The following is a 576,716-nucleotide window of genomic DNA, read 5'->3' as shown; positions in this document are numbered from 1 at the left end:
CCGGTTATGAAGAACAAATGCGGTGGGTAAGCGCGGTATGCAGTGCCTCTAGATGTTTCCACGCTAACCTGGAGTGTCTTTTCCCCCTTGCAGATGGATGTGAAGTTCCGGAGACAGAGTTCCCCCAGAGCGGCTGGGATTCAGGTAAGCCTTTGAAGCTCGTACAGTATTTTAAAAAATAAGCAAAGATTTGCAGAATGCTTACTAATGCCTTTTTTCTGTTCTTTTCCCTTTTCCTTAGGAAGCGGCATGCAGGGATGGGAATGACACCGCCGAAGATGCCCGCAGAACAGAAGGAGCGATGAATGGTGGGAAGACGCGCCGCAAGGTAAGGCTGTTCCTAACGGTGTTCTTGTTCTTGCAGGAGCTGAGCGCAGAAGAAAGATGCAGGCCTACTGGAGACCGATCCGAACACGGTGAGTGTCATGCTGCAGGTGCAGAAAACGCAAAGCATGTTTCTCAGCCTGTGTGTAACGCTCACCTGATTCCCGCAGAGGCGCCGGTCTTGACTGGGTGAATGCCGTATCTTCAAAGGTGATGTGTAACACATGGTTGGCTCTTTGGGCTGGACCTCTGTGCACTGTATGTCTGACTCGAAGAGTAAGATGTCTGCAGATAGAAAATATGGGATTAATGAACTGGGGTTATTGGGTGCCTCTCTCCTCTTCCCTTTCTCTTCTCCTGTAGAACCCCAAAGGTTAACGCCCTCACCTTAGGTAAGTGAACGCCGAGCTCTCCATCTGCCTCGGGGCAGGGTGCCGTAACCAGTTTCTTCACTGGATAAGGGTGCAGGCCTCTTGACCTCAGAGGACTGCTGTCCGTCGTTAACTGCACAATCGGTAAGTTCTGGGCACTTCAAATGTCTTAAAAGTCTTTTGTAATGATATCTCTTGTTTTGCAGGGTTCCGGCGATGGCGGATGGCGGGCTGATGAGAGTTGAGGATCGAACCCGCGTGAGGAATAGAAGCGCCTGGAAGCACGTAAATAAGCGCTTGTAGCCTGCTTCACGATGCGCACTGTCCCTTTTATCTTGCAGGTAAAAGTTCGGAGCTTTAGAGAAGCTGAAGGGTGCTGGAATACCCACTGGATTCGGCGTGGGAAGGAGTAATGGCACGTGAGTAATAAAATTGCCCAATGTCTTTAAACTCACCTTCTTTTGTCTTTCAGATGCGGGATGCAGCGCCGAAGGCCTCCGGAGCGTGCGAAGAGCTGGTAAGCTTTTGTCTTTCAGATGCCGGAATGCAGTGCGAACACCTCCGGAGCATGCGAAGAGTAGGTAAGCCTTTGTCTTTCAGATGCCGGAATGCAGCGCGAGGCGTTGGTGACAGCCGATGGACCAGGTAAGAGATGCGCTGCCACTGAAGACCGTAGTGCTAACCTGTTCTTTCTTTGTCTTTACAGGTGCTGCTGAAGACTGGATTCCAGGATGGTAAGCCTTTGTTCCCTTAGGCCCAGGATCAGAAGCAGAAGACACAACGAGCGTTCTGCTACAGAGAATGCAGAATAACGCTAAGCAAGAATCATCCATCGGGTGTGGTTTAAATAGCCTCCTGTAGTGCTTAGGTGTCTCCTTCCACAGCCACGCCTAAGAAAAGAGTTCCTGCTTTCCAGAAGAGTTCCAGTGTTCTGAACCTAGGGAGTGGCTCCTGCCCCACCCAACAGGAAAAGTAGTCCCAAACAGAAGAGGATCAGGGGTTCAACTGGCAGGTAAGTAAGCAGCATGGTCTGCTGCAGGTAAGTCCACCCAAGCATTATGAGCCCGGCGCTTCCAGCGCTGGGACTGGGCATCTTTATGAGCCTGGTGCCACTGGCGCCAGGACAGGGTCCAAAAGGTCCCAATTGGGACTGGCTGGCACTCGGAACCGGGGTTATGGGTCTGCTTCCAAGGGAGTCGGGCAAGTCCTGATCTTTTGGAAGCAGAGATCATGACACTGGGTGAGACTTAAATAGTCTCTGGGTATCCCAGGTGTCTCTGGGCTGAACCACACCCAAAAGACTAGACCGCACATGCAGTTCTGGGAACCGAAATATTTGGGGGCATCCATCTTGTCCCCATCAATGCACTACAAGTCCAATCCCCAATGTTATCCTATGGGAGTGAGTGAGTCTGGTGCCACAAGCGCCAAGTGTGACTCCAAGTGGGTCTTTGGAGGGATGGAGAGGCCCTTGAGGGCCATGTAGGTTATCGTGTCCTGGCTCCAGCCTGACATCTTGGAGGGCTGGGGACATGAGGGGCAGGAATCATGACATGGTGGCACACAGATATTTCACAAGTTCTATGGTTAGGATTTACCAGAGACCATTAGCCATGCAGCTGCCCTGCTAATCCAAAACTCGGATCCCAACGCAATTGGACACCACTTAAACCTACCCATAACCGTATATGCCCTCATTATGTGGTTGGTGTTATTCCAGCGGTACATGAGCCACAATACTGCCCAACGGATTTACTGTTACCGCCACTTGGTCCCATGCATTTACTGTGGGATTACAAGTGGTGTTAGGCAGTGTTACTCCCAATTTTATTGAGTCTATAGTTGCTGCAGAAAATTCTCCATCTCACTGCCAAACCTGTTTAACAGCAGTGTGGTAATGTGGCGGTCTTTACTGCCCCATTACCACCATTTTTTAACCTCACTGCTGCGCTTGTAATGATGCCCAAAGTGTCTTATCATCAAAGAAGAGGACTGATTCAAGATGATTAACAATCATAAAATGCCATTAAAACCAACCTCTGGCTTGTATATTCTTTTCTTCCACGCTCCTTCCTCCTTCTCAGTACCGCTCTCCTTTTCTTCTCCACTTTTCTAACCCCCAGAAAAGTACCATGTTTGCTACTAAAACAAACTGAACAATCCTGTATGGTACAAAAACAACAGACACATAAAATAAACAAGCGTTAGCAAAGCCAACAGTTTCGGCTCTTGTGTAGCATTAGATAGGGATAGGGATTTACCAGGTACTGCAATTCCACGCTCATGCGTGGTTTGCCAGCTTTTGTCATTTTATGGCCAGGTAGCACCATTATGGCAGTGCCTGATAAATGCAAATCCCATGCCTGCACAAAAGACAAAACTGTTACCTTTTCCATATCGTGTTACCTGAGATAGGTAATTGTATCAGTCTCTCCATGCTTTAATCAAAGACGCGATTGCCCTGCTTTCATTATAGTGTTGCAGTTTGTGTTTTTTTTCTTCTTTTCTGTTGGTTTTTCTTTTTATTTGTAACGCTTCTAATTCAAACGACTATTCCTTGCCTCGTTCCTCTCCACAGCTGGCTGGCGCATAAAGAGAGGTAATTCAGGAGCAGAAGATGACGTCTTTTTTTTGTCTGTTGATATGTATGTCTGTTTGGCCAGCATACAAGTTGACTTGGCTTTAGAGATGTGATGCTTTGCGGGCTGATCTGCTTGATCAATGTTTTCTCCATATACCTTTAATAATGGGAACACTATAGAGCCTTGTATGCTATCTCATGATCCAAATCTTTTTTTAAATTGCCTCAAATTCCAAACTCGACTTGGCTCTGCAAGCTAATGTTTTTGGTGACTGCTAATTGAAATCAAAGAATGTATAAAGTATTTGATGCTGATATGTCTGACAAACTGGTTCCCACCATGCTTGCCACACAGCTGTTTGTGTTTTGCGTAGAATGCTGAAAGATAAGCATCTGTTAGAGTACAAGAATGGTGCCGAATATTGTGATAGACAGAGATGCCAACAGCTCTGCTTGGAGAACAGAATACCCTTGGAGATTGAAACACATGCTAGGTACACTGTAAACTGTGCTTCTTATGCGCACGATTTAGGACCTGGCCTAGACCTCTGTCTGTGATTTCATCTACAAAAATATCCTTGCAGTTGTACCGTTGTTTCCCTTAAAACATTGCATATTTAAGTAAAAGGAACTATTTAGTATAATTGGTGTATTTTAAAAAGCTCAAAGTACTCCTAACTTTCAGTCTATTAGATCAGAAATGTTGGTTTTGACAATGACTGTTTTAACAAGACTTCAGTGCAAGGAACGGATATAAACAGATATAAATCAAATGGCTGAAGGCACAGTTGGTTAAGACATTTTTATTGTGGTTTACGGCTACAATCAAGCCATTAACTCTTAGCAGAATGATTGCAAATAACAAAGGCAGGCCAATGGTTTATGTTACTGCTTTATGAATGTAGTGTTTTGTCGGTGTAGAGGCAGGTAATGGGTGGGAATGGCCACACGGTTTAGCATGGACATTGGTGGTCAATGATTGGGTAAATAAACAAGCAAAAGCCACACGCTGTGTGTCCCTCCTCACATGTCCGCTCCCTCCTAGCTGTACTCCCGGGCAATAGTTTTAGCTTATAAGTGGCACTTACGTGTTACCCAATAGCCAAAACTAACAAAAAATATACACATTAGATTATCATGACTTGTCCAAATACCAAGCACTGTGCAATTTTATTTCCCTTTACATCTCAAATATTGAACCCCATCCCATTATGAAGACAATTTCACTAATATCTTTATGCAATTGGCGACTATTTTCATTTGTCTATTTGGGAAAGGGACCCACTTCTTTTACAAGAAAAAGTTCACTTTTTCAGCTTTCAATTCTGATCCAGATACCTAACAACCTGTAAATCGAAAACACATTCATAAATAACACATTTACTTCATCCATATACATAACACAATTCCACTCAACCCAACACTGTAAATGCACACTTTTTCTCAAATAAACTCTACAAAACACAACAATTAGATGCGAGCACGGGCATCAGTGGCAGCGAGTGGACGTCACAGCTGGTATTAGCACCAGGAAGCTTGCTAACGTGGGTTTTATTGCGTAAATCTAATCATTGTGACTTACATTTTAGAACATGTTACATTTTTTATTTTAAAAATGTTTTTTGTTTTTTCAACTGCTACAAAGACAAAGAAATACTTCATTTAATCTTCAATAAACTTCATTTAAACTCTCAACTGAGTACCGAACTTCAGCCCAGAGTCATTAGCTTTTCCTCTTGGAGTTGTTTAACCTTCAATGTTCAAATCCATTTGCCATATTTATTTGTTACAATACGCTTATCTTACAGCAAAACACAGTTTCTCTACAAACACAGGAATAACTTATCTTTTGCTGTATTCTTGGAGTAAATAAAATCTGACAAAAGCAATCAGATGAAGATTTGCTATAGGTACCTTTGGATTTGAAATTAATTCTAAAAGAAATCCTTCAATTCAACATCTTTCAGAATAACTTTAATAAAAAGGGGTGATTTATCCAGGTTGTCACACCTGTTTTTTTTTTTTGGGAGATTCTGTGCATGCACTGAAATCAGCTAACAAAATGCAACCTCTGAGAATCAATAAAGGTGATTTCAATTTTTAGAAGATAATATATCTTTTTTTTTATTTGTTTTAGTTGCAATAACAACTTTACACATTTTTATAACTGACAATACATAAGTTAAGATCTGAGACAACAACTATTACAAAACACTTATGCATAAATAACATATAACAATTTTTACATAATTTCACATGTGGAGATGATTTATCGCCTCTTGAATTTATGTTTTTAAACACATCAACTTAGACTCTTGAGCTCCATGTGGAGTAAGAATAAAAAGAAAAAGAACTTCTCAGCTACTAGGTAAGCACCTTGTTTGATTTTTTGTTATTATTTGCAGGGTTTAACACATACGGAAAAAACCAAATCAAGCAATCGCATTGTTGATATCCTGACTGAGATCCTTCTGGAGCTAAAAATCTCATGTCATATTTCATTAAGCGTATGATCAGCAAGATTCCAGGCTAAGCATTCAGCTATTTTAAATCGCTGAAGTTCAAAGGCTTCGCACTGCATAATAATGTGTGCCAAAGTTTCAGAGATAGTTCTATTAGTACAAAATCGACAATAACTCAACTCTTTAGTTATGAGTCCTCGTTTTAGCAAATTTCATTGACAGGCCATAAATTTAGTCGAAATCGTAATATTTTATGTCTCAAACTCAATGATGGACATCTAACTAAATAATCTGCCATTCTTCGGTATTCTTTGTGACCAAATAACATCCTGTTGAAGTCTTTTAATTTCGAACATTTGTCTTGGGTCATGATCCAGTCAGGTTGGAAAATTTTGGTTTTTGCCCGGTTCGGATTAGTGAGTAGTAGATCAATAGAGATATTTGCCTCCACAAGGGCATCCAATACATGAGTTCTCCATTTTAATGGAAATGAGTGGGGTGATGTTAAAAGATACTTTGCTAAGATAGCTAAACAATCTTGTTTAAATAGACCCATAATACATTTTCTTAGAAGAACACACATTTTCCAAGTGACCTGTGATTGGATTGATAACAGACCAAGTTCAAACCTAAGCAACAAGCTAGGGGTGCTATTTAGTAGGTTAAGGATGGTTTCCCAGAATTTAGCTTCCAATTTGATCAAACAATTAGGACACCTGGGTAGCAAGGATTCTGAACCATATGTAATTATAGGAAGTACTTTCTGCTGATAAAACCTCATTACCGGTATGCAGGTAAATTTTCCAAATCTGGCATGAATTAATCTTGCTTGGGAAATGAGTCCTGTCAATTTGGATTGAAGCTTTGTCTCAATTATCTTGTCAGATAATAGGTTGTTGAAATCTACGCTCAAGTATTTATATTCAGGAACTACCTGAAGTTTCTTATCACATATTGTCCATTGGAACTTGCTATGTGAGTGAGTTGGAAGCTTTCCAAGTGTAACAATTTGAGTCTTGGTTTCATTAATTGTGAGGTTATTTTCCACAACATAAGACTCAAGTGCTGTCAGTAGTTTTTGAAGGCCAGAGGGAGTTTGAGACAGCAGGACTAAATCGTCCGCATATAAGAGCCAGGGAACAACGTGACTACCCAGCTTCGGAGGATCTGATTGAGTTCTCATGAAATCATCAGCCATGTCAAGTAAAAATAAATTGAATAAGGTGGATGCAAGGATGCACCCTTGCTTTAAGCCTCTTGCAGTCAAGATAGATTTGGACAGTAATCACTCCATATTTAGTTTGACTTGTACAGAAGTATTGGAGTGTAATAGTGTCACAATTCTTATCAAGTTTTCCAGACAGCCATATCGCACCAATTTCCAAATTAGCAGCACTCTGTCCACCGAATCGAAAGCCATACGAAAGTCCACAAATGCTATATAAAGTGGTTGCTTCCGCACGGCATACGAACATTTGATGGCATTGAGAATAGTTAAATTAACAGCAGTGCCCATGCCCGAAACAAACCCAGTTTGAAAGGGGTCTCTTCGTTTAAACTGTAGAGACCAATTGTTTAATTCTCGTAAAATCAGCCTACAAAATTTTTTCCCTGAAACATCAAGGAGGGCAATAGGTCGATAACTCAGCGGGTTTTGCCTGTTGCCTTTTTTGAAAATGGGGACAATGATCACTTGAGTCCATAATGGCGGGATTTTTTGATGACTGATAATAAGTTGGAAAAGTGAGAATAGAATCGGCGCCCATAAGTCAATGTTCTTTTTTAGGATGGCATTAGATAGACTGTCTGGGCCTGGGGCTCGGGACATACTGGCTTTGTTGATAAAATAATAGATATCATCCTCGTCGAATTCAAGAGAAAAAGGAGTAGATATCATATGCACAGTATCATCTACAGTTGGAGCGGCATACACATTTTCAAAATGTAGGCACCAATCAGATTCTAAAACACCATTGATGTGTGAAGATAGTTGGGACGAGGTGGTGACTGAATTTAGTAGTTGCCAGAGTTGTGCCGTGTTTTTATTTTTAATTTGAGTTAACATGAGTTCTCCATTGTTCTGATGTTTGGTGATTTTGTATTCTTTCAACCAATTTTTATAACTGGTCTTGATAGATTTCAAAGCCTGTGTTTTTAGAAGTAAAGGTAGTTTCAGGGCTTCTCTTTTTTGTGATCTGAATAATGCTTTCCGAGTGCGAACTATGCTATCAGAGATTTTACTTATTTTGGTATTGATGCTTTGTTGTGAAGCATACAATTGCATTAGACTAAACGGAGATATTTTGCTTGGTTCAGAAGATGGCACAGATGCTTTATAAGATTGTAGATGGTCATAATATGAAATGAATGATTCATGTGACCATTTCAGTCGATTTAAAGAATTATTAATTTCATATTGACCTTTGAATACATGTCTTGGTACAGTTGAAGCAAGGCATAGGTTGATCTTAAAGGTCAGAGGTCGATGATCGCTGTTTTGTGATGATTTGACAGCAAAATCATTTGAATGTGCAAACAAACTTCTCGAGACAAAAATATAATCAATAATGGCTGATTGTTTTTGCCTAAACCAAGTGTCATGAGGAGGCGAATCAGCCATACTCGTGCCATTTAGCATGATTAAGTCCCAGGATTTCATGAATTTGTTCCACATAAATGCGCGTTCGTTATCTTTCACTTTTTTCTTATTTACAAGATGTAAATTGAGATCGCCAGCAATGATCAAATGAATAGTTTCATGTTTCAACATTGCATTCTCCAGAACAGATGTTAAATTTTTGAAAAACTGAGCAGATGTTATGCCTTTAGGGTTCCAATATATATTAAGGCATGCAATCTTAATCAAGCTGATAGTGACGTAAGAGCATTGTATGTATGCGTTAGAAGAGGGTGTGGAACAGAGCTGAATGCCTGCTAAAAAGTTCAAAGCCGTGAGCAATCCTGACATGGGTTTATATATCTATTAATTGCATGTAAGGCAGAAAAACATGAATTATAAATGATATCTACTTTCAGCATTCTCCTCTATTCTAACATTAGATTTTCTAAAAACATTTGCATTCTTGTTTTTAAGCAATATTCCAGCCTAATTCATGTTGTGTCATAATTATAATACTTCTGACTTTCAGTGTGACAATTTGTAGCACAATTTCCGAACAATATTGTTCGGAAATAACTACATATCAGAATTTTTTAAAGAGAGGACACTTCCTGTATGGCGTCCAAAAACAATGCAAATATGTTTTATCCATCCTTTTTAAAATTTTCTTTTGGTGTTTAAGATTAGAAGATCATCCTCTTTCTTCCATTTGTGTGAACCACGCATAACCACCACACCTCAGTGTATTCTTTTCTTCTATCTCATATTCTTAAGTATAACATTTCTTCAATCTCTTTGTCCAACAGGAATGTCCCAAATTGACTCACATTTTTGTTTCCAGTTGCAATGATTTCTGTAGGACTTGCTGTCTCCTGCACTCCAGGGCTAGATCTTTTGTACCCCTTCCACTTCCTGACCACCATTTAGATTGTCTCTCCACCTCTCCTCTTCACTTTGAATTTTAATCTGAATTACTACTTGATCTTTTCTGCCTACTGTATTTTCATATTTTGGAGAACCATTGTCGAACCATTATCGAAATAAGACGGACAATTTTTGTGCAGCTTTTGTATGCACACCACAAAAATTCCAACACTTATCCACTGAACATTCTTTAGCTGAAGTTCCCACTACACCACTCTAAGATTAAATCAAGCAATCATTTTGCATTCTGCAACCAAATTACTCACATTACTACAATGTCTGCACACTTTATGCTGGCCATCATAAAACATCAAGACATTATTTACCCCTTGCATAAAGGATCGAGAGGTTGTATCATACCTCCCTTGCCATACTTGTTCAGAGCCAACTTCAAGTGCACTTGCCACACAAATTTGCATATGCCTGCTTCATCTGCTACTTTGTTAATACTAGATAGCTTTTCATATGCCTTCTCAATCATTATTTTTTTTTAAAATTCTTTTTTATTAACTTGACAGCACACCAAAGAAAACAGAGGGAGCCACATGGCACCAGAGCTGAGAACAAGCAATGCGAATATTAGACAGTGAATAAGGAATAAAATATGACATATTGGTAAAAGGCAGAATACAAGTTATTGATACATACACCTTAGCAGGTCATCAACTAGGGGGAACCACCTGGGGAAGTAGAGGGGGAAGTTGATGGTGAGGCCAAGGCAGAGATATAGTCTCGGAATCTCGGCCAGACATCCCTCGGCTTGGAGCACGAACACTGCATTGCACTCCAGGACTGCTCAGTGTCGTGTGCCCATGTGACCGATCTGAGCCATTGTGTATAGGTAGGGGCTCTAGGACGGAGCCAACATAGTAATATACAGAGGACTGCTAGAAGCATGCAGAGACCTGCCAGTTTCTTAGAATCACGAGGTAACTGAGGGAAGTCATGGAAAAAGCAGTGCAGTGGGGTAGGGGTTATCGGGTGTTCCAAGATGTCTGACAATGTAGAGCAAATATCTAGCCAAAATTGGAACAGTGAGGGACAGTGCCACAATGTGTATGTAGGTAGCTTGATCTGCGCCACACCTGGGACAAGAGGGGGGGTTAGCATTAAACATACGATGGAGTCTCATAGGTGTATAATGATACCTATGCAAGATTTTGAACTGGATGAGTTTAAATTTAGTGTTGTAGGAGACCTCATGGGTACGAGCGCACATCCGAGCCCACCTCACATCAGTGATCTCAGAGCCAAGGTCCTCCTCCCATTTGCGCCACAGCTCGGTGAAGTGGGGGGCCGCCCTGGTTTGTAATTAGGAGTAAAGCCTCAACACCTTGCCTCTGAAGGAGAGATAGGAGCAGAGCTCCTCCACTATAGGTTCATCAGGGGGTAAGGCACGGAAGTCCGAGTATCTGGCCTTAAGATGTCCGCGGAGTGACGAGTACTGTAGCCACACCGAGGGTCAGCGCCTAAGTGAGGGAGGAAGGTCAGACCATTCTATGAAGTTTCCCTGCTCAAAGGCATCGTGCAGAGTCAGGAATCCAGCAGCGGCCCAGCGAGTGACCACTGAAAGTGGAACGTGTGGAACATCAGGGAGGAAGTTCCACAGTGGGAGATCCCCATGGAACAGACAGGGAGTGTCGACTATGGACCAGAATTTGGACAGAGCCAGGGATGTACTGGCTACAGGATTCGCAGAGTTTGAATCAGGGGAGATCGGTTGGAGGACCAGGGAACCGATCACACGATCACAGACAGTTAGCTTCTCGAGCCGAACATGTGGGGGGGGGGTCGATGGTATTGAACCAGAATGCAGCAAACTGTGATTGGGCCACCACCCAGTATCTGACAAAATCGGGTGCACTGAAGCCACCCGACGCCTTAGGGGCGGATAGTGTGGAAAGTTTGAGGCGGACGGCCCCTGAGTGCCAGAGGAAGGTGTTACATATGCTGCGCAGTGTTCGGAAAAAAATGTACCCTGGCCATAGAGGCAGATTGGTGAAACGATACAGTAATTGAGGATATACAATCATTTTGAGTATTCCAATCCTGCCTGCAAGCGACAGGGGAAGTTTAGACCAGCCGGAGGTTTTAGCCTTCAGGTTAGTTAAGTAAGTATGGTAGTTATAATTGCGCAACTGTGGCGTGTACCGGGAGACCACCACCCCCAAGTAGGTGAAACTGTTAGGAGACCAGTTGAACCCATGTAGATCAGGGGGGGCCTGTGTGGAGTCTGTGAGTGGAAACAATGTAGATTTAGAACAGTTAACCTGCAAACTGGATGTCACCAAATCGAGCCACATCTGTCAGTATAGGCAAAAGGTTGACTCCTGGGGATCGAACATACAGCAGGGTATCGTCAGCGTAGAGGGAGACTATGTCGGTCTGGCCAGATGTACGCAACCCCCTGTGTGAATGCGATTGTCTAATCATGTCAGCGAAGGGCTCCATGGCAATAGCAAAGATGAGCGGGGAAAAGGGGCATCCTTGGCGTATACCTCTAAATATCTGAAAGGGGGAGGAGCACCTATCTTCCGTGCGGACCTTAGCCGACGGGGCGGTGTAAAGGAGCTTTATCCAGGTGCGGAAGTTAGGGCCGAATTTACATTTCTCAAGAACACACCAAAGGTATCTCCATGAGACTGAATCAAATGCCTTTTGCATATCCAATGTGGCCGCCACTGCCTGAGTAGCAGGGTCGATTCTGCCGATTACATTGAAGAGTCTCCTCAAATTTAGGGAAGTGGACCTACCGGGAACGAAGCTGGCTTGGTCCGGATGGATAATGTGGAACATGTACTGGGCTAAGCGATTGGCAAGTAATTTGGCAAATATTTTGATATCACTATTAATCAGAGAGAGGGGACGGTATGAGCTGCACTGCGTAGGGTTTTTACCCGATTTAAGGAGCACTGTAATCAATGCCTCCCGGAGGGACGGCGGAAGTATGTCCCTGTCGCACGATTCTTCCCAAAGAGTCAGTAGGTGCGGCGCTAGTTGGGTCTTGAATAGTTTATAGAAGTCCATCGGGAGCTCATCAGGGCCGGGGGCTTTACCGGATGCCAGTGACTCAATGGCCTCCACAATTTCCTCTAGGGCGAAAGGCCTCTCGAGGGAGGCGCTAGCGTCGGTTGACAAGACTGATAGACGGAGGTTCTCTAAATAGGAGTTGATTTCAGAAATCTGGGATCTGTCTACCTCCGAGTATAGGGACGTGTAGAAGGCGAGGAACTCAGAATTGACGTCCTGAGGGGAGGTGGCGAGTGTGCCATCCGGTCTAGAAATGGCCGGGATTTTGGGGGCACCAAATTCGCGGCGTAGCAGTCTAGCTAGCATTCTGCCGGGCCGCTCGCCCTCGCCATAGTTCCTCGCCGATTGAACGGAGTCCAGGAACATAACCTCGCACTCGGTGAGGCCGCAGAACCTGTCTAGCTCAGAACCCAGCATCACTAGAGTAGCTGGGGAGTGGTCCATCGCGTATTGGGATTCATAGATGGACAGGGCTGATTCGCTGGCAGCAATATCGGCACAGATGGCCTTCAGTATGCCACTGCACTTGGAGATGGCAACCCCTCTAGTGGCAACCCCTCTAGTGTGTGCTTTGAACTTCCCAGAGTACAGCTTGTGTTGAAACAGAATTTATATTAATCTCAAAATAGTCATCGATGGAGGACTCAAGCTCAGAGACAAAAGCCTGGTCAAGGAGCGCGTGAGGGCTCATCCTCCACTGTCTTGTTCTGTTGGCATCTAATCCCCATTTTAAAGAGATAAGTACAGGTGAGTGGTCTGATAGTGTCCTGGGGAGGATGGCTAAGTGGGTAATGCATCTAATCAGTATGTCTCTGACAAGCCATCTATCTATTCTGGAGTGGGAATCATGCACTGAGGAGTAAAAGGAGTATGTATGGTCATCAGGATTCATCAGGCGCCAGGCGTCCACCAGTGCCAGGTGGGGGAGCAAGGTCAGGATAGAATATGCTGCCCTAGACAGTTGGCGAGGACGAGAACCCGATCTATCCAAGGTGACATCTAGGATCGTGTTGAAGTCCCCACCCCATAGAATAGGGATTAGGGGGTAGCTCTCGAGTAGAGTGGCCAGGTGGAGGTAGAAGTCAGGGTCGTCGACGTTGGGACCATATATGATTAAGATGACTATCTCCTGATGCTGTAATATACCGGCGATGAGCACAAACCTTCCAAGTGGGTCTATGTGGGAGTGCTGACACGTAAACTTCAGGCTTTTATGTATTAGGGTGAGGGTGCCTCGGCTCTGAGTGGAATAACTCGTGTAGTATCTCTGGGGGCCCCATTGCTTGGCAAATCGCTCACAGTGCTCCGAGCGAGCATGGGTTTCCTGTAGGCATAGGATCTTTACTCCGTGACGTTCAGCGTGGAGCTGAATCTGTCTCATATTTTTATAGTTGCCTTATCCCCTGATGTTCCAGCTCATAAAGGTCAGAGTTATGTCAGCCATATTTGAAGGGGTGATGATGGAATAAGTAAAAGTGGATTCCAGTGAGGTGAAAGGCGTGGACCCTAGGTGTACGCGGTCGCCTGACTATATGTATGAATTGATTGGGCGCGGTGCCTGCGGCGCCTCTGGAGGCTGTCAAGACTTTTTCAAACCATAAAGTACCCAACCTACCCTCCACCCACATCCCTCCCCCAATCAGAGGGACAAAACCCAAACAAAACCAAAACAACCATAAACTCTTAGGCATCAACACCTGGGGGTCTGTTTGCAGCCGGGCGACGGCGCGCCGGACTGGGAGAGCGTAAGGAGAGTCATGCTGCGTAGTAGGGTCAGGCAGGGCGTTCAGAGTGGATGCGAGTTACATCGGGACCAGATCTATAAGCAAAGGGCCCATCGGAGTTTGGGGTGCAGCCATGTGCCATAACATGGCAGCAACATAGTTGGGTGCGGTCTTAGTCTGGGGTAGCCTGGGTCCCCGGGTCCGATCGACAAAGGTAACTGGGATAAAATATACGGTTGACTCCGAGAGAGGGACCCAACAAGAGATAGTCATTACAGTCTACGATGCAACAGCAGGGTGCGAAAACATACCTACACAGATAGGTAATGGAGCAACATTAGCAACATGAACAGCAATAAAATACGATGAATAGTGGCCATCGTGGGGGGGGAGCGCCGTGGCGATCCCAACCCACGGCCCAGGTATGATAGCAAATATTGAAAAACCATAAAACTTATGTTAACCTTGTTTACATCAACCAGGAAAGTGTTCATCTATAAATTTCGAGGCTTCTTCGGGGATAGTGAAGAAGTGTGTTTGGTTAGAGTGTTCGATCCTTAGTTTGGCGGGGAAGAGCATGGAGTACTTGACTCCTAGGTCCCCAAGTCTCTTTTTCACCGCAAGGAAGGTCTTACGCTCCTGCTGCACAGCCACTGAGTAATCCGGGTACAAGTGTATCCTTGTCGCCCCGAGATGAAGCTCACCCTTGGCCCTGGCCGCCCGGAGCAGGGCATCGCGGTCACGGAAATTGAGAATTCTGGCTATGATGGGGCGGGGTGGGGCCTCGTGGTCAAGGAGCGGTGAGCACGCTCCACAGCAAATTGTGCAGAAAGCTTGGGGTTTTCCAAGAGAGTCAAAAGGGTACGCTCTACATAGTCCTCCATGGGCTCCCTGATGTTGTCCTCCGGTATGCCAACAATGCGGAGGTTATTCCGCCTGGAGCGGGATTCAAGGGCATCATTTTTCTTTTCGACCATAGAGACCCGGCTGGTCAGGGTGGTCACAGCTGCGCGTAGGGAGACCAGGTCATCCTCTGCGGTGCCAACCCTTGTCTCGATCTCAGCAACCCTACTGTCTGTTCTTTCGATATGGGCCTTTATGGATGAGATGGTCCCATTCATATCGTCTAACTTAGTGTGGAGCGTAGTGAAACCCTCTCGCATGTATTCCATCATTTTGTGCGCATCATCGGAGGTTGAGGGTGTTGCAGTGGCCGGTGACTCCTCAGGAGGGTCAGTTAGCGGTTTGGAGGGAGTTTTAGCAAACATATTTAGCAAACTTTGCTTCTTGTTAGACCCGGCTCCCTTGGTCATGGTGATAGAACACGTCTGGGGTCCAGGGTCTGGTACAGCTGTGGCGGGAGGCCTTCCAATCGCCGCCCAACAGGATGCCCAGGGGGGGAGGAGGCAAGGCGTGGACAGCAGCCAACGAGTCTGGGGGAGACACCAGGGGTCCCCACCAGAGCACACAGAGCGAGACCGTCGGGCACGAGGACCAGAGGGGTAGGCCAGACGTGATATTGCTACTGGAATGTTGGGTCGGTTCCGTAGTTGTTGAAGTTAGGGACCCGTCCCCATGGAGCGCTCCCGGAGCAGAAGGGTCAGGGTGTACAGCAGGGTGTTATTGGCGGGCCACCAGCGAGGGCCTGAGTGCACTGGAGAGGCCACCCAGATGGTAAGTAGTAAGGTGACTGGGGAGGGCCACCAGGTTAGTCAGGTGCGCAGCAGCGCAGTTACGAAGTGAGGGAAGCCAATTGTCCGTGGCGTAAAAGTGGAGCTGAGGAGGGGTATTACACCATGGGTAGCCCAGTGAAGGGTCCGGATCCGGAATTGTGGTTGGAGGCCAGCCTGGCTCCCCCAGTCATGGTGTCAGGTCGCACCCGGCACCCAGGGCTCTATTAGGATGCAGTGGACTGGATTCCAAACGCCACTCAGCGGGCGCCCCCGGGAGGGGTGAGGCGAGGACAGCAGGTGGGGGTGCAGGAGACAGCGCAGTGAAGTTCACCACAGGCACACAGCGCCAAACAGCAAGTCTACGGAGTCAAAGGGGGTCCAGATGTGGCGATGACCCCAGATCCATGCAACAGCACTGTAGTGTAGGAAGATATAGCACTGCGTGGAGGTAGCACTGCAGTTTTCACTGTTCCGTATTTTAAAAGCAGTGAGGGGACATAGGTTACTGAGTCAGTATATTTGCATCAAATTAGGAAAGCGGGGAGGCTGTGTCCCTGAAGCAGGGGGATAAAGGTGTTCAACAGGGTATTGTCGGTAGGTTGACCGTGTGGGTCAGAGTGCTCCTGGAAGGCCGCAGAATGGTAGATGGCAAGGATGGCGGCGAGGGTCAACAGGCCAGCACGGGTGCACCCCAGCGCAGTTATAAGGAAAGAAGAGTCGATAGTCTGTAGCTTAGGAGTGGGGCTGAGGCAGGGTATTCCGCCGCTGGTCACCTAGCAAGGATCAGGATCCGATTAGGAATTGGAAGGGCAATGTTCCTGAGGCAGGAAGATGGGGTGTTCAGAAGGTGTTAACGGTAAGCTGCCGGCTGAGGCTGGGGTGCACCGGGAAGCTCACCCAGATGGCAGGTAACAAATGGTGGCAAGGGCAACCAGACCAGCCCAGGCGTGCATCAGCGCGGTTGCAAGGAGCGAGGGGCCAATTGTCTGCGGTCCAGGAGCGGGGTACTCCACTATAGGTAGCCCAGAAGGGGTAGGGATCCGGATAAAATGGTGTTTTTTGGGGTCATTCAATTGGCATCCAAGGGGGGGGTGGGCGGAGGAGGAGGAGGAGGAGGACGACGAAGGGTGCCGCGTGGATAGCCCCGGCACGGTAGGGCGGGGGAGCAGCCCCAGCACCAGGCCCCGCAGCCGTGTCGGCACGCGCACAGCAGATCAGCTGGGCGCCGCTGCAGCACCGGGGAGAAGGATGATGCTCCGCTAGGCCAGCGGGCGGTGGATGGGGTGGCTGCGGGGACCGCTGAAGCCGGGTACGCCCGCCCCCTCACACTCCCTACCTCGATGCACAAGGAGTCGTGGCAGTGCAGAGGAGACGGCAGGCGGGGAGGCCAGGCGAAGCGGGAACCGATGAGACAGTCCCGGCACAGGAGCAGCGTCCGCTGGGGTATCCGAGGCTGCAGGCGCAGCGCGCCACCGATCCAAGGAGTCGCGGCTGAAGCAGGTGGCCGGTGTCCGGTGGAACGAGGGCAGTCTTCTGCCGGATGAAGAGATGCAAAGGGGGAAAAAGAACCCCCCGCCAGCCACAGCGGCTCGGCGTGCCTCGCCGGCCCGGAGCCCCTCCCCCACTGCGGCCCGCAGCGCCGCGCTCACAAGTAGAAGAGCCGGCAGTGGTCACAGGAGCCTCGGGGCGGGGAGAGCGAGCAGCCGCAGCCGCCAGCTGCTAGAATGGTTATAGTTGGCCTCCGAGGGCGCGCTCAGTGCCGAACCCTCGCAGAGGGACGGCAGGAGTGTTCAAAGAGTCTCGCCAGTGGTGCTGCAGGATGGAAGCAGCGTAGTAGGGGAAAACGGGAGGATCTGCCGCTCTGCCAGTCCGGAGCAACACGGTTAGGTGGCCATCTTACTTCGGCGCAACAGCGCCCCCCCCTGCCTTCTCAATCATTCTGCCATATCATGTTCAGGCACCATTTAATTAAAAAACTTCAAATTCACCACTTTTACCCTAGTGCTGCTCAGACATTCAACATGAAAATATTGCAAACCAGCATTTCCCCTTTTCTTCTGATAGATACTCTAGACTGGATTAAACTCAGAGGATCCAACCTCACTCTCATTGTGACAGAATGGCATCTGGTGCTGTGAACCCCATTTTCTTTTTATTAAAATGGACTGTGATAAAGCATAAGGACTGTTGCAAAGGACTGATGAAGAAGAGGGACATACAGAGAAGGACTGTGATGAAATGGTGTAAAAAAACGATTTCTTCTGAAAATAAATCTATTTAGAAAGATCACTCAGAGACCGTTCTGTGCGGTCTATATAAATGAAACTGTCATGCTCCTGAATGCACTCGAGTGTGCACAGGGGCTGACAGGCACGGCTGTGTGGAACAAGGAAGTGCCGGTTGCCTGAGGTATGTGGTGTGTGTGTCTGTATGTATGTATAGTTGGTGTCTTTGTGAGGGAGGTGGTGGGAATGGTTGTAGAGGGGAAGAGAGAGGGCTGATTATCAGGTAAATGTGAGTGTGCTTGTGTGTCTGTGGTGGGGATTCCGAAATATGTTTTGGATGAGGAAGGGAGGCGGTGGGAACGGAAAGGGGATCAGGGTTCTAAAATATCATAAAACTCCTGGGGAAGTAGTGGGGCCAGGGTATCAGCTTCTTTGGGGGGTAGTTGGGTGGAACTTCCCAGATATGTCATATTCCCGCACTTTAAGGTCAACAAAATCGACCAAAATAAAACAGTCTCTTTTTTGTTTTGCCTTCAACATGCGGAAATATCACATAGAACTGATGCGACTTACAAAGGCGGACTGTGATGAAGGAGAAGGACTGATAAAGGACAAAAACTGTGACAAAGCAGATTGACTGTGATGAAAGAGAAGTACTGTGTCTACGGATTTTGATAAAGCCGAAGGAATTTAACAAAGGACTGTGACAAAGACTGCGATGGAGGAGGACTGACAATAGGGAAAGATAGCCATGAAGTTTGACTGTAGCTAAGAAGAAGGACACTAATGAAGGAGACAGACAATGATAAGGTAGAAGGACTTTCATTAAGGACTATAATGAACTAGGGCTGTGATGAAGGTGGACTGTGAGAGAGGACTAAGACAAAGGAGAAGGGCTGTGATGAAGGGGGCGAAATGTGATGAAGGAGGACTGTTACAAAGGAGAAGGACTATGATGAAGGAGAAGACCTGTGATGAAAGAACAGGCTGTGTAAAAGGAGAAGGAGTGTGACAAAGAAGGAATATAATGAAAAAGGAACAATTTTGCATCCTGTTACTTAAGAGTTTGGCATAGTTGCAGCTTGACAGGCACTATGCAGGTGTCTGCTTTCTCAAACAGGAATCTGTAAACATCCTACTACCTAGTAGTACTGCCACCAATATCTTGGACATGAGTAGAGCACATTATGGTTGGTGGGCTTGAGCCACACTACAGTATTGTGAGGCACTGGGCTTCATTACAAGCCCAGAGGTAACTGTCCCGGTAAAACTGGCAGGTTTCCGCCGGACTTGTAAGATTTACCGGCCCCTGGCTTGCCGGTACCACCAGGGGATTACAACCCTGGCGTTGCGGAAAGTCAGGCGCTGGTAAATTGTAAACGCCCTTTCCCATTGAGTCCCAATGGAAGTGGGGAACATGCAAGCACCGGCACCATTAATAACGGTGCCGGTGCTTCCGTTTCGGCTTTTGGTTGTAGTTGGTGGTAAACTTGTTAACACGCTAATATGCAGTGGCACCTTCCATTTCACACAAACACATTTTTTTCACAGTCCCCCAAAATTGAAATGCAAATTCACCACTTTCCAACTGCACACCAGGGTTTTGATATTAAGGAATAGGGACTTCAGCATGTTGACATTTCTAAATGTGTAAATTATGCAGTGGTTTGAGAAGTTTGTGGTCATTGGCTCACAGACACCAATAACCCATATGTGAAAGCAGGCCTGGCCAATGAAGCCTTAATTTGGGATCAATGCAGTACAGTTTAGGGCTGAACAGCATAGGAATGATTTGGTAATGTAATTGGAAAACAAAGTAAGTAGGAGTAGCTGTAAATCGTCCATACGTTTTTCTTGCAGACATGAGGAGAAAGCCACCTTTTAGTTTGCTGCCAATGGATACGTTAAATTCAATGCAATAAAACGAAATATAGTTTACACTTCATACTGAAATTAAACAAATATTTCCTCTTCGATTAAATAGCTTATTTCCTTTTGCACAAATCGTATAAAGCAGGACAGCATATACTAGAACAGACTAGATATGAGTGTTGCCTAAGAGGAGTAAAACAGCATATTTGGCTTCTGTTCGCACAGAGTTATTTTCTTTCTTTCTTTTAGTATACAAAGCTTTAAAGAAAGCGTTACAGGGTCTGCATTTTCTCCGCTCCTGGACGTGGGGCTGGCACTACAGTTGCTAAGCACCCACATTTTGTCTCTCTATTTACAGTGTTTGAAGTGATCTACGGCTCCTGAGGTTTTAACTCAAGTTAGTGTTGCCTGCAGTTAAACTTTCTTTTTTTCCTCTCCAGTTCCCACATTTTATTTCTAATTTGCAAGATCATTAAATATATGAACATTTTTATTTGCTTGCCGGTAGCTCATTACACCCTTCTCCCGGCAGTGATCCCTAGTTTGCCCCTTTGTTAGTGTTCTGCTAGCTATAGTAGACCATTGCCTTTGGTTTATCAATTTTACTGTATGATTCCTAGAGCAATTTAGATACTATTAAAAATAATTATTTTTATTCCAAAACCCCTTGTGTCATTTCTCAGCATTATACTGATGTTGTGCCCTGGCCACTGACATAAGCTGTTTTTAGAAACAACTTGAATGTTAACAATGCCCATGTATTGTATGACTGGCAAGCAGGCTCTATATGTGAGCCCATGGATATGTTTCAAAGGTTTCCTCCATATGTGTGTTTATTACTTGTTTCTTTGCCGAACTGCAAGCCTTCTTCACAAATCTTTGAAATATGTAATGCACTGTTTCTAACTGCTTTAGTCGGAGCTCATACAAGAAGATGATACTAGAACGCAAACAGTTAACTGATTTAGTAACTTGATTATCAGGTAGTGAAGCTTCACGTGTCTTATCTGACTTTACTATAGCAATAAGGCCCACAACGGGGGCGAACGGGCCAGTAACCGTGTAAAGAGAACAGTAATCCAAAACCGAACGGTAAAAATAATACAAAAGGCCAAATAATCACTGCATCTTTTTCCAAGGAAAACAAGGTTTATTACATTCAAAAAGGTCTCAGGCGGTGAAACCGAAGTGACACGCAGCTTATCACACCTCAAGTAGTTACAGGTCATGTAGTGGAAAACCACAAAACCTGAATATATAGATTACAATGTTATCCCACCACTCTCATTGGCTACCACCCACAGAACATGCTAATACCCCCAATAGTTCCAGGACCGATTGGCCGCCCAGTGTTAATGTCCCTGCTAAAATAATGCGATACAAAAATATCCCCATATTGTTGCGGCAATATTGAGGCATGGACCCTGGGGACACCACCGCAATCCCTGCAAACCCTGCATTATTTTTAAATGTGCGGGGTACACCCCCACAACCCCTGCTCCCACAAATTATCCCCCCCAAAAATGTAGTGCTCCAGACGACTATATATATATATATACGGCAATATTTTTGGTGGGGATAATATGTAGGGATACCTTCACACATGGGCTGCAATATCGTCACTAGCAAATCCAGGTTCCGGCTTGGACATCTACACTTATTGACACACACACTATCAAATCGAGACCTTCACGTGATGTGCATCCCTCCAATCCAGGCCTGGTGTTTTTATAAGCCAATAAGGCTTCTAATTATACCAGACGCTGCAGCACACAGAAGCTGCACCCTGAATCGTGTACTAAATGAATTGCCATCACCTCTGCTTCTCCTATCCCAAATCACAGAATGTTCCAAACACGGCTCCCCACTTGCCTTCTTCAAACTCCAGGTGCCCAGTAATGACTTGACCCAGGCACCGCTCTTGAGTTTGAATTTCAGGGTTGTATTGGTGTTTGGTCATATGTGTGATTGTAATTCAAATGGGATGACCTCTCATGGGAGGGGGCAGTAGTGTGCTTACTCTTCCCCTAGCCTCTTGGCATCATAAGACCTCATGCACTATTCTCATGAATTCGTCCTTCAAAGGGCACATCCCTTCCTGCTCTTCGTCCAACTAACATTCCGTTCCTACCACGTTCAGGAACAATTAACACTTATCTGCGCACCATGGGTGCCTCTGACTTTGTCTTCTCTGCCGGGGAATGGAAAAAGGGATTTGTTTTGGGTCTGAGCTAAACCGAGCTGCAGCTCCACATCGAGGACTATGTTCTATTGTGTTCATGGTGTCTTAGGACTTAGCTTCCAATATGGCGACACTTCTGCCATATGACACGCTGACCTCGCTCTTATCACAGTACCTTTCTGACTCCATCTTCCACCTATTTCGGCTCTTGTCTAACATCTAACTGGAAACAAAACTTTGTATATTACCTCTAAACACAGGGCCTTTACTGCACTGCCCTATCTATAACCTCTGCAACCACATTTGTTGCTTTGTCTGTGTTGCTATATATGGGTATCTAATATGTGTCAAACCGAACTAGAAAACATACACGTGCCATCTGCTGCACCAAACTCACTCTGCTCACACTATGATATGTGGTAATAGGTTTTTCTAAATCTGAACCTTTTGCTTGCCTGGGATGCTGTATGTGCATCCCAATCAACCGCCAGCCCGAGCGAGGTAGGCTTGAGCACAGCAGATATATGTTTGTCAGATATATGTTTTATATGTTTTAATGGAGCTCTATATAATGCAATCATTTTATGAGTGGCAGTATCTATGGTTAATAAAAACACGTTTTAATGTTCATGTGTGAATTTTTGGGTATCAGTTATACCCTCTGTCATTTTACATTTTGGGCTTAGACACCTGTTAGTATATCTTCTTTTTGTATAACATATATCACAGACAGAGCCACAACTTTTGATGAGTGCCCTACAATCATCTTCACTGATGTAATGATGATATAATGTGATGGGTGGCATACCGGATATATTGTGGCAGGTCAGGCACAAGTAGTGTGTATTGATAACATTAGCATTGGGTTACTCTGGCTGCAGAGGTGTCTAACCAGGGCAACAAAGAGGCAGCACAATTATTCCAGTTTTTTGCCACCGATTTATGGCCAAAAAAACTCATCGGAAAATATGGGGTAGGTGGACAAGGGATTAAACGGGGTAAGTAGGTGTGGGGAACAGGTAGTAAAAAACTGGGATGGGGGATTGTGATGAGTTTTTTCAGCCAATAATCTGAAGCACAAACTCCGCAAAATAAACCCTGGCGATGGAATGACATAGAACCATTCCAAGGTGCATTATCTACAATACTCAGTGGTGTGTGATTATACTAACACATTATTTGTGGTCCCCATGGAAGATGCCATTGACAGTTGTAGTTATAGAAATAATCACTCTAGTACATTCGCTGAAGTTGTTATCATGCTTGATGAAAGCACCATTAACACAAATATGAGGTTCATTAATATCAAAAGTGAAAGGGCTAGAAATGGATTTAAAGTACATTGTACCCAGTCTTGAAATATGGGCCACCCAAAGAGTAGGAACGGAATGGAAAAAATGATCCCCTGGCAAACACCAATACCACAAATACTTTTAACCATTGTGGATATTGCGAAAATCAAGATGACAATCCTTTTTCAATCGTACAAACTGAAGACAAAAAAAAGGAATTATGAGGAGATATAGAGGGTTGTAAATCCCATTGTGGTGTCACTACGAGATTGTTTTCATTTCAGAAAAAAGACCCAAAAAAAGACAGGAATGAGATGCCAGTTAAAGCAGAGCTTTACAATCACTGAGATAAGATGAACCTTGGCCTCTTTCACTGTAGATGGTGTTCTAGATCTTGGACTATGTTGATTAATTGTTGGTGCCCTAGCAGGGCACACATTGGCCCAGTAAAATCAGCATGTCGGCATGCAAGGACAGTCGACACCTTTGGTATGATGCCAAAAATTAGACTCAAAACACCCCGGGAGTTTGTCTGGACATGCATGATAGGTAGCAGGACAGTGAGGCCAAAGAAACATAAAGGGGCATGAATAGGAAACCAATCACTGTCAGAAACATTACTGCATAGTAGGTGGCATGCTTAGTGGTCATGCAAGATTTAGAAAATCCTAGTGACCATTTTGTTTTATATTTAAACTCTATCCCATCCTGAACAGGTGCTTTGAAAAGGAAATCCTCTTATGACAAAGCTCAAGACACAGCTCTGGTTGTTGGCAGGAGCAAGACATTAAGGAGCAGGATAAAGAGTCAGGTCAGAGAACAATGTACCTAAAACCCTCAATGTTTGAATTGGAATGATTATGGTCCTCAGAGGAACAGGAGCTATTAGAAGGATACAAATATTTTCATAACATGCGTCAAGGATTCGGGGTTTGAGCAAATGGATTAATTGTGAAACAGAAACTTGATTCCAAGGACATTAGACAATTATGCTAGTCAAGGAAATCACATCATGTAATTATATAAAACTTAATGCTGTGCTAGTGAAAAACAAATGGCAAGATCCGGTTTGGTCCGTTGGGACAGTCAAGGTCTGCTCTGATTGGATACAAGCACTTGTTTTGGCAAGACCAAACATAGACATCGTTTGCTTTCAAGTGATCCACCCCGATAGCTACTGATTAGAAAGACAACCCAGACAATTGACATTCAAACTTGGTTGAGTAACAGAAGGAGAGAAAGAGTGAACAGATGATTCCCTTTCCTGTGTAATATCAACACCTCTGCTTTCCATCACATCATGCTCCCCCTCTGTGAGCAATATATTGAAATGGAGAGTGAGGTTCTCTGGGAGCAGTGAACAATTTACATTCTTTCTGTGGTTCTGCTAAGGTTTTAACAACAACTTCACTGAAAAGTATTCAACATAGCTTATGGGTCTCATTGGAAAATGGAGGCAATGGCACAAGTAAAAATAAAATAGCGAGAAACCTTGTTGGACCGTTTGTGAGAAAAGGGTTATATAAGGAAGTTAACAAAATCTCTTGCAAGCCCCCTACATAATAATAACCATTAGTGATGGAAAATTGTTTATATCACATAAATAGTTACACACCATGATACAATGATTTTAAAAATGTAAACACATATAATTATAGTGAGTAATATATCACATAATTGACGTTTTACAAATACAGTTCTAAACATATAGCCCTACATGTTTCAGACCCCACTATAATATGGGACCTTCTTCAGGGTAAAAAAGAGGTGTAGTTTTGGAGTAACAGATCCACACATGGGGAAAGGACATGAGAGGGAGGGTGGAAAAAGAGATAATAACGTAACTAATGATGTTATCACAAACTAGTGAATGAAACTGAAAGCGAAGCTAAATTGAGTTTCCTACATAGCCCACATATGAGGAAATATGCAATAAAACAATATGCAGAAATTGAGTTTCACTTTACAGATCTGGACATGTGGAAAGTCTTGATTGTAATGACGATTAAATATATAGAATGGGAGCACTGTCGTAAAATAGTGTGTGCCAATCAGAGGAGAGGCTCACCTCAAGAACGGATAATTAGTAGTAGTTCTATGTGTTGATCTTCAATTCTTAGTGCACTGGAGAAATGATAATTTGACAGGTGCTGACAGGTGCTGTAAAGGGATAACCTAGCATACAAATCAGTTATGATAGAACACATTTAATATGCACAATTCTAAAAGAATAATTGCAAACATTCAATTGGCGGTTTCTCATATCCGCAGGTGGTGCAGGTAAGCAAAGTAGTTCTGCAGATAAAAATGTGGACAACACATTTTTATCTTTATAAAGAGGGGATAACATTAAAAAGAAGATTATTTAAAAGGGAGCTAGCCAAAATGAAGATGTAAGCTGCCAAAGTTATGAAGGAGATCACCTACATAGGACAGAATAAGCATTGAGGAGCATACTGAATGCTGAAGAATGTAGCATTATTTTGCATCAGAAAAGCGGGTAAATATTGAGAGATGGAACAGATGAAAAAAGATAGACCAGAATTGCAACAAAATGGCTGAACACAGTATGTTATCAGTGGCCATGTTGAAATGATAGAAAAAAGACTGGGATGCTACAAACTAAATATGTCTGCATACAAAAGAGCCAATGGAGCCATATTGCTTGACTCACCAAAAAAGAGGTAATAAAATATAGAAAAATTGGAAAGATTTCAAGAAACAAGAGCCGATTGAGTAATGGAGTCTGCTGGAATTAACAGCCCAGCAGAACATAAAGAGACATGTGACTGAAATAAAAAAGGCATGAATCTGGGGACAGATTTTTAGATTCACCAGAACATACAAAAGCTATGTGTGACCCAGGTTATTTTTGCCCTGGGACTGGGCTATTACCACCAGTCCAGGGCTGGACCACCTCATTCCATCCTCTGCCCCCAAACCATCTGGAAGAGAAGGGAACTGTACTAGAGAATCCTGCAAAAGGAGAAAATGTTGGCCAACATCCTAAATTCCTTTCGCAGTGAACATATGAGACCCAGTTGTTATTTTGGCTCCAAAAGGGAATCACTTTTTTGGATCAACACAGTGACCCCAACTGTAAACAAGCTCCTTCATCACACTAAAATACATATAGGCAGGTATTGTGTCAGGAGGATGTGAGTGGCTATGCAGGCCTTCTGACCAACATTGCCCTAATACCCTAGGGTGTGCAGTAACCAAAACAGCCTCACCACTGTGACTGTGCATGATGAGAGCTCTGAGACTGGCAGAATGGGCTTGCCACGGCTAGGTAAGCCCCTAATGTTGGATGGCTTCAAGAGCAATTGGCTAGATTTGTGACCAATGCTGTAGTGTCTATTTCAATACTGTTAGTGGGCCCCTGACTCCGGAGCGACATGCCACTAAACCACCAAGCCAGTAGGGGCAGTTTCTGCCACTTATTTCACCTTATTCCTCATCAGCAGGTTAACATTCATCATCCTAGGCAGATTAACATCCATTAACTGTAACCAATGAACTTTTGCAGTCTGTTACTTATTATTTGTCAGGGAATTTCTGGTTTCCTATGCCCCCATCCAACTGCAGGTGGCCGAACAGGAGGATGGTATTCCTGCGGGGTGTGATGATTGTCCCGCCCACGCACTGCTACTTGTACTTCGGTGTTCCGCTCTCACCTCGGTCTTCTGCTGCATGCATCTCTCATTGCTAAGCGCTTGATTGACGCTTGTAGAGAGTGGGCCTGCACTGCTCTGCTTACTCGCAACTGCTGCTCACTTGTAAGCTGTGGACAGATGGGACCCCAGTCTCCCAGGAGACGCTCGCTTAACTATCACCTGGGCCTCGAATCAGAGGTCATCACATCCATGTCGCACCATTTCCCCACCTAGGCCACTGGCTATCTGGACTCGACTCTGTGCCATGGGCTCTCCATCAGGTGGGTAGTCACTGGGTCCTGGGCCCCCAATCCATTGCCCAGGGCTGCCACTGGATAGCTCCTCTTCTGGGGCATCTCCATTCCCATAGTGGCCTTGGCTAAGTCCCATCCCTGTTCTGCTGCTTTCTGCCCGAAAGGACCCACTCACTGAGTGCACCACCCATCTGCTCCGCTGAACACCTCAGTAGCCTTGAATCATGGATTCTTTGCCCTGCGGGTCACCGGAAGAGCATTTCTCTGTTGGGAGCTGCAAGAGGCCAATGCCAGGGCAAATAATAATTAACTTTCCGAGTTACCTCTTTAGAGAAAACATTTCTACAGAAGCCTTCAAGTTTATAGCCAGTCAGTCAGACTCCCCTCTGCTATAAAACCTGACATCTGCAGAATAACAAAGTATAGACAATGGAGGTCATTACGAGTTTGGAGGTAGCCATGGTAGCCGTGTCCGGGTCTGGGTTCACTGAATGGGGATTTACCGGGTCATTCCAACCTTGGAGGAACCGGTAAGTCCCGGTAAATCCCCATTCAGAAAACCATTCCCCATTCCCATTGAGCCCGTTAGGGCTCAATGGGAATGGGGAAGGAGCTAATAACGGGACCGGAATTTGCGGGCCTGTTATTAGCTCCATGGTCGCTTAATGGGTCCCGGGAAGACAAGCTGTTAAAACGAGCCGGTCCTGGTCGGACCCGCTAAGGGACCTCGTAATAGGGCGGTAGGGGGTTAACGGCACCAGCATCCTTACCAGTGCCGTTAACCCCCTACCGCCAGGGTCGCAATGACCCCCAATGACTACTGTAACCAAAATGGCTGACTAAGTTAAGAACTAATGCGTACATTAAATTCTCAGCCATTCCTAAAGTTATGTGACAGGAAGATGCACATCATTAAGAGTGTAGAAGCAGTGAAACAACAATTGTCAGAAATGCATTTGAAGTAAAGGTTTAATAATTATTAGCACCAGGGCAGGGGGAGAAGCCATTCAGGTTGCCATGCCGCTGCGCTTCTGCCACCTCTCCGTGGCCACCATGGAAATAGAAGAGGAACTCCGAATGGAGCCCAGCCTTCCTTATCCAAGATGGCCATCTTGAGACAGTATTTTTATCCAATGAATGGGATGCAAGCGGCGTCCCATACATTGAATTAAAATACAATTTTCTTAGCACCTTGGATTGCCGTACTGGCACCCGGGGTGCTGATAGAGTTAAGAACCCTTTCTGAGGGCTGGAATGGGTGTTAACGTCCCAGGGCCATCGTTAAACACACTTGCTTTGCTCTGGACTTTAACTCGAGCCCCAGACTGTTAACACCCGCCCACCCATTGGTATTATCCTGCCATGTGACCACGGCCATTGTCGCAACCCTGGCCTGGGTGCCCCCAGAGCTGAGGCTGCTGTCAGCTTGGTGCCCCCAGCAACTGTCTCATGGTCCGGTGATCCGGATGCGGCTGCGTGCCCCCTGCGGTCCGCACGCATCCTGATTGCAGCGTTGGTGTTCCACCAGGTGATCCCGGTATTTGGTGTGGTCCGCCCTGGTGCTAAGGGGTGGGTCGTCAAATTGGCGACAAGGGCGGTCTAGATCCCCGTGCTTTCGTTGAAGTGCGGGCTGCTTGGTTCCTGCGTGGGAAGAGCTGCAGGTGGTCCAGGGCCCCGTGCTGTGCTATGGCACAGGCTGCTTGGTGCCCACAGGGAGGGGAAGCGGCGGAGCCGGCCAAGAATGAAGACACAAAAGAGGGAGCGTGGCCTGACAAATCCTGGGTTTGTGGCAGTGAAAGTGCAGCAGGTCCTCATGCGCCCACTCCGGTGCACAACCTGCATTTGGAGGTAGGCGGGTGAGGCTGCATGTGTGCAGTGGTCCGCCCAGCAGCCGCAAAGAGGAAAGAAGGAGCGTGCGCTGCAGCCTGGCTCACAGCTGAGGAGGCATGGAAGAGGCCACCCCTGAAAAAACTCAACGTTATGCTTTGTGCCGGAGCAAAGAAAGAGGAGTTTCGGGCCGCATCAGCGGTGTTCTTTTATGAAGCACTCCCTGTCAGAGCACACACACACACAGGGAAAAATTAGCAGCTACGTGATCCGGTCACTGTAGCATGTGCAGTGGAAAAGGGGGAGAGCTGCCAACTGCAACGTGTCACCTGCCCACTGCCACGTCCCGTGTTGCCCCGCCTGCTTGAAAACAAAAATGCAAATGGCCCTCCCAACATCCCGGGCCGAATCAGCAGTGTTTTTCAAAAGTGCTCGGGATCGGAGCACATAAAAAAAGGAAAAAAAGGGGTGCGGCAAAGAGCGCTGCAGAAAGTGTGGAAGTCCTCCTGTCTGGAAGGGAGAACGGGGTATCGCGACTCCGGCATGACAGTAAATAAAGGAGAAGGGGAAATAACGTTGATGCCGTATGGGCAAGGAGAAAGCAGGCACTCTGTGTTGGAGGTGTGCCAGTATAGTGACAATGGCCCCTGCAAGATCCTGGGCCCAATGGAAGGTGTGCTGGCGGCAGGCTATAGGTAGGAGAAATAGTAAGAAGAAAGTGCGTGGCTGCCCATGCTCACCACACAGTGGCAGGCCCCACATCAGGGTGTACTTGACATGAGGTCTCCCCCGGGGCAGGTGGCAGTGACTCCCAAGAGAAAAGGAAGAAGGATAGAGCGGGAAGGGGTTGCAGCTCCTGCGAGTGCTTGTGCACCCAGTGATGTCAGCAGTGTCCAGCCAGCGGCCCCTGTGTGGAGGGGGAAGTGAAGTGAGTGGCCCGTCATCCCGCCACCAGTATCCTGCCACTGTTCGCCTCACTGTCTAGGGACTAGGCCGATGTGGCCCCTGGTGCCCCCACCTTAGTCCTAAAAAATATACTTAGATCGGAGAGCGAGAGGGAGACAAGTATCACTAGTAGATGAGATACCCAAACACATTGTAGTGTTTTACCCTACATTCCGTTTTGCCTAAATTCTTTTTATTATTGTTATGTTATGTTACTTTGCATTTATATAGCTCCCTATGTACCATTGGTATAGTATCAAGGCGCTGGTAGGTTGAACGCCCTCGGGAACCGAAGTTCAAGTCAGTAGAGAGAGTAGAGAGAGTCGAAGGTGCGTGTGAGCCGTGTATATGTGTGCAGCTGGTGTGGCGTTCGTGTAGTAGCTGCTTCTTAGCATTAGGTGTGGTGGTTGAGAGATCATGATGTAAATCCTTACTACGTATAACACTACCCCTTGGAATGTGGATATATTCTCTGGCTCCCTTTGCTTTCAGGAAAGAAGGCAACGTTCTATGAGAACAACGTCCCAATTAGATAGAGAATCTGAGTGCACTGTACACTGTCCCCTCCTACATCATTTGTCTTTATTGATCGAAGTATATTCTGTGGAGATGTGCCCTGAGGTGGCGGGCTGACCCTGTCTGTAACAGCCCACCACCAAGTGGCATATCACCATTAGCACCCATGTATTTAACTACGGAGGTGCTAATGGTGTTTTTTTAATAAAAAAAGAAACATACCTTTTCAGCGCGGCGCTGCACAGTGCTGTTGATCACAAAGTCTGTTTCCAATGTTGATGACAATCAACACCAGATTGCAGAAACTCAGGGCGAGGTATCTGTCCTTCACAAACAAGTATCTATACTTCAGGAACACGCACAAACCCTTGAGTTGGGCGTAAGTATCCAATTTGGACTGCCGAGATCTCAGTACATAGCCAGGATTCGGCGTCTGCATTGCAAAAGGAGAAGAGTGTCACTAGGGTTGGGGTCCTATGCCAGAGAGTGATGGCATAGGACCCCAATCTACTCACTGTTGTGGTCTTTAGATGAATGTACTGCACAGAGTCAGAACCAACAAGAGCTTTGATCAATGTCCACCCACATACATCACACGACTGCAGCGTAGAGTCCACAGAGCCACCTCCATGGGGGGAGTCCTAGTTTCTAATAGGTATGAACAGGGGAGGCCCAGCTGCAATGGTCAGACCCGCCTGGTTTGGAGAAGTTTCAGTCCTGTACCATTAGCACGCATCACGTATCTTCAGAGGGCAGGCAAATCTCTGGTTGGTTGTCCCGCACCCCGTTCAGATATGCAGGTGGTACAAAAAGGATCAGATTTTGCACACAGGTAAAAAGCATCCACCTCACACTGCCAACCGTCTGTAGGGCCTACAGTACACCTCACTGTCTCAGCAAATGTATCCCCTCATTGGAAATGGTGGTGCGAGGGGGGTCGAACGGGACGTCACCACTCCCTGATTGTCACTTATTCCAGTCTGGCTGCGATCTTCCCTGGCAGAGTCCCTGCTTTCCTAGCGCCTTCTCCTGTTTGTTTCTGTATCTGATGCATCATCGGGTCTCACTGCGGCTCGATGATTGGTTCTTCATATTGTCTCCCCGAGGCCAGGTGGCCTCATCAAGGCAGAGGGAGTTGCCATGAGTAGAACGCCCTTCTGCAAGCAATCATTTACCAGCGCAATGCTGCTTGTGTATTCAGTGATCCTCACCTAGGAGTCGGGGCCAAATGGGCCACTGTATGATCGGCTCGGCTGGATTCAGTTTCTCAGAGCCAGTGAGGGAGATCAGAGGGAATGCATTACTCTGATGTGAGTATCAACAAGGGCTGCCGTGCCTAACGAATCATTATGCACTGCTAGAGAGAGGATCCAGCAGGGTAAGCAAACGGATATCGGGCACCTTACGCGGAGCTCAGCAGAGTAACGTCTTCTCCATTCAGTAGTTGGCTACCCCACTGTGTAAAGAACTTCTTGTTCTTATCATTAGCTAAATGAAAACACTACCTTGCAACAAATGTGTATGTACATTTTCTTGTTCCCCACCTGCTATACTGTTCCTCCTTTTTCTCCTCCTTGAAAATCTTGGGCGGGTCTTTTGAGGCTCGGTTGGCCTTGGAGACAGTACACAATTCACCCTGGACTTTGCTTAATTCCGAGTACAGTTGTTTTAGACAGGACTAGGTATGTTCAATGCTGTTAGCACTCTTGGTGTTCTTTTCTAGAGTGGGATCCCTTTCCCACATAATCCCCTCTTTTATGTTGTGGTTAATGTATTTGATCATTAATTGGTCCCTTATGTGGTCTTTGTGACAGTGACAGAATTCACATTTGACGTTCAGGCCTCTCAAGAATGTTACAAACTCCTCAATAGACTCTCCTTAAATTGCTTGTGAGCGACAAAGCAGTATTTTGCCAAAACCTTGATTTCCCTCACTGTGCTTGTCATATTTGAGATGGCTCATTTCAAAAGGCAATAGTGTACTTTGATGCTCCCCATCTGTTGGGTCTGGCAGTCTCTTCATCTCCCAAGCATTGGAACAACACGGCATCCTTTCTGTCATTGACAAAATGTGGACCGTAGACGCCTAGCATGTATTTGAGAAAGCTTACTTATCAGTCATTCCATTTTATATTGGGCTCCCCCCATAGTAAGTGAGCCTAGACCTTAGTTATGGTGAATTAACACTGGTGTTTCCCCCTCAGCTTTTTGTTCAGTTAGGGAATTAGAGTGGGCTTTCTGTACATCATAGTATCGTTATACATGGATTTGCTTGAGCTAAAGATTGTACCTTAGGTGATTCATTCTAGTATTTGTTTTTCTCCTGTGCGTTGCACATTCAGGTAATACTGTATAGCGAGTAACATATTGTTATATCTTGGCTGGCAGGAGAAGAAGCATTGACGGTTTCTAGGAAACAAGCTAGAGAGTGGGGTGCAGACTTAGCTCGGAATGTTGAGCAAGGCAGGTGGTACTTGTGGCTCGCTGATGAAGTTGTAGGGCCATAGGGTGTGGTTCTAGTGAAATTGCTGTGCCTGTTTGAGAAAGGGTAGCAACCACTTCATTTATGGGTGCTCTTACCAAGGTCCTTTCCAGACATAGCTTCGGTAATCGTGCTAAAGGTGACCGCTAGCAGAGTGGGTGCAGTATGGCTGTCAGAGTGGTCGGAACCGAGAGCTCATCAGCAGTATTGTTATGCACTCTACAATAATCCACAACCACAGGGCAATGCAAGTAACAGCTTCTTCAGGGTTGAGTTGCAATGGGAAGACAGCCCACAGTGCTGCCACAAAAGAGCCTTCAACCCCCCTCTAACACTTCAGCCACTGCTTCTACCACTGTCACCCTACATATCGCTTGACTGTCATAGGGAGATAGACCTGCGAGAAGAACAAGAAGCATTGTTTAAGTGAACAGAGAGAGAGAGAGGGGGACAGACAGGGACAGAACAAAGGGAACAGAACAGGACAAAGATAACAGGAGGAAGAGTCACACAGGGACATAGGCAGGGAGCACAGAACAGAGGGGATAGGATAACAGAAGCACAGGGCATAACTGACATAACAGAGCCCCTACTAATCATTCCAAATGATGTGTGCCCCTTACTATGGTGATGTCTTAACAGAATTTCTTTTTTGTTTAAATTAAAAGCTGGTAATACCATCATTCAGCCCGTATAGGTTCAGGGCCAGGGAGAGAAATACAGCAAATGGAAGCACAGTTTGAGAACCCTCGCCTAATACATTTTCATCTTAGCCAAGTTGGTTTATCCTGCTTAACGTACACAGTTCACATTGCTGCATGGTGTAAACATCTGTGCCTAAGTTGACTAGTGTACGCCATTTTAGAAGTTATGACTATTGTATTTAATCATATGTTATTTCTATTGTTTAGTGTACCATGAAATTGTGTTTAATAAAATTCTGATAAGAACATATGCGTTTATACCTGCATGGAGACTTCCAATGAGAAACATACTGGCGCTAAAACAATGCACATCTCTGAGTTGCAGGCAGTCTGAACAGGAGATTTAAAAAAAGCGGGCATCATTTTCAAATGCACTGACAAGTAATACTTATTCTTTTCGGTGATGATGCTAATTTTCCAGAGGTATTGAACTGGAAACAATGTCCCTTCTTTGTACCGTAACCAGACAGCACTATAAAACAGAGTTGGCCAGTTAATGGCGGTGTATATCCAAATGTAATTAAATTAACAATGCATTGCAACACTGTTAAACTGGATGTGTTCTATCTCTTGACCTGTGAGCTCCGAGACTGTTGCTTACCGTCGATAACATCAAACAGCCTTATTAACTATGAGAAACCCATCCTTCTCTACACCTATAAACATGTTGGGGAAAATTAACAAAATAATATAGGCGCAGTATGCAAAATCCTACACACAAGTCCCTGACTCACAGGGGAACGTCTGCACTGGTGGTGGGGAAATTCATAATTGGAATATACAACTGATGGCCCCAATTGTCAGTGTTCACTGCACACCCCAGTATGACTCAAGCCTGCGCGGTATTTCTAGAGCCAACAAAGCCTAACCTATTGTGGTGCTGGAGGTCGAAATTCCATGAAGGGTTCAAACTAAGTCGTATTCATGAGCCCATGGCTCATATTGGACTAAAGCCAGGGCTCATGTCGAGGGTACACGCGGAGGACGGAGTCCACCCACTTTATTCAGAGGGTGGACTCAGTCCCCCCAGCTAAAATAATAAACATTTAATGTCCTCTTTGAATTTATGCATTAAAGCCAACCACAGGGATCTAACCACAGTCGTCAGGTTTGCAGGCCGGACACTTCACCACTGCACTGTATAACTTGATGAAAAACAACAAACAACAAACAACTAAAGGTGAAATGTCTCATTTCGGTACTGCAAGTCCCAGGGAAAACATTTGTATTGGTTCTTGGAATTTAAAACATGCACACCTTTTAACGTTTCAAAAACAGTATTAGAAAATAATATCCTCTCTTGGTTTTGTGTGTGTGTTGATTTTATGAAAGGCAAATGCCATTCGTCCTGTGCAATTTGGGTTGTTATGCAGTCAATTTAATGAAATGTGCATATTTCACCTTGATATGCTAATTTCTGGCGACGTCACATCCCATTGCATTTTTTGATGAGTCCCAACACTTTAGTTTTTAGGACCTGACCCCTGACTAAAGCTGTTGGTAGAATGGATTACAATGTTGTCCATCAACCCTGGCTGTTCCTTGGCACTGTTAATTGATTAGAGATAGTTGATGGGGCAGGCAATTTGCATCTTTTTTGAGGACCTTCTTTTAGTTTTATTTGGTCCTTCATTTTCAAATACCTTTTGTTTCCACATGATTTTTCACTGGTTCACAAAACAAAACTTGTATATTATGATATACTCGGCACCTTGTTTGTGTTGTGGTCCTGCCCTTGTACTGGGCCAGGTGCAGGCAAGAAGTAACACACTGTCAAATTGTGTACAGGTCCGCTCCAGCTCCACTAATAGTGTGGAGGTCAATCACGTCTCCATCATAGTGAGGCAGGGCAGATTTCACCAGCCTTTTCAGTGTGGCATGAGGAAAGCGGGCACTGACGAACCTTGGGTGAACCTCGGTGCTCCAGCAAAGGCACAGGGATAGAGCTGTATTACTACTGATAAAGGCAAGGTGGCCCGAGTTTCACTACCTGTATTTTCTACAAAAAGGCACTCCTTTTAATAAAAAATGCCTGGCATGTCAAGAGAGTTTACTGCATATTAACCAGAACATACTGACCATGCAGGACCGTTATTGTTGCATGTCACCCCTCCTGGGTAACATGATAGCTCCCAAGGATCTGTGTATGGTCACATGGTGGCAACCATGTGACCAAGTTAATAAAAAGGCTCGTCAGTCGATCCCAAGCTGACTCCGGTGTCGTTATTGCAGGCACCATGCTGGTGCCACATTGCGTGCAGGAGGCCCAATGGCGGGGCCCTGCATGAGGACGGTGCCCCCGTTGGACAACCATTCCTCTTGAAGTTACCGGCCGTGTGATCATGGTTGGTTGTGCAACCCTGGCCTGGGTGCCCCCAGCCCACGAGTCTGATACTGGTGATCCAGAGTTAGCAGGGTGACCCCTTCCTGGTGTTTGCTGCATGGATGCAGCCTCATGGGTCATGTCGGGTGAACCCGGCATCTGCGGGGGCCCGCCCCGGTGATCCGGTAGTGGGCCCCACCACAATGGAAATGAGGAGTGGCCGTCCAGACCAGTGCACACTGATGTGCAGGCCGCCGGAGGCCAGTGAACCTCTGGTGTTTTCTTGTTTTGTTTTGTTTTCCTCATCTGCTGCGGTCGGCGCAGTGAGGAAGAGAAGGAGGAGGCGACGGCTGCCGCGTTGGGAGCGCAATACTGGCGTGGAGAACAGCTGTGGCCGGGTGTGTGCAGAGGTAGCAGTCCCCCAACAAAGAAATAAAGAACAAATGGAGCGGCCGCGATGAAAGGGGGCATGGCCGCAACACCGTGAGGCTCGCACCACAGGACGATGAACTGACTTCGAGGAGCGGACTATGGAGGTGAGGTGCCAGGGGGGCAGCCGAACAGGTGTGGCGGCCCCGTTCACATGCGGCATCGGCAACCACAAAGGCAAGGTCCTGCGGGAGTGCCAAGGCCGGAGTGTTTTAAAACATAAGAAAAAATGGAAAAAGGAAGGCAATGCCTGCGGCAGTGCCGGGATGCAGGGGTATCTCCCAACAAGTCCCGGGCAAAAAAATGAAGAAAAAAAAAGAGTGCCCATGAGGAAATGGAGGCAGGGCGGCCGCCAAAACAACAAAGGATGGGATGCGGGGCCCATGATCACCGGGCCTGTGGCAACGCAAAAGGAAACAAAAGGGACATGATGGAAAATAGGGCCAGCGGCGACCCGAACAGCTGTTGACAACAGTCCTGAAGGGGGTCTCAGTTCCCAAAGCCACACAGAAGAGATTCAGGTACCCAGCCCACCCCATCAAGACAGGGGCTGGCAACCAGAACGTTAACACCTGCAGCGCATCCTCCGCCTGTCACCACGAGGGGTCGCTGCTATCATTCAGTGGATGACCCGTGCATGCGGCAGTGCAGCAGATCAGCACAGGCTGGTCGCGAAACAAGGCAGTGGCCATTCCGGAGAGCTATAGTCCCCAGGCTGCCCGGGGTGTCAGCTGGGGTGGGGAGGCATTCATGTGAACATATGAACAGGCAAGCCAGGGGTACCCTGACGAGGGAGCCATATTGCCCTGTGGCCCCCCACGGCAACAAGGGAGAGGGCCATGCAAATATCACTGCCCACCAGCCTAGAAGGCCCATCAGTTTGGGGGCCCAAGAGGATGACCCGCCTAGAAGGCCCATTAGTTCGGGGGCATAAGAGGATGACCCACGGGCCCATCAGTTCACTCCTCGTAGAGCTTCTCGATTTCACCAGGAGGAACCAGGCAGGTTAGCGGCTCCATAAGGAGTGCTTGTGCACCCTCCCATGCCACAGAAACACCCGACTGGGGGAGCGGAAGAGGCTAAGTGGCTGAGATACCCGGTCACCAGTATCTCCCTACCAGCGGCCCCCAAATAGGAGAGGGAGTGAAAGGAGCGGTCTGTCATCCTGCCGCTAGTGCCCTTCAACAGTGAGCCTACCCCATCTATGAATATGGCCAGTGTGGCCCCTGGTGCTTCCAGATGCATTGGGGGCCCACCCCGAACAGTGTACTCATCTGTAATCCTGCTACCACCAGCTAAGGACTAGGTGGATGTGGCCCCTGGTGACCCCTGGTGCGGCTTTACATCCCGTGAACTCTGAATTGTCCTGGAGACACCTCAGTGGAGGTCGGACTGGTACCCTGGGGACCCTGCGATCATACACACCAAGGCTGGGAGCCTGCAGACCTAAACTGGCCCGGCTGAAGTATTGAGTGTAGCCGTGTTCCTACGCTTGTGGGTTTTTGTAGTAAGGGGTGCCAGGTGTGAACGGTGGTGGTGTGTCAATGGGGCAAGGTCCACTCACCCAGGTTAATAAAGGGTGTGCCTGGATGTGGAATTTTAACGTGTCACCAGTAGCTCACCGACCCAGACCATCACCCCGTGGACAAACTGGGCCCCCAAGAGTGTGAAGACTAGGGGGATTTATAATCCTAGTAGTATTGTGTGCATTGTGCTGTGATTTTGCATTGTTGTTATGAAAAAGGAGGAGTGTTGCATGTCACCCCTCCTGGGGAACATGCTATCTCCCAAGGATCTGTGTATGGTCACATGGTAGCAACCATGTGACCAAGTTAATAAAAAGGTCTAGACACTTCCGGTTCGTCAGTCGAGCCCAAGCTGAATCTGGGGGTCGTTATTGCAGTCACCATGCTGGTGCCAGATCACGTGAAGAAGGTCCAATGGCGGGTGCCTGCATGAGGACGGTGCCCCCGTTGGGCAACACCGTCTGTCCTGAAGTTACCGGCCATGTGATCATGGTTTGCTGTGCAACCCTGGCCCGGGTGCCCCCACAGCCAGGGCTGCATTGACCTGGGTGCCCCCAGCCCACGTGTCTGATTCCAGTGATCCAGGGTTAGTAGGGTGACCCCTGCCTGGTGTTCGCTGCATGGATGCAGCCTCAAGGGTCATGTCGGATGACCCCGACGTCTTTGGTAGCCCGCCCCAGTGATCCGGTAGTGGTCCCCACCACAGTCATTAGCCATGGCGGCAGTAACAATAATAAAGAAAACAAGTGTACTGTTTACAATCCGAAAATCGGACATGTGCTTGAGATAATAGGGGAAGATAATGTGGCATTGACTGATGGCTGATTGCAGTGTGGAAAGAAAACCTTTTTTCTGCTGTTTATCACCTGTGATCTCAGTGCCGTGCACTGCTGCAAGGACTAAACATGTTCCTTCCTCTTCGTTTGTGACCAGCTAGAGTGGAGGAAGAGGAAGAGGAGGGCTACATACCTACAACAGTGGTACAAAGTGCACGTTAAGTGCAGTTGTGGTGTGAGGAGTGCGAGAGGTGCCACATATAGTCTTCTACCTTTGCAGTAAGTCCAACTCTTTTTGGACGGTAGCGCTTCTCTGATTTCGTAATGCAAGTGAGGCAAGACGCCAGTCCCCGCTACAAGCTGTGGAGTGTGCCGCGGTCAGCAGATGTAGTAGAGTTGGCAAGATACCCTCCGGGCCAGGACGTTTTGCTCGCATGGGTGCTAATAGGGTCCCAAGATCTCATTTGCTCAGGCTCTGCAGTCTCAGCCTCCGGCAGAGTCAATGTTTGTTCACTCTGGTTGCGGAAGAGGTTCATTGAACACCTAGGAAGTCGGGTGCGATCGAGGATGCAGCAATCAAACCCACAAAGGGTTCGAAAAATAAAATAAAAGGGTATTTCCTGGTTAGGCCGAGTTCCATGTCATTTCTTGCGGCAGAGGGGCAGGTTGTTGCCCTTAGAGGGGATTTACTTGCATCGGAGGGTAGAGGCTTGGCTGAGTTAGAAGACTCATTCGTAAATGTATGTAACAGCATTGAAAAAAAGAGCGTGTCTCACAAAGAACTATGAAAAAATCCCCCGAACATTCCTGTTTCGTGCAACCGCAATCTATAGCCATATCATCAATGGAAGCGGATCAGTCATCTCAAGATCCGCCTGTTATTAAAAATGTCTCCTTGGGACGTAACGATTCAAACTTATCAGCCTTTTACCCATTGTATCCTCTTTCAAGTTTGCAAAGCAGTTTGCTATCAGCTAATCACTTGGTTCTTCAATCCTTAGTACATGTATATGATCAAAATAAAATGGTTCTGTGTGAAAACTCGGCCTTGATAAGGGAATATTTTAATAGATCTACAAGCGGTGTGTGTTGTGCAGGGCCTTTGAAGGATTTGGGTGAAGCCCATGGCAATGAAAATGATACAAGCTTGTTTGCAGCCGAGATGGGGAATGCCAAGGCTCACACTCCCTTAGCAGCCTTAGTGGATGTTTTGGAGGTGGAGTGTGTGCTATTAGAGGTATCTCGGCCAGCACCCGAAAGTGAGGAAATGTATGATTCTAGAGCATATGAGGTCAAATCCAAAATCAGCTATCAAAATCAGGAGAGAAAAAAGAAAGAGGCCAAAAAAATCCCAAAGAACTCACAGGCCTCCTCCAGGAACTTTTTGAGGAACTTTTCTTTGGCCCTGGAAAATACATGGAATGTTATTATGGGGGTTGCACCAGTTCCGAAGTTACGAAAATCAAAAAGTTAAATAATAAGAAAAAACTAAATCCGAGTCAAGACTGCCAAGAGGGTATTGAAAAATCTCTAAATGCTCGAAACGCTCACTCCACAATACCCTTTCTGTAAAAACCACAGATTGTGAAGAAGGATTTCCCTGGGCGTTCTCATTTGGAACAAATGGAGCTATTTGTGAAGATCTTGGGCTGGACGGTGGTGTCATTCTCAGCGGTAAAGTACCAGCTACTTCCAAAATCAATCAACAGTCTGGGTTGCCTGATACACGATGAGGTTGGCCCTATATGTGAGGGTTGTTAAGGGTTTCTAGGTTTACCATCCAGAAAAGTGATTCGTCCTGAGTGTGTTACTAGTTTAAGTATTGTGGTCGAAAATATTTTTGGGAACATTCGGTTTATCCACTGAATCGTTCTGCAGTGTTGCCACTATTTGCTATGATCCCAACTTTGAGAACACTAGTCTGATTGGATATTGTCCAGGTAGAATATCTTACTGATAGGATGGACAAGGTTGTTGTGCACTAGAACTCAAGGTCTGTTTTCAATATTTGGAATATAATTCTATCCTTCTAATGAAGCAAGACAGGAAGTGCATGGCAACAATCAACTAGCAGTAGTCTGTAGAATGGAGGGTAGAGGATGCAATTATGGTTTGGATGTAGCTGCACACCCTACTTAAGGTTCAATTTTGTGCATTGTGAATGCATCAGGTACAAGACAGACTCGGTGGGTAAATTCAGAAAAACCATCAAGGTCACGTATAACAGATTGGAGTTGGTTACCCATAACATGACCGAGCACTACAGGCAAATTGTTTGACGGGTTGCATTTTTGATGTATCATTGATTAGTTGGAACTCGAGAGGCTAGAATAGCTTTCTTTTCAACATTGCTCACCCCAAAATAACAGAGTACAGCATGTCTATGCTACAAGAAGTGTGAAAGGACAAAAAGCCTTTATTAGATGGTTACTCCATCTTTCTCAAACCTGCGAAGATGAGGCTGAGAGTCAGCATTATGAGGGTCTAATAACAGGTATATCAAAGGAGTGGGGTTTAGTTATTAAAGAATTGGAGACACATTATGAGGCAATTTTAGCTGTTGGGACAAAGGGGTATGGGCATCACATGTCATTAATCAACATTTATTTGAACCCAGTGAGAGTTGTCAGGGAGGCCTTATTTGAGACTCTTCAGGATTTGCCTGTAAAATGGCTTGATGGAACATCATCAGATACAATTTACATTGCAGGTGATCCAAATTGTACCTGCAGGGATTTAAAGGGAGATAACAGAAAAAGCTTTACAGTTGAGCCAGAAAACAACACACTAATCAGAGGGAATGCCTGGATAATGTTGATGGACTGTTGTGTCCTCCAAATTGTAAATGGAAATGTGAAAGTAGACATACCCTCAAAGCCCACATGGAAGTACCGTTCTTCCAAGTCAACCTTGGACTACATGTTTCAGCTAAGGAGATAACCACTTGGTAGAATACACTTCAAGTGCTGGAATCTAAACATAGCAACCAATATTATTCAAATGTGTTGTAGCCCCAACTACTTTTGTGGGAAGGGGGCTTACAAACCTGAAGTTGAATTCTCAGGGCAATCAATTGATCAATGCAGGGGTAGATGGTTCTGAAGTGGAGGGGGTGGGGAACACCACAATTACAATAGCAGAGAACTGATTTGGGGGAAATCCCAATGCATCAAGAAATGGAAAAGTCCAACAATGTGACAAAACCAACTGTTTATTAAGAGATTTCATAAAGAGGGACAGATCTTGATATCACAGGATTTCTAATATTCTCTCTCTCTCGTTACAGGCTTGTCATCACCTTTAAACAGGTGGTGACATCACAAGTGACACAAGTGGCATGTTACTCTGCAAAAATCTAAGGTCGGCTGGGGTTTGGTTGGCAGGGCAAACTACATATGGTATCCAAAAGGGGTGAGTGCTTTGATTGGAAATTGCATACTCTGGTGCCTCCGCCTGTGACCACCTCCTAAATGTTGCAAGTGAAGGCATGTCAGGTTAGTGCATTATAATTGGTTGGTGCAAGTGTGAACCTGGGCAGAAGGTGAGTAGGGATTGGTCAGTGAGGGTCTTCACAGCCTTGGCAAATTGAACGGTTACCAGACCATGAGCAACAATTCAAGTTGATGAAAACAGCCCCAAAGGTGCTGTCTGTACCAATCAGGTTACCATCTCCGATCCTCTAGGCCTTGAGCTGGATGGGAACGAGAAGGTCTCTGGCTCAAATGAATATGCGTCGTCCCTCAATCTCTAATCACGTGTCTTATTCTATTGCATATTGCATTACGGCATAGCAAAGAGTTTGTATGTCCTCTATCTCAGTAGATCAAAAGCATGTTCTTCATCTCTAAGAGAAGTTTAACCTAAGTGTCTATGTAGCTTTGGCCAAAAATAAATGTGGCACTTATCAGACATAGAGGATATAAGTGTAATAATGACAGCCAAAAACTGCTCTCGATTCTGAGCTCGATAAACTTAAAGTCTTTCTGGGATTGTGCACATTTTAATGAGTAGCTTCAACAAAACCTCAGAACTAATCCAATTCCCGAAGATGTCTGGGTTGCATTTAATTTATTAATGCAAAGTATAGTCACCCTCCAGCAATGGAATTAATTTTCCAGATACAGGATATAGGAGGGTGGGACGATAAAATACCTAAGTAGATTATCAAAGAAAGGATCATGCATTGTAAATCCCTCAGAGCATGCAGTCCAGATGGACTGTCTAATTCCATCTGGATTGGGGGGTCATTAGCCCCATGCAGCCATTTCTGGATAAAGACACATAAGGTGCAGGAGACAGAAGCCTCTATTCCTTACAGCTAGCAGAGAGGGTTTCCCATGCCACAAGATGATCAGTTAGCAAGAAAAGACTCTGAGTATTTCTATCTTCGGCATACTTTTTTAGAAGGGAGACATTGCACAATAGTTGTGTTCGAATATATATCCTACAATATGATAGGTCAGGTTTCTATAACCAAAGTGAATGGCCTGTTTTCAGTGGACATAAACGCTTCCTGATTTCTTCTTGCAATTATCCTAATCTTATACTAGTCAGCACAAAACATATTTTTCGCCTTTTTACTGAATCACAAGACACTTTTCACAACTTTAAAAACTGCATGAAAACAGTTCTGTGATAACAAGTCTCCGTCAGCCTCTCAAGGACATACTGTTTCCGAGCTTACAGTTTCCTTTCTGCCATGGCACTGCTACCATTTTATTTTCCTACCATTTAAAACTACTACACCACAGCACCTGGCATTTGCCCAGGCCTCCCCTTCTCCCTAATAACCTCGGCTTGGGTTGCTATTTGTCTGAGCTCCACACATCCCTATATTTCTGTGCATCAAGCAATTTGAAATTTCATGAGGCTTTGAGGTTTGCATTTATTTGTAATGCATGCTATGGCATCTATTTTAGAAAAAAATGGGTACCTTTTGCTATAGTATTTCTCATGTCAGAGAACTATATTCTGTGTTATTCATGTTGTATGCAATGTATGCATTCCTTTAGGTTTATGTTTTCCTAAATTAATATGTGCAATGTAATATTCTCCATATCTCTTAAATAACTGTATACACCTTTCGCCTATTCTCATCCACCTGTAACCTACATGGCATCCATTCACTAATGCACCTGTCTGGAATAAGAGCAGTATGGCTGCATCAATAGACACTGCTTCTAACTGACTTTTACAACGTAACAGAGGAGGGAAGGGTATGTGCCTTGCGTGACATGTTCATCTGTCCATCACCAGAGGGGGTGGGTCTTCTCCTCTTCAGATCATTAAAAGTGACCCCAAATAATGGCCTAGCATTTTATGTTCCCTATTTGAACACATACAAAGAGAGGCAAGACTGCCTATTTCATGGCATACAAGTTTTACTGTCCCTAACTATAAAAAAGAGATCTTGAATTACCGGCAAATTATAGGCCAGTAGCATTACTAGATTCTATAAGTACAATATTTGCTGGTATTGTCTTACATTTCCTGGAGGATTGGGTGAAGAGTTTGGGTAGCCGATATCACCTTGCCAGACAGGATTTAAGAAGGGGACAGGAACTTCTTTCAATGGGTTCATTGTGAAAATCCTAAAAGAACAGATAAGGGTGAAGCATAATGCTTGTTTGTATATTGCATTCTTAGACTGCAATGCCGCCTTTGATGACATTGACAGGAACCACTTATGGAGCAAACTATGGTCTTGGATACCGTGGGGACTATTGAAAATATTCATGCTTTTACACAGTGATACTTCAATGCAAGAACATGTGAATGTGTTGTGACTGTGCTCATCATTGACCCTAAACTTGTGTGTCAGTTTTCAGGGAATTGCATGAGCGTGTGTGTGTGTGTGGGTGTGTGTGGCTGTTGCTGGTTGACCCATGGTGACTTCATGTTACTGTGTATGCCACACATGCTTTCACACAGTTGACTGATGTCAATGTTCTATGTCTGCTTTCCCATAGTTGCTGCAGCTGGTGAAGAGGGCAGAATTAATGCTGTGGAGCATGGATGCAGGGAATGGGCCACAAGACCAAGGCTCTGACACTAGCCACTCCCCCATGATACCTCCTCTTCGGGAGCAGTGTGGCTGAGGGAGTTCATTGTCCATTTTGTGTGGCTGCTGGGGGTAAGTCCCAGGAGGTGAAGGAGGCAGGGGAAATATCAGCAGCGGTGGAACAGGGTGATGCCACACAGGGGCCATCCACATGCTAAGACACCCTGGAGTCATCCAGGTTGATGGAGGTGGAGATGGAGGAGGGGGCCATTGCAGGCCAGACCATGGGGTCAGGTGGGTGTGTCGAGTAGGGTGTACATGCTGCAACCCTGTCCCAGGGGCAGGAGACTGTGCAGGCCACATGGAGGTACCTGCACAAAATCCTGTCCCTGGGCCATCGGATGCAGCAGTGCCCACCTTCCGGGATGCCTCCACCCAGACCAGCATCCCCATGCCAGCCGATGGATCCGTACAAGATCATGTGCTGCCCCTGATGGCTGGTCTCACCAGGCGGACCACAGTCATATGTGATGATGTACAGGATACTCAAAGTCCCCTTGTACATCATCACAATGATATGTGCTGCCTCATGGCCATGCTGGCAACACCACTGTTCTTGGGTGGGCTCTGTGGGCTGTTCCCTGCAGTGAGCCCCTCCTCCACTTCCTCCTATGTGCACCAGTCATCCTCCAAGGTGCTTCCCGGTACACATTCCAGCATGGCCCCATGTGCACTAGTCCCACCACTGCCACTCTGTCTGGTTGAGCTAATGTCCCTGCGTGAGGTGAGAGTCCCTTCAACATCGGATAAGGTGGTCACTGTGCCTACAAAGCACTGACACAGACACAGGCAGTGGAGGGTCAGCAGGCACCTCAGAGCAGCTACCCCTGATGACAGTCGACAAGTCAGAGGGCATACCTATACAGCTTGCACTCTTCAAGGCAGCAGCAGGTGGCAAACATCAGGAGGCAGGCCTTCACAGGAGATACCACCCCAAGGAGGCATGTGACACCTTTGAGGCAGTAGGACCATAGGGGGGCATGATGGCTTTGTCATCCATGTTAAGGGGCTATCAGAGGCAGCTGGTGGCAGAGAAGCAGCGGGCAAGGGAGGCTGCAGTGAGGGTGGCCAGGGCTGAGGTGGCACTGCGGTGACCACGGAGATGGGCTGCCATCTTGGAGGCCACTTGCAGGTCGGCAGAGGAGGCGGAGCAGCAGATGGTGGCCATCTTGCAAGCGCTCCAGGCAACAATGGATGCCATCCTGTGGGAGGAGGATACTTCTTGCGACTCAGCCCTGATCAAAGCGTTGTCGATGATTGGAGAGGACTAGTTCACTGCCTCTGTAAATAGTTTAGTTTGTGACTTTTTTAGTTTTTCTTCCCCGGACTTTTATGACATTCCTTCCAGTTTATCATGTATATAGTTATACAGGTTTAACATTTCATTCCATGCTTCGTGAAGTTTATTTTTCTGTCTACGAATTCGATATTTTAATGACTTGGTTATGTTCTCTTAAGTGAGGTGCCAAGTCTATTTCGAATGTTGTACTTTTTATCAGTACAGTTCATCTTTGAACCCTTTCATGGGTAAGCCCTTAGGATAACACATGTTTCGGCTTCTGTGCCTTTATCAAATCCCGTCTATTGTTTCGACATATTGTTCTTTGCAATCTAGTCTCCTTTAATCCGTGTCTTATTATTGGGATAATCCCACCTGATGATTCTACTGCCTGTTACTTATTTCTGTTCACTTGCGTTGGCACTTGTGATTTTTTAATGTTCTCCCAGTGCATCTGTTTATTGTCAGTCATGTATACTGTGGCCTCACTGTGTGCCATGTTGATGCTGTGATGTTTGCTGGGGAGGGGTGCCTGGCTTGTGGGGGCGTGGCCATCAGACAGCTTGAGGGTGCACAGGACGATTTTCATATTCCATTCCGTGTTTGGCGTCAGAGTGTTGGTGTTATTGGCGTGAAGGCTTCAGATGTGTTTGTGATGGTGTACATACTGGTATGGTTGTGGTGATGTGTGAATGTCTTATGATGTGTTTTGTTGTCTCTCATTGGGAATGTATTGCCACCTGTTCATGTGTATTGCAACATGTTCCACATGCTTTCAATTTGTGTTTTATCTGGTGTCATCTGAATTGCCTTTGCACATTTGCCCTCCACAATATCAAAGGTACACTACAAAGAATGGTGGAAATGTTGTGTTCTTTAAACCATCTTCCTCTAGCAAACTTAAAACATACAGCCCCTCTGTTAATATTACTAAGGGAATTAAATCTACCCTTAACAATCCTAAAGAAGTGGAAAAACCTAACTTTGATGAAGTACACTTCAGTACTAGAATCCTATAGCAAATGAGACGAAGAAGAGGGCTAAAGAAGTATGGAGATGTACAAGTCAGACAATTAGGCCGGGTCAGGCAATTGACAATAATGAATCTCACCTGTATCCGATCACCAAACCTGTGAGGCATAAAAGGCTGCAGCTGGAGAAAGGAGAAGGAAGGAGCTGCAGCAGGAGTTGGAAGGCTGGCAGTAGTAGTAGTAGTAGCAGCAGAAAAGCACAAGGCTGGCAATTCATGAGTAAGTGTGATCATAGAAGGGACACCGGATCGTGGAAATAGCAGATTTAACCTGCAGGCTCTGAGAGGGTCCTGTGTTCACAAACCCTAAATTGCTCTGGCTGCACTGAGGAAGATGTGCTAAGAGTGGAGTTTTCCCCATGTGCGCCAATTAGCAGTGATTGCAGAGCCGTGTCCGTCCTATACCAAAGGTCCGTACCATAAGGCAAGTCGAGGGACTGAGGAGTGAAGGAGACTGACATGGCCGGACCATGCTGCAGAAGGGTGTGGGCCCCAAGAGTGCCCAAAAGCCGTAACCAAAGTTGAAGTCTGGAAAGTGAAGCAGCCCGGAACCGCAGTGTTCCTTGAGCCGGTGAGTGAAGCTCCGCGTTCAGGTTCACTCGGAAAGCTTTGCCGGTAACTGTTACCGGCTCAAAAGTAACTCGTACAAGTGTAGAAGCAAGTGTAAAGTGTTCATCATTGTGAAAAGCATTTCTAGAAATGGAAAAAGTAACACGCACACTAATAGGGAAAGGCGTAATGTTCGTGTGAAAAGAAAACCTTTTATTTACATTGATGAATATTTACTGTTGCCGGTGTGGTCGCGTGTTCCTAATTACAGAGGGAATACCTACTGAAACATTAAAATAAATCTAACATTGACTTTCACAGAAGTTACAATTGAATACAGCACAAATGAATATCGCATGTGACCAATTGTGTATCCCGAAAGGATTTTTGAAATCTTCTCCGCCGTGCTATTAAGTGGGAATACAATCACTTGCAGACCTTTAAGGTTAAAGATCTATCTTAAAGGGTGGTCGCGTGAGTCTAAGTCTGCTTTTCCTTTGAAGACTGAACCTTGTTGTATTACGAACAATTATTCTTTAAACCCCAAAGTTTTTGTACTGACAAGAAAAACAAGCATTACTCAAGCCAAGAGGCGAACCCTTCTTATAGTGAAGCAAGTCATACTTAGATCTATCCACATGATCAGGGAGGTTGTTAAAGGTCCAATGTCCTCTAATACAAGTGTGGTATTGTTACCCAAAGCTGCAAGAGTGGCAATACAGCTTCAGGGTAATTGCTCGAGCCAAGAAAGTGTGAACAAAGCTGGGGAAGCGAGGTGGGTGCTTGTAAAGAAGATTAAGAGAATAATCTGTAATGCTGAGACTGTTGAAGTTGAGAGAAAGTCAGTGTTAAGGCAGAGACAGGTTATAATTGGGGCAGTAAAGCAGACAGAAGAGGAAAAGAGGCTGCTCTTTCCTTGGAGCATTGGAACGAAGAGTGCCTTGCCTACCTGTAGAGGTCGAAGTGTCTTGTTTTTTTACTCTAAAGATTCTGAAGTATAAAGTTGAAGTAGAAGTACCTGAACTGTGATTGTGTATAAAACTGTCAGTGGATGTTACAATGAAGTTGGCTGAAGTAGTGCCATAATGCGGAACAACGGACACTTTTCTCACAGTAACAGTAGTAGAAGGGTGGTTGTCAAGAGGAAAACAACAACCCAAAGAGAAGCATTCTGACAATTATACCAAATGTACTGCAGAGATCATAACCAATTATAAAGTTGTAGAAGAAGGAGTTGTTCATATATTCTTTGAACTGTGGCAAACCAATCTTGGACAGAAGATATCCAGGATTACCATTGGTGCTATTTTCCTGGCTGGGAATAGAAGGGGATCTTTTCAACAGAAAGCTGAAGAACTGCTATCAGTGGATTTCTGTTTGATTAACTTTTGTTTTAACCTGGAACTTACAAGAACTGGTTTAAGACTTTTCTTTCCTTTTGAACATTTGGAAGTTGACTTTGAGAAACCCTGGGGAAAGGATATACCCAGGACAGGTGAAGGTCATCCAAAATACTGTTTAATTAATGTTAATTCTTTTATGTTGTTTATGATTATCTTTGAATGTTTTTTTGTTTAGAGTGAGGGCCAGTTTGTCTATGTTAGGAGTTATCCCCTTAACTTTTAGACCAGGTAGGCAACTCCCCGAAAGAGTAGGACAAGTCAGGAATTATTTGCATATTTATTCTTTAATATAATTTCTAATCTTGAGAAAAATACAAGCAGTTGTCCACCTCGAATTACTGAAACCTGACAGTGGCTCACTGTGGATGGGTGGCCTAGACGCATCACTTGTGGATTTGACATTTCATTGCTGTGTCACTCCCATGTCATGGTCATCCATCCACCCACATCTGCAGTCATGCACTGTCAGCTCCCATGTCAAGCACCACCTCTGCCACTGTAATGCAGATGAGTCCCATGATTGCTGTTTCAGTGTAGCGGAACACATTTCCTGTCTCACTGAGTCACACACTCATTTACTGGCTTCCCATCATGGATGCACAGGCGAGTCATGTTTTCAGCCCTGACTGGGACTTTGCCATCCAAACCAACCTGGCCACTTTTGCACAGACTGTAATGCACCCAGTCATTCTTTGTGGATATGCCCAATCTATGATTCTGTGGTCTTCTGTCCTCCACAGGCATTCACTTGTTGTGCTTTGATGTCATAGCAATGACACATGGGCAATATGCACATGCCACTTTGCATTGCATTCACATATCACATGTACATGGGGTGGCCACAGTGTAGGTGATGCAACAGTGCGCTGTCCATTTGAGGTGCTGCAGATTTGAGTCTACCAGGGAGTGACAGGGGATGCTCCAGGTCTGGATTCAATGACAGTGTTACCAGTTGATCATGTTGGTGGAGGACATTATGCAGGTCTGCTTCATGGTGGAAGCAGAACAGAGAGGTTGAGCTAATTTGTGGCTCCACATTGGACTGGTAGGGTGGCAGACTGTCTGGGGGCTGCCTGGGGTAGGGGCAGAGGTGAGAGAGGCTGGTGGGTGATGTCAGGACTTGAGGGGGCTGCCTTGGGTAGTTGCAGAGGTCAGGGGGGCCGGTGGATGGTAACAGGACTCAGTCGGCTGCCTGTGGTAGTGGTAGCGGTGAGGGGGTCTGGTGGGTGGTGTCAGGATGTGAGGGCGCTACCTGAGTGTAGTGGCGGAGGTCATGGAGGTGTGGGGAATGGCGTGTACTCTCAAGGGGCTGCCTGGGGTAGTGACATAGGTGAGGGGGGCTGGTGGGTGGAGTCAGGCCTTGAGGGGGCTGCCTGGGGTAGTGGCAGAGGTTAGGGGCACTGGTAGGTGGTGGGTGGTGTCAGGACTTGAAGTGGCTGCCTGGGGTAGTGGCAGATGTCAGGAGGATGTGGGGAGGGGGGTCTAATGTAAGTGGACTTCCTGGGGTAGTGACAGAGGTGAGGGGGGCTGGTGGGTTGTGTCCGGTCTTGAGGGGGCTGCCTGCGGTAGTGGCAGAGGTCAGAGGGGTGTGGGGAGGGGGTTACCGTCAGCGGGCTGTCTGGATTAGTGGTGGAGAGGAGGGGGGCTGGTGGGTTGTGTCAGGACTTGGAGGGCTGCCTTGGGTAGTGGCAGAGGTGAGGGTGGCTGGTGGGTGGTGTCAGGACTTGAGGTGGCTGTCTGGGGGTAGTGGTGGTGGTCAAGGTGGTGAGGGGAGAGGGGTGTACTGCCAGGGGGCTGCCCGGGGTAGCGGCAGAGGTGAGGGGGGGTGGTGGGTGGTGTCAGGACTTGAGGGGGCTGCCTGGGGTTTTGGCAGAGGTCAGAGGGGTATGGAGAGGGAGTGTACTTTCAGGGGGCTGCCTGGTTTAGTGGTGGAGATAAGGGGGGCTGGTGGGTGGTGTCGGGGGTAGTGACAGAGGTGAGGGGGGCTGGTGGGTGGTGTCAGGACTTGAGGGGGCTTCCTGGAGTATTGGCAGAGGGGAGTTGGGATGGGTGTACTTTCAGGGGGCTGCCTGGTTTAGTGGTGGAGATGAGGGGGGCTGGTGGGTGGAGTCTGGGGTAGTGGCAGAGGTTAGGGGGGCTGGTGGGTGGTATTAGGAATTGAGGGGGCTGCTATGACTTAGGGAAATATGCCAGAAGTTTGCAGCCTTGGGAGTAGGGGTGTAGCCGTTACTTATGGGGGACCACGCACAGTTTCTCAGGGGTGCAGCCGTTACTTACGGGGAACTGCACATAGTTTCACAGGGGTGCAGCCGCTGTTTACGGAGGACAGCTTGCAGTTTTGCAGGGGTACAGCCGTTACTTACGGGGAACCTCACATAGTTACACAGGGGTGCAGCTTCTGTTTTGCACAGGGGTGCAGTCGTTACTCATGGGGGACCGCATGCAGTTTTCCATGAGTGCAGCCGCTATTTACGGGCTGCTGCGTGTAGTTTTGCAGGTGTGCAGCCTTTACTTACGGAGGACAGCGTGCAGTTTTGCAAGGGTGCAGCCATTACTTATGGGGGACCCACACAGTTTTGCAGGGGCGCACCCATTACTTACGGGGTCCGTATATAGTTTTGCTGGGGAGCAGCGTTGATTTATGGTGGATCACTTGCAGTTTTGCCGGGGTGCTGGATGGTGGGTCAAAGATGGACGTGAAGGTACAAGCAAAGGTTGGTCTTTGGCAATGGTTTTTGTTTCTGTGGGGGCATGTTTTGGGTGTTCCTGGTGCAGCTCGGTTTTCTTTGAGCATCGAGTCACTTTGCTCTTTGAAATCCATGAATACTTGAAATATAAAAAGTTGTTTTGCGCGCAATTTGCGGGGTCGTTGCACTTTTTCTATAAATCATGGCCATAATCTTAAATTGTCCTCATACGTGATTATTGTCCTTAAGTGGGAAGTTTGCCAGAATTTCCATTTGGCATCTGGAAAGGAATAGTTCTCGTTAGAAGAGTTCTGGTTGCAAGTGTTCAACGGTGACAATAGTAAGCTCATTATTGCACAGGTGCATTTTATTAAGTTGATCTTTGGAGAGCAGGGAGAGAGTTGGCCTTTTGGGAAGCCTGGTATGGAAAAAATGACAAAGGTCTAAGTAAGACAATGTTTGAGACTATGTAGTTTTGATGGAGTCTGGATTGGGGTGGAGACATCAGTCTGGCGTTGTGTGCGTGTCTGTATAGATATTGTATGAAATGTATTGTATTGTAATGAATGGTAATGAATGTTATTGAAATTTACAGAATAGCTGGACTACATGGTGGCCATGTTGAAGTGATATGGATCAAGGTGTGTACCACTGTAAATGTAATGTGTATGTTTTTAGTGTATTAAACTGAATTGTGTATAAAGGTTTTTATAAACCAAATCTACTAAATTAAAAATAAAATATATATATAGCTATAGCACAAATAGAAATCGATGGAGTTGTATAAAATTTAGGGGAGACTAAGGGCCCGATTCATGGGATGTTTTGCACGGTTTAAAGTGACCTTGCACAGCTGAAAAGTGACTTTGCACTGCCGACACAAACCTTGATTCAAGGAACTGTGCAAAGTGTATTTTTGTACTGCAAAGTCTGTAAAAATGTGTAGCGGTGGAATTTGTCCCCACAATCCCTACAGCAACAGTTATAGTCCATCCTTCAGAGAGACGGTCTCCCAAAAGACATTGTCACCGACAACAGAGTTCAACTAGTCTCACGAGAGATGGAGTCATTTATGCAGGGACACAACATAAGGCAAAGAAAGGCTGCATTGTACCACCCCCCAGGCGTATGGAGTGGTTGAGAGGGTCAACAGGTTTATCAAGGGGGCAATCCAGTTAGCAACGGCGTCAGGAATGGATCCCATGAAACCTGTCAAAGAGGCCATAGCAGCCCATAGATTAACCCCAAATGGTGTCACCCAAGTATCGCTCTTTTGCATGCTGAGGGGGAGAAGAGCAGTGTCCACACTGGTACCGCAGTGGTTGACAAAGGTAAAAGAAGATGATGAAGTGAGCATGGAAGAGGTAATCTGGAGGTTGGAGAATAACAAATCACAAATGAAACAATGGGGCAACTGAGATGAGCGACCCAAGGTTAAACGACAGGGTCAAAGTTCAGCAAGCCCCTAAAGTTCATACACAGAGGAACCAATCAGGAACCAATCACGTCCGCAGATCAGATGGCCACACGTGGACCATGTGGCAATGTTTGAGAAGCAATGAACCGCCGAGAAAACGCAAGATGAGACTCATCCTGACAACCGCAAAGACCATGATGCAAGGAAAGAACAAGAGCAAGAAGCATTAGCGGAAGAGGTCATAGAAAACGAGTCCGAAAGTGAGACGCCGGAAGTGTCTTGTGAAACAATACATGTAACGAACGCAGCCAGGACGAAAGAGGATCACAGAAGACCGGTGAAGTATGATGACTTTATTATGGAATAGACATTGTTGTTTTCCAAAGGGAGGTGTGTAGAGAGCTTGCGAGATCTCGGCAAGGCCGAAGTCTCGCAAGATTTCGCAGTAAAAACGCTGATTCCTGCGCGAAGCGGGAAGAGGAGATTATTAAGGCACCAACACTAAATGTTCCAATCTTTCAGAAGTTCAGACAATCCATCTCCTTCCCCTCCCCTATGCCCTTTTTACTCCTTCCACTGGGGGCACGATGAAGCGACTGCATTTGCAGCACGCTCCTTGTAAACTAATAATGAAATAACATTGAAGTCCTTTGAATTTACTGAAGGATTGTGATTCTGTTACAGATCAAATGTTCGCAGCTGGAGGTAGAATACTGTGTGTGTTCTACATGAAGAATTAGGCGCCGTACACAATAACATCTGCATTAGGCCATGTGACTATTTACCATTACTATTCCATACCGATGCACGGGAGCCATTGCTTCTAACGGACCAATGAAATCCAATCCTATTTTGTGCCAGACTGCTTCGGTTATCTCTGAGGGAATCATGGGGGCCTGTCTAGTCTTTAAACATTTATCACTGTTCCTGCATTTATGGCATCTCTCAGTCATGGAGCGAATGTCCTGATCCATCGCTGGCCAACAGTATGCTTCTCTTGCTTGCTGGCACATCATGGCATTCCCCAAATGCCCTGAGTGAGCTCTGCACAGGATGACCCTTCTCATTCCTGTAGGGGGTATTATTTGATCGCCCTTGAGAATCAGTCCTTCTGATATTTCTTCTGCCATGTTACAGTAGGGCCTCATGCCTTCTGGAATGGCTCTTTCTTCTGGCCATCTTCTCCTGGCCCATTTTCTGACTCCCTCCATGGTGGGGTCTTTACTGTCCTCCTCATTCCAGTGACCTTCACTCATCTCAAGGAACTCTGGACATCTCAGGTCTTGGATGGATGCGACGATACACTCGTCCTGAAGGAGGAACGTGGTGGCTCTCTCTTTGTTACTAGGGAGCCTGGACATACAGTCCGTTTGAGCATTCTTCCAGCCGGCTATGTGGGTTATCTCAAACGTATATTCCTGAAGTTTTGACGCAAAGCGCACTAGGTGGGGTGTGGATGATTTTGTTCCTCCTGTGCATGTGGATCAGGGGCATATGGTTGGTATCCAATTTGAATTTGGTGCCCCGTAAGTAGGTCCTGAAATATTCTACCACCCAGGCACAGGCTAACATTTCCTTTTCAACGGTGGAGTAGTTACTCTGAGCTTTGGATATGGCTTTGGAGGCGAATGCTACCACATATTTAGTATCACCTTTTCTCTGCGTGAGCACGGAGCCTATTCCACATGCGCTGGCATCCGTAGGCAGGATGCTCCTACTATCCTTCCTTTTATGATTTCCACTGCCTCCTTCTGGACTTCAGACTAGGTGAACTGCGCTCCCTTCTTGAACAGGTCTCTCAGTGGTGCAGTGACTTCTGAAAAGTTCAGGATGAACTTGGCATAGTATTCTGCAAGTCCCAGAAATGAACTTACTTCGTCTTTGCTGGCAGGCTCGGGAGCTTTGACAGTAGCCTGCACCAGGTTTTGTTTAGGGCTGATTCCTCTGGCGAGTATCTGGTACCCCAGATATTCCACTTCTTGTCTTTTCAAGACACAAATCTCATATCTTAGCTTCACCCCTGCATTCTGTAATTTGGTGAGCACTTTTCTCATTGTGGTAACATGCGTGTCCTCATCGTTGGCGTACACCAGTATGTCGTCCTGGAAGTAGGAGATATTACCTATATCTCGCAGGAGTGAGTCCATAATACGCTAGAATGCTGAGGCTGCTGATGATAGGCCGAAAGGCATCTTGGTGAACTGATATGTCCCAAATGGGGTGATGAATGCTGTGAGGGGCCTTAAGTCTTTGTGGAGATGGATCTGATGATACACATTCCTCGTGTCCAGTTTTGAAAACACTTTAGCCTCTTTCATCATGAGGATAAGTTCATTTATACTAGGGAGGGGGTAGTTGTCTGCAATGACCTCCAGTTTGAGACTGCAGAGGTCAATACAAACCCTCAAGTCTTCTGAGCTTTGTTTTTTTATCAGCACAACTGGGATCAACCACTCCAAGGCTTCCACTTCCTCAATGGTGCCCTCTTTCACTATCTTGCTGAGTTGATTTTTTAGTGTATACCTGGCAGTCGCTGGTACTGGCTGCACATTTTGCTTGACAGTGAAGTGTTGGCATTGACTATTATTCTGTGAACAAAGTTCTTAATTTTCCCTGGTCCCTCCGAAAACAATCTGAGGAAATCTTCTTTCACCAGCAGCACTCCTCCTGTCAATAACTGATCTTCTGTGCTGGATCTAGTTTTATCTTGAGTTTCGCTTGGTTGTCCCCTTCTAGGATGACTGGGCCTTCTTTGGACAGGTATACTCTTGTCGTGGTCTCTCTTCCTTTTAACTCCACACCACTCTTTATGTACCCTAACAGGTTCACTGACGTACCTCCAAACACGGTGGGCGTGTGGTACTTCCACTCTGCTTGCTTTTCTTTTCTGTTTTTATAGGTGATATCTACACGTCTGCTGGGGCAGAACTGCCTGCAAACTCTTTCTGTCTCCCCGCGGTCTCTTCGCCAGCCCTCGCTATCTCTACAGCCTTATCGAGCTGGAGTTCTTTTTCTAATATGAACTAATCTTGCACCTTCCTTCTGTTGGTGTGGACCGTCAACATGTCGCAGATCATGGTTTCTGCATTATTTCTGAAGTTGCACAGTGCGGCTAGTTCCCTTAACTTGGTTACATAATTGAGCACAGGCTCTGACGCTTCTTGCTTGCGTCCATAGAATTGAATCCTTTCCTACACTGTGTTTTCCTTGCTAGCAAACCGCTTCACAATTCCTCTGACAGCCTCCTTCTACACATCATCATTCTCACCACCTGCTTCGGGCGTAAGGTCTGTAAAAACACACTGTCCTTCTCCAAGGGCATTCAATAACATTGCTCTGCGCCTCGCAGCGGTATACCCCGCACCTCCTAGTGCCTCCACATACGTCGTGAATAGGGTTCCCAGTGTGGCCATGGGATGGCAGGCCTACCTGGTGTTTACAGGAACGGCTGGGGAGGTGTTGCTCCTTGCATGATGATGTGCAGGTGTCAGGATCCGTCCTTGTCGCCAAATATGTTGTATAATAATCAGGGATACAGTGACTTGTGGCAACAGGCTTTCTTTATTCTTCTTTTACATCAACAGGCACAACTGGTAAATGAGTCCACAGAGAGTCAATGGCCTACAGATGTAGGGCAGGCAGTGCCTGGGTCTTCAGGGCTGCCCTACAGGCTCTGTGGCAGTATCTGTGTCCTTTAAAGTAGAAGAGTGCCAGGAGCCGACTGCTCCATGTGCTGGCGCCTTAGTAATCTCCTCTTCCTGCATCCCGCAGGAATCAGCGTTTTGCCACGAGATCTCGTGAGACCTCGGCCTTGCCAAGATCCCGCGAGCTATCTACACAGTGCTATCCAGGAATTGATTGAGAAGAGGCTCCAAACGTTAAAGGGAAATAATAAGAATGCCATGGGAATGATCAATCTCCACTCAATATTTCTCCAAGGGCAGTCCGATAAATTGCAATCGACATCATTGGCACTCTGCATTCACATTTCATGGGGTCTGAGAGTATAAACTATGCATAGTTCAATTTGTCTTTTCTCAAGGATAGTATTTGCATAATGTGGTGTATCAAAAAGTTCGTCTTTTTTATTTAATTGAATGCATTTGTTTGGGCATCTCTTGTTTTCTCTTTTTCTTTCCCCTACCTGTTTTTGACATGGGGAATAAAGGAAAGTGCTTTTTGGAAATAACATTAAAGTGAAACATGTATCAGAGTGGCATCCCGTTTGGTATCAAATCCATCTCAGTAGTGAACCTCCATTGCAAATTAGTATGCATCATATAGGTGTTTTAATGTGGTCATGGTGAATGATGTTTACACGTACCTAAGTGGAATACATTCTATTTCAAATGCTATATCTCTGATTCATGAACACATGTTTGTGTTGCCGACATTATAAAAGACAGATTGTGTGCCAAGGAAATACCCAAGCATATGTTCATCAGGAACAGCAGGATACATGTACCTGCATAAAGGAAGGGGGGGATGGTTTGCACTTTCAGGTATGCCATGGGGACCTTTCTATCGTACAAAACCGGTCCAATGGCTAATAATAATTCAGCATTTATATAGCGCTACAAACCCTCAGCTATCTGAGGGCTGTGTATTATTACCCATGGTGTGTGGTGCTCATTTATCGACCACGGAAGAAAGGCTGAGTTTGGGTCTGCCTCGGATTCGAACCTGTGTCAGCAGGCTCTGCACAGACGTCAAAGCGAGCACTCTACTCGCTGTGCTGTCGGACCAGCTAGCTTTTCATGGATTCCTAAATGAGAGCTGTGCTGTCTAAAGGGGTGAAATATCCACATGTGCACGTGCATAGATGGCAATATTTTGAGTAGAACCTTTTGAAAGCAATGAGCAGTGTCCCCCCTCTCCCCCCAAACTCCTTTACATTCCTACATCCACCAGCTTCATTTACTGCAAAGGGTCACTGTTAACAAAAAAGGCCTGGGCCACTTGGGGCTAGTCACATGTTTCCTCTGATTTTGCTTAAAGTTTAGAGCCTTTGATTTCAGCAGGGCTTTAACACTACAAAGACATGAGCTTTATTTTGGTATTTATGACTGTATTGAAGTCCCTTCTCTAATATTGTAGAAATGTATGTCCCATGACCTAATGCAGATGTTACTGTGTACGGAGCCCCTTTCTTCATGTAGAACAAACAGATTATTCTACCTCCAGCAATGAACATTTCATCTGTAACAGAATCACAATCCTTCAGTAAATCCAAAGGACTCCAATGTTCTTTCATTATTCGTTTACAAGGCGCATGCTGCAAATGCAGCCGCTTCATCGCGCCCCCAGTGGAAGGAGTGAAAAGGGCATAGGGGGACGGGAAGGAGATGGATTGTCTGAACGTCTGAAACATTGGAACATTCAGGAAAAGTTGAGTGCAAGGGACAGCGCAAGGTGGATGTGCATTACCATGAGAGAAAAAAAACATGGAACAACAAGTGCAGGCAAGTGCAGCCAAATGGGAATTTGCACGATGTGTTGATCGGCATGCCTCACCGGCATGCCTCACAGATGATTAGAGTTTACAGTCTCTGGCCCCTAGATAATATCAGCATCATGAGTCAAAGGTGAGCTTGTTAAAAAGGAATGCCTTCAACCATTGCCTGCATATATTTAACCTGAAAGATACTTGAGAAAGACCCATGTGGTGCAGTATTCTGTATCCAAATTTGCACTGCACTATAGTAGAACACAACAACTTCTTATTAACTGTGGGCTGCCACACCAAAGTGTTGTAGCCTAAAGGAGAAAGTATCACCGCCTTGCCTTAACCAATGGAAAAGGCCAATATCATCATATCACACTGCAGAGTCTGAGGCCAGGAGATGTAGTGAAGCTGAGGGTTGTACAGGAACATATTAAGGAGCAATGGGCCAGTCCGGAAAGGGCCAGACGAGCCACACCTATGCGCAAGAAATCATGCCTCGCTTGGTAGGTTATACCCCTTTGCATCAAACTATGCTTATGCCAATAATTTTTGTGTCAGTGGTTATAATTCCATACTTGGTTGACGACTAGTGGGGAATATATCTTTTCACCGAAATTCGAGATGTTGAATTTTTTTAATCACCTTTTATTAACTCATTTTTGACACCAAAATGTAAGTGGTAGGTTGGGGTAAGACAATGTTGTATGTGGAGGGGTAAAGGGTAGTATGGGAGGTGCTCGGTGCACCCTTACTTTCAGCAGTAAAAAAACATTTAGAAAAATGCAGTAAAAAAATATTAGAGTAGCATTTGAATAAATCTGCATACATCCAACCAGTGAAATATTATAGACTAATAAAAGAGAATTCAGTCTGACTCCAGTGGGAAATGGGACGCATAGCTGTAAATAATATTAGAAAGTGAAAGTGAGGAAGCAAGTGGATGCTATCCACCTGTTTGCTAAAGGAAAATCTACCATGGGCAGCAGAGTAGGAGGCAAAGCATGAAGGGAATAGAGCCTCTGAATCCCGACAGAAGGCCAGAGTCCATTTAGATGATGCCCTTTTGCAGGGAATGTGTCTCTGAGTCCAGCCCTCAGGCTAATCATGGTCCCATCAACCGTGTAACTGTCTTCTATATCCACCTAAGGAGGTGCAAGCCTGGAGTCATGCCATCTTGTTTACACTATTGTGATGACTGAAGCATATTGTGTGCTGGAGAATACATCATCATTTAAACATCTATCATCCACTCCTTTCCCTTCAGTCATCACAACAGGCTCTAGTCATGCCCAAGAAGATTGCAGTCTCTTTGCAAAGCACATGTATTATTTTCCTAACAGAGAAGCAGAATTGAATATTTTAGTATATATTTGTTGGTTTATAGTCATTCCATCGACAGCCAGAGCATCTAATGCCGTACCATCTAAAGAAAATCATCTAAAAAAAAGCATCTAATGCATTTTTTTTCCTTTTCCTCTTTCAATGGGTGGAACCCCTTTTTTTAAAAACTTTAAACCCCATTTTTAATAACCTAAACCCTTTACATCTAAAAAAATGCATTAGATGCTTTTTTTTTAGATGCTATTTTTTAGATGGTTAGGCTGTCAATGCTTTGGTGGTCGATGCAATGACCGGATATCATATTTGTATTTATATAATTCAAACAGCTGGGCAGAAATCTTTACACAGGGTGCTGTGAAGGGGCTACTGCGATTCAAGATTGTATTCATGGCTATAGAGGGGCAAATCGGAATTCATATACAGTTGATTGGGATGAGGAACACTTCTGCTGGCCAATGGTCTTTGGGCGTATTGGAGGTTCTTGAATGAGACCCGATTAGAAGATGTGTTTTCAGTTGAGTTAGCGCTCTTAGCTTTAATGAAAAATGCTTTCATGAAGGAGGGGTGGGATTGTACTTTGTTTTGAACTTGGTGTATGTTGTTGTTAAGGATTTCACTGTGTGTCATACTTGGGTATGGCAGAGTGAGAAAAAGGAATAACACAAAGGGGTCCTCCCCATTGTATATGTTGGAGTAAGGGAATTCTTAAATATGGGGTGGAGGGTGCACATTCTTGCGGATTAGCCATTTGTATTGTTTTACAGTTTCATGATGGACAGTAAGATGTAGTGACCAGACCAATTCAGAAACTACAGTGTGTGGAAGGGTAGGGATTCTAGTTTGTCTCTGATTCTTGTTGTAGTCTTTGTGAAGATGTCTTTGGAGTTTCTGGGTTCTGTGTGTTGTCGTGTGCAGTTCGGCAGTCTGTTGTTGTCCAGGGTTGTTTGAGTCCTTGCTCGTGGGTTGTTTGTTCTTCATTGGGGTGGGGTTGTAGGCAGAGAGGTAGCAGAAGATGTACTCTGTTTTTGTTCTTGTCTTCTTGTCTTGGTCTGTATTCTTAGTCTGTTTAGTGGTGGTTGGTGGGGATTTTGAGGTTTTGTGAATCCTGATCAGTGTTTTCCCATTCCACGTATTTGTGATTTCCTTCCTATTTCTGTTTTACATTCTTGTTTCTTTGTCCTTCTTATATTGTGTCATGTTTGTGGTCTAGGCGTTTTCTTCTAGGATTGGGTTTGTGGTGTATTCCAGAGGTAGGTACCCTCCTGGGTAGCTTTATTTTCAGCTTAGTTCTAGGACAGTGTGCTGTAGTATACAGTGGCATTTGCCTCGCCGTGGCTGCAGGTTGTAGCCTCGTTTTTGGAATAAGAATTGGTTTGCCGCACATTCTGTTTTGTTCCAGGGGCAGATGCCCTCCTAGGTTGGCATACTTTGCTGGTCTCTGGCTACATCTGTGTGCTCCGACACCCAGTAGTGTCTGCCTCGCTGTGGTTGTTGTATGGTGATTTGGGTTTTAGGTAAATTTGCTATATATTCCAGGGGTCGGCGTCCTCCTGTGTTGGTTTCTTTCCTGGTTTTTGGTTAATTCGGTGTGCTCTGATACACAGTGGTGTCTGGCTCTCTGTGGTTGTTGTTGTATTGTGATTCGGGTTTCAGCTATCTAATACATACATCAACTATAGTCTCCACTTTCAAAGGAATAGACATGGTCATTTAATTAACTCAATTTCAAAGGAAATGTATAGTAGCCCCTTATTCTCAACAAAGTTATTATCAAAATAAACACCTGTTAATTTAGAACTCATTGGGGTTCAATATGGGGTTCAATATAAGATTGTGATAAGCTCTCAGTAGTATTGTTCTAGCTGCCCCATATTCTGGTATCCCAGGGATATTAGGGGCGGTGGAGTAATGGTAAATTCCCATTCCCATGGAGTCCAATACGACTCCATGGGATGGGAACCACTGAAGCACTGGCACCGGTAATGAGGAAATAATTTTATGGATATTGTGTGCATTTAAGAAATAACATATTCATTCCTCTCATTTAGACTCTCTCGTCACAGCCATCCTATGTCTCTCTCTGTTTTTCATTTTATGTGCTTTGTCACCCTTCCTACCAACTTCTCAATGGCTGTCTACCTAAGATCATCAATCATGCGATAACACTCCCTATAATCAACAATTTAGTTTGATGCTGTGCCTGTTGTCAAATGGAACTGATGTTCATTTAGCCGTGTTAACATATTCCTAGTGCTGTAACCAACACAAAATAGGTTACAAGGACAAAACAAAGCATAAATAAAATGTTTGAGTCACAATTCGAGTGGAACCTCAGATCCCACCTCATGTCTTTATGCTCAAAAATATTTTTTGGTGAAGTTGAGTGGCATGATATGCACTGCCCACATGGTTAATGTCCCCAAATCTTTGGCAACCGCTACATACCTGTCAATGTGGGAGTTTGGGGTTCCAAATAGGTTTTAACTAGTCACCTTTTCAAGCTAATACCTTTTTTTAAAGGCAAACAATGGCATTTTTTCTATTTGCGAATTGATTACCCAATTCCATTTGATAATGCATCTGATCTGATTACTCTGTGGATTGAATATGAATTTTAATTCAAATTGTTTAATCTCTTCCTAGTTTAATGTACGATATCCCCTTGTGTGTATTTTGCATGTTTATAAGCATTGCACACAATCTTCTTGGAGGTTACCTCGTTCCTTAACTTTCCCCTGCACACTTTCAGCTTCTTGTACAAAATCTCAGTTGATATCTCAATTATGTTTGTGTCTCAAACACTGTCCCTATTGCAAGGCTCTCCTCAAGCTCTCATGGTGAATACTATCCAATTGGAGTACTGTATTTCTGTCAATTGTTTTGATATAGGACTTTGGGCCTCAACAAGCTCGGTGGTGCAGGAAAAAGTGGTGGTAATTACATTACTGCTATTTTTTGGGCGGTAACAGAATTACTGTCAGTTTTTCCACACCGCTGAATTCGTAATTTGGAGGTAAAGTAGTGAATTTACCTCCAGCAGCAAGCTGGAGGTAGGTCTGTCACTTTACCTCTAAAAATTGGTAGATTTTACAGTGCCGCAAATCAGATGCCAGTAAACCCGCCAAAAATCCTCATGAAGTCTATGGACTCCAGAAATCAGGAATTACACCACCCTACATCTCTTGTAATCCCATGGTAAACCAGATGGACCAATTACCAGTAACAGTAATCAAGTTTGGTGGTAATTTGGCATATTTACCTCAAATTAACACGAAACACGTAATAAGGCCCTTTGTCATTAACAGACGGCTAACATTCAAAATATAGGAATTGAAAAATATGATCCCATTCCTGTCATATTTCATAGTGAATTGTATATGTGAAGTACGGGTTTTCAGCCAGTGCTTGAACTGTAGCAGTTCATCCAGTGGTCCTTCCGAAATCATAAAGCCATCATCAATAAACCTCTTCCAGAATTTTGTATGATGTCTATATGGATTATTATAAGTTGTTACAAATGATCTTTCATGCACATCTATACACGGGTTTGTTATGCTGGGGGCAAAAGTAGCTCAATTACTAGTACCCTTTATCTGATGATACAAATCCATTAGAAAAATGAAGACATTTCTGGTCATAGCAATTTCTATCAATTCAACTAAAAACACAGTTGTTTTTTCTTGTGGCTCATCTCTTTATTTTAGTGTGACTTTCACTATATCTATTGCTCCCCCCCTGAGGAACATGGATATACAAACTGTCCATGTCCAGATTGACCTGAAATTGCTTTGAATCAACAAACTTCACATGTTCAACAAAGTTGACGATGTGAGTGGTATCCTTAATGTAAGATGGAATTAGTTTAACAAATGTTTGCAGAAAGAAGTTAAAGCAAAGAAAGAAATCAGCAACATTTGAAAAAGGTTTGAAAATAGAACCCACTCCGAACACAATTGTTCATCCTCAAAGATTAACAATGTTGTTATTTATTTGGGGGAGTATACGGTAGTGGCTGTGTAGTTATGGTTAAGTTGCTGTTTCCATAGGAAGAGCACATTTTGGGCTGCTTGTAACTTCGCTCCCCCTTGACGAATTTTCACCAAACTGTGCAAAAAAAGTATATGGACCACTCTGAATTTTTTTGTAAAGTGTGGTGATGTTTGGTCCAGGGGGGGAAAAGTTATAAGGGGGGTCCCAAAACGTCTTTTTTTCCCATAGACTGAATGGGGGAAAATCTTTGTGCACGTCTACAGCCAAAACCGCTGGATGGGTTTTCACCAAATTTGCGGCAGGAGCAGCGGCTTGGTCCCAAAAGAGTGCTTTTGTAAATTTGGTGAAAATCCGTCCAGTAGTTTTCTTTAAAACAATCAAAAAGTAGGTCTGCAAAAATTAGTGATATCTATGTCCGCTCCGCGGTCACACTTCCCTGTTCGCTCTGCGGACAAGAAATCAATTGGCTAATTCGTAGTGGCATGTCCGTGGACATGTGGCACTTTCACTGATTGCCTGTGGAGTAGCGTGAAGTGCGTCAGATTCCTTCGCGGCATTGGCCATCTTTTGTTCAGGTTTTGGTGTACACGGACAGTAAAACATACAAAACAAGATACCAATGCACTTGTTATACTTATGAAATACTGTTTCCGAAGGTGAGCTTTAATTAGGTTGGATGCAATGTGGCAGTGCAAACTCAAAAAGTGGTGTTTTCTTGCCACAAAATTCATACGGTAAAGTGGAGTTTGGTGCTCAATGTACGGCGAACAATGCCTGCGTCTGTGTTGTAATGTTTTCAGATTAATATTGAAGTCGGACTGGCGTCCTATGTTTTCAAATCTGAGGCGGCCACCTGGAGTGTTTGATGGAAACAGTGGTTTCGGAGGCGTATGGGAGTAGCGGTTCTGATGATTGGATGCTCACATGTTGTTGAAAAGTGAGAATGTATTTGCCTTCTGAGTGAAGGTCAGTTGATTTGCTTTTTTGGTTGCGAGCTGAGTAGGCCCACGCATCCAAGTCAATCCATAAGGGGCTATTGTTTTTTGACCTTTAGCAAAAGGGAAACTTCAAAGGTATGCAAGGAATGAAAGCTTGGTAAAAAAAAAACATTTGATAAGGTTATGTTTTAAAAACTTTTGTAAGGAACATGAAATATCAGTTCACCAAGATTCTTTGATGCGAACACTTTGCTTGTCTAACTTTGCCAAAAACAATGGAGGCTGTCAAGATGATGTAAGTTTAATTTTGACAACTCTACACTGACCCGCGTTTTAATTTTATATTTCCAAACACTAATTGTGACAATGTAACTGAAGTATTATCTTTTTGCGCAGTTGTAATTTTCCTCCAATAACAGAGAGTGCACATTGTTCACGTTAGCAGGCTATGACTACAGTCACCCTTGTTCACCGTTAATTATTTACTTTCAAATGTTATGCTTGCCCAACAAAGCTTTGTGTATCACTTTGCACTTCTTTTTGGTCTTGTGTAACATCAAGACATGTAATTTTTTCTTGCTTGTCCATTCATGCTGCCTTCATAACTGAATTACCGTCACTGTGTAGTCGTCTACGGCGACTGGTGTTTCTCTGCGTTTGTAGGGTGTCACTATATGTACCCATTGTCAACGCTGATATTTCTTTAAAATGTCTTGTTTGTCCACTTCCATTTGTGTACTACTTTCCACAATCTTTGTGTTTGTTTTGGAATTTTTTCCTAAAGGTTGGGTATTGACACAGATTTTCTCTTACGTTTTCCGCCTAGCTACATCTTGCCGTACTGTGCGTGCCATGGTTTCCAGATGCCGAGTGACGGCTTCTTTCAACACCAGATGCAACAGCTTGTGAACGGCTGTCTGTCCATTATAATGTATGGGATGACAGACCAGGCCCCCTCTGTCCCTACGCTGAACTAGCGATAAGAAGTGACATAACATCGTTTATGGTGGTGTAAGGCAACGCTCATGGCACCGTATTGGAAATACCTGTGCAAACAAAGCGGGTGCTTTAACAGCAACGCATACTTTGTGTATGCGAAAATAACTGCGTGTGTCTCACCATGAACATTTTCAATGTCGCCATTAGAACCATTGCAACAATTTAATTGGAAATGGGATTAGTCTGTTGGTCTCTGACACTTGTTTGTTAAATAAAAGTACTTTAAAAATTCAAAAATGTTAACGTTTTCTTTTAAAATCCCATGTATCATTTTGAAATGTAAGGTACCATGTTGTATGTCGCTGTATGTTTATTTGCAGGTTCTGCGTCATGGCACGTACTGTTGCTTTTTGGAGGCTGTCATGGAAAGCGAAGAGCAGCAATGTATGTAACAACCGCTTTCTCTTTTTATGGTGGCCATCTTGAATAAGGATTTTCTTTTGTAATCCCTGTATGTTTAGGTACAGGTTCTGCGTCTCGGCACATACTTTTACTTTTTGCTTGCTTATTGCGTCTATGTCCTTTACTGAGAAATATAAAGTACATGGAGTGTATGCAATTTCTTTTTTTTAAAAATATATTTACACTGTGAAAGGTGGTTCTTAACGCAACATTTACTTTGTTAACGGATGGCTTTCTTTTTTGGTGTGACAGCTAATAAGGCCATTTGCGAATGGAAATGAGCAAAGACGCATTAAACAGTGATATGTGGGGTGGGTGGCCGGTGCAAAAATATTGTGCGTTTGTTATTTCTAAGGTTGGGGCAGAGTTTGTCATGCTCCTTCGTTACAGTAGTGCTGCTGTTACTTGGGGAGGAGGGATGGACTTAGCTGATGTCATTTTCAGATAACTAAAACTTTTGCTAAAAGTATGTAATGTGTACTACATTGTTAATGGCTGACTACCCTACCAATACGTGTTGGCGCTGTGCAAGGCAAATGTTGCAGGTGGACGTTCCTACATCAATATAAAATCTGTTTCCACATTGTCCACGAAGCAAACATCTTACTGGTAAGTGTTTACGGATTCTGGAACACGTTACTGTGCTGTACACCAGCATATTGTCAAGTAGTATTCTCCGCAAGGTGTTTAAATAAGTCAGAAGTTGCTTTACATTATGGTCACGTGGCACTACTATAAACCAATCATCTTTGGCAAAAAAACTTTGCAAAAGCGATGGTATGGTTAAGTTGCTCTACTGAAAACCTAAAAAAATTGAGTAAAAAAAACTTTGTTAAATTGACGTTATGGTTAAATTCGCCTACTAAAAACCTGTACAATTCACTAAAAAAAACTTTGTTAGAGGGACGTTATGGTTAAGTTGCACTACTAAAAACCTGTGAAATTCACTAAAAAAACTTTATAAACGTGTCATTATGGTTCAAAGTAAAATCGAAAAAAAAAAATGAAATTCGACAGTTATGGTAGGCTAAGCAACCATAACTGCCTGCACCACTGTGCACTGCTAACACTACCACCCAGGACATGAAAGATGGCATCACAAATGTCATTGAAATGTCATAAGAAATGTAACCCATATATGTACCGCACTAACCATTCATTTAAATACAATATATCCTAAAATGGAATATACCAAGAGAAGATAAATAGGCTTCCAACATAATTACCTCACAGACACTCCACAACTAAGACCAAGACCAGACCTACAGAGTACTCAGAACATATCTTACCTGAAATAGTAAGTGTACATCATTTTACTCATATCTTTAGAAACTTTCTGTATTAGATTAAAAAAATAATACTATATTTTTTTTTTTCTCACAAAATGTCTAGTACTCTGGAATGGCTAGAGGAACACTTCCCACATGACGAAATGTCAGAAAATAGTGAAGTTAATGGTACACACTATACAATATAAACCATTTAATTGTTATTATTTTATATATATTTAACATATATATTTCTTTTTGTACAGAGCATACCAAAATAGAAAATATGTCTGAAGAAAACACGCTTGACAGCTTAAAAGAAAAAATGGATTTATTATTGATCAATTTTAATAATTTGAAAACTTTTGTTGAGGATAATTGTAAAACAAAAACCTCATACCATTGTCCCACATGTACTTGTCCCCCCTCACCATATCCCAGTCAATTATCCCCAAACCCTCTCCATAATCCAAAACGTTTTGATGAGACTTCCATCCCTTCTTCACCTGATACCAATCATGTTGAAACCCCTAATTCTCCTGTTTTTGTTTCTGCTTCTGCCTCACCTTCTCTGTCATAAATTATTAATATGTGTGAAATAAAAAATACATTTTTATATTGTGTTGTAATTACTTCCCATTTTTTATTTTTTTAAAAACAATGTAGATGTCTGCGCACAGCGCGGGTGTTCTGAAATGTTCATAAATAAACAAAAATGAAGGTGGCCTGAAGAACACTACCTGTCCATACTGTTCGCTAGCAAGTTGAAACTGTTCTAAGAACACAAGCGGTGTCCTGAATTGTTCGTAATTAAACGAAAATGGAGGTGTCCTAAAGAACACTATACCTGTCCGTACTGTTCGCTAGCAAGTTCAAACTGTTCTAAGAACCCAATTGATGTCCTGAAATGTTCGTAATTAAACGAAAATGGAGGTGTACTAAAGAACACTATACCTCTCTGTACTGTTCGCTAGCAAGTTCAAACTGTTTTAACAACCCAATTGGTGTCCTGAAATGTTCGTAATTAAACGAAGATGGAGGTGTCCTAAAGAACACGATACCTGTCCGTACTGTTCGCTAGAAAGTTGAAACTGTTCTAAGAACACAAGCGGTGTCCTGAATTGTTCGTAATTAAACGAAAATGGAGGTGTCCTAAAGAACACTATACCTGTCCGTACTGTTCGCTAGCAAGTTCAAACTGTTCTAAGAACCCAATTGATGTCCTGAAATGTTCGTAATTAAACGAAAATGGAGGTGTACTAAAGAACACTATACCTCTCTGTACTGTTCGCTAGCAAGTTCAAACTGTTTTAACAACCCAATTGGTGTCCTGAAATGTTCGTAATTAAACGAAGATGGAGGTGTCCTAAAGAACACGATACCTGTCCGTACTGTTCGCTAGAAAGTTGAAACTGTTCTAAGAACACAAGCGGTGTCCTGAAATGTTCGTAATTTAACGAAAATGGAGGTGTCCTAAAGAACACTATACCTGTCCGTACTGTTCGCTAGCAAGTTCAAACTATTCTAAGAACCCAATTGGTGTCCTGAAATGTTCGTAATTAAATGAAAATGGAGGTGTCCTAAAGAACACTATTCCTGTCTGTAATGTTCACCAGCAAGTTAAACTGTTCTAAGAACCCAATTGATGTCCTGAAAAGTTTGTAATCAAACGAAAATGGAAGTGTCCTAAAGAACACTATATCTGACCGTAGTGTTCGCTAGCAAGTTTAAACTGTTCTAGAACATACACAATGTCCAGAAATGTTTGTTTGATGTGTGACAGACTTTTAATTAATGCAGGACCCGAACACTGTCCGTAGAACATCAACGCGCATGCGCAAACCAATGTCCGTGCATTTGGTGTCCTGCGGGTGCTTCCTTCGCGGACCTGTTCGCAAAGGGATCATGTGACCGCGCCCATGCTGATCGCGTGTTCTGAATGTGGACACTGTTCGTGTCCCCGAACAATTTAAAAGTACATTTTCGAGTAATCCACAATATTTTTCCATAAAAACCCATCATGGCACAAGTCCCACATAGTAATCCTGAGTTTCTACATATCTTTTGAAACTTTTTGAACCCTTTTTTGTGTTCGATCTGTCCGCGGACAGCGCGCATGTCCGCAAACCGCGTACAAGCACCCCTATAAAAGACCACGCGTTAGAGCAGATTCTCATTGTGGTTCTAGCTATTCTTCAGAGCACAGCTATTTCTCCAGCAACTTGCTGATTCCACCATCGAGATGGCATCCCTGGCTGCAGAACTGCCACCTGGGCTTGCACCTACTTCAGCACCACCCCCACCCCCTACACCACCACCACCTTCCCAAAGGCCTGAAGAGGAGAACAGGAGTGAGGATGCAGAGGAGGAAGAAGAGGATGATGAGAATGAGGTAGAGGAAATCCCTACTACCCGCACTAGACGTGAGTCTTGGGTGTGGCGGTTATTTTCCATTTATGGGAATGGTCCTAAGGCTCGTGCGAACCGTGTTTTCTGCAATGAGTGCAAAATGATACCCAGTCGCGGGAAGCACGGTTCGTACAGCTTTGGGACCACGACCATGAAGCGACACCTGAGGTCATTTCACTCTGGAGCTATTCGCAAGGTTGTACCTTGCGAAGAACGTAGTAGGTTGATTTCCTCTACTTCATTCTCCGTTTCTGATCATGTCACCACAAGGACCACCTCTGTGGGACAGCGTCTTCCTCAAGCTGCCTCACAGGCCACACAGAATTCTGATGACCCTTACCTTTCGAGGGTCACAGTTGTATGTATGTACTGTGACACAGTACTCTGCAGGGGGGAGTGACTTTGGAGTGCTTTTGAGACTATCGTCTCAGAGCATGAGAAGACCTGCTCACTACCCAAATAAAACCCACTCTACATCTTCCTCTCTCAGCTCGCCCTTTCTTATCCCTGTAGTTGGTCTCCCCCCTTTACCCACCTTTCCCCTCCTCCCCTAGTGTGTTGTGTCTAAAAAAACAAAAAAAAAATACAAAATTACAAAAATAAAAAAAATAAGGCTCTTTTCAGAGCCGCCTTTCACAATCAAAAAATAGAAGTGAAGATAAATAAAGCAGGGCCCTTTGTATTTCTTAAAAGTCCGCGGACAGTTTGCAAACATTAAAAAAATTGGCGTGCTACCCTATTGTTACCATTGCATTTCTCTCTGGGAGGAAGTGGTGACTCTGAAAAGAGCCTTTGGGAGGTGTTTGTATGTCAAAAATTATAAATACTTAACACCTACTTCAAAATGGATGCTTATTTTCTAAAAAAGGTTGCAATGCATTTTGTACATTTCTCAGAAAAATCTGATTGCCAGCATAAGTAAGATGGACTCCATCTCTGCGAAAAATGTATGTACTACGAAACATAATATTTTCATTGTGAAAAGAGGACATGCCAAAATCTCTTAGAAATGCACAAACAGCCTTATTAACATTGCGCCTTGCTTTTTCCATTTGTGGACCAAATGAAGAAGAACGAAGCCACATTTGTCTCTGTGCAATCCGTGAAAATATTACTTGAGAATTAGGAAACATGTCCATGACCTTCCCAAGTCCTTCTTTCATAGCAAATTGCAAAGAAATTCCAGACACATGTCCTAAACTGTTCCCTCCACAATAAATTACAATTATGTCTGGATGTTGCTTTGTTTCCAAAGTAGCACAGAGAGGTAGCAAATCCAACCACTTCATTCCATGTACTCCATGCCAGTGTACTTCCACATGTGGAAATCCAAGATCTACAGCTACTCGACACTTTCTGCATGCACCTTCAACCAATGTATCCACGAATCTCCCAAAATCCAAACAATCTGTTTTCTGAAACACACAGCCATAGCTATCTGTTGTTCTCTCAGCAAAAAGAGTATCTGACAAACTCTCTCCTGGCACAATACACCCACTAAACTTTCCTGACCAATCCCTTTCATTGCTCATTCTCATTTGCATGACTTCTGAACCCAAAAATCCCCGGATGTAACTCCTGATGTCCGCGAACTAACGCCATGTCCGCGGACATATCGTAACATGAACAGCCCTTCTACCATTTCCACTTCACTCTCTGTTTCATTCCCTCATTGGATGTAGCTAAGAAATCACATGACCATGCACCAATCACATTCAAGACCTCTACATCTAACTGCATCATCATAGATCAGCACTGCAAATGTACTGTGAACAAGTGTCATATCATTGGCAAGCACCATCTACAAGAAATACTGTACAAGTCTCCAAGTCTGCATATTTTCTGTACAGTACATGAACACATTTTCAAACTGACTTTTAGCTTGTGTAATCTGTAAAATGAATCTACAGTCTTTTTTCCAATTTCCTAAAATCAACTATCACTTATAAACCTTTATACTATTTACTTTCTTTATACACACACTATCAAATCATGTTAAACTAACATTTTGAAATGAAATGTATAGACTACATATATTCAAACAAAATTGCATGCATGCACACTCTATGTTCCAATCTCAAAAAATAATACTTTTACAATTACATTTATTTATTTATTTATTTATTTGATTACTTTAATTTAAGCATGACATTAAGGCACTATTACCTAGAACAGCTTAGTTGCAGAATTGATGGTATTCAGTGGTACATTATGAATTTCATAAGACATACTAAAGATATTTTGTTTGTTACATTTACTCATTGCAATACAATTTGTTCATTAAGAACATATCACATGTATTGAACTGGTGCAACGTATCTTATGTGAATAAGGTAGTTTTAATGGTTTTAAGGAAGGCGCTGAGGATTTCAATTAATAAAATCAATATCTAAATTAAAAACAATGCTATATACAAACAAAATTGCTCATTTGTTTCTTTTACAATTGCAGTGAAGACCATTCTCCAGAAAAGAAGCAGCCGAATTTCAAGAACAAAGAAGAACTAAGAATTAAACTGCTCATTTTAGAAAAAGAAAGAAGAATATCGCCATAATATTTGTATTATTACTCAAACATACTGTAAAGTTAATTCATGCTATTTCTGTGCCTAAAAATAGAGATTGTGCACCATTCTGTCCAAAAATCCCCATGTCTTAAACAGCGATTTACAGCCAGAATGGCGCACAAATTCCTACTTTTGGACACACAAATTACCCAACTCAACTGCTAGAATTTTCATATTATAGAACAAACAACTGTTTTTATTGTATACATTAGATTTAATATTTGTACTTCTCCACACACTAGCTTATTTTTTTCTGTCATCTGAACCTGAGTTTAGTAACATATTAATTGAAGAATACACATCCCTACTAGTTGTTGTTCCCAATGCACAATCAGACACCATTACATACATCATCTTACTCAAACACTCATGTACACAGCACACATACATTGCAGAACACCCCAACCCATACCTTCTTTATTTTTTTCTACAGACCCTAAAGAATGCCTACCAAAAGTCAAGTCCGTAGAAAGCAACGCAGAAGTAGAGCAAATGAAAATAAAAGTGTCCATCTCTAGCAGAATTTGTAAAAAAAAGTTGAAACAAAACAGCTAATACAGTCATTTAGTGAAACACAAGAAGTTTCAAGTACAAAAACTTTGCCTCCTCTATCAAAATGTAAAACAAACCAAAAAACATTTAACAGAAAATCAGCTATCACTACAGATAAAACTACTTCTTTAAATTTTAATATAGTGCAAAGTAAGCATACCAAGAAAAGTATTTTAGCCAAAATGTTCCGTCACAAAGTCCTTCAAAATCTTATAAATCATGTTCAATGCTTAAAACCTATCGTAAGAAATTAATTTTAGAAGCGTTGATAGATAGTGCAATTCTTCTCAAAAGAGAGTTATTTATTTTAGTGTTAAACAAAATGAAACCACTAACAAAACTAATAACTACATTACAAAAAAGACTTCTCAATAAAGAAAATATCAACAGAAAGAACTTCTTAAGTATCTGCAGAGGTGAATGAAGTCATACTACGAGCACAGAACCATACTTTAATGAAGAAGCGTACAAACAAAAGCAAACAAATACTATTGCCATACATAGCAGTGGTCGAGATTATGAAAAAGTTAATAATACCATAATGGAACAAGAAGTACTCCTTACAAAAATATGCCCTGAAAACTTAGAATTACCCCTCCATTCAACTGAATCAGAACGTCTAGTGTACAAATGGCCATGCACGTCAATATGTAACATTCCTAAACAATTTTTCAAGTCTTTACGCCAATTCCTCAATCAATATGTAAAAAGCAAAGACATAATCAAAATTAAACTACTGCAAAATATGGATACCTGTCCAGTGTGCAAATACACAGGACTACAAGGACATTCATTGGCCTACATTACAGGACCTACTTGTAAAACCACCTTCCATGATATCAAAAGAATATCAACACATCATTCAACTATAAGACATCTAGTCTATAAACTGTACTATGCTAAAAGTTCTGCTTTAACACTAGCAAATATAAATAACATTCTTCTACATGGTACAGCGAAAGACCTTCTTCAAGAAATTGACTATATCCAGAAAAAATATTTTGGAAGTGAAAGCCATTTATCGAATGAAATAGCTTTAACCAAATTAGCAACAATTCTACACATGGCAACCTTTTGCTAAACACATACAAAAAAGAAATACTAAAATTTAAAAGAACATCAGCTGAAGTACCAAACCATGTATGTGTATGTTGCCGCAGAACTTTTTTATAAAAGTAACACGAAAACTGTAGACCTCTCATATAAAAAAGAAGACAATGAAGATTCTAAATGGTTTGAGTTAGTTCTCTACCTTGTAGCAGAAAACAAATACGAAATAAGTGACCCCTTAATACTTTGCAGTTACTGCACTACAAAACTTGACAACAACCAAACTCCTTCACGTGCTATCACAAATAATTTGGAATTATACCCACTACCAAAACCCCTACAACAACTTAATTTATATGAGAGCATCATAATTCAAACAGTACACCCATTTCAAGCAATAAAACGCCTTAAACCAAAAACTGTAAAATTATTTCCCTCTGAATTGGTAAAAGGCATTCGTGGAAAAGTAGTTTATTTACGATTAGATCTAAAAGAAAATGTGCATACTCTAGGAGTGCAACGTCAAATGCAGCAATCTTTAATTATCTTAGTAAATGGAGTACTTACAAAAGACAAAATAATATGGCAACAGCTGGTAGATTTACATAAATTTAGACAAGCCTTACAATATCTTGAAGAGAATAATGAATATTACAAAGAAATTAATATTGAAGAAAACTTGAAAGATACAACTGAAATAATTCAAGAAACACAGAAGCTGGTCAATTTGAGCTACTAGATCCTGCTACAATATCAAATACTTTAGACCATTATACAATTCATCCTTTGCACTCTAATGACGCCATAGAAGGTGCACTGGAAACATACCAAATGCGTCAAACAAAAGGATCACCAATCAGCATATGGGAAAAAAGTATAGAAGCACGTGCTTTTCATCTACTCTTTCCTACTGGCAAAGGAGGAAGGTATGATGATAGACCTATTCAAATATCAGCTTCAGAATACCGCTCATTACGGATGCATTCTGAAGATCCCAGATTTAGACAAAATGTGGAATACATATTCCACCTACTCTTTGAAAGTGAACTAGCAACTTTATGTTACAGAGTTGCACACATATTAAAATCAGGATCCCACTTTCAAAATATGACAGCTACACAATTATTACAAAAAGTGCAACAAAAGGATGAGGTTTTACAATCAAATATTACAAATCTATTAGCAAATATGCTTGGTACTAAAGAGTACTGGTTTCGACGTCATGGAGATGTACGTTGTATGATCAGAAACCTTCGCCCACCCACTTGGTTTTTTACATTAAGTTGTGCAGAATATGCATGGGAAGATTTACATGATTTCCTACGCATATCAAATAAAAACAAAACAAACATAGATATACTAACACCAGGAGAACTTTGTTCTTTGGATCCTGTTAATGTTTCAAGATAATTTCATCATCGCTTCATTGCTATGCTACATTTTATTTGTAATACAACTGTTCCTCCCCTTGGAGAAATGCAACACTTCTTTTGGAGAAAAGAATACCAAGCCAGAGGAGCACCACATATCCACATGCTTTTATGGATTAAAGATGCTCCTAAATTTGGTCCAGACAGTGATTCCACTGTTTTACAGTTTATTGAAAAATATGTCACTTGTGAAATTCCATCAGAATCCACAAATAGTGATCTTCATGCACAAATTTTACAGTTTCAAAGACATAAATGTGGCAAATATTGTTGTCGCAAATACAAAAACAAAGGGAAATACTACACCAAATGCCGATTTGGTTTCCCTAGACCAGTTACAAATACAGGTCAAGTGAACAACCTCATGTCTTCAGTTAGACATAGTGTTAAAGGTAAGTCACCTAAAAATACATATTACATAAAAAGAAAAGAAGAAGAAAAATATATCAATGATTATAATGCAATCATTGCCCACTTATGGAATGCAAACATAGATGTGCAGTACATTGCAGACAATTCTACTGCCGTTGCACGATATGTCACAGCATACTTAACCAAAGCAGAAAAGACAGAGCTCCAAGACCTCTGGAATGACCTGTCATCAGATAAAACAGTGTCTCAGAAATTATACAGCTTGGGCATAAAAAATGCTCTCCCATAGAGAATGTGGATCATATGAAGCAGCTGATCGTTTAACTGGTACTGCATTGTATGTTAAATCTGAAAATATAGTATGGCTAAGTCTGGTTCCAGCTAAATCTAGAAAAAGAGTTCTAAAAACATACGAAGATATGATCCCAACAGCCAAGACATTTTAAAAAACAATTTATTGGACACATACTACCCAAACAGAAGTAATACTTTGGAAACCATGTGTCTATACCACATAGCACAAAACTACACATACAAAAATAATATAAAACCTGATGAAAAAAAAGGTAAATATAGAGTGACAAACTGTGAAGGCAGCTTAGTTAAACTCACTAAACCAAATTTAATTAATCATATCAAATTGTCATTGAAGACTCCTCAACAAAAAGAAATATATTACATGTCCCTGCTACAACTCTTTAAACCATGGAAAAAAGAAGAAGAAATACTAGAAAACTATGACTCATATGAAGATGCTTTCAAAGCAAATGAAAGCACTATAACTGATGTAAACTTTTACACAATACAACACATTGTTGCACAATAAACAGCTTCACGAAGAAGAACTCCAGGCCCAACTAGATAAAGACACTCCTGACAGTAGTCACCCTTCTGTAACAGGAAGCCAAGAACCACTCGGCGAACCACTAATAATAAATGAGGCAGAATTAGCTATGATAGAAGTAGAAAACACCATGTGTCAGTATGAAGATAAAGAAGACTTAACTATACTACAATCAAAACTAAACAACGAACAACGTAACATTTTTGAAGAAGTAACAAAACAAATTGCACATGGTGTACAATATGAAAATAACGAATGTGCCTGCCATAATTATAAACCTATACTACTGTACGTCAGTGGTGAAGCTGGTTCTGGCAAAACATTCCTAATAAAAATCATCAGTAAATTCCTTCAACAACTGACAAACAACAAACTGTCAGCTGTTGTCACTGCCCCCACAGGTTTAGCTGCCTACAACATAGATCGTGCCACTTTACACCGATTACTACTATTGCCAGTAGAACAGCAGAACAAATTAGACTATTACAAACTTTCTGCAGAAGCTGCAATGGAACTACGCAGAGTATTGAAACAAATGAAAATGCTACTCATAGATGAAGTGAGCATGGTCTCCAACCTAATGTTGGCTTTGTTTCACATCAGATTACAAGAAGTACTGAAAACAAACTATGAAGAGCTCTTTGCAGGAAAACACATTATTGTTTTCGGAGATCTTCTTCAATTGACACCAGTAAAAGGTGAGCCTATTTTTTAAAACATTAGGACACAAACTCTGCCGTAAAACTGTTGGCAGCATTGGAAATGTCAACCTTTGGCAACATTTCCAATACAGAGAATTAACAGAAAACATGCGGCAATCTGCAGATCTCACTTATGCCAACATCTTAAAAAGTATCAGAGTTGGTATGCTCTCTAAAGAAGCAGAAACAATATTGAAAACCCGGCAAATTAATGCACTTCATGGTGATAATGCATGTGCTACAGATGTTAGGGAACAATTAGCCCTCAAAAATGTCAATTGTATGGCCTTAATGCCAACTCTTGCAAGCTTTTTCAAATTCAATTAAATAATGTTAAGTAAAGAAATGCAACCAATAATGGAAATTAGCGCCACAGACAAACTAGATGTACATGGTATGACACTACCTATGTGTGACCAAGCCACAACAAGACTAAATAGTTTAGAAAAATCAATCTCAAACATAGCAGGCTTAGAAAAGATATTAAAATTATCCTTAAATTGCAGAGTAATGCTTAAACGTAACCTTGACGTGGACCAAGGACTAGTTAATGGAGCACTGGGTACATTTGTTGGCTTTCAAACATACCCACGTGACAACAAAATTCAGTTTGTCAATATACTCACTGACAAACTTTCAGAAGTTAAAAGGATAGGACGCTCAACAGCTCGATTCCTTCTCTTCAAAGACATGTATGTACGCAGAGAACAATTTTCTCTAACTCTTGCATACACAGTCACAATTCATAAATCACAAGGTCTTACCCTAGACAAAGCAATGATAGATATTGGTAACACAGTATTTGAAGAAGGCATGAGCTATGTAGCACTATCACACTTACGTTCACTTAACGGTCTATTTCTAATCAACTTTGATGCAAGTAAAATAAACGCTGATATTCCTTGCATTTTAGAATACAATAGACTTCGCTCACTATACACTCCCCATCTAAACACATATTCTGTTCCACATAAAGTAAAACCTTATAAAAGAAAAATAAATCAAACAGAAAAGCAACAGGATGTCACTGCAAATCCTCCAAAGAGAGTAAAAGAAAGTAATACTTCATCAAGTACTACAAGCAAAAAAGAATCAATTAGGGAAAGTAAACCAGGTACTTCTTCAAAGAAGGAAGACAAACTCCAAAAAAATCAGTCAGATACAGAACTACCTGGTCCATTTAAACTCTCAAATATAGTTGGTGTAAGTTGCTACACAAATGTAGCAATGAATATTCTATTTTAATTACCACCAATTGTTGACAACATTTACTTACACAGTACAGACCCATTGTGTTTGCAAATGTTAGTACTTCACAGAAATGCAGCAAACAATCCTGTCAACACGTATAGTGTTTATGGAATAAGACAACAATTGGACTACTGTGCTGGAATGGTGAAATTCACTATAAACTCACAGGAAGATCCACAAGAATTTCTAATGTACTTACTAAAAGTACTGGAAAACAAAAACATACCTCTAAATGAAATCTTCGAGATTTCATACATGTGGAAACATACATGCACTCTCTGCAACAAAGTGACACAAGAAGAAATCCCCAATGAACGCTTCGTATATATATCAATACCTAATTGTGAATCCATTCCATTTCAGCAACTTGTACAAAATGCAAACCATGGTAGATTATGTTCTACCTGCAATTCAGATAATCGCTCCACGTTAGTAATACAAACACATAGTAAATACGTAATACTAATGCTTCTACGTTACAATGCAGATGGTACCAAAAACAACTGCAAGCTGACTGGATTCACACATGGTCAAATATCACTTGGTAAGAAAACCTTCACAAAAATAGGTATAATCTACCACGCAGGAGCCACAACCAATTCAGGGCACTACACTGCATATATAAAAAAGAAATGTGGATGGTTTCAATGTAATGATAGTACCATTACTCTAAAGCAGAGATTACCAGCATATATTACAAATGCTTATTTAATGTTCTTAAAATCAAAATTTGATAACTAAACTGTACTTAAACCTCAAGTAAACTTGTAGTAAAAAATATATACTGTTAGAATATTCCAAAAGCTATCTAACTGCCCAAAGATTCTACAATTAATCACACAAATGAATACCACTAAATTAGAGCAAATAATAGACAATTAGAATACGCCAATTGGTATCTAACTGTCCCAAAATTTAACAATATCCAAACAGATAAATCAATACCACTAAAATATATCAAAAAATAGACAGTTAGAATATGCCAATTAGTATCTAACTGTCCCAAAATTTAACAATATCCAAAAAGATAAATCAATACCACTAAAATATATAAAAAATAGACAGTTAGAATACACATACTGGTATCTAACTGCTCCAAAATTTCATAATATCCAAACAAATAAATAATATGTTACTGCTCCAAAAAAAAATGCAACAACCCAATGTATAAAGCATTAGCCAGAAACAACAAATGAACACTGAAAACAAACAAACAAATAAACTGTATCATAACAGAAAAAGGTATTTTTTTTAATCCAACATGGATTTTATTTTCTCCCACAGACCCAATGATTTAAGCAACGAACACAGCAACTGAGCAAATTGCACAGTACTCTGGTTTGTAATCTACTAAATATGAGGGTCCAAAAAAAAAATGTTCATTATACAATGTAAAAAGTCATTACAGAATACTAATACTAACATGCTATTTTCTTTTATCACAGAAATTAACAAGAAATACATGTACTCCAGTTACTAAACCAAACAGTAAGTATATTATACACTCTATGCCTTGGCCACAACCACCGCAGCATATCACACCCATAGAGTAAAACATTTCAACTATGGCCTATGGAAACTTTTAATGTCCGCGGACATTACCAGTGTTTTTAGAACACTTTCAATTTGCCAGCGACCAATACGGACAGCGTCTTCAGAACACCCCTACGAACATTTCAGGACAACGCAAAAGTTCTTAGAACACTTTCAAATTGCCATCAAACAATACGGACAACGTCTTCAGGACACCCCCTACGAACATTTCAGGACACCGCGAGAGTTCTTAGAACACTTTCAACTCAACAACGAACAATACAGACAGTGTCCGCAGGACACCCACTATGAACATTTCAGGACAACGCGTGTGTTCTTAGAACACACCCCCATTTTGTTTATGTGCGAACATTTCAGGACAACGCGAGAGTTCTTAGAACACTTTCAACTTGACAACGAACAATACGGACAGCGTCCTCAGAACACCCCCATTTTCTTTATTTGCGAACATTTCAGGACACCCCGAGTGTTCTTAGAACACTTTCAACTTGCCATCGAACAATACGGACAGCGTCTTCAGGACACCCCCTGCGAACATTTCAGGACACCACGAGAGTTCTTAGAACACTTTCAACTCGACAACGAACAATACGGACAGCGTCCTCAGGACACCCCCTACGAACATTTCAGGACAACGCATGTGTTCTTAGAACACACCCCCATTTTGTTTATTTGCGAACATTTCAGGACACCGAGACAGTTCTTAGAACACTTTCATCGTGCCATCGAACAATACGGACAGTGTCTTCAGGACAACCCCTACGAACATTTCAGGACAACGCGTGAGTTCTTAGAACACACCCCCATTTTGTTTATTTATGAACATTTCAGGACACCGACACAGTTCTTAGAACACTTTCAACTTGCCATCGAACAATACGGACAGCGTCTTCAGGACACCCCCTACGAACATTTCAGGACACCGCGAGAGTTCTTAGAACACTTCAGGACAACGCGTGTGTTCTTAGAACACACCCCCATTTTATTTATGTGCGTACATTTCAGGACAACGCGAGAGTTCTTAGAACACTTTCAACTTGACAACGAACAATACAGACAGCGTCCTCAGAACACCCCCATTTTGTTTATTTGCGAACATTTCAGGACACCCCGAGTGTTCTTAGAACACTTTCAATTTGTCATCGAACAATACGGACAGCATCTTCAGGACACCCCCTGCGAACATTTTAGGACACCGAGACAGTTCTTAGAACACATTCAACTTGCCACAGAACAATACGGACAGCGGCCCCAAAACACCCCCATTTTGTTTTTTTGCGAACATTTCAGGACACCCTGAGTGTTCTTAGAACACATTTAAGTTGCCACAGAACAATACTGTGTTGCAGGCACACACAAGGTGGGCTTTCTTTGTCAACATTATTCATTAGTATTTTTACAAAATGAAACAATTGTGCAGGCCAACCATTTTTTCTTCCAAATAGTTTCTCTGAAAACGGTTTAATTGATTGCAGGATGGTTTGGTTCCCGGGAACTACGCTAAGGGTGACACCAGTCCACAACTAAATTGAATATTCCACTATTGGAACTTGAGTTCACTTAAATTAGATATCCAGGTGCGTGATTTTATGTGGTCATCCTATGTTGCATTTAACAGATAGTAACAAATATGATACCCTTTTGACAAGAAGTAATGTCCATGTACTATCTTTTTCAGATGCATTATAATCAATTGTCTCGTTTGATGGAAAACATCATGCCCTGAAGAAGGCTGGGCAAAGGGAATCAAGGGCCAGTTTTCCCAAAACATAACTCGTCAATAATGAAAGCAACAGTATCCCCCAAAAAAACTTTCATCTGACTAAGGTGGATTTGCTGCACACCTGTGGTTTTATATTTAGAGTGACACATGACAAAGTTATGAGTGTCAGGTTTACACTGACGAATAATCCATTATGTACTTTTGCAAACAATATGTATGTTGTTTATATGTTTTGTGGTTTTTGTAGTATAGATATTGCATTGTTATTCTAGGACAATCTTTTTTGTTTGTGGATGTCAAGGGAGAAAATATGGACATATTCAACTTCTTTTTTTTGGTTTCACTATGACGAGAGGAACTGTATTTTTGTACAATATGATTAAATATTAAATTTACTGAACACAGTTCATATTTCTAAAGAACTGTTTCTTAAAATAACATTGATTATGGATATAAAATGGCTTCAGAACCGAGGCATGTAGATATACGGGGGAATCCTCCTTCTTCATGCTACGCACGTTGTCAGGCTACTCAGTGCCACTCTCAGGCTTCTAGGCACTTTCTAAATCTTTGCAATGGCCCTCCCAGACACCAGATGTTCGTTCCGTATATTCAGCTTCCCCTTTAGGCTCCAGATAATTTCTTAGCACCTGTTTCTACTCACTTTTTGAAACATCCCAAAGTACCCATAGACGTTAGTCACCTTTAGGCGTCTCAGTTTCCTTCTAAGGTTCTAGGCATGTTCTAAAATATCTCATTTGCACCGGGGAAAGACAGATTGACCAATCACAATCTGCCTTTCCCGTGTGCGATTGTGCATTCACCGTCTGCACTGTTGATTAAAAAATAAATGTCAAAAAAATGGACACCATAAAAATAGAAACGGATGACAGTGGCCATTTTGGAACTTGTTTTCCATGGCTGCCATCATTCGATAAGGGACCTAGTCCCTTTTCTATTTAATGGTGGCAACCATTTTTTAAACTTTTTCTTTTCCGATGGCAGATGTGCTCGCGCTGAGCACATCTTCTGTCATAAGGAAAATTAAATGAAATCTATCCGCACTCCGGGAAATCCTAGGGTGCGAACAGCTTTCACGCCCCGGCTGGGGGGCTGACAAGGCATTTAACGGCCCACAGCCCGAGGTGAGGCTCTCGCTTCACTCGGCTCTACCAAAGCTCAGGCTACATTCTAGACTTCTTTCATACTTACCAGCATCGCTCTCATGCTCTGTGCACACTGTCAGGCTTTTCTGTGCAACTCTCAAGCTTTTAGGCACTTATTAAATCTTTGCAATTCCCCTCTCAATCAATAGTGTTTTTTCAGTATTGTTTGCATCCCCTTTAAGCTTCAAATAGTTTCTCAGCACTTGTTTCTTCTCACTTTTTAAAACTTCCTAATGTCCTCGCAGGCTCTAGTTACCTTTGGGCTTTTTAGCTTCCCTCTAAGGCTGTAGCGCTTTCTAAAACCATGTCTGAATACGTTGAAAACCTACCTGCAGGTTGCATTGCCTCAAAATATTTTTATTTTCCAATACTGCCATTTACCCACGAGGAGGATTGTGGCATGTGCATTTCTGCTAAGCTTCTGTGATGTTCAGTCTAAAAGGACATACTTTAATTACAAGTACCACTGCTTTTGTAATATGTGTGAGGCATGTTTGCAAGGCCTAGGGTGCACATGTGATCTGTTGTGTGAGATGAAAATATCACAGACTGCTGTCAGGCACCTGATGAAAAATATAAGCATCCGAATCTCTCACTGTGCTCCCTTTTGCTTTTCTCTCTCTTGTGCTTATTATACAAGAGTTTCCTCTTTGTCTTGCCTGAAAGCTTCTGATTCATGGAATTTGTGTGCCGAAAAACAGGGATTTGTGCCCCATTCTGCCCGCAAATCCCCCATTTGTTAAACAGGGATTTGCAGCCACAATGGCGCACAAATCCCTGTTTTTCGGCGCACAAATTCCATGAATCAGATGTCTGTGGCAAATGACATATGTGAACATTTCGAATATTTTAATTAAACGCTGATTTTAATTGGAAACTTTCAATGTCTAAATTACACAGTGCACTAAATTTATAAAACTTGCAAAACTTGGGAAATGTTAAACTAATCCAAATTATCTCTAGAAAATCGGTTACGTTTATCCATTCGACTAACTATACAGAAATCCTGTTCATATTTGAACTCCCTCCAAGGTTTACAGGAAGTTATTGAGCCCGTGTATTGGGTGACCAGGTAGCTTCTAGGTTATAGGTGATCTGTTCTTTTGAGGCGCAAGGCTCAAACAGGGAGGGGCAAATATGGAGTCTCTTTTGAGTAGAATTAATCACCAAGTGGCTATCTTTCTAAAAGTGGTTGAACAACCTGGGGTTTAGAAAAAGTAAACTGTCATAGAACTTGCTCTCACTGTCCATGTAGTGAAGATGGATGGGCGATTCCATTACAGGAATTCCCATTTGTCACTTGAAGGTCCAGTCATCCAACCACTTAGAAATGAGGATTTCCATTTAAACTGCCACAATGTAGCCCATTAGTTGTGAACTCTCTTTGTTAAGGCTCCTTGGAAAAGTAAGAGTTGCATACTTGCCCGTTGCAGGGCAGGGCCAGTGGAACATACTGCTTTGTTATTGAAATCGTAACACTGAGTTGCTGCTGGTGCCCAAATGCCAGGACAGTTCCTGTTATCTGCCGTTACATATTCCTTCACATTGCTAGAAAAGAAAGACTTTACCAGCTCAACCTCAAGGGGCATCTAGGGATGCCAGTAGAAGAGCTCCTGGAAGTCATCGCATCTCGGTGCCCTGTGCTCTGCCATGAATGCAGTTAGAGCTGGTATTTGGAAACCCACCATTTTGGTTGCAGTTCAAGCACTGTGCAGGATTACTCTATAAAAATAGTAAATCTGAACACTTAAAGGAACTGCGAGGGTGACATGCCCATCTAGGGAAACTGTTCCTTTGTTCATAAGGGCTCGCAGAGATCCTGGCATAAGAGCAGCGTGCCGAAACATGTTCTTCATCCAGAACCACCTATTCTGATCCGGGATTGTTAGGATATTCATGAAGCTGAAGGGTTTGTGCAGTATTCTCAATGTGTAGCTACCAAAACTTAGTATTGGGCGCAACATTTGCTACCAACAATTAGGGTTGGGGTAAAAAGAGTGGGTTGGATTTGGTAGGCTACAGGCCACAAGAGGATGGCATAACAGCAGTTGCACAAACACAGGCATTGTTGCATTCACAAAATAATGCAAAATTGAGAAGCTAAACAGCAGAGCTTTGCCGGGAAAATTCAGAGCATGCATTGGTAACATTGCGATGGTCCTTGAAAATAAATGCTCGTTGTTTGAAGCAGGAAAAGGGAAGGAAGGAGGAGATGGAGTGTATCATATTCTCTGGGCTGCAGGAGGCCATGCTAAGCAGAAAGTTGTCCAATGGTCGCTGGTGGCTAGAACATTACATGGGCTGCTTTGGAGGTGGGGGTGTTGGATGACATCATGTAGGCAGGGAGGAGAAATCTTAATGAAATGTACAGCAATTTATATGGGAGGTGTTGTATGAGAGGGTTAAAATAGGGAGAAATGACAAAGGAGGAGGCTGGTTTTCCAGGCGAGAGAGAGGTGCTGCTGTTGGCTGGCTGGAGGGTGACGGCTGTCCTGTGTGGCTGAATCCGGTGAGAATCATCGGCTGGACCACAGAAAGGTGTAGCTGCAGAGTAAGTCCTTTTGAAGGGCGTAATTCAAATTCGGGGCAGGGTCCTGGCAGAGAGACAGGCCCGAGTTGCACTTACCAGCAAGAAGGGCCTGGCGAGCCAAGGGCGAGGCTTCATTATGAAAGGCAGAAAGCCCAGAAATAATTTTGGGGGGTGAGTAGAAATAGGTCGACAAGCAATTAGGACCCCTTTCTGCAGGGTAATTGGCAAGGTGTCCGAGTGGACACACAAGGCAAAACTCCAAACAAAGGATCAATGAAGTATCCTGAATCCAAAGTATCAGATGGGGGTCTATTCTTTCATGCAGAAGGGGTCATAATCTCATAATCTAACCAGCAGGATAACGAAAGGCAAGGGTAGGGGAGTAACCAAGAGCTGAAATTGTACTCATATTGCATTGCCTTCTCACAAATGAATGCCAGTTAGGATTTCCCAGGTTAGAGAGAAAATCACATACATTTGAAATGCAAAATGCTTATTGATGTAGAATGTGTTTCTCTTTTATTCTTACGCTTATTGATATGTAGTGTGTCATTTTCTGTTTTTCACATGTGCCCAATGTAAATGCTTATTACAAGTGCACTCTAATCAAACAAGTGAACTAGTTGGATTGTTTATCTGTTCTTGCTGATGAGTTTGAATATAAAGTGCATAACTGTGAAAGTGTGTGGTGATTTTTATTGTGTCTAGAGCCTGTTCTGTTTCTTGCATCTAGAGGTAAATGGCCATTATGAATGGGTGGCATAGTACAAAGTCTTTGAATGCCTGGCTAAGATCCTGTGGCAAAAGGGTAGGGTCAGTATTCCCTTTACAGGATATGGTGGTGCCTTTGATGAGTCAGAGAAGTTTCATCAGTATCTGTCAAAATTAGTTGAGTAATCAAGTGCAATCCACTCCATTTTGGGGAAACTTAGCTTCAGCCATAGCTTCAGACATGCCCTCATTACGAGACTGCCGGTAACCCGCCGGTGGTACCGGCGGGTTACCGGCAGACACACCTTACCATTTCTGCCACCTGATTTCCCGGTAATACCAGGATAATACGGGTGGCGGAGGAACTGTAAGTTCCCATTCCCATGGTGGCCTGTAGGACTCCATGGGAATGGGAACGCTGAAGCACCAGCACTGTTAGTAACAGTGCCGGTGATTCAGTGAAAACTCTGCTGGTAGGGGCCAGACATACTGGCACGTCAGGCCTGCCGATAGTTCACAGCCCATACCAGCAGACTTGTAGTTTGTTGTTCCAGAAAAGGTGCTGTAACCGTTGTTACCGGCACTTTTTTCCAGACTGGTAAACTTGTAATGTGGGCCCATATGGTCTCCAAAAAACCATACTGGGAAAGTAATTTTTAGTATCTCATGGCTGTCTACATAGCTCCAGTCTTCTGAATGTTTTCACCATCAAGCCTTAAGTAGAATTTTGATATGCAATTTTTCAACCTTTGCCTGTAATTTACTTTTCGTTAATCTGAGTGGGTCGATTTTTGCATCGTACTGCCCCTCTACTGGTTTTAAGCTTTAAAAGCCACCAAAACGAATAAAGTGAGAGGCAAAGCACAGTATCTTAAAAGATCCTGATTTACTGAGTGAATACAAATGTCTGGATCAATGGTGTTGTGAAAGGTCCCCAGATGTTTCCTCACATAACCAAGCCTAAATAAATCACAATGGAGTCATCAATCCTCAGTCCTCTATAAGATTTAGCCCTCTTAACCTACCTTTCATTTTTCTGCGAGCTAACATTGTTCCCTCTCCTCTAACCTGCTCTGTCCCTCACTTCCTCTACCTGCACACTAGCACTTTACCCATTATGGTCACATCCCGAGCACAGCTGGCCGTACCGCCTACCTGCACTTACAATGGCCAATACCCGTTGTCCTTAATCTACGTATGTCCACTTATGTATTGTCCCTGGCGACTGTTCCATTTTCCCCCCTCCACAACCTGGTAAGAATGTCCCTCATACTCACCCCATTGTAAGAAGCTCAGTGCTTTCTGTCATATCTGATTTTCTGTACGTTCTTTTGTGAACAAAGACCACTGTACTTCCTGTATATAAACAAATGCATGCATTAATTAATACAAGAAACAATGTCGAAAACAATATTTTAGTAACTTGAAAGCTTAGAACTTGAACCAACTTTTTCAGTCGTATATGCAGACCCAATATATAAATGGGAAACAACAGACTTTAAACTGCTCGATGTTGGGTGCATTTATATGTGTTCTGATTTTAGGGATGCAATGCCTTTTTTTTGTTGTCTACCTTAGATGCGTGCTGTGACAATGCGAATGAAAGCTATGCAGTCCAAGTTCAGTGGCTCTTCTGAATGAGGAAACATTCATAGCCTTCATTGACTACATTTGCATAGCCTTCATTGCCCCTGGGCATTTCCAGGTGTGCTCCGGTTTAAGGCCTTGTGCTTGCAGCAGATGGAAGCCGATGCACACCTGAGATGACCATGGGCATCTCCCAATTCGCTCCAGTGACATTATTTTGTTTTAATCCGGTCTTATAATTGCAGATTGCATCTCATCCTCTCGGTCTTCTCTAGGACTGAGGTTCAACGACCCACATGCAGAAGGGAAGCGAATTGAAAGGAAGAGCGACAAGGAACCCAATCGGGCAACCATGGAAGCTGCATATATCAGAACTGCAATACCCATTACAAGGAATGGTGAGCGAGGAAAAGGCGGGCTTTCAGGAGGTTGTAGAAACCAAGTAAAATGTGCGGAAATATAGGTAACTGGTGTAAATTTAATCTGGATTGTATGTCTTGCCCATAGAGAATTTACATCTCTGCACGGGTTTGCTCGAGAAACGTAGCGCACTGGGAAAGAAGTCACACGTTTTAATCGCTAGAAAATGGAGATGTGAAAAGCAGACTTTTTAAAGGGCGATGTCAGCAGTTTCTTGGCTTCTATTCCATCCTTGGAAGAAACGGCAAATTGTTCGCCGCGCTTGCTAAATCAGAAACGACGGAGGACAGCCTTTGGAGCCGTGGCGCGCGCTCCCACGTGGAATACGATCGGGCCACACAAAGTAACTGTACATCATGTATCTGAAATATAATTTAGCTGGGAGTCTTATTCTGCAGCAGTTGCGAGTTCCACGTGGGATTAGCCTTCCGAGGCGCTCCTGAATTGTAGATTCTTCGTCTACTTACTTAGTCTGAGGTCACTCTTAAAAATAAATTGCCTTTTGAAGCATATCATATGCGCTAGATTTGAGTAGAAATGTTTGCATACCAAATTATATGTGGATTTTACCTTTCTATGAATAATTCAGATGACTATTTCATCCAAGCATCCAGCACACTTAGAGCACATCAGAAATTCAGAATGCCATGCATGTAGCCATCCTTGAATATATGAACGATCCTGTTTACAGATTTTCTCTTTCACGCCTCAAGTGGGAGCAGGATAACATGACCCGCTTACAGCTCCGACTGCGTGCCGAAGGTTGGCCGTACTCTGGAAAAACACTAAAAATGTTCCAAGCAGATTTGGAAACGTGTTTGGAAGGATCAGCCATGCATCCGTATTCGATTTGTGACCCAGGAACATAACATGAGGTAGGTACACAATGGAATTAAAATTATGATAAAAGTCAGTTGTATGTCACCTTTTTAACCTTAGTTCCGTTGTAGCCCAGCTGACCCTGAGCGATCTTTTTTTTTCTCCAATTTCTCTCTCCATCACAGAGTGCCTTGTAAGCCTGGTACCTCCAGAGAGATTCTTCTGTTCTCAAAGCAGCTGTCAGCGGTGACAGGTGACTACTAATGTGCATGAGTGTTGCATCTTGTATGTGCCATTTGGGCTTTGAGCAGGAAGATATGGACCCCTGAGACACACCCATGAACACTACACTTTTAGCAAGAAGTCTGGTCATAAACATGGCTGGTGCAAAGATGTATGACACTGCGGTATCATTTTCTCTGCTCTCTACCCTGGTGCTGAATCTTGTGTTTGTAGGGCCTATTTGGCACGTCATGGTGTTCACCAATTGGTGTTGCCATGATTATGCACCTATTATTACCTTGGTGTAATACCGGGAACTGTACGATAGGACCAAAAAAAACAGGTCCGACCATACAAAAAGTCTGAAAAATGCCACCACCAAAGGTTCGAACACCAAAAGTTCAAACCTTTGGTGGTAGCATTGCAGGTAAGTATAAAAAAAGACTTTCCCCCGCAACCCTCGCTCACTATACTGTATGGTATAGTGAGCAGGGTGTTACAGGGGGCACCCCTAAAAAAATTTGGAGGCTGCAGGGGTGTCCCCTAAAACACCCAACTCACTCTGCCACACAGTATAGTGAGTGGGGGTTGCAGGGGAAACCCCTGCAGCTCCCGAAAAAAAAACAAAAAAAGAAAAGGACCCTGCGGGGCCGGTTCCTGATCACGGACGTGAAAGGGAACTGGTGGTGCAGGGACACAGCGTGAAGAGAAGGTAAGTAGGGTTTGTTTATGTTGGGGGTGTGGGTGAGGGTGTGTTGAGGGTGTGGGTGGGCGATGTGTCGTGGGGGTGTTGTCGGTGTGGGTGGGTGTGTGGGTATGTATGGGTTTTGAACGTTTGTTTGCATGGGAAATGTACAAACCTTTTGTGGTTCATACATTTCTCATGCAAACTTTCCAGCCGTGGAAAAATCAGCCACGGTCGGATCACATAGATCCTAATACCGAACCTGGCCACAAAAGCATATGTCAGTTACTCCAAAGTGTTGTGCCTATTTAATGCTAGAATTAAGCAACTCTTTGCATCTCTTTGGATGTCTTATTCATCCCCACCTCTCTCTCTCAGCTACTGTCACACCATCCATATCTGATCACTCAATTGTTTCCACCATCTCGTTTCCTCGCCACTTGATTCACCTATTAGTAAAAGGAAATTAAAACCTTCTACTATTCCCCCCTTTCTCTCCAATCTAAAGTTCTCACTCTCCTTCTTCACACCCAATTCCTCTTCCACCGACACAACCTTCTCCAGCTGCCAATCCTTACTATATGACTCATTCCCCTCTCACTTCCCTCTGCTTACTTTCACCCTTAAGTCTCAGCATCCTCAACCATGGGTCACTCCATTCATACGCTCCATAGACAGGTGTTGGGCGCTGCGCAAATGGAGGTGTGCCCACCCGCATGAGGACCCTCAACTCTACCTCTTTGTCCTGAACTCTCTCAAGTCCACTCCTGACAGAGCAAAAAGGGAATTCTACTTAACCTTCATTGACTCTCACTCCAACCATCCTCGCTGGCTAGAGGGCACCCTAAACTCACTCCTCACTCCTGCTATGTCTATGACTATCAACTCCACTCACAGCTAATGACCTAGCTGAATACTTTACTGTAAACATTTCCAAAATTTGAGACTCTCTCCTGACCTTCCTCACACTCCCTCCTCCTATATTGTACACTCCCCCTGCTCTACCATCATCCTCTGCCTCTATCTCCCACTACAATCACACTAATACTGACGAAGTGCTATCTCTACTGATGAAGGCTAAGCCCTCTTGTGCCCCCATCAGACCCTCTTGCTCCTCAGCTAGTCAAGCCTATACACTTGTTTGCTCTGCTCTTGGGGCACTGATCTCCTCCTTCAGATTCTCATTCCAACTCTCCGGGGATGACACCCAAATATTCTTCTCTTTCCCGAACTCTCTTCTGATCCCTATATCAACATGTTCAACTGTCTCTCTGCCATTAAATATTGGATGGCTTTGCACTCTATGATTTTAAACTCAACCAAACAAAGGTGCTCTTCTTCCCTGCCAAAGGCTCTCTTTCGCCTCTTGCTCTGCCTATCCATTTCCCACCTGACACTCTACCCTACTCTTCTTCAGCTAGAAACCTCAGCGTTATCTTTGACCCTTCTCACTTCTTCTCTACTTTCATTGCCAAAACTAGAACAGCAGCACACTTCAACCTCCTAAATATTAGGAAAATCAGGAACCTCCTTCCTTTCAACACCACCAAGCAACTCTTAACCACTCTTGTCCTCTGTAAAATGGACTTTTGTGCCAGCATCCTCTTTGAACTCCCCAACTTTCTGTTTTCTCGACAAGATCATTCACTTCATTACCAGGACTCTCTTTGATCTCCCTCACTTCACACCTACTTCCTCGTACCATCACCAGGCTGGAGGGCTGACAATGCAAAACAGGGCCAGATGGAAATGTCTTCTCCCGGTTCACAAATCTGTCCATGGTTAGGTACCACTGTATCTAATCTCCACTATCCAACTCTACAACTTCTTGTAATCTCCACTCTGCCTCCTTGTTTCCCCTTCTGGCTTCTCGCCTTCCCTGTACTTCCTCTTGCTTCTGCTCTTTCCCTCTTCTTGATCCACTTGCATGGAATCCTCTTCCCCTGAGCATCCAAGAAACAGTCCACACGGATATGTTCCAAACCAAAAGAAAACCTTCCTCGCCAGCTCTGAATTACCCTCTTAACCTACCTCTCATCTGCCTGCTAGCTACCATTTTTACCTCACCTCTAGCCTACCTCTGTCCCTCACTTCCACTTCCTCCACTCCAGCACTCTACCCATTATGGTCATATCCCGAGCACAGTTGGCTGTACCACCTACCTGCACTTAAAAATGTCCAATGGTGGTTGTTCTTAATCTATGTATGTCCGCTCATATATTGTCCCCGATGACTTTTCCATCTTCTTCCCTCCACAACCTGGTAAGAATGTCCCTCAAACTCACGCCATGGTAAGAAGCTCACTACTTCCTGCCAAATCTGATTGCTTATCTATTGTGTGTTCTTTTGTCATCATAAGATAATTTCTCCTCCTGTATGTAAATAAATAAATACATAAATACAAGCTGTGTAGTCTCATTGCAGAGGGCCCTTTGTCACTGAAATTAAGTCTTCCTGGCCTCAAACCAGAACTTTAAAAAAGAAAATAAACTTTGCTGTAGGCAATAGCTGCCCCAGGTGCCCCAGCCCATTACCTGGGTCTATTAGGGATAGGGGCTGAGAAACTCTTTCTGTAATTAATAGAAATAATGATGTCAGACATTGGGCGCTTTGTCTGCGATGGAGGGAGTGCTGTGGGTGATGTGATGAAGAAGAAGACACTTGATATTGAAAATTACAGAACTAAATACAATCATTAACCCAGGGTCAACTCCCTGGCCACATCACTCACAGAAATGAGCACATACCCAATACATAAAAAGGGGGTGCAATATCCTGGGGTCAGGTTAAATAAAATACACAAACAAATATTTGCTGATATCTGTATCTATTCAACACAACTACTTGAAAGAAGAGTTTCGTAAAATGTATTACCTATAGAATCATGGACCCCACCAACAATTCCTTTGAGACCTCAACCTTTACCTGATGATGATGAGTTAAGATAGGCAAAGGGGCAGTCCAAGTGGCAGGCCACAAATATGCACTAGAGGCACCCTAACACATCTTGCTCTGCTACTGGACCCCTCCCCAGTGCCCGTGCAGAAGGGGAGCTAAAGGAACTCAAGAAAGCTCACAAGTTTTGGAAATGGGTAGACAACTATACCAACTCAGCATTCATATTTATGAAATAATTCATCATCCCATCCATTACTCTTAAACATTCTGTAGTCAACGGCAGGGCCATTTTTAAATTGCATTTTTGGAAAGACAATAGGTTCCCGTTCTATTATCGAAATGATCGTTTGTGCTACTGAATTAGTGGAGAAAAGTATAACCTGTGCCACGACAGAAAAATTGATGATGTGCTCCATGAGTCGATCACCTTCAAATGGATGGAGATTGCCTCAAGAGTTCCAACTAAAAAGCTGAAAGGGGGATATTACATGCTGCTAAGAGCGCAGTTTCCCATGCTACACCACCATCTGGGCTAACCATGCCCAGTGCGTCTTCTTTCCAAGTGCTTCATCCTCTGTCCCAGTCCCCAGTGGAATACTTGGGGCAGAGGAGGTGCGACTGTTACATTGGTGTTTAAGGTCGTCCAAGCTGCCCATATCAGCTGGTCTGAATCTTTTGCATTAGTTAACCTTGACAATTGTGCATGCATAACCCAATTGGTTAATCTGTTCACAATGGTCCAAAATGTACATCAATTTGCTGACCACAAAGAAATAGACAAGCAAAGTAGCATGGTGAACATTTTCACAAATACCAATGATCTTAATATTGCTACTTTTTATAAAACGTAAGGGAATGCTGCTAATTGAAGAACTGAAAAAGTGGAGCCATTGTTTCTGCAATTTCTGTTTTTTGGTTTTAGTCTTGTATGCGTATAGTTTGTTTTGTTATTGAATGTAATTCTTGTGTACATGTCTAATGTTTTGCTTAGCGCCTTGATGCCGGGCACTTAGTGAGAAGTTGCGCTTAGTAAGACTATATCGCTTAAAAATGTTGTTAAATGAACTGGCTGTATAAAGCTGGGAGATGTTGTTAACCCAGAATTTGTCTTCAACTTATCTTTGATTGCATTCAAAAGGAGAACACTTTTACTAGAAGGGCATGCATTAAACAACGTTGACATTCATTTGTAATTGTTATTGAATACACAGGAATAGACATGAATAAAGGTAATAAGAGCAATAATGTTGCTCCAGCACAGTGATGCTCGTACTTTCCATTAATCGAATTTCCTGCAGCTGACTATTCACAAAAAAGCTAATATGGATCAACATTTACTATCCAGGGATATACAAGCATAGGGCTAAGAATGTTCATCCTCCCAGATTTTAACAATCCTGAGGATTTAGAAATTGCAGAAAAATGTGAAGATAACCTTAGCCATGGTTCTAAAGTCAAGATTGAACTGTTAATAGAACACGCAGACTGGGAGCACACTAGATTAGTCAAGGAAATAGACCTATTAAAAAATGAAATAGAGCAAATGGATGCTGCACAAGCCACAAAGGATAAAAACTACAGAAGCAGGTAATATATTCTCAAGGAAAACCAAGATGAAGTCAAAATGAGAAAATTGCGTACATTTTTACATTTTTCGGGGATGACAAGACAACAGGGAGGATAGGGTTTACACCTTTCAATCTAAACATCACAAAATGTTTGCCCGTGTTTCTCATGGTAGAACACCTGCCTCATCACCTGCTAGTCCTGACATGGATAGTGATCCTGAAACACATACACAAAACAGGGCTAGAACAACAGTAAATACTTTTAATGCTCATTTTCAAGAACCTATAGAAGAAGATGAGGAAGGAAAAAGAAGAGCTAAGAGAGGAGGAAAATCTAAACCCAGAAGAAAGAAGGGACACCACAAAAAGATTAACCAGGTCAAGGTACCCGAGACAATAGAGTTTGGGAAGACACCCAATCTTGTATTCAAGCTATCTAACATACCTCTAACGACTTCTGAACTAACAGTCCTAAATAAAGGACTCTCCTTTGCACCATCTATTCATAATGACTGCATTGACAAATACACTGATCTATTTAAGTTTGTTAGAAAACTTACATTTAAAAAATACTTTTGTCATAAGCAACAATCTGAAACAGGCCAGACAGAAAGTATATGCATCAGTGCTTTAACAATAGAAGACATCAAGAACATCCAGCTTTTAATGTTCTTGGAAGACCAGAGTGAAATACCAGGAAGTCAGATTCTACAGGAACTCAATATCATATGAGGCAATTCGACATGCCTGAACTCAAAAGGAAATCCAAATTCATGCCCATCTCGTCACAGCAGATTGTGATAAATACCTTCCATAAGGCAGTAATGATGGAGATCCATCAACACATAGACAAACGAAAACCTAAGAAACATATAGAAAAATAATTTGACTCTGGTGAGAAAGCAGCTTTGTCCAAACTAAGATCCGATGACACAGTCATAATCAAAGAGTTGGATCAAGGTGATAATATTGTAATTCTCAACAAAGAGGATTATACAGCCATGCCATGGCTCAGACACATCTTCAAATACTGTTTTGTTACAAGAAACTGAGGGCGACTCCAATCTCAGAAATGACAATAGCAGCCAAGAGCTACATCAATAAGTGGCACAGGAAGGGATTTTTCACAGATAATAAAAAGGCTTTTCCGATAGTTGAACACCCCAAAGTACCCACTAGTTCCTGCCTAAAATCCACAAATCTTTCGCTGATCTTCCAGAAGGAAGACCACTAATGAGTGGGCTGGGTTGGGTGACAGAAGAGCTTTCCAAATATGTAGCAGCAGCAATTTAAGATGAGGTCCACAAGCTGGCATCATACATCACAGACGCTATGCACATTTTGCTTATTTTAGAAAATCTTACTTGGCAACCAGAATATTCACTAGTCACACTTGATGTGAAAGCTCTATACACTTCTATCTTACATGAACTCACATTAGAAGCAATAGATTTGACATATGCCAAAAAATCTGCCACTTATATGAATCACTAGCAGATGATTAAAGAGATGTTTGCATTTTCCTTGAATAATAATATCTTCCTATTTGACAAAGAATACTATTAAGGGAATAGCTTTCGGTGCAACATATGCACCTTCTATAGCTAACCTATTCATGGGTTATTGTGAGAGATCCCTTGCACTGACAAACAATGAATATGTGGGGAATGTCATTTCCTGGCATAGATTTATGATCTGGCATGGTACTGAAGAACAACTAAAATCATTTGAACTTTACCTTAACAAGAACAGATTTGGTGTTGAACTCACTATCAATTTACAAAGATTGACTTCTTGGATCTCCACATATGCGTGGATAATAATAAGATCAAAACTAAAACTTTTCGCAAATCAACAGTATATGTCATGAGTTGTCATTGAAAAGTGTATTTAATAATACCCCAATAATATCCCAATTTCAGGGTATGTAAGGGCAGGAAGGAACTGTAGTGATCGTACTGCACTCGATGTAGAATGTAAAACCCTTACTGAAAGGTTTCAGAGTAGGGGATATAAGATTGACAACCTTAATTTTGAGAGAAACTCACTCTTAGTACCCAGGACAAAGAAAACAGCCTACACAACAGAGAATATTAGAGTTACCACCAAATATAACATAGATACTCACTTACTCTATAGGATTCTGAAAAAAACAATGACCCATTCTTCTAATGGATAATGATGTTAAGAAATTCACATCAAACCGACCCAATCTTATATAAACGAAAGCACATACCCTCAGATCTAGGTTGTGCCCTCATTCATGGACAATGAACAACAGAAGCAACCGGAATGGTGACCCAAACAAGCTACAGGCTTTTTAAAATGTATAGTTCTTGCTCAATGTGCCCATCAGCCATGAATTCCAAAGACTTACACCTGAATGCTAATATGCAGTTTACAATCAAAGTTTAATTAACTGTCGCACCAAATATGTAATCTATGCAATAATCAGTGTATGTCAGAAGATCTACATTGGAAGCACCATCCGGGTGCTGAGAACCAGGTAACGTGAGCATATCAACCTAATGGGAAGCCAGGGCTACCATGCGCAACAATTGGCAACAACACCACCAACAAGATACGAAAAAGGACATTCAGTTTTTTGCCCTAAAGACTATGTCCTGTGATAAAAGAGATAGTGAAACAGAACTCATACAATTCAGACTCATACAATTGGAGTCTAGATATATTTGTAAGTACTGTACAGTACAGTACATGATGGGTTAAACACTGAACACAAGATTAAGGTATTTCTATGATATCAACAATCCTTACGAAAAGGTGTAAGTAATTCCTTATATGGGGGTTATATGCGCCAAGCCTTGAAAAGACATTTTGTCCACATCTCCATCATGTTTATCCTTGAAGTGCCCAGTGAGGGGGTATGTCATATCGCCATTTTTGATTGCCCTATAGTGCTGCAATATACGCAGTTTGAGCGGTCCAATGGTAGAGCCTATATAATGTAGGCCACACGTGCATGAAATGGCATATACTACAAATTTGGTAACACATGAAATCTTATGTTTATGCTTCCAAGTGTGGCCATTACTGCTAACAAAAGGAATTCTCGATATGTGCTTACACATTTTGCAGCTGCCGCATTTCCAAAAACCAACACGTAAATTGTTATTCAGCAAAAATGACATTTCAACTTTCTCAGTAGGCCTCATGCTAGGAGATAGCATATTTTTTAAAGTCGGTGCCTTGCGAAAAGTAATACTAGGAGTGGCATCTAGCACTGGTTTAAGGTCTGCATATGTGAGAAGTATTCCCCAATGTTTTCTCATTATGGATTTCATTTTTTTGGCTTTATTGTTAAACCCTGTGATGAACCGAATTTTGCTAGGTTTGGGTTCTTTTTTGATCGTGAAGAGGTTTTGTCTAGTAGTTTTTTCAGCTTTACTGAAACAGCCTGAAATAGTATTTTTACTATAGCCTCTCTTAATGAATCTTTGACCTATATGCTTGGCTTCATATATATAGTATGTATTATTGATGCAGGCATGTTTGCCTCTCTAGAATTCACCATAGGGGATAGATTTAATCAATGTTTTTGAGTGGTGACTATTGGCATGGAGGGTCCAATTGGAGCGGGTGGTTTTTCTATAGAGTTTGGATGTAAGATTGTTATTGAGTATCTGAAATTCTACATCCAGGAAAACTAGTTCCCACCTACTGCATACTGTAGTAAATCTCAGATGTAATGCATTGTCATTAAGAATATTGACATATTGTTCTAGTTCTACTTCTGAGCCGTCCCAAATAAGAAATAGATCGTCAATAAAACGATACCAGACAATAATATATTTGGTCAAGTGCTCCAAATCGAGAAAGGGAGCCCAGATCCGAATAAATGTGCTCATTCCATCCGTTAGTAGAGCTGAGAGTTTCTCCATTGCGATAATTTCCCAAATTTCGAACCACCAATATGAATCTTTCAGAACCTAGCACAATTGACTCTCGCAGCCATTAATAAATGTGAGGTAAAGTCTGCTCTGGGGCCCGACTTGGGAAAGGTGTCGTCTTCAGGAACATCCCCAGGACCAGGGTCAGTGAGCACATTGGGAGTAGCCTCTTTTCCATTTAATTCTTGAGCGGACCTCTTCCCAATAGTGCTCTGGATGATAGAGCTCACTAATAAATCATTTATGATGGAGGTGGTCCTGACCCCTTCAAAAAGGGCCTTGGTTCAGCCCCATAAAATGTCTGTCCATGATATTGTTTCTTTTGTCTTTTTTACATAGAATTACATAATACTATAACATGAAACCACTGAAACACATTGAGCACACTAGGCGTATTAAAAACATACACACTGTTTGCTGGCAAGCACAAATAATAACATTTAATTCATTAGGAATAGCCTTCCATGAGCAATCTAAGATTGTATTTTCATTTCTATAATTCGAAGTGCCATGTAGAACGCAGTATCAAAAGACACACTATCAATCGCAATATCCCCATAGCCATTTCTTACATTGATAGTAACCCTTGATCATGTTTACCCCATAGTTTTCTAGATTTAGCTTATCATAACTTGTATAGGGACAGTGGCATGTCCTTTCGCAATGATATGTACATAACCTGTGGTCCGGACCCATTGCTGGAGATTCTTTTGTGTACAGCATATTGCATTCAATGGGCATACAATTCAACTAGTCTCTTCTACATAGGCATTGGGCTCGCTTCTATTATTATAGTAGCTTAAATCTTAACCTCAGTAAAGCAACATTCATGTCACTCATGTTTCCATTGTGTTATATTCGGGACTTGCTTGAAACAAGCACTTCACAATCTTTGGAGCGCTCAGCGTGAAATCAGTAGTCAGTGTCATAGCACCCTTTGGCATGCCTGTCTGTTAACCCGCCACACTCACAAATGATCTCTTCCCAATATGACTGACTATGACCACAAAATACATACAGTTGGCTGCTGTGTGCCTCTAACTTCCTGCATCTAATGCCCTCAGAATCAGCTGCTTTGCCCCTTCAGAATGTCTTGAAGGGCTGTGTTTATATTTCAGTACATTATGCATTAAAGGTTAGGGATGCCTAAATTTGCGCGCTTTCCGGAAGTAGCTTTCTGTAGTAGCGCTGTTTGCTGGCAGGCAATTCTATCTGGATCGTGTGGATTGAGCTGCATCGGTATTATTGTTGAGAGCTCCGTCCCCTTTATCCAGGAGACCACAAAAAGCAGGGTACACGCGCTATAGGGCACACGCGCTTTCCGGAAGTAGCTTTCTGAAGTAGCGCTGTTTGCTGGCAGTCTACTCTATCTGCATCGTGTGGATCGAGCTGCAGCGGCATGAACCACTTTTCAAAAAGACCTACTTTTAGCCAAAGATCTATAGAGAGACTAATCCTTCTTTAGTAGAAGACTTTTTATATTACACCACTGTTAACATTGATGTCCTCTTGTTTTAGTTATTATTGTTGAGCGCTCCGCCCCCTTTACCCAGGAGACCACAAAAAGCAAGGTGCACGCAGTTTTCGGTGCACACGCTTTCCGGAAGTAGCTTTCTGAGGTAGTGCTGTTTGCTGTTTGCGCTTTCCGCTATTTCAGTGGTTTTAACAAGCAAGTAATATCATTCTGCCAGATAACGCGACCTCAGGGCCTGATCACGACTTTGGCGGTAACGCCGGCGGTATTAGCCCTACCGGCGAACTCCCCGGCGCTAATAGCGCCGGATCACGAGTTCGGCAGTAATGTAATTCCCCATTCCCCATTGAGCCCATTCGGGAATGCCCCATTCCCCATTTGGCTCAATGGGGAAAATTCGCGATTTTACCGCTGGCGGATTTCCCGCCGGCAGTAATAGCACAAATTTTCGGCGGATTTCCCCCCAGCCAAGAGCCGCTAATGTTTTACAGGCACGGCTGCCGCTGGGGTTGTAATGAGGACCAGACACTTGTTTTTCAGCAGTGACAAATAGGTGGGTACTCAAATTTGAACAAATGATGGAGAACATTAAATCTGTCACAATCAAAAAACGTAAATATACTTCCAATAGTGAAAGATGGAATTTATGCCACAACAAAAAGCATATTTATGATGCTGAAATACACGCAGCAAAAAAACAGCTTAGAAATGCAATAAGAGAGCTGCAATATGAAAAAAGCATAGATGTTGCGGTAGGAATAACAGCGGTCAAACTCCAATATAAATTATGTCTTAGACGCCATCGTAAAAGTAAAGTAGAAGAGATATGACGTAAGTTAGCACTGCAGGCGAAGACTAAAAACAGCCAAGAAATGTGGTCAATTATTAATAATCGGAAAAAGAAAACCCTGTCCATCAATAGTGTGTCTGATTGGATAGCTCATGTTACGAAGACTATTGGTACTACAGTGAGTGAAGAAGAAAGTGGTCTGTGTAATGCAACTGCATGGTAGAGTACTTACTCTCTCGAAACTTTAACTAATCTTATCAAGAACTTGCCGAATTCTCGAGCTGTAGACCCCGATGGCACATGTAACACGTTGATGCGACTCTCGCCAGCCAAATGGGCCCAAACGTTAACTATTCTGCTTAAATGGACTGGAAACAAATGGACAAATCCCTGAATCATGGCGCAGGAGTATCATACGCCCCATTTACAAAAAAGGAGAATGGAAGGATCCTGCCAATTACAGGATGTTGGCGATACTTAACATCCCTGCAAAAGTATTTGCTAAAGTATTACTTATTGAATTATACCATTGGATAACCACTCAGCATATTCTCCCAGCGAATCAGTCAGGATTTAGAGCTGGCTCCTCTACTGTTCCCAACATTGCGAACTTAGTAGCTGCTATTGAACATTCATTGACTTGTCGCAGGCTGCCAGTATGTATCGCCTGTATTGATTTTACTGCAGTCTTCGACACAATAGTGCATGGTAATCTCTGGGCTAAATTAAAATCCTGGGGAATTCCTCCCGGGCTCCTATATATGATTCAACTTTATATAAATTTGATGAGGTGTGTTTTTTCTTTATTTTCCATTAGTAAATCACTTTCTGGTTACTCCTGCAGTGTCACGGTAGTTGTTTATAAAACGGTAAAGTAGCCGTAAAAATGTCAAAAGCCAGAACCACCTCAATCCAGCTAGCTTTGCCCTCTCGTAAAACATGATCCCGAAGGTGCACAACTATTTGAAGGATTATAGCAAGTTGTGATTTAGAAGCTACCTGGACCAGGCCAGCTTCTCAACATTTCTTTTCAGACTTCAACATCAAATATCTCATCCACCCAAAGGTTTATGTGTTGGTTTTTTGGGGAAAATTCTGACACTGGTGTTAATGCTCTCACCAACTATAGCTGCTATCTTCAGTATTCTCCTATTGGGGAAAACCCTGGAGCTGTTAGTCGGATCTATGTGATTTTACTGAATTCCACTACAGAGAATGCTTTTTACCGAGCCCAAAACAACGAAAAAAACTATAATTAAAATACTAATTTTCTTTTTCAGGTGGTCTCCAGCAAGTCTTCTATTTTTCTATAAGCCTAAGCCCACCCCAACCCCATCCCTCGTTTTACCCCTTACACCACCCCCACATGCATTTTTACTAAATTTCGGTATTTTTTTCATTGTTCATTATTTCGGTAAAAAAGCATTCTCTGTAATGTATTCGGTAACATCACTGAATACCCTGTTAGTCTTCATCCAATTGTTGACATTCTTGGAGGAGGGCAACATCTTCAGTGCTTTATAATCTGCCTATAAAATGGTGATGGCACACAGTCCATCCTGGTGTGCGTGGAAGACGATCTCCTTTTACTCCTTTTGGCCATGGACTGTGGCTGTATTTCGGTCATTGTCATATTGGACCTTGCAGTGATGTTGGCATCTTTTACCTCAACAGATTGTTGACCCTTGTCTGGGATCTGACAGGGGTTTGTGGATCCTTTCCTGAATGTCCCACATTGTTCCTACGGACAGGATTCAGCAAGGGAGTGTGGGTGCTCTTAGGGTGCTTCTGGTCTCGGGCCTCTCCCTGTTGTTGCTCAATGTATATATTTTATGGATGCACACAGGAGGCACAGTCTGAATCACCATCATTAAACTGACGACATGCTGGTTTATGCCTCTTTCCATGGCAGCCAAGAGAAATTGTCCAAAGCCCTGACAAGCTGTCTGACAGAAAAAGCAATTTGGATGGAGGCTAAGTGGCCAGCGTTGAATCTGGAGTAGATGGCAATAATGATGGGTGGTGCAGAAAGTTGATTGAGATTAGGTTGGGTTAGCTTGAGATGGTTTATGGATAAGTGTGTTGCCCTAAACCTTTTATCAAGGTTCACAATCCGAGATTTCTGTTTGGCCAAAGCCTTAACGTGTTTATTAAAGTGACCACAATGTGCAAGGCAGAGTATTTCCATTTCTGCCCAGTCAGGCATTTGGAAACCTTTCTGTCTTCATTTGAACTAGAATAATTGCCCCATGTCTTTCAGTTGGCACAGAACAGTGTTTCTCAAATCCTGCAACATAATTCGTGCTTCAAGCAATATATCCCTTTCTGCACAATCTACACTGGCTTTCTGTGGTTGTCTGAATGAAATATATACTTGCCTATTTGGCATTTAAAGATTGTCAAGGTGCTGGATCAATCTACCAACACTGGATTTCAGAGGGTCTGTGCCTCGGTAGCCATCAGGTTTACACCTGACACTGTGCTTCACACATTATTGGGTGCTGTTGCACGGATCTGGAATGCACTGTCTCCTTTACCAAGTACATCAGGCATCATCATGAGTTGGGTCATATACAGTAAAAGTGGCGTTAACGGAATTACTGTCACTTTTAATACACCACCGAATAAGTCGTTTGTGCTGATTCCGCCAGCGGAATAAGCCCCGGCGGAATTACTGCCAACATCTGGCAGAGTGAGCTGCAGCGCTAATTCTGCCAATGGAATTACTGCCAAGAGTGAAAACGGTATTGCCGCAGTACAACAAGTCGAAATAACGAAATACTGCTGGAAAGGAGCAGTAATTCCAGCAAAAACACAGTGCAGTTCCCTCCACCTAAAATGTGGAGCTAAATGTATACAGGTGATTTAAAACAAGTCACAGATGCATCCAATCCATTCTGAAACCCTAGAAAAGGCATGCACTTGATCCAAACACACTTTCCAACACCATGCCTCCACTAGCTGTTGCAAACTGAGACATGGAGCTCCTCCTGTGCCACATGGAGCTGCAGAGGCAGGAACAGCAGCACAGGGTGCACCCTATGCTGTTGTTCCTGACTCTGCAGCTCAATGTGGCATGGAAGAGAGGAGGATGAGGAGACGCCATGCAAGGCGGGGGCACATTCCCCTAACCCTGGATATTAACTGACATCCAGCTGATAACCCAGTACCGGCTGAACGGGGAGACCATTGTAGAGCAACTCTTCCCGATCCATGACATCCATGACAAAATACAGAGCAGGATAAACATCAGAACTGCCTTATTACCCCCACTGCCAAAACATTGTGTTAGTCCTACATTTCCTTGCAGCTGGCACTTATCAGAACACTGAGGGCATGCTGAATGGCATGTCCCAGCCCACATTTTCATATGTGCTTGTGCAGGTGTTGGAAACACTCCCTGACCACCACCCCAGCACAGATACATTCCACAAAAGCACATTTCTACACAGCAGCCCACCTGCCCAAGGTAACTGGTGCTCTGGACTGCACCCATGTGGCATTTGTCGCCCTCAAGGCATCCAAAGAGGTATACTGCAACAGGAAGCAATATCATTCCATGAATTTCCATGTCACCTGTGATACTGACCTCATGATCACACACTGCTGTGCCCCCTTCCCTGGTCCCACACACAATGCTATGGTCCTGCAAAACAGCACACTGCCTGCATACATGGAGAGCCACAGGACATGGATACTGGGTGAATACAGGTGCCATCACACAAACTGATTTTGCAGCACCAGTGAAATGCTATGTGAAGGAGGGGTCATTACCACAACTGAACAAGGGATGCCCTGTCAAGGCCCTGTACATGCAGGACCTGCCTTCTCACCTTGCGCATGACAGCCACCAACGCTCAGGACTAGGACTTGCAGGACAATGCAGTAGTATGTCGCCAATGCATATTTCCCCAAAAGGCAAGCAATACACACACAGAGGACTGCAGGAACAGCAAGGCAGTTGATCACATACCCACACATCAAATGTCATAGTTCAACACTGCACAAAGACAATGCAACACTGGCAGAAACTATTACAAACATTCTGCCATATCAATAACAGACCATGAAAGCGACGAGTGCTGGTTGTGACCACGACACGACAATGCATGTTCCCCTATAGTAAATGAGTCAACATTCAATGACTGGGATGGTAAATCATGTTGTACGACAATTCAGGAAAAATGCATGCACAGAGTGTCCATCAACATGCCTTTAAAAAAGGCAACACATGTACAATCCACTGTGACCGACACTTGTGACCTTTGTCCTTACAGGTGACTCTGGATACCCCCATCGACAATGGCTAATGACACCTGTGTGCAATCCACATATGCCAGGGGGGTGGCCTAAAATGAGGCAAAAAGATCTGAGCACACAAGGTGATCCTAAGAGTCCTATTGTCGCCATGGAAACTCATTCTGTAATAATGCAGATGAAAAAAAGTTTGGGACTTGAGCAGAAAGCTAAATCTAAAAATGTACCTAATGTAAAAGTGTTGAGGAAAAGCTCTTTGAGAAAGTTTTTGAGAGGATTGGCAACAATCATGGAAAATACCGAGGACAATTATTTTACAAAAATCTAAGAAATCTAAAAGGAGCAATGTCAACTCACTAATCCTGCCAGAAATTCTGAACTTCATATCAACGTTTAAAGAAGTGGATTTGTCGGTGGTACCTTTTCTAGTAGAAGGAGAGGTGGTCTGGGCAGAAGTTCCATGCGAGGTTGACTCTATCCAAGTATTGGAGAAAATGATACAACCTTCCTTAAAGGGGGCCTCTATTAAGTCCTTCCTCCAGCCCCCTTCAGCAATACTGTGGAAACGTGGGCCTGAAGGGCCCCAAAGAGAGGACACTGATGCAAGGGTTTTGACTAATCCATTAGATCATGATATTCATATTTTTGGCCTGGAGAACCCGATACAAGTGAATGGTCTGCTACAGTTAGGTCGCTCCAAGTTATTGTCGATTTTTTCAAAGATTCCAGCGTTGAGAACACTCCATTCTGGAGACATAGATGTTAGCATAATTACTGATTCTGGTCTTAATAGGCTAATTGCATACTTTCATTCATGATTGGTGGTGAAAATGGTATGGGAACAGCATGGTGCCATGAGAACCAGGGGCTTTGACGTGATCCATTTTTCTAATCAAGAACAAATGGATGGTTTTGTGCATAATTGTAGTGAAAGTATGGGGTTTGACACACAAAAAACCTATGGGGGGTGTCGACAAAGGGGTTACCTGTTACCACTGCAATTAATACTTTTGAGGGTATTAACCTCCTAAAGGGTACAAACAGGGATTGGACATGGCTCCTAGAGGCCATTTGTAAGAACGTTGTGCCCATAGAAGCCAATCCAAATCTTTAACAATAGTGTTCTTAGGTTTATCTCTTGGAATTGCTGCGGCTTCAATAACTTGTTAGAGTTGGCTAATTGTGGGCTTTTGGTGGGGGAGTACGATATTTCACTCTTTCAAGAGACTATGTACTCTTCCACTCTTTATATGAATGGTTTTCAGGTGTTTTCCCAGCTGGCAGATAGGGCACTCCTGGGGAGACTTTAATTCTGACTGGGGTTGACTTATGTAATTAAAATACAAGGCCTTCAGTCAAAAGGAATTCTAGGGCTAGGCTATGGGATGGAGCGTGGTGTGATTTCTTTAAGATGTGGGACCTCTCTCTCCTCCTGCTTACGGATTTGGAGAACAAGGAGCAAGTTTATACATGGTCCCTGCGGCACGTTGTTTTGTTCATTGACCTGATCTTTGTTTCCACTTCTTTGGCTTTTAGTTGCTCTCTGGTAACTATACAGAAGCTGAATTTGAGCGATCATTTTTCACTAAACCTTTCTGCGACTCTTCCCATTACTAAATTGGAAATTTGTAGATGGCTCCCCTTTATAGAGCCTTGCCAAAAAGGATTGAGGGTAAGATGGAATGCCTTTTTTTTCTGAATAGGTTTACCAAACTAGTTAGGGGGTGCTTTGTCAGTTTTATACGGTTCATCTTTTCTCTAGTGGGAGGTTTAAAGACACTGTTTCAGAGTGTCTCAAATAAATTACACAAAGGAGTTCCTTTTATTCAGTTAAACCATTTGCATAGGTTAAACTCCATAGTGGCTGCCGCTAAGAAGATGAAAAATCTTCACCTTCATAACCTGCGGCTTCAAAACGTATCTGAAAGAGAGTTCAATGACCAAAAAAGGAAAATTAAACAACATTATCAGAATTTTACTAATGGTATGAAGTTGAGTTTTGTTTTGAAATACAATCAGAAACTGACGAACAAGCAGGTAGAGGGAGAGATGATTGTAGAACCTTGTGTGATTAATGAAGATATACGGGTGTCATATTATGTTAGTTTTTTTAGGTAACCTAGGTAACCTAAAGAAATTAGGATGACCGACCTTCCAAATGATCTATCAAATGCATTGTCTTGCACATCTTTTGATCCAGAGGACATCAAACAGATGATTCGAAACACCAGCGAGTTGAGGGCGCCTGGTCCCGATAGTCTTTTTCCGATAACTTTGAAGCACGATGTCGATTTGTGGGCATCGATATTACATGATCTTTTCAGAGAGATTTTGTTATTTCACGCTTCTTGGAGTTTAGCATGCATAATTCCAATTCATAAAAAAGGGCGATATGTCTAATCCAGTCAACTACAGACTTATCGCGCTTTTAGCAGTAAAATCTTTGCTGCCATTGTTTTGAAGTAGCTCGAGTTGTGGGTAAATAAACTGAACATTTTAGCATATAGACAAATCGAATTCGTAAACAAGGCAGCACCACACTTAATGCAACCGTTTTATCCTATGTCAGGGTTTCCGTTTCCAAGGGTGCTATTTGTTACGGTCTGTATAGCCTCTTTGGTACCCCATGCATTAGTTAAATATATTTCTTTATTCCATCATGACACTTATGTTCAGATTAGAATCTCAAAGGAGGGCTCTATATCCAGACCCATAAAAACATCTGTGGGATTAAGAAAGGGGTATCTCTTGGCACCCCTTCTTTTTAACATCTATCTCTCTGACAAAGAGCGCCTGTGGGACAAATTCTTTCCACATTAGGCTTGGCCAAAATAAATTGGTTGGCCTTCGCCGATGATTTATTGTTCTTCGACTTGACTCGTGTGGGACTACAATAAAAGCATTTGTGTCTTATGCTGATGATAACAACTTAATAAGCAACAGGAGCAAGACTAGAATAATTATATTTTTTCAGAAAAGGAAGCCGAAGGTTATGGGTTGGGGAATTTGTAGAGAATGTTTAGAACTTATCCACTCTGTTAGATACCTGGGCTTCAGTCTTACATACAAGGTGTTGCATACAGTCTTGGAAGGTGATCTGAGAGGTAAGTCCAAATCCTATATCACCCGGTTAAACACACTATGATTATTTATGTGCAACTTCACATTACTTCCCTTTCAGAAGTTTTATTTACGCAAAGTAGTTCTGTGTCTCATAAATAGGTTGGAATGTTCTTTGTATGTATCCAGTTCTTGGTTAAGCTCTCTTGAGGGGACCATTTGGAAATTGGGTTTGGGTCTCCCTCTCTCTGTTCCAAATTGCATTATCTGTCACGAGTTTGGCTTGTTGTCATTGGACGCTCGAGTTTCATGGGCTAAAATGTGCTTGCTCTATAAGTTAGTTCTCTTTTTGAGATGCTTAATGTAGTGTGGAAAAAGATGTCCATTTCATTGTTAAACGAGTTTGTGTCTAGTATGTTAATCATATTATGGGCCTAGGTGAGAATAATCTTATGGAGAATTCAGAAATGCTTAAGCCAAAGATTGGTGTGCGCCTGTTGATGGATTAAGCTCTTATTCCCTTTACGAGGTATATTCGGACTTTCAAAGGAAACAAAGGAGTCTCTCAAACTACATCTTATTGTTCCCTTGCTTTAGAGTGTGATCAGTCTATCTGTGATTTAAAGTTAATCTTCTCCCCACTCTGGTATGTATGAGTCCTAGGATCCAGTTGGAGGAGAACGAGAGGATGTCTCGTTATGTTAAAGAAAACGGGCACAAAGAGACAATTAAGCATTTTTTACTCTCGTGTGAAGCCGCACAACATGTCAAGCAGTACCATTTTAGACAGTCTGGAAATTTCTGTTCCTTGGAGGGCGATAATGTTCTCTGGTCTGACATAATGGTGGGAAATAGCACTTTGAAACTGATTCTTTTGTATTGGATGATGTTACAGGTATTTCAAATGTTGGACATATCAATTTGAACATGAAATATGAAGTGTTTTCAATGAATATTTGTAAAATAATTTCTTTTTTTCTGTTTTTATAGCTTTAAAAATGGGGTGATCTTTTATGATGAATTCATTGATATTTTTACTTGTGTGTTTGTTTATATTGGAAACACGTTGTATTAAAACTAATCACTAATAAAAAAATTTATAAAAAAATATATTTGGCCTTATGAATGGTCATTTTCGGTGTCTTCATCAGACAGGAGGCACCTTGATATACAGGCCAGAGAAGGTTGGATGAATATTTCTTGCCTGTGCCATACTGCGCAACATCTGCTTCAGGCGAAATGTTACCCTCCCCCTGAAGAGGGCATGCCACCCCCAGAAGACAGCCACTCACTACCTGTAGGTGCAGTGTTGCCACACAGTAAGTGGGTGGAGGAACGGGATGGTCGTCTGGTGCAAAAAGATCTAATTGACAATTATTTCTGAATACATCGATAATCACATGCTGCTCACCTTTGTACATAGACACATTTTTAATACATCACAATCAAACATTAAGGAATGTCCTAACATTGCTTCAAGTGAACTAGGGTTTAATACTTAAGTATGAAAAAAGATACCCAAAACCCCTCTCCACCTGCCTCCCAATCCCCAACACATCATCCACAACACCCCTCCCCACCTACCTCCTCCCTCCCCTCGTTTGTGGGCTAATTTGGAACTTGCTTGCCCTGCTTGATTTCTTTTCACCGACCTTGCAGCTACTTCCAGCATGGCCGCCACCTTAACAGTAAAGTAGAGGCTCCCTTTCTACCTGTCTCTTCCTGCTGATTGGCCAGAATGCACAGCAAATTGGCCAACCGGTGACCGGCAGGCTTTAGTGGCCCCTTCTTCCAAGGCCCACATTTTAAGGCCCCTGTCTGCTACCTGTCCGCTACCAGAACGCTACGTGGGGCACCCTAGCACCCTAATCTTCAATGATGCCACCACCTAACTCCCCCAAAGAAATCCGGACTGCACTGACATTGTCATCTCCATAACTATGGGTTAGTTCCCTCCTTCTGGACTCACTCCTACCCCCTGTTGACTTTCATTGTTCCTTCTGCTTGTTTCTCCCATGTTTACATTCTGATTTGCACTGCGTTTTTAGAGCTTTGATTACATCTGAACCCAATCGGAAAGTCAGATCTTGCTGTTTTTGCTTTTTCATTTAAAAGTCAAATCTTGCTGTTTTTGCTTTTTGGTTTTAAAGTCAAGTGTTACTGTTTTTGCTCTTTGGTTTAAAAGTGAAATCTTGCTGTTTTTGCTTTTTGGTTTAAAAGTCAAATCTTGCGGTGTTTGCTTTTTGATTTAAAAGTCAAATCTTGCTGTTTTTCATTTTTGGTTTAGATGTCAAATCTTGCTGTTTTTGCTTTTTGGTTTAAAAGTCAAATATTGCTTTTTTTGCTAACTTCTTTGCACTTTTGCTTGTAACTGTTGCTTCTCTGTAACTTGCCGGCCCGGTGACTTCACCGTTCCACCCCCCCTGCTTCTCCCTCCTTTGCTCGCTACCACTCCCATGGCGCTTTATGTCTCTCCTATCTTTTTCAACTGCTTCTCCATTGACTATCCTTCCCTTCTCACTTAGTCTTGTAGGAAGAAGTTCAAAAAGGATATCTTGGCCTCCAACCCTGGTCTCTCTATCACTGACACCTATTCCAACGCTTCCTCCAGACAGACCCTCACTGACATCCTCTTTGTCATTCCTTCGCCAGATCTATGGACTCTTCATATGATCTCTTTGCTCTGTCCTGTCTCGTCCTCTCACATTAATGGTGGCATCCTGCTGGGAAGTTCTCATGGCTCCCTTCGACTCCTCTAAAGTCATCATAAATGTCTACCTTAATGTTACGCTCACCTGGCTCCCACAGGGGCGTCGATCTGAACTGGACAGCTGCGGTCTCCACCAATGTGATGCGTAGTGCCGAGATGACGGACTGGACTGGCCCACCTAGCTTCGTTTGCTTGGCCCGTAGGAATATTCTTCTGCAAATGGAGAAAGGGAATTAACCACCCGTGGAGTTGAGCGTTAACCCCCCACACTCCCGCTGTTCTCCTCACTGATCACCTTTGATGTCCCCTCTTATAGTCTCACCTGATGGTTTGGAAAGATGAGCTCTCCATCCTGCATTGAGCACAGGGGCGCGTAGATAACGAGTTGCTTCACTGGCTCGAAGAAATTGGTGAGTTCCAGAACAATATTGACTCTGAGATTCCCGGCAAGACACCATAAGTATGTAGTTCGTAAGAGTTCAAATGTCTGACTTTCACTCTTGTCCGATTCCTTGCAGGTTGCAGCTTGACCCTAGCGAAGAGTTCCTCGTGGCAACCGGTAATATTCAGGTAAGGATTTGTATTATCCAACACAGTTCGATAAAATAATGTCAATATGTAACCTGTTGCTTTCTTCCTTATTCAGGCGTTGAGAGAAAGTATGAAGTCTCGGGGAATAATGCCTCCGGCGGTAAAATCAGGTAAGTTTATTGTGGTGAGGAGGTTTCCCCTTGTTTGTCCCTTTGTTTCACCTTGCTCTCCTTTTGTTTCGCCTGAGGGGCCGGGGTTCGGCGAGGATGCAGTGGAAGCTGTGCCGACCCGTGAAGAGGAATAGTACCCCCGGTGGTAAAATCAGGTAAGTCTATGGGGGGTAACTAATATTGCCTCTGTGTATTACCTTGGCTCACCTTGCTGTTCTTGTCTTCCCCTTAGGTGCCGGAGTGCGGCGGGAGCATGCAGAAGGATGCGGTGGAATGTGAAGATTCTGCGAAGGCCGGTGAGTTCAGCGCGGCCCTGCTGGAGGCGAGGCGACGCGCATAAAATAACTTCTTTCTTCCAGCTCGAAGGCGCGATGGATCAGGAATTCAGGTAAGGATCAAAGGTATTGCTCTTGTTCTAACCTTTTCTCCTTCTTTCTCCCTTTTTCTAGTAGCTCCGGACTCAAGGCGGGCGTGGCAGAAGACTGTATGCAGACTTGCAGGCACGGTGAGCGTTACGCTGCTGGATGAAGAATAACGCGAAGCATGTGCTGCTCTTCGGGCGTGGTTTAAATAGCCTCCAAAGTAGTCCCAGGTAAGTATTCCTCCCCAGCCCCACCCGAGTAAAAAAATAGTCCCTAGGTAAAGTAGTCCCTTCCAAGCCTCTTTTGGCTTGGAGCTCTTGCAGCATGGTCTGCATCAGGTGAGTTTGCAGCATGGTCTGCATCAGGTAAGTTTTAATCTATGAGCCTGGCACCTATGGCGCCAGGACTGACTCTCCATATGAGCCTGGCACCATAGGTGCCAGGACTGCACCCAAATAACCCCTAGCAGGGGTTGTTGGGCTTGCTTAGTATAACTTGATGCCTGCTTCCGGGGTTGCTGCACTTGGTCTGGGTTCCCGGGGGTAGGCATCATGACAGCACTCCCCCCCAATGCCCCTCCTAAAGCCATTCTTCCCTGTGGTTTTGGTTTGTCTGGGACATTTCGGTGGAATTTTTTCACCAATCGGGGTGCATGAACATGGTCAATAGGTTCCCATGACCTTTCCTGTAGTCCGTAACCTTTCCAGTCGACTAAATAAAAAAGTTTTGACTTTATCTGCTTGGAGTCCAGAATGTTCTTAACTTCAAATTCGGGTTCCCCGTCTACAAGGATGGGGTCTGGTGGCTTTGTTAGTCTTGTCCCTGGTTGCACTGGCTTCAAAAGTGACACATGAAAGACGGGGTGAATTCGCATATTAGCAGATAAGTCCAACTTGACAGCCACTGGGTTGATAATGGCCTTAATAGAGTAAGGTCCCAAATATCTGGGGTTAAAGGTCCGAGTTCCCTTTAGAGGTATATGTTTTGTGGCTAACCATACTTGGTCCCCTATCTGGTATTGTGGAGTATCACTTCTATGTCGATCAGCATCTTTCTTGTATTTTTCTTTTTCCTTTTTTAAATGTTCAGTTGCTTCCTTAAAGGCTTGTGTAATCGTAGTGTGCAGATGGTCCACTGCGGGTTTTTCTAAGTGCTGGGGTAAGTCAAGGTCTGAGGTTCGAGGATGGTGCCCATATAAGGTATAAAAGGGGCTTTGTCCAGTTCCAGAATGTACTGAATTATTGTATGCATATTCGGCGATCCAAAGAATGTCTTTCCAATTACTCTCAGTCTGATGTAACATACAACGCAGGTATTGTTCGAGAGTCTGTTTGGTCCTCTCTGTTTGACCATCGGTTTGGGGGTGGTGACTGGTCGATAACCTCACATCGTGTCATGATGCCTACCCCCAGGCATCAGGACCAAGGCCCTCAGCTCCGGGAGCAGGCATCCAGACATTTGTTTAAACCTCAGCAGCCCCGGCTAGGGGCTGTCTGGGTTCTGTCCTGGCGCCTTAGGCGCCAGGCTCATCATAGAAATCAGTCCTGGCGCCATAGGCGCCAGGCTCATAGACTTTACTTACCTGATGCAGACCATGCTGCAAAAGAGTCCAAGCCTACATGAGGCCTGGATGGGACTATTTTGTTACAGGGACTATTTTTTACTCGGGCATGGCTCTAGGGAACTTCTTACCTGTAACTACTTTGGAGGCTATTTAAACCACACCCGAACAGCAGCACATGCTTCGCGTTATTCTGCATTCAGCAGCGTGATGCTCACCGTGCCTTCAGCCAGCATCCAGTCTTCTGCCACGCCCGCGTGCCTGCAGCCAGCATCCAGTCTTCTGCCACGCCCGCCTCGAATCCGGAGCTCCTAGAATAAAGAAGAAGAAAAGGACAAGGTTAGAAAACGAACTTATTTCAAATTCCTCACCTAATTCCGGAACCATTTCATCTCTGGACATCAGTCCTGCACGCGTCGCTTCGCCAGCTCCAGCATGGCGCCATACTCACTAGTTCTCACAGCATCTTTCGATTTGGCACTGTCTCCATCATTTCTTCGCCGTAATCCGCCACCTAGGGGACACAAGAAAAAATAAGGTGAGCCAAGGGAATCAACAAATACAACCTCTTACCACCATAGACTTACCACCGGCGGTATTATTCCATAACTCTCCACATTTTCATATGCCGCTTCGGTAAAGAGGGAGAAAAACAACACGTTAACGCATGAAATAGTTACCGGACAGCGTTGGGTAACACAGGCTCTACCCTGAACGCCAGCAGCAGCTACGAGACCTTCTTCTTACGAACTCAGTTGCAATTTAAGGAAGGAAGGCGACAAGAGTGAACATCGGGCACATTGAACTCTTTGAACTTGATACTTACCAATCCCGCCAGGGACTTCAGAGTCAATACTTACCGGAACTCTCCCAACGCCTTCAAACCAGTGAAGTAACTGGTATCTATGCGCCCCTGCAAGACACGCAGGATGGAGAGCTCATCTTTTACGAACATAAGGTGAGGTTACTAAGGGGATATCGGAGGTGATTAGTGTGGGAGAGCGAGAACAGTTGGGAGGCCATCACTAAAACCCACAGGTGGTTAATCCCTGTCTCCACTTGCAGGAAAATACTTCTTCGGGTCCAGCAGACAAGACTAGGCGGGCCAGTCCAGACAGTCATCTCTGCACTACGCATCACGTTGAAGGAGACCTCAGCTATCCGGGTCGGATCGACACCCCTGTGGGGTCCAGGTGAGCGTAATACATCGATTTGCGCCAATTGACAACATTTATTAAAAAAATGTGAAATGAATTGACTGCCCTGGTCAGAGACAAATAAGGACGGAAATCTGTGTATGCGAACAATGTTTTCAAGGAACTCCTTGGCCAGGATTGAAGCTGAAGGTAATCCCTTTAAAGGAATAAAGTGGGCCATCTTGGAAATAAGATCCACAATAACTAGAATGGTGTTAAATCCATTGCAAGGGGGTAGATCAGTAATAAAGTCTAACGATAAGGTGTGCCATGGTGTAGGCGGAATGTCTAAAGGTTGTAAGAGTCCAGCTGGTTTTTTCTTTTTACTTTTGTTTTAGGCGCAAATGCCACAAGACATCACAAATGATTTAATATCCTTTCGCCAGGTGGGCCACCAGAGTTGTCTCTTAATCTTAGCTTCAGTTTTTGCAATACCTGGGTGCCCCTCCATTAGGGTATCATGATAACGGGAAATGACTAGCTCTTGTAGTTCCTTATGTGGCAGAAATAGCCGCCCTTGGTAATAAGGCAGGTCATTGGTGACAGAGTAGTCCGGGCCTTTCTTTACCCAGTCCTGCAGGGCTGTAGGATCAAAGAGTTGTTGGATCTTTACCTGAAAGTCCTCTAGTGTCTGTAGAGTAGTCATGCCAAGAATCCTTTGTTCGGAAATTACAGGTACTGGTTCTGGGTTCACTTCTGCCTCTCCCATCCCTATTCGGGATAAGGCGTCTGCTTTACCATTCTTACAACCTGGTCGATAGGTTATCACAAAATCGAACTCGGCAAAGAACAATGCCCATCGGAGTTGATCACAGTAATGGTATGCCTGGCACCGAGAAGATAGTGCCGCCAAGCCTTGAAGGTGGATTTAATGGCTAATAACTCCTTGTCGGTAACCGCATAGTTTAACTCGGGTGCCGAGAACTTTCTGGACCAAAATGCTACTGGGTGAAGCTGGCCAGTTTCAGGGTCCTTTTGAGACAGGACAGCTCCCATGGCTAGACTGGATGCATCAGTTTCCACTATGTGTGGAATTTCAGGGCGCGGGTGCTTTAATACAGGTGCAGACATGAATTTCGCTTTCAGCTCTTGGAAGGCATTTTCAGCTTCTTCAGTCCACATAAAGCGTTTATTTTTTCGCAAGAGTGCTGTGATGGGATGTACAACATGTGAAAAATCCGGGATGAATTTGCGGTAGAAATTGGCAAAGCCGAGCATGCTTTGTACTCCTTTAACTGAACTTGGTGATGGCCACTTAAGGATTGCGTCCACCTTTCGTGAGTCCATTCGGACTCCTCTTGGGGTCAGGATAAACCCAAGGAATTCAACTTCTGTGGCATGAAAAACGCATTTTTCCAGTTTTGCATATAGTTTGTGCTGGCGCAATTTCTCAAGGACTGCTCGGACATGCTTCACATGGTCAGATTCTGAAGAGGAGTATACTAGAATATCATCGATATATACGACAACACAAACGTCAATGAGTTCACAAAGGACATCGTTCATGAAGTATTGGAAGGCTGCTGGTGCATTGCACATCCCGAAAGGCATCACCTGGTATTCGAATAACCCATACTTAGTGCGAAAAGCAGTCTTCCATTCGTCGCCCTCTTTTACACGTACCAGATGGTATGCCTCCCGGAGATCTAATTTAGTGTATATGCAAGCCTCCTTCACTTGGTCTAGTAGTTCAGGGATCAGAGGCAATGGGTATCGGTTCTTAACAGTTATCTGGTTCAATGCGCCGTAGTCTATGCACGCTCTGAGGTAACCTTCCTTTTTGGGCATGAAGAACAAAGCTGAAGATGCAGGGGACTTGGATGGGCGAATTAAGCCATTAGCAAGGTACTGGTCTAAGTATTGTCGTAGGTGAAGGTTCTCAGGTTCCGTAAGGGCGTAGATCCTGCTACAAGGGGGTTGTGCACCGGGTATGAGATCGATTTGACAATTGTACGATCTGTGAGGTGGTAAGGTGTTTGCCTGTTCTTTTTGGAAGACATCCTGGAATTCTTGGTATTCTGGAGGTAGTTGCATGACTGCTGTGGTTACTGTGGCCAGGCCTGCGTTCAGATTTTTCTTTGGGTAACAGGTTTGTGCACAATCCGGGAAGGTTATTCTCTTCTCTCGCCAATCAATCCAAGGATTATGTGTTTCCAAACAAGGTATCCCCAGTATTATTTGGAACTGTGGGGCTTTGATTAGATCAAACACAATAGTCTCTCAATGCCCATGATGACATCTGAGGTGGTTTTTCGGCAGAGAGGTAAAATCATCCTGGAAGCCAATATGTAGTCCATATAGTTTCCTATGGCCCCGCTATCAATGTATGCCCTTACTGCGTGCATACGCGATGGTTACCTTGGATCTTTGAGGACCATTGGTATGATGAAATGCGAGGTCTGAGTATCCTTCTTCAAGCTTGGCAAGCGGACCACTACGCTTGTCGAGCATGGTCGTTTCCCGAGTCTGACTCCATATGGCTTTTATCAGCAGCTACTACCACCTTCTTGGGTGGTTTTACAGGGCAATCCCCAGAGTTCCACAATATAGACACAATTGCATTTGCCGTCTCCTTTCTCTTTCGTTCTGGGTTAAGGGTCCTTTAACCCATCCGATTTGCATGGGTTCTGAAGCATCTGTTCCTTTGGGGTTAGCGTGGGTTTTGACCTACACCCGATTCTCAAACTTGGCTCGATCAGCCTTTCTGTTCTGAAGTCTGTGATCTAACTGGACCACTAAGTCTATATATTCAGACTTGAGTTCACGACTTGAGCCACGACATCCTTGAGTTCTCCTCGAAGCCCTCGATGAAATAACGTGATTCGTTTTACCTCAGGCCATCCAGTTTCCACTATCAACCTATTAAAGGTCGCGAAGTAGGATAGAAGGTTCTGGTTACCTTGTCGTAGGGACAAAAGTTCATTATCCAGGGCCTGTCCTTGGGAGTGCCGGGCAAATAGTCTTTCCATGCTCATTTGAAAGCCCTGAAAATCCCGAAGAATTGGGTCATCCTGAGTAACTAGTGGAATTGACCAATCAGCTGCACTGCCGCTGAGATATGACAATACAAAGGCTACCTTTGCTTGATCGTTTGGGAAGGCTCCAGGTCTGCATAAAAAGTGCAAGCGGCATTGGTTCATAAACACGGCAAACCTTTTGGGATCTCCGGCAAAGCGTTTGGGCGGAGCTAATGGAATATTCCCTGGTAGGTTTATTTGCACAGGGTTACTCGATAACACAGGAGCTGGATTTCCCCCGGGACCTGGTAGGGGTGCTTGTCCAGCCTGGCTTTGCAGTAGTTGCCTAGCAAGGTCATCAGTTCGCTCCTTTGACAAAATCAGTTCCCTCCTAAAGGCATTGGTTTCTTGACGGGCGGAATGCACTTCAGCCCTTAGTTCCCCTAGTAATTGGGCCAATTGGTCAGTTTCTGAAGTATCCATAACGCCCGGGGTGGGAATTTGTGGTTAGGCTTCACGTTCTGTTACGCTCACCTGGCTCCCACAGGGGCATCGATCTGAACTGGACAACTGCGGTCTCCACCAATGTGACGCATAGTGCCGAGATGACGGACTGGACTGGCCCACCTAGCTTCGTTTGCATGGCCCGTAGGAATATTCTTCTGCAAATGGAGAAAGGGAATTAACCACCCGTGGAGTTGAGCGTTAACTTCCCTCCACTCCCGCTGTTCTCCCCACTGATCACCTTTGATGTCCCCTCTTATAGTCTCAGCTGATGGTTTGGAAAGATGAGCTCTCCATCCTGCATTGAGCGCAGGGGCGCGTAGATAACCAGTTGCTTCACTGGCTCGAAGGAATGGTGAGTTCCAGAACAATATTGACTCTGAGATTCCCGGCAAGATGCCGTAAGTATGTAGTTCGTTAGAGTTCAAATGTCTGACTTTCACTCTTGTCCGATTCCTTGCAGGTTGCAGCTTGACCCTAGCGAAGAGTTCCTCGTGGCAACCGCTAATATTCAGGTAAGACTTTTATTATTAAACACAGTTCGATAAAATAATGTCAATATGTAACCTGTTGCTTTCTCCCTTATTCAGGCGTTGAGAGAAAGTATGAAGTCGCGGGGAATAATGCCTCCGGCGGTAAAATCAGGTAAGTCTATTGTGGTGAGGAGGTTTCCCCTTGTTTGTCCCTTTGTTTCACCTTGCTGTCCTTTTGTTTCCCCTTAGGGGCCGGGGTTCGGCGAGGATGCAGTGGAAGCTGCGCTGACCCGTGAAGAGGAATAGTACCCCCGGTGGTAAAATCAGGTAAGTCTATGGGGGGTAACTAATATTGCCTCTGTGTATTCCCTTGGCTCACCTTGCTGTTCTTGTCTTCCCCTTAGGTGCCGGAGTGCAGCGGGAGCATGCAAATAGATGCAGTGGAATGTGAAGATGCTGCGAAGGCCGGTGAGTTCAGCGCAGCGCTGCTGCAGGTGAGGCGACGTGCATAAAATAACTTCTTTCTTACAGCTCGAAGGCGCGATGGATCGGGAATTCAGGTAAGGATCAAAGGTATTGCTCTTGTTCTAACCTTTTCTCCTTCTTTCTCCCTTTTTCTAGGAGCTCCGGACTCGAGGTGGGCGTGGCAGAAGACTGGATGCAGACTTGCAGGCACGTGAGCGTTAGGCTGCTGGATGCCGAATACCGCGAAGCGTGTGCTGCTCTTCGGGCATGGTTTAAATAGCCACCAAAGTAGTCCCAGGTAAGTATTCCTCCCCAGCCCCACCCGAGTAAAAAAATAGTCCCTAGGTAAAGTAGTCCCTTCCAAGCCTCTTTTGGCTTGGAGCTCTTGCAGCATGGTCTGCATCAGGTGAGTTTGCAGCATGGTCTGAATCAGGTAAGTTTTAATCTATGAGCCTGGCGCCTATGGCGCCAGGGCTGACTCTCCATATGAGCCTGGCGCCATAGGCACCGTCATGGTCCAAGGCCCTCAGGCCAATCTTCTCCTCTTTGATAGGCGCTTCCCACACCTCATCAATTTCCTTTAATCTCCTGCTGTCCCCTCCTCTCCCCCCTTAGCTACCTTGCCCTCTCTCTCCTCCTCCTCTGCCCCACCTAGGGATATTTCTCCTCCGCAGGGCGTACCTCTGATTTGTACCCCTCCCCAGAAAGCCTTTTAGGCTGGCAACCTTCTTCATCTTGCCACTCTCAACTCTCGCTCTGCTGTAAAACACTCCTCTGACATCTGCCACATCCTTGGAGAACCTAAACTTGATGACCTCCGTCTTACCGAGACATGGTTCACGGCCAGCTTGTAAGTTCCTAAATATATTATACTACAGAAAAAAATAAGATCACAACAGACACAGAGACAGATATTAAATGGAAAACAGTTTATTATGCATGGCAGCAGGGGAAGTCAGCTGCTCACTAACAAGCCAAGCCCCCAGCACTCTGCTGTCACACTTGCACTAGCAATGAGAGCTCTCTCTAGCAAATGAGCAATCCGCACCCTCTAGCAATGAGAGCTGAAGCACACACTACCCCACTCCCTCCTCGGAGAGCTCACACGCTCTTCTACTGAACAGAAATCCACTGTTTATACATAGTGGCTTTAACGTACATTAAATGCGTAGAAGCATTCCATGGAAACAGCAGGCTTCTACCTACGTGCATACATTGTTATAGCATGAACTGTACTGGAACATATTCTAAGAAAGCAAGGCATATTGTGAACATTCCTGTCTGTCGTACAAGTTAGCCTAACTCTGCAGAAACTAAAACATCAATCATGCTATCTCTTCCTCCCACAGTCAAGGCTATTTCTCTGTGCTAAAGGATAACCAACAGTCAAAATCTTAAAATAACATCTCTACACTGTGTTCAGCTGCATTCAGCATTTTCATTTCATACTCATCAAACCCTGATTCATAATGGATATAAACAGACCACTTTTAGCGGTTAGAAAACTAGAATGTGCGCTTTACAAAATAACACGTAAATCTACATTATATCTTTCTGCATGGCTCTCAGCAAATGTTGATCCATGATAGCTCAGATCAAACTATATTGCTAAACAGAGTTTATATTAATGCATGAATGGATTTGCTCATGCTAACCATAAAAAATTACAGATTGTCAAGCTCTGTCAGGAGCTTTGACAGTCTCCTCCCTGTTTGATACAAGATCTTCTCTGCACCCAGATCCTCCTGGGCCAGTGAGGGAGTGGGAGGTAGCCCTGATCTTCCTGAGTGGATCCCCGCCTCTATCATTCCCACTCAGACTTACTCCTCTTTTGAATGCTTTGTCTGCAAGCTCTCTCTCTCTCCTAGCCATTCTCGTACCGTGGCTACTATCTACCCACCTCCTGGTCAAATCACCTAATGTCTCTGAGTGGGCGGACCTCTCCTCCTCCCACCTGGCCTCAACCACTCAACTCCTCCTCCTTGGTGACCTCAATATCCATCTTGACTCTCCTTGTTCCTCCTCTGTACTCCTCCGTGACCTCTGTCATGTGTGTCCTGCCCTCTGGCCCGACTCAATCTGCAGGACACACACTTGGAGTCTTCATCTCCTCTGACCCCCCCTTCTCCATCCATCTGACCACTCCTCTCTCCTGGAGCGATCACTCCCTCCTCTCCTCTCTCCCTCTCTTCCCCCAGGGCAAGCCTACACCAACACTGCCACCTACCTTCTCGGACATTTGTGCTTCTCTCCCCCCACCCACCTTGGGCTGACTCACTTCCTGACACAGTCCTGTCTTTGCTCTACTCTTCTATTTCTGATACCCTTGATGCTCTTGCCCCTGTCATGAGGATCCGTTTGAAGCCCAAAGCCAAGTGCAATTCTTTGTATGAATTTGACCTAGCTACACTTAAACGTAAGTGTAGGGCGGCTGAGAGGAAATGGAGGGCTTCTTGTTCATCTTCTGACAGACTGGTCTGTTCGCCTGCTCGAAAGGCATTAGAGACTCTCTGTCCATACCAAGAAGAGAGCCCACATCCAAGCCTGTGTCTCTGCAGCATCTAACAACTCGGCCAAACTCTTTAAAATCTGCAAGAAGCTGGCCAACCCTGCTGTAGTCTCTTCCCCTCCTGTCGCCTCCCAGGCCCTTTGCAATGCTCTTGCATCTCACTTCATCTCAAAAACTCAGGACATCCTGTCCACCGCAGCTCCCTTTACCTGGGCACCCTTGCATATCAACTCAGAAAGCTCCATGGGGTACAAAAGACTGCAGCTAGACTCCTCCTAACTCTTGGCCCCTGAAAGCACATTACACCTGCCCTCTGTGTCCTCCATTGGCTCCCTGTCGGCCAACGATCCTCTTTCAAAGCCATGTACACCACTCACTGTGCCCTGCACAAGACAGGTCCAGAATGTCTTCAACACAAACTCACCCCTTACGAACCCAATAGAAACCTATGATCAGGCACTTAACTCTTCCTTGTCATCCCGCCCTTCAAATCGACAACAATAGGGGGATCCTCCTTCTCCGTCCAAGCTCCCACAATCTGAATCGCGATTCCCCCTAGCATCCGCTGCTTAGAGAATCACCTTGCCTTCCGGAAGACCCTCCAGACCTGGCTAACCCCCCCCCCCTCTGCATCCAGATGAACCCCTTTCTGCACTTTGGGTTATTTAACCCATAGTCACAAAGGCCAAGGCAGCAATTAACCCCTCATAGAATGTACTGAGTGATGGAGGGAATAAACTCCAGCCGACCAAAGGACAGATTCCATGCCACGTCCATGAAACCAAAAAACCAGCCAGGACACGCGGATACATATCGCACTCCATATCAATGGAAGTTAACCGCAGGCACAGCCACCCACCTTTACCCATCTGCTTTCATACACTATTTGAAGACAGAACTCCTATGCAATTAGAATCCAACTACGTCCCACAACAAAAATTCAATCTAGCTGGATACATAATCAGTCTCCTGCACTCGCATACTCTCCCGACAACCTAACAGCCAGCATGACATGGGTCGCTAACAGTTACTTGGACACCCCTACCTACCTTTGTATTGGCTAAAATGCACACACACATTCTAAACTCTGCTGATTAATCTCCCACATCTTGTACTTCGGTCCCCCGAGGACGTTCACTTGCAGTGCCTTGAGGCCATACCAATGGAAAATGGCGCCATACAAATGAGAAATTACATGACATTACATTATATTACATTGCATGGGAGTGGGACGGGGAGACTCACTGCCATCCCCCTGGCTGTTTGCTCCAACTTCTGTGCTGTTGATCCCCTCTATCTCTTCCATGGGGAGGATGGAGCTGGCCTTCTCCGCTCATTGAGTCAGGGCGAGAGGTTCCACAGTGCCACCTGTGGCTGAGGTCTCTCTCCTGTGCCTGACAATGAGGCTGTGGACCCTGGCCTTGAGGTCATTCAACCATTTATGGCAGTCTTCACTGTCCTGTGGGACAATGCCCACTGCCACCACCATGTTCCAGAGATCCTGCGCTGTGTGCTCCGATAAAGCTTGTCAGCATGGCAGACAACCTTATCTATCAGCACCTGTAGTTCTGCCTCAGTGAATGTATATTTTCGCAGCCTCATCCCTTGCACCTTAGGCTTCCCCTTTTCCTGTGACATGATTGTGCCAAGTTTGGCAACAGGAAATGGGAGATTCAGAGTGGATTTCACTTTTCAAAATGGCCACTGTCATACTTCCCGTTCCGGCGATGATGCCATTTACACCAGCGATAATTGAGCCGGCTGTAATTCTGCCAGTGGAATTACCACCAAATGTACCAGTGGTAACGGAATTCATCCTATTACAGGGCAGAATTACCATTGAAAACTCCCTTTTGGTGGTAATTCTGCCAGATGGAATTACCATTACCGCCAGTGGTGTGTGCGCACTCCCACCAAGTTGTAATGCAGCAGTAATTCTGCATAAGCTGCAAGGCATACTTTTTGTGTTTGGTTTTACCTGTGAAATGTGTTCTTATTTTAAGTTTTAGTATTTTAGATTATTTTCCATTCTGTATAGTATTCTGTTATCCCTGATAGTGTGTTTATGACGCATTTGAGCTGATTCGATAGTCAATGTTTCCAACCTATCCCTGCTTTCCTCTACTAGCTCCTTGCCTTTCTTATCTCCATTCCAATAAAAGTCCAAACATGTACCACAAAAGATGATGTACAATGCCGCCATCTATATGTCTGCTGTAACCACAAAATATGGGCGCAGATGCCCGAGGACAAGGCGCGCTTTACAAATAAAGAAATTGAAATTGAAATTGAAATGAACCCCACCCCATCACAATATCCAATGGGTTTCAAATTTGGTGGGAATAACCTATATTACAAACCCACTAACTGCTTTGACTTTTTTCATGTAGTCTATTTCCTGCATATGTGTAAATGTGCATAAAAAGTGTTCTGAAGTGACCATAAGGTGGCCTTTGAGGCGCTCTAAAAAAACCTACATAGATAAAAAACTAAAGAACATAATTAAATGGAGCCAAATATGCAGAATCATAAAACTATTTTTTCATGTGATCTATTTCCTGAATCTGCATAATAAAGTGGTCTGAAGTGACTGACCATAAGGTGAATTATTTTGGAGCTATAAACAAACTAAATAAATGACAAACAATATTTCAATGGTGCCATGACTATATTGTAAACACTCCTTCTACACGAACAATTTTAAATAAAAGGCACAAAATCATCCAATGCTTTGATTTTCCACAGTTTCACTGAATCATTTGGATTGTTGTCTATCAAATGCAAATGTGAAACAGAGTCTCATCCATTCTGCAGTTTCGGTCCATGTTTTGCTCTATTCTGTATCCATCAATTCAAAAGGACCACTCAATAACCAACTGTAGAGCCTTTTACAAGCACTAGATCTTCATTGAATAGAGAACAATTCAGGAAAAAAATTAGTTTATTTAAGGAACCTAGCCTAATTATTCAGTCTCAAACTAACCAGTTTGAGAAATTACTTTTCGCTCATTCCAATTTTTCTTTTTTCTTTGCAACAGTGAATCAACTACACTTTTTTAAGTTTTCTATAACGTGTGTCCTCCTAAATGGAAAATCCTTCTTTATCTATTTGTTTTGCTGTTACACATTTAATATCTAAATCTACTACACAATATTCCTGTACTTGAATTAACTATCTTCAGAGAAGCGCAACCTAGGGATTTCTATTTTCAGACTATTCTTTATCCACTTTTACCTCAGCTCGAAACATATTTGCAACTATCAACGCTTGGCCTGTAGCATGTAGCCTATTTGAGCATTTAAGAGAAATTGAAGGGGGGGGCGAAATGCAGTTAGACAGCCCGCTAATGTCGTTGGGCACCAACAGGGCTTAAGTGGTAGATGGTAAAAAGAAAAACTGTATTAGTTCTTTTTACAAAGGAATGCATTATCGCACACCACATTAAACTAAACAAAGATATATGGTGGCAGCACCAGAGGGAAACAACCACATGTGTGTACAACTTTTTAATCTGGATAACACATTCTCATGCTTATTGGGCATGTTACACAACTATTATAAATCAGAAATATAGTATTTTATTACATGCGCTCACAAACAGCGAATATGTTTGAATATATCCATGTTCAACTGAAATTCGTTGACAGGCTTTTCTCGTCGAGTGAAACTAACTGGGAAATTACATATTTTCCTCCAAGGTTAACACTAGGGGAGCAGTTGTGTTAACAAGTGAGCAGGTCACTGATAACAAGCCAACACCAAATCAGTTCTCATACACAGGAGCCAGCGTTCAAATTAGGAAAGTATGCAGCTTGCTTCTAAGGTGTACCAGAAAATGTCCTGCTCTTCTTTGAAGGCGAGGGGATACCTCGTTTCTCAATATGCAAAGCAAATATCCAATCTCCCCCAACAAACACATTATAGCAAGAATGTGTCTATTTTGTGGGAAATTACAATTCTTCCATTTTTATTTATTTATTTACTTCAATTTTAAAGCGTGCAAACAGCCCAGAGGCATCAAGGTGCTGTTGCAGGTACATGTGATTAGTGATGCATTCATACAGAAGTTACAGACATTGCATTAGATTACAGATACAGTATATGTGGGGTGAAAGAGCCCCATGAAGGAGCCTCACGGTTCAGTTGAAGATTAGCAGAAAAGCTTAATTTTGAGTGCTTTCCGGAATACCCAGTAAGATTTCCCTCCTCTGAGTGAGGGGGGAAGGGAGTTCCATTGTTTGACTGCTATATAGGGAAAGCTGGAGCCGCCTGCTTTGGTGCATTTTACTTTGGGAAGGAGTAGGTGTTCAATGGATGTTGTCCTGGTTGGTCTTGTTGAGTGGACCTTGTTAAGTTTCTGAGAGAGATAAGGGGTGCTGTGGCGGATAGGCACTTGTGGGTGATAGAGAGATTTTCGATGGGCAGCCAGTGTGCATACTTTTTGGCTTCTGAGATGTGTTCTCTTCTTGGGATGTTTAATGCTGCTCAAAGAGTGCTGTTTTGAATAGTTTGGAGTTTATTGATGTTGCTGGAGGAGGTGCCTGCAAAGAGGACATTGCAGTAGTCTAACTTGGAGCCGACGATAGCCCACAGTTAGGATGCTGTTTATAGAAAGGAAGGTTTTGGCAGCATTTAGGACTTTGGTTGTGTAGGCTGCTGAGGAAGCAATGATGTTGACTTGCCGTGACAAGGTGAGGGAGGCATCGAGTTACACCCCTAGGGTTTTGACCAAGGCTGAACAGGAATGGAGATGTTGTAAATCTGGAATACAGAATATTGTTTGGAGAGATTTTTTAGGACTCTTTGCAGTCCAATGAGTAGGATTTCCATTTTGTCACTGTTCAGGCAAAGATTGTTACACGCCATCCATGACTGTATTAGGGAGTAGGTATTATTGAGTGTGTTTGAGTCCTCAGCATAGTTCCCTGTGAGAGGGATCAGAATGTAAGCTATTCTGAGGGAGTGCAGAATGTCGAAAAGGGGCCTGGTAAAGATGTTGTAAAGGGTTGGGGAGATGCATGACCCTTGTGGTACCCTGCAGGGGAAGCGAAACGGGTGGCATTGGCATTATCTGCAAATACCTTCATGACGGTTCCTTCCGGAAAGGAGGCAATCCAGGCAGTAACCATGGAGGAGAAGTTGGCTGAGGTCATGAAGTGATTGCATAGGATTTTATGGTCGACCAGGTTGAATGCAGCAGACAGATCTAGGAGGGGGAGCAGTGCTGATTTGGCCTTGTCTCTGATCTCGTTCAGCTGATTTTCTTAAGGTCTAGGAGGGCTGATTTGGTGCCATGGCCGGGGCGGAAGCCGGACTGACGCATTCCTAGGATATGGTTGGTTTCCAAGAAGTTCTGAACTTGCAGGTAAACTGCTCAATCCAGGATTTGTTGCAGGAACGGTACTGTGGTGATCGATCCGTAGTTGGTGGCAATAGCAGAGTCTAGGGATGCTTTTTTTAGGAGGGGGAGGACCCAGGCTTCTTTGAGGCTGGCTGGCACTGAGCTAGATGGGAAGGAGGCATTGATGAGGGTGGTGATAATAGGGGTAAGTATTTGTGCAGAGTCCTTGATGAGGGTGGCTGGACAAATGTCACCTTTGAATTTTGAGGGTTTAAGACTTTTGATAATTTTTAAGGCTTTTGCTTCAGATAAGTTCACGAAATAGAAATGGAGACAGTATGTATTCAGGGATATGGGTGGCAGGCTTGCAACGGAGGCCAAGGGGACCATAAGGTGTTTAGCTAAGTGGCTCAAAATGTTCCTGTTCAGGGTGTCGGTTTTGTGTACCATTGCTCTTTGGATATCCAAGCACCAGGCATCATCCTTAGGGAGGGTAGGGGGAGGTGTGGATGGAGTTTCCAGTTCCTTAAAGATGGATAATATCTCTGTGGTGTCAGATTTTGTGTTTTTTACTCTACAGTTGAAGGAGTTGGCTTTGGCCGTTATATTGGCTGATTTGTAACATTTAGCAAGTATGGCGTAGTATGGCGAAGTCGCCTTTCAGGGAGTCGGTGGGATCCTTTTGCCACAGTAGTTGCGCTTGTCGTTTAAGTTTACGCAGTTCAAGGAGGTCAGGGGTGAACCGGGAGTTAGAGTGTCTAACAGGTTTGGCCATCCGAGGAACTAGGGGGGCAATGGTGTTCACTGCTTTAACTAGGGTAGCAGTGTAGATGTCCACTAGTGACGTGGTGTCGGAAGTGAAAGGGGCCTTGAGGCAGGCATGGTATGTCAGGCCAAGGCAAGATGTTATATTTGGTGAGCTTCCGGGACCTGCGTGTCACTGCTGCGGGTAGTGGAATGGAGGTGGGTTTGGGTTTTGAAGCTCATGGGATGGGGACGTGGATGATGTGATGGTCAGACCACGGGCAGAGGGTCTTAGCGCTAATTGAGACATGACAATTGTGGTCGGTGATCCAATCTAGAGTGCGGCCCTTTGCATGAGTGGGGTTGTTGGGGCGGTGTGTGAATGCTAGTGTTTCTTGTGCTTTAGCCAGCAAGGTGTCCTGAGGGTCGTTAATATAACGGAGGCCTAAGGAGAACGTTTCCACAACGTGAGTTCACCATCCATAGCAGGTGTCTCTAAGAAGTCGCATCCTGATGGTTTTTGTCATTTCCCCAGATAACCATCATGTTTCCACAGGCATTGCTTTGTATGTCCTTCCAATTTTCATTGCTGCCGTGTGTGCACTCATCTTTTTTGTGTCTCGGCTTTACTCCCCAGGACCTATACCTCAATTTTTTTTTTTATTTATTTACATTTATAAAGCGCTCACACAGCCCGCAGGCATCGAGGCGCTGTTACAGGAATTGTTTGTTTTTCTTAGTTGCGTAATTGTGTTTTTTTGTCTTAGTTACGTATTTATAACGCGCTTAAACACCCGGAGGTTTCTAAGCGCGGACCCGGGATCGAACCTGTTGCTGCTTCGTGTCGTCTTGCTTCCAAGACGCGCACGCTGCCGCTGAGCTATCCTCCCGGGGCATATATATGGTGCACCTTTGCAGCCAAACTCGCTCCTTTTTTTCACCACTCTCACACTTCTTACTCCCAGGTGCATATCCCAACCCATATGAAACCCAGGCGGATCCCCCAGGATCCCAGTTCTCCTGCTCCTTTCCCCATTCTTAAAGTGCTCTTCCCAAGCTAAGACCCCTCCACTCAGATTTGCTGTCACACAGCTAGCCTGTCTCTTGGTAGGTTTATCTGCATAGCATCTTCCACAGTATTTTGACGGGATGCCATTTACCCTGCTGATGTCGATGGTGTTGTTTGTTGTTTTGCTGAAAGATACTTCAGTCCCACATCATAGAATGTCCACACGGGCATTGCAGGCAATTATGGTACTGAAAATATAAGGTTTGTTGCTCAGGTGACAATACAGTGACTCAGTCAAAAGTATGGTACAAATAGCATAAGACTCAAGGTGATAAATAATAAGTTTCCACCAGTGGTATACAATTCCAGCCACAGCCAAGTAGGCACCATCTTAAAATGTCCGTCTCTGCAGGTAGCCACTTGTCAAAGACACTTTCAGACAGAGAAGACTTGCCATCTTGGTGCTCCACATGCTTGACCAAGCCTGCTCCTTTCTGTGCCCTGGTGTTACCAGATAGGACATAAGGTGTTCTGAAGGAAAAAGAAGCAAAGAATCTCCATGAGCATTGGAGATCTCCCTTATTGAGTAGAAGTCTTTCAGATCCTGTATTATGTTTTGGAAGGATGGGCCAAGACTGACTAACTGGCAGCATCCATGAAACCATAGTTTGAAAAACCAATCTTCAGAGCTTTGTACTAGCTCCGAAAAAGGCATTAACCAGCTGTGGGCCTTAGTTTTAAGAGCTTTTCATAAAATGCGCTCAGATTGGCATTATGGATCGATACATTTTCTGTCATTTTTCCTAGAAAGGGATTTAGGTAATCATGATTTTACTTTTGCAACCGGTAATGCACAGTGGTTCTCCTCTAATGACCCACTTGCAATGTACTAGAGCTTGAGAAGACCAAAATTGACCATATTATATGTAACATGTTAAGTTGCTTGTCACTATAACATTTTCCATGGGACAGAATTCCAATTAACAAACAAGTTAAATGTTTAGGGGTTTAATGTGGCTGCATTCAACACACCTGCAATAGTGATCATTTATAGCTGGAGTTTGCCAAATTATTCATTTGGCTATATCTATAACATATACACACACAGCTCAGCCCATGTAGAGAAGCCCCTACATCGTCATGCGCGCCAGGAGCTGCGCACATCCTGCAGACCCAAGAGGTAAGCCTACTGGCGTATATCAACACCTCTGCTGCCCCATCCATTCATTCAGCACATCACCAGCGAAGCGCGAGTAACACATTTAGAAATTCCATATTGCATTTTATTCTCATAACAACCTCTTCATCTTACGGAAAGAAAGCCCTTTTAACTTCCCTACAAGGGAATTCCCTTTGAAGCCACACTGATATCTATAGCAGTGAGATGGCCGCTGACTAATTCTGCCTTGCAAGTAACACTGCAGCCCAGAATCTACAAGCTGATTAGGTGCCTTAACCCATTTCAGCCTATCCGTGACACTGGCAGGCGGAAGCCAGTCCCCCCCAACGAAGGCCCATCAACAAAGGCTCCTGTCCGAGCCTGTTCATCTACGCACGCAGCTCAGCCCGGAAAGAGAAGCCCCTACTTCATGTGCGCGCCAGGAGCTGCGCACATCCTGCAGACCCAAGAGGTAAGCCTACCGGCTTCTATCAAGACCTCTGCTGCCCCATCCATTTATTCTGCACATCACCGACGAAGCGCGAGTAACACGTATGGAAATTGCATATTACAATTTATTTTCATCACAGCCTCTTCATTTTAGGGAAAGAAAGCCCTTTTAAGTTCCCTACAAGTGAGTTCCCTTTGAAGCCACACTGGTATCTACACTGTTAAAATGGCCACCAACTAATTCTGCCTCGCAAGTAACACCAGAGTCCAGAATCTACAAGCTGATTGGGTGCCTTAACCCATTTCAGCCTATGTGTGACACCAGCAGGGGGAAGCCGGCCCCTCAACGAAGGCCCATTAACAAAGGTTCCTGTCTGATCCTGTCGGAGCTTGGAGGAACTATCTGCCCTTATACCCGGAGAGTGGTCTTAGCAAGACACTTGGAACTATTTCAGGTAAGCACCCGTACACTGTACTACCCTGTCACCAAACTCAAGCACATCAAATGCCACGACCGCCCTACCCTCAGCTCTCAACCTGCACACATGGCTCCATCAACTCTGGCCTGCAGCCCATGCCGTCTATAACTACTCAATATTACGAAATATCCCTCCAGCTGCCATTGCAGTAAAACTATCTGTCTATTCGATAGTCTCTCACCATGACAGTCTATATACCAAAGCTCATAATTAACAGCCCCATCGAAAGAACATTCAGGCACTATCTCACACTGTCCCTCCTGCCAATATCGAATGCCATCGCTATCAGGAGTTCTGTCTCGTGCCATTATTCCTTGGTTATTGCTAGTCATCTGATATATGTATATATATGACTACACCCTCACACATGCATGAATATTTGCCCTGCAATCTCATCCTAATACATTGAATGTCATTGCTACTTTGTTGAGCAGCCTTAAGACCTACCATCGAGCAAAGAGTCTCATGCTCATACCGTGCTATTACCTTGCATGCCCAGGTGATTCCTTGCACTGGATCATCCTTTAATGAGTTAGGTTTCTACTACTCTGCCGTGGTGCTCTGTGCCCACGTGTGTAATGTGAACTGCCAAAAATATATGTACCGCCTTGCCTAGTGACAAATGCCTAACATACGTGTGCTGAATGTTGATCCTGCACTGCCTAGTGTTACCTGCCTAAAATATGCACACCGATAGTTGACTCTGCCCTGCATAGTGTTAACTGCCTAACGTACGTGTGCTGAATGTTGATCCTGCCCTGCCCAGTGTTAACTGCCCTAAAATATGCACACCGATGGTTGAATCTGCCCTGCACAGTGTTAACTGCCTAGCATATGTGTGCTGAATCTTGATCCCACCCTGCCCAGTGTTAACTGCCTAACATACATGTGCTGAATGTTGATCCTGCCCTACCTAGTGTTAACTGCCTAAAATATACGCACTGATAGTTGAATCTGCCCTGCATAGCGTTAACTGCCTAACATATGTGTGCCAAATTTTAATCCTACCTTGTACTTACAACCTATTGGCTGCCCCTTAGCCATTTAGCTGACAAACCACAGTTGTTGCATACATATCCACTATTGCATCGAGACCGAACGAGCATGTCGGCCAGCCTACCCAACATGCCCATCACCCTTTATTTATTTATTTATTTATTTTATTTATTTAATATTTATATTGCGCCGGTAGCTCGCGAGCCTCGGGGCGCAGAAACAAGGACACGAGAACGGACGTAACAGATAGTGATTAGACAGAGCAGACGGGACAGTCACATAGAATTAAGCTAACTGAGGCATATGCCGTGATGGCCGTTTATTTGAAGATATGGGTTTTTATCTGTTTGCGAAAACGCGAGTAGTTGGTTTCCAGTCTAAGGTGGTCTGGTAGGTTGTTCCAAAGGTTGGCTGCAAGGGTTGGAAAGGCTCTACCTAAGCCACTTTTGAGTTTGTGAGGTGACGTAGCAATTTTAACAAGTTGGGATGATCTCAGTGTTCTATTAGGAACGTATGGTTTGATCCTAGTTTTTAAGTAGATTGGTGCCTTTCCGTAGATGCATCTGTGAACGATGGTTAAGGTTTTGAAATGCACCCTATCTTCGATTTTCAGCCAATGAAGCTCTCTTCTGGAGTTGCTGATATGTTCTGTTTTAGTTTTGAGCTTGACAATTCTTACCGCGTTGTTCTGTACAATTTGGTAGCTTTGTAGGCATTGCTTGGAGGCACCCAGGACTAGAGCGTTGCCATAGTCAAGGCGCGATAAGATGGTGGCTCTTGCTATGGTCGCACAATTTTCCTCGGATATGAAAGGTCTGATGGCTTTTATTAGACGGAGGTGGTAGGCACAGTTTTTTTTGATGAACTGTACTTGGGCGTCCGCACCCAGCGATGCTTCTAGCAGCATACCTAGGGTTTTAACCTTGCTTAGGACCGGAATGGGGGTATCTTTAATGTGGAAGGATGTGTAGGATGAGGGTAGCTTAGCACGAGCAGAGGATGAGCCGAAAATCATGAGTTCCGTTTTTTTTCCGTTTAGGCACATCCAATTGGAGTCCATCCATTGCTCCACGTGGTTGTATATCGTGGTAAGTTGCTCGCTATCTTTCTGATAATTGCCACTTAGTTCGAATACAAGCTGTGTGTCGTCAGCATAGTTAGTGAAATAGGTGTTTATGTGGTCTAGAACAAGGCATAGGTATTTTAAGTAAAGATTGAACAGTAGGGGTGACATACTGGCCCCTTGGGGAACTCCACAGAGGATTTCTTTTTCAAGGGAGAACTTGTCCCCCCAGTGCACTCTGGATATTCTGTTTTTTAGAAAGGACATTATCCATCTGATGGCTTCATCAGAGCAGTTGGTGGTCTTTTTTAGCGCATTCTGGAGTAGGTTATGGTCGAGGAGATCAAATGCGGCGCTGAGGTCGAGTAGAACGAGGAGGCCTGTCTTACCCTTGTCAATAATACCGAGCATTTTGGTCTGCAGATCTAACATGGCCATCTCGGTACTGTGTGCGGGGCGAAAACCAGACTGCTGTGGGTGGAGGGAATTAGATTCCTCTACGTGTGCCTGGAGCTGCATTGTGGCGATCTTATCCATGATTTTGAGGATGAAGTTGCAGTTTGTTATGGGTCTGAGATTATTCGGATCGAGATGGGGTTTTTTTACCAGAGGGGTTACTGTGACTTTTTTGATGGCATTAGGGACTTCCTGATCTCTAAAAGAGGCATTAATGATCTTTGTCAGGATGGGGGCGAAAATGTCTATGTTGTCCAATATTATCTTAGGTGGAATGATATTCTCTGCACAGGTAGTGGGTTTCATGGTCGCCAGTACTTTGATCATTTCGCTGTTGTTGATCTCTGTGAACTTGAAAGTTCCAATACCTGCTGTTGCAGTCTCAGCTGGCAGAGTAACTGTCGTTTTTTTGTTGGTCAGGGAATTTATGATGGCGTCCCTGGCTTTTGAAATTTTGTTGAAGAAGGCGATCTGGGTGGCATCGCATTCTTCTTGAGAGGGTAGGAAAGGAGGGGTAATGGCTTTGAGTTTTTCTATGGATTTGAGGATATTGAATAGTTTGCTGGTGGAATTGGTGGCTGTAGAAATCTGTTCGTTATAGAAATTTTTTTTGGCCTCGGTTATCATATGTTTATATATTATTTCGCTTTCCTTCCAGCGGGCTTTATTGGCTGATGAAGGATTTTTTAGCCATACATTTTCTCTGTTTCGTTTGTCCTTTTTTTGTTCTGCAAGTTCTTTGGAGAACCATTGTGGTTTTTTTTGTGTGGGTCTAGTTGATTTAGTTTGAAGGGGGGCAATTTGGTCCGTGAGTTTCTCGAGGTGACTAAGTAGATTTGCTAACGTTGTTTCGCAGGAGTCATTCTCGGTTTGGTTTTTATCCACCTCAGCTAGGCATTGTATGAGGTGGTTCCTATCAATGTTTTTGTAGTTACGGTGTGTCGAGAGGGTCGGGCAGTTAGGGGTTTTGGGTTTGGGAAGAGGCAGGGTGATGTGGAAGGATATGCTATGATGGTCTGACCAAATGCAGGGTTCAGTCTTAAACTCTCGGGTTTCGAGGTTGTTAGAGACGACCCAGTCAAGAAGATGGCCGTTGTCCATTGTGGGCTCTTGGTTGTTGATCTCAAAGTCAATGTTGTTTAGGGATCTTTGAAGTTTACTAGCTTCTTTGTCTTTTGTATCGCCAAACCAGCGGTTAAAGTCGCCCATGACTAGTGTGGCTGTGTTGGGTCCTTTAAGCATATTGAGTTGATGCGTTATTTCGTCGTTGAATTCTGGGGTGGACATTGGGGGCCTGTATAGGACAATCAAGTTTAAACTACTGTTAGCCGTAGGGGTGTGTTTGAGGTGAAGTATTTCACAGCCTGTACATGCTATGCTGCTGGGAAACATATGTATAGAGTCTCTTGCGATGACTGCTACACCACCCCCCTGGCCTTCTTCTCTGTTTGAGTAGAAGATGGAGTAGCCTTCCGGGACTGCGATGTCGCAGGTGGGGCCGATAGGGTCCTTGAGCCAGGTTTCAGTTATGCAGAAGATGTCTATTTGTTCATTGACAATCCTGTCATGAACACATTGTGCATGTTTATTGAGAGAACGCGTGTTAAGCAAGCATATTTTTAGGTCTAGCTTATTTGAGGGGTGAAACTCGGGACTGTTCCGGGGGGGAACGGTCAATTTTTCTTTCTTGGGGGGCATTTTGATGGCTGATTTTTCCTTTGAGTCCTGACTGACTCGGTTAAGGGCAGTTTCTACCGCTTTTTGGACCAGGTTAATGCGCGCAAGCTTACTGAGATCTAGCGCGAGCTTGTCGAGGGGGAGCAAACCCATGATTACCTGTGAGGCTACATCATTCTCGAATGACAGTGTAGGGCCGGGGGGAGGTCTGTAGATCAGGTGGATGTTCAGAGTGGCGGTAGGAGATAGGGTTGTTTTCACTGACAGTAGTTCCCCAGAGAATAGCAAGTTATCCAAACATTACCCTAACATTATGCCAACAGTTGGCCAGACTTTGGTCAGATCCATCCTATCCCTCACCATGGCTTGACATGTCCCTGATCCCATCTCCATCCCACCGACTCGCTTTCTTCCCACCAGGATACAACCCCTACGTCAATCTACCTAAAACAAGTAATACCTTGATCTATCTACCCAATAAGAGGAGAACTGCGGACCTGCCAACGCTCCCAAATTCCAGCTGCCCATGCCAACTAATCCTCAGAAACCAGAGACTAGCCTCAAAAACCAGGCACAACAGGGACATCATCATTCTTACCACCACCCCCGCTATCCTGAGAAGGTGCACACACCTCACCTACAGAACAGTCAACTCCGATGCCCTTATCACAAAATACCACTCATCTAACACTAAGGACAAGCCCCAGCGATACCTGTTTTACCACAAAACCAAACTCACCTGACATCCACCCAGTGGCACACAGTCCAACATCAGTTGCCCATACACGCAAAAGTACTAACAAGATTAACCAAGAGATTCAGGGCGCCCTCATCAACGCCTGATCTCCACTGGCTCATGCCCTCGACATTGCCGACATCATCACGACACTTGATCTCAACTTTATAGCGATTACAGAATCATGCCTCCACGCGGCTACTGGCCCTGCCCTTGGCCTAGTCATCCCGGACAACAACTACACAATCTTCAGGATGTACAGACCCTCTGCTAAAGGAGGGGGAGAAGCCATCATAGCAAAAAACACCTTCAACATTAGAGAAATACCAAATAACTTGCTATTCTCTGGGGAACTACTGTCAGTGAAAACAACCCTATCTCCTACCGCCACTCTGAACATCCACCTGATCTACAGACCTCCCCCCGGCCCTACACTGTCATTCGAGAATGATGTAGCCCAACTCCTCTCAACCAACAGCAAACCTAGCTCCCAAACTCTTTTCCTGGGTGACTTTAATCTAGGCCTGAATGACCCGCTGGACAAGAATGCACTATCCCTTGTCAACACAATCTCAGAATTAGGCTTCTCGCACCAGATCCAAAACCCCACACACACCAAAGGCAGCATTATCGACTGGCTAGCGGACTTTAACTGCCATAACCTAGAATATGCATCCATGGTCAGACCATCACCTTATAATTGTCAATATCATCAAGAATCCTGGTCCCACCAACCTCCCACCGGTGGCCCCTGCTGCCCCAACTGGAAACAAACAGAACATAATGGTCAACAATATACTACGACTATTACAACCTATCTTGGAACCACAAAACTTAGGAACCAAAGATCCCACTAGCATGGTAGAACTGTACAATGAAATGATATTTGCAGCTATTAAAAAATGAGCTTCGCTCTCCGTGTGCAAAACTAAACCAATAGCTCAACTTAACACAAGGTTTAAAACTACTCTGAAAGCCATGCAAAGTTCCAAGAGAAAAGCTGAGACTATCTGGAAAAAATTCCCAAGTGAACCAAACAAATTAAAATTCACTGAAGCAGCTAATAAGTGAAAACAAGCTGTCCTCCTGACAAAAAACTCTTCATACAATGAGAGAATAACAAATACCAAATCAGGAACTAAGGAGCTCTTTGCCATCCTTGGAGAACTAGAGTCCCCTGTACCACCAGCAGAAGTCTGCAACAAGGATGCAAACTAGTGCTCCAACATTCAGAATACATTATCCAACAAAATAGCGCTACTTCCATCCAAAATTTAATTTAAAAAAACGACTAGCCTACACACCCAACCACCATATATGCCCCTGACCCCTTGTGCCACAACACAGTGCCCCAATCTGAATTCACACCTGTCTCCAATGCAGAAGTCCTAAAAATTATCACCAGCCTCAAACCGTCTAGGTGCCAGGGTGACCCTTGCCCAGCAGCATTCATGAAGGATTGCGCCCTTGAACTCATCCCATTCATCACGCGCTTAATCAACGCCTCCTTTGAAAACAATTTCATGCTAAAAAATCTCATAAATGCTTGGATACTCCTCTTACTAAAAAACCATCGCTCAACCCCAATACACCAACTAACTATCTCCTCCATTACAACAGTTCCACTTAAAATACAAGACAGAGTGGCGTATCTATAGATACAAAACTACCTGGAAGCCAACAACCTCCTTGACCTTCAACAATCTGGATGGATGAACTAAAAGACAAAGGTAAATTAGCCTTACTACTCCTACTCGACCTGTTTGCAGCATTTGATCTTGTCAGCCACAAAGTTGTATGTAAACATCTAGCTTCTGCGGCCCACTTCTCCCCTAATGCCACTTAATGGATACAATCATTTCTGACGGACAGAACAATGAGAGTGTTTTCTTTGAGCGCGGAAGCACAACCAACCCCGGTCACATGCGGTGTACCAAAAGTTTCATGCGTTTCACTGACGCTATACAACATTTTTACAAAACCACTTTTTGACCGCCTAGATGACATGGGTGTCACCTACACTAACTATGCAGATGACACCCACATCTTCATTCTTATCACAGGATCCCATGACAGAGACTCTGCCACTCTTAACGCTATCTATCTAACCAACCTAGCCTGGATGGCCTAACATGGTCTTTGCCTAAACGACGAAAAGATGGCACTTCTCCTCATAGGGTCACAACTTCATCTCAATAAACTAAACAACACATTTAAAACCTTCAACATAGACGACAACCCTATAAAAGTGTCAGAAGAACTAAAAACCCTCGGTTTTTACCTGGACTCTTTACTTACACTATCTAAAAAAGTTAATGCCACTGCATCAGCAGCAGCCTACACCTCTAAACTCATTAATGCCTGCAGACACTTCCTGTCTCCCAACAGCTGTATCTCTCTGGCCAGAGCACTCATTCTGACCAGATTGGGCTACTGCAATGCCCTCTATGCTGGTACTAAGAACCAAAACACCAAACAACTTCAGGTAATAAAAAATAACGCCTTAAGAGCAGCACTTACTATTCTCAAAAATTCTCACATCTCTACTACAAGACAAAATGCTCATTGGTTACCGGTTCAAGAATGCATTGTGTTCAAAACACTCACCCTGACTCATAAATGCTTTCACAAGTCTGCTCCTGCCTACCTTGCAGACAAAGGGCCTCATTACACGGATGGCGGTAAGGATTTACCGGTACCGGTAAAATACCGGTACCGGTAAATCCTTACCGCCTTACTACGAGGTCCCTTTGCGGGTTGGGGGATTTAACGCCTGCTTTTTGCAGGCGTTAAAATCCAACCCGCTAAGGGACCTCGGAGCTAATTACAGCACCGCAAAATTGCGGTGCCGTAATTAGCGCCTTCCCCATTCCCATAGAGCCCTATGGGGCAGAAATGGGAATGGGGAAGGGCAATGGTGGAAGGGGGATTTACCGCCCCTCCAACCTTGGAATGGGGCGGTAAATCCCCTTTCCGCCAAGGCGGTGCCGGTATTTTACCGGCATGAGCCATGGCGCTAATAGCGCCATGGCTCACCGCCTACCGTGTAATGAGGCCCAAAGTCTCCAGATCCCAATCCAACAGGCCTACGCACTCAACACACATGCATATGCTAGCCACACCGAGATTCAAACTTCAGAAAGCAGGAGGCAGTAGCTTCCCTACAATAGCCGCCAAACATTGGAACGCCCTACCAGCCAAACTTATGGAAGTGGACTCCCTCTGGACCTGCCAAAAACAACTGAAAACCCTACTATTTACATAGGGATCAAGTAACTAATTTATGCCCATCAGCCTGTCAGTCACCTCAGAAACACAATCACCTATAAGTCCTCATATCTTCCCTCACTAGGCCTCCTGATCTGTATATACTGAACTATGTAAATAACTGTACAAAAATACAAATATAAAATACAAATAAGAATACAAACTGTATTATCTATTGTCATGAGCCCCTCTTCTATGTAGATATGCAACTAGGAAAATAACTGTATTATCTCATGCCATTTTATGTAAGAAAAGCGCCTAGATGCCCTTGTGTTAGGTGTGTTATACAAATTCCAAAATAAATAAGCAAATAAATAAATTGGCACAGACAATTTATCATGTAGGCATCAGAAAACTGACCCGTCACAGATGTCTGCTCCTCTCATATATGTCTTACAAACTGAACACTATCAAAACAAATACAATTTAGACATTAATGTGCTTTGTACCTTTGGTTCCCTCCTTGCTCTCACCCCGTCTCCTTTCAGGCCCTCTCCTGCCACCCCTCCCCACTTGCATTCCCACTTTTTTCCTTTTAGGTAGCTCTAATGTTCATTTTCTGCCCTCTTAATGTGCTTTATACCTTTGTTTTCCTCCTTGCTCTGATCTGACCCCTGCTCAATTCTGGCCCTCTCCTGTCACCTCATCCCACTTTAATCTCCATTTTAATTATGCTTCTATGCCTTCTTTTCCTTCTTTCCTGCCTTGGTCCGGCCCCTGACTGCTTCCAACTCTCTCCGATTGGTCCGTCTCCTTGGTCACATGACCATGAAACACCTTCACTGCACCTCCCAGGGCAGCCATGCCGGGCAGCGGACTAAGTTCTCAAGGCAAAGGGCAGCTCCTTATGGGCAGTTCATCTCCCTGTTTACCCCTGTTCAATCCTGTATGCCTGAGATGGCACCCTACAGCAACAACCAAGGTAAGGTGTTACAGGCGATGAACACAGCCATTACTGTGCTCAATCAAATGCACCAAACCAGAACATTATGTAGGTTACCTGCTGTGCTCCTTAGATATCCACATAGATGGATTAGGGGACAGTAAATATGTAGGGCGTGGATGTTTCTTGGGGCAGGAACTACATTACGCTTAGACTGATTTTCGGGGTAGGCATTGTGTTACACAGATTATTTTGGGGGTGGACATGGCATTACACTTAGATTTACTTGGGGTGGGCACTGTGTTGCACTTAAATGGATTCAGAGGGCAGGCAATGGGACACATCATTAGAAAGGTGCTCAAAACCAATCAAGGCATAAGAGACTGGAAACCACAGCGCTTGTCAAGGCGATAACAATACAATCTACTCAAGTGCAACCTAATTAGTAGCCAATTGTGAAGCTGCGGCAGAGGATTGCGTCAAAGCGTGTAAACCCCTACCCAGGGAACCCACCAAATAATAAGCTGCAAAGACTGATACAACCACACTGCGTAAGTACACACATAAATGTATAAGACGTATTAATATGTTAGATACAGCCAACACGTGTTTCGACCACAGGTCTTCTTCTTAGGTTAGTATCAACAATTTAACATAACCCAATTGCATTTGTTTATCATTGAATTAGTAGATTGTACATATATGAGCACATTATGAGCCATTGATAGCATATACAATTTTGTGTAATATGAGAGTCTCAGCCATAACACAAGTGCACACAGGAAAGCGTGACAGGTCACAATTTGATGGTGAATTACAGCCGAAATTAGTCAGAAGGAATCATACAAGATGCACATGCATGATCATATGCATGCCGCATCAATTGATGCAAAGGGATATAAAAACGTTTTTCAATTTGAATGAAGGAGACAAAAACAGGGAGAAGGGGGAATAGAACGGGTGGGAGAATCTCATTATCATCACATGTTGGAAATACCATGGCAGCTCATAGGCCACGTATAGCAGATTTGCAATGCATTAACAATAAACATGTGTTACCATTGTGGCACACCAGAGCTAATTAAGCATAACCACTGAGACCATGTAACCATAGGTCACCAATTAAAACCTTAAAACCCTTCAAGTGCATTGTTTAGTGAATAATGACCGATTAAGTGCGTACATACCTAAGAATTCTTGTTAGGCTCACTACTGTGTGGTAGGTACTATATTTACATAAGCAAACATGAATAAAGTAAACATAAGTATTTGGTTGAGCTTTACTAGTATTATTGCACATTTACCTCGAATTAGGTGTCGCAATGCTTAACAAAACAATCCACTTACCTAATGCCATCAGTGATTATCGCCAGTGTGCAGAATAAATCTGAAATAACAATGCCCATACAGTTTTCTCAACTTAGAATGCTATTTATTCTGAGATAGCGCTACATTCGCTATCCACCCATAGTGCGGTTTCTATATGGGAACCGGCGAGGTCTTACCTCAATTCCCGAGAATAACTCTGCAAATGCGAGATACTTTTCTAATGGCAGCGTTTTCATAAAAAGGTAGGAAGAGAGAAAGGGACATAATATTAGTCCTGGCAATTAAGCCCCCACAACCCAACCAAGCCAACCTAGTGGCCCTATGTGTGTAACAGAACCTCACCTTTCATCTCAACGCTTTTCAGCCGAAATGTTGACAGACTAACAGTGCCTTCCTCAGGCCCATATTCTTATGCTGCGTACACTGGACCGATCCGTGCAATGCTACAGACAGCAATGCAGACCCGCCATCTTGGTGAGGTGTATGCAATCTTTTTTATCGCATCAATAGTATTTACAATTGATATCATATTGCCCAAAACAATTAGCAGTTTAAAATCAAGGCCTTCACCAATAACATTCGCCACATGTTTTCACTTGTGTCTGTAATGTTCATAAAGGATGGCAAAGTATCCCAATAACGCTAAGTCATTCAAACCGTATCTTGTATAGATACGCTTTAAGGGCTCCGATATAGTACATTACTCAGCTACCTGTCAACTTTGTTATTGCACCTGTGAGTGTTCCAAAGTGTTCTATGGGGTTCACATTCGGCCACTGCCCTTCCTACAGTTTCATACATTATTTAACCTAAGCAGCATTTTTGCCCGGGAATACAGATTTAAAAAATTGAAAGCCGTAAACTAACTATCATGTATACAACGGAATTAAAGGATTAAAGAGAGTAGCTGGTACACATGTACACACTAATTTAGTGAGCCAGACATTGTTTCAGTTTCCATACACAGCCGTACATAGATAAAATCAAACCTGTGCATTTACTGCCAGTACTGCTTAATATTCGGTTATGATGTATCTGGTGTGGCGCAACATAGCACATAATTATACATACAGCATTAGTACCCGTCTATCTATGTACTAGAATACAGTTCTGAAAAGTAATAATACAACAAAGTAGATGTCCATAAAGCTACAATTGCATGATTTACCATTAAGGAACCATTCTTGCTATTTAACACTGCTTGCACATATAATATGGGATTAATCATTACAAGAAAAACAAGAATTCATGTCAGTGTTAAGCCCGGTATGAGCCGTTCCGTGTTTACGTAAAAATCTAGCCTCTAATTGTCTCAATCTGAGTTGTAAATTGCCACCTCTTGGCGACAAAGTGGCTTTAGACATACCGACAAATCGTATGTCTTTTGTGTTGTCCATCTGATGACATTGATGCCAATAGGTGGCAAGTGGATATTTAGCATCCTGACTTGAGATAGTACTCATATGCTCTCCGATCCTGATCTTTAGTGCACAGATCGTGCTTCCAATATAGTAGGCTCCACATATGCAGATGATGCAGTACACCATACATTTAGAATTGCAATTGATAAAGGCATCTACACACTGTGTGCCAGTCTTACCAAAATTAATCTCCTTAGTTTGTAGAGCATATGGGCACATAGGGCAGCTGCCACGTTTGTAAAAAACAATTTTTTCACATGTGTTGTAACCAATTACCTTCACTTGTTGGATTGCCCATAAATGAAGGACAGAATATATTCCTGAAAGTGTGGGCTTTGCTGTAGCTAATGCATGGTTTGCTGTTAATAAACTCACCCAGGTCTTTATCCAGTTGCAGAAGGTGCCGATGTCTGTTAAGAATCTTAAATAACCGCTGGCTATCTGAATTGTACCTAGTAATAAAACTATGTTTGTTAGATGTTATACCTGATTCGTTGCCTTTCGGTGTCAACAGAGCAGCTCTTTCCATCTTGTTGACTTGTTCTTGTGCCTTGTCCAATGTAGATGTTGTGTACCCTCTGGGCAAAAATCTCATTGTAAGGTCTTCACATTCTGTTAAAAAATGGCACGTGTCACTGCAATTGCGTCTAGCTCGTATGTACTCCCCCTCGGGAATATTAAAGATTACCGACTTCTTATGGCAGCTCGTCGCATGCAAAACAGCATTTACAGATGTACTTTTTTGTCACATATTGAGTCAGTGTCAAAGTGATTTTTAGATTAAAAAAAACAATACTACTGTTGCTCCATGTGTGGGTGAAAGTGAAACCCCAATCATTAAAATTGAGATATACAACAAAGTCCACCATAGATGAATAAAAGAATTGAAAACAGGGTTGGTCAATGCATGTTGCTGTTCAAAATGGCGCATAAAGATATTGGCCAGAGCCGGGGCAAAACTTGCCCCCATAGCTATACCTACTTCCTGCTTATAAAACAAACGTAGGAAGTTCTTTCAACATCTCAATGTGTACATAGTAAGATGCAGACTTGTCCCTAAAAACATAGTTGACATTCTCAATTGCTTGTGCATGGTTAATGGAGGTATAAAGGGCTTTAACATCCAAGTTCACTAATATATGCTGCTTGTCTATTATCAATGCTTGGAAAATCTGCAAGACATGCATAGTGTCCCTTATATATGTAGGTGTGTGAACCACAGCAGGCATTAGACATTCATTGATATGTTGAGCCATAGGCTCTGTACGCCACCCTTCCCACTCACGATAGGACTCCCTTCTGGAATCAAATCAAACTGTTTATGTATTTTAGGAAGACAATAGATAGTGGGAATGGTGGGGTAGTCAACCAGCAAAAAAAGAATTGTACATCTGTCAACAGACCCTTCTTAGGCCATGTAAGAATTAGTTGAGACTGATAAGACAATACTTTTGACGAATTGGCTGGTAATACAGAGTAACATCCTGCTGTGTTCATGTGATTGTACGCCATTTGTATATAATCTGATTTCTCCAAAATCAACACATTCCCTCCTTTGTCAGCCTCTTTGAAAATAAGGGCTGGGTTAGCCATAAGGTTTTGCATGGCTTGTCATTCTGACAGTGTGAGGTTAAAAAATGTTTGACGATTTGGATTATCAGCTATTCGGTGGATGTCTCTACTCACTGCCCTATAGAAGGTGTCAATAACATTTTCACTAGAAAACACAGGCATGAAACATGATTTTTTGGTTAGTTATTTAATCTGCAAATTCTGCTGTTCTATATTATGATCGTTTAGGATGTCATGTACAGTAATTTCTGGCTCATGTAGCCTGTCCTCCAAGGACATCATTACATGATTAGACAGCATTGTTTGCATGGAGATACCTGAAGGAGACAATGAGATTTGTGGTATTGTATATTGTTTCACTTGTGTTGCAAAAAACTTTTTAAGCTTAAGTTTGTGTATGAATTTAAAAAAATCAATTTGAATGTCGAAATAGTTGTTAAAGCCTGAAGGTGCAAATGACAATCCCTTATTTGAGACAGCAGTTTCTTGTGGTGAGAGCTGGAAAGTAGACAAATTGTACACTAGATTAGTCATCTGTGTTGACTCAATTGTTGTTGTTGAGAAACTCTGGTTACTCTGCGGGTTGGTAGTTGTGCGTTTCAGTCTACAATGTTTCCAGCCCCTGGTGCCCCTGAGTTTATGCCCGGAATTATAATATTGGTGACCACGGGGTCTTGAAACCTTACTTGTTTTAGGGGTGGCCTCTGATTTCCTTTTTTGAAGCACTGGATTTGCCCCAAAAAAGGTGAAGCACCAAAAATAGCTGGTGTAGCTGATTGGTGGAAAGAAGTGATGCTGTGCTGTGCTACTTGTGCCAACTGATTGGGAGTCCGGATCACTTTCTATATCTGAGCTGGCAGGTGAAGATTTGACACTGCTATTCCTTGATCTGGAAACATCATAATATTTTGGTTGATAAGTGTAAACTCTATTGCCTCTATAGTCTTGATCGTCCCTCGGAAATGTACGTGATTTGCGTAATTTAATCTCATCTTGATGTTGGCGCAAAATAGAATGCATAGTTTTGAAGTTTATCTCTTTAGCTATTCGTGCATCCAAGACATCAATCTCTTGTTTCAGCAGGTCTATTTGAGTGATAATACGTGAATGCTCAGGTTCAGCATGTTCGATCAACATCATAATCATATTGTTGGAACTAGTGGATAGGTTCTCTTCCCATTGTATGGCTACATCATCATCGAATGGATTTTCAAAATCTGGCAAGATAAGAATATTCTGGATGGAATTTTATGCTGTTCTAGATAATGTTTGAGTGTCGTCATCTCGCAAAATATGTTGATTTCTTTTATACTAAGTCTTTCTAATTTGATGAATTTATAACGTAAGTCCTCATTAAAAGGAGTCAATCTTTTCAAAGGATTCCATGTAGATCCTCTTGATGCTGTAATGTTGTCATTGCGAGTCAGTATGTATTCTGCAGTGTATGGCATTGTCAAATATTCAATAAGGCTAATTTAAAGAATTAGGCAGGTACTGGGTCCAGATTACACAAAATTGTATATTCAAATGTTATCAATGGCTCATAATGTGCTGATATGTGTATGATCTACTGATTCAATGATAAACAGATGCAATTGGGTTATGTTAATTGCTGATACTATCCTAAGAAGAAGACTTGTGGTCAAAACATGTGTCGACTGTATCTAACATATCAATACTTCTGATAAATGTATTTGTGTACATGCACAGTGTGGTTGTATCAATCTGTGCAGCTCATTAGAAAGGTGCACATTACTTCTGCTCTTAAATGATTCATAAGTGTAACCAAGGTTTTTGCTCTGAATATCCATTAGGGTAGCAAACATGTTACACGTAGAATACTTGTGTGGTTGGCCAATGTTACCTAGGTATTGCTCTCTGAGGATTTTGTGAGGGTATTTATTATATTTCACAGATTATAGACTTGCACCAGTGGACCTCTTGTGGTAAGTCTTTGTATAGCACTTGGAATGGTTGCGCAACTGACCAGGGTGCAGCTCTTAGTCGAGGCCATGAGGGCAACCAAGTTATGGATTCTAGGCGACTGTACAATGGGTTACACTACATAGAGTATGGATGTTGGCAGAATGCTGCCTGTATGGTGAATGGGGACTTGAATGTAGCCACTAAATGATAGATGGATGCATGCACCCACCATCATTTTCAACTTAGTTGTTTCAGAATGTGTTGAACGGGCCATTTCTAGGATTTCACTTGATTATAATGAATTCTCCATGCACTCCACGTTTTGGAATTAGCCAAATGCGCAGCCACACTCCAGCATTCATCTGCTTTCAGACACAAATCAAATTAACCTTTGCACAACATTTTTGCCACAAGAATGTAGCTACCTTTCATGACATAACATTTGAACTGTAAGTGTGCACATAATTGACTATCATTTTACACCCCCCTCCTGCTTATTTCCCTAGTGTTCCTCTCTCCGCCCATACAATTGCCAATTAGACATGGGTGGCTAATAGGGACTCGGTCAAGCCCTGCTCATAACCTTAAATGGCTCGCATTAGCCTAAGTTTTACTAGGTAGCCATATCCTGCATTTAACGTAAGTTGTACTAGATAGCCATATCCTGCAATTAACGTAAGTTGTACTAGGTAGCCATATCTTGCATTTAACTTAAGTTGTACTCAGTAGCCATATCTTGCATTTAGCCTATGTTGTAGTAGGTAGCCATATCCTACATTCAGCCTAAGCTTTACTAGGTTGCCATATCCTGCATTTAACCTAACCTGTACTAGTTATCCATGTCTTGCATTTAACCTAAGTTGTACTAGGTAGTCATATCCTGCATTTAACCTAAGTTGTACTCAGTAACCATATCCTGCATTTAACCTAAGTTGTACTCAGTAACCATATCCTGTGTTGAGCCTAAATTGACTAAGTAGCCATATCCTGCATTTAGCCTTGTACTAGGTAGCCATCTCCTGCATTTAGCCTAAGTTGTACTAGGAAGCAATATTCTGCATTTAATCTAAATTGTACGAATTAGCCATATCTTGTATTTAACCTAAGTTGTACTAGGGAGCCATATCCTGCATTTAACCTAAGTTGTACTAGGTAGCCATATCTTGCATTTAACCTAATTTTTACTCGATAGCCATATCTTGCATTTAGCCTGCATTGTACTAGGTAGCCATATCCTGCATTTACCAGAAGTTGTACTAGGTAGTAATATCTTACATTTAACCTAAATTGTACTAGGTAGCCATCTCTATTACAGCTTGGAGTTCCTACCACAGTGCCAAAGTTAAAACTCAGGGGGTCTATTGTTTCACCAACGGGAATTCTGTGCTTTTATCCTTTGCTGTGGCCAAAGTAAGATCTAGCCCATTTCCTGTTCATTTTGCCAAACGTTTAGTGTAGGGGTTTATACAGCAGTGCCAAAGCAAAATCGTAGTGCTGGCCACTAATGTGCCATAGTAATTTCTGAGTGTTTGCTTCGCTGTTGCCAACGTAAGATGAAGACTATTTCTCCCTCGCTCTACCAAAGTTTATCCTGGGTCTTTATATAGCAATGCCAAAGTTAAATCAGAGTCTTGTTCCCTGATGTGCCAAAGTAATTTCTGAGTGTCTTTCTTCGCTGCTGCCAAAGTAAAGTTCTCCGTCGCTCTACCAAAGTTTATCCTAGGTCTTTATATAGCAGTTCCAAAGTTAAATCAGAGTGTGTCCTCTGTTGTGCCATAGTTAAGTCAGAGTGCGTCCTCAGTTATGTCAAAGTTAAATCTAGGTGTATCTATTGCAGCGCGAAAGTTGGATCTAGGTGGTCCTCATGTGTATCAGCCTAGTTGAATCTGAGTGTCTACAATTACTGTGCCAAAGATACATCTGTACATGTGCAATCTCTTGGCCCTGTAAAGCACCACAACTGTTACCACCAGAATGGCCCCCACCCTTTGCAACCCTGCCATGTCTGGACCTAAACAGTCAACACTCCAAATCATAGGGAGGTTAATAGTCCCATACAGCAGGTTTAGGAAACAGCAAAACTCAGCATTGATTATATTGTTCAGCCAGAGAGAGGTACGGCCATGCTTGGCGAAACAGAATTGAGTCCACACTAGACCGAGAGGTACGCGGAGAACTAAAGCACCAAACCTCTATGATAGGGAGCAAAAGTTTATTCTGCATGCACAGGAATGTAATCAGGAACAGAGACCTCTTGCAACTGCATGGATACTTATGCATACCCCCCAATATGCTGACTCTCTCCTTTGCACCAAAAACAATAGAATGTGGCTACCCCCCATGATTAATTTTGGCCTAGCTGCACACATTTTTATACACCACCATGCACACCTCAACAATCTTTAGAACGCAGCTTTCCTGCATGAATAAATCAGCCTAACTGCACAGATAATCTCATATACAAGCACCACTTCCAATAGAATGCAGCTATCCAACACAATTCGGCCTAGCTGCACACATACTACTGTTCTCACACAACCTCCACACTACTCCAAGCATTAGAATGCAGCTACCCACCACAACATTCGGTCTAGCTGCACACATAGTGAGTGCACACATGCAATACTTACCATCCCATGTTCTCCACTGACCTGGACTCTGTCCCCGAGGGCGTTCAACCCACAGCGCACTGAGATCATAGCAATGGTGAAAGGGGCAATACAAATGCCCAATAACAGAACATAACTTTATGCCCACACGCATACTAGCACCTCCTAACTTTCCCCCCATAGTTTGCACTTCGGTCCCTTTGAGTGCTATCAAACTACAGCATGTTGGGACCCTAACCATGGTGAAAGGCGCCATGCAAATGACAAAATGAAATGAAATTAAAATAATAATATGCACATATTCTACCAGTACCTTGGCTAACAAACTCATGCAAAACCCTTCTATGGACTGTCACATGTAGCACAAGTGGGAAGCACAAAAGGCTAATACAAGTATACAGTTCTTAAGATAAAGTTTATTTACAAAATCAAAACCAAGGAGAAATTCTTCAATAGTGAATCGTGAGCAAAAAAGGTATCTTATTAAGTGTCTGGTTTGGAAGTCTCTATCCTTGTGCCTACATCAATTGAACTCCCTGGTCTTTGGTAGTGAGTTTGAGAACTCACAAAAGCTGCACCCTGAAGACAGAGTCTGTGGTAAGCGTCCTCCGGGGCCAACATGTCACAGGCTGTGCAAAGTGTGGTGTTCTCTTTCAAAAGTCTGAGACAGAGGTGGACCTTTCTCAGCACGGGTCTGGAACAGTGTTGGAGACTTCGCTGTCTGCTTATCTTCTCCAAGTTTTAGGGTCCTCATCCCAAGGACACTCCCCTTCTTGCCAGCAATGTCATAACCTCCCAGTCTCTTGGTGAGATTGCACCTTCTTGTATCTCCTCCCACATCTGAAGTCTTCTCTAGAGCTGGTCTGCTTGTGCCTCCTTAATCTAAGAATGTCTGCTCTGATCCCCCCACACTCAGATCTTGTAACTATCTCCCCTTTTAGCTTCTATCCAGATCATAATGTTTCTCTCCTCCTTCCACCTCCTTGACTCGTCTCAAGATAATTCTTCCCTTTCAACTGTCTCAATAAAACTTTCTCCAGATGGTAGCAATTCTCCCTTCAACATCCTAAATGCTCTCCATCCAATCTCCCCAATAGATTTCTCTCCTGGTCGTGACAATGTTCCTTTCAACCTCTACAGCTTTCTCTTTCTAGCTCTCCTCTCAATAGAACTTTGGCTCACCAATCTCCTCCAATCACCTTCCTCCAGCTTGTTCTCCAAAACCCCACACTCTTTGGACTGAGCATTCCGGGCTTTCATAGTATGGTCTCTCTTTCATTTGGGAGGTGATTAAGGGCATGGATTACATCTGTGTAGTGTGGGCTGGATTCATCTGTGATTGGACCATAGGCCTGTGTCAGGTGGAGGGAAAGGGGGTTGACTTGAATGTTTTTCAAGGCTTACTGCCATCTTGGATTTTAAAACTGCCCCAGACGTGTGTGTGTGTGTGTGTGTGTGTGTGTGTGTGTGTAGGTTCTCCTTCCCTCTCTTATTAAGCCCTGGTGACATTAACTGCTTTGAACTTGGTCTCTCTGTATTCTCAACATGTAAATCAAATTCAGAAAACCCTTTGGTAATCAAGGGAAGCTGCTGAGTGTGAATGTAACATTTTTGTTGCAGAGAAATAGTGACATTGTAATGTCTGCAATGCTAGCTGCAGTTGGAGAACAGAGTGTGTTTGTGTTGTCCCTCACATGGAAAACACATGCAAGTTTCCTTTCATTCTGTTAAGCGCAACTTTGTATCTGCAGGACTCCCGCAGTCTGCACTAGTCTGACTCATGATCTCAAATGTTTCATTTAGTAGTGGTGCCAAAGAAAGAAATGTGTGTCCACACTCTCCAATGAATTCAGAATGTTGCAACCCTGTTTCATAAAAGGAAAAATCATGAGTTCCATTGCTGAGATATTTGGATCTGGCTAGGGACTTTGAAGGTATTCCTATGCGTACCAATACCGGGAATAGAGGTATCCTCAACAGGTTTGGACTTGACCCTCTTTCTATGTTGGTTATTGGTGTTAGTGGGTTGTGCTCCTGTGCCTTGTCCCTGATTAGTGTGGGGATACATTGGGGGTTGGTCTGAGGATATCCTGTATGTCAACTCAAGATTCAGCATCTTCAAGCTCGGGGCTGTCTCGAGGCCCTTGGACCACCACACTGTTAGCCCCCGAAGGTTAGGCAGGGGACTTTGTCACAGGACCCTAAATCACTGTGACCATAGCTCTTCAATATATGTCCAGCCAAACCCTAATCAATTTAGAAAAGAACGAGTAAACACAACTCATTGTCACATCCCGCCTTATGAATATTAACGACTGGATTATCCACAACCTGTGCTAAAATGATGTTTCGACAGAAATGGTTTCAATAGATGCAAAAAGAGGCAGTCATCCTGCCAGTCCCTTGACCCGATACAATGGAGAGCAGACCATAACAAGAAAGAAAATGGAAAATCTGGAAGTCTTATTTAATATCAACCAATATTATACTTCAGGTAACTGCAACCACAACAATTGTACACTACCAAAGCCACACACTTAATTGATGCCATATTTGAGGATTATGAGAAGATAAAATTAGTCAGGGTTTCAGAAAAAGCATTGAATGGACTATTCCAATAACATTCATCTAGGCCTTTTATAAAAGACTGAAACAACTACAGCTTCTAGAATACAGATCAATTCACTGATATTGGTGTTGAAAAACGTAGAAGACCAAACCACCTCGGTCCTGAAGTCTGCACTGGCTCCCCATTGATAACATAATTGCCTTTAAAGCACTGTGGATCACAGAACAAGCATTCCATTGCTTGGCCCCAATTATTTAGTACTAATGGCCATGCATAACATCCGCAACAAGAACATGGCATCAGCAGTGTCATGAATGCTTTGCTCATTTTCTTACCCTTAAAAAATATCTGTCATTAAATCTTCCAGAACATTGAAGTGAACACCAAAGCAGACAATGCTGCACTAATACCACCAAACAAGACATTGGGCCTCATTACGAGTATGGAGGTAGCCATGGTGCTATTAGCGCGATGGTTGCCTCCATACCGGGATCCAATACAGGGTTCTTTCAATGGGGAATTACCGGGTCATTCCAACATTGGAGGACCCAGTAATTCCTCCTTGAAGGAACCATTCCTTATTCCCATTGAGCCCTGATAGGGCTCAATGGGAATGGGAAGGGAGCTAATAACGGGCACGTTAATAACGGCCCGTTATTAGCTCCCTGTTCCCCTCGTGGGACCCTGAAAGGACGTCTGTATTTACCAGACGTCTGTTCTGGGTCCCTCAAAGGGAACCTTGTAATAGGTGCTCTCGTAATGAAGCGTGCAGGTCCCGTACCGGCACCCTTCATTACGGCACCGCCAGGGTCGGAATGAGGCCCATTGACATGGGCTACACTTGAAACACTCTCCATGGAAGACCTGACAAAGATCTTAGCATCCACCATACAACATAAATGGCAGATATCATGATTCCATCATCAAGATACTCTTTGAGGAAGCTCTTCATCCCATCCTGGCATTCATTGCTACATACCTCATTTTGGGCACATTGTCCACCAAACGAAACAATGGACAAATCCTTCCCATGCTCCAATGACCAGCGCTGAACCATGAAAACATGAGCAACTACTGCCTAATAATAATGTTTCCTAACTTAGACAAGGGGGGTCATTACGACCCAGGCGCTAATTGCGCCAACTTTACCACCATGGTGTAAACTATGTTTATACCATGGTGGATGGCGGATTTACCGCCCCATTCCAAGGTGAGTGGGGCGGTAAATCCCCATTTCCCATTTTCCCTTCCCCATTCCCATTTTTGCCGCATAGGGCATAATGGGAGTGGGGAAGGCGCTAATTACGCCACCGCAAATTACGGTGGCGTAATTAGCATCATGGCAGGTTAGCGCCATGGATTTTAACGGCTGCTAAGAGCAGCCGTTAAAATCAGAATAGGCGTTAAGGGTTAACGACGGCGTTAACCCTTAACGCCTGGGTCGTAATGAGGCCCAAGGTCTTTAAATGAGCTGTAACCACCCAAATGCAAGCACACCTCCACACCAACTATATCCAGAGCATTTATCAATCATGCTGCAGAACAGTCGCAGCACAGAGTGGTATGCCCTCTGCATCATCAATGATGCTACCCTCCTGTTTTCTAGTTTCTTAAATCTTTTCCCATAATTTGACAGAGTATACCCTCAAGTCCTCATCAACATACTGTGCAACATCTTGGGAATCAGAAGCAGCATGCTCCACTGTTTCACCTCATACCTAAAAGGCCAGCATCGGTTTTTCCAGATAAAGGGCCTCATTACGACCCAGGCGGTAAGGGGTTAACGGCAGCGTTAACAGCGCCGACCCTTACCGCCTGAGTACGAGGTCCCTTAGCGCCATGGCGCTTTTAACACCTGCTTTTAGCAGGTGTTAAAATCCATGGCGCTAAGGGACCATGGAGTTAATTACGCCACCGTAATTTACGGTGGCGTAATTAACGCCTTCCCCACTCCCATTATACCCTATGGGGCAAAAATGGGAATGGGGAAGGGTAAATGGGGATTGGGGACTTACCGCCCCGCCAAGGTCGGAATGGGGCGGTAAGTCCGCCAACCACCATGGCGTAAACGTAGTTTACGCCATGGTGGTAAAGTCACGGCCCAGGCGGTAACTTACCGCCTGGGTCGTAATGAGGCCCAAACACTTTACAGATCACCAGCAGAAACAACATCATATGCGGTGCCACAGGGATCAATCCAATCATCCATGATCTTCAACTTCTCACAAAGTCCCAACTTCCTGCCTCATCAACAACAACGTTAGTTACTATGTTAGTTAAGTTTCTATGAGTAGGTATATTCATGTGACTCACAGTGTCATTTCCGCTCTACTGTTTTAACAATAGATGTATATTTGAATTCATTTAGATTGTGAGTGCGTTAATATATGTTGTAGTGACCGACCAAAATGCATCTGGATGATTTCACAGGACCGGCTTATCTTTAGAATCCAGTATCGCTTTGATGTGCACTGAGTTCAGAGATACCCACAAACATGCCAGCACCTACGCAAGCATCGAGCTCAAGTTGAACATATCACTTCACTAATTTAATTTTACGAAGGATACAGGATTGGGACTTGAGTTAACAAGCGCATAATGTTACTAACAATACAGCAGGCTTATCTTCAAAAAAGATGCTATATTTTTAAAGTGACAGTGTGTGCATGCAATGCAGGTTCGCACATATGATGCAATAGAGCTACACTGGCCTAAACACAAGTCACGTGACTCTCCATTCACAGTAACACTCTGTGAGAGATCGGAGGGTATACGAGTGGAGATCCGGTGCGACATAACGAATTAAGAGAAATAAGTAAGACAGGGTCGCAGAAAGCAGGGTATCATAGTATGGGACGATACAGAACAGGCGACACTAACAGGGTGTTACTGTGTTTACCGAGAGACGTTTTTATGGGAGGGCAAAAGGGGCACTTGTCCATGGCCCCCACCTTGGAGGGGGCCCCAGAAGGCTGCCTGATCTAAAAAAGTAAGATTCCTTTGTTCACCAGACTTAAATAGCACACATTAGGATATTGTATTGCATGGTGCAGAGGCTCTAAACCTATTGCCTGTCTGTTTTGGCAAGAACATTCTGCCTCGATCCATTCATCATGTAATGCTTTTTGTGTTCACTGTGGTATATATAGTTTGTTTGTTCCTTGCGGCACAACTCCAGTAGCATTCTTTCCTTCCTCTGGGAATTATGTTGATCATGTGCAATAGCCAAATTTGAAATGCATACTGGTAAATTGAGAGCCACAATGGCTCAGAAGTTAGCTCAGTGTATTAAGCACTCATTGCAGTGATATGTGTTCCTATGCAAAATGAGAATAGCACATTCCTGTAAGGCTGGCTGAGCCTCTTTTTTATGTCTGAAGTTTATAAACCTGCCTGCATATGTACTTGATCTTGCATCACTGCATGTGCTATTATCAGCAATATACCTGCACCAGATAGGGATTGCCATAAAAACGAACATGTCATCCTTATGGTGAAGGTCTAGAAATTGGTTTGTTCAGATGGGGTGTTGCAAAACATAGGCAATCACCTCCAACGATGAGCATAAACGGTTAGTCCAAGAGATGAATAAGTATCAGAATTTGGACCCAAAGCATTCATGCTTGTATCCTGGTTTTGCCAGCAGACAATACAGTGATCCTGATCAATCATCTTATATCTCGTACATTATTGTACTGTCTTCTGTGAAGTTTGCCTCCATGGATGCTGGTGGCATCGTTTAGCCCATTACTTGATCTTTCTTCTTATGTAGGCCATTTGAGTGGAAGGGTTGGTAGACAGAAGGGAGCGGACCAGATGGTGGACTCGGGCAAGCATGTTTTAAAGTCTGCTCATTTGACACAAAAAAACGATTTGCATTTTTGTAAAAGTCAATTTTTTTTCTGCACATTTATAAATGACAATTTGAAAAGCCAGTGTTTTGGAAGTATGTAAAGCTTTACAATACAAAAGACCAACCCAGATTAAATCTGTTGAATCACACTGATTGGTATGCTGGTACTTATATACGTCTCTTGATGGTGGAGAGAATGAAGCTAGAATCATTCTGTGTTACACCCTTTTATAATATTTTGTTTTTAAAAATGGTCATGTTTGTTAATGTGCTGTGTGTACTTTCCAAGTCAGTTTTATAAAATGAGATTATTTTAGTTCATGGTAAGAAATGGTAATGAAAGTGTTCAAATGCAGAAATTGCAGAGTTGGCACACATCCCAGATTCACCCCTTAACCAGTTTGTGTAATGCTGGGCATCTAATTTAATCTTGTATTGCCTAGACTCTCAAAATTGCCAGTCCCTAAACCTTTCACAATTGTCACCCTTCAGAGAGATTTCCTTGTCATGGTATGATCTTCAAAACGGCTTCACTCATGGTTTCACTGGCTCTAGTGTTGCTTGCACTATAATAGTGAGCATATTGCACACCACAGGCACTTTATTCTTTTGATCTCTAATGGCAACACTATTTGAAAACCATGCCCCACTTATAATCTCAGTCTGTCTGCATACTGACACCTTCCTGGTAGCTTCTAATCTGCATCCACAATCCATGCTATGGTATGTGTAGCTTTCTCCTTCCTACCAATTGGTCTGCTCTATCCATGCATGAGCATGTTTGCATTCTGTGAGGCAGCAAATGTGAGTTCTCGGTCTATTCTGGGTTACATGTCCCTTTTACATACAGTCCTGCATAATACTACAGGCTGCATACCTTCATGGATTCTATTGATAAAAAGTCTCCTGTATCTATGCTAGAACAGAAATAAGCTCTTCGTAGACTTATAATGTTGGCCTTCAACTGGTACTAGTTTATCAGTTTGATTAGAGCAAGAGTGAAGAGAGTAAGGGGACTTAAAGGGAGTAAACATCCTTATTTCTAATGCTGTGAGGCAGCATATCAATGTATGGGATGTGATTGCGGCAGGGGGGCAGGGGACAGATATTTTTATCACTAAATTTCGTTGGTTTGGTGGAGGGGGCCCAAAGATGTCCATGCCCAGGGCCCCAAAAGTGCTTAAGATGGCCCTGTGTTTACCTTTAGATTCGTCGGAGCAACTGTCATCCACATCATACAGCGGACGGACGCATTGACACATATATGTCTAGCTATTGTGTCATTTTTGGCACACACTGACCACAGATTTCCAGAAACGCCAGGCAGGTTTGGTTAGTAGGATTGAGTTTGCCTTTTAACATATGGTGTTCTTTGATGCCAATATAGGACGACAGAGACAAGCGATGGTCAGAGATGTTTAAACATGGCTAAGATTTATAAAGCTGCATTGTTACACTTTGTAAACTGTATGTGGTCACGATATATCTCCAATGGCATATTTTTTTGTTTGCTTGCCTCCCTTTTGATTTTCTACTTTTTGGTTTTCGACTTTGTTTTTCTTTCATTGTTCACCTTATACTTCTTATATTCTCAGCTTTTTGCTTTGTGAACTGATGCATGGGAAGATGCTGAATTCCCATTTATGTAATGAAATTGGACCTTATTATCATGATTGTAACCGCGACAAAATGTGATAATTGCACATCAAATTATAATGTTTTGGTGATGGTGGTTGCAATCGGGTTGGGTACCAGAATGTCACTTGGTGTTGTGTATTCACTGTTATCTTTCTGATTTGTTGGCATGTTCTTTAACATGGTTCGATCATTTTTGGTTTCCTCTATATGTATGGGCCAGGTAACTGGTCAAATAATTGTGTACATTGTGTATAGAGCCATTGACCCTGATGGTGGACAATTTGTCCGAAATGCATTGGCATTTTTTGTATGTTCTGGCAGAGGCTGCTTATTGTGGTCTTTAAAATTTGTGACATCAATACAATTGTATTTTTTCATGAATTATGAGTGTCAGTAATGTTTTTCGCCATACACAGTTAATATAAAAAACAAAAAAAGTGTTTGAACACCTGTTATTGAATGTTCATCTAGTCTTAGAACTAGATCAAGGGTGTGCAACCCGCACCAAAGACGTTCTGTCCTTGATTCGCATTGTCATCAGCAACAATGGCCAGATCCCCAAAACACAACATGATACACAAATCTATCTGAAAATATCATCCATATCCATTGAAGAAATCTATTACGTCAATGCCTGCAGACCTCCTGTATATCCAGCTCCTACCTCTATGTGACGGCTTCAAGATGGAATACCTGCACCTCACCAATAACACTAAACACTCCCACATGCAGACATGGATCTCTGCCAGAAAGCCTTGAGGGCTTTGACACACAGCTGAGACTTTGGGATTCCACATGGACAATCACCTCTCCTTCCAAGCACACATAGCACAAAAACCACAGACATCAAGTAGCCCTCATGCAGGAAATCAAACACATCCTAAAAGCCACAGATTCAGATCCTCTGCACAGGTCCTGGTCCTACATCGCCTGAACAAAGGACATGGTGTACTCACCAAACTAGCAACCACTGCCATAGGATCTTTAAGAAGAATAATGTATGCTGCTGCGTACCTCATCTTTAAAAATATGGTCTGAAAATCAGGTCTTTGCAAATATGACTAATATGACCACATAATGTGCACACTCATCAAACCTCACTAGCTAACCCAAGAAGCATGCATAACCTTCAAAGCCAGCTGCAACATATACAATCCTGTTACATTACACACTCCCTCCTAATCGGCAGACAAAGTTCCCATCTCTGGTGGTCAGGGCATCACAAGAAGTAAGAACCTGGATGGACAAGAGCATTAGAAATGCAAACAAAAAAAACAGGAATCAAGCATTCTCAATCTGCTATCTTCTACATTCAAATACCATGGAACATTGTCAATCAATACTGGACCCACTCCCACCTCATGCAATTTGGAAAATTAATTAGGCACCTTCTTCGCACCCCCAATGATACACTCTGAACACATCCATTCCAGAATCAATCCTGATTACCACCCAGTTATGCCCCCTTGCTATCCTATCAGCATGATACATACTCCCCATTGACTTTAAATGTTAATTATTCCCCATAAGATATGCCAGAAACAAATTCTATTTTGCAAGGACTGTTTCCCAGTGACGACCACATGTTTACTGGTAATGTCTAAATGTGTACAGACATCTTTTGCTGGCCAAAGCTTTGATTATGCAAAATAAATACCAGAAAAGAATACAAAATAAGAATAAGGTTTAACAGTACCCGAGAGCCTTCATGAACAATACCCAACCAGGCATTCTCTGTTGCCACTATGGTATTTTTCATGGAGGTACCTTTCTGGGATGTCCACTCCAAGAAAATGTCAATGAGACTCCGTTAAAGGAAGTCCTTGTTAAGTGGCAATAACATCAAATTGAAGGATGGCAATATTGGGTTCCCTGGTGGCCAAAGATCCATGTTCTGAAGTTCTTCAGGCAGGGTACTTCTTCCACTTACAGCTGAAGCTGTACATTGAGATGGCGTCAAGAACACACCAGCTCACTGAGAAGGTGCACAGTTTTTTATTGAGATTTCAGCATGGGGGCTCACTTTGGGATGTCCCTCTCTCTCGTAGGTTTTTCTCCTCATAGTCGAGGTATCCCTTGATCACAAAATTATCACTATAGACTGGTAACCCCTACTACCTAAAATTCAACATGGCTGGTTTTGATGACCTAAAGGCAAACAGTTTCTCTCTCTGACTCCTGCTGCAAATTCCTAAATGGATCCTAGCCAGGGGTCCCACAGAACTTGCAATGGTCTTATCAACTGGATTACGTGCCATGCAAATACCCAGACTCCACTTCCCCTTTCCATTCATGCCATTGTACTCTTTGCTCAGAACATTTGACTCCTTTCCCTCTACTGTCCTCCCTGCTATTCCTTCCATCTCTCCACTTTCTCACATGCCTTGTTCTTTGCATCCAACATTCCTTTTTCGCTCTCTACTCCTTACCTCTAGCCTCAGACCTTACTCTCTATTACTCTGTCCTCCCACCAGTCTTTAATATACTCTCCTCCTTCTACTCTAGATTATCCTCCCCACTACTCTCTACTACACTCTCCTGCCCACTACACTATCCTCTCCACTGTCTTCTAATACTCTCATCCCTCTACTCGCAACGCTGCCCACCACTCCCCACTCCTCCTACATAACTTCCACTACTCTCTGCTACCCTCCTCCCACTTAACCACAACCCCACATACCCTCTCCACCATCACCTTCCTTTCACGCTCTCAGTAACCCTTTCTTAACCACTCTCAATCAATCTCCTACACTCTCAATCAATCTCCCACACTCTCGCCTTTACTCCACTCACCTTACATGCACTCTCAAATCCAAGTACCACTTACTATCAGCAGACAATACCTTACCTTGCACACGTTCTTGTCAATTCTCCTCCACACTACGCTGCACCATCCTCCCTCCACCTGGTCTCTTGGTCCTCCTTCTTCTCCCTTCACCTCACATGAACAATCTACACTGTGCTGGTTACACTGCCACTTTTTGTCCCTTTGTCTTTGCAATCGGCTTTCTCTGTCAGCAGTCTCCCCCGGCAAACCGCTGGCTTTCGTTCCCACAGGGACCGGGTTACAATCACCAAAGCACATATAACGGGCCTGAAACCCCACTCCCTTTTCACTTCCAGGCCAGCCGGCATCTGGAAATGGTGGCACTCTGAAAACCAAATAATTTCTGCAGTTTGTGTCCCACTTAAGCAAACGTATGCATTGCCTGTGGGATGTGCACAGTGCTCTCCAGCTGCTCTGCTTCCTGCTGCTTTTTTCTCCATTGCACTGCCACTTTGTGTTTCCACTGCTATGCATGAAGGTACACATAGTCCTGTGGAAAATGAGAAGAAGACTGGTGGGTATGGTGTGCAGCAAGTATGGAGCAAGAATCTGTGGAACTTGACATATTCATCCAGGCAAAGGTAGAAAGAAGAGAGACTGGGTCCCTCCCAACTCCCACACAAAGCCTCTGGAGCAGGTCTGGCTCTTGGAAACCCTGTGGCAGGCCTCCTGCCCTGGGTTGAGAGGCATCCACGCCCCCTTTGACACTGGCCCTCATTACGACCCTGGCGGAAAGTGACTGACCGGACCGCCACAGCGTAAATAGCGTTTCCGCCATTGCACGATGGAGCAAAGTGCGGCCCATTCCGACCCATCGGGCACGAGCACCACGCCATGGCGGAAGTGCAAAGTCCGCGATGGCGGAAATGACCCCAAAACGGCCCACACCGCCGCCGTACGGCGCCCTAGGTGCAATACCGCCACCCATCATAGCGGACACCGCAGTGAGCGCCAACCGGAAAGTACGGTGACCGTAAATATACGGAAACGGAAGTAAAAACATGGGCCCGGAACGGGAAACAACACCCCGTACACCTATAAAACCACAAAATACACACAACCACTAAAAACACCACCCTGAGACACATCCCAACCCGTCATCCACCCTAGTGAAACCAAGAAAAATGGGAAAAGTAGCGAAGAAAGCGTGCGACCGCAAGCGGCAGGTCCACTTCTCCCGTGAGGAACTCACCGTGCTTACAGAGACCCTCCAGGAGAATGCCGCCGCCGTCTTCTCCACGCAAATGACCAGGACGGCACTTGCGAACAAGAAGGCCATATGGGCCCTGGTGGCACAGCGGGTAAGTGCGGTGGGGACCGCACCCCGCAACCCACAGCAATGCAGGAAGCGGTGGGACGACCTGCGGATACGCGTCCGTAGCATACTTTCTGCCAACCGCAACATTGCCACAGCCACCGGGGGAGGATCGGAATCACCCATCAAGTTGACCCCCTGGGAAGAAATCTGTGCCTCCACCATTGGAATGGAGAGCATAGAGGGAGTCGGAGGGATGGAGAAAGGAGTGCAGACATCCGGAGAATCAGGTAGGTGGCCCAAATAAAACCATGCCAAATCCACAATGTCCAATCATGTGACTCACATGTGTCCACATAGCGCAACAGCAACACATGGCCAGGAGAACGTCCACACATATTGGCCTGATAGCGCACTTTAAAACTCACAATAAATACATAAATAAGTAAAAACCCCAAAAACACCCACTACACGTGCAGCAGGCACACCCTAACTGCAGGCTGCCAAACAACTGCACCCTCACTCCACACACAAATGAAAGCACCTCCAAGACCCCGACCCAAATCACCCTCAGGTACCACCCCAATGCATGTGATACATTGCCATTCCAATTCCCACAGACCCATTAATAACGCTCGCCCTCCTTTACTCCACCACAGGGTCCGATCCAAACGACGAGCTCCAGGACACCCCTACCAGCACACCTGCAAAGAGGGCCAAGACCGACGGCCAAAGACCCTCCACCTCAGCTGCACGCATCAAGACACGGCAGCAGCACATATCAAGTGGCAGCACACAGGAGGGAACATCAACAGGCACCCCAGCAGCCAGCATGCCCACAACAGCACCACCACAGGTCCCCCCAATGGATGCCACAGAAGGTACTGCCTCTGGTGGCAGCAGCACCATAGGTGACACCCCATTAATGGCAGCATGCTCCGACACAGAAGACGGGGATGTCGAAGTCAGATCCATCCATGACCTGTCCCAATCCCCCTGTCTGTTCCATCCCGTACACCATGAGGATACCACGCAGGGGCACCCACAAGACGACGACTGGCCATCCCCCACAAGCCCTGTGGCAGGGCAACATGAGGCGAACAGCCCCTCTGTGACACCACCGCAAATGGCCATGGCCCAGCAGAGGCAACAGTCCCTCGACCAGTTAATCGTGCAACAGCAGCAACTGGCCACGCTCCTCAAGGACGATGCCGATGGATGTGGGGGCACTAAGGCAGACATAGAAACATCAACTGAGACACTTAGGGCACAAATGGAGAGTAGCACCGAGAGCCTGAGAGTCCAAATGGAGAGTAGCACCGAGAGCCTGAGAGTCCAAATGGAGAGTAGCACCGAGAGCCTGAGAGTCCAAATGGAGAGAAGCACCGAGAGCCTGAGGGGGGAACTGCATGCGACGTCCAAAGACGTATGTGCCGAACTTGCCGCAGTGCGCCGTGTGCTCACTGAGCTCTCACAAACCCTTAGGGACATGCATGGACGTGAGCAGGCAGAGACATCATCTGTTGCAAGTTCCGTCCAGGGCAGCCCCCAACGTAGATCTGGGAGGAACCTGCGCTCCACAGGCAGGGGTGCCCCTGATACCCGCAGAGGGGGCTTGCAATAGCGACTGCCCACTGACAATGAGCATCTTTGGACACTGGTGTTCGGGGGGGAGGTAGGAGGGTGGAGGGGGTGTGTTGGGCTCACTTGAGTGGCGGGTCGATAGGGTGTTCAACATGATATCACATATGCCATAAACAATGCACGATCAAACAATGAGATGTGTGGACAATGATCTTTGTGTACTAGGCCATCATAGGCGTACAGTCCATATTGTGCATGTACCAGACACACACAGTGCCACGAGTCCCGTGTCCATGTATCAGCCACCAGGCGTGAGTGCTAGAAGCATGCATCTATGAGATGCTGACGAATTTCACGGCCCTCCTGTGCCTTGCAGACTCCTTGAGGTGCTGCCACATCCCCACCCTCATCATGACCATCTTCAGGTGCTTGCAGTTCTGCGTCAGGGGGCATGGGCACATTTCTACATACGCACATGTTGTGGAGCATGACACATGCCATCACCATCTTTGCAACCTTCTCATGGCGGTACAGGAGTGCCCCGCCAGACCTGCTGAGGCACCGGAAACGGGTCTTCAGTAGGCCGAATGCCTGTTCAATGACTACACGGGTACGTGAGTGGGCATGGTTGTAGTCCTCCTCATGCTGGTCCCGTGGGTTCCGGACTGGTGTGAGGAGCCATCTCTTCAGTGGATATCCGGCATCACCTGTATGTGGACGATAAACGAATTATGTGGAATGCCATTGCTACGTACGCACCCCCCCCCCTTCCTGCCAGGTCATTGCCGCATCACATACCCCACATCATCATGCATGAAATGAGACTCACCGAGTAGCCAGGATCTGTTCCCTGCGTGTCGCTCCATGTAGCGTGGTATTGTAGAGTTCCTCAAGACCATAGAATCATGGGTTGATCCAGGGAATCGGGCACAACAATGTGTAATGATCCTGTTGGAGTCACACACCATTTGTACATTCAGTGAATGAAATTGTTTTCGGTTGCGGTACTGGGCCTCCATGGCATGTGGGACGACCAATTCCACATGGGTGCAGTCGATGGCACCAATGCAACCCGGTATGCCGCCAAGTGCATGGAATCCCACTTTTGTGTTGGTTATTTCCTGCTCCGAGCGTGGTAGAGAGATGTAGTCGTCTGCGTGCTGCAGGAGGGCATCGAGCACTTGCAATAGTGTCCGTGAGAACAGTGGCTGAGAAATGCCATGCAACTGTCCGACTGTGTGCTGGTAGGTGCCTGTGGCCAGGAAGTGGAGTACAGACACCACCTTCAGTAGGGGTGGGATGGCGGTTGGGCTATCTATCATGCTGACAAGGTCAGCCTGTGTCATGTCCACAATGGCGGCTATGGTGTCCCGGTCCAAATGGTAGAGGGTGTGGATCTGCTCATCAGTGAGGTTGAACGGATGTGCTCGGAGGCGTGGGATTGCGGGCTGCCTGCGTGGTGGTAGTGGCTGTGCTGGCAGCCCTTGCTGGCCCTGCCTTGCCCTCCTCCTCCTCCTGCGTCTCCTCCGTGCGGCCGGTTGTAGTTGGTGTTCGTCTTCTTCTTGGAGTTGGAGTACTTGCAGTGCTATCAGGTCCCCCAGGGCCAACATCGCGAGTCCTGCCGGTAGCATTTCGGAGTGGGTGTGGTTGTGGGAGGAGACTGGGTGTGCAATTTATGTGTTTTCAGGCTGTATGGCCTCCTTTGTGGTGATTCATTCCACCTGTGCAAGCTGCTCTCCCCTTTGGGCGAGCACGTCCCGCACACAACGCTGCAATTCGAGGAATGGCATCTTGCTATTACAATCATGTATTAGTACCCGATGGCCGTGTAACATTGGTTGATATGTTCATTCGGCTATGGTCCCATTGTTTCACATGCATTCTTTGCAGTCGCGAACAGACTTGTGAAGGGTCAGTGGAACGTAGTACTCGAGTAACGGTGGACCCTCATGCATCACTGTACCGAGGTTCACCGACGGGCGGGGCCTCCCATTTGTGAGTGAAGGCAGTTGCCATTTTCACACACAGCCGCACTAGATGGATTAATTTGTGATTTCAAGCGGCCACAGATGCCTTTTCGACGTGATGTAGCAAATGAGGAATTCGAAGGGCGGCGCTTTCGGTCTTCAGCTAGCGGCGAGGAGATGCCCACAGGTCTGACTGCAAATATAACGTTCTATTGTTCAGTGTCCTTGGGACAGGGGCCATGGCGAGGATGCAATGATTGATATGAATAGTTTGGGATGCGCAATAGCGAAGTGGATGATGAGGCCGGACGTTCCCAAATACATGTTACTTCACAACACTGGAATTACGGGCTGGGGCACAGTGGATTTTGCAGGCTGCATAACGCACAGACTCAATGGAATTCTCACATGTTATGTGAGTATGGAAACAGGCGTTATCATTACGGGATGAGGGAATGATGAATGGATGCATGGACAGATGATTTGATACGGTGTTTGCCATGTACAGGGCTTCTTGGAATCTGTCTGCCTCCCCTGCGCTATGTGATGCAGGGCTGCCATAGTGGGACCATCGTCTATCTGGCCTTGTTGAGCCCTCCCTGTCTCGACGCGCCTTCAGACACTTGTGTCCATGCACGTTACCAATCCCATCTGATGGATTCTGTTTTCACAGACGCATGCACAGGTACACTCGTTTGTGATGGTGTTTTCACCTCGATATGGATAGTTATGAGTCGCAAGTGGTTTTGGGGTGGTGATGATCCTTTGGAGTGGGCTAGCATGCATATGGCTGTGGATCTAGTGTGATCATTGAAGTGAGTTGTTCGAATGTAGTTCTGATGGCCATTCTATTCTTTTTCTTTTCTTTTGGTTGACAGGTATCTCCTCCCCTTTTGCCACTGCCATCTGTATGCCACTCCTGCAGATGGGTTTTACTCCCGACACCTGCTGCTTCGTGTTAATCAGTGGAGCAGCATTACGATCTTATGGGACGATCGCCAATGGGCCACATGCCCTTACGCAGTACTAGTGGCTCGGAGCAACATTTCGGCCTTTCAGCTGGACTAGTGCCTCCCTATTGGGACGGCCCTGCGGTTCTAGGCGCTTCCATGTTGCCTTTTCGTACGAGAATGTAGCCCCTGTGTACCATGAAGGAACAGGGCGTCACACAAGAAGTAGCTGGTCATTTATTGCGGATGCAGCCCACAATGGTGAAATGTGTTTTGGAGTTCATGGCCTAATGGCTGTATGGGCTTGGTGAATTTGTTGTGCATTAAATTTCTATTCTGATATGGGCCGTGTAGCGTTCTTCTTTGCAAGTGATGTGGCATATTCCTATTTGGGGAGCGATGTATTGTGAGGAGATCTGCATTGGGTTCCAGCTTCGGAGTATAGTTGCGTGGTACTGTGCTGGGCGCGTTTGCCTACGAAGCCCAGTGAGGTCAGGGGTGAGGGCTGCCAATATGACTGTTTGAATGATGTCATGCTCAGGGGCGGGGGATTAGGTTTTGTGTAACAGATGCCGGTCAGCCAGGTGGATTGGTGGAATGATGTGATTATCGGAATATTGCTGGTCACAGGTGCCTGTGTTTGCGTGCGTTTCTTGGTGGGAGACTGAGGTCATGTCCATTGGTATAGCTTCTGTATTCGTGCCATCTGTGCCCTGCAGCTCCCATTGGCCCCTCTTGTGATTCTTTTGTTCGTTGGCATGCATGGGTGACTTGTACATTTCACTGGTTGCATTGTGACTTCGTTGCACCTACGGGGAGTTGTACTATGTGGCCAGGGAGCGGTGTACAGGCACTCAGTGGGGCCGTTTACGGTTGATTCGCGATGCCGTACTTCTCACCATGGCGGAATGGTACTTTCCGCCGTGCTTGATGGCGTTAAGTACATGTCCGCTAGGGTCGGAATTCGCGTACCCTTGCGCCATGGTGCTAATTACGGTTTGGCATGGCGCGCGCGCGCGTACTTGGTGCAGTTAGCGTTGGCGTTCACTACGGTGTCGCTAATGGCATCGTACTTTACGGTGACGGGTCATAATCGCACCGAGCGCTATTCGATGGCGGTATTGCATTTCCGCCATCGTTTTTCGATTTTCGCCAGGGTCGTAATGAGGGCCACTGTCTGGTCCTTGACCATTTCACACAGGGTTCATTGAAATGTTTCTTTCATGTTTCATTGTAAATCAGGATGGCATTATCAGTTCCAGAACAGAACGAGGAGATCTCTATTAAATATGACAAGGTCAGAATTAGATCAAATAGAGTATGAAAAGCAATTCCACAACTGGCCACTTTGCACAGAAGAAGATCTGCCACCAGCGGGTGAAAGATTGAATTGAGGCACAATTAACAAACATGCGTTGTAAGATCTAACTTAATGCTTGGGTTGATTGCGAATGACAGAAGACCCCAAATTAGGAGAGGGAATTTCATGTAAATATTTGTGAACAAGAACTGTACTGTTAAATAGTATTTACACTGGAACAACATCGCGAGAAGTTCCTGGGGGAGGGAAGTATGGGTAAACTGAGGAATATTCTCAACTATGTCCGTGGCTTGATTTTACAAAGTCAGATGAAGTTAATTGATGAGCTTTTTCAGACAACCCGCCAACCCAAATTACAGTATTCTAATTTAGCACTCACTAAAACTTGAGCAATGTGATTTAAGTGAGCTTGTGACAGAGAGGGACACATTTTAATATAAAGGCAGAGGTAGTATTTAGTGGATACAATGACAGAATTAACTTGAACTGTAATGTCAATTAGGGTATCGAAGAATGTTCCTAAGATGTGTATTTTGTCAAGTATAGGAGCCTCTTTGTCGTCTATAGTAGAACAGGGATTTCCTAGCATTTTGAGATTGGAATGTAGCTGGTTTGCAAGTTTCTGGGCTCAATTAATTTGCATCTACAACATTTTTGACCCAAGGGAGAATCATTTTAATTGTTATATGGATCTGAAAAGTGCTCGAAATATAGCTGGGAAATATAGCTGGGTATCAGCAGCATAACATTTAAAACCCAAATGGAAGGAAAGTTGGAGGTCATAATGGGGTGTAACATAGAAATTAAACAGAATTGCATAGAGAGATGATCCCTGAGGAACACCAAAGCATATTGGAGTCTCTACTGATGACAAATTGTTCAGGGTAACATAAGAAACCCTATTAGAAAAGAAAGGCGAGAACCACTTGAGAGCAGCATCTGACACTTTTGCCTCAGAGGTTTGTTAAATGGTCAATAATAATTTGATGGCCCTAGTTGTGAAATGCAGCTGACAGGTCGAGAATAATCAAGAGAGTGTCTTGGTGCTCATGTTTATTCCACAAGAGTTCCTGTCAGATATCAAGTGAAGCAGTTTTAGTCCCATGTCTAGGCTGATCAGTAGATTGCCTATTTTTGAGCATCCTGGTCAGAAAAGGAGCATTAGTGACAAGGAATAGCTAGAGAAATTGTTTAGGTTAAGATTTTTTTCCAAAAAGGCAGGATTGCTGATATTTTTAAGATGTTTGGGATTATGTATTGGTGGAAAGAGGTGAAAACAAAGGACATTAAAAACAAGGTAGGGAATCGTCCAAGCAACCCATGGCACAGAAAGTAGGAAAAGGATTGACAGGGAAGGAGGGTGGTTTCATCCTGTGAACAATATCATGCATTGCCTCTGGTGAAACCGGTTTAACATTGAAAACCAGAACTGTGTAAGTGTCCAGTTTGGGTGGAAAGTGTTTATTTCAATTTGTAAATGAATATTAACTATTTTGGATTTTAGAAAGTCTGTAGGGAACAGAGCCTTCCTCAAGTAATCAGAAAGGATGGTGAAGAGGAAAGTTGATGTTTTTAAACACAGACTAGGAAAAATCTGTTCTAATGAGTTGGGTATTTTTTGCATCAATTATAGCAGATATAGGGGCCGATTCATGGAACAAACGTGTGCCGAAAATCCATGCGCAAGCAGCTGCAAGGGAGCGCAAGTGTGAGAAACGCAGCGCACGCGTGCGATTCAAGGAAGACGCTGCGCGTGCTTCCCGCTGTCCGTGCGCCCAATCCAGCCATGGCGCACGCAGGCATACACGGCGTGCGCTATGCGCACAGCAAAAGGGCACATAGCGCGGCGCACACAACCAAAGTGGGCGGAACAGTGGGCGTAACACGCGGAATGGGGAACAACGCGTGAAAAAGAAGGCGTAACTGGGGAAGTACTGCAGGGAACTACACGGAACGCCCACACGCACGCGAACAACCCGTATTCATGGATCCGAATACGGGAAATCCGCGCACGGCAAAGGATGCACACAGGCGTCAACACGTCTGCCACACGAAGGCAGGCGGAAGCGTCCCCGCGCACAGTACAAAAGTGCGCGCAAACAACAAACACGTATATACAGCTACGATGAATGCCCCATTTGTCGCAGCACTGATCGTGGGACACCGCAGGAGGAGGAGAATAGCCAGGGCACGCATTTTCGCACCACGGACAAGCCTTTTTGGGATGCCTGACGACCAGGCCTATGGCAGGTATAGGTTTCCACCCACATCATCCTAGACCTGGTCAGGGAGTGGGAAGATGACTTTACATCCCCCACCCTTTGCTCCCAAGCATTGAGCCCCTTGGAGAAGGTGCTCAATGTCCTGCATTTTTTGGCCACTCGGTCATTTCAGCGGACAACTGCCATAGTGGGGGGGGGTCTCACAGGCCACGCAGTCACACTGCCTACACCAGGTACTGGCAATCATGACAGCGCGCCCTTCAGTCCGCAGGCACATATATATGCCCAGAACACCCGCAGAAAGGCAGGCCGTTGTCCTGGATTTTTTCAGGGTGGCACTTCCCCAAAGTGCTCGGTGCCATAGATTTCACCCATGTGGCCCTACGTCCACCTATGGCCAATGAGCACATCTACCGAAACCGCAAGCACTGGCATTCCATCAATGTACAGGTGGTATGCGATGCAAAGGGAATCATCACCTCTGTCTATGCAAACTACCCTGCGCCACCCATGACAGTTTCATTACAGAATGTCCGCCCTGAGCCGGGCCCTGGAAGCTGGGCAGCATGGCGACACATGGCTCCTAGGTGAGTACAAATGCCCCTGCACATGCATGCAAGTCACACACAGACAAATACCCAAACCCTAATAATCTCAACTATTATCACCTCCCCAGGGGACAGTGCCTACCCTCTGAGCAACCACATGATGACGCAATCTGGAACCCCACCACACCACCCCAGGTGAGATACAACGCTGCCTATATTGCAACCAGGGCCATAGTGGAGCGCACATTCGAAGTGCTCAAGTCACGTTTCCGCTCCCTTGACCGCTCTGGCGGGCAACTACTCTATGCACCACCAGTAGTGTGCAGGATCATTGTGGCAGCATGTGTCCTGCACAATGTTGCAACACGGCAGGGCGTCCTGGTGGACATGGTGGTGCCCCCACATCCTAAACCACAGGCACAGGCGCTGCCCATGGGAGGGGACAGGGTACGTGGCGAGGAAGCCCGGACCCAGCTTGTGGCCACATTTTTCACCTAAACTCCCACCCCTGCGGAGTGCACACAGGCCTGGCACATACCAGGTCACAATCGATGATGACAAAGAGACAGTCAACTGTCACAACCCTACCACCCTGAGATAGTTGCCATGGAAATGCCACATCGTCTGCATCCCTAGCTACTTAAACAGAAGCTATCCTGTGTGACCAAAAGGCACACATATGACATATGACATGATATGGCCTATACACAAGTATTTCAAGGTGCGATGAGCCAGGGAGGGGGGAACAAGGGAAGACAGACAACGGTACTACTAGGCCAGGTGTCATTTAGATTGTGCAAGTGCAGGTGTAGGGGGAAGGGAAAAGTGCAAGGGGAAGGGGAGGGGGGAGTGCAGTACAGGGGAAGAAGACCAAAAACAAATATATAGGTCAGCTGGTGGCAACTGCAAAGGTAAGTGCAGACAAGTGCTGGGAAGGGGGGGCTGTAGGGATAGAGAGACAGTACTGCAGTGCAGGGGTTGCCAGGGAGGCAGTGCAAGTGGAGAGTGGCTGGGCCAGGGACCGAGGTCGGTGAGAGTGGCCCAGTTGCAGATCCAGTGCAGTTCCAGTGAAGAATTCCGCAAAGGAGAGGCAGAGAGAAAGCAGAAGCAAAGAGGAAGGTCCTGAGGTGCTTCCCGAACCGGAGATGGTTCCTCTCAAGTTCAAGTGAGGCAGGAAGGCTGTTCCAGAGGGAGGGCCCTGCCGCAGAGAGAGATCTACCCCCAGCTAGTTGCTCTGAGAAGCGGATGACCCTGACATGCAAGGTGTGCATCACACACACCTGCAAAACAGGCCATGGCCATCACTGTTATGTCACTCAAACCCTCCCAAACCACAACATGACATGGCAAGCAATACCCATACACCAACACAGTAACAATAAGGTACACATTGCCATGTCCAAAATGTACAGTGGCATCAGACAATGATGCCTGACCTGGAATCAGATGAAATGACTGACCAACAACCTCCCACCCAAAATAAGTCATTTCCAAATGCATTACAAGAGTTGTAGACGTAACATAACAATGAATGCCTGTCTGCATGCACATTGTGCATTGCAAAATCAACACTGCAGCTTCTGTGTGCTGTGTCCTACTCCTGCAACACACTGCTCAGTGCACATCACAGTGAACAGCCATTGTGTGTGATGCACACCCTGAGCATCACATCTAAGCGACAGACCACATCAAAAAGCAAATTAGGCATGTACAGGATCCATAATTGGTCACAGAACATGTGCTGCAGGGACACAGTGGCCACCAGAAGGCAAACGGTGTACACGTGGATATGCAAGGGTGGGAGTACATGTAGTGTATCAGAGTGCAAGTGTGTGGGTCTGCAAGGACATGCACTCAACATATGGATGTGCACTCAAGTGACCATCAGTGTTCTCTACACATCACATGTGAACATTCACCATGTGTACACCCCAGCATGTCAAACCACAACTATCCCCTTGCACCTGAAAGGTAAACCAACACATGAAAAGGCATTGATCAGCACAACACAACATGTACATAGGATACCACCATTACAATGTCAGAGATCCCATCACACTGCAGGGCAAGGCAACTATCAACAACAACCCCCCCTCCCTCACAAATGACCATGACCCACTGAACAACTGCACCTGGGTCATGGAGCCTTCAACCCTCAATTCCACCTGGCCACAGGATCACCTTTACCCTTCGTCACCATCTTCCACCTTGTGTGTAAAAAGGTGCCTGCACCCTCAGAATCCACACTCATTTCCAAAATCACAAAATCCAAGGCATAAAAACGAACCCGAACACCCTCCAGTAGATGACTTGACGTAGCAGTACCTCACAAAGGCCAAGTACTACCACAATGATGCAACAACCAAGGTAGCACAGTAAAACAATGTCACAACAGGATGTGAACCGTGTGTGGTACATAACATAGGATGATGCACCATGAACGGATGTGTACTGTCACAGGTCCCGTGTACAGGCGCGGGAGTGTCACGAAACAACCACCCCCACCGTGTCCCTGGTGCCTGCAGGGTCAAACTCACACAGGCACCTGAGACCCTGGTGGCGAAGGAGGTTCAGGGATATGCAGTCGGGACAGGTGTTGGCACACTGGATAACTGGAATGAGTGGCAGGAGAGGGGATGAGGAATGACAAATGAAAGTAGGGAATACACGAAAATGTACTACCTGCATGAACACATACACAATCCAAACAAACTTGGACATCATTGTCATGGCCTTCTGTAGTCCAGGCTTCGGAGTGGTACGAACCAACCACCCCCTCTAGGGTTTTGGCGCCTGCAAGTTCGGAGCTTACACAGGCATCCGCAACCCCAGCAGGGAAAGAGGGTTAGGGAACGTTGCTTGGATAGGTACGGGAAGCAGGAACACCGGGTAGAGGGTACAGGGTTCAGAATTGCATAGGATTCCGGGTGATTAGGGGGAAAAAAACATACCAAATTGAATCACACATACATCCAAGCATTAGTGCATCCCCCAGCAAGCCTATGCAGAGCAGTTTGAAAGAAAAACAACAAGACACTTAGCTCTGGTTTTGAGTGCTGGCCTCCTGCCTGCGCACTCTCAGGTCTGGTTACAGGAGCACTGCAGTGCTGCAAAGAGAGCCACAGTCAACAACCTGTAAGTGCCAATTACACAAAAACACGCCACCAAACATGCCCCATTGCAACAAACTACTCTACAAACAGACAATCTGGTGTAGATGCTTCGTACCCATATATAACATTACCCCTGTAACGGGTCATACACAGTCAATGCAGTAATTCAGCCGCCGGTGGGTGCGTGGCAAATGGAACACCAATGTGTCACAATTCACACAACATGCAATGTTCCCTGGGTAAGCAGACAGACCCATATAGCAAGCCATGACTTCAGAGCAAGTTGCGTATCACCATGACCGAAACAAAGTTGGCAGTGCATTCATCATAAGGTACATGGAAATTAAATGCACTGCACCTGAGTATGTCCCTTGCTGTATGTCCCTGTGAGCTGCCCCTTTCCATGTCTCGGAAGGCTACATGGTTGATACAAGTGCCTCAATGGACCTTGGTGTACCAGAGGGCATGTGCCACTGCCCCTGCAGGTGTCCCAGACAACCTTACAATCAACAGCCATCAGTCCACCAACACATCTGAGCTGCATTGTGTGCTTCAACACCAATATTCGTCCAAGCTCACCCTCAGTGCTGTGACTAAGCCTGCATGTGCAACTCGCCTGGTGCAAGCTTTGCTGTGTTGTGGCCCCCCTGTGCTGCTCACCTTGCCTGGAGTTCCTTGGAACACGTCAGAAGTTCTAGGATGTAGGTCTGCAATCCCTGTGCCTCTGCTTGTGCACACATGAACATGTGGGCACCAACAAACGTGTCCAGAATTCCGTCGTCCAGTGGGCCATGTCTGCTGGCTAAGGTGCTCTGGAGGCTCATCCCCCTGCAGAAAGGGAATGAAACACATGATTAATGCTTCAAAGTCATCTGTGTGTGTCTCTTCAGGCATCTCATTACTTGACCATGTCAGAGAGTCACAGCATAAATCACACCATCAGTCCGTATTTCACATCCAAAGTGTGTAACACTATCTACATCATGAATTTCAACAAGCACGTGTACAGTAAAGATAAGAAACATACTACACAATGCATAGCAATGAATGTACACATTAATCATGAAACACCCCATCTAGCAAAAGCTGAACAGTGGACAATAACACCAAAATCATCCCCACTAGGGGTGTAAACACAAGTCACACAGCACCAGACATGCCACAGATATGACAGTCCAAGGCCCTTGTGTAAAAGTTTGTGACACCGAACCATCCTTGCGAGCCCATGGATAAGGGAGGCAGGAGTGGCATATGTGAGTCAAGGACCCCAAGCAGCAAACACATACACAAGACAAGCCTGAAGGGCCCAGCTGGAACAGACAGCGGATGCCTTCAAAAGCCACAAAGCACCGCACCGTCACATGAAAGCACAATAGACGGGCAATTTTAAACTATAGTAACTATTAACTAATTACACTAACTATGGAAAACCTACATTACCTAATTAAACTAACTATCAAACAGAAACTTAACTAACTAAACTAAAAGAAAAATCAAAAATGGCCACATATGACCTGGGGGGGAGGGGAGGCACCCAGGAGGGGGGAGGTACAGGGTGCTGCTCAACATCCACATGCGATGATGCTGAGCCAAAAACAAAAACTCCATGGGCTCAACGCCTGCACAGCCCGACTTATGTGGGAGATAGATGGTCGTCCGAGTCTGGCTCATCCTGTAAAGGAGGACGTGACACAGTAGCCTGGCCACGCCTAGCCACAGCTTGCCCCTCGTCGGCAGCAAGTCTGCCGGACGGGTGAGCCTGGTTCTGTGTGGCGATGTGATGTAGGTCTGCATGCAGAACCTCACGTGATACACGTGCTTCCTCTTGCAAGGTAGCACGTGTAACACGGAGTTCCTCCTGCAAGGCCTGGCTGGACAACCGCTGCACCTCCCGGCAAGCCTGTAGCTCAGCCGAGATGGTACGCTCAAGCTGTGCAAATCTCTCCTCTGCCTGCTGCCTCTGGGACATCATAAGGACACCCAGAGTGGATCTGAGGGAAGCATACTCCTCCCTCAGGGCATCCATGTGCGCCTCTGCGTGAGCAGCAATTGCTTGACACAGAGACGACATTTCAGCCTGGCGTGCCCTGTCTGAGGCCGCCATGCCCAGCCTGAGCGAGCGGGCCGTGGACTGTGCCGCCTGCTGCTGGAGAAGCACCTGCCTAGCAGGGGGGAGCACAGATCGGGCCACACGCTCCATGCTCTCAGCGATGTTCTCCATTGCTGCCCCCTGCCGTTCTGAATTGGCAGTCATGTCTTGCTCCCACTCAGTATACTGCGGTTGCGCACGGCGACCGCGTTGCCGAGCTTGACCCCTGCAGGACCCAAGGACCGGGGGTCCTCGCTGTGTTGGCACCGCCCGCGGCTGCACGACTACATGCCCCCGTCGACGTGATGTCCCATGCACATCAGTGACTGGTGTGGAGGGTGACCCTGCGTCCCTATCCACCATGGGCAGAGGAACCAAGACTGTCTGATCCCTCAGTGCAGGTGTCGCAGACAGAGGAATGTCCACATCAGAATCACTCACCCCTGACACATGGACTTGATGCTCATCCAACTCAACATGGACGTCACAGTCGTCATCAAGGCTGGACTCATAGGCAGCCAGAGACAAGATGGACTGTAGCACTTGGGGGTTTTCGTGGCCTACCACCCCACGACCCCCACTAGTGCCGGCTTGATGTAGTGGTAACAACCCTGTGTCTGGCATGACAACACCATCCTCCGCCTCCATTGCGTCATCACCTGAAAAATAGAGAGAAAAAAGGTCACTACACATGTCAGAAGCACACAACACACACACACACCGACAGCAAACGCATCAGGCAGACATGTGACACACAACATATAACCTGCCATGCATGCTGAGTCAACTTTGAATTGCTTCTGTGATCAGACCTGTTGAAAGGTGGCAGTTTCCATGGAAGTGGGTCTATGCAATGCAGAAAATGTGTACGCCACTCACTACCTACATGTACAAGGACTCCATGGTGTGTGCCAGGAAATGTGAAGGAGCAATGTCAAATTCAGACATCAGGTGCATTGTGCATTCAATGTGTAACATATCTAGAAGCCAAGCACCCCTCCACCCCAGTACCAAAGCAGGGATGCCTAGCATGGTATCAAAAGGCTGACCATACACCTGTGTATTGACAGGCAGTGTTGACTGGCATCAACAGCTGAATGTGATTCAAGTGACAACACTGCACATGATGCAGGGACAGTAAGCAGGACACATGATGAAAACTCTGGATTCCGCCCATGTGTGAAGAAGACACAACAACAGTTGGACAGAGTAATTGGCCATTGAACAGGCTGAGGCCTGTGAGCCACACAGATTGTCAGACCCTAAACATGTGTGCAACGCAGGGCTGAGCCACAGTTGACATGGGAAGGCTAATGAGATGGCAGGCAATGTATGTAACCAAGGACTTGTATTACAGTGATCATCCAGTCAAGGACACATAGGGGCATGCGTGCAATGCACATGGAGCATGAATGGGCACTCATGTCCCTGCGGGAGATCTTACCTATGCACAGTACAAGTGAGATACCCTGCATCAAGTACTAAGGCTGTACCACACGGCATATGTTTGGCAGATTCTACGCTGGAAGTTAGCATCTACACAGGACGCATGAACAAGAAAGTACACATTGGCAAGATTGAAGAACACCAGTGCAAAGGTGGAACTGGGGTGCAGAGTGGCGGAGGAGGGGCAAGGGAGCATGCCTACATGGAGTCCCCGCATGCAGGCAGAGGAGACATGCATGACGGAAGCATTGCATTACTTACACATCAGAACCATGTACACGTCACATGTAGCGGCAATCATGCACAACACATCCCACAAGTGAAACACACACATCCTCAACAAACACGCATCAACACTCACTGGACTGGGCATCAAAGTCCAGCATTTCTCCCACTCCTTCAACCAATTCAGGTGGTATGAACTCCGCAACGAGTGCCTCATGTGGAGTGAGCTCTTCCTCCTCTGGTGCAGGCCCACCGCCAGTCAAGTTGTAATTAGAGGCACGCTTAGCCTTAGTGCTGCGTTTGATTTCATTCCAACGCTTTTTGCACTCTTGCGCCGTGCGCACCTCATGGCCAAATTAACTGACATGTTCCGCAACATGCTTCCAGTGGGTGTCACGTTGGGCAGCCGTAGTCTGACTATTGGCACCCACTAGCATGTCACAGCTGTGGCCCCGCACGTAGTCCACGAGGAAGTCCAGTTCCTGCTTACAGAAAGGCTTCTTCCTCGACGTGCAGGAGGTCGTGGCTGTGTGTGGGGTCCCAGCCTGTGCTGCAGGTGCAACCTTCCGCCTCTTGGACTGTGGCGCAGACCCTGGCTGGCTAATGCCGCCCTGACCAGTATGGCCAGTGGGTTCGGTGGATTGAGCCAAGGGAGTGGCAGGTGGAGGGATGACCAAAGGCCAGACTTGTGTCAGTGGCAGCTGGGTGCCCACTAATGGACCCTGCACAGCAACACCAGCTGTGGCAGGGTCATTGACCGCAACGGTCCTGGTTGGCAGACTCACAACAGGGGTGCTGTTGGGTGCATCTGCCCCTGCACTTGCCAACACCCGGCTGTTCGGGGCAGCAGATGACATGACTGCCCCAGGGACATGTGTCTTGGTCTGAGCAGCCAGGTCTGCCCCTATGGTTTCCCCCCTGGCCTGTTGGAGATCTACCAAGGGCTCTTCAAGTGCCAACGCAGCCTGCGCTGGCAGACCCCGAGCCTGGGTGGCGGTGTCCACAGCTGCACCTGCAGCTACCACTACCCTTCGGCCCGTGGCAGTCGATGGAACGGACTGCCAGGTCACACGGGCGCCAGTGCCAGATGCATAAGCTGCATCCCCCGGAACCACAGGGGGTGGTGGCATGACTGCACTGACGCATGGCACAACATTGTGCTCAAGTGGTGCACCACTGCCTCTTCCCCCTCTGTGGCCGCCCTGAACACCCTGGAGTCCTCCTACTCCCTGGTCACCACGGCCACGTCCCTGACCACGCCTGCCATGAGGAGGACACCCAGCTGAGGCGCCCCTAACCTTTGGTGGCCTCCCAACCATGGCACAGATGTAGTAGTGCCGGCACAGATGGAGTGGTGCCAATGGGAGGTGTACACCACAATTGACCTGGGCAATTGGGGTGAAGGGGGTGGGAAGCAAGATGTTAACAGCCCCCCTGCACCTGCAAGGCTGTATGTGACCCCGGTGATGTAGTGACGGGTCACGCAACGCTCAGGCACCCCAAAACTGCAGTAAAACCGTGCACGCAACCCTACAGCCTACGTGCGTGGATTCAACGTCCTGCAGTACGCGGTGGCACCCAGTAACACGAATAACGCGTACGCGTGGGACACGCAGGCTACTATGACATCGAAAATGGGTGCGATACACAGGGGCACCCGCAGTGGGAAAAAGAGCGTGTGCGACTCACCGTCTGACTAGCGCGATGCAGAAAAACACGCGTAGCCAATACCCCCGCCAAAAGAAGAGATACGTCCTTGATAGCTGTGAAGTTGTGATGGCGCGCAAAACAACAGGAAGCAGCAACACATGTCGGTCTCCACGAAAGGCACGTACAGCGAACTGCTGGGCCCACTCACCTTTAACCTGTGCTGAGGGAAACGCACGCGCGCTTCACGTCACTTACGCGCATGGGCCCTTTCCCCGTATTACACGCAGGCGTGCAGTTTTTCACGCACGCTGAAATGGCCATGCAAGCCTGTGCGCGTCACGTCACAGGGGCGCTTGCGCTTGAGGGGCCTTCTGTCCAATGAAATTACGTATGCGTGCAGACGCGCTTACGCGCTAAGGGCCTTTCCTTGAATTACACGCTGACGTGCCGAATTTTCACGTGCCAAATCACTCCGTATCAAGCTGGCCACGCGTAAGCACACGGAAGACCACGCTCCTGCCCAGAAGTCCGAACTACTGCCCCCCAGGTCCCCGAGCACGCTCCCATCTGCCATCTGCTGCTGCCTGACTGCCTGCTGCCCACGTGCCCTGCCATTTGCTGCCTGCACATCAGCCAGGGGTGCTGTTGCTGTGACCACCCCTGCTGGAACTGAAGACTCCCGACTGGGATTCCATCGCTCCACAGCCCAGCCCCAGGACCCAGTTGCCCACCCACTCCTGCCTCTGGGGCTGTCATGTCGGGCACTGCAACATCTGGCACCACTGACAACCCCAGGCCGGAGAGGCAGAGGGGCACCAGCTTCAGTGCCAGGGAAGTTGGTGTCCTGGTGGAGCAAGTCCTGGGGCAATATGATGCACTCTTCGGAAGTTCCCGCGCTGACAAGGAAGGACGGACTCGGATCTGGACTGACATCGTGACTGCCATCAACGCGGAGGGGATGGCAGTCCGCGACTTCCAACATGTCAAGAAGTGCTGGGAGGACTTCAGGTCCAGAACCCTGAACAAGGCCCGGCGCCTCTTGAAGGCAGCGGATGCCAAGGGGCGCCGGGGCCACTTGTCGGAAGATCAAATGAGGGTCCTGGAACGCATATCCCCAGCGCTCCACGTCCAGGTCCTTGAGAGGCAGACCCATCTGGAGTCGAACAGTAAGTGTACATGCATCCTGATTGTGAGCTGTGCGTGTGGTGATGTTTCAGTAGTGTGCAGGTTGCACATCTGTTTGTATGGGGTCGAGTATGGGTGGGGGTGTACAGGGCCATGGGGCTAACACATGCGAGGGCTGTAATGTGTGAGACATGGATGGTGCTTGTGTGTGTAGGCTTGGATGCCAAATGCAGTTGTGTGGGCACACATGTTTGGATGAATGTGTATGTAAGTATACATGTCCGTGATGTCACGCATGTATGTTGTTTTCAGCTGCATGTATCAGCACTGTGTACATGTGCATTTGTGTGTATTTGACAAGGGTGCAACAGTGATGCAACATGGATGCATGTGACAGCGGGATGTGGAAGCCTGATTGGCAGATGTGTCATGGATGCCCATCTGAACACTGCGACACTTGGCAGAAGTGTACACATGCATGCAAGTGTGGTGGTGTGTGTACATGTGTGGTGCACTTCCTGTGTTGCATGTGATGTCTGGCTCAGCTTTGCCTGCTCATGCTGTTGTATGTGTATGGATGGTGCTGGCAGTTGCAATATGGCTGTGGTATGGCTCATGTGTGCGAGTTGAAATGACATGTGTGTTGGGGATTGTGATGGCATGTCTGAGGTTTGCCAATGCCACTCATGTACAACTGTCATGTGTGTATGTATCCATTGTACAGTGCCCTGATGCCTGTGTTTTATTTCTCCCTGTCTGCAGCGTCAACTGATGAAGAGGGCGGAGAAGGTGCTGTGGAGCACAGCGGCGGGGATCCCACCGCCAGCCAGAGACACAAGGCCCTGCTCCCCTCCCAGGTTGTCATCTCGTCGGGGAGTGAGGAGTCCGGTGCCGCGTCCCAGGCCGCAGCTGCCGGGGGGAGGTCCAAGAGGCGGAGGTTGGAGTTGGACTCCTCGGCAGCAGAAGGGGCAGCTGGGACCCCACAGGGCCCAACGGGGGAAGATGGCACAGAGTCATCCAGGTTGGTGGGGGGTTTGGTGGAGGAGGAGGCCGTGCAAGCAACAGAGACGGGGTCTGGAGGTGGGGATCCCACTGGTGCTAGTGCTGCAGTGCAGGACCAGGGACAGGAGGCAGCACAGGCCGCCGCAGAGGTGCCTGTGTGCCATCCTGTCCCTGATCCTGTTCCTGCATCATCTTGCACCAGCAGGGATGCCTACATCCAGACCCGTTTTCAGGCAGGGGATGAGCAAACGACAACTGGCCTTCCTCTGCCTGCGGACGTGGCTATCCGGGTCCGGGTTGAGCCTGTCCTGACTGGTGTGGCGTTGCGTCAACGGGCCATGCGAGGTGACCTGCAGTCTTTTCATGAGGAGACTGCACGTCATCTCGAATGGCTCATTGACCACGTCAGCCTACTGGGACAGGTCACCCAAGCCGGATTCCTCCGTTTGATGGGGCTTGCTACAACCCCCTCCTCAACTGAACCCCCTACGCGCCAGTTCTCCTCAGTGCCATCTTCCCACCCATCAGTCACCTGGGTGCCCTGTGGAGCTGCCTTTGACGGTGCGGCCAGGCTGGTGGAGGAGGCATCCCTGCCACAGTCGGGAGTCGGACGTCCAGCAGGGGTGGCCACATCAACGACTGCACCCCAGCCAGCGGAGGATGTGCAGGCAGCAGGAGGCAGTGCACGGGCAGAGGCACAGCAGCAGCAGCAATGTGGTGGGAGCCATGAAGGCTCGGGGCCTTCAACATCGGAGGGGCAGGCATCGGCCGGAGGGCAGGAAGACCCAGGACAGAGAGTGTCTTCCGTGTGGCAGCGGTTGGGCCACGCCATAGATGCGGAGCGGCAGCGGGCGGGAGAGGCACGGCTCACGATGGTCAGGGCGGAGAACTCCATGCGGAGGGCCCTGAGGCGGGCCGAGTGCCTCGAGGCAATTCGCAGGGGGTTGGAGGTGGACACGTCAATGGCCCTGCGGACCCTCGGGGCCATGGAGGAGGACCGCCTCCGGGGCATTGAGCAGGAGTTCGATGATGCCCTGGCACGGGACATCCAAAAGTGAGCCGTCAGACTAGCCCGCTGCCCTTGTACATAGTTATGTAGTTAGTGTTAGGTTTCCTTTGTTTTTTTATTTATTTTGGACCTTTTGGACATTGGCCACATTTTTGTATATAGTTTATTTTATTAGTTAGTGTTCTTAGATAGGTTTCATTTCTTTTGTTGGGATAATGGACCCTGCTTGTTCGTCTGTACATAGTTCACTGTTGGATTTTATTTTTCTTTCACAATATACCCATGGAGCAATGGCTTTCAATTATTATTTCCCATTGGATTTTCTTTTGTGGACAGTGACTTTGGACACCATTACTTTGGATTATGATTTTTGGTTTTGCTTTTTTTCACGGACATGCTTCTTTTCTTTTTTGTACATTCCCATTTCTGTGTCTTTATTTTTGAATCTATTTATGTTTCCTTTAATACATATTTTTTTTATCGAACTTCAATGTGTAGTATCATCTCATTGGTTTCATGCATATCATGATATGGGTTTTGAGATTCACTGACACCCATTGGGTGTATGTGAGGGACATGTGTTTCTTTTGAAACTTGCAATAGGTGTTCTGTCATGTAATTGCCATTTCTGAGTGGGTGGATGCAATACTTGGTGGGGTGTTTTGCATTTGGAGGCTGACCATAGGGACCAGGGATCTAGATTGTGATGACATGTTGGTTGGGGAACATGAGTTGGGGCCTGCTGGCAGGTGCCCCACAGTGCTGGGGGGTGGGGGTGGTGGGGACATGAGTTGGACATGGGTGGGGGCCTGCTGGCAGGTGCCCCACAGTGCTGGGGGGTGGGGGTGGTGGGAGACATGGGTGGAGGGTGACCCACAGTGCTGGGGGGTGGGGGTGATGGGGACATGAGTTGGACATGGGTGGGGGCCTGGTGGAGGGTGCCCCTGCACTGCTGGGGGGTGGGGGGTGGGGACATGAGTTGGACATGGGTGGGGGCCTGGTGGAGGGTGCCCCTGCACTCCTGGGGGGTGGGGGTGGTGGGAGACATGGGTGGGGGCCTGCTGGCAGGTGCACCACAGTGCTGGGGGGTGGGGGTGGTGGGGACATGAGTTGGACATGGGTGGGGGCCTGCTGGCAGGTGCCCCACAGTGCTGGGGGGTGGGGGTGGTGGGAGACATGGGTGGGGGCCTGGTGGAGGCTGCCCCTGCACTGCTGGGGGGTGGGGTGGTGGGGACATGAGTTGGACATGGGTGGGGGCCTGGTGGAGGCTGCCCCTGCACTTCTGGGGGGTGGGGGTGGTGGGAGACATGGGTGGGGGCCTGGTGGAGGGTGCCCCTGCACTGCTGGGGCATGGGGGTGGTGGGAGACATGGATGGGGGCCTGGTGGAGGCTGCCCCTGCACTGCTGGGGGGTGGGGGTGGTGGGGACATGAGTTGGACATGGGTGGGGGCCTGCTGGCAGGTGCCCCACAGTGCTGGGGGGTGGGGGTGGTGGGAGACATGGGTGGGGGCCTGGTGGAGGCTGCCCCTGCACTGCTGGGGGGTGGGGTGGTGGGGACATGAGTTGGACATGGGTGGGGGCCTGGTGGAGGCTGCCCCTGCACTGCTGGAGGGTGGGGGCGGTGGGAGACATGAGTGGGGGCCTGGTGGAGGCTGCCCCTGCACTGCTGGGGGGTGGGGGTGGTGGGAGACATGGGTGGGGGCCTGGTGGAGGCTGCCCCTGCACTGCTGGGGGGTGGGGTGGTGGGGACATGAGTTGGACATGGGTGGGGGCCTGCTGGCAGGAGCCCCACAGTGCTGGGGGGTGGGGGTGGTGGGGACATGAGTTGGACATGGGTGGGGGCCTGGTGGAGGCTGCCCCTGCACTGCTGGGGGGTGGGGGTGGTGGGGACATGAGTTGGACATGGATGGGGGCCTGGTGGAGAGTGCACCTGCACTGCTGGGGGGTCGGGGGGTGGGGACATGAGTTGGACATAGGTGGGGGCCTGCTGGCAGGTGCCCCACAGTGCTGGGGGGCGGGGGTGGTCGGAGACATGGGTGGGGGCCTGGTGGAGGGTGTCCCACAGTGCTGGGGGGTGGGGGTGATGGGGACATGAGTTCGACATGGGTGGGGGCCTGGTGGAGGCTGCCCCTGCACTGCTGGGGGGTGGGGGTGGTGGGGACATGAGTTGGACATGGGTGGGGGCCTGGTGGAGGGTGCCCCTGCACTGCTGGTTGTGGGAGCGGTGGGGACATGAGTTGGACATGGGTGGGGGCCTGGTGGAGGCTGCCCCTGCACTGCTGGGGGGTGGGGGTGGTGGGGACATGAGTTGGACATGGGTGGGGGCCTGGTGGAGGGTGCTCCTGCACTGCTGGGGGGTGGGGGTGGTGGGAGACATGGGTGGGGGCCTGCTGGCAGGTGCCCCACAGTGCTGGGGGGTGGTGGTGGTGGGGAACATGAGTTTGACATGGGTGGGGGCCCGCTGGCAGGTGCCCCACAGTGCTGGGGGGTGGTGGGAGACATGGGTGGGGGCCTGGTGGAGGCTGCCCCTGCACTGCTGGGGGGTGGGGGTGGTGGGGACATGAGTTGGACATGGGTGGGGGCCTGGCGGAGGCTGCCCCTGCACTTCTGGGGGGTGGGGGTGGTGGGAGACATGGGTGGGGGCCTGGTGGAGGGTGCCCCTGCACTGCTGGGGCGTGGGGGTGGTGGGAGACATGGATGGGGGCCTGGTGGAGGCTGCCCCTGCACTGCTGGGGGGTGGGGGTGGTGGGGACATGAGTTGGACATGGGTGGGGGCCTGCTAGCAGGTGCCCCACAGTGCTGGGGGGTGGGGGTAGTGGGGACATGAGTTGGACATGGGTGGGGGCCTGGTGGAGGCTGCCCCTGCACTGCTGGGGGGTGGGGGTGGTGGGGACATGAGTTGGACATGGGTGGGGCCTGGTGGAGGGTGCCCCTGCACTGCTGGGGGTGGGGGTGGTGGGGACATGAGTTGGACATGGGTGGGGGCCTGCTGCCCCACAGTGCTGGGGGGTGGGGGTGGTGGGAGACATGGGTGGGGCCTGTTGGAGGGTGCCCCACAGTGCTGGGGGGTGGGGGTGAGTTGGACATGAGTTGGACATGGGTGGGGGCCTGGTGGTGGCTGCCCCTGCACTGCTGGGGGGTGGGGGTGGTGGGGAACATGAGTTGGACATGGGTGGGGGCCTGCTGGCAGGTGCCCCACAGTGCTGGGGGTTGGGGGTGGTGGGGACATGAGTTGGACATGGGTGGGGGTCTGCTGGCAGGTGCCCCACAGTGCTGGGGGGTGGGGGTGGTGGGAGACATGGGTGGGGGCCTGGTGGAGGGTGCCCCTGCACTGCTGGGGGGTGGGGGTGGTGGTGGTGGGGACATGAGTTGGACATGGGTGGGGGCCTGCTGGCAGGTGCCCCACAGTGCTGGGGGGTGGGGGTGGTGGGGACATGAGTTGGACATGGGTGGGGGCCTGCTGGCAGGTGCCCCACAGTGCTGGGGGGTGGGGGTGGTGGGGAACATGAGTTGGACATGGGTGGGGGCCTGCTGGCAGGTGCCCCACAGTGCTGGGGGTGGGGGTGGTGGGGACATGAGTTGGACATGGGTGGGGGCCTGCTGGCAGGTGCCCCACAGTGCTGGGGATGGGGGTTGTGGGGACATGAGTTGGACATGGGTGGGGGCCTGGTGGAGGGTGCCCCTGCACTGCTGGGGGGCGGGGGGGTGGAGACATGAGTTGGACATGGGTGGGGGCCTAGTGGAGGCTGCCCCTGCACTGCTGGGGGGTGGGGGTGGTGGGAGACATGGGTGGGGGCCTGGTGGAGGGTGCCCCTGGTGGCTGGGGGTGCAGGGGGACATGCGTTGGTGGGCAGTAGTGCAAGTTGACATGTGGGTTGGCTGGGGGGCATGGCCATGGTGGATGGGGTGCCTGCAGGATATGTGCTGGGTAGGCCCCTGTGGTGTGAGCCACCTGCAGGGGCCGTGGAGGGTGTAGAGTGAACACCTGGGAGGACCCACACGTGCAATTCACGTGTGGTGCTCCCCGCGCACCCCTGTAATACATAGACCCTGATGGAATCGCGTATGATACTTTCCGCGCACCCCTGATATGCACGTACCCTGCTGATATTGCGTGTGAAACTTCCCGCGCACCCCGAAATACACATAGCCAGGACATTTGTGTGTGTAACTTCCCGCGCACCCCTGATATACATGTACCCTGCTGACTTCGCGTGTGAAACTTCCCACGCAACCCAAGATACACGTAGCCAGGAGATTCGCGTGTGTAACTTCCTGCGCACCCCTGATATACATGTACCCTGCTGACTTCGCATGTGAGACTTCCCACGCACCCCAAGATACACATAGCCAGGAGATTCACGTGTGTAACTTCCCGCGCTCCCCGAAATACACGTAGCCAGGAGATTCGCATGTGGAACTTCCCGCGCACCCCGAAATACACGTAGGCAGGACATTCACGTGTGGAACTTCCTGCGCACCCCTGGAATACACGTACCCCGCTGATATTGCGTGTGAAACTTCCCGCACACCCCGAAATACACATAGCCTGGACATTTGCGTGTGGAACTTCCCGCGCACCCCTGGAATACACGTAACCTGCTGATATCGCGTGTGAAAATTCCCGCGTACCCCTGAAATACACGTACCCTGATGGAATTGCGTGTGGAACTTCCCGCGCACCCCTGAAATACATGTACCCTGCTGAAATCGCGTGTGGAACTTCCCACGCACCCCTGAAATACACGTACCCTGATGGACCCTGATGCACCCCAGTGATACACGTAGCCCACTTGCCGTGCTGGTACAGGGTTAGCGCAGCCCTTTGCGCTGGATTGGGGATTTTGATGGCTTTTCCCTGCGTGAGTGGCGTTCTTGGGGGCATAACTGGCACTGCTGCAGGGTTGCTGCGCCACTGTGCGCCACGGCTGGTTTTGGTAGCTGGAATCCATGAATACGCTGTGCGCGGAAATGGGTTTTGGCGCACGCGGCTGGCGCAGGGATTCGCACGCGCACACTGTGCGCCAGCCGCGTGCGCCACTTGTGCGCTGAATTCTATGAATTACCCCCTTATAGTCTTACCAAATTGAACAGTGCTGTTGGGTACTAGGAGATCTATGCTTAGACCAAGCTCATTGAACTTTCCTTAAGAGCTGTTAAAAGGTCCTCAGAGCAAGAGGTCACTATGGTCTATTTGGTGTTTAACTTTTTTCTGTTGTTCTAGGTACCACAGCACCAGCAACATTAGTCAGCACTTTATTATATTGCTCCATCATTAGCGAAAAAGAGGTAGAAAACTAAAAACTGTTTAAGTTCAAGTTGCAAAAATGGTATAAAATGATTCAGAGACAGATTTTTTCTAGCCCAATAAACCACTGGAGCTGGTATCAATTATTCAGGTCATGTTAGATAAAAGGGGCTCTCCATGTATTACATAATTGTATCATGTAAAAACATACCTTGGCAAAATAGATGCTCCACGCTTTTTTCTTGCATCAAATAGTTTGGATCAAACCACATCATCCCAATTAAAGGTTTGGCTGTCTCTACACATTTATCAAATACGTGAAACAACAGAACTATCTAAACCCTTTAATCGGAATCATGCAATTATCACATCACCTTCTATCCAAAAATACCTGTTATGGGCCAACAATCCCTCTGGAAGAAATGTGATAATGAGGGCCAGATTGTACTGTCTGCCGCTCAGGTCGGTAACAGCGGTTTGGCTATGAAACCCTCTTGGAAAGCACTCCTTAGTATGTGTAGCACTGGAAGAGGATCTTGTTACATGTTATGTTTTTTGCCTAGCTTACTCTGATATACGTGAAAGAACTTTGAAGCTTATACTCCAAGAGTTTGGATTTTCTCAATGTCGACCAGCATTATTGATTTTATAGTGGGCAGACTCTCCCCAGGAATTGTAGCCTGATCAGGGAAAGAGAGTACCTACGGCCAGAAGACCTTTTCATCTGCTACTTCTATTAAGGAATCAGGGTTTTCAAAATTGCATATCACCTTATTTATACTTCAAACTTATTTTAGATAATGTGGTTGCATGGGGATTGTTGTGCTTCTTGGCAAGAGCTATTAGGAGGCACAGAACAATGTTATCATTAATTATGTATTCTAAGTATTACTGTGAACCTGTGCTACTAAATCTGATGTATTTTTCTGATGATTGTTTGGATTGACGAATCTTATTGTAGTTTATTGTGTACACTCTCAATAACGATTGATTATCAACATTCTATGATAATTAAGTGTGAGTAAGATCAAAAAGGCTAAAATGAAGCAAGTCTTCTAATTATGATTAAAAAAAACATTAAATGGAGGTCTAAATATGATTCTAAAGCAAGACAACCCAATTTCATGAATGCATGCCAAGCAGTACACTGACCATGCCACAAAGTTTGTCAGAAGAGAAGCAGCGTCTTCAATATACACAGGGTACTACTGTTCATTGTTTCCGACAGTCAAATGAAGGGTAGGATTGACATTTCTTGCTTGTGACCTCAATCAATGCAAATCCCTCGGTGAAGTGAGTGCTTGTCAAGTCTTTGCATCACTTTCTCTGGGTGGTATTGTCATCAGATCCACAGGCCATGGTCAGCCATTCCCGGAAAGAAGCCTACTACAGAAATGTTCTTGGACTCCAAATTGCATGCACACTGGTTTCACAGTGATAGTGATTGGAAGGAGACAGGCACACTTCAATAGAATGAAATACTCAAATCACCATGGTAATTACTCTAAGTTTCTGTTAAAAAAAGTCTGGAGTTTGTCAGCCCTGGCTCGTCTGCCAATGTCCATAACAAGAACTTCCGTTAACGAAACATGTGACTACTTGCGTGCAGCTAAATCATACAACTCCACCCTGAATTCCATCCATGCTTGCACAGCTTGTAAGCTGCCAAGCAGTAAAGATTCCTGATTGTGAATTGTACTCTGAACCTTGTGCAAGTGAAACCCATTTACAATCTCTGCTTTGTTGAACATTCTGTCTTGTGGCTTGTCTATCCATGATCCCTGCTACTGTATGGCCTTGCTCCAATCTCCATGGCCCTGCCCTGCAGGCTCAGTCCTCCCCTCTCTGTCTGCTGCAAGTGTTACATTACGCTGTGTCCCTGCAGCCATATCCCCTGTTTCTTGTGCTGATTCTTACACTTCACATCCCCTGCTTATTGTGCTGTGCCCCTGCAGAGTCCAGCCTCTGGTACTCATGCTGTCTCCCTTCAGTCTCCTTTTCTGTTCCCTGCTCTGCCTTCTCTTGCTCTTTCAGGTCTATTTGGGCTCAAGTGTTACCCCGCTTAGTTAGACGGTTTCTCTCGCTTCTGTATGTACCTTGGGTCTAGTTCTGTGCTCCACAGCATTGTTTTGCTTTGCATAGTTTGTGTGTTTCCAGTCCAGTTTTCTAGCCTGCCTTTGTTACCTAGATTCAGTTACCTTGTACCAGTACCCAGCTCACTTACCTTGTATCAGTACCCTGCTTCACTTACTTTGTACCAGCTCCTTGCCTCACTTACCTTGAACTGGTTCCGTTCTACAGCTTTATGCATTAGTAGTTCCCGCTTTCCTGTTCTGAATTCTTATTTCCCTTTTGAGGCTCTTAGTATCTTTTAATAGTGTTTTGGTCCATAACCGTGCCTATGTGTCTCGTCCTACCTAAAGTCTATAGTATATTTCATGTAACAGTGTGTTGCTTGCTGTTTCCACAGAAGGCATCCACTGTATGTTCCAGCGGGACTCACACAAGCTTGTCACGTGTAAGCACACTCCTTGTTTGTTTCTTCCAGGCCTTGCATGGGCTCACAAGATGTGGTGCCTGTAAGAATAACTTGCAAAGAGGCATTGAGCTTCCCTTATTTCTGTGGGTAGTCTCAAGTCTGACCTGTGTACACCCCTAGTGGGATTCCTCATTGTTTGTCCAGTACATGGACAGTTCTTGTTAACCAACTTTGTCTGCCTCTTCTTATTTAACTTGTCTGTTCTTCCTTCTTGTTCAACCTCTTGCTGTGTGCACGTATCTGTCCCTTAATATCAGCCCCCAAACCTATCTAGTGTACCCTGTGCATTACCTCAGAGTGATTTGAATTCAAGAGCAATTGGCAGGGAACATGAGTCAATCGGTGTAGCATCCTGTTGAGAACTCTAGGTCAGGTGTACACGAGTATTGGCAACCTCTTGTACATGTTTGTATTAATTATTGAAGAAACAGCATCACATGAGGTGTATTATTAGGCCCTGCTGGTGGCTAATGCTAAGGTATAAAGGTGTGCTCCTTTGACTTCCTACTGCAATCTGATTCAGCATCAGTTGTGTTTTTAGAGATTTTTCTTTTTGAGTGTGCTTGTTAACTAAATACCTATTACTGCTATCTGAATCGTCTTTTAGTTAGGATTAAGAGAAGTAATATAGACCAGCTACTACAGTCATTATTTGGCATGAATCCTCAAAACGCCTTTTCTAAGCACCCTATTTCCTTTTCTTGCAACACTACCTTCCCCCTTCTTCTGGGGGCCTCCCTGCAACCTCTGTACTTCTTACTAAAATCAGACTGGGTAGAGAGTTCAGCAGAGCTTTAAAGGTTGGGAGATTAGTGGAGTGTTTGTGAGCATTTGTTTTGATCAGAGGGTCTACTACATTTAGATGTCTTTAAGACTGACATGTGGAAGATTAGGCAAGGTGCAATGAGGTTTAACCCTGCATAATCAAGGCAGTGTGTGAGACTTAAGTCTTCTAAAAGAAATGAGGCACTTAGCTGTATTATTCTACAGTTCATATTGTTTGCGTTGTGCAGGGACAACACTGTGTGAATGTCTTCTTTCCACAAGTTAAGATGACGATGGATTCTACCTCAGACTGTATTTCAGGTGGATTTGTCAAAGCTGCAGAGCCAGGCTCTCTTCCTCATCCCCCTGCAAAGATGCCTCCTGGCACTGTGCATCTGAGGATTTTTCTCTTAAAAATGCTTTTGAGTGTGCTAAGAGCAATGTTGGATTGTATGTAGATTTGTGTTCTTGAAAGCTCTTCAAAGTTCTTAAAAAGATACATTTTGTTTCCGGTATGTGCTAGAATAAATGTCATGTTCTTGACTCTGGTTCATGAAAAATGTTTCTAAAAAACTCCACTATACCATCTGTGGGTATTCTCGTTCTCACCTTCTTTTACCCTTGTAATACACATACTCAAAACAAATCACAGTTATAGCATGTGGCTGTTAGGGGTATTTGTACCAAAGATAAACACTTGCTGTTATACAAAGGTCTGAGAGCACCTCTAAAGAGAACGAACATGTCAAATAACTTGTTCTATCGGTAGGTTCACACCCATGAGGGTCTAGAAATACGTTTTAACTCATTGTACCTTTCACAGAGAATAAATATCAATTTGAATATCAGTGAGCCTCTCTCAGGCAAAGTGAGCGAAGGGTCTATGTATGAGTTACCCTTGGTTACGTTAGGATGAAACCCCAAGATTTACAAATGAAACAAGTGTGGGTGCCCCTCTACTGTGGATGAACATGGTTCAAATAACCTAATCTATGGAATTTCATCCAATCCGGCGGGTCTACATCCACGTTTTGGCTCACTGCACCCTTCATAAAGGAGAAATATCAATTTGCATATGTATCTGGTCCCACCCACAAGGGTAGTCCATCACAGAAATGCTAGACAATTCTCCTATGAACTAGAGTACCAACAGCAACCCCAGCCACGTGTTTCGGCCTTGTTGGGCCTCATCAGTGAGATGAAGCTGTACCTCTAAGTACGTGTAGGTTACCCTGGGTAATGTGGTGGGAGATGTGGGAGGTTGGGTATTTACAGGAAAGAAGAGTAACTCAGTTTTCGTGGGATTAAGAAGAAGAAAGTGGGAAGCTTAGATGGCAGAAACGCAGTTGGAAAAAGTAGCGTGGAGAGAGTGATTAAAGGAAAAGAATGAGAAAAATATTTGAGTGTCATCCATGTAGAAGTGTATTATAGTTTGTAAGAAGAAATAAGTTCAGAAAAGGGAATCTTGTAGAGAGTAGTAGAGAGCTAAAACCAGAGCCTTGAGGAACTCAGTAAAGTATGTATGGTGTGACAAGTGAAACTGAAATGACTTGAGGACCGAATAAGAAAAGCAGAGAGAGGAAAGTGAAGGTGGGAGTAGGGAATGATTAACAATATCAAAGGCGAAGGACAAGTCAAGAATTATAGAGGATTGTCTGACATGGCAAGTAGAAATGAGAGCATTGGCATCATGAAGAAAAGCAGTCTTCGAAGAGTGGGAAGGATTAAAGCCAGATTGGAGAAAAGGAAAAAGTGAATTAATGCTCAGGTAAGAGGAAAACTGTGAATATGCAGCAAGCTCAAGGATTTTTGAGACAAAAGGTAGAAGAGAAATAGGTCAGAGGTTTCCAGGAGTAGTGGATTAAGAGTAGGTTTGCTGGGAATATGTATGACAACTACATGCTTAAAGGGAGAGGCAAAGGAGAAAGTAGTAATAGAAATATTCAGGATAGATGTGATGTACAGGATAACATGAGAGTAGACGGAAGGAATAGGAAAAGAAGGAATAAGGTACAGATGAGAGGCAGTGGAATGAGCACAAGCCAAGAGACCATTGGTCTCAGAATCCAAGAGTGGAGATAAGGATGATGATGAGCAAGGAGAGGGAGGCTGAATAGAAGGAGATGGAGTTAAAGGAAAAGAAGAGTGCAAGAATGAAACCTTAGAATTGAAATAGTCTCCCACAAAGTCAGAGGAAGATAAAGAGAGGTCAGAAGGAGAAGGAGAAATAATATTGTTTAGAAGTTGAAAAAGGCAACGAGGATGTTGTGAGAGAGAAATACTAAGTTTAAAAAGTAGAGCTTCTTGGCAGCCAGTAGCCATAATTCATAGGCAGAATGAGCCCTGAAAATGGCAGACTGCTCGAAGATGTGAGAAGGGGGTAAGTCATGACTGTGAGGGTTTGCAAGATGAAGAAAAGGAATGAGAAGGAAAGAGAGAGTCAACTGTAGAAATATGGGAAGCGTGCCACTGTGGAGGCAGCATGATCTAAAAAAAAGCAAGGAGACGTCAATAAGAAGTTGTGAGTAGAAAGGAAGGAAGATAGGTTAAAGGGCTGTAGATCACTATGAGAAAGGGTAGGTCAGACAGAAGGAGGAGAAAGTTGAGATGGGAGCATAGAAGGCAGGCACGGAAGAACATTATCTGAGAGGTAAGTGGAATAAGTGTATACAGAAGTATTGGGAGGGATTGAAAAGAATGTAAAATAGAGAGGATCCAGATCATGAGAGAAAGGAGAGGGGAGCTGTGTTAGACAGTAGGAGTCGAGAAGGGAGTGAAGGAGGAAGTACAATGAATATGGGTAAGATAAATAATAAAGTTTCAATAAGAAATAAGAGGAGGTAAAAGGCAGTTGGGGGGGAAAGAAGAGACTCTAGGTCCTCATAAAAGTGCAGGATGGAGTTGATAAACAGTGAGAAATTACATAGAAAGAGGTGTCGAGAAAGAGGAGAAAGTATATTCAAATGAAGAAAAACATGGTAAACTGGGAGGGGGATGGGAATGAATCAATGAAGAATGGTAAAGAATACCAGTACCACCACCTCAGCCAGAGTTTGGAAGCAGGAAACATCTCGTTAATAGTACAGATGGGATTAAAAAGGCATATTAATAAAGAGACAATCGGTAACAGGAAAATAAGCATAGAAAATGGTAAAAGGTGTATCACCAGGTGGAAAAAGGGGCAGAAAAACACCCGTAAAATGGGTCGCCCTTTGATAAAGAACCCCCAGGGTTAGGATACCCTAGAAAAGTCGGGATAAAAGAACAGTATGCGTCACAGGACAAGTCACATGACCCAGTCAGATGACGTGCTTCAGGGTCCTGGCGTTGGCGCCTGGGACAGCAGGAGAATTCCCCATGATGGTGGCAGATGCCACAGAGACCTAGGTAGCTGGCCCAAAGCAGGATCACTGTGGAAAGACTGGTGGAAAAGGAGCTAAGGTCTAGTCTGCCCTTAGAGACCGGAAATTCTCACAGGTCATGTGAGCAAGTCACGTCACCCAGCTGAATGGTGTCAGGTGCTGTGGATACCTCGGGCAGCTGGCAAATGGCAGGAGCCCTGTGGGTGGACTGGTGAACATGAGTTATGCCCCAATCTAACCCAGAGCGCTGAGAAAGTCCTCAAGTGTTGCGTGAACAAGTCAAGTGACCCAGATGAATGGTATGTAGTAGGGTCCTGGAGGTGATGCCAAGGGACACCAGGGTAGATCTAGATTATCTCAGAGAATATCTCAGAGACTTTGGATGGACGCAAAATGTGATTATTCAAAACAGGGGTTTGTTTAAGAGTAATATGTGAACTCATGCTATTGAATAAATATGGGTGCCCAGAATAGATGCACTTCTACTAATGAAGTGAACATTGAAACATAGGAGCTAGGTTAGAAGACATAGGGCCTGATTTACAAAAATGTTTTCAAGGGGACTTTCCCATGGTGAAACATTTTTGTAAATCTGGTCCATTGGATTAATTGGACAAATACCTGTGTTGGACAAATCTGCAATGACTGAGCGAAGAGTGAATAAATCATCTGGATGAGAAAAGATGTATTCGTTATTTTAGAAGAAAACAAATACAAAGAAAAATTGCCTCTTTTTTTCAATGACGCAGAATGTTCCTTCTTAGAAGCGCAGGGATTTGGCAAATCTTGAATAATCAGACTTTAATCCCACAGGAATTAACATAACTGAAGCTTATATTATGAATCAATAGCTTTTGCTTGAGAAATTATATAATTACAGGATTTGTGAAGGGAATGCAGTTGCTGTTGTCAAAAACATAACCTACCTGGTTACATTCTATATGCTGCTTCGAAAATAAGGTCATCGTAGATTTTAAATTAATGCATATAGCAAGGGGTTTTCGAGGACAGTCACTTTTGGAAATTATTCTGGGTGGCTATTATACATTATAATTTTCACTAGGAAAGGTTGAGTTGTCATATAAGGGATAGCGAGGAAATCATGCATATTAAAAAATAAACAGGAAGTGATCAGACAAATTGAGTGAAACACATATAAAAAATGATGATTACGTTCAAAATGGCAACCAAAGCAGTCTCTTTGATGGGTTTGTAATATAAAGGTTTCATTGCAGGCGGATGGATGAGGGAACAAAGCAGTATGATTTTCAGATAAAACACACAACTGTTGGCTGTTACGTGTGTATGTTTTGGTAGTCATATGTAATGATGATTTTAAACACACCAAAACACACATGTTATAAAAATTGGCTGGAGTGGTCAGTAGTCAGCCAGCAAACTAGAGTGTGCCCTTAATTACCAATACTGTGCATTGTACCATCAGATATACAGGATGTAGGGAGATCATTAAATTGGCAACAGAATAATCCCAGCATGGAGATTTCAACTATCATGTGCTGCCTGTGTGTGGTGGCAGGCATGCAAGTGACATTTTGCACCTTGAAACACTTGTGTAAAGGCGCGTTATAAATGCCATATCATATCTTATCACAGCGCTGATCAAACGGGTCCCCATACCAGAGATTATCCTGGTATAATTTGACCCATCACTCTGCACAGTGATTGTTGTAAATACAAACCATGCGGCTTTGGGCTGTATTGGTCCAATTGGATTTTAGCAACCTTATGTGTTTCATCACTGATGCCAGCAGGACATTGACAGAGAGCGAACAGAGTTTTTCGCAGAATGAGAGGGAGGCAATGGCAGTTCTGTGGAAATGCCTTCATTGTAATATTGACATCTAGAGACACTCCACAGAAGTAATTACGAATCATAAGCCCTTGATCCCCAATGAATGGGACAGCACTCTGTGCTCTAGCCAGAATTGAGGAGAGGATTCAGCACCTACAGATGTACAATTTTACATTACCTATAGGACCTGAAGTAGAATCTGGTAATCCTACAAACTACCTTTCATCTCAGACAGGAGTGTGTCTGGCGCCCCGTGAGGAAGACATTCACATGGGGAGGAGCACCTTCACATGGCCACAAGTGTTGCCATTTTACTCACATGCCCATTGAGAAGGTCACTGATGTCAACAAAGGGATGAGTGTTTTGAAATGGTAACAGAAGTCATTGCACTTGGCCGTTGGAAATACATGTTTAGGTTCCAGGGTCACAAGGCTGTGGACTCAAGAAATTGCTTTCAGGGGCTCTACAGGATCTGTTTTAATATCACTCTTAAACCAGAATGTTGTCTTCTATTTGGCACCCTTTTCTTGATTCCAGTAGTCGAGAGGGAGCTATACCTCACCCACACAGGTGACATGTTGATGACTAATATGAAATCATGGCTGAGGGAGGTTTGGTTTCCAGACCTGGAGGCAATCATAAAGATGTCCAGAGTCTGTTGTCATGTTGCTGACCTCAGAACCGTCCTCAGTTGATTGATACGCCAGCAAAGACCTTGGGATAATGCACACACAAGAATTTCTTAGTCATAGAGGATTAGTGGTAAAGATACCCAAAGGCAGAGTTTGTGTCATCAGCTGCAGAGACAATTGTAACGATAATTCTACAGAAAATATTCAAATTAATTGCATCTTGGAATTGGTGTGAATTGACAATGGCCTGCCTTTCCAAGGACAGGAATTTAAGGATGTCATGGCAGGCTTTTGAATTAGCCTCACATCATCAAGGTAAGGGGAAAGAGTGCTGCTAATATCTAGGCTTTACATAAGCCTTTATCCTTCCCTAGTAGATGGGTTAGTGGTGTTCCTTACCACAATCACTTCACTTCCTTGCTGCTCACAGGTGGTTTCCATGGTCTTGGTGACACTGACTTTCAATCAAGAACATAATCCTTGCATTGATTTGTTTGAATCGCAGCACTTTTTTTTGTTATTAGGTTGTGATTTTAGTGCTTTTAATGTCAATTTATTTTTTGCATATATTCTTGGATTTGTATTTGATTTTGCAGTTTCATTCAGGGTCTTGAATCGGATAACAATTATTGTCAAAGCGTCCTGAAGAAGGCATAGACGTTATCTCGGAAATGCAGGAATGTTGCTATGGTAGTTCACATCGACGGACTACATCCACTACCTTTTTCTATGACCAACCAAATCTATTGTAATGTTTCTGTTTGTATTGTAGCCTTCTATCATATCTTTCTATCAATATAAGCTTTATACGTTGTGACAACCATAGCCATTATATATTTGTGTCTTTGTATTGATTTGATGTTTATTTTAATAAGCAAAGCTATGAGGTGCATGTATGTTACTTTTTGTAATTTCTGAGTAATTTCAATTTTGTTTTGATATTTATGTGGGATTGTTGTGGGATGGTTTTATGAGATTTAATACACACTGTTCGATTCAACATAATGTTCTTTTTAGTGAATATTTTACGTTCATACAGATTAAAGCTCATTGTATAAAGTAGCAAATGGATTTATTTTGTTTCCATTTAACATTAGGTTGATGTAATGAAATGGATAATCTTTCTAATGCAAGTCAGACCCAGTACAAATTACTTAGTTAAATCATTAAATAATTGTTTTAACTGATATGCGTTATGACATGTTCTAGGCCAAACACATGTGTATTGAGGTGTGTTCATATCAGTGACAATGTAAAAGTACATAATTAATAGCAAAAAACACAAACGGTAATGAAAAATTGATAGATGGCTTACAAAATTAGTTGAAAATTGTGGTTATGGGAAGGGCTCCCCAGTTTACCAAACAAAGAAATATTGAAGAAGGATGTTGCCCATGTAGTAATGCAACATGCACTGAGACACTGTCTACGACTGTCAGTACCTCATGCTTCTTGGCTCTCTTATATATGTTGAGGTAAAGTCTGTCACTTTCGGACACCACCCTGTTGAGTAGCTGATGATGCATCAACTCAATTGATGCCCACGGAACAAGAATTCTCATGGAGATAAATCCTCATCTCTTCAGCTAACTAGCAGCTGGGTGACTTACATGTGATATATGGCTGAAGTACGGATGACTCCAAGGAGCAGCAAGGGAGCTGTTGTGCGAATCGCAGAGCACCAGCAGAATTCAAACAGCAGATTCTGTAGAATCTTGCACCAGGAGACAGGCAAAAGAATCCCAGGTGAAGAACAGAGGAACATCTGGAGAGGGAAGAGGCAGGTCAGAGTGAAGTGAATGGAGCATAAGGGGAACAAAGAAAGAGTACTAGAATACACTGAAGGAGCGAAGGTTGAGCCTTAAAGCAAGGGAAAACCAGTCAAAGACAAGTCAGGAAACACTGGTCACAACACTGGAAAGCAAAGTAGAGTAGGGTGTTATATAAATGCATTCAAAGCTGTGAGATGCAAGAAAATGTAAAGATGGGCATCAGAAATGTAAATAAATGTATTTACATATTAAGTGTACATTCTTTCTGTAAGATGAAAGTTAAAATATTGTAACCAGTAGAGGTTTTATAAAATGCACAGCAAAATCAACTGAGGTTATTGTGAAAAATAGTGTCTGTAAATAACCCTTTTAACAAGAGAGACTCCCTTGGGTTCAGAACACTGTGAGAAACAATATTTATTCTCAATGCAATAGATCTGTTAAAGCCTGTTTGATAGAGAGTGATCTAGGTGACATAAATTTCAACATGGAATTGGAAAACTCATACTCAAAGGCATAACAAGTGCAATCATAAATAACCCCAGCAAATCTAACTGAAACTATTGAGGGTCCCTAGATCATCATGTATGTGCTTGTCAGGTTAATGACATACTATGAGTGGCAGTGCTGGCCAAACAGAACCGATTATATTCAGTTAAACGGTAGATCACTATGTGCAGTAAGCCCAAAGCTAATAGCATTCATCGTGCAAATGGCTATTCAAATATGACACCTAATGGAACAGATACCTCTCTGTATCCCAAGTCATAAGAGAAACAGGAGTTCTAGATTTGGTTGAGAAAATCAAAGTGAACCTTATTTTACTGCATTATCAATAAGGTTTAAGGTGAGTTTTTTTTTAATCTACTTAAAATGTAGAATCACCTAACTTGTCATATCTTGGCCTCCCAAAGTCCTATAACAAAAAGAACTGTGCATTATTGTTCCCTTATATTGCATCCATACATATGAAGATTATTGACATTAAGTGAAGTTTTGCAACTAAAATATAATGATCACTTTGTAATGGTGCATAATGGAGAGATTTGGTGTCTTGTACACAGTGATAGGCCCATAAAAATTTGATTTTATAATCTGTGATATACACAGAACCTATATTTATACAATTGTGGAATTATGTCTAAAGTCTGAAATTCAGTAATGTCAGATTCTGCGAGGAGGACTGATTAGACCTTGAAACCAGATATTAAGACGCACAGACCCGTGCCCAGCATTCTTTTGTGAAAGAGCCAATAAAAAAGTGGGGGGTAAGTTGTGTCATTTTCCCTGGGTACAGAGGCCAACCAAATACACTGACCAATAGGAAACCAATTTAGTCCCTTATGGGTGCAGTCTGCTTGGTATCTAAACTCAAACATATCAAAAGAAAGCAAGGATAATTAGGGAAAAGAGAAGCTAGAGAACCCATCCAACAGAGATCCAGAAGAGGAGGAGCAAATTGTATTACGACTGCATGTCACACATGGGAAAATATCTTTTAAAAGGCTTTATCCAGATTGGATAAAATATAGCGGTCTTTCCTAAAGCAGGACCAGATTGCCTGAGAGGGATTTTGGAACAAGTGTACAGACGAAAGGAGGATCTTAAACAGCAGAGCTGTCTGGGGCTATTTTGTGTCCTTCCCTGTCCTGGGCCTTTGCAAGACAGACAAAATGACAAAAATGAGTACCTATGCTCTTTGATTATTTAGACATTTTCCCAAGAATACATTTTATCTCGATGGTATTTAAAAGTATTTTGGGAGGCATGCTTGATATTTTATATGACCGAAAAAGGGAACATATTGCAAGGTGTATGTGCTTTGTGGGTCACGACGGCCGGACTGCAGCTGAAGGAAACCGTAGACACCACTATGTGTCTTGTGACAAGGGTTAAAGAACTGGGGAGGAGAAAAACCACCTTGGAACTACGCGTAGAGGACGCCGAGGGCAGGTCCCACAGGAACAATATACGTGTGCTTGGTCTCCCTGAAGGGAAGGAGGACTCGGACCCGACCTCATATATTGAAAATATGCTACTTCAGGAGATTGGGCCTGGCAAACTGTCATAGGGCTTTGAAGTTGAATGAGCCCACCGGTCACTACAAAAGAGAATGTTGCCTGGATCCCAGCCTAGACCGATCATTGCTAAGATCCTAAATGTCTGCGACAGAGAAATGATCGAGAAATACTCAAGGGAAGGTGGTAAAATACAGAGAGATAGCTCTAAAATTGCAATTTATCCAGATTATACACCTGCAGTCCAAAGGGCCAGGAACTCGTTTGTGCCGACACCTGAAACTCAAATACATGCCCATGTAAAATGCTAGATTAAAGATTATCCACAATGACAGAACACACTTCCTCGGCAGTCATGCTGCAGCATCGATGTGGTTGGAACACAACAACTTGGCCAGTGGGGACAAGACTGGCACTTAACCTAATGTCTAATTCTATCTAACCCGGACACACCATCGGATGGCCTTGGACCCTCGGATCCCCTTTACAGACAGGTGGTGATGCTTGATATAGGTTGCGGTATACTGGGGATCCAGAGACCGTACTTATTTACTCGGTTGCTTGTGCCATTATTATGCTTTTGAAGTGTTACTCTGTATTCAGAGGGAAGCAAGTTCCAGGGTTTGGGAGCTGCAATAAAATAAAGCTCAGATTCTGACCTTCTTAGTCCTACTTCTGGGGAGAGTAAGGTAGTTCTGGTTACTAGACCTCAAAGAGGTGCTATTCACCTTATTAGAGATACGATTTTGCAGATATGAGAGATTTAAACAAGTCTACATTTTAAGGTGATCACCAGGAGACAAAAAAGGCCACATGCAACCACCGGGAGCCAATGCAGAGACCGTCTGGCAGCTGAGACATGGTCGCGGTGGGATAATTCCACAACTACCCTAATTGCGCCATCTTGAACCACTTGAAATCTGTTAGTATTGGCTTTACTAAGTCCAACCAAGAGGCTACTGCAGTAATCTATTTTGGATCTGATAATTGCTCTAGCTATCGACTTGGCATTAGCCTGAGAAAAAAAGGTCTGAGATGAGCCAGCAGCTTGATGTGTTATGTTATGTTATTTTGCATTTATATAGCGCCTTATATACCATTGGTATGGTCTGAAGGCGTTGGTAGGTTGAACACCCTTGGGAAACCCGAAGTTCAGGTCAGTAGAGAGAGTAGAGAGAGTCAAATGTGCATGTGAGCACCGGATATGTGTGCAGCTGGTGCGGTATTTGTGTAATAGCTGCTTCTTAGCGGTAGGTGTGGTGGTTGAGAGGTCAAGAGTATGTGCTCCTTCTGGCAGGATTTATCCAGACCGATTGTGGCTACGTTAGGCCTGAGGAGAACGCCTGGCTGGGGGGTGAGTAACCAGCAGTGTTTAGTTAGAGTGATGGGGAGTATGAGGCAGATGTTGGTATGAGAACCGTTATACCGAATGGTGTCATAGTATCTCTGTGTTCTAGTTGAACGGTGGTGTAAAGAAGAGAGTAAGCGTGATGATGTGATATGGTGTGTTACATGCTCATCAAACGTCTCATGCATTCCAAACCATTCCATGTAAGTCGCTCAATTCTATGCACTCCAGTCTGCTCCATGCACTCCAGTCCGCTCCACGCACTCCAGTCCGCTCCACGCACTCCGATCCGTTCAGTGTATTTCTAAGTTGTTTTATGCATTCGATCAACGTATTTCACCTGTACCGTCCACATACTTCCTGGTAGCTTTCACGTATTACACCAGTACCTTCCACATTTGTTCTATGCACCTATTTCACCCTTCCATCTACATATTTCACCCTTCCATCACATATTTCACCCATTTCACCCACATACATCACTCGTTCCATCCCCATACTTCACCCATTCCATCCACATATGTCACCCGTTCCATCAACATACGTCACCCGTTCCATCCACATACATCACTCGTTCTATCTATATACGTCACCCATTCCATCCACAAATTTCACCCATTATGCCCGCTCTAGGCACTCAACGGCTCTAAGTAGTCATCCGCTCTACGCGCTCATCCATTCTAGGGACTCATCTGCATTAGGTATTCATCTGCTCTGCATGCTCTACACATACATCCGCTCTATGCACTCATCCGCGCTATGCACTCATCCGCTCTACGCACTCATCCGCCCTATGCATTCACCCGCTCTTCGCACTCATCCGCTCTATGCACTCACCCGCTCTACGTACTCACCCGCTCTCATGCACCCCCTCCGCCCTCACGCATTCATTTGCGCTTATGCACTTGTCTGCTCCATACACTCAACTCACTAATCTGTTCTACACATTCATCGACTCTACACACTCCTCTGTTCAAACTCATTCCTCCATTCTACACACTCCTTTGCTCTTTGTACTCTTCCGCTCTATGCACTCATCCGCGCTATGCACTCATCCGCTCTACGCACTCATCCGCCCTATGCATTCACCCGCTCTGCGCACTCATCCGCTCTGTGCACCTATCACTCTCTGCGTACCTATCCCGTTCTGCGCACACATCCATTCTGCGCACCCATCTGCTCCATGCACTCATCCGTTCCTGGCACTCATTCGTTCTATGCACTGGAGCTTTTTATGCACTCATCTGCTATATGCACTCATCTGCTTTACAAAGTTGTTCGGTCACATGCACACATGCGCTCTATACACTCATCCGCTCAAAACACTCATCTGCTCTATACACTCATCTGTTCTATACACTCATCCACTCTATCCGCTCATCCACTCTATACACTCATCTGCTCTATACACTCATCTGCTCTATACACTCATCAGCTCTGCACATTCATCTGTTCTATGCACTCCTGCGTTCTCCACACTCCTCCGCACTTACGCACTCATCCACTCTACACACTCGTCTGCTCTACACCATATCCGCTCAACATACTCATCGCACAACATATTCATGCGTTCTACACACTCATCTGGTCAACACACTCCTCTGCTCAACGCATTCATCCGCTCAGCGCACTCATCTCTTCCACGTGCTTCATTCATTCTAATGATTTCATCCGCTCCACTCATTACATCCATTTCATTAATTTAAAAGTCATTACTGTTTTCGTAAGATTTATTCTTTTTATCCACTTCACTACTTTGATCTACTTCACTCGTTCTATTCTGTTTTTCCTTTTAGTTGACATTAGCGGTTATTAGTTGTCGCTTTCTTGCATGGATCTTGATGTTGGATTGTTATTTGTCTTATTGTTGTTCAAGATCTAGTAGTTTGTTGGGTTGGTGTTATTGAGGCGCTGTTGTTCAGTTTGGGTTAGTTTGTGTATGGGTTGGTTTTAGGGGAAGAGCCAAGTTTTCAGTAGTTTGCGGAAAGACATTAGATCTTCAGTTAGGTGGATGTGGGGTGGGAGTGCGTTCCACAGTGGGGGGACCAAGGCTGAGAATGATGATCCGCCTAACCTGACTGAGTTTGTTTTAGGTATGACTAGGAGGCCGGCTGAGCTTGATCTAAGAGTACGTGGAGGGAGATAGGGTTTTATCTTGTCTTAAAGATATTGAGGTCCGGTTTTATGCACTGCTCGATGAGAAATGCATAAGGTTTTGAAAGTCACCCTTTGGGCCACTGGAAGCCAGTGCAGAGTTTTAAGGGCTTTCGAGATGTGGTCTCTTGGGCCGAGCACTAGTAGCAGTTTGGCTGTAGCATTTTGCGCTCTTTGAAGTTTATTCTGTTGGTAAGCGTGGACTCCCAGGTAGAGCGTGTTAGCGTAATCCAGTCTTGATATAACAATTGATTGGACCGCCGAGAGTCTGCTGGGAAAGGGGAGATATGGAAAGATGCGCCTAAGAGTTTTAAGGTGGTAGTGGCAGGACTTTAAGACGTTGTTGACTTGACGCGAGAGTGTTAAGTCAGAGTCAAGGGTGCATCCAAGGTTTTTTACCGAGTTAGAGGGAGTCGGTGAGTTGCCCATGGCAGATGGCCAGGGTAGTGGGTGTGGAAGAAGTTCGGAGTTGCCACATACCATGATTTCGGTTTTGGAGGGGTTTAACAAGAGGTGGCTTTGGGTCATCCAGAGCTCTATGACGAGGAGGCAGGAGGCAAGGTCAGGTCGGCGGTTGGGTTTTGAGTTCAAGAGTTTTAGAATTAGTTGAGTGTCATCAGCATAGTTGTAACACAGGATGTTGTGTGAACGAATTATTGGTGGGAAGGTGATCAAGTAGAGATTGAGCAGGAGGGCAGATAGGCATGCTCCTTGTGGAACTCCCATGTCGACTGGTCGGGCTTGCGAGGAATAGGTGGAGAGTATCATTATTTGGTACCTATTTTTGAGGAATGAGGCTATCCATTTGAGAGCGGTTCCACGAATTCCTAGGAAGTGGTGGCGGTCAAGAAAGATTGAGTGATTGATTGTGTCGAAGGCGGTGGATAGGTCGAGAAGGATTAATGCGGTGCATCCCGCGGAGTCTGCCGTGATTTTAAGGTAATCTCAGATTGAGGTTAGGGTGGTTTCAGTTCTGTGTCGGGCTCTGAAACCTGATTGTGCGGAGTCAAGGAGATTCTTGGCTTCAACAAAGGCATTTAGTTGTGTGTAGGTGGTTTGGTCAATGAGTTTGGCAAGGAACCTGGTGTTTGAGATGGGGCGGTAATTTTTGGGCTTTGGAGGTTCGAGGGAAGGTTTTTTTATTAGAGGTTTGACATGAACCGTTTTGAATGCATCAGGAAAAATACCCGAGGAAAGGGAGTCATTTATGATGGATCTTGCGTGTTCTCCTGCGCAGGTAGAAGCAAACATTTCTTTGAGGGTTGTGGCTGGGCAAAGGTCTAGCGGAGAGCCGGATGGTTTGCGGGTAGAGAGAGGTTTGAGAAATTGGTCTGATGATATTGGACTAAAGGAGTCGAACGTTGGTTGTGCAGTGTTCGCAGGCGGTGGGTTGGCCGGTATGGGGGGGAGGGTTGCCTGGTGGATGTAAGAGAGCTAGTTTGGTGGTTAGCGCATTTGTTCTTTCGAGAGCCGTGGCGTAAAAGTGGAGAGAGAGTGAGTCGCACCGTGATTGTGAGGGGGTCGGGACGGTGGTAGTGCATGCCGGTTTGGTGAATTTGTTGATGATTTTGTGGAGTACTTTGCTGGGGTTTTTGCAGTTCAGGATTCGGGAGTTGTAGTGGGCTTTTTTTGCTTTCCGGATTTCGGTCTTGTACTGATGAAGGTGTCGGGCCAAGGTGGCTCTGCTCTCTTGGGTTTTGTCTTTCTGCCATTTGCGTTCTAGGCATTTATACAGTTGTTTAGTGGTTTTCAAATCAGGTGTGAAACATCTAGGGAAGAGGCCACGGCGGGCTGATGGTTTGCAAGAGGGTGTGAACCGCATTAGTGAGGCGTTGAGCCATGAGTCGAAGGCGTCGGGGGTTAGATGTTTATTGAGTTGGCAGATAGGTGGAGGACACTTGAGAAGTGCGTCGGCTAGGTCGGGAACGATTATTAGTTTTTTCAAGCATTTGCCATATCATATCATTTGCGTAGATTCGGAGGTTCCGGTTCAAGCAAATGGCGAAAGAAACAATGAAGTGATCAGACCAGATGATAGGGGTGGGCGGGTTTAGACGTATCCGGTTGTGGGAGCTAAAGATGGCATCAAGAGTGTGTCCTTTATAGTGAGTCGGGCCGTTTATGTGGGGTTGGAGGTTAATCGCATCTAGACCCTCAACCAGCGAGTGAGTCATAGGGTTGGTGGGGATGTTGAGCCATATGTTGAAGTCTCCAAGAAGGGTGAGGTTGGGATGGTTTAGTTGAAGGCTGGCAACAGAGTCGCAGAGGTTGTTTGAGAATTGTCTATCATAGCCAAGGGGTCTGTAGATTATTAGGAAACTGTGTGAGAACTACGGGGAGAGGGATAGTTTAACGAGGAGTGATTCGCAGGAAGGAATGGAAGGTTGATTGTCGATGATTGAGGCATGGAAGTGAGACTTGAAGACGAACGCTATTCCCCCTCCTCTAGAGGGTTTGTTCAGTGGGATGAGGGAGTATTCAGGGGGGAAGGCTTCATTGGCGATAGGGGCGAAGTCATCAGAGGGCCAAGTTTCGGTGATGAAAACCAGGTCTGGTTTGTCAGAGGCGAGGAGGTCAAAGATGCTGTGTCTGTTTTTTGCTATGGATCGGGCATTGAATAGAATATAAGATATAAGATATAAGATATAGTAAGCTGCCGAGGAGACAAGGCTCCCCACATGTGCTTTCATGTTTAGCTGCTGATCAAAAACCACACCAAGACTTTTTACCCTCTTCTGGGGGGTAATCGTTACCTCTCCTAAATAAAAGCTATTGTAAGATGGACCAAGCTTAGCCAACATTGACTAAGTGCCCACAATCAAAATCCCGTTTTTTTGTCCCTATTCAGGGCAAGATTGTTCCGCACCATCCAATTCTCCACAATAGTGCACACTCTATTCAATTCTTCCTCATTTTGAAAATGAGAGCCTACAATTGGGACGACACACTGTGTGTCGTCTGTGTAGTTAGTGAATACCCCCTCTCCAAAAGGGTGAAGAATGGAACCATAAAAATATTATATGAGCAGGGGGAGATGCATGCACCCTGCGGAACTCAAAAGTCAACTAATATAGGTTTAGCCTCTGCTTCTTCAAAAAAGACTCGAATTACTCTATTTTTCAAAAAAGAGCTAATCCATTGAACTGCTACTGGGGAGAAGTTAGCTACTTCTCCTACCCTGGCAACCAAGATGAAATGGTCGACTAAGTCGAACACAGCCGACAGGTCTAATAACATTAGCACACAAGATAGTGCCTTGTCCACACGTTCTAAGAGTCTTGATTTCAGCTCTAAAAGTGAGGTCTCTGTTCCAAAACCCTTTCTAGAGCCAGATTGACAGCAGTTAAGAATAGGGTACTGATTCAAGTGTTGAGAGATCTGGCTGTAGGCAATATGGTCCAACATTTTTAACAAAAATTGAGTGTTCGTTGTGGACCTTAAGTTTGCAAGGCGCTGGGAGCAGTGGGGTATTTCTACATGGGGAGATATGTACGGAAATGGTAAATTTAACGACTTAGATAGCCTGGCCCAACAAACTGGCCTGCCCAAGGGGCAATTCCAAAGGTACATGAAAGTGGTGGGTGTGGCAAGACGTAAATTGTGCAAGTGGCCTGCTGAGCCGGAAGAGACTGAGCTGCTGGCAGTAATGTATGCCCTAGAGGACGGTTGGAGGCTGGTGCTTAGATAATATAGCTGCTTGCTGACATGGCCTAACCCTCTGGGTCCAAAATTGAAGATGCAATGGGAGTTGTGTCCCGGAATGCTCTTTTCAAACTGATTCAAATAAATGTACTGCATCGCACATACAGGACCCCTAGTAAAGTTGCCAAATTCAATAAACACAAACATTCAACCTGTTCCTGGTGTCATCAAATCGATGCAGATCTAATCCCCATGTTTTGGAAATGTTCAAAAGTGCAAGGCTTTTGGTCCCAAATCAAACAGGCTTGTAAAATGGCAGGCATAATTATATACAATTGGGGCACGATGGAATGCCTCCTCAGCTCATATCCCAGGAACGGCAAATATAAGCATATAATTAGATTAATGGATTTAGGTTGCATTCTTGCTAAACATCGCATTGCCATGTCCTGGAAGCCAACGGGGGCCCACAATACAAACAGTGGTACCACGAATTTGAAATCTGGAGTGAAGCTGAGACTAAGATGTGGGCTAGGACACTACATTGTTTGGATGAGACTCTTAGGGACACCTATGTATCTTGGAAAACGCTTGTCTTCAACATGTTTCAGCCAATGGATGTCAATCAGAAAGAAGCCTATCGGAGTGTTTGAGACATGTTGATCTCAGCATCAAGGTCTGTGTCATTGATGGTTTCCTTGTACAAACTGATAACTTACAGAAAAGTAGGATGTAACACAGAAGCAGACGTCCTGGTCGACGGCCATCTTAGAATACAATTGAAGGAGCACTGAATACCAATTATGGAACAGTCTAAAATGTAAACAACTATTATGGTGAGTAACAAGATCTCAGTTAATGGAGAATATACCACTATCCCATCCTTCATCTATGCCATAGCCCATGGTGGATCATGACAGAAACTGGCCACCAATGTAACGATATTGAACACTTGAAGATGGGTATATCAGTATCTATCTAGAAGCCCATTGGGAAAACGCCCAGAAAAGAGTGAGAGATAGAAGTTCAGCTGGAGCACATGATAGGTGTTCAGTTCAGCCAGTGTGGTAATAGGGAATAATGACAAAGGTACAATGAAAGAGTGGGCATTGGTTGAAAGAAAGGAGAAGGAGGGTGGAAGGAGAGAATGTAAGATAATGAGTCACATCTCTTGTAGTCTTCAGAGAAGTAGCAAGTTAAGGGCTCTGCTAAGGGTGAGGAGGCAAAGGAACTGAGCTTAGGGGGAGCAAGTACTGACTGAAGCGTTTTGACCCAGGATGAGAACAACACAGTTGTTATGCTAATATACAAACCTAGCCCTGTGTAACACTCTGACTCCAGCCTGTTCCACCCGTCAGGTCTCTAGAAAAGAGAGTTAATGACAACGCAGGTGTGAGGCACTGTTTGAATCCAGGCAGCGGGAAAGCACTGAATGGTTCTCCACATACCATCAGACAGCTGATGATACAGGAAATATTGTCAAATGATGGGGGTGGAGGATAAGAGAACACCTACCTTCTTCCACAAAGACTACCCTTTTCACTGTATTACCGTATTATCATGAGTAGTAGAGATGAACACATGGGCAAAAGATGAAAAATTAGTTTTTTCCATTATCTACCATTCCTTAGAAGTCCCTAGGTTCAGAAATCTTACATTTTACAAGATAGTTCATTCTGGGTCTGTTAAGGGATAATTGAAAGTCCTTCGTGAAAACTGAAGGCAACATGGATCTGCGAAGGAAGGAAGATTGTTTTAAAGAGAATTTGCAAGTTGGATAGAATCACATATGGGTGCCTTCAGGAATCTGATGGAATGACATGGCGGATGAGGGAACAGGGGATATTAAACATAGTGCCACGTCCCTTCTTGGATCATGAACGGTTCATCAAAATCAGCGTTATAAAGGAATCTCTGCAATGCCAGGTGCTGGAGTCCCCACCTTCTGGCTAAATATATCTGTCATACATCAGAAGGATCAGGACGGGGAACTGAACTTTGCTGTAGCCATTCCTTAGAAGCCCAGATGCTAAGGTTCTCCCAAGTGTGGCATTGCAAAGTCAGGGTATTCTTCCCCACCTGCCTTCTTAATTCTTAGAAGATGAGGAGTTTGAGAGTCCAGGAAAATGTTCAGAGAGGTCCTGGAATACCATAGGTTGCAATGCCCCCTGCTATTACACTTTATAATTAATTTGATGGTTCTCTGACTAGTCACATTTCCTGCTAATACCATGCAGGGGCCTGGAATGGGACACAAAGTAACCCGCTTACGTGCTGCTCTTCCTGATCTGCTGAATATTGCTTTATAGGGAATAGAGGAGAAGGGACTCATTTGAATCCTAGAAGCCGGGACTCCCTTCTCGTGTCTTCAGCATTTTTAGATTGTAATCCTCCGCCATTCCAATTTGAGCTGCCAAACCAAGGTCCAACAGGGATTTGAGAAGTAAAAAAAGAAATGGAAAACAGACACAAAAATAGTAAACTAAATGAAGTAGCTACTCTACCCTGAGGACCCGGCCCTGCATTGGAGACCTTCCTTCAATCAAGTAGCATGGAGGTACTGCAGGACGAAGGATTTCCAATGGCTGATGCTTACTCAATTCCCCACTCTCTATTGAGGTTGCATGGTAAGTCTGGCAAGGAAGGCAAGGGCGCAGCCACAGCTTCTGGGGACCAGGGACTCTTCATGGAAGCTAACATCTAGTGAATAGTTAGTATCCAGAGAAGGGTCAAAGAGTATGGAACACATTTTATAATCCCTTCGTCCAGCCCTTTCTGGGTTTGATGGAATGGGAGCTGAATCCGGGAATCTGGGGGCCAAGCACCATCCAGATGGAAATTGATCTACACACTGCTGACAAACAAGGCAGTCAATTGTTAACAGGGAATAATAGTAATGTATTTCTAATGTAGCGCTAAACACCCATAGTTCTCAGAGTGCTCAAATAACAGAATACATTATTATCCCACAGAGTGGTACTTATTTTATCGACCTAAGAAGGATGAAAAGCTGAGTTGACTCTGTCAGGATTCGAACCTGCCACAGCAGGTTGCAAACAGATAACAGGGGTAAGCGCTTAGCTAGCTGTGCTATCCAACCAGCCAGTAGGTGTTTAGGAATGGATATCCTCTGGTCCCGCCTATCTGGTGTTACAATCCTTATTATCTGTAGTCTAAAGACTCAATATTTGGCCTGGGACAGCACAGGCATCATCATTATTTCACTTCTAGAGCGTTGGAATGTCTTTTTATCTCCAGAAAAGTATCGATTTATAAGTGCAGTTTGTTTTGTTTGCAATTTTAAAAAAAATGAAAGGGAGAAAGAAACCCATTAAGAGTAGGGAGCACAGATGTTTGGCCCAAAAAGCAACAAAAATAAGAACCAAAAAGCATACTTAAAAAAAGAAAAGGAAATGAAAAGCTTGAAATATTGTCATTGATTCGCTGCAAATATCGAGAGCATTCGTCCAGAGGCAAGAATGCAAGGATGCATTGACACTTCATGCACATTCAGTCAATCTTACAAATGAAAACATGATTAGGACCCCAGTTTGTGGCATTAGTCAAAGTACCTCAGCTTCAGTAAGATAGCTCAGACGTTTAGATGCTCGTCGCAAAGATGAGTTCAGCGTTTGAGGATGTTTTCCTTCTAAGGCTGAACTGAATCAGTACCATTACAACTGGGTAATAACACGTATTACTACATCCCTTAAAATCGTGATGAATCCTCCATGAAGAGGTGTATGATATGTCATATTATATTTCTCTGTTGTGCACTCTCCCTGCCCCCTCCTCCACGCACCCTCCCCTCTTTGCCCCGCCCGCCCCCCTGGACATCCTGGGCTGTTGCTGGCTGGACCTCTCTTACCTGCAGACCGGATGAAGGTGATAAATGGTGTCTGGGGCGGTGCTATTAGCAAAGGCCTGGTAATTACTTCAGTAGCACATTTCATTGTTAGCAGCAGCACTTTTCCTATACATAAATATTTAAGGAAATTGCAACCGTGGTGGGACGTTTCCAACTGAAACTCCACTGCACAGCTACAACTACTTAAAATATGTGCTTTGCTTGCAAGCCAATCAAAGTGAGTCACGGTTAGTTTACTTTTAAACAAAGGCCCAAACTTTGGGAGTGTATCAGACAGGGTCGGACTAGTGCATGCAATTGGCTTGGGCGCCAGTGAAAGAGTGGCCCATAGTAACTAATGGCAAAATGGCAATTCGTTCATTTTGTGACAGACTGGTTGACAGGACCCATAAGGGAGTTTTTCGGTAAAATGTGCTGTTGCAAATTGTACATTCTAAAGAATAGCTGTTCAGCAACACTGTTCAGAACTATTAAAATTAGAGTGGTGTAACTAATCAAACTGGCCCACTTTGGACAACAGACGGACCCATTTTCACAAAATAAACAGGCCCACACTAGCATGCTGGGCCTGCATCTCAGGAAGCCTACAAGGCCTGCCACATCACGCACACATCACAATGCAATGCCAATACAAATCTGCATTGTTTCCTTCCATCCGTTTTTACGGGCAGTGTCAGTGGCCAGGACTTGCATTTGTATCCTCCTGCAAATTGCCCTCGGTGTATTTATCAATGGTTTCTATCAGATTTCTCGGCATCCAGTATTACACAATAACTCCGACTAACATAGCCTGTTTGCTCACGGATTCCAAGAGATTTAGCAGGTGAGTTTCCAGAATATAGATTTAAAAGCAAATAACTTCAGTGCACCCTTTTTACAAAAGATATTGTTTCCTGTTTTAAAATGGAGAGCACCGCATCCGCTGTCACTAACACCTTCATTTTAAAATGTGGAGAACGGGCACGCAGTGGAGATAAGATGTCGGCCATGCATTCCTTCTACGTCATGTGAGCGCGTTTCGTTTCACAACTGCATGACATTTTCATGAAAGCATGTCACTAATAGATTCTTATGGAATCCACCTTGGCTTAGCACCTGCTAAAGGCTAAGCGTCCCTTAGGCGTCCATTGGTATATGTTGTCTGCAAAGTGTACTTTGCATGTGGCGTTTACTTTTACACAAAACGACAGAAAATGAAAGAGTTAAAGCGAGTTCGTCTCGCTTTACTCTTTACTTTTTCCCTCTATCTCGTGAATGTTTAAAATTTCATGCAGGGGACCCTGGAGCACGTAAATGCTATTCGCAACTGGGTAAGGGCCTTGGCCAATCAGACGGCTGGAACAGCGGTCAAGAATATACATGCTCTGTCTACTGTTTCAGCCACCCGAGGTGGTGCAATTGTTTTAAAAAAAATGTATGTGGGGAGGCAAAGGAACTGGAGCCTCTCCCCTGTTGCTCCCCCTGCTTCCACCACTCCACAAAACCAACAAACCCCCTTCCAACCCCCTCCCATCCTCCTCCCATCCTCCCAGCTTACCTGTGGGACCGGAGCTTTGAGCTCCGGTACCTGCAATCCTTCCGATCCCGGCCGCTGCCATGAACATGGAAAAGTGACTTAGTCCTTTTTCCCTAGGGCAACGGGCAACTTTAAAAAATGTGTTTTCTTATCCCAGGAGATTGGCTGTGCAAGCACTGAATCTCAAAAGGGTGAAAAAAAACATGTGCACCCCGGATGAACCCTGGAGTGCAAATGGCGTTCACTCCCACAGCGGGGGTGCAGACATAGCCGGTAATGGCACACAGCCCTCGCTTCACTCGGGCCTACCATGGCTCCGCCTGGCTGGCCGTTATTGACTATGTCCGACCCCCCCCCTCCTAGGGGGGTGAAAGCCATAATGTTGGTGGTCCACTGCATGCAATTAACATTCAATATAAAATAACCACGTAAATGTCTATGTCTGTCTTCATGGAAATGTCCTGGTTTCCTGATGAGACACTCCAAAGGTCATGGAATTCCAGGTGTTTTTGTGCCTTTTACACCACCTACTTGGAAGCAAATGGCAATGCTGGCCGCCATGTATGTCAAGTGAGCCAGAATAATGTTACTATGGATTCTGCTGTAAAGGTGCAATACAGGGATCCGTTCTTAAGTAACTAGCAGACACAATGAAGGCTGTTATACCATTGTTACTTGTGCGCCATCTGCAATTTTAATAGTATTTTATATGTCTTACCAGGAGCGCTTTTCATGCATAATTACACCAATGTTGCTTGTTTACATTAGTCAATACAATACTGCGCCGTCATCGCGGTTAATGTGCAATTGTTTTAGCCATGCAGCCTTGAGTTGTTAATAAATGCCTTTAAATGGTCACTTAGCTTTCTACTTTGTTGTGCACCAGAAACCAAGTCAGACAGGAATTCTTCGGCTGAAGTTCATAGACGCGGTGCATCCGTTAAGTCTTGTTGGTTTCTCTCCCTCCAGTTTTCCCTCACAGTGAACTTCAGGAGGTAAGGTGTCCCAACTTTGGTGAAACGAACACCGGACAAAGGTTCCTGTGGGTATGGCCTTATATAGGCTAGAGTCCAAAATGGCCACGAAGATCTTACACATACTATGAGAGTTCTAACTCACAGAGGATTTAATTAAAAACTACATGGGCTGGAGTTTTTTTTCTGGGGGATGCAGTTTTTCCCTTCATTGCTGGACTAACCTTGTCCAGGTATTCCTCTTGGGATGGTATTTGTTTGGGCCCTAGAAGTAAGCCTGACCCTGGGAGTGGGTGTCTGGGGTAGGCATCTCTTAGTTCGCCTGATACCCTTAAGCCAATGCCCTTTCTCTGGCACAAGTTTCTGACGGTATTGAGGGCTAAGGTTTGCCCTGACAGTCCTGGCACTGGCAGTGTCCTGTTCCGCCTGTCTATGGCATTGTGTTTCGATTTAGGGAACCTGGTGCAACAGTGGCTGTTGGAAAGGTGAGCATCACAAGTCTATTCTAAAACCTGTTCCTTTCGCTGGGGGGCACCAGTGTGACATTTGTGTCCATCTACAGCCCACCTTGAGTCAGACCTTTTTAGACTTTGGTGAACATTTTTTGTTTAAAGCTTTTGAAATGTCAGGTCGGATGAGGGCACTTGAAATGTCTTTGTCTGTCTGTGTTCTGCTTTAATTGGATACATTGTCTCAGATAAACAACAATGTTGTTCCTATCATTGGGCTGAATCCCAGATGAGGCTTACGTAGGAGTAGCCTCCATTGAGTCTAGATGCTTTATATAGATCAACTTCTCCAGGGGATTGGCTTAGTATTTGACATTCAAGATTGGGCAGCAGATAGCGGGTTTGTAGGATTTTCTACTGGCTTCTTAGGAGAGGCTTGAGGTGAACATGATTGAGGGCTCATGGAACAATAGGATTGGTATGATTTGACTGCAGCATAATTCTTTGCGGCGGAACTGACCGTAGTCAATTTTGCTGCGAACCCAATTTGTCTGTGCCCAGAATCAACTAATCCATGCCCCTCTCCCATCCCCCAATACATCCCCTCCCTCCCCCCACTTACCTTTCAGTGGCTGCCTTCATTCTGACCCTGCGGTGTCAGTTCCGTCCCCGCATTCAAATCAGAACTGACGCTGCAGTGTCCCTTTCTCTGTTTAAACAAAAATTATAATGTTTTAAGCCCCCTGTATCCAATGTCCCAGAAGCGGGGGACACCCCTGAAAACCCTTTTTTCCCATTATAGTGAGCAAGGGGAGCGGGAGACACCCAGCAACCCCCGTTCTGCTTGTTTGCTATAATGGAACTGCATCCCCTATTTGACCGAATTTTTGGCTGTATGATCATTTCGTACAGCCTAAATTCGGTCAACTAGGCCATACGGTTAAATATATTCGGTCAAATTGGCCAAACCCAGACAATACACTATTCAATGGAAACATTAAGCAAGTTCCTGAAGAGTTTCTGTATTCGAGAGCAACATGTCTACACATCACGTTTTTGTATCAATGGAAATGGTCATTTCTTTGAAACATCTTACCACCTGTTTTTTCCCCAACGTATCTATGATACTGGATTGTATGCCACTGTCCATAACTTACCCACTAGATGCCACATTGTCATTCAACATTCTTCATGGGATTGAAGTGCGTGCACCCGCATACTCTGCCACAACATGCAGACCATTTTCATGCACAAAGGTAGTCATCGTACTCTGTAGAGTTGGTGGACCTGGGGTCATAGCACTTGCAATCAACTTGGGACCAGGTTTCAGTACTGGTGAACCACTCAATCAATGGGTTGAACTCCTTAATCAACTGCAAAACAGGGTTTGATCATTACGACCAGTGTTATTTTTCCACCGTGTAAACAAATAAGCATATCTATTTTTTTTTTTATGTATGCTTTCTTTCATGAAGTCGTGTCAAACAGTATTTCAATTTTTGTATCTAAACACAGATCTATTCTTTGGTTCATGTACTGCGTGACACAACATACAACTCTTTACATACCTACTTTGCGAGTCTGACGTAAGAGTCCTTTGAACCAAGAAGGCATTCAGGCACTAGTCATTGCCATCATGCAGGCAGGCTCATGGATTGGGTGCACATCTGTGTAACCCTCTGAAAGGATGCGGCCTCCATCCTTCTTAGGTACACTTGTAGGTTTATTACATGCTTCTTAGGTACCATTACAAGTAGTCACTTAGGTTACATATAAGATAGATATAGGACAATAACACTGGCGGCCCATCACCCAGGCAGAGGGCTAACCAACTGACCAGGCTAGAACCTTCACCCATACATTCCAACACTCAAGCAACAACACTCCACATGACATCACAACATTCCTTCTTGCCCAGGCAAGCCATACACAACACCCTCACTCAACTGGGTCCAGGCAACATCAGTTCAATTCCCTCTGCCAGCAATGACACTATTCCCTTTTTTTTTAAATCTTTCTGGGTCCTTCATAAAGTTATTGCAAGAATCTTTAAAAAAAAAGATTTTCTACCGAAATAAACAATTGGATATCATCACTCCTCAACTCGTGCTGCAAAGAGCAGACCTCTGCTTACCGGAAGCTCCTCCTTCTGCCTGCCAGCACTTCCACTAACAATGCATCACTATTGCAGGTCATGCAGTATTTGCACTCATCACCTCACTTAATCCAGTTATTCAACCATGTTGTTCTGACACGGTTGCTACTGAACACTGCCTTGGATCCAAGCGTCCATGTGCGTCTTCAAGAACATTTGCCCATTAGTTCCTCTCCTTTGCACACCCACTGCCTACTTCCTCCACGTAGGCAGCAAGGCCACTTTCTCATCAACCTGAGATGCCCCTCATTTCAGATACAGGGTCTACAATTCTCCTACAGCTCACCCAGTGTTTTGACTTTTGCAATTTCCCTCCTTACAGCTGCTTAGAGCCACCTGACACTCCTTTCTCAGCACTCCCAGCAGCTTCTTTCCACACCTATCAGTCATCCACAGGGTGGTAATGAACCCTTATTAGATGTACCAAACGGAAATCAATCCATCTTTACACTTCCATTACCAACGGCCTACCTTGGTGGTAGGTCTGCCTTGGGGGCAGTGGGTCTGCTGATAGCTGTGCCCCCACCACAGCTCACTTGGCTTCTTCTCCATTTGTCAAGGAGAATGCTTTCCGCATACTCAGGCAAGTCATAAGTACTTTTATTTAAGTCACAAAGTAGATCAGCAAGTTGTTAAGATGTTAAGTGGAGGAGCCACTGGACCCACCAACCAGGTCCCATCTCTCCAACTGTCTGGCTGTGGAACACTTGTTTGGGCATTCTGCTGTTCATACCATACACATTAATAATAATAATTTAGTATTTATATAGCACTACGAACATTCAGGTACCTGAGCGCTGCTTATTATCTCCCACGGTGTATGGTGCTCATTTATCGACCTCAGAAGGATGAAAGGCTGAGTTTGGCCCTGCCGGGATTCGAGCCTGCGTCTGGAGGCTCTGCACAGAGGTCAAAGCAAGCACTTTACTCTCCATGCTATCAGGCAACACGTGACACTAAATACACTCCGACATCATGTTCTCCAACACTCACCTTCATAGACAGAAATACATGAGACACACACCAACAAGCCACCTCAACAGAACACCCTCTCAATTAATGTCGACTCCCTTATTCTTGTACTAATAAGGAAAAGGGTGTTGAATTAATATCTGTAACTAAAAATATAAAAGCAAACAGTGCATTTCTCTGCCAGTGAGCAGGAAATAAAAAGAAAACCACGTCAGTTAATTTTACTGAACATTAGAGCTACACTAAGAGGACACTAGGCAAATTGTGAACAAAATGATCACATGGGGGTTGTCGGCTGTGTTATTGCGGGACTTAATACCCACCCCCTGCCCATAGAAATTAGGATAGGGCTCTGCACTTGCATCTCACCAAGACCTCCAGGTTTCCTCTTCACTGACTGTTTCCTAGGGTTGATTGGTGGTGTAGTCCAACATATCTGGCGAGTTGGAGGTTGTAGGCTAAAAGAAAGTGAAACCGCTGTCCAGGGGAGCCAAATTAATTCACATGGAAAGGTACAGTATGGTACAGCCAGATCCTCTCCCCATACACTATGCCCCAACTTGCCCCCAAAACCACAATGCAGTACATGAACATCTACACACCTACGGATCTGTCCAGGATAGTCACTGTTTGGTCACCATTGGCGAATAAGAACGATGATCATCAAAATGAATACGGCTTGTGTGTAAATCGGTGTTAAAATGTCTAAAGTCAGCAGGACTATGTATCCCATTGGCAGCAGGACACTACATCTGCAGACATGATAATTCTACAACAAAGGACAATGCAAAGCTATAAAACTACACAGTGCATGCTACCAACATGGCTGGTGCGGAAATGCTGTTGTCAACTCATTCCATAAGAACTAAAGCGCTTCAAACGGTAAAGGATGTTCACCTTACCATCCTGTGCAACTTGCTGTTCATCATCCCTTAGGAATAGGGATGTTGTAACTCATCCTAGCACTTACCCTTGTTACTGAAGCTGGGACAGCAATTTTCATGGCCGTGGGCCATATTTGTGTTGTGTATGAGCAGGCGTTACACCGCACAGTAAAGTTCTATGATCAACAAGGCCATGATGCCTTTTTGATAATGTACACTCGGCCTGAAGCGCAGTAACCCCACTGTAAGGTGTCCTTGTGAAGGATCTGGTACAGCTGCCCCCACAGAATGAATAATGTGAATATACTTGCCACTTGTTCCCTCTCCCCAAGCCTCCCTCTGTCCATCTCTACCTCTGCCATGTCTGCCCATTACTATGTGATGATGCAAAGTGTAGGAAGTTTATGCTGGATATATTGGGCATCGTAAGCTTCATAGGCTCATCACTAGTTGCAATGAAATAAACCTGCACCAGCATGGCACATTTCCATGTGATAATGTCCCTACAAAAATGTCACCTGGCAAAATATCACCAAAAAATTGACCTTTTTTTTGCAGGGACATTATCACATTGAACATGCGGGCGACACCCCTGCAACACCCAAAACCTTTTTATTTTTCAAGGGGAGCGAGGGACACCCGTTCACCCCCCACACCCCTTGACCTCACATATATTGTCACCATATATAATGTTGGCACAATCTTTTTCCGGCGACATTATGTATGGCGACCATATATATGGGGATATTACCGTATACCCATGGCACCATACAAATTAAGGCTATTTAGGCTTTGCATCCCGGGTAGACCAAAAATGCCCATTGAAAAGCTGCACATTGAAGGAGGCAAAAGGCCAGAGGGCACCAGGCCTCAGTGCAGTGCCAGGCACCTTGCTGATGGCTATTAGCGGGTTGCCCCACTCACTAGTAGAATAGCATGCATGAGAGACACAAGAGCAGGGCATCTGATCCCTAAGGGAGCACAGGCACTGGCCCATCTCACACCGATGAATCAGACTTGGCTGGGCCATATCATACATTACTTTTTCTTTTACAATAGCGCACATTGCCATCAATGAATCAGTATCTTGGCCAGTTGTGTCAGCGACTCATCCATTGGCTCTGCTCTTCATAGGCTGAAAGAAAAAATGAATCACAATAAAATCATGAATCGGCATTGGTCATCTTTTTCAGGCCATTTCAGAAAAAATGAATCTAAGGCTGTGAGATTGAAACCCAAATGCCGGACTGCTCCCTTTTTGACGGCTAGTAGTGATCCACTAGATTACCAATGCCGTGACTATGAAGCCTGTAGTAGGCACCTACGCTCAACCTATCTAATTGCAAAACTATAGCAGCCTACGATATCATTTCTTTGCCAAATGCATTATGGAACATGTGGATCACCAGGGTGTTCTCAGTTGAAATGTATTTGGTCCCTGGAGAGACCAAATCCCCTCTGCTATCAAGCTGTGAGCCTGATTGCTTTCATAAAGGTACGGTTCATTCTTGGTATTTTTGTTTTAATCTACATCTGATGATTTAAAAAAAGTTGTATTCTAAGTCATTTTACGTTATTAAAACAAAAGGCACTGAAAGGCACGATTCTGTCTCAGCTTGCGAGCATCAGCCTTTTTGGAGATGAGCACTCAAACCTCTGATCTAAAGTATGAATTCCATGGCCACGCTTCCATAAATATCAGATGTCACTAGGGATATCGCCAAAACCTTGTATGTGGCCAGTGTGGTTTCTGTGTCGTGCGCACAGACAGTAAAACCCCGCCATCCCTGGCTCTGGTCACGCCCTCAAGACAAATGTCATTCAAGATTTGCTCATTTTCACTCGTTGCATCTCATTGTAAAAAAAATACTGACAGGTTCCCCCTTCCTGATCAGTCTCTCATCTTCTCTTTCTCCTACTGATTTTGCTCATTAGTTCACTACGCATGTTAATAATTTAAGCTCCTCTCATTCCTCCTTTTTTTCCATGTTTAATGTATTTGCAGTCTTGCTCAACCTTGTCCTTAATCTCTGACAACATTCTAGAGAATGTCCCTGAATCTCATTTTCTTCCTACTATTTCCAAGCAGCTGTGTACCCAGTCTTGCGTTTGATCTTTTTCACTTCCTGCATCTAAACACTGGAATTCGTTGCTCATTTGTTTGGCAGTTTGTGCTCTACTACTGCAAAATCTCACCTGCTCCACTCCTAATCACTCATTTTTTCCTCTGTTCTCTATTTTAAAGCAATGTTTTTGATAGTTTTACTGTTGCTTATAATTATGTCTAGCACGTTGGCAAACTATCTACATTAATTGAATAAAATGCAAATACAAATGATATAATTCTCCTATGCTCATTGAAGTACTCACAATATTTTAATATTTTCTAGGGTTATTACTAACATTGCCGATGGGGGATAAGGGGACATTATTGCTAACATGTCCAATTTGTCGTTAATATGTCGATCATCTGATGAATAACCAATTATCTGAGCATGATGTCAGATTGAATGCGTAGTGTGTCATTGTTACTTCTATAATCAAATTGTAATCTGGGATTATTGTGAATATCACGAAATGCAGATACGATAATGGAGTGATTGATTGCGTTCAACAATAAATTCATATTATGAAGTGATGAAAAAGTTGCCCTATTCAAAGAACTGCACAAGGCTCATCGAGTTCTGTCTTTCAACTATGCCTGTATGAAAACACAAAATCACTAATCGATTTTTAAATGTTCCAGTGCAAACGAAGTCTTCTCTGCAGTAAATGGAATGAGTGTTATATAGTTGAAAGTATTTGCATATAGCATTCAGATTTGAGTGAAAAAAATAGATAACCAGCCATGAAACTGACAAGCCTACAGAGCAACATTAAACGTGGCATTCCCAATTTGAAATTGTTAGTAGGAGGCATTTGGTCTCAGCAGTAGCAGAGAGTATACATATATTTCTATGAAATTTCAAATGATGAGTGATGAACAGATTAAGAATACTCAGGGTTCTGGGAAGAGAAACAGCTCTAAGGGAGTTAATGAGATGAGGGGCTTTTGTGGGGGAGAAGTGGAAGGGAGGAATGAAATATGACACATAGATTGATCTGTTTGACTTATTGTTTTTAAAGAGTGTCTCCTTGACCACAGAAGAAGTACCGTAGTGATGGCAAGAAATGTGATAGTTAAAAGAAATTCAAGCAAGAAAAGGCATAAAATAAGACCAAGATATTAGAAACAATGGTTAAACATCTGAAGAAGTGCAGAAAAGTGACAGTCGCAAATACCACTAACAGCATGTGAGGCTCTCATCTGAGCCTACCATTGCATCATGAAGTGGGTGGCAAGCCCCTAATGGAAGAAACGCAACAGGTAAAGGAAGACCACGAGCAAAAGGCGAACACTAAGGTGAATCTGTGCCTTCATTGAGTCCAAGTGTCTTACACAGTCCCCAACAAAGCCTTTCTTAGTACATCCATTTATTGGAGTTGTTGGGCAGGAGAAAGTGAACATCTCCCCAGCCCCCTCAGAAAACAGGCTAAAAACAACAGGAATGTAGGAGTAGGTATGTAGCTGTGTGGGTCCATGCTGTTAGCTGGTGACATAAGAAAGGTTTACAAGAGTAACAGAAGAGAAGACCAAGTTGCGTGAAGAGCTGCAGAAGGTGACATGGGAGATATGACGCAACACTGCTCAATAACACTGATGGCATTGTGAGCCCCAGAGAGGAGGACCGTCCTTCCCTCTTGATGTAGACTGTGCCAATCTCCACCTGGCAGTAGCAGTTCAGTCAATGTTCGTATTCCCGGCTGAACACTCACTTCTGTTGCCCCAATGCTCAGGGTCACTGCCTACAAATGGAAAGGTGGACCCAGCATAAGCCATCACATTGCACACACTTGAATATGAAGCAAGTACATCATGGAAGAAAGGCAACACTTTCAGCATATTTACACTCACTTTCTGGTAGAGCCATGCTAAAGGCTAAATCTTAAACACTTTGGAGGTGGGCATTAATGGTATGCTTCTCACTGCATTCTCTGTTAATTCTGTCCAACATGTCCTTCCAAATCATATTAGCCTTATTCTCCAAACCTGCAAAGTGCATATTTGCTCCAGAAAGAGCATGAAAAGAGTGCCCACTCTGACCACATTTTTCTAAAAGTGGAAGACAATGCTATAGAGACAACAAGAGGGTCCCGCAAAGCTAAAGAACTGATATGAATGTACACATTCTCCACCCACCACACTCTTGCATTTTGCAGACACTGTATATATTTCCACATCAGACATGCTAAATATTTCTGTACCAAAGAAGTGGTGTACTTGCACATATAGTACAATTCAGGTGCTTGTGCATATGGCCATCATGACTGTACGTTCAAGAACATGAATATTGCATAGGTTCCGGGCAGTGGTAAGATACTGTACTGGTTATTAACATTGGTAATATCAGCTGACACACAATACGCCCTTCACCCCGATATAACCCCGGTATAACCCTGCCCGCTGATGAGCAGTCTCCAACACATTCATTCTTTTTCCCCCATTACCTATAAACCTAAAGGAAAACTAACTGTAGCTCTCCACTCTCCCCATGGTGTATCGCTAGATGCAAACTCCCTGTGCATATGCAAGATTTTATCCATGCCCAATATATTATATATTATTGAGCAGAATAGGCACCAATCACATAGTTATGTTCCGTGGTGAACTAAAGCTTGTATATGCATTTAAAAAAGAGAGCAATAGGGGAGTTAGGTTCAATTATCTCCTTTAACGCCTTTGCATTAAAGCTGAACGTTCATAACCCTAAATAGCCCATCATTGCCTAAATGTAAAACAAAATAATACTATGATCAGCTGTACAAATGATCACTTTACTTTTTAGTTATTGCACTGTCACTCTACAATGGCCTACAACTACAAAACGCTCCTTGACTGAAATATAAACAACTATTTGTAGAACTAACTTGGGGGGAGGCTGAACTTTAGCCCTGTGACTAATGGGAGCACAATGTTTACATTTGTATAATTCAATTATTCTGTGTTTTCAAATTCGCAGCTGTGAAAGCTTTGTCTAATACATGTTAATTGACATGATGCGCTGTATTGACCAGTCTATAAAATTAGAGCATTTGCGATGTGCAATGTCTGGACTCAATAACTGCTTTTTGTATGAATCCCAACTGAATGGGTTATGGACTAGTAAAATGTCACCTCAGTTTAAAATTCAGCAGGGCACCTAAGAAGAATTCCCATTGTCATTTCTCATGTTTAAAGTCTTCATTGAACCATTAGTCGTGCTAATTGTAGGTGGTTTGCTAAATCCAGCATTCAGATATCAATAATGGGTGATAAAGACTATGCAATTCTATGGTTAGAGTATAGTTTAGTCATTAAATTCTGATATTTTTGTCAATTCAAGGTCTGAGCTTGTTGCAAGACTCTCGAGATTAGGATTAATCAATTGAACAATAGGATTATTAAAGTCAATTGTGTAGATTGTTACAAAGGAAAATAAACTATTAGGTATCTAGTGTGATGTCACCCCCTGACTGAACGTGGGGATCCACAGATGGGTGGCCAAGGCAGCAGGTGCAACACTGAGCTAGTGGATGCTGGGCCTAGAGGAGGAATATGCAGGTTCCCCAGACTAACCTTCATTGTCTCCATGCACTAATACAGAGAGCACTCACAGGAATCTGCACTCCCTTAGAAGCAGAGGACCACCACATGGCACTCCCTTACTCATAACAGGGACAAACTAAAGAGAAACAGCTCCCCAAATCACTCAAAGAGACTCCATCACATGAGGCTTCAATTTAGGAGAGCCATTCAAGCCCACTAGCCAAACCCAAACATGCAGTGCAGAAATTGAAGCCTCACCATTTCAACTAATAAGGTATCAACATCTCAAGGGAAACCCCAATTTCCTAAAAGTTCTGGCAGCCCCTCTACTGAGAACAAACATGGCCAAATAACCTGTTCTATGGGAAGGTGCTCCTCTCATCCATTAATGAGGCCCGACTAGGTTGAAACACGTTTCGGGGGTTCCTGTTGGTACTCTTGTTCAGTCTGGGTGGACAGCAAGGGGCAGTGGATTAGGGCAAATTCCTGTTTGTCTGTTCGTCAGGTGCCCTGCACTGCCCTGCATTCCCCCACTAGGCCAAAGGACTACCAAAAACAAGGTGACAACACAATTACATTGCTACTTCAAATTTGCCACCTTGAGTTTTTGCTGCTTTGAAACTTTTCCACTTTTGACTTTTGCTACTGTGGAACCTTGTCACGTCATACTCTGCCACTACGATACTTTGCCACTTTGATTACACTGCCCATTTGAACTTTAACACTGCCAGCTCTGCTACGGTGCACTCTACACCTTTAATTTATTCCACTGTGAGACTCCTTTCTCTGAAAGGCAGAGTTCAGAGAAAGGAGTCTCACAGTGTGAGACTTTGTCACTCTGAACTTGGATACTCTATGCTCCACCGCCCTGTATCCGATCACTTAAAAAAGTTGCCCTTCGATTTTTCCCAATTTCACTCTACAACTCTGATTCAGACCACTGTTAGACCACGACACTCTTAGGCGGATTACAGAAGGGATTTTGCCGCTCTTGCATATTGCCACTGTGACATATATCCGTCCCCTGTATCTCAGCAATCGGAATGTTGCTACCGCAAGATTCGGTGACTACTGCATTTCAAGCACCCTGCCTCTCAGACTTCCAATCACGCCCTGTCCACTTGCATATCTGCCCTGTGATAGCTTGCTCCATCAAGGATAGTTTGCCCACCTGGACAGTTGGCCCCTGTGACAGTACAACCCCCAAAGGATAGTTTGCCCTGAAGGATAGTCTGCCCACAAAACCAGTGTGCCCAAGGTTAGTTTGCCCCCAAGGATAGTTTGTCCCCCAAAGGATTGTTTGTCCCCAAAGGATAATTCCTGCCCAAAGGATAGTATGCCCCAACAGATAGTCTGCCCCACCAAAGTATAGTCTGCCCCACAACGGATAGTCTGCCCCACCAAAGGATAGTGTGCCCCCCAAAAATAGTCTGCCTCCCAGAACAGTTTACCCCCAAGGATAGTGTGCCCAATGATAGTTGTCCCCATAAAGGATAGTTTGCAGCCCTGGATTTTGTGCCCCCAAAGGATAGTTTGCTCCCCCAAAAGATAATTTGCCCCTCCAAGGACAATTTGCCCATCCAAGGATAGTTTGGTCCTCCAAAGATAGTGTGTCCCTCTAGGATAGTCTGCCCCCCAAAATCGGCATGCCAAAGGGTAGTTTGCCCCTCAAACAATAGTTTGCTCCCCAGGATAGTTTGCTCCTCCAAATGATAGTTTGCTTCCCCCAAAGGATAGTTTGCTCCCCCAAGGATAGTTTGTTCCCCCAAATGATCGTTTTCTCCCCCCAAAGGATAGTTTTCCCCCAAAGGATAATTCCCCTGAGGATAATTTGCACCCTAAGAATAGTCTGCTCCCCCCAAGAGTAGTCTGCTCTCCCAATAATCGTTTTCCCCCAAAGATAGTGTGCCCTGAAAAAGTGTGTGCCCATGGATAGTTTTCCCCCAAAGAATAGGCAGACCCCCAAAGGATAGTCAGACCCCCAAGAATATTCTGCCCCGCAAGAATAGTCTGGCCCCCAAAGAATAGATTGCCCCTCCAAGGACAGCTTGCACCCCAGGATAGATTTCCCCAAAGGATAGTTTGCCCCTAAGGATAGTTTGCCCCACAAGAATAGTCTCCCCCCCAAGAATAGTTTGCCCAGAGGATAGTGTGTCCCCAAATACAGTGCACCCAATGATAGTATGCCCCCCAAGAATAGTTTGAGACAAAGGATAGTTTGACCCCCAGGGGATAGTCTGTACTCCAAGAATATTCTGCCTCCCAAAGATAGTTTGCTCCCCCAAAGGATAGTTTGCCCCTCGAAGGATAGTTTTCCCCTCAAAGGATAGTTTGCCTGTCCAAAGATAGTTTGCCCCACCAAAAATAGATTGTCCCCCCAAGGATAGCCTGCCCCCAAAAACGGTGTGGAAAAGGATAGTTTACCCCCAAAGGATAGTTTACCCCAAAGGATAGTTTGCACCCCCAAAGGATAGATTGCTTCCCCCCAAGGATAGTTTGCTCCCCTCAAGAATAGCGTTCTCCTCCCAAAGGATAGTTTGCCCCCCCCCCCCGCTCAAGAAGAGTCCTGAAATAACTGCAAGGAACATGGCTCAAACAAGTACCGTCCACTGAGACGAGAAATGCTACCCAAGGAAAAGATATCACTGCCCATAAAATCCATGCAACTAGACATGAAGAATTAAATCATAAAAAACTTGTGGACAGCCAGAAAGAAATAACAAAAAACAAATTCATCCAGAAAAACAAAGTGAAAACAAGAAACCTACACCCAACCAGCAAGCACACAATGTGGAAAATGCTTCGAACTAGGAAAGACAGGCAAGAACAGACCAAAAAAGAGCAAAGCAGATGGAAGAAGACCAACTAGCTCTATTCACCTTCCGGGAGAGCCAACTACCACTGAGAAACAACAGAAGATACCTCATTCTGGAAGAGAGTCACTTTGCAATAACAAGACCAAAATCAATAAACTTATCGTGCTACATATCAACCTACTACCCAAGAAACCACAAACACCATAAATCGACAAGAAGGGATGCTGAAAACACAACAAAAAGACACGAAGCTCAGAGAAGCTTAACAGAACAATCTGTACTCAACACCACGTCTATCACAAAAACTGGCAAGACTCAGAATCACCAACAAGATCAGACAGACAACCCCAAAGAGGACATCAATCCAGATCCTGAAAACAATATTTTAGATCTACTCAACAAAGAAACAGGAGCAACAAACCCCAATGCAGAACCTAAAGAAAAATTACACAAAGACCAAATCAAACAGCAAACGCCACCTTCAAATGATAAAGAAAACCCCGAAAACAAAGGGATCCATTGCAACCTAGTGAATTCCAGATCAATACATACCACAGACATATACAAAACCCTGAGTGAGGGAGGAACAGCCCTCCTATTTCTCCCCAAATCAAGGCTAAAACAAGATTTCAAGATTGTGACACATAAACCCTTACCCAACCACTTCAAACTGCACCAAGCCAACAGAGACAGAAAAAGAGGAGGCCTTATCGCCTAAAGATGAACACAAGAGCCCCACTAAACGTCCCAAAATGTGAATCACTCCTCCACCTGGCTTGGGCCAGCAAACTAACCTCTCATTCCTACTCATCAACAGACCACTGACATATGACAATGATTTCACAGCCACATTTATTATGATTTATTTATTTACATAAGTTTAACAAAAAAAAACGTTTGAAAAAAAGAGAAAAAACAAAAAAATGTATAATCTTAATTAATTACAATGCACTTCAATTCAATACAAATAGCACTCTATTTGCTAAAAGCTTAGATTGAAAGAAACCCAATCTTCCAATCTAGAACAACGTAGAAACATTTCATTTCATACAATACAAACTTAAAAATGTTAAGACTGACATGTCCAAAGAAGGCTCATAGCTATTTAGAATCCTTATTAAAAACCATTCAGTATTAAACAGATATTCATTTGACACAAAACAATAAAAAAAATTAAAACAATGCTGAGACAAAAAAGAGCATTTAGTTACAAGGTGACAAAATTGTTTCCACAAGAAGAGCACACTACCAACAAACACGCAGGGAACGTTGAATTCCCTGTCTAGCACCAATACATTCTCTTCTATGCAGTAGGTTCAATTTGAAGCGTAGCATTTCAGACCTATGTTTCCTTGAAGGATTCTCATTGAAAGGTCTCAGTTCGTACTCTAAATGGCAGAACAAACGGTAGTTCATTGCTGAAGTTCTGCTCTTAATCCAAATTAAAAAATAGTCTTTTTACTCTTAGTAAAAAAGACCATAATCTTCTGAAGATCTAAATCATATTCGACCAGAAGCTTTATAGAAGCCTGAAACCAGTCAATCAGCACGTTACAAGTGTTACAAAACAAAACAGAATGTTGTTCAAACAACAAGCAATTATCCAGAGGTTTCAAAAACTATCTTAAAATGTGCATCCTCTTCCAGTCAGCATGAGCCTGCATAGAGATCAGGCCCAACTCATGCCTGATGATTGCAAGAGGTGTCCCTTTTGGAAGAGTAAGTAGCCTTTTCCATATTAAAGATTCTACCCTGTCCCATTCATTAGGCAATAAACCTGTTTCAGCTGTGTTAAGCAAACGGGGAACCGTTTTTTGATGATAGAACTTAACTATTAAAATAGCCGAGAATCTACCAACCCAGGTGCGCAATCTAGAACACAGAGTTGAAGAAGCGGAAGGGCGAGCACGCAGAAATAATGGACACATTGTAGGGCTCCCGGAAGGCGAAGAGGGAGCGGATCCGACGGATTACGTTGAAAAGATGTTGCTGCAAGAGATAACAGGTGGGGCACTCAGTCAGGGGTTCGCGGTGGAAAAAGCACATAGAGCTTTGATCAGGAAACCACCACTGGGCAGAGACGTCTTTATGGGAGGGCAAAAGGGGCACTTGCCCCGGGCCCCCACCTTGGGGGGGGGCCCACGGAGCTGCCTGAGCTAAAGAAGTCCGTTTCCACTGTTCATTAACTTAAATAGCACGTTAGGATATTTTATGGCATGCCGCTGAGCGTCTAAACCATATGCCTACCTGTTGACATATACATTCTCCTCTGATCAATTCATCCTGTAATGGTTTATGTTCACTGTGGTATACATAGTTTGGCCATTCACTACGGCTCATTTTGATTGCTGCGAGGTAGCATATCAAACTTTGGGTTGTGATCGGTTCGGTGGAGGGGGGCCCCAAAAGGTCTGTGCCCCGGGCCCCAAAAGTGCTTAAGATGGTCCTGCCACTGGGGGCCCAGCCACAGCCAATCATCGTCAAAATCCTGAATTACAAAGACAGGGAAAAGGTTTTGGAACATTTCCGGAAAGGAGGAACGATAAGCAGGGCTTCCACAACCATTACTGCATACCCTGACTATACTTTCAAGGTACAAAGACAATGCTTGAATTACGTGCCGATCAAGAGAAGATTATGGGAAGCAGGCTTTAAATACATGCTATTGTATCCAGCAAAGATGAAAGTGCTACACAAGAACAAGGCCCTCTTTTTCGACTCCCCGGAAGATGTATCTACATGGCTGGATGCGAACTGCCCATCGGGAGCGAAGGCCGAAAGGAGAGCGAGACGGAGAAGTGACCCAACCCTGTTTCTTCCAGAGCCATACTGTTGGACAGGTATATATTGTGAGAGATAAGTACAACATGTAAACATTAACTTTGGGGCAGATGTTGATAAAGACTGGAGGGGGTGCACTGTGCATGTAAGCAACAAGCAATAGGGACCATTTTGCACACTCATCATGTTGACTGTTTGGACTAGAATATATATATGAGCAGCGTCAGACATGAGTCAGGCGTGCGCGGCATACTGTAAGTACTAATGCGGGAGACACAGGGGAAACACAACTTTGCCCCAGTAGTTAGATTAGTTGAATCACCAGTAGGGCAATATCCCCCTGCTGTGTCCCGAGTACTGGTAGTGGCCAAGAAAGGGCTAGATGCTGGGTAGCCTGAGTTCCAGGGATGGAGATGGGCATCAGTTGTGATTGGGGAAGGTTGAGGGAGGGGTGGGAATTGGGGAGTTTGGGTTGGGCCGGGTTGGGGGTGGGAAGGGAGTTATTTTTTTTGTGATAACGACAGTCAGGGAACAAACTTAAACCTACACACTATTGCATATGGAGCGAATGAAAAGGGAGGAAAAGGGTGGGACGGAATATGGATAAAATGGGAGACCTGAAGATAGCTACCTGGAATTTCAGGGGGCTCAATAGTTATTTGAAGAAAAATAGGTCATGATGTATTTGAAAAGACAAAGAATTGATATTGGCCTATTACAATAATCTCACCTAACGAAGGAGAAACAGGAAATAGTGGGAAGGAAATGGAGAGGCACCACCATAGGAGCGACTTACTCAGCGTACGCCAGGAAAGTTATCACTTGGACAGCACCACATGTCCCCTTCAAGCTGTTACAGTCCACCGTAGAGCCGGATGGGAGGATGGTCATGATAAGGGGCCTGGTGGCAAATAGAGAGTTGAGTGTCATCAATACGCATATCCCGAACTAGGACACAGGATATTTTAAGACCTTATATAGCAAGATCAGCCCATACATAGAAGGGGCAGTCATATCGGGGGAGACTTCAATTGTACGTTGGATCCCAAGGTGGATAGATCGGACAGGAAGGTAGTGAAGCCCGCCCCAGCAGCCAAGGCCTTGCAAACCCTACTGGGAGATTTTCATCTAGTAGATATATGGAGCAAGCACCACCCACAGGACAGGCAATATTCCCACAACACGGCACCACAGGACCTGTATACAAGGCTGGACTATATGTATGCCACATCGGAGCTGACAGGAGAACTAGGGTGCTCGGAATATAAAGCAAGGGTCCTATCGTATTCTCCACCCCGAGCACAGATCCCGACATGGAGACTTAGAGCGGAGGCCGTGAAAGATGCAATGTTTAGAGAGGACCTGAAGAAAGAGATAGTAGAATACTTTGAACACAATACCGGGAGTGTGGAGTCAGCTGGCACATTATTGGGGTCATTCAAGGTGGTAGTGAGGGGAGCAGCAATATCTAAAACTAAAGGGCTGCAGGGCGAGATCACTAGAGAGTTACATGAAGCAGAGAAGAAACTAGAAGAAATTATGCACAAGGGAGGCCACTCCCCTGAGGAGGAGGGGACTATTAGACGGTTACAACAAGATTGTGAGGAATACTGGGGGAGATTGTGTAACTTGAACTACAAAAAATATGTAGAAAGACAGAATGCAGAGGGGGGATAAACCGGGCAGGCTGCTGGCCTGGTTATACTAATGCGAAACGGCCAGATAAACAATTAGAGCCATATGGGACAAAAACAGGCAAACACTCGATACTCAAAGGAAGGTAAACAATGGATTTGTAGAGTTTTACCAGCAACTGTATGCAGATACTGGTGGGGAAACAGCGACGGATATAATAGAAACATTGGAAGACATTGGCCTTCCCAAACTGGATACATTAGAAAGGGAGAACCTAGAGGTCCCAATCACCTTAGAGGATTTGGAGGCAGTAATGAAGCTTTTACCTACGAGTAAGGCCCTGGGGGTAGACGGACTCCCTAGTGAGTTTTATAAAACGTACAGGGCGGAACTGCTCCCCCCCCCCGCTGCTGGCGATGCTAAATGAAGCATTGGAAAAAGGGGTATTGCCGGAATCCCTGAAGGAGGCGATTATCATCCCACTCCTTAAGCCTAATGAGCCAAGCATGGATTGCGGGAAGTACAGACCGCTATCCATGCTTAACCAAGACAGCAAAATACTTACGGCTGTTTTGGCGAACAGGTTGAGACAAGTCATTAATAGACCCATACATCCTGATCAGACTGGGTATGTCCCGCATAGGAACATATCTGATAACCTCAGGAGGCTCCATCATATAATTGAACAAACAGAACAGGACTCACAAGAGGTTGCAATAATATCATTAGATGCGGTGAAGGCCTTTGACTCGGTCAAGTGGCTTTGGTTGATAGTGGCCTTAAAAGGATATGGGATGGGGCTGGTGTATTTGAGGTGGGTGCATCTGCTATATAGCGTGTCACTGGCTCAAGTTAAGACGGGTGTGATCATCTCTGAACGGTGGCAACTTGGTAGGGGCACCAGACAGGGATGCCTGTGGTCCCTGATGTTGTTTATTCTGGCTCTAGAGCCCCAGGCGATGTAGTTGAGGCAACATTACGGAGAAGTGGGAAATCCTATGAAGGGAGGGCTACACCTGATATCAATGTATGCAGATGATATGCTGTTACATCTAAGATACCTAGAGGAGAATCTAGAATACATATTAAAAGTGTTGGATAGCTATGCTGCATTTTCTAGAATAACAGTGAATCCCAAGAAGTCATGTATATTTCCCCTGGACAGGTATACAGGGATACCGCGTGAGGAGCTGCCCATACAATGGGAGACTGTGACATTTAGATACCTGGGGATTGATGTATACCATACGACCGATGTAGAATATAAAGATAACACAGAGAAGTTGATGAATAATATCATACGCAGCATGAAGTTCTGGCCCAAGATCCCCCTGACCATGATGGGGAGAGTGGCATTGCTAAAGATGGTGCTGTTACCTAGATTGTTGCACTTCTTCAGGAACATACCTTACATGATACCAAAGTGATTCTTTGTCAAGCTCCAAAGCTTGTGCAGGGGATTTATATGGCACAATACTAGAAATAGGATAGCACTGTGGAAATTACAAAACACACATGACAGGGGGGGCATTACGTTGCCAAACTTTGAGATTTATTTCCTAGCTAGTCAATTGCAGTATGTGGCCAGGTGGTTATCAGATGACTCAACACCAGAGTCCAGATTACTGAAGGCGGAATGTACCCCATTCTTTCTGAAAGAATGGATTTGGTTGCCAAAGTCACGACAAAGGGGGTGCACGAGAATGCTAGAATTGGGCGGGAAGGTATGGCAGAGTGCTTGCCAGGTTATGGAGAACCCTGCCCTGTGTTCCCTACAGATACCGTTAATAACACTAACTGGGATGGAGGAGCAACTGAGGAAGATAATCAGGAGACATTGGGAACCAAATGGCATTGCAACGTTAGGTCATATATGGCAGGATGGGACGGTGATGGAATTCGACACGCTAGTAGAAAACACCGGTCTGTACCGGTGACACTATATCACTTACACCAGATTGGTGTGGATGGTAAAAGAGACATGGGCAGATATAGTACTGGAGGGTCAGCCCGACACGGCCATAGAAACAATCTACAACGTATCGGATGGAGGCCACAAGGTCTCCCGGATTTATGAACTACTCATGTCCAGGGTGGGTAAAGAGGTGCTCCAGTTGAGATGGGCCTTTGAAGAGGAAGCCGAGGAACCTATGGGTGACAGGTTTTGGGTGAGAGCCCAAAGGTATCACAAAAAAGTGTCTAGAAATGGAGATTGCAGCAAATTCAGTTGTATATTGCTCATAGGGCGTACATGACCCCTCAGAGGATCGCACGATTCAAGAATGTGGGGATTCAAACATGTCCTAAATGTGGGGAGGTGAATGCAGGAATGATACACATGTTCTGGGCATTCCCTGAAATAATGAGATTCTTGCGGGAGGTGGCCCACCGCTTGAATGAGAAAGGGATCAAACTGGAAGTGGAACCTTTGTGGGCATGCTTGGTGGGATATGATATGATATGGCATTTATAACGCGCGTATACACAAGTGTTTCAGGGTTTACCATGCCACGCAAGGTGAAACATGTAAGTAAGCTAATGGACTTGGCCTACATACTGGCCAAGCGCAGAATTGCCATGGGCTGGAAAGCTACCAATAGACGGAGGGTAGAAGTGTGGTGCTGCGACCTTCAGATATGGGTGGATGCTGAGACAGCGGTGTGGGGCGAAGCAGTCAACAGAGGGGAGGGGGGGAGACCTAGGTGAGACACTGATGGCCTGGAGGCACTTAGTGGCTGCACTGTTTGAGTCGGGCCAGACTGGCTCTGGAGAAGATGACTCCTCGACAGGTGCATGGGTGATTACACCCTTAGAGGATACGATAGAGAATGCTGAAGTGGAATAAGCTCGGAGGGAGGGGTGTAGCAGGGAAGTGATGGACATATCCTACTATTGTTACACCAATGACTGTTGTTTATTGTTTGGTTATCTTGGTTGTTTATGTTGTTAAAATGAATAAAAACTATTTTTTTTTTAAATCATAAAAGCTTCGATCTCCCTGGATTTTGGATCATAATAAACTTTAAACACATAACACCAAAGAGTGTTATCAGAATTTTCTTGGGTACAGGCCATCTTGTCTACTGGAATATCTTTCCGATTGGTTTCTATGTTGAACATTGTAAAACCAATACCATTTTTAAGAGCACAAAGGAGGCCCCCCATAGGATGGCCTTGAGAGCCAAGGATCGCCTCCACTGTAAGTATGGCATAACCGCCAATTAAGGGGCAGGGTGTTAACCATGTTTCTTGTAAACATATAAAAGAGTAATGAAGTAAACATTCATAATCTGTTACCAAAAACGTATGACGGTGGCAGTTCAAGGAGGCTAAGCAAAAAGAATCTGCTCATTTTAAGTTATTTAAATCACCTCTACTCCCATGCAGAGCGGATAGAATGGAGTTCCAATCCTAATCCAACGATAGTCTCATTGGATTCTGGTCGATAACTCTTTGTGTACCTTCTTCTATATTATTAATGTTGAGCAAAAAAGGATGTTGAGATATCAACTCATCCATCACACTGGAGGGGATTTTTGACAGATGTTTCATCGATAGATGTTTTCTTAGGTTCACCCAAAATTTTAAGCACATCATAACCCAATGACAAAAGGGATTCTAGTTCTGGCAAAACCAAGGCTTAATCATTTGAGAATTAAAATATTGTTTTTCCAGATTTAATCTACCCTTTACAGCAAACTGCACCAACGCTAGAGGATAACAATCGTAAATTAGGAATTTCTAAAAACAAGGCCAAGATATGGCTCCGGTTTAGAGTCAAAGAATCCGCGTTCAAGAAAACCTGTTTCATGATTAACATGTGATCTTCTGAGAAGTTACTGTATCCTCCAGACACTTTTTTATATTATTTGTTTTTTACCCCCATCTCATGGTATGAATGCAGATGCGAATTTGTCTCTAGATCTTTACTCCTAATGCTGGCTGATTTGTTCAAATCAAAGTTCTGATTTGAGATGTCAGAAATTGTCATCCCTTCCTGTGAAGCTCTGGGAGTGTCATTTAGAACTGTAAACATCTTTTCCTCTATGGTTGAAGGCTGAGAGGTCACAGCTAAACAACGACTTGATAATGAATCCTCTGAGGTAGGTAGAAATTTAGCTATATCAGCCAGCCTCTGCCTTTGATCCTCAAGAGTGAGAAAGCGTTTATCCACCATAGCCTGCTGATCCAAAATCTGGAGTTCCAACTTCCCAAAACCAAACACAGCTGTAGGGCCTTCTAGTTTCCTGTTGCTTACAGATTGTGACTGTTGGTTATGGGTGTTGTAATCAGATCCTTGTCTCAAACTGAAATGTACTGCTGCTGGTGCTTTACACAATATATGTGTATTGCCTCCTCATGCCCATCCTTCCAACGTCAATCAGAACTGTACTGTCACCACTGCATCTAATAATGTGTCTGTACTGCCTCCCATTGTCCAGCCATCCAGGGTCACTCAGAACTGTATTGTTACTGTTGTTTCAAATAATTTATGTATGCTGCCTCCTCTTGTCAAATCTCCCAATGCCAACCATCATTCTATTGATGATGCTGCTCTTAATAAAGTATGTGTACTGCCTTCCAACGTCAATCAGAACTGCACTGTTACTGCTGCCTCAAATATCGTATGTGTACTGCCTCCTCTTGCCCAGCCGTCCAATGTCAATCAGATCTGTATTATTACTGTTGTTTCAAATAATGTATGTATACTGCCTCCTCTTGCCCTGTCTCCCAATGCCAATCAGAATTATATTGCTGAGAATCAGCAATGTATTGCAATTGCTGTTTCAAACACTTTAAGTGCCCTGCCTCCTCATGCCCAGCCTTCCGCCTCTAGAGGACAACAGAAACGCAACAACAGGCCCATATCTGCAGCCTCCCCTACCATCCCCTGCCTTAATTTAGCACTGATGAAAGGTCGCTCTCTACCCACCCATACCTTAGACATCCATGATCTCTTGACTGCCAACAAACTTGATGCACTAGCAGTCATGGAAACCTGGCTCAACTCGGCCACCGGACCAACCCTCTCCCTCGTCATCCCCTCAGACAACACTATCCACAGGAGTGATAGATTCAATGCCAAAGGAGGCAGCGTCGCCTTCATTTCCAAGGACCATTTAAGTGTCAGACAAATCCAAATCAATCCACACTCAACAACATTTGCAACATCCTCTCCATCAAACGCTCCACATCCCACACAAATACCATCCTTAAACACATCGTCTACTGCCCTCAGGGACCTGTCCTCTCATTTGGGGAGGACCAACTCCTCATCCTAGGGGAAAACACTAAACATTCCTCACAAGTACTCCTATTGAGTAATCTTAACCTTTGACTTAATGACCATTCTGACCTACTAGCTTGCTCCCTAGCCAATACCCTCACCACACTTGGCTTTGTACAATGTATTCAAAACCTGACACACATCAAAGGGCGATCTCTTGACTGGATAGCTGACAACAACTGCAATATATCAATCAAAGCCAACTCACCTTGTCTTTGGTCTGACCATCACATCATCTCATTCTCGCTTCCCTATGGTTGCCACGCTAAACCACTGCATTACATTGCTTCCGCCCTCCCTAGCCAGTTTCTCCAAGAGACTTACTAAAGAAAGCCTCTCCCCTTGCCTCGATGCCCTGAACCCTGACTACCTGGACTCTACTGACCCCACGTTCTTAGCCGACTTGTACTCCAAAACTCTGACTGATGCCATTGATTCCATTGCTCTACAGCTACCTAAAAAAGCTGGATCCATTATTCACTAGAATTCATGGTTCACCCCTGGTCCAGCCTCCCTCAGAACTGAAAAACCATACACAGAAAATTACTGGAATAACAACCCTACAGAAGACACCAAACCCCAGTTCTCTAACCTGTTCAAACAGTACAAACAGTACAAGCAAGCCATTATCCAAGCTAAAGCAAGCACCTTTAACACCAGATTTGCTAAAGCCAACTCCAACTCAAGAACTCTTCGCCATACTTAGGGAACTTGAGCCCTCATCACCCAAACCTCCACCCTAATCAAGCATGCTGCCTGGTGCAGCAATATCCAGAAGGCCTTTTTACTAAAAATTAATACTCTACAAAAAAACAAAATCTCTGCCAAACACACTAGCCTTGCCAATCTGCACAGGCTCTCCATGCCCCCATCCTTAATAAGACTGGAGTCCCCATGTTCACATTCAACAGAATTACTACACAGGAGTCGCTGCGCATTCTCCTATGCCTCAAGTCTTCCCGCTGTAAAGTTGATGTCTGCCCAGCCCCCACGATCAAAGAATGTGCCGAAACATAAGCCCCTTCATCACGGCTTTCATTAACGTATCCTTCACCTCCGAGCTGGTTTCAGCTTACCTAAAGGCCCCCACCCTTGATCCTACCTCACCCAATAACTACTGGCCAATCACTATGGTTTCCTTCCTCCTCAGAATTCTCGACAGATAGGCCTACATCCAAATTCAACATTATCTCGAGTCTAATCAAATCTTTGGCATGCGTCAATCGGGTTCCCGTCCAGGACATGGTTCAGAATCAGCGCTTCTAGAGCTGAAAATCCAGATGGATGAGATCAGAAACTGGGGTAAATTAGCCTTACTCCTCCTCCTTGATCTGTCCACTGCTTTTGACCTGGTCAATCATAACATTCTACGCCAACATCTCATCTCCTCAGTCTCCTTTTCTAGAGAATCAGCCTCATGGATTGGCTCCTTTCTTGAGGGCAGAGTTATGGAAGTCTTCTTTGAAAATGCCTGCGCATCACCCTCCCCCACCAGCTGCAGGGTGCCACAAGGGTCCTGTGTGTCCCCCACGCTGTACAACATCTTCATGAAGCCCCTCTTTGATCACCTAGACTCCTTCAGCATCACCTACATAAATTATGCGGACGACACACAAATCCACCTTCCCCTTTCTAGATCCTACCACGATGATGCTGCCACACTAAACACCACTTATGCCATTATCCAAGCCTGAATGGCTTCCCATAGACTCTGCCTCAATGATGAGAAACAGAGCTTCTCATCAATGACTCCACCTCAGCACTGAAGCAACTGAACCCCCTATACTCAGCCTTCAACATTGATGGCATCCGTGAAAACCCTAAGAGTGTACCTTGACTCAACCCTATCCCTCACCTGTCTAGTCAATGCATCTCCTCAGCGGCAGCTTTTTCCACCAAACATAAATGCTGCTAGACCCTTCCTCACCAATGGCAATTGCCTAACCATCGCCCGCTCAGTGGTGGGTGCTAGGTTAGACTACTGCAATGCCCTCTTTGCTGGCCCTTCATCTCACAATCTAAAGAAACTCCAGACCATCCAAAACAATGCCCTTGGTGCGGCCCTGAACATTCCCCATTCAGAGTGTATCTGAAATGCATGCAGAAAGGTCCACTGGCCCCCAATCAAAGAAAGGATCACATTTAATACTCTCACCATCACTCATAAATGCATCTCCAAGTCTGCCCCTGCTTACTTGTTGCACAAAGTCACCATGTCCCAACCCTCCAGTCCCACCCGAATCCCTTACTCTCACAGGATGGTGCAACCCAAATTCAAATGTGCAAAAGCAGGAGGCACAAGCTTCCCAGTCATTGCAACCAAGCAATGGAACTCCTTCCCACTTGCCCTCAGAGCTGAAGGTTCCTTCTGGGTCTTCCGCAAAGCTCTCAAAACTTGGTCGCTCAACTAATCTGTCTTGTAATCTAAAGTGCAACCTGCTTAATACCGTATGAACATTGTACGCCTCTCTAACCTTATGCCTTATCGCCTTCAGGCCCCATATAACTGTTTCTATAGCGCCCAGATGCTAGGGTGTTTGTGTGTGCTTTAAAAGTGAAATAAATAAATAAATAAACTCTCATCAACGATTTTGTAGTAGATGTATTCTTTTACTTTGAAAGGCCAATACCACGAGGGAGATAAATAGGTGCCAAAGGTAACAGTTTTGAAGATTGACGAGATTTACTCCCAGAGGTTATCTTTGGTAGAGGTAATCTTCTAGAGGTTCAGTCAGTGCACTCACCAGAGAAGTAAGAGGGGAATTTTCCTCCATAATGGCCAAGTTAATATCTGCCAATTCACCTTAATGCATTGAGGCCATACAAATGGGGAAAGAGTGCTATATAAATAACCCAATACAATACAATACAGTCTCCATTTCTGAATAAACAGATAAAATACTTTGATTTAAGATGTCAGGTAATTTTGACACTGGTTATACTAATTTATCAACTGGACCCTTAGGACCATGTTTTTCTTGGTTTTCAAGATTTTTACGTTTCTGTTTAACCTTCTTTGGTAGAGAATTACATTTCTCACAAAGGGAGTCAAACTTCACAGCATCCTCCATTGAAGAGGTTTTAGGAAATGTTTCCATTATAGGCATTTCCTCACCAGAAGGAGAAATAAAAGAAAAGCTTTTCTTATTTTTTGGCTTTTTCTCTGTAAAATATAAAGTGGCAACTGTATTAGTTGCCACATCAGTCATCATAGCGTTTGCAGGAGTTTTGCCTATTATTTAATTTAAGTTCATAAATAAAGGTTGAAAACCATCTAAAGGCTCGCAAGAAGCAACTAAATTCAGAGAGATACCAGATCAGATGCACCATCACTCTTCTATTGAGAGAATTCTCTAGCATGCTCAGCTTTCACGTAAATAAAGCCCTCCAAAAACGCCATTTTTGAGGACATTGGGCCTCATTATAACACTGCCGAAGGAGTTGCATTTTCTCAGGCACGCGTCAATGAGGTATTACCAGGTAATTCTGACATTTATGGACCCGGTAATTTGGGCATTTCTGGGTGCATCCGACATGGGGGGCTCGCGGGTGCTGCTCTGTCTGCCAGGCCAGGCCTGGCAGGTTGACAGGCGCCCGCAAGCTCAACTCGTAGTATGGCAGTCTGGGAACTACGGTACCGGCATGCTTACCGGTACCGTAGTTCCGGACCGCCATTCTTATAATGAGGCCCATTGTATTTAATAATGAGTGTTGTTCGTGAAATTCCTCTGCAATTATTTCATAGGTGTTAGCCATTTGAGAAAGAATGAAATTTAAGGTATGGAGTGCTGACCCCGGAGAATTGGGGATCTTGTGTAAAGAGGTATGCAACATACAGAGATCCTCTTATGTCATGAAATGAGTCCTGCAGACAGTGTTCTGATAATAAGACTGGGTTTTCGTATCTTGGATAATCCGCTGTAAAAAGAGGAGAATGGGACAGATTTGTGTCCATAATTATCTGCACCCCAAAGGAAAAAGAAATATGACCAGCTTCCAAACCTCCCGCCACAGCCTTGGTCGAAATAATGTCTCTTTGAACGTTGGTTAAGTCTTTAAAAGCCTCAGAGGTTGCATCAACCGCATTTAAACAAGATACATTTAATAAAGCCGTGTCTGTTGGAAATGTACACAAAGACACTGGGCCTCATTACGAGGTAGGAGGTAGCCATGGTGCTACTAGCACCATGGCTACCCCCTTACTGCATACCGGGTCCGGGTTCTTGGAATGGGTACTTACCGGGTCATTCCAACCTTGGAGGACCTGGTAAGTCCCTATTCTGAGAACCATTCCCCATTCCCATTCGAGCTCCCATAGAGCTGAATGGGAATGGGGAAGGAGCTAAAAGCGGACCCGTTATTAGCTCCCTGGTCCCTTAGCGGCTAAAAACCTTAGCGGGTAAAACCAGGCACCCTTAGCGGGACCCGCTAAGAGACCTTGTAATGCAGCGGTAAGGGGTTAATGGCAACGGCACCCCTACCGTTGCCGTTAACCCCTTACCGCCGACCACGTAATGAGGCCCACTGATTTTAACTGCTTTTTCAGAAATGGCGGACCATAACTGTACAATCACTGTACAATCAAAAACATCAGAGGCGGCCTTAGGATTTAACTCTTTTACACCTTTGGAAGCCAGTTTTCTTCTAGGCTTGTCTCCGCTCCTGAGCATATAGCAGTTCATCTGAAGAGGAGGAGGCAAAGGCTTATAAGTTTCCTGAGCAGCGTTAACAAAAATGCACAAATACACTCACTGCAGTGACTTCGAGACTTCAAGACAGGAGAGGGCGTTCAGAACTCAATCTAACGCGAAAATCGATCGCTTTGTCCGTTCACCCACACACCACCACAGACCACTTCTGTCTCACTCCCGCTCCGTGCTCCACATGGCGGATGTTGCTTTGCGAGTTGCTCCAGTAAGGCCCGCCTATATACACCGCCAGTCACTGCAGACTCTTTCGGTAACCTACGCAAGCAACACATACCACCTCTGCCTCACTTCCATGCTGCGCTGCGCGTGGTGGATGTCGTTTTGTGAGTTGCTCCAGTAAGGCCCATCTCCATACACCGTCAATCGTTGCAGACTCTTTTGGTCCCCTCTGCAAGCACTGCCACATTTATGGACACTATCACCAACATCGTCATAAAGCATGACCACCTGCTCATACTTGCCGACTTCAATATTTGGTTGGAAGAAGAAAACATTAACTCTACTAAATCGCTAACAAATCAACTGGCAACAATGCACCTACAGCAACCAATGAAGGGGGCTACCCACAGAGCAGGATGCACCCTAGATGCAATATTTTCCAAGAGAAATTTAGTTTCTATGGCACCCCAATGCAGATCCTATAGAGCAACCACCTCATAATACCATTTGTGATCCACCCTCCAACACAAATGCAAGCTAACCGCCCCCCATAACACCACCCAATTCTGAAGAGAAATTAAAAAGCCACATACAATGGACCAAAATACCAGACTGGACTGCACAAAAACATTGATCACCATATTTAACTAAACATCGAAGAAAAAACTGAGAACATTTGAAAATGTATCACTAAAACACTTGATATTGCACCACAAAAGCCATTCACCCCTTCACAAAAGAAAACGTTGAGGATGTTCACACCCCACCGTGAACTGAAAAAACAAACCGGAAAACAGAACAGAAAACTGAAACAAGAATGGAGGAAAAACTATATTACACTGAACACATAACCAATTAAACTAACACCCAGAAAGAGATCATCAGTATCAACAAGCTAAGAAACCCAACATCCTGCAGCAACATACTCACGCCCCGTCAACAATTATGTAACAACTTGGAAAACACTTCAAATACAAAATAGGAGCCATCCAGCAAGTCATCAACAGCAGACCCAAAAACGCCAACACCACCAACAGCCAACCAACACTGGAACCAACCACAAGACTAACAGACTTCCCACCTATCTCGGCAGATAAATGTACAAACCTAGTGAACAAAACAGAGAAGGCTCATCAATAGACCCTTGCCCACCAGACATGTACAATGCCATCCTTACCCAGAAAACACTGACAGAAGACGTTAGCACCATATTTTACCATTCACTAACAACAGAAAATGTACAACAAAGCTTCAAATAGGCATACATCAAATCACTCTTGAAGGACCCTTCAGGAAACACAGAAAACCTAACCAATGACTAGATAACATCAAACATCCCATACACTGCAAAACCCCTAGAAAGCTATGTATACAAACAAATTCTGAACACAACAACCCTAGACCAGGCACATGTCGGCTTCAGACCAATTAGAGAATTGGAAACAGCATTACTGTCCATATGGGTTGAAATAAAACCAATGCTGACTTCAACGTCACCTCGGCTGACTACTACTAGACCTCTCCATGGCCTTCGCAGTGAACCACTAAACCCACATCCAAAGATTATGAGAAATAGGAATCAGCAACACAGCTTTACTATGACTAAAATCATTCCTGCTAGAAAGGACCGAAACAACGTGGATAAGCCCCTTCAAATCAGCCTCACACAACACATAATTCATCTATAAAATCAGCAAGAGTGATGAGCCTGACCTAACCCTTACAAATTGCCTCACAGAAATAAATGAACGGATGAGCACCAACAACTTTAAACTCAGTCCGGACAAAACAGGAATCTTGATCACGCCTAAAAATCCATCAAACCAACTCCACATTCCATGGCCCGTGTAAATGGGAAATCAACCAGACCTCTCCAATGCAGTTAAAAACTTTGGGCTACTCATGGACAGAAACTTAACATTAGAACTACAAGTCAATGCAGTAGTAATGAAGTGCTTCCTCCACCGACACACAAAAGGATATTAGCCTTCCTCACCTTTTAACATAGAACACTAGCCGCCGTCTCCCTCATCATGTCAAGAATAGACTAAGCAAACAGCATCTCTTGGAATGCCAGGCCACCTCACCAAAAACTACAATGAATCCAGATCGCAGCTGCAAAACTACTGTTCAGACTCACCAAGAGAGTGCACACCAGCACTTAGACCCTTACAATGACTACCGGTCAAAAAAATAATTTTCTCAATACTCTCTGCATAACCCACAGAGCAATCCATATCCAAGGAGCAGAATTCAGACAGGAAGAAATCTCCATTTACAAACCAAATCGAACACTGATCCAGTAATGACATTTGCCTCAAACAAAAACAATACGCGATCAGCATTTTCCTGCATCTCAGCAACACTTTCGAACTCACTTCCGAAAGGAATTTGAGCAACACAAAATCACCTACCATTCAGAAACGTATTAAAAACATGGCCCTTCAACTCACCAAGGTAAACGAAAAACTTGGTAGTAGAAAAACAGCCATCACAATACAAGAGAAACACCCAGAACAATCTAAGCCTCATGAATCCGTGATAACCAAGGAAACAAGGCACTTTAACTCAGGCCACCATAGAAGAATCTGAACCCTACTAAGCCAACATCTCCCCAAAGAGAAGGACACAGAATGGCCTCATCACTAACCCTACTTACAACTTTCCAATTTCCTGCATACTCATCCCTAAAACACCAAAACACACATGACGTTTACATGAGCTGAAACCTAAAGCCACCACAAACTACACACAATCTGCAATCCCTCCTAAACCAAATGAACTACAGGAAACCAAACCACAAGCATACAAACCACCCCATACAGCCTCATATACAAAAGACCACCAAAGCATTGCCAACCAAAAACAAATCCAGCACAGTGACCGTTTTTTCCAAACGGAAGCTACCAACAGCACATCAAAGCTCTCTTGTGCTCTCCCTCTCGATCCCACTAACTAATCCCCCCAAATCCCCCTTCCTTTCCAGATGTGCCAGAGTGCCTTGAGACCATGAAAAAGGCAGTGGTGTGCAGTATAAATCACAATAACAGAACTGTTAAGCCAAAAGTACTGTTATACCACTCAATGTAATATCTTAATATGTAATCGTCTTATCATCGCAGCCCCAGGAGACCCCTACAATCGACTCGCCATTGGCCAAGGGATTTACCACAAGCTATGGGTGCATACCATTTCAGGGGGGCAAGCTGTACCTCTTGGGACAACTAAGAGTTTCCTTGGGGCCTGCGCTGTTGGAGTCAAACAGGCACCAAGTCACAGCACAGTTTAATGACCAGGAGGCTTTCAAAAAGCAAGTTTGCGATCTGAGTAATTTGGTTCCACCGCCCTTTGATATTATGTCACTGTTCATTTATCAAGGGCAATTAATTTACCTTAATCACATTGACAATCAATGGGCGTTATTACGAGGTTGGAGGTAGCCATGCCCTTAACAAGGGCATGGCTACCCCCAAACTCGGGTCCGGCACCGGGTCCCGCGAAAGGGGAATAACCGGGCCATTCCAACCTTTGCGGGCCCGGTAATTCCCCTTGCGCGGGACCCGATGCCGACACGTCCCCATTCCCATTTGAGCAACTATGGGGCTCAATGGGAATGGGGAGGATGGTAGCTACCATCCTGTTCTGCTCACAGGTGCCGCTCTGCACGCCTGGTCTGACCAGGCGTCCAGAGCGGCACCTGCGAGCAGAACTCATAATGTGGCGGCATGGTAACAACGGCGCTGGTAGCACTACCGGCGCCGTTGTTGCCTTACTGCCACAGACGTAATGAGGCCCAATGTATAATAGAAAAACAAGCTCATGGCAGAATATGCACAATACCACTCTGCGCTACAAATGGAGATAGAAGCACGGTATAAGGGTCACCCAATTACCGTCATCTAAGTGATGTGCAACAGATCGTTCGCAAAATGTGTGATCTGGAACGTATCCAAAAACTATTGTTTGAAGGATCACTCCTCGGCTCCACATGACCAACAAGCATTAGAAAGCAGATAGTTGAACTTGTAGCAATGCCCATTTATGGAGACTTTATGACATTTGCTGCCAAGGCCGTCCTATGAACCTTGTGGCACATATTCCTCCGCGACACCTTTCTAATCTTAGTATCTGACCCAGCTGGCAGGGTTACATTATTTACAAAAATTCAGACAAACTGCCATGCATACAACTGCCATGTATTAGGCTTTTTGTAGGATAGAAATACTTTTGCAACCACAACATTCAGCATTATTTACCAGATGCAGGTCTATATAAGGACACCTCGGTAATTAGAATTGTGTACAGCATTCAGGTGACACCTGGTATGCATATTCTCTGTATAGATTGGCAAGTGCCCGGCTAGAACAGTAGGGCTTATATAGACAGTATCATACTAAGCTTATGTATTCACTGCAGGTATATATCTCATTGCTATAGTGCCAACACAAGGATTCAAGTAGCTATACATTCAATGCACACATAAATATCCTTCTGAAGCGCTTGGAAAAAGCTTCCATATTGAAAACATTAGCTATAAGTACTGGGTTTATTTATGGTGAAAAAGCTAACAAGTAAAAAAAAAGAGCATTTAACTTTCAGCAATTGCAAGACCTAAAATGTTATTTTGGAATTTTCTGATGCAGAGCCATGGAAAAACACCCTGTTTAATCTCATGAAGCAATTAGGCCAAGCAAATGGAATACAGACAAGGACCCAGTTAGATAGGGAAGGATAAGGACCCAATTATATAGGAACGTTTTTAACAAAGGAGATCACAAATAGCAAACAGGATTTGAGATCACATGTTGATTAGCCCTAAAAACAGTATAAAAGGGGGCATACGATTATCCTGAAATAACAGCCTTTTGGACAACCGAAGGAGATTGAGGTGCCATACGACAGCCATGCAGGCAGAGTGCAGAGGAGTCCAGCACATCTGATGTTGGGAGAATAGCTGAAAGACCAGTGCACTTGCACGATCCAAATGCTCATAAGACCTAGTAGAACCGCTTTCTTATATTTCGCATACTCCTTTGTCTAGCTGTTTCCCTTGTTCCCTTCCCTTTAGCCTGCGGGCGCTTTGAAACACAATTTTCTTGATGTATAAGGGCCTCACAAATGCCCAATAAATAAATAAATAAATAAAATATGAACTCGGACAACAATACCAGCTGCTTGCAACTGGAGGTATGGGTATGGCCAGCCATAGTCATAATCAAGCCAAGCGAAAATATTTTAAAATAATGTTTTGGAAGCACACGTTATTGAAACTGAATTAATAATTTACATTATTAAAAGAGATACAAGGAGCAGAATTAAGGAAAGTTCGAGAATTCCTAGTGAGGTACAAAGGAAGCATTTGCCAATATAATTACTAGTCGATTATCAGAAACACTAACGATCAGCACAAAGACAAGGAAGCCTTTGGGAAGCTGTATTTTGATTTCATAGTACACCAAACATAGTTAAGAAAGGAGAAATGTAAGCATGTGAAGACCCAAAACCTACATTATAGGGACACAAAGAGAGGCAAACATTTCATTTTTGATAGAGAACAATATACTTTGCATGATTTACGTCAAATCTACCAGTACATTGTTAAGACAATACATGGCAGTGCACTTTGGTGCAAGACTACACCTTTAACTGCATCGTGTTCAGAGAGAAAAGATTTAAGAGAGTAATTGATTGCAACCGTTGTATAGTATTTTATTGTGAAGAATGGATTCATGAAAGGTGCATATCTTTTGTTAGAAGGTGCATCAGCTTCGATGTGTTCTATGTCAATTAAGATGGTTAACATAACACGGAAATTGATTGTTTTTTAATAAATGCCTTTTAAAATATACCAACATGTTATTCTTGCAAATAATTCAATGCAAAGAACAGTGTCGGAGCTAAAATTGACATATCTGTAAGCAATAACAAGAGCACAGCTGGAAAGCCTCATAGAAGCATGGTATAAGATGAACGAGAAGTATAGACACAACAGACTCAGACTCACGCCGCCAGTCTATTTGTTATTGACCATTGGATAAACGAAATCTTACATTTGTACTGTCTAACCTCTTTGAAGCAAAGCTCTCAGATAAGTCAGATGGGCTGAGTACAAATAGAGAGCACTTTTGGTATTGAGATAGATTTTGTAATCTTTGCTTTGAAGGAAAGTTACTCTCCTTCAGGGCAAGAGATCAAAGCCACCAAAACTGGAATTTACGTAATGTGGTGCCCTTTGTGTTGATGCCTATTGCAGTGCCCCTTTTGTAAAGGTGCACGTCATTTGGTGCTATATTTGATTTGCGTAATAATTCCTGTGATGGGATCCATAGTGTAAAGGTGCACATTGAGTTCTGTCTGTGATTGGTGTGAATTAGACTATAGTTATTCGATGAATGCCAGACCGTGGTTTCCCCAAATTGCACACTGGTGGCAGACCATGTAGACGTATAGGAGAGTCTATTGCCTCAAATATATACTCCCTCCATTAGTAACTGAAGAAGTCTACTTAGAGGTGTATAGGCCTAGATTAGAATTAAAAAAAACATTCAGACAAAATACTCGAGAGAACACTCTTTCTAGAGTAAAAAGCAATATAAAAGTCTAGAGAAATAAAAACCCCAAACAAAAACACTCTTTGGAGAACACACTCTTCTTACTCTGGAAAAACCCGCCAATGAGAGTCCTGTAGTAACCATTTAGAGATCAAAAGCACTCCAGAGGAAAAATGCACACTCTTTGGAGAACACTTCCTAGAGTAACACCCTAGAGAACAATACTTGCTCTAGAGAACCCTAGAGTACACTCCCTAAAGACAACACTAGCTAGAGGCTAAGCTCACTATTTGGAGACAAAGTTCACACTCCTATGTGAAAAAAATACTCTAACATATAAACACTGTCTTTAGAGAAGAACTGGAAAATATATCACTCTAGAAATATAGACCTCGAGAGAAAACACCACTACAGGTAGAGCAAACTATAAGGGAAACCACATTTTAGAGAGACCAATATAAATGATTCTCTTTAGAGAAACCCAGAGAAACAAACACAGAAAAGTATCTTCACTCAGAGCAAGAGAAATGAACCTCTAGAGACAGAGTAATCTCTGCATAAAACATTCTTTGTAGAGACAAAGATCACTCTCTGGAAATTAAACACGCTTTCCTTTGAGAAAACACTAATTTAAAGGAAATAAACGCACCCTTATAAATCTAAAAGATGTCACCATTCTATCACAGGTTATGTCACAGATTATGGTGTACATGTCTAGACTAAAATTACTAGATAGATATGCTTTCAACTCAGTTAAAACCTCACATCCTTGAAAAGAAACAAGGGACTATACACAATCATGTTACAGATTAACATACATAAGGCATAAATAAAAAAGAATGAAAACACTGGATACAAAAATGGCTTCCCAACATACTGTGAAACCAATTCCTGTGCAGTACATATTGTTAGTAAAAAATTGGCTCCTTGAAAAAACGAATAATACAGCCTAACACACATTTTAAATTGGCTTTGATCCACTTTAACACACGTGGTCTGTCAAGTAAACAACTATTTACAGATTTGAAAACATTGAATGAGAAATATGGCCTTAGTTTTTAAACAATACTCACGAGAAGAGATATAAATCTAATTATATTTAATTCCGAAGAATTTCCAATAGTGACACTAAATCACTCAGAGGCAATAAACTTGTTCTCTCGAAATCTTCATTTTCCAGATACAGTAGCATGTTATGGTCCATTATCTAGGCGTTGCAACAGTCTGGCTGAATTGATTAAATTCAGCCAGAGTAAAGAGCGCTCAGGTCCATTCTCAAAGGAACGCCACGAGGTTCTAAGATATAATTTTGAAGCACTTTGATTATGAGCATTGGAATTAAACACCACAGTAAGCAGTGTTTCAGCCTGGGAATCTTCCCTCCAATGCTATGGGCGGAAGGGAAACTCACATTTACTGCAATTAGAGAACTCATGGGCTTGCCAGCAACAAGCAACACGGAAGGAGACCCTAGACTGTTTTAGCTGAAATTGAAATTATTCAGAACTCTCTACAGAGACTAATGAAACAAATGTTGAGCCAGTAAATCAATATAGTAGCCTTGAGAGAGAATGCTTTCATTCCACATAGCTCTGCCCCCACACGATGAGAAAGCTGCAGCCATCTGTTTATTCAAACATGACAAAGCAAGAGATGGCTCTGCAGTGAATAATTCCCTGATTGAAGCTGTACACTTCTATTCAGAAATGAGCAAGCAACACATTTAACAGTAAACCAGACAAGAAACCTGAAAACCTGTTGCAAAGGATCACAGACAAAACGTGTAAGGCCAAGCAAACAACAAAAATAACTGTTTCTGATAGGCAGAACTAAAAGCCTGTGTTGGTTCAAACCATGAATCAAAGGAGGCTTGTGGCTACTCAAATAAGCACATTATTCAAGCCAAACAAAAAGGGCAGATTAATAAATCATTACATGCAGGACATTTTCACCTGGTAAAAGGAACACATATTTACCCCCATGGAACTATTGCAACAGCACACATTCTGAAAATCAGAAAATTCCAATTTAAAAGCATGTCCACGTAAGCTAATCATGCAACACGTGTATATGTGTGCCCCATAAATGCTTTGGGAGCAGACACATATCAATTGGTGCACACTAGTATAGTGAGCGCAGGAAATTACACCAATAAAGAACTGAAAAGCAATGCATTATTTACAGGTAGAGACTTTGGGCCCGATTCATAGAATATTTGCACGGTTTAAAGTGACTTTGCACTGCAAAAATCACTTTGCACAGTTCCATGAATCAGGGTTTGTGTCGTCAGTGCAAAGTTACTTTTCAGCACTGCAAAGCCACTTTGAACCGTTCAAATACTCCATGAATCGGGCCCTTTGTATCTATTCATGTACTATAAACACCCAATTGCATCATAGAGGGTAGGTGCTGCATACACACAGATGTGTTTGCACATCACCTTGAGACCTTCAACAGTAAATCTAAGTCTGAAAGTCATTTTAAATGTGCAATATTGTCTATACACAGCATCATAATGAGTTGCCAATTTTAAATACAGTATTTTCTGCAAAGTGTGGACACATTCAAATTACTGTACCTGAGAATATGGGCCTAATTCACAGAAGCATTTTATAATGGCAAAACCCCATTAAAAAAAAACGCTCTGTGAATCAGGGCCTATGTATGTGACTAATCTAATACCGTCCATAGGACACTGGTAAGTAGAATGCACAACAGCAAATCTGCTTCATGTGACATACATAGATGGGTACTTCCCCATATAATATACAAAGGAATCTTTTTTCGTGTTGTTAAAACATGTTTTATTAAGGATGCACATACAATGCATGTCAAGAACATGGTATGATAAGAAATAATAACATTGTAACCATTTGTGTACAAGTCAGAAATGGATGATTTGAGTTATTGAAATGAAAAAAACATTGCATTGTATTGATTCAATACATATTCTAGGAATACAATTACATTTTTAGGGATAAAGCATGGAAGAGGGAGGAAGACATTTAAAACATACAAGAATGGACAAGAAGTAAAGCAGATGAGGAGGGATAAAAGGAGACAAGGGAGGGATTGGATGAGGGTAATGATTAATCAATTATCTTGAGATTACCTTAAAGCAGTATGACTATCTGAGGCAAGAAAATCAATAAGCATTCCCCCATTTCAATTCATATTTACAATACAGTACCTGTGTTTAAGCATTGCAGCCCTCAATCCTCTATACATTACATATGGAGTTCCACCATATTTTATGGCTAATGAATTCCGATTTCTTCCAATGGACCTGGACTGTCATTAGAATGATGATATCAAATACATCACTTGTATGGGAATTCAAATGGTGAAAGAGGACACTACCCAAAAATAGAATCTTAAAATTAAAGAGTTGATTTAGCTTAAAAATACATTTAACAATACGCCAAACATTGTCCCAAAAAGCTTTAACAAATTTACATTTGGCAAACGTGTTTAAAAGATCCTTCACCAACTTGACAGTTACAACATTTATTATCCAAAGTTATCTTATACTTAAAAAGGTTAGCAGGATTGATAAAAAGTCCATGACAGAAAAAGAAGAGAGCTTGGGTCAAATTGGCAGTGACAGATACGCTAGAAGTCTTTTTTCCAAAAAGGCAGCCAGCCGTGATCTTCTAAAGTGGTTAAGCAATCTTGTTGCCCTTCTTGCTGTGTTTTGCAATGAGGGTTCTGAATGGAGTCATTGGTAAGTTCGCTATAGGTAGGAGGCAGAAAACTGATGGTTATATATATGCTTATTTCTAATGTTAGTAGTTTGTCCAGAGTATTGTAACAGGAACTGAACATTATCTGTAATAGCATTAATTAATAATGAGTATTGGTTATAAAACGATTGAGGAATGAGGAATTCCACTCTGAATTTATTAAAGGTTAGCAGTATGCCTTTCTTGAAAGGTTGATGAACAAATTTGATTCCTTTGCAAATTCAATTTTTCCAGAAGATGACTTTGCCATTCATTCTTTTTTTTTTAACTTCTTTTTATTGGTTTTACAACAAGAGGTAAAGTGCATTCCCAACTCCCCCCATTCCCCCCTCCCCTTGAAGGCAATTGCTTATGTCCGTGGTCCATTGCCGCCATGGGCCACTCGCCAAAGGTTATTAAGTTCATAACAGAGAAACCATCGACCCGGCCACCCCTCTCTCTCCCCTGGGAGTGGCCTCTCCTTGTCCGTGAACACATGTGTTGGCACCTTGGAGTTGTGTCTATATTGTCCATTGTTTGCTCCGGCCCCGGCCAGGCCGCCTCCTCCCCACTCACTGTGTTCCCTCTGGTCTATATTCCGCCCCCGGGCATGGGCGGGCCAGCCTGTCCTCCTTCCGAGTCATCTGAGTCACTCCTGTTGTTTTCCACCCCGTCTCCGAACAGGTCCTGCACCAGGGTGTTCCACGCCAGTATTCTGGCTCCGCTATTGCCTTCTCCCCTCTGTGTGGCTCTCGTCCAGACAGTCGTTTCAGCTATCGCCCATTTTTGTAGATCTGCCCACCAGCCCTCCGCCGAGGGTCCTTCGCTCGTGTTCCATGCCATTGCTATGCGGCGCTTCGCCAGTATCGTCATCAGGTCTTTCATTTTTGCCACGTGTGCCATCTGCCTGTCCCCCCTCGGGAACAGGCCCAGTATATAAGACCTAGGTGACCAGGCTTGCATATGGATTCCTGCCGTCCTCGCTTTATCTTTCACCATATTCCAGAACCCTGTTATTTTGGGGCACGACCAGAACATGTGCACCATGTCTGCTTGTTCTTCCCGACAGCGTGGGCAGCTGGGAGTTTGTCCTTTTCTCATCTTCGTCATTCTTTTGGGAGTTAGGTATGCTCTATGGACTATGTAGATTTGCAGCTGTCTGAACCTGGCATTCCTAGAAACTTTTTTCGTGTATTGGAGGGTTCTATTCCATTCTCCATCCTGGAAGGGCTGCTGGAGCTCCTCTTCCCACTTTGCCCGCACGTTCAGTATCTTCCTATTAGTGGAACCCAGTAGTTGCTCGTAGAGCCTGGACACGGTGTGTCCTCCTTCAGAAATGTCATACCAGGTTTCCAGCGCACCCCCAGTATCCTCTGCCTCCGCCTCTGGCATGGTTCCCCACCTCTTCTTTATTGCTTGTACTAAGCTGTTATACAGGATGAACTGGCCCTTGTGCACCTCCTGCTCCTCCACCAGGGACTGGAATCCGACCCACTGTCCTTCTTGCCACAGGTCCCCTATTTGGGCTACCCCCTTGTCCTCCCATTGTGCCCTGTACGTGGCCAGGCTTGTTATGCGGGTTTCTACCAGACCCGCCAAGGGGATCTGTCTCGAGCAGGGGTCCTGCATGCCTTGCGTCTTCCAGGCCCTTTCCCATAGCGTTCGGCCCAGCGGGGCCATGTTAGGAAGAGCCCTAGCCTGGGCGGCTGGCATCCACAGGAGTTCCCTCAGGTAATATTGCCTGAGTGCTGGTCGGAGAAGAATTGCGTCAATGGAAATATCCTCCCCCAGCCATCTCACCACAAATTGGAGTTGTGCCGCTAAGAAGTAATGCAAAAAGTCTGGGAGTTTGATGCCCCCCCACTCGTGGCTCCTCTGTAGTGTAGTCAGTGCTACCCTGTTTCTCCCCCCTCCCCACAGGAAGGTCCTCACCAAGGTGTGCAAGCGTTTAAAGAAAGCTCCCGGGATGTTGTAAGGGATATTGGTAAAATAATATAGGAGCCGGGGCAGGACCGTCATCTTCAGTAAGGCCGCTCAACCTATCATCCCCAGTGGTAGGGTCTTCCAGAACTGCATGGCGTGCTCAATTTTGTTCAGGGCCGCCTGCGTGTTGGCTATGTGTGTGTCCGTGGTATCATGGTAAATGTCCACCCCCAGGTATCTAAAGGTGGTCGGAGTCCATGTGAGGCCCAGGTGCGGCAGTTGATCTGGTGGCACTTTTCGCAGGCCCGCCAGGGGGAACAGTGAGGATTTCTCCCTGTTAACAGTGATTCCCGATAGTCTACCAAATGCTCCTAGTGCCTCAAGTAAATCTCGCAGATGGGTGCGTGGGTTCTGGACGTAGAGCAGTATGTCGTCTGCGTAGATCGATATCTGGTGTGTCACCCCGTCAATCGCTATGCCCATATCCATATAATCCGTTCTTAGGAAAACCGCGAATGGCTCCAAAGCTAGAATATATAACATTGGTGACAGCGGGCACCCTTGTTTCGTACCTCGCCCTATCCTCCATTCCCCGGAGACATGCCTACCCGTCTTGACCCTTGCTCTTGGGTCTTTGTAGAGCAGCTTTATCCATCTAAGGAACCCCTGCCCTATCCCAAAGTGGGCGAGTGCTCCGAAAAGCCAGTCCCAGCTCACCGAATCAAACGCTTTTATCGCATCTAGTGAAGCTACTGCGTGCTCCCCCTCTACTTGGTTAGTCCTATCAATGACGTAATGGAGTCTCCGGAGATTCCATGTCGTGTTCCGTTCAGGTACATACCCTGTCTGGTCAGTGTGGATCAGGGTGGGTATCACTCTCTTGAGCCGGTTAGCTAATGCCGCTGTCAGGATCTTGGAGTCCTGATTTATCAGGGAAATTGGTCTATAAGACCCGCACTCGAGGGGTGGTTTCCCTGGCTGGTTTAAGTATTGGCACTATAATGGATTCCGACATGCTATTCGGGAGCCTCCCCGTCTCATATGCCTCCTCCAATGTTTCCAGCAATCTAGGGGCTAAACTGTCTCTGTACTTCTTATAGAATTCCCCCGGTAGCCCATCCGGCCGACTTTGCCATTAATTCTTATTAGCTTGTTAAACTTTGGGTTCTGGTATGAACTGGGATGAATTTGGAGAGATATTATGTGATATGATGGTTTATTTATATAGCGCCTATACACAATGTGTTTCAAAGCACTTCATGACAAGGCAGGGAACAAGGGAAAAATACAAAATACGTTCTTACAGGCCATGAACAAAAGAATGTGAAATAGCTATCAAGCTCAGTCTAGCGACATTTCAGATAGAGAAAGTGCTAAGACACAGAAGGGAGGAAATGGAAACAGTCAGGCAACTACCGTACTAGGCCTGACGACATTTCTGGAAGTGCTGGAGAAATTACACAAGGTGAGGGAGAGGGGAGGAGAAAGGAGAGAGAGGAACAAAACAAGCAACTATCGTACTAGGCCTGAAGACATTTCTGATAGTGCTGGAGGGGGAGGGAGGGAAACAAGTAAGGAGGGGGGAGAAAAATATTTGTTACTATCATACTAGGTCCAGGGACAATTCTGATAGAGTAAGTGCATAGAAAAAGGAAGGGAGGGGGGAGGAGAGAGAGAGAAGGAGAAGGGAGAGGAGAAAGAAAAGAGAGAATGAAACAGTGAGAAGACCAGAGAAGCAGAGGGGAGAGCAAATACAGTTGCAGAGGTCAGTGAAACACAAAATTGCAAGGGAACACAAAAATCTAGGCAAGGAGTCACAGTGACCGTGGGTACAGCATGATTCAGAGGCAACCTGGGCGCAATCCAGGGAGGTCCAGCATGGGAGTTGAGAAAGGTGAGGCACCAAAGTCAATGGCCCTCATTACGACCCTGGCGGATTTTTTCCGCCATCGGCGGACTTTTCCGCCATGGCGCAAAGTCCCTTTACGCCATGGCGGATGGCGGACTTACCGCCCCATTCCGAGGTCGGCGGGGCGGTAAGTCCCCATTGACCCATTTACCCTTCCCCATTCCCATTTCGGCCCCATAGGGCTCAATGGGAGTGGGGAAGGTGTTAATTACGCCACCGTACACTACGGTGGCGTAATTAACACCGAGGTCCCATAGCGCCATGGATTTTTACGCCCGCAAAAAGCGGGCGGAAAAATGACCATGGCGCTATGGGAACTCGTAGTTGGCGGTAAGGGGTCGGCGCAGCTAACGCTGGCGCAAACCCCTTAGCGCCAGGGTCCTAATGAGGGCCAATGTGTTCATAAAAGTTAAATTCAAGCATTGGCAACAGGTCGGAGATAGTGAAAACCATAGTGAGTCAAGACACTCATGCAGTGCGTAGGTGATGGGGGGAGGTGGAAGAAGGAAAGAGGGGGAAGGGGCAGCGGGAAGCAAGAGAGCAGGAAAAAAAGGTTGAGGGGGAAAACATAGGAGAGGCAAGAGGGGGAACAGTGAACATCACGGGGCACCAGAGGGGGGTGTGGGAAACAACACACATCACGGGGCAGCGGAGAGGGGTGGGGGTAGTCAGCAAACATCACAGGGCTACAGAGAGGGGTGTGGGGAGTCAGCAAACATCATGGGGCAACGGAAGGGGTTGGGGGAGTCAGCAAACATCACAGATAAAATACATCCTGATCTGTTTGGCAGTGGATTGCACATCATTATGGTGTTTAGTAAATCTGTTGTTTGAGTCAAATGCATAACAGTCAGCAAGAGAGCAATGTCTAACCATGTTACTTTCCACACTAACCCATGTGGGAACTGTAAATTGTTCACTTTGACAAATCCAATGTTGCGCTTGCTTTAATATGAAGGTGTAATAATAATTGGCATAATCTGGAAACCCTGCCCCTCCAGAGGTAACTTTTATCTTTTATTTACTGAGAGACATCCTATGATTTTCCTTTCCCCATAGAAAATTAGTAAGGCATGAATCAACATATTTAAATAATTTACTGTGAATAGGGATTGGGAGCATGAATAAAACATACAAAATAATCGTGGAGATCATCATTTTGATGGACTGAAGATGACCCCACCAGGGTAGAAATAATGGGGAACATGACTCTAAAAGGGTTTTTGATCAAAATACTGTTGGTTTTATCTTAAATTATATATTTAATTGATGAAGACATTTGTAGTCCTAAATATTTCATTTTTTTAGGGCACCATCTCATACCATACTCTTGGACCTGATGTCTGTTACAATAAATATTGAAGGGGAGAATTTTGGATTTGTCCACATTTGTATCCTGAGGCTAAAGAGAAAAGTGATACAATATTGAGTACATTTTGCAAACTTGTCTCAGGGTTCTTAAGGAATAGAAGAATGTCCTCCACATAAGCGGCTAATTTGACATTTAGATCTCCAAAAGTTATTCCTTGAATACCGGGATGTATTCTGATAGTTTCTATAAAAGGCTCAAGGGCTAAGATGAATAACAAAGGGGAAAGAGGACATCCTTGTCGTGTGCCTTGTCCTAAAGGTAAGAAGAAAGACATCTGAAAATTAATAAAAATAGAAGTTTGGGGGTTAGAGTAAAGAATTGTAATCATGGATATAAATGTTTCATGCAACCCATGCCAGCGCAGCGCATCAAATAGGTAATCCCACTCAATCCTATCAAACACCTTTTCCGCATCTAAGGCGATGTCTGCATAAGGGTCCGTTAAGTGGGCAGTGATGTTCAAAACATTCAGAAAGATTCTAATATTGGATGCCGATACTTTTTCTTTAACATATTCGACCTGGTCTTGTTTAATTAGTTTGGGCATAAAGGAGAGGAGTCTATTTGCTAGAATTTTTCCCAACATTTTACAATCAGTAATAATTAGGGAAATTGGTCCATAACTTTGTGGTATTTCTGGGTCTTTATCAGGTTTCGGGAAAGCTAGGAGCATAGCTTCAGTAAAGGTGCCTTCTGATTTAGAATTAGAGATAAAACGAGCAAAAGGTTCTAATAATTTGGGAGTAAGTATTGATTTGAAGGGTGCATAAAAATCAATTCAAAATCCAACAGGTTCTGGCCCTTTACCTCTATTAAGCCCCTGAATAGCTTTAATAATTTAATTTTGTGTTAAGGTTGAATTGAGCGAATCAACATTAATAGTTGGATAATTTGAACGTGTAACGTTTTGAAGGAATGCAGCAATATTTGGATTGTTGGGGATAAATTCAGAGGAGTATAGCTGATGATAAAATTTGCTGTGCACATTGATGATATCTTTGTCGATACGTTTTCTGGTTCCATTTGAATCTTTTATCACTGTGATTCTGCTTCTTTCTTGCTAGGGATTTAATTATATTATTAGAGAATTATTGTATTTAATTCTTAACTGTAATATGCTAGATTGGATTTCCCGAGAGGGATTGGTGAAATATTGTTTTTCAAGGCTTTTCAGTTTACGTAAGACTTCTCCAGATTCTTGTAACACATATTTGATTTTTTTGCTACAAAGGAGATTATTTCTCCTATGAGTACTGCTTTATAATAGTCCCAATTATTGGGGATAGATGTGTCTTCTCCTATGTTGATCTCGAAATACCTTTTGTGAATTTCTGTTAAAAATCAGATACATTTTTCATCTTTTAGTAGGGCCAAATTAAATCTCCATCTATTTGATTTAAAAGCAGGGTTGGTATCTCTTCATTTAATATGGACCGAGGCATTGTCTGACAGGGACACACAGTCAATATTAGACTCAATTAGGTTAGCAGATATAGCTTTAGCTAGGAAAATATAATATATTCTGGAGAATGAGTCATGGGGACAGGAATGAAAGGTGTAGTCCATGTCTGATGGATGATGTAGTCACCAGGAATCAGTAAGACCTATTTCTAAGATAACATTTTGAAATTGCTTGTGGGATTTTGAATGTTTAAAAGGAACCTTTGATTTTCAGTCAAGAAATGGATCCACTATTTCGTTGCACTCTCCACATACAATCAAATTGTGTATATTTGGGTGGAGGAAATGTTCTTTAAGTGCCTTCCAGAAAGTAGGATATGGTGTGTTAGGTCCATAGACATTCAGAATTGAATAATATGTGGAGTTAAAGAAGATATTCAAGAGGATCCATCTGCCTGAGTTATCAGATTCTGAGCTTATGATCTTACAATCAAACTTTTTATTCACTGATATAACGACACAATCTTTCTTGTCAATTGCTGCACTGGCAAATACTTTGCCTACCGAAAGCTTCTTAAGTTTGGCCGCGTCTTCACAAGAAAGGTGGGACTCTTGTACACATGCGATGGCGGGTTTGGATCTATTTAGATAAGTTTATTTTGTTTGTTTGTTTGTTTGTTTTGTTTGTTTATTAATTTGTATAGCGCACCTGACCCAAAGGTATATGGGCGCTTAATCTTCGAGTTACAGGCAAGGTAGGGTACAATTATACAGTGATGAAGCAAAGGTATACAAGACAGGATAGCAATTCGTGCATAGACAGTAATATAGCAATTCGTGCATAGACAGTAATATGCTGGCATGGTGCAAAATACAATCAAGCAGGAGGTATGCATTCAATCATGGTAGGTTAATTGTTGAGTAACCAGGTGATGACCTTAGTTCTGAAAGGTTGGAAGGTGGGTGTAGATTTGATATCCAGTGGAATGGTATTCCAAAGTTGTGAAGCCAGAACTGGGAAGCTGGAACCACCAGCTCTTTTGAGGGAGAATTTGGGCACAGTCAATTGTAGTGTATTAGAGGATCTAGTGGTTCTAGTGTTCTGTCTTAGTGTGAATTTGTTGGTGAGATAGGGCGGGGCAAGGCCGTTGAGTGCTTTATAGGTGAGGCAGATAGTTTTTAGATCTATTTTTTGTTGGATGGATAGCCATTTGCATGCGATTCTGGTAGCCGAAATATGTTCTCTTCTGGGAATATTCAGGGCGGCACGGAGTGCATTATTTTGTATAACTTGCAGTTTATTGATTACCGTTTTGTTGGCACCTACGTAGAGACTATTGCAGTAATCTAGTTTAGATTGTATAAGTGCTCTGGCTAAGGTGAGGCAGTTGTTGGGGGAGATCAGCGGTCTACAGGCCCTGATTAGTTTGCCTGTGTAGGCCGTGGCTGAGGCAGTCATATTAATTTGTTTGGCTAGGTTAGTGTTCGTGTCGAGGTAAAAACCAAGGGTTTTTACATTCTTGGCGATAGTGATGGTGTTGCCGTCAATGGTAAGGCTAGTGTAGCTAGGACTAAGTTTCCGAATGGTGTTGGGTGAGCCGACAAGGAGCAGTTCAGTCTTGTCATCATTCAGGCAGAGGCCATGTGTGGCCATCCATGCCTGAATGATGGAGAAGACTTCATTGATCCAAATGGCGTCCGAATTATAGTTGCCGGTTAAGGTGAGGAGTATCTGGGTGTCGTCTGCGTAGTTGGTGTAGGTGACACCCAGATGGTCCAGCTTGTCGAATAGGGGCTTTGTAAAAATGGTATACAAAGTGGGTGATACACACGATCCTTGTGGGACACCACAAGTAATAGGAATAGGGTCGGCCGCTGCTAGGGGTGAGAAGACCCGCATGGTCCTATTGTCCAGGAAGGATTGGATCCATGAAATTGCGGAGTGGGAGAAGTGAACTGCCGATGAAAGATGGTTGCACAGGATTTTGTGATCAACCAGATCAAAGGCAGCGGATAGGTCAAGAAGAAGAAGGATGCCAGCTTTACCTTTGTCTTTGAGGTCGTCTATCTGGCACTTGAGATCGACCAGGGCCGTTTCTGTCCCGTGTTGTGGACGAAAGCCGGACTGGCGAATTCCTAGTAGATGGTTTGTCTCAAGGTAATCCTGGATTTGTAGATAGGCCACTCTATCAAGAATTTTTAGTAGGAATGGGACAGTGGTGATGGGTCTGTAATTTGTGGGTATATCTGGGTCGAGGGCAGTTTTTTTTAGTAGTGGTAGGACCCAGGATTGTTTTAGATTACTAGGGACCGAGTTATCAGAGAAAGACAGGTTTATTAATTTTGTGATGAATGGGGAGAGATCCCTTGCAGCATCTTTTATAATCTGAGCGGGACAGCTGTCCCCCTTGCAGTTCGAAGGTTTCAATGACGCTATGATTTTCTGTACTTCGGGTATGGATACCTTTTTGAAGGTGAATCCTGGGCTGGAGGCTGTAGGAGGGGGAGGGGTGGGACTGGAGGTCGGAACATAGGTGAGTTGTTGTTGTTTATTGTCAATTTTAGATTGGAGCCCTGAAATTTTGTTGACAAGGGCATTCTGGATCCCTGTGCACCATTGTTTATTTTTAGTGCAAGTATCCGTGGGAGGAATGGGGTTTTCTAGTTCCTTTAGGATCTTAAAGAGCTCCTTTGAGCTGGAGCTTGCCTCCGAGATCCTGGAGTTGAGCGATTCTTTCTTTGCGCGTATAATCTCATTTTTGTAGAAAGTGGAGATATTAGTGAGATTCGTTCTGTTAATTGCTGAGGGCGCTGATTTCCATAGTGCTTCGAGTTTACTTTTTTGTTGCCTTAGGGATTTAAGTTCTGGGGTGTACCATGTATTCAGGTGCGCTTTTGGTTTCCCTTTGCGCATTTTTAGTGGGGCAATAGTGTCAACAGCTATGGCCATGGAATTATTGTAGACGTTGACCAATTGGTTCAGGTCGGTTGTGGCTGGTAGTGCGTTCAGGATAGGGGTTACCAAGGGTATTAAGGCTTCCGCTGTGATGTTACTCTTTTTCCTCGTTAGGCAGGCTGGTGCGGTAACAGGCTTGTTATGCACTAGGCTGCTAGTGTTAATGTCAAATGGGAGGAAATGATGGTCAGTCCATAAGAGCTGTATGGGATCCTTCATGGTAATGTTGCAGTTAAGGGCGGTTACCCAATCAAGGATTCTGCCCTTCGAATGGGTAGGTTTGGAGCAGAATTGTTGGAGGCCATGCTCCTCTAATGCTGTGGCCAGGGCAGTGGCTGGGACGTCGAGGGGGTCATTAAACCCAAGATTGAAGTCTCCAAGTATAATCATTTGTGCTGAAAGTTTGGAGCTTTCGGCAACTAGTGAGGTGATGTCTTCCTCAAAGGAGCCTGGTGGGCCCGGGGGTCTGTAAATTAAGTGCATCGTAATGGTGTTCTTAGGGGACGTTTGTAATTTGAATGTGAGATGTTCACATGATTTAAGTGGGGGAGACGAGGCTAGTCTAATATTAAGCGAGGACTTGAAGATGATAGCTACACCGCCTCCTCGTGCGTTAGGTCTATCTGCTCTGAGGATGGTATAGTTGTCTGGTATAGCTCGGGTGAGAGATGGTCCTGCAGCATCATGCAACCAAGTTTCAGTAACAGCAAGGAAGTACAAATTGTTTGTTAGAATGATGTCGGCTACTTCTATGGAATGGGCAACTAGTGATCTAACATTTAGGAGAGCTCCTTTAGGAGTAGAAAGGGTGGAGTTGCTAGGTATTGCAGTGTGATTGATAGTCTTGCAGGGTCGCTTAACTAGGGGTATGCTGGTCTTATGGTGGGTTCTGGCACCGAGTCTTTTGTTCCGATCAATAGGGGTGAGGGTGGTGGTTCTAGAGACAGTAAGGTCAGCAGTTGTAGAGGTACTGGGACCAGAGGTGGGGCTTGAGGTACTTATATTGGTAGGGTTCCGCTTGGAGGTATCTAGGTGATTAGTAGCCGGGACATCAGAAGAGTATGCGTGGTAATGGGTCGGAGAGGCGGATTGTGAGACTGGGAGGAAGGCAGGAGTGGTAGGCAAGAAAGGTGTGGGGCATATAATGGGGTAATGTCTTGGGCAAGCCGGCCTGGCTAGACCGTTTTTATGGGCTATGTAGCTATTGCCATTGCAGGGTATGTTACTTTGCATGACACAGAAGGGGAACATGATTGCGAAGAGGTAGGAAAGCATGCTATGGCACGGGCGACTTGCGGGAAATTGGCGAGTATGAGGCATTGGTGACATACGGTAGGCACACAACAAGTCAGATGCGGTCTGGGGGCGACCATAGGGCACAACACAGTTCAAGAGTGGTCTGGGGGCGACCATAGGGCACAACACAGTTCAAGAGTGGTCTGGGGGCGACCATAGGGCACAACACAGTTCAATGTGGTCTGGAGGCGACCATAAGGCACAACACCGTTCAAATGTGGTCTGGAGGCGACCATAGGGCACAACACAGTTCAAGAGTGGTCTGGGGGCGACCATAGGGCACAACACAGTTCAATGTGGTCTGGGGCGACCATAAGGCACAACACCGTTCAAATGTGGTCTGGAGGTGACCATAGGGCACAACACAGTTCAAGAGTGGTCTGGGGGCGACCATAAGGCACAACACCGTTCAAATGTGGTCTGGAGGCGACCATAAGGCACAACACCGTTCAAATGTGGTCTGGAGGCGACCATAGGGCACAACACAGTTCAAGAGTGGTCTGGGGGCGACCATAGGGCACAACACAGTTCAATGTGGTCTGGGGGCGACCATAAGGCACAACACCGTTCAAATGTGGTCTGGAGGCGACCATAGGGCACAACACAGTTCAAGAGTGGTCTGGGGGCGACCATAAGGCACAACACCGTTCAAATGTGGTCTGGGGGCGACCATAAGGCACAACACCGTTCAAATGTGGTCTGGGGGCGACCATAAGGCACAACACCGTTCAAATGTGGTCTGGGGGCGACCATAAGGCACAACACCGTTCAAATGTGGTCTGGGGGTGACCATAAGGCACAACACCGTTCAAATGTGGTCTGGAGGCGACCATAGGGCACAACACAGTTCAAGAGTGGTCTGGGGGCGACCATAAGGCACAACACCGTTCAAATGTGGTCTGGAGGTGACCATAGGGCACAACACAGTTCAAGAGTGGTCTGGGGGCGACCATAGGGCACAACACAGTTCAATGTGGTCTGGGGGCGACCATAAGGCACAACACCGTTCAAATGTGGTCTGGAGGCGACCATAGGGCACAACACAGTTCAAGAGTGGTCTGGGGGCGACCATAAGGCACAACACCGTTCAAATGTGGTCTGGGGGTGATCATGGGGCACCACACAACTCATATGCAATGGGGTTGTATGTTGGCGGGAGTACATCAAAGTATTTGAGTGCGAGGCTGGAAGTGGAGGGCAAGAGGGTGGCAAGGTGGGTGCGGGGTAAGGCAATGAGCATGAGAGTGAGACAGTGGCTGACGGGCCTTGAATGTCACAAGAGAATACAAGGCGCATGCATGTGCACGTTGCCTAGGGCCTTTATAGGGCAATTCGGAGCACCTGAGTGCATTTATACCATAGTGAGGCAGATTTGAGGCTGGATGACCAGCACAAACAAAGATAAAGAATAGCGCAATGTGGCAGCGCTTACCAGGTATCTGATCCCGGAAGGTTTCCTAGCCAAGTCCGCTACTTCTGCGATGTCTATGAGCTCCTGCTCAACCGCTACGTTCCACGGTGTAAGCCCATGTATTGTCCTGGGGCATCAGAGGGTCATAAATGTATAATATGGGAACTCGCCACGCGCCGTAAGCGGCGAACAGGGGCAAACAGGGCCTTAGAATGGCCTTTGAATGTGGCCGGCTCTTCCGCCTGCCGGCGGATGTTGTGTGCTATGAAGCACGGTTGCTTAGCAACCAGGATGCCGAGCCTCGCTCTGGCGCCGCATCGCGCCCGACATTTTGTTTTCTTTTTTTTTTTTTTTTTTTTTCCGAAATCGGCGAGTTGCTGGAGCGCGACCCGGGCCGCTTCTGGGTGAGGGGTGGCCGATGGGGTGGTGAAGAGTTCCTCTGGGAGGGGTGGGCAGCACAAAGGTGCTGGCGGGGGCTCGTGGGGGCCTGACTGGACTGCGATCCTCTTCGTGCCTCGTGGCACGGTGCGGCAGCTCTGATGAGCTGATCCTGGGCTGTGGAGGGTGGGGGCTCCTGCCCACGCCACCTGGCTGATGGAGACTGTATGCAGAGGGGCAAACAGGACCTTAGAATGGCGACAAAAGTGAGTACCTTTTGCCTTTTGATGGGATTGTGGAGACCTTTAACATTCCAAGATGATTTTTCTATAGACATAATAAAGCAGAGGTTTAAAATACAGCTGTAAAATCATACATTAGTTGATACTTTGGGGCGTATGCCTGAAGACATTTCCATTCAAATATAATACTAATTTCTATTATAATGTACAAAACATTACCTTTGGAGGGAGAACAAGAGGAGGAGGTGATACACATGGGGAGAGGGGTGACAAACAGCAACAGGAAAAAAGTAAACATTGACAATGATACTTAATATACCAGAACAAAATTGTACAAAAAAGATATTGGCAACAACTGTCATGTTGAAAAAAGGAACAAATTGTGAGGGCGGGGCGCCCAAACGAGACTACGCAAGTCAGGGCTCCACTCCTGCACACTTTCTGTTTGAGAAGTCAAAGAAATTAATTTAGAATAACCGTTATGGCATATTGTTAGAGGAGGAAGGACCTGCAGTTTCCATAATGTCTGACCTTTGTGAATGAATAAAATGCTTCTGATCTTCTGGGTACAACGTCCTTTCATCGCCTGCATGTTCATCCCCAGGCATTTTAACATGCACATTCCATCAAATGTGCTCATCTAATTTTTTAGGGGGAGGTGAAGGGCAGATAAGGGTTTGGGCGGGTAGGCAATAGCCAAAAATAAGTGTGGGAGGGGGCTTGGGGGGAACCCCCCTAAAAAGAATTTGCATTTTCGATGGAATGTGCACGTTAAAATGACAGGGGATGAAATTACAGGCGATGAAATGACATGGAACCGATCTTCTGGATTGTCAAAAGAAGTAGTATGGCCATTAAGAGTTACCTTTAGGGTTGCATTGATTTGTTTTGGTGCAGGCCTTCAGAGTAGAAGTCATTTTATCCTAGCAGCCGTTGAGTTTGCAACGTCTTGGGATATGAAGATGTTGTGTCCATTCCAGGTTCGGTGTTTGATGAGCTTCGCTTTTTGCATTATCAGCTGGATGTGTTTGAAATCCAAGAGAGAAAAAATAAGAGTTCTAGGAGAGTTTCTGGTGTTGTTTTTTTAGAGCGGAGAGGTCCAATTATGTACGCATGCTGAATATTGAGTGACAAGGTAAAGGCTAGTGCCTTCTACTTCAATTCCTTCAGCAAAGCCAACAATACGTAGGTTTTTTCTCCTGTTCCTTTTTTTTCCAAATTTTCAATGTTTCTGGAGAGATTCAACCGTGTTTTTCAGGATTCCAACTCTGTTAGTGATGTCTTCAGCGTCATTGACTCTGCGCTACACTTCAGATAACCTCAAGTCAAAAGCCGACCATTTTTCATCTAAGAGTTGCAGCTTATTGTTGGTTGGTTCCATAAATGGTTTTAAGGCTCTGATTTCATTTAATATTACGAGCATGGCAGGGTCCATTGCTTCTTCAAGGGTTGGCAAATCACTTTTGGGCCTCTTTAAAGTGGTAGAGTCATTACTAAGATTTTTCTAAGTAGTGGCCATAATATATAGTGGAGAGGTCTAGATGTTGTTGAGTTATCAGGTGTTGAACTGGCCCGGGAGAGCACTTTTTTCAGACAAAAAGTTCAGCAGACTTCTGGAGAAAATACACTTGTTATGTAGCTTGGTGTGATTTTCTCTTGGAAAGTTAGTCAGAATATTTTCAAAACGTTTTTAAAGAACGTTTTTAGCTCCTCAAAAAATCACAAAATAACAAAAATAAGATTAAAACATATAGGAACATTGATTTCTATAACATCATGAAGGAGTATCTGGAGTGCTTATGTTCATTGAAGTTCAGATATACGGCAGTGCGTTACCTTTAAGGGAGCCGTGTTGTGTGGAAACAAGCTTCCATAGACTTAGCGGTGCTCACGTCGCATGACAGCCGGGCCAGCTGACAGGAAAATTCTGCTGTGTATTAACTATGACGCGCTGTCTCATAGGCCTTGCCTCTCAGCTTTTGCCACACTTCGGGCCGTAAAAACACCAGACTGTTTCAGGCACCTCAACACATCCTGTCATCTTCTGTAGGTGTTCAGCATTATTTTACGTGAGTAAGATCACTTATGAGAGTTTAAATGATGTTTAAAAGTGTGTTCCCATATGGTGCCAAGCCACACCCCCCACAAAGGAATCTTAAAACAGAGATCACTGTTTGCAAGCATAAAAGTGGGCATTGAAGCTGAATAAGACTGAAGAGAGCCAGTTACTTTTGGTATAGAGTCTTGCATGACAAAATATTGTAGCCTTACAATAAATGCAATACAAAAAAGTGATAATCCTTGACAGTAAAACCAATATAAAATGAAATTCACCTCTAAAATGCAGTAGAATACAGACATTTAAAACTGTTAAGTCAAATAGTAAAAAAGGTAGAAGACAAGTTGTGTCTTTCTCTCCTTCCCTCACAACCTCAGATATATAGGGTTGCTGACAAGAAATGAGAGATGCTGCCACAAAAGTGGAAGGTGGTAGAGTGTCCTGGTGTGTCCACACAAGCAATTTGCAGTGATACCCGGCGGAAGTTGTTCTACAATTTATTTTAAATACATTTTTATTTTACTGGAGGCAGACCTTGCTAACCCTACACACTCTCCCACTCCAGCAAAGTGTAGTGGAGTGTGGCAGAGTGTCCTGGTGTGTCCACACAAGCAATTTGCAGCCATGTCTGGCGGAAGTCTTTCAACCATTTTATTTTTTTATTTTTTTATTTTTTTGCTGGTGGTGGACCTTGCTAATCCTACATACTCTCACACTCCAGCAAAGTGTAGTGGAGTGTGGTAGAGTGTCCTAGTGTGTCCGCATAAGCAATTTGCACCAATTCCCGGCGGATGTCTTGCTACCATTTCTTTTTTTTTGTTTTTTTTGCTGGAGGGCGGGCCTTGCTAGCCCTACATACTCTCCCACTCTAGCAAAGCATAGCGGAGTGTGGTAGAGTGTCCTGGTGTCCGGAGGTCGAGGAGCGTGAAGCAAGAGAAGCAACTGTACTGACAACCCTGGAGTAAGGGTAACAGATCCTTCTTTTCATTCATCCGGATGGTTGGTCATGTGATAGCAGCCCAGAAAAGAGTAAATGCTACGGTTTAAATTGTGTCTTGGCCCATATTTATGTCACAGTCAGTTTATACTGAACAGCGCTAAATATGCCGAAGCGCCAGGCCACGACGGCTATTGCTGCAGTCACTGTGAAGCGCCTCGCTATGGGCAAGAGGCGCTTATGCTCTAATTTACCCACAACCTCACTTCAGGAAATAATAGTTAAGGAAAAACCTGAAAACATGGAGGCAGTTGTGATATCTCTGAAGTTTAATCCAACGTTGCCCTCGGAGGTAAAGCAAAAGAAGCAGAATTCAGGACGCGGATGTCCTCAATGCACAGTGATACTTGAGTATACAGTGGGGATATCCACTGTGGTTTCAAAAATGACTGATTACTTTCCCCCCCTAGTATGGGAGAACAAGGACATGCTAATTGATCTGGCCACAGACCTCACAAAAGATCTATTGAGCACTGTTCCTTGCTTGGGGACTAAGACCATTGAGATGGTAGTGCAAGCCTTAATTACACTGCTCCCTTCTCTACTAAACACATCATTCAACAACCCACCCACCTCAAATGTTACAGCTTCGCACACTCCTGCTTCCTTTGATCCATCAGAAAGTGTGATTGTAATTAATGAGGTTGAACCTTATGAAACATTATGGCCAAATGAGGTCTCTGCTCTGGTCACAATTAACTCGTCAGATCTGAGAATTGAAGGAGAGCATGGACCGCGGTATGAGACTGGTGTGGCAAGTACTGCGTCCCTGCCTTTTAATTCTTCATTCCACTCCATCCCTGAACTATTTCAATCTATCAACTCTGGGGTTAGGAGTGAGATGGAGGCAGACCGAAGCACATAAGCTCTCGATGAGGCAAGTGATAATTCCGTAGCATGGGATGACAGTGACTTCCCTACTGCAAACTTTAACACACTGGAATCCCTGTTGAGACAACTGCTTCTGAAAATGATAGTGATTGAATATAAGCTCAACACACTTGATAACCGGGTTGACAAAATAGCTCATCCAGTTAATGAACTCTTGAAAACCTCATATATGCATACGAGGAATTTTGACAAACTTATGAGTGGGCTGTTGACCACTTCTGAAGCCTTAAGGAATATACACTATCTGCCAAGGAAAGAGGTGGGGACAACAATTTGATCTTGATGGATATTGCTACCTCCCCTGACCCCAATTCTTGGTATCAAAGGAGGAAGTAGAAGGAAATTAAGCAGGCTGCCATGTATGTGGACCTCTCCACTAAATAAAGGGTCAACGCTAAAACCACTAAAACGAAAATACCATTGATAAACTCATTGGAAGTTGGGAGACTAGTAGGAGGTGACCAACCAATGGTTGATGGTGGCACCCCTCCTACTAACTGTGTGGTCTTTGTAGATCTGGAGGTGGAAGACGATGAGGAAAACGCATCTACCAGTCCGAAGCAGTGGGCAAATATTAGCAGCAAAGCTAAAGTCAACAAGGACTGTGTTTGTAAAATAAATTCTGAGAAGACAGGACAGGAAATCCGCATTACTACGCATATTGAGCCTGCTCTGAACTTGACTACTGGCATGCTCATCCAGCTGATAAACTGGTAGCCAGCTCATCCGACAATGTGGTGAAGCAGGCGTAGCTCCTACCCCTACAGTCCTATAGGGTTACAAGGATTCAAAGTTTATTCCACAAGTCCCTGTTAACAAATCTGTTATATGCCATCTTTCCACTCAGGTTCATTAACAGCAGAGACACAAAGATAGTGGACATATGTGAGCAAGCAGAGTTTGCTACCTCCTATATTCATTTTCCATCTGAGAACACTCTCACATTTGTCCTAGAACAACAAGAAGCATTCTTGCTTATGATTGCAATGTGACTACTGTGTACTCGCACAAAAATCATGACCAAATGTCAGTGCTGGAAGGAAAAGAGCTGCTCCTTAGCCCAATAGTGAGAAGGGTGCAGGCCCGTAAACATAGGGCCCCTCCTCCTGTTCCTGTTTATGGGTCTCAAACTATGGTCAGTTCTTAGGAACTGGGCAATGGGAGGCATGAAATGAGGGGTGAAGAGTCCCACTGGAAATGGTTGGCCAACGTAGTGGAAAAGAGGGGGGTATGAGATTCCTAACCCTAATAGCGATGACCCAGTATTGTGTCTATCTTGGAACACTAGCGGGCATACGCACTTCTTCTTAAAAGAAGGTTTATTTGAATATCTGGATGGACTGAGTATTGTAATGCTCCAGGAAACCTGGTTAACGGCCCCTCGCATTGTGAATGGGTGGAACTTTATAACACGAGAAGTGCAAAAGGGGCCTCGGGGATGGCCTAAATGAGGGCTTGCCCTAGGGGTAAAAAAGGTGTTAAAGGAAAACAGCTGCACCTCCCCTAACATCCTTATTGGATGTATGACTTGTCACCCTTCTGGGAGGGGAGGAGATTGCGTTGAGGTACTAATCATAGTAATATATGTTCCCCCATATGAGGCAGATGTTCCCAAGATGGTTCGAAAAATGGAAGACCTCTTGAACTGGCTGAAGACCACCGGGCCCATTCTCCTTTGCTGCGATTTCAATGCCAGCATACTGCTTCATGATGTCTCTCTAGTAGGAGACACCCAGATAAGAGGGGACACTGCTGGCAGGGAATCCAGGTTAAGAACTCACTGCTGGGGTCATAAATGTGCTAGCCTGTTGGCAAGATATGGATTTAAAATGCTTATTGGAGCTTGGCCATCTGACAACCCAGCCAATTTCACCAGAGTGGGCAATGGTAACAGTAGGATCCTTGACTATATGTTTTTAGCTAATATACCTACTCTTGTACTAGACATGGGTGTCAACCATGTATCAAAAGTGACTGCTACCCGATTATCGTTCACCTCGCTCTGCAGTTGAAGTTGGTGACTGCGGGAAACACAGGCCAGTTACAGATCAATAAGACTTTGAGCCGTAAATTCCTGGAAAGATACCAACCTAAGCAGGGCGATACACATGGCACACAATGCTCAGCTGACATACATTAATGAGGAAGAAGACAACCCCTCAGTGCTGCTGGCTCACATTGAAAACCCCATGATGGAAATTCAGGAGTGTTCCATAACTAAAATCAGTCAACATGGGAGGGAACGTGGAGGGAGGATAAACTTTCAATCCTACAAGCAGGACAGTGCCATCCATCAGAGAAAGAGGAAGTTGAGAGAAGAATTGTGACTTATTGCAAAAAAGCCAATTACTGTAGCCTCCCATAGCGAAGAGACCAAAGCTGCCAAATCAAGATATCCACAGTGGATAAAAAGCCACAAATACTCTAAGAAATGTCAGTCATGGAGGGAATTAGTGAACACCTCACTAACTGATGACACAAAAAACTTGGCACATTGCTAATTTAAAAGTCCATTTTGAGGCAGTACTAATGTCGGGCATATTAGTCATGTATTGGGTGGTGCAGGAAGATAATGAAGGGTGGAACACACTGGTTGCTAATTGGTTTTATGAGCTAGTGACATCTTGGGGCTAATTTGGCTCAGCAAGGCCTCTAGAGCGTCGGGCCCGGACGGGATATGTAGCACCTTGGTAAAATCTGAACCGTTGATGTGGGCAATGGCGCTACATCAGCAGTTCAGGTGTATAGAGAAGATGCAGACAATACCAGCTCTTGGCGAGATAGCATAGTTGTGTCCAAACTAAAAAAGGAAGACCTGAGGATCCTACTAACTATCGCGTCCTCGCAATACTAGATGTGCCGGCAAAAATATTTGCACGGACACAGTTGAACCATCTTGAGGTATGGATGAATGAGGCCAATAATTAAAGTACGAATATGAACATCCTTGCCCTTAACCACCATAATGCAGCAGGCAGAAATTAGGAAACTTCTGGTGTATGCTGCATTTATCGATTTTAGCACGGCTTTTGATACAATTGATCGAATAAGGTTGTAGCACAAATTGGAAAGCAAAAATATACCGCCAGGGCTATTAAAAATGCTTACCCTATTATATTCACAAACTAGGGTAAAAATCAGGCTGGATAGCCATGTTAGCTCTACGGCCTGGATACCCACATCCAAGGGTTTGAAACAGTGGAGTACATTGGCACCCATGTGTTTTAACTTATACCTGGCTGACATAGGTGAGGCCTTGAAGAATCTGTCCGCTTTCCCTCCCAAGTTAGGATCAGTACTGATTCAGTGGTTGGGATATGCAGACGATCTGGTTATTTTAGATGTAACACCTGGGGGCCTACAAGTCACATTGAATAAACCTGTGGTGTATGCAGAGGCAAACTCCCTGGTGATACATATCACTAAAACCAAAATTATGATATTTGATTCAGGGAAAAGGAAAAGGAAAACACGGAAATGGGAGGTTTATGGAAAACCATTGGATATGGTTTATTCCTATAAATATCTAGGAATACACAGCAGACTAAATAGTGCCACGCATTTTGAAGACACTAGCCTAAGAATAAATGCCACATTAGGGGGACTTTGTTGCTTTGCGCAGAAAGGTGGGGGGTATTCGATTGGTACACTGATTCAACTGTACCAGTCTAAGATCACCACAATGGTTCGCTAGGGAACCGAAGTCTGGGCTACTTCAATGTTGGAAGATCTAGCCAAATTGGAGAGATGCCTATTGAAAAGTCTGCTCAGGTTACCTAGACACACGGCGATCAAGATGATTCACCTGGAATTTAACATTTCCCCCATAATATCTAGGGTAACAATGTGATGTCTGGCCACTATATGGAAATTTAATAATGCACCGGCAGACTCCCTGTTGGCTATGACAGCCGATGCCTATTTCTCTCATACAACCTCTCTGAAAACCAGCATGGTGGGAAGAAACCATCATTTGGCCAAGAAGTGGTTAATAGGGCCACCAATAGACACACTAAATGTGTCTCTTCCACTATTCAAAAAGATCATGAAGAGTATATTAGCAAGACATGATTTGGCACAAGCCATGCTCAATTTGCATACCAAAAACACTGCTAAGGAATTTGTGCTTTACATCTCCAATAGAAGCGAGACACCCACCTATGTAAAACATTTTTTGCACCTAATATTTAACATGGCTAAAACCGGGGAGATTGCGGGTGCTTGGCATCGACCCATTAGAGCCAGCAGACTGTTGACTATGTGAGTCTCAGCTATTAGGAACAGTTAGACACCTGCTTTGAGAGAGCAGTTTTCTTAATAAGCTAAGGGCGTAAGCTAGGCGAGCAGCTGGGATGGTGGTAGACATATCGGGAAATTAACTGTGGTCCGAATTCATAAATGGGAATAATCACGCCTGTATTATTTATTTTACCTTGTTTTGGAGGAGTGTTGAAGACATTTTTAAACTTCTGCTGCGATAGCCATGCTGTCTAGTATGGAAGTCGTTTTTATGGATATGTTTGATGTTTTTCTGTTGTGTAAAGTTGAATAAACTGTGTCACAAATAAAAAAATAAAAATATAAAAAAGTGAAAAGAGAAATAGATTACATGTCTCAATAGAGAGGAGACTGAACTAGCATTCGCTGGGAAAAAAAAGTGCTTACCAGAACTGTGAGTGGCAAAAAATAAACTGAGAACACAATTGTGTTTAGTCTTTGGTAGTAGTTGACTGGGAAAGCTACCATTGACAGTGATAAAATCTGAGAAGCTTTAAGCAAAGGGTTGCTATAGCTTTTGATTAAGAATGCAGCGTATTTTTGCGATTTGCTTTACCTTAAGGCAGATGCACGAACTAACATCCTTGATCTGATATTCCTTGCAGAATGAACCCTGAAATACTTCATTCATTACTAAAGTTTGACGTGTAAACCTGATGAAATGGTTATCCAGCGCGGGCTTAATGGAACCATATGAGTTCCGTTCTCTGGTTATGATGTAATACTTGCAAGAGGATCTGGTTACATAAACACTCTAACAAGACATGTCCTTAACCAGAAGGTTACTTGACTGGCCGTGTGGATATCCTGTGAATTCTAGTTTGAATAGATCAGCAATTGGCACTCTCTGATTTTGTTAATTTGTTAGAAATTATTTATCATGATCTGCTTGGTTAAGTTGATGTATTTGATTAGAAAACTGGTGCTTTAAGAAGGGTGCAGACTGAGTTTCGTCTACAAAGGTGTTTGACATGCTTCTATGCAGTTTGAATTCCAAAGATTAGCAATGTTTTCCGAATCTCTTAGAATAATAGGTTGCTTGAAATAAGAAATAATTCGTTTTACGAAACCAAAACCGTATTCTGGGTAAACGTGTGTGTCCCTCTCTTCTCTGCAGCGCCTGAAAGAAGCTGCACCGAAGCTCGCGACTGTCATCTAGAATAATGGCTCGGTAAAGGACACGTATTGGGCTGCGCGCCCCTCAGCTAAAATACGGAAGGGCTTTTTTCATACAATGTCGTGCCAATATTAAAATGTGTGGCAAACCCTGATCAATAGCTGTATTATTCAATGGCTTAGTGCGCACCCATAAACCGAAAGATGATGTTACAAATCATTTCTATTCGGCCACGAACAAGTTTAAAATAAACACAGATGTTAACATCCAGCAATTTATTTAGCATGTCTACATTCCACAACAGAAAATATTGATAAATACAAAGACTGTTATTTCTGGCTCCCCTGGGATAAGTCAGGAAGAGAAGAATTGCAAAGGTTTCGTTTTGCGTGAAAAGTGAACACTTATTTTCTGGATATGAAGGCTAAATGGAATTGTTGAAAAAAATAAAACTTCCATATTTTGCTGAAGGCATTATGCACATGTTTGTATCCTCTATTTCCTGGAGTGTGCAGTCCTTTTTGGAACACACTGCATTTATGGAGACACTTCAAGCAATGGAGCCAAAGCATGTTTTTGTGTAAATTAAGAGTACCCAGTACTGCAGGCGCCACATACAATACTGCAGGTGCCACATACAATACTGCAGGTTCCACATACAGTACTGCAGGTGCCACATACAATACTGCAGGTGCCACATACAATACTGCAGGTTCCACATACAGTACTGCAGGTTCCACATACAGTACTGCAGGTGCCACATATAATACTGCAGGTGCAACATAAAATACTGCAAGTGCCACATGCAACACTGCAGGTGGAAAATACAATACTGCAAGCACCACATACAATACTGCAGGTGCCACATACAATACTGCAGGTTCCACATACAGTACTGCAGGTGCCACATATAATACTGCAGGTGCAACATAAAATACTGCAAGTGCCACATGCAACACTGCAGGTGGAAAATACAATACTACAAGCACCACATACAATACTGCAGGTGCCACATACAATACTGCAGGTGCCACATACAATACTGCAGGCGCAACATACAATACTGCAGGCGCCACATACAATACTGCAGGTTCCACATACAGTACTGCAGGTGCCACATATAATACTGCAGGTGCAACATAAAACACTGCAGGTGGAAAATACAATACTGCAGGCACCACATACAATACTGCAGGTGCCACTTACAATACTGCAGGTGCAACATACAATGCTGCAGGCGCCACATACAATACTGCAGGTGCCACATACAATACTGCAGGTGCAACATACAATACTGCAGGTGCCACATACAATACTGCAGGTGCAATATACAATTCGACATTTTCAAATAAATACACTGAAGCATTATATATTTAATTGATATAATTCTTGAAATACCGATCGTAAATGGAAGTAATACTGCTGACTTTTAATTGAAAGTAAATATGGCATCATCAATATATGCACAATATGCAAATTGCAGTATTTTGCTTACATGTCCTGCCTAGAGACGTATGTACACACATTTCATTTAGCATCTTATCTCACCATTGATGCGTCGAGCATGCAGAAATGTCTGCAAATAGAGCACTGCTTAATACAATTATGCAAATTGGATTTTTTTCTCTACTGTTGTGGAACAATATTACACATACAGCTGATAATGCGTGTATTACCAATATTTGCTATGGCCTCTCCCTTATGTTAACAAGGGAGGAGAAGTAGCACATGCACAGATACCCATGTTTAGTTCAGACTAGAAGCACAGCACATGTCCTGACACAGAAAATCTTTGTTGGGGATGCACAATGTAAATATGCATTGCGCAGACATGTTTAATAATACACATGGGTGTGACCTCCTGGTTAGAATATTCACCATGCCACTCATCTGCAAATAACCCATATAGAATACTGTTCAACCTTGAATTTCTTTGCTACCAGAACATTGCGCGGGGTTGCAATATATTCCAAAATGCACACAAATGTGTTCAACATTTGAGTCATCCTGCCTTTAAAACATATGCACTTAATATTGTGGGAAGAGGGAGGTTAAACAGCGTTCAGTATTCTTAAGCACACACAAACAAGTGATATGCATTTCAGAAACTGCCATTCGATTCCTCCATTAGCGTTGTCCAACTGATCTTGGGGTGTGCAGGTAATGGATAGAAGAAATATGGTTTTTAAGAGCTGTAGGGATATGTGGCATCGATTTGTTATCATTTTAAAAGCAGCCAGTCAAATGGGTGCAAATGCAGATGACAGTGTTTTCAATGGAAGCAACCAAATGGGTGCACATGCAGATGATAGTGTTTTCAATGGAAGCAACAAAATGGGTGCAAATGCTGATGACAGTGTTTTCAATAGAATCAGCTAACAAAATGTGTGCAGATAACAGTCATTTTGAAAAGCAAATGGGTGCAAGTGGGAGCAGCAGATTAGGGATACAGGTCAGTATTTTAATGGGATTGATCTGAATGCAGAAAAGAGATGGGAAATTAGATGAAGCGGGTGAAATGCCACATGGAGTCATTATAACAGTGAATTAGGCCTGCAATGGCAAAGCAGAGTGTTTGCAAAAAAGACAGTGGGTTCAATGTGCATTATACACATACAAATTATGAGCATTCCCATCTGTGTAAAATTGCATTGTGAGAATAACCCTATTGATAATACCCAATAACTAAGAAGCTCTACTGATTAACATTACAATGCAATTTCAATAAACACAGATGGAAATCCTGTGATTTTCCTCTCTCTTTTTCGCTTCATGGAAGGAGATGCATAAAAAAAACACGAATGAATGAACTGTCTTTTGTACAAATTCTGAAGCTTCTTTTTGTTAAGCAGGAAATAAGTAGATACATACATGCTCTCGGGTGTGATTGGATAGTGCAGTCAGGAGTCTAGGAAGTTTGACGATATGTCAGGGGGTAGGCAACTGTGCTCTTGCTTGACAGGCAAATTAAATAAATAGTGTTGAAAAAAGGAGGGGGCACTGTTCTCTCTGGCACTGCAGTCTGCAGAAGGGAGTTCGGGGAGAGGTGACTGTCCTGGCATTGAAGCTGCTGGGATCCCAAGGCTGACTCCAGGGGAGAGGATAGGCAGAGTGGGGGCTGTATCACTCCAGCACAGATAAACCACAGCAGAAAGAGATTGTCCCAGAGGAAGCACAGAAGTCTCACAAATCATTGTAAGTAAAGTCAGAACATGAGGAGCGTGGACGGTTGAATGCGATTCATTATCAGTTAGCACAGGAGTTTATTTTTAAAGCGAAGTGTTTGATGTTTTTTTTTTTACATGCACTAAATGACAAAAGGTTCAGAATGCCAGGTTTATAAATGTTTTCCATGTACTGCAAAGCCTGTTCATATTTCTTCTCTTAGAAAAGTGTTGATGTGGGTAGGATTGGGGAATGCATTGTTGATAATTAAATTATGCTTTTATTGTAAATGACATGGGCCCTCATTACGACCCTGGCGGAAATCGAAAAACGATGGCGGAAATGCAATACCGCCATCGAATAGCGCTCGGTGCGATTATGACCCGTCACCGTAAAGTACGATGCCATTAGCGACACCGTAGTGAACGCCAACGCTAACTGCACCAAGTACGCGCACGCGCACCATGCGAAACCGTAATTACCACCATGGCGCAACGGTACGCGAATTCTGACCCTAGCGGACATATACCTAACGCCATCAAGCATGGCGGAAAGTACCATTCCGCCATGGTGAGAAGTACGGCATCGCGAACCAACCGTAAAAGGCCCTACTGAGTGCCTGTACACCACTCCCTGGCCACATTGCACAACTCCTCGTAGGTGCAATGAAGTCACAATGCAACCAGTGAAATGTACAAGTCACCCATGCATGCCAACGAACAAATGAATCTAGGGGCTCCAAGTGCCTTGTGAGTGGCCATCCATATTTGCCATGGCACCATTGCCGTACTGATGCAGCACAGGCATGTGAAGGTTCAAGTCCAGCAACATGAACTGAAATATGAGACAAACAAAAACAGGCCCCCCATCGCTTGACACCAGTGTAAGGCAACATTCAAAGCAGTATCCTGAGTGAGACTGCACCAGCCCTGTACTCCTGCCAGTAAACAAACCAACCATCAGCATAAGCATGTACCACACAAGTTGGCAGAGTGACTGAGCAGCCAGGCTCATCTCAAGGGGGGCCAATGGGAGCTGCAGGGCACAGATGGCACGAATACAGAAGCTATTCCAATGGACATGACCTCAGTCTCCCTCCAAGAAACGCACGCAAACACAGGCACCTGTGACCAGCCATATTCTGATAATCACATCATTCCACCAATCCACCTGGCTGACCGGCATCTGTTACACAAAAGCTAATCCCCCGCCCCTGAGCATGACATCATTAAAACAGTCATAATGGCAGCCCCTATCCCTGACCTCACTGGGCTTCGTAGGCAAACGCGCCCAGTACAGTACCACGCAACTATACTCAGAAGCCGGAACCCAATGCAGATCTTCTCACAATACATCGCTCCACAAATAGGAATATGCTACATTACTTGCAAAGAATAACGCTACACGGTCAATATCATAATCAAAATTTAATGCACAACAAAATCACCAAGCCCATACAGCTATTAGGTCATGAACTCCAAAATATATTTCATTATTGTGGGCTGCATCCGCAATAAATGACCAGCTTCTTCTTGTGTGACGCCCTGTTCCTTCATGGTACACAGGGGCTACATTCACGTCCAAAAAGGCAACATGGAAGCGCCTAGAACCGCAGGGCGTCCCATTAGGTAGGCACTAGTCCAGCTGAAAGGTCGATATGTTGCTCCTAGCCACTAGTACTGCGTAAGGGCATGTGGCCCATTGGCGATCGTCCCATAAGATCGTAATGGTGCTCCACTGATTAACACGAAGCAGCAGGTGTCGGGAGTAAAACCCATCTGCAGGAGTGGCATACAGATGGCAGCGGCAAAAGGGGAGGAGATACCTGTCACCCAAATGAAATGAAAAAGAATAGTATGGGCATCAGAACTTCATTTGAATTACTCACTTCAATGATCACACTAAATCCACAGCCATATGCATGCTAGCCCACTCAAAAGGATTATTCCCACCCAAAAATCACTTGCGAATCATAACTATATAAATCGAGGTGAAAACACTATTACAAACGAGTGTTTGTGTGCATGCGTCTGTTAAAACAGAATCCATTAGATGGGATTAGTAACGTGCATAGACACAAGTGTTTGAAGGCGCGTCGAGACAGGGAGGGTTCAACAAGGGCAGATAGACGATGGTCCCACTATGGCAGCCCTGCATCACATAGCGCAGGGGAAGCGGATAGATTCCAAAAAGCCCTGTACATGGCAAACTCTCCATTAAATCATCTGTCCATGCATCCATACATCATTCCCTCATCCCGGTATGAAAACGCCTGATTATTTACTCACATAACATGTGAAATTTCCATTGAGTCTGTGCGTAATGCAGTCTGCAAAATCCACTGTGCTCCAGCCCGGAATTCCAGTGTTGTGAAGTGACATGTATTTGGGAACGTCCTCCCTTATCGTCCACTACGCTATTGCGCATCCCATACTATTCATATCAATCATTGCATTCTCGCCATGGCCCCTGTCCGAAGGACATTAAACAATAGAACATTATATCTGCAGTCAGACCTGTGGGCGTCTCCTCGTCGCTAGCTGAAAACCGAAAGTGCTGTCCTTCGAATTCCTCATTTGCAACATCACGTCGTAAAGGCATCTGTGACCGCTTGAAATCACAAATCCATCCACGTAGTGCGGCAGTGTGTGAAAATGGCAACTGGCTTCACTCACAAATGGGACGCCCCGCCCGTCGGTGAACCTCGGTACAGTGCTGCATGAGGGTCCACCGTCAATCGAGTACTACATTCCACTGACCCTTCACAAGTTTGTTCGCGACTGCAAAGATAGTATGTGAAACAATGGGACCATAGCAGAATGAACATATGAACCAATATTTCACTGCCATCGGGATTAAATACATGATTGTAATAGCAAGATGCCATGCGTCGAATTGCAGCGTTGTGTGCGGGACGTGCTCGCCCAAAGGGGATTGCAGCTTGCACAGGTGGAATGAATCACCACAGGTGGAGGCTATACAGCCTGAAAACACATAAATTGCACACCCAACCCCCTCCCACAACCACACCCACTCCAAAATGCTACCGGCAGGACTAGCGATGTTGGCCCTGGGGGACCTGATAGCACTGCAAGTACTCCAACTTCAAGAAGAAGATGAACACCAACTACTACAACAACCGGCCGCACAGAGGAGACGCAGGAGGAGGAGGAGGGCAAGGCAGGGCCAGCAAGGCCCACCAGCACAGCCACTACCACCACGCAGGCAGCCCGCAATCCCACACCTCCGAGCACATCCGTTCAACCTCACTGATGAGCAGATCCACACCCTCTACCGTTTGGACCGGGACACCATAACCGCCATTGTGGACATGACACACGCTGACCTTGTCAGCATGATAGATAGCCCAACCGCCATCCCACCCCTACTGAAGGTGGTGTCTGTACTCCACTTCCTGGCCACAGGCACCTACCAGCACACAGTCGGACAGTTGCATGGCATTTCACAGCCACTGTTGTCACGGACACTATTGCAAGTGCTCGATGCCCTCCTGAAGCACGCAGACGACTACATCTCTCTACCACGCTCGGAGCAGGAAATTACGAACACAAAAGTGGGATTCCATGCACTTGCCGGCATACCGGGTTGCATTGGTGCCATCGACTGCACCCATGTGGAATTGGTTGTCCCACATGCCATGGAGGCCCAGTACCGTAACCGAAAACAATATCATTCTCTTAATGTACAAATGGTGTGTGACTCCAACAGGATCATTACACATTGTTGTGCCCGATTTCCTGGATCAACCCATGATTCTATGGTCTTGAGGAACTCTACAATACCACGCTACATGGAGCGACACGCAGGGAACAGATCCTGGCTACTCGGTGAGTCTCATTTCATGCATGATAATGTGGGGTATGTGATGCGGCAATGACCTGGCAGGAAGGGGGGGGGTGCGTACGTAGCAATGTCATTCCACAAACATCCTTTATTGTCCACATACAGGTGATGCCGGGTATCCACTGAAGAGATGGCTCCTTACACCACTCCGGAACCCACAGAACCAGCATGAGGAGGACTACAACCATGCCCACTCACGTACCCGTGTAGTCATAGAACAGGCATTCGGCCTACTGAAGACTCGTTTCCGCTGCCTCAGCAGGTCTGGCGGGGCACTCCTGTACCGCCATGAGAGGGTTGCAAAGATGGTCATGGCATGTGTCATGCTACACAACATGTGCGTACGTAGAAATGTGCCCATGCCCCCTGACGCAGAACTGCAAGCACTTGAAGATGGTCATGATGAGGGTGGGGATGTGGCAGCACCTCAAGGAGTCCGCGAGGCACAGGAGGGCCGTGAAATTCGTCAGATTCTCATAGATTCATGCTTCTAGCACTCACGCCTGGTGGCTGATACATGGGCACGGGACTTGTGGCACTGTGTGTGTCTGGAACATGCACAATATGGACTGTACGCCTATAAAGGCCTCGTACACAAAGATCAATGTCCACACATCTCATTGGATGATTGTGCAATGTTTATAGCATATGTGAAATTATGTTACACACCCCATCGACCCGCCACCCAAGTGAGCCCAACACACCCCCTCCACCCTCCTACCTCCCCCCCGAACACCAGTGTCCAAAGATGCTCATTGTCAGTGGGCAGACGCTATTGCAAGCCCCCTCTCCGGGTATCAGGGGCACCCCTGCCTGTGGAGCGCAGGTTCCTCCCAGATCTACGTTGGGGGCTGCCCTGGACGGAACTTGCAACGGATGATGTCTCTGCCTGCTCACGTCCATGCATGTCCCTAAGGGTTTGTGAGAGCTCAGTGAGCACACGGTGCACAGCGGCAAGTTCAGCACATACGTCTTTGGACGTCGCATGCAGTTCCCCCTCAGGCTCTCGGTGCTTCTCTCCATTTGTACTCTCAGGCTCTCGGTGCTTCTCTCCATTTGTGCCCTTAGTGTCTCTGTACTTCTCTCCATTTCTGCCCTAAGTGTCTCAGTTGATGTTTCTATGGCTGCCTTAGTACCCCCACATTCATCAGCATGGTCCTTGAGGAGCGTGGCCAGTTGCTGCTGTTGCACGATCACCTGGTCGAGGGACTGTTGCCTCTGCTGTGCCATGGCCATTTGCGGTGGTGTCACAGAGGGGCTGATCACCTCATGTTGCCTTGCCACAGGGCTTGTGGGGGATGGCCTGTCGTCGTCTTGTGGGTGCCCCTGCGTGGTATCCTCATGGTGTATGGGATGAAACAAACAGGGGGATTGAGACAGGTCATGGATGGATCCTACATCGACATCACCGTTTTCTGTGTCAGAGCATGCTGCCATTAATGCAGTGTCACCTATGGTGCTGCTGCCACCAGAAGCAGTGCCTTCTGTGACATCCATTAGGGGGACCTGTGGTGGTGCTGTTATGGGCATGCTGGCTGCTGGGGTGCCTGTTGAAGTCCCCTCCTGTGTGCTGCCACTTGATTTGTGCTGCTGCCGTGTCTTGATCCGTGCAGCTGAGGTGGAGGGTCTTTGGCCGTTGGTCTTGGCCCTCTTTGCAGGTGTGCTGGTAGGGGTGTCCTGGAGCTCGTCGTTTGAATCGGACCCTGTGGTGGAGTAAAGGAGGGCGAGCGTTAATAATGGGTCTGTGGAAATTGGAATGGCAATGTATCACATGCATTGGGGTGGTACCTGAGGGTGATTTGGGTCAGGGCCTTGGAGGTGGTTTCATTTTTGTGTGGATTGAGGATGCAGTTGTTTTGCAGCCTGCAGTTAGGGTGTGCCTGCTGCACGTGTAGAGGGTGTTTTTAGGATTTTTAATTATTTATGTATTTAATGTGACTTTTAGAGTGCGCTATCAGGCCAATGTATGTGGACGTTCTCCTGGACATGTGTTTCTGTTGCACTATGTGGACACATGGTACTTCACATGATTGGACATTGTGGATTTAGCATTGTTTTATTTGGGCCACCTACCTGATTCTTCGGATGTCTGCACTCCTTTCTCCATCCCTCCGACTCCCTCTATACTCTCCATTCCAATGGTGGAGGCACAGATTTCTTCCCAGGGGGTCAACTTGATGGGTGATTCCGATCCTCCCCCGGTAGCTGTGGCAATGTTACGGTTGGCGGATAGTATGCTCCGTACGCGTATCCGCAAGTCGTCCCATCGCTTTCTGCATTGCTGTGGGTTGCGGGGTGCGGTCCCCACCGCACTTACCCGCTGTGCCACCAGGGCCCATATGGCCTTCTTGTTCGCAAGTGCCGTCCTGGTCATTTGCGTCGAGAAGACGACGGCAGCATTCTCCTGGAGGGTCTCTGTGAGCACGGTGAGTTCCTCACGGGAGAAGTGGACCTGCCGCTTGCGGTCGCACGCTTTTTTCGCTACTTTTCCCATTTTTATTGTTTTCACTAGGGTGGATGACGGGTTGGGATGTGTCTCAGGGTAGTATTTTTAATGGTTGTGTGGGAATTCTGATTTTATAGGTGTACGGCGTGCTGTTTCCCGTTCCGGGACCATGTTTTTACTTCCGTTTCCGTATATTTACGGTCACCGTATTTTCCGATTGCCGCTCATTACGGTGACCGCTATGATGGGTGGCGGAATTGCACCTAGGGCGCCGTACGACGGCGGTGAGGGGCGTTTTGGGGACATTTCCGCCATCGCGGACTTTGCACTTCCGCCATGGCGTAGTGCTCGTGCCCGATGGGTCGGAATTAGCCGCACTTTACTCCGTCGTGCAATGGCGGAAACGCTATTTACGCTATGGCGGTCAGGTCAGTTACTTTCCGCCAGGGTCGTAATGAGGGCCATGGTGTTTAACAGATTTATAAAAGGTATGAAAACTGACTTGGTGTAAAGATCCTTTTAATGTCTCCAAAGCTTTATATTTCAGTGGGGGAAAGTAAATAGGAGGTGCTTTGGTGTCTACACCACAGTGGTAAAAAAAATGTACCGCTGGAGGTAAAATCAGAGAGAAGGAAAAATATATACAAGCTAGAAAGTTGGTGTGTTGTATTAATGTGTTCCACCGTGCATGCTGAGGTGGACAGAGCCCTCCAAGGGCATAGGCCTCTGGTGTAGATAAGTCATTGGCACACTTTATATGCGATAGTTGACATTATTTGCGATATTGTTGGCTTCCCTTATAAATGTGCTATGCCTGGGTGGATGTTTACAGTCAGCCCGAAGTGTATCATAGTTATACAAGGGAAAAGGTTTTTCTTATCATATGTGGTAGTGTAAACCATTTGCTCACCACTAAATTACCACCAAATTGAGGTAATGCCAATGTACTGCCCAAAATACCACAATACTAAATTACCGCCAAATTAGGTAATAGCCCAAAGACAAAACCTCTTACAGAACGCCATATGCACAAACATGTGTGGTGCTGATTTTCCAAAGAATATGCACTCATATTTACCCCAAGTTTCAAAAAGCATCATGGTACAGACATGCACATCTGGTTCTGAGTGCGCTCTCAGACAAAAAGTGCACATTTGAGTGTTACAGGCCTTTGCCTAAGATCACACATGTTGCAAAAACACCTGTACAATTTTTTAAAAGGTTCTTTTATTTTTCTACAATCAAGAAAGAACAGAGTAGAGACACCTCTTCTGGAGTCCATTATTTCAAAGTAGTAGATGAAGGACTGCATATGAATTCACCACGTATGTGTTGAGAAAGTGTGCAAGGGTCACGTGCCAAAAAGGCCACTACGCGATCCTGCACAAGCCTGCGCGATTAAGTAAATCTGCGCACCACGTGTATTCATGGAATTGTTCACGCAAAATTAACGTATTCGCAAGTCACTGCTGAAACGCCCGTGACACACCGACACGCAAAGCAGGAAACTGCCAGATCAGCTACTTTTGCGCGCTCTCTGGGCGCGAATACACCCTTCCTTCAAACAGTGTGTGAGGTCCCCATAAGCAGGCTTACCAATCAGGGAAACTGCGCGGGGTCCCCTTAACTGTACCAGGCACACCGACAACATGCGTATGAAAAATCGTAACTCAGCATTAACTTGCGAAAACTGCATGCAAACCCACGTAAAACGTTCATACACACTGCTACACTGCTTACGCGCACCCCTAAGTTACATAGGAACCCCAATTGAGTACACACACCCCAAAAACCAACATGCAACCCCACCTGTGCTATGAAAATCCTACGCACAAGTGTACTTATGCCTGCCTTTGGGTGGCAGATCATATAAAGGACTTACGTGGCCATTTCCAAGCCGAGATGTTGCACGATGGAATCCATGAATCCATGAATATATCTTGTGCCGCGCTACAGTGGGCGTACAAGGGACTGCCTGCAGGCTGTCCCTCAGAACGCCCACTATTTCGCAAGTTCTTCTCCATTTTTGGTGTTCCGCCCCCTTACCAGCCCTCTACACAGGCCATGCCCACGCTCTGGCCCTTGACAGCTTGCACAGACGTGCAGAGCCAGCACGAAATCCACGCAAGTCCAGGCAAAGTGCTGCACTTTTGGTTCCAGGAATCGACGAAGGTGAATTTGCACGCAGTTGCGCTCGCTAGTGCCTTATTTTATGCGCAGATAGTTCCATGAATCGAACCCTAAGAGACCACTTTGATGAATGTCAATGTTCCGTGTCAGTTCATCAGCAGAATACTTCATAGTAGATTACTTTCTACAATCCTGCTCTGCAGGTGCAATGACTGGAAAGATTTCAGAATGGCACAAATGACACTTTTGAGGAAAATCTGCTGAAGCATCTTACCGGGCCACATACGTTCCAGGTCAGACGTGAGTGAATTCCAGTGTAAAAAATACCTAATGATTTGGACACATGCCTTTGACTGTTGGAGGTGTGCAAAAAACATTTCCTGCATGGAACTACATCCTGCACACCTAGTCCAAAAAGACATGTGGCCTAATTCACAGAGCCTTTTCCAATGGGATTGTACCATTATAAAACACTTATGTGAATTATGCCCGTGCTGTTTTGAAAGACAGTTACTTTTTGGAACGAAAACACTAGTTGGAATTATTTTAAATGTTCTCAATCTCTACCATCTATTCCCATGTATCCTGTCCCTAAATCTGTATTGAATTGCTAACTCTAGGTTATCCAATGATTGGGTAGTATTATTTTAAGCCCGTGTAGTTTGGAGTAACTTACTATGTACTAGGTTTGGACTTCCCTTCTTCTTTCTCTCTGGAATAGTTTGAAAAACCTATATGCTGCTTCTCGCCATCACCTCTTGACGGATTAAGACTTCAATTCAGCAAGGGTACCAGCTGCCTGCCTTAGAGATGCTTTGGCTCATTTCTGGCTTTGAAATCCTGTGTCCAGGTACTTTGGAAGTCTGGGTTGCTCTAGAATGTCGCATTTACTTTCGTGTTCACGTCAACAGGACAGTGACCTCCTCACAGTCTCTGAGTGCATTCGAAAGAGAGTGCTTGCTACCAGAAACCACCTTTACCCTCTTACATCTTTCTCTTTCATGCATTTGATTGAGGAATTGGGAGACATGTTCTGGAACAGGGAATTCATGAGTATCAATAAACCTTTCCTTCAAGAAAGGGTGCAAATAATCTGCACGTAAGAATCCATAATCACTTTCTGCATCAGAAAACCAACCACTCTGTTCCAATGAATGGTTTTGTTAATCATCACATTGGGCTGTGGTCATGAGAAGAACAATGATCACTCAAATCTGTAAATATTGTGACAGTTATCAACATTTTCATGGTGGAACATGTTCCACAGAAAATGTAATAGGGAGACCACCATTTTTCGTAATTAGTACATTGAGGTATGGAATTTGATCAGATCTTACTACATAATTCTTTTTGCGTACATTCTGCTGCCTTTATCAGACTTATTCCATCCTAGAAAAGGTTAAAAGACTGACTTCTCCATTAGTAATGATTCTATGGGATTTCATTTTCACATCCTTTACTCAGGGTGGACTGAAAAAGTATAAAAGATGCTCTCACCTGGGATTCAACAACAATGCAACAAAATAAGTCCTTGTTCAATTCAGGAATTCTGAAACCAAAAACCTTCACTTTACACAAAGTGTTTGGGCATTTCTATTGCTCAATTAAAAAAAGGTGATGGGTCCATTCCAGCTGTATTGCTGGAAATGCGTTGGAGGGATAGTGCCTCCATGTCTTTGTCCTGTACTCCCTTATCATGTGTGTTCTGTGTTGATTTCTGCAGAGGGGTCCAGTTGGGACTCCTGGCAGTGCAGCTCTTCCTCTTGTTGGTTGTGGTGAACAGAGACCCTTGACATACCCTCATGGCACCCATGGGTGGGGGTACAACCCTGTACTACTAGTGTATGTTGTTGGGCACCAGTGTGTAGCTGACAGAGCAGGGTATGGGCTGGTGGCAGCTCCATGCTAAATTTGACAGGTGCTCTAAGTATCCTTCATTTTGGAATACCCAGGCCGTATAATAGGAATTGGTGGATTCCTGATAGAAGGAAAGATGGCCCCTATGGCCTCTTGGCTTCGATTACCTGGTACCTTGTTTTTCCCAAAGTCTTGGGAAGCCCTGTCTTTGTCCCTTCCCCTGACTGTTGGGTGGAAGAACCATATATGGTATTGTGGGGAAGTCCAGGCCAGACTGGTTGGAGCCGTCCCAGTGACTGTATGTTGTGGGTACACCATTGAGATGGGACCTGGGTGAATGGATTGTGTGACCAATATGTGACACAAAGAATGAGACAGCCCTGTCTGAAACTGACATGAATGCAGTGTGGTGTGCTGAAAGGCTGCGTGCTTGCCCCAATCCACATTCCTTGTTTTGGGTGTCTGGTGGAAGTGAACAGCTGAATGCACTGTGAGCCTGATTGGCTGACTGCCTGCATGAATGCGCTTCTATCTGATTGGCTGACTGAGCTTGGCTCAGCAGTGTGAATGAGGGACAGATGTGTATATCTGGGGTCCTCTCACTTCCCAATTTGTTCAGAAGCTGAAGTTGAAACTTAAAGGTATTTATCCTTGAAGCCCAGCTGGAAAAAGAAGGTTTGCTGCTGCTTTCCCTCGATGAAATCTAAAAGCTGTTAAGTCTGTCAAGGACTGATCCAAGAGAGGACCTGGCTAGGAGACCTCTCCAGAGCTACGAGGGAACATCTTGCAGAAGCTGATTTTCATTGAGGCACCCTGGAAGCCAATCCCGAAAGCCTGTCGACCAGAGATAGGGTCTGCCGAGAAATCTTGAAGTAAAGCACCAGGACATTGAGGCCGTCAAAGTCCATCATTGTCGACTGGGGTTCGGAGGATATCTGTAACTGCTGGAAGCCTGTTGAGTCATGTTGCCCAGAAGCAGGGATAGCTTTACGCTGTGCTGCTCAAAGACCAGAGCCACAACATTCCACCTTTGCCTGAGAACATTGAAAAAAGTGCATCCTTGCAATCACCGTCGACCGCTTTGTCCCTCTGGAGAAAGTCGAGGTGTCAACGACTGAGGAGAATCCGCCAGTGGGTTTCCCACCACCTGAAGTTCACAAAGACACTGACAAGTGAAGATTCAAAATCCAGCTGTGTTCGAGTCCCGATCGTCGATGCCGATGCCCACACCCACTGTCGGGTCTACGTTCTTCACCTCATCTTCTTTGCAGTACCAAACTCTTTGCATCAAGGTGCACCGCACACCTCATCTTCACAAGACATCCACGATCGATCGTCCATGAGCACCGTGAAGGTCGAAGCTGCTGTTTCGACGACAGTGTTCATATTTCTTTGAGGAATCTCAACGGCCTGTGACTCCTGTTTTAAAGGCAGTGCACTCACGAGGGATCTGTCGAAGAAACGGCAAAGAAGCACTTCTAACTCAGGTACATTCGGGTAGTTGAACATTTTGACCAGGAAACAAGACTATTTAATATTAATGGACTGGGCTTGTTAATACTCTTTATTACAGGTGCCCAGGTGGGGGGATCCTCACCCAGAACTGTGACTTAGTAGCAAGAGAACCATTCTGCCATTGTTTAAACTAGCTTGTCTTCCTTCCTATGACTTATGCTGTTATCCATTACTGTATGGTTTGTATGCCATTATAACTGTCAGCAGTTGATGCATTTTAAAGGAGTCAATAGCTAAGCATGGTACCACATAGACATTGTATATATTTGCCATATTAGAATTGCCAAAGTACAAAGCGTGTTCTTGATTGATGTATATATCTTAAACCTTAGTTTTATATAAAGAACTGTGTTAGCACATAACATAGTGTGTGGACATTCCTTTGCAGGGCATTGGGGACTACGCTGTACTTAAGTACCAGCCCGCATCATCTCCTGAGAGCTTAAGCTTTGGTTGCTCATCCATAGCTACCCTATAGAGAACGTTGGCTGGGGTGCTCTGTGCTTCTACTCTGCCATATAGAGGGCCCAAGTACAGATACCCTCTTCCATTCTTTTCACCAGCACTTACAGTCTTGGGTGTTTAGGACCCCCTATCTCTGTTGGCTCAGTTTCTCTGCTTCTCATACTCAACTCCTAAGTGACCACACTCCTGAGCCTCAGAGTCCTACATATGCCTCACAACTAGGACAGAATAGAAGAAGAGCATGTGGCCAGATGCCACCAGGCTAAACCTCAAGGTTTTCACCAGGAAAATGGCCAAGTGAGCTTCCCATCTGGCTGATATGGGTGGGCTGCTAAGGCAACATGTCAACCTTCAGCTATTAGACGGACAGATAAATCTTAATGAAGCTTGAGCTGGGTGGCCCTCTCCTTCCCCTTCTCTAAGGACCCTGGCTACAGTCCCCAGGACCCCACCCTTGCCAACCTCCTCAATGAGGTACAATGTTATCATACCTAAAGGACACTCTCCTGCCTTTTCTGCCTTCTTTTCTCTCTACTATGCTTCCTCCTTGACCTCTTCAATGCCTCACCATGTGCTCGTACCTCACGCCACCTTAACTGTTGATCAAGGCTTATAGCATGCCTGTTCTTTCTTCTTAGTTCCTCCAACCTCATATTTACCTGTTCTACTTTCTATATCCTTCCCCCATCACAACTACTTTATATTCAGCACCGCCCCAGGCATTTACCTCAACGTTTTTGACCTTTCCTCCTTATGTCTTTTCCTACTTCTCCAATATAATTATCTTTTCCAAATCTTATGCATCCTTCTAACACTGCCCTCATGCTACTGTGCTTAATCTAATCATGAACCAATCTTACTGTCCACATCACCCATCACCCCTCCTCTTTCTTCTTCCAATGTCCCTCTTTCTTAACTCCTTGCACACCTCACTATATATATATATATATATATATATATATATATATATATATATATATATATATATTATACACATATATATATATATAAATATATCATATATAATAAATATAATAAATTATATATATATACATTTTTAAAGCGCACACACAGCCCACAGGCATCGAGGCACTGTTACAGAAATTGTTTATTTTTTTAGTTGTGTAATTGTTTTTTTTGTGTCTTAGTTTATTTATAACATACTTAAACACCCAGAGGTTTCTAAGCACGGACCCGGGGATCGAACCTGTGTTGCTTCGTGTCGTCTTGCTTCCAAGGCATGCACGTTGCCGCTGAGCTATCCTCCCGGAACACTATTCTTGCCCACCTCTCTCCATCCTTTGTCTTTCTGCTCCAGCTCTACCTTCTTCGCCGTCCAATACCAACTCTCTCCAGTGCCCGTTTCCCAAATCACCCACATATCTCCCTACTTGTTCCCTGTTGTACAGGGACTTGTATTCTTCCTCTTGGACCACCCTTGCTTAACCACACTCTGGTGTAGTTCTTAATTACATTGTGGGTCTGATTGGTTAGGTTGCTTTAGTTCATAGACTCTCGGCAGTTCCAGCAGCCCCAACCCCAAAATTCATAGAGATGTGGCCTGAGACCTGATAAAGGCCACCCATCATCTTGGATCCACATTCATTGTACATCAGCAGCAGGACTTCCAACAATATTCTATGTGAAATGAATGGATAGCCTCCCTGTGTGCTACTTTGAGTAAAAGGCAGGGAAATTTGTCATAGGTCTATACGCTTAGGTGCATGTATAGCATTGTGTACCATACAGATAGGAAATACCTACTTGATCTAATGGCTGAGCACCCAGGTCAATCGTTTGGGAAGACTTAAGACCCAGGGGTCATTACGACCCTGGCGTTAAGGGTTTAACGGCGCCGTAAAAGGTGTTGGCGCTGTTAAACCCTTAACGCCTGATTACGAGGTCCCTTTTTGCGGGACCCGACCTTAACGGCTGGTTTTACCAGCCGTTAAAGTAGGGTGCCGCAAAGGGACCTCGGTGCTAATTACGGTACCGCAATTTGCGGTACCGTACTTAGCGCCTTCCCCAGTCCAATTGAGCCCTATGGGGCGAAAATGGGAATGGGGAAGGGCCATGGTGGAATGGGGAAATACTGCCCCGCCAACCTTGGAATGGGGTGGTATTTCCCCATTCCACCATGGCGGGCTCGTTACAACACCGGCACCAACCATGATGCTAATAGCGCCATGGTTTAGCGCCGGGGTTGTAATGAGGGCCAGAGTCTGGTTCGATTAGATCTATAAAAGGCCCAGATAAGGGGGGCTCAAAGTGTAATACTGTACAGTCTACTACCTATCCTTCCAGGTGCACAATTTGCCTCGGTAGAACTAAAAAGAACCTGCAAACCAGATTAATTTGCCATAAACTAAATTGTCATGTCACCTAAAACACTTCAACACTATACATGATGAAGCACATGGCCTCTACTCATTCAATCATGGAAACTAAATGAAAGTTCTTTTTTACTGTGATATTTATGTTTGTAATCCAAAAAAAGAAAATGTAATTAGAGATATAGCAGAGAAGAACACATGTCCGTTAATGATTTTGTTCCTTCCTCTTATGCTTGTAATCTTTATTTTATATTTGATTCTTTGATTTACATGTCAATATCAAATTTTGTAAGCTTCTCATACCTGACATTTTGGGGAGATGGGACAAAAAAGATTTGAGAGTAAGATATGATTGCAACCATTGTATAGTATTTTATTGTAGAGAATGGATTAATGAAGAATGGGTGTCTTTTGTAAGAAGGTGCATCAGCCTAGATGTGTTCTCTGTTGCTTAAGATGGTTAATAGTACATGGAAATTGCTGGTTTAATAAATACCTTTAATATACCAACATGATATTCTTGCAAATCATTCAAAACAGAGACCAGTGTCTGAGCTCAAATGTATATATCTGTTAGCAATAAGAGCACATGTGAAATATCCAGGGACAAGCCACTTGCCACTATTAACCACAGGAAAGCCTGCGAGAAGCATTGTATAAGATGTACGTGAATTAGAGACACAACAGACTCAGACTCACAACAGTCTTTCTATTTTTTATTGACAGCTAGATAAGCTACATTTTACATGTGTACTATCTGTGACTCTTCTTTGAAACAAAGCTCTCAGATAAATCAGGCGGACTGAGTACAAATAAGGGGTGCTTTTGTTATTGAGAAAGATTTTGTAATCTTTGCTTTGAAGGAAAGTTACTCTCCTTCAGGAGAAGAGTTCCAAGCCACCAAAAGTGGAATTCAAGTAATTTAGTGCCCTCTGTGTAGATGCCTATGACAGTGCCCATTTTGTCAAGGTGCACATTATTTGGTTCAGTCTGTAATTTGTGTGAATTACACTTGAGCTATTGGACGTTGCCAAACACTGGTTTGACCCAATTACACTTTGGTAACTGACCTTACAGCCAAGTAAGAGAGTATTTCCTAAAAAATATACTCTCTCCAGGAGTAACTGAAGATGTTTACTTAGAGATGCACAGGCCTAAAGTAGTATACTGCAGATAACATGGTTACTAGAGTAAAATCCCTGTGAAAAAGGCCCTAGATTAGACAAATAAATAAAACACCCTTCATAAAAAATGCTCATTTGAGAAAACACACTCCTTAGAGTTGCAGTCTAGGAAAGCCCTCCCTAGAGAGTCCTAGAGTAACCACCAAGCGATAAAGATCACTCTAGAATATAAAACACACACACTTTGGAGAAGACACTTCTTAGAGTAACACCCTAGAGAACAATACTCACTCTAGAGAACCATAGAGCACACTCTCTAGAGACAACACTCTGGAGATTAAGCTCACTCTTTGGAGACAAAGCTCACACTTCTTAGAGAAAAATACTCTCCAAGAGAAAAATACGAATTCTCGAAATATAGAATTATCCAGAGAAAATACCCTCTAGAGATAGAGCAAACTCTCTGCAGGGGAAAAGAACTATAGAGTGTCACAAGTCTCTCCCCTTCTCACCTGTTTCTCTTTGCTTGCAACCTTTTTGGATGTGTTCTTTCGCACGGTCCGGGATTTGTACAGGCCCGTGTGCAGGTCTTCCGATTCCAGCATGAGGATTGCAAGTCCTACGCCAAGTAGCGTTCAAATATCCAGGACCGGGAACAAGGAAGGAAACAGTATCCTAACTCGGAGGCATGGAACGCTGTGACCCGAGCACAGGAGAAGTCCAGGAAGAAAAGCACGGAAGAGGGTAGTTCAAGGAAAGGGAATGGAAAAGGGAGTGTAATCAAGGAAATGGGAAAATGGGACTCGGAAGGAGGCCCCGAGCGAACTCCGGCAACACACGTCTGACTACACTAAGCGGTAGCGTTGAGACGCGCAGAGCCGCGGGGGCGTGACTGTTATGTAGGAAGTTGAACGTAGCACGTAAAGGCTGGTAACCTGCGTTTCGTATTTATGTTGGAAGGATCACAGAATTCAGTCCTCTATGGGTCAGGGACCACGATGTCTAGAACGGACGTAATTGGCGGTTCATGACAGCATGCCTCCTCTGAAGCACGGCACCTCCGGGTTTGCCTGGGTGGATAAGATGGTATCTTCGCATCAGCCGGGGGGCATTCATGTTTGAGACGGGTTCCCAAGTGCGCTCACTGGGAGGATACCCTTTCCACTCAACCAAATACTGTAGTTGACCTCGTCGGTACCTGGAGTCAAAAATTCTAGAGACCTCATATTCAAGTTGGTTATTGACAATCACTGGAGTAGATCTTGGAGCAGTTCGAGAGGGCTGCACATATGGTTTTAACAGAGAAGTGTGGAAGACTGGATGAATCCTGTTCCATGACTCTGGTAGTCGGAGTCGAAAGGCCACTGGATTAACAATTTCCTTTATAGAAAAAGGTCCGTAATACCTGGGAGCCAATTTATTTGGTCGTAGGTGACGAGGAAGGAGTTTTGAGGATAGCCAAACCTTATCGCCTATTGAATAGGAAGGACCAGGCCTTCTTTTGGAGTCTGCATATTATTTAACATCTCTTCGGGCCTTTTCCAGGTGTTCCTTTGCTTCTTTGTGTACAGTGACCACAGTTTCAATCCATGAATCGACCGCAGGAACTGGGGTAGGATGTGGGAGAATGGATGGTAGGACTAAAGGGTGAAATCCTTGGCTACAGAAGAAAGGGCTGGTCTTGAAAGCTGAATAATCCGAATTGTTGTATGCGAATTCGGCCACGGGTATCAAGAGTGACCAATCATCCTGGACTTTGGTGGTGAAGCAGCGAAGATACTGTTCCAGGGTTTGGTTTACTCATTCAGTAGCTCCATTGGTCTGTGGATGATAGCCCGAGGACAAGGCACGTTGGATCCCCTATATCCGACATAGTTGTTTCCAAAACTGGGATATGTACTGGGGTCCTCTGACGGAAATGATTTTGGAAGGTAGTCCATGAAGCCGGAATATGTGTTCTAAAAAAATCCCAGCTAGTTCAGATGAGGATGGTAGTTTGTATAGAGGTGTACAACGAGCCAAAACGAGCCATACAAATCAATGGTAACCATTATAGTCGTGTAGCCTCTGGAAGAAGGTAATTCCCCGATAAAATCTGTGGCAATGATTTTGCAGGGTTTTGTTGGTATTGCTGGTTGGTGTAGGAGACCTGCTGGTTTTCTATTGTCATGTTTATTCTGATTACAGATTGCACAGGCCTGGACATAGGTTTTTATGTCATCCTTCATCCTTGGCCACCAGATGTGTCTTTGTATAAGACATAGGGTGTTGGAGATTCCACTGTGTCCTGAATGGAGGGTATCATAGCATAGGTTTGTGATCTTTTGTCTCAACCCTGGAGTGGGAATGGCTAGCCGAGTATCCTTGAATAGGTATCCGTCTTTTATCTTGAGATTCCGCCGATTATCTCCTTTAAACTCCTTCCAGAGTTCAGAGGACTGAGTTTGGGCTTGAATATCCTGCAGGAGAGTAATGGCTTGAGCTACGAATATTGTGTTGGGAAACATCTTGGGAAAGGTCCGTCCTCAAGGGGTTCATAATCAGGACGTCTGGATAAGGCATCGGCTATGATGTTATGTGTTCCAGGAAAGTGATGGATTTGAAATTGGTATTGGGCAAAAAAGAAGGCCCAGCGGGCTTGACGGCTGTTTCTGCACTCCAGTGATTGTAGGACTTGAAGATTTCGATGGTCCGTACGGACTTGTACCAGGTGTTTGGCTCCCAGAAGGAGATGACGCCTGTCAGTGAAGGCTTGCCGAATGGCTAGCAACTCCTTCTCCAGGACGGAATAATGAGTTTCACTGGGAGGCAAGGTGCGGGAGAGATAGGCAATGGGATGTTCTATCTTGTCATCAAGTTCCTGTTTCAGAACTGCTCCGATGGCGTAGTTGGATGCATCAGTCTCAACAAGGAAAGGACGGGCTGTGTCGGGTTGAGCCAGGATGGGAGCTTGTGTGAACTCCGACTTCAACCGTTGAAACGCTGAGTCTTGAGCTGAGGACCACTGAAAGGGGGTGTCTTTCTTTAATAGTGTGACAATGGGATGTACAATCTCAGAAAATGCGGGTATGAATTTCCTGTAAAAGTTAGCGAGCCCCAGGAAGGATTGAATTTGTTTCACAGTGATTGGAACAGGCCAAGATAGGATGGAACCAACCTTGGAAGAATCCATTCCAATCCCCTTTGGGCTAAGAACAAATCCAAGATAGTGAACAGTTGATACATGGAAAAGGCATTTTTCAGTTTTGGCCAGGAGCTTATGTTCTCGTAAACATTGTAAAACTGCCTTAACGTGTTCTTCATGTTCCCGAGGTTCCTTGGAGTAAATCAGTATGTCGTCTAGGTATACAATGCTGAAGAGGAACAACATGTCAGAAAAGACCCGATCCATGAAACGTTGTCAAAATTGCAGGGGCATTAGCAAGTCCAAAGGGCATGACCAAATATTCAAAATGGCCAAAGGGTGTTCTGAAGGCTGTTTTCCATTCATCACCTTCTTTTATACGAATAAGATGGTAGGCACCCCTGAGATCTAGTTTTGTGAAGATGACTGCATCTCTCACAGCTTCCAGGATGTCCGAAATAAGAGGCAATGGGTAGCGGTCCTTGAGGGTGCATTGGTTAAGGACACTGTAATCCAAACATGGTCTAAGCTTCTTGGAATACTTCTTAGGAACGAAGAAGAGGGAAGCTCCCGCTGGGGACTTGGATGGTCGAATAGTTCCATTTGCCAAGTTGGTGTCCAGATACTCCCTGAGGGCCCTTTTTTCAGGTTCGGATAGAATGAACATTTTTCCGAAGGGAATCACTGCTGAAGGCTCAGTGTCAATGGCACAATCCTCAGATGTGTGGGGTGGTAGAGACTGAACAATAGCTGTTGAGAACACATCTGAGTATGCCTGGTAAGCCTGGGGGATCTGGATAATGTTAGATACAGTTACTGAGAATTGCTGGGTTTCTTGGGCATCTTCTGAGGAACTTGGTAAGGTGGTAGGTGACAAAGAATGGGACATACAATGTTCTGAATCAAGAAACAAGGAGCCTGCTGCCCAATTGATGTAGGGGTTGTGTTTCTGCAGCCAGGGCATGCCTAGAACCATGGGATAGTGGGCAGATCTTATTATGTCAAATCTAATCCTCTCTTGGTGGTGGTTTATTGAAAGAAGAATCTCTTTGGTTTGGTGGGTTATGGGTCCTGAAGACAAGGGTCTCCCATCAATGGCTTCAACAGATTGCATTGTCTCTCGTGTTTCATGGGGAACGTTATGACTAATGACCCAATCATGATCTATGAATATGCCCATGGCTCCGCAGTCCACTAAAGCCAGGATGGGGTAGGATTCTTTCTTAGAAGGTGACAGGAATGCCTGTAGAATCACAAGATTGTTCTGTCCTGGAGAGTTCAAGGAAGGAATCGGTGAGGAGCAGATATCTTTCTCCCGAAACTGTGCCCCACTTAGGATTGGGAGCTGGAGTTTCCCGAACGCTGAGGTGGAGCAATAGGGCACTCTCTCACAAGGTGTTTATCAGAGGCACAGTACATGTACAGTCCGGTATAAATCCGACGCATCCTTTCTTGTGGGGTAATGGGTCCTCGAAAGGCTCCTAGTTTCATGGGTTCTGGGTCCGGGGTTGGAGATGCAGCGAGCTCTGGTTTGTATGGGTGGTCCGTAGCAGCCTTTTGGGATGTTGGCTTAGACTTCCTTTTCTCTTCCTTTCTTTCCTGGATCCAGAAATCGATTTGTAGGGAGAGGTCCATGAGAGCTTGGAAGGAGCTTCTTTGAAGGAGGGTGAAGCTGGCTTCTTGGGACCAATCGGCCTCTTTTACTAATTGTTTAAAGCGGGTCACATACATAAGCATATCCTGGGACCCTTGTTGAAATTCAAGCAGTCTTTCTTGAGCACTGTAAACAAGTTCTGGGCGATCAAACATGGCCTTTAGGGCTTCCACGAACCCATCATAATCATCCAGGAGTACGTCGCCCATATTGACTAGGGGGGTTGCCCAGGTCAGGGCATTGCCCGTGAGATGGGATAACCTAAATCCCACCTTTGCTCTTGGGGTGGAAAAGTAGTATGGCTTGAAGGTAAAATGTACCAAACATGAATCAAGGAAGGCACGGAGGGTTTTTGAAGAGCCATCGTATTTTTCCATTAATCCTCCCAACAAGACACTTTCTTTGGTTGCAGAGTCACGAGATAAGACTAGCTGCTTTAATGCAGCGTTCTCTGCTTTAAAGTTCTGGACTTCAGTGGTTAGTTCCTGTATACCTCGCATGAGGTCTTGAACCGCGACTTCCATCTTTGTATTTGTATCGGGTTTAAGGCATCTCAATCTGTCACAAGTCTCTCCCCTTCTCACCTGTTTCTCTTTGCTTGCAACCTTATTGGATGTGTTCTTTCGCACGGTCCGGGATTTGTACAGGCCCGTGTGCAGGTCTTCGGATTCCAGCGTGAGGATTGCAAGTCCTATGCCAAGTAGCGTTCAAATATCCAGGACTGTGAACCAGGAAGGAAACAGTATCCTAACTTGGAGGCACGGAACGCTGTGACCCGAGCACAGGAGAAGTCCAGGAAGAAAAGCACGGAAGAAGTTAGTTGAAGGAAAGGGAATGGAAAAGGGAGTGTAATCAAGGAAATGGGAAAACAGGACTCGGAAGGAGGCCCCGAACGAACTCCGGCAACACACGTCTGACTACACTAAGCGGTAGCGTTGAGACGCGCAGAGCCACGGGGCGTGACTGTTTTGTAGGAAGTTGACTGTAGCACGTAAAGGCTGGTAAGCTGCGTTGCATATTCAACGGCCATGTTGGAAGGATCACGCAATTCAGTCCTCTATGGGTCAGGGACCACGAGGTCCAGAACGGACGTAATCGGCGGTTCATGACATAGAGAGGCCTAGAGAACACATTTGTTTATAGAAAAACATAGGGGAAAAAAGCACTCAAGAGATAAAAGCACTCACTGAAACAGCTAGAAGAAAGACTCTCTAGAGACAGAATGTGTTGTAGTGAGTGTGCTATATCTAGAGACAAAGCTCACTCTCTCTGGAAAAAACCTGCATCTTTTAAAAAATGATTTAAAATTTAATATGTATTTATTTTAAAGTCTTGGGTGGATAGCTTAGGTGCAACATGCTTGCTTGGAAGCTAGACAAAGCAACACATGTTCGATTCCTGGGTCCACGCTTAGAAACCTCTGGGTATTAAGCACGTTATAAATAACCATTTACAAATTACATTAACCTCTTTTAGCCTTTTCACCACTCACTCTAAAGGTCAAAGCTCCCTCTCTCCACATACCATACCTTCTGCTATGTCTCCGCTATACGGGTCGCCTCCCAGCTGTTTCCTTTATTCTACTCGGGTATCGAGAGACACTGTCACTCTCTAGTTGTTCGTGTTGTTTGGTGACGAACTTCTGCATTCATTAGTTTCAAGCTGCGAGCGTGGCCTGCCTGTTCCTATTCAGTGCACTTTCTCATTCTGCCTGTGGTGGCCGAAAGGGGTTCAGCAATTGCACCGTTTACCAAAGCGATACCATCCCCACCCTCCAGTTCGAATATGCAATTTCTTTCAGATTAGCTGTTTGACGGTACTTGTCAGGCATCCAATAATTATTGCTTCTCTGTTCCCGAGCGTCCCATGATTTCTCACTTTGCCCGCTTCTGTTGGTCATCTCCTTTGTCTCACCACCACTTCGGTTCTCTCTCCTGAGACTGCCGCCATCATTCCTCACTGACTTTCAGTAGGGAATGTCAGAGTTTCTGATTTCCTCTGGGATGCCCGCTCGTTCCCCATTTCTGTGTTCTTGTCTGTCTCCACCTTTTCTTTACTCCAGTCCATTCTACTGCCATTGCCACTGCTACTACTCCTGCTACTTCTACCACCATGACCAGTGCTGCTGCTCCTTCTACTGAACTCGTGTGTGTCTTTTTTCTCTTCTTATTTCCAGGTCAGTTTCCCTATTGGATAAACAGCTAGAATGTTGGATGTAGTCCTGTGCCTCCTAGTGTGGCATCCTTGTTCCAGTACTAATGACATATGTAGATAGTGTTATTGTTTCAGAATATGCCACTTTGTATGGCATATGAGTGTTGCACATACTGAAAGAGGTTGATATCTTCAAGCCATGTAGTCTATCTATCTATCTATCTATCTATCTATCTATCTATCTATCTATCTATCTATCTGTCTGTCTATCTATCTGTCTATCTATATGTTTTATATTGTGCCACTCGCCCAAATGCTTCAAGGCACTCACAGGACAGACAACAAAAAACTAAAAGGGATGCAAACGGTCTTAATGCTGTTGAGTTGTAGCAGAGATCATGTGGTTATTTAATCTAACCCTTTATCAAAAAGAAGCGGTTTCAGTTGTTTTTTAAACTGGGTTGTTGATGCACAAGCCCTGAGATCACAAGCCCTGATGCACAAGCCCTGATATTCAGTGGAAGCGAGTTCCATATGGTAATGGTAGGTGCCCATGCGTTAAAGCTGGCAACACCAATCTTGTTAAGGAGGACATGCTGTGTGTATACCGTCACGTTCTTTTTTGAGCAAGGGAGTTCTTTTCACTCTCGACGAAAGATAGAGAGGGGCTTCACCTGAGAGACATTTAAACACCAGAACAGAGCCCTTGAACTCTCTTCGCTGCTCAACTGGGAACCAATGCAATTTCCTGCGAGATACAGAAATCTGAGATCGATGAGCCAGCCCACATACAGCGCGAAAAGCTCCATTCTGTGACAATTGTAACTTCTTTATATTAGCTTGGGAGGTGCCTACCAAAAGACTATTGCAATAATCCAGCTTTGTATTTACAGTAGCTGCAGCAATCAAAGCTCTATTATCCTCTGATAGATAAGGGTGAATTTGCCACAACAGGTTGATGTAGTAGGAACAGGAGGATTTGAGGTATGAGACGTTTTTCCTGAAAGAAAGATGTGAGTCAAAGAAAACTCCCAATGTTTTTACTGAATCTGAAACCATAATGGCATTACCATTGACCATAAAACATTTGTACCGTATGTCTAAGTTTTAAAACTTTTGTTGGGTACCAATAACAAGCAGCTCAGTTTTTGTGTCAATCAGGGCCAGAGAATTAGCAGCCATCCATAGCTGCATGGCTTTAAATACTTTGTTAACTCTGCCCACATCATCACTACAGACCCCAGATAGTTTAAACACTATCTTGGTGTTGTCTGCATAATTTGCAAACTGGACACCCAAAGAGGCAAGAAAGTCACCGTTAGGCAAGATTGTATGGTATACCCTTTGGTGCACTACTATAACCTTGACCTCCTGGCAATAGGGATCCAACCGTTGGTATACGTCTGAACTACACAGGTTGGTAGAGTGGCTGAGCATCCAGACTCATCTCAAGAGGGGTCAATATGAGCAGTAATGTTGTGACACAGAGTTTCACATTACAGTTATCCACATAAACTCTTACACTCAAGGTTTCTTGATAAAACAATTATTAATTTATTTCACAGTCAGTTGTATAAGCCTTCTTCAGAAGGGAGAAATATATGTAACACTTATAATACACTTCAAAACACACTCTTAGTTTCTCTAAATCAGATGATACCCATTGGGGATGACATAGACACTTCCTACACCCTCAGGTGACTTAAATAGCTAGGACACTGTGGACATTGATTTATCACTGGTACATTTAGAGCAATACTGAGTTTGGTGTAAAAGATACAAGAGAGGAATAAAACAAAGGTTAACAAATAATTCACAAACAGGTAAGTACTTTTAAAAACCTTCCAATGTCAAATAAGTTTAACCCTTTCCTAGGGGAAAGGCCAAAGCACAAAGTCAGAGGTAAAGAGGAGTCTCTCAGGGAGCCAGGACAGCCAATGTTAATTGCACAATGTCTAGGCAGCAGAAGATCTTCTTTGCAGGTAGGTAAAAAGTCTTTAGAAATGTTTGTAGAAAATAAAACACTTGAAGGGCCTCAAGCTAGGAGGCTTGTGAGGGGTAAAGCTTTAGCAACTCTGCCAGGTAACCAAGACAGGTCTCAACTGAGAACAAGTGAGGCTACACAACAAGAGGTAAGTTCTCTTAGACTTTACAGTACATCTGGTTAGAGGAAATGGTTTCAGCTGGCTTCTGTTCCTGTGCAGCTCTGCAGATTGTTATGTCTGGCTTAGCTTGGTATTGGGAATGCAGAAGGAATGTTGTGATGTCATGTGGAGTGTTTGTGTCTGAGTGTCGGAATGCCTGAGGGAAGGTTCTATGTTGGGCAGGTAGTCAGCCTGAAGCCTGGGTGATGGGCTGCCAGTGTTTCTGTCCTATTAATGTAACTTACTTAAGGACTATGTAACTGCTTGTGATGGTGTCCTGAGAAGCTGTAATAAACCTCACAAGTATATCTAAGAAGGCTTGAGAGTCACCTCATAACACAAATCCTGTTGTTCCTGAGCATCAGTCGTGGGGACAAGAGGGAGGACACCTGGAGACTGCTGCTCTGCAAGGGGAAGGTCAGCGGCAGCTATGGGCAAACTTCAATTCAGAGGTTCTTCGGTGTTTCAGCTCCTCGCGTCTGACAGCAAATAGCAACACTGCGGTTCTCCGATACCACTCTGGACTGTCCTCGCATCTGGGGTCCAGCACTCTGTTGCGGTGGCTCAGGCTTGGTCAGTCCTGCTTCAGAGAAGTCCGGAGGATCTTCCTGGGGCTTGAGTCCGACTTAAAAGCAACGCACACAACCTGGTGTCCCCCTGGCACTTCGGTTCCAGCAGCAGTGGAAGTACACCAAGCTCCGAGCGGATGTCCAGATGGGCTTACTTTGGAGTTGATTGGTCCCACCAACTCAAAGGGAGTGGTCGTCCTTGCAGGGCTTCTCTAGTCAAGGCGAATTCGGAGCTTCAGCACGGCAGCAGGGCTTCACCTGGCAAACCAATGGTTCAGGAGTTGCAGCAGGCATCTCTTCCAAGTTCTTCTTCGGCTTCCTCTGTGCAGTGGTTGACTCTGCCTTCTAAGCCAAAAAGCCTTTCCTTTTATGCAGGTTTCTCCAATTCATTCCAGCCTAGCTGTCAATCACACAGATAGCCAGCCAGCCAATCATCTTTGGGTGCATTCCTGTCACCAAGGGGATTAAGCAAAAGGAGTTTTGGGCACCTCCCTCACTTCCTGCCCCTGCCAGACATACTGGAGCCAGAGGCGGGCTTCACTCGTGAATCCCGCCAAAGACAAAATGAACAAAGGGACCAAACCTAGTTTGGTGCACAGAGTAAATCTCAAGAAGCACCTTTCCAACAAGAAATTGTGAAAAAAAGAAGACCACGGCCATTTTGACAAAATGGGCACCCATGGGTGTATAGGGTATTTTGTGTAAATTTGGGGCCTAGCGGTATTTTCTTACCGCCAAAAACAAAGGTAATTTAGCAATAACTACTCCTTACATTTAGAATGGGTTTGGTTTTATGGTGGTATAGTGATGATGCATTATTTCAGTACATAGATACATTTTGTTGGTATGCATTTTGTTGTGGTATAGTGATGAGCATAGCTTTCTTTTTTATTTGTGGCCCTAATATACAAAACCCCCTTCTTCTTGCTTGGTCTGTTTGTGTGATCACTAGAGAGGCCTTGGGCCTACATTATTCAGAAACACCACATTTAACATATAGATTGCCACCTACAGGTGTTATCACTGATTTATCTACACCAGTGAGCTATGTTTCCATAAATTATTCATAATAACATGTGGTATTATCACTAATTTATTTACATTAGTGAGACTATGTTTCCATAGAGTATTCACAATAACATGTGGTATTATCACTAATTTATTTACATTATTGAGACTATGTTTCCATAGGCCTCTCTCTGCTGATTCATATACGCTCAGCAGACTATTGCATTATATTCCACTCAGAAGCCACACACACATAGCCTGAGTGGAATCACGCACACAGCTATTTTTAATTGCTTATGACATTGCTTCATCTGTATAGGAAACTTGGCACATTAAACATCCTTCCCTCTCCTGCAGAGGATATTTTCTAGAGGCATCAAATGAAGAACAGAAGCAAGAACACTCTTAGGCAGACTGTGTGTTATCACAATTTCATTTCAATATGATACATTACCATTCTGGTGAGACAATCCTTTCTGAAATAAGAGAAACAAATGCAATAATACCACGAATTTCATTTTACATTTTCAACAAGAAAAAGAAAGATGACATCATTTGTCTTGCAACATTATAACGTAGCAGTTAAACACAGGAGAATTCCCTATCGCTACACTGCCTGCCTAATAGTAGATCATTCGTCTGGCAGTCACAGCAATCTCACTCCATTTGTATATTTACCAGCTATTTGTAGCTCTCCCACACGCGATCTCCCTTGTCTAGCCACCTTCGATGAATGAGCCCAGGGTTTTCTTTGTGTTTGAAGTGCACAGCGAGAACACGGAATTCTCAAGCCGGTGCCGGTGCCAAGTGACCAGGAAACCCCAGTCTTTGAAGGTCAGCAATGCAACTGGGACGACCCCTCCCAGCAGCCCAGCCAGGCGATCTCACAGTAGCTCCAGCCAAGTGACCTCACTGTAGCTCCGCAAAATGTCTTCTCCCTGTAAATCTGTCAGAGCTATTCCAAAAAACCTCTGTTACCTCCCCAAAGTTTACATAGCACCAATCAAAATTCATAGTATCACCTCCTCCTTCCTCAACAATAGCTCACTTTTACAGAAAGCAACTGTATCTAACTGATTTCCTGGCATTCGAATTTTGCTTCCTGCAAAGACAGTGAACAGTGCAAAGAAAAATGACACGTTTAAAAAATGAATCTCAGCCTGCCTCATTTTACACATGGAGAACACATTATAATGTTAAGGAGTTAGAATCGTGTTAGTATTTGTTAGTTAAGTTAATTAATCAAGTATTTAATGTGTCTCCTGTAAGTGGGGCATTTCAAGTGAGAAAAAATGGTGTGCTTTTAAATAGGTATTAAGAAAAAAAATGGTGTGCTTTTAAAATAGACAGCCTATCTTCATATACATGTCCATATGTTACCCTGGCAACACATGGCTTGCTGTACCACATCACAGTAATAATGTGATCTCATGCAGTGGCGCTGCACTCCAAAACACGCTGAAATATACTACATATCCCCTCCTTTTTCTGAGAATTTAGCCATGGTCCAAGCCACAATTGGAAGAAACCCAACTTGCTCCCTTTCTTCTTTTAAAATGTAGAAATGCAACAAAATGAATAGCCATATGTGAAAAATGAAAATTGAAAAATCACTGTTCAATCATCATAATATCAAAATTCATCTCTGAGTCCATCAGTTTCTATAAAATATTTTACATATTTTTTCCCAATGGAAGTGTCCATAGTTCAGTGTCTTACTTTTATACTTGAAGTCAATTGCAAAACAATAAAATAATTAAAAAAACAAATAGTTAAAATAAAGAATTAACATAACAGATTAAAATAATTAATTAAAATAATAAATGCGTGGAACTCCATACTCCAGGACATTTGTCTGCCTCTGATATGTCCCGACCAGTGATGTCATATCATTTGGTTCATTTGGGTACTCTTTCATCCTGGCACTCTTGGATCCTTTTTCCATAGGAGTCATCTCTTTTTGGCATTCCGGTTACTTTGTCTTCACCTCCACCCGGAGGCGGGCATCATTTGATCTTCATCCAGGGGACTCCAGAACTCCATCATCTCCCGTGTCTTCCTGTCCTGGAACCTCCGACTAAATGTATGTTAATATTCTAAATCAAATAGAAAAGAAACAAATTAAGTACATAGCACAATACTAACTTCACCAAAAATAAAATGATATATATCCATGCACTCCATAAATCACTTTGCCCTCTTCCTCTTGCTTTCTGAAATTAAGCACATGTTAAAGAGAAAACAAACATACATAAAATATCATTCAACATTTAATACATTCTCATTTCGGAAACCAACTCCATTAATTTCAGCTTCCATTTTTTTTTTTAGTTACATATATACATATGTAATAATTAATCCTCTATTTTATTTCTCTGCTGTTGCCCTTTGACTAAACCCATCTACCTTGCCTTCTTTTATGTATTCAAGGGACTTTATCTGTTTCTACACGCTCAAGCCTTTTAATTTCGTGTCTGGGGTGCCAGGGTTTAATTTGGTTTACATGAACAAACTGTTCTGTTGTTGTTTCACCTTCAGTTTTCAAAATCTTATAAACCACAGGAGAGACCTTATCTATAATTCAAAATGGCTCCTGCCAGGCTGCTAGAAATTTGGAATTTTTCTGTTTACCTTTTCCAAAATTAAATTTATACACCTGATCGCCCACACAATACTCTTTCACTGATGTCTTTTTATCATAATATGACTTTGCACTGTCAGCAGCTCTTTCTAGATTTCGCTGTACAAAAGCAAATGCATGTTGTAAATGCTTCCTCAGTTCATCAATGTATTCATGAACTGTGGATGCGCTCACAAGTGTCTGCTCATGTGTTCTGTGTAGCAGGAGTTGTGGTAATACCATTTTCCTACCTGTCAAAACCTCATCTGGGCTAACACCTGTTGCTTTGGCAGGAGTTGACCTGATTGCCATCAAAACCAAAGGTAAACGTAAATCCCAGCTGGAACCTGCTTCTGCTACAAATTTCTTTAATATGTCCACAACAGACCTATTACAGCGTTCGACGCCACCAGAAGAAGCAGCTCGATATGCAATATGTAATTTCCTTTTCACACCCAGTATTTGCCATACCATACTCATTAGAGCACTTGTGAAATGACTCCCTCTGTCTGATTCGATTCTTTGTGGTAACCCAAACCTTGAAAACACATGATTCGCCAGTAATGTAGCTGCTGTTTGCGCACTACAATCTGGTGCAGGAATACACTCAATCCATTTCGACATCAAACACACCACACTCAAAATCTAACGATTCCCCTTGCTTGACCTTTTTACAAGTCCTTCATAGTCTATTTGAAAATCTGGCCATGGAAGAGTTAAGCCTCTTTTCATTAATGGAGCTCTATGCATTGTTGAAGCAGGTTTAAATTGGGCACATACTAGACATTCTCTAGTATATAATTCCACATCTTGGGACATATGTGGCCAGTAAGCATAATCTTTTAGTATTTCCAATGTTTTTTGTGAACCTCTGTGGCCTGCAGTTATTGCATCATGTGCATGGTGTATCATTAACCCTCTGAATGAAAGGGATACCACCCACTGTATCTGTCCTGTTATGGACTCTCTAATCATGAGTCCATCCTGTAGTCTAATTCGTTTTTTATTCTTTAATAGCACCCTCAACTCTTCTTTTCCCATACAATCATTTTCTGTTAAAGGGTTTTGTTCAGGATCTATCAAATTATTATAATAGATTCCCAAAATGTGATCATCCTTTTGTGCCCCAATCAGCTCTTGGTCTGGTGTATCATAACTCCATTGTGCTACTGGTTGATCTACCTCCTTTGGTGCTTTAGAATGTGTTATTGCATCCATTTGTATTTCACCAAGTAAATGTTCAATAGGTAGCAATTCTCCCATCACAGCCCCACTTTTAGCCAGCTGATCTGCCTTATCATTCCCCTCCTTATCCTCTCCTGGAGTTTTTAAATGCCCACGAATTGTCCTCCAGTATATTGTTAAATCATTCTCTGACACCAATTTGTCTATGCTTGTATCATTTTTCCATGTTTAAGTGGATTTTTGTTGTATGTAATCATGCCTCTCGCTTTCCAGCCAGGCAAATATTCCACAAAGCTATTTCGTGCATAGTCACAATCAGTCACCAGGACAATTTCACTGAATTTATTATAAACTGCAGTAGCAATTGCTTTATAAATGGCTGCCAATTCCGCTACTTGACTGCTCCTAGCTCCAATTCTCATCCCTATGCTGGGGATGCCTTCACATTTCAACCAGACATTTCCTATTCCTGCCACTAATTGTTTATTACTGTCATTTTCAATGTGAAAAGCACAACCATCAACATATACAGTTGGAAAATCCTTGCATGTCTTTCATCAAAAGCTTTGTGTGGTGATTGTTCAAATTCCGGTAAATTAGGTTCCACTTCCATTTCGTTTGATACCTGTTCAGCTGCACAGTCATGTAAATCTGCTAAACCTTGAGCAATTGGGCTTTTTTATTTTGCCCATATCTCACTTCTACAGGAAAACGTTGTAATGCTAGCGTCCATGAAGTGATTCTGGACTGTGCTAGGTTACCTGACCTGATTCTTTTACTCTCCAAAAACTGCAATGGTTGATGATTGGTTTCAATAATTACCTTTTCTCCCTGAACAATGGGGCGGAAATGCTGTAGCGCCCACACAGTGGTCAAAAGGGCCTTTTCACATTCACTGAATTTAATTTCAACTTGGGAAAACGCCTTACTTGCAGAGGCAATGGTTTTGTGATTCAAATCATGTTTTTGTGATAGCACTGCTGACATACACTGTTCAGAGAAACCTATTTCTATAAAGAAATCCCTATCCTTTATGGGGTACGCCAAACATGGTGCCTTTACAAGACATTCCTTTAATTTAGCCACTGCCTCAGACTGCTCTTTTTCCAATTTCCAGGGTGTATTCAGCTTTAACAGCTTAGTTAATGGTTGAGTAATTTCAGCATAATTTTCAATGAACTTCCTGTTATAGCCCGTCATTCCTAATAAACTTTTTATCCCTTTCACATTTTTAGGGTCTTTTAGTTTTTGTATAGCCTCCACTTTCTTCTTTTGTGGGTTTAATGCATGTTCAGTCACTTCATGGCCTAGAAAATTCACCTTTTTCTTGCACTATTGTGCCTTTTGTAAAGATACTTTGACACCTGCTTTCTGCAATTGGCCAAGAACATGTCTTATTTCATCAAAATGGTTGTTCAAGCCTTCATTTTTTATCAGTACATCATCCACATAAACTATGGTACCTCTTTCCGCTGCATCAGGCATGGCCTTTCTCAAAAATATTCCAAACTCGCTCCCACTATTGACATACCCAAATGGAACTCTAACCCACGCGTATTGCGTCTTATCAAATGAAAATGAAAATAAATTCTGAATCTCCTCTGCCAATGGCACGCACCAATATCCAGAGGTGAGATCTAACGTGGTAAACACTTTTGAACCATGTACCTGAGCTAGGCCCTGATCAATGAATGGTAGTGGCCATCTGGATACTGGCACTCTTTTATTTAACTCCCTCAAATCTGCACATAGCCGCCATTGACCATTTGGCTTCAACACACCTAAAATAGGTGTGTTGGATGTGCTATGAATAGGCCTGATAATTCCCTGAGACTCCAAATTCTTAATAATCTCTGCCAATGATTCTAAACAGGCCAGTGGTAATCTATACTGGCGCACAAATACTGGGCTTCTGCTACACCCTTCCGATAGCGTGGCCACATGTAAATCAGTTAGACCGCAATCATAAGCATCTTTTGCAAATACATCTTTAAACTCCATAAATATCTTCCTCAGTTCATTTCTATCCTCTTCGCTGTCACATGCATCCGCTGATAAAATCTGCTCCTCTACCATTTTGGAGAATTCTGGAAAATGTTCTGGAAGGGGAATCTCAGCGCTTTCCTCTAACTGTGTGGCTGTGTCTCTCTGTAAAGCTGCCACTTTTAAATGTTTTGGCGTATCAGCTTCCACTTCAATGGGCTGATTTTCTGTTTCATGTTCATTTAAGTTAAATGTTATGCAATCCTCTTGATGACAGCACACTGTCTCACTTGAATCATACGGGTACACAGAATGAATTTTAAATATTCCTTTGGGCTGAGAATTCAGGTGTTCTGGCAACTCACCCTTGGCATCTACATACTTTTCAGCTATATTTCCAATCACCATGTTATTCCGATCTGCAGTATAATGTGATTTTTGTATGGCCATTCCTAATGAGGAGTTTTCCTCTAAATGAATATCTTGACAACCTTTATTATTCACCATGATTTTTACAGACCCTTCACCAATATCTACCAATAGAATGTATTCATAATCCAGGCCTTGCTGTTTTATGGATTCATTCAGGCGCACAAATGCATCAGAATCTTTTATCTGCTGTCTATTCTTGCATTTCAGTGTTATTGCAACCTGTTTGGTGAATGCAGGGATAATAGTATCCTTCCTCAGTTGTAATTCAGTTGCATATGGGACCAGCTGTGTGCAATGATAAGCCCCTCTTCTGTCTTCAAATTCAGGTGCCGGCCCACCTAGGCGTGACCATATTTTTTGATTAAGGAAATCTAACACCATACACATTCTGTGCATGATATCATTGCCCATGTAAAAGTCATTTTGTGTTACACTCACTATCCATACATTATGGTAAATTGTTTTCTGCCCAATGCTAATTTTTAGCATGCATCTTCCTGCAATTCGGTTTTCAAAGTCTGGACTGTCCAAACCAGAGACATATTGGTTTTTAATTCTAAATTTCGGGATCTCCTCCCTCTCCATTATTTTTTGCAACAATTTCCCATTAATGAAACTCCTTTCCTGTTCAAGTGCTAAAGTGGCTTTTGTTGTTTTAGAATAGTTATTTATACCAATGTGAACCCATGGTTGCTCATCTTCCATGTATATTTCAGCAAGAGTGGTGATGTGTTTTTCTGAATCTGCTTTAGGAGCAATATTCTGTTTGCATGTTTTCTCTTTTAAATAAAAGCGTAATGTGTGCTCATCTATGGCAGTTTGCCATCTTTTCCTTGGGTCCAAGTATATCTGTACAGATTGTTTCTCATCTTCACTCTGCATTTTATCTTGACACAATAATATAACAGTGACGCTAGGGATGCAGCTATTCTGGAGATATACCTCTACTGCATCATTTGTTTTGGCAACGGTGTGACATTCATTTATATTGCTGTTTTGTGATTTTTTTTTCTTAGGTCTCAATGGTTTTTTGGTTAAGGACCACAGTACTCCATTCACCCCATCTATGAGAGGAGACAATCTTTTCAGGCAATCTGTTCCCATCAGAAATGGAATATCACAAATGGATGTGACCAATACCTCCTGTTTCATTCTGTGTTTACCTATCTTTATGTCAACCTCGGTGACGCCTATAATAGGCACCTCCTCCCCGTTAAAATTATGCACTGGACCTTGATTTTCCTTCACTGTGATCTGATTCGGTGGGGATCTCCCTTCATTGATACTCTTTACCAATTCTTTAGACATAATTGTAGCCTGTGCGCCAGTGTCAATCATTGCAAATGTATTGCATTTTTCTTCTACAGTGATGGGAGCATAATACCTGTCTTCAACTTCCTCTAACACACATAAGAAGTGTGAATTCTTACTGATTTCAGGGCTCACCTTTCTCAGGTCTTTTTCACTTTTGGCTAAGCACATTGGTAAATGGAAATACATTTTTCCCTCCTTTTTGCCCATTTCTGTGTGAGAGATTTTATTCATTTTCCCATGTTCAGAGGTTTTTTGGAGTGTGGCCACCGTTCGCCCATCCATCCAGGTATCATCAGAGACCACATTACAACCCTCCAACTGAACATGTGTAACAACATCACTTGGCAATTTGTCATTGTCTAATTCTGTGCATTTGTGATCATTTAGTGTAGAACCAGCCCTTTTAACCTCTTCAAAAATCTGTGGCTCAAAGAATTCTTCAGGTGATTGACATGTACCCTCCTTTTGAGTAATTCTTTTTACTGCCTGTGCTTGGTTATTGTTCTGATTCCCCAGGGAAGGAGTTATAGCATCGCCACTACTCCCTGTTCACTGGTATTCCCCAAGCATGAGTCATTTTTCTTAAATCTGTCTCTTTGTTCCTTTGGAATTTCAGGTGTTTCTTTTTCATTTGTACAAATCTCCAATGTCTGATTTAGCTGTAGGTTAAACCGAACTTCTCTTTTAGAAGCACTTGCACTTTCTGTTACATGTTCATTTACCGGTATCTTTATTTTTGAGTCTTTATACATCTCAGAGTCATTATGGAAAATCACATCAGAACAATCTGTTTTCTTGACAATGCAGGTATCATAAGTACTTAGTCACTTTTCAGAAACACCCCGGTCATTGCTAGGGCCTTCTGCCCCCTCCTTGGATGACTGTTTTTGCACTGTACAGAGCTTTCCTATTTGCTCAGCTAACATTTTCACTTGGGCCTCGAGGCACTGGAACCTTTCCATCTCTCTAGAATCCTCTCTCTGTGGCCTAGATCGATATTGGTTGTTTTCCCCCGAATGGATCTATTCTGGTACCTCTCAGGAGAATGATTTCTATTGGGATGGCTCCTGAACTCTTGATTCATTTGTGGAGGGGTGCGGGGTGCACCCATCCTTTGGTTGTAGTCCCCTGGTGGGGAATCATTGTACTGACGTGGAGTGTAGTTCATGTTCTGCCTCATGTCCTGTCTCTCAGGTTGTGGGTACTGGCCCCTATCCTGATTACCATATATCATGGTATTGGGGTCAAATCTGCTCTGTGTCCCCAATGTCTGATAGGGACCATCATTTCTTTGATCCTGATTTTGTCTCTGGTTATTGTTCATACCTGACATATCAGGCCGGTAGCCTGCCCGGGGCCTATCTCCTAAGTACCTGGGGCTGATGTAGCTCTCCCTATTACTAGGATCATGTGATTGAAACATTGGTGCAGGGTGTGATGACCTTTGTTGATTACCCCTTTGTTCAGGTGTCAAATTATTTTTACTTGGACTTTGAGCAGACTCAAGGGACATTTTGGCTAACCTGATTTCCATCACTGTTGCTGAAGGTTCTTTAGATTTTGGTCTGGAGTCTTTTATTGTATCACTTTCTCTACCCTGACAATAAAGTACTTCATATAGTTTTGTGCTTTGGTGTACAATCCATTCAAGGGACTTGTCACTGTCAAATTCACAGACCAGTTGTGATATAATGTCTTTCTGTAGCCCATAGAAGTAGGCAGTTTTAAACTCATTAGAATTGGGATCAAAAGATACATCAAAGCGAGAAAATGCTCTTTTTAAGTCTTGTAAAAACTGGCGAGGGGATGTATTAGGCCCAGCAGTGATTGTGTACGCGACTTTCTTTGCCTCCTGCAATGACTGGAAAGAAGAAAAATAACACCTACTCTCTTTTTCAAACTCTGCCCATGTCATATTCTGCTGTTCATTCAATCCTCTTATGATACTGGCCGTCGGAGCATCTAAAGTTAAATGAAAATACTGCCTGTACTGTTCCTTAGGTATTTGGAGTGCTTTAAAAATGCCATGAACCGCTTCTAAGTGATCCTCTATGCAGCATTCCCCTCCCGTTTTAAATGGTTTGATCAGGGCTTTGATGGATTTCATTATCTTTATGGGGCTACTTGTTGCAATGCATGGAATTGCACTACTTGGTGACTCAACCCTGGTTCCAGGTGTATGGGATTGGTGGCGGCCCTCAATGGGAGTATCAAATCCCCCAATGGCGCTGCAACCAAGTTCAGTCACCGGCCCAGTCACTGGGGCACTAGCTCTTTGGGTAGAAATAGAATTCACCTCAACTCCATTGAATGTGGTGCCCTGCCGCCTCTCCTGGGAACTGGGAATGCACATTTGCTGTTCCAAGTCCTTACACTTTTTAAGGAGCCTGTCTGCTTCGTTTTGCAAATAGTTGTTTTCATCACTCATTTTATTAATTACCTCCTGCATGTCGCACATTTGCATTTGGCATTCATTACATTCTTTGTTTCTCTTGTCTCTTTCTTGACACATTTTAACCATTTCCTGTTCTGCATTTTGGAGATCACTTTCTTTTTCATAATGTTCTTTTTGTAAAATCTGCATTTCTGAAACCATCTCATCCTTATCTTGTCTAATGTGGTCCACCAATGCCTTTAAGTGTACCAATTTTTGTTCACTGTCCTCAAACTGTTTCTTGCTTTTGGACAATTGAATATCAAAATATCTGCATTTTAACTGCATGTCTTTCTGACATCCTTCTAATTCTGCTCTTAACATTTCCTCCTTTTTACTTGCCTCATCTAGGTCAGCCTTTAACCTGTTAATCAGCTTGGTATCATTTTCTTGCATTCGCAGGGACCTATTCAAAATAAACCAGATCTTGGCGCATAGCCGTATCAGACAATCTTTCTCTGCATGTTTATCAGCTGCATTTATTAACCTTAGAAGGCAGACCTGAATTATGCTGCCTTACGCAAAAATATTGTCTAGTTTTTCTTTCTGCACCTCACCATGAATGAGGTCATGCCATTCTGAGGCACTGTTCGATGACCACGTCCCATGTGCATATACCTTTGCCTCTAAATGTTGCACTAGCTCTGGGAATGTGACTTCCAGTTATTATGAAATGGGTTCCCTTTAATGTACAGATGGCAGTGTGAGACACACTTGCCATGCCCAGTAGGTGCTCTATGATCACTTTCACGGCCTGCAACGCACCATAAATATGTAGGGTATTATGTGTAAATTTGTTGCCTAGCAGTATTTTCTTACCGCCAAAAACAAAGGTAATTTAGCAATAACTACTCCTTGCATTAGATTGGGTTTGGCTTTATGGTGGTATAGTGATGATGCATTATTTCAGTACACAGATACATTTTGTTGGTATGCATTTTGTTGTGGTATAGTGATGAGCATAGCTTTCTTTTTTATTTGTGGCCCTAATATACAAAACCCCCTTCTTCTTGCTTGGTCTGTTCGTGTGATCACTAGAGAGGCCTTGGGCCTACATTATTCAGAAACACCACATTTTCATATAGATTGCCACCTACGGCTGTTATCACTGATTTATCTACACCAGTGAGCTATGTTTCCATAAATTATTCACAATAACATGTGGTATTATCACTAATTTATTTACATTAGTGAGACTATGTTTCCATAGGCCTCTCTCTGCTGATTCATATACGCTCAGCAGACTATTGCATTATATTCCGCTCAGAAGCCACACACACATACCCTGAGTGGAATCACGCACACAGCTATTTATAATTGCTTATGACATTGCTTCATCTGTATAGGAAACTTGGCACATTAAACATCCTTCCCTCTCCTGCAGAGTATTTTTTCTAGAGGCATCAAATGAAGAACAGAAGCAAGAACACTCTTAGTCAGACTGTGTGTTATCACAATTTCATTTTAAAATGATACATTACCATTCTGGTGAAACAGTCTTTTCTGAAATAAACATAACAGAAACAAATGCAATAATACCACGAATTTCATTTTACATTTTCAACAAGAAAAAGAAAGATTACATCATTTGTCTTGCAACATTATAACGTGGCAGTTAAACACAGGAGAATTCCCTATCGCTACACTGCCTGCCTAATAGTAGATCATTCGTCTGGCAGTCACAGCAATCTCACTCCATTTGTATATTTACCAGCTATTTGTAGCTCTCCCACACGCGATCTCCCTTGTCTAGCCACCTTCGATGAATGAGCCCAGGGTTTTCTTTGTGTTTGAAGTTTGAAGTGCACAGCGAGAACACGGAATTCTCAAGCCGGTGCCAAGTGACTAGGAAACCCCAGTCTTTGAAGGTCAGCAATGCAACTGGGACAACCCGTCCCAGCAGCCAGCCAGGCGATCTCAGAGCAGCTCCAGCCAAGTGACCTCACTGTAGCTCTGCAAAATGTCTTCTCCCTGTAAATCTGTCAGAGCTATTCCAAAAAACTTCTGTTACCTCCCCTAAGTTTACGTAGCACCAATCAAAATTCATAGTATCACCTCCTCCTTCCTCAACAATAGCTCACTTTTACAGAATGCAACTGTATCTAACTGATTTCCTGGCATTCAAATTTTTTTTCCTGCAAAGACAGTGAACAGGGCAAAGAAAAATTACATGTTTAAAAAATGAATCTCAGCCTGCCTCATTTTGCACATGGAGAACACATTATAATGTTAAGGAGTTAGAATCGTGTTAGTATTTGTTAGTTAAGTTAATTAATCAAGTATTTAATGTGTCTCCTGTAAGTGAGGCATTTCAAGTGAGAAAAAAATGGTGTGCTTTTAAATAGGTATTGAGAAACAAAATGGTGTGCTTTTAAAATAGATAGCCTGTCTTCATATACATGGCCATATATTACACATGGCTTGCTGCACCACATCACAGTAATAATGTGATCTCATGCAGTGGCGCTGCACTCCAAAACACGTTAAAGTATACTACAGGTGCCTTACTGTGGCTGCGAACGCAGCCCGCAATAAAAACACACAATGGTACTAAAAAGTAAACCACTGCCACCAGCCATTAATTGTACAAAGCGTAACATAAAAATGTTACATGAGAAATTAGACAAAGGGGATACTAAGTAACCCCTCCACCTCCCTATGGTAAGGTTGTTCTGGGTCTAGAAAGTTACAAAATGTAAGTAAAGTCAATTTCAATTCACTGCTCTTGGAAACCATAGTTTATCCAAGAGAAGGTATTTAAACCTTTGGGAAATCTAAGAGACTTCCCTGTGCCACTGCACTGAAGGTGCTATGTGTCACAATGTAAAGATGATGCCTATGGAGTTTGTCAGATCCAAAGTTAAAAGAAACACAGAGTCCAAATCACAATAAAAATACATGAGAGGGTGAGAAAAAGGGCTCACTCACTCCAGGTTTAGAAATTAAAAGTCCTACAGTCCAGCAAAAGTGCTGGGGGTCTCTAAGGTCGAAGGGATTTAGCAAATTTCTGAGAATTCTCCCTAACAGTCACATAAAAGTTTAGAATACATATTGAAAAATAGCGGTGACAAGCATGATTCCTGTGGAACACCACAGGTTTAAAGTTTTCTTTGTGATTGGTCATTACCCTTAACCACAATAGCCGTCCTTGGTCCCAAAAAGGGTTTGAACCAACTTGCAGCCGAGGGGGTACATTTTCCCAGCTTCACGAGTCTCGTCGCCAGCAATGCTTGGTCGACCAAAACAAAAGTCAAAGAGAGGTCCAACGGTATGAGTAAAGCTGCACTACCTTCCTCAAGAATTCCTGTAATTTTTACGATTTTAAATCCAGGAGGGCAGTCTCCGCCCCGTGATTCGTACGAAAACCAGATTGTTCATTAGCCAAGATGTCATTTTACTCCACAAAATGTTGATATTGAGCACAGGCTATTTCATCAATTATTTTTAGTATCAAAGGAACATTCGGTTGGGTCTATAGTTTCCAGGGACTGTTGGATCAAGGTTCTCCTTTTTTATTAGAGGGGTTATCCATGCCTCCTTGATATATTCTGGGATGTAAGCCTCTTGAAAAGGGCGATTAATAAACCTTGAGACCCAAGGAAGAAGCATTCTAGCAAAATCCTTAAAGAGCGTTGCTGGAAAAATATCCCCCTTACATGATGTGCGTTTCATTCTTTGTATTGTCTCCATTAGCTCGCTTTCCGATACCTCTTTAAATGCAAAGAGGACAGTGTTTGGATTTATTGTATTACAGGAAGGTATTGTAATAGTATCAGCAGACTGTATCAACTTGACCTGATCCAGAATGTGTCGCTGATGTTGTGTTGTTTGTCTTGCTTTAAGCACAGGAGCAGCATTTGCTTGCTTATCGAAAGGGACGTGACTCTTGGAGTGATCACATAGTACAAGCCTAATATGTCCTTTGACATAATTAATCAACAAAATGGGGCAATCAGTTCAAGCATGATGTATGGACTCCACTTCTCTCTTGCAGAGTCGACATAACAGCTCTTCGTAAGATAAACCTTGCCAAGCCCCAATAATTGCATTTGGTCCAATCTCATACGTAATATAAGTTCTCTAATCCTTCTATTTTTATATTTTATTAGATATTCAAAAGTCTTACACAATCAAAACCCTTGTGTCACCAAAAAATGTACTGGCCAATTTAGATATCAGTTAACTCCTGTCTCACAGATCATCTTTACATTTCATTGATCGAATTGTCAATGATAAGATAAAAGGATTTTATGTAAAAAAGCCAAGAATCTTATCTTCCCACTTTCTAAAGGTTGCTGTCTTGACCGCTCTACCACCCTTTGCCATGTTTGAAAAACATATCAAAAGTGAATCTATCTCTGGTTCCAATTCTAAAAATGGTAAGTAAAATACCCCATGCTTAAGGAACCATGATGTCGCAAGTGATCTCAGGCCAGTCTCGCAGTAAATAGCTTCAATGGGAACGCAATTGGGCAAGCCCAGAACATATTTCCCGTTTTTCCCTTCTAAATTGTGCAACCGCCACATTGCTTCATCTTTAAACTCTTCTAATCCATAAAGGACACCTGGTACAATGCAACTACTATAGCTCGTTATTAATCCTGCTATTGATTAACCACCTTGGAAGGCCAGGAAGGTGTTGATGACTCTAATTTTCTTTAGGAATTTTGAGCCTCAATGAAGCCATGAAGAGCTTCAATATTTAGTCTATAATTAATAGGAATTCCATCTATTTTCCAAACAACCCTTCCGAAAAAAAATGGTCCCTCACCTATTACCATTACCTTGGTTTTTGCTACATTTATGGCAAAGCCGTTAACTGTAAAGTAGATACACTTCAATCCTATTGTGGTCTTATAAATGCATAAAGTATCGTCTGCATAGAAGAGCCAAGCCACCGGTTTTCCACCAGTTTTAGGTGAAACGTTTTTACAATCATTCAGAGTCTGACTTCTGAAGTCTCACTTCATGCGCTCCGGGAAAACATGTTACATAGGGAAGGTCAGAATTTCATCTCTTCCATTCAGTTCTTCTAGGACAGTTCCTATGCACTGGATTTCTGTAACTTCCCCTTTCGCACTTTAGCTCAAAAAGGGCAGTCATTAATGCATGCAATCACACACTGCGGGCTGAGAAAGGCCACTAAAGCAGGAAACTGCCTCTTGCAGCCGTCTGTTCTGTTCAGGAAGCAGTTTGCATGACCACCCGCGTTTGTCTAGCAGGCAAACAGAGAATTGTTAAAGGCTAGAAACGAGTGCCTTAAGCTTTTGAAGTCAGTTCCTGTATCAGTTAAGAAGTTAGCATTTTCACTCTACAGAAAGCCCGTGTGGAGCTGAACATTGCAATTACAGAGCTTTGCTAATTCAATCGTGGGCCTTGTTCATTGCATTGAAATCGAGTCATGGATTCGGCATTGGGCAGACAGGGCAAAGTTCCTATACTGCATTGCCCTAAGATGCGATCAAAGAAGAGCCCATTTAGCAGTACATTCTTGAAGCAGTAAAACTATGCAAGTTTGCATGACTTAAAATGTTACTAGAATCACCACAAGGCCTGAACCAGGGAAATCAACCTCTTTTGGCCAGGAACCTCTCTTCCTGCATTCCTGGAGTATCAATATTGGTATACACGTGGCAGCTGGTGCCTGTGGGGACCCCATGAGTGCTGGGTCTTAGGTTATGGCAGACTGTGCATGCCTAGGACCAGCTCTACACATTAGAAATACAAATCGGGTGAGGGTACATGGCTTAGGTGGCAAGAGGGGTCACATCAGGCCCAATAAGGGGTCAAAGAGATGGAGGAAATGTGTTTCCACAGCCTAGGGCCACATTTTGCATCAATCATTATAAAGGAGGCAGGGAAGGTATTGGCAGAAGCAGCTTTTGGAATTTCATGAAGGGGGCAGGCTATCCTGAAGTGGCGCCTCAATTTATTTCAGTGGTGGTTGGTAATTTGTTTAATTAAAGGGGTTACTGTTTCCTTAAAATTAACATAAGAGACCAAATATAGGCGAAGTAGCCCAAACTAAGGTTGCAGGATTAAGGGGTGCACCCCCAAAGAATGTAGGAATTTATTTTTATGGCATGTTGAAATGGTGCATTTTACAGTACAATTCTATCAAAAGAAATAGATAAAAAGTCATATAATTTACAACTTGTGCTGTAGGTTAACACATGAACATATCCAACAGATGCATGTCAGGTCACCAACACTACACAGGGAGCATTTACAACCTTTTCATAAGGACTTGCATTGGGGCCTGGACCCGCTATATACTGCAAGCGTGAAATACTTTTGTAATGGTGCCCACTATATATGCAAGCAGTGCCAGTGTAAAGAACATGTCAATGATACTGGTGAGAGTAATATTTGTCAGCATTGCCCTACAAAATACATGTGCATGCTGCCTGCACCCACAATATATGCCAGCACTGCCACTGTTGAGTTTATGCCTGTGTGCACAATATATATCTGTGCACTGTCTTGTAAAACTCTTTTACTTGCTGCATGTACCCACATATGTGCCAGTATTGACACTGTAGAATACATTCCTGATGGTACCCACAATAGGTGCCAGCATGCCACTGTGAAGAACACAAATCATGTCTGGGTCTATGCCAGAAAGGCCCTAGAAAACAGATATATTCTTTTTGTTTTATTACTGTGTTCTTGGTTGCACAAAGTCAGCCTTACACAGGGTCATACAAATGTACTACAACTACAACAAACACATATTCATGCTGCCTTTAAAACATATGTTATGTTATGTTACAAGGCTTTTATACTCTACTAAATCACCACTTTAGTGGTCTCAGTGTGCCTGGCCTAGAGGTTGACATATTGCGCCCTCGCCTGGAGTACCCAGACCTTGGTCTGCAGAGGAAAAGGTTTAGAGAGAAGACAAGAGGAAGGTAAAATGTATGCAATGACACAGACATAAGGATGGAGTGATGTAGAAGGATAAAAGGAAATGTTTGTGATAGCTTTGGTGCATGTGGTTCCACTAAAGTGGACCATAAACCCGTATTGTAGAGAGGAAGGTATGCTTTAGGCGTGTTTGGCATCAAACAGATTGTGTCTGTGAAGCTGTTTATAGGAGAACTAGGTAGCTAATAACATGTGGTGTTTGCCACGTGATGGGCTCAATGTGTACTCCAGCCACCTAGTTATGTCATGTTGGCTTTTGACGAGGGATTATCCTTTGCATTTGCACACGGGCAACTACAGAATAGTAATTCCAGGCTGACAATCTGAGAGGCCAGATTTGGCCTTGTTTATCACAGATTATATGAAAGGTTAATTTAGTTGTCGAACAAAAGGTGAGTATGGACTGCTATGGATATGTGGACACATTCTAGGTTATGTTGCAGGCCCGGCACTCAGAAAGTGGAGAACGAATAGTTTGATACTCTAATGATATATTTCTGAGATTTACATCACTGGACAGATCTGGGTTCCTATTCTGTGGGATGAGTGTGTTACATGGATGTACCACCTAAGTCTATGGCATGCTTGTTGCTGGTGTAGCACATTACTTCATGCTGCAAGGAGCCCCTTCAGATAACAATGTAAGTTACAGTTAATCTACTGGACATTGCTCAAGGGACCCTGCACCCCAAACATCCAGTCCTTTATTAGGAGGAAGCAGGTGATCTGGAAGAAACAATCAAGGTGAGTTACAGTAGCTGTAATAATGAAGATCCCCTGCTGACAATACAGCCCAGAGACTGCTGCCCAGCAGTCACAGTGTCCTTCCAGCACACCTTCGATGATGCCTGGGTCTTTGTGGAGACTGGGTTCCTCCGTGACAGCTGCTGAGCTCCTCTGGGAAATGTCTGCATATTAACCAAACCTTTCCAACCACTTTCCTGAGCTGAACTGCCTAGCTAGGTTAACAGGTAGCCCGTAAGGTGAATTGGAAAAGCTCTCTGTTTTCTGGACAACCTGCTTTTGAACAGCACTAAACAGTCTTCAGTTCCCAGGAAATACTTTTAATAACAGGCGGGATTGGTTGTGTGCAAGAAAATTGCAACTCCCTGAAAAGATTTGTTACATTCTCAATTTACATTTTGGCAACATTTCCGTTTGTTTTTTTCTTTTTTGGGGGGGTTCCACCTCCAGGCATCCTTTTGTCCCTCCCCATTATGCCTCATCCTCCTCCTCCTTATTTTTCCCACCTTTTCTTCCCACCAATCATACTTATCTATGGTCCGTATGGAAATCTTTCAGTGTGTTATGTTATATTATTTGACTTTATACTGCACGAAACAGCCACAATAGTGTAGCCTTGTCCTTGTAGAGGTAAATTGTAACACTGTCAAGGATGGCAGCCACACCTTGGCCTGTGGGGGTGATAAAGGGGGTAAAAAAGAAACAGGGTCGATGAGAATGGGGAAGGGTAGACAGAAAATATCCAGACAACATGTAGGGAAATCGAAAGATAACGATCAATGATAGTGGCCTTTGGAATGGATGGATGCATGTTTGTGTGTTGGGTTCAAGAAAGGGAGATCAAAACGAAAGTGGAAGCTCTGAATCAGCATAATATTTGAGGAGTAATAGCCCTGGATGAATATGTAGTGGCACCCTGGAGGTGCGTTTTGTTCATACATGAATACCTCTTGGGCACATACTCATTTGCATATTTGCAGCACTATATGATGTCACAGGTGGCCTTAAGACTCTCAAGAGTCGGACAAATGGTTCAAGGATTGTTATTGACAAAAATGTAATAATTACTTTTTGAGATGCCACGAATGACCTTAATACACTTCAAAAGCTCACTAAATAACTGATTAAGCCAATTTAAGTATCTTCATTGTCAGGAATTTGAGACTGTAGAGTCACCTGCTTGTTAACGCAGAACCGCCACTTGTCTATTTTTAAATACAATGAGATAATACCCACCTGATGGGGTGTGGAGAGGGTGTATGAACAGTGGGAGGGCTCAAGAGACTATGAACAATTCTTCCTGCAATAGTTGCCTTTGCCATACCTGGATGTCACTGGCATGACCGTTTATTATTTTTCTTTGACTCCTAGTGGACTTTGGTTGAGGTTTCCGCATGAACTATTGGCTGGTGATAGCACTTGTGAGTGGTTCTGTGCACTGGGCATGCACCATGGGAGGTGCTGAGCCAACCATTTCTGGTACAACTAGAGTAATTGGGTGATGGTGGTTTAGCCCCCATCTTTGGGATGCATCCGTTCTAGCCGGATGGAACAATGGGACTTTAATTGGGGACTGGATGTCTCTCATGGGCCGGAGGATCAATGCCCCTCGCCTGAGACTGGAAGTCTGCAAGACTGGAAGTCGGTGCGTCTGCTGACCTGAACCGGAAGAGCTTCATCACGTTATGTCCAAGGAGCATGAAGATGGACAATGGACCTATACAATAAAACAAGGGTGATCTTTGTTCTGGAGAGGCGGAACATAAAGTGCAAGAAGGCCTATGTAGGGCATTATGGAGATTTGGGGTTGAGCATCTTGAGGGGTATAAGGGCAGGCAACCTGGGGGGAAGAGAGGGTTATTTGGGTCTGCGGGGTTAGGACGGGATGCTGTTTGTTATCTTGCAAGATAACATGTTAAAAACCTTTGCCTGTTCATTCTACGAGACTAACCCGGCTGATTTCCTGGTATGTTAATAGTTAATAGACTAAAGGATTGTTGTCTATATGGTCCTTCAATATCCTCTCCACCCTAACCCAGGCATTCCTATTGCCAAATGTCAGAGTGAATACTAGCGATAGGTAACTCCTACTATCTACTGTAACCTCTCTACTGTATGAGGGCCTAAAGGCCAAGGCCATATCGAGCTTACTCCCTCTGGGACTTTCTAAGTGTCCCCTACTCTAGTATCCCCCACAATGATGGTTTTAATGATTTTTTAATGATGGTGCCTGTATTCCCTGGGACACTCTCCCTTTCTATCTCTACCTCCGACTCCCTTTCTCTGCATTCCCTGATCTTATGCTGACTTACTCTCTACTCCCGGTCGCCCTACTTGCTCACATCTCCCCCCTCCTACTATCCCACCATATACTTTCAGTACCTGCTCCCTCTGGTCTCTCAACCTCCATTGCCTTCCTCCCATTATTTCTCTCCGCTTCTCTTCTTTTTCTTTGCCTTAGTCTCTATGCTCTCTTTTACCCTGTAGAGTCTTGCCCTATGTCTCTTCTACCTCTTGCACCCCACACCTCTATCACTTACCCTCACATATACTATCCCAATCCCAGCGTTACTCTCTCCACTAGGTACTACTGCCCCTCACACACAATACCTCACCTGCACACCTATTCAACTCTAAAGACTCTTCAGCACTCTGCTCCGCCTTCCATCCTCCTACTGTTTTCTCGATCCACCACCACACCTCCTGACCTCACTCTGAACACATCTGACTCGGGGCCCCCCACGGGTCTTTCATTCTTGTGACTTCCTGAATGGAACCTTCCCTCCTCACCCCATTGGATCCACATTCCACCTGACTATGGGACCCAACCTAATACTGTATTTTCGCCTTGGGTTGGGCCATTGTAGTGCAAGGCTACATAAACCCCTATTAGTCACATGCCCTTTTGGTGCACAGCAATTCTCACTCTCTGTCTATAAATAGTAAGTGTGAATTCATTTTCCTGAGAGCAGCATATTTCTTGATTAATAAAAACAATCTAAAACATTGATCAATAATGCTTCTGCCTTTCTGAAACCCTCTGAAACCCTACTAGGAGGTGATTTATTAAGGAACTAGTGGAAAACCTGTGTACATGGGATAATATGAGTAAAAGGAAGACGTATGGAGTCAAATAAAGTTTAAAACGTACATGAAGAATATTATTGCTATAAATCATACAAAAAAATATTACAATGAATAATTACATAATACATAAGTGCATTGAAAAAAAGTGCATTGAAAAAAAGTAATTTATTTAGTTAGAGAAATAATGCTTAATGAAATAAACTTTTGTTTATATGTTTTTTCTTAAATGTATATATTTTCTTAGTCTGCCTTTTCTGCAGCTAATTGTACGTTGTCATTGTTGAAATGCACATTTTGTTGGCCTGGGAGATGAACTTGACATCTTATTGTGTGTGTGTAAGGCAACAGCTCCCTCTAGCGGTGATATTGTTGAAATATACATTTTGTTTGCCTGGGAGATGAATTTGAAGGCTTATTGTTGTATGCATAAGGCAACAGCTCCCTCTAGAGGTGCTAACCGGTGAATCAGGCAGGGCGGCTTGGGACAAACATACATCTGGCCTTTTATTATATAGTATGATTATTAGTCACCCAAGCCTTTAGGCGTCCCAGCAAGACTCTTTCAAAAACATTTTCCTGTCACATCCAGGAGTGAAATTGGGTGATGATTTACAGGATGCTCCCACCCTTCCTTTCTATAGAGAGGTGCACTTTTGGCTAGCACCCACAATTTAGGGACTAGATTTGTTATACCAATAGCATTAAAAATCCACAAAAAATAAGGAGCCTAACTCTGCTCTCAGATTTGGATAGATCAGCGGGTATTTTGTCCACGCCTCATGCTTTCTTGTATTTCTGGCCTTCAACTGCTGTGACTATCTCATCTAAAGTAAACATTAATGGTGCGTGTGGGTTGATGTAACTGTTACTAGGCTTGTCAAGGGGATCTTCAGTTTCTCTTGTTTCATGATAGGGTCGGCTTAAATAGACATACCATGACTTTCCAGTGATATTTCCCAGTATGTTTCTATCCTTCCCAAGGGACCCAGATGCTGCACGTTTCCAGAATTGTGATTGGTTGTTATTCAACATGGCATTTAAAAGAGAGAAGTCGGAATAGAAAAGAACAAAGATTAGATAGCAGTTACAAGCAAAACAATGAAAAGGAACATAATCAAAAACCGTATACCTCAAGGGAGAGAAGTCGAGACAGAAAAGAACAGAAATCAGCTAACAGCCAGAAATCAACAAACACAACGGTCCTAAAAACATCGGAGACACAGAAGTGCGCACAAATACAGTTAGACACATCTCGAAACAGCAAAAAAGGGATATGGGCCTGGCTGCCCAAAATGCTCGCAAATCATCGGTCACAATAGCCATCCATGAAAGGAGAACCATCTACATGCGACACATCAAAAGAAAGGCCGACACGACTTACCCTATGTTCCTGGAATACCAGAGGTCACTCCCACCTAACGATGCCAGGTGGCCCTAATTTAGGGGAATATGACATCATCTGCCTGCAGGAAACGTGGCTACAAACAACCCCAAGATTGGAAGGATATCAAATTACTCTAGTCCCGGCCATCAGAGGAAACAAGGGGCGCCCAACCTCAGGATTGCTGATAGCATGCCGCATTGGAACTAGAATACAAATTGAGAAAATCTTATTGACAAATCAATTCCTGCTAGCAATTGTAATCTCGGTGCAGGTTCAGAACAACCAAAATGCGCAATCTAGAAATGTAGTCATAGCTAATGGATACTGGAACCCAGCGGCAATAACAACAAAAGCATTCATTGATTTGTGCGAGAACCTACTTGTAGCCGCATTGATTGACTATCCCACAGCAGACATCATTATGTGTGGTGATTTAAACGCAACTTGTAACGAGATAAAAAAATCATCAACAGCAGCACAACAGGCATCAGCGCATAGAGGGAAAGAATGGCTAAAGTTTTGTGAGCTCCATGGCCTCCATAACCTAGACGTCGCACTTCCAGCATTAGACAGGCCACCTACGTGGGAGCGTCTACCCGCAACAGCCACCATCGACTACATATTTGTATCGCAGTCATTATTACCAATTACTGAAGCATTTACGATACATCGCACGTCCATGAGTGACCATAATCTACTTGAAACAGCCTGGTTCTTATCTAGTAAAACAAACACATATCACGACACTCACATTGAAGCTAATACGCAAGGACTACGATTAAGAATAAAGCCTGCAGAGATCTGCGAAGTAACAAAGAAATACACTGAAAACAAAACCTCAGAGGTTGCTGACGGAATAAACTATCAACCATTACTGATTCCATATATGCAGCAAAAACGAGGAAACAGACTAGTCTCCGACCGGAGTTCCAAACACATCTTCAACAAGGAATTAGTGGAGACAAGACGCAACTATAGAAGAGCAATAAGAGAAATACGTAAGTACACGAACACAGACATCACACACGCCATAAATGCTGTAAAGAAAAGGTACAAGGACTGGGTGAAATTTCATCGACACAAATTATACCAAGCGGATGCTGAGAAAATAACTAAAGCTCTCGTCACTAACAATAGCCGAGAATTCTGGTCTCTAATAAAGGACGACGATAACACGTCGAACAATCAGATCTTAAACAACATCAATCAAGCAACTTGGATAACGCATTTCACCAAAGTCTTCCAATCAGCCTTACTCACACCCGACAAAGAACAACAAGTACCCACAGTCCCCTGGGTTGAATTAGAACAAGAAGAGGACATCGTGAACATCATCACTAAACTAAAAAACTCCAGGGCACCAGGCCCAGATGGGATCTCGAATGCTGAGTTAAAAAGTCATCCAAAAGATTGGGCAAAGCTAATGAGTGTCATATTTCAGCGCTGCACAGAAACTCAGTCCATACCCCATTCCTGGACCAAAGCGATAATCATCCCAATCTATAAGAAAGGCAATATGAGTAATCCCGAGAATTTTCGCCCGATTGCACTACTGGATGTAATGGGTAAGGTGTATGCCTCACTCCTAATGGCCAAATTCCAAAAATGGGCAGTGGGAGCCAAGTGCAATGACCCATTTCAATTAGGATTCAAGAAAAGCGCAGGTACAACTTGCAACATCTTATTATGCAGCACGTTAAAAGCAAACACACTGCAAAACAAGCAACATCTATATGCTGTATACATTGACTTCACTCAAGCCTTTGACCGAGTAGAAAGATCAATACTATGGGACAAACTAAAAGCGTGGCAATGTCCCGTTGAGCTACTGGCCCCAATCCAAGCACTACATTGTGACACCTCAATGAAAGTGCGTTTGAATCGTAATGGACTGCTATCAGACGAAATTCATAGCACTCGAGGCGTAAAACAAGGATGCCCGTTAGCTTCTGCACTCTTCTTGGCTTACATTGGCGATATTAATTGCATAAACGAAACAACCAGAGCATTTCCGCCAAAGCTGGGGCAAACGAAGATTGGGCACCTTCTGTACGCCGATGATTTAACCATATTCGATCAGACGGAAATAGGTCTGCAGCGAAAACTTGATGCGTTACAAATCTATGCCATAAAAAATCACTTGCAAATAAACACGAGCAAAACCAAAGTTATGATTCTCCAAAACAACGGTAACAAACAAAGAAATCAACAAAGAAATAAGTTTAAATGGCATCTGGGTCAAATCAATCTGGAGACTGTTGCGCAATGCAAATACTTAGGAGTACCTATGGACAGCTCTCAAAAGGAAACAGCTATGCAGACAGAACTTTATGCAAAGATTAAGAAACTAGCTGCACAAGCTAAATTCGTGGATGGCAAATTTGGAAAATTCTCATTAATACCAACTATCAATTTCTATAAAATGAAAGTGGTGCCGTCAATCACGTATGGTGCAGAAGCGATGCCCACCTTGCCAACAGGTTTATGGGCTAAGTTGGAAGCGCTGTTCTGGCGCACAGTATTACATCTTCCACTGTCAGTATCAGGGTCAGCAATCAGGCGTGAGCTGAGTTTACTATCGTTAGAATGTACAGTTCTCTGCAACTCCCTTATGCTGTACAGAAAATGTCTACTTGCACACAATAACGAAGTCCTCAAGCTATTTAAATGCGAAATGAACAGTAGAAAATGTAAAATGCTAAACGACTGGCAAGATAAAAATCAACTAACTATGAAGATCATCGCATGCGAAGAGCAGGAGCTCATAAGCAACCCATGCAAAATACTAAAAAAACTAAAAGACAACTGGGCCATGACAATAGATAACGCATCTAAACTGAAACTCACCTCACATCTCCCTGGCAACACTCTAAAAAGGAATGAGCTACAAAGATATGTCATCCAATGCCCAAGTAAACATATTCGTACTGCTATTCTGCGTGCACGGCTAAATTTGTACAAAACAAGGGAGACACTATACATTCGCGGACAAGTCACAACAAATGGATGCCGCTTTTGCAAAACCAATTCTGTCCCTCCAAAAGAAACACTAAGGCACTTAATCATGAGCTGCCCAGCCACAGCTAGTATCAGATTACAATATCTCGCACCTATGGCAGGGTTTGACATTTTGGCAGAAGAAGCGACATGGTGGGTGCGACTATTAGGAGGAGAAAGAACAACATGGCAAATTGCAATGGCACAAATGGTCCGACACATCGAAAGCAATTTATTAAATGAAAATGACAAGCAATAGACAATCGAACCAGATAAATGGACGTTGTAAAGCACAGGCTAACTGCGCGAATCCAACAACGAACTTAACGACAAAAGAGAGAAAAACTCTGGCAAAGCTGGTGATGACAACGATGTTGATAGAATTCATAGTCCGTATTGTAAAATCTTATTTTTTTGATCAAACAATAAAAAAAAAAAAAAAAAAAAAAAAAAATGTATATATTTTCTTAGTCTGCCTTTTCTGCAGCTAATTGTACGTTGTCATTGTTGAAATGCACATTTTGTTGGCCTGGGAGATGAACTTGACATCTTATTGTGTGTGTGTAAGGCAACAGCTCCCTCTAGCGGTGATATTGTTGAAATATACATTTTGTTTGCCTGGGAGATGAATTTGAAGGCTTATTGTTGTATGCATAAGGCAACAGCTCCCTCTAGAGGTGCTAACCGGTGAATCAGGCAGGGCGGCTTGGCCTTTTATTATATAGTATGATTATTAGTCACCCAAGCCTTTAGGCGTCCCAGCAAGACTCTTTCAAAAACATTTTCCTGTCACATCCAGGAGTGAAATTGGGTGATGATTTACAGGATGCTCCCACCCTTCCTTTCTATAGAGAGGTGCACTTTTGGCTAGCACCCACAATTTAGGGACTAGATTTGTTATACCAATAGCATTAAAAATCCACAAAAAATAAGGAGCCTAACTCTGCTCTCAGATTTGGATAGATCAGCGGGTATTTTGTCCACGCCTCATGCTTTCTTGTATTTCTGGCCTTCAACTGCTGTGACTATCTCATCTAAAGTAAACATTAATGGTGCGTGTGGGTGGATGTAACTGTTACTAGGCTTGTCAAGGGGATCTTCAGTTTCTCTTGTTTCATGATAGGGTGTTAGGCGATCCTCAGCACATCAGGCCTCCCCACATCAGAACACTGCTCACATTCCCCAAACATCTCCACCCCAGCTTCGAGGCTCAAGGGATTCGGTGAACCCACAGAACCGAAGACACCGTACCTTCTTTGGTGTACGGGCTCGTTTACAGCCTTTCCTGCACTGGCAACTGCCTTGGAGGATGTATCGCAGAAGGGACGGCGTTACGTCATCACGTCGGTCACGTGATACACTGTGGCGTTCCTCACGTGATCTTGGTGGACGTCACATGGCCCAGAGACGTCACATGACACAGGGACACACAGTATAAAGAGCTGAGAGGCAGGACGATCATTGCTTCTCAGCTGGCTTCGGACCCTGTTTGGCGTTATTACTTGCTCCTTGCTACCTCGACCACGGAACTCTATCTTGGACTCTCTTGGACACCCCTTTGTACCTTTGCCTGGAACTGTTTACCTGTTGCCGGATTTTTGGACTGCACATCGACTTGTCTTTGGATCATCCCTGAGTATCTTGCTGTACTTCTACGTCCAAGTCAAGCCCTATCTTACAGGTGGCCTACCTGGATCCACGCTTACCTGCGGTTCTACCACTCCGGGGACCGCTGTATCTTGTTGAGCCTCGAACCTCCCTACTAGGTTACCTGGGTCTCCCTTACACCAGATAGGTAAGACACTTTAGATTCTTTTGTTTACCTGCCTGTATTGTGATTGCCTGGTGCTTAACCTCATTCCTTCTTGACAGCAGCATCGGTGTTCCAGAGGCTCCGTGGATCTGGGAAGACATCTCTCACCTGTGGCCTCAAGGGTCGCACAGCGGGTTTCTATTTTGTTCCCCTGTGCGTCACTTGGGGACGGAGGTCTCATCGGTCTACACGACACTCAAGTCAGAACAGACTGAGAAGCCGTATAGTCGTGTTAGACGATGCAGGGATCCACGGACGAACCCATAACTGCTCTAGTTCAGGCAATTACAATACTAAGGGCAGATATGGCCGCCGCAAACACAGTGATCCATCAAAGGTTGGATACCATACAGAGCGTTCAGCATTCTCTTCCTGCAGACCCTGAGTTTGGAGATGGCAGCTCCTCCACTACACCCCCTCCCTTGGCTGCTTCTACAGTCCCGACTCCAATAATCCTCCCAACTCCTTCCCCCCTGGCTGCTCCTGAACGTTACCAGGGTGATCCCAAGAAATTCAGAACCTTTGTTAACCAGTGCAAGTTACATTTCTTATGCAGGCCGTTGGCCTTTCCCACGTCCACTGCCAAGGCCGCCTTCGCCCTTTCCCATTTAGCTGGAACAGCTGCCGCTTGGGCTAATCCCCTGTTAGAAAACAATAGCCCGGTTCTTTATGACTTTGATTTGTTGGTCCTAGAAATGTCCCGAGTATTCGATACTCGACACAAGGCACAGTCTAGGGATCTGGAGTTGTTGGAATTGACTCAGGGCAAAAGAACTCTGATAGATTACATCACCCGGTTCAATCAGCTAGTTGCAGAAACATCATGGCCAGAAAACAAGCGGGCGGTGGTCTTTTATAGGGGGTTGAGTAACACCATGAAAGACGCTTTAGCAGTGATCCCTTCTATGCCTACTCAGTATCAGGAATTGGTTGATCTCGTCCTGCAGGTAGATGCACGACGATCAGAGCGTAGAGCTGAATTGGGGGCCTCTTCCCCTCCTACTCTTGTTAATACTCCCGCTTCCGATACTGAAGAACCTATGCAAGTGGGAGGGTTACGCAGTCCTATTACAACATCTGAGAGGGAACGTAGAAGGGTAGATAATGCGTGCTTTTACTGTGGCACCAGTGGACATTTCGTGAAAGAGTGTCCTCGACGTCCCAAGAAGAGTCAGGTTTTTCGGATGGCTCGACCTTAGAACCGGAGACCAGGTCGAGTGTCCCATCATCTTCTCCGGGAACCCCTCTTGCCTTTGCTCGTGTTCAACCCATCTCCGTAAAGGCTACTCTATGTCCCTCTACTGGCCTTCTACATGCAGTCAATATCATTATTGATTCCGGTGCCACTGATAATTACATAGATATTGATTTGGCCCATTCCCTCAATCTACCCTTAGTGGTAAAAACACGACCGGAACATGTTCAAGCCGTAGACGGCTCCGCGTTGGTTTCTGGTCCTGTTAGACATCAAACTGCACCCCTCTTGTTGAACATACAAGACATACACACAGAAACTTTATGTTTTGATTTGATCACCGCACCTCAATTCGGTATCATACTAGGGATTCCCTGGTTACGTGAACATAACCCACTGATCAATTGGCAAGCAGGCACTGTACTCTTTGAGTCCGATATTTGTCAGAATTATTGTCTCCCGATCCATCAAGCCCCTGACACACCCTCTCGGGTCTTGGGAGCCTTAGCACAACTCACACTGACAGTTGACGATCCAGAAGTCATACAGTCCCATACTGTTGGGGGGTTGGTGTCTGGGATTCCGCCAGAATATCGGGCTTTCGAATCAGTTTTCGATCGAGGCTCGTCTGAGGTACTTCCTCCACATAGAACTTATGACTGCCCAATCGAATTGCTTCCTGATTCCACTGTTCCTTCGGGCAGGATCTACTCTTTGTCTCCTTCGGAGGAACTGGTGTTAAAAGAATATGTACAGAACGCCCTGCGTTTAGGACACATCCGCCCCTCCACTTCACCCGCGGCAAGTCCTATCTTCTTTGTACCCAAGAAGGAGGGGGATTTACGTCCTTGTGTGGATTATCGGTGTCTTAACGCAATCACCAAGAAGGATAGATATCCCATCCCGTTAATCACTCCACTCTTAGATCATTTAACACATGCTTCCATCTTTACCAAACTTGATCTACGCGGCGCATACAATTTGGTACGCGTTCGCGAGGGAGACGAGTGGAAAACTGCTTTCTGTACTCGTTACGGCTTGTACGAATATCTTGTCATGCCCTTTGGCTTATGTAACGCCCCGGCCACGTTCCAACGATTCATGAATGACATTTTCAGGGATATTCTGGATGTGTACATGGTTGTGTATTTGGACGACATCCTGATCTTCTCTCGTGATCTGGATGACCATGTAAAACACGTCCGAGAAGTATTAACCCGTTTGAGCAAACATTCCTTATTTGCCAAACCTGAGAAATGTCAGTTCCATAAGACCTCTGTTGAGTTTTTGGGTTTCCACATCACCCCTGGGGCGTTATCCATGAACGAGTCTAAGGTCAAAGCAGTCTTGGATTGGCCAGTACCTCAAACACTCAAGTCCTTGCAGGCCTTTTTAGGATTCGCCAACTTTTATAGGCGTTTCATTTCTTCCTTTTCCACGATTGTAGCCCCACTCACGGCCCTGACTAGTCCTCGGGTACCATATCAGTGGCAGAGAGAACAGCAGGAGGCTTTTGAGACTTTGAAAACCGCCTTTACTACCGCACCGGTACTCCAACATCCCAATCCTGACCTCCCGTTCATAGTCGAGGCAGATGCCTCTTCCTTTGCCCTCGGGGCGGTATTGTCACAAACATGTCCTAATACAGGCAAATTACATCCAGTGGCATACCACTCCCGTAAGTTTTCCAGTACTGAGTCTCATTATACCGTTACGGAAAAAGAACTCTTGGCTGTCATGGACGCTTTCCGTGTTTGGCGTCATCATTTTCTGGGGGCTAAATATCCTATCACTGTATACTCCGATCATCGGAATCTACAGGATTTGGCCTCTCTGAAATGCATTAATAGCAGACAGGTCCGATGGCATCTTTTCTTTTCCTCTTTTGACTTCCGTATTATGCACCGTCCTGGAACGGCTCATGGGAAGGCGGATGCCTTGTCACGTTCCCCGGGGGGGGTTCAATTGCCTACATTCCCCGACACTGTTCTCGGAAAGAGTCATGTGATTTGTCTCTGTACTCCCTCATTGTCACTGATAGACTCGGTTCGATCCTGGACTAGCGATCATTCTGACCAGTTGCGAGAATGGGACCCAGTGTTTTCTGATGGGTTACCGTTCGTACATGAACGCCTGTTCCTTCCCACACCTGACACACGTAATCTGGCCCTTGAGTGGTCTCATGACGCTCCCTTTAACGCTCACCCCGGACAGGAGCGCACTTTAGATCTTCTCAAGCGTTGGTGTTGGTGGCCTTCTATGAAGCGCGATGTAGAATGCTATGTTAGATCATGCGCAGTATGTGCTCAGGCTAAACATCAAAGGGGTCGACCAATAGGGTTGTTGCTTCCGCTTCCGGTACCTCCCAGACCCTGGCATACGTTGACGATGGATTTCGTTACTGATCTCCCCAAATCGAAGGGCTTCGACTCCATCTGGGTGGTGGTGGACACGTTCACTAAAATGGCCCGTTTTGTTCCCTGCAAAGGTATCCCTTCGGCTCCTGTATTAGCGGATTTGTTTTTTGAACATGTGTTCATGCTATTCGGCCTTCCTTCGGTCATCATATCTGATCGAGGGTCACAGTTCACCTCTCGGTTTTTTTGGAGATCCCTGACGAAGCTATTGGGCATTGATACCAGGTATTCTTCGGCCTATCATCCTGAGACCGATGGACAGACCGAAAGGACGAATCAATCTATGGAACAATACCTTCGTTGCCTTATATTGCAACATCAGACCTCTTGGTTGGCCGCTTTACGGCTTGCGGAGTTCGCATATAATAATGCGGCTCATTCAGCCACTGGTTATTCTCCTTTTTACGCCCTCTATGGCCAACATCCCAAGGTCTTGCCGGTCCCTGATGCTTCTGATTCTGCGAACCCTGCGGCCACGACATGTCTTAGGGATCTTTCTGCCTTACACGCTAGTACAGTGGTTCATCTCACTGAAGCAAAGGCTGCTATGAAGGCCCGTGTGGACGGCAAACGTCGGGCTGCTCCCCCTCTGGTGGTGGGTTCCAGGGTCTGGTTGTCTTCCCGTCATCTTCGCCTAGTGGGTTGTCGGAAGTTGCTACCTCGCTTTGTCGGTCCTTATGTGATATCGAAGGTTGTTAATCCGGTGGCTTTCCGTCTAGTGCTTCCCAGCTCTTGGCGCATCCATCCTGTGTTTCATGTCTCCCTCCTCAAACCATGTCCCGACTCTGTCCGCCTTCGTGCCCCTGTTGCGCCGGTGTCCTTGTCCTCTCCTGATGTTTTTGAGGTGTCGGCCATTTTGGGCTCCAGGTGGTTTAGGGGGGGGATCCAGTATCTGGTAGATTGGAAGGGTTACGGCCCGGAGGAACGTTCATGGGTTTCCACCTCTGACCTGAACGCCCCTCGCTTGGTAGCCCGTTTCCATTTAGACCATCCATCCTGCCCACGGGGTCGTGGGCCGTTGGGGAGGGGCTATGTTAGGCGATCCTCAGCACATCAGGCCTCCCCACATCAGAACACTGCTCACATTCCCCAAACATCTCCACCCCAGCTTCGAGGCTCAAGGGATTCGGTGAACCCACAGAACCGAAGACACCGTACCTTCTTTGGTGTACGGGCTCGTTTACAGCCTTTCCTGCACTGGCAACTGCCTTGGAGGATGTATCGCAGAAGGGACGGCGTTACGTCATCACGTCGGTCACGTGATACACTGTGGCGTTCCTCACGTGATCTTGGTGGACGTCACATGGCCCAGAGACGTCACATGACACAGGGACACACAGTATAAAGAGCTGAGAGGCAGGACGATCATTGCTTCTCAGCTGGCTTCGGACCCTGTTTGGCGTTATTACTTGCTCCTTGCTACCTCGACCACGGAACTCTATCTTGGACTCTCTTGGACACCCCTTTGTACCTTTGCCTGGAACTGTTTACCTGTTGCCGGATTTTTGGACTGCACATCGACTTGTCTTTGGATCATCCCTGAGTATCTTGCTGTACTTCTACGTCCAAGTCAAGCCCTATCTTACAGGTGGCCTACCTGGATCCACGCTTACCTGCGGTTCTACCACTCCGGGGACCGCTGTATCTTGTTGAGCCTCGAACCTCCCTACTAGGTTACCTGGGTCTCCCTTACACCAGATAGGTAAGACACTTTAGATTCTTTTGTTTACCTGCCTGTATTGTGATTGCCTGGTGCTTAACCTCATTCCTTCTTGACAGCAGCATCGGTGTTCCAGAGGCTCCGTGGATCTGGGAAGACATCTCTCACCTGTGGGCTCAAGGGTCGCACAGCGGGTTTCTATTTTGTTCCCCTGTGCGTCACTTGGGGACGGAGGTCTCATCGGTCTACACGACACTCAAGTCAGAACATAGGGTCGGCTTAAATAGACATACCATGACTTTCCAGTGATATTTCCCAGTATGTTTCTATCCTTCCCAAGGGACCCAGATGCTGCACGTTTCCAGAATTGTGATTGGTTGTTATTCAACATGGCATTTAGAATATCATTCCATAAACATTTGGCATGTGCTTTGTGTTTTATATCAACAGCCTACTTATAGTTAAATCTCGTCCCACAGAGCTACTTTTTTCCCCAAATGTACTATGTTATTTAAATTCCATATAAGTATTGTTTTAACAACTTACATTCTTTGTCATACCAGGGCGTGCTGTTAATGGTAAGATGTTTAACTATACTATGATTTTGTGACTAGGATCATCACTCTATGTGTGATCCCCTGGAATGTTTCTGTTATTGCTTTTTCGGCGATAATCATGTTGCCTAGCACTGCTTCAAGTAAGACCAATTTTGCCTCATGTATATGTGGTAGGATTCTTTCTAAGTCTAAGCATTCTCACTTAAGGGACCACCTTGCCTGGCCCGTATTGGCAAGCACCATACTCTAATTGATTGTCTTAGCTACTGAACGAGCTGCTGGTCCTATCATGAGTGTAACTATAAGGGGGCTGTGGTCGCTATCTGCCCTGGCGATAACATCAAAGTCCCTTATTAAAGACCACGCCCGGAGGTCCAGCAAGATGTAACCTATATGGCTCATGCAGTTGTCCATAATTTAGGTTGGCTTTGCTGGTGAATCGCAGTTTATCCTTCCTTTACAAGCCTGAAGGTTTAAGTTGATCCATGCTTGTGCAACCTGAAGTTCGTTTTTATATGGTCTTTTAGGTGGGGATGATACTAAATCTGTCATGTCCCCTGCCATGTATTATTCACCAAGCAAGCCTGCGGTTGCAGCTAAGAGCTAAAACTGTAAATTGTGATCTTCCACCACAGCAATCTGGGGAATGATTCCCTTCCTTGTCTTCCAGTTGGTAACAAAATCTTTCACTTGGTTAACTGTGGAAACCCCATCTCCTAAACTCAGCCTGTTAAAGTAGTGCGCCCTGATGAAATTGCACCAATCAATATCCACCAAGGTCCTGGCTAGGCCAGCTATATTTCAAGATAAAAAGCGCTGACCTTGTGTGCATTGAAGGCAGCTCGCACAGGCGGCTCAATTACCACTCGTGCACATGAGGTGCCCAATTGGTCATTCCGTATTTCGCCTGTTTTGCAGCATTTAATTGTCTTGAATTCATAAACTTGGAACTTATGCTGTTCTTTATTACCCTATAACAAGGGCTGATTCAGCTTTTCACGTTCACTGTCCTTCAAGGATAGATAACCGGTTCTTGATCGCTCCATCTTTTGACACCAGGCCAGACAGCTATTCCATGCCTTTCCTCGATCTTCAACTGTTTTCTTAATGTGATGCAGTCCTTCTTTCTTCATGGGTCTGAGCTTACTAAATATATGACACGGATGTCCAGAATCCTATATAATGCCTGCAGTCTATGCACTACGTAAAGCTACCCTTTATGATCACTTAGTCTACTTGCGTTGCTGCATCTGTACAGTTATAAAACGGCTTGCATTTTCTGCAATGTTCTTCACACGTGCAATCTTCATTCTGTGTATGAAAGTTTGCTCAATTCTTTACTTCGTCATCAGATTCTATAAGGTCTATGCATCTTCTTCTTTGACCATTCTTCTCAATGCGTCACGCTCATTTCTTGTGACATCAGCAGCCTCTTTTCCTCTCATCTTCATATTCCTTTGGGGATCTCCTCCAAGAGGTTATCATCTCTATGAGGGTACATCGCATAGGGTTTTCCTAATGGATACCTTTTCTCAAAGACTCTTCGTGGAATAGGCACAATCACTGGTGCTGTGCATGTCACAATCGCTTGTCTCCAACAATTAAGCAAGATGGGGGCGGGACATCCTGCAGGGGTATTCAGCTGCTCCTCTACAGAATGCTTGATGCAATCAAGGGGAGCTCAACCTAACGGCTTGGCAAAACAGAAATCTAACCGCATGCAGTTGGGAACGGGAGCAGGCACCGGGGGGAGCAAATAACACAGAGCCAATTAACACACATGACAAGTGTTCGGGCTTGTGCCTCTTATGTTGCATATGCTTGATGTACCGAGTGCAGTCAGTCAGGGGCACATACTAACTTTCCCCTCTCTGCCAGACCACAAACGCTGTTACTTCGTTGGTTTTATGCTGCAAGAGACGGCAGATTACCAGGACAGGCTCTGGTAATGCACAAACAGCTGAAGCTAAGTGCAGATTTATTTAATGACATAGAATAATGTGTGCTAAGTGTAGTTCTCATGCTGTGATTACTTGCAAAGTTGTTATTCCTGGAAAGCCATGTTTTAGGACATTCATGTTCAGAGGTGGGCTTATTCATGCTAACGTTTGTGCTTTAAACTAAGGCTGGGTGCCAAGGCCGGGCATCCTGGTCAGAGGTTCTGGTCAGATACTAAACTCCAAAAACAGTTTCAAGGAACAACCACATGCCCCACAAAACAGGAGGGGGAATCACAAAGCGCACGCAAACAAGTGTGCATGGAGGTAACTCAGTGACAGCACAACTGAGTGGCTAACACCCCATTCTGAGAGTATGCTTGTATGTATGTGTGTATGTGTGTACAGTGAGTACTGTGCACCAGAGTGCACTTCTGTAACAAGCCAGCGGAAGGAGAACAGCAAGACAAGAGCCAAGGAGCATGTTTTTTCCCTAACACCCTTACCCATCCATAACCTCTCCCTGACCCTCTTTCTGGTGTACCCACTTCCCTCTACCCCTCCAACCCGTGGACCCTAACCCTCTTTCTCCGTGGTGGACACAGTGGCCTGTGTTTGCCCTGCTACAGGCGCCAAGACCTTCAAGGGGAGGTAGGAGTTTGTGCTGCCTCTGCGCTTGGTCAAGATTCGCCTTGAAAGGGGAGCGCAGTGGTATCAGCTGCTCCAGCCCTAGGGGGTAATGATATGCCCCAGGCCACTAGTGGTCCAGCATCTGGTGCCCAGAGTGGTCCTAGCCACACAGGGGCAACACAAACACCTTGTGGAAAGAAGGCAAAGCCTGCACAGCAGGAACAGGCTGAACCCCATGGCATGGCACAGGACAATGGCACGTTAAGGAAGAGGAACTTCTAAGATGAAAAACACCAGATCCTCATGGACTACATGACCATGCACCACCGTAACATGTGCAGAAACCGGTGAGCACACATACACCTGCTCATCATATGGTGCATTGTCAGCATGTCATGGATGAGATCAATGCCTTAGGGTTTGACAAACACACTGCTGCACATGATGACCTCACCTGTCGCACCAAGTCCAAGCTGGGTGCCATCCTCGCCTCTGCTCTGGCAACTGGAGAGGGGTCACCAGAGGAGGACGAGCTGATGGAGCATGAAGAGGCTATGAGTCAATTCATTCTACTGGAGCAAGTTCAAGGCGTGGGAGGCCTGGAAAATTATGAGGACACGTCCGGTGAGTGAAGCATCACCAAGATGTATGATTGTGGTGCACATCTGGATGCATTTGAATGACTGCCCTGGGTGAACCATGTCATGGTGTACTGACTCTTGTCCAGTGTACACAAGAGTGGATACAACCCATGTTTTGTACATCAGTTGAACATGGCCGTGTGAAAGTACTCATCCCCGCTAGCATACACCCCAACATCTGCAACATGATACCACAACGTGCCCTCTTGTTAGCTGCATCCTTCATGTCAGTGACTCTTCTCTGGTAGACATGTGCTTGTGTCCGAAATACAAGTTACACTTATTGCCCTGCCGATTCTCTTTTCACACATGTACGTAGATGCTTCCCTGCTACATTGAACATCCAAGATGATAAGCAACATTCCTTACGGTGTTCCCTGAGTGAGTGTGCATATGTCTAGACTGTGCACATCCCAGCTGCCCCAATGGCAATGACTCCTAAGGCAAATTGTTGTGAGGCCTGATCCCTGTTACCCTCCCACACTCAGCACACACTCCATGGGTCCATGCCCCTCTCCCTCTTGTGGGTCACTGTACTTTGTTCATATCTACAACTCCATTTACTTACTCTCACCACTTCACAGACTTTGGCTAGGGGGTACTCTTACAGTCAACATCAACTAGGATTGTTTCCTTTTTCACACACTTCCAGCATGTTCCCATTATGTACAGTCCCTGTACCAGGTCAACACTAGTGTGGCATGTGATGGATGCAGACTTGGATGTGGGTATGTGTGTCTGCCTGTTGCCATATCATGTAATTGCACATCACAAAGCCACATGGCCATGCCCATTTCAATGCTATTAGTCAACAGTTAGCTGTGCCATGGGCCATAATGTCCCTGTTTGTTGGTAATGTGTCCACTGGCAGCATGGCCCCGATCAAGGAATGCTGTTGCCAGTCTGCATATGCCATGATCAGATAGATTCTTGCACATAGTGTGTCTATGCTGTTTTTCTTATGTTGACATGCCCTGCATTTTGTTGCTTAACAGCAATGTGATACACATGTTTACTGTAGACATGTTGCAAATGACTCCACATGTCTTTTTCTGTCCATGTGCAGGTGAGGAGGCACTAGATGCAGAGGAGGAGGAAGAGGAGCAAGAAGAGTCTGTGCCGCTTCAGACCACCAGTGGAGGACGTGGCGTGGCAGGCCGTGAGAATCCACTGTTGCTACTGACCATCCTGAGCCGTGCTGCAAACAATTCTGACTCTTTGGACTGCAGTAGCTCTGATGCCGAACCGGATGTGCAGTCCTCAATGCTGGCAGAGGTGAGTGCACCAATGGGTGGAGACGTTGGGGCCCAAGAGTCTGCAGGGGGTCAGGTGCCTTCACCAGGCCAGTCAGTGTTGTCACGCCCATCTGTGGTGGTTACGGCTGCAAGGCCACATTCCCATGTATTGGTTTCTGGTCCTGGGGCAGGTGGCCAAGGGAGGGTTGCAGTCCTGCAGCCAGAGACAGTAGCATCACAGCAAGGGCCATGCTCCCTTGGATCAGGCAGGCGTGGGCCTCATACAGGTGGGGGAGATGTGCAGGCTTGGCAGCCAGTGTGGGAGCAGTAGATTTTGCAATCCCCACACCGACAGGGTGCTGCCTATGGGAGTTTGGCTGAGGGCATGGATAGGGTGGCCAGTTCCATGATCCCCCCAGCAACACAGGTGGAGCAACAGCTGCAGGTCATGCAGAACACATGCCGCTGCCACAGGCTGCCCATGGAGTCCAACATCAGGGGCCGACAGGCAAATCTGCAGTGTCTGCAGGCATCACTGCTGGCAGAGGGACGTGCATACAAGGAAGCCCCTAGCCAAGAGTTGTTGGCCCACAGAGCTGCAATCCATGATGAAGAGGCAGCCAGCAGATGACTGTTCCACCAGGAGATGCTATCATTGAGGCAGACTATCGTGGAGGATCTCCGTGCAACCCATGAGGTTGTGCATAGTGACCTTCAAGCCCTCAGTCTGCTGGTGCCTTCATCATTGTCAAGCATGACCACTGCAACTGAGAACCAGGCCAGGGCACTACATGGTGAGCCTCTAGTACAACTTCCACCTTCTGATTCAACGCAGGATGGTGGTGCCAGCAGAGACATGCCTCCCGGTCCACCATAGCTGTGTAGTCTGTGAGCCCATGCAGGTAACTAATGGTTCAGTGTTTCCTCGCACATGTGTGCTGTGTGAATAGTACCTCACTATGCCTGTTTTAATGTCTTCTCCCATGTTGTTTCAGTAATCCGTGATCTGGCATTGACTGCTGTCCCGGGGGAGACATCCTGCACACTTTAACATCCATGCTCCTCATGCCCTCCACAGGCACTGTCCCTCCTGTCCCTAATTTGGGGACACAGCACCGGGTGAAGGTGATGCGGTATTCATACCATGCCGGCGCAGTCAGCGGGTAAGCATGAGCACTGTCTTGCATGTTGAGCATGCGTCATTGGTCACCAAGTTTGCTGCATGTGCGATTTAACTTATATGTGCTTTGCATGCTACCATGCCAGGATGGTTATTTAAGGGGTACATATGTCACTGTGTTACCTCCCTTGGTCAGTTCATCTATGGCCGCCCCTACTGTGGTGTAGTGCACGTAATTGTCCATCTCTAATCCAGGCAGTGTACTCCTTGATGTGGCTTTTACTTGGCATTCCCTCTCAGTGTCAATCTCTCTGTTGTGGTACGCTCCACTCATGGGCAGATCAAAATTGATGTCCTGTCACCCTCTTGCACACTGTGGGGATTCTGCAGTGAGTGCTCTCTGCATATGTTGTAGATCAATTCATGTGTTGTCATGAATGTGCATGTTCTTTCTGTTGTTACTATCCATGTCATTGCATTTGGGGATGTGTCTCCCGATGGGGTGCATTGCATGCAAGGCAGGTGGGTAACCTGTGCAGGTGAGTGAAGGGCATTTGCAGATGCTTGTGTGGTGTTTGGCTGGGAGTCTTGCACTGTGAGTGATCACTTGGGATCGACTTGTCTTGTGGGGTACCAGTAATTCTTCAAGGGTGCATTTATCACAGATGTGGTTCTGGTGATAGAACTGGGCATGGTGTTGTATGTATGGATTTGTGGGGCCACTGGTTTCATATTCAGCATTGTGGGAGTTCAAACTGTGTGGGCCTTTCTTGGGTGTTTGGGAGCCGGTTGCAGGGCAAGCTGTTTGTGGCCTGTGACAGGTGTTGATGGTTGTGCTGGTGTGTGTCTTATTGTACTTTGACCATGTGTACTGAGTGACACTTCACATCCCTTGCAATGTTTGTGGGGTTATGGTTCGACAACACATTTGACCTCTCTTGCTTAGGGTTTCCCAATTATGGCGGGCAGCACCAGTTACAAGCCACAACCGTGGGAACATTGATGCACATTTTTGGGATGAAGTGTTGTGTACCAGCACATTACGTTTAGTGGTGTTGGTGTTTTCACATGCATGTGCCATGCATGCTGCACCATGGTGTTTGCAGCTTCAAGTTGACCACAGCTGGCTGCATGGTACTGCAGCATTCAATTGAATGCAGTATTTGACCAATGGTATGCTGTCACAATGAAGGCTGCATTGAACATGCACTTTTTGTTTGCATCCTACATTTAGCATACATTTATCCTTGCTTGCAGTATCACATTGCTTTGTGCTGTATGCTTATGTCTTCCATGGCAGTTGCCTCAGTGGCCAGCCTTCCAGTCTGACATCAGGCTCTGTGAATTGTGCAGTGCAAGAGGTGAGTATTTGTGTACGTGCATTTTTGTGCTTTGCATCACTGCTGAACTCTACAAAATCTGCAGGGATCTTGCCAACCCATCCGCAGTATCTTCTGCCTCTACTCCTTCAAAGTCCCTTTGTAATGCACTCGCCTCTCACTTCTTTTAAAAAACCTTGGACATACTGGACATCCTTGTCACGCACTCTTCCAACACAATGCTCCCCCATACTCCCCTACCACTCACCCTCCTCCTTCCTCCTTCTCCTCCTTCACTCCTATCTCCCCTAAAGAAATCACCCGAGTTGTCAACTCCATGACGGTCTCTTTGAAACACGGTGGCCCATGCTCCTCCAGATCCATCAAGGGCAACGTCTCCTCTCTCACTCCTGCTCTTGCTGAACTCTGCAACCACTCCTTTTGCTACTGGTTCTTTTCCATCCTCCCTCAAGCCCTCCCTTGTGTGCCCCATCCTTACAATACCATCTGCAGACCCTTCCTACCCAGCCAACTAATCCCCCATTTCCATCACCCCCTTCCTGAGAAAACTGCTTGAGAAGTTGGCCTTTCTCCAACTCAACGCCCATACCAAACTTGTTGGTGTTCTACATGACCACCAGTGTGGATTCCAAGCTTCCAGAGCCACAGACACTGCTCTCCTGAACACCCATGAAGAATTGCTTGCATCCCTCAATTCCAAATCTCCTGTTGTCCTCATCCTCCTTGAACTCTCTTCTGCATTTGACACAGCGAACCATTCCATTCTCATAAAAAGGCTCCATGATATCCTTGGTATCTTGAAGCAGGCACTGGACTGGCTTAGCTCATTCCTAACCAGCCATTCCTCCAAAACCATTCTGGGCCCTTTCTCCTCCCCTACTTCCTTCTCTGCCTCTGCTTCCACCAGGGCTCCATTCTTTTGCCCTGCCCCTTTAACATTTACATTTCCGTGCTGCACCGTGTCATTGCCTCCTTCTCTCCAACTTGCAGTGCTACGCTGACGACACACAACTCTTCTTCAAACTTCCTACTGACGCACTTGCACTGTCCTTCATCCCTGACTGCCTCCTCCATCCAGGCCTGGTGCACTGCTAATGACCTCTGCTTCTACGCCAGCAAAACAGAGAGTCTCCCTATTGGATCCCCTGCACCCTATTGCTTCCCTTCACTTTGGCCTTCCTCCACCCTGTCCCCTCCTCTGAAGCCAGGTATCTAGGAGTCATCTTCGACTCCTCCCTTTCCTTCATCCCTCATATTCAGGACATTGTCAAGAAGTCTCTCTTTCACCTTCTCAATGTAACTGTACACTTCCATACCTTCCCCCGGAGACTCTATTTTACTGATGATCTGGTTCTCTCCAGGCTAGACTACTGCAATAGACTCTTCCTCATTAATCTTCCTTTGTCCACCCTGCGAGCCCTCCAGCTTACCCAGAATAGGACAACAAGACTTATCCTTGGCATCAGTCCCAGGGACCACATCTCTCTTGGCCTACAAAACCTTCACTGGCTCACGGTCTCAGCACGGATTACATTCAAATCCCTCTGTATCATTCACAAGGCTATCTGGGGCCTGGGACCACTCTATCTTCAACCCTTCAATGCTTCCTGACCAAATACTCCCCTTCTAGACTCCTGCATTCCTCTGGCACCAACTCGCTGCATGTGAAGTGGTTTTCTAGACAGAGAGCTGGTGGTCGATCAGTTTCCTCAGCGGGCTGCCTTCTGTATAAGAGCCTCCCTCTCCCTCTGCGTCTTGAGCAGGACCTCCTTAAGTTTCCAAAAAGCATCAAGACCTTTCTATTCTCCTTTTACCTCTTCTCTTCCATACTAATCATACAGTAGCATGCCTGATGTGCAGGGCCCTTGTGTATCCTCGGGGCCCTGAACCCCCACATTTCTCATCCAAGACGTTGTCGATATACTGCACTTGCTCAGGCTAAGCCTTCCACTGGAGATTGCACTTATGTTTTTCTCTTATTTTCTTTTCTTAGCACTTCACCCGAGCACTTCTCCATGAGCACCTCAGTAACTTTTCCCTTACTCCCCACCCCACTACACTTACATGTTCTGAACACTCACACAACATACTAGGTTTGTCTCCCATCCCAGTTATTTTCATGATTTGTTTGTACTATAAATTCAATTTTTTATTTCTGTTGTAATTCATTGTCTACCTTCCCCTGTCCCCACCCTGTTGCCCTGTGGGTGCTTTGAAACAGCTTTGCTAATTATATAAGTGCCTAATAAGTGACCAATAAATAAGCGAATAAATAAATCTGCTTCCATGACTGTGTTCAGTGCACTGTCCCAATACTATGCAGGTGATGGCATGCCTTGTCATGTCATTGGTAGTCTTCCAGGGGTGTCCCTGCTTTTTTGTGGGCTCAATTATCTGCATATGTGATGTTTTCTCATGTTCATGCTGCATGCTGACTGATGCATGTGTTGTGTATGTGCCATCATCTAGTGAATGGGGATATGTGACATGCACATTTGCTGCATGTCATTGAGGGGGACAGGCAGTGTGGGGGATGTTTGTCAGTGTATGTGTTTTGTGTGTTTGATTTGCATGCCGTGTGCAGGTGTTGCTGCATGTGTGCTGGGACACATATTGATGGTTGTCTTGTAAATTGCTGTTTGCATGTGTTGTATATCACTGAGGGGTTGCCATGGGTCTTGAATTTGTGGGTGCATGGATGTGTTAGCTGCACTCTGTTTCATTTTGTTCACTGTCTGCAGATCCTTCTGTCAGGGAATGATGGCTATTTCATGGGATGAAATTTGACTGTCAACTGCATGCCAAGGGGACAGGTAAGCTGTGCATTTATCTTGATCGTTATAGAATGACTACTTTAGTTGCTGCATATCTGGATGTGGTAATTCTGGTGGGTCACACTCTTTGCTACAATTGTCTATTACCTATGGTTATTATCTTTTTTTGGGGATGGTGTTTGTTGTGGTCATGTTGCCATGTGAGTAACATGTGGGTCCATACTGCACTGCTTTTCTACATCCCGCATTTGGGACATGTTTGTGTGCATCATGCACATTCTAGGACATGTGTGCAGCTATATGCAATTGTGATTGTTGTATTTTTTGTACATGTAAATTGTTGAGGCCATGGATGTTTCAGGATTTATCGCTGCTTACACATTTGGCAGGTATGTTGGTTAGATCCGCCAGAGTACCAGGGGACCGCTACGGTGGGGTTAGTGTGTGGTATGAATATCCTTTAACATTACATATGAGATGGTTTTGGTTCCAAAGAGGTGATTTAATTAAACGGTTGTCATGGTGGTAGTGGTGTCCTACCTCTTCAATTTTTCTTTTGAAAACACAAAATGAAATGCCTTTTAGTTCTAAGGGATACACACAAATGTGCACTTCCAAGTGCCCTTTCTCATGGTGGTTTTGTGGGCACGGTGGATTGGCCCATTGTCATCTTGTGTGCACTTCAGCGGGGAGGGATTTTAGGTGAAATAAGATTGCACAAGCTGGGTACGTGCAGCCTCTCCACGCGCCCTTTGCCCAGCCATACGCAAGCGGTGTGCCTGTGATTGTGGATGCGGTGCCACCACCAGGTCCACTGGGACACCACGCCATGTTGCAACATTGTGCAGGACACATGCTGCCACAATGATCCTGCAGACTACTGGTGGTGCATATAGCAACACACCACCAGAGTGATCAAGGGAGCGGAAACATGACTTTAGCACTCCAAATGTGCGCTCCACTATGCCCCGAGTTGCAACATGGGCAGTGTTGTACCTTACCTCGGAAGTTGTAATGGGGTTGCTGTTAGGGAGAATTCTCTGTTTAGGCTGAATTTCCTAACCTAGTGAGTCCCCCAGCAGCTTTGCTGGATTTTTGGGGTTTATGTTATTCTCATGCCAAGAGTGAGACTCTTTTACCCTCACTCTTGGGCATGATTTGAGTGTGTTTCTTTGACTCTAGATGTGTTTAGTGGGCTATGGGGTCTTTTACTCCATAGGGCTTCATGTGTTTTTGTAATGTGTGTTACACAGCACCCTCAGTGCAGTAACACAGGGGTGTCATAGTGACCCCCCAATATACACTCCATACCCTGGGACTGACTATTGTCTCCCAGGGAATGTAAAGTCACCATTGGCTTTACTAGTCCCAAATTATTAACAGAAACCATTACAAACCACCATATTGTGGACTGCCTCGGGGTCTGTTAGTCGAGGGGGCACGTCTCCGTCCCCCTTGATCGAGTTTTGGCTGGTGGCAGTGGAAACTACTTTTTATATTCGACCGCAAATATTTTCCTATGGGATTTTCCCATTGTTCGAGGCTGCCAACTTTAATTATTTAATTCCTATAGCCTCGAACATACCGCTGGTTTATTTATTTAATATTAATTCTCTGGTTGGTATTTTTTGCCAGAACTCAGTTCTAAAATGGCGTTTGTGTTCGCTTCTGTGACTCCAACCCAAGTTGAGCCTTTTGTTCCAATTTTTGGTGGGCTTCTCCACAGAAACCTCCAAAAGTGGTGCCACTCTGTCTGGGTACCGCAGGGGGTGTGGGAGGGGGTTTAGGCACCCTGGACTGAGTTACCTTGGTAACTCAAGTCGCACTCTTGTGTGATTGGCCCAAGTGGTGAGCCGGTCGGCTCACCACTTAGCATGTTTGATTGACAGCTAGGCTGAGTGAATGGGGGTATGCTGCAAAAAAGCAGGGCTTTGGGGACTGGAACTTCAGAAGTCGCCACAGGACCTAAGAATCCGATGAGGGAGAAGCTGAGCCGACCTGCTACAAAGACATCACCGGTAGAGCCCTGCTGAACCGTCTCACCACTTCTCCCAACGACAGAGGAGATCTCCAGCACGGAGAGTCTTCTTCGTTCGACTGGTGGGGATAACCAGTCTGCTTCCTTCTTCGCTTCCTGGAGCATCTTGTGGCCGCCTTGCCTGTGCCAAGCACCCCGGCAACCGGGATACCACGTTTTACCACTACCGCGAATCAAAGGGTAGTACCTTTAACGGGAAAACTCTGCGGCTGGTTTCTTCCCTGGCAGTGCAACGACCTTCATCTTTCCTCCACGTCGAGACCTTCTCTTCCTCTGGACGACGCCGTGACTTGCACCCGCTGCCAGGAACAACTGCCCCTGCTGGAGGATCCTTTCCACATAAGGTACCATGTTCTGCCTGGCTTCCCTTGCTACCGACTGTACAGGGTAGATTTAGCCCCCGGCTTTCGAACCTGGGTTAGACTGGGACACCTTGGCTAAACTTTTCAAAGCCTCTCTAAACGCTTTTCTGAACCCTCTGCAAGACTTTCTAAGCCTAGTGTAACTGTGTGATCTTGGGCGCATTTGTGCTCTGCTCTCTCTAAGAGTGGGCCCAGCCTTTGGACTTTGGCGCACCAGTGACTTTTTGCTCTCTGCCTTGCTAACAGTGTTCTGGAATCGTCGAGTGGTGTACCTCTTCTTATTCTATCTTTTTCCCCTCCCTTTTTCACAAACATATTAGAGTGCAATCTAGTTAAGCGCTCACCTCTGTATGAAAATAAGTGGTGTTTTACTGTGATTTTCTAATAGGGAAAAAGGGGTGTAAATATCATAATAGTAACTGTGTTTAGAATATTTTACAATAAGAGTGCTGGAGTGTTTCAACTGTGTGTTTTTAAATAAATAATTATATACTTTGATACCAAAGCTCTGGTCAGTGTTTGCTTGTATTATTGTATCTGAGTGCCTATTGTGTATACTTTGCACACTGCCTAACTCTTCTTGAGGGAAGTCTGACTGCTCAGCCACAGCTACCAGGTAAATCTGGGTGGTGCAGACTGCTACCAAGTGGGTTTACTGCTAACACCTGTAGTCCTAAATCTTTTGCAGTGTTCCGAAAGGGAACTGCACAGGTTTCTGCCTAACAATTGCATATGGGCCTTATAATGTATGTGCTCAGAGGGTAGGCATTGTCCTCTGTAGAGGTGAGAGTGGTTGTCATTTGTTGACTGTATCTATTGGTCTGTGTGCAACATGCATGCATGTGCATGGCCATTCATACTCACCAATCAGCCTTGTGTTGCCATGCTTCCCAGCTTCCAAGGGCCCTGTGTAGCTGGGACATCCTGAAGATGTAACTATCATGTGTGCTGCCAGGATAGTTGGCATACACTTCAGTAGTGATGCTCTTGGCATCACACAAAACCTGAACATTGATGGAGTGCCAATGTTTTCGGTTGCAGTAGTTGTGCTCTGTTGCTCAAGGTGGATGAAGAGCAACATGTGTGCAATCCATAGCACCAAGCACCTTTGGGAAGTGCACCACCCCCTAATAATCCTGGACCAATGCTTGCCTTTCTGCTGGTGTTCCAGGCATATAGATATGGTGGCGGACAGAAGGACGTGCAGAGGTCATCTTCCCACTCCGTGACCAGATCAAGGATGATATGGGGGGGACCTATACCTGCCATAGACCTGGTCGTCAGGCATCCCAAAAAGGCTAGTCCTTGGGTGGAAGATCCACGCCCTGGCCATCCTCAGGATGACTGCTGCAACAAATGGTGCATTCATCGTGGCTGTATCCGCGCATTTGTTGATTGCACATGCTTTTTATGCATTTGAGTGCTCATTAACGTTTACACCTGCTATCGCATGGCATAGGAGTTTCTGAATTTGCATGTGGTTTTCCCTGTTCAATTCCATGAATATGTTTGTTTTGCGTGCGTATGGGCGCAGCGATAGTTTGATGGTGGTACGTCCCTCATGACGCCCACATTTTCGCCCCCTTTTTTGCCCCCTTTTTAGGTGGCTGTGCAGGCCCGGCTGGCACTTCGCTTGGAGTCTCACGCAAGGCGTTCGACTCCAGTGACATGGTGGACTGGTGCAGATCCTCGCAAGTCCCGGTTAAGCCCTGCGCATTGTGTTCCATGAATCGACGAACTGGGATTTGCGTGCGATTTTCCGCACAAGTCCTGTTTTTTCAGCACAGATTATTCCATGAAGTGGGCCCTATGTCTTCCAAGGAAAAAAGGGGAGGACTCGACCTTACCACATATTATAAGACCAAACAGCTGAAGGTACTGGCGAATTATCTTGACATGCAGGGTACCAATGCATGGACCTAGATAGAAAATTCCCTATTAGAACCAGTGTCTACTGGAGAGTGGATGTGGGCTCCACAGAAGAGCAGCCCAAAGAGGATCACAAATCACCCGGACTTGGTGGTATTCTGGAAGCTCTGGAGGGAAGGAGAAGGCATGTGTTGGCTCACAGCATGACCCTCCCCAATATGCTGCATTTGGGCTCTCCCGATTAGGGATCGTATCCATGTACCAGACTGTGGGCGTGGTCCTGGGACGAGGGGATAGCTGATCGGTTATGGGTAGTGCAAACAGGGTGTAAGGAGATTGTACACGGAAATGGGTACTGCCGGGAAAGGGGAGAAGACACGGAGGAACTTATTAAGATGGTTGTTTGGGTAATTAAGAATTGGGTTGTGTATACTTTAAAAATCTGCTATAAAATTTGATTTAAAAAAGAAAACAGCTCAGCAATCAACGCCTAGTATTTGTACAAGCAGACAGTGAGAAATATTGAAATATTTCTATAATCTCCCTGTGGGCAATTATATGAATTTAATGTGCATTTTCTAATGTGTTGTTTTTTGTAATCTATCCATAAGTGCATATGAATACTTTACTTCAATCTATGCACTTGCATGTTTTAAGTTAATTAAGCTAATATGTCTTTTTTGTGGCTTAGAGACTCTTGCTGTCATCGTTCCCAATCGCTGCTTATTTAAATTTCATCCTTGATCAGTTTCATGATAATGCGTATCTGCTCCAGAGGGTTTAAAAGTAGGAAAGCACACAGCCAATCTCATCTCATTTATTTCTTCAAGCTGGGAAAAGCCTGCTAAAACTGGGCAGCATATAACAGAGTTTCCTGCATAGTTATTTCCGTTATTGATAGTTCAGGCTAATTAGATTCTTGAATTAGTTTTTATGTTTATGAAGGACTCCTGACCATGAAACTTACTTCAGCCAAGTGCATTGCATCCAAAGTCGTGTCTCTGTGTTTTGCAACGTGTAAACACTTTATTAAAGTAAGCAGTTTCTTCCCAGGCCCTGATGATTATCTTGTGGGCCGAAAAAGGGTGTATGGGCTATCCATCGAATTTTTTGCATCAAGGGACATTTCCACCTAATTTTTTGCAACAAAAAATGTGCATTGAATGGATTTTTTTTAATGCCTCCCTCAGCCCCCTGTTTTTTACCCTTTAAAAACCACCAACAAATATTTTACCCTTTACCCCTCAAAAACATGCATTCGATGCATATTTTTTCGATGCAAATGCATTCGATGGATAGACTTTCGATGTATATACTAGATACCCTGAAAAAGGCAATTTGGTGAGTTTCGTAGTAAGTAACTATCTTAGATACCTGCCACTGGATCATGCAGGTTTTAGAAACATTTGAGAACAAATTGCATTTCTAGGATACATATCTTGAAAATGTAATTCGTTAAAAAAACAAAAATGTACCAAAGGCAGAGTTGCAACGGAAATGGTATAGTGCTGTGTAAGGATAGTTGTTGTGGTCTGTAGTCAGAATGTAATGACATCAGTAATGGTTGATGTCGGGGTAAGAGATGAGAATGCTGAGGTATAGAATGTTATGGTGTGGACTAGAGTTCCATGAGTTACAGTTGGCGAGAGAGAGAGAAGTGCCTAGGTGGTGGGTACCAGTGGAGTTACAGGGTTGCATCCTACTTACCAACCAACGGTATTATTAACAATGCAATAAAAAAATTCTTACATGAATACTGTCTCAGCCCCATCCATAAACGTTCATTGCCTTCCATAACATTTGGTGATGAGTAATTCCAAGCATGACCTGCAGGTACTGGTAGCTGTGTGGGTGAACGGCAATTAGGCAACCCACCATCCCCCACAGGAAGTAACCCACCACCCAGGGTGGCGTAAGATTTGCCGTATTTTAGACCAGCTTGGAACAGAACTGCGTATCTTCATCAATATCGGCATCGCGAGTGTGAACTCCAAAAACAATGTGGTGAGGGGGAACAGCTGGCAGTCCAAAGAAGAAAAAAAGGACCTACTGCCCCTGTGAAAAAGGTGCCTGGTATTGCAACGACCACCCAGAGCATACTTCCCTTCCCCTTGTCTGAAGCGTGAGTACAGCAGCAGCACAGTTTTGCACCACTGGGATAATTGCCCAATAATTGCCAACGGCGCTAATTAAGCAGAGCGGTAAGAGGCGCAATTGAGGGAGTCTGGTTTCATGGAGGCTGTTGAGTGCATGAGTGGATGCGACGCCGTGAAGTGAACAACGATTTTTCCATCCCGAAAGGACCTCCACTTGCTCTGGCTGTCGAGAGTGCAATGACAATGTCATCAGATAATGAGCCAATGGCTGAACACGGCAAGCGTACTGCGTTATGCTGCGTAGTATGCTGCGTAGAGGGAATGGTTCAAGTCAACCCTCACCGTGATGAACAGAGGACAGACCAGAAGGTCCTTGAAGTGCAATCGAAGAAACGTACTCTGGTGAATGGTCACAGAGGAAGTGATGAAGCAGATCGGTACCCACTTAAAACGTGTAAAGAGTGTGAGGAGAGGAATTCTTCAAAAAACAAAGGGACCACTGAAGAGTACCTGTAGGCTGTGATAGCCAGGAGGAAGATTTGTTCAGCTGGTTCCACTGTTCGGACAATCTGCACTAGGGTTCTGCCTAAAATGTGGAGAAGTGCTTGATCTGGAAAAAGGACACTACCCTTTGACCTTATAGGAACTAGATACTGATTTGCTGAAATTCTTTAAGGTGATTAAGCTATAAAAATGCATGGAAGTTCAGCTGTGTAATTTATAAGTTGTAATGTAGTTTAAATGTGCATATAGTGACAGGAAGTGAATAGGTTGTTGTGTTCTACTGCAGTAGTGAAGTTATGTAAGCATATATTAGTTGGCCAGGCATAATAAGGAGGTTATATTAGCGTTCAGTCACTATTGTTCTGGCAATGTTAAAGTATACAGATATACTAAGCAGCAGTGCGTACCTGTAAATATCAAAATGTAGATGCAACTGTAAGAGTGTTTGTCATTGAAGAACATTTGGTAATGAGTAATCTTTGTATGGGTGTGTTAGATCCTAATAACAAGGTAATGTCAAAATGAGTGATCGATTGAGTATGGGGGTGTGTGTAATTAAGTTAGCATCAAATGTTTTTGATGATATCCAAGATTGAAGAAAAAAGTATTGCGTGGAGTGCTGCGTAAACTGAAGACTTATATTTTTGTGGAAATGTTCCTGTCCAATGTTGACAGTGCTCAAAGCATGTCAACACCATACTATAGTTAATTGGGTGTCCATTGTTTTAGAATTCCTGTAATTGACAGTGATGCATGAATTCTTATTGTTAATTGAAGAGTGTATTTTGATTAATGTGGTCACTCTATGGTAACAATGATATGATTGTATGGCACAACAACAGCAGTGAAATACCTGTGGGAAGCCCTTGTTGAGTTATGCAGATATTTGGCACCAGATGAGTAGCCACTTATTAGTTAGACAAGTTCAATTTCCAGAAAGTTAAGCACCAGTTGTGTAGCCATTGTAGAGTTAAATGATGTATTTTAACTGCAAAGTAAAAATGTAGTCTTGAAACGTGTAGCCACTATTTAGATATGTAATTTATGTCTGCCCTGGGGTGTGTAGCCATTGTTGGTTTATGTGAGGACTATATATAAACGTGCGGCAGATGACTTATATGTAGAAAGGTGATCTTAACAGTCACTGCTTGTGGCACCACTGTGTGACCACATTTGAACAATATCTAAAGTTAGTTGGGGTACTGTTCATCCTCTCCGGCACCGGTTGGTGGCTACATGACTACAAATGTTAGCACAAATTTAAAGAGGCCACAAGGTTTGTGCATTTGCGATAAATTGTTAAAATAATTTAAGACAATTTGGTGGATTATCATATAGTTTGGGCGTGCCTGGTTCAGTTATCGTGATGAGAGGTGTCATCTAGAGATGATGTCCTCCAAAGACTATTAAAGGACTGTAGACCTGAGCTTTCCAGGTCCTGATATTGGTCGATTGCATGCCCTGGGTTTCCAGGTACTCATGTTTCCCTCATGTGTATGTTCTCAGACAACTGACTTGCCACTGCAGGGGAAGACATCCAGTACAGTCTATCCGGTTATTGTAATCTCTAGTAGCACAGCTGGCTGTTGCGTTTTGTCTTAGCAGGCATTAGGTGTGAATACCTGGTGTTGTGTGGGATATGTGATGTCGCCTGTGGAAGGTGAGTGTGTTTTTGTAGTGGTGTATTAGTGTGTTTTTCCCGTATAAGTCTATATAGTGTGTGGTATGTATATGGTATGAAAGGTTGTGCTGTCTCCCGATTGTTATTTGCATAGGAAAGGATAGATGTTGTGGTCTGGTTCTCTCTATTGTTATTTGCATATAAAGGGAGAGATGTGGTGTGGTACTCCCTATTGTTATTTGCAGAGGAATGGAGAGATGTTGTGGTCTGGTCTGGAGTTCAAATCTGATGACATCGGTAATGGGTGCTGTTGGTATAAGAGGTGCGAATGCTGAGATATGGAATATCATGGTGTGAACTGGCATTCCACGTGTTACAGTTGGAGAAAGAGTGAAGTGATTGGGTGCTGGGGATTGGTGGAGTTGCAGGGATGATCCCTACTTACCAACCAAAGGATTGTACGAGCATCTATGCAATAAAGAAGACTTAGCTAAATACCGTCTCATCGTCATCCATAAATGTTCATTGCCTTCCATAACAATAGGAGATGAGGAGGTAGTGTAAAACAGTTTGGCTTATGAGAGAACCTCCTCCCCCACAAAGGTAAGGTAAAGAATACGAGAGGACAGATCAGATTTGTGAAGTTGAGTAAGTGAAACTCAACTTTGTGACTCACTCATCGCCACACAGTAAGATTAGGAAACACGTTTTGACTATTAAATTAGGCAGTAAATAGGAATTAACCAGGCATTCTCCTCAAGCCAGCTTTTTCCATCCTAACTCCAGGTACAACCATCATTTTTCAGGTCTTGCCGTTGTATGCTCCGGTACGCACATCATAGGACAGTCATTACTCTCCCATACTATGCATCATCCCCAAACCCTACATTAGACACAATGGTGGAGCAAATAATTGTGCTCACACTTCATCCCATCGTTCATCACCATCTGTAGAACGTAGGACCCACATATGAATCAGCCAGCATCCAAATATGTATCAGCCAGTATTATCAAGTAATTACTATGCAGGAACCTCAGCTCGGCAAGTGAAAAAGATCTTACTTGCCATGGATGACAATCGTTAGATGCTGCAGCCCTGAAAATAGAACACTCTACGAGGCATCCTGAGAGGAAAAGCCAATTACTTACCTTACATTCAGAAAAGGTCCAGGCTTTTCAAGCAAGCATCACAAACTACACAGTTGGGCTTGAAAAACTCCTGATGACACTGGCACGTCTCATGGCACTGTTTCCACTATCTGCTACACTGTCTTCTACACTGTCTGCTGCACTTTCTGCTGCTCTGTCTGCTGCTCTGTTACCTATTTGCTAAGCAGAAGTATACATCATAGTCTATGTTGAACTGATACTGCACCACTGCTGAATATCCCTGCCACAACCCATAGTTCCCCTCTTCTTTCCATCCTCTTCGTCAGCTGGATGAGATCATCCTCATTGGGTAAGGTAACTCGAATAAAATATATATATTTTTTAAAAATAGCCCTCAAATGACCAGAATTTTCTACAAGTATTGAAATCCAAAGACCTTAAATTAATGTCAGTAGCATGCAACAGGTATTGGCATCTTAGTTGTATCATTTATCAATACAAGACATGGGGCCTCATTACAAGGAAGGCGGTAAGGGTTAACGGTCACCGGTAATGGTACCAGTGACCGTTAACCCGTACCGCCTTACTACGAGGTCCCTTTGCGGGTAGGTACTTTAACGCCTGCTGCTTAGCAGGCGTGAAAAAACAACCCGCAAAGGGACCAGGGTGCTAATTACGGTACCGCAATTTGCGGCACCGTAATTAGCGCCTTCCCCATTCCCATAGAGCCCTATGGGTCAAAAATGGGAATGGGGAAGGGCAATGGGGGAAGGGTGAATTACCGCCCCGCCAACCTTGGAATAGGGCGGTAATTCCCCTTTCCACCAAGGCGGTGCGAGTATTTTATCGGCATGGACCAAGGTGCTAATAGCACCTTGGTCCTCCGCCTACCGTGTGATGAGGCCCATGGAGTTTTAATCAGTAGTCACAGCAGAGGGGAGACCGGCCCCACGATTGGGTGCTTTACATAAGAGTGATAGTAGTGGACTAGTAGTGGCAGTCTCTCCCCCATTGCTGTTACTGGAGGCGGATCTACATTATCGCCACGTCTTTCTGCGGAGCAGAACGTGGAGTAGGGCGCAGAGTACAAGCAGTCTGCAGTCCCTGCCCTCCTTGCAGTCTCTCCTCCATTGCTGTTACTAGAGGCGGATCTACATTATCTCCATGTCTTTCCGCGGAGTGGAACGCGGAGTAGGGCGCAGAGTACAAGCAGTCTGCAGTCCGCAAGGCTGCAGGGGCTGAGGGGCGTGAGCACCATGGACTCCACCGCCTCTCTCTCCCCTCCCCTCTTTCCCCCGCCTGTATCTTTAGACCTGGACTCGAAACTGATTCCCCGCAGCAGCAACGTGCCGCTGGTAATACAGCAAGAAAAACAAAGTTCTTTCGCAGCTCTATCACCAAAAAGGACCAAAAGCAAATCTACAAAGAACATTGCACTTACCAGTGAAACAGGCGGCTCCTCCAGTGTGGCACAGCCGCTGCTACCTCTGAGCCAGCCCGACGGTGGTACGCTTTCACAGCCCCCGGCTTCGCGGGGCGAGCCTCCGATGGGAAGGGTGATGCGCGGGGAGGAAGCATCTACCAAGGACCTAGAGGAAGCCGATTGCAACCTCACCTCTCCCTTCGCCTCTCCCCGCCGTTCTAAATCGAAGCGGGACGCAGATTGGAGCTCGGGCCGGAGTCCCACTTCGGCGAGAGGGATTCCCTCTGAGGCCGTCGGAGTACAGTCTGGGAGGGCCCTTTTTCCGGCCCCTCCTCCAGATCTGCCGATGAGCCCTTGTGGCGAAGGAGAAGCAACTACAGTCAGTAGTACAGTTCCACATGACAACCTGCCAGATCTGCACATACATAACCTAAAAACTGTAGCCCTGATACACGCCGAATCCATCTGGAGAGCTGATTTACCCTTCAGGTCAGACTCTTCCACAACGGAGCAGAAACCACAAGGAAACCGCCAGCCTGCGCCTAGTGTAGCTGTGCAAGGCAGATCTCCCGTTCTGGAAAAAACAGATTCGGGGGTCCCTGCCAATGGAGGACCAGATGTCCAGGGCCCTAAAGTACTCCTCGGCCCTACTTTGCCTTTAAGGAAAATCACGTACAAAAAAAACCAAACAGGTAAAAGACCAAGAGCAGATGCGGGCACGAGAACCAAAACAAGCAAAAAAGTTCTGTCATCTAACACAAGCCCCTCAAATCAAAACTCAATGAGAAAAAAGCGACAAGAGCAATCAAAATTGTTCAAAGCGCCCTATCCCAAAAGCTCTCTTTAATTTATTCAAAAAACATTAATGCAAACGTAAATACAATGCGGAAATGGAACTATCTGACGCTGAGATTTTGGAAGTCTTGGAAAAATCCCCCGTAGAACAGAACCAGATCAACATGACTGAAAATGAGGTACCAGTACTAACAACCTTGCCATCCACTACATATGAAACTCCACTAGTGATCAGCAAAAAAAGCACCCCAGCTACCACAGAACCACCACTGAACTCCTCGACCCAATCAGCCGCAGTTCCACCAGAGCTCGCATCAACAAAAAATGTGCCCTGTCCCGCTCAGCCCGGTACACTATGCCACCCAGGCGCGGGGGCCCAGCTATCAGAAATTTTGAAGCCAGTCACTCCCTCCAAACCCAGCCCAGCAGTGAAGGCCTAGACGCCCGAGCAGTGCAAAAAGCTCCCAGACTCGACTTACTTTGAGCAACACTCAGTGAAAACAGTTCCGTCAGTGTGCAGTACCATTGAAACAAACCGAAATAACACGAACACGATTAGCCCCTTCAGGGCTTCAGAAAAAGAGCTGTCTGTTACTTCAGCCCAGATTTCCTCCACCACAAGACACGATAAGGACAGTGTCAAGTCCCAAATGAGCTCACAACCATGGGCCATCGTCCATCTAGACAACCTTCGTTTGGGCAGACTGTCCTTACCAGCGAATTCTCATTTTGGCTCTTTTAACTCCAGTCGGGAGGATCTGTCGATGTCACCGAGAGCCCGAAAAATTCCTTCCGACTATCCTTTTTCATCAGAAAATGCACCTGACACTCAGACCCAATTGAGGGATTTAAGAGACGTGACATCAAGAAAAAGACCTTCCTCAGAGACTTCGGGAGATTCGAGCAAAGGGTCGGCCAAGAATAGGCCTGACCTAACTACAGTAATGTCAGCTCTTACCATCGCCCTATCTCCTTTTTGTAAAGTTTATGAGGCCTTAAATGATTCTGCAAAAGACAACACCTCCATACTGGCAACAATCCAGTCTAAATTGACTTTTCTAGAAGGGTATATAACTGCTGTTGAAACCAAAGAGGCGGCAAAGCAAGAAATCCTTGAGGAAAAGCTATCCCGGATAGAAACGCAACTAAACAAAGGTCCTCTTGTTGCTCAGAAAAAACAACAGACGCATTAGAAGGCATCTCAATCATCAGTCTGCAACAATCAGGACAAAATAGCACCCATATTTCTTAACCACCAAAGCAGAATCATGCAGGCTACCAACACTGCTTTGACCGGAACTGCTGAAGAAAAAACAGGTGCCAGCCCTTTACGAACACTTAATCCGGCCTTTCAACTATCAAGTCTGAATTCAATGTCTGAGAAAAATCCTAAGGCATCAGGGCCAAGTAATCAGGACGGTAAAGAGAATCAAGCTAAGCCCGAAACTCATGAAAACAAACCTCAAAAACTAGGTGACCAAACTGAGATTCAAGCGTTTATCGATCTAAGCAACTCCCCCAAGACCCCAGCGGAATTCCGGGCGTCCAGTGGCCTTATGGATGTATCACAACATGTAGATGAAGAAGAGTCCTCCTTGATCGAGACGAACCAAAGTAGCCCAAAATCAGTTTTGAGGTTAAATCAGGAAATTCATCAAGATCCGATTCCGGTGTTAAAAAAAACCAAGTCTCGAAGCGACAGTCGATCCAGGGCCGAGAGGAAACAAGGAACTGTGGTAGACAGAGCTGAAGCACGTAAGCACCAAAACCCAGAAGCTTCACAGAAAGAAACACAGGATAGAACATCGACAAACAAACAACATACTCCCCTAGAAGAAGAAATTAAACACAAAGAACAAAGTGATCCTTCACGAAGTAATTCACTCAGTGATCAACAAGGCACCAGACTCTTCAAGCTGGAACAAACTTCACATAAATCAGGATACAAGATCCTGAACAGGAAAACGGTGCTAAAAATCTTGAGCAAAACCAAATCACTAAGGGCACTAACAACGGGTGACTTCTGGCTAATTGAACCCTACCACAGAGAACAGAGGGCTAAGGCATTTCTACATATAAAAGCAAGGGCGCTGCAAACAGGAATGGAAGAGGCTTATAAAGAACTGAGCAAAACTGGCCTCCTATTAACCAAATTGAAACTACCATCGTATGAATCGGCGACTAGCAAGAGGGAGCCCAAGCGACCATACAAATCAAGCAACGAAAGAATTACACCTAGACTGCACAGAGATCACCAGGCGGAGTACGCCTTACACCCAAAATCAGACACTTCGAGGAAAACCTACGTCGGCTCTGCACCCCATAGGTCTCGCCAAATGGAAACCAAACCGCGAGCCAGATTTGACATGACACCAACAAGAATGACTTCTGATGAAAATCTTGACAGCAAAGTTACGTCCCCAACTTGGGACTCTACACGCCACCCGAAAGGCCAATGGGAATGGCTAAAGTCCGCAGTAAACGGGAAGACCAGAAAATAGCAACCAAGCTGGGCTAACACCACGCCAGCTCAAGACACATTGGAGTCCCGATCACTTTCCATGGCTTCATGGAATACCAGAGGCCACACCCACCTAACAAGCAGCGACAACCAGACGTTAGTGGGTTTTGACATCATATGCGTCCAGGAAACTTGGTTGACTGAGAAACCTTTCCTGGATGGCTATGAGATTGAACTTTCACCCGCCAAACGAGGCCTATTTGGGCGTCCATCATCCGGCCTACAGCTTGCAGTGAAAATAGGATCAGTGATTAAGATCCGGGAAAAGCTATCAGAGAGCTATGGAACATTAGCAGTTTTAACGTCATGGTCGTTTGAGAATCCGAGGTCCAAAAAAACTAACACCATTGATCTGGCGATATTAAACTTGTACTGGAATCCGCAACAAACTTCAATCATACATTTTTGTAATGAAGTAACAGAAGCGATAGACAACATCAAAATCGACTCTAACACAGACCATGTAATTATTTGCGGAGATCTAAATGCAGCTTGTGTACAAGAAAACGCCACCGGTCCCAAAAACAGGCCCAAACTGTCGTCGGAAGAGAGAGGAAAAGCTTGGATGATTGCCATGAACTCAATAAACTTTCACAATCTGGCATGGTTAAAATCTTGGGACAACATCTTACCTACGTGGGAATGGGACAACTCTAGGGCCACGCTTGACAATATTTTTGCATCTGAAAATCTATTACCTCTGATCAATTCATTCAAAGTCAAACGGACAAAAGAAAACGACCATAATCTACTTGCAATAACCTGGTCATCTTTACATCGTAAAAATAAGCTTTCTCTTCCCGCACTAGAAGTCAACACTCAGCGAACTAGACTTCGCTTAACAGCTACAAACATCAAGAATATTTCTGACACCTATGGCAAAAAAATATCAGTCAACGGTAACGAGTGTGAAAGACCAGACTACCTTCCCTTTTTACTACAGTTCAGGTCTGATTCAAAGAATGGTAAAGGCCCCAGTCGAAATCCTCAGCATGTATTTGATCAGGACTTAGTTGACAGAAGAAAACTCTTGAGGAAAGCTAAAAGACGAGCAGCTACTGAACAATCCGACTCGGCCAGGACAGATTGTTTAGCGGAAATCAACAGCTACAAATCATGGCTATCGAGTCGCAGGAGGTCAATGTACCAAAGCGATGCAGAACAGATGCTCAAGATACTTAGCACTAAGAAATCTAGTGACTTTTGGGCCCTGATTAATTCAACAACGTCCAGACAGGAAAGCGAACTGTTAAACGCTGTCACGGAAGAAAAATTGACAAATTTCTTTAAGACCATGTTTGCCCCACCGAAGGACCAGTTAGAAAGTAAATCAGAACCGTCCAGTGACAGATGGACCACCCTCTCAGATGAAGAAGAGATCTTCAATGTCATTCAACATCTGAAATCCTCGAGAGCCCCGGGTCCCGAAGGCTTGAGTAACATCGATCTGAAGCAACACCCGGAAGCCTGGGCCAGATTTATAAGTATCATATTTCGGCACTGTGAATCAGTTAGAGCCATTCCTTCGTCCTGGACCCATTCAATAATTGTTCCGCTATTCAAACGCGGCAACAGGGAAGAACCACAGAATTATAGGCCAGTAGCCTTGCTAGACATTATCGGCAAAATATTCGCAACGCTTCTGCTAAAAAAGTTCCAAACCTGGGCTAAGGCATCTGCAGCACATGACCCCTTTCAGATGGGTTTTCTCAAAAATGGCGGAACCTCGGCAAACATCTTGATGCTAAATCTAATCAAAGCCAAGGTAAAGCAGGGCTCTCGACCGGTGTTCCTGGCCTTCATAGACCTCTCGCAGGCCTTTGATAGAGTGGACCGGAGTCTCCTTTGGTCCAAATTGCACAAATGGAAATGCCCGAATGAAATACTACATCCAATAAAAGCATTACACACAGCCAATAAACTTCGTGTCAGACTTGACAAACAAGGAACGCTATCAGAAGAGATTCCAGCAGAGAGGGGGGTAAAACAGGGGTGTCCCCTAGCTCTGGCACTCTTCATAAGCTTCCTCGACGACTTCAAGGACTCTGAAACCTCTGTTCGAGCTTTTCCACCGAAAATAGGCAACACCAACATATCTCGCCTTCTCTATGCAGATGACCTAATTTTATTAGACCAAACTGAAATCGGACTACAGCGCCAACTGACTAATTTGGCAAACTACATAAAAGCAAACAACCTTGAAATTAACAAATCTAAAACAAAAATCCTGATTTTGGCGAAAAACGACTCCATTAAGAACCGTAACAAAGGATGGTTTCTGGAAAATACTAAGATCGAAATTGTTGACTGCTATTAATACCTGGGAATAATGATAGACAGCTCAGTTCGGGAAACATGCATGCAAACTACTCTTTGGGGCAAGACGAGGAATTTAGCAGCCCAGATGAGATCCATTGAAAAAAGGTATGGTAAATTCTCACTGGAGCCTGTAATCCAATTTTACAGAGGCAAAGTTGTCCCAGCGCTAGTTTACGGAATGGGCACGACACTGTCAATGCCAACCTCAATCTGGCCAAAAATTGAAGGCTTGTTATGGCGCTCAGTTTTGGGTCTACCAAACTTCCCGGCTATTGCAAACATCAGGCGTGATTTGGGCCTTCTGTCTTTACTGGCATCGGTGGAACAAAATGCTATGCAAATCTATAGAAAAATCACCCTTCCTGACACGCTCCCAATATTTAAATTGATAGCTGCAGAACTCTCAACCGGCAGTCTAAACAGTCTAACAAATTGGTGGCTAATACAGACAACAACATTGAAGGAAATAGCCTGTACTGAAGCGGAACTGGTCGGAAACCCTCAAAAAATTAAAAGAAAAATGGAGCTCATGGACTGGATTGATTCAGTTCACAAGGCGCAATCAAACAAATGGTCTACACATCTCCCTCCAACTTTTAACCAGCTAAAAATTCCTTTGCCATACTGCCAAAAATTTCCAGACAAAAAACTAATGAGGACTCTTTTGAGAGCTCGTCTGAATGTAATGCCCACACGCGAAATCCTCTGCATCAGACCTGTTGTTGCACTGCAAGGCACTTAGTCAAGAAAGAAGCACCTATCTCTCACCCGTTGGGATGTCAGTTTCAGTTCTAGATGAAGATGTGTGGTGGCACAGATTGATGTCAGGGGAAAAGTCAAAATGGACTATTGCAACAACAAAACTTCTGACAATCATTTTTGACAAAATGAAAGCACATGAAACATAGAGATGTGAAGGCAGTAAAAAACAGTAACAGTAACTATTTTCATCAAGTCATCTCTATGAAGTTTGCCTCCAGAAACTTTTAGAAATCTTCAACATTTACAGGAAGCAATGTCTTTGTAAAAATCACAAGTTGATTATATACAAATAAATAAAAAATAAAAATAAAAAAATAGTAGTGGATTAATGTCCAGAGGTGAAAGGGTCAGTGATAAGCAACTTATTCAAAGTAAAGCAATAAATAATCACTAACTGTCATAATATATGGGCTATAGAGGTCGGGTGTGGGATGATGCAGATGAAACTTAAAGATGATATATACATAATTGGACAGCAGTAGTTGTTAGCTTTGAGAACACATGGGGGATCAGCAGGGGGTCAATGAAGTGGGTCAGTGCAGATGCCCTTCGGGTTAGGAGATCTCTTTTGAATGCAGAAATGGTGGAGATGTTCTTGATGTCAGGAGGAACGAGTTCTAAGGGGAGGGGGCAAGAGGGGTTCAATAGCTGAAGCGAGAGGAGGTGCAAAGTGGATGGGGGATAGTAAGATTTAGTATAGGATTGGAGTGCTGAGCATTAGGGGGTGAGTATCAGGAAATAGTGGCAGCCAGATCGGGGAATGAAGGCAAACCCATGAGTACACTTGAATGCCAAGAGAAAATGTTTTGAATGGAGTAATATAATGCCTGGGAAACCAGCCAGCATGAAGTCGATGAGCAGGGGTGGGAGAGGAGCATCAGAGGTGGTAAACTTTGTGAGTTGTTAAGTTTCCTTAGGGGGAGCAAATCAGTAGAGGAGGCTGCTTATGGAGATGGAACAGAAGCCCACTCTTCTGACAATTCAAGTAGTAAGGAGAGTTTTAGTGGGGTGGTTGGTGTGTTGGGAGCAGATCCTCATAATGTTCATTAGGTACTGTCTTGCAACAGTAGTGGTGGATGTGATGAAGTGATGAAGTTTTAAGTCCCCATCAAAGAAGAAACTGAGATTGCCACCCCTGTGGTAAATGTGAAAAGATAGGGGGGTGGATATTGGAAGGAGGAAAGGGTTGGGACATTAAAGGGATGGAGGTAGATAACTACTGACACCGTTTTCTAAGTGTTTTGTCCAGTTGCTGACATCGTTTTCAGGAAAGGCCATAAAATACTAGGGGCTCAGATCACTGGACACACATTTTTATTACATTTAACACCTCTATACCATTAGCAAATAATAGCATACTTCACATTAGTACATAGGGCGGGGGAGCAACCAATCAGGTTGCTTGGATTGTGAGATGAATCCCACGATTCAAGCCTGCGATCCAAGCAAACAGACGGCTGCTTCCCCCCACCATCTTTCCTCCACTCTCCTTTCCGTTGTCCTTAATTTCCCCATCCCTCGCACCACCACTTACCTAATGGCTTCAGCGGCAGTGGCACCCGTGCCACCACCGCTGCTGCTGTCACTCTGTCTTCTTTCTGGCTGTAATGGAAATGGAAGAGGGGCTCTGCTTAGTGCCCAATCTTCCAGCTCCGCAGTGGCCACTTTGAAACAGTATTTTGAATGAATGAACATGACGCCACAAGGCATCCTGTTCATTCATCCAAAAGACATAGCTATCAGCACCCCATGTTACCATATTGGCAACCAGAGGTGCTAATGGCAATAATCACCCATTCCACGGGCTGGAACAGGTGGTAATGGCACCGACTACCCTCATTAAAGGCCGATGCTATGCTCAGCTCTTTAACTAGGGCCCGGGCCATTACCACTCCTTCCAGCCCCTGGAACGTGTGATTATTGCTAAATTCCAGCACTGTCAATTGATAACTGTTAGATGCATAGAGTTAATTTAAAGAGAGCCAATGGGTTTCAGTGGGTGTGAATGAAGGCGTTATGTGGTTGTTGTGTTGTATTTGGTTCGACAATGCCCATCTCTCTCTGAGTCAGGCGACTGGGCCAGGCATGCAGGCTCTGAGGCAATACACACATGAATGTACAGGAAGATCAGTCTTGCTAAGACCTCTTCTGTCCCCCATGTAAGCAGGCATTAACACTGACAACAGACCCAGCATCCCAACCCCCATTTGTTAATCTCAGTGGGAAACATCTCTTCTGATGGAGACTTTACTCTTCCAACTATAGCAAAGTCGCTTTGACTGTGATGAAAATGGGATGCAGAGGAAAGCCCCACTCACATGGCTGCAACAGCTCAGGTCATAAAATGTTACTTAACACTCTGGTCTGGGCTCATGGGTTGAAGCAGCATTGCTATCCAGCAACATCCTCTGTCCAAGGCAATCCTCTGGCAGCCTTGGTTTCAACTTTCAAGAATGTAGTTTGTTTGGTTTCCCTTTCTCTAAACCGAGCAGGCAGACCTTTTAGCCTCAAAGCTCCACCATGGGAAACACAGCAGTCTGGGCCAAGCAATCAGGAATGCAAGGAATTCCACCAACAATAAGGAGGGAAGATATGAGTGGCAAGATGATGTTTCATATGTTGATACTTCTGCCACAGTAGTAGACCGAGTCATCCAACCCCTTATACAATCTAGCCAAACTCATATAAAGACATAGGACATTTCTTGACCACATTCGAACAAGTTGAATCTGTAGAACAACAGGACATACTGTCCACGATGGACGTAACAAGCCACTATACAAACATACCACATACAGCAGGGCTAGTGGCAGTCAAGTGGTTGCCACTATCTTCTGACAGATGTCAATCATCAATCAGACAAAGGGCCTCATTACAAGTCTGCCGGTCCGGTAACTACGGTACCGGTAAACTTGCTGGTACCGTAGTTACCGACTGGCAAACTAGGAGTTCGGCTTGCGGGTTCCCTTTCGGCCGCCAGGTCTGACCTGTACCAGCACCCTTGAGCAGAGCATGTCGGATGCACCGGCACCATTCATGGGGCTCAGATGGGAATGGGGAAGAATATTTTCCGGCACCCAGGAATGGCCGATTACCGGGTCTGGCAAGGCTGTAATGACCCGGTAATTGCCCATTCCTGGGTGACGGAAAAAAAATTATACCAGCGGCAGCCATGCTTGTATTACAGGCACGGCTACCGCCAGGGTCGTAATGACCTCCAAAGGTTTTGTTCGGGCATTACTCAAAATTCAGATTTGAAGATCACTTCTATTTGCAAATATCTGGAACTTCAATGTGACCAGTGATGGCCCCAAGCTATGTCAATTATTACATGTTATTCTTTGAGACTGAAAGTGCTCTACATTGTGCTTGATGGAAGCAACATCTGAAATGCTATTATCGTTATATGAACTACTTCTTTAGAATCTGGTGTGGACCACTTTCGGAATTATCAATTATTTTTTAATACATGAATCATTTACAACCCTGAATCGATTATTGATGTTGAAATATATTTCAAGGCAGGTGAACTTCACCAACAGTCTATTCTAATCCTAATGATAGGTCAGTCAGTCTTTATTTCGCAGTAAGAACACTGCAAAATATGATTCGACAATTTTGCCAATGCATCATATATACATAATAAAAAGGAAAAATGATATCAGAATTATATTTCGCGGACCAAGAGATTATGCAGCCCACGCTAGTTAGAACCATTGGCGCAATCCATAAAAAATACATATTTTGAAAAAAATAGATAAAATCCAAGGAGTCTCAATTAATAAAATGACCCCCGATATCCAAAATTTAAAGCAATTTCATGGTTAATAACATTCCCATATCTTCCAAGCTTTACGTATGTACAATGAAAATGCCCAGACTATTAGACTGCAGATTTAGTAGATAGTAAAGAACTGCACAATATTCTCTTATTTTTGAAAACTGGAACCAATAGCCTTGCTTTCAAGTGATGCTGGGCGAAAAAAAAGAAAATGTGCCTAATCCTTCAGCTCTGCTCGGCACTTGGGAGAAAGTGCACCTATTTCATGTATAGCTGTTTTTGACATAAGTTTCATATAATCATCAATAATTAGCAGTTAAATCGTGCTCTAGTTATAGGACTCCTTTGGACTGTATAATTACTCCATACTAAATACTCTTTAATAAAGTCGGAAGCTATGATCATATTTCACCTATTTGCAGGTTTACCAATCTCTGCCAATTCTCTTTCTTCCGTCACATTAAACTTTATCCTGTGTTTTAAATGTCTGCTTGCAAAAGGATTAAGCAGAGTCAAGGAAATAAAATTTGAATCTGCGCTGATTTTGTGCAGCATATTTTTGAAATGTGTTGCAGTGCTTAGGTCCATAAACACTAAGGGGGTAATTCATAGAATTTAGCGCACAAGTGGCGCACAGTGTGCACGTGTAAATCTCTGCGCCAGCCGCGTGCGCTAAAATCCATTTCCGCGCACAGCGTATTCATGGATTTTAGCTACCAAAACCAGCCGTGGTGCACTGTGGCGCAGCAACCCTGCAGCGGCGCCAGTTACGCCCCCAAGAACGCCCCTCGCGCAGGGAAAAGCCATCAAAATCCCCAATCCAGCGCAAAGGGCTGCGCTAACCCTGTACCAGTATACATGGCCGCCACACAGCACATGGCAAGCGGGGAACGTGTATTACTGGGGTTCGCGGGAAGTTTCACACGCGTTTGGCCCTGTGCGAGTGGAGTACGTGTATTACTGCGGTTTGCGGGAAGTTTCACACGCGATTGGCCCTGTGCGAGTGGGGTACGTGTATTACTGGGGTTCGCGGGAAGTTTCACACGCGAAAGGGCCTGTGCGAGTGGGGTCCGTGTATTACTGGGGTTCGCGGGAAGTTTCACACGCGATTGGCCCTGTGCGAGTGGGGTACGTGTATTACTGGGGTTCGCGGGAAGTTTCACACACGATAGGCCCTGTGCGAGTGGGGTACGTGTATTACTGGGGTTTGTGGGAAGTTTCACACGCGATTGGCCCTGTGCGAGTGGGGTACGTGTATTACTGGGGTTCACGGGAAGTTTTACACGCGATAGGCCCTGTGCGAGTGGGGTACATGTATTACTGGGGTTCGCGGGAAGTTTCACACGCGATTTGCCCTGTGCGAGAGGGGTACGTGTATAACTGGGGTTCGCGTGAAGTCTCACACACGATTTGAGCAGGGTACGTGTATTCCGGGGGTGCGTGGGGAGTCCTACAGGTGAATTGGCAGTGTGGGTTCCCCCAGGTGTTCCCTCTACACCCTCCACGGCCCCTGCAGGCAGCCCACACCACAGGGGACTACCCTGCCCCCCTGGTCATGTCCCGCAGGCAGCCCATCCACCATGGGCATGCCCCCCAGCCAAGCCACATTTCAGCTTGCACTATTGATCACCAACTCATGTCCCCCAGCACCCCTACCCCCCAGAAGTGCGGGGCACCTGCCAGCAGGCCCCCACACATGTCCCCCTGCACCCCCACCCCCCAGCAGTGCAGGGCACCTGCCAGCAGGCCCCCACTCATGTCCCACTCATGTCCCCCTGCCCCCATGTCATGATGATCCTCAATCATGTTCCTTATGGCCAGCTCCCCAGCCCAAAGACCCAACCAAGTATTGCATCCACCCACATAGAAAAGCCAATTACATGATACAACCCCAAAGGCAAGTATGTAAATGAACACATGTCCGTCACACACACACAATGGGTGCAAGTGAATGTGAAAACCCATATCATCACATGCATGAAACCAATGAGATAATACCACACATCGAAGTATGAAGAAAAAAATGTATTAAACACAACATGAATGTAATTAAAAGAAAACTAACAACAATGGGAATAATTAAATAAATGATGAATGTCCCTAAAAGAATAAAAAACAAGAAATCATAATCCAAAGAAATCCAAAAGAAATGGTGTCCAAAGTCTCAGTCCAACAAAGCAAATCCAAGGGAAAAAAGAAAGGGAAATCCATTGCTCCATGGTGAAAATAAAAAAATGAGAACAATCCAATGGTGAACTATGGACAAATGAACAATCCAGGGTCCATGAGCCCAACTGATGAAATGAAACCTACCAAAAATACTACCTAATAAAAAACTATATACAAAAACGTGGTGCATTGTCCAAGCGCAACCAAAATAAAAAAAAAAGGAAAGGAACCCTAACACTATCTAACTATATACAATGGCGGCGGGCAAGTCCTGCGGCTCACTCTGTGGTGTCCCGGGCCAGGGCATCATCGAACTCCATGTCGATGTCCCAGAGGCGGGCCCCTGCCCTGGCCCGAGGTCTCGCAGGGAGGCACTCATGGCCTGTTCCAACTCCCTGCGAGTCACCTCGAGGCACTCTGCCCGCCTCAACGCCCGAAGTATGGAGAACTCCGCCCTGAGCATGGTGAGCCGCGCCTCTTCCGCCCGCCGCCGCTCCGCACCTATACGCTGGGCCAACCGCAGCCACACGGAAGACACATCCATTCCAGGGTCCTCCTGCCCTCTGGCCGATGCCTGCCCCCCTGATGTCGATGGCCCTGACCCATTATTGCTTCCACCTAGAGCCTGCTCTTGCTGCTGCTGCTGTCCATGTGCCCTGTCCGATAATGCCTGCACATCTTCCATCAGCTGGTCTCCAGTTGTGGTGTCCACCCCTGCTGGACCGCCGACTCCTGACTGTGGCAGGGATGGGATCTCCACCAAGCTGGCTGTGTTGGTCAGGTCAGGTCCACAGGGTGCCCTGGTGGAATCTGGGCCGGAAGACAGCAGGGAGAACGACTGGCACATAGTCTCCACACAGGAGGAGAGGTCCGCCAGAGTGCGCGTCACATGTAGTAACCCACCAACCAGGGCCCCTCCCAACAGTGCCCCATCGCGACGCTGCTCTTCGTGATGGCGTGCATTCTCTGCCCAGGAAGAACGCAAGTCATTACGAATGTCACGCGTGCACAACGCGACACCAATCATGACGGAGCCCATACGTTCATGGGACCCCTCGTCCGCAGGTAGTGGAGAGGCAGATGACATGGTACTCTCCCCTACCTGCGGATGGGCCTGGGACGGGGCCTCCCTGCTGGTGCATGGTGGTGCAGTCACAGGGTCAAGGACAGGGACATGCACATACTACCCCCATAATACCCCCACCAGGCCCCATGTGCGGCTCAGTAGCGGGCTCCTCCTCCTCTGTGGAGTCCACCAACCTGGATGTCTCCATACCGTCTTCCACCATTGCAAGCCCCTGTGGGGGCTCACCCGGCCCTTCCGCTACAGCCATAGTGGCAGACGCGGCACCAGCCCCCTCGCTCCCGGATCATGGCAAGTCCTGGGACGGTGGCTGGGCCTTGCGTCGCCGCCCAGTGGAGGCATCCCCGCCGCTTGGCTCCACAGCGCCGTCTCCGCCCTCTTCTTCACTTGATGCTGCGTAGAGGGAGACATAGAACACAAGCATCAGGGTACAGTACAATATTCCCCTAGACAGGAAGCAATAACAGATGAGTGGCAGTGTCTAACGTCACTTCCATGGGGGGGCGTGGCCAGCGCGCATGGAGTGAGAACGTGCTTTCCTCGTGCTCCTGCCCGAGATCCTACAACGGACCGAATTGTTCGGCCCACTTAAGCTGAACAAGCACACTTGAAGTAGCTACGGGAAGAAGAACCGTTTTCCTACCCTCGACGAAGTTTCTGCATGAAAACCGGACCGGGATAACTGTTATTCGAGGCGAACAGAGAGGAGGCCCCCGCCCAACAAAATGGTGGCGCCCGCGGTTCCTATCTGATGCGCACTGTTGGAGAGCGGATAGCCTCCGGAAGGGAGAGAGGGAGGCCCGCGGCATCCGGCCTGGCGATACAGCGACACCCCGGGGTGGACTGCCCCCGCTGCTAGCTGCGGCCTGGGTCTCTGCCTCCGGGGCCGCGAGCCGAGGGGAGGAGGCGGAGGAGAGCACCCTCCGTGCGAGACCACTGGGTGCACCGTCTCCCGGGACCCCGTGCACACAGCGTGGAAGAGGGGCCCCGAGCGGTGCCGGCTGGCGGGAGACCGCGAGAGACACGGAGAGACACGGAGAAGGGAGAAGACGACGGGCAGTTCCCTCCGGAACATCCACGAGCTGATGACTCCCTGTTTTCGGCGACCACCCTCGCAATCGACTCTACATACACGTCCCCGCAGAACGTGAAAAGGCCGCGGAATACACCCAAAGACAAGCAATGTCGCCCCCCAAAAGCAAACTAAAAACCGTGACCATGGACTCCTTCACCACAGTCAGGGCTAAACAACAACAGGGAACAGAAGCAACAGACGACACGACGACCAAGGAGGACGATCCAACAAATATGCAAGTGCTACAAGCAATAGCAGCACTACGAACGTCCATCGAAACCAGGATTCATGAAATCAAGTCGGACATGCAGCTGATGAGACAGGATGCCCGTAACCTTACTGAAAGGGTGACTACAGTGGAGGCAACGCTGCAAGACAATGTTAACAACACCACAGAACTTAAATCTAATTCAAGACCTTGAATTACAAGTAATGCGGCTAGAGGCGCGATCAGAAGACGCAGAAGGACGGGCCCGCTGCGGCAACATTCGAATCCTGGGGGTACCGGAAGACACGGAGGGCCCAGACCCAACTGAATTCGTAGAAACGATGCCATTGCAAGAAAGTGGGGCTGGCAAACTGACCCAGGGCTTCTCGATAGAACAGGCCCACAGGTCACTACAGAAAAGCCCCCCCCCCGGGCTCCCGACCATGCCCAATAATTGCAAAACTCTTGAACTTTCGCGACAGAGAGACTATATTGAGATTCTCAAGAGAAGGAGGGGAAATCGAGAGACATGGCGCCAAAATAGTCATTTATCCTGACTATACCCCCGTGTTGCAGCGAGCACGGAACTCATTCGTGCCGGTGAAAGCTAGGTTACGCAAGCTAAACCTCAAGTACATGCTAATGTACCTGTCCCGCCTTAAGGTACTATACAAGGGGAAAGCTATCTTTCTTGAGACCCCGGCAGCGGCTAATATGTGGCTTGAGAACAACAACCTTGCAGATGAAAAGGAAAGCACTGCGCAAGAAGTCACAGGCCATTGAATGCACCAAGCAACAGGAAAGAATAAAGGTTACCACAATTGCCAAATGAACACCGGACCGCTTGAGATTTACAACTCCACGAAAGCTACGACGGGCAGGAGCGCACCAACCCATGCGTATAACAACGAAGCCGACGCACCCCCTGAAACACGTGGAGGCCGACTGCCGACACACCACCCGCACCAGGAGGCCCGGAAAGGCCTGGAAGGATCGGGTGCCCCCGAGCGCTGCAAGTTTGAGGCAACTGCTGGGGGCAGTTCTGAGTTGAAAGGTTTGTTGCCCTCATTCACTAGAATGAGGATTGTTAATGTTAATAAGTCTCCAAGTGATACTGGTAGGGGAGGAGGAAGAGAAGGAGGAAAGGAGGTGGCTCGCACCCCAACCCCAACACAGACCGACCCCTGGATAGCAGGTCCAAGCCCAGGGGCGGCAGAGGCGGGGAAAGGGGGGGACAACGGATCCGTTACTGAACCCCTATGGCTGTAACCACCATAAAAATAATGACATGGAATGTAAGGGGTCTGAGGACTTATCTCCGAAGAAACAAGATTAAAACCTACCTGCACAGAAAAGGGGTAATGATAGCATTACTACAGGAGACCCACTGCACGGCGGACTCGGTGACCAAGCTACAAACACATTGGGGAGGACAGGGATTTGGCACCACTTACTCTAATTACGCAAGAGGGATCTACACCTGGATCCACCCACAGCTCCCATTCCGGGTGGACAAAACAGAGATAGACCCGGAAGGTAGGTTCTTCGTAATTTGGGGATTCATTGAACAGGAAGCAGTATGCATCATGAACTCCTATCTCCCTAGTAATAACATACCGTCCTACCTGAACACATTGTACCCCAGAGTCGCACAGTATAGGAACGATCTCTTTATTTGGGGGGGAGATTTTAACTGTGTGCATGACCCAAGGCTAGACAGGTCCACACCACAGTTGGGAGGCCCATCGACCGCTACGGCAGCACTGTCCGCCATGTTGGGGAGGCTGGACATGTCAGATGTGTGGCGGGAAAAGCATCCTGAATCACACGAATACTCATTCTACTCATCTCCACATAAGCTACACACGAGACTAGATTATATACTCGTAGACAGAGACCACTTACCCTGGGTAGAGGGAGCACAATACCTGGGGAGGACTGTCTCTGATCACTCCCCGCTCCTGATGACATGGAATCACAAAGGGCCCAGACCCCCCATTCCCATGTGGAAAATGCCCACAGACGTCCTGAAGGACCCATCCTTCCAGGAGGAATTGCGTTATTCTATTGATGCCTACCTAGAGGTTAACACCGGTAGTGTAGCTTACAATAGCACAGAGTGGGAGGCCCTAAAGGTGGTAACCAGGGGAGAAATCATTGCGAAGGCGGGAGGTATCAAGAAGCTGCTCAGGAAAGAACTAGACCTAGTGGAACGGCAAATTGAGCGACTCGAAATGACCCCCGTAGATACCCAACATAGAGAAGAGGAGCTTGTAAAACTTAGAGAGAGGAACACAACCGCGTGGAACAGGCTGGAAAAGTTCGACTATACTGCCAGAACGAACAGAGCACATGTTGAGGCGGACAAATCGGGCAGATTACTCGCCTGGCTCTGCCGAAAAGAACACCCCAAACACCCCACCACCTCACTACAAGATGAGGAAGGAAACACACACTACACACAGCAGGGTATAAATGATACTTTCACTCGCTTTTACACCCAAATGTACTCACATGAGGAGCTTGTCCCCCATGAACGGTTGGTAGAAACATTGGAGGAGATAGGGCTCCCTAGACTGTCCCCTGAGCAAGCCGACTCCCTTGAAACAGAAATCACGCCCGAAGACATTACCGATGCAATTAGATCCCTGGCCACTGGCAAGGCACCTGGTACAGACGGGTTGCCCACAGAGTTTTTTAAAACGTATGAGTCCTCCCTGACCCCCCTACTACACGCAGTGTACCAGGAGGCATACGAAGAAGGAATACTACCCGAAAGCATGAGGGAGACGCTCGTGATTCCGATCCTCAAGCCCAACAAGCCGGCAGACCAATGTGACTCATATCGCCCGATTGCAATGTTAAATTATGACGTTAAAATCCTGACTACGATTTTAGCAAAGCGCTTTCTAGAATAATAGGGGATATAGTACACCCAGACCAGTGCGGCTTCATGCCGGGCCGCAATACATCCATGAACCTACGCAGGCTACAACATATTATAGCGCAAACCGATAAAGACAAGGACTCATACGCACTGCTGTCTGTGGATGCAGTTAAAGCGTTTGACTCCATCTATTGGGAGTGGCTTGTAGCGGTGCTCAGGGAGTTTGGCTTTGGCCCCGGGTTTATCAGGTGGATTAACATCTTGTATGCTAAACCTAAGGCAAGGGTGAAATCTGGGAAGTATGTGTCAAAGGCCTGGGATATATGCAGGGGGACTAGACAAGGCTGTCCACTATCCCCAATGCTTTATATACAGGGACTAGAACCCATAGCTGTCTACTTTAGAAAGCAGTTTTTCGATGCAGGCATAAGGCTGGGAGACGTGGATCACATCATTTCGCTCTACGCGGATGACGTTCTCATATACGTCAAGGACCCACACCTCAACGTACCAACCATGCTAGAAGTATTGGAAAATTATTCCAAGGTCTCTGGGATAAGCTTTAGCAGGTGGAAGTCTTGTATATTCCCCCTGGCGGCCCTGAAAACAGTGAATCTAGAGGCACTCCCTGAGGTGGGGATCCAGTGGCAGAATACGTCATTCCGCTACCTTGGAGTGCACATAATACATACCCCGAGTTAATGAACGAACGCAACACAAAGGCAGCACTCCCAGCTCTACGCAAATCAATGACGTTCTGGGTGAAACTCCCCCTTTCGATGATGGGCAGAGCTTCGATAATCAAAATGATCGTTCTCCCACGATTCCTTTATGGGTTTCAAAATGTACACTACTATATACACAAACCCTTCTTCTGACTGCTCGAGACCATACTGCGAGAGTTCGTATGGGGGAAAGGTATGCACAGGATAGCGTTGCAGTTGCTAACCCTACCATATAGTCAAGGCGGTATTCAACTTCTGAATCTGGAAAGGCACTACCTAGCAGCACAGCTTAGTTTTGTGACAAAATGGCTAGATGACGAACCCACATCTGAAACACCTTTGGTACAGGCCAAGCTGCCCCAATTCCACCTGAAAGAACTGGTCTGGGCGCCGTCCAAAATCCTGGGAACTTTACCCTTTTTGGCTGATCAGGGGAGAAAAATTTGGCACAGGGCGAAAATGCTCACTAACTCACGGAACCCCTATGCCCCAGAAGTTCCCCTGATCGCAGATTTATGCACAACACTTTCTGACTTGAAACACATCAGGCTCTGGGAGAGGGAAGGGGTCTACACCTGGGTAGATCTGTATGATGAGGGTACTTTCAGGGAGTTCATCTCGCTACAGGAGACGGAGGGCATACATACCGGGCGATTTCTATGGTATCAAAGAACCCGTGCTGTGGCCCGATGCAAATGGGACTCGTGGCCGGAAGAACCAGCTACAGACCCACTCCTCACTCTAATGTACAACTTAGGAGAGGGCGGTAGACCCATTTCGCAAATATATGGCCACCTGATCGACATACCAAATCCTCGGAGCACGGAAATGAAAAGCAAATGGGAGGTGGACATAGGCTGGGAAATGTCTGAAGGGGAATGGAACAGAGCTCTTACATTCCCCAAAATGGTGTCCAGAAATCATAGATTCAGACAGATTCAGTTAAACATTCTGCATAGAACTTACCTGACCCTGTGCTGCATAGCCACCTTCAATCCCCAGGCACAACCGACCTGCAACTGGTGCAGGGGGGAAAAAGCAGATCTGATCCACATGTTATGGGAATGCCCCAGAACGAGGGCTCTGTGGGAGAAAGTTCAACAAACCTGCGAAAAAGCAGGCCTGAGTAAATATAACTGGACACCCGATGAGTGCCCCCTGGGAACCTACCCCAGACCAACCAAACTCAAGCATGCGACAAGACTCATGGACATATCGTGCAAACCCATGGCCCTCAGTTCAAACTATGGCACAAAGAGACTGAACGATGGGTGCTAGCCGAGACCGTGGCATGGGAGGACTGTGTGGCCAGATCCACGGATGACTCCAGTATGTCACTCAAGGCATGGAAGGAACTCACCAGACACATGTTCCACCCCTCGGATGATAAACCCCCCTGAATTGGAACTCAATCTAGGCCGATGTGGGACCTTTCATAAAATCAGCAGCAGCGGAAGTGCTGCAGATGATAGAGACCTTTCGGAAGCCCTCCCCCTTTTGAAGTTGCCAGATGGTTCCCCTTCGCTCCCACCCTCCCCCGTAGCAGTTGACGATATATGAAACGGATAGAATATGGAGACAGTTATGGTTGTTTTGTTTTGTATTTGTATTTTCTTGACGTTAAGTTAAACATATGTCTATTGCTATTTGAGAAAGGCACTATCGCACACGACTTGTTTGATATTATTGAAAATGCCAATAAACAAATTTGAAAATAAACTAACGTCACTTCCATCCTGTCCCTCCACAACGCATGGGTGAATGTACGCAACACACATGCATAAACAGGCATGGCGCCTGCAATCAACATCAGCATCCATGTACAAGGGCCTCTATTAATCAAAATGTTGCCTTCAAACTCACATGCATCCTGGCTAACACTGATCCCATGCACACACATCACCGGAGGATCATGCATCATGCCTTGTACACCACAGACACAGTGGATAGACACAGTGCATACAACGGTGACCGCACTGCATGAGTGAATCTACACATCATCACGGACATGTGTCATGAATCCATGGCGTATCGAAGTCACAGACACACTTCTCAGACACACACACATGTGCACCATACATGTACATGACTGCAGCACCCATCCCTCACACCCCCACCATGTGCAAGAAAAGACACTACCTGGCGGAAAGTGACTGACCAGACCGCCACAGCGTAAATAGCGTTTCCGCCATTGCACGAAGGAGCAAAGTGCGGCCCATTCCGACCCATCGGGCACGAGCACCACGGCATGGCGGAAATGCAAAGTCCGCGATGGCGGAAATGACCCCAAAACGGCCCACACCGCCGCCGTACGGCGCCCTAGGTGCAATACCGCCACCCATCACAGCGGACACCGCAGTGTGCGCCTACCGGAAAGTACGGTGACTGGAAATATACGGAAACGGAAGTAAAAACATGGGCCCGGAACGGGAAACATCCCGCCGTACACCTATAAAACCACAAAAACCACACAACCACTAAAAACACTACCCTGAGACACACCCCAACCCGTCATCCACCCTAGCGAAACCAAGAAAAATGGGAAAAGCAGCGAAGAAAGCGTGCGAACGCAAGCGGCAGGTCCACTTCTCCCGTGAGGAACTCACCGTGCTAACAGAGACCCTCCAGGAGAATGCTGCCGTCGTCTTCTCCACGCAAATGACCAGGACGGCACTTGCGAACAAGAAGGCCATATGGGCTCTGGTGGCACAGCGGGTAAGTGCGGTGGGGACCGCACCCCGCAACCCACAGCAATGCAGAAAGCGATGGGACGACCTGCGGATACGCGTCCGCAGCATACTCTCTGCCAACCGCAACATTGCCACAGCCACCGGGGGAGGTCCTGAATCACCCATCAAGTTGACCCCCTGGGAAGAAATCTGTGCCTCCACCATCGGAATGGAGAGCATAGAGGGAGTCGGAGGGATGGAGAAAGGAGTGCAGACATCCGAAGATTCAGGTAGGTGGGCCAGATAAAACAATGCTAAATCCACAATGTCCAATCATGTGAAGTACCATGTGTCCACATAGTGCAACAGAAACACATGTCCAGGAGAACGTCCACACACATCGGCCTGATAGCGCACTTTAAAACTCACAATAAATACATAAATAATTAAAAACCCCTAAAACACGCACTACACGTGCAGCAGGCACACCCTAACTGCAGGCTGCCAAACAACTGCACCCTCACTCCACACACAAATGAAAGCACCTCCAAGGCCCCGACCCAAATCACGGTTTGGGTCGGTTGGTAGAAACATTGGAGGAGATAGGGCTCCCTAGACTGTCCCCTGAGCAAGCCGACTCCCTTGAAACAGAAATCACGCCCGAAGACATTACCGATGCAATTAGATCCCTGGCCACTGGCAAGGCACCTGGTACAGACGGGTTGCCCACAGAGTTTTTTAAAACGTATGAGTCCTCCCTGACCCCCCTACTACACGCAGTGTACCAGGAGACTAGACAAGGCTGTCCACTATCCCCAATGCTTTATATACAGGGACTAGAACCCATAGCTGTCTACTTTAGAAAGCAGTTTTTCGATGCAGGCATAAGGCTGGGAGACGTGGATCACATCATTTCGCTCTACGCGGATGACGTTCTCATATACGTCAAGGACCCACACCTCAACGTACCAACCATGCTAGAAGTATTGGAAAATTATTCCAAGGTCTCTGGGATAAGCTTTAGCAGGTGGAAGTCTTGTATATTCCCCCTGGCGGCCCTGAAAACAGTGAATCTAGAGGCACTCCCTGAGGTGGGGATCCAGTGGCAGAATACGTCATTCCGCTACCTTGGAGTGCACATAATACATACCCCGAGTTAATGAACGAACGCAACACAAAGGCAGCACTCCCAGCTCTACGCAAATCAATGACGTTCTGGGTGAAACTCCCCCTTTCGATGATGGGCAGAGCTTCGATAATCAAAATGATCGTTCTCCCACGATTCCTTTATGGGTTTCAAAATGTACACTACTATATACACAAACCCTTCTTCTGACTGCTCGAGACCATACTGCGAGAGTTCGTATGGGGGAAAGGTATGCACAGGATAGCGTTGCAGTTGCTAACCCTACCATATAGTCAAGGCGGTATTCAACTTCTGAATCTGGAAAGGCACTACCTAGCAGCACAGCTTAGTTTTGTGACAAAATGGCTAGATGACGAACCCACATCTGAAACACCTTTGGTACAGGCCAAGCTGCCCCAATTCCACCTGAAAGAACTGGTCTGGGCGCCGTCCAAAATCCTGGGAACTTTACCCTTTTTGGCTGATCAGGGGAGAAAAATTTGGCACAGGGCGAAAATGCTCACTAACTCACGGAACCCCTATGCCCCAGAAGTTCCCCTGATCGCAGATTTATGCACAACACTTTCTGACTTGAAACACATCAGGCTCTGGGAGAGGGAAGGGGTCTACACCTGGGTAGATCTGTATGATGAGGGTACTTTCAGGGAGTTCATCTCGCTACAGGAGACGGAGGGCATACATACCGGGCGATTTCTATGGTATCAAAGAACCCGTGCTGTGGCCCGATGCAAATGGGACTCGTGGCCGGAAGAACCAGCTACAGACCCACTCCTCACTCTAATGTACAACTTAGGAGAGGGCGGTAGACCCATTTCGCAAATATATGGCCACCTGATCGACATACCAAATCCTCAGAGCACGGAAATGAAAAGCAAATGGGAGGTGGACATAGGCTGGGAAATGTCTGAAGGGGAATGGAACAGAGCTCTTACATTCCCCAAAATGGTGTCCAGAAATCATAGATTCAGACAGATTCAGTTAAACATTCTGCATAGAACTTACCTGACCCTGTGCTGCATAGCCACCTTCAATCCCCAGGCACAACCGACCTGCAACTGGTGCAGGGGGGAAAAAGCAGATCTGATCCACATGTTATGGGAATGCCCCAGAACGAGGGCTCTGTGGGAGAAAGTTCAACAAACCTGCGAAAAAGCAGGCCTGAGTAAATATAACTGGACATCCGATGAGTGCCCCCTGGGAACCTACCCCAGACCAACCAAACTCAAGCATGCGACAAGACTCATGGACATATCGTGCAAACCCATGGCCCTCAGTTCAAACTATGGCACAAAGAGACTGAACGATGGGTGCTAGCCGAGACCGTGGCATGGGAGGACTGTGTGGCCAGATCCACGGATGACTCCAGTATGTCACTCAAGGCATGGAAGGAACTCACCAGACACATGTTCCACCCCTCGGATGATAAACCCCCCTGAATTGGAACTCAATCTAGGCCGATGTGGGACCTTTCATAAAATCAGCAGCAGCGGAAGTGCTGCAGATGATAGAGACCTTTCGGAAGCCCTCCCCCTTTTGAAGTTGCCAGATGGTTCCCCTTCGCTCCCACCCTCCCCCGTAGCAGTTGACGATATATGAAACGGATAGAATATGGAGACAGTTATGGTTGTTTTGTTTTGTATTTGTATTTTCTTGACGTTAAGTTAAACATATGTCTATTGCTATTTGAGAAAGGCACTATCGCACACGACTTGTTTGATATTATTGAAAATGCCAATAAACAAATTTGAAAATAAACTAACGTCACTTCCATCCTGTCCCTCCACAACGCATGGGTGAATGTACGCAACACACATGCATAAACAGGCATGGCGCCTGCAATCAACATCAGCATCCATGTACAAGGGCCTCTATTAATCAAAATGTTGCCTTCAAACTCACATGCATCCTGGCTAACACTGATCCCATGCACACACATCACCGGAGGATCATGCATCATGCCTTGTACACCACAGACACAGTGGATAGACACAGTGCATACAACGGTGACCGCACTGCATGAGTGAATCTACACATCATCACGGACATGTGTCATGAATCCATGGCGTATCGAAGTCACAGACACACTTCTCAGACACACACACATGTGCACCATACATGTACATGACTGCAGCACCCATCCCTCACACCCCCACCATGTGCAAGAAAAGACACTACCTGGCGGAAAGTGACTGACCAGACCGCCACAGCGTAAATAGCGTTTCCGCCATTGCACGAAGGAGCAAAGTGCGGCCCATTCCGACCCATCGGGCACGAGCACCACGGCATGGCGGAAATGCAAAGTCCGCGATGGCGGAAATGACCCCAAAACGGCCCACACCGCCGCCGTACGGCGCCCTAGGTGCAATACCGCCACCCATCACAGCGGACACCGCAGTGTGCGCCTACCGGAAAGTACGGTGACTGGAAATATACGGAAACGGAAGTAAAAACATGGGCCCGGAACGGGAAACATCCCGCCGTACACCTATAAAACCACAAAAACCACTAAAAACACTACCCTGAGACACACCCCAACCCGTCATCCACCCTAGCGAAACCAAGAAAAATGGGAAAAGCAGCGAAGAAAGCGTGCGAACGCAAGCGGCAGGTCCACTTCTCCCGTGAGGAACTCACCGTGCTAACAGAGACCCTCCAGGAGAATGCTGCCGTCGTCTTCTCCACGCAAATGACCAGGACGGCACTTGCGAACAAGAAGGCCATATGGGCTCTGGTGGCACAGCGGGTAAGTGCGGTGGGGACCGCACCCCGCAACCCACAGCAATGCAGAAAGCGATGGGACGACCTGCGGATACGCGTCCGCAGCATACTCTCTGCCAACCGCAACATTGCCACAGCCACCGGGGGAGGTCCTGAATCACCCATCAAGTTGACCCCCTGGGAAGAAATCTGTGCCTCCACCATCGGAATGGAGAGCATAGAGGGAGTCGGAGGGATGGAGAAAGGAGTGCAGACATCCGAAGATTCAGGTAGGTGGGCCAGATAAAACAATGCTAAATCCACAATGTCCAATCATGTGAAGTACCATGTGTCCACATAGTGCAACAGAAACACATGTCCAGGAGAACGTCCACACACATCGGCCTGATAGCGCACTTTAAAACTCACAATAAATACATAAATAATTAAAAACCCCTAAAACACGCACTACACGTGCAGCAGGCACACCCTAACTGCAGGCTGCCAAACAACTGCACCCTCACTCCACACACAAATGAAAGCACCTCCAAGGCCCCGACCCAAATCACCCTCAGGTACCACCCCAATGCATGTGATACAATGCCATTCCAATTCCCACAGACCCATTAATAACCCTCGCCCTCCTTTACTCCACCACAGGGTCCGATCCAAACGACGAGCATCAGGACACCCCTACCAGCACACCTGCAAAGAGGGCCAAGACCAACGGCCAAAGACCCTCCACCTCAGCTGCACGCATCAAGACACGGCAGCAGCACAAATCAGGTGGCAGCACAGAGGAGGGAACATCAACAGGCACCCCAGCAGCCAGCATGCCCACAACACCACCACCACAGGTCCCCCCAACGGATGCCACAGAAGGCACTGCCTCTGGTGGCAGCAGCACCATAGGTGACACCCCATTGATGGCAGCATGCTCCGACACAGAAGACGGGGATGTCGAAGTCAGATCCATCCATGACCTGTCCCAATCCCCCTGTCTGTCCCATCCCGTACAACATGAGGATACCACGCAGGGGCACCCACAAGACGACGACTGGCCATCCCCCAAAAGCCCTGTGGAAAGGCAACATGAGGTCAACAGCCCCTCTGTGACACCCCCGCAAATGGCCATGGCACAGCAGAGGCAACAGTCCCTCGACCAGTTAATCGTGCAACAGCAGCAACTGGCCACGCTCCTCAAGGACCATGCCGATGAATGTGGGGGCACTAAGGCAGACATAGAAACATCAACTGAGACACTTAGGGCAGAAATGGAGAGGAGTACAGAGACACTAAGGGCACAAATGGAGAGTAGCACCGAGAGCCTGAGAGTCCAAATGGAGAGTAGCACCGAGAGCCTGAGAGTCCAAATGGAGAGTAGCACCGAGAGCCTGAGAGTCCAAATGGAGAGAAGCACCGAGAGCATGAGGGGGGAACTGCATGCGACGTCCAAAGACGTATGTGCCGAACTTGCCGCAGTGCGCCGTGTGCTCACTGAGCTCTCGCAAACCCTTAGGGACATGCATGGACGTGAGCAGGCAGAGACATCATCCGTTGCAAGTTCCGTCCAGGGCAGCCCCCAACGTAGATCTGGGAGGAACCTGCGCTCCACAGGCAGGGGTGCCCCTGATACCCGCAGAGGGGGCTTGCAATAGCGACAGCCCACTGACAATGAGCATCTTTGGACACTGGTGTTCGGGGGGGAGGTAGGAGGGTGGAGGGGGTGTGTTGGGCTCACTTGGGTGGCGGGTCGATAGGGTGTTCAACATGATATCACATATGCCATAAACAGTGCACGATCAACCAATGAGATGTGTGGACAATGATCTTTGTGTACTAGGCCATCATAGGCGTACAGTCCATATTGTGCATGTACCAGACACACACAGTGCCACGAGTACCGTGTCCATGTATCAGCCACCAGGCGTGAGTGCTAGAAGCATGCATCAATGAGATGCTGACGAATGTCACGGCCCTCCGGTGCCTCGCAGACTCCTTGAGGTGCTGCCACATCCCCACCCTCATCATGACCATCATCAGGTGCTTGCAGTTCTGCGTCAGGGGGCATGGGCACATTTCTACGTACGCACATGTTGTGGAGCATGACACATGCCATGACCATCTTTGCAACCTTCTCATGGCGGTACAGGAGTGCCCCGCCAGACCTGCTGAGGCAGCGGAAACGAGTCTTCAGTAGGCCGAATGCCTGTTCAATGACTGAGGAGCCATCTCTTCAGTGGATACCCAGCATCACCTGTATGTGGACGAGAAACGTATGATGTGGAATGCCATTGCTACGTACGCACACCCCCCCCCCCTTCCTGCCAGGTCATTGCCGCATCACATACCCCACATCATCATGCATGAAATGAGACTCACCGAGTAGCCAGGATCTGTTCCCTGCGTGTCGCTCCATGTAGCGTGGTATTGTTGAGTTCCTCAAGACCATAGAATCATGGGTTGATCCAGGGAATCGGGCACAACAATGTGTAATGATCCTGTTGGAGTCACACACCATTTGTACATTCAGGGAATGGAATTGTTTTCGGTTGCGGTACTGGGCCTCCATGGCATGTGGGACGACCAATTCCACATGGGTGCAGTCGATGGCACCAATGCAACCCGGTATGCTGGCAAGTGCATGGAATCCCACTTTTGTGTTGGTAATTTCCTGCTCCGAGCGTGGTAGAGAGATGTAGTCGTCTGCGTGCTGCAGGAGGGCATCGAGCACTTGCAATAGTGTCCGTGAGAACAGTGGCTGAGAAATGCCATGCAACTGTCCGACTGTGTGCTGGTAGGTGCCTGTGGCCAGGAAGTGGAGTACAGACACCACCTTCAGTAGGGGTGGGATGGCGGTTGGGCTATCTATCATGCTGACAAGGTCAGCCTGTGTCATGTCCACAATGGCGGCTATGGTGTCCCGGTCCAAACGGTAGAGGGTGTGGATCTGCTCATCAGTGAGGTTGAACGGATGTGCTCGGAGGCGTGGGATTGCGGGCTGCCTGCGTGGTGGTAGTGGCTGTGCTGGCGGCCCTTGCTGGCCCTGCCTTGGCCTCCTCCTCCTCCTGCGTCTCCTCCGTGCGGCCGGTTGTAGTTGGTGTTCGTCTTCTTCTTGGAGTTGGAGTACTTGCAGTGCTATCAGGTCCCCCAGGGCCAACATCGCGAGTCCTGCCGGTAGCATTTCGGAGTGGGTGTGGTTGTGGGAGGAGACTGGGTGTGCAATTTATGTGTTTTCAGGCTGTATGGCCTCCACCTGTGGTGATTCATTCCACCTGTGCAAGCTGCTCTCCCCTTTGGCCGAGCACGTCCCGCACACAACGCTGCAATTCGAGGAATGGCATCTTGCTATTGCAATCATGTATTTGTACCCGATGGCCGTGTAACATTGGTTGATATGTTCATTCTGCTATGGTCCCATTGTTTCACATACTATCTTTGCAGTCGCGAACAGACTTGTGAAGGGTCAGTGGAACGTAGTACTCGAGTAACGGTGGGCCCTCATGCATCACTGTACCGAGTTGCAACGACGGGCGGGGCGTCCCATTTGTGGGTGAAGGCAGTTGCCATTTCCACACACAGCCGCACGAGATGGATTAATTAGTGATTTCAAACGGCCACAGATGCCTTTTCGACGTGATGTTGCAAATGAGGAATTCGAAGGGCGGCGCTTTCGGTTTCCAGCTAGCGGCGAGGAGATGCCCACAGGTCTGACTGCAAATATAACGTTCTATTGTTCAATGTCCTTGAGACAGGGGCCATGGCGAGGATGCAATGATTGATATGAATGGTTTGGGATGCGCAATAGCGACGTGGGCGATGAGGCCGGACGTTCCCAAATACATGTTACTTCACAACACTGGAATTACGGGCTGGGGCACTGTGGATTTTGCAGGCTGCATAACGCACAGACTCAATGGATATTTCTAATGTTATGTGAGTAAATATTCAGGCGTTTTTATACCGGGATGAGGGAATGATGAATGGATGCATGGGCAGGTGATTTGATACAGAGTTTGCCATGTACAGGGCTTCTTGGAATCTATCCGCCTCCCCTGCGCTATGTGATGCAGGGCTGCCATAGTGGGACCATCGTCTATCTGGCCTTGTTGAGCCCTCCCTGTCTCGACGCGCCCTCAGACACTTGTGTCCATGCACGTTACCAATCCCATCTGATGGATTCTGTTTTGACAGACGCATGCACAGGTACACTCGTTTGTGATGGTGTTTACACCTCGATATAGATGGTTATGAGTCGCAAGTGGTTTTGGGGTGGTGATGATCCTTTGGAGTGGGCTAGCATGCATATGGCTGTGGATTTAGTGTGATCATTGTAGTGAGTTGTTCGAATGTAGTTCTGATGGCCATTCTGTTCTTTTTCTTTTCTTTTGGTTGACAGGTATCTCCTCCCCTTTTGCCACTGCCATCTGTATGCCACTCCTGCAGATGGCTTTTACTCCCGACACCTGCTGCTTCGTGTTAATCAGTGGAGCAGCATTACGATCTTATGGGACGATCGCCAATGGGCCACATGCCCTTACGCAGTACTAGTGGCTCGGAGCAACATTTCGGCCTTTCAGCTGGACTAGTGCCTCCCCATTGGGACGGCCCTGCGGTTCTGTGCGCTTCCATGTTGCCTTTTCGTACGTGAATGTGGCTCTGTGTACCATGATGGAACAGGGCGTCACACAAGTAGTGGCTGGTCATTTCTTGCGGATGCAGCCCACAATGGTGAAATGTGTTTTGGAGTTCATGGCCTAATGGCTGTATGGGCTTGGTGATTTTGTTGTGCATTAAATTTCTATTCTGATTTGGCCCGTGTAGCGTTCTTCTTTGCAAGTGATGTGGCATATTCCTATTTGGGGAGCGATGTATTGGGAGGAGATCTGCATTGGGTTCCAGCTTCGGAGTTTAGTTGCGTGGTACTGTACTGGGCGCGTTTGCCTACGAAGCCCAGTAAGGTCAGGGATGTGGGCTGCCAATATGACTGTTTGAATGTTGTCATGCTCAGGGGCGGGGGATTGGGTTTTGTGTAACAGATGGCGGTCAGCCAGGTGGACTGGTGGAATGATGTGATTTTCGGAATATTGCTGGTCACAGGTGCCTGTGTTTGCGTGCGTTTCGGGGGGGGGGGACTGTGGTCATGTCCATTGGAATGGCTTCTGTATTCGTGCCATCTGTGCCCTGCAGCTCCCATTGGCCCCTCTTGTGATTCTTTTGTTCGTTGGCATGCATGGGTGACTTGTACATTTCACTGGTTGCATTGTGACTTCATTGCACCTACGGGGAGTTGTACTTTGTGGGCAGGGAGCGGTGTACAGGCACTCAGTGGGGCCGTTTACGGTTGATTCGCGATGCCGTACTTCTCACCATGGCGGAATGGTACATTCCGCCATGCTTGATGGCGTTAGGTACATGTCCGCTAGGGTCGGAATTCGCGTACCCTTGCGCCATGGTGGTATTTACGGTTTGGCATGGCGCGCGCGCGCGTACTTGGTGCAGTTAGCGTTGGCGTTCACTACGGTGTGGCTAATGGCTTCGTACTTTGCGGTGACGGGTCATAGTCGCACCGAGCGCTATTCGATGGCGGTATTGCATTTCCGCCATCGTTTTCCGATTTCCGCCAGGGTCGTAATGAGGCCCACTGGCATGCTTTCATGTGTGCATTTGCCATACAGCTCCCCATGTAGCATTGGGACTCATGCACCAAGCATGTGGTTCGCACATTACTGGTCTCACATGCATGACCATGATGTCCCTGCACACACACATCCATACATGGCCCATGTCACACATACAGGCAAGTATCAGACTACCAGCACACTGCAACATGCCCTGTCTTGCACACCAATGCTTGGCCACGTACCGCTCAACTCCAGACGGGTCTTCCTCTGAAGGATCTCGGCGTGGAGCACTAGGCATACGTGTTCCAGGACCCTCATCTGGATGTCACTCATGCTGACCCGGCCCCCCTCCGCGAGGCGCCGGGCCTTGTGGAAGGTCCTGGACCTGAAGTCCTCCCAGCGCTTCTTGACGTGCTTGATGTCGCGATTTGCCACCCCCTCCGCGTTGATGGCAACCGTCGTCCCAGATCCTCTCCCGTCCTTCCTTGTTGGCGCGTGATGTTCCGAAGAGGGCATCATAATGCCCCAGGACATGCTCCACCAGGACACCAACTTCCTTCACACTGAAGCTGGTGGCCCTCTGCCTCTCTGGCTGGGGGTCGCCAGTGGTCTCAGATGGTGTTTGCCCCGACATAGCGACCCCCGAGGCAGGCGTGGGTGGGCAACTGGGTCCTGGGGCTGGGCTGTGGAGCGATGGTATCCCAGTCGGGAGTCTTCTGTTCCAGCAGGGGTGGACACAGCAACTGGAACCCTGGCTGACGTGCAGGCACCAACTAGCAGGGCACGTGGGCATCAGGCAGTCAGGCAGCAGCAGATGGCAGGTGGGAGCGTGCTCGGGGCACTGGGGGGCAGGAAAATGGCCTTCAGGGCAGGAGCGTGGACTTCTGCGTGTGTACGTGTGGCCAGCTTGATACGGAGTTTGTTTGTTTGTTTGTTTGTTTTTATTACTTATGAGTGAATTGGCACGTGAAAAAAGTGCACGTCAGTGTGAAATCCGAGGAAAGGCCCTTAGCGCATAAGCACGTCAGCACACCTACGCGATTTCATCAGACCAAAGGCCCTTAGCACGTAAGCGCGTCTGTGATGTATCGCGCACGGGCGTTGCCCTGGCACGGGTTGAAGATCCCACGTGGCTTTCCATTGCTCTGTACGTGCTTTTCGTGGGGTGCGGGCGTGTGTTTTCCAGCCGTTGTGGTTCACACGCCAATACTTCAAAGCGGGTGGGTGTTGGGTACGCGTTCTTCTACACACAAGGCAGACGGTGAGTGGTATCCCGCTCACCCAGGGCCAATCGTGTGTAAAACTTCCCGCGCACCCCAAGAATACACGTACCCCACTTGCACAGGGCCAATCGCATGTGAAACTTCCCGTGAACCCCAGTAATACATGTACCCCACTCGCACAGGGCCCTTTCGCGTTTAAAACTTCCCGCGAATCCCAGTAATACACGTACCCCACTCAAACAGGGCCTATCGCATGTGAAACTTCCGCGCACCCCCGAAATACACGCACACGCTATTTTTCACCAGCGGGTGTCCATGTTTGTCGCGTACCCCTTTTTTTTACGGCCATACTGTCCTGCCTGTTGATCGCGTGTGTTTTTTTTGGGCTCCTGGCTGCCACACCGTACTACGTGTGTCATTTTTGCACGCATGTGGGCTACTGGGGGGCGATTGTCTCTTTTTCTTCTTTTTATGGGGTGCCTGTGTGTTGCGTGCATGTCATTTATCCGAGGGGGCCACAGTATGGGACATTCATCATAGCTGTATATACGTGCTTTTTGTTTGCGCACACTTTTGTAATGCGCAGGGACGCTACCGCCTGCCTTCGTGTGGCGGACGTGTTTAGGCCTGTGTGTGTCTTTGCCCGTGAGCGGGTTTGCCCTATTCGATTCCATGAATACGTGTGGTTCGCGTGCATGTGGGCGTTCCGTGTACTTCCCAGCAGTACTTCCCCAGTTCCGCCTTCTTTTTCACGCGTTGTTCCCCATTCCGCGCGTTACGCCCCATGTCCCGCCCCCTTTTTGGTGTGTGCGCGGATGTTGTGCGCTTTCCCTGTGCGCGTCGCGCACGGCGTTTGAGCTGTTGCAATGACGTGTGTGCCCATGTGCGCCACGCTCGGGTTTGGTGCACATCCCAAGGAAAACACGCCCAGGGACTTCCATGAATCACACGCGTGCGCATGTGCCTGTTTTTTCATGCTTGCGCCTGCTTGCGCCAAGATTTTCGGCACACGTTTGTTCCATGAATCGGCCCCTAAGTATACTGGTTTCTCTTTTACAAATAAGAAATGGGCAACCACTAGCACAGGTTTAAACCTTGTTCCATTGTACCCAAGTATGGAGGAAAGACCAATTGTATGGGTGCTAGGATTGCATTTTCAACAAACAATTCATTCATAATATGCAGGAGACATCTTCCAAAGATTTTAAAACTGGTGTTTAGGAGTGAAATGGGCATATATTTATTTATTTATTTATTTCTATAGCTCTGAAGAAATAAACCCTTAGGCATGAGAGCTATAGGACAGGCAGGCAACAAGACACATAGAACAGTAACATTATAGGGAGATTATAGTACCAGACAGTTCACTATCATTCAAATAGGAACGTTTTCAGGTTGTTTTTGAAGCTGGAGAGACTAGGACATAGCCTCCTATATGCCATGGGGCTATCTCTAATACCATTTTTGAATATCAGTATTATTACTGCTCTACTCTAAATGTCAGGAATCAAATTAATCTTCATTATAGCGTTAAAAGTACTGTTAAAAGTGCCCCCCAAACTTCTATTAGGTCTTGATGACAGTCTATAACGCCATCAATACCCAGGGATCTATTATGTGCCTCTGACATGATAGCCTTGGTAACCACTTTAATGGTAAATATTGGTTCCAAGAGGGATACCCCATTCAAATTCTCTAAACCAACCGAATTCCTTCATGTACACCCCCCTGCCCATTCTTCATACTTTCCTGGATGTTTATAAAGATCCTGGAAATCATCCACCCAAACCTGGTCTGGGATCATTGTTTGCATGGCTGACAATTTTTCTTAATATAATGCCCCTCTTTTAACTGCTTCCCAAAATATCTCAGATGCTTTGTTGTTGTTGATGCTGCTAGTTCCAATTGATTCCAGGCAATACTGTCTAGTTCCATGTTCCTATTTTTAATGTCACAGTTTTATAGGCCTCCCACATATTTAATCTCACTCTTCTTGGAGTCCCGATTTTCTTACTTACTTTAATACATATTTTTGGCCTCTCTGCAATGCTCACCAAACCAACCCTGTTCATTTTGTTTCTTTAAATTAAATAGTTGTGTCGCCGTAAAGGCTTTAGTTAGACTGGGTAAAGGTGTCATAAAAGTGGATAACATTTTCACAGACTGTTTGTCTTTATTCAATAAGGTTAAAAAAAGATGAAGATTTGGGCTAATTATGTTTTCATGTATTGCTTGCGTGTCTACCACTTCCCGATTCACAGGGTAATTCATAGAATTTCGCAGAAAAGTGTCGCAAGCGGCTGGCGCAGAGTGTCCGCGTGCGATTGTCTGCGCCAGGCACGTGCACTAAAACCGATTTCCGCGCACAGCGTATTCATGGATTTTAGGCTCCCAAACCAGCCGTGGCGCAGAGTATCGCAGCGACCCTGCAGCAGCGCCAGTAACACCCCCAAGAACGCCCTCGCGCAAGGAAAAGCCATCAAAATCGCTAAATCATCGCAAAGGGCTGCGCTAACCCTGGACCAGTTTACAGGGCTGCCAAACAAGGAACGCAAAGCGGGTAACGTGCATATCAGGGGTACGCGTGAAGTTATACACGCGATTAGCCAGGGTGCCAGGGTACGTGTTTTTCAGGGGTGCGCGGGAAGTTCAACACGCGATAGTCCAGGGAACGTGTATTACAGGGGTACGCAGGAAGTTCAACACGCGATAGTCCAGGGAACGTGTATTACAGGGGTACGCGGGAAGTTCAACACGCGATAGTCCAGGGAACGTGAATTACAGGGGTACGCGGGAAGTTCAACACGCGATTGTCCAGGGAACGTGTATTACAGGGGTACGCGGGAAGTTCAACACGCGATTGTCCAGGGAACGTGTATTACAGGGGTACGCGGGAAGTCTTACATGCGATTAGCCAGGGCACGTGTAATACAGGGGTACGCGGGAATTATCACACGCGATTTGGCAGGGTACGTGAATTACAGGGGTGCGTGGGAATTATCACACGCCATTTTGCTGGGTACGTGTATTACAGGGGTGCGTGGGAATTATCACACGCGATTAGGCTGGGTGGGTCCTCACAGGTGTTCCCTGTACACCCTCCACGGCCCCTGCAGGCAGCCCACAAAACAGGGGACTACCCTGCACACCTGCTCATGTCACCCTGCACCCCCACCCCCCAGCCACCAGGGGCACCCACCACCAGGCCCCCACCCATGTCTCCTACCACCCCCACCCCCCAGCAGTGCAGGGGCAGCCTCCACCAGGCCCCCACTCATTCCCGACTCATGTCTCCCACCACCCCCACCCCCCAGCACTGTGGGGCACCTGCCAGCAGGCCCCAACCCATGTCACCCACCACCCCCACCCCCCAGCAGTGCAGGGGCATCCTCCACCAGGCCCACACTCATGTCCCCTATCACCCCCACCCCCCCGCCACCAGGGGCACCCTCCACCAGGCCCCCACTCATGTCTCCCAGCGTGCTACGCGTATTTCAGGGGTGCGCGGGAAGTCCCACTCGCGAATAGCCTGGGCGCGTGTATTTCAGGGGTGCGCGGGAAGTTCCACACGCGAATAGCCTGGGCGCATGCATTTCAGGGGTGCGCGGGAAGTTTTACACGCGACTTCAGCAGGGTACGTGTATTTCAGGTATGCGCGGGAATTCTCACACGCGATTTGGCTTGGTACGTGTATTACAGGGGTGCGTGGGAAGTTACACACGCGATTAGGCTGGGTGGGTCCTCACAGGTGTTCCCTGTACACCCTCCACGGCCCCTGCAGGCAGCCCACAAAACAGGGGACTACCCTGCACACCTGCTCATGTCACCCACCACCCCCACCCCCCACCATCCAGGGGCACCCTCCACCAGGCCCCCACTCATGTCTCCCACCACCCCCACACCCCAGCAGTGCAGGGGCAGCCTCCACCAGGCCCCCACCCATGTCTCCCACCACCCCCACCCCCCAGCAGTGCAGGGGCAGCCTCCACCAGGCCCCCACCCATGTCTCCCACCACCCCCACCCCCCACCATCCAGGGGCACCCTCCACCAGGCCCCCACTCATGTCTCCCACCACCCCCACACCCCAGCAGTGCAGGGTCACCCTCCACCAGGCCCCCACTCATGTCTCCCACCACCCCCACACCCCAGCAGTGCAGGGGCAGCCTCCACCAGGCCCCCACTCATGTCACCCAACACCCCCACCCCCCAGCCACCAGGGGACCCTCCACTAGGCCCCCACTCATGTCTCCCACCACCCCCACACCCCAGCAGTGCAGGGGCAGCCTCCACCAGGCCCCCACTCATGTCACCCACCACCCCCACCCCCCAGCCACCAGGGGCACCCTCCACCAGGCCCCCACTCATGTCACCCACCACCCCCACCCCCCAGTCACCAGGGGCACCCTCCACCAGGCCCCCACTCATGTCTCCCACCACCCCCACCCCCCCAGTCACCAGGGGCAGCCCCCACCAGGCCCCCACTCATGTCCCCTATCACCCCCACCCCCCAGTCACCAGGGGCACCCTCCACCAGGCCCCCACTCATGTCTCCCACCACCCCCACCCCCCCAGTCACCAGGGGCAGCCCCCACCAGGCCCCCACTCATGTCCCCTATCACCCCCACCCCCCCAGTCACCAGGGGCACCCTCCACCAGGCCCCCACTCATGTCTCCCACCACCCCCACACCCCAGCAGTGCAGGGTCACCCTCCACCAGGCCCCCACTCATGTCTCCCACCACCCCCACACCCCAGCAGTGCAGGGGCAGCCTCCACCAGGCCCCCACTCATGTCACCCACCACCCCCACCCCCCAGCCACCAGGGGCACCCTCCACCAGGCCCCCACTCATGTCTCCCACCACCCCCACACCCCAGCAGTGCATTGGCAGCCTCCACCAGGCCCCCACTCATGTCTCCCACCACCCCCACCCCCCAGTCACCAGGGGCAGCCCCCACCAGGCCCCCACTCATGTCCCCTATCACCCCCACCCCCCAGCAGTGCAGGGGCAGCAGGCAGTCAGGCAGCAGCAGGTGGGAGCGTGCTCGGGCTCTGGGGGGCAGTAGTTCGGCCTTCCGGGCAGGAGCGTGGTATTCCGTGTGCGTACGCGTGGCCAGCTTGGTACGGAGTGATTTTGCACGTGAAAATCCTGCACGTCAGCGTGAAAACTGAGGAAAGGCCCTCAGCGCGTAAGCGCGTCTGTGACGTGACCCGCACAGGTGTTTCCCACACAGCACGTGATGACAGAGCACACGTGGAAAGACTGCACGTCAGAGTGTAATCGTGTGTGATTGGTGGAAATGGCCCTACACGCAGAAGTGACAAAGCGTGTGATTGGTGGAAATGGCCCTACACGCAGAAGTGACAAAGCGTGTGATTGGTGGAAATGGCCCTACACGCAGAAGTGACAAAGCGTGTAATTGGTGGAAATGGCCCTACACGCAGAAGTGACAAAGCATGTAATAGGTGGAAATGGCCCTAGCGCGTACACGCCGCGTAAGTGACGCTGGACGTGTGGGCCTGTATAAAAGGTACGTGTAGAACACGTTTTCCTTGTACGTGCTTTTTCGTGGAGAGCGAGTGGGTGAATTCTGTACTTCTTGTCGTTTCACACGCGATTTACTTCACGGCGTTTCAAGTTCGTATTCCCTGTTACCTCTGACAGCTTTTTCTCTTTTTTCTCTTTTACTGGTTTACCTGGGCCTGTTCCCTCAAACAGTGTTCCCTTCTACTGTTGTCCTGTCTCCTCAGACAGCGTACAAATCTTCTTTTGGCGGGGGTGTTGCCAACCAAACGTGCTCCTTTTACACGCTCGTTTACCAGGCAGACGGTGAGTCACGCACGTATCTAACATCTGTGCTTGCCCCGTGTGTAGCCTACCCCTTCAGAGGTCATTCTAGGCTGCGTGTGACACGCATACGTTCATTCTTGTGTTACTGGGTGCCACAGCGTAGTGCAGGTTTTTCTTTCTGCACACGTGGTCTAGGAGGGGTTGCGTGCACGTCATCTCCCTTTTTTGGGCCTCCTGTGCGTTGCGTGACCCGTCATCTTTCCCCAGGGGTTACATTCAGCCTTGCTAGAGCACTAGGGTACAATTACCATCTGGTACCCAACCCCTTTGACCCCCAATTGCCCAGGACAATAGTCTACATCCACTCCCATACGCACATTAACATCAGTGCCATGGCTGGGAGGCGAGGATTCCGTAAGGGTGGCAAAGGTGGAAGAGCCACAAGTTGTAACGCTCACCTGATTCTCGCAGAGGCGCCGGTCTTGACTGGGCGACTACCGTATCTTCAAAGGTGATGTGCAGCACCCGGTTGGCTCTTTGGGCTGGACCTCTGTGCCCTGTATGCCTGACGTGCAGAGTAAGATGTCTGCAGATAGAAAATACGGGGTTAATGAACTGGGGTTATTGGGGTGTCCCTATCTCTTTCCTCTTCTCCTCTCCTGTAGACCCCCACAGGTTAACGCTCTCACCTTAGGTAAGTGAATGCCGAGCTCTCCATCTGCCTTCGGGCAGGGTGCTGTAACCAGTTTCTTCACTGGATAGGTAGCGCAGGCCTCTTGACTTCAGAGGACTGCTGTCCGTCGTTTACTGCACGAACGGTAAGTTTCGAGTAACTCAAATGTCTTTAAAGTCTGTAATAATGATGTCTCTTGTTTTGCAGGGTTCCGGCGATGGCGGATGACGGGCTGAAGTGAGTTGAAGATGGAGCCCGTGTGATGAATAGAAGCGCCTGGAAGCACGTAAGTAAGCGCTTGTTGCCAGCTTCACGAAGCGCTCTAACTGTCTTTTTATTTTGCAGGTACAAGTTCGGAGCGGCTGCAGGGTGCCGGGATACCCACTGGGTTAGATGTGGAAAGGAGTAATGGCACGTGAGTATTAAAGTTCCCCAATGTCTTTAAACGCACCTTGTTTTGTCTTTCAGATGCGAGATGCAGCGCCGACGGCCTCCGGAGCATGCGAAGAGTTGGTAAGCTTTTGTCTTTCAGATGCCGGAATGCAGTGTGAAGACCTCCGGAGCGCACAAAGAGTAGGTAAGCCTTTGCCTTTCAGATGCCGGAATGCTAACCTGTTCTTTCTTGTCTTTATAGGTGTTGCTGAAGAATGGATTCAGGATGGTAAGCCTTTTTCCTTAGGCCCAGGACCGGATGCAGAAGACACGATGAGCGTTCTGCTGCAGAGGGTGCAGAATAACGCAAAGCAAGATTCATCCACCGGGTGTGGTTTAAATAGCCTCCTGTAGTGCTTAGGTGTCTCCTTCCACAGCCACGCCTAAGTAAGAAAAGAGTTCCTGGTAAAAAAAGAGTTCCTGTCTTCCAGAAGAGTTCCAGTGTTCTGAATCTAGGGAGTGGCTCCAGCCCCACCCAACAGGAAAAGTAGTTCCAAACAGAAGAGGATCAGAGGCTCAACTGGCAGGCAAGTAAGCAGCATGGTCTGCTGCAGGTAAGTCCACCCAAGCATTATGAGCCCGGCGCTTCCAGCGCTGGGACTGGGCATATTTATGAGCCTGGTGCCACTGGCGCCAGGACTGGGTCCAAAAGGTCCCAATTGGGACTGGTTGGCACTCGGAACCTGGGTTATGGATCTGCTTCCAAGGGAGTTGGGAAAACCCTGACCTTTTGGAAGCAGAGATCATGACAGTACCCCCCCTCAAGGCCCCTCCCAAACCGGGCTTCTCCGGGGGTTTTGGCTTGTCAGGATATGTTCGGTGAAATCTTTTGATTAGGCGAGGAGCGTGGACATATTCAGCAGGTTCCCAGGATCTCTCTTGGGGGCCGTAGCCTTTCCAGTCAATTAGGTAGAATAGTTTAGATTTGGAGATCTTGGAGTCCAGAATGCTTTTGACTTCAAACTCGAGTTCTCCATCAACTAGGATAGGTTTTGGAGATTTGGTTAGTCGGGTTTGAGGTTGCACAGGTTTTAATAGAGAGACGTGGAAGACCGGATGTATCTTCATGTGCGGGGGCAAGTCCAACTTGACCGCTACTGGGTTTACTATGGTAGTGATGGAATAGGGACCAAGGTATCTTGGGTTGAATGTGCGTGGCCCTTTTAGCGATAGATATTTGGTGGATAACCAGACTTGATCCCCTACTTGATAGTGAGGGGCTTCCTTCCGATGTTGATCTGCTCCTTTCTTGTATTGTTCTTTAGCCCTTTGAAGGTGAGAAACAGCTTCCTTAAAGGCTTGGGTGATTGTAGAATGCAGGTAGTCTACTGCTGGTGTTTCAAGATCTTGGAGGGGATCCAACTCCGAGGTTCGAGGGTGACTGCCGTACAAAAGAAAAAACGGGGTTTTCCCAGTTCCCGAATGGACAGAGTTATTGTAGGCATACTCGGCTATCCAAAGGATATCTTTCCAAGTTTTTTCAGTTTGTTGCAGCATGCAGCGTAAATACTGTTCCAGAGTTTGATTGGTCCTCTCGGTTTGTCCGTCGGTCTGAGGGTGGTGACTGGTCGATAGTCTCACATCAATTTGCGCCGACCGACAGCAACTTCGCCAAAAATGAGAAATAAATTGACTACCTCGATCCGAAATTAGAACCGAAGGAAAACCGTGCAGTCGGACGATGTTTTCGAGAAATTCTCGGGCCAGAGTTGCTGCTGTTGGCAAGCCTTTGAGCGGAATGAAATGCGCCATCTTGGAGAATAAGTCCACGATTACTAGAATCGTATTGTATCCGGAGCATGGAGGTAGATCGGTGATGAAGTCCATAGAAAGCGTATGCCAAGGGCGAGGTGGGATGTCAATAGGGCGTAAGAGGCCTGCTGGTCTTTCCTTTTGACTCTTGTTTTGGGCGCATACTCCACAGGACATTATAAAGTCTCTGATATCTTTTTTCCAAGCCGGCCACCAGAAGTAGCGCTTGATCTTTTCTGAGGTCTTGGCTATACCGGGATGACCTTCCATTAAAGAGTCGTGATAACAAGAGATTACTTTTTTCTGTAAATCTGTGCTGGGTAGGTATAATCGTTCTTGGAAATACAATAAGTTGTCCTTTACTGCAAAGTCCTTTCCCTGCAGATGCCAATTCTGTATGTCTGCTGGAGTTACAAGTTGCCTGGCTTTATCCTTAACTTCCTCTATGGTTTCTGTGGTGATTACACCCAGAATTCTTTGTTCGGGAATGATTGGTACAGGTTTAGGGTTGATCAAGTGTTCTTCCACTCCCATCCGAGAAAGGGCATTGGCTTTACCGTTCTTGGTACCAGGTCGAAAGGTAATTATGAAGTCAAACTCGGCAAAGAATAATGCCCAACGGAGTTGTCTAGAGGATTGGGCTTTTGCGGTTTTCAAATATTGCAGGTTTCGGTGATCCGTAATCACAGTAACGGTGTGTCGGGCCCCCAGCAGATAATGCCGCCAAGCCTTAAAGGCAGACTTGATAGCCAGAAGTTCCTTGTCAGTAATCGTGTAATTGACTTCAGGAGGCGAGAATTTGCGGGACCAAAATGCCACGGGATGCAACTGATTGGTTACCGGGTCCTTTTGTGATAGAACTGCCCCCATGGCAAGGCTTGAAGCATCAGTTTCCACGATATAGGGGAGTTCGGGGCGAGGGTGTTTTAAGATTGGTGCAGAGATAAATTTAGTCTTCAAATCCTGGAAAGCTTGTTCCGCCTCGGTAGACCATTCAAAACGTTTGTTTTTCTTTAACAAGGCAGTGATGGGCTGGACTATTCGAGAGAACTCGGGGATAAACCTGCGGTAAAAGTTAGCGAAGCCTAACATGCTTTGCACACCTTTTACGGAGGATGGTGATGGCCATTTGAGAACTGCATCGACCTTCTTTGAATCCATACGCACTCCGCCAGGTGATAATATGAATCCCAAGAATTCAACTTCAGTCACGTTGAAAACACATTTTTCCAACTTAGCGAAAAGTTTGTGTTGACGCAATCTTTCGAGGACCATTTTCACGTGTTTCCGATGTTCAGATTCCGATGAAGAATAAACGAGAATGTCGTCGATGTAAACAACAACACACACATCTATGAGCTCTCTGAGGACATCGTTCATAAAATATTGAAAGGCGGCCGGGGCATTGCAAAGTCCGAAGGGCATGACCTGATATTCAAATAGCCCATACTTGGTGCGGAAGGCCGTCTTCCATTCATCGCCCTCTTTTACTCGTACCAAGTGGTAAGCTCCTCTAAGATCCAGCTTTGTATATATGCATGCTTTTCTGACTTGGTCCAGGAGTTCAGGGATCAAAGGTAACGGATATCTATTCTTAACGGTGATCTGGTTCAGGGAGCGATAATCGATACAAGTTCTAAGGTCTCCTTCCTTTTTTGGAACGAAGAACAAAGCTGAAGAGGCAGGGGACTTGGAGGGACGAATAAACCCATTTGCCAGGTATTGATCCAGGTATTGTCGAAGGTGAAGGTTCTCAGGCTCGGTGAGGGCATAAATTCTACTACAAGGAGGAGTAGATCCAGGTATCAGGTCTATCTGGCAGTCATAAGACCTATGAGGAGGTAGAGAGTTAGCCTGCTCCTTCCGGAAAACATCTTGGTATTCTAGGTATTCGGGAGGTAACTGGGGAGTCTCTGAAGAAATTGCTGCCAGTGCAACACCAGGTGGAGGGTGACACGTAGAGACACATTCTGGAAACTGGACCGTTCTTGCTCGCCAATCGATCAGAGGATTGTGTTTCTCTAACCAAGGTATTCCTAGAATAATCTGGAACTGAGGGGCCTTGATCACATCGAACACGATCTTCTCATGGTGTCCATCTTGACTTACTAGCGTCACCTCTTGAGTGGTATGCGTTACTGGCCCGGAGGCTATCTCCGTACCATCCACCGTAGTAATGACGTCCTTTACAGCCTTGGGACAAAGAGTTAGATTCATCCTCAAAACCATTTCATGATCCACATAATTGCCGATGGCACCGCTGTCGACGTAAGCTTCAATTGCATGTAATCGACCCGGATTATCAGGGCTAATGAGGACCATAGGTATCACGAAATGCGAGGTCACGGAACTGGTTTTCACGCTCGGCAAGAGGACCTCTATTCTTGTCGGGCGAGGTCGTTTCCCTGCTCAGAGTTTGTAACTGTGGTAACTGCAGCTCCTACTGCCTTCTTGGCAGGTTTCACCGGACAGTCTCGAAGAAAGTGCCCTGAGTTTCCGCAATATAGGCATAATTGCAACTGTTTTCTCCTTTCCCGCTCCCTTTGTGTTAGAGGACCTTTCAGACCCCCTATTTGCATGGGTTCCCCGGAGTCTACTCCTTTGGAAGGAGTTGGCGGTTTGGAAAATACTCGAGCATCAAACTTGGAACGATCGGCCTTCCTGTTCTGCAGTCTGTGATCTATTTGAACGACCAAGTCTATATAATCCGAACAGTCTTGTGGGGGATTCACTACTTGGGCTAAAACGTCTTTGAGCTCTCCACGTAGACCTCTATAAAACAGCGTAATCCTTTTGTCCTCAGGCCATTGAGTTTCCACTATTAGTCTATTGAAAGATGCAATATAAGCCAAAAGGTCTTGATTACCCTGTCGCAACGAAAGAAGCTCATTGTCCAAGGCCTGCCCCTGTGCATGTCTTGCGAACAGTTTTTCCATACTAAGCTGAAAGGCTTGAAAATCATGGAGAACCGGATCATCTTGATTAACTAGAGGGATCGACCAGTCTGCCGCATTGCCACTAAGGTACGAAAGTACAAAAGCTACTTTAGCTTGATCAGTTGGAAAGGCTGCTGGCCGGCATAAGAAGTGCAACCGGCACTGATTGATAAATACCGCAAACCTCTTTGGGTCACCAGAAAATCGTTCGGGCGGAGCCAGAGGTACATTCCCAGGTAGGTTGATCTGCACTGGATTCATAGAGGATGTTGAAGGAAGATTTGCCCCTGATGCGGGTAGCGGGGTCTGTCCGGCTTGTGACTGTAGCAATTGTCTAGCAAGATCATCTGTTCTCTCCTTGGAAATAATTAGTTCCCTCCTTAGAGCGTTCGTTTCCTGACGAGCTGCATGCACTTCTGCCCTTAGTTCCCCAAGTAACCGGGCTAGGTGGTCAGTATCCGAGGTTTCCATAGCGCCTGGGCGAGAGTTTTGCGGTAGGCTTTGCGTTCTGTAACGCTCACCTGATTCTCGCAGAGGCGCCGGTCTTGACTGGGCGACTACCGTATCTTCAAAGGTGATGTGCAGCACCCGGTTGGCTCTTTGGGCTGGACCTCTGTGCCCTGTATGCCTGACGTGCAGAGTAAGATGTCTGCAGATAGAAAATACGGGGTTAATGAACTGGGGTTATTGGGGTGTCCCTATCTCTTTCCTCTTCTCCTCTCCTGTAGACCCCCACAGGTTAACGCTCTCACCTTAGGTAAGTGAATGCCGAGCTCTCCATCTGCCTCGGGGCAGGGTGCTGTAACCAGTTTCTTCACTGGATAGGTAGCGCAGGCCTCTTGACTTCAGAGGACTGCTGTCCGTCGTTTACTGCACGAACGGTAAGTTTCGAGTAACTCAAATGTCTTTAAAGTCTGTAATAATGATGTCTCTTGTTTTGCAGGGTTCCGGCGATGGCGGATGACGGGCTGAAGTGAGTTGAAGATGGAGCCCGTGTGATGAATAGAAGCGCCTGGAAGCACGTAAGTAAGCGCTTGTTGCCAGCTTCACGAAGCGCTCTAACTGTCTTTTTATTTTGCAGGTACAAGTTCGGAGCGGCTGCAGGGTGCCGGGATACCCACTGGGTTAGATGTAGAAAGGAGTAATGGCACGTGAGTATTAAAGTTCCCCAATGTCTTTAAACGCACCTTGTTTTGTCTTTCAGATGCGAGATGCAGCGCCGACGGCCTCCGGAGCATGCGAAGAGTTGGTAAGCTTTTGTCTTTCAGATGCCGGAATGCAGTGTGAAGACCTCCGGAGCGCACAAAGAGTAGGTAAGCCTTTGCCTTTCAGATGCCGGAATGCTAACCTGTTCTTTCTTGTCTTTATAGGTGTTGCTGAAGAATGGATTCAGGATGGTAAGCCTTTTTCCTTAGGCCCAGGACCGGATGCAGAAGACACGATGAGCGTTCTGCTGCAGAGGATGCAGAATAACGCAAAGCAAGATTCATCCACCGGGTGTGGTTTAAATAGCCTCCTGTAGTGCTTAGGTGTCTCCTTCCACAGCCACGCCTAAGTAAGAAAAGAGTTCCTGGTAAAAAAAGAGTTCCTGCCTTCCAGAAGAGTTCCAGTGTTCTGAATCTAGGGAGTGGCTCCAGCCCCACCCAACAGGAAAAGTAGTTCCAAACAGAAGAGGATCAGAGGCTCAACTGGCAGGCAAGTAAGCAGCATGGTCTGCTGCAGGTAAGTCCACCCAAGCATTATGAGCCCGGCGCTTCCAGCGCTGGGACTGGGCATATTTATGAGCCTGGTGCCACTGGCGCCAGGACTGGGTCCAAAAGGTCCCAATTGGGACTGGTTGGCACTCGGAACCTGGGTTATGGATCTGCTTCCAAGGGAGTTGGGAAAACCCTGACCTTTTGGAAGCAGAGATCATGACACAAGTGATGGCCGTGGTGGATCCGGTAGGGGACGTGGTCGTAACTTGCCTGTCCCCCCATGTGTGGAGGACCAGTCGCGGGCACCCATAATCCCCCCCCCCCTCCCATTGAGGCTGATGTGGCTGACACCATCCATGCTCAGCCCTTGTTGGACCAGCCCATTGTGGCACCAGACCTGGCTGACTCCATGGCTGACTTCCAGGTCAGCAGGGCTACGACACGTGCGCTGGTGCACGTTGATGCCATCATGCCACGTGGATCTGGGGCAGCAAGGTCATCTGCTGCACCAAGGAGGCAGGGCGGAGAGGCTGCAGGGGCAGCTGCGGCTCCATCCACCCCAGCCCTCACACACCCAGCCAGGACAGTGTCGGTCCTAGTCCATGCTGCTGACATTCCCCCTGACACCATCACACTAGAGCCAATGCCTGCACCAACTCCCATGCTGAGTGTGCAATCCCACACTCCTGATACAGAGTCCACCAGGGCTCCTGCCCCTAGTGTCCAGAGCGGCGCAGGACACTCAGGATCACCACCACCTTCCAAGCGGAAGAGGAAGAGTGCTCGTCCGGCACAGGCTGATGCCCCAGACACGGCTACACAGTCCGGCCCGTCCAGGATGACGAACTGAATGCACTTGTCGAGTATGTGTCCGGACATGACAACGAGATGGTCATTGTTGCAGGATCCAAGACGACACCTGCACAACGCCAGGCACACTGGCAGACCGTTGCGGACATCGTAAGTGCCCTTGGAATCGTGAGGCGCACAGCCAATGATTGCTATAAGCGCTGGAATGACCTAAAGCGCAGGGCAAAGAGTAAGCTGGCCTCAAGTCATGCCGCAACTCTAGTGACTGGAGGTGGGTCTCCAGTAGTAGACATGGAACTCACTCCACATGAGTCAGTCGCTGGGACCTACGTCACGGAGGAACAGATCCAAGGCGTGGGAGATCTGGCTGATTACGAGGCATTGTCCGGTGAGTGCACATGCATGTGTGTGTCATCCATGTGCATGGTGTGTGTGTGAGGGCTTCTGTTTGTGTGCCAGGTGAGAGTGTGTGCGCCTGAGTCGTATGGGTCAGCCATGTGCTTCATGCAATACTTCCTGCGCAGCTGCATTTGGCCATAGCAGTATCCCTTCTGCCAACAGTAGACATCTAGCCCAACTGCACGCCAGTTGCCCTTGAAGTGTCACCTTGCCACAACATATTTGCTTATTTTTCACTGTTCATTCAGTCAGTTTGTTTGCATTGCACCACTTTCACTAGGCATGTCGCTGTCCACTAGTCACATGTCTGACATGGGTATGGTAAAGTGGAGTGACTTTGTTACCTGGATATCATTTGTACACACATGTCCCTGTGCAATTGGACCATTTCAGACTGGCAGCTCCAGGTGAAAAATCTGACCTGTTAGAATTCGAAAAGCAATTACAGGCGGGAACTGGACTGAATGAATAGGTGCTGCCCTCCTCTCCATCTTCACTCAATAGCAATGGTACATGCCATCTGTGTGATGGCATGTGTGTTTCACCTGGCAATCACAGGCCAATGTGTGATGCCACTGCCAGGCAGCATGCAGAAAATGTGTTCATCTTCCATCTTGGTGTCATCAGTGTGTGCCATTTGCCTGCACTTCATACGCAGTGAGGGTGCATGCATGGGAGGGTTTTAGTCATGTGGGACATGTGTCAATCAAGTACTGGTTCTCTTGCTTCTCAGCCCTCATTGTGTGCCATGGTGCTAATGCCTGTTTCCATTTCTTTGTTTTCATGTCTTTGCACGGAAGACGCACCTGATACTGCTGGGGTTGTGGAGATGGTGCAGACCCAGGAGGGGTCCGAGGGCCGACCAACCACCAGTGAGGGACGTGGTGTGGTGGAGGGGGAGAACCCACAAGTGCTGCAGGTCGTGCTCTCAAGGGGTGTCTCTGGCTGCACCTCCCCCGAGCTGTACTCAGGTGTTGATTCGGATGAGACCTACGTGCCGTCGCAGGTGAGTGTTCCAGGGAGGGATTCTGTTCTGTCTCACCCACCTGCACCAGGGTCAGAACCCTCCATGGGGATGTCAGTGTTGGCAGCTACGCCTTCGGTGGTTACGGATGCAGGGTCACACTCCGCGACATCTGATCCTGTTCCTGGGCCAGCAGATCAGAGGGGGAATGCAGTCCTGCAGCCTCAGGCAGTGCCGGCACAGCAAGGCGCAGTTCGCCTTGCCCCAGACAGGTGTGGTGCCCGCCGACGTGGTGGCCGTACGCCACCCGGCAATACCACATGGGAGCAATCCATTTACGGTATGGCAACCCAACAGGCTGCATCATCCGAGATGATGGCTCAGGCCATGGATAGGGTGGCCACTTCCATTGTCCCCCCAGAAAGGCTGATGGAGCGACTAGAGCAGGCAACCGACTCCATCTGCCAGTCACACAGGGAGGACATGTTGGGGTCCAACAGGGACAGGCGGGCGGCACTGGCGACTCTGCAGGAGGCCATCTCCATTGAGTCCCAGGGCCACAGGGAAGCCCTGAGGCAGGAGCTCCTTCACCTCAGGACGACTCTTGTTGAGCTTGAGGCTTCAACACACCAAAGGACAGAACAGCAGCTGGAGCGTCTCACCCGTACGCTCTCAGCTGAGATGCAGGCAACGAGGGCGGAGGTCCGGGCATCCCGTGAGTTGTTGCATGGGGACCTCCGCACACTCATCCTCCAGAACCAGACCTACCACACCCGCATGCTTGCAGCCATGGAGGAGCAGACTAGGGCCTTGCGTGGGCTGCCTCCCATAGTGCAACCACCTCCGGATGCAGCTGCACAGGGTGATAATAGCGACAGCAGTGATACTCCCACAATAGGGTAGCCGTGTGGGCCATGAGCCCATGGAGGTGTTTTATCTTCCCAGGATCCACGCAGGTGGGTTCTGGTGTGCATCCTGTCCTCGGACCTCCTGGGTGGCCTCCCCAACCCCCCCGGGCCCATCAATGGCCATTTTTGATTGTTTCTTATTTTTATTTTTATTTTTATTTCTTTTATTCCCAATTTTTTTGGGACGATCTGTTGGCTTCCGTGGTTCCTGTGGGCATACGCTGCATTGTGGCTGGGCACATGCAGGCTTGTAATGTATTTGGTTCAGATGCTTGGGTTTGAGTCACACACACCCCTCCTGCTTCCCGTTTCCATGGGCTTGCAAAGGGTGTGCCCAAGTGACAGTGAATTACACAGTGACGTTGGACTCCCATGAGCTGTGTGGGCAGTCTGTAGTCAATACTGTGTATACATTCCTAGTGCATATTGCTGTTGTGTTGTACACTGCATGTTGCATTGATGTGTGACTCTTCTTCTGTGTCTACCTCCCAATTTGCAGGTCCCTTCCTCATGTCCACACAAGGACCTCTAATCTGGAGATGGGGTCCATGTTGGCAGCAGTGCACCTACAACTCTACATGGCGACAACACTGCACAGTTGGTAGTGGTGGGAGTGCAGGCATTTCCAGGTGGTGAGACTACTAATATGTAACATTTGTGATGTCATGTTAATGGTAGTACGTGCTCAAGTATGTTGTTGGTCCGGCATTGCTGTGAGCATTTCAGGTGTTGCAGGTTTCTAATAGTGCCACTGTACATAGTGAGACTGATGTCATGTTGTGGGGATTACTTTGTTTACCTGCAATTAGCATGACATGGCACGGTGTGTCGTGTGGCGGTGCTGGGGTTGGGTTGGCTGACATGGCACTGTCCTCTTGTTGCATTTTGCAAGTGGGTATTCATTTTAGCTGCTTCAATGTGTAACTTCACAAAACTGCATTGGTGGTGTCTGTGTGGGTAGGGATGCACACATTGTGACACTTCCAGGTGAACAATCTCAGGCTGACATGGTATTCCCGGTTCATTCTCCAGACATTCAGGATCAGTGTCAGGTTGAGTCATCATTGATTGTCAGATGGAATGTGCCAGGGCAGTGTGCACTCCACAGGGGTGTGATTTCTATGTGAAGTAATTAGCCACTAGCTGTGTACGGGCTGCCTCCCCCCGTGCCCTTTCCCCTCCCATGCGCAGCGGCTGTGCATGTGGTTGGGGATGTGGGGCCACCACCATGTCCACGGCCAGGCCCCGGCGTGTTGCAACGTTGTGCAGGACACATGCTGCCACTATGATCCTGCACACTACTGGGGGAGCGTATAACAGCTGCCCGCCAGAACGGTCAAGGGAGCGAAAGCGTGACTTTAGCACTCCGAATGTGCGCTCCACTATGCCCCTGGTTGTAATGTGGGCTGTGTTATATCTTACCTGGGGTGGCGTGGTGGGGTTCCGAATTGGCGTCATCATGTGGGGGCTGAGAGGGTAGGCACTGTCCCCTGTGGAGGTGGTGATTGGTATCATTGTTGGGGTTGTGACCTTGCTCAGTATCCAACATGCATGCATGTGCAGTGGCATACATACTCACCAAGCAGCCATGTATCGCCATGCCGCCCAGCTTCTAGGTCCCGGCTTAGGGTGGACATTCGGTAAATGAAGCAGTCGTGGGTGGAGCCGGGATAGTTGGCATATACTGAGGTGATGATTCCCTTGGCATTACATGCTACCTGCACGTTGATGGAATGCCAGTGCTTGCGGTTCCTATAGATGTGCTCAGATGCCCTGGGGGGACGTAGAGCCACATGGGTGCAGTCGATGGCACCTAGCACTTTGGGGAATCGTGCCACAGCGTAAAAATCCAGGGCGGCAGCATGCCTTTCTGCAGGTGTTCTGGGCAGGTATATGTGCCTGCGGACTGATGGGCGTGCAGTGATGATGTTCAAGACCTGGTGTAGGCAGCGTGACTGGGTGGCCTGTGACACCCCACCCACTATGATACTTGTCCGCCGAAATGATCCAGTGGCTAAGAAGTCCAGTACATTGAGGACCTTCTCCAGGGGGCTGAGTGCTTGGGAGCACAGGGTGGGTGATGTGAGGTCATCCTCCCACTCACTCACCAGGTCCAGTATAATGTGTGGTGGAAACCTGTACCTCCCATACACCTGGTCATCAGGCATCCTGAAAAGGCTGGTTCTGGGTGTGAATATTCTGGCCCTGACTATCCTCCTCCTCCTCCTTTGGTAGCCCACTGCCACTGCTGCTAGGAACGGTATGTTCATCCTGGCGTCTGAGCTTGTTATTGTTAAAGTCCGCAAATTTATGCTTTGCGCGTGTTCTAGGCGAGCGTGTGACTGGCGCACCCCTGGAATCCAGTTCCCAGTCCAATAGCGTGTGGAAATTCACACGCACCACGGGATACAGCGTGTGACCCGCGCACCCCTGGAATCCAGTTCCCAGTCCAATAGCGTGTGGAAATTCACACGCACCACGGGATACAGCGTGTGACCCGCGCACCCCTGGAATCCAGTTCCCAGTCCAATAGCGTGTGGAAATTCACACGCACCACGGGATACAGGTTCGCTGACGTACTTGCGTGTGTAAGTGCCCGCGCACCCATTAAAAACACGTACATAGGCCAATCGCGTGTACGCGCACTTTTGTCCAATTACACGCGATGACACTCTGACGTGCAGTATTTCCACGTGTGCCCCGTCATCACGTGCTGAGTGGGGAACACCCGTGCGGGTCACGTCACAGACGCGCTTACGCGCTGAGGGACTCTGGTCCAATAGAATCGCGTATGCGTGCTGACGCGCTTACGCGCTAAGGGCCTTTCCTCGGATTTCACGCTGACGTGCAGGATTTTCACGTGCCAAATCACTCCGTATCAAGCTGGCCACGCGAAAACACACGGAAGACCACGCTCCTGCCCAGAAGGCCGAGTTACTGCCCCCCAGTGCCCCGAGCAGCCTCCCACGTGCCATCTGCTGCTGCCTGCCTGCCTGCCTGCCTGCTGCCACCGTGCCCTGCCATTTGGTGCCTGCACATCAGCCATCTGCAGGGGTCCAGTTGCTGTGTCCACCCCTGCTGGAACTGAAGACTCCCGACTGGGATTACATCGCTCCACAGCCCAGCCCCAGGACCCAGTTGCCCACCCACACCTGCCTCTGGGGTTGCCATGTCGGGCACTTCCACATCTGGCACCAGTGGCAACCCCAGGCCAGAGGGGCAGAGGGGCACCAGCTTCACTGTCACCGAAGTTGGTGTCCTGGTGGAGCATGTCCTGGGGCAGTATGATGCCTTCTTTGGATCGTCCCGCGCCAGCAAGGAAGGACGGCAGAGGATCTGGGCCGACTGTGTGGTTGCCATCAACGCGGAGGGGGTGGCAACCCGCGACGTCCTGAAGATCAAGAAGCGCTGGGAGGACTTGAGGTCCAGGACCCTTGTGAAGGCCCGGCGCCTCGTGGAGGGGGGCCGGGGCCGCATGAGTTCCATCCAGATGAGGGTCCTGGAACGCGTACGCCCAGCGCTCCACGCCCAGATCCTTGAGAGGGAGGCCCGTCTGGAGTTGAGCGGTAAGTGTCCAAGCATTACTGTGTGAGACAGGGCATGTTGCGGTGTGCTGGTTCTATGATACTTGCCTGTATGTGTGCCATAGGCCATGTATGCATGTATGTGTGCAGGGACATCATGGTAATGCATGTGCGACCAGTGATGTGTGATCCACATGGTTGTTGCATGTGTTGAAATGCCGCATGGGGAGCCCTATGCAGATTTTGAACATGAGAGCATGCCAGTCTCTGTACCTGGACATGGGTGGGGGTGAGGGATGGGTGCTGATGCCAGGTACATATATGGTAGCCATGTCTGTGTGCCTGACCTGCGTGTCTGTGACTTGTGCATGCCATGGATGCATGACACATGTGTGTGACAATGCACAGATTCAGTAAAGCAGCCAAATTACCCTTGTATCCGCTGTGTTTGGTGTGTTTGGGGCCAGATGGATGTGACTGAGGTGAAGTGTGTGCATGTGATAGGCATGAGCCATGATGCATGTGAGTTACATATCATTGAATGTTTCAAGAGTCCATTGGACATGCATGGAAATGTCCATGGCATGCACCATGCCTGTTACTGTGTGTGTTTTGCCTGGACTGACCCATGTGTTGTGGAGGGACATGATGGAAGTGTACTTTGACAGTGGTGCTCATCTGCTATTGCTTCCTGTCTAGGGGACCATTGTACAGTGCCCTGATGCTTGTGTTCTTTGTCTCCCTCTACGCAGCGGCTAGTGAAGAAGAGGGCGGAGACGGCGCTGTGGAGCAAGGCGGCGGGGATGCCCCCACGGCTGCAGCGGAAGGGGTGGGTGAGCCCCCACAGGGGCCTGCTACGGTGGGAGACGGTGAGGAGCCATCCAGGTTGGTGGTTTGCACAGAGGAGGAGGAGGCCGCCACTGGGGCACACATGGGGCCTGGTGGGGGCATCCCTGCTGGTGCAAGTGGTGCAGTCCAGGGCCAGGGGCAGGAGGCAGCACAGGTCACCGTGGAGGGGCCTGTGCATGTCGCTGTCCCTGACCCTGTGAGTGCACCACCATGCACCAGCAGGGATGCCCCGTCCCAGGCCTGTCCGCAGGTAGAGGGGATGTCCATGTCACCTGACTCCCCTCCACCTGCGGACGTGGGAACCCCTGGCCGTGCGGAGAAGGTCCTGATTGGGGTCGCGATGCGCACGGCTGTGATTCGTGATGCCGTGCGTGCTTCCCGGAAGGAGCACGCACGTCATCACGAAGTGCACCGTGCCGACGTGGCCCAATTGGGATCGGCCATGTTCGGGGGTTTCCTGCATGTGTTGGCCAAGGTGGCGGCCCTCTCCTCCTCTGTGCAGGCTATCCACCAGTCGTTCTCCTTGCCGTCTTCCAGCCCAGATGCCACCAGGGCCCCCTGTGGACCTGCCCCGACCAATGCAGCCAGCTCGGTGGGGATCCCATCCCTGCCACAGTTGGGAGTCGGAGGTCCAGCAGGGGTGGACAACACAGCAACTGGACCCCAGCAGATGGAAGATGTGACAGCATCATCAGGCAGGGCACGTGCACGACGGCGTCGGTGGTTTCCATCAGCCTGGATGCCGTCGTGCTGGCAGAGGCAGTGGCGTCGGAGGCAGCAGCGGGCTCGACGTGGGAGGCATCATGGCTCGGGGCCATCAAGATCAGAGGGGCAGGCATCGGCCGGAGGGCAGGGCAACCCTGGGATGGTGGTGTCTTCCGTGTGGGAGCAGTTGGTCCAGCGGATAGGTGCGGAGCGGCAGCGGGCGGAAGAGGAGCGGCTCGCCATGGTCAGGGCGGAGTTCTCCATGCGTCGGGCGTTGAGGCGGGCTGAGTGCCTCGAGGAAGCTCGCAGGGAGTTTGAGCTGAACATGGGGTTATCCCTGCGAGACCTCGGGGCCAGGACAGAGTCCCGCCTCCAGGACATCGACATGGAGTTCGATGATGCCCTGGCCAGCAACATCAACAAGTGAGCCGCAGGACTTGCCCGCTGCCTTTGTATATAGTTATATAGTTAGTTAGTGTTAGGTTTCCTTTATTTGTTTTTATTATTTTGGACCGCTCGGACAATGGCCACTTTTTTGTATATATTTTTTTCATTAGGTAGTAGTAGGTTTCCTTTATGGTGTTGGGCTCATGGACCCTGGTACATTCCTGTATTTAGTTTGTTTTTTGAAGGAACATTTTCTTTTTTTCATTATTGTGTTCACCATGTGGAAATGGTTTTTCATTCTTTTGCTTCTACTTGATATTGCTTTAGTCAACATTTTTTTTTGTATTCCTTTTTCGTTTTTTGATTTTTACTTTTGTTCTCCAACATGGACCATTTATTTTATTATCCACATAGTTGTATGTTTGATTTGTTTACTTATTTTTAATCTTTAATACATTTTTTATTTTTACTTCCACTTGTCTTATTTTGTCTTTGGTTTCATACATGTCATGATATGGGTTTTGACATTCACTTGCAGCCATTGTGTATGTGTGTGTGATGGACATGTGTTCATTTACATACTTGCCATTGGGGTTGTGTCATGTAATTGCATTCACTATGTGGGTGGATGCAATCCTTGCCTGGGTGTTTGTGCTGGGTATGCTGCCCATTACTGCCATGATTGTGTATCGTCAGGACCTGGGGGCAGGGGGACATGGGTGGGGGCCTGGTGGAGGGTGCCCCTGCACTGCTGGGGGGGTGGGGGTGGTGGGAGACATGAGTGGGGGCCTGGTGGAGGGTGACCCTGCACTGCTGGGGTGTGGGGGTGGTGGGAGACATGAGTGGGGGCCTGGTGGAGGGTGACCCTGCACTGCTGAGGTTTGGGGGTGGTGGGAGACATGAGTGGGGGCCTGGTGGAGGGTGCCCCTGGTGGCTGGGGGGTGGGGGTGGTGGGTGACATGAGTGGGGGCCTGGTGGAGGCTGCCCCTGCACTGCTGGGGTGTGGGGGTGGTGGGAGACATGAGTGGGGGCCTGGTGGAGGGTGACCCTGCACTGCTGGGGTTTGGGGGTGGTGGGAGACATGAGTGGGGGCCTGGTGGAGGGTGCCCCTGGTGGCTGGGGGGTGGGGGTGGTGGGTGACATGAGTGGGGGCCTGGTGGAGGGTGCCCCTGGTGGCTGGGGGGTGGGGGTGGTGGGAGACATGAGTGGGGGCCTGGTGGAGGGTGCCCCTGGTGGCTGGGGGGTGGGGGTGGTGGGTGACATGAGTGGGGGCCTGGTGGAGGCTGCCCCTGCACTGCTGGGGTGTGGGGGTGGTGGGAGACATGAGTGGGGGCATGGTGGAGGGTGACCCTGCACTGCTGGGGTGTGGGGGTGGTGGGAGACATGAGTGGGGGCCTGGTGGAGGGTGCCCCTGGTGGCTGGGGGGTGGGGGTGGTGGGTGACATGAGTGGGGGCCTGGTGGAGGCTGCCCCTGCACTGCTGGGGTGTGGGGGTGGTGGGAGACATGAGTGGGGGCCTGGTGGAGGGTGACCCTGGTGGCTGGGGGGTGGGGGTGGTGGGTGACATGAGTGGGGGCCTGGTGGAGGCTGCCCCTGCACTGCTGGGGTGTGGGGGTGGTGGGAGACATGAGTGGGGGCCTGGTGGAGGGTGCCCCTGGTGGCTGGGGGGTGGGGGTGGTGGGAGACATGAGTGGGGGCCTGGTGGAGGGTGACCCTGCACTGCTGGGGTTTGGGGGTGGTGGGAGACATGAGTGGGGGCCTGGTGGAGGGTGCCCCTGGTGGCTGGGGGGTGGGGGTGGTGGGTGACATGAGTGGGGGCCGGGTGGAGGGTGCCCCTGGTGGCTGGAGGGTGGGGGTGGTGGGAGACATGAGTGGGGGCCTGGTGGAGGGTGCCCCTGGTGGCTGGGGGGTGGGGGTGGTGGGTGACATGAGTGGGGGCCTGGTGGAGGCTGCCCCTGCACTGCTGGGGTGTGGGGGTGGTGGGAGAAATGAGTGGGGGCATGGTGGAGGGTGACCCTGCACTGCTGGGGTGTGGGGGTGGTGGGAGACATGAGTGGGGGCCTGGTGGAGGGTGCCCCTGGTGGCTGGGGGGTGGGGGTGGTGGGTGACATGAGTGGGGGCCTGGTGGAGGCTGCCCCTGCACTGCTGGGGTGTGGGGGTGGTGGGAGACATGAGTGGGGGCCTGGTGGAGGGTGACCCTGGTGGCTGGGGGGTGGGGGTGGTGGGTGACATGAGTGGGGGCCTGGTGGAGGCTGCCCCTGCACTGCTGGGGTGTGGGGGTGGTGGGAGACATGAGTGGGGGCCTGGTGGAGGGTGCACCTGGTGGCTGGGGGGTGGGGGTGGTGGGTGACATGAGTGGGGGCCTGGTGGAGGGTGCCCCTGGTGGCTGGGGGGTGGGGGTGGTGGGTGACATGAGTGGGGGCCTGGTGGAGGCTGCCCGTGCACTGCTGGGGTGTGGGGGTGGTGGGAGACATGAGTGGGGGCCTGGTGGAGGGTGACCCTGCACTGCTGGGGTTTGGGGGTGGTGGGAGACATGAGTGGGGGCCTGGTGGAGGGTGCCCCTGGTGGCTGGGGGGTGGGGGTGGTGGGTGACATGAGTGGGGGCCTGGTGGAGGGTGCCCCTGGTGGCTGGGGGGTGGGGGTGGTGGGTGACATGAGTGGGGGCCTGGTGGAGGCTGCCCCTGCACTGCTGGGGTGTGGGGGTGGTGGGAGACATGAGTGGGGGCATGGTGGAGGGTGACCCTGCACTGCTGGGGTGTGGGGGTGGTGGGAGACATGAGTGGGGGCCTGGTGGAGGGTGCCCCTGGTGGCTGGGGTGTGGGGGTGGTGGGAGACATGAGTGGGGGCCTGGTGGAGGGTGACCCTGGTGGCTAGGGGGTGGGGGTGGTGGGAGACATGAGTTGGACATGGGTGGGGGCCTGCTGGCAGGTGCCCCACAGTGCTGGGGGGTGGGGGTGGTGGGGGACATGAGTTGGACATGGGTGGGGGCCTGCTGGCAGGTGCCCCACAGTGCTGGGGGGTGGGGGTGCAAGGGGACATGAGTTGGTGTTCATTAGTTCAAGGAGACATGTGCCTTTGCTGGGGGGCATGCCCATGGTGGGTGGGCTGCCTGCGGGACATGACCAGGGATGCAGGGTAGTCCCCTGTGGTGTGGGCTGCCTGCAGGGGCCGTGGAGGGTGTACAGGGTACACCTGGGAGGACCCACACTGTCAAATCACATGTGGAACTTCCCGCGCACCCCTGAAATACACGCGCCCAGGCTATTCGCGTGTGGAACTTCCCGCGCACCCCTGAAATACACGCGCCCAGGCTATTCGCGTGTGGAACTTCCCGCGCACCCCTGAAATACACGCGCCCAGGCTATTCGCGTGTGGAACTTCCCGCGCACCCCTCAAATACACGCGCCCAGGCTATTCGCGTGTGGAACTTCCCGCGCACCCCTGAAATACACGCGCCCAGGCTATTCGCGTGTGGAACTCCCCGCGCACCCCTGAAATACACGCGCCCCCAGGCTATTCGCGTGTGGAACTTCCCGCGCACCCCTGAAATACACGCGCCCAGGCTATTCGCGTGTGGAACTTCCCGCGCACCCCTGAAATACACGCGCCCAGGCTATTCGCGTGTGGAACTTCCCGCGCACCCCTGAAATACACGCGCCCAGGCTATTCGCGTGTGGAACTTCCCGCGCACCCCTGAAATACACGCGCCCAGGCTATTCGCGTGTGGAACTTCCCGCGCACCCCTGGAATACACGTAGCCCGCTCCCCCAGGCCCGATCGCGTGAGGAACTTCACGCGAACCCCTGTAATACACGTAGCCCGCTCCCCCAGGCCCGATCGCGTGTGAAACTTCACGCAAACCCCTGAAATACACGTAGCACGCTCCCCCAGGCCCGATCGCGTGAGGAACTTCACGCGAACCCCTGTAATACACGCGCCCAGGCTATTCGCGTGTGGAACTTCCCGCGCACCCCTGAAATACACGCACCCAGGCTATTCGTGTGTGGAACTCCCCACGCACCCCTGAAATACACGCGCCACCAGGGTATTCGCGTGTGGAACTTCCCGCGCACCCCTGAAATACACGCGCCCAGGCTATTCGCGTGTGGAACTTCCCGCGCACCCCTGAAATACACGCGCCCAGGCTATTCGCGTGTGGAACTTCCCGCGCACCCCTGAAATACACGCGCCCAGGCTATTCGCGTGTGGAACTTCCCGCGCACCCCTCAAATACACGCGCCCAGGCTATTCGCGTGTGGAACTTCCCGCGCACCCCTGAAATACACGCACCCAGGCTATTCGCGTGTGGAACTCCCCGCGCACCCCTGAAATACACGCACCCCCAGGCTATTCGCGTGTGGAACTTCCCGCGCACCCCTGAAATACACGCGCCCAGGCTATTCGCGTGTGGAACTTCCCGCGCACCCCTGAAATACACGCGCCCAGGCTATTCGCGTGTGGAACTTCCCGCGCACCCCTGAAATACACGCGCCCAGGCTATTCGCGTGTGGAACTTCCCGCGCACCCCTCAAATACACGCGCCCAGGCTATTCGCGTGTGGAACTTCCCTGCACCCCTGGAATACACGTAGCCCGCTCCCCCAGGCCCGATCGTGTGAGGAACTTCACGCGAACCCCTGTAATACGCGTAGCCCGCTACCCCAGGCCCGATCGCGTGAGGAACTTCACGCGAACCCCTGTAATACATGTAGCCCGCTCCCCCAGGCCCGATCGCGTGTGAAACTTCACGCGAACCCCTGAAAAACACGTAGCACGCTCCCCCAGGCCCGATCGCGTGAGGAACTTCACGCGAACCCCTGTAATACACGTAGCACGCTCCCCCAGACCCGATCGCGTGTGAAACTTCACGCGAACCCCTGAAATACACGTAGCACGCTCCCCCAGGCCCGATCGCGTGAGAAACTTCACGCGAACCCCTGAAATACACGTAGCCCGCTCCCCCAGGCCCGATCGCGTGAATGACTTCACGCGAACCCCTGTGATGCACGTACCCTGCTGAAATCGCGTGTTAGACTTCCCGCGCACCCCGGTATACACGTACACGTATTTTTTGTCAGCGGGTGTCCGTGTTTGTGGGTACCCCTTTGCACGTCATTTTTCCTGGAGGGCCACAGTATGGGACATTCATCATGGCAGTATATAGGTGCTATTTGTTGGCGCACCTTTTGGCACATTTCTTACAGCCGCAGAGACGCTACCGCCTGCTTTCTTGTGGCGGTCGTGTTTGTGCCTGTGCGCTGGTTTGAGCGTGCGCTTTTTTCCCTATTCTATTCCATGAATACGTGTTGTAGGCGAGCGTGTGGGCGTTCCGCGCACTTGTGCCCTGTACTTCCCCCGTGACGCCCACGTTTTGGCAAGTTGTTCCCCATTCCGAGTGTTACGCCCGTGTTCCGCCTACTTTTGTTGCGTGCGCCGCGCTATGTGCGAATTTCGCTGTGGCCTGTGCGATTTTCGCTGTGACCTGGCGCACGCTGTTAGATGGCCTGTGCGCCAACGTGCGCCGCGCACTTTTTTATCGCACATCCGCTGGTTTTCTCGCGCACGGCCTTCCATGAATCGACGTGCGCTGCTTTTCGTGCGATTTTCGCAATTGCACTGCGATTTTCGCTATTCCACTGCGATTCGCACGTTTTTGCCCACTTGCGCCGCGCTAATTATTCCATGAATCGGCCTGTCAGTCTTTTAGTTGAGGCCCCCTTGCAGATAACCGTGGCCACTTGAGGTATAATATTCATTATTCGTTGATCCGTATAACATTGCATCTTTAGATTTAAAGCATGGTGATCACTAAAAAGACTTTGGAGTACCTGAAATTGATACATTGCTTTCCACAAATTGATGGTAAATGGGAAGTACTCAAACGTTGAACTACCTATCTGGCTCCTGAAGTTTAAGGAGCCAGGACAGTCATCCTTTGTTCCTGCATTGGTTGTTCTCCTACCTGTTTAGAGCAGCTAGTGTTTGGAATCAATTCAAACATTTGAACAGGCGCATCAAAATGTCTCCACCGTTCTATAACCTTACACTGTAGTGAGGTCCTGAAAAAGCTTACCAGACCCCCCAAAAATCTACCTCGTTCCCTTTTTCCCTCCTTGCTTTGGTATCCCAAATACCCGTCTGGTACCAGGCCCCCTGGCAAGATCATACTGGGAAGTATGATCTTGTACTTGCTGGGAGGGATTTAATTGCATTATCCGGTAGAAGTGAATTGTCGTACACTGCACTCATCCACAATATCTAAGAAGTTATTGCTATTAGAGGGAATCAAGTCCAAAGCATGTAGTAATTCAGGACTTCCACTTTCTTTTTCATGCTTTTCAATAATTGTCTCTGGTAATCAGTCAATTTCTTCTAAGGACGTTCGAGCTTCTAACTGATTCTCCTAAACAAATCCCCACAATACTTGGCCATAGGTTTTATTATTTGGCAATCTCTTACACATAACTTCGCCACCAATTAGTCTGATTGTTGTGTACCCTGTGGATTCTGCTGCACATTTCTACTTTCCTGGGTTACAGTTCTATTATAGAGTTGCACTTATATGATAAGAGATCTCAAGCAGTTGAGATGTGTACTTTGTTGAGCATTAATGGTTAGATTTTGCTGCAAATTTGCCTGTAATACATAGGCTGCCACTTTTATGGATGCAAAAGTCAGTACTATGCAGTCCCCCTCTATGGATTTATTTGTCCTCCACACGCAGTTAACCTTCCACGCTATACTTATGGTTTGAGGGTTAATACTGGGACTGTGTAAACTAGTGTTTATCCAATGGGATGACTTGTATATTAGGGTTATGGTTGACTCGTAGAGCGCCTGGGGACCAATTCTGTTGGTGACAGTGGGCTATATAAGTACCTTTAACATAACATAACATAACATAACTCGTGTACTCCCTTATTTAGGGTATCTCCACCTGTTATAATACCCACTAAAGGGGAGGCATCCGGTGGTAGGTTTAATACAATTTCCTCATTTTCAATTTGTGTTGTCTTATTTGATATTCCTGGGCGGATTCATTGTGTGCTCCAGGCCCTAGAATTGTTTGTATTCATGTTGGGTTGTAATCATTGTGCTATAATTTCTAGTTCTGGCTCTTGGGCTAGGGTTGCTTGAGATGTGCTGTGTGCTAGCACTGGGAATAGGCTGTAGTTGTGCTCTTTCCTCTTCATGATTGTTTAGCATTTCTTTCGCTATATTGACATCCTTTTTTTGTTTGCCTTTCCACATCGTCCATTACATTAAAAACATTAAAAAGGGTCTTTTTCACATTTAAAAAAAAATCCAAATGGGTTGCAATTGCTCCTTTGAAATTGCTGCAATAGAATCCTGAGATTGTTCTAGAATTTCTTTTTAAAAATCTCTGCTTTTGCTGTATTCTCTCCTCAAAGGAGTGCCCCCCCTTGTTGTTAGTTATGATGCACTATCCCATTCTGCCTGCGTTCGCCATTCCCGTTGGCTCTATCAGAGCAACCCATCATAATGTGTACATTCCATTGATTATTTGTATCCACTTCCTTTGGAACTAGTGTGTTGGAGTCAACTGATTACGCATATTACTAGAGAGTGCTTGATATGAAGTGTTCAATCCACTACTGTAATGCCTTCTTCCCTGTTGCCCTGTGCTAATCCCATTCGATTAGGGAGGTCTATACTTTTGGCATTTACAATACCATCTAACAAATCCGATGGCTCATCTGCTGTTTGGGGTGAACGTGTTACCGTACACTGCCTTGTGACTTTAATTTCTTTCTCAACATCCAGTATTTTTTCATCTAATTTCCCCAAAATCTCTCGGAGAGAAGAATCAACAAGGGACTGGATGTGTTTATGTTAGGTCAGCATACTAGCCTTTTTTGCCCTTTTGCCCTGAATCTCACACAGCCTTGTGTTGGCTCTCCTCTTTACCATATCGCCTCTGGGTGGATGATACTTATGGTTTTTTGGACTTATGGCAAAGATCCTGCCCAATGTAGTAACCCTGCTTCCAACTGCTAGACTAGTCTTGGCCTCTAGATGTTTAAAAGAGAATGAAAGCAGGCTAAACAGAGGATTGGAGGGCACGTCTCGACAGCTCGAGGGTCAATCCGAGTCCGTCTCCTCCTTACACCTGATATTGTGTCACCCATACAGCCCCGATAAGGCTGAAGCAATAATCGCCTCAAAATCTCCAAAACTTTATTAAACTAGGGGTATCTTAATTAACCAAAAAATATGTCAGACACCACCAGTTTTAAAATAGCAATGCCTGGGCAGCTCGGACAGCTACTACAGGGAATGCACAATTGCTAGGGGGTCACCCTTAGCCCTACCCCCCGTAGCTAGCAGTTCATAAATCAAACTGTGTCTGAGAAGTAAAGTAAGCACCACAGGTGCCACTGCACTGAAAGGCTTTCAGAGTGAGCACAGATTAAAGTGGTGTAACAAGGGTCCTCCACAAGACCCTTTACTTTACTCTTGATAGCTCATCTAACCAGGTCAGACGTGGTCACAAAAATTCAAGGACTCCACAGTGCCCATCTTCCCAAAACAGCCCACAACAGCATATCCCTTGGCTGTGTCTGGCTTTGCCAAAAGGGTCACTGGCCCAGAATTTAATCTAGCGCTCCTGCACTTGGAAATGAAGTGGGCGAGGCCAGCAGCACTGGTGGCAGTAGCAGGGCAACACCGTACAGCACCCAGTTGTGCAGAGCAGTGCGGCCCTTTCCGCAAGGGTCACCCGACCTGGAATTTTATCTAGCACTCCTGCGCATGGAAATAAAATGGGCAGGGCCAGTGGCACTGGTAGCAGTAGCAGGGTAGCACGGTATGGCACCCCAGCCATGCAGAGCAGTGCTGTCCTCACCGCAAGGGTCACCCCACCCGGAATTTAATCTAGCACTCCTGCACTAGGAAAGGAAGGGGGCAGGGCCAGCAGCACCAGTGGCGGTAGCAGGGAAGTACGGTATGGCACCCGAGACATGCAGAGCAGTGCGCTCCTACTAATAACAATAGTCTTCTTTTGGCTACCAGTTTTCACCAAAGAATAACTTTGGGGAGAATTCTGCTGAGTCAGTTTCTGAGATACAGGAGGAACATTAGTAATGATGCAGAACTCTTAGTGAAATTGAAGGAGCTCAGACAGAAATTCCAAGATAGAAAGTGCACTTCAGATGTTATCAGTGCTGCTCAGTATTGCAGAATATGGTGCACACAAAGTTACATGTGAATCTTTACTCACAAAACAAGTCTAAAAGCAAATCCCAGAGATGGTTCATGTAACCACTTACCCTTTACAGAGTATAAAGATACATTATATTATTAAAAAGTGTTGGGATATTTGGAAATTGGATATTACTTTGGGGCAACCTTTCCCTACACCCCCAGAGTTTGCATACAGAAAGAGTAATTCTTTGAGAGACCATTAATGAAGGCTGATTATTCTTTGCACAAATCACACTAAGTGATTAACATTAGGAATAATAGCAACAATTGTCAGCACTGCCGTCACTTAATGAAAGAGATGTATATCAATCACCCTTATTTATTTTGAGGTGAGAGAATAACGTTAAATCATTCGGCTACTTGTGATTCCACAAATGTAATGTATGGGATTAAGTGCCCTTGTGGCATATTTCACATTGGAATTATCACATGTAAAGCCAAGAGCTGATGGACAGAACACAAATCGAATATGCAATTGAAAAATGAAAATTCACCTGTTGCGTACACTTTAGCAAAGCACAACACAGCATAGCACAGATGCACATTGTGATTCTTGAACAGATTTTGATACACAAAAGAGGAGGATATGTTAACACATTGCTACTCCAAAATGAAATGTATTGGTTAGACAAGCTTGACAGGATGGTGCCGAAAGACATGAATGTTGAATGGGACTTGACATGTATTCTTTAAGTATGATGTATCTGGATTGTTATAACAATTGTTTAAATCTCAAAATGAAGGTATGATGGACCACGTTTTGCTGATTTTGTTCGAGTTGCTTGTTGTCCCACATCAAATGTAACACATATGTTATATCCATGTATGATAATTGTCCTAATATCATTATATAACTACTAAATATTGTTCCACCAAGTATACCTGTTTTTCGATTTGGCATTCTGAAAAAAGAATCATGATGTTGATGATCTAAGTTCAAAACATAGTTTTACTATGTAGACATGTTTTTCATTATCTTATCTTTGATTAAGCATGTTGAAAAAGAATTATGATGTTCAAGAACTTTGTGTGATACGAATTACTATTAAGAAGCAAAGCACATAATCATTAGTCTATAACACATAGTGACTGTATGATGTACTTTGTGAGTCTCCAAAATACCAACAAGATGGTAGACTGTTATTTATTAAATAAAGACAGGTATCCCAAAGTGTAGGATAATCCTGGCCCCTGCACACCATTAAGCTGAAAAATCAGTCAGAAAGTGACACAATAAATAAACAAGACATTTAGAAGATATTACAACAACAAAATTCCAAGTGAAATGAGGGTCTTTTTTATTAAACATAACATTAAAATAAAGATGAGCTCTATGCGTTTCGGGACAAATCCCTTCAATCCCTTCATCAGGAGCGAATAGCTCAAGAATCTGACAATAATAAACATAACATGTAAAAGTTAAAACTAAATAGATTTCATCCTGGTACAATATTTCTGTTTGTAAATGGAATTATAATAGGATTTACCTGAGTAAATACCAGTACGAATTCTGGCAATGGACCCCATGTATATAAGACCTAAGGGAAATAAGAACAGTTCTAAAACTTGTCCAATCTCTGTCACAGATATACTCATATGAAGGGAGTAAGACCGTAAACCTACCTAATCAACAGGAGAAATGGTGAATATTCTATCACTTCTTAAATCCCCCAACGAGATATGTTCATAGACAATATGTCTGTAGATAAAAAAAAGAATAAAAAAGAATAACTACGGCAGAGCCCCGCCACCCACACCAAATACGAATCAAGTTGTGGTTGGAAAGCAGGGGTGTTCCGAACAGCAAGACAGGGATGCAGCCGGTGCTTGCCAACCAACATCGAAATTGTGGCGAGCAGCAGTCAAAGTTAGACGCCTGCAGGCGGAAATAATTATCTGCCATGCTGAACAAACGCTGTGGGCACCCGTGGTCACAGAAGAAGTTGCTACTCTCTGAGTCAGCTGAGAGACCAAAGGACCCCAGAGGGCATCCTTTTAATCAGCTATGTCAGTGCAGAGAGAAAGCTTATTGCGAAACCCTGAACACTACCAGAGTGAAGGAAAGCACCCCAGCAAGCCAAACACCTAAAGCATTTACTACAGGGATACAGTTGGCAAGCAACAAGAAAATGGATGGGTTTTCACGCTGACAACAAAGAAACACATTTACCGGTTGCGGGCACGGGAAAAGTGGGTATTGGAAGGATAAACCAATACATGACAATGGGTCATAAAGAAAGAATATAAATGTATGATTAGTGCGGTGGTCAGGCGAACACATCCGCTTATAAGGAAAGAGCTACAAACGAGGACAATTGGCACACATATGAGGATCAATAAAATCTACTCTTCCTCATTTCAGTGATTCTGGGAACAATAATTAGTATACTTTGCTAAAAAGGAAAACCAACTCTGTCAGAGACAGGGAACGTGACATTAGTAATTACTGATAAATAAGAAAAACTGAAGAAAGACCAGGGGACATGGATTGTCCCCCCTGCCATTGTAACATCCACTTCACAGCGGAGAAAATTACTTCCCAAATAGTGGGTGAACCAACAAATAAAAGAATCTTGTTTGTGACTTTTGCTTTCCATATCACCCTCCTCGCCCCCCACAGACTCTCCTTAAGGACATCAATTGGTGTAATGATATCGAAGCTGCGTTACTGGATAAACTTGAGACCTTACAAAATAAAATTCTCGCACATCAACAGGCTCTCAGCCACCAAATTGCTAACCTCCTCGGCAATAATTCTATTGAACCTGGATCTGAGGGACCCCCGTCATTCGACTTCAAGTAGATGAGTGAACCTGAAGTCCTGGCACTCCTCAAATCTATTAAACCCTCCAACTGCAAAGGAGATAGCTGTCCGGCGCAGCTCATTAAAGACTGTGCCCCTACCTTGGCCCCTTTCATCAGTCTTCATTAATGTATCCTTCCAGTCTGGCCATGTTCCAACGGTCTTAAAGAAGCTTGGGTACGCCTTCTCCTTAAAACACCCTCGCTTGACCTCAAGGTCCCAGGGAACTATAGACCAATCACTACAGTTCCATTCCTATTATAAATCCTGGATAAGGCAGCCTATCTGCAAATCCAAAAATTGCTTGAAGCCAACCATCTTCTGGGCCTTCGGCAGTCTGGTTTCCACCCAGGACACGGCACTAAACTGCACTGTTAGACTTAAAAAATCAAATGGATGACTTCTGTGATGCAGCCAAACTGGCGCTCCTGCTACTCCTTGATTTATCCGCAGCATTTGACCTGGTGGATCATAATACACTCTGCCACAATCTCTCCTCTGTGGCACACTTCTCCCCTAAGACTTGTGCTTGGATCACCTCGTTTCTTCAAGAAAGGGTTATGAAAGTCTTCTCTGACTCAACCTGTGCACACTGGAGCAACATTAAAAGTGGCTTTCCACAAGGATCCTGCATTTCGTCTACCTTATATCACCTATTTACAAGGCCACTGTTCAAAATTCTGGACGCCCTGGGCATCTCATACACTGATTCTGTGGATGATACGCAGGTGCTAATCCCCCTTATGGGTGATTACAAGTCCGACATGAACACCCTTAATTCCATTTACTCAACTATCCAAACCTGGATGGTAGAAAATTGGCTTTGCCTCAGTACTGAGAAAACTGAACTTCTGCTTATTGGATCCCCTGCAACTATTGAAAGACTGGACAAACAATACAGTTCCTTCCTGATTGATAACTCTTCAATCAAGGTTCCCCAGGTGATTAAACACTTGGGTGTACTTCTAGACTCCAACCTTACTATGGACAAACAGGTCAATGCTATTGCTCGTACCTCTGCATACCACTCCAAATTACTCAAATTGCAGCAAGACATGTCTTCTCCAAACAGAACTGTCTCACCATTGCAAGAGCAATAATAGGCTCCCAACTGGACTATTGTAATGCCCTCTTTGCAGGGACCTCTGGGAAAAATATTTCGAAGCTCCAAATAGTACAGAATAATGCTCTTAGGGCCGCAATAGGTATCTCTAAAAGGGAGCATATCTCCCAAACAAGGAAACAGGTTCACTGGCTGCCTGTCAAAGAAAGGATCATCTTTAAAACTCTCGCCCTTACTCATAAATGTGTACATAATCTTGCTCCTCTCTACCTGGCACAAATAATTGTCAAACCTCTTTTACCTAGACCCATCAGAGAGGCCTACTCAAATATGATTGTAATTCCCAAGACTCTGAGAGTTTGATCTGGGGGTACAAGCTTCCCCAACATGGCTGCAACCCACTGGAACACCCTTCCACATCACATTAGGGGGATTGACTCACACTCTGCGTTTCGCAAAGCGATTAAGACAATGTTATTTGTATGAACACAGCTTCTCTTCCTTGGTCACTCCAAGGTTGAATCTGAAATCTGTAATGTATTTTTTCCTGATTGTACTCCTCATCCTTGAGGTGTAAATGTAATGACAATTAAGCGTATCCTCTATGTAACCCTTGAGCTACTACCATGAACTAAGCTTTCTTTCTTGCTGTAAACAATACATTTTCATGTAACATTGTACAAATATAAATAAATAAATAAAATAAATATTCTACCTTTATTCACACGCATTGAGGAAGGCTGCAAGAAAGCAGCTGAATGAGACTTTTTATTTGACCTTATAGTAAGTTTTTGTAGAATTTAAAGTGTGAGGGCCGGAATATGTTTTGGAGACAGGACAGTGAATATTAATTTTTACACCCTGATGCCTGTCCCATTAGTTTGTTTTGTTGAGGCAGGGAAACCTCCTCCTAGAGTTAGGGCTAGTGCAGCATTTTTCCAAACCCCCTTATGATTTAAATAAATCTAATTGTAAAACGATCTACCTTTGGCTGTCTCCTTACTCTGACCCTTTACATATGGTGTCAAGTGTGGGATGTGACCTGGCTGACACAAACCAGGGAGCCCACACAATCTCTTGCCCCAAGACTGTTGCAGTAGGAGACTTCTTTTCCCACGGCATGTCCCATGATCAGACCCACTTTATTGGCATAAGATCATAGAGGCTAATGGAAAACAAAGAACACCAACATTTTAAGGTGGTTGCCTTCCACCTTTTAACTCCCCAGGCCATTGCTCCAAAAAGAAAAAAAACAGTAATGGGGGATAGCTATAATCTTTATTACCCTCAAGATTATTTGGTTCTTGGGTGAGATAAAGTCCTGATATCTTCAGAGTTTAGGGTAGACCTCCCCTCCCATATGGCCATTTATGTTATGCCACCTGTGAAAAGTGACCGGAAGAGAGGGAGCAACATACTACCCTTCCTATCGAGCACAGGGGAGATTACATTTGTTCTATTAAACATTTTGGCAACCCCAATAAAAATCAAAAGTGGTGAAGTAATGGGACTCTTGGTATGATACCTGATCTGCCCCATGGGAAGTGGGAGACAAAGCTCTATAAAAACCAGGTAGAAGAAAGTGGGACCAAGGAACATTTTTGTGAACAAATATTAGAGGTGAATATAAATCCTCCACCTGAGACAGAGATAACATCTTCTAAAGTTGCATACAAGTCCCTGATATGACAAGATTAAGAAGAGGAACATATGGACATTATAGAATCACTCTCTCGCCCTCAGAAACGAGAGGCACCTCCTAGAACCCTCAAAGCCAGAGAGTTAACTTCTTTTCAAATCGACTGATCGGAAAAAGCTGAGTCTCTAATTTCTTATGAAAAAGAGGAGGAGGACTCTGAAGGTCATCTGGAAGTAACCCAGGAGGACTAAGAAGATGTTAATGGAAGTCCTTAAATGAATGACCAAATAACAGAGGATCCCTTTGATGGGTTCTCCAGATACCAGTAGGAAGACCCTACTGGGGGGATCAGCAGAAAGAATGGATTTCCATCCCATGACATCCACCCACAGCCCTGGACATGCTGTCTGCCTGGACAGAGCAATACCTATGGTCCGGAAACAAAACTACCTATAGAGTCTCAGCCACTATATAAGGAAGTTTAATTTAGGCCCAATTAGAAACTCAGTGTAAAATGTCGGTGATACTCGAGTATTTAGAGTGTGAGGGTCTGAATACGTTTTGGACAGAGGATAGTGAATATTAATTTTGAGATGCTGACGACTGTCGCATTCATTCATTTTGTTGTGGCATGGAAACCCCCACAGAGGTATGGCTAGTGAGGTGTTTTTTCAAAACCTCTTATGATTTAAATAAGTCTAATTGTGAAACTACCTAGATGTGTCTGTCTCCTTACCCCGGCCACTCATACAGGCTAAGAAAGACAGGCTGTACATCACTGAATACCTGCTACAATTAAAAGTGAAAATATAATCATTCACTAGTCAAGTCCTACTATATCATTCAGTAAAACTGCCACTTTGGTGAGGTAGCTCACAATGAGGCGGTTCATTCATATCAAGTGACCAACATAAAGACCAGTGTTCGATCCTATGCAAATTGTCCACAATCTTGAAGTGGTAAAAGACACTATAAAATGCAGATTATCGTATGGTGTTGGAAAGACGGGCTGTACAACACTGGATACCTACTTCAATTGAAATTAAGACTATGATCAGACAAATTTTACCATGCTGTTCAACAGAACCTCCACTGAGATTCAACAGAATCTCCACAAATGAGCCTATAAACTCAATCCCCAACCGAGCAATAAAGTGTATGTAAATCTTTATATGGTATCCCCTATTGAAATTACATTTTTACAATTTTGTGACACACAATAGGTACATATGTATATTGTTCTATATATTTGAACAATCCTTATATGAAATGGAAAGACTACAAGTCAACTAACAGAGGCACATTCATCAGTTAGATCCCTTCCTTTTAAGTTTCCAAGGAGCTACACTCTAAAACATTTGTAAGTTGTTAAATGAGTTACAGTATCTAGATATGCCAATATTAGGCCCATCAAAGAGGTGTTAATTCTTGTGACATGCAGCATCCATAAACAAAAAATGTATCATGCTAGACATGTATACAGTCAGACATATTTATTCCTATTAACCATTGAGAAAGTTCTATACACTCAAAAAAATGAACAGAAAAGATGTTAAAGGAGGACGACACCTGCATCTCTTTGCAAATAACATGCATCGTGCAAAAAGGCAGTAATTGGATAAAATAGAAAGGCCATGCACGAGTAAATTAATACCACAATTATTCAGATATATGTCTGTTTGAATTCACAAGAACCAAACTTTACAACGATTCTCTGATATAGGCTAGATTGTGATGCATAACAATTACATAACTAGATCCATCAAAGGAAAAGATATGCATGACTTAAATCCATGAACATTAGATATGTCCTCATGAATACACATTAAATCAGATCAATAACATCACTTATGTTTCTGATGGGATGTTAACAGAAGGAGACTACTAGTTACCCAGTTGCTCAAAGATAGTATATTCACAAGAATGTCCCCAGATAAAACTTATTGTTCATCCACTTAAGCTGTAGAGTCCAGTTTGTCTATCCAATAGAGCTCTCCCTGTGAGAGTCTATTGTTGAGGTCACCCCGTCTTGTCGCTTTTATTGATTTAATAGCCATTACCTTTGGTTTTATAACTTGAGTAATATCAATTGTGGTTGTGAATATCACAGGTTTCCCTTTTCTCACCTGTTTTCGCTGCTTGCTGGAATCCCTGGGAGGAGTTTTCTTATTTACGGTTCGGGTTTTGTACAACCCCGCTCGGCCGTCTTCGGCTTCCAGCGTTCGTTCAGCTTCTATGTCCGGGTTCAATAGGAAACTTCCAGGGAGTCCAGGATACGAAGAAGTGTACTCGGAGGCAGGTGCCGAGTGATCCGAATTATTATAGGAGTATTTAGCCAGAGGTATTAGAAGTGACCAATCGTCCTGGACTTTGGTAGTGAAACAACTGAGATATTGTTCCAGGGTTTGATTCACACGTTCGGTAGCCCCATTAGTCAGTGGATGATACCCTGAAGAGAGGGCACGTTGTATTCCCAGTATTCAGCAAAGGTGTTTCCAAAATTGAGATATGTATCGAGGGCCTCTGTCTGATATGATCTTGGAAGGGAGTGCATGGAGTCTAAATATGTGTTCCAGAAAGATTCCAGTAAGTTCTGAGGAAGAAGGTAGTTTATGTAATGGTGTAAAATGAGCCATATGAGTGAATAAATCTATGGTGACCATGATAGTTGTGTACCCCCTGGAAGGTGGTAGTTCCACAATGAAGTCCGTAGCAATAATTTCCCAGGGCCTTGTTGGTAGTGTGGGCTGATGTAGGAGGCCCGCCGGTCTCTTGTTGTCATGTTTGTTTTGACTGCAGACTGCACAGGCTTGAATGTACAGTCGTACGTCAGTTTTCATTCTCAGCCACCAAAATTGTCTTTGTAGAAGATGGAGGGTGTTTGTGATGCCACGATGTCCGGAGTGAAGGGTATTGTGACAGAGGTTTAATATCCTTTACTGTAGTTTCTGTGTGGGGATGACTAAACTTTTATCCTTGAAAAGATATCCATCCTTAGTTCTGAGATTCCCTCGGTTCTTTCTGAAAATTCTTTCCATAGTTCAGAGGACCGTGTTTGTATCCGAACACCGTCCAGGAGGCTGTTTGCTTGAGCCACGAATATCGTGTGGGGGAACATTTTCGGGAATGACCGGTCTTCAAGGGGTTCGCAGTCGGGACATTGAGAGAAGGCATCAGCAATTATATTCTGTGTTCCAGGGACATGATGAATTTGGAACTGGTATTGGGCAAAGAAGAAAGCCCAACGGGCTTGTCGGCTATTCCTACATTCCAGGGCCTGTAATACTTGAAGATTTCGATGGTCCGTGCGGACCTGGACAGGATGTTTTGCTCCTAGAAGTAAATGACACCACTCTGTGAAGGCTTGGCGGATGGCTAGCAGTTCTTTTTCTAAAACAGAGTAATGGGTTTCACTGGGAGTTAATGTCCGTGAAAGATAAGCAATAGGATGTTCCAGGTTATCGTCGAATTCCTGTTTTAGAACTGCTCCAATGGCGTAGTTAGAGGTGTCTGTCTCCACTAGGAAGGGTCGGTTGATATCAGGTTGAGACAGGATGGGAGCTTGTGTAAACTCTGTTTTTAACCGTTAGAATGCCTCCTCTTTGGCTGTTGTCCAACGAAAGGGAGCGTCTTTTTTCAACAAGGCTATGATCGGTTGGACTATCTCAGAAAAGGAAGGTATGAATTTCCGATAGAAGTTAGCTAACCCCAGGAAGGATTTAATCTGTTTCACAGTGGTCGGAATTGGCCAAGATAGTATGGCCTTTACCTTGGATTGATCCATTCCAATACCGTCTGGGCTAAGGACAAATCCTAGATAGTGAACAGTAGAGACATGAAAAAGGCACTTCTTGGGTTTTGCTAGGAGCTTGTGTTCACGTAGCCGTTGTAACACTGCCTTAACATGTTCTTCATGCTTAAGATGGTCCTTATAGAATATCAAGATATCGTCCAGATACACGATGACGAAGAGGAATAGCATGTCTGAAAACATCCGATCCATGAAGCGTTGGAAGATCGCTGGGGCATTTGCAAGTCCAAAGGGCATGACCAAGTACTCAAAATGACCAAAAGGTGTTCTAAAGGCTGTCTTCCATTTGTCTCCTTCTCTAATACGGATCAGATGTAGGCACCTCTGAGATCCAACTTAGTGAAGATTACGGATCCTCTTACTGCTTCCAAGATATCTGAGATCAAGGGCAATGGATAGCGATCCTTAAGGGTGCACTGATTTAAAACTTGATAATCAAGACAAGGCCTGAGCTCATTGGTGTCCTTTTTTGGAACAAAAAACAGTGAGGCTCCGGCTGGGGATTTGGATGGTCGTATGGTGCCAGTTTCAAGGTTAGTATCTAGGTACTCACGGAGGGCCTTTTTTTCAGCTTCAGATAAGATGAACATCCTTCCAAAGGGAATCACAGCTGAAGGTTTGGTATCAATAGCACAGTCTTCTGGTCTATGAGGAGGTAAGGCTTGAACAATAGCAGAAGAGAACACATCAGAGTATTCCTCAAAGATTTTAGGAACCTGGATGATATTTGAGACTGTGAGCGGGCCTTGATGATCTGCTGAAACTCCTTCCGATTGTGTCGGAGCGGGAACCAGGAGTAAGCAATGAGACATGCAATGTTCGGAACCCAGGAACAAGGATCCTGCTCCCCAATTGATGTATGGGTTGTGTCTTTGTAGCCAGGGCATTCCCAAAACCATTGGGTAATGGGCAGACTTTATGATGTCAAACTTTATCTTCTCTCGATGCTGGTTTATTGCGAGCTCAATTTCCTTGGTTTGAAGGGTTATGGGTCCTGAAGAAAGGGGTCTTCCATCAATTGCTTCTACAGGCTGCATGATATCCCGGGATTCGTATGGCATATGGTGTTTAAAGACCCAATCTTGATCTATGAATATTCCCGTGGCTCCACAGTCCACCAGTGCCAGAATGGGGTAGGTTTCCTTCTTGGATGGCGATAGAAAGGCCCGTAAAATTACCAGATTGTTTTGTCCGGGAGAGTTCAAGGATGGAATAGATGTGGAGCAAACATCTCTCTCCCGAAACTGTGCTCCATCTAGGATCGCGTGCTGGCATTTCCCGAATGCCGTGGAGGGGCTATAGGACACTCTCTCACTAAATGTTTGTCCGAGGCACAATACATGCATAAGCCTGTATGGATCCTTCGCATCCTTTCTTGGGGGGATATGGGTCCACGGAAGGCTCCTAGTTGCATGGGTTTGGGTTTGTTACTAGGGACAGGAACACACTCGGACTTCGAGGAGGTCTCTATGCGGTTCTTCTGGAAGGGTAACTTGGTCTTAGTTTTCTCTGCTTTCCTTTCCTGGATGCGGAAGTCAATCTGTAGGGCTAGTTCATCCTTGATGTCTTCATTTAGCCCTCTTCGAAAGAGAGTGAAGCAGGCTTCTGAGGACCAATCCGCTTTTTTAGCCAATTGCTTAAATCGTGTTACATATGTGAGCATGTCCTGGGAGCCCTGTTAGAAATCGAGTAGACGTTCCTGAGCGGTTTAGACCTATTCTGGGCGGTCAAAAATGGTCTGAAAGACTTGAATGAACCCGTCATAATCATCCAGGAGGGCATCTCTGGCATTAAATAAAGGTGTGGCCCAGGTTAATGCATTCCCGGAAAGGTGCGAGATAATAAAGCCCACCTTAGCCCTGGGGGTAGAGAAATAATAAGGCTTAAAGGTAAAGTGGACCAAACAGGAATCAAGGAATCCACGAAGGTTTTTTGCAGACCCATCGTATTTGTCTACAATGCCGCCCAATAGTACACTTTCCTTCGTGGCGGAGTCGCTGGATAAGACTAATTGCTTTAATGCAGCATTTTCTGCCTTTAGGTTTTGTACTTCGGTCGTTAGTTCTTGCATGCCGCGCATAAGATCTTGAATGGCCGCCTCCATGTCTGTATTGACTTCAGTTAGGTGGCGTCTCAATCTGTCCCAGGTTTCCCCTTTTCTCACCTGTTTTCGCTGCTTGCTGGAATCCTTGGGAGGAGTTTTCTTCTTTACGGTTCGGGTTTTGTGCAACCCCGCTTGGTCGACTTCGGCTTCCAGCGTTCATTCAGCTTCTATGTCCGGGATCAATAGGAAACTTCCAGGAAGTCCAGGATACAAAGAAGTGTACTCGGAGGCATGTACACGGAGTCCAGAAGAAAGCAGGATAAGAAGGAAGGAGGATAGTAGGAGAAAGCGGAGGATCTGGGAACCAGGAAACAACAGAGTTCCGCGAAGGCGAACTATGGAGCACACGTCTAGCCACAGCAATCAGTAGCATTGAGACGTGTGGTGCCGCGGGGGCGTGGCTACTTTATAGGATGTGCTGCATCAGACGAAAAGGCTGGGAGGCAGCGTTTGGTGCTTAACAGCCATGTTGGTGGTACCACGGAGTGTAAACCCCGATGTGTCAAGGACCAGGAGGTCCAGAAGGGGCGTGTCCGACGGTTCATGACAGTGAAATCACTAGGGGTCATGTTTATAACTAGGTAAGATTCCGTTATAATTCTTAAAATGGCCACTCTCGACTTGAGGACACATGACATCATGTCTGTGACATCACGCATGTCATAGCTCAGAGCCGCCATTTTACACTTTATAAGTACGTGCGTGGGGCACAATGCTGGTTCTCCAGTCTGTTGGGCCTCACTGCCCATCTTTAGTGACCACAAAGGTAAGACTTAACGAAATACATGGCAGAATTAGTGAGGGTTTTCACCATCCGCTTAGAGACTGAGAATGTATAAGACTGTGTGCACTTTTTGTAGGATATATCTGCAATGGTTATCTATGGAGGGCTGAGGGACATCATTAATTGAAGTGTGTGTGAGAGACCCTTGGCATCCCTACCAAGGGTAAGATTATATTTGCGGAAATTGTTTTATTATAACATCAATTTGCTTTGACTGCTACAACTAAGACGCAATTGATATGTGTTCTCAGGAATTTTATATTGATCATCCTGACATGGTTGAAAGATCAAGGTCAGAAGTTACTCTATTTTTTGGGTCTATTTATAAAGCATTGATGGGTTTATTGATCAATTAAACATATCTTTAATTTTATGAAAACAGTCCCATTTTTCCTGAGGAAGGATATAGTTATCCGAAACCTGCTAGATCTAGAAGGCAGGAAGATCTAGAAGGCAGGAAGATCTGTAGAAAACATCTTTTGGATCATTGTCCAAATAAGGATTGTTTGTGCCAAGAAGGTTTTCTATTAATTTTAACCAAAGTTATTTTCAGTTGATCCGATACTTCTGAGACAGATTCTCAATATTGTTTTGAGGCAATGTGATTATTGTATTTTGGTGTTCTTTAAATAGAGCACAGATTATAAATTCGAAAACCATAAAGTAATGAAATAATTCTGATTTGAGCCCAATACCAAATACAACTCTGTGTTTAAACTGTGAAAAGGTATGAATACTGTTTGAAAAGTTTGATCTGACAAGAGTGCCTTGCCATCGGTTTCCTGTTTTGGTAAATGGGACTTTTTTGTTTGTAATTATGAGTGCTCACTAGCCTAGTTCTTTAAACTAGGCACCAGAAGTCATTTTTGAAGATTTTCTGTGAACGCATACATTGTTTAAACTGATATTGCAACAATAGCGGAGCACCCTCACATTCTTAGTTTTCTTATCTTGATAACCCGAAACTATTGCATTAGAGTACAGATGGGGAGAAATGGCATTTGAGGAGGGACACAAAGCTTGCAGGTACTGTTTGGTTATTTGGCCACCCATTGTGGCCATGCTAATGCCTGTGGCCATCCCCACCCTGTTCCTGCCTCTCCCCCAACACAACACCTCCTCATGTGAACTCTTTGAGCTTGCTTTAATCAAACCTTATCATCAAACTTTGCACTCAAAGTGCTTTTCAGGGTTTTCTCAAAGCAGTTTTCTAAGCGTTAATGATGGTTTAATTGGAGGTGTAAACAAACCACTGGTATAATAAAAATGTCTTAACCAGGTCTGCTTTCATCTACACGATTTATAAGCACAATGTGAGTCCTGTTAGAAACAAGCATTGGCAAAGCCAACAGTTTTGGCTTGTGTATAAGTATTAGGCATTTGTCAGGCGCTGCTATTAGATGTCCAGGTACTCTCAAAATATTGCACCTGCTGCCATCAACAGCCTTTTAATACTACAGCAGTGCCTAGCAAGTGCCTTCACAAAATCCTAAACTGCTGGCATTGCCAATACCTGTTACATAGAGCTTCGAAAAGTAGTGTGTGTAGTCCATAGATGCTGCAAATAACATGTGCTGACATCCACCCAACACACCAGTCCACCCATCCGGAAACTCCTCAAGACCTTCCTCTTCTCTTCCTCTTTCTCTCTCCCTCTCCCCTGCTAACCTCCTTTCTCTTCTCTTCTGCTTCCTTCCTCCTTTCTCCTCCCCAACTTGCTCAGTTTTGCTGAATGGTTGCCTGGTGCACCTCCAGAACCTCACAGGTCCCAGGCTCCCCTGCCAGTCCTGCACTTGCCTCCGGGCCTTTGCATACTGCTTGGCACTACTGCACTCAGAATAAGTTCCATGAGAAGGGCAACCTCCCTGCACTTAACCCAGGCCCATGCTGGACTGGGCGCACTTGTTCCCCTCCCTCGCACTTCCTGTCTGCGCACTTGCATGACTTGGAATGTAGTAGGCCTATCAAGATAGTTTGTCCTGCCTCCCTTTGGCTCCCCTCCCAATGCTTGGTTGTGCCTGATACAATTGTGCATAGGTGCAAAAGTGATGACCAACCACCAATCAATCTGAAATGTCACCAGACCTAGTACAGTAGTTATTGTCTGTATGTCCTTTCCCCTTTCCCCCGTCTCTCCCCACTCCTTTTCATGCACTTGCACAAACTGACATGTTGTTATGCATGGTATAGTAGTTTATTGATTGTAAGAACTTTTCTTTCTCCCCCAGCCCCTTTTCTCATTCCTTCCTGTCATGCACTTGCACTAGTTGAAATGCCTCGTATGCTAGTTAATTTTTGTTAGATCATTCGGAAACTTCGAGGCCTACGAAAGACTGTATTCACTTGTTCCCTTCCCACCTTGAAGCGCTTTCTAGCACTTCACTTGTGTATACGCGCTTTACAAATAAACAATTACAATTAGTGTTCCTAAGAAGGCACTTCTAAAAGAAGAAAAAATCAGACAGCCCTGCTAGGATTCAAGCTGGACACAATCAGCTATCCGCCCAGCTTCACCCACCATTTCTTTTATTTGACCAACAAATAAAATTACAGTTTGTATCAACGTTCCCTCACTGCACCAATCATATGATCATTTGGATGGCATTATTGGTATGTTTGTCCAATAAAATATACCACAATCTAATTCCTCTTGTCTCAAGTTTTACATTTAGCCATTTAGTCGGGGAGAAACCAGGGCCTTTGTTTATTTATTTGTTATTTATTATTAATTATTTGTATTGTTTACATTTATAGCAGCACACAAAACCCAAAGGAATATAGGAGCTAGTTACAGTACAAGTGCATTACAACAGTCCACAGTATAGGAATGAGCATGACAGTTTCAAAAAAATACATTTGCAGCACAGTGCGGCTAAAGTCAATGTACGTAGCCAGGTAAAAAACATTTTAAACAAAATGCTGCATAAAGATAAATTAGATAGGTACCGTATAGGTCAAAACATTTGCAGCAAAATGCTGATAAAGTCAGAGTAGGCGGATTGCCTGACTGCTCCCTCAGATCGATCAACTAAAACAGAATGCAACCAATCAGCAAGTAATGGCATGGTCACGATGCTGTGGTTCCTTGGGGACCTGGACCCTGATCTTTGAGGATACCCTCATCTGGTTACTGAATCACATTTCCTCATCTAGTTACTCGAATCTAGTACACAGGTAAAAGATGCACATTTGACATTTCTTACCACTTTACCTTGTGCTAACTATTATTATGTTATCTGTCTGCCTCCTTATTGTTATTCTTATTATCCATGATCCATTATCCCCTCTCCCTCTCACACCGCACTCCTTTGCCCCACCATACAACCATTTAATGTAAAGATTGTTCAATGTATTGCATGCAGTTTTATATGTATTCCATATGCACCTGCACATGTAATGCACCGTTTTAGCATGCAGTGTTAGGAAAATGTGCATGTGGTTTGCAAGTAAGAGAATGTGTTGTATAGCATGCTTCTATTTGATGTGCATGTGTGGTGCTGCAGAGCCCTCTGCAGTAAACAGTTGCTTTGGGTGTGGTTAGCAGGGTGTTTGCATGTGGCTTGCTATACCAGTCTGCCAGGGTTGTCGTTGGCTTGTGGTTGTAAATGTGTGGTCGTGTGCAGTGTTCATCATGTGCTTATGGGCTGTTGTCTGCCCAATTCCCAGACAATTTAAACATTTTGCATTTTATTTCGCATTTTATTGTTATCTACTGCATATGTAGCAGGTGCATATAATCGTCATTTTAGGATTTAATGATTTCCAAATGTGCATCTAATTTGAATGTAAGTAATGTACCCTTTCGCACATAGCTGTCCATAGCCGTCCAGACTGAAACACCTGACGTACCTCAACACCTCTGCCACTAGCATACAGCGACCACCACCCGAGAGGAACCCGGTATAGCTGGCCTCACATAGACTCTCTCAGCAATAGCAACCTATCTCTAATCCTCAACAGCACCCACCCATGTGTGTGACCTCTCTTGGACTCCTTAGTGGAGCCTTGCCAGCCACCCAAGTCTTACAACAGCAACATGCACACATGCATCTCCTAAGCTAAACTCCGTAGAGTTTCCAACCACATCGACTACGGTCACCAAGGGCGTTCCAACCAAGGAAAAAAGCGCATTGAGGCCACAGAAGTGGGGAAAGAGTGCTATATAAATAACCAAATACAATACAAATACAATGTAATGTTTGCTATAGTTGCAAGTAACGTTTGCAGAGCCCTGGACTGTGGGTGGTTGATGCAGGGATGGATTGGACTCGAGTGATCACACCGCTCACTCGGCCTTTGGTGTTGGATTGCTTGTTGGATGGCAGAGTCCCACACCAAATTTGGTGTAGCTATCACATGCTTGCTGACACGGCAAATCGTGCATCACCCAACACATAGAAACAGCAATTATACCATTGCTGTTTTTGGTTTCCCTAATTCAACTGTTGTTCGCATGTAGCCATGGATGTGCAGTTATATGATGTGTCCTTCTCCTGCAATTCAAAGTTCATCATTTATCATACTGCTTACATCAACTTAAAATGAAATAAAATTACAACCAAAACTAGGGATGCTAAAGTTGTCTTAATGGAATGAGAGTCGTACCGCCCAAGCGTTTAAAGTGCTGTAAATTAAAAACCTCAAGTGTGTGTACTAACATGTGCATCGCTTGAATCACTTCAAAGAGGGAAAAGGGTAGATTTTCTGCAGATTGCCATCCGGGTTTGTGTCAGTATCTAAGTTTGGTTGCCTCATCTGGAGAGGGACAGCGAGCAGCTGTGCGTAGGTGCATGTCAGTGCCGGCATGCAGCTGTACTCTAGTGGCTCTGTTACCGGACAAGCTGTTGGCTGGAAATTGACTTCATGGAAACTCATGTGCATAGCTTGCTCTGGGAGGATTAGACTTTCTGCCCAGTTTATTTCCATGGCGGGCTCAGGCCAATTACACCTCTCAGTATCCAGGCCTCTTAGGTAATCTTGGAAGCTAAATACATACTAGCACGACACGAACACGGACAAATGTCGAAATTAACATCTTATCCTCAAGGTGCCATGCTGCCAATATTTAACTGAATCATGCCTTACCCTTTATTATCCAACAACATTCACGTTTCATGCCGTCATATCTTGACTAGTCCTCAGGCTTGGCAGTGCCAGGCATAATACTCAGTAACTCATCCGCAGTTAACCTTAAAGGTATGCCCAGGCATTCAAGCCATCATACTTTTAAGATAACCCATTTTTGAACCCTGCATGCATGCAAACAATATTTCTTTTATTGTTGCATTTTTAGCAGACAAGATACCTTATACAACACATTTGATACACAATCTATACCTGAATAAATAGCCAACTTTCAAATATCAATACATATAAAGAATCTTGATTATACAGTCCCATAAAGTTGCCTGAGCAGACAATCTCTTTCAAACGGAGCTGGACAGCCAGATTATGTCACAAACTGCCCTAAGATTTATCTTCGCCCTATAGTCCTGTTTTAAGGAGGAGGAGCCTATCATGGAAGGTTTAAGTTGCTAAGAAAAGTTGGTTTGCCCCAAACCATCTCTATCAAGGTGTTATGCTGCAAAATTCAAAGCAATGTCGACCCTCAACTGAACAATGCTTTAGCTGCATGACTCCAGAATCCGGTGTCCCTCTGCAGTTACTCTGTCCAGATATTCAAATATTATTATTAAAAATCTGACCAGTGCCAGTCATCAACCTGATCCAAACATTATATTGTCTACTAATATTCCTTTCTCCAAATCTGCTTGAAACCACAATCCAGTTATCACAAACACGCTAGGACGTATGCTTCTTTCTGCATTATAGAAGTAGGTGCACCGAGCAAGACCGACATGCGCGCCTAGCCAGATGCTCTGAGACTACTACAGTAGTGATTTGGCACAGCATAAACGCATTTTAACATAACATACAACTAAAGGAATATGTTATTGGATGTACATAGATACAGAAATGCATGCATCTTACAGGATAGGCCACCAGTTTTAAGAATAAATAATGAAGCATGGGTTTAACACATTATGCAAAAAGGCACTATACATTCCTTACTGTTATCTCATTGAAATGACTACTCCAAAGCACCTTTCTCAGTGTACAATTATAGATGCGCAGTTCTCTGTCTAAACCAGCAACAGATGATCATTTTTAAGGCACAAAACTGCTAATTGTATGTCATGACCTTTCATAACTTTAAGATATATTCAGATGCAAGCTAACAGAGAGCTCAAATGTGATATGTATGTTGAAGACACCTGCCATCATTCTAAGTATGGCTGTCCGGAAATAAATGTGCCTGTAGCAATGTACCAGCACCCTTTTTGGACTGGCATACTACGATAATGCCGGTAGGGGCCATGGATCCCCCAGCAGGCCTGACCTGCCGGGTTTTCAAGCCTCTACCGGCATGTCTCTCACTGAAGCACCGACACCGTTAGCAATGGTGCCAGTGCTTCAGTGACCCCATTTCTGTGAGACTCCATGAAAATGGGGATTAACCGTTACCGCCGCCGCTTCTGGAAATGGGCTATCAGGTGTTACGGGGTTGCCGGTAACCGACTGCCTAACGCCGGGTTTTACCAGCGTCCCCGTAATGAGCCCCAATGTCCCACCTCACCAAAAGTGTTACATGCACCGTTATATTTAACTTGCTTGTATTAAGTGTTTCTTTCTAGTCTTACTTCATCACATCTCTATAACATAAAAGGTGTCCATTTTACCCAAATGTGAAGGATGAAAGGCGGGGGACGACCTCAACTGGCGGCACTGTGATTGTACAAACTTTCACAATAGGTTAATGAAACCATCACCCTATTTTACCACAGAGAAATGACATCTGTGCATGCAAAAGATGTTGAGATCATTCTAACTTATTGAGAAGAAAAAAAAGCTACCTTGTCCACCTCTTTGGATACCCGATTGTAAATGCCTGTTTTGTCAAACAGTTGTTTTTAAAAGTTTGAATCCATAAGCTGCCTGGAGGAATCCCACATATAAGGATGACCTCTACCAAACCTTCACCTCACCCTTCAAGTCCATCACGCTGGAGGAGTTGCATCCACAGCTACATGCAATACATTTTGAAGAACCGTATCGCTGCAAGATCCTACCAATGAAGGAACAGGCACAGAAAACCCAACTTAACTGCAAGGTCTTTGAAATGTAATCGACATTATTTGTTGTTTGGAATTTTCTACAGTGCCACATACAGCCAGATGTGGGTTCAACACGCTGTGGCCGGCCGGTCTAAATGCTTCCTGCACAGATTATGTCCTGAGCAGCACCACCCCTACTGTACGCACATTACTTTCTGGAGCCCAAAGATTCAATCAGCAAACAGAGGTGTCGAATTCTAACTCTGGAGTTGAATTGGTAAAGCTTGGTAGGGTTCACAGGTACTTACGTTAACAGCCCAAATGGAACTTGGGACTGCTATGCTTACTGGGGCTATCCTTGACAATGGTGTGAGTACTTAGGCACTGAATGACAATTATCTAAGTACCTTGGTTTTGATGACAATATCGGCCCCATGATGTGAGTTCCAAAGCATATCATGGCACCTCCTGATAAACAATGGTACATTCTGGTCAAGATTTCAGTAGTTGGTAAATTGTTGGGTTCATATGTTGCCTGAAAAATGCATATGCAACAGCAAACAGTAAGCTTTACCATTGCTTGTGAGATCCAGAAAAGTCTTCCGACTTTCTGAACAAAAGCTTTTTGTAGTTGTATCATGTCCAATTAGGCCTCATCAGGGGACGAATAGACATACCCATATGGTCTTTTCCAATCATACTTCGACTATCCAGTTTGGACCTGAGGGGTCATAAGTATCAGTTTCTCTACAAATAGGTGTGTGTGTAAGACAACGCTGCTCTTTGGCCCCTCTACTTTTTTTGCATTCTTTTGCAACTTTGAGCCCATTGAAAAATCTGACTTACACACAGACAACACTGTAGTGCTAGACCAGATATAACATCTGCATATCAGACACTTCAAATTAAGCATCTCAGAAATTCAAAACCTACACTTTGCAGAGAGGTTGCAAAGTCACATCCTCACTTTAGAGTCATAACAAGTTGCAGACAGAATTTCAACTGCTGCAGAAGAACAGTCCAACGAAACAGCCGCTTGATGCTTAAGGTGTTAGCTTAAAGTTGGAATCCAAGTGCTTCCAACATTCCAAAAATGATTCTGGGGGGAAAGTGCTCTCTTGATCTGTGGAGAGATGTATGTGCCAGCCAATTAACCTTCTGGAAAATGTGAAGTAGTTCAAACTAAATTATTTTGTAATGGTATATGTGAACAAAGTCATGCATCCATGTACTTTCAGGCTAGAATCAGGAGTTTTTCAGGTCATTCACACTGATACTTAGTGATTTGCAGGAGGTTGGGTCGCCTAGAAACACTTGTGTACAGGCATGTTATACGTGACTTATCATATCATATCATTAGAGAAGCTATGTCATGCTTTGACTAATAAACAACATATTCAAAATTGACACCAAGGAACATGATCCAAGATTCTGACTCTTTGGAATCCATTGAATTGTTAACTGTTTACAGGAAGAAAAATACCACATTGGTATTCCCGATCTAATAAAGCTGAATGCCACATAACGAAATACGATTTACTAACACCGTCAATAGCTTTTCATTGGAAAAAAGTGGGCCTTACATATACATTCTTCAAATGAGCCTTAGGTTGTGTGAAGGATCCCAAGCACATACAATAGCTATGCGCAGGCACCTCTAGGCAAAACATGTATGCTATGATTATTGAGCCAGAAATTAGAAGTAGACATCAAGAGCTTTTGGACCTTGTCTTAGGAGCGGTTTATACTGCTGGCAACTGCTCTGCGGTTGGAATTGTGAATGCTGCCTTACAGTCAAAATGAAATGGGAAAAGCTCTCTAAACAAACAAGATGCAGGTTCATCTTTATTATGTCTCAATGTGCTAATATAGTCCGAGGAGGAAGACATGAGATCATTATCTATTTTATGGAATTGACTACCAGAAGAAAGCACTGTATTTGAAAATGTTATTTTGCACCACTGCCAGAAATCCAGGTATGCATACTATTGCCAGGGACTTCCAAGAAAAGGCCTGGTCCTCACACCTTTGCCACATATCACCATCAAATTCCCAAGTACTAATACCAGGGTCTCCGAAATAGCAGCTGGAAGTTCAACTGGGAAGCAGCTTACTACTTGAATTCACAAAAATTTAAACAAAACAAGAGATTGCAGGACGAGGCCACCATGGCACTAACTTGGGCTCCCCCCACAGAACGGTGAACCTTTCCATCAATGTGATTCTGTCAAGGCCTCGCCTACACTCAAGAGGGCTAAGAGAAAACTGGCATAGTCAACAGATTGGGGATCCAAATTATCAGAAATCTTTCTATGCTTTCCTAATTGGTCATAATGTAATGCAATCAATGGTAAGGGCTTTAAGTCTAGTAGAGAAAAATGTAATTAGGGCCTTTTGATAACATGTAAACTTCCTCCAGTCGTAGGCCATTGGCCATGTGGAAGGTATGTAGTATGGAAATTGCTAGAGAAAGCAACGATATTTCAATCCAAAGAATAAAAGTGGACATTACAAACACATACAAATTGTACAAATTGAAGTAGTAGTAATGTAATGTATGCAGTAAATTACCCATGTAATAAGGTTTATGTGGGTAAACCCACACGTCAAGTCGGTTTAAGAATCACTGAACATAGATCGAATATTAGGGTAGCACCTTTAGTAGAACATTTAGTTCTGGACAATCATGGACCTAATGGCTTTAAATGGGTTGTTCTTGGAAATGTAGAGAAGTATATGAGGGAAAGTTCACTTGATATAAAATTAGATCAGAGGCAACAATTATGGATTTACAATTTATACCCATATCAGAAAAGGTTAAATGATCAAGTTGAGACTCTTGAAGTGGTTTGCTCCTAATTAGTTGGGTCTATCTCTTGTAATGCCATGTTTTTGCTCGTTCTCATTTTGGCATGCCAATAGTGGGTGATTGTTTGCATTTGTCAAACATGTGAATGTGGTGTTTAAGTTCATTTTGCAATTTATTTTTTGCACTCTGATTGAGACAATGAACATTTTCGAAGCTATGTTCATCAGGATCAAAGATATGTCAAGATCACTGTCTATAAAATGTAAGTAAGCGTTTGTATACAGAAAACCCTCCCTCTGAAATGTTATCAAATGGTGGCTGTATGTGCCCAGTGCAGTGAAGTAGACTGTTTTCCTTCTGTCTTTAGGCAATTTTCCATTCTATGTTGTCACACCTGTTATGACTGTTGATTGAGTCTGATCATGGGTGTTAACCTAAGAAGGGAAAAAAACAACTTTAATTTAGTTACAATTTGTATGTGCAATGTTTATGTACAGTACAGTATTGGCATGTTTTTAGTCTTACCTAGGATCTCACCTATGATATTTGATGTGAACAAGGTGACAAGGTGAAGTTGGTGTTGCAATCAAAACAATGGATTGAGATAGGGTAGGTGTCAGGTTAGGGTACTCTGTCTGCCCATTTATGTTTCCAAGGACAGGGACATTCCCATGGTTTCCTGTGATCACTATACTGGAAAGGGGTAGGGGACTGAGACAGAAACATTGGTGTCAGGACTGCAAGAAAATACAAACACATTTTAGAATCATTTTGATGTGTTTCCTATTCTCATTACCCAACTACCATTTAATTGCCCCACTGTATTCACCATTGGACCTACTCTGGGATAAGTGCAGTTGCACCCCAGTGCCTCCTTCTATCTATTATAAGGACGAACACATAGTTTCTGTATTCGATACATTAATAATAATTTGTACTCACAATTATTTGTATTCAGAGTAACAAAGCCAATATTTTCAGGAATTGCAAAATCTAACCTAAAATGTATCAAAAGCATAACAAACAAAAATAGAATATATGTTTTCATGTATAAAAACATAAATGATAAAGTAGTGTACACAATACATGAATTCTAATTACAATTTATACTCACAACATTCATACACATACATAAATGCATACATGTTTAAAACACTGTTTACAGTCTTACATTTCTAATAGGTGACTACTTTCAACTAAACACCACACCGTTTTTGGCCACAACTTCATCAGGACAAAACAACACTACAGAAAAACATACAAGGACTACATCAGCACATTACAGTGCTTTATACATAATGTCAATGCAACATATAATTATTGATTTGATATCCATTATACATATTTAATTTGTGTGATTTCATACACAGATATGTAATTCATACTCCATAAGATCTGAGCACATCAGTCCCTGTGAAACGAATAGTCAGTGCACATTAAACTCTGGGGAACTCACTTCCAAACCTTGCCCGCTCACAGAGATAATGATACAATACAATTAATATTCATTCAACTTCTAGAAATCCTTAGTTCTCTACAACACAATGGTTCACAATAAGTCTATTTAAAATTAATATAGTGTCCATTGTAATTCAGCCCAAACAAATGATAGTGCAAATGACCTGATAGGTAAATATGTTGAGCCTTGCTGTTACTCTCTGTTCTTTGTGGTGTATTTTATGGGGAGGCCCCTCAGTTGAGATCAAGCGTTAACATGGTCTAAACCAGATTATTAAACCCCAAATCACGTTGAGTAGCAGAGTAATCACATAACCTAGCCTATACAAACTGCATTGTCGTACTTCTCACTGCTCATGTAGAGATCATCTTTCATGTGACCATCTTCACTAATCTGGTAAAGATGTAATTCTTCAGGTCCATTCTGTTGCCATATAGGAGGACAGAATTGCCTTACTTCTACTACAGATTGATGTAGATCCAACGTGCTTACTGACATCATATAGAGAGAGACCTAGTCCTTTCTTTGATCCCGATAATTGAGAAAAGCAACGATTTCAGCTGCAATACGTTTTTTTCTCATCTTCTTTCAGAGGAATTTTATTTTGGCATATTCTAGTGGTTTTGTTAGCATAATGCTCTGTAAAGCTCTCCCTATCCTATATTTATTTATTTAGGCTTGTAAACCTTAGGTGATGAGCAGGTAAAATATATGTTCCCCACTTGAACAAGAGAGGGTGGGTTTGTCCGAATTTTCAAAAACGTTATTGGACAGTTGAAATTCAATTTTTGCATGAGCTGCAGAACTTGATGAGTACTTAGACTTATAAAATGCACATCATTAAACAAATTTTCGAACATTATCAGAGCAATAATTTGGTAAATAAAATTATAAGGATAATCCAAACCTGGGATATTGAGAAGGAATGCGTTTGGGATATGTGGTCCTTTTGTGTATTGATTAGGAGAGTCCCACAAATACTGGACATATTTCTTCAGACTGCTGTCTGGCATCAGCCTAACAGGCTAGAGATCTGTAGTGATGTATGTTCTAAGGGCTGGAAATAGGCTTGAGTAGAATGTGTCAGACAGGTCTGTGAGGCCAGTACTATAGATCATAAATTAGAGAAGGAATGTTTTAAAAGTACCCCATTTTAAAAAAAATATCTGAAACTCGAAAGCAATTTAAGAACAAATAAGCAATTAAAAAGATAATTAAATTGATTTATGTGTTTATATTTTACTGGAAGAAGGCAATGTATTAACCAGTTTGAACTTTCATAGGACGTTTTACTTTAATAAATATAGATTCTAATTTACTCAAGCCAGATGGCCGAAAAAAGAATAATGAAATCTACACTTACTGTTCCAGATGTCAACATAATTTATTTTATTTTATGTATACATTTATATTGCGCCAGATCCCACATGCATCAGGGTGCAGTCAAGAAAGGCATTAAGAGCCAGAAGAGAGCTAAAATGGAGGATAAAATGGCCTATTCGAGCAGTACAGTTTTCAGTTGCTTCCTAAAATTCTTAGGGAGCTTGTTCCAAGCCAAAGCGGCTTGTACCGGAAAGGATCTCCCGTTTCCTCAGACCCGCTTGTTCCTAGGGCAGATCAGACACATTGAGTCAGTAGACCAGGTAGTTCTAGCAAGTTTTTGCACGATGATGCATTCCTGAATATACAGAGGTGCTTGTCCATAGAGGCGTTTATGAACGATTGTAAATGTTTTAAAACAAATTATAGCTTTCACAGAAAGCCAATGTAGGTCCCTTCTGTGAGCGGTAACAGATTAATGTCTGGGTATACCTTTTAGAATCCACACTGTGTCGTTTTACAGGATCTGCCATTTTCCCAAGCATCCCCTGCTGGCACCAGCCAGCAGGGCACTGCAGTAATCGATCCTTGGCATAACTATAGCTCGGACCAGTGTAGAGCAGTTTTCTTCCGAAACATACAGTTTGACTAATCTAAACAATCTAAAATGATAATGTGTTTTGCCTATTACATTGTTAATATGAGCACCCATACTCGTTGGTTCAAAGGCCACCACCACCAACGTCTTTACCTTTGCAGCTGCTTTAATATGATGATTGTCTATAGTAAAGCCAGTGTACTGGGCATCAAGTCTGGAGCGTGGCTAGGATGAGCCAAAGATTAGGAATTCTGTTTTATCTCCATTGAGACACATCCCGTTAGTTGCCGTCCACTTTTTTATCGAGCCATAAATTAAGAAAATTCTTGCCACGTCTTTTTCATATACTCCACTCCATGATGAGCTGAGTGTCATCAGCCTAGTTGGTAAACTGCACTCCTAGCTTGTCCAGAAGGTCACACAATGGGTGGCAGTATACGTTAAACAAAGATGGAGAAAGGCATGCTCCCTGTGGCACGCCGCGTTCCATCATTTCTGCCCTGGAGCAAACGTTACTCCAAACTATTTTAGACATTCTGTTGCTGAGAAACCACCTGATCCAGTTAGTCTCCTCTACAGAATAGGTTTCCAAGTTATTGACTATCTTAAGGAGCTTCTCATGGTCCACAAGATCAAAGGCTGCTGATAAGTCTAATAGCATCAGCAGCCCGATTTGCTTTCGTCCATGATCTTGAGCATTTCTGTTTGCAGATCCAATAAGGCACTTTCCGTGCTATGAAACGATCTGATACCAGATTTTCTGGGATGTAGTGCTTCGATATTTTCCAAATGTTCCTGCAGTTGTAAAGTGGACAGTTTATCCACTATCTTCAACATGAAAGGGACGTTTGTTATGGGCCTATAGATGGAGTATACTTATTGGTCCATCCCAGGTGTCTTAATCAGGGGGGACACTGACACGTTTTTTAACAAAGCCGGTACTTTGTTCTTCTCAAAGGTTGCATTAGCGAAGCGGACAAGAAAAGGAAGGAATAATTTGCTATTTTCCAGGATGACTTTGGACAGGAAAATCTCCCCAAAGCATGTAACAGATCTCATATTTTTTTAAACTTCTGCCATTATCTCATTAGAAATGGGTGTAAATGAAAAAGCTTGCTTGCCCAGCTGGGATATTTCCTCACTGTCCAATGTTGGAGTTGCATAGATAAAATTACCAGATTGCTCATGATATTACCTTGTGCAGCTTTAATCTACTCAGCAAAAGCCCTCTTGATGGCTTCACAGTCTTCTGTTTGTGGGATAAATTGAAGCAATTGAGCTTTAGGCTTCTCCAAGTCTCTAAGAATATCAAATAGTTTCCTTGAGTCATTTTTAGAGTTTGGAATTTGGTTATCAAAACAACTTTTCTTTGCTAACAAAATCTCTTTGCGATACACATTTTCTAGGAACTTCCATGTGTCCATATTCTCTTGCATCTGATCTTTCTCACAAATTCTTTTGGCTCTTCCTTTTTCTTGTTTCCGAGTGATAAGATGGAGAGTGTACCACTTCTGACTTTTTGTCTTATCTCTAAATGCCTTAGACTTGAGAGGTGCCACCTAATCCAAGAATGTAGTTAGGGTTTTTTTCATATTCCCTAGCCAAAAGATGTGAAGGATCACCCGCTGAGGTAGAGTCCATAAGCCCAGTAAGACAGCTTTCCAGGCCCTCATTACGACCCTGGCGGAAATCGAAAAACGATGGCGGAAATGCAATACCGCCATCGAATAGCGCTCGGTGCGACTATGACCCGTCACCGCAAAGTACGAAGCCATTAGCGACACCGTAGTGAACGCCAACGCTAACTGCACCAAGCACGCGCGCGAGCGCCATGCCAAACCGCAAACACCACCATGGCGCAAGGGTACGCCAATTCCGACCCTAGCGGACATGTACCTAACGCCATCAGGCATGGCGTAATGTACCATTCCGCCATGGCGAGAAGTACGGCATCGCGAATCAACCGTAAACGGCCCCACTGAGTGCCTGTACACCGCTCCCTGCCCACAAAGTACAACTCCCCGTAGGTGCAATGAAGTCACAATGCAACCATTGAAATGTACAAGTCACCCATGCATGGCAACGAACAAAAGAAACACAACAGGGGCCAATGGGAGCTGCAGGGCACAGATGGCACGAATAGAGAAGCCATCCCAATGGACATGACCACAGTCCCCCACCAAGAAACGCACGCAAACACAGGCACCTGTGACCAGCAATATTCAGAAAATCACATCATTCCACCAGTCCACCTGGCTGACCGGCATCTGTTACACAAAACCCAATCCCCCGCCCCTGAGCATGACAACATTCAAACAGTCATATTGGCAGCCCCCATCCCTGACCTCACTGGGCTTCGTAGGCAAACGCGCCCAGCACAGTACCACGCAACTAAACCCCGAAGCTGGAACCCAATGCAGATCTCCTCACAATACATCGCCCCCCAAATAGGCATATGCCACATCACTTGCAAAGAAAAACGCTACACGGGCCAAATCAGAATAGAAATTTTATGCACATCAAAGTCACCAAGCCCATACAGCCATCAGGCCATGAACTCCAAAACACTAATCACCATTGTGGGCTGCATCCGCAAGAAATGACCAGCCACTACCTGTGTGTCGCCCTGTTCCCCCATGGTACACAGAGCCACATTCACGTACGAAAAGGCAACATGGAAGCGCACAGAACCGCAGGGCCGACCCAATGGGGAGGCACTAGTCCAGCTGAAAGGCCGAAATGTTGCTCCGAGCCACCAGTACTGCGTAAGGGCATGTGGGCCATTGGCGATCGTCCCATAAGATCGTAATGCTGCTCCACTGATTAACACGAAGCAGCAGGTGTCGGGAGTAAAATCCATCTGCAGGAGTGGCATACAGATGGCAGTGGCAAAAGGGGAGGAGATACCTGTCAACCAAAAGAAAAGAACAAGAACAGAATGGCCATCAGAACTACATTCGAACAACTCACTTCAATGATCACACGAAATCCACAGCCATATGCATGCTAGCCCACTCAAAAGGATCATCACCACCCCAAAACCACTTGCGACTCATAACCATCTATATCGAGGTGCAAACACCATCACAAACGAGTGTACCTGTGCATGCGTCTGTCAAAACAGAATCCATCAGATGGGAATGTTAACGTGCATGGACACAAGTGTCTGAGGGCGCCTCGAGACAGGGAGGGCTCAACAAGGCCAGATAGACGATGGTCCCACTATGGCAGCCCTGCATCACATAGCGTAGGGGAGGCGGATAGATCCCAAGAAGCCCTGTACATGGCAAACTCTGTATCAAATCACCTGCCCATGCATCCATTCATCATTCCCTCATCCCGGGATCAAAACGCCTGAATAATTACTCACATAACATTAGAAACATCCATTGAGTCTGTGCGTTATGCAGCCTGCTAAATCCACAGTGCCCCAGCCCGTAATTCCAGTGTTGTGAAGTAACATGTATTTGGGAACGGCCGGCCTCATCGCCCACGTAGCTATTGCGCATCCCAAACTATTCATATCAATCATTGCTCCCTCGCCATGGGCCCTGTCTCAAGGACATTGAACAATAGAACGTTATATTTGCAGTCAGACCTGTGGGCATCTCCTCGCCGCTAGCTGGAAACCGAAAGCGCCGCCCTTCGAATTCCTCATTTGCAACATCACGTCGAAAAGTCATCTGTGGCCGTTTGAAATCACTAATTATTCCATCGAGTGCGGCTGTGTGTGAAAATGGCAACTGCCTTCACCCACAAATGGGACGCCCCGCCCGTCGTTGCAACTCGGTACAGTGATGCATGAGGGCCCACCGTTACTCGAGTACTACGTTCCACTGACCCTTCACAAGTCTGTTCGCGACTGCACAGATAGTATGGGAAACAATGGGACCACAGCAGAATGAACATATCAACCAATCTTACACGGCCATCGGGTACAAATACATGATTGCAATAGCAAGATACCATTCCCCGAATTGCAGCGTTGTGCGCGGGACGTGCTCGGCCAAAGGGGAGAGCAGTTTGCACAGGTGGAATTAATCACCACAGGTGGAGGCCATACAGCCTGGAAACACATAAATTGCACAGCCAGTCTCCTCCCACAACCACACCGAAATGCTACCGGCAGGACTCGCGATGTTGGCCCTGGGGGACCTGATAGCACTGCAAGTGCTCCGACTCCAAGAAGAAGACGAACACCAACTACAACCAGCCGCACGGAGGAGACGCAGGAGGAGGAGGAGGCCAAGGCAGGGCCAGCAAGGCCCACCAGCACAGCCACTACCACCACACAGGCAGCCCGCAATACCACGCCTCCGAGCACATCCGTTCAACCTCACTGATGAGCAGATCCACACCCTCTACCGTCTGGACCGGGACACCATAGCCGCCATTGTGGACATGACACAGGCTGACCTTGTCAGCATGATAGATAGCCCAACCGCCATCCCACCCCTACTGAAGGTGGTGTCTGTACTACACTTCCTGGCCACAGGCACCTACCAGCACACAGTCGGACAGTTGCATGGCATTTCTCAGCCACTGTTCTCACGGACACTATTGCAAGTGCTCGATGCCCTCCTGCAGCACGCAGACGACATCTCTCTACCACGCTCGGAGCAGGAAATTACCAACACAAAAGTGGGATTCCATGCACTTGCCGGCATACCGGGTTGCATTGGTGCCATCGACTGCACCCATGTTGAATTGGTCGTCCCACATGCCATGGAGGCCCAGTACCGCAACCGAAAACAATTTCATTCCCTGAATGTACAAATGGTGTGTGACTCCAACAGGATCATTACACATTGTTGTGCCCGATTCCCTGGATCAACCCATGATTCTATGGTCTTGAGGAACTCTACAATACCACGCTACATGGAGCGACACGCAGGGAACAGATCCTGGCTACTCGGTGAGTCTCATTACATGCATGATGATGTGGGGTATGTGAATTGGCAATGACCTGGCAGGAAGGGGGGGGGTGTGCGTACGTATCAATGGCATTCCACATCATACGTTTCTCGTCCACATACAGGTGATGCTGGATATCCACTGAAGAGATGGCTCCTCACACCAGTCCGGAACCCACGGGACCAGCATGAGGAGGACTACAACCATGCCCACTCACGTACCCGTGTAGTCATAGAACAGGAATTCGTCCTACTGAAGGGCCGTTTCCGCTGCCTCAGCAGGTCTGGCGGGGCACTCCTGTACCGCCATGAGAAGGTTGCAAAGATGGTCATGGCATGTGTCATGCTCCACAACATGTGCGTACGTAGAAATGTGCCCATGCCCCCTGACGCAGAACTGCAAGCACCTGATGATGGTCATGATGAGGGTGGGGATGTGGCAGCACCTCATGGAGTCTGCGAGGCACCGGAGGCCCGTGACATTCGTCAGCATCTCATTGATGTATGCTTCTAGCACTCACGCCTGGTGGCTGATACATGGACACGGGACTCGTGGCACTGCGTGTGTCTGGGACATGCACAATATGGACTCTACGCCTATGATGGCCTAGTACACAAAGATCAATGTCCACACATCTCATTGGTTTATCGTGCACTTTTTATGGCATATGTGATGTCATGTTGAACACCCTATCGACCCGCCACCCAAGTGAGCCCAACACACCCCCTCCACCCTCCTACCTCCCCCCCGAACACCAGTGTCCAAAGATGCTCATTGTCAGTGGGCTGTCGCTATTGCAAGCCCCCTCTGCGGGTATCAGGGGCACCCCTGCCTGTGGAGCGCAGGTTCCTTCCAGATCTACGTTGGGGGCTGCCCTGGACGGAACTTGCAACGGATGATGTGTCTGCCTGCTCACGTCCATGCATGTCCCTAAGGGTTTGCGAGAGCTCAGTGAGCACACGGCGCACTGCGGCAAGTTCGGCACATACGTCTTTGGACGTCGCATGCAGTTCCCCCCTCAGGCTCTCGGTGCTTCTCTCAATTTGTGCCCTTAGCGTCTCTGTACCTCTCTCCATTTCTGCCCTAAGTGTCTCAGTTGATGTTTCTATGTCTGCCTTAGTGCCCCCACATTCATCGGCATGGTCCTTGAGGAGTGTGGCCAGTTGCTGCTGTTGTTCGATCAACTGGTCGAGGGACTGTTGCCTCTGCTGGGCCATGGCCATTTGCGGGGGTGTCACAGAGGGGCTGTTGTCCTCATGTTGCCTTGCCACAGGGCTTGTGGGGGATGGCCAGTCGTCGTCTTGTGGGTGCCCCTGCGTGGTATCCTCATGTTGTACGGGATGGGACAGACAGGGGGATTGGGACAGGTCATGGATGGATCTGACTTCGGCATCCCCGTTTTCTGTGTCCGAGCATGCTGCCATCAATGGGGTGTCACCTATGGTGCTGCTGCCACCAGAGGCAGTGCCTTCTGTGGCATCCATTGGGGGGACCTGTGGTGGTGGTGTTGTGGGCATGCTGGCTGCTGGGGTGCCTGTTGATGTTCCCTCCTCTGTGCTGCCACCTGATTTGTGCTGCTGCCGTGTCTTGATGCGTGCAGCTGAGGTGGAGGGTCTCTGGCCGTTGGTCTTGGCCCTCTTTGCAGGTGTGCTGGTAGGGGTGTCCTGTAGCTCGTCGTTTGGATCGGACCCTGTGGTGGAGTAAAGGAGGGCGAGGGTTATTGATGGGTCTGTGGGAATTGGAATGGCATTGTATCACATGCTTTGGGGTGGTACCTGAGGCTGATTTGGGTCGGGGCCTTGGAGGTGCTTTGATTTGTGTGTGGAGTGAGGGTGCAGTTGTTTGGCAGCCTGCAGTTAGGGTGTGCCTGCTGCACGTGTAGTGCGTGTATTAGGGGTTTTTAATTATTTATGTATTTATTGTGGGTTTTAACGTGCGCTATCAGGCCGATGTGTGTGGACGTTCTCCTGGACATGTGTTTCTGTTGCACTATGTGGACGCATGGTACTTCACATGGATGGACTGTGTGGATTTGGCATTGTTTTATCTGGCCCACCTACCTGAATCTTCGGATGTCTGCACTCCTTTCTCCATCCCTCCGACTCCCTCTATGCTCTCCATTCCGATGGTGGAGGCACAGATTTCTTCCCAGGGGGTCAACTTGATGGGTGATTCAGGACCTCCCCCGGTGGCTGTGGCAATGTTGCGGTTGGCAGAGAGTATGCTGCGGACGCGTATCCGCAGGTCGTCCCATCGCTTGCGGCATTGCTGTGGGGTGCGGGGTGCGGTCCCCACCGCACTTACCCGCTGTGCCACCAGAGCCCATATGGCCTTCTTGTTTGCAAGTGCCGTCCTGGTCATTTGCGTGCAGAAGACGACGGCAGCATTCTCCTGGAGGGTCTCTGTTAGCACGGTGAGTTCCTCACGGGAGAAGTGGACCTGCCGCTTGCGGTTGCACGCTTTCTTCGCTACTTTTCCCATTTTTCTTGGTTTCGCTAGGGTGGTTGACGGGTTGGGGTGTGTTTCAGGGTAGTGATTTTAGTGGTTGTGTGGTTTTAGTGTTTTTATAGGTGTACGCCGGGATGTTTCCCGTTCCGGGCCCATGTTTTAACTTCCGTTTCCGTATATTTCCGGTCACCGTACTTTCCGGTAGGCGCACACTGCGGTGACCGCTAAGAGGGGTGGCGGTATTGCACCTAGGGCGCCGTACGGCGGCGGTGTGGGCCGTTTTGGGGTCATTTCCGCCATCGCGGACTTTGCACTTCCGCCGTGGCGTGGTGCTCGTGCCCGATGGGTCGGAATGGGCCGCACTTTGCTCCTTCGTGCAATGGCGGAAACGCTATTTACGCTGTGGCGCTCCGGTCAGTCACTTTCCGCCAGGGTCGTAATGAGGGCCATGTGATGAATGTTATTATAATTTCTAATAATGACTTTCTTAACATTCTTTTTTTTGCTACATAAATAAGGAGTGTGAGAGGGAAGATAACAAAAAAGCGATCGGACCAGGTACAAGATGTTCACAGGAGTTAGCACCAAGTTTTTAGCAGCAACCCAATCCTGTGCATTGCCCATATTATGGGTAGGTTCTTTACTGCAAATACAGAAGTCATTGTTTTTGAAAAGCTGCTCGAGTTCGGTAGCTTCAAGATCCAGGGAGTTTCCACAATGTGTTGAAATCTCCCAGCACAATGGTAGAGCTATTCGGCTTATTCAAAGAAGACAGCATTTTCTGCAGTTTCCTCGTAGAAGGCTTGCATGTCATATGGCGGTCGATAAATAAGAATAATATTCATACAATTATTAGGATTAGGAGTGTTTCACAGCCACTACAACTAATGGGTGCCTGAAAAAAGTTAAGATCTTTCTTAACCAGAATTGCAACTCCCTCTCCCCTACCACATTCTCTATTTTGCCCGAAGAATTTAAAACCTTCTGGTGTTGCTAAATCTATATTACGGCGACTAGAATCTCTTAACCATGTTTCAGTAAGGCACATCATGTCAATATTTTGCTCTAGTATATAGTCCTGAACATCAGTGCCGTGTTTGTCGAACAAACGGGTGTTATGTAGGGAGATCTTAATTGAACAACTTTCAGTCCTATCTGTGGTATCATTTGTAAAACCAGTGGACTTGTGTGTTCCCAACTTGGGAACTTGGATGGGTTTAAGACATGGGAGGAGTCTGTAAGCTGAGATGCTGACTCAGCATGTTCCTACATTATAATAATTTGTGCATTAAAGATATCAGCACAATCCTGATTCTGCCGGTCATGCAATGCAACATTATTACCCTGAGTCTGAGGGATACAGTCCGATATGATGTCAAGGTGGCAATTGACGGTGATGATAATACATCGTCCACATCATAGACCAGGTATTTTTCAATAATGGACTGCCTCTGTACTTTCTGTCCCTGGAATAGGGCTCCCAGTTGCATCAGCATAATTGCAGCCTACCGGAGGCAAAAAGACTTCCCTGTTACAACTACCTACCTTAACAGCAGGATGATCACACTGATCACTAAAAGGGGTCAGCACTGGTGCATTGTGTGCAAACTTGCACAGACTTGCTACTCCCTGAAAAGTTCCTAAATACGCTCAGGGACTACAGCTCTTATGGGGATTGTAGTTCATGACGTGAGCATCGTCCCAAGAGGATCAGGGTAAGTCTCAAGAGGCGCTAGTTGCATCTGAGCACAGAAACAGATTACAATTAGCAATTTCAACAAAATGAAACAATGATTATATAAAATGTAGCCTCCTACTAAAATTGACTAATGGCACAAGAAAAATAAAAGCCAAATCTAGGTGTTTAGCAATTTCCTATAAAACGATCAAACTCGACTAAAATCTACAATGATAACAATAGCAGCAGGTTTTGATCACAAAGGTACCCGTATGGTATTAGGTTCATATATTCTGGGACTGTCCTGAAGATAGGACATTAGGGAATCCATTGGAGCTATTGTCAAGAGGAAATCATTTATTAAGTAAGCCCAACACTCTGATAGGATTACAGTCAGAGAAGAGGCAGAAAATTGAGCGGTTAGAGTGTTGAAAATGTACTTAAACATTAGTCAAGCGATCTTTAATAACCCTGCAGTCGAAAGCCTGATTTCTAGGCTCAGTTGGTAAATGGTTGCAAAAGATGTAAAGTGTGTATATGCTGGAATAGCTATATAATGGCTGGTATGATAGGTCAGTGTATTTGATACAATGTGAGGCTCACTTGGTAATTATTTAAAACTTGGTTGAAGAATTAAGTCATTATTATTTTTATTAAATTTTCAGCATGCAATAATAGCACTCAAATAATAAAAACAATTAATGGAAACCCCCTAACCCCAAAGGCAATGTTTGCCATCAAATTCCTGGTTGCTCACACCAGTAAGTGAGGCCCTGGAGAAGAGTGGGGAGTGTTGTGCATCTCAATCCCATCACTTTATTGGCCTCTGTGCCTTTCACAATGGGACCAGGAAGGAAGCTAGGCCTCTGAGAGAACTGCAAATGCAAAGTAGAATGTGAAGTCTTGCTTCTACTGCGTGGTGCGGGCAGTGGCTTCATCCCAATGCATGTGACGTCATTGAGGGTAAAGGTGCAGCAATTCTGGCAGTCAGAGGAGCGGCGCCTTAGCCAAGGTGCATTTTGACAGGGAAGGTTTAGACACATATAAAGACACATTTAAGAAACTATACATTCTACATTTATAAAATGGCATCACACAGTGTTATGGGGGTTGGTCTCTGCACATAGGAGAAGCTAGGATAGCGGGTTTTGGGATGTGTATAACATCTAGCCTATATTCTTATTTTGCTGAAACATTTTTTAATGTGTTGATGTCTCGTGCCATGTCAAGCAATGTCATGTCAGGCCATGTCATGTGAAATTATGTTACGTTTCAATATATTATGTGATGATGTAGCCATGTATAATGTAATACTGTCAGAGCATATCAGATTGCCGGTCTATTGTATAAGTGCAAAACATGCAAGCGTTATGGCTGTGGCCTACCACAACTCTTATGAGGCCTAACAGCCTACCACAACTCTTATGAGGCCTAACAGCCTACCACAACTCCTATGAGGCCGAACAGCCTACCACAACTCTTATGAGGCCTAACAGCCTACCACAACTCCTATGAGGCCGAACAGCCTACCACAACTCTTATGAGGCCTAACAGCCTACCACAACTCTTATGAGGCCTAACAGCCTACCACAACTCCTATGAAGCCGAACAGCCTACCACAACTCTTATGAGGCCTAACAGCCTACCACAACTCTTATGAAGGTGGAATGTTGGGTATGACCAAATTCACTGACATGCCTTATCTATTTTGAAGTGAATGTCATATGGCGAGTGACGCTGTCATGCAATTTATTGACTGCTTTTGCTGTTTTGATGATAGAGAAGATCAATAAAGGGGGCACAGGGGCATTATCCTTTTCTGAACTATTGTATGCAGAAAAGCAGTACATCTCCTAGCAACCATGATTCGGGATTGGCATGAACAGTGGCATAGGTTTTTTCAACCTTTTTGAGATTGTCGAAACAGGACCCCACCCTCAGTGCAACAGTTTGTTTGCATGTGATGCAAGCGATCGCAGAAAAAGGTTCTTCTTGTAGTTGTTTTTTTGTGGAGTGGTTATTATAAGTGGGTGGAAATTTCCCAAATGTAAAATATTTAAACATCATTTTTAAGATGACGTGGAACACAGGCATAGATAGTATGTGATAAAGAGGATTCTCCTGGTATTTTGTTTTGGGCAGTGAGTCACCCTCCTAAGCCTACACATGCAGGTCCATAGGGATTCCTTTGCTCACCTAGTGGTAGCTAGGGTACTGCAATCAAACTTTCAGGCGAGGATCAGGGTAGACAAGGATTCAGAGTAACACATTGAAAACAGGAATGTCCTCACAGAGGATTTATGAAAATAAACTTTATATCGTGCTACTCATGAATAAAGATATTGGTGCAGGTAACAGCTACGTAATGCAGGTTCAGAAAGTTTCCAGCAGCATGTGTTACACGTTGCATACAAATGTTCTCCACAGGGCAGAGCTTGACACAAAGATACATATCCATGGAGAACAGACCTAGCCATGATAAGCTGTTAAGACGGTGAGCTTCGATTCCACTGGTGCAGAAGTTGTTAGAGCTGAGTACATGACAGGTTCCCAGACACATGTTTGCCAGTGCTGGGGTGAGGTGCAGCCCTTTCCAGCATGGAAGAGTGTTGGCTATGGTGATGGATACAGTGTGGGAAGTCCTAGTGTTGAAGAACAATGATGCAGTTGCATTCAGGAAAGTACAAGCACCACCGCAGTGGCACCAGATGTCACATGCATTTGATGTTGCAGAGGAGATGAGTGCACTGGTCCTGACACTTTCCTGGTTGGCTTTGACACAGTGATCTAAGTGATTCTTCTCTTTCCTCTATATCACCAGACTCAACACAGTGATGTGGCCAAACAAGTCTTCCTGGGGCACAGAGTTCTAGGCTTATGACTTGGGTGGTGAGTATGGGTTAAGAGAAGCTAGAACCATTTCTCTGTCTCTCTTTGCTTGACAGAAAACCATTGTCGACATATATTACAAAGAGTATTATTGGAAGAGTGCAGGGGAAAGCAAAGTTTCCTCACAGTTGCTCTTTGGTTAAGCGCCTTGTGTGGTTCTGGTCCTAGCCTTAGTTTCAAAAAAAGTATGGGTTCAGATTCTGAGGTAAACTAGGGTATTTGGGGATGAGGTCATAGCTCAGCTGCCAGCCACAATGCCCCCTATATTCAAATTTGTGTTGCCAACACAATCAGAGGGGCACTGCCATTTTCAACTTTCACAAGGTTCTTCTCAGCCTTTCTCTCAGATGTGGTTTCTAGGTTGCTTCCAGAAAACCATTAAAACATATCTGGTTCTGAGAATAGCAGCCCTTGCTCTCGGAGGCAGGCAGTAGTTATATCCATCTCTAGCAGCCTTCATATGCCACTCACTCACTCATAGTAACATTGTCTCGCCATTAAAGTCTATGCTTGATATATACAGGGGCCCCTGGTAGGGATATTTCATGGCGACAGCAGGTTATACCAACCCAGAGGGTAGTGTGGGATACCTAGTTTCTGAAGTGCACTAGAACTTCAACCAATTAAGTATTGAGCAATGACTATCAATATTGATCAAAATAGGGGGGAGTGTGATGGCTTCGTTTAGAGGTGGAAAAGAAAGGCTACCCCAGCCCAACTAAATGAAACAAATGAATTCACTTACAGTTGGGCTGGCCCTTCTCTTCCACTTCTAAACACAGCCATCACACCCCCCCCTATTTATAAACAAATATTGGGAGCAAGCATCACTCAAGAACTACCTAGAGCACAACATCATACCACGTGGGTTGAGAATGTTAATATTTCCGGACTTAACGAATACTGAAGACCATGACTTGGCAGCCGAGTGGGAAGAAAACATTACTCTAAGTTCATAAAGAATGATAAAACTTATTTTGCAATAAAAAGCTTGGTTCCCAAAATTCCAGCATACCTCAAAGATATCACACATACACTAAAGCTGTTAAATCAAATTCATTGGCAGCCACGATTCCACCTCGCCACCCTGGATGTAAAATCACTGTACACTTCCATCCAACATCATTTAGCACTGGAGACAATAGACTTCTCTTTTCAAACCTTTTCTGCCTCATATACAACACATGTTCAAATGATTAAATCTTTTTTGGACTTCACTCTAAGCCAAAACCAATTTATGTTTAACAAGAATTATTATTTACAAACCAGTGGCATTGTCATGGATGCCAAATACGCTCCTTCACTTGCTAAACTATTTATGGCATTCATTAAACATACACATATTCACCAAGAACATGAATTTTCAAGAGAAATCTATTTGTGGAAGGGTTGCATACACAACGTCTTGTTAATATGGGATGGTTCTACAGACGGATTTAAGCTTTTCCTGCAATATCTTAACAAGATTCAATTTGGGATTGAATTTACAGGACAGATTGATAATTCTAAGATTGTATTTCTAGATCTAAATATATATATTGAGCATAATACCCTTCAAACTAGCACGCATAGGAAAGATACAGCTGTGAACTCTATTTTACCTGCTGGCTGCCACAAAAAGGGGGTTATAAAAAACATACCTAAGGGTGAATTCTATTGTGCCCTACGGAATACCATTCAATGGGGCTTATAACTTAGAATGTGCACTGATTGGCGACAGATTCAAGAATAGAGGGTACCCTGCCAAAATTATTGACCAAACAAGATTGACAACTGAGAATTTGGAAACACCTATTGAGTAAGGAATCGTCCAGTGAGGATACTTATCCAGAAATGGTTAACTTCAGTACAAAATACTCAAGCAACAGCAGTCATATTTTCAATTTGCTCAGCAAACATTAGCACTTATTGAAGTTTGACTGGGATATCTCACAATATATCACAGCTAGACCTAAAATCATCTATACAAAATTACCAACACTCAAAATGAAACTCAGCCCCTCTTTTCTTACATCTGAACCCAACAGTAAGTGACTTCTAACTGGCTAAGTAGTCAAAACACAGGGTTCCATAAATGTGGAACCTGTAATTTCTGTAAATTTGTGCTGTCACCAACCAGGATTTTCAACTGTCATGGAGGACTTGAGGTATAAATTAAAAACTTCATAAATTGTAAGACTACATTTGTAGTGTATGGGGTGATATGTGTCTGTAAAAAAAAGTGTACATAGGTAGCACCATTAGAGAGCGTAGAGTAAGAATACGAGAACACCTAGCGAATCTGAACAGTCAAGATCCGAAATTGCCATTGGCCCTTCACGGGCAAACACATCATCAAAACGACAACAGCAGAGATATTCATTTTGTGGGACTACTGCAAGCCAAGCCACATGTCAGAGGAGGAGACCGTCAATTATACCTACATCAGTTGGAATCTCGGACCATATGTAAACTCAGATGTCTAAAATGTAGTCTTAACAAGGTTGAGTTGAATGTTTTTTCTTTAATATGGCTCACTGTCTTTAATATCAAAATGTATGATTGCATTGAGGACTTAACAGTCAATTGATCACAAACGGGGTAACAGAATAACAGTGCCTTGTATTCAACAATCAGCATTCACTTGCAATATGAATGGTATAGGATATGAATAACAACGCATCTGAGTCGAATAAAATGGACTGGTGGCCCGCATGTAACCAGCACCATGGTAAATCACCCTAACTAATCGAAACAGGTGGAATGGGGAATGCATCCTATAAATAATTAGCCAAGTAGAGGGCGTGCAGTTGAGCCTCCAGCACCAATAGGTAGCTCAACATGTTTCAATAAACACCAAAACAGTAACCAACAATTGCACATACGTGATGAATCTAGAGAGGAGTTTATCAGAGTTGGCCGATATATATTATCAGAAACTGGAACACAGGCTAAACAGCAAAAGTAATCAGCACATCGGGGTAATCTGTACGAACAGCTAACAAGAAACACCTTCATTCTAGAATGCAGAGGCATGCATTTTGCACTGATTTATGACATACATGTTTTATTGGTAAGTTTGGTAATGGGAGTGGAACTTTTCACATTTCAAACACATTTGAAAACCAAGCATGACTGGGAACTAAGATGGACATTGAGTTACTATATACATACTAAACAAAATAACAAAAAGCAGAAACAAATAGGAATGATCACATGACCTAACAAAACATCAGACACGTATAAAAGCCACGTTTTCACAATGAGAGGGCCTTTGCCGGAGCAGTCACAGTGTACTGGCAATACACGGAGGACGTTTCCTTTCTTGACTTCAAACAGCAAATAAAACTCAGGTAAGCTCTGACAGCACAAACACATGCGTCCTTTGAAATGTCAGCAGCGTAAGACTAGATATGAACACTTGGGTAACTAGGCGCACTCTGTATCCATTGCAGCAGTCAATGAAACTAATAATGTAAGGTATACCATGACGGCGGGGAACACGGTAGAAACGCATCAAGTTCACAGTATAAGAAGCAGTCTAAAGAGTATATAACGTTTCAAGAGTGGAATTACGGACTGACTTACAATTAGGTAAGCAGTCTGTTTGGAATTATATATATTGAGATACATTTTAAAATCAGTGAAATGATTTAAAACAATATGTGCTCTTTATTTTTAACAGGCACATGAACATCTCGAGTGAGATCTAAATCAAGTTGAATTACTGTATGAAATTGGTGAGAAGAATAGTTCAATCCTGAGAATAACTAAAGCAAGAGGGACAGGTAAACAACCAGCTCTCCATATCTACATCAATTTCAAGCTAAGAATTGTATAGCAGTAATATGGGGTATATTATGATGCATGCAGGCTCCTTTGCACACCCGACTGGTGGCTACGTGTGTATATATATATATATGTGAAATACTATTTTACCAACCAGGTATTGGGACTAGTCAACAGAAATGCCTATACGAGTGAAACATTTAGAAATCACAAAGTGCTTGTATTTGAGTGATGATATATAGTGTCAAATCATAATTTTTTTGGGTAGCTAATACGTTACATGCACATGTGACAAATTTTGTATCCTCGAACTGAATTTCAATCAATAATAATCTTGACCAATCTAATATTTGTTTTCCTTCTGTATTCCTTCCTCCCCTCTCTCCCCTCAGTGTTGCTATGTGTAGCATACATGCAATAACAATATGACAAATGTTAAGACAACAATCATGTTATAAGGACAGTGTTTCAGACAGTAATTTCATATACAAGAATTGTTTAATTAAAATGTGTGCCCTGATGAGGTCACAGAGGGTCGAAACACGTGTTGGCAAGTAACTGGTAAGCAATTATTTCATATTTATAGTGTTAGCCTAACTTTGGTCAGACAATCTGCTCATCAATGTGTTTGATAGCTTACATATGAGTTAATGTGTGAGCACATATATTGATCACACTCTTTGATCGCACTCTTTGTTGTTCTGGCATCTATGCCAATAAATACGACTGTTTTCAGGCATACCAGTATCAGTGACCAATCATTTTCAGAAGCCTATAAGTGCCAAACCTATTAACTTTGAAGTGTTGAGCAGGGGAATTACTGGATCATTCATACCAACCCAGAATCGAGCAAATTGTGGCACCAAACAGTGGAGCCGACACAGTCAACTGTGCAAGGAGTGTCTTATGGGTAAATAGAAGGGCTTTGAGCACCCAAGAAGCATAAGGTAAAAATCAGTATTTGGGCCTCTGACGAGTCATTTGATGAGGACTCAACTGGAAAAAGTCAGGCAAGCCGAGTTAAGGACCTAACGCAAAAACAGGTGGTTAGCACATTTTACCACTCGAAAATGACTATTTACTGACGCAAAAACAGGTGGTTAGCACATTTTACCACTCGCAAATGACTATTTACTGACTCAAAAACAGGTGGTTAGCACATTTTACCACTCGGAAATGACTATTTACTGGCTGTGTGGATGGACAATATGGGGTTGAGTCCCAAAGCGTGCAGTTATGGCCTAATATACTCATATGACTAGTCCAAATTTACAATTGGTTTTGTTATTTCCATAAATTCTCAACCTATATGTGTGTGTGTGTGAACAGTGCCACGGAATGTTGTGTTGCCCTATTCCACTTGTTAGAGCATTTACGCCAAAACGTACAAGTTGTACCTTAGATGTGAAGATAAACTATAAAACTGCACTGGAAAACCAAGTGAGCACCAATGATGTTACGTGTGTGTGTGGATTCTTAACATTGCCCATTCCAATAATTTATAACAGAAGCAAATGAACCAGGCACCTATAACAACCACCTACAATAAGCATTGGAACAAGATTTGCTGACTTAGCAAAATAACATACTTATATTAACCTCATAGTTTCCTTCATAATTTGGGTTCCGTAATGGAAAAAACTAAGATTATCGCTCCCAGAATGCTAAAATTCACTGATAAGAAAAGACCACACCATGGGTTATTTTATGTTTTTCTCAAATTCCTAATTAAGAATACCAAAATTACAAAGATGCCAATGCATTGCTAGTTTTTGCGTAGCTCAAATTGAAAAGAGAGGATAATTTTCATATCTGCAAATGAACATGTGTAGGTGAATAGCATTTTCCGCACATTAGACACATACAACTCTTCTGTGATTATAGAAATTACATCTAAGTGTTGCCATCTACAGTGTTTTCCAGAACATGATGAAATGAAAACGTTCTGTCAAGTTATATTTTAATTGATTGTAATTTAGCTGTTACAAGGTGCCGTGTTCTGCCATTTTTTATCGTCTGTAAAAGTATTTGCTTTATTTTTTCATCCAGTCTGACATGAATGTTTCCTCACAAGTGACAAAACATTTTGCTTTTAAATTGAAATAACCTTGTCTCATTATTAATGAGGCACCTACAAAATCCTACTAGGTTTTCCACAGTGATGAATTCACAAAAAGAAATATATCAGATTTAGTACTTTGGATTTTACCATGTTTCAATACTTTCAGTTTGACATTATATTTCAAGTGAGTAGATTTTATAGCCTCCAGCGACCCCGTATGTTGCAAAGGCCCAATTCATTCAGGGGGATCCGCCATTTTGGCTCAGGGACTTCTTATGTCTCCGAGGTAGCCTAATGAGAGCTTAGTACTCTCAGTTATGCAAGATGTGTTGGGTCAGTTGCTTCAAGGGTGGGTCGGGTGGGTGACAGCGAGTTAATGGACTCCATTTAGGGGTGGGCCTGAGTCCCTAGGGACAACCAATTAGGGTAAGGGCTACTAGAGAGCATATTGGAAAGTTGATAGTGAGGGTGATGTGATGCAAGGGGCCGTTGTGCTATGTTAAGAGCCAGCACCTTAGTTGTGTAGTGTGCTGGGTATGGAAATCAACAGAATCAGTTACACTGAAGCTGCTTGAAACTCAAATCAAGTTGGAAAATCACTGATTGATAATCCTACTGCCTTGTGTGATAAGGTTCCCTGTCTAGCTTTGAGGGTAAGGTATTATTTGGGATGGGGTGACCACGGGGGCCTGGTACAGTCACCTGCTAAGTGATGCAAGGCCTGGGGCCAGTATGGGGAGGACCCCTTGGTGCACCCCATCCTACCATAGTTACATGGCAGTGTAAAAACATGCAGGTCATTACCCAATAATCCAATAAGCAACCAGACAACTAAGGTAGGAACAGGTTTTTATACTATACTGATGTGCTGAAATGGGTTGGGAAACCATCATAGAATCCACGCCCCACAATTGTGGCCTCCAAGTACAGACCCCTTAGATTTTGTACTGTAATCAGTTACATTATCAGTGGACTTCCTAACAGTAGGTCCTGGGGGCATGGCTTTAGGGGATATCAAAGCTGGATGTAGCCTCTTCCTCTCCCGGAGATTTCTATCTCACCTAACAATACTAAAACTGCAGGCTAAGCAATCACGTGATTACTATGCCTGTTCTCAGGCAGCTTAAACAGCTGTCATGATCTAATGCAGGGTGTGTGGGTGTGCATAACTGGGCATCGGACAGTGGCTTATTTCATCCTTGCACAGACATATGGGCACCTGTGCTTTTGGCAACTTATGGGATTCGAATCTGTATCACCATCCTTAGCATGGCTGGTGCCTCTGCATCACGGCCATAAATATGGCTGCCGCTCTCCACCGTCCAATGATAATGTGCGTCCATGGACCAATAAGTAAATGTCACTGGTTTTCACAGCAGCGCCTTACCCCTAAATACCACAAATGAGCGCTGTTGCATGAGTTCTGTTGCATTCAGGAAACCGAGATATGTAGACAAATATTTGGGCATCAGGAAATACTCAGAACAGATGGCGTGCAGGGGGATGCCTCACAGGGGGAAAGAATAGAGGCAGGTGATTACCAGGTCAGTGTTCAGGAGCATCATGTGCAAGAAATGGGAAGTTCATGTGCTCTAAAACTAAATGCAAGATGGCACAGACTTCTGATATCGGCTCGGTTCGAGAAGGCGTAGGAACCCACAATGCTGTCAGAAGACTGCCTGTGTAATCTAGCAAACAAATCACAGTTCCTGAACAATTATCCTGCACACATAATTATAATTGTTCTTTAATAACGTGCTGCTGGTTGCTAGAGGATGTACTGCTTTTCTGCATACAGTGGGTCAGAAACGGATAATGCCCCTGTGTGTGCCCCCTTTATTGATCTTCCCTATCATCAGAGATTGGCTTCTAAGCTGGGGATCAGGATTTGAACCTGTATTGCACCGCGTTGTCTTGCTTCCCAGACAAACGCATTGCACCATGAGAAGGATCACAGAGGAGAGATTCAGGGGGTGGAGGTGTTATCATAAGCTGAAACAGGCTGTAAAGGATGTATTAAAACAGCTCTTACTTAAATAAGAAATCAATAAACTGCTTTGAACCTCTATAATTTGTGCCCAACAATTAACAGTTACAGGTACATGACAGCCCCAGCATTGTCCACATCAAACAGAGATAATAAACTTCAACAATATCCCTGTTGCACTCTGTTATTACTAATACCTCAATATCAATACATGTTGGCCACAATAAACAGAGTGGCCACCGAAGGGTACCATTTAGAGCCTGTGGCTACTCCAATAACTTGTTAGCAATTGTGATCATTACACATAAAAAACATATGTTTCAATGTTAAATTAAGTAAATCCAGTAGCATTTGTCTTTTCTAGAAAATAGGTTGCCGATTTCCTATTGTAAAAATATTCAACAGCTTGGAGTGCTACCGTATGATTTATTGAGGTATACAGTGCTACCACACCTAACGTACGTTACAAACCAATAACTTGCTTTACACTCAATTTCTTTTAGTTGTTGTAAAATGTGCATACTATCTCTTGTGTATGACTCTAATTGAGTCACTATTGGGTTTAAAAAACTATCCACTAGTGACTCAATTAGCGTCATACAGCAGCGCTCCAAGATAGTGAATATGACTATTTTGACATTAAGAAATGGGCTTTTTAGAGGAATCATTAATTTACAAATATCAAATCAATGCAGTAATCATATGGTGTTATTATATTGACGACATCTTTCTAGTTTCGGCAGATACTGAACAAGAATGTATACTATGTGCATCTTTTTTGAATGGAAATGAATTTGCTATTACATTTACACCTACTCAGGTTAAAAACATTTTCCCAGACTTGTAAATACTGATTATGGATAACAAACATTTATTTGTATTTGTATTTATTGTGATTTATATAGCGCCTTTGTCCAAAGCGCTTTACATAGGACAGTCAACAATACATTGAATCAGGATGCAAATCAGCATTCATAAGCAGTAACAGTTAATCTGTTTTCATAAATAGTGACAATCAATCAGCGTTCATAAGAGTAAATCAGTCAATCAGTTTTTATAAACTGTAGCAATCAATTAACGTTCATAGGAGTAAATCTGACAATCAGTGTTCATAAACAGTAACAATCAATTAACGTTCATACTAGTAAGTCAGAAAATCAGTGTTCATAAACAGTAACAATCAATTGGCGTTCATAAGAGAAATCAGTCAATCAGTGTTCATAAGCAGTATAAATCAATTAGAGGTTTGTAGCAGGTGGGTTCTTAGAGAGGAACGGAATTGAGGATAGGAAGTAGTGGAGCGAAGGGACAGGGGAAGCATGTTCCAGTGAAGAGGGGCTAGGAGCTGGAACGACCGAAAACGGGATTGGTCACAGGCAGAACGGGGAACATTAAGTCTAAAAAGATTAGCAGAGCCGAGGGAGTGAGATGGAGAGTAAAAGGAAAGGAAAGGAAAGTAGTCAGGAGGAAGTCAGGAGGAAGTCCATAGAGACATTTGATGAACACAAGACAGATAAAGTTGTATTTAAGCTGAGAAGAGAAGGGCAGCCAGCCGAGAGAGGCAAGGGAGGGAGACATTGGGTACTGGTAAGAGAGAAGACAGAGTGAGGGAATAGAAGAATGATAGATAGATTTAAGAGGAGCAAGACGTGAATGGGGAAGACCAAAGAACAGAACAGAACAATGGAATAGTCGGGCGAAGACTAGTGAAGAGATGAGTTTTGTAGCGTGGAAAGTGGGAAAAGGGCAGATTTTGCGAATGTTGTAGAGATGAAATCGACAGGCGCGGGATGTAAGGGAGATATGGTGGTTAAACGAGAGATTAGAATCAAAGTAAACACCAAGATTGCGGGCAGTGGGAGAGATCGAGAGACAGGAGAGAGGAAAAGAAATGGAAGAGGGAGGAGACTGCAATATGAGGGTGTTTGCGGGAAAGAAAAGGACCTCAGTCTTTCCAGCATTTAGAGTGAGGAAGTGAGAGGTCATCCAAGACTTGATGGCAGATAGGCAGGATGGAAAAAAATAAAGTGAACACAACACTATTTGCAAGCAGTTGCCATAATAAAAATGTAATGAAAATGTACCTTATAAAGAATTTCTTAAGGCAAAAAGAAATTGCAGTAAAACTGATTTTTTTACGAAGAGCAATGTCATATTTTTTGGACAAGATTTTTGGAAACAGTGTATGACTCCAAAACTATAGAGAATACTGAACTAAAAGCACATACGCAGGAAAGAAAATACTTACTGATCTAATCAAAGGAGGGATTGAAAACAGGAAAAGTATTTGTTTGTTGTACAATATTGCACACAAGATAATTGGAAATACAAACTACTAAGTAAACATTGGCAGAGTTCGAGGTTAGATAAAGAACTACTTCAATATTAAGGTATAAGACCAAGAATTGTTTACAGTAAGGCGCAAACATTGGGAAACATAATAGCTCACAGTTTTCATAATAATAATTAAAAACCCGGATACATGGTAGAATGGCTCAAGATACAGAAGAAAAGTTTTTTTTGAGTGTGGAGATTGTAACTACTGCAGGTTCGGAAAAATAAAAGTACATCACAGATAATATAAATACATCTTTTGAAATAAAAGAATATATCAACTGTAAAAGCAGTTTCGTGATATATGGAATAACTTGTATATGTGGAAAAATATACATTGGAAGTACCATCAGGATGTTAAAAATGAGAATGTATGAATATTTTAGAGCTTTGAAAATTCAAGATACTACATATCCACTGGCAGTGCATTGGAACATGGGACATAGATATGCAAACATGGAAAAGATTTGATGCGGTGGTATTAAGAAGATTATGCAACAGAAATAGGAGTAAGCAGTGAACCCCCACAGTGATGTGTGATCCCTTGCAAATGAATGCTTGATTTACAGAGCCAATCTTCAAATTCAATAAAAGTATGTCCTTGTTCATAAACAATTGAGGAGATGCAGTCTTTGTAGAAAGATGCAATCTTTAATTCAGAGACGAAATGGGTAGTGTCCAATGCTTTTCGGACCTAAACAAGTCCTTCATCGGGAACAGCATCTTAAAACATGAACAATATCATGTTTAGCAATGCACAAGTGAACATAAATACCAACCCAACACAAGAATGGAAAGGCAAGAGACAAAAATGGGAATAGGAAAGAAGAAAAAGCAATTAGAGTGTGGTTCTCTTATCAGAGGTATGAACAACAAATGTTCAACATATCTAAAACAACTCACGTAACAATGTTACTCGTCTCCATTTAAAACATCACTATCATGCATGGAAGATAGAACTTCCATCAAAGTATGGCAACAAAATTAGCACAACATAAAAACATTGCCATGTGTGGATTTGGGAAAGGTTCAAACCTATCTATACAAAGCTGTGTGTCTCTCCCCTAGTCTGAATCCATTAAAAACTAGGGGTTACACATCTGACATATTTTCCAAAGTCATGAAAATGTATAATTAAATTGTCTGTTAAATATTAAAATGAATATGGGTGACACCAACCATTGGTAATATTTGTGTAAACATCCTACTGTAGGTGAAACACATGAACCTGAGAACCTGCATGTGAAATATATTTGGTAAAAAGGAAAAGGATACCTTAAATGTCTTCCTGCTCACATGTCTAAATAAGATCCTAGTTCTCGAAAAAAGAAAGCAATGCGAACGGTAATCTGGTAAAGGTAGTATATTATGTTATGTTATAAATGTATCAAGCGTGAAACTTTCACCTAAAATACATCTTGGTGCTCTTATACCCAGCAGAAGGAGGTTCCACCGATATAATTCAAAAATATACAATTTCAGCTGCTTGCGAAAAATTAGCAAGATTTTCTAAGGCACACACTGAATCTGGTAACACATTCCACAGCTTAGCCGCGGCAACCGAAAAGAAATGGCCACCCATACGGGAATGACTAAATCTAGGAGTCTGGATACTAAGGAAATTACTAGATCGCAAGTCACGTCCAGGGATTTAAGGATGGAATTTAAACTGCAGATACTCAGCACCTTCCTTGTAGAGGGCATGATTAACTAAACATAGACAGGTACACTAGAGGGGCAGCCCATAATGGCAGAACCAAAGGCTGAAGTAAGCAATGTGTCACATAAGGGGGTAGCCGCCTAACAAAGTTACACCATACCGTAACTTGTGTATGTGGTAGATATTATAAAAATAGGTGGTCTATGCAGAGATTTACCTTTGATTCATCCTAGTGATGTAATCTAACATCCCCTGGGGGGGGGACAAGACAATATGAATTGTATTGTATAGGTAAGTTCTATTACAAGAAACCAGTTTTATATGGTGCAGTTTTTTAAAATTTATTGCACTCTATTTTCTTTATCAAAACAACAGAAACAGAAATGCAGTGTCCTGATATGATGGAGAAACAAACAAAAGTTAAGACAGTAATAGAGCATAAGTCTCAAACCTGTTCTTTATGCTAAAGAAAGACAATAACCAGAAAGCAGAGTTGCTTGTAGCATCATCATTTGCATGGTAGGATTCTTTACCAACAACAATAGGGATACACTTGTTTAAGGGGGTAATTCATAGAATTCAGCGCATAAGTGGCGCACGCGGCTGGCGCACAGTGTGCGCGTGCGAATCCCTGTGCCAGCCGCGTGTGCTAAAATCCATTTCCGCGCACAGCGTATTCATGGATTCCAGCCACCAAAACCAGCCGTGGCGCACAGTGGCACAGCGACCCTGCAGCAGCGCCAGTTACGCCCCCAAGAAAAGGGAAGGGAGACATGAGTTGGACATGGGTGGGGGCCTGCTGGCAGGTGCCCCACAGTGCTGGGGGTTGGGGGCGGTGGGGAACATGAGTTGGACATGGGTGGGGGCCTGCTGGCAGGTGCCCCACAGTGCTGGGGGGTGGGGGCGGTGGGAGACATGAGTTGGACATGGGTGGGGGCCTGCTGGCAGGTGCCCCACAGTGCTGGGGGGTGGGGGTGATGGGGAACATGAGCTGGACATGGGTGGGGGCCTGCTGGCAGGTGCCCCAGAGTGCTGGGGGGTGGGGGGGTGGGAGACATGGGTGGGGGCCTGGTGGAGGGTGCCCCTGGTGGCTGGGGGGTGGGGGTGGTGGGATCCATGGGTGGGGGCCTGGTAGAGGGTGCCTCTGCACTGCTGGCGGGTGATGGGATACATGGGTGGGGGCCTGGTGGAGGGTGCCCCTGCACTGCTGGGGGGTGGTGGGATACATGGGTGGGGGCCTGGTGGAGGGTGCCCCTGCACTGCTGGGGGGTGGTGGGAGACATGGGTGGGGGCCTGGTGGAGGGTGCCCCTGGTGGCTGGGGGTGCAGGGGGACATGCGTTGGTGGGCAGTAGTGCAAGTTGACATGTGGGTTGGCTGGGGGGCATGGCCATGGTGGATGGGGTGCCTGGAGGACATGTGCAGGGTAGGCCCCTGTGGTGTGAGGCACCTGCAGGGGCCGTGGAGGGTGTAGAGTGAACACCTGGGAGGACCCACACGTGCAATTCACGTGTGGTGCTCCCCGCGTACCCCTGGAATACACGTACCCTGCTGAAATCACGTGTGGCACTTCCCGCGCACGCCTGAGATACGCGTAACCTGCTCGCACGGGCCCAATTGCGTGAAAAAGTTGAAAAAGTTCACGCGAACCCCTGAAATACACGTAGCCCGCTCCCCCAGGCCCGATCGCGTGAAAAACTTCACGCGAACCCCTGATATACACGTAGCCCGCTCCCACAGGCCCGATCGCGTGAAAAAGTTCACGCGAACCCCTGAAATACACGTAGCCCGCTCCCCCAGGCCCGATCGCGTGAAAAAGTTCACGCGAACCCCTGAAAAACACGTAGCCAGCTCCCCCAGGCCCGATCACGTGAAAAAGTTCACACGAACCCCTGAAATACACGTAGCCCGCTCCCCCAGGCCCGATCGCGTGAAAAAGTTCACACGAACCCCCGATATACACGTAGCCCGCTCCCCCAGGCCCGATCGTGTGAAAAACTTCACGCGAACCCCCGATATACACGTAGGCCGCTCCCCCAGGCCCGATCGCGTGAAAAAGTTCACGCAAACCCCTGGAATACACAGAGCCCGCTCCCCCACGCCCGATCGCGTGAAAAAGTTCACGCGCACCCCCGATATACACGTGCCCCGCTCAATCGCGTGTGTAACTTCCCGCGCACCCCCGATATACACGTAGGCCGCTCCCCCAGGCCCGATCGCGTGAAAAAGTTCACGCAAACCCCTGGAATACACATAGCCCGCTCCCCCAGGCCCGATCGCGTGAAAAAGTTCACGCGCACCCACGATATACACGTGCCCCGCTCAATCGCGTGTGTAACTTCCCGCGCACCCCTGATATACACGTGCCCCGCTCGCACAGGCTCAATTGCTGTATGTTGCCACTTTTGTAATGCGCAGGGACGCTACCGCCTGCCTTCGTGTGGCGGACTTGTTTCGGCTTGTGCGTGTCTTTGGCTGTGCGTGGCTTTACCCTATTCGATTCCATGAATACGTGTGGTTCGAGTGCGTGTGGGCGTTCCGTCTGCTTCCCTGCAGTACATCCCCAGTTACGCCCTTATTTTCGCGCGTTGTTCCCCATTCCGCGCGTTACGCCCCGTGTTCCGCCCACTTTCTGGTGTATGCGCCGAGGTTGTGCGCTTTCACTGTGCGCATCGTGCACGCCTTTCGGGATGTTGCAGTGACTTGTGCGCCATGCACGGGTTTGGCGCACATCCCGAGGTAAACACGCGCAGGGACTTCCATGAATCGCACGCGTGCGCGTGCGCCTGTTTTTTTGCGCTTGCGCCAGCTTGCGCCTGCTTGCGCTAAGATTTTTGGCGCACGTTTGTTCCATGAATCGGCCCCTAAGTTACAAAAGAAGTTAAACAAATTGTTTTCCCAATCGGGGAACTCTGTAACACAAATAAAGCAGGACAGAGTGATGAGTGTTAGTAAATTAGTGCACATTTACATATAGGCGAGAAATCATTTTCCTCAAAATATCAATGATGGATCCTATATAGTTGTACCCTAGTATGCAGATCTATAAGTGACCAATCCTCAGTCGGTCTACGTCAGGAAACAGAAAAATTCCCAAAGATGTATGTTGGGTCGATAGTGGTGGTTCTGGACCCTAGGACGTTTCGGCTTCCAGTGTGGGTGCCTTCATCTGGGCCAAAAGAGGATTGTATCTCCCTGTGTGTGATGAACAAGAACACGGGGAGGGGAAAGGTGTTAGAGACTCACAAAGAAAACCTGTACCTGCAAGTGGTAACAGTGTGCTACATACAGATAGATAACCTGTATGGCTAAAAGAGAGGGGAGCTCTCATTAAAAACAAAGAAAATAACCAACCTGAAGCTTGAGTCCAGGGGGGGAGACAAAAGAGGAGGGAGGAGAAGAAGAGGGCAGATGGGAGAGCACAGCAGTCCCGTCTCGAAGAGCCGTAATAAATCAGCGGCTAGAAGGCGGCGGGATCCGCGGTCCCTCAGTGGGGTGGAGGAGAGGTCCCCACCTTATCTCTGAAAAACACCAGTGTGTATATGAGAGCTGGTAAGGCCCTTGAGGACAAAAAAAAATGAAAAAATTGTATTAGAAAACGGCAGGAGGGTTGAGTTCCTACCTGAAAATGGTGTTGACTGAAAACCTTTCAGTAGGGACCAGGAAAAATCAAGGCCCAACTGGTGCCCTGGGCAGGAAGAGGGCTGCAGGAAATGAAGACCCAACACAGATGAGTTGAGGGGCCGTGGTTCCAAAGAGTACCCCTGTAAAGATGGACAGACGGTGATTCCTGTACTGGAGGGCAGAAAAGAAAGGCAGAAATAATGCCATTATAAAGGAGCGAGCCTGTGTACTGGGCTAGTGTGGAAAAATATTCAACACAGGAAAATGTACAAGAGAGTAAAAAGGAGCAGGGGCGCTCTCCTGTGGGGTGGCTAAACATAGAGACTTGAATTGAATCTGTTTATCAACAGTTTACCAGTGAAGATCATGATTTGCAGGGGATATATGGACTCTGTAAGGAGTAACGATGGATAATCTGGTAGCAGAATTTGTAAGCATCCATAGCCGATGTGTCAGGTATAAAGGGCAAGATATATGGAATTACAATAGACAACAGTACTCATCACTAATGAAGTGACCACCGAAGAATGAAATTGTGACGGAAGAAAAAACACAATTTTTCAAAGTATTTCAAGCCTGTAGAAGCCCACTTGACAAATAACAGCCACCTGGGTGTCATTGGAGACAGAAGCAGAAACCTTAACTTACAGGTTTCGAACTATAGATACCAATCAGGTGTCCATAAAGCCCTAGCAGAAGGGGGACCAACCACCAGTACCTCAGTCTTGTCCCCATTCAACTTGAGCCAGTTATTAACCATTCAACAACCGACGTGATCCAGACAACCCCTAAACTGATTTTCCTTGTCCTACTGAGCCAGGTTCAGCCGAACAATGATTTGCGTATCAACAACATAGGAGTAGCATTGGAGACCGTGGGGGTGGATGAGCTTAACCAATGGCTGGATATAAATGTTAAAAAGAGTAGGGGACAAGGAAGAGCCCTGGGGAGACCCACAAGACAAAGAGACAAGTTGTGACCAAAATGGTGATGTTGTCAAAGACTGGGTTTGATCATGCAAAAGCGAATCAAACCAAGCCAGAACTTGACCAGAAAGGCCTGCCTGTGACAGCCGACCAAGTAAGATGGTATGATCAATACTGTCGACAGCTGCAGATATTGATATTGATATTGATATTTTATTTGTATCGCACTCGTACACAAGTATTTCAGAGCGCGACAAGGCAAGGGAGGGGAACAAGGGAGAACAAAACAACAAGGGAGAACTTACTAGGCCCAGTGACATTGAGAATGCCCAAGTGCATGGGAGAGGGAAAAGGGGAAATGCATGGGAGGTGGGGAGAAGTGGAAAGTGCTGAGCAAAGGAATACAAAATAAATATACAATAAATAAATAATAAAAGCAACAGATGGTAGTGCAGCCAGCAAGTGGCACGTGCTAGGTTTAAGGCAACAAACAGGGTGTGTCTGATAAGTGCAGAAAAAGGGGGAACTGTAGGGTTAGTGATACAGACCCTAGTGCAAGGAATTGTCAGGAGGCATTGGAGGTGGGTGGCAGGGTGAGTGGGTTCCCCAGGCCCGAAAGTCAGTGGGTAACCAGGTGCATGATGCTGAGACAGAACAGATCAGCAGGGGAGAGGAGGAGTGAAGGCAGAAGCAAAAAGCAAGGTCTAATAGTATCAAAATACCAACACCACCAGATAGTAACCTTTATGTCAATAAGCATTTAAGTCTGAACAACTTTAGAAACAGATCACTTACTTTGAGCTTTATTGCCAGTACCGGAATGGTACCCGAGCAAGTTTACTTCAATTTAAATTTAGGTCATGATTTGGGAAAATATGTCAGATGTGGAAGCGCTTAGTTTTTAATGGGTTTGCACAAGCCGAGAAACACGCAGGTTTGTATACATAGGTTTGAACGTTTCACAAATCCATTCATTATAACGCTTTTATGTTGTGCCAATTCTGTTCAAATACAGATACATAATACTGACATTTTAAAAGAAGACAGGTAACATTGTTACTTGAGTTGTTTTGGAAGTGTTGAACATTTTTTGTTCTTACCTCTAATAAGAGAATCACACTCTAATTGTTTTTTCTTTTTTCTTTTTCCCTTTTTTTGTCTCTTGCCTTTCGCTTCTTGTATTTGGTTTGGAGTTCTGTTTATCTGTGCCTTGTTAAACATGATATTGTAATGTTTCAAAATGCTAGCCCCAACAAAGGACTTGTTTTGGTCCGAAAAGCATTGACACTACCCATTTCATCTCCAAATTAAAGATTGCATCTTTCTACAAAGACTGCTCTTACATGATTCTTTATGAACAATGACATCATTTTATTGAATTTGAAAATTGGTTCTGTAAATCAAGCACTAATTTGCAAGGGATCACATAGCAACGTGGGATTCACTCGTCCGTCTTACTTGTTTGTTACCTTATAATTACTACAGGCTGAGGAAGTGTTATATCTTTGCTTTAGATATGGAAATGTTTAATTAAATAAGAAACATGAAACTTTGTACATGACCTAGGAATATACATAGTAGAAGAAGTAAAAGGTGAGACTGGGGGAGATTTTGATAATGGATAATGTGTATATTTTCAGTTAGTGTCCGGGTAGTCATGTAGTGCTGCTTTGTCTTGGTAGATATTTTAGAAATACCATTGGAACGTTGCAAGTAACAATCTATTTGGAAGGATTTAAGTAAATGTACAGAAAAATTACAGATGGCAGGTAGGTAGTTTACAGTACTGCTACTAGAGACAGACTATGGCATAAGTCAATTCTATAGCATGTAGTAAAGAATTGAAGGAGTGAACTGGTGAATTCTATTTAATTTCATATGTAGTAGTGGGTAAGGACTGTCAAGTGTATGCACTTGGACTCCACAATTGATGTACTATGCATATTAACGATTGTGACAAGGAGCTAGTTAAGTGTCATATGAAATATGGAACATGTCATTTTTAGATTTAATTGTATGATGATGGACTGATTATAATGGGAGTTTTTATTGTATTCTTTCCTCTTCCTTTCTTTTTTGATGCCTTATATATGATGATGTGATGTGTTGCATGTTGAACTGTTGATGATAGCATATTGTGTCTTTTACAACATCAATGATCAGCATTGGAAAAGCTCACTAAGGGCCACGTTATATACATAAATATATTTTTTATTTTTTTTTATTTTATTTAAACAGATTGTATGGTTTCCATATTTGAAACCTTTAACCTGATCATGTCCATTCTTCCATGATGTGTCTTCAGTTTGATGTACAGTATCTTGATAGCAGAGCTTGGTAACACCTTATTGTGCCTGGGTCATGTTGTTGATCACCTCTAGTTTCTTGAGAATTAGAATCACTAGTCTTATGAGTGCCAATGTTATTTTCATTATTTCTCCTTCTACAAGAGTCTTCCACCACTCATCAACATTCCTTGTCATGTGACTTCTAATGATGTCCCCCAAGCACTGCTCTCGCTCTTTCCTTAAACCGGTACACTGTATTGTGAGATGTTTCAGAGATTCTATCTCTCCTTTTATTTTACACATTCTGCAGCTTTCACAGATATCCAACCTTTTTCTTCTTTGTAATATTTCTCCCGTTGGTAAAATGTTCAATCTGAATCTCAGAAAAAGGTCTCGGAAGTACCAGTTAGGGAATAAAGTCAGATAACTCGGGATCTGATTCAGTTTTCGTGGTTGAGCCCAGAAGTTTTCCTAACCTTTGTATTTATATATGTGTGTATGTGATCACCTAGCGAAACACGTGTTAACAAAGGAATTGAAGAATGAGGTTGGCAATTGAGCTATATAATTGTGTTAATTACCAAGATTCTTGGATTTCTGTTTTTGTATAATTTTTAAAACAAAAAAACACAAATTGAATACTCTTGGATGGCATTTTTCTAAGAAGTATATAACAATGCAAGACGTTGTGACAACGTTTTGGTGTTCGCATCGAATATGTTTCAATATATGCATTGGCTCATTCTGAAAAGAAATAATAGGTATTTATATGTGTTGATATTGATAATTGTAGTAATAATTGAGCGCAATAGGGATATTGTTGACATTTGTTGATAATATAGGCGGGGCACTTACAGCTTTCCTGATCGCATTCATCTGAGTTAGTACAAAGTCTAACCTATAGTAAGATGCACCAAAATAGATAATGCATTCAACATCAATTGGAAGCTTCAACAATAAGAGATGTACAGGTGGCAGGAGATTGTGAGATAAAGGCAGAGGTAACGAAGAGTGAAGGTCGCAAGTACTTGAATCATGTGTGCTCTGGTTCTGTGGGCACTTGACAATATATTTATCAAGAGAGGACAGCCCAAGATCTGAAAGACTGTGTATTGGGCCCTGGTAATCTGCTGCTGTGTGGGTGGGGGTCTGTGAAAGAGCTAAAGAGACAAGCTACTATCTCTGTTAATGCTAGTGCGGTTGCTGATAGGCCAGGGGTTGTTATGTGGGGGAGTTGTGTATGTGGTGAAAGGTGGTAGAAGATTTTAGAGGTGAGTTTGGTGGGTATAAGCGAAGAGTAGTCTATATTGTTTGGGGCAACACTTTAGACACCATCTGGGGAACAAAGTAATCGGTACCAAACAGGGGACTGATTGGGCCAATTTATAAGATATTTGTGGTATTATTCATTCAATTCCATATGGCCTGAATGGGCCATTTATCCAATAGTCTTTCTTAGCGGCTTGCATGTGCATTTTAAGTAGGCCTTCCATTCAGTTGAACATTTCTGTGATTAGGTGCATAGTTTCTTGATGTTGGATGTTGATTTTTTTGACTCTTTGGAATCCGTTCAGCAGGCATTCAATGATATCCAAAGTAAGAGAATTTTGACATACCCTAGTCTAGATAGTATCAGTACAGTAGCATCCATGGTCCTGTTTGTGAAAACCAGTTAGGGCATGATGTTTTTAATAGTATGGAGCTGGAACAAGAAGCACCTTATAATGGCTTTAAATTGTGAACCCAGGGTAACATTGCAGCCCGTTAAAATTCCAACTTGGTGTTATTTTCCAGCAGATTGCAAGCTCTGTTTTGGTTGGGTTGAATTTAGGTCTATTTGTAGTCATCTAAGAGTATACATGTGTAGGGCATGTGTCAGGGTATTGTGTGCTCATGGTATAGTGGTCTGTGAGCATGTACATGATATGCTTGTCATCTGTGTAATTGAAGCATCTGAGGTCTATGTAGTTAATGAGTTCCAGTAGTGGGAATATGTGGACGATGACCAGTAAAGGCAAGAGACTGAATCCTTTGGATTTTACACATCATCTTACAAGACCCTGAGCCAAAAGGGGACTTAGTGGTTGTTCTAATCCTCTCAGTCAGGCATGCTGAAATTCAGCAAATTGTGATTCCCATTACTCCAATGTACTCTATTCATTGAAGTAAGATCGTGTTGCTGAGAGTGTCGAAAGTGCTGGAAATGATCAGTGGGATGAATGCACTGGGTGAGTTGGTGTCTGCTATGAGCATAGTGTGGATACTGGTCCTTTCATTGGCCTGAATCTGTGTTATACTCTTAGAGGCGTCTGTTATGTCTGAAATATTCCTGGAGCTGCTTTTGGTCACATTCAGAGACTCTGTTTATAGGATAACTATAACGTTATATGATATCATGAAACCTTATTCGGTACAAGCCTTAAAAGTACATCAGAAAAATATGTCTAACATATGACAATGGATAAAACACATAAAATAAATCAGCACAAAACAGTACAACACATACCACGTGCTTAAGGAGAAGCCAGTGACCTGTCTATGTATCAGTTTCTCATCCTTAATGCAATACACATATAGCTTTTTAAGGCTGCTAAAACTGTTGGCTCTGCATCACCTAATACCTAAAACTCATATGCCAGGGAGAAAAGAGACTTCTACCGAATCTTTGTGTATAACTTACTTAGGATCATAAAGTGCTTAGGGCCTCATCATGAGTTGGGCGGTATCCTGGTGGTAATTGCGCAGGGATACCGCCCATCGCAATTAGCATTACCGCAACTCGGTCTGGCTCAACTTGCGCTGGATCCCGAGCTGCAGTGGTGCTATTATTCCCCATTTGTTATGAGTCCATAGGACTCTAGGGGATTTTTGGCGCTATTACCACTGTCACTATTACCGCCAGCGGTAATAACCCCAGCGCTAATAGCACCAAAAATGGGCAGAAACCTGGAGATTTATCTCCAACTCAGAGCTGGAGGTAAAACTCCAGCTTTCCGCACAAACTTGGGATTGGGCAGAGCGGTAATGCAGCGGTAACAGCATTACTGCCACTTTTTTGCTGCTCTGCCCAACCCCTGATGAGGCCCTTAGTGTCCTCCTATACTCGAAGGCAACTTGGGCAATTAGAGCTTTGGCGGGGAGTGAGTTCTTCAGTGGTACATCTTACCACTTGACAAAAAATGAAACCTGAAACTTAGTATATGAGACCAGCCATTGTGAAAAGCAATCTGGTCCAAATAATCATTTTTTTGGCCTGGGATGGAAATAGTGGTATGCTTCCTTTGGAACTGTTTGAGCAGTTCTTTTTCCATCCTCTCTATTTCCCATATCAGTTTTCATTTCCTACTGATCAGCCCAACATCTTTTTTGGAGATAAAAATCAATTTTTGTTAAAAAAGGGTCTCCTGCGTTCCCTTTTGGAAGGTCCTTAAAAACATAGCTTAGCCTGGGGATCCTGTATATGTTCTCTCTCATAATAAGATCACTCAGAATGTTTGTGCAAAGAACAGCTTCAGGATAAGTCCATAGGGTTATCCACATGCCAATAGGCCTTAAGCTAAGCTTTTCACTTAAGAAGGGATGGCTCAATTCAGAGTGCCTGGCAAAGAGCGAGTGATTGAGATGTCCATTAGTTGAATTAGATAGGTGTCGTCAAATCCCAAAGCTCAGGACCATACAGTGCTATCGCACATAGTTTTGCCTAATAGACTTTTATGCGTCATAAGGCAAAACCATGTGAGATAGCACTATATGGTGCTGAACGTAGGGGATTTGAGGACACCTAACTAATTCAACTAAAGGAGGGTGCCTCTATAGGATGCCTCCTCAATCACCCACAATGTTACAATCTGTGCACTGCCTCTGCATTCCTTTACCTGTTTTACTGCAGCAGTTGTGGATCAAACGCATGTTCTATTCCAAGTTTTGGGTTAAAGCAGGCAATGCATTCTGGTAGTTTGCTTTCCAAGATGCAAATGGCTGGTGGAGGGATCTTAATAACATTTATTTGCAGCAGGCTATTGATAGTTAAAGGTGCTTTCATAAGCTCACTTTCAGTAGCAGTTGTTCTATCAACTGCCTTCAATGGGAGTTCCTGCTTTGTGCTTCTGTGACAAGCTTTTGAACAACCTTTTTTTACTATCCTGCTTTTGATACTAAATCTGGTCCTGCTGTTATAGCCTGTCAGTTTCTGAACCTTTCTTTGAGATCCTGCTTTTGCTACTTAACCCTCCCTGCTGTCCTTGCTTTGTTGCAGTTCTTGTCCTGTTTGTTGTTAAGGACATCTAGTTCATTGCCTATATCTTTGCCTCCTTTCTGAATTTCTTCAAACACCCTGTTTTACTGGGAGCATTCCTGCCTCACAGATGTCTCCTGTTCTGCCACACCTGTTTCCTCTCTTTCTCCTTGCAGTGCCCGTTTCTTGCTTTACTTTCATTTTTGAATAATCTCCAATTCCACATATTAGCTGAGTTAGCAGCAAACCAGGGTATTAAGCTTTCATATTCTTCTTGCTTTCTCACTAGACTTAAGTCCCTGATCTCTAGTGCACTGGGGTTCCTCAACTGCATATATTCACTGAGTTTGCAGCAACCTCTTGCCATGTCTGGGACTAGCGCACTGAGCTTCCTGAATTGCATATTTGCTCAGTTAGCAGTGGCCTACTGTCTTGACTGTGTCTGGTGCTTTGTGTTTCCTGAAATTTCTAGAACATTGGTTTTCCAAGTGACTGTGTTGCAGCTTTCCTTCCCTGCTTCCCTGCTACTCCCTGATGCTGTTCTGATTCTAACCCCATGATTTTCTGTACTAGCAGTCCTGTGTGCCATTTAAGTGTGTGCTTGTATAGCTTTCCTATATAGCAGGGATCTGCAACAGGCAGCTCTCCGGATGTTTTGGACTAGGACTCCCATTATCCCTCACCACTGACTATACTGACTGGGGTTGATGGTAGTTGTAGACCAAAACATCTTGAGACCCAAAGGTTGCGGTCTACAGCCTACGTCCTCAGTTTCTGCTCCATGCTTCTTTGTTCTGCCCATAATGTACCTGGTTATTTCTATCCACTGCATTTCCGCCCATATTGCAAATGGGTCCATTGCTGTGTCTCTGTTCCATAGCTATGTACAATGTGACCCTTGGGCTGGTCTGTTTTAAGATCAGATAAGGGAAAGACTTCTGTTGCGTCTGTCTATTCCATTGGAGTATAACCTGTATAACATATGTCTCTAGCTTTATCCTTACACTGAGTACAACAGTCTCTTCAGCATGTCTAAGCCCCGACACTACTGTATGACAGTTGTTAAGAGAAATGTGCTGGTACCAATCCGAAAGGCATTCTCTAACTCTCCCGGGAGATCCCTTATCATATGCCAGTATGCCAGTACAACCTATATTTTGATCAATCCTTGTTGCACAGTATATTTGCTTTCCCTCTGTTTTCTCTGTATCTCTTTGCTTACAGCCAGCTCCTGCCCATGCAGTTGCTCTTGACTACATGTCTCCACATAGATCAGCTTGGTATATACTCCACTTCTGTTACATGCAAAGTGTTGCCTCCTGAATCTCCCCTACAGTGCTCTTGTGCCATACTCCTGACATTGGCGATGAAAGGTGTGTTGAAGACTGGAAGGTAGTTGGCTGAGTTAGCTGTGTTTTGATGGTTTGATGAAGAATTTTTGAAGGCATGGCAGACAACCCCTTTCTCATTGTGAAGCACTATAAGTGCAGTTGCTAGTCAGGGTTGCTTATTCATTGCTTTGTACATGTTAGGGGATCACATGTCTTTTGGCAGATTGCTGATAGATTGTTAGTTTTAATCATGACAAGGGAATTCTGGGAGGATAAGGGGTGAGAGGATTTTAATGTAGGGGTTGATGTTTTCTTGGTGCTGTTTTCCCATTTGGTATTGATGAATTTGGCCTTTTCCTGTGTAGGTCGTCTTCAATTTGAAGACTTTTATTACTGAAGCGTAATATGATGGAATTACATAGTTCTTGTAATGGTCTTGGTGTCATGTCTCAGGTTGCATGGTTTTTTAATTGGTGGGTGATATTGATGGCTTCCTTCTGACTGTTGTGTTATGCTGATTCTTTTCAATGTTTGTTATTTTTTTGTTGCTTTAATAGATTCGGCTTTGCAGAACCTGGATATTTTATGCCAATGTGTCTGTAGGAAGATCATAGCTTCCCCAGATTTTCTCTAGCATTCGGTTTTATTTTTTTTAAGTTACGTTAGTGAATTAAGCATTTGGTGACTACCTTCTTTTATGAGAGTTTCATGGGACTTTTGATGATATAATATCGAAGGTGTGAGGTTTTTAAAATTATGATTTCATTAAGATGGCTAGCCGATGTTCTCATCTAGTTTTCGGTTGTGTGCTGGATTTGGAAACTTCACGTTTTTCCTGCAAGATATCCAGTTGTATCCCTATTCATTGTCTGGTTAACACAGTGGATGCTTTGGCTGATTTTGCAAGAAGGGGTCCTTTGATGCAGAAAGTGAATGGGGTGGAGAGGTGATCACCCCAGGGTTCACAGACCCGGGAGGAGAGAGTAGTGAAATTCTCATTACAGAAGACTCCATCCAAGGTATGTCCAGCATCATGGGTGGACCGCTTAACTTGTTGTTTGAAGTATAGTGTGTCAAGATTTGCAGAGTCTGTCTTTGTGGCTGTGTTCTACTTCTCCTCTTACCAGTCTTGTGATTATAGGTTTAATTAGTGTTAGTTCCTGGGGTGGGTTGCTTCTGATATTTAACCTGTTTGGTGGTGTAGGTTCAGTGGTTGAAGATGAGGTTTTCAAAGCTGGAGTGGACTCTTTTGTTTTGTAGTAGTCCTCTGTGTTTTGAGTTTGTCATTTGTAGAGGGACTTGCTTGTTTTTAAGGTGCAGAAAGATGGCTGATGAGATACCTTAAGAAGAAGACAAACGGGGTAAAGACTGGAGAGGGTATCTGTGCTTCTGCCCTCTTTAAGGTTGGGACAAAGGCACAGAGCACCCCAGTCAAGGTTCTCTATATGATAGCTTGGACAAGCAACCAAGGCGTAACCACTGAGGAGGTGACGCAGGCAGGTTCTTAAGTACAGTGAGCCCCAAAACCCCACAAAGGAATGTCCACACACTATTTTAGGTGATAGCACAGCTTCTTTATATAAGACTAGCCTAATTACCCAGCTTCGCCTCGGATGTCCATTCTCAGATTCGTTTTCATATTCCACTGAAAAAAACACATAGGCCCTCATTACGACCCTGGCGGAAAGTAACTGACATGACCGCCATAGCGTAAATAGCGTTTCCGCCATTGCACGATGGAGCAAAGTGCGGCCAATCCCGACCCATCGGGCACGAGCACCACGCCATGGCGGAAGTGCAAAGTCTGCGATGGCGGAAATGACCCCAAAACGGCCCATACCGCCGTCGTACGGCGCCCTAGGTGCAATTCCGCCACCCATCTTAGCGGTCACCGTAATGAGCGGTCAGCGCAAATTACGGTCACCGTAAAAATACGGAAACGGAAGTAAAAACATGGGGCCGGAACGGGAAACAGGACGCCGTACACCTATAAAATCAGAATCCCAACACAACCATTAAAAACCGACCCTGAGACACATCCCAACCCGTTAGCCACCCCATAATAAAAAAGAAAAATGGGAAAAGTTGCTAAAAAAGCGTGCGATCGCAAGCGGCAGGTCCACTTCTCCCATGAGGAACTCACCGTGCTCACAGAGACCCTCCAGGAGAACGCTGCCGTCGTCTTCTCGACGCAAATGACCAGGACGGCACTTGCGAACAAGAAGGACATATGGGCCCTGGTGGCACAGCGGGTAAGTGCAGTGGGGACCGCACCCCGCAACCCACAGCAATGCAGGAAGCGATGGGACGACTTGCGAATACGCGTCCGGAGCATACTTTCAGCCAACCGCAACATTGCCACAGCTACCGGGGGAGGATCTGATTCACCCATCAAGTTGACCCCCTGGGAAGAAATCTGTGCCTCCACCATTGGAATGGAGAGCATAGAGGGAGTCGGAGGAATGGAGAAAGGAGTGCAGACATCCGAAGAATCAGGTAGGTGGGCCAAATTAAACAACGCTAAATCCACAAAGTCCAATCATGTGAAGCACCATGTGTCCCCATAGTGCAATAGAAACACATGTCCAGGAGAACGTCCACATACATTGCCATGATAGCGCCCTGTAAAAGTCAGATTAAATACATAAATAAGTAAAAATCCTAAAAATACCCTCTGCATGTGGAGCATGCACACCCTAACTGCAGGCTGCAAAAAACCTGCACCCTCAATCCACACGAAAATGAGACCTCCCCCAAGGCCCTGACCCAAATCACCCTCAGGTACCACCCCAATGCATGTGATACATTGCCATTCCAACTACAACAGACCCATAAATAACGCATGCCCTCCTTTACTCCACCACAGGGTCCGAATCAAACGACGAGCTTCAGGACACCCCTACCAGCACACCTGCAAAGAGGGCCAAGACCAACGGCCAAAGACCCTCCACCTCAGCTGCACGGATCAAGACACGTCAGCAGCACGAATCGAGTGGCAGCACACTGGAGGGGACATCAACAGGCACCCCAGCAGCCAGCATGTCCACAACAGCAGCACCACAGGTCCGCCCAATGGATGCCACAGAAGGCACTGCTTCTGGTGGCAGCAGCACCATAGGTGACACTGCTTTCATGCCAGCATGCTCCGACACAGAAAACGGTGCTGTAGATGTAGGATCCATCCATGACCTGTCCCAATCCCCCTGTATGTTTCATCCCGTACACCATGAGGAAACCACGCAGGGGCACCCACAAGACGACGACTGGCCAACCCCCACAAGGCCTGTGGCAAGGCAACATGAGGTGATCAGCCCCTCTGTGACACCACCGGAAATGGGCATGGCCCAGCAGAGGCAACAGTCCCTCGAGCAGATGAGCAACAGCAGCAACTGGCCACGCTCCTCAAGGAGCATGCTGATGAATGTGGGGGTTCTAAGGCAGCCATTGAAACATCTACTGAGACACTTAGGGCAGAAATGGAGCGAAGTACAGAGACAATAAGGGCACAAATTGAGGGAAGCACCGAGAGCCTGAGGGGGGAACTGCATGCGACGTCCAAAGATGTATGTGGTGAACTTGCCGCTGTGCGCCGTGTGCTCACTGAGCTCTCACAAACCCTTAGGGACATGCATGGACGTGAGCAGGCAGAGACATCATCCATTGCAAGTTCCGTCCAGGGCAGCCCCCAACGCAGATCTGGGAGGAACCTGCGCTCCACAGGCAGGGGTGCCCCTGACACCCGGAGAGGGGGCTTGCAATAGCGTCTGACCAATGACAATGAGCATCTCTGGACACTGGTGTTCTGGGGGGAGGTAGGAGGGTGGAGGGGGTGTGTAGGGTTCTTCCGGGTGGCGGGTCGATTGGGTGTGTAATACCATTTCACATTTGCAATACATATATACACATTAATCCAATGAGATGTGTGGACATTGATCTTTGTGTACGAGGCCTTACTTGGCGTACAGGCCACATTGTGCATGTTCCCGACACACACAGTGCTACAAGTCCTGTGTCCATGTAACAGCCACCAGGCGTGAGTACTAGAAGCATGCATCTATGATATTCTGACGAATCTCACGGGCCTCCTGTGCCTCGCGGACTCCTTGAGGTGCTGCCACATCCCCACCCTCATCATGACCATCTTCAGGTGCTTGCAGTTCTGCGTCAGGGGGCATGGGCACATTTCTACGTACGCACATGTTGTGTAGCATTACACATGCCATGACCATCTTTGCAACCTTCTCATGGCGGTACAGGAGTGCCCCGCCAGACCTGCTGAGGCAGCGGAAACGAGCCTTCAGTAGGCCGAATGCCTGTTCTATGACTACACAGGTACGTGAGTGGGCATGGTTGTAGTCCTCCTCATGCTGGTTCTGTGGGTTCCGGATTGGTGTAAGGAGCCATCTCTTCAGTGGATACCCGGAATCACCTGTATGTGGACAAAGAAGGATGTTTGTGGAATAACATTGCTACGTACGCATCCCCCCCCTTCCTGCCAGGTCATTGACGCATCACCTACCCCACATTCACATGCATTAAATGAGACTCACAGAGTAGCCAGGATCGGTGCCCTGCGTGTCGCTCCATGTAGCGTGGTACTGTAGAGTTCCTCATGACCATAGAGTCATGGGTTGATCCTGGAAATCGGGCACAACAATGTGTAAAGATCCTGTTGGAGTCACACACCATTTGTACATTGATAGAATGATATTGTTTCCGGTTGCGGTACTGGACCTCCATGGCATGTGGGACAACCAATTCCACATGGGTGCAGTCGATGGCACCAATGCAACCCGGTATGCCGCCAAGTGCATGGAATCCCACTTTTGCGTTTGTGAGCTCCTGCTCCGAGCGTGGTAAAGAGATGTAGTCGTCTGCGTGCTTCAGGAGGGCATCAAGCACTTGGAATAGTGTCCGTGACAATAGTGGCTGTGAAATGCCATGCAACTGTCCGACTGTGTGCTGGTAGGTGCCTGTGGCCAGGAAGTGGAGTACAGACACCACCTTCAGTAGGGGTGGGATGGCGGTTGGGCTATCTATCATGCTGACAAGGTCAGCGTGTGTCATGTCGACAATGGCGGTTATGGTGTCCCGGTCCAAACGGTAGAGGGTGTGGATCTGCTCAGCAGTGAGGTTGAACGGATTGGCACAGAGGCGTGGGATTGCGGGCTGCCTGCGTGGTGGTAGTGGCTGTGCTGGTGGGCCTTGCTGCCCCTGCCTTGCCCTCCTCCTCCTCCTCCTCCTGCGTCTCCTCTGTGCGGCCGGTTTTTGCAGTCGTTGTTGTTCGTCTTCTTCTTGAAGTTGGAGTACTTGCAGTGCTATCAGGTCCCCCAGGCCCAACATCGCTAGTCCTGTCGGTAGCATTTGGGAGTGGGTGTGGTTGTGGGAGGGGTTTGGGTGTGCAATTTATGTGTTTTCAGGCTGTGTAGCCTCCACCTGTGGTGATTCATTTCACCTGTGCCAGCTGCAATTACTTTTGGGCGAGCACGTCCCGCACACAACGCTGCTATTAGACGCATGGCATCTTGCAATTACAATCATGTATATGATCCCGATGGCAGTGAAATATTGGTTAATATGTTGATTCTGCTATGGTCCCATTGTTTCACATACTATTTCTGCAGTCGCGGACAAACTTGTGAAGGGTCAGTGGAATGTAGTACTCGATCAACGGTGGACCCTCATGCAGCACTGTACCGACGTTCACCGACGGGCGGGGAGTCCCATTAGTGATTGAAGCCAGTTGCCATTTTCACACACAGCCGCACTACATAGATGTATTTGTGAATCCAAGCGTTCACAGATGCCTTTTCGACGTGATGTTGCAAATGAGGAATTCGAAGGACAGTGCTTTTGCTTTTCAACAAGCGGCGAGGAGACACCCACAGGTCTGACTGGAAATGTAACGTTCTATTGTTGAATGTCCTTGGGACAGGGCCCATGACGAGAATGCAATGTTTGATGTGAATTGAATGGGATGCGCAATAGCGTAGTGGACGATGAGGCAGGACGTCCCCAAATACATGTTACTTCACTACACTAGTGAACCGGGCAGGAGCACAGTGGATTTTGCAGACTGCATTACGCACAGACTCAATGGAAATTTCAAATGTAATGTGAGTAAATATTCAGGCGTTTCTATTCCGGGATGAGGGAATGATGAATGGATGCATGGACAGATGATTTAATTGAGAGTTTGTCATGTGCATGGCTTTTTGATATCTATCCCCTTCCCCTGCGCTATGTGATGCAAAGCTGCCATAGTGGGTCCATCATCTGTCTGCCCTTGTTGGACCCTCCCTGTCTCGACGCGCCTTCAAACACTTGTGTCTGTGCACGTTACTAATCACATCTAATGGATTCTGTTTTGACAGACGCATGCACACATACACTCGTTAGTAATAGTGTATTGAGCTCGATTTATGTCGTTATGATTCGCAAGTGATTTTTTGGTGGCATTAATCCTTTTGAGTTTGCTAGCATGCATATGTTTGTATATTTAGTGTGTTGAATGAACTGAGTAATTCATATGAAGTTCGGATGCCCATGCTATTATTTTTTTCTTTTGGGTGACAGGTATCTCCTCCCCTTTTGCCGCTGCCATCTGTACGCCACTCCTGCAGATGGATTTTACACTCGAGACCTGCAGCTTCGAGTTAATCAGTGGAGCAGCATTACGATCTTATGGGACGATCGCCAATGGGCCACATGCCCTTACGCAGTACTAGTGGCTAGGAGCAACATATGTACCTTTCAGCTGGACTAGTGCCTACTTCATGGGACTGCCCTGCGGTTCTAGGCGCTTCCGTGTTGCCTTTTTGGTCGTAAATGTAGGCCCTGTGTACCATGAAGGAACAGGGCGTCACACAAGTAGAAGCTGGTCATTCATTGCGGATGCAGCCCACAGTGATGGAAGTCATTTGGGAGTTAGTTTGCGAATGGCTGTATGGGCTTGGTGATTTGGATGTGCATTGAAATTATGTTCAGATATTGACCGTGTGGCCTTATTCTTTACTAGTGATGTAGCATATTCCGATTTATGGCGCGATGTATTGTGAGATGATCTGCATTGGGTTCCGGCTTCTGAGTGGAGTTGTGTGGTACTGTACTGGCCGCGTTTGCCTACGTGGAGTTGTGCAATGTGGGCAGGGAGTGGAGTACAGGCACTCAGTAGGGCCATGTACGGTTGGTTCGCAATGCCGTAGTTCTCACCATGGCGGAAAGGTACTTTCCGCCATGCTTGATGGCGTTGAGTACATGTCCGCTAGGGTCAGAATTCGCGTACCGTTGCGCCATGGCGGAAATTACGGTTTTGCAAGGCGCGCGTGCGCGTGCTTGGTGCAGTTAGCGTTGGCGTTCACTACGGTGTCGCTAATGGCATCGTACTTTACGGTGACGGGTCATGATCGCAACGAGCGGTATTCGATGGCGGTATTTCATTTCCGCCTTCGTTTTTGGAATTCCGCCAGGGTCGTAATGAGGCCCATATTGTTGTTTGCCACAAAGGTAAAATGTGATACATGTTAATTTCAGTAATTAATTGAACAACACATGTTCATGTATCTATGATTTAAATTCTCACATGAATATCATATTTGTATGCTTACTCTGATTATTTGCAGTGTTGTTAGCAGTGGTGGCCATTGTCGCTGCTAAACACACACTGCAAATAATCAGAGTAAGAATACAAATATGATGTTCATGTGAGAATTGTATTTGGAGGTAAATAAAATTTGGTGTTCAATTAATTTGTGAAATGAACATGTATCGAGTTTATTGCAAAATAAATCAATGAAAATAAAGACAAACTCACTCTCTTCTAAAAAAAAATTGAAAACAAAAGAAACAGCACAACCTGCGCGATGATGAGCACTTTCTACAAATAACCAATAGATGGCATGCGGAACACCACAAAACATAATGCCGAAAAATAAAAATTAAATAATTATCTCATTAACGTGATGACCTATCGAGCTAGAAATAGTTGCATTAATTCGGCAATGAAATAAAGAAAATTACATGCAAAATTCATGATGCCAGACCTCGAAGTTCATGAGGAATGACATCCCCAAGATCAATGCCACATACAAACCCACAAACAAACACAACTTTGTTTTATATATAGAAAAGGTTCAGTAATATATATGCATATAAATACTAGCACTTTGTACTCCGCAATATATATATATATATAAATAATAGCACTTTGTACTCAGGCAATTCTATTAAAAAGAATGGCACATGCATACACTCTATGAGGTACCACACAATACTTAAATTCAGTAACAAATGCACCAACTGTAGACAGTTTCAAATAGGCCTGGGAATTCCTAAGTGAGGTGTAACAGCATAGATTACGGAAGAAAGGCAGGTTAGTTGTGAACAGTGGCAGAATGCTTTCTTTAGACTAGATACACAATTCTGTGTGAGGATCCCCCACCTGGGCAACCTGAAATGGAAAAGTTATGAAGTAACTTATCTTGTCTTTATACAGCCCAGTCCAAACATTTTCAATAACTCTCTACTTTCTTTGTAAAGGTTGTACCACCTCAATGTACCTGAGAGGCCACTGGAGTACAGGATCCAAGGTGAATCTGGGATACCTGGACGACTCCTGAGGCTAGAATATGCTCTTCCTTGTGACAGTACCGTTGGTGCCTTGGCAGGTGAAGTGGCAGAGTTCCACCGTTTCACTTGGCGCTTCCCTTTGAAGATGGACCACTCTTGGAAGAAAGAGCCACTGGGATGCTGAGTCCAAGATGAAAAATGAAAAAGTCTTTCTGAAGTGCAGCAGTTTTGCTCTTTGCAGTGCTCTCCGTTGGTCGACAATCTCTCTGACTGTAGATATCCTGGGAAGATGAAACTTGCTGTGGGCTCCTTAAAGGCTTGGCAGATGAGAATACAATCCCTGGGGACCTTTGATGACTTATGGCCGCAATGGGTGCATATGTCACTTTTGGTGCTGCGTTTTGGGATTACGCGGTTTTTCCAACTTTTGGTTCTTCGGTGCTGCAACCACAGAACAGGGATCTGGATGGCCTCTGGTGCCCTGAACTTGACCACTGGGGCGTACCATGGACTCTCACCAAGTCTGGACTCTTGGGATATCTTTGTTATATTCTTGTGATGGGAAAACCACTGGTAAACCTTCCTCTGCACTCAGCAACCCTAAACCTTCTCCGGTGAGAAAAAGTGGTCAGTGATGATGGCAAGGATATCCTTTGAAGTATTCTTCAGCAGTTTGGAACTTTTTCAGCTCTGGGTGTCAAGCAGCACTATGCCAGGGTACCCCCTCGTCTGGGCGGTAGACAGCAATGAGCTTTCATCGGTCACAAACGCTCTTCTGGAACCTGGTCAACAGATATGGGCTTCTTTGACCCAAGATATCCAGGCTCTTCTCTTCAGGACTCACGAAGACCCCTTCTCTGGACAGCAGGCACACAGGGCTGGCTTCCAGTGTACTTCTGATGAAGAGAAGCAGGTTGCATGATGGTTCCTCATAGCTCAGGGAGAGGTTTCCTAAACAGGTCCTCTATGGATTAGTCCTTGTAAGAACACAGCCGCTTTCGGATTACATGAAGACATTGCAGCAGCAGACTTCTCCTCGAACTTGGCTTCACGGAACAGCTTCTTCTTGCTTCAGCTTCGACTTCAGCTTCTAAACAAATTGGCAAGTGAGAGGTTCCCTTGAATACACATATGGTCCCCATTCACTCAGACTGAGCCAAGCTTAGTCAACCAATCACGAAGAAGGGCATTCATCCAGGCAGGTAGCCAATCAGGCTCAAAGGCATTCAGGCCATTCACTCCACCCAGACACCCATAACAAAGAATGTGAGCACCCAGCCTTTCAGCACCCTACCCGGCATTCATGTTAGTTTCAGGCATTGTCATACACAGAAACCAGACACCCATAACACAGAATGTGGGTCTACTTCCGTCTTTATTCACACAGGTCCCAGCCCAAGTGTGTACCCACAACACACAGCCCATGGGAAGGCTCCAGTCAGTCTGACGCAGTCGCAGAACCATATATGTTATTTCCACCCAAAAGCCATTCAGGAGGAAGGGACAGAGTCAGGGCTTCCCCCGGGCTTTAGGAAACAAGGTGTAAAGGCAATAGAAACCAAGTGGCCACAGTGGCCATGATGCCTTTCTTCAGGAATTCATTGATTCCTATGGCAGGTCCTGGGTGTCCCAAAAATGCAGGACAGTCGGAGCAACTGCCAAGTCAGCATGTAGCTGCCCCCAGCCCATGCCCTGCTCTGAGGGCAACACAGAGGTGCCAAAAGGCAAACATAAGGAGTACAAGTGTATACCCCCCACCCAAGGGTTTCGTGAGGATATCCTAGGGATGTTGTTTCACCAAAAGGAAAACATGAAAAGCTGCACTGCCAGAGGGCTAGGCTGGTCCTCAGTGGCAGAAAACATAGAGAGAAGTGGTAGGACAAGGACTAGGAGGCCCCGCCCCTTCATAAAGCATTTCCAGCTTCACAAAGGTTTTTTTCAGGGTGGTTATTATGACATTCTGTAATGTTTCTTGTTGATTGTTTTTTGGTATTGCCAAGAAGAATACTTTCCAGGCTCTTTCCTCTGCCCAGATCTGGCGATCTTTCCATCATCTGGGCATAATGGGGGCATGCTCTCTGGTAGGCTGGACTGGATAAAGCTGTTCTGTCAGAAAAGGTGTTGGTTGTGATGCTAGAGGCTATACATTTACCTTTAAGAGATCATCCTGGTGCATCAAAGGAGAACCGGACACCAGAGCTAATCTATGGGAACCAAGATCAAGGAATGCAGCAAATTAATCTAGTTGATCTAATGTCATAAAGGTTGATCGAGAGGGAAAACAGTACAGTGCAGTAGGATAAATGTAATGTAGTGAAGAGATAATTAATTAGAGACAACTGAGGGGGCAAAATATTTTTGGGCAACCAAGTAGCCTAGTGAACTGGGCCAGCATTTAATATAGCAGTGCCAAAGTAATTAACAGTGCAATCAGTTAATCTAGCAGTGAAATGAGAAATTGAGGGCAAACAAGGAGCAACATTCATCTAGGCAACAGATAATCTAGTACTGCTAAATCAAATCTGTGCAACTACTAATCTAACAATGTGGCTGTTAAGCTGGGGTAGTGGGCAGCAAAGTGAACATGGTAACAGACAATGTGGCCGTCTAGAGGTTACTCTAGAAGACAATCAATCTAGAAGACGTCACTCCTCCAATGAAAGTCCTCCCCAACTGAAAATATTCCTCATGTTCACTTTGCCCATAATGCTGCTAAAATGCTTTGCCACTGCCAGAAAACATGTCCAAACTGGCTGCACCCCTTTAGGCCAGCATATCCACATTAGAACTCTCATAAAATTGGCTTTGCACACGTCTGTAAGAAAACATGGCCTACACTGGTAAGGCAGCATGGACATCATCTCCATAATAACTGCACCAAAGTAGCTACCCCCTCTTCCCACACTGAGCAAGTACTGTAGGCCTAGCCTAGTGGCAAAGACGCTAGCTTAGGAATGCATCCTCAGCTTCCCACTGCAGTTGAGGGAGCATTCAGGGTTTTCACTGAGCTGACTTAATTCTGGCTCCTCCGTAATAGGTGGTGGGTTGGCGCCCCATCGCTCTTTATGGGCAAACCACCACTGCAAATATCAATCTAGCAATGTAGACAGTTAATATTATGCAGTCAAAGAGCATGGAAGAGATCAGCAGTAGATAATCTAGCTATGTAAATCAATGTAGCAGAGCATACAATTAATATTGCGCAATCAAGCAGGAAAGAACAGATAGGTACTTATTAGTTTAGCCGTGTAGAATGAATCTAGCCATGTAAACTTTAGTCCAGCAATACAAAATTCCATCTGGCAATGGAACAGTTAAACTGATAAAGCAGAAATGTATATGGGGAAATCGGGGAGCAAAGTGCATTTGGACAATAACCAATCTTGTTGTGCAAATGCAATGAAAATGTAATCTAGCAGTGCAAATAATTAACATTATGCAATAAAGGAGTGAAGTGCATATGGGCATAACTGATCAAGCGGTGTAGAATTAATATAGCAATGCAATAATTAATCTTGAAAAGCAAATGTCGTAATGTCATTTTGGCATGTAAACATTAATTTGGCAATGTAATTAATCTGGGACAGCAGGTAGTGGTGTCTGCTTGGGCAATTAGTAATCTAACAAAGCACAATCAAAATAGAAGTGCAAACAAATACTACTATGCAATCATAGGTTAAGAACAGTTGGGCAGTAGTTAGTCAACCTGTCTGAATACAAATAATGTTATTCAATCAAGGAGCAATAACAAATCTAAATGTGTTGCGGTAATGTAGCAGAGCAAATAACAGTCTCGCAAATAATCTAGTGGCACTATTGTTCTATCATTGAAATGATTAGTCAGGAGGTGTGAATATTTATCTGGCAATGCAGTAATTGGTCTAGCCATACAAAAGTTAATCTGGGCAGCCAAGCAAGTGATGTGCCATGGAATAACAATTAGTCTAGTGATGCGACAATTGATTTTGTGGTCAAATAATGATTGTTGCAGGGCAACAATTCAATTGACAATGAGCCAATTGATCTGTGATGACCACAGTGTGAACTACAATTGGATACAATTAATCTATTGATGAAAATATGAATCAAGTGGTGGTGCAGCATTAATTTAGTGGTGAGACCAATTTATCTTACATTAGAATAATTAGTCTAGCAATGGAACCATGAACATGGGGCACCCAAAGATCGAAGTAAAGCTGGGCCGCAACCATCTTGTGTTGCGATCATTTCTCTAGTGATGTAATAAACAATATATCAGCGCAATAGTCAATATAGCAATACAGCAGTTGATGCAGTGATGCAACAGTTAATCTGCTGATGAAACAATTACTCTAATGCTGTAATAATTAATCTAGAAATGGAGCAAATTATCTAGAGGTTGTCTGAGAGGCACATTGGTAGAGAGTTTAACACCCCACTCTCCTTGTGGCATGTATTGGGAGTATCTGATGTTATCCTCATTGGACAGCATGAGAAATAAGTAATATGTCAGCCGTTTCACAAGGAAGTCCCTCTGGGGCTCTTTTAGCATCCTTGCAGCATTTAACTACTGTTCTTATCCTAGACGTAAGGTCTGGACCACATCTTCACCAAAGACCTCGACTTTACACCCTGAGTAAAACATACAACCCATTACCAACAACTAATGGGTTCAGATTACTTTGTGTCAAGCAAGTGCTTGAGCATATGCTTTGCAAAAAATATTCCTGGAAAAAGAGATATGTCACTTCATCTTCAACAACTACTCAACACTCCCAATTAGGCCCGTTCAGTGCTGAACAAACCTCAGAACATGTCCATTTATCTGTGGATCAAAAGGAAGTTACAAATGTATAGAAGCCTTCATTCAAGTAGATAGGCTCCTATGTCAAGTACAATCTCCTTGGTTTTACCAGACGTCCTTTGCGGGTCCCACGAAGGGATAAGCATGCTAACAACGGGCCCATAATTAACAGGCCCGTGTTTAGCATCATCCCCATTCCCATTGAGCCCTATGGGGCTCAAATGGGAATGGGAATTCATTTTTACCAGGTACATGGAATGGGCAATTACCGGGTCCGCCAAGGTCAGCAATAACCCGGTAATTGCCCATTCCATGGACCCAGTAAAAATTCAGGCCCCTAGTCTTTATTTTCTTCTTTCCTTTGTTCTTTCCAAGGGAGCCGAATTTGAGTACAGACATTAATCAGGGTCCTTGGCAATAGGGTGCTCTTGAGAGATATGACCTCTGAGTACTTGTGGCTTTGTCAATTACAACTATCACAACTAAGTCCCTGCTATCAGAGGATGTTGTGTTGTAAAGCAATTGACACTCTCCGTCCTTAACCCCTAAATGGGAACCCTGCTACAGGAAGTAGTAAGACTGTTTCTTTATCGGAAATGACTTCCAACTAATTTGGCAATTCTTAAAGGTTTGCAGAAAAGTTGGAATAAATAGAAGTCAAAATAAAATGGGCCTCACGATAAACTGGGCAGTATCCCGGTGGTAAATCTACTGGCATACCACCCAACACAATTACCGATTATTTTATTTATTTTATTTTATTTTATTGTGAATTTCTAAGGCACTTATACATCAAGTACATTTTGTTTCAAAGCGCCCACAGGGCAACAGAGAGGAGACATGGGAATGAAACAATAAAAGATAGAGGCAAACCTATTAGGCCTTGTGAGCATTCAGGTTCTACAAGTGCATTGTATTAGTGCTGGATCACAAGTGGCGGTAAGTTCCCCCACGGACTCAATAGGGCATTTTTGGCACAATTACTGTGGCAGTAATTGTGCCACGGTAATTGTGCCCAAAATGGGTGGAAAGTCGGCGCATTCACCTCTAGCTGGAAGTGAATCGTCCGACTTTCCCCCAAACTCGAGATTGGGCGATCAGGTAATGCATTTTTACCACACCTCCCAACCAATAGTGAGGCCCAATATCTCCTTCATTTTATCTCGCTGCCCAAGGTATTTGTCAATCGGGACCTTATATGCTATATGCAGTAACGAAAGGCATGCTAATTGGCACTGGAGCACAACATGTACACTGAAGATTGTGGGCCTAGAGTCTTTACATTATTGTTTTTTAAAAAAAAATCTTTATTGTGCATTTGGTAATTCAACCTTTTACACATCTACATATGAGGTCAACAGATAACATGGCTCTTAAAAGCATATAATATCAATTGAATCCATAACATTCAGTATAATAAAAACAGCCATCATATCATAAAACCATATAATAGTAAAAGAAGCATCAAAGTTTAAAATCCGTAATAAAAAGAAAAATGTTTGAACAATAAAATACATCTGTATGGGTTCATCAAGGAGGGGGAGTAGAAAGAGCTAGACACCAGGTTGTTAAAATAGGTAAAACAATCAGATAAGTTTGTCCTTGATGTGGTTCCAGATGTGGCATTTAGCTGCCATAATATCCAAGGATTCGGCGCATTATCGGCACTCCAAAATTGGTCAGTCCCCTAATCACCAAATTTCGTGTAGCTTTTAGAGTAGAAATTAGACAAGAGGCTACAATTGGTGGTGTCGAGCGGTTTCAATATCTCGATTACATATCCTGCAAATACGTTCCTCCCTGGGCACACCAGTCCAGGCGCCTATGTTCGCAAAGACTGGCAAAGACTAGCAACTGTTCACCACGCAGATATAAGATAAATCGTATGAGCGGGGGACAATAGCACTTTGTAAGATAACTACAGGGTTCGTCGAGCAAACTGTCTTGGTGAGTGTATTTCTCATACTTGGCTTTGCCTGCCAGATAGGTAAGTGACTGGATTCTTTCCCATTCCATTGTCCTTTTGACATGGTGAGAAAGGTGGAAGTCAAGGAAGGTGATCAGGGAATTCTCCATTTCAAAGAAATGGCTTCTAAACATATGATCCATCACAATGAACCAGCAGCTACGAAAGCATCTCTCCTGGTGGGCCATAACTAACCTTAGCAAATGGTTGCCATTTCCCTCGGGGTAAGTGATGTTTGCCCATAATCTGGAAACTGAGATTTACATTATTGTGCTTTAACAACCTTTGAGACTCACCACTTTCCTGAGTTTACACCTGCTACTCTACAACTCTAACTATGACCTGCAATGTTTGCCTTATTGACTCGTCTAGCAGTTTCTATTACAACTACTATTAGAAACTCCCAAGGTCAAACACTGAACCTGGAACAGACATCACAGATTCAACTCCATTTGGATTAAGAAAATCTCTTTGTATCACAAACTACACCAGCGCCATTAATGATGTTTAGTCATCATTTTATGTAGGGACGTACAAAATTCAAATTCTGCCTACAAAAATGTGCCGATTTGCTAGTTTCCAAATTCACGACAGTTCCTTTTTTGCTTACTCAAACTGCCACATTTTGCTGGAAGGAAGATTTGCAGCACACTTTTCTTACAAACATGTAAATGTGTTTTACATTCTCTGCCAAAATGTACTCAAAGATAGACCATGCTTAGAACTATTTTCCAGCGAACAGTTTTATCAATCGTCTGCAGATTTGTTTTCCAGCAAAAGTTAATTTGCAGATTTCTTTTACAGCAAAACAGTTTTTTTGCTTGGATTGTATTAGTCCGAACGTCTGTGTAAATGTAGCTTAGGGGGTTAACTGGTATCTATTTAAGGTGCCTGACTGCATTTGTGTCTGGCTTACTGAAATGCGGAGAAATGGAGATGCAGGTAGACTGATCAATGAATGTAAAAATGGCTGGTTTACTGCCACTGTGTTTCATTTAGATGCAGGGGTAGGCCACTGCAAAGTTGGGTGAAACTGTGAGCAAACAAATTAAGGCTTTATAGGATTGCAGCAAGGAGAAAATAACACAATTTGTGGCAAAAAAAAAGCAAAAATTCATTTTCTTTTGTTTACTAGCATAGAATAAGTGCACTGGAAATTTGAATCTTCGTGTAAAATAGTTGCTTCCACTCAAAGAAATATTCTAGCAAATTGAAATGTGCAAATTTTTACCAGCAAACGTAATTTGTAGATTGCTTTCCAGGAAAAATCAATGTTGTGTGCTTTCGGCAAAAGAAAATTGCAGTTTTTTAACAGCAAAATAAGTGGAAAACTCAATATTCAGTTTGTCATTTAGTTTGCTGAGTTTGAAGAATATTTTCAACTAAGGATAATGCACAGATTTTGAAAGCTGCAAAACCCATTTTTAGTAATTTAATTTTGCGCCAATTACCTTCTCATAAATGTGTTCACCAGTTTTCACAATTTTTACAAACTATGTGGCACTTTTTGCACAAAATCATGAAATTGGAAAAAGCAAAATGTGTCAATTTTGCACACCACACATTTTCAAGAAATATACAGGCCGATTCATGGAATTAATGTACGCTGAAATTTTCAGCGCAAGCGTGCAAAAGCGTGCAAAAGCGTGGGAATCACAGTGCCAGTGCGAAAATCGCAGCGAAACCCGCGCACAGCGATTCATGGAAGTCCGTGCGCGTGTAAATCCCAGGATGTGCGCCAAAATTCTGCGTGGCGCACGCTGGCGCACACGTCTCCAAACAGCGTGCGCTACACACACAGCGAAATCGCACATAGCGCGGCGCACACAACAAAAGTAGGAGGAACAGAGGGCGTGATACGTGGAATGGGGAACAACGCGTGAAAATGTGGGCGTCACGGGGGAAGTACAGGAGGCAAATGCAAGGAAAGACCACACGCACGTTCAAAACACGTATTCATGGATTCGAACGGGGCTAACGCGTGTGCCAAAAAAGACGCGGTAATCCGGAAACACGGGCGCCAGCAGGAAGCAGGCGTACGTGGACCCACGCAGCATAAAAGTGCGCACAAACAACAAACAAGCTCAGACACCAGGATGAATATACCGTTCCTAGCAGCAGCGGTCGTGGGATACCGCAGGAGGAGGAGGATAGTCAGGCCCAGAATTTTCGCACCCAGAACCAGCCTTTTTGGGATGCCTGATGACCAGGTGTATGGGAGGTACAGGTTTCCACCTCACATACATAATACTCGACCTGGTGAGTGAGTGGGAGGATGACCTCACATCACCCACCCTGTGCTCCCAAGCACTCAGCCCCCTGGAGAAGGTCCTCAATGTACTGCACTTCTTGGCCACTGGATCATTTCAGCGGACAAATGCTATAGGGGGGGGGGGTGTCACAGGCCACGCAGTCACGCTGCCTACACCAGGTCTTGGCCATCATGACTGCACGCCCATCAGTCCGCAGGCACATATACCTGCCCAGAACACCTGCAGAAAGGCAGGCTGCCGTCCAGGATTTTACAGGGTGGCACAATTCCCCAAAGTCCTAGGTGCCATTGATTGCACCCATGTGGCTCTACGTCCCCCCCCAGGGCATCAGAGCACATCTATAGAAACTGCAAGCACTGGCATTCCATCAACGCCCAGGTAGTATGTGATGCCAAGGGAATCATCACCTCAGTATATGCCAACTATCCAGGGTCCACCCACGATAGTTTTATTTACAGAATATCAACCCTAAATCGGGACCTAGAAGCTGGGCGGCATGGCGATACATGGCTGCTCGGTGAGTATAAATGCCACAGCACATGTATGCATGTCAGATACTGAGTAATGTCACAACCCCACTAATGATACCCATCACCACCTCCCCGGGGACAGTGCCTACCCTCTGAGCACCCACATGATGATGCCAATTCGGAACCCCACCACGCCACCCGAGGTAAGATACAACACAGCCCGCATTGCAACCCGGGGCATAGTGGAGCGCACATTCGGAGTGCTCAAGTCACGCTTTCGCTCCCTTGACCATTCTGGCAGGCAGCTGTTATACGCTCCCCCAGTAGTGTGCAGGATCATAGTGGCAGCATGTGTCCTGCACAATGTTGCAACACGCCGGGGCCTGCCCGTGGACATGGTGGTGCCCCCAACTCCCCAACCACATGCACGGCCACTGCGCATGGGAGGGGAAAGGGCACCGGGTGAGGTAGCCTGTACGCAGCTGGTGGCTAATTACTTCACCTAAAATCACACCCTTGTGGAGTGCACACAGCCCTGGCACATACCATCTGACAATCAATGATGATGACATAAGGGACAGTCAACTGTCACAACCATACCAGCCTTAGATTCGTCACCTGGAAGTGTTACATTGTGTGCATCCCTACCTACACAAACACCACCAACGCTGTGTCATCAAAAGACACACTTCTATGCTGCTAAATTCATTACCACCTTGCAAAATACAACATGACAACAGTGCCATGTCACCCAACCCCTGCCCAGCACTGCCACCGAACACACCATGGCATGTCATGCTATGTGAGAGCAAACAAAGCAATCCCCAAAACATGACACAAGTGTCACAAAGTACAGTGTCCCTAATGGAAACTGGCCACACACAATATGCTCCCAGTAATGTAGAACTAACAACACACATGACCAAATACTTACCAACAATACAATGCAGCTACACAAACTCAAACACAGCATATACATGACAGTACTAAGTTAAAGTAGTGGTAGTCTTACACCCTGATTATGCCAGCACATCGACCACTTCCAACTGTACAGTGCTGCTGCCACGCAAATGTGTAAGTGCACTGCTTACAACATGAACTCCATCTCCAAAGTAGACGGCCTTGTGAAGACATGAGGAATGAACCTGCAAATTTGGAGGAAGACATGGATGCACAAGCACATATCAATACACCATGCAGTGTACAATACAACAACAACATCCACTAGGAATGTATACACAGTATTGACTACATACTGCCCACACAGCTCATGGGAGTCCAACGTCACTGTGTAAGTCACTGTCACTTGGGCACACCCTTTGCAAGCCCATGGAAACGGGAAGCAGGAGGGGTGTGTGTCTCACGAACCCAAGCATCTAACCCAAACTCAGGACAAGCCTGCATGTGCCCAGCCGGAATACAGTGGATGCCCACGGGAGCCACACAAGGCAACACACTGTAAAAAAAATCAAAAATCAAAAATCAGAAATCAAAAATGGCCATGTGGGGGCCGGGGGGGAGGCCACCCAGGAGGTCCGAGGACAGGGTGCGCACCAAGAGCCACCTGTGTGGATGTTGGGAAAAAAAAACACCTCCATGGGCTCATGGCCTGCACGGCTATGCCATTGTGGAAGAACTGCTGCTGTCCCTCTCATCACACTCTGCTGCTGCCACAGGAGCTGGTGGTGCTATGGGAGGCAGCCCACGCAAAGCCCTGGTATGGTCCTCCATGGCAGCAAGCATGCAGATGTGGAAGGTCTCGTTCTGGAGGATTATAGTGCAGAGATTCCCATGCACCACCTGATGTGATGCCCGGATCTCCTGCCGAGTTGACTGCATCTCAGCTGAGAGCGAACGTGTGAGCCGCTCCAGCTGCTGTTCTGTCCTCAAGTTAGTGGAAGCCTCAAGGTCAAAAAGAGTCTCCCTGAGGTGATGGAGTTCTACCCTCAGGGCTTCCCTGTGGCCCTGGGACTCTATTGATATCGATTGGCATAGAGTCTCCAGTGCCGTCCGTCTGTCCCTGTTGGACACCAACATGTCCTCCCTGTGTGATTGGCAAATGGAGTCTGCCTGCTGTAGTTGCTCCATCTGCCTTTCAGGCGGGACAATGTAAGTGGCCACCCTCTCCAATGCTTGAGCCATCATCTCAACTGATGCTGCCTGTTGGGTTGCCATACCGTACATGGATTGTTCCCATGCGGTATTGCCTGGTGGCGTACGGCCACCGCGTCGGCAGGCACCACACCTGTTTGGGGCAAGGTGATCTGCGCCTTGCTGTGCCGGCACTGCCTAAGGCTGCAGGACTGCATTCCCCCTCTGATCTACTGGCCCAGGAACAGGATCAGATGTTGTGGAGTGTGACCCTGCATCTGTAACCGCCAAAGGCGGACTTACCAACACTGACATCCCCATAGAGGGTTCTACACTGGTGCAGGTGGGTTGGACAGAATAGAATCCCTGCCAGAAACACTTACCTGCGACGGCACATAGGTCTCATCATCCGAATCAGCACCTGAATAGAGGTCTGGGGAGGTGCACCCAGAGACACCCCTGGACAGAATGGTCTGCAGCAAGATTCGGTTCTCACCCAGCACCACACGACTTCCCCCAGTGGTGCCCGGTCATGTCTGAGATCCCTCCTGGGTCTGCACCATCTCCTCAACCTCAACAGCATCAAGTGCGTCATCCCCTGCAAAAACATGAAAGACAAAAAATGGAAACAGACATTAGCACCATAGCACACAAATAGGCCTGACAAGCTACAGAACCAGTACATGATTTACACATGTCCCACATGACTATAACCATCCCATGCATGCACTGTCACTGAGTTGGAAGGGGAGGCAAAAGGCAGACAATGATGACACCAAGATGGAAGAGCAACACATTTGCTGCAGGCTGGGTAGCACTGCCATCACACATTGGCCTGTGAGTGGCATGTCCAATACACATACATGACACATGCCATCACACAGATGGCATGCGAGATGGACATGATGAGATGAAAAATGCAACATAGTATGACAAAATAGGCATGTGCCATACACTGCAACACATCCAGTGTACAAAAATACAGTGATTGCAGGCCAATGTACACATCAATGGTTGTGCACTTCAACATGACAGGAAACAACTATAATGTTCCACATTCAAACAGGCCCCAAAAATGTATGTGATCAGGCCAATACTAAATCAGCCTGAATGGTCAAATCATTCACCTAACAAGGCAACAGATGTGGGCCAATGTGGGGTTCATCAATGACAGAAGCATGTCACAAATGTGACAATACGGCTGAGGAATGCGTAGCAAAAGTGGGAGAATTGAAACAATCAGCCCGAACGAACACTGAAAAATACAAACAATGTTGTTGCAAGATGCCACTTCAAGGGCAACTGCAATAATGTTGCGCTAAATTACTACTGTGGGCAGAAAGGATACTGTCACACCCAAATCCAAGGCAGCTGAATGTTTTCGATGAAGCACATGGGTGACCCATACCACTCAGGCACACACACCCTCACCTGGCACTCAATCAGAACCCGTCACCCAAACAACATACACATGCATTACACACACATGCATGGGCACTCACCGGACAATGCATCATAATCAGTAGTTCTCCCACACCTTGGATCTGTTCCTCTGTGACGAAGGCCCCAGAAACAGACTCATGTTCAGTGAGTTTGTTGTCCTCTTGTGGAGACCCACCGCCAGTCACCAGAGTAGCAGCATGATTTGAGGCCAGCTTGTTTTTTGATCTGCGTTTCAGGTCATTCCACCGCTTGTAGAAATCATCAGCTGTGCGCCTCACAAATCCAAGGGCACTTATGCGGTCCGCGATGGTCTGCCAGTGTGCCCTACGTTGACCAGGTGTGGTCTTGCACCCTGCAGTCACCACCATTTCGCGGCTATGTGCTGACACATAGGCCACAAGTGCATCAAGTTCCGGATCATTAAAGCTAGGCTTCCTTGAGGTACCGGAGTGTGTAGCCGTGTCTGGGTCTCAGCCTGTCGTGCCAGAGCACCCTTCTTCCTCTTCTTTAAAGGTGGAGCAGAGCCAGAGTGGTTTACGCCGCTCTGGTCAGTAGGGGCAGAATCACAGGTGGACTGGGTAGTAGGAGTGTGGGAATGCACAATGACCATAGGTCTTGATGCAGGCATTGGTTGCAGGGTAATGTTGGCAGGGGGAATGTCAGTTTGATGGACCTGGACTGACACTGTCCTGGCTGGGAGAGTCAGAGCTGGGGCGGATGGTGCTGCAGCTGCCCCTGCAGCCTCCCTACCCTGCATACTTGGGGCAGCAGATGACATATCTGCCCCGATCCACGTGGCTTGGTGACAACAACTTGCACTGCCACACGTGGCCTAGACTTGCTGACCTGGAAGTCAGCCAGGGAGTCATCCTGTGCCAGGTCAGGTGCCACAATGGGTTGGTCCAACAGGGGCTGAGCTGGGATGGTGTCAGCCACGTTTCCCTCAACCATGGGGGGGCATGGGTGTCCCTGATTGTTCCACCACACATGGGGGTAAAGGGGCACCCTGCAAATCCCGGCCACGTCCCTTACTGCGCCACCACGCCCACCTTTTGAAGGTTGGCCACCTTTGCCTCCCTTACCGCTTGGTCGCCTCCTACCATGGCACTGATGTTGTTGTGCGTATGGGAGTTGCAGTAAAATATTCTCCTGGGCAATTGGGGGTCAAAGGGGTACACTACTAGATGGAATTCGTACCCTAGTGCTCTAACAGGGCTGTCTGTGACCCCTGGGGGAAGATGACGGGTCACGCAACGCACAGGCAGCCCAAAATCAAAAATTAACGTGCAGGCAACCCCTCATAGACCACGTGTGTGAAAAAATGAACCCGCACTACGCTGTGGCACCCAGAAACACAAAAATAAGCGTACGCATAATACACGCAGCCTACAATGACCTCTGAAGGGGAACGCGACACACGGGGCAAGCACAGTTGCTAAGTACGTGTGGAACTCACCGTCTACCTGGAAAAAAACGTGAAAAATACACGCGTGTGCGCGTTGGCAACACCCCTGCCAAAAGAAGAATTGTACGCTGTCTGAGGAGACAGGACAAAAGGAGAAGTGAACTCTGTTTGAGGAAACAGGCCCAACAAAAATTCAGAAAAGAGCTGTCAGAGGTAACAGGGAGTACGAACTAGAAACGCTGTGAAGTAATCGCGTGTGAACGGACAAGAAGTACAGATTTCACCCACTCGCTCTCCACGAAAAGCACGTACAAGGAAATGGCGTCCTACATGTAGCTTTTAAACCGGCCCACACGTACATGTCAGATATGCGTGTACGCGGGCGCTTTCCTCCAATTACACGCGATGACACTCGGACGTGCAGTTTTTCCACGTGTACTCTGTCATCACATGCTTTGAGGGAAACGCTTGCGCGCATAATGTAACTTACACGCTTACGCGCTAAGGGCCTTTGGTCCAATGAAAATGTGTGCGTGTGCTGATGCGTTTCCTCGAATTACACGCTGATTTGCAATTTTTTCACATGCCAAATCACTCCGTATCAAGCTGGCCATGCGAAAACACACAGAAGAACACGCTCGTGCCCAGAAGGCCGAATTACTGCCCCCCAGAGCCCCGAGCACGCTCCCACCTGCCATCTGCTGCTGCCTGACTGCCTGCTGCCCACGTGCCCTGCCATTTGCTGCCTGCACGTCAGCCAGGGGTGTAGTTGCTGTGACCACCCCTGCTGGAACCGAAGACTCCCGACTGGGATTCCATCGCTCCACAGCCCAGCCCCAGGACCCAGTTGCCCACCCACTCCTGCCTCTGGGGTTGCCATGTCCAGCACAACACCATCTGGCAGCACTGGCAACCCCCAGCCAGAGAGGCAGGGGGCCACCAGCTTCACTGCCACCGAAGTTGGTGTCCTGGTGGAGCAAGTCCTGGGGCAGTATGATGCCCTCTTGGGAAGTTTGCGCGCTGACAATGAAGGATGGACCAGGATCTGGATGGACATCGTGACTGCCATCAACACGGAGGGGGTGGCAGTCCGCGACTTACATCATGTCAAGAAGCACTGGGAGGACTTCAGGTCCAGGACCCTCAACAAGGCCCGGCGCCTGGCTAAGGCAGCGGATGCCAAGGGGCGCCGGGGCCAGCTGTCGAACCATCAAATGAGGGTCCTGGAACGCATATGCCCAGCGCTCTACGTCCAAATCCTTGAGAGGCAGACCCGTCTGGAGTTGAGCGGTAAGTGTACATGCATTTGATAGTACGCTGTGCGTGTCGTGGTGTGCCAGTTGTGTGCAGGTTGCACATGTGTTTATGTAGGGACATGTAGGGATGTGTATGAACATGGCGTGAGGCTGCCACATGTGAGTCCTCTCAGTTGTGAGGCACATTGATGGTATATGTGTTGGTAAGCATGCTGGGCAAATGCAGGTGTGGGAGCACACATGTTTGAATTTCTGTGTATGTACATTGGCATGGTTGTGGCATGGATGGTGGTTAAAAATGCATGAATCTGCACTGTGTACATGTGCATGTATGTGTATCTGACAAGTGAGCAACTGTGATGCAACATGGATGCACGAGACACTGATATGTAGAAGGATGATTGGCAGATGTGACATGTATGGCGATCTCATCACTGCAACAGTTGGAGGAGATGTAGACATGCATGTAAGTGTGGTGGCGTGTGTGCATGTCTAGTGCACTCCTTGTGTTTCATGTGATGTCAGGCTCACCTTTGGCTGTTCATGCTGTTGTATGTGTATGGATGGTGCTGCCTGGTGCAATATTGCTGTTGAAATGTTCATGTGTGTGAGTTAAAATGACATGTGTCTCATGGAGTGTGATGCCATGTCTGAAGTTAAACATTGCCACTCATGTGCAACTGTCATGTGTGTATCAGTCTATTGTACATTGCCCTGATGCCTGTGTTTTATCTCTCCCTGTCTGCAGCGTCAACTGAAGAAGATGGCGAAGAGGGTGCTGTGGAGCACAGCGGCAGGGATCGTCCCGCCAGCCGGAGACGCAAGGCCCGGCTCCCCTTCCAGATTGTCATCTCGTCAGGGAGTGAGGAGTCTGGTGCCGCATCCCAGGCCGCAGCTGCGGAGGGTAGGTCCAAGAGGCGGAGGTTGGAGGTGGACTCTTCGGCAGCAGAAGGGGCAGCTGAGACCCCACAGGGTCCGATGGAGGAAGATGGCATGGAGTCATCCAGGTTGGTGGGGAGTTTGGTGGAGGAGGAGGCTGTGGAAGGGACACACACAGGGTCTGGAGGTGGGTATTCCACTGGTGCTAGTGGTGCAGTGCAGGACCAGGGACAGGAGGCAGCACAGGCCGCTGCGGAGGTGCCTGTGTGCAATTCTGTCCCTGATCCTGTCACTGCATCATCTGGCACCTGCAGTGATGCCTACGTCCAGACCCGTTTTCAGGGAGGGGATGAGCGCACAACAACTGGCCTTCCTCTCCCTGCAGACGTGGCTATCCGGGACCGTGTTGAGCCTGTCCTGGCTGGGATAGTGTTGCGTCAACGGGGCATGCGAGGTGACGTGCAGTTTTTTCGCGAAGAGACTGCACGTCATCTCGGGTGCCTCTTTGACCGCGTTGACCTGCTGGCACGGGTCACCAGTGCTGGATTCCTCTGTGTGCTGGACCTCCTTGCAACCCACTCCTCACCTTAACCCCCTACGCGCCAGTTGTCCTCCATGCCATCTTCCCACCCATGTATCACCTGGGTACCCTGTGGAGCTGCCTCTGACCCTGCGGCCAGGCTGGTGGAGGATACATCCCTGCCACAGTTGGGAGTCAGACGTCCAGCAGGGGTGGCCACCTCAACAACTGCACCCCAGCCGGAGAAGGATGTGCAGGCAGCAAGAGCCAGGGCACAGACAGAGGCACAGCAGCAGCAGCAACAAGGTGGGAGCCATCATGGCTCGGGGCCTTCGACATCGGAGGGGCAGGCATCGGCCAGAGGGCAGGAGGACCCAGGACTGGAAGTGTCTTCCGTGTGGCAGCAGTTAGGCCATGCTATAGATGCAGAACCGCAGCGGGCAGAAGAGGCACGGCTCACGATGGTCAGGGCGGAGAACTCCATGCGGAGGGCCCTGAGGCGGGCCGAGTGCCTCGAGGCAATTCACAGGGAGTTGGAGGAGAACATGTGGTCGTCCCTGCGAACCCTCGGGGCCATGGAAGAGGACCGCCTCCAGGACATTGAGCAGGAGTTCGATGATGCCCTGGCCCGGGACATCCAAAAGTGAGCTGTCGGACTAGCCCGCTGCCCTTGTAAATAGTTTTTAGAGTTAGGTTTCCTTTTGTTTTCCTTTCATTTGTGGTCAATGGACAATGACACACAAATTTGTATATACTTATATTTTTAGGTAGTTTGTTAGGTAGGTTTCATTTGTTTGGTTGGGATCATGAACCCTTTACATCCTTGGACAATGGATTGTATATAGTTTCATCATGTATTCATTTTTTTTTTTTTTTGCATTATGGACATGGAGCAATGGATTTATTTTTTCCGGACAATGGATTGAAAATAGTTGGACTATGGATTGATTTCTCTTTTTTTTTATTATGAACATGAAGCAATGGAGATTTTTTTTAACATTTCCTTTGGATTTGCATTGTTGGAGGGTGACTTTGGACTGTTTTTCTTTCTAATTTTTTGGATTGGTTATCATTTTCATTCACTCATCTTTTTCACATGCTTTTCATTTCATATTTCATATTTTGGTATGCTTTCATTTCATTTTTGATTTTATGTACATAATACATTTTCATTTTTTAGTTCCATGTGCCCCTCAGTGCTGGGGGGTGGGGGTGCAGGGGGACATGAGTGGGACATGAGTGGGGGCCTGCTGGCAGGTGCCCCACAGTGCTGGGAGGTGGGGGTGCAGGGGGACATGAGTGGGGGCCTGCTGGCAGGTGCCCCTCAGTGCTGGGGGTGCGGGTGCAGGGGGACATGAGTGGGACATGAGTGGGGACCTGCTGGCAGGTGCCCCTCAGTGCTGGGGTGGGGGTGCAGGAGGACATGAGTGGGACATGAGTGGGGGCCTGCTGGCAGGTGCCTCTCAGTGCTGGGGGGTGGGTGTTCAGGGGGACATGAGTGGGGGCCTGCTGGCAGGTGCCCCTAAGTGCTGGGGGGTGGGGGAGCAGGAGGACATGAGTGGGACATGAGTGGGGGCCTGCTAGCAGGTGCCCCTCAGTGCTGGGAGGTGGGGGTGGAGGGGGACATGAGTGGGACATGAGTGGGGGCCTGCTGGCAGGTGCCCCACAGTGCTGGGGGGTGGGGGTGCAAAGGGACATGAGTTGGTGATCAGTAGTGCAAGGTGACATGTGGCTTGGCTGGGGGGAACGCCCATGGTGGATGGGCCTCCTGCGGGACATGACCAGGGGTGCAGGGTAGTCTCCTGTGGTATGGGCTGCCTGCAGGGACCATGGAGGGTGTAGAGGGAACACCTGGGAGGACCCACACTGCCAATTCACGTGTAGGACTCCCCTCGAACCCCCGAAATTCACGTACCCCGCTCTGACAGCAAAATTGCATGTGAAACTTCCCGTGCACCCCAGGAATACACGTACCAGGCTCCAATCGCATGTGAAACTTCCCATGCACCCCAGGAATACACGTACCCGGCTCCAATCGCGTGTGAGACTTCCCGCGCACCCCTGAAAAACACGTACCCTGCTCTGACAGCAAAATCGCATGTGAAACTTCCCACGCACCCCAGGAATACATGTACCCGGCTCCAATCGCATGTGAGACTTCCCACGAACCCCCGAAATACACATACCCCACTTGCACATGCCCATTCGCGTGTGAAACTTCCCGCGCACCCCAGTAATACACATACCCCACTCGCACAGGGCCAATGGCGTGTGAAACTTCCGCGCACCCCCGAAATACACGTACCCTGCTCCAATCGCGTGTGAAACTTCCCATGCACCCCAGGAATACACATACTCGGCTCCAATCGCGTGTGAAACTTCCCATGCACCACAGGAATACACGTACCCGGCTCCAATCGCGTGTGAGACTTCCCGCGCACCCCCGAAATACACGTACCCCGCTCTGACAGCAAATTTGCGTGTGAAACTTCCCACGCACCCAGGAATACATGTACCCGGCTCCAATCGCGTGTGAGACTTCCCACGAACCCCCGAAATACACATACCCCACTTGCACAGGCCCTTTCGCGTGTGAAACTTCCCGCACACCCCAGTAATACACGTACCCCACTCGCACAGGGCCAATCGCGTGTGAAACTTCCCACGCACCCCCGAAATACACGTACCCTGCTCCAATCGCGTGTGAAACTTCCTGCGAACCCCAGTAATACACGTACCCCACTCGTACAGGGCCAATCGCGTGTGAAACTTCCCGCACAACACCAAAATACACGTACCCTGCTCCAATCGCGTGTGAAACTTCCCGCGAACCCCAGTAATACATGTACCCCACTCGCACAGGGCCAATCGCGTGTGAAACAACCCGCGCACCCCTAAATACATGTACCCTGCTCCGATCGCGTGTGAGTAGCGCTATTAGCTTAGCGTTGTCAGTCTCTGTGCAGCTCGTCATGGCCTGCAGCCACTTTGCCCATGACATGTCCCACCAATCCACCCAAAGTGGCCACTGGCTGCTCATTGCTGGTCTGCAAAACATTGGCCATGGCATCTCAACTTTGCTTGGTGCAGGGCCTTTGGTCTTTCAACAGGCCCAACCAAGCTGCAAAAGTGACCATTGGGCTAGGCCAGTGTCCAGATCCATTCAGTGTACCCCTAGTGTAGGTCCATGGACCACTACCAATCTTCATTGCCACTTTGCCCATGATATTTCCTTCAGTCTTGCCGAAGGCATCACCAAACCACCCAAAGTAACCTCTGGTTAGATGGCCAGGCAGACTGGCCAATTTATTCACATTGCAAGTCCATGGACCACTGGTCATGGCTTACAATTGTGGTCAGTGGCCCCTTTGCCCTTGGCAGGGTTGCAGCACATGCCCCGCGCCCAAACAAGCCACCAAAATAGGTCCTGCTGACCAGACCACAAATGTATTGCAAGTCAGACCACACACAAATTCTTAAACAAGGTTTGATGGAATCTATTGAGCCGCTGGGATCTGGGTGTGACTAAACATCTGGCTACAGAGAACTAATGGGAAAGCATACATTTTGGGACTCCCCGAAAAGCTACCCCCCCCCCCTCGATGAAGTCACATAAAGCCTTTGAAACAGACTCAGTCAGGTCTATATATTTCTTTAGAGAGTTTCAAGGAGATTGTTGAAAATCGCCAAACATATAAACCTATCAACAGGTGTTCTTGCTATGCAGAGTCCTACTAAACTATAACACAACAACTACAGAAATCTATCACCAACCTCAACCCATGAAAGATACACATATTTACATATATAGAGAGGAACATAACAAGAAATATATTATTATTATTATTATTATTATTATTATTATTATTATTATTATTATTATTATTATTATTATTATTTATTTCTTATAAAGCACAACACGCCCATGGGCCTCAGTGTGCACACAAAACAAGACAATACAAACAACAAATCAAATAAGAGAACATTGTAAAACAGGAACAAGATAGACTAAAAATCAAGAACTGGTTTAATGAAAAGGGTAAGCACTACCCACGATCTATGATACATTTTAGTTCAGATGGCGTGTTCGTGAAGAAATTACAGTTAGCTAAAAAGCTAGGAAGGTTAGTACTCCCACAACCAATAATTATACAATTCCTATTAGCTTGAGTACACCATCCATCAATCTTCATCCTCCTCAGTGCCTTTAAGTCTGAACTTCTAACAATCCGTAGTCCAGTTCTTTGTCACAGCCAGGCCAGTACCTTATTTCTGAGAGCATCCTTCGGTTCAGGCCATGATGGTGGCATAACGTTGGTAATGATAAGATTTCATTGGTCTAAGGCCAGTTCTCTGAGAGTCTTATCTACAATATATGGCAACTGTGATTTACTAAGACTTGAAACCTTAAAAGGAATGGGTTTAGTTTTAAGGGAATTACAGAAGTCGACACACGGAGTACCTGGACTCAGTTCCACATCAAATATTGGTAGCCCAACATGAGCTTGCCTTACGATGACTCAAGATAAAGGTTGATCCATAGTGTTAGGGTGAGATTACAACAAATGTTCAGGTTTCAACAGCTTCTGCATATTAGCAAAATTCAGCTCAGTCTGACTGGCGTTATCTTCAGACCCTAAACCTTATTCTTACAGATCAGCTGTTTGAGGTTTATTAATAGATGAGATATCAGAAACCTGCCAAGGGATTTGAGAGTTAGTATTATCAACTTCCACAGCCAAATGTTAATCGCTTGACATGAATTAATCACCATAAAAGGGCACCCAAGTGTTACAAGTCTGTCCATTAGGTACAGCCATTGGGCATAAAAATAAAAGTTTCTACACTGGAGAAGATCAGCAACAATTGCATCCCTTACTTGCTGACATTAAGTAGAACGAAGCTGTTCCATCTCAATAGATTGCTCACCATTTAGCCCTGAGATATCCCCAAGCAATGTAGCGGCTGTCTCCCCTTTGTCAATGCCACACGTTGGGGACATGTGCACCAGAGGAGCTACAGGTCCAATCCCAGCTGCTTAACCGCTAGGATCATCAGCACATACATGGCCAGGATTTCCCTGGTTAACAGGGTGTTCTGTTATTACATCTCCCTTTTCATCCTCAGATATACTTGTCTCTTAGAGACGTCTCCTCCTACAGGCACTGGCAGCCACCACCTCCGATTGTTGATTCCTGTTAGGGGTTAAAGTCTCACTTGTGGTGCCATGCACTGTTATCATGATCTCAACTATATAAGTCAGCAGAGAATAAGCTTCCCAATATAAGGTTTGGTGCTGTTTGATCATAATGAAATGAATCACGGCAAACTGAACGAAAGAAAAGTGCCTGCATAAGCGTTTAAAACGTACTTTAGATTGTATAGTGAAGACACCCTGTTGCGTGTTGGCTTTATGGTGACTGACACCAATGACAATGAATTGCTTATCTGCTTATCTCACCCCCATCGGTCCAGCAATCAAGCTAACATCACTTTGTTTGCGTTACCGTACATCAAAGGCTCTGGGCCTCATTACGACCCAGGCGGTAAGTTACCGCCTGGGCCGTGACTTTACCACCATGGCGTAAACTACGTTTACGCCATGGTGGTTGGCGGACTTACCGCCCCATTCCGACCTTGGCGGGGCGGTAAGTCCCCAATCCCCATTTACCCTTCCCCATTCCCATTTTTGCCCCATAGGGCATAATGGGAGTGGGGAAGGCGTTAATTACGCCACCGTAAATTACGGTGGCGTAATTAACTCCATGGTCCCTTAGCGCCATGGATTTTAACACCTGCTAAAAGCAGGTGTTAAGTCCGCCATGGCGCTAAGGGACCTCGTACTCAGGCGGTAAGGGTCGGCGCTGTTAACGCTGCCGTAAAACCCTTACCGCCTGAGTCGTAATGAGGCCCTAAACTCGGTGACGGGGACTGCCTTTCCCTCAGAGACTGAGTCCGTGGAGAGAGCAGTAAAACAGAAAGTCACTGTGAGCCGCGATGGACTATCTAGCCATCGTACCCTAAAGTGACTGTATTGCAGGAACAACAAGAGTGATTAGAGGAATGAACGCACAATTGCAATCTCACGAGAAATACTTACAATGCGTAATGGAGTATGCTAACACTTGAAAGCAAATTAAAACTTAGAAAGACGTGAACTAAAAGCACGGAACTGTGGAGAGATAAAAATATTGTTATTTTTACAATCGTTCATGTTTTAAAATAGATAAACTACTGGAACACAAAAAAGGAATGTAAGTGTTGTAAAATACTTAAAAGGGAATGAAAGAAAAATAATGAAATTGAACGATGATACCTGACTGAAAATGATCGAATTTGATTTATTTGGGAAAATGTCATAATAGAAAAGGCAATTTACCTTCTGTCTACCATTGGGAAACAACAGTTAAAACAAAATGGTTATATTTACAATATGGAAAGATTTAAAGGTGAAAGGAAATTGTGGAAATGCATAGAATATAAGAAAATGAACTGTAGAGGAAGAGCCATAACCACTGGTGAAACTATTGAAACAACTAAAAATCATAACCATGAACCAAAACGTAGCAAAAATCGAAGTAAAGGAAAAATTACATGGGTTGAAAAGGAAGGCAAAGTTGGAAGAATGTACTAGTGGCCAATTGGTTAGACAGATACTAGGGGAAATCCCACCACATTTGGCTGACAAGAAGCCATGTAATAAATTACACACAAAAAGGATAATATACCAGAGAAATGTAGAAAATTGACTACTGATCATCCCGAAAAGGGTGGGAGATGTTGAAATACCAGACAGCGTACAAAAAACAATGCAGGGTGTAACTTTCATGCATTACGATAGCAAAACAACGGAAAACAGATGTATTATTTTTGCAACAAATCAAAACATAAATTGATTAAAAATAAGCAAAAACTAGATGCTAGATGGGACATTCAAATGTTGTCCAAAACCATTCAGACAGTTGTATAGTGTGCATGGACAAATAGATACAGAGGAGCCGATTCATGGAATAAATGTGCGCCGAAAATCCCGGCGCAGAGGGGCCAATGCGTGCGCTGCGCCGAAAATCAGCGCAAAGCGCAGGGAAACCAGCGCACGTCGATTCATGGAAGTCCCTGCGCAAGAAAAGCAGAGGACGTGCGCGGAAAAAACGCGCGGCGCAGGCCGGCGCACAGGTCAACCAACGTCGTGCGCCACGGCCACTGCGCCATCACTCCGAGCGCAGCGCACAGCTCTAAAGTAGGCGGAACACAGGGCGGGACACTCGGAATGGGGAATAAAATGGGGCACAACACTCGGAATGGGGAAGAATGTGGGCGGCACGGGGAAAGTTCAGGAGGCAAGTGCGCGGAACGCCCACACGCTCGCATACAACACGTATTCATGGAATAGAATAGGGCAAAAAAGCGCACGCTCAAAGCAGCGCACAGGCACAAACAGGCACAAACACGACCGCCACAAGAAAGCAGGCGGTAGCGTGTCTGCGCCTGCAAGAAATGTGCGCTAAAAGGCGCGCCAACAAATAGCACCTATATACAGACATGACCAATGTACAATACTGTTGCCCTCCTGGACAAATGACGTACAAAGGGGTACCCACAAACACAGACACGCGCAGAGAGAAAAAATAAACGTGTGCGTGCATACCGGGGTGCGCGGTAAGTTCCACACGCGATATGGGCGGGTACGTGGATTGCAGGGGTGCGCGGGAAGTTCCACACGCGATATGGCAGGGAACGTGGATTCGAGGGGTGCGCGGGAAGTTGCACACGCGAAATGGCCGGGTACGTGGATTTCAGGGGCGCGCGGGAAGTCCCACACGCGATATGGCAGGGAACGTGGATTCGAGGGGTGCGCGGGAAGTTGCACACGCGAAATCGCCGGGTACGTGGATTTCAGGGGCGCGCGGGAAGTCCCACACGCGATATGGCAGGGAACGTGGATTCGAGGGGTGCGCGGGAAGTTGCACACGCGAAATCGCCGGGTACGTGGATTTCAGGGGCGCGCGGGAAGTCCCACACGCGATATGGCAGGGAACGTGGATTCGAGGGGTGCGCGGGAAGTTGCACACGCGAAATGGCCGGGTACGTGGATTTCAGGGGCGCGCGGGAAGTCCCACACGCAATATGGCAGGGAACGTGGATTCGAGGGGTGCGCGGGAAGTTGCACACGCGAAATGGCCAGGTACGTGGATTGCAGGAGTGCGCGGGAAGTTGCACACGCGAAATGGCCGGGTACGTGGATTGCAGGAGTGCGCGGGAAGTTGCACACGCGAAATGGCCGGGTACGTGGATTGCAGGAGTGCGCGGGAAGTTGCACACGCGAAATGGCCGGGTACGTGGATTGCAGGAGTGCGCTGGAAGTTGCACACGCGAAATGGCCGGGTACGTGGATTGCAGCAGTGCGCGGGAAGTTGCACACGCGAAATGGCCGGGTACGTGGATTGCAGGAGTGCGCGGGAAGTTGCACACGCGAAATGGCAGGGAACGTGGATTCGAGGGGTGCGCGGGAAGTTGCACACGCGATATGGCCGGGTACGTGGATTTCTGGGGCGCGCGGGAAGTCCCACACGCGATATGGCAGGGAACGTGGATTCGAGGGGTGCGCGGGAAGTTGCACACGCGAAATCGCCGGGTACGTGGATTTCAGGGGCGCGCGGGAAGTCCCACACGCGATATGGCAGGGAACGTGGATTCGAGGGGTGCGCGGGAAGTTGCACACGCGATATGGCCGGGTACGTGGATTTCTGGGGCGCGCGGGAAGTCCCACACGCGATATGGCAGGGAACGTGGATTCGAGGGGTGCGCGGGAAGTTGCACACGCGAAATGGCCGGGTACGTGGATTGCAGGAGTGCGCGGGAAGTTGCACACGCGATATGGCCGGGTACGTGGATTTCTGGGGCGCGCGGGAAGTTCCACACGCGATATGGCAGGGAACGTGGATTTGAGGGGTGAGCGGGAAGTTGCACACGCGAAATCGCCGGGTACGTGGATTTCAGGGGCGCGCGGGAAGTCCCACACGCGATATGGCAGGGAACGTGGATTCGAGGGGTGCGCGGGAAGTTGCACACGCGAAATCGCCGGGTACGTGGATTTCAGGGGCGCGCGGGAAGTCCCACACGCGATATGGCAGGGAACGTGGATTCGAGGGGTGCGCGGGAAGTTGCACACGCGAAATCGCCGGGTACGTGGATTTCAGGGGCGCGCGGGAAGTCCCACACGCGATATGGCAGGGAACGTGGATTCGAGGGGTGCGCGGGAAGTTGCACACGCGAAATGGCCGGGTACGTGGATATCAGGGGCGCGCGGGAAGTCCCACACGCGATATGGCAGGGAACGTGGATTCGAGGGGTGCGCGGGAAGTTGCACACGCGAAATGGCCGGGTACGTGGATTGCAGGAGTGCGCGGGAAGTCCCACACGCGATATGGCAGGGAACGTGGATTGCAGGAGTGCGCGGGAAGTTGCACACGCGAAATGGCCGGGTACGTGGATTGCAGGAGTGCGCGGGAAGTTGCACACGCGAAATGGCCGGGTACGTGGATTGCAGGAGTGCGCTGGAAGTTGCACACGCGAAATGGCCGGGTACGTGGATTGCAGCAGTGCGCGGGAAGTTGCACACGCGAAATGGCCGGGTACGTGGATTGCAGGAGTGCGCGGGAAGTTGCACACGCGAAATGGCAGGGAACGTGGATTCGAGGGGTGCGCGGGAAGTTGCACACGCGATATGGCCGGGTACGTGGATTTCTGGGGCGCGCGGGAAGTCCCACACGCGATATGGCAGGGAACGTGGATTCGAGGGGTGCGCGGGAAGTTGCACACGCGAAATGGCCGGGTACGTGGATTGCAGGAGTGCGCGGGAAGTTGCACACGCGATATGGCCGGGTACGTGGATTTCTGGGGCGCGCGGGAAGTTCCACACGCGATATGGCAGGGAACGTGGATTTGAGGGGTGAGCGGGAAGTTGCACACGCGATTTGGCTGTGTGCTCCCAGGCATTACCTGTACACCCTCCACGGCCCCTGCAGGCAGCACACACCACAGGGAACTACCCTGCACACCTGCTCATGTCTCCCACCACCCCCACCCCCAGCACTGTGGGCAACCTGCCAGCAGGCCCCCACCCATGGCCAACCCATGTCTCCCACCACCCCCACCCCCAGCACTGTGGGCAACCTGCCAGCAGGCCCCCACCCATGGCCAACCCATGTCTCCCACCACCCCCAACCCCCCATCCACCTGGGGCACCCTCCACCAGGCCCCCACCCATGTCCCCCTGGCCCCTGGTCCTGACGATACACAATAATGGCAGTAATGACCAGCATACCCAGCACAAACACCCAGGCAAGGATTGCATGCACCCACATAGTGAATGCAATCACATGACACAGCCCCAAAGGCAAGTAAGCAAAAGAACACATGTCCGCCACACACACATACACAATGGGTGCAAGTCAATGTCAAAACCCATATCATGGCATGTAAGAAACCAAAGAAAAAATGACACAAGTGTAAGATAATATTAAAATGTATTAAAAAATAAAAATAAAGTAAACTCTGACAACTATCTGGTAAAGCAAATAAAAGGTCCATGTCCGGGAACAAAAATGAGAAACCAAAAAACAAAGGATAGAAAAATGAATAGATTTTGTCCAAAGTAAACACATGTAGAATGAAATGAAAGATAAACCATTACGACATGGTGTGACCAATATGAAAGTAAAAAAATTTATCTCACAAAAAATAACTATATTTACAGGATTGTTCAAGGGTCCATGAGCCCAACACCACAAATTAAACCTAATACTAACTATTTAAAAAAATATGTACAAAGAAGTGGCCATTGTCCAAGCGGTCCAAAAAAAAAAAATTAAATATAGGAAACCTAGCACTAACTAACTAAAAAACTATATACAAAGGCAGCGGGCTAGTCCTGCGGCTCACTTGGTGATGCTGGCCAGGGCATCCTCGAACTCCATGTCAATGTCCTGGAGGCGGGACTCAGTCCTGGCCCCGAGGTCTCGCAGGGACAACCCCATGTGCTCTCCAAATTCCCTGCGAGCCTCCTCGAGGCACTCAGCCCGCCTCAATGCCTGATGCATGGAGATCTCCGCCCTGGCCATGGCGAGCCGCTCCTCTTCCGCCCGCTGCCGCTCCGCACCTATCCGCTGGCCAAACTCCTCCCACACGGAACACACCGCCATGCCAGGGTTGCCCTGCCCTCCGGCCGATGCCTGCCCCTCCGATCTTGATGGCCCTGAGCCATGATGCCTCCCACGTCGAGCCCGCTGCTGCCTGCGACGCCACTGCCTCTGCCAGCACGACGGCATCCAGGCTGATGGTAACCACCGACGCCGTCGTGCACGTGCCCTGCCCGATGATGCCGGCACATCTTCCATCTGCTGGGGTCCACTTGCTGTGTCGTCCACCCCTGCTGGACCTCCGACTCCCAACTGCGGCAGGGATGGGATCCCCACCGAGCTGGCTGCATTGGTCGGGGCAGGTCCACAGGGGGCCATGGTGGCATCTGGGCCGGAAGACGGCAAGGAGAACGACTGGTGGATAGCCTGCACAGAGGAGGAGAGGGCCGTCAGATTGGCCAACACATGCAGGAACCCCCCGAACATGGCCGATCCCAATTGGGCCACGTCGGCACGGTGCACTTCGTGATGACGTGCGTGCTCCTCCCGGGAAGCACGCACGGCATCACGAATCACAGCCGTGCGCATCGCGACCCCAATCAGGACCTGCTCCACGCGGCCAGGGGTTCCCACGGCCGCAGGTGGAGGGGAGTCAGTTGACATGGACATCCCCTCTACCTGCGGACGGGCCTGGGACGGGGCATCCCTGCTGGTGCATGGTGGTGCACTCACAGGGTCAGGGACAGCGACATGCACAGGCCCCTCCACGGTGACCTGTGCTGCCTCCTGCCCCTGGCCCTGGACTGCACCACTTGCACCAGCAGGGATGCTCCCACCAGGGCCCATGTGTGCACCAGTGTCGGCCTCCTCCTCCTCTGTGCAAACCACCAACCTGGATGGCTCCTCACCGTCTCCCGCCGTAGCAGGCCCCTGTGGGGGCTCACCCACCCCTTCCGCTGCAGCCGTGGGGGCATCCCCGCCGCCTTGCTCCACAGCGCCGTCTCCGCCCTCTTCTTCACTAGCCGCTGCGTAGAGGGAGACAAAGAACACAAGCATCAGGCTACTGTACAATGGTCCCCTAGACAGGAAGCAATAGCAGATGAGCACCCCTGTCAAAGTACACTTCCATCATGTCCCTCCACAACACATGGGTCAGTCCAGGCAAAACACACACAGTAACAGGCATGGTGCATGCCATGCACATTTCCATGCATGTCCAATTGACTCTTGAAACATTCAATGAAATGTAACTCACATGCATCATGGCTCATGCATATCACATGCACACACTACACCTCAGTCACATCCATCTGGCCACAATCACACCAAACACAGGCAAAACAAGGGTAAGGTGGGTGCGTCACTGAATCTGTGCATTGTCACACACATGAGTCATGCATCCATGGCATGCACAAGTCACAGACATGCAGGTCAGGCACACAGACATGGCTACCATATATGTACCTGGCATCAGCACCCATCCTCACCCCCATCCATGTCCAGGTACAGAGACTGGCATGCTCTCATGTCCCAAATCTGCATAGTGCTCCCCATGCCGCATTTCTACACATGCAACAACCATGTGGGTCACACATCACTGGTCGCACATGCATTACCATGATGTCCCAGCACACATACATGCATACATGGCACATGGCACACATACAGGCAAGTATCATAGAACCAGCACACCGCAACATGCCCTGTCTCACACAGTGATGCTTGGACACTTACCGCTCAACTCCAGACGGGTCTCCCTCTCAAGGATCTGGGCGTGGAGCGCTGGGCGTACGCGTTCCAGGACCCTCTTCTGGATGGAACTCATGTGGCCCCGGCCCCCCTCCACGAGGCGCCGGGCCTTCACAAGGGTCCTGGACCTCAAGTCCTCCCAGCGCTTCTTGATCTTCAAGACGTTGCGGGTTGCCACCCCCTCCGCGTTGATGGCAACCACACAGTCGGCCCAGATCCTCTCCCGTCCTTCCTTGCTGGCGCGGGACGATCCAAAGAGGGCATCATACTGCCCCAGGACATGCTCCACCAGGACACCAACTTCGGTGGCAGTGAAGCTGGTGCCCCTCTGCCCCTCTGGCCTGGGGTTGCCACTGGTGCCAGATGTAGAAGTGCCCGACATGGCAACCCCAGAGGCAGGTGTGGGTGGGCAACTGGGTCCTGGGGCTGGGCTGTGGAGCGATGTAATCCCAGTTGGGAGTCTTCAGTTCCAGCAGGGGTGGACACAGCAACTGGACCCCTGCAGATGGCTGATGTGCAGGCACCAAATGGCAGGGCACGGTGGCAGCAGGCAGGCAGGCAGGCAGGCAGCAGCAGATAGCACGTGGGAGGCTGCTCAGGGCACTTGGGGGGCAGTAACTCGGCCTTCGGGGCAGGAGCGTGGTGTTCCGTGTGTTTTCGGGTGGCCAGCTTGATACGGAGTGATTTGGCACGTGAAATTCCTGCACGTCAGCGTGAAATCCGAGGAAAGGCCCTTAGCGCGTAAGTGCGTCAGCACGCATACGCGATTCTATTGGACCAGAGTCCCTCATCGCGTAAGCGCGTCTGACGTGATCCGCACGGGCGTTCCCCACTCAGCACGTGAAGACGGAGCACACGTGGAAATCCTGCACATCAGAGTGTCATCGCGTGTAATTGGCCAAAAGTGCGCGTACACGCCATTGGCCTATGTACGTGTATTTCATCGCGTGTAATTGGCCAAAAGTGCGCGTACACGCCATTGGCCTATGTACGTGTATTTCATCGCGTGTAATTGCCCAAAAGTGCGCTTACACGCCATTGGCCTATGTACGTGTATTTCAGGGGCGCGCGGCCACTTACACAGGCAAGTACGTCAGCGCACCTGTATGCCTGCAGCGTGGGAATTTCCACACGCGATTGGAGTGGGAACTCGATTCCAGGGGTGCGAGGCTCACACGCTGCCTACTACACGCGCAAGGCATTAATTTGCGCACTTTTCAATAAACAAGCCAGATGCCAGGATGAACATACCGTTCCTAGCAGCAGTGGCAGTGGGCTACCAAAGGAGGATGAGGAGGAGAGTCAGGGCCAGAATATTCACACCCAGAACCAGCCTATTCGGGATGCCTGATGACCAGGTGTATGGGAGGTACAGGTTTCCAGCACACATCATACTGGACCTGGTCAGTGAGTGGGAGGATGACCTCACATCACCCACCCTGTGCTCCCAAGCACTCAGCCCCCTGCAGAAGGTCCTGAATGTACTGCACTTCTTGGCCACTGGATCCTTTCAGCGGACAAGTGCCATAGTGGGTGGTGTGTCACAGGCCACGCAGTCACGCTGCCTACACCAGGTCTTGAACATCATCACTGCACGGCCTTCAGTCCGCAGGCACATATATCTCCCCAGGACTCATGCAGAAAGGCGGACGTGCATCCAGGAATTCTATGGTGTGGCTCAATTCCCCAAAGTGCTTGGTGCAATTGACTGCACACATGTGGCTCTACGTCCACCCAGGGCAACAGAGCACATCTATAGAAACCGCAAGCACTGGCATTCCATCAACGTCCAAGTTGTATGCAATGCCAAGGGAATCATCACATCAGTATATGCCAACTATCCAGGGTCCACCCACGACAGCTTCATCTACAGAATGTCTACCCTATGCCGGGACCTAGAGGCTGGCCAGCATGGAGATACATGGCTGCTTGGTGAGCATGAATGCCACTCCACATGCATGCATGTCAGATACTGGGTCATGACACAACACCACTAATGATACCCATCACCACCTCCGCAGGGGACAGTGCCTACCCTATCAGCCCCCACATGATGACCCCAATCCGGAACCCCACCACGCCACCCCAGGTAAGGTACAACACAGCCCACATTGCTACACGGGGCATAGTGGAGCGCACATTCGGAGTGCTCAAGTCACGCTTTCGCTCCCTTGACCGTTCTGGCGGGCAGCTGTTATATGCTCCCCGAATAGTGTGCAGGATCATAGTGGCAGCATGTGTCCTGCACAACGTTGCAACACGCCGGGGCCTGCCCGTGGACATGGTGGTGCCCCCACATCCACAACCACATGCACGCCCGCTGCGCATGGGAGGGGAAAGGGCACGGGGGGAGGCAGCCCGTACGCAACTGGTGGCCAACTTCTTCACCTAGGAATCACAGTGCTGGCTAGTGCACACTGCTCTGGCACATACCATCTGACAATCAATGATGACTCTACCTGACAATGTCTGAAAATTACTTGACAATGAACTGTCAGATACACATCAGCCTGAGATTGTTAACATGGAAGTGTCAATATGTGTGCACCCCTAGCTACACATACACCAGCTATGCATCACAACGCAAAGACACAACTCCATCAATCTAAAATGCATTGCCACAGGCGATTCACTACATGACAACATTGCCATGTCACCCACTCCCTTCACAGTCCCGCCACTGAGGACACCATGTCATGGTATGTGACAGCAAACAAACTGGCCATCACAACATGACACCAGTGTCACAAATAGCAGTGCCCCAAATGGAACATAGCCGCACTTGAGCAGCTAACCGCCCTGGAGCCACTACTACACACCTGTGTAAGAGTAATTTCTATCAAATTACACACCAACCCACCCTGAAGCCCACCCAAACAAGACACATTGCATGTAATCAATGGTAGTCTCATTACCTGATTCAGCTGGTATGTCCTCACCGTCCAGATGTACAGTGATGGCGCCATGCAAAAGTGTCAGTGCACATCTACCGACATGTAGTGTGACTCCAGAGAGTATGCCCTTGTGAAGATCTGTGTGAAATACCTGCAAAACATGAGCAACATATGTAAGTAGAGGCACATATCATACCATCATGCATAGTTAGGTGCAACAACAATGAACACTATGAATGTCTACACAGTATTGACTATGGACTGGCCAACAGCTCATGGGAGTCCAATGTCACCGTGTAATTTGCTGTCACTTGGGCACACCCTTTGCAAGCCCATGGAAACGGAAGCAGGAGGGGTGTGGATGTCTGCTACCCAAGCATCGAAACCAAACTCAGGACAAGCCTGCATGTGCCCAGCCACAATACAGTGTATGCCCAGGTACCCACACAAGGCAACACTCTTGCAAAATAAAAATGAAAAAGAGAAAAAATGGCCATGAAAGGGCCGGCGGGGGGGGGGGGCACCTATGAGGTCCGAGGACAGGATGCACGCCACAATCCACCTGTGTGGATCATGGGAAAGGAAAACACCCCATAGGCTCGTGGCCCACACGGCTACTCTGTTGTGGGAGATGAGTCGCTATGGCTCTGCCCAGACCCTGCAGCTGACTCTGGAGGTGGGGGAGCTGCCTCAGAAGATGGTGTGACAATGGGAGGCAGCCCACGCAAAGCACGAGTTTGCTCCTCCATGGCTGCAAGCAGGCGGGTCTGGTAGTTCTGGTTCTGGGTTATAATCATGCGGAGGTCCCCATGCAGTAACTCCCGGGATGACCTGACCTCCGCACGAGTTGCCTGCATCTCGGCCGAGAGCGTCCGTGTCAGACGCTCCAGCTGCTCCTCTGTCCTTCTATGGGATGAAGCCTCAAGCTCTAACAGGGTCGACCTGAGGTGACGGAGTTCTTCCCTCAGGGCTTCCCTGTGGCGCTGGGACTCCATGGAAAGTGATTCCCGCAGAGTCGCCAGTGCCGCCCGCCTGTCCATGTTGGACGCCAACATATCCTCCCTGTGTGCCTGGCAGATGGACTCTGTAGCCTGCTCCAGTCGCTCCATCAGCCTTTCTGGGGGGACAATGGAAGTGGCCACCCTATCCATGGCCTGTGCAATCATCTCGGATGATGCTGCCTGTTGGGTGGCCATACCGTAGATGGATTGCTCCCATACGGTATTGCCAGGTGGCATACGGCCACCACGTTGACGGGCACCACACCTGCCTGGGGCAAGGCGGACTGCGCCTTGCTGTGCCGGCAAGGCCTCAGGCTGCAGGACTGCATTCCCTCTCTGATCTGCAGCCCCAGGAACAGGATCAGAGATTGGGTGGTGTGGCCCTGCATCCGTAACCACCGGAGGCTGATCTGCCGACACTGACATCCCCATTGAGGCCAATGGCCTGGCTGCAGGTGGGTCGGACAGAGGAGATTCTCTCCCAAGAACACTCACCTGCGACTGCACATAGGTGTCATCCTCCGAGTCTACACCTGAATACTGCTCGGGGGAGGAACCCCCAGAGACACCCCTCGACAGCACGGCCTGCAGCACTTGTGGGTTTTCACCCACAAACACACCACGTCCCTCACTTGTGGTAGGTCGGCCCGGGTTGCCCTCCTGGGACGGCTCCACCACCACATCCCCAGCATCAACAAGTGCTTCGTCCCCTGCAAAGACATGAAAGAGAAAAATGGAAACAGGCATTAGCACCATGGCATGCAACAAGGGCTGATGAACAACATAGGCAGTAGTCCTACGACACATGTCCTACATGACTGGGAGTCCTCCTATGCATTCACCATCACTGGGTCTGTAGGGGAGGCTCAGGGCATACTATGTACTGATTGGAGAGCAACGCCTGCTCACCTTGATGCCTAGCACTGCCATCACACATTGGGCGGTGATTGCCATGTCAAAGGCACATGCCATCACACACATGGCATGTGACATAGCCACCAAGTGAAGAGGGAGAGGAGGGCTACTTTTTTGGATTTCAACCACTCTGGTCCTGACATTGCATCGTCACATCAATTAGTATACATGTTGTACATGGATCTGCTAGTCCAAATTGGCAACGATGCACAGTGCCTTGTCTACATCAACATAATGCAGTAAACATTGTGATTCCACCTCCCCAACACCTGTAACGGAATAATTTTGCATTCGTGAAGCACCGGTCAAGTAATGTTTGTAGGTGCAGCGGAGCACTGAGGGGTGGTGGGGCAGAAGGGGATGCCAGTCAACAATACTACTGGTGCTGGTGTCATTCATGTCACGCAAGTGCAGGGGTGGGTGGCACAATGAAGTGCAAGGGGGAGTGGCGGCTGGAAGTGCTGTACAAGGTAAGTAGGACTTGACGTCAAGGGCAGATGGTGTTAGGCGCAGACAAGTGCTGGGGGGGTGGCCTATAGGGGTACAGAGACAATCATGCTGTGCTGTGGGCTCGGAGGGGACAGGGGAGGTACACACTGCTTCTGGCTCGGCAAGGTCCTTTCAGATTTCTATGTGTCCTGCAGAGTTGTCACATGCCGCAGATATGTGCCCTTGGATTGGGGATCTCATCTTGGTGAGAAGGGTGAGGCGCTATTGCCTTTGGAGCATGTGGCAGGCCAGTTTGCCAGAGGATGGCCATGATGCAGGACATTCCCTCTCTGCCACCCGGCACCTGTGGTTTGGGTTCCCAAGATCCGAGTCATGCCAGGACTCTGCATTGGCATGGGGCTTCAGACAGGTGGTCATGACCGTGGCAAAGACATCCAGTGTACCTGACATGGAGTGGAGCATGGAGTGGGCCCTGTCAGGATGGGAGTGAGCCTAAGGGGGAGCTGGATGGGGGGGAGATTTTGGCAGCATGAGCCTCGACTGACACACACTTCATGGGTCGGAATACCAAGAAGGTGTGTGACAGTGGTGAGGGTGGCTTTGCCTGTGGGGTGTTGAGGGTGAGCTGGGAGGAGAGGAGAATGTGATCACTCCAGGAGAGAGGAGTGCAGAGATGGACGGAGAGGGGAAAGTCAGATGAGATCAGAGCATCAAGAGTGTGCCCTGCAGAATGAGTAGGGACAGACGGGAGTCTAGAGGGTGAGAGGGAGTTGCTGAGGTCACAGAAAGGTCACGTGGGGGCGTCAACAGGCATGCAGGTGGATGCGTACCGCACCAAGGATGAGGAATTCTGTGTCTGGGGACATGAGTGAGGAGGAGAGGTGAGGACACTCAGAAAGGAAGTAGTACATTTGACCAGTTTTCCCAGACACAGTACGCACTGTTTGAGAATGTCAAGGTGTGGTGGACAGAAACCTCACACAAGCCATTCCAGAGTGGAGTAGGTCTAAGTAGGTGTGACAGTGGCAGGAATACCCTCAGGGAAGCCAAGGGCACACCCCCCCTGCACAGTAGTGGCGGGCCAAGGAGAGGGTCAAGGATGCAGACAGAGCTGGCCGTCAGACATGTTTCCATGAGACCAAGGATGTCAAGGTGCATAACCTCATGTAAGTGACAGTTATCGGAGGAATGCCTGATGCAGCCGCAGTGAAAGGAGTGTAATTGTGGAGGAGGTTGACAGCCTTGTAGGACTTACGGGGAGTGCTAGAGATCAGAGGTGCCGCATGTGTAGGAGTTGGAGTGGGAGGCGGAGAAGGTTCATGGGAGGGTGCAGGGAGGCAGTGCAGGATTGATGAGGAGAGAGGAGGGGGGACAGCAGGAGAGGTAAGGAAGTTGATGAGATGTGGGTAGCATTTCTCAAGGAGATTGAGGTTGGCCTAAGGGCCTTGGACTGAGACGCTCCCATTACCATGCACATCAATAGTGGTATCTGAGGATTGGAAGGAGGCCAGGAGTACACCCCAACGGGTCCCACCTATGATGGTGGAAGAGGAGCAAGGAGAGAGGACAGGGACCATGTGAAGGGTCTATGGGACAGGCAAAGGCATGTATGAGCAGATGTCAGTGAGAGTTAGCTTAGAGTAGGCTCAGATGCACTGGTCAGCAATAGGGTGGGTCGCATTGGAGGGCAGGCTGCCCTCATTTGACTTTTGGCAAGCAGGTGTCGTGCGTAGGGCACGATGGTCTGAACTGTAGAAGTCATGGAAGATAGACCATGAAGAGCAGCATGGAGTGTGAGGGAATGGGGCTCGAAACCAGACGGTACCAAAGGACCCAGGAAGGAGGTGGATGTCAAGGCTACATCCACAGTATGACTGCATGTTGGTAGGCATTTATATACAGAGGACGCATTAGCATGTGGTATCATTGCATGTCAGGCATGTGAAGATGAAACTTGAATGGCTGGGGGAAAGGAGAGGAATGGTATGTAAGACATCAGATGAATAGACAGGGGAGTATGAGCAACAATGTAGTGACAAAATTACTAATCAAGGGCAACTTCCATGGTGTTGGCCCATATGTGCACTGTTGCCAGTAGGGATAGTGCTGTGGCCAGATGGTGTTGCACTGAACATACTGGATGAGGCACATGGGTGCCACTATCAACTCTGCCACACACCCCCTTGACAGGCACCCAACATGAATGCTTCACACACACACCATGCACATGGATAATACACACATGCATGTGCACTCACCGGATGATGCCTCGTAATCAGGGAGGTCTCCCACACCTTGGAGTTGTCCCTCGGTGACGTAGGATCCAGCTACGGACTCGTGTGGTGTGAGTTCTATTTCCTGTGCTGGGGACCCACCTCCAGTCACCAAGGTTGCGGCATGACTTGAGGCCAGCTTATCCTTTGCCCTGCGCTTAAGGTCATTCCAGCGCTTCTGGCAATCACTAGCTGTGCACCTCACTACTCCAAGGGCACTTATTCTGTCAGCAATGGTCTGCCAGTGTGCCTGGCGTCTGGCATGTGTGGTCTTGGACCCTGCAACGATGACCATTTCCCTATCATGATCTGACACATACTGAACAAGTGCATTAAGTTCGGCGTCTGTGAAGCTTGGCTTCCTTGATGGGCCGGACTGTGCAGCCGTGTCTGGGGCATCAGCCTGTGCCGGACGTGCACTCTTCCTCTTGCGCTTGGAAGGGGGTGGGGATCCAGAGTGTCCTACGCCGCTGTGGACACTAGGGGCAGGAGCCGTGGTGGACTCTGTACTGGGTGTGTGTGATTGCCCACTCAGCATGGGAGTAGGTGCAGGCATTGGGGGTAGTGGGATGGGGTCAGGCCTGATCTGAGGTGCATGAACTAGGACCGACACAGTCTTGGCAGGGTGTATGAGAGGTGGGGTGGATTGAGCCACACCCTGGCTACGGGGGCCAGCAGATGACCTATCTGGCATAGATGCGCGTGCCCTGATGACACCAATGTGCACCGGTGCACGTGCAGTGGACCTGCTGACCTGGATGTCAGCGATGGAATCACCCTCGGACAGGTCTGGTGCCACAATGGCCTGGTCCGACATGGGCTGATCAGGGTTGGTATCAGCCACATGACTCTCAACTGGGGGGGGGGGGGGCATGGGTGTCCCTGACTGTTCCTCCAGACTGGGGGGAACAGGGGCGCCCTGCAAGTCACAACCACGTCCCCTGTTGGATCCTCCACGGCCACCACGTGTGGCTCGGCCACCTTTGCCACCCTTACGGCTTGCACGCCTCCCAACCATGGCACTGATGGTATTGTGCGTATGGGAGTGGGTGTGCACAATTGTCCTGGGCAATTGGGTGTCAAAGGGGTTGGGTACCAGATGGTATTCGTACCCTAGTGCAGTGGCAAGGCTATATGACACCCCTGGGGAAAGATGACGGGTCACGCAACGCACAGGCACCCCAAAAAAGTTAAGGAACGTGCACAATACCCCTCCTAGACCACGTGTGCTGATGGAAAACCCTGCACTACGCTGTGGCATCCAGTAACACAATGAACGTATGCGTGTCACACGCGGCCTAGATTGACCTCTGAAGGGGTAGGCTACACACGGGGCAAGCACAGATGTTAGATACGTGCGTGACTCACCGTCTGCCAGGTAAAAGAGCGTGAAAAAATAGCACTTTTGGTTGGCAACACCCCCGCCAAAAGAAGAGGTGTACGCTGTCTGAGGAGACAGGACAACTGTAGAAGGGGACACTGTTTGAGGGAACAGGCCCAGGAAAACCAGTACAAGAGGAAAAAGAGAAAAGAGCTGTCAGAGGTAACAGGGAGTACGAACTGGAAACGCCGTGAAGTAAATCGCGTGTGAAACGACAAGAAGTACCGAATTCACCCACTCGCTCTCCACGAAAAGCACGTACAAGGAAATTGTGTTCAACACTACCTTTTATACAGGCCCACACGTACATCGTCACTTACGGCGTGTACGTGCTTGGCCCATTTTAACCAATCACACGCTTTGGCACTCCTGCGTGTAGCTCTCTTTTCACCAATCACACGCTTTGTCACTCCTGCATGTGGATCCTTTTTCACCAATCACGCGCTTCGACACTCCTGCGTGTAGCTCACTTTTCACCAATCACACGCTTTGTCACTCCTGCATGTGGATCCTTTTTCACCAATCACGCGCTTCGACACTCCTGCGTGTCGCTCACTTTTCACCAATCACACGCTTTGTCACTCCTGCATGTGGATCCTTTTTCACCAATCACGCGCTTCGACACTCCTGCGTGTCGCTCACTTTTCACCAATCACACGCTTTGACACTGCACGTGCAGGTAACTATTGACGCACATATGCTGGTGACGGGTTTTCGCGCGATGAGTGTGGGGTTTTCAGGTGCAAAATCACTCCCTATCAGGCTGTCCACGCGTTCTAACACGAAAGACCACGCTCCTGGCCAGGAGGCCAAATTTAAGTCCCCAAGAAGCCTGAGCACGCTCCCACCTGCCATCGGCTGCTGCCTGACTGCCTGCTGGCCACGTGCCCCACAGTGCTGGTGGGTGGGGGTGGTGGGAGACATGGGTGGGGGCCTGGTGGAGGGTGCCCCTGGTGGATGGGGGTTGGGGGTGGTGGGAGACATGGATGGGGGCCTGATGGCAGGTGCCCCTGCACTGCTGGGGGGTGGGGGTGGTGGGAGACATGGGTGGGGGCCTGGTGGAGGGTGCCCCTGGTGGATGGGGGTGCAGGGGGACATGATCAGGTGTGCAGGGTAGTCCACTGTTTTGTGGGCTGCCTGCAGGGGCCGGGGAGGGTGTACAGGGTACACCTGTGGGGGCCCACCCAGCCTATTCGCATGTGATAATTCCCACGCACCCCTGTGATACACGTACCCTGGCCAATCGCGTGTTGAACTTCCCGCTACCCCTGTAATACACGCACCCTGCCTGTTCGCGTGTGATGATTCCCGCATACCCCTGTAATACACGTTCCCTGGCCTATCGCGTGTTCTACTTCACGCGTCCCCCTGTAATACACGTTCCCTGGCCCATCGCGTGTTGAACTTCCCGCTACCCCTGTAATACACGCACCCTGGCTGTTCGCGTGTGATGATTCCCGCGTACCCCTGTAATACACGTTCCCTGGCCTATCGCGTGTTCTACTTCACGCGTCCCCCTGTAATTCACGTTCCCTGGCCAATCGCGTGTTGAACTTCCCGCTACCCCTGTAATACACGCACCCTGGCTGTTCGCGTGTGATGATTCCCGCGTACCCCTGTGATTCACGTTCCCTGGCCTATCGCGTGTTCTACTTCACGCGTCCCCCTGTAATTCACGTTCCCTGGCCAATCGCGTGTTGAACTTCCCGCTACCCCTGTAATACACGCACCCTGGCTGTTCGCGTGTGATGATTCCCGCGTACCCCTGTGATTCACGTTCCCTGCCTAGTCGCGTGTAGTACTTCCCGCGTACTCCTGATTTGGAGATTGCCCGCTTTGCTTTCCTTGTTTGCCTGCCCTGTGAAGTGGTCCGGGGTTAGCGCAGCCCTTAGCGATGATTTAGCGCTTTTGATGGCTTTTCCGTGCGCGAGGGCGTTCTTGGGGGCGTTACTGGCGCTGCTGCAGGCTCGCTGCGATTCTCTGCGCCACGGCTGTTTTGGGAGCTTGAAATCCATGAATACGCTGTGCGCGGAAATCTGTTTTAGCGCACGTGCCTGGCGCAGACTATCGCAGGCGCACGCTGTGCGCCAGCCGCGTGCGCTACTTGTGCGCTGGATTCTATGAATTACCCTGAGAATGTCTTCCACTGGTATACACATTGATGAGAGAAAAGGGAGAAAGAAACTACAGAGAAGTGTTTACTAAACTGAAAGAAGGTATGCCTAATGCAGGAAAAGAGGAGAAAACATGCTCAATGGACTATGAATTAGCAGCAATTAAAGCAATTAAAGCAATGAACCAAGTTGTCCCGATGAATTTAATACATGGCTGCTACTTTCAATACAGCCAAATTTTATGGCACAACCTTCAGAAACATGGACTTCAAAAGAAATATAGCGCTGATAGCGAATTTCAACCTCACATTAGAAAATTGTGCGTATTAGCATTCATACCAAAAGATGATGTAGTGGAAGCATAAATGACAATCATAAATGAGACATATTATAAAAGAAATTAGAATGAAATTGCTGAATTTTTTAATTACTACCAAGAAACATGGATTGATGGACAAACGCGTTTTGGTCGTAAACTACCCAAGATTAAAATTGACTACTGGAATTCTTTTTCGGCAATTATAAATGGATCAGCAAAAACAAACAATAAACTTGAGGAGTGGTATCATGGCCTAACTGTGGCCATGAGTCATGCAAAACCTACAATGTGAAAGTTTTTGTGTGTGTTGCAAACAGAGCAAGGAGTGCAGGAAAACTCTATATTTCAATAAATTAGTGGTGAGAATCTGCAAAAAAAATCAAACTAAAAGTGTGCACAATATAAGAAAGCTCAAAGAAATAGCTAAAACCTATTCAACACTAACTATGTCTGATTTCTTATCAAGCATGGCTTTTACAGTGAATTTCATTACTTTGTAAAAATGTCTTGGCAAATTGTAAATCTTGACTAGAAATAAATATAAAATATACTAGTAAATGAACATTGTATTAGGACAATAAACTTTTTTTGTTTATCAGGAAATTAATTGGTTGTACATTTAGTTGCATTCCTTTTAAATGTTATTAACAGAAATATTCAAAAATAAAATTCAGTTTTTAAGTTAATTACATTTTGTTTCCCACAGCTGCATTTATTAGTTAATGACATGGTGAAGTAGAAGATCTCTATTGTAAAAGAAAAGCAGAATCATATGGAGGCAAGAAAAGGAAGAATCAAGGCAAGTGGTGGTCATATAAAGAAAAACGAGGACATACGAAAAAAAGAACAGAAGATCTATTTGAACCACACAAAAACGGTCAATTTGGCCATAAAAAAAGGTCAAATAGGTTATTAGGTCATCCCACTATAAGACTCTCAGGTACCCACCAAAGAGTCAGGAGGAAACAATGGGAGGGGCTGGGGAAAAGATGTACCGCCGGCCAACTAAGAAAAGTATATGCCCGATGCTCAATATGTTCCATACAAGATACCATAACACGGCTTTCAGCTACACAGCGAGAGGGCGGGAAGACAAGTAACATGTCAGAGCAAAGGGAAATGAATATGCCGCCAGCCAACACAGGCAAGTGGCTGACACTGAGCAAACTCACTTAGCATGCAAGTCTCAATAAATGAGCTATTCTGCCACACAATGCTTGATTCTGCAGAATTTCAAACAAATACCAGGATAGACAGTTCTTCCGATCATCTGGAACTATTCCACCCGCTGATGAGCCTAAACGGCCACAAGACTTCAGGCAGTGTGGCAACATAGCAGCTTGGAGAGGAGGAACACCACCTATGCAGGCTGTGTACAGAGAGATGATTAGAGGAAGGCACCTACGAATGTGGAGAAATGTTCAGACGCTCACTGCATCACACGAGCAAGCCATTAAGCCACACCCACACCCAGAAGGGCCGCATCCAACACTCTGATACCTGGGCATCAGTTTTATGTAGTGAAACATCTTCATTAAAAGGATGCTGATAGAAAACCCTTTGAAATTTCAATTAAAAAACTTGTTGAAGGGATTTTATGGCTGCAACGAAAAACGTCCCTAAAGTAACCATAACTTGGCAATTGCATTGCACTGCTCATGACGTCACCCATGTTATCCCAGATGACATCAAAATTGATGACATCCATGGAATGTATGCATGAACGAATTGGATTAATAAAAACATAAAACTAGCTGGGGATCAACAGAGTGCTGTACATAGGAACGCACCAAGGAGGTTTCAAGGAAGGGTTTGGGGGTAGTAGAGGACCTGTGGTGGATAGGGCAAACAGGGATAACTGGGGTTAAGTGAAATGTTCAGCGATTGGAGAGCTTATCTTTGAAGAGGAGGGTCTTCAGATCTTTTCTGAAGTGTAGGATGGATTGGGTCAGTCATACCTGCATTCGGAAATTGTTCCATGGACAGATTGGGAAGCAGGATTGTTCCCTCTTGCAGCTGTATGCTTTCAGACTCTTGTACCTGTGGCTCTAGATATGCTAAAATTAAGCAACAGTTTGCTAACAGGCACAGCAGAAGAAATCATCTGGCAAGTAGATAACATTCAAATGATCTACTCTGATCGTGAAGAAGTAGAACTAAGTTGTTTGCATCCAAATAGTGCACACGACTTTCCAAGTAACACCTTCCTCAGTACTACATATCAGAACAAATTAGATACATTTGCAAACACTTCTGAAATACCAATTAAAATGTGTGTCCGTTGTTTTAAAACATTCTACAAAAAGTACAAGATTAGTAAACATCACTGTTAGAATAGAGGACAGTGAGCTGTCAGTGGTTTCAATTTACCTTGTACATCACAACAGAAGATAACTATTATCTAAGTAACTTGTTATTATTTTGCACGTATTGCTTTAATGAGCTCAAAGACAACCTCTTGAGCTGGCAAACTCCACTTACAAAGGCACCCCTATAATTACCTCTAAATCAGAGAATCATAATTCAAATATCACAACCTGTCTAGGCCATTGTACAATTAGAATCAAAAACTGGAAAATGACTGCATTCCAAATTACTCTGAGGCATCCCTGGCATTGTTGTATATTTAGCATCTCAAAGAGAATTTACAAACTTTAGGAGTAGGCCATCCATTAGCTCAATCTTCAATTTTTCTGTTTAAGGGAGTTCAAACCAAACATTAAAAAAATGTATCAAGAACTAGTTGATCTAGGCAAAGTTAAGGAGACTATTCAGAGGCCGATTCATGGAATTAATGTGCGCTGAAATTTTCGGCGCAAGCGTGCGAATCGCAGTGCAAGTGCGAAAATCGCAGCGAAACCTGCGCACAGCGATTCATGGAAGTCTGTGCGTGTGTAAATCCCTGGATGTGCGCTAAAATTCTGCGTGGCGCATGCTGGCGCACACGTCTCCAAACAGCGTGCGCTAAGCTCACAGCGAAAGCGCACATAGCCTAGCGCACACAACAAAAGTAGGCGGAACAGGGGGCGTAACACACGGAATGGGGAACAACGTGTGAAAATGTGGGCATCACGGGGGAAGTACAGGAGGCAAATGGACGGAACGCCCACACGCGTGTCTACAACACGTATTCATGGAATCGAACGGGGCTAATGCGTGCACCAAAAAAGACGCGCTAATACAGAAACACGTACGCCAGCAGGAAGCAGATGTACGTGGATCCGCTCAGCATAAAAGTGCGCGCAAACAACAAACAAGCTCAGACGCCAAGATGAATATACCATTCCTAGCAGCAGTGGTCGTGGGAAACCGCAGGAGGAGGAGGATAGTCAGGCCCAGAATTTCTACACCCAGAACCAACCTTTTTGGGATGCCTGATGACCAGGTGTATGGGAGGTTCAGGTTTCCACCTCACATAATACTCGACCTGGTGAGTGAGTGGGAGGATGACCTCACATCACCCACCCTGTGCTCCCAAGCACTCAGCCCCCTGGAGAAGGTCCTCAATGTACTGCACTTCTTGGCCACTGGATCATTTCAGCGGACAAGTGCTATAGTGGGGGGGGGTGTCACAGGCCACGCAGTCACGCTGCCTACACCAGGTGTTGGCCATCATGACTGCACACCCATCAGTCTGCAGGCACATATACCTGCCCAGAACACCTGGATTTCTATGGGGTGGCACAATTCCCCAAAGTGCTAGGTGCCATTGATTGCACCCATGTGGCTCTACGTCCCCCCAAGGAATCTGAGCACACCAATAGAAACTGCAAGCACTGGCATTCCATCAACGTGCAGGTAGTATTTGATACCAAGGGAATCATCACCTCATTATATGCCAACTATCCAGGGTCCACCCACAACAGTTTAATTTAGAGAATGTCAACCCTAAACCGGGACCTAGAAGCTGGGCGGCATGGCGATACAAGGCTGCTTGGTGAGTATAAATGCCACTGCACATGCATCCATGTCAGATACTGAGTAATGTCACAACCCCACTAATGATACCCATCACCACCTCCCCAGGGGACAGTGCCTACCCTCTGAGCACCCACATGATGACACCAATTCGGAACCCCACCACGCCACCTGAGGTAAGATACAACACAGCCCATATTGCAAACCGGGCATAGTGGACCGCACATTCGGCGTGCTCAAGTCACGCTTTCCCTCCCTTGACCGCTCTGGTGGGCAGCTGTTATATGCTCCCCCAGTAGTGTGCAGGATCATAGTGGCAGCATGTGTCTTGCACAACGTTGCAACACGCCGGGGCCTGCTGGTGTACATGGTGGTGCCCCCACATCCCCAACCACATGCACACCGGCTGCGCATTGGAGGGGAAAGGGCACGTGGTGAGGCAGCCCGTACACAGCTGGTGGCTAATTACTTCACATAAAATCACACCCCTGTGGAGTGCACACAGCCCTGGCACATACCAGCTGACAATCAATGATGGTGACATAAGGGATACTCAACTGTCACAACCATACCAGCCTGAGATTGGTCACCTGGAAGTGTTACATTGTGTGCATCCCTACCTACCCAAACCCCACCAATGCTGTGTCATCAAAAGACATACATCTATGCTGCTAAATTCATTACCCTCTTGCTAAATACAACATGAGAACAGCACCATGTGACCCAACCCCTCCCCAGCTCCACCACCAAACACACCATGGCATGTCATGCAATGTGAAAGCAAAAAAAGCAATGCACAAGACCTGACACAAGTGTCACAAAGTACACTGTCCCTAATGGAAACTGCCCACACACATTATGCTCCCAGTAATGTATAACTAACAGCACACATTACCAAATACTTACCACCAACACAATGCTGCAACACACCATGGAAAAATGTAAAAACATGACAGTACTAAGTTCAAGTAGTGGTAGTCTTACAACCTGAATATGCCAGCACATCGACCCTTACAACTGTAGAGTATTGCTGCCACGCATATGTCTCAGTGTACTGCATACAACATGAACTTCATCTGCAAAGTAGACGGCCTTGTGAAGACATGAGGAAGGAACCTGCAGATTAGGAGGAAGGCATGGATGCACAAGCACATATCAATACACCATGCAGTGTACAATACAACAACAATATACACTAGGGATGTCTACACAGTATTGACTACAGACTGCCCACACAGCTCATGGGAGCCCAAGGTCACCGTGTAATTAACTGTCACTTGGTCACACCCTTTGCAAGCCCATGGAAATGGGAAGCAGGAGGGGTGTGTGTCTCACGTACCCAAGCATCTAACCCAAACTCAGGACCAGCCTGCATGTGCCCAGCCGGAATATAGTGGATGCCCACGGGAGCCACACAAGGCAACACACTGTAAAAAAAAATCAAAAATCAAAAATGGCCATGTGGGTGCCAGGGGGGGGTGGGGGAGGCCACCCAGGAGGTTCGAGGACAGGGTGCACACCAACATCCACCTGCGTGGATGTTGCGAGAAAAAAAAATACCTCCTTGGGCTCATGGCCTGCACGGCTATGCCATTGTGGGAGAACTCCTGTCGCTCTGCTCATCCTCTGCTGCTGCATCAGGAGGCGGTGGCACTATGGGATGCAGCCCATGCAAAGCCCTGGTATGGTCCTCCATGGCAGCAAGCATGGGGGTCTGGAAGGTCTGATTCTGGAGGATTAAAGTGCGGAGATCCCCATGCAGCACATCACATGTTGCCTGCATTTCTGCATGCATGGCCTCGCGTGATGCCGGATATCCTCACGTGTTGCATGCAGCTCAGCTGAGAGCGAACGTGTGAGCTGTTCCAGCTGCTGTTCTGCCCTTAAATTACTGGAAGCCTCAAGTGCAACCAGAGTCTGCCTGAGGTTATATAGTTCTACCCTCAGGGCTTCCCTGTGGCCCTGGGACTCTATTGATATGGATTTGCGCAGAGTCTCCAGTGCCGCACGTCTGTCCCTGTTGGACACCAACATGTCTTCCCTGTGTGATTGGCAAATGGAGTCTGTTGCCTGCTGTTGTTGCTCCATCTGCCTTTCAGGGGGGATAATGGAAGTGGCCACCCTCTCCATTGCCTGAGCCATCATTTCAACTGATGCTGCCTGCTGGGTTGCCATACTGTACATGGAGTTTTCCCATACAATGTTGCCTGGAGGGGCACGGCCACCACGTCGACGGGCACCACACCTGTTTGGGGCAAGGCGATCTGCATCTTGCTGTGCTGGCACTGCCTGAGGCTGCACGACTGCATTCCCCCTCTGATCTGCTGGCCCAGGAACAGGATCAGATGCTGTGGAGTGTGACCCTGCATCTGTAACCGCCAAAGGCAGACCTACCAACACTGACATCCCCATAGAGGGTTCTACCCCTGGTCCAGGTGGGTTGGACAGAACAGAATCCCTGCCAGAAACACTTAGCTGCGACTGCACATAAGTCTCATCATCTGACTCAGCACCTGAATAGAGGTCTGGGGAGGTGCACCCAGAGGCACCCCTGGACAGTATGGTCTGCAGTAACGTTGGGTTTTCACCCACCACTACACCACGTCCCCGACCGGTGCCCGGTCGTGCCTGAGATTCTTCCTGGGTCTGCACCATCTCATCAACCTCAACAGCACCAAGTGCGTCATCACCTGCAAAACCATGAAAGACAACAAATGGAAACAGGCATGAGCACCAAAGCACACACATAGGCAGTGACAAGCCAGAGATCCAGTACATGAATTACACATGTCCCACATGACTATAACCCTGCCATGCATGCACTGTTAAAGAGTTGGAAGTGGAGTCAAAAAGGCAGACACTGGGGAGAGCAAGATGGATATGCAACACATTTGCAGCATGTTGGGTAGCACTGGCATCACACATCAGGTTGTGAGTGGCATGTCCAATACACATACATGACACATACCACCACACAGATGTCATGTAGCATAGCCACAGTAAATTAAAAAACTACAGCAATATGTCAGTGAATGAGTACTGCCACACATCCATGTCACATCGACATGATGTGAAGATTGATGCTGAATAGTGTTGCAAAATATGCATGTGCCACACACTGAAACACATCCAGTCTCCAATAATACAGTCATTGTGGGCTGATCAATGGTTGGTCACTTTAACATTACAGGAAACATCTGGCATCTTCCACATGCAAACAGGCCCTAATAAAAAATGTCTGCAGCCCAATACTCCATCGACCTAAATGGTGTAATCATTAACATAACCAGGTAAAAGTAGTGGCCCAGTGTGGGCTGTAAACAATGACCGAAGCATATCACATATGTTGCAATAGGGCAGAATAATGCATAGTAAAAATGGGAGAGTGGAAACAATCAGCCTGAATGAACACTTACAAAATCTGAACAATGTAGTTGCAAGATGACAGTTCAAGGTAAAGTGTACTAATGTGGGCGTAATTGGCAACTGTGGGCAGAAGGGATACAGTCATACCCAAATCCAAGGCACGTGAATGTATGGTAGGAAGCAAATGGGTGACCCATAACACTAAGGAGTACACACCCTCACCTGGCACTCAATCAGAACCCGTCACCCAAACAACACACATGGATTACACACACATGAATGGGCACTCACCGGACAATGCGTCGTAATCAGGTAGTTCTCCCACACCTTGCATCTGTTCCTCTGTGACGAAGGTCCCAGCAACAGACTCATGTTCAGTGAGTTTGTTGTCCTCTTGTGGAGACCCACCACCAGTCACCAGAGTAGCGGCATGATTTGAGGCCAGCTTGTTCTTTGATCTGCGTTTCAGGTCATTCCACCGCTTGTAGCAATCATCAGCTATGCGCCTCACAAATCCAAGGGCACTTATGCGGTCCACAATGGTCTGCCAGTGTGCCCTACGTTGACCAGGTGTGGTCTTGCACCCTGCAGTCACCAACATTTCACGGCTATGTGCCGACACATAGCTCACAAGTGCGTCAAGTTCGGGGTCATTACAGCTAGGCTTCCTTGACGTGTCGGACTGTGTAGCCGTGTCTGGGGTCTCAGCCTGTAGTGCCAGAGCACCCTTCTTCCTCTTCTTCAAAGGTGGAGCTGAGCCTGAGTGGCTTGCGCCGCTCTGGTCAGTAGGGGCAGAAGTGCAGGTGGAGTGGGCACTGGGAGTGTGCAAAGGCACAATGACCATAGGTCTTGGTGCAGGCATTGGCTGAAGTGTGATGTTGGCAGGGGCAACGTCAGTTTGATGGACCAGGACCGACACTGTCGCAGCTGGGAGACTCAGAGCTGGGGTGGATAGAGCTGCAGCTGCCCTTGCAGCCTCACCACCCTACCTACTTGGGGCAGTAGATGACATTGATGCCCCAGATCCACATGGCCTGGTGACACCAACTTGCACCGACACATGTGGCTTAGACTTGCTGACCTGGAAGTCAGCCTGGGAGTCATCCTGTGCTGGCTCAGGTGCCACAATGGGCTGGTCCAACAAGGGCTGAGCTGGGATGGTGTCAGCCAAGTTTCCCTCAACCAGGGGCGGGGGGCATGGGTGTCCCTGATTGGTCCTCCACACATGGGGGTCTAGGGGCATCCTGAAAATCCTGGCCACGTCCCCTACCACGCCCCCCACACCCACCTTTTGGAGGTTGGCCACCTTTGCCTCCCTTACCGCTAGGTCGCCTCCCAACCATGGCACTGATGTTGTTGTACATATGGGAATTGCAGTAAACAATTGTCCTGGGCAATTGGGGGTGAAAGGGGCAGGGTACTAGATGGAATTTGTACCCTAGTGCTCTAGCAAGGCTGTCTGTGACCCCTGGGGGAAGATGACGGGTCACGCAATGCACAGGCACCCCAAAAACAAAAAGTAACATGCACGCAACTCCTCGTAGACCACGTGTGTGGAAAAATGAACCCGCACTACGCTGTGGCACCCAGAAACACAAAAACAAGCGTACGCGTGTTACACGCAGCCTACAATGACCTCTGAAGGGGTACGCGACACACGGGGCAAGCACAGTTGGTATATGCGTGCGCGACTCACCGTCTGCCTGGAAAAATAACGTGAAAAAAACGCTCGTGTACACGTAGGCAACACCCCCGCCAAAAGAAGAACTGTACGCTGTCTGAGGAGACAGGACGAAAGAAGAAGTGAATGCTGTTTGAGGAAACAGGCCCAAAAAAATAAAGAACGCTGTGAAGTAATCGCGTGTGAACAGACAAGAAGTACATAATTCACCCACTCGCTCTCCACGAAAAGCATGTACAAGGGAATGGGGTCCTACACGTACCTTTTAAAGCGGCCCACACGTACAGCATCACTTACGCGTGTACGCGCTACGGCGCTTTCCTCCAATTACATGAGCTGACACTCGGACATGCAGTTTTTGGACGTGTATGATGAACATGCACCCGTGTTGATGGAAACTCCCACGCGCGTCACGTCACTTACGCGCGTAAGTCCTTGCCTCGGATTACATGCATCCACACGCAGACGTGCAGTTTTTCCATGCGCGCTGAACCACTATGCCCATGTCACGAGGGAAACGCCCACGCGAGTCACGTCACAGAAGCGTTTATGCGCTAAGGGCCTTTGGTCCAATGAAACCGCGTACGTGTGCTGACGCGCTTAAGAGCGAAGGGCCTTTCCTCGAATTACACGCTGACGTGCACGTTTTTCACCTGCCAAATCACTCCGTATCAAGCTGGCCACGCAACAACACACGGAAGACCACACTCCTGCCCAGAAGGCCAAATTACTGCCCCCCAGAGCCCCAAGCATGCTCCCACCTGCCATCTGCTGCTGCCTGACTGCCTGCTGCCCACGTGCCCTGCTATTTGCTGGCAGCACGTCAGCCAGGGGTGCAGTTGCTGTGACCACCCCTGCTGGAACCGAAGACTCCCGACTGGGATACCATCGCTCCACAGCCCAGCCGCAGGACCCAGTTGCCCACCCACTCCTGCCTCTGGGGTTGCCATGTCGGGCACAACACCATCTGGCACCACTGGCAAACCCCAGCCAGAGAGGCAGAGGGCCACCATCTTCAGTGCCAGGGAAGTTGGTGTCCTGGTGGAGCAAGTCCTGGGGCAGTATGATGCCCTCTTTGGAAGTTTGCGCGCTGACAATGAAGGACAGACCAGAATCTGGATGGACATCGTGACTGCCATCAACGCTGAGGGGAGGGGGTGGCAGTCCGAGACTTACACCATGTCAAGAAGCCCTGGGAGGACTTCAGGTCCAGGACCCTCAACAAGGCCTGGCACCTCTTGAAGGGAGTGGATGCCAAGGGGTGCCGGGGCCACATGTCCGACCACCAGATGAGGGTCCTGGAACACATATGCCCAGCGCTCCACGTCCAGGTCCTAGAGAGGCAGACCCGTCTGGAGTCGAGCGCTAAGCGTACATGCATACTGATTGGACGCTGTGCGTGTGGTGGTGTGCCAGCAGTGTGCAGGTTGCACATGTGTTTTCGTAGGGCCATGCTGGGATGTTTATGAACAGGGGCGTGAGGCTGCCACATGTGAGTCCTCTTAGGTGTGAGATACATGGATGGTGTATGTGTTGGTCAGCATGCTGTGCAAATGCAGGTGTGGTAGCACACATGTTTGAATTTCTGTGTATGTAGGTTGGCATGGTTGTGGTGTCACACATGGATGGTGGTTCCTGCTGCATGTATCTGCACTGTGTACATGTGAATGTGTGTGTATTTGACAAGTGTGCAACTGTGATGCAACATGGATGCACGTGACACTGATATGTAGAAGGCTGAATGCCAGATATGACATGTATGGCGATCGCATCACTGTGACAGTTGGAGGAGATGTAGACATGCATGTAAGTGTGGTGGCGTGTGTGCGTGTCTAGTGCACTCCCTGTGTTTCATGTGATGTCAGGCTCACCTTCGGCTGTTCATGCTGTTGTATGTGTATGGATGTTGCTGCCTGATGCAATATTGCTGTGGAAATGCTTGTGTGTGTGAGTTGAAATGACATGTGTGTCATGGAGTGTGATGCCATGTCTGAAGTTTGACACTGCCACTCATGTGCAACTGTCATGTGTGTATCAGTCCTTGTACAGTGCCCTGATGTCTCTGTTTTATCTCTCCCTGTCTGCAGCGTCAACTGATGAAGAGGGCGGAGAGGATGCTATGGAGCACAGCGGCAGGGATCGCACCACCAGCCGGAGACGCAAGGCCCGGCTCCCCTCCCAGATTGTCATCTCGTCGGGGAGTGAGGAGTCTGGTGCCGCATCCCAGGCCGCAGCTGCGAGGGTAGGTCCAAGAGGCAGAGGTCGGAGGTGGACTCCTCGGCAGCAGAAGGGGCAGCTGAGACCCCACAGGGTCCAACGGAGGAAGATGGCATGGAGTCATCCAGGTTGGTGGGGGGTTTGGTGGAGGAGGAGGCCGCAGAAGGGACACACACGGGGTTGGAGGTGGGGATTCCACTGGTGCTAGTGGTGCAGTGCAGGGGCAGGGTGAGGAGGCAGCACAGGCCGCCGCAGAGGTGCCTGTGTGTAATTCTGTCCCTGATCCTGTCACTGCATCATCTAGCACCAGCAGAGATGCCTACATCCAGACCCGTTTTCAGGGAGGGGATGAGCGCACGACAACTGGCCTTCCTCTCCCTATGGACGTGGCTATCCGGGACCATGTTGAGCCTCTCCTGAGTGGGATAGCGTTGCGTCAACGGGGGATGCGAGTTGACCTGCAGTCTTTTCGTGGAGAGACTGCACGTCGTCTCGCATGCCTCTTTGACCACGTTGACCTACTGGTGGCGGGTCACTGGTGCTGGATTCCTCCGTGTGCTGGACCTTCCTGCGACCCCCTCCTCACCTGAACACCCTACACGCCAGTCGTCCTCCATGCCATATTCCCACCCATGTGTCACCTGGGTACCGTGTGGAGCTGCCCCAGACCCAGCGGCCAGGCTGGTGGAGGACACATCCCTGCCACAGTCGGGAGTCGGACGTCAAGCAGGGGTGGCCACCACGACAACTGCACCCCAGCCGGAGGAGGACGTGCAGGCAGCAAGAGCCAGGGCGCAGGCACAGGCACAGCAGCAGCAACATGGTGGGAGCAATGATGGCTCGGGGCCTTCAACATCGGAGGGACAGGCATCGGCCATAGGGCAGGAGGACCCCGGATTTCAAGTGTCTTCTGTGTGGCAGCGGTTGGGCCACGCCATAGATGCGGAGTGGCAGCGGGCGGAAGAGGCATGGCTCACAATGGTCAGGGCGGAGAACTCCATGCGGGGGGCCCTGAGGCGGGCCGAGTGCCTTGGGGCAATTCGCAGGGAGTTGGAGGTGAACATGTCGTTGTCCCTGCAAACCCTCGGGGCCATGGAAGAGGACCGCCTCCAGGACACTGAGCGGGAGTTCGATGATGTCCTGGCCCGGGACATCAATAAGTGAGCCGTCGGACTAGCCCGCTGCCATTGTAAATAGTTAAATAGTGTTAGGTTTCCTTTCTGTTTTTGTTTATTTTGGGGCGATTGGACAATGCACCACGTTTTTATGTATGGATCTTTATTAGGTAGTCTTTTTTGTAGTTTTCATTTAATTTTTTGGGCTCATGGACCCTGGATTGGTGATTTGTATATAGTTGAACAGTGGATGTATTATTTTTTTTTTCATTTCACCATGGAGCAATGGATTTCACTTATTTTTTTACCTTGGATTTGCTTTGTTGGACTGAGACTTTGGACACATTTTCATTTGGATTTCTTTGGATTCTGATTTCATATTTTTGATTCTTTTCCGGACATGCTGCGTTTTATTTCTTCTTCACATTATTGTGTGTTTTCTTTTCATTACATTCATTTTGGGTTCAATACATTTTTGTTTCATACTTTGATGTGTGGTATTCTCTCATTGATTTCATGCATGTCATGATATGGGTTTTCACATTCACTTGCACCCCATGTGTGTGTGTGACGGACATGTGTTCATTTACATACTTGCCATTTGGGTTGTATCATGTAATGGGCATTTCTATGTGGGTGGATGCAATACTTGGTTGGGTCTTTGGGCTGGGGTGGCGTGGGGTGTGATGTGGCTGGCAATTAGGCCCATGATGGAGGATCGTCATGACGTGGGGGCAGGGGGACATGTGTGGGGGCCTGCTGGCAGGTGCCCCAGACTGCTGGGGGGTGGGTGTGCTGGGGGACATGGGTGGGACATGAGTGGGGGCCTGCTGGCAGGTGTCCCTGACTGCCGGGGGTGGGGGTGCTGAGGGACATGTGTGGGATATGAGTGGGGGCGTGCTGGCAGGTGCCCCTGACTGCTGGGGGGTGCGGGTGCTGGGGGACATGAGTGGGGGCCTGCTGGCAGTTTCCCCTTACTGCTGGGGGGTGGGGGTGCTGGGGGACATGTGTGGGACATGAGCGGGGGCCTGCTGGCAGGTGCCCCATGACTGTTGGGGGGGTGGGGGTGCTGGGGGACATGAGTGGGGGCCTGCTGGCAGGTGCCCCTGGCTGCTGGGGGGGTGGGGGTGCTGGGGGACATGAGTGGGGGCCTGCTGGCAGGTGCCCCTGACTGCTGGGGTGTGGGGGTGCTGGGGGACATGTGTGGGACATGAGTGGTGGCCTGCTGGCAGGTGCCCCTGACTACTGGGGAGTGGGGGTGCTGGGGGACATGAGTGGGGGCCTGCTGGCAGGTGCCCCTGACTGCTGGGGGGTGGGGGTGCTGGGGGCCATGAGTGGGGGCCTGCTGGCAGGTGCCCCTGACTGCTAGGGGGTGGGGGTGCTGGGGGACATGTGTGGGACATGAGTGGGGGCCTGATGGCAGGTGCCCCTGACTGCTGGTGGGTGGGGTGGGTAGGGGTGCTGGGGGACATGAGTGGGGGCCTGCTGGCAGGTGCCCCTGACTTCTGGGGGGTGGGAGTGCTGGGGGACATGAGTGGGGGCCTGCTGGCAGGTGGCCCTGACTGCTGGGGGGTGGGGGTGCTGGGGGACATGAGTTGGTGATCAGTAGTGCAAGGTGACATGTGGCTTGGCTGGGGGGCATGCCCATGGTGAATGGGCTACCTGAAGGACATGACCAGGGGTGCAGGGTAGTCCCCTGTGGTGTGGGCTGCCTGCAGGGGCCGTGGAGGGTGTAGAGGGAACACCTGGGAGGACCCACACTGCCAATTCACGTGCAGGACTCCCTGCGCACCCCCGAAAATCACATACCCCGCTCTGACAGAAAAATCACATGTGAAACTTCCTGCGCACCCCAGGAATACACGTACCCCACTCGCACAGGGCCTATCGCGTGTGAAACATCCCGCGCACCCCAGGAATACACGTACCCCACTCGCACAGGGCCTATCGAGTGTGAAACTTCCCGCGCACCCCCAAAATACACGTTCCCCTCTCCAATCGCGTGTGAAACCTCCCGCGCACCCCAGGAATACACGTACCCCACTCGCACAGGGCCTATTGCGTGTGAAACTTCCCGCGCACCCCCGAAATACATGTACCCCACTCGCACAGGGCCTATCGGGTGTGAAACTTCCCGCGCACCCCAGGAATACAAGTACCCCACTCGCACAGGGCCTATCCTCGCACAAGGCATTTCGCGTGTGATACTTCCCGCGCACCCCAGGAATACACGTACCCCACTCACACAGGGCCTATCGCATGTGAAACTTCCCGTGCACCCCCGAAATACAAGTACCCCACTCGCACAGGGCCTATCGCGTGTGAAACTTCCCGCGCACCCCAGGAATACACGTACCCCACTCGCACAGGGCCTATCGCTTGTGAAACTCCCTGCGCACCCCCAAAATACACGTTCCCCTCTCCAATCGCGTGTGAAACCTCCCGCGCACCCCAGGAATACACGTACCCCACTCGCACAGGGCCTATCGCGTGTGAAACTTCCAGCGCAGCCCCGAAATACATGTACCCCACTCGCACAGGGCCTATCATGTGTGAAACTTCCCGCGCACCCCAGGAATACAAGTACCCCACTCGCACAGGGCCTATCGCGTGTGAAAGTTCCCGCGCACCCCAGGAATACACGTACCCCACTCGCACTGGGCCTATCGCGTGTGAAACTTCCCGTGCACTCCAGGAATACACCTACCCCACTCGCACAAGGCATTTCGCGTGTGATACTTCCCGCGCACCCCAGGAATACACGTACCCCACTCGCACAGGGCATTTTGCGTGTGAAACTTCCCACGCACACCCGAAATACACGTACCCCGCTCCAATCGTTTGTGAAACTTCCTGCGCACCCCAGGAATACATGCGCACAGGGCATTTTGCGTGTGAAACTTCCCGCGCACCCCTGAAATACACGTTCCCCTCTCCAATCGCGTGTGAAACTTCCCGCGCACCCCAGGAATACACGTACCCCACTCGCACAGGGCATTTCGCATGTGAAACTTCCCGTGAACCCCTGTTATACACGTACCCGCTCCAATCGCGTGTGACACTCCCCGTGCAGCGGGGTACGTGTATTCGGAGGGGTGCGCGGGGAGTTTTACAGGCGTTTTCGTGATTGGGGGCCTGTGCGCCATGTACGGGATTTGTGCGCTGTCCATGGCACATGGGGAAGGGTTGGGGGCGTAACTGGTGCTGCTGCAGGGTCGCTGCGCCACTCTGTGCCACGGCTGGTTTTGGAAACTAAAATCCATGAATACGCTGTGCACAGAAATGGATTTTAGCGCACGCGGCTGGTGCAGAAATTCACACGCGCACACTGTGCGCCAGCCGCATGCGCCACTTGTGCGCTAATTTCTATGAATTACCCTGTCAATATTTAAACAATATTACAAAGATGTACATTTTGACTAAGACATACATGAAGCTTTGCAAATATATAAAGATATTCCACAAACTATTTAATTGAACATGCCAAACCTGATGCTATAGGAGACATGGACGAGCACTACCAATTCACCCATTGTATTTCCGAGACATCATGGGGGATGCTTTGGAAATATATCATAATGAAAAGATGTATGATGAGTACATTGCAAAAATGTTTTCCACTCCTTTTCTCCATAGGAAAAGGAGGTAGATATAATGAGAGATCTTTACAGATAGGTACATCGGTGTAAATATCAAAGTACCCCTCGCTACAAATGTGCACATGGGAGCCCATTTGCAGCCAAAACATTGAGTTCATTTGTCATCTGTTGGTTGAGAGTAAACTGGTACCCTTATGCTATGGTGAAGTCCATACACTGCATCCACAGCACAGAAGTGCCTCCACGAAAGAAACTCCAACATGCCTGTATCCCAACTGCCATACTCGGGTTCATCTGTGAAGGTAAGCCCAGAAGGGGTATACTTTCAAATATCATCCAATACCTTGAAACATGGCCGCTGAGTCCATGGATGATTGCCCTCTACTATCAGGCGCTTGGAGGGCTGATCGCCTAATGTGTCCCGCCTTCAAAAAAGGCCTCCTACTAAGGCCTGCGCATTTCCTCCCTGTCGGGCCCTGTCCGGGCCTGGCCAACTGGCCTGCCACCATCTACCTTCAGGGCTTCCTCCTCATCATCCGCTCCCATCCTCAGTGCTTCCTGGGTTATGTTGGCCCTTTCCATTTTCTTGAGAGCCTTGTGGTATGGACCTCACTTCCTGCAGTTGCGACTAAAGGTAAGGCTCGACATGCCTGCCGCCTTCAGTCACTTTTTGCATTTCACCTCCCTCGTCTGAAGTAGGCCACTGCACCAGTGGATGTAGCTTTTCCAGACCTTTGTATAAGAGTCATTGTTCCACGCATGCTAGCGCTATCAATTTCATGCATCTACATTTGCTTTTAATGGCTTTATTTAATGTACTGACTATTCACTTTCTGATCTTTGTGTGCGCTAAGAAGACATTGTGCAGCCACTTCATGTATGACTGTATCCCATATCCTAAGCAGCCCTATGCCCCCTGGGTGATCGACCTTTTACTGGACAATGGTTTCCCTTTGCAACTGTCCAAACCGCATGCATTTAATCTTGCTCACCCACTTTGCCTATTATGCATCCACCTAAGATGTTGTATACTAACTATGATGAACTGGTGACCAATAACAGTTCTGTATAATTAAAGTCTCTCTACGCTACTATACATATGCACACTATCCCTCATTTACTTCACTCTTGCAAGTCAACGCAACATGTATTTTTCAAGTCTCCTATTTATTCTCTTGTTCTTGGGGGATTTCTATGACCTTCATCATCTCTGCCAACAGCCTGTGCGCCATCCCAATGCTGTTTTCCATGACCACTGAGGTGAGGCTTTGCCAGGCTGTGCACACTCACTGATCTGACCTATTATGCCAGTTTGCACATCTGATGTAGCCCCCAGAAGGATGAGATGAGGCTTTGCTAAACTGTGTACACACACTGACTTTACCGATTATGCCTGTTTTCACATCTGAAGTAGCCCCCCGCACCATGAGGTGAGGCTTTGCCAGACTGTATATACTCACTGATCTGACCTATTATGCCTGTTTGCACATTGCCCACTCATCCATGAGGTGAAGCTGTGCCAGACGGTGTACACTACATGCAATCTACCTACTTTGACTGTAGCATCTTGTTGCAATTGCATTTTGTTGTAACTGTCATGCTCAGTCCTACATTGCGGACTGTTCTACTTACTGTTAGTAGTGCTTAGATGCCCTTGTTTTGTACACTGCTATAAATGTTAAAAAGAAAAAAGAGTTGGCTCTCGTTTTGGAAATGTGGTCAGAGGGAGAACTAGACCACAACATCTAGGAGAACTATGACACGCTAAGTATTATCAACAATCAACATCTTGGAGAAATGTGTTGTGTAAATGAATACTGGTTCCTGCATAATGTTGATGTTTGCTGAATGCTAAGGAGCCTTGAACATCACACTTGGTTTGTCACTCATAGTGGCGCAGAGTATGCATCTAGCAATTTACATGGCTTCCCAAGCACTGCGAACCAATACAAAGATGGAAATAAATCTAATAGTACACTTGAACTTTTTGTCTATAGATTCAATTAACTGTTGACGTTACTTTCGCCACCGCTTTATTGCCATTTTGCACTTCATCTGCAACAAAGATTACCCTCTGCTTAGAAAAGATGAACATTTCTTTTGAAGAATTAATATCAACCAGAAGGAACTCCGCATAGTCAAATGCTTTGTGGACCAAGGATGCTCTTACATTTGACACTAAAACTGTTTTGCAATTTTTCACCTTACAGAAAAGCCCACTGCTTGGCTCTTTGCATAGATGGAGCCAAATATAGACAGGCAGACAGACAGATATAAAGGTAGATAGAACACAGATAGATTATACTTTCCTTCACGAGGCAGTATAGTTAATGTTATAGGAAAATGGAAAAATGCCTTCCCCTATAACTTTTGCACCTTGGATGGGCATGTGGGAAGCAACTGACAGTGACAGGTCTGATCAAATACATAGTGAAAGTCATTCCAGCAAACGTTATTCAATACACGTGGGAAAGAGTTGTGTGTCGTTGTATAACACACATTTTTCACATTGTTATGGCATGCACAGGATTCTCGTAGTGTATATCACTAGATATTGTGTGATGTGAAACACAAAGACATTTGTGTGAAAGCTTATATGAAAATAGAAATTCTGGCTCAGCTCATACAAAATTAACCTTTGTAAAGAAGAACATCTGAAAATGTCTGACAGAGAACCTAAAAATAGAGATTCTGTCTTAGAAGAAGTCATCATATGCACCCTTAGCCACATCTCCACCATACGCCAACATTCCCAAAGAGCCAAACATCACCATGCAACTCTTTTGAAACAATCCACACGCAGCCACCACCATCTATGACAAATCATCTGCAACCATACACAATATTAGCCTGCACCACCATACACAACACCATACACACAAAGCCAACATCAGCCTATACTACAATACACAGTCTATGAAACAATCTACACACACCCGTGACCATACGCATTCTACGCCTCCATCCATAGCATAACCCGCCCCATCATAAACACCAACATCCACACATGCTCACCTTCACCCTGTGCCAAAATTCATACTACCCTCTACACATTCTTACTTCACAAACCACACGCCCTTAATATCATCCTACACCAATATATGTAACACCATTCACACATATCCACCATGCCCCTATTTCACCATAAGCACTATATGCCAATATCCACACACTCCCTCTACCACCATTTGCACCCTATAGTATCCTACACACACAGCCACAACATGCCACATTCCACACAACACCATTCACCAGCATTGGATCCCTCTGCCACCACCCGCCATGAGCCTCTGCCACCAGCTGCACTCTATGGCACCATCCACACCCCATGCCACCATCCACACAGAGCCACAACATACAGCAATACACTCAATACCCTGCACTGCCATACATGCCTGCTGCGATTATCCATAACACAATCCACAACATGAGTATCCTTTACCTCAGTCAACACCCTTCACAACAATTTATAAATTATTCCACAAAATCAGTACCTTTTTCCACAATCAACACCCTCTGCCACAATCCACATGTCCCATGTCACACTATTACGTCAGTGCGACAACCTGCCAATATGCATCTGAGCTGTCACCTAAAAAAATAGAAAGAGATATTTGTTGTTGTTTTTAGTTAGTTACTATCTAATAAAAAAAAGTAATGCCTACAAATGATGGCATTATAAACGTTAGGGTTACTATAAACACGGCCAATTAAAAATACATAAACATATAATAGTTTCTCACTCTACAAATGAAACCTTAACTCATACCACACAACACCACCACGACTTCACAACATTCACTTTAAATGTAAGGTATATCATAGTTGAAGTGAGTGAAGTCATATATGAATTCAGTTGGGTGCTTGCACCTGTGTGTTTTTTCTTTCTGCAAAGTTAGTATCGGCCACAGCCAAGTGCAATCTTTCGACACGCGACGTGGGGAATATAATTTCTCACACATAAATGTCCCTTTCGAATCTCCGAAACCGAATGAAATGGCGGTTAGTTACGTTCTCTTGTGAGTAACACGTTTACGGCCAAGCACCTATTTGCTAGAAAGTAAGATTTCTGTTTAGAAATGGGCGCTGGGACCTTGTTCGTTGTCACTGAAAAATACGGTTTGCGCGGGAACTCGGGAGATTAGGCAGATTGGCTTTTCGAGGTTGAGGCTGTGGCCGCCGAGAGGCTGCATAAATCATAGAGCAAGGACTCAACTGCGTGCAGAGCGGCCAGAGACCAGGCCAAACATTTGCATCACCGTTGACAATACAGCCCCTTCTATCGTGTCAGCGGCTCGCGGGCATGGCGTCTTTCGCTTCTGCAATGTATATACTGTATGGAAAAATCTGTTCATCTGTAATTTGAACAAACTGTCATCTAATTAAACAATTTAGATTGGATATGCTAATGCGCATGGCCATGAAGAGAATAATTATAAAGAGACTTCAAGAGGGTAATTGCAAATGAGAAATCTGAACGAAATTATACTTTCTTTATACTGAAAACCATGGCCAAATCCATATAAATTGTCACTGCAGACAGCTCCCACCAAGCAGAATAAAGATACAATGTTACACTTGCTGGGAAAGACGTGTACCTCATATATGATATTCCTGTTGAACCAAAAGGAAATAGTAGGCTCAGGTGCCATCTATCGTGACTGGTTATAGACTAGAGACAACAGAAGAGTGCTTAGAAGAAAACAGTAATCATGTGTGGTGGTACCTTAAATCCTTCTTTCATGGGGAGTGAGGCCACTGGCATCTAGCGGACAATAGCAGAACAAGCACCAGACATAACAACAGTGGGTTAAAATGAGTGTCCTATGGCCTTACTAGGGCCATACATACCATAGTAAGGCCCTTCATCCTGGCAAGTAATGGTCATTTATTGGCAAAGTTATGGCCCTTACCCTGGTAACTAGTGTGCTCTCTAATAAGTGGTCTTGTGTGGTGGACATTGTTCCACATGACCCTATAAGAGAGGAAGAGGGGTTCGGGGCATTAGTGGATAGCAGGGAAAGCCAATCTGCAACCTGAAGTTTCCTTGATTGCAGGCGGGAAGTACCCAAGTCCTGAGCGTCGTTATGATTCTATGTGGTTTGTGGTGGTGGCGACACTTAGACAAGTGTTTATCCACAGGAGAGAACCTAAGCTCTATTAGATAACAGCGCTGGTACACCTGTTTAGGCGCGGCTGTGTATGCGTGTGTGGAAACGCTAACACTGTGAGCTCTGATAATACCATGCCAAGGTTAATGTGGTATTAGCATACATTCCAACCCTCCCGATTTAGGTGGGAGACTCCTGATTTTTCAATGAAAAATGTTGCTATTTTTCACTTTCACCCATGTAAAATCATACTAACCCCAATGCATTCCTATGGGAACATTAATTTCTCCCGCTTTCTCTGGCGAAATCTCCCTGCTAGGTGCTTCAAAATGTTGGCATGCATGTATTAGTAAGTATAATGCTTCTCTGTGCATGGTCATTTGTGTAAAGGTGCTAGAAGATAGAAAGGGGGCATGATAAGGTTTGTATAGGAGAGGAGATTAGTCATTGATAAGGAATTGTGCTATGGGTTTTTAGCTCTCAACTAGTTTGTTAAATGTTCCAGTCTTTGTTGACCTGGCAGGGAATATTTTGTCATATGGTTGTATTTCGGGATGCAGAGTTCTTACTGTTCTGGGTTCCAGTTTATGATAATTGTTGAATAGTGTTGGAGTTTTATGACTGATGGGGAAGAGCAGCAGAGAATGACCCTACTGAGTCCGATATCCCAAATGCAATGATTGAAGCGTTATGCGCAGGAGTATATCACGTCTGGGGTAGCAAATCCACAGGGGTCCATTTCCTGTCATCTTGGTTTTTATGGTTGATATTCTTGTCGCTCATGGCTCTCGGGGTGGGGGCGGGGTCTTTTGGGTCCCTAGGTCTATGATTATTATTTATGTTGTATATGTCAGAACAGGCAGAGCAGGTCGCCTTTGGGGGTTACATGTCTGTGTATGTGTTTATGATTGTGTCTGAGTCTGGGATGGCTACTCGTTAAGCATAGTTCGGTTTGCTTCAATTGGCCAGCTTTTTAAGGGTGCTGTGCCAGTATGTCAGTCACTGTTCTGTGAAGGAACAGACTTTGAGACATTTTATGACGCCTATGCAGGCCTTGCTCTGTGTAGACACCGGGAATTGAGTTCCAAAGAAGGGGAATTCCCCTGTAGTGTTCTGGTACAGGCTTGGTACTGCTACTTAGGCCACATTGCTGGCTCAAAGCAATCTGCAGAAGTGATGCAGCACACTTTGAAAACCGTTGCTTTTAGTGCAAATGTTTGACTAGATGAATTGTGTTGGAAAATGGCAGCCAAACAGACGTCAAGTAGCTCAGAGAGAAGTGTCTTTTATTCGAATGTGTGACTCATGGTTGAGAAGTTAGACTAAATGCAGAAATTATGGAGCCACTGTGGTGAAGTACCGTGGATGTGCTATTTCGAACCTTTTCTACAGGTGTAAATATCCATGAAAGGTACAGATGTGCTTCAGCAGTTTACTCTGGCAGCAGAACTGAGAGAGCTCATCTTTCCTCCTGCTAAATGGACTCTTATATGTCCGGTGAGACAGGAAGTATTCCTGCTTCCTCATCTAGTCCCTCCATAGAACGGTATCCCCCATGCCATCACTGCTATTCCATCACAGGATGGCTCACTATATTTTACCTCAGCAGATGTAGAGTTAGCTGGGGAACAAGGGATGGCGAAACAGAGGCAAAGAGGGCATGGGTTAAAGGGGGCAGTAAAAACAGTGGGTATGGCGGCTTGGCCCATAGAAGGCCTGCTGTGAGATGTGGTAAAGTGTCTGGTGCAGTGAAATGGAGGAGATGCCATGGAGATGGAGCCAGAAACTATGGAACCTTTTGACAATATTTTGCTTCTATATGGCCAGGCAGGGAGTGGGTGGGGTGGGAGTTGCTGCAGGTTATGTAGGACGTCATTGGGTCCCACAGTTTCTCTGGTATTGGAACCACAATTTGGATAGAGTACAAGAGCAGGGAGCTTGGTGTGGCCACGTCTATGTCACTGGTTGTAGAGTAATTGTTTTCTCGCAAGAAGAAACTGATGTGGCCCAAGAAAAAGGAGTATTGCACCCAACTGAAATTTTCAGACGATACTAGGTGACTGTCAGAGTACACCGTTAAATCAGCACCAAATGGCTCAAAGGTACATTTATAAAAAGTTTCAAAAAACAGCTCAATGTTGAAACATCTCTCAGTTGATTTTCTAAATGTTTCAATAATTTATTTAGGGAAACAGTGCAGATTTTGAGATACATTAGGGTGGTCGCGAGAAGGACAGTTGTTTTTTTGTAGCTGTTATTTCTGGTTATTTAAGTGAAAATGAGCATCTGTTCGGTGTCTTGCATCTTTTCTCTATAGAGCAGGCATATGAAATTGTATATTGCGGTTGGATGCACAGTGCATGCTAAGGCCTTTGATGTAAACAATTTATTCACATTTCTATTTTATGTCTCAAATGTATAGTTAGATTTGCAAGTCTTGTATAGCTAGATTTGCTGGTCAACACCCAGTTGAAATAATTAAAGGATGTCTGCGTGTTCTTTTCAAATAGTGTTTTTGTTTGAAGAGTGCTTTGGAGGGAAAGCTGTTGCCCTTTTTGATGAGCTTAGCTACAATCTCTTGCTCTGTCTGCAGTCTTCTCACTATTGGTGCCCTCTATTTTGTGCTCTCTATTCAGTTGCTTTTCTACTCTGAAAAATGCATGAAAAGGCGCTGAGGTCTGTGCCTAAGACTAATACGGAGGCGGAATCGCCTGCCTGGAAGGTTCAGCTATAGTTTCTTTTTTTTAAGTGGATGATAAGTGTTGTACCATCTTTGATTTTGGACAGAAACAGTATTTTTGGTAAGTAATGTTTGTTCAAGTAGATATTGATGTGGATACAATCCGTGGTGCCTCATGAGTACCAATTAAAGCCAATGTCACATTAATTTGTCAATTAGGACTACAAAAGTAAACATGGATCTGAGCAGGCAAATGTATCAATATAATTCCTTTATGAACATATTTCAACAATTTTTTATAATTCTAAAATTGCAATAACATACAACAAATTTCCTAAAATTCATCAAAATATGTGCAATAATCGCATGAATCAGAAAATGTGCAAAAGGCAAGCATGAAGTCTGCAAATATGCATAATCGTGCAAACAAATCTTATTGCTATGGGAGCAATGCCTAAACCATCTACATAAAGCTTCCAAAACCTCACTATATGTCCTTCAAGCAACTACATTATGGCGAACATTCACCATATAAAACAAATTCATAAAATACCTGGATGATGGACAGGCGTATGTATATATAAAGGTTTTTAACAGTATATATTGTGTGTGAGTATGTATTTTTAGAATCAATAGAGACTTTCTTGGATAATAGAAGAGAATTAGAGAAATATCGAATTATCTGAGGGTACACTCAGGTCCTGAAGAAGATAGACATAAGTTTTAATAATGATCTAGATTGTTTTCTTCAATTGAAACTAGAAGAAGGGAAGCTACTGAATAGTGAGGGACATGGTTTAGAGCTTTTGTTCAACCTCTAGTAGACCGTTCAGAGTGATGAACCTGTATCTTTATGAATGTATTTGAATTTGGTTTATATGGTTATTGTTAGCCATAATGCCATTGCTTAAAGGACATATAATGAGGTTTTGGAAGTTTTATGGAAACTTTATGTAGATGGTAGATTCTTTTGCACTATTCTGCACATTTGCACGCTTCATTCTTGTCTTTTGCCCATTTCGGATTCCTTTCGATTATTGCATATTTTTTGAGGAATTTTATGAAATTTGTTGTGTGTTATTGCAATTTTAGAATTATGACAAATCGTTGAAATACGTTAACAAAGGAAATGTATACATTTGCCTGCTCGGATCCATGTTTACTTGTGCAGTCTCAATTGAGAAATTAATGTGACAACGGTTCGTAATTGAAATAGTTTATTCCCAGTTGTCTGCAAAGTTAGAGGAATACCCATCTTTATGTTTGAGATATTGATGAGGAAACATCATAGGATGGGAAACTTGACAGCCATTTTCTCATCATATGCAGTTGTATTTTAAGACAGCTGTTTATTGCATTTCATTTTGTGTCATCCTCTTCTATATTGAAATCTGTAAGGAGTTTTGAAGTTTAGTTTAAAATCGTTTTACTCAATGGAGGTCATTACGACCTTGGCGTTAAGGGGTTAATGGTGCCGGTAAAGGTGCCGGGGCTGTCAACCCCTTACCGCCCCATTGCGAGTCTGCTCGCGGGATCCTGCTAAGGATGCCTGGTAAAACCAGGCGTCCTTAGTGGGTCCCACGAGCAGACCAGGATGCTAACAACAGGCTTGTTATTAACGGGCCCGTTGTTAGCATCCTCCCCACTCCTATTGAGCGCTATGGGGGCTCAAATGGGAATGGGGATGTACCGGGTCCGGGTTCCTTGAATGAGGAATTACCGGGCCCTCCAAGGTAATTCTGGTATTGGAACCGCAATTTGGATAGAGTACAAGAGCAGGGAGCTTGGTGTGGCCACGTCTATGTCACTGGTTGTAGAGTAATTGTTTTCTCGCAAGAAGAAACTGATGTGGCCCAAGAAAAAGGAGTATTGCACCCAACTGAAATTTTCAGACGATACTAGGTGACTGTCAGAGTACACCGTTAAATCAGGACCAAATGGCTCAAAGGTACATTTATAAAAAGTTTCAAAAAACAGCTCAATGTTGAAACATCTCTCAGTTGATTTTCTAAATGTTTCAATAATTTATTTAGGGAAACAGTGCAGATTTTGAGATACATTAGGGTGGTCGCGAGAAGGACAGTTGTTTTTTTGTAGCTGTTATTTCTGGTTATTTAAGTGAAAATGAGCATCTGTTCGGTGTCTTGCATCTTTTCTCTATAGAGCAGGCATATGAAATTGTATATTGCGGTTGGATGCACAGTGCATGCTAAGGCCTTTGATGTAAACACTTTATTCACATTTCTATTTTATGTCTCAAATGTATAGTTAGATTTGCAAGTCTTGTATAGCTAGATTTGCTGGTCAACACCCAGTTGAAATAATTAAAGGATGTCTGCGTGTTCTTTTCAAATAGTGTTTTTGTTTGAAGAGTGCTTTGGAGGGAAAGCTGTTGCCCTTTTTGATGAGCTTAGCTACAATCTCTTGCTCTGTCTGCACTCTTCTCACTATTGGTGCCCTCTATTTTGTGCTCTCTATTCAGTTGCTTTTCTACTCTGAAAAATGCATGAAAAGGCGCAGTTGTCTGCAAAGTTAGAGGAATACCCATCTTTATGTTTGAGATATTGATGAGGAAACATCATAGGATGGGAAACTTGACAGCCATTTTCTCATCATATGCAGTTGTATTTTAAGACAGCTGTTTATTGCATTTCATTTTGTGTCATCCTCTTCTATATTGAAATCTGTAAGGAGTTTTGAAGTTTAGTTTAAAATCGTTTTACTCAATGGAGGTCATTACGACCTTGGCGTTAAGGGGTTAATGGTGCCGGTAAAGGTGCCGGGGCTGTCAACCCCTTACCGCCCCATTGCGAGTCTGCTCGCGGGATCCTGCTAAGGATGCCTGGTAAAACCAGGCGTCCTTAGCGGGTCCCACGAGCAGACCAGGATGCTAACAACAGGCTTGTTATTAACGGGCCCGTTGTTAGCATCCTCCCCACTCCTATTGAGCGCTATGGGGGCTCAAATGGGAATGGGGATGTACCGGGTCCGGGTTCCTTGAATGAGGAATTACCGGGCCCTCCAAGGTTGGTCGGAATGGCCCGATTATTCCTCATTCAAGAAACCCGGACCCGGTACCCGGTTTGCAGGTAGCATTACCTCCATACTCGGAATGACCCCCAATGTGTGTTGCAGTATTGTCTGAGGTCTTTATTGATTGCTAAATAAAAGTGGAATGCACTTTTAGTCTTTTTAATTACATTTTTCAATGATAGGGGCTAAGCATCTCTTAGATGGAGTTGTAATTATTAGGGGGAGTAATAGGTTGGGCAGTCATTGGGTAGTAGCAATTTGTAAGATCACCCTCTAGATATTTGCTTTTAGTGGTAATTTGTACTTTTCTTGGAGATTGGTTAGATAGATATATAGACAGGCAAATAGTTGGATTCATAAAGAGGAGATAAATGTACTTTGATTGCGTTCCCCAAATTTAGTGATGTGTCCTTTACTTTTTGGTGACTGCAGAGACTCTGTATCTTCCTAACAGGGCACAATCATAGATGTAGATGTAATTGGTATTTCTTTATATATGTGCCATTGTTAATAGTGGCAAAGTCTACATTATACTACACAGTATCTTGAGTGAGACTTGAGGATTGTACATAATAATGTTATATATCAAATTGATGTGTGTATTGTATCAATCTATCTTGGTGCAAATGGAACTTGAATCAGCCTTGTTTCTGTGGATTACTAATGAAAAGTAGAATGCATTTTGATTTATTATCTTTACTTTTTTAATGATATAGAATTATTATGTGAAAGGTGGCATTGAGTTAGTTATGTTATGTAATTGTGATTTATACCATGCACAGCTGCCATTTTCATGGTCTCCAGGCGCTCTGGCAGATATGAAAAGGAAACGGCTTTGATGTGCTGTTGGTAGATTCAGTTCAGAAAAAACAGTCACTGTGTGCTGGTTTGTATTAAGTTGGTAGACGGTATGTGTTGTTTGGTGCATGAGTGTGTTTGGGGTGATTTGTGTGTAATTAGTTTAGTTTCCTGTTGGGTGTTGTGGAGTGTCTGTAATTTGTGGTGGTTTTAGTTGTTTTTGTCTCTGTGGTGGAAGTATGAGTGTGATTTGTTCAGTGTTTGAGCATGAGTATGCAGAGTGTTAGAGAATGTTTTGTAGGGTTAGTGGAAAGTCATCTGAGTCCTTTTGTATGAAGTTATGTTGATCCGTCTAGTTAATATTATTCTGTGGTGATTTTCAGTAGAATACTTTATATCTTTGGGTGGCCCTGTTTTGTTTTGTCAGGTTTCTGTTGCTTTTGGTGTTTCTATTGTGATGTGCTGGCAGTTTCCCTTCAATGATGTTTCCTATTTGGCTCATTGAGTTAAAGCACCATACTTTTAACAATTCTCTGAACCTTAGGTGATCTTCTGTTGTCTGTATTTCCTTTGGGAGTGAGTTCCAAAGTCTTGCCACTATGCAGGAGAACGTTGTTCCCCCAAATTTCCACTTTGAGTATTGTTTAGGTTCAAGGCAAATGTCGTTACTGACCTTAGTGTTCGGTTTGATTTGTAGATGGACATTTTACTCTGTATGAATTGTGCTCTTTGGCAGTGGATTGTTCTGTGTGTTAAGCAGAGTATTTTGAAGAAAATTAATTTCTTGACCAGTAGCCAATGTAGCATTATCAGTACTGGTGTCATGTGTTCTCTCTTAGTGAATCTGAGGAGCAGTCCTGCTGCTTGCTGCTTTATTCTGCATTCGTTATAGTCTTTTGTTGACATGACAAGAGAAATGACAGCAAATGTTCTATGTGGGAAGGTTAAAAACGGATGTTTCCGTTTGATTATGTGTAGGTGAAAGAGGCATTTCTTTACAACTTTATTGACTTGTGGTTCAAGTGTTAAGTCGTCCATTAATAGTCCAATATTTCTGACTACTTTGGATGGTTCTGGTCGGTTTTCAAATTCAGTAGACCATGGAATGTGGCAATGGTTAGGCGGGTCATTGGGCATGATCATGATTTCTGTTTTGTCTGGGTTGAGTTTAAAGCTGTTGGTACTCATCCAATGGTTTATTTCTGTGAGGCAGTTGGTACGGGTTGGGTTTTGTTCTTCACTAGCTTTGATTTTGTAGATTATTTGTGTGTCGTCTGCGTTATTGTAGTATTGAGCATTGCTTGAGAAGTTGAAATTTGTTGGAGGCACTGCATAAATATTTGGAACTAGTGTTCGGTTGTATTTAGTTTGGATGGGGTTTAGATCGATTTATAGATAAAGCAATATATAGATAGATATACATGGAGTTGGATGGATAGAAAGCCAGGACACAAATGTAGATGTGCCTCCTTGGCTGCATGCCTATATGCAATTAAGGTGTTGTTAATTTTGGAGTAAATAATAAAGTATTTGAATGTTATGAACATGCCAGAGTTTGAGTAGATGGAATATATATGTTTCTATGTTTGTTTCACTGTTAAAAGAACAAGACAAACAGAAAGGTATTTTATTTACTGAAAATACCTTTGATATAATAATGATTGCCATCATAAGATCTGACAGAAACACCACTCAAACAAAGGGAAGCGGACTTGCCTTCATATACAGAAATACCTTCGACATCAAAATCATCCAAGATGCGCAAATCCCGTCTGCCGAATCCTTGTCAATTAAGCTACCCCTCTCACACAACCACACGGCCACCGTGCACCTCATTTATCGACCACCAGGACCCATCGCCTCTTTCACAGAGGACATTGCATCACTTATATCCATAAACACCAAACCTAACTCGCAAACCATCCTACTTGGGGACTTTAACCTCGGTCTCAATGATCCTAAAGACACCAATGCCCTTGACTTAGCCAATTCATTATCTGATTTGGGTCACACGGACATCATCCACGAATCTACCCATATTAAAGGTAGAACTCTAGACTGGCTCTCACACATCAACTGCTCTATTGACCTCCTATCCAATGACCCATGCATCTGGTCAGACCACCACAAACTAACCTTTGCTATCAAAGCTAACACTACTCACTCAGCGCCCACTATCACCCCTGCCATCCGCACGAGAAATAAGAAAGACATTACTCCCGACAAACTCCTACCTATACTACTCCCCATATTGAATAACATTGATTCAGATGCAGACCCTACAGCTCTAGTAGACACCTACAACCAGGCTATACTTAAAGCTCTGGATTCCATTGCCCCGCTAAAACTGCGGAAACCGAAACCACAGCGTCACCTTAACACATGGTTCACGCCTCAGTTAAGAGAACTACGTAAAGCCAAAAGAACCGCTGAGGCACTTTGGAAAAAACATCCTACAGCACCGAACAAATTTGAACTAACCCTAGTATCATCTAGCTACAAAGAAGCCATACTCCTAGCCAAAAAAGACTCCTATAACAAAAGGATTACACAAGCGGAATCCAATACTAAAGAACTCTTCAAAATACTTAAAGAATTAGAATCCCCTATTGCCCCGACTGACAAAGGTATTACTGACGCACTATGGTGCAGCAACATCCAGAAAGCCTTATTAGATAAAATAGCTTGTCTACAATCCAAAATTAACGCAAAAAAATCTGTGCTATCTGCAGACCCTAACCACAAACAACTGCCTAACATACCTCCAACCCTCCAAATGACTTGTAAACCTTTCAGCTTCTCACCCCTTTCAACGTGGGAAGTAGAAAACATCATCAGGAAACTGAAACCTTCAAACTGCCAAGGCGATGCCTGCCCTGCCCCGATTGTTAAAGCAGCTGCACACGATCTGGCACCATTCATTACCAACCTCATCAATGCCTCTTTCAAATCTGGAATAGTTCCTGACAATCTTAAAGACGCTTGGGTCATTCCACTCCTCAAAAAACCTACGCTTGACCCAGCTAACCCGTCTAATTACAGACCAATAACGACGGTACCTTTCCTATTAAAAATACTGGACAGAGCAGCCTACCTACAAATTCAGGCTTATCTAGAAGCCAACAACCTCTTAGGGCTCAGGCAATCAGGCTTCTGACCAAGACACGGTACGGAAACTGCACTTATTGACCTTACCACCCAGATCCAAACCTTGAAAGACCATGGCAAACTTGCACTCCTTTTATTGCTTGACCTGTCAGCAGCGTTTGATTTGGTTAATCATCAAACACTCTGCCAACACCTGAAATCTGCAGCCCACTTTTCAGATGCAGCCACGGCATGGATCAGTTCCTTCCTGGCGAACAGAACCATGAGGGTCTTCTCTCCCACAGATTCCGCCGAGCCGGCCCCAGTACCTTGTGGTGTCCCGCAAGGCTCATGCGTGTCCCCGACACTTTATAATATATTCACGAAACCCCTCTTCGATATCCTAGACTATCTGGGTGTCACGTATACCAATTACGCGGACGACACCCAGATACTCTTTCCTATTACGGGTGACTACGAAATAGACAGTACGACCCTCAATGAAATCTATTCAGTTATACAAGCATGGATGGCACACCATGGCTTGTGTCTCAATGACGATAAAACCGAGCTGATTATCTTGGGCACTCATGCCAAACTTAAAAATCTCAATCCCTCATTCAAAGCATTTACCATTGATGGCAATCTCATCTCAGTCTCTAATAACACTAAAACCCTTGGTATTTACATTGATGCTACCTTATCCCTCTCTAAACAAACCAACGCAGTAGCGTCATCAGCTGCTTACACTTGCAAGCTTATCACTGCATGCAGGCCATTTATCTCCGCACCCAACTGTATCACTCTAGCGAGAGCCCTAGTCCTTTCCAAAATAGACTACTGTAACGCCCTTTACTTGGGCACCAGCCATAAAAATATTAATAAACTACAAGTAGTCCAAAACAATGCTATCAGAGCTGCCTTGAACATCCCCAAAAAAGCACACATATCTGAGACCAGACGTAACCTACGCTGGCTCCCTGTCAAGCACAGAATATCCCTGAAAACGCTTGCCCTCACACACAAAGTCAGGGCTAACCTTGCTCCAGCATACCTCACTAACCACTTCACACCACACTCCGCCTTGAGACCTCTTAGAGCAGCCCAAACTAACACCTTGACCATACCGAGATTTAAACTCCTCAACTCGGGTGGAGCTAGCTTCCCGGTACAAGCATCCAAACTATGGAACACCATCCCCCCACATCTACGCGCAGAACTGTCATTCAACCGGTTCAAATATAGCACGAAATGTTGGCTCCATAACACGGACTCCTGACAGCTTAACTTCTGCGCATGCACTTGTTTATTATGCCAGCTCCTACCTGTAACTATTTTGGAACCTGGCCGACTGTATTGTTTTGATTGCATACTGTATTGTTTTGATTGCATACCCATGTAACTGTATCCTTCCTGTAACTGTAACGTAACTCTGTTTAACCCTGTAACCAGCTCTACCTTACGCGCCCATATGCCCCAGGGCCTGGCTGCGCTTTATAAATAAACTAAATACAAATACAAATACAAATGAATTAATAATATAAATTATATGTTAGAAATCACTGTTGGTATGATATCAATTTAGCTTGGCATAAATCTAAGTTCACACTCCCCATCCAAGTATGTATACGAAAATGAAGGAGAGTTCTCCTAGTAGTTTGATGTACAGTGTAAGTGTGTACTCCTTTTCCTCATATGGGTCCCTTTATGAATTCCGCATTTAGTCCACATTTGTATTCCTCACTTATATGGTTTGTAGCCATAAGGCCACCTCCTCTTCTAGTCTATGCAGCTGTTTTCCTGCAATTTTCTTCAAAGTTCATGTCTTCTGGCAGTGATGGAAGTGGGTTTGAATTGCTGATTGTGGATTGAGTTGTATGATTGAGACCTTTGGTTTGCACCTATTGGTTTGATAGTGTGCCTTTATGTTTGATGCTATTACTTGAGGTCTCTAAACAGAATGAACAAACTAGTGAAATCTGCCCAGGTATCTGGGTAATCTGGGTAGACTACCAGAAGTCAGAATAGTGGTTTACAGTCAACTGTGTGTAAAAAAGGAAGCTATTATATTACGAGAACCATATGAGACATATAGTAAATGTCTGTCTATTTTGTTTGTGTGTGAGCCTCACTGGTCAAAGTGTCACCAAAACAAACAAGAGAGAAGTTGGGACAGAGACTAATCAATGTCTAGAGAAATAAGGACTTTATATCCAATGAAAAATCAATGAACTACTAGTAATCATATTAAAATAAGAAAGTATTTGTATTTGTATTTATTGTGTTTATATTTACTCCAAAGCGCTTTACATTATAACAAAAGATACATAGAAGATTATAACAGTAGAACCAATTTACAAAACATGAATCAAACCAACAAAACAGTGTGTAGAGCAATTAGCCTGCGGAGGTAAACAAAAGAAGGGGTGGGCGAGGAGGGAGACAGGATGGGGATTAGGGTGAAGATGCAAGTGGGGGAGCTAAGGGTAAGAGCAAAAGGAGCAGGTAGGGACAGGTGAGTTGGGGTAGACGTGAGGGGAGAGAGAGAGGTGAAAGGCGGATATAAGGATGTCACGGTGGGGAATGGAGAAGAAGAGATTTCAAGGAAGCACGGAAGGAGGAAATGATGAAATGATAGGGATGGAGCGGATAGAGAGAGGTAGGGAGTTCCAGTGCAGGGGGGCCAGGAGCTGAAAGGAGAGGAAATGAGAAGAGGCACATGGGGAAGGGGAACTGTGAGTAGGAAGAGATCGTCAGATCGGAGGGAGCGGGAAGGGGTGTAGAATGAAAGGAGAGAGGGGAGATAAGGGGGAGCAAGATCATGAAGAGATTTAAAGACAAGACAGAGGAAATTAAATTTAAATTGGGACTGAAAGGGAAGCCGACCAAGGTAAGAAAGCGAAGAGGAAATGGAGTTGTGAGGAGCAAGGAGACAGAGGGTACGGATGGCAGAGTGATAGAGGGATTTGAGGGGGGCGAGATGAGAGGCAGGGAGTCCAAAGAGGATAGAAGAACAATAGAAGAGGTGAGAGAAGATGAGGGAGGAGATTAAAAGTTTAGTGGCGTGGAAGGTGAGAGAGGAGCAGACTTTACGAATGTTGAAAAGGTGGTAGCAACAGGTGTGAGAGGTAAGAGAAATATGGTGGGAAAAGGAGAGGGATGAGTCAAAGTGAATGCCTAGATTGCTAGCATGGGCAGAGATGGGAAGATTAGAGGGTGGAAAGTGAATAAAAGGAGGAGTGGGAGGGGAAAGAGTATTCAAGGGAAAGAATAAGACTTCAGTCTTATCAGTGTTGAGAGAAAGAAAGTGGGATGACATCCAGTTTTTAATGGCAGTAAGACAGGAAGAGAGATTAAGGTGGAGGTCAGTAGTGAATGAAGAGAAGGAAAGGAAGAGCTGGGTGTCATCAGCATGAAAATGGTGAGAAATACTGAAGGAAGAGACGATGGGGGCAAGAAGAGAGGTGTAAAGAAAGAATAGAAAAGGGCCAAGAACAGAGCCTTGGGGTACACGTAGTCCAAGGGGATAGTAGAGGAAGTATGACCGCCCCAAGAGACAGCAAAAGAGCGGGAGGAGAGGCAAGAGGAGAGCAAGTTGAGAACAGAGCCTTTGAAACCAAAGGAGGAAAGAGTGTTGAGAAGTAAAGGGTGATCGACAGTCTCAAAAGCAGCAGAGAGGTCAAGGAGGATGAGGACAGAGGATTGCTTAGAGTAGCGAGAGGTGAGGAGGGAGTTGAGAACATAAGTGAGAGCAGTTTCAGGGGAGTGTTTAGGCCAGAAGCCAGATTGAGAGGGGGGAAGGAGGGAAATGTTAGTGACAAAAGCTGAAAGCTGGGAATAGACTAGGCGTTCAAGTAAGTTAGAGAGGAATGGGAGAAGCGAGATTGGACAGAAGGTTGAAGCAAGAAGAGGATCGGCAGAAGGTTTCTTCAGAATAGGTATGATAGTAGCATGCTTGGAGGTGGATGGGAAAGTAGCAGAGGAGAGACAGATGTTGAAGAAGCAGGTTAAGTAAGGAATGAGAAGAGGGTAAATCTTCAGGATAAGGAGGGTGGGGTGAGGATCGGAAGGGGCTGCAGTAGGATGGGATTTGGACAAGAGGAGGGACAAGTCAGAAAGGGAGACAGGCGAGAAGTCCGACATTCAAGCTGCAGCGGAGTGGGGGGAAGTGGGAGGGGAATAGGAAGGAGAGCAGTTAATGTTTTGATGAAGAGAGAGAATTTTGGAGGAGAAGAAGCCAGGGAAGTCAGAAGGAGAGAGGGAAGATGTAGCTGAGGGGTCAGGAGTGAGGGGAAGAGAAGATGAGAGAGAGTTTGAAAGATACGGCAATGATGATAGGCTTGGAAGGGGAGAAGGTTAGAATAGTAGGAACGTTTAGCAGAGCTAAGGCAGGGGTCATAAAGAGAGTGGTAAGAGAAATCGGAGGTTTGATTAGATAGAGAGAGAAATTTGAGCCACCGTCACTTGAGGCGACGAAGGAGACGGCGCATGGAGAGAAGGTGAGGGGAACACCAGGGTTGAGAAGGTTTGGGGGTGGGTCAGAAGGAAGAGAGGGGGTAAAGTTGATTGAGAGTGGAAGAGATACAGGGGGACAGAGAGGATAGAGCATCATTGGCTGAGAGAGAAAAGAAGTCAGAGAGAGGGGGAGAGAGGAAGAGCACGTGTCGAAAAAGAGAGAAGGATTAAAGTTGCAGAGGTCACGTTGAGAGAAGGAAGTGGGGGGGTGTACAGGAGCAGAAGGAGGGAGAGGGGAGTAAGGGAGAAGGACAGTAAAGCATGGTCAGAGAGATAGTTGAGTAAGGTAGAGACGGAGGAGGAGTAGGTTGAATTAAAGATAAGGTCAAGAGTGGAGCCAGAAGAGTGAGTAGGAGAAGAAGGGAGAGGAGAGGGGAGGAGGAGTCAAGGATGGAAAGAAGAGGGGAAGGTTGAGGGAGAGTAGGGAGAGTAGGGAGGTGAAGGTTGATGTCGCCAAATACAGTGAGGGGAGACGGGGAGGGAGAGATAAGAGAGAGTTGGTGGTCGAGGTCATCGTAGAAGGAGGAGAGGGGGCCAGGAGGTTGGTTGATAATTAAAAAGGAGAGTGGAAGTAAAGTATTTGTATAGGTAATTGAAGGAAGGGAAGGTAGGAAGAGGCAGTGAGGAGGTAGAAGAACAGTATTTAGGGTGGAAGAGGAGGCCAATGCCACCGTCACGACCAGAAGAACGAGAGATATGAGAGAAGGAGGAGAAAGAGGTGGTGAGAGAAGCAGGGACAGTAGAGTTGTGAAGGGGGATCCAGGTTTCGGTTAAACAGAGGAAATTAAGGTTAAGTCGGAAGAACATGTCCAAGATGGCTGCAGTCTTATTGCAGAGGGATCTAGCGTTCCAAAGAGCAATGCTGATGAGACTGGAGGGTTCGACAATAGGGAGGTATATAAGGTTAGGACAATGAGGGAGGTTTGGAGGGGGATGGGATGAATGGGGGAGGGGGTTGAGCAAGGGAATGGACATGAGGAAAAGGGGAAAGGAACGCAGGAGTGGAAGGGGGTGCAGGGAGAGAGGGGGCAGAAGGGGGAATAGTAATGAGGACGAGGAGAGAGGAGTCTGGCAATGCGCATGACAGCGGGGAGAAGAGAGTGCTGTGATGAAGAGAGAGTAAAGGGAAAGGGAGAGGGTGTATTGAAGAAGAGGGAGAGTGAAAGGGAGGAGGAGGACGTCAATGGGGAGAGGGATAGTGCTAGGAGCAGACCAGGGGGCCCAGGTTGTGGCAGGGGGGGTCCGCAGTCCAGAAGAGCCCAGAATAAATCAGCCAGGGGCCAGAGTAGGCCAGAGCCTAGGAGGGCAGGCAAACCTCAGATCAGAGGGCTCAGGCGAAAGCAGGGGGACTGTGGGAAAATAAGAGTCCTGGTGGTGGTAGGGGCCAGCAGTCAGGAGGGGCCTAGATGGAAGCAGGCGGACCGCAGTTCAGAAAGGCCCAGATGGTAGCAGGCGGCCTGTGGGAAATGAAGAATCCTAGAGGTGGCAGGGAGGCCAGCAGACAGGAAGGGCCCAAGAGGTGGCAGGCGACTACAGAACAAAATGGGCTCATGTGGCTGCAGGTGGTCCACAGTTCAGAAAGTCCTAGGTGGTAGCAGGCGGTCCGTGGTAGATGAAGAACCCTGGAGGTAGCAGGGGGCCAGCAGACAGGAAGGGCCCTTGTGATAGCAGACGGACCACTGAACAGAAGGGCACAGGTGGTAGCAGGCAGTCCGTGGGGAGTAAAGGCCCTAGTGGAGGCAGGGGCAAGCAGATGGGGAGGGTCCACGTGGAAACAGCCGGACTGTAAATCAAAGGAGCTCCAGAGGAGGCAGGGGTTTGTGGCTAACAGCAACACGTCAGGAGATTAATGATGAGAGGAGTCAGCAGCGATGCATCTGTGAGGCAGGTGGCAAGTAGAACGGTGCCGGCGAGGGAGGGCCCTGCAGAGGTGAGAGGCCAGCAGCGGTGGAGGACCAGCAGACACAGCAGCCCATATTCACGAGGCTGAGGAGCAGGAGCTGGAGAAGGCACAGGCGAAGTGCCGTACAAACGTAGAGGGTCTGAGCTGAGAGGAAGGGCCGGGTAAAGGTTGAGCTACCCTGAGGCTGAGGCATATGAGAGTGGGTGAAGAAGTCAAGAGCTGCAGGCGAAGGTCCAGCGCTCCCTTTAAGGCATGCAGCCAGTGTCTGTGAGGCGTGTGTAGCAGTAGCAGAGTAGGCACGGCTGAAGCACCCCTCAGACGCAGAGTAGCCGGGGCTGGACTAGGCACAGCCTATGTATGATATGATGTTAGTAAACTAGCCTTCTGTAAATAAAACTTGACACTACTCACTTGTCAAGGGTTGAGTCCCAGGCGTTCCTGGTCTCCCTTGCCATCACCGTCGACTGCTTTGTCCCGCTGGAAAAAGTCGAGGTCGCCGGCTGCTGAGGAAAGTCCGCCGGTGGGTTTCCCACCACAAGAAGCTTACCAAGATGTCCCGAGGACACTGACGAAGCACTGACAGGCCAGAGAACCACCAAAGTGACTCCCGACACCTGATGCCCACTGCTGGCCTACATTCATCACCAAGTCTTCTTTGCGGCACCAAACACTTTGCATCGAGGTGGACCGCATGCCTCATCTTCCCAGAACTTCCACGAACTTCGTGGAAGAGCACCGCAAAGGTCTAAGCTGCTGTCTCGATGCCAGTGTTCACTTTTATTTTTAAGAATCTCGATGCTCTGTGGCTCCTGCTTTAAAGGGAGTCCACTCTCAAGGGATCCATCAATGAACTGTCAAAGAAACTCTTCTATCTTAAGTTCTTTGGGTATGTTGAACTTTGGATCAGGAAACAAGGCTATTTAAACATTCATGGACTGGGCTTGTTAATACTTTATTACAGGTTGCCGGGGTAGGGGGATCCTCACCCAGAATTGAGTCTTAGTAGCAAAAGAAGCATTCTGACAGTGTTTGACATAACCTGCCTTCCTTCCTTATGATCTATGCTGTTACACCCTGCTGCATTATTTCTATGCCATTATAACTGTCAGCAGTTGATGCATTTTAAAGGAATCTAAAGCAAAGTGTGGTACCACATAGACATTGTATATATTTGCTATATTAGAATTAACAGAGTACAAAGTGGGCTATTAATGTATCTATATATCTTGAACCTTATGTTTATATAAAGAACTGTGTTAGCACATAACATAGTTTGTGGACCTTCCTTTGTTGGGGCTTGGGGGCTCACTGTATTTAGGAACCAGTCTGCATCACCTCCTGAGAGCTTAAGCCTTGGTTGCTCATCCAAGCTACCAAATAGAGAACCTTGGCTGGGGTTCTCTGTGCTTCTACTCTGCCATATACAGGGCAGGAGTACAGATACCCCCCTCCAGTCTTTACACTGGTGGCAGCAGTGGGATGCTAATACATTTAAAAATCAGTGTGTATCCTTGCCACCTACAAAATACTCAAATGTTTTCGATTAGAGGCTTTTTGGTGCATACTAGGACAACTACATTACAAGCAATGGAATCTATTGCAAACGGTCAATTGACCCGGATGAGCTTAGATGCTCTCCAGAGTGCTTGTGAAGCCAGGGAGTTAGATATGTCTAGGGCTGACCTGATAGCTGCCCTGGTTGACCACCATACTGATTGTGATGCTCTTGATGAAGGGGGAATGGAGTCACTGATTATGCTCCCTCTGGGGTTATTACTGAATCTGTTTCTCGGATTGTCACCTCTCCTGCATCCTCTATTTCTAAAACCTGCACTGCTCTTGAGGGGGAGGTCCTGAAGAATGAACTTTTAAAATTGGAGCTACAAAGGGAATGGTTAGCCTTTAAAAACAAAATGTTGGAAACAGAAGCAGAGTTGAAGAAATAGGAGCTGGCCCAACAAGTAGCACTCAAAGATAGAGACACCGAACATCAAAGACTCCAGCTAGAGAAAGCTAAGGTGGAGACTTCAGCTAAACCAGTTGGGGGTGTCATGTCTCATACCACTAAATGTATGAAATATTTGGTGAATATATATGTGGAGAGTTCTGATATTCTCCAATGGTTGGAAGTATTTGAGATGGCTTGTGAAATCAATGATGTTGACCGAGAGTATTGGGCTAAGTGTTTGTTAAGCAGAGTACCTCAGCCTGGATATGACCACATTCTGAAGTTGAGTGTGGGTGAAAGGGGCAGTATGAGTGCATGAAAGCTGCTTTGGTTGCCAAGTTTGGCAAGACAACTACCCAATACCTTAAAAGGTTCAGAGAATATAAAAAGAGAGAGAATGTGTTGTGGGTTGACGGGTGAGTACAGCACATATGAACATGATGGGGTGGTTTGATGGATACAAGGTGAACACCTTTGTTGAATTGTCCCACCTTTTGTTGTTTGATCATTTTTCTGAAGCCTTTTCACCAGAGCTGAGTCAGAACATTTTGGATACCTTTAAGCAGTCCAGGCTGGCTGACAAGTGGGTCTCCCACCGGGTGTCTCCTCAGGAACCCATTGGGAAGGACAAGAACAAAGAAAAAGGGACCTTCCAGAAATCCGAGGAGTCCCATGAGCAATCACAGTTGAGTGAACCTAAACCTCCCTCTCCTAAGAACCCAAAATCTAGTGGGGATATGTCACATGGGGGTGGGAGCAAGAGTAGCAGTTCTCCTGCTATAAAGCAGGCTCCCAGTGGATCCAGTACCACACCTCACATTCGTGGCACCTGCTGGGACTGTGGGGCACTGGAAAGTAAGGCACTTGGAATCCAGTGTCAGCCTGTCCTACCCTTGCTTCATGCCTGAAGTGGAGGCCACTGTCCTCCCCTCCTCTACAGAAATCACATTTGGTACTCCTGCAGAGATATCCCTAGTGTCCCTTGGGGCCTGGGACCAGTACACCAAAGTACTGGCTACTAGCCCACAAAATACCTGCAGATTTTTGCATAGTGTCCTCTTGAATAGCCAGCCTCCCACTGGTTTGAGAGACACCGGGGCAACTATGACAGTGGTGGACAGGACCCGCACATGCCAGAGGACTATGTAGGTGCTCCTCTGAGAACTACCAGGTTAGCTGGTGGGCCTCCCAAAACATCTCCTGTAGCCCTAGCCACCATCACAATTGCGGACAAGACAGCAAAGCTTCCCATCCTGGTTCTGGACCATGTGCCTGCTCACATCTTGTTGGGAAATTATCTAGTAGAGTTGGGGTTCATCTCTGATGGACTACCCCTGACTGCTGCTGCAGTGAGTAGGCCTCAGGCCATACCGGGTCTGACTGATAGTTAACCACTCCAAGGGGGAAACCCAAGGCCAAACGGAAGAGCAAGAGGACTACCTCTGTGCACTGTACACTATGTAGCAACAGGAACCATATTTGATGTTCTCGGACCAGGGGGTTTCCACAGAAATATATCCAAGAAGGTTTTAAGAAAAACTTTTTATTCATGTGAGCCAAAATCTACATGGGGTCCAAAACCAGTGTTACACTTTTAAATCCATTACATTTTCTTTTATTAAATGGTCTACAAAAGGGGAAAAATACTCTGCATGAGGTACTGCTCAAGGCTACAAAACATATACATCAAGCAAAATAGATCAGTTAAAAAATGTATAAGATACAAAACAAGAAAAAGTGGTTAGGGCGGGCACCGCTGAGTTTCTTTTTGCATTCGTATGGCTACTAGTTAATTAGAACAGGCGATTAATGGCGTCACCAAGTAAACCAGTATACACTATACTGGGTGTACCGAAGAGTTGCATAAATGTCTGATGGGAAAGAATTGCCATCAGACCTTGGGTCGCCAATTGTAGTGAAGACTACTGAAGGAAATTAAATTCATTCATATTAAGTAAATAGATACGTTGTAGAAAATTGTGCCTGAAGGCACAAAAATGCTCTTGAAAAAAATGTATCCAAAACAAAACTTTTAGTAAATTGATTCTTTACTTCATTTGTTAAGAAGAAGCAGAAATGATGTGCCAATGCATTTCGGACCTATACTTGGTCCTTCATCAGGGCGAATTTCTGTAGTACAAGGAAAAAACATACACAGAGAAAACAAGAAAAAACAGTCATAACGAGTATTTACATAAACCAATTTCATTGCTAGCCACAAATGACCATCTCAAATAAAACCAAAATCTGCATTTATATCTGTCCTTGTCACTATTTCATCATAATAATGTTACTATTATCCTCATAATATTTCAATGCATATCAAGCGTTGAGTTACGCCATAATTTTGCAAAAATTCAGAAATATCGGAAATAACTTAATAGTTTCTATATGCAATCTCGAGAATTCCGAGAGTACCCAGATGTGTATCTGTGAAACATTCTAGTGTAATCATTTTAATGCGACCCAACATCTTGCATCATCATACAAACAATAGTCATCCCGTTTAAGAATGCCAATTTATGCTTACTACATTGTAATGGTAAAGAAACACATACCTGCTTGTATATATTGCTGCATTAAAAACTATTGTGGCGCGTGCGTTACTAATCTTGTTGCACGTGCTGTTTATTAGAGGTCTTCATTCCAATGTAAATCCACTTATAACAATCCCATCTGTAAAGCAGGTAGGATGATGCAGTGGTAAGATATCTAAAACGTACCTAATATTATTTAAAGGAAACTAATATAACACTGTGAAAGCTTACCTCATAACATGCTAAAGCTATCTTCATTCTATTGCAAGATGGAGATGGAAGTCATTAGGGCTGCCAGTAACGTTGCTGTAAGCTAGGTACGTGTATGCTTACACTCCATGGAAAAACCAACAGAGCGCAAAGAGTCCCGCCTGTCGAACAAAGGAAATCTAAGTGTCAAAATGGTATTTACTAACTAGCCTTACACACTAAAATGGGCATAGATACACATTAATGATTAACCTACCCCGTAGTGTCGAGTTGAAAGCAGAGACACAGTAAGACGCGGTTTTAATCTGGCCGCGAGCTGTTAGTGAATAAGTACGAGCGTTGTCATGGAGACGCTTTTGTTAGACGCGTGACGTGGTTACGTGATCTTACGCTGATGTTAATCAGAGTCATGGCAACGAGTCAATGCTGTCTGTTGCTAAAGAGATGTGTATACAACAGCAATTACAAAAAACTAGAAACTCTGGGCTACTAGCAAGGAAAGCACCAGCGCGAAGTTACAATTGCAGTGAAACAACAGTAATAAACTAATAGAGCGCGGGCGTTATCTGCAAGTACTCATTATGCAATGTTTACCTAATGGCGTGACAGTGCTCTTGTGTTGATATATACAGTGGCAACTAGACTACGAGGTGTAAAGCACGGCTGATAATAATTAGAGTAACTATGATACTGTCAAAAATGTGCGTGGGTGCATACACAGTCTACAGTAAACAGTTACTTTTTTTTGCAATACTTATGACAGAATAAAATAAAATCAGACAAGGTAATAAACAAGATAAGTAACTCTAATGGGGTTACCTAAACCGTGCATTAAGCCACGGAAGTTGTTATACAGATATAATAGGAAATAAATTACAAAAATTACAGAATAGTGCAGATCAAATAATAAACATTGCATGACATATTCAAAACATCCAAAAAACCATCAGTACCAAACCTATTTACGCAGAATGCAAAAAAAAGGTACAGATAAAAAAAGCATATAACTCATCCTGATTTTCAACATGTGAGTACTATTGAGTTAAATGCAAATGTTACACAAGTATGTCTATCCAAGAAGAGACGGACTACACGAGTAATCAAAACTAAACCAATCATTACTTGCAGTTACTTACAATATTATGCCACTCTCATCAATATTACTCTCCTAGCTCCACACCCCTATGGCATGTTTAAAAGTCTCTCATCAATATTACTCTCCTATCTACACTATCTATCTACCCCTATGGCGTGTTTAAAGGTCTTGTATCTGACTTGACAACGGATAGTGTAATTAGTTACTAAATGTATTTCCTGTGAAAAAAAGAAAAAAAGTTAAGACAAGGCAAAATCAACTGGATGATAACTCTTTCATAAAAAGCAATATAGATTAAGTTCTTCATTAAGACCACGTGGTGATACCGTATCGAGTCTCTCGATCCAATATGCTTCACGTTGCTCAAGTCTTTTTGTGGCACTTGTGTTGATGTTCTTCAGTTGTACTACTTCGAGAATTTGGAATCGCATTTGTGCTATCTGATGCTTAGCTTGATTAAAATGTCTAGCAATTGGTGAATGTTGGTTGTTGGTTCTAACATTTGATTTATGTTCGTTCCATCTTACTCGTGCCTTTCTGCTGGTCTGTCCAATGTATAATAGGCCACAAGGGCATTTGATGCAGTATATGACTCCTTCTGACAAACAAGTAGAGTGGTCCTTGATTTTTATTATTTGTCCAGTTCTGGGGTGTGTGACTGAGTCACCTTTAGTGATGTTATTACAATTATTACACGACATACATGGAAATGTCCCTTGTTTCTTTGACAGGACTTGTTTGGTTATTTTGGGTTTGGTGTTAACCAACAAATCCCTCAGGTTGCTGCTCCGTTGATTAGCAAAGACAGGTCTTTCTTGAAACAAATTCTGGATTTTCGCGTCGCAAGTTAGCATCGGCCAATGTTTGAGAATTGACTTCTTAATTTTAGATGACTGAACACTGTATTTGCTAACGAACACCAATGGATTCTCTTTGCTGTTAGATACTTTTGTCTCCAGTAAATGAGTTCTTTCTTGCATATCTGCTTTCTCTACAGCCAGATTCAGTTCATCTTCTTTAAAGCCTCTTGCTTTGAATTTACGGAATAGTTCTTCTTTTTCTTGCGTATATTTAGAGTCTATATTAGTGATTCTTTTAATACGTAGCAATTGGCTATATGGCAAACTCCTTATTGTAGCTGTTGGATGAAAACTCATCCTGTGGAGAAGGTTGTTTCTGTCAGTTGGTTTATGATAGACCTCTGTGTTGAATGATGATGCATTTGGAATCACTAGAACATCTAGAAAGTGTACACTAGGATGGCCTATTTCATACGTGAATTGGATTCTTTCATCTATCAAGTTGATGTATCCCAGAAATGAATCTAAAGTTGCGTGTGGACCAGACCACACTAGGAAGATATCGTCAATGTATCTGCCCCAATGTTTAATATATTGATGCCAGACTGGATGTTTGATAATATGGTCCTCTTCAAATTTCAACATGAATGAGTTGGCATATGCTGGAGCCATGGTGGCTCCCATGGCCGTGCCACTAATTTGTGAATAGTATTGTTTATCATATTGAAAATAAGCATTTTGTGCAATGAAGTCAAGCAACATCATAATCCATTCTTTGCATGCCCCTATTTCTTCTTCTTGTAATAGAAGCCAATCCACTGCTTGTTTGCCAAGACAGTGAGGAATCGAGGTATATAGGCTGTTAACATCAATGGTTACTAGGAGATCATGTTCTTCCAATTGAATGTTAGCCAATCTGTTCAGAAAATGCGTGGTATCTTTGATATAGGTGTGATGTTTCTGTATGATTGGTTGCAGAATCGTATCAATATAGATGCCAAGAGGTTGGAGAATGCTATTAGTGGCAGCCACGATTGGTCGACCAGGGGGATTCAAAAGAGATTTATGGATTTTTGGAAGTAGATAGAGGTGTGGAGTTTGAGGGAATTTCTGAGTCAAAAAATCTTTCGTCTTTTCACTTATCCATTCATTCTCTTCTGCCATTTCAAGCATGATTTTAAGCTTATTTGAAATTCCTCTAATTGGATTACAAGGTAGAGACTTATAGATGTTGATGTCATTTAATTGTCTCTGGCATTCATTTCTGTAATCGGCAGAGTCCATCACCACCAGGGCCCCGCCTTTGTCTGCTGGTCGGATGGTAATCATCTCATCTTCATACAAATTCCTAATGACCGACAGATCCCTACGATTGAGGTTACGAAATTTAGGTGTTTGAAAGGAAATTTTCTTCAGATCTCGTAGGACAGCTTCATGAAAAATATCAATTGTACCGTGTGGTAAAGGTGGTATGAAAGAGCTCTTGGATTTAAGTTCAAGATAGTTATTGGTTGTTTGTTCTTCGGGTATCTCAATCTCAGCAAAAAATGCCCTCAGTTTCAATTTCCGAACAAATTTAAAAAGTTCTACCTTGGTGTTAAAAAGACTCGTGCTGTGAGTTGGTACAAAGCTAAGTCCTTTTTGAAGGATTTTTTCTTCAACGTTACTTAAATTGCGTTTGGATATATTGATGATTAGACTCTCCTGTTCGGATATCGCGCCTCTGGTTTCTGTGAGATTTCTTTTTCTGCGGCCCCTCCTGGTTCTTTTCTTGCTTTCCTTTTGTCTAAAAAAGACTGCCTAGGCAGTCTCTCTTCTCTGGGTGCTCGATCGTCATTCCTTACAGTATCCTCTGTGGCAGTAGTTTGTTCTTCATTAGGGAGAGTAGGCCTTCTTGAAGTACTTGGGCGAGATTGTATATCTGAGTCTGAACTGGATTGATCAGAGGAGTTCCTAGAATGTTGAGGTTGTCCAGACTGTCTATATTTATCCATCCAGGTATAAACCTCATCGTTATGGTAATCATAGGTATCTCTTTTAAATTTGCGGATCTTTTTACTTTCTAGTTCTGATTTGTATTGTTCTAGTTTTTTGTCAATGTCTTCCAGCATGTTTTTCATTTCATCTTTACTCAAGCAATCACTTAGTTCAGATTTAATAGTATCAATGTCAGTTGTGGTAGATTTCAGTTCATTAGAAAGTTCTTGTATGGTCAAAAGAATTAAATCAAGTGAGCACTTGTTCAATATGTTTTCCCATTTTCGAACAAATTCCTTGTTTTCCTTGCATAAAGTTGGACGTACAGGCATCCGTAATCCTCTAGGAATACGTTGAGCTCTATAATACTTGGTTAATGTTACAGCGTGAAGTTTACGATTGATCTCTTTTCTAATGAGATACTCTAGTTGTCTGATTTTTTTAGTTGGATCTGTTTCCACTGAACTTGTACTAGAATCCTTGATCAAATTAAGGATAGCTTCTGCTTCTTCTGTAGAGAATCCCATAGTTTGGGCATGTTTATCTGTAATTTTAGAAATTTCTTCATATGACATTTTGACGATTATTTGTAGTGCGTGCCGCCGCCCGTATTTAGTGTAAGGAGAAGAACGGCAAAGAAAAAGTGGTTAGGGCGGGCACCGCTGAGTTTCTTTTTGCATTCGTATGGCTACTAGTTAATTAGAACAGGCGATTAATGGCGTCACCAAGTAAACCAGTATACACTATACTGGGTGTACCGAAGAGTTGCATAAATGTCTGATGGGAAAGAATTGCCATCAGACCTTGGGTCGCCAATTGTAGTGAAGACTACTGAAGGAAATTAAATTCATTCATATTAAGTAAATAGATACGTTGTAGAAAATTGTGCCTGAAGGCACAAAAATGCTCTTGAAAAAAATGTATCCAAAACAAAACTTTTAGTAAATTGATTCTTTACTTCATTTGTTAAGAAGAAGCAGAAATGATGTGCCAATGCATTTCGGACCTATACTTGGTCCTTCATCAGGGCGAATTTCTGTAGTACAAGGAAAAAACATACACAGAGAAAACAAGAAAAAACAGTCATAACGAGTATTTACATAAACCAATTTCATTGCTAGCCACAAATGACCATCTCAAATAAAACCAAAATCTGCATTTATATCTGTCCTTGTCACTATTTCATCATAATAATGT

This window comes from Ambystoma mexicanum, chromosome 6p (assembly GCF_040938575.1).
Source record: "Ambystoma mexicanum isolate Mex_15411 chromosome 6p, UKY_AmexF1_1, whole genome shotgun sequence".
In the NCBI taxonomy this organism is placed as follows: Eukaryota; Metazoa; Chordata; class Amphibia; order Caudata; family Ambystomatidae; genus Ambystoma; species Ambystoma mexicanum.
Note: the sequence above shows the minus strand (reverse complement) of the source record.